This window comes from Apteryx mantelli, chromosome 1, assembly GCF_036417845.1.
Source record: "Apteryx mantelli isolate bAptMan1 chromosome 1, bAptMan1.hap1, whole genome shotgun sequence".
In the NCBI taxonomy this organism is placed as follows: Eukaryota; Metazoa; Chordata; class Aves; order Apterygiformes; family Apterygidae; genus Apteryx; species Apteryx mantelli.
The window spans coordinates 157065543-157611080 of NC_089978.1; the positions used below are offsets into that span (position 1 = coordinate 157065543).

Genomic DNA, 545538 nt, shown 5'->3' on the forward strand with positions numbered 1-545538 from the left:
GGGCTCTGGGCAAACACTGCTTTCGCTGACTTTTAGCAAGTTTCGCAATCACAGGACTGTTTGTTTGTCTGCTTGGGAGGACCCTGCTAGCGAGGCAAGACCCCAACACCTCCGTATCGCTTCTCCCCTCCCCGGGGGTCCGTGCAGGTTCCAGGTGGCAGACCTCTCCAGTCTTGTTAACGCTGCCATTCCGCAGCCTTGCGCATGTCAGTCCTTGCGCATATCGGTTGGTAGACGACTTTAGTCCTGTTAAGTCCTCTGTTCAACAGCTTTGTGCACCTCAGCTCTTGTGCTCTCAGTTCTTCTGCATATCAATTGACAAACTTCAGTCCTGTTAACTCTTCACTCGCCCGTCAAAAAGAAAACAGATATGGGGAAAAAAGCATAACCAAAGGACAAGAAGAAAGGAAAAGAAATGAACAGGTAATTGAGGATTACCTCAATTTCCTCATCATTCTATTCATTCCATTAATGTAATTTAACATCTCTGCTCTACTCTCGAGGCTTAATCATCCCTCACTGAACACTCATTAAAGGCACTATTAAAGTATATGAGCTGAGCATGACAGGGCTGGGATTATAGTTTTCCCACTCTTTAGCTGATAGAATAATTCAAGAAAAATAAAAAAGTGATTCTAAATCCTTCATCTATTACCCACTATTGTGTCAATATTGTAGAGGTGGAAATAACTAGATACTGAAACAAGCTCCTTTAGAGAACTGGTAAGTGTGGGGAATTTGGGGAAGACAGACTTCAGTATGCATGAACCAAAGAATCATCTTCTGCCAGAACTATTTTCTGGCAGATTTCTTCCTACAGATTACAACTCTTCCTGAGTTTATAGAGATAAGGGTTTCTTTGGCAGGCAACACCTATGGCTGATTGATAGAAAATTAACACCATAAAGAAAGACCACTATCAATATTTGGAATTCATTTAAGAAACCTCTGAAGTCCCCTACAGTTTCAGCAACAAAATGAGGACACCACACTTCTGTGTATTAGTTTATTTAATTCTTTATCACCACTAAGAGCAAGTAAATTATGTTGATACAATTGGTAAACATATACATTCGCTAGAGCCTCCCACAAACCCACAGAGCTAAAGGAAACATTAAGGGGTGTTACAGGATTAATGCTTTCATTCTACAATACGGATATATGGCTTTCATACAAGTTTAAAAAAATATTGAAAAGGTAACACACTGCTAGCTTACAAAATCAATATACAAACCAGAAAAAAAAGGAAGAGGAACAGGGAGAGTAACCCATGAGAAGATATCACATAGCACTGGTTTAATAGATATATACATAATTAGCAATTCATTGAACATGATATTCAGGATTTGTTATTTTAATTTTCATTCCTTTTTAACACCTGAACTACAAGTATCAAGAGAGTTTTTGTTTTGCTTTTCTTTTTTTTTTTCATTTTCTTTGCTTGTTCTTTGCAGAGAAAAAGCCTTCTTCTCCCTGGGCTTCTATATTCACACTTAACTGAATCAGTTCTTCCCCTCCGAAGTTTTAAACAAGGCCCTTCCATGTACTTGGTGTGACACAAGAGAGCATCACTCTGATGCTATGCTGGGGAGTGGGGAGAAACCTAGTTCTTCATCTTACATACTGCCCTGGTGTAACACAACACAGGACAAAAAAAAGCTCTTTCCCTTCTGCTTTAGCTTTAAAACGTGGTAGTATAGTTGTGAGACACATTTTGAGTTATGGATACACTTTATATTATAGAGTTTTGCCTCTCCATATATGGATATATGTATATAGAGAGATGTTTATATATAGATAGATATGTAGTACACATGTACGTATATTTTTTGAGAGATATTGTTTGTGATACTGAAATCCTCATTAGGTGGTTTCAAGCTCCAACAGCAGCAGTACTAGACTGCATTCTGCCTCAAGTCCCCTCAGTGACTACAACAGCCTCTGGAGTAGCTGTAAAAAATCTAGATGAGCCATATAATTATAACATGGGCAGTGTAATGAATGATCCATTGAAAAGTTAGATAGTGTCTTGTTGCCAGGCAGTTAGGATGAGGGAACTCAAACGGTGTAATTGATTAAAAGAAGTTGGCTATGCTGCAGGAGCTAGACGTTTTCCTAGCTTTACAGCATAGAATTTAATGCTAAAGTTTTTGTACAATCTTTAGCTCTGAATAACCTTCCAAAATTGGAAGACTTAGGGAGCCTCTGTCTTAGCTCATCAGTAAAATCATACACTGGACACAGGCCTTCAGTTTTGGGGGGGGGGGGGCTTTAAAGAAAGGTATAAGAAAACTGTAGGTACAGTTTTGCTATAGGCAGCTCATTCAAAGCTGAAGGAATTAAAGGCTAGAAAATTTGAGTTTTGAGATGAGTTTTGAGCCCTCTGGGACTTTTAAGATACTCCACATTTAAATGGCAAACTGCAGAAAGGGTAAAGGGCTTGTACAGCTCTCATCAAAGAGATAATGACAGGGAATATAGTTGAGTTCTCATGTTTTCCTTCAAGTATCTTGATTATGCTAGGGTCAGAGGGAAGAGGCCACAAGGCAGACTGCCATTTTTGAAGAGTGGCAGAAGGGGAGCATTAGGGGAACGATTAGACATGGTATTGTTTAGTTTTGGTCCGTAAGCACATGAAGTGTTCTGCTGCTAATACAAAATTATCTAGACCTTCCTTAAATGAGGGAAGAGGGTGGAAGGGCTCTCTCCATAGGGTGGAAGAGGCTCTCTCCCTGCCCTTCTTCTCTCACTATCCCTGAAGCTCTATGCGTCATTTCTCTTCCCTTTAACCTGATGGTAGAAGAGTATGTAGTAGGAAAGGATGCAGCTTCTTGCCACTGTTTATCTAAGAAGGGACTTTTCTGTTTGAGGCCAGCCCCTCTTTCATCACTGCCTCTCCTCTTCCACCAAATGTGATGTATTTCAATCCCCTAGGAAGCCCAGGTTGAGCTATACAAGAAAGGTTTTACCAGCAAGCCCACCCTCCCAAAGAATTCAGAGTCTCTTCGCTCATTCTCGTATTGCCTTGTTCATTCTCATCTTTTGATTTGCAAGTTGCCACTAAGTATTTTATTTTTAATCCTAAAAGGACACAATAAGAGGTGACTGGTAGTAAGGGCTTGTTGGAGCTGTTTTGCAACCAGCCAGACAGGAATGGACAACACACCCTCTAACATGAGGAGGAGTTCAACAATGTCTCCAGAAGTTTGGGTGGGAAGTGGAGTTCCTTAGCAGGACTGACAAAAAATTTATGAATACTATCAAAATTAGGGGTAAACTAAGGGTGAAGGCAGGCAGCAGATACAATATGTCCCCTCAGAAGAGAGAACACAGTCCTCAAGGACTGTGCTCAAGAAAATGCTGTCCTCGAGGGTTTAAGAAGATTGAATATGAGATACCTACCATCATTCACACACTGTTTCCCCTTCCTGTAAGTATTTGAGAGATGTGGAACACTGTTACAACATGTTGACATGATACATCTCACCAATATTTCATTTTGGAAAAAGTGGCAGATTTACATCACTAATATTATTGCAGAGCAATTTCAGCTGCAACTGAAAAATCCTTGGAAAACCAAGCTGGATTGTTCCCCACCCTCACCCCTGATGTTAGACTACAGAAACTCAGAGAAAGCTGGTAATGTGTTAAGGAATTGCATTAAACAAATGCAAAAGCTATACAATATTTATCTTTAGATGTTCCCTGCTAACAGTATGGTTAGTACCAGGGTTTTTATAGGCCTGTTTTCATAAGGTAAGTACTCACTCCTCCTTAGTTCACTGTAACTAATGCTCTGCTGTATTACTTGAATTGTCCATGACCACATGCCAAGTGATGAGGGACAAGATATACACCAAGATGAAAGAAATGTTTTCTCCTATCAACAGCATCATAACTTGCACTCCTGAAACAGAAAAGATGGTCATACTACTGCTTCCTTTTGCCACTGCCTCCTGGTGGACACATTCTTTTGAGGTTGGAATGGGACTCTTCACTTCTCTGTATTTTAGTAACATTCTACATTTGCTTAGTTTTCATTAAGGCACGAATGAAGCAAAGCATAAAAGTGAACGTCCTACCAAGTGATCCTGCCTTCTCTGCTCAGAGGAGCAAGCAGAAGTTGTTTGTATAAAATGATCCCAGTGTAGTATCCTTCTCTTCTTGAAAAGGGCCCCATGAATTATGCTACAGTGTCTGTTGGAAAGTTATAAAATTATTGTTCTTACATTTCTCCTCATTCTTCTGCCTTGAAAAGCAGCACAGTCCAGAAAGTCATTATGGAGTTAGAAGATCAGAATTGGTGGGTTACAACTTAGTATTTACCTGAATGTACAGCACGCTTCTTCCCTTCCAGGAACCTTGTCCTAAAACATACTTTTGCAATAGTTTTGCCGTGCTTAAAAGTCTGTTAAATATGCTAAGCTGACAAGCAAAGATTCTCTTTCAATCTGGACATCTTTGTCAAGAGACATGTCAAAATGAGATAATGCCCCAATTCCCAAATACAGATTTGAATCAAGATATAGACAGGGCTAATTGCTTAGGAGCATGGTTCAGCCTACTTAGAGGCTCCAAACTCCCCTAAGCTTAAAGTTGCTGGAATACAGGGTCTGGATGCAGATTCATCCTTAGGTGATGAATATCCCTAATCCTAACTCTAACCCTCACTCCAAAGAAACTTTGTATTGTTTGGTGTAACATTCTTTTATGCTACGTCATTTCCTATTACAACAGAGAATCACCTCATGGACAAGAAAGGCAAAACCCATAATTTATTTGAAGCAGTGACCCCCACTGCACTGTCAGACAGGCTGACCTCCCAAAGGAGGGAGAGTAGAAGATTAGAAAACAAATAAGGAGGAATTTCTGAATAACTCTGGTGAAAATTTTGAGCAAGATGGAGCTGGAAGAGGATTTGTTCAGACACTTGCCTCTTGCTTTCTCAGATAATGTCACTAGTGAAGCAATTACTCCCGTTCTTCTCAGAAATGAATGAGGTATCTCCTTTCAAAGCTGATCTGACTGAACTATTCCATTCCACCTTCCTCTGTGTTTTGCCATGAAATTACTATTTATCTCCTCCATCATAGCCAGAGCTACCACAGAATGCTTTCCACTGTTTTCTTGGATATTTTCTTCATTCTTTGTAAAGCATGACATATACAACCCAACTATTGTTAACAAGAATATACCATTGTAGATCCAAACATCTGTGGCTGGGTAGTACAGAGGAAGTGTTCTCTTATTTCACACCTTTGCTCCTGGCACTGTTGTGCTTTCTTCTGGTCCTAACATGGATTTTTTTGTTTGTTTGTTTGTTTGTTTTCTGTAAACTCTCTCCATGGAGGCCCTACACTACTGTCATAACAATGGGGACTTGACCGGCCTCCTTCAAAAACTATTAGGAATGTTCTTTTAACAAGCCAGATGGGCAGTTAATCATAAGGGCTGCAAGTCACAGAGGATAAACACAGGGAAATATATTTTCTTCTTACTCACAAAGGTGGAAATCAGAAGTCACATTTGAAGGTATGCTAAAGGAGAGTCAGACTGTTGGTCTCAGCAGCATTCCCAACTCCTGCCAGCTCCCTGTGAAACAGGGACTAGATTAACCAATGTAACACAATGGTGCAACAGTGTTTGCACTCAAAGCTGAACCACTTTAAGTAAGTGAACTGATGCAGCATTTAGACAGACAAACCTTTGGTGAGTGAAAAAGCTTCTTCCTCCCTACACTTTCAAACAGACTTACCAATCCATTAGCTTAAGTCTGAGACATGAGCACTAGTAGACCTGATTAGGCCATGAACAAACCAAATAGCACCCAGAACCACCTAGATCTAAGCCTCTGCAAATGGCAACTTGAAAAGTTATTTGGGATTTGGTCATTGTACGTCCACATATTGGGGACATTTTTAACTACACCACTGGCTCAGATATGTTTTACAGTGTAGTCACAACATGAAAGGTATCAACACAGACTGCAAAACCCACCCAAGGGAGTGGGAAATACTTGTGTGGCTAGCTATCTTGAGCTAGGTGTAGCCTTGACTAACTGACTTCAGAAGGGCTTGGGAATGTCTACAGGAGGAGTTGCCTCATTGTGAGTTCAAATCAGTGGTTCTCTTCATGTGAGCAAAAATGAGGCAAGTCTTAGAGTATTTTTTGCATAGAAAAGGGGAGTGAGAAGTTAGTTTGGGAAAACATGTTCTGCTGTGTCTACAAGCTATAACCCAAAAGAGCAAAATGCTTTACTCATATGAATGTACCTTGCTGCAGCTTCACTGAAGTCAATAAGTTTCTACAGGAATACAAGGGAGCCTATGAGTGAGCAGGCCTGGGGCCTATACAAATGGCACAGCTTAGTTCTTGCCATGAAAATTTAAGGTTTAGATTTTAAAAGCAATGATTTTGAAATGAATTTGGGCACTGAAATCCTTTAAGTTTCCTCTAGGAAGGCTGGGCTGAAGGTTGTTTAGCTTGTAAAACAATCCTTTCTGCAGATCAGCCCTTTGTCAGATCTTTTTCTACTTTGTGACTTTTCTCAGGACTCACAATTATTTGAAATATTCAGGTAAAATGGGGCAGAATGAAAAACAGCTGGTTATAATTTTTCTTTTTTTTTTTCCACAGGCTGTTTTTAAAACAAAAACTTTCACAGAATTATTTTTAATTTGGCTGAAATTTTCCAAGGTTGCTTTGTTTATGTAAAAATGGAAGAAAACAAAAGGTACTGTTCTGTCATTTCCCCTCTGCTTTACTAACAGAGAAATAAAAATTAATTTGGTTCCATTGGTTTCAAGCCCCCACAAATTGTCTCGATCAAAAATGTGAACTATTCCAGGCAGTTTCCAAACTGACTTCTTCTGTTACTTTCCACCAGACATACTTTCTATTTTTCAACTAGCTATAATTGAAATCAATAGGAAGATTCCTGCTGATACAAAAGGGAATTGGGTCAGGCAGAATCACAACCCTTTCAACTAGATTTATGTAAAAAGAGTATTCTCCCTGCTGGCAAAATAAACAAACAAAAGAAAGCATTTTTCTGCTTTTGCAGATAAAACAAAAGACTCTATCATCCACCAGTGTTGATATGGTAAAATACTGAGAGTATTGCTATCATTCCACTTTGAAAAAACAATCTTTTTAGACTGCTTCAAAATCATGAAAATTTAGGACTCTGCTATATCCAGCCATTGGAAGAAAGTATTTAAGAATTTTTACTGCACGCAGGAAAAATACGGCCAAGAATGGAAGCAGTGCTACTGATTTTCTGCCCAGAAATGGTGGCATTTTGAAATGAACATTCACAACACATACAAAAAAATTCTTTGCCCGCAAATACTCAACAAAATGCCCCCATCCTTTCCTTAAACAAATGATTTCATACAGTTATCCAGATGTAGTAAGAACTTAAGAAACAAAGTCTGTTTTTTTCAGACAAAAGGTTCCAATCTTAAATATAACTGCATCCAGACATATCCCTATGTCCACACAGGGCACCACTGGCTTCAGCTGGGCTCTACACAGGTTCAGGGTCTGCTTGCATGGAGTAATTACAAGATTGAGATCTACAGCAACATTTGAGGAAAAAATAGTTTTAAAACTTCTACATTGTTCAATATACAATAGACATAAATTTCTAAATGAGTTTGGAGTCCTTTATTGCAGGCCTCTAAAAATTTTTGTTAGGGTTATACATTAAAAATACTAAAGTAATAAAAAAAGATTTTTTTGTGTGTGTTTGCTTTTTTCCTTCTATTGTACCATTAAGCTATAAATAATTTTAGGATAGAATGCCTAGGTATAAATGAAACTGTTAACTGATCGTGTTTGCTGATGTCCCTTTCTCACACTGCCCAAGTTGGCTCTATTAATCCAGCATCTTCTCTTGTTTCTTGCTTTCCTTTTTCTTCTTCTTGGATTCTGTCAAGATAACAATAATAATGACCATAAAAAATTAGCATCTAGCAGTCACTGAAATACATTTAAGCCAATACCCATGAAAGTAAAAGCTCTTTCCCACCTCTCCCGTTTTCTCTACGCATGCAATTAATTCTGTTTCTTCATTCTGAATAGGGAAAGGAAAAATAGAAGGAAAAAAAGAAAAAAGAAATGATTAAGGAGCTGGAGAAGATGGAAAGGGGAGTTCATGTCCAGTTCCAAACCCTTCCTATCTGAGTGGCTGACCCTGTTTGGCATGCAAAGCATTGTCTCAGGATCTTGGTTCGAAATAAGAAAACAGCAGGCAGCTCCTGGAGAAATGGGGTCATGGCTCAGTGGAGAGGTGGAAGAAAGCTTTGCACAGGCTACCCGCACACACTCCTCCCTTGCTTCCCTTCTATTTCATTATTAGTCTTTGACTTCCTCCTAATGTGAGAGCAACTCCAGAGTGTGGTGAGAAAGCTCACTTGTTTCTCCAGCATTGTCAACCCTTCCCCCTTTTGTTTGGGACAAACACCCAGGTACACTTGAAAGGCAACTGAAGTTTGGCCCAGAGCCATCAGAGCAGGGTTAGCCCAGACTGTTAGCACTGATAGGATAAGGAAAGGAGTAGGGAGTACATGCTACTCTGACAAATCTGGGGCACTTCAGGGGACAATGGGATGGTAGAAGTGAAAGCTGATATATTATAGAATTACTCTTGTATCACATGTCACCTTGCAATGGGGGAAATAACAACTCTCACTAGGTGCATGAATAAATCCTCATGGATATCGCTGCAAAATACAGCACAATAGATGATACAGAGAGATGGAAACAGTTTCTGTAAAGCATCTTTCCTGGAACCCTAACAGCAAGCAAGGAGTAGACCCGTGTTTGCCTGAACCCAGATTGCACTGATAGGCATTTTTCTCCATTGAAAGATGCTTCTACTTCTTCCTTCTCCAGAAAAAAAAAAAAAAAAAAGAGTGAGAGAGAGAGAGAGAAAGAAAAAATCCATCTCAGGTTAAATAATGAGGAGCGAATGAGGAGACAACCACCTGGCCCTTAAGGCAGTGGTCTTCTTTGGTAATATGATTCTTTTCTCTTTGACAAGTCCTCACCTCTGGTAAATCAGCTTAATTACATTAAAGTCAAGGGAGCTATATGGACTTCTTCCAGCTTTGGATAGGCTCGGAATACCTTCAGTAGAAAGCAGACTTATGTTCTTACATTTCTCTGATTGTTGTTTTTCCTGTTTGTTAGTTTTTCAAAGTAATTTTTTTTCCTTCAACAAGACAAAAATTACTTCAAGTAATCCTGAAATCCTTTAATCAATGTAAAACAAAATACCTATTTCATTTCTTCAGTAGCATATCTGTTCTAAAATCTGTTTCCCTTAAAAACTGGCCTTAACATTTAAAGGAATAATAATATTTCAAAACACAAAGTAATTTGTTATAGTTTGAAAATATGAAAATGAAATTTTGAAAACTTTTTTTCTTTCGCTATGTCTGTGTATATGTGCGTGCAAGTGTGTGCGTGTGTGCACGCATGCACACATATGCTTATAGCCTGGAGCCATTCACAGAATCTGGCACTATTTTACAAACTGTCACTCCAAAATGTCATTTTTCATTAAGTTAACACAGTATTTGTTTTTAGTAAAAGCTTTTTTCTCCTGTTAAATGTGTCTCCCCTCTTATCCTCTTTTACCTGTGTCTTCCTCTAATCTTCCTACTGAAAGCTAAAGCTATTGGATTAAGCAAAGGCACTGTATCACTGACTCTCCTGGATTCTATATTGATTAATCTCTCTCTCTTTCTTTCTTTCATTTTTTCTAAAAGAAACAATGACATTTTATCAGTCTGACTAGTTCTGGAATTTTTAAAATCTATTCAGACCCAGGGCAAGCAGAAAGAAACTCTTCAGACTTCAATAAATTTACAAAGGAGACATATGAATGTATGCTGACCAATAATAGTACTTTACTGAAAGGAAAAGTATCTACAATTCACAGTAGGGGTGAAGCCACTTGTTACCAGGAGAAGGTTTTGGTCAGGAGTTATTGTGTGATCAAACTAGGTCTCCATCCTCAAAGACCATCTGCTTTGCACTTGACTTGAGGAACCAGACAACTCACTGTTTATTCATTTGTACTTGGCTGCACTCTGCCGTCCTTGTGTCTGTATCTGCCTCTGTTAGCTTCTCCATCAAAAAGAAAAAGCAAAATCCTTTCCCTTTTCTACCTTGTGATAATCTGCATATCACTCAAACTGCCAAAGCCATCTATCTACAAAGACAAGTGACTCTGCTTCCTACCTCAGTGGAGTAAAACTTCCCTGTTTGGGATGTAATTATGCTCATATGAAAGTATTCACAACACTGCAACTTAATCTTTCAGAAGAAGGATAAGTTGTACTGATGTAAAGTACATTTACTCCATGAAACAACATGCACCTTTGGACTTGTGGTAACATAAAAAAGAAGAAAAGAAAACAGCTCAAATATTTCCCACCTCCTGGGCACTTTTAAAAATCCTATCCCAGACACCAATATCTAGGTAGTGACCTATGAAAATGTTGCTTTCTGTACTCTGATGGTCGCCAGTACACAAGTTTGTTCGCAGCTACCCTCCACCTGTCTTGACTGTGGCCAGGTTATGAATTATAGTATGCCCATGGCTAGAAAAGTAGAAAGCTGCTTTAAAATGTACTTTATTCATGTTTTGTCACTGCTCAGATATCAGCTATACGTCTGTGTCACTCAGGCTTTCATTGTCCTTGTCTCTGTTTACCCCACACTCTATTTTCAATTTTTATGGTATGCTTTCACATCAGCTCACACAGCCATGCAGGGATCCATGTCACCCAGATCACTATGTCTGCCAACATTTCTCTTCCCATGGCAGCCAGATTTGACTGAAAGGGTGGCCATGCAATCAGTGCCAGCAGTGACACCATGTGAGAAAGCCCTGATGAGCTCAGAGTACAGTGCCAGTTATCTGAAAGCTCAACAGTCTCACTTCCCAGGGAAAGATCCCATAGATACACTGTATCCAATAAGTCAGTTTATTCATGTTCCTATTCCGTACATGCAAACTACCCGAATTCAGTTCACCTTAGCACGGATGGGATGCAAGACCTTCAGTGCAGCATATTAAGTGAGAACAGCCATTTCCCATCAGGCATTTTAATGTGGTCCCAGCCTGTCTTCAGAATTTATAATAATCTGTTAAGCAATGTCCACTGATAACAGCCTCTACAACAGAGAAGCCACTATACTGCTGCTTTCACATCTCATTGGCCCTGCACAGCAGCTTGAGCTTGCCGACGCTCAGTATTGAGCCAGAAGGAAGCAAGAAAATCAACATGGTGAATGCTGATTACCCTGAACAGTACACTGCCAGTTCTGCAAGCACCCTGGGTGAACAGCAGCTTCCTTCACCTCACCTACCTGATTAATGTGATATTTGGAAGGAAAATAGTCACAGACTCCATCTCCAGCTCACCCGTGCATTGCCTACAGGGATGTGTTTGCCAGAGACATGTGCTAGCAATAATATCCAGAGCCATTATGATGAGGTACTCTGAACAAATGATATCCAGCTGCATACCAGCCCAAACAGAATTTTAACCTGAATCTACTCACTGCATCATTTGCTTTAAAGCAAAATGGTACAGTCTGTTCAGTGCTAAGCCAGTCAGACATCAGTCTGAGACACCTCTATGAGCTACCTGTGGTGGGGTTCAGGGTTCTGTGAGTAGGGAACAAGTAGGATCACAACCCTGGACTTCAAGAGAGCAGACTTTAGCCTGTTCAGGGATCTGCTCTGAAGGATCCCATGTGATACAGCCCAGGAAAGAAGAGGGATTCAGGAGAGCTGCTTGATTTTCAAGGATCACCTTGTCCAAGCTCAAGATCCTGAAATTCAGGAAATCAAGCAAAGGCAGCAAGAAGCCTACATGGATATTCCTGACAAAACTCAAACATAAAAAGGAAGTGTACAAAAGGTGGAAGCAGGGACAGTGAGCCAGAAGGAATATAGAGACACTGTCTGAGCATGCAGTGACAGTTTTAAGAAAGCCAGAGCCCATCTGGAGTTGAATCTGGCAAGAGACATGTAGGGCAACAAGAAGGGCCTCTGCAAGTATATCAGCAGCAGAAGGAAGACTAGGGAAAATGTAGGCCCACTGCTGAAAGGGGCAGGAAACCTGGTGACAAAGGACTTGAAAAAGGCTGAGGTACTCAATGCCTTCTTTGCCTTGGGTCTTTACTGGTTTGACCTGCCTTCAAGATTCCCAGTCCCAAGACCACTGGGAAAGTTTGGAACAAGGAAGACTTACTCTTGGTGGAGGAGGATCAGGTTAGGGAGCATTTAAACAGACTGGGACATACACAAGTCCATGCAACCTGATGGGATGTACACCCACGAGAACTGAGGAGGCTGGCTGACATCACTGTGAGGCCACTCTCTGTCGTCTTTGAAAGGTCGTGGCAATCAGGAGAGGTTCCTGAGGGCTGGAAGAACACCAATGCCACTCCTATCTTCAAAGAAAGGCAAGAAGGAGGATCTGGGGAACTACAGACCAATCAGCCTCACCTTGGTCCCTCAAAAGGTCATAGAGCAAATAATCCTGGAAGCCATTTCCAGATATATTAAGGACAAGAATGTGATGGGCAGTAGTCAGCATGGATTTATGAAGGGGACATCATGCTTAGCCACAGCCAACTTGATAGCCTTCTGTGATGAGAGGACTGGCTCAGTGGACAAGAGGACAACAGTAGATGTTGTTTATCTCAAGTTTAATAAGGCTTTTGACACTGTCTGCCATAACATTCTCAGACAAACTGATGAAGTACAGACTAAATAAGCAGCTAGTGAGGTGGACTGAAAACTGGCTGAACTGCGAGGCTCAGAGGGTTGTGATCAGCAGCACAAAGTCCAGCTGGAGGCCAGTCACTAGTAGCGTAGTGTAGTAGTGGTGTAGTATCAACCTAGGGGTTGATACTAGGTCCAGTACTGTTTAGCCTCTTCATTAATGACCTGGATGATAGGATAGAGTGTGGGTTCAGCAAGCTTTTGCAGAAGACACAAAACTGGGAGAAATGGCTGGTATACCAGATGGTTGTGCTGCCATGCAGAGGGACCTTGACAGGCTGGAGAAATGGACTGACAGGAATCTTATGAAATTCAACAAAGGGAAAGGCAAAGTCCTGCACTTGAGGAGGAATAATCCCATGCACCAGTGCAGGCTGGTGACTAACTGTCTGGCAAGTAGCTTTGCAGAGAAGAATCTGGGGTGAACAACAAGTTGAGCATGAACCAGCAGCGTGCTCTTAAGCAAAGAAAGCCAACAGCAGCCCGGGCTGCATTACACAGAGCATTGCCAGCGGAATTGTTCGTCAGTGCCCCAGACAAATTTTTGTTCTGCCTCTGGCATGTCTCAACACACAGCCACACTGGGGAAGGCAGCAAGAGGAGTAGCTATGTCTTCTCCACTTTGGATGGGCCTTCCTTCACATCAAGGAAATCCTTAGCTACCCACTTATTTTTACCATCCCTGGGCATCCCTGCAGCAAAACAAAAACACCTGAAGAGTGAGCTAGGTATGGTCCAGAATATTAATAAGGATAGTTAAATTGTCCTCAATTTCTGCCTGTGTTTTACAGTATATGCTTTCTGCTGTTCCTCCCCCTTCCCTCCTATGAGGCTGCTGAGCAGTGCTCTTGCACAGCTGGAGGCCAGGATCTTGGATCAGGACATATGCAAAGAGCAAGTTCAGAATACTTCGCAGTTCCCACTGAGAACAGCAATCAAGCACTGCACAGCCAGCTAGCTCCCTCCTGGAACCCAAAGTACTTCCAGCCAGATACAAACACCCACATAGCTCTGTACAAATAGCCTTACACAAGCAAATTGCGTCAATGTAAATGTACTTGATTTTCTAATCATTCATCCTCTGAATCACCCTATGAAAGCTCATACACATAAGAATTATTCACAGGATTAAAGGCTGCATGGTCATGGATTAGTGCTGGACCCACTTCTGTCTGCATGATGACCTGTAACAAAAATTCCAGTGATTTTAAGTTCAAGACCTTACTGAGTAAACGACTTCATTTGATAAGCAGAACCTTTTCTATGCAATTTGGAATGGCAGTAGCCCTATTTAAATACTCTCCATTCTGGAGCTTCACTCTTACTGTGCAAGCAGCAAAGGAAAGCAATTATGTCAAAGAGAAGCCACATACCATTTGAAGCCACCCTTAATGTATAAGGCACAAAAGGGAAGTAATTACATTTTAATGGAGGCCAAGCTTTGTAAGCCAAGGTATTTGCAGGTGTTTATTTTCATTTGTTGAGGCAAAGGTAACAATTCACTCATGGCACTGCTGAACTTTCATACACGTGAGTCAGTCAGTGTCCCCAAAAGCAATAAAAATCATTTGAAATGGCAAATGCTGTGATGATGGAAGGTTAGGGCAAAGAATTTCAACACCAGGTGTTCAGGACACAGTTTTCCCAGGAACTAGTGCTCAGCCCCACTCAGTACAGAGGAGGCCAACTTTTCTAAAAGGCTTTCTACCTGTCATTTGGGCAGATTTTCCAAAGCACCTGGATGAAATCCCATGTGGTAGGTAGCAGCCTTGACTTTGAGGAGGCCATGGATTTCATCCCTTGGTGAAAAAAATCTCACCCTAAAGGGCTGCTGCTTTCCAAGAACAGAATCAATACTGTTTTGTGATTTCCATTATAGCAGGAGGAAGTCTGTTGATTTCTGAAATACCCTTTAAATATAAAGATATTTCTTTTGCTTCTAGAGAAAGAGCTTTTCATGGCCATCTAATTGCTCTTCTTCCTATTTTCCTGCCTTACCTGAAGCATTTGTCTGTTCCAGATCAGTTTAAGGAGATCTCCAAATGATCTCTTCTGAAAAGCTCAGTTCTACTGGATGGAAGAAAAGGAACATTCCACTAGCTAAAGAGCAGTAGAAGACAACAACTCTTCAATGAATCAATGACCTTGATATGACTTTTACTTCATTATTATATTACAATTGATTATATCCCCTATACTGTACCTCTGTGCCATTTAATCCCTCTCTTTAGTTGTCTATAAATGTTTTTCAATTTCTCCACAATTCCAGTCAATCCTCTCCAAGTAGGTTCTGTTCTGCTTCTTACTTGCTAAACTTCCATTTTGGATTGCCTTTAATTTCTTCCCAGTTTAACACATGATGGACCCAATTCAAACCTAATGGGTAGAGCCGCACCATATAACCCAGGAAGGCATTCTGCAATGCGTGTTATCAACAGGGGACCAGCTCCAGAGATGGAGGGAGAAAGAAAGGGGAGGAAAAGGAAAGATTGAAAGGAAAGGAAGTGGAGAAGTAGAAAAGGAAAGGAAAGAAAGGAAGAAACAGAGCTTTCTCTCTGTGTCACTGCTGGGAACAGTAATGAGTGTAAACATTTGCTGATGGCATATCTTTTATCACATTAAGTTCCACAGCAGCTTCAGGCATTTTCACCACTCAAGAGCACTGACTAATGCCAAGGAGGCTGGACTGCTGCTGCAAGCCAGGAAAGTGAGACAATGAGCATGTAAGAGCGCTGGCACACATAAGGTTATTTAAACTTTCACCCACAAAGGTCTGCATTAAACACTAAAAGAAACTCCTGCAGGCACAAAAGGGTTAAACAAGAGCATTTTGTCACATCCAGTTTTTCATCATTTGGGGCAACACTGAAAAAATAATCTGAAATACAAAGCAGGGGGATGAGAAAACGTGGAGGTTTAGGTTTCCCATGAAACTTCTCAAACTTTCTCGTTTCAAAGACACCTGTAAAAGCTTCAGAACAATTACAAATCCTGAATTTTGAAAACTATTTTTAGAAAGTATTTCTTTCTCCCTTTCATACATGCATTTCCTGCTCCCTGGAATCAGGGCTGTGTCAATCAGATAAATATTATGTTATGATTTGACAATGTGCTCAGATTATTTGCCCAAACAGTCTAATTCTCAAAGGTACAAAGCAGTCTCAAGGGAAACAGTAGTGGGAAGCCTCCAAGAAACATAAGGAAATGGAAGCAGAAAAAACACCATTAAAAGACACCCAAACATTGTCAGCTTAAGGTTGCACTGGCAGCTTGCTAGCAGCTGGAGGCTGGTCCACACTGTAGCCAATGTTTTGCTTCATTTTTCTTAAATGGTTTACTCTTGTTTCCATTTAAATTTGTAACAAAAAATACATTTCCTCAGGTTACAGCATCAAGGAGCCAAATCACAGAAATCTGCCTAAGAGACTAAAGTTTCCAGTGAGTTGTACGTCATCTCGAAATAACAAGCCTTGTCCTCAGACTTAGCAGGGAGCACTGGGAAACACAACCAAGCATTTAGAAACCAGTCTCACCCCTCCAGACCACTATTTCTCCTCTTGCTTTTCACATTTCTCAGCTCCATAAAGGATAAATTATTCATAGCAAAACTGTCTCTCACAATGTTTATACAGTGCTTAGTACAATGGCACCCTTTTTCAACTGGGACCTCTGGGCACTCATGCAAAACAAATAATCATGATGATAGCAGCAATAATAACAGCAAGCGATGCTGTTCCCACTGGACAGTCACTTGCCAGTGTTTGCCTTGCAGAGCTCAGAGCACTGTATTTCACTGCCGGCTCCCAGTCGGTGGCACAGGCCATTGCTGAGAAAACCAGCCTCATGCTTTAGAAGAAGAGAAAAACCTCTCAATTTTGCCTTTAAGGTTTTGTTTCGCAGCTGTTTCCTAATATGAGAAAATCCCTCATTTTTATATCTAATTAGTTTGAGCAGATCCTATTATTCTGCCTCCTGTAATACTAATTATTATGCTAACGGCATGCATGCACAACTAATGAGTTACATTAAAGACGGGGAACTCTGCAACCTACAGAGGGAGATACAGCATGGGCATGATGCTAAAACAGGAGATACCAGCGTCTTTCAAATAAAACAAAATCACAGTGCTAGTAAGTCATTCCTTCTCCTCCTATGTCCCCTCCAGCTACTCCTTAGAAGCAGGTAAATCTATTTTGTTGCTGCACAAAGGCAAAGTTGAGGGAGGACACCAGAGAAAGAGCAGGTTGTCCAACATGCAAAATGGAAGGGGCCACAGGTGGCTCTTTTTTCCCAGCGTGGCACCCAGTTTGTCTGATCGACGAATAGCTTCATATCAGGTAAGCAATCCATTTGGACAATATCACCATGAGCTCCTTCCAACAATCAGCAGCTAAGTCATCCTGCCAAAACGCAGACAGTCTGTTCTGGCAATGCACTGATATGTCTTGTCTGCAGGCAGGAATCAAGGCTGCCACTGTAGAGCCCTAAAAGCACCTGCTGTATTCTGCTTCTGGCACCAAAGTAGGGATGGGATATATCCACTCAGTAACAAAAGTCCAGCTCTATGTTTTCACATCAAGCAAGCCTAAGAAAACATAGGGTAAATTAGTGCCAAACACTATCTTAAGTCCATTGAGATTACTAAACTCAAAACAAAGACCATAGTCAAAGACTGTAGTTCAGACACTTACCTTGAAGTAAATTGTCATGTTCTGCTAATTGCAGAGACTGAGAGAAAAGGGAGCAACAGCTACTAGTCAGAGCATCTAGCTCAGAGTCAACAGCTCCTAGCTGAGTGCCTGGATCTGCCACTGATACTGTGTAACCCTGGAAAATCATTTAGCCTTTCTGCCTTTCAACTACTGCTTTTCTTTAAATTCTTCTTCCTCAGGTCCCAGCAGTGATATAGGAGGATTAGCAAACTGTTGCCTGTAAAGATTCCTAGATAAAAGACAGAATGTAATGCAGAGTATTTGTATTACACTAACCTCTTAAGTCAAGCACTTCAAATCATGTGAAATCAGTAAAAACACACAGAGCATAGTATTTCCTCTACTGTAGGAGCGCACACACCTTGTCAGACAGGGAACTGCACTGACACCTTGTTAGACTCTCAAATTCTACATCTGACCTACATTACAGGAAAGAAATTAAAGCCATTATTAGCTGTAGCTGATCTTGCCTTAAGGTGAGCAACCTTTCAAAACACTGGGTGCTGCAGGATGCAATCTTTGGATGCCACTCCCATTATTAAAGACAACAGCGGCTGCAAGCAGTGTGAATGTTTGCCAGCTCTAGTTGGAATTGTTTGCCTATGTGGTAAGGACTCAGCTTAGCCAGGGTAAAGTAACTCACAGATCAGATATACTGTAAGATATACTATAAAAGAGAATTATAAAGAAGAAATAAATACAACTGAGTGCAAAAAGTTATCTGAGAAAAAGTAGCTGAATTTTAAAAAATGGTGATCTTGTAAAAAGAGCAGGTAGTCTTTGTTTACTCTATTTAATTTTATCTTAATCAGAAGAATAAATACCTAAAAGTACAAGAGCGATTGAGAAAGAGACAGGAAGAATCAGACTGACATAAAGACAAAGTGAAAAAAGAAAGAAAAGCCTATCAGGCAACCTAGCTCACTAAAAATAAATTCTTTCTTTCTCAGCAGCTAAAGCAAAATGTTTCCTGAATCTTGACAATACCCCATTCTTTTACTTTCTGGTTGGCTGGAACCTGAACAATCATCAGTCAAGTTTGGGTGGCCATGAAGTAGGCCAGATGGAGCTTGTCGGCAGTGTTTTCTTCTCTTCAGCACAAGTTGGCCATTAGAACAGCTGCTCCACAGAAGTGCCTGATCCTTTCACATCTGTCAAGATAGTTTAGGGAGACCTTGAACATCCCTGGCATTGCAGACACTGATTAAAATATGCAATTGTGTGTGTTAGAGGAGATGTGGCTGCCTCTGCTGGGATTCTGTGACAAAAATTATCCTCTCATCCTTTCCAGCCTTTGAGACATATTTTCTCATGACCTCATTTGTGTACTAAATACACCAACCATAGTGTCTGGGATATCATTGTCACATTGCTGACAATCTCTCTCTCAAAGCGCACAAGATTCAAGAATGTATAACAACTTTCATTCTGGGATAGCTATACTTTGGCCCAGCAGCCCAAGACCAAGCTGTTGTCATCCAATCTGAGAACACCTCAGCAAAGCTATGGAGAAGAGAGCTCATGAGAAATCCAGATAAGCTTCAAATTCCTGATTCATCATCAGCTGTCCCTTAAATTCAACATACAGCAGAGTTTCTCTAATAATTCTCCTCTTACAAGCAGTGAGCTCCGAGATGTCCAAGTGTCCCAGACTACAATCCAAGTCAGCAGCTCGGAAGTACTAGCCAAAGACAAAATTCTGAGACAGAGCAACTGCTGATGAGGAAAAAATACAAATGTTTTTAAGAAAAGTTATCCAAGGGGTAAAATTAGTTTCCAAATTAATGGGAGTGCTTCAAGACCATTTTAAGGCTTTTCCATGAATGCTGACTAACAATAAAACAAATCCTTAAGAACCCCTAGACAGCCAGTTTATTAGGCAGGCATTGATTCCTAAGGTTAATGAGTATCTCCCGGTTTAATTTAGTAGAAGTTTTGTTGCAGCTTATAAAAGTTCCTGCAAAAGCAAAATATACTTCCATTGGCAAATCTGCAAAATGAAAAACCTTGGGATTTTTCTGTGGGTATACATTTCCTTTTGATTTAACATAAATCAAACTCTTATAAAAAAAATCTTCTTCCAAAGTAGTTAGGTGAAAGGGGGGAGATATAGGCTTCATCCTATGAGCAAAGCTGGTAACTGTTCATGAACTGGAAATGTGGATAAGCCAACAGGAGAGCAGCATTTACGGATGACATCAGTTTATCTGCATTATTCTACAAGAGTAGAGAACGTGAGAAGGAAATTCAGAGACCAAGCCACACTACAGAAATACATCAGGTGAAATTCGATACACAATACTTCATTGCACAACACTAGAAGACATAATCTGACTTACCAACACACCTTTTGGGGCTCTTAATTAACTGCACTAATTCATTTTTTAAAAAAGATAAGACTCAGGGACAATTGTGAAAGGCTCAGATAAAGATATCTGCTTCACATGCAGCAGTGATGAAAAGAAAAACATATTTAGTTTAGTGAGTAAGTATATTACACTTAGTAAGTGTAATAATGAATAAAAAAGGAAACACTACAGTACTATTTTTCTTTTTCAACACAAATCAGTAGAGGACATGCTTGGAATACTGTGTATAGTCCAGTGACTTCATCTCAGAAATGATTTAGCAATAATAGAAGGAATTTAAGTAAGTCCAGTAGAGAATATTCTTATCATGGATAAACTGTCATGCAAAAGAATACTTAAAAGTCAAAGGTTTTAGCTTTAAAAGCAAGCAAGTGACAGAAAATAACAAAAGGCATAAAACTACAATTGACTGGAGAAGCTAAATGGGGGGCTTTTACTCTCCCTATGTATAACACCAGATCAAAAGAAAAAGTAATGTAATAGGTTACAAACATAACCTTAATATGCCTAATAAAAGGAATCTTCCAAGGCAAAGAGGGTTAGTCAGCAAAATCATTAAAACAAACCTTTATTAAATATATTGGTATTTTTCAGCGAAAATAACTTTGTTGAAATGTGCTCAGTCAGTTCACGTCTGCTTTTGGTACTCTCAACTTATTTTTGTCAGAGATGTACTCAGTGATGCTGTTCTTGAAGAATATACTAGTCAGAAACATAACAGTTTAGTGGAGGAGTACATTATTTTAATCAATAAAACCCTCACTACTCTCTTGCCAGAGATAACCAGTGCTACACAGCCACCGCCTTGCTATTCTAGGCAATCACTGTGGGAACTGATTGCAGTTAATCAGCATTTACAGGTCCAGTTGCATATAAATACAGAACTTGCACAGTGTGCCTCAGAAAAAAATGCTTCTTCCCAATAAGCTATCGTATGCTTTTTCTCTTGTAGTCTTGAGCCACTGATGTGAGGCTAGCTCTGGGTGAAAAAGGAGCCAAATATGTGCCTGCACTCCATTCCAAGTGATCAAACAATAAATACATCATACATTATTCTTCAAAGAATTAAATTGGGTCCTATTCTAACTAAAGATTGAATACGGTTTAATTTTTGCTCCTCTTAGATGCAGGTAGGGGGGGCTAACCTCCAACCTGTAATTTCTTTCACCTCAGGAAGAAAACAGAAGTACAGATTCTCATTCCCACTAACATTTCAGCATTCCAATCTTTAAAATAAAGTTCAGCAGGGCACAAAATTTCATACAGTATTAATCTCATTGACGTAAATTCTTATTCTAGTTTCTACTACTACTGCCAATACACTGTCCCATGTAGCTCCTATGAAGTTATACACAGATTCTTGTCTCAGATACGCAATATGGATTTCTTATCTTTAGCTTAGGGCCTCAACAGACTTGCTGTGTTTGACTTCCACACGTGCTGCTCCTGCTAATGCCAACAGCAGATCAACGAGCAGGTGGCATGCAGGAAGATGCTACAAGATTTCTAATGCAAATAAGGAGAGCAGAATTTCTGCTGAGGGCTTATGATCACAACCTACATTTGTACCTATTTCCCCGTTCACCTTCTTTCAAATCAAATGAAGGTGGGTTTCCCATTTAAGTCACACCACATAACTATGTTTGCTGCAGTCAGTCACAATCCAAGTTTCACAATCCAAGTCCAGCTGCCACTCACTCGTATCTAGACCCCAGCTAAAATTACTCCAATTCAGCAAGCTCTACTGAGATGCTGCCTTTAAAACTATAGCTTGAAAACTCCTCTGTACCATCCAACAGTACTGCTCTCACAGAATAATCCTGCATCAACACTCAGCTCTCTCTGCCTCTTCCCTCTTCTGACAGCCATTGATAGAATATACTGACTCAGCAAGAGCCAAACAAGGCAGATGGCTAGTCGTGGCTCAGATGGCAGCGGCCTTCTGGCAGCACAATAGGAAGCTTCATTCAGTAAACTCCCAACTGCCACTTAGGCATGGAAACTTAAAAAGAAAAGCCCTCCCCCAACCTAATAAACAATAAAATCACACAGCTCATTCTGTATTTATTCCCTTTCAGTCACTTCCATCCCCAAATGAAGATGTTTATTGCTGCCAACTCAGTAAAGTCAGCTGGTCTCCGAAAATCTAACTGTATCCTTTCTGCTTCACGGCTTGTCATTATCCACATAGGTTCTAGACTCAGTGCTTATCTGATAACTCCATGGATGATGTGCAAGGAAAACCAGTTACAGCTGTACTGACTGCAAAGAAGATGGATGCGTGCACACATAAAGAATATGCTTGCAACCTAATCAGATGCGTCTCAGACTACACAAGCAGCACAGGCCACCTGCAAGTACCCTTCAGATCACTGGTGCACCAAAGTCCACATCTTGAAAATTGCTCATCCAAGCTCCACCTGTCACTCCTAATCAAATATATCTTTATAATTATCCAAATATTCAAAGCCTGGAATGTGTCTAACCTCAGCTGGTTTTCAGCAAACAAATGCCAGAGTAGCATAGCTGGTAGCATCCATTTAAAACACATTACTTCTGTATTTCAAAAAACATCTCACAATTTCAGCTCTCACTAGAAATCATCCTACATACATCCTGCTACTGCAGCAAATGTGTACATTAAAAGCCCTTAATAGTTAGAAAGAAAACAAGGTTGTCTAAGAGATACTTGGAAACACAAAAGCAGTGACAAGGCATACACCTGTCTGTGTGCTAGGAATTACATTGTCCATTGCAGTTAAATAAGACACACACATTCCCTACTTTCCTTCCTGTTATCCTCTCCCAGAATAGTTTATAACCCAAGGTGTGCAGAACATTCACATACCCTCTCTTCAGTGCTCAGAGAGCATTACATCCCTTCATTACCACCTGCTCAGAAGGAAAGCAGTCCCTTTTCAACTAGCCATTATTCATTACCAAATACAACCTATATGAAAGGTATGTTTATCTTGTAAGAGATATTTTTGCATGCTGTTATTGGTGTGTTCATGTCAACAAATGAGTTAGGAAAAGCATCTGTACCCTGAAGATCTAGTGAGCATCAGCAAAGTGGTAGCAGTGCAAGTGGTCTAAGGTTCAAATTAGGGCCCTAATCTTCAGCTTACTTCTTGTCTGTCAGACTGCCATGACTACACAGCTCAAGAATATTGTCTGCCTAACAGCTGGGAGATTAGACACAGCAGTACAGCACTGAGGAAAGACCAAGAAAGTACAATCTCTTCTGTACTACTACGTTCCTATTGAAGCATGTGGGACATCACAAATCCAGTGATTTAAATGAACTAGTGTGTAGCTGTCAGCAAACGGAATTTACCTTGAGGTTTGGGTTTGGTAAGCTTCCCACAGGGCTTTGAAATTGTGACAGTCTTCTGGCAGTCAGCATTATGAAGGGCTCTCTTTAGGTTCCCAGTTCGAGTCTTCAAGGCAGTATTCAAGTCACATTCTCCCCAGGCCTGGAACTGGTATTTACACTCCGCTGCAAAAAGTGAATACATGGCCATTTTTAAAACAGAATGACTGAACATGAAACAAGAATGTTATCTGAGTCTAATAGGAAATCATGGACTGCCATTGCTTGTAGACAGAAGGATCACGCAACCAAAGAAAGCAAGCCCAAGACAAATTTAAAGAGCAGTTACAGGGATAAATTTGTCCCCCAAACAAAAATGCTTTAAAACGGAATTCTCTGGATTGGCATTGATATGGCAATATTGTCATATAAAGGAAGACACATGCAACTATGCAGTTACAAAATAGATAGAAAAAAAAACAACAGTGGGATATGTTGTTCACATTCTATGTGGCTGATACTCCATTTGTGTGGTGCCAAAGGGTAGCAAACAGGGCTTAAATAGTTTCAAGAACATATATGCAGCAATGAACTTGTCAAGTTCATGCTCCATGCTACAAATCACATATCATAAGGTCACGTAAAGACCATGGTACCCATAGCACAGATTCACATCTGCAAGAGAACAGATGATGCTTACGGTGCTGCCTTAAACATGACTGTCCACCAAAGGAGAGCAGGGTTAAACATGCTGCTGGAACACTGAGGTTATAAGTAGGTTATACAGACTGTCTGCTACAGGGATTGCTTGCTCTGAGGAAGCTACCTTCTGATAGCCTTACATCATTTAGTTGCAATGAATTTGAAACAGATAAGTAGTAGCCCCTTAACCAAGACACTTGCCAGAGCTAAGCAAAAAATACAGATTTCCTTCTCCAAACTTAGGTAAAAAACTAAGCAAATCCCTTGGGAGAGTGAAGCTTACCTCCAAATTGCTTCTTCCAGTTGCAGGGAATCTTACACTTCTGAGTCTTGGTGGTTTGTTTGCACTCAGCTCCACTGCGAGTGCCCTCACGTGTTCCCAGGCCACAGTCACCACTGGTGGGCACACAGACACTCCACTGCCATTCCCCACAGTCAGACTTCTTCGCCTTTTTCTCTGGATGATGCCAAGGAAGCAAATGCAAGCAAGAGAAGTGGTCAGTACCCAAAGCTTATGGAAAAGTTTCCATTCATCAGACTTGTTAAACAGTCACTACACATGAAAGAATAGATAAAGGAAATACTCTTAACACAATTTCTTCAAAAACAAAAGATCTGGCATCCTCTTCACAGGTCTACAGAGACGGATCAGCTTCCTAGACTTTGACTCCAAACCAGGGTGGATCACTCAACTTCAGTCTCACTGTATGTTGGACTACACAAATATTCTGGAGTGGATTCTCATTTTGGGAAGGGGGAATAATCTAGACACCCTCAAGGCTCACTGATCAAAACATACAGGAATGCTCACTCTGCAAGGACATTCCTCTGTCCCCTAGTAACTGATGGCATATAAATATTTTCAGTGTCAACTGAAGCCCTACACAATATACATATAAGAAATTTATGTGCTGACATCATATATCAGAGGATTTGAGCACCTCCAGGGAAGAGCATGGGATACAAACTTTTCATTTGTATAGCATGTTACAGTCTGTGTCAGAATATAACCTAAACTTCAAAGAAAAGAACAAACTAGATGGAGTAGGGTACTTGAATGCAAGTTTAATATGGTTGTTGATCATTCTACATGTAAACGGTCAGAATCTGATCAGAACACCTCTAAATGCTGACAATACAGGGGTTTTGCTGCTCCGGGACAAAAGGAAGGGTCTTCATTTAAATCCTTACACCAGTTTCTGACGAGAAAAATTAGCAGTGTTATCAAACCCAACTGTTCAAAAGATCGTGAGCACAAGCAGCTTTAAATAACATGTACAGAATGATTTGTCTTTTAGGTTTTTTATATTTTGGTTCACATTTTCTCATATTTCCATACAGCCACAATGGTTAGAAACATTCTTTTCTAATGTCAGCACTAATTCTAAAGGACTCCCAGGTCATATTAACCAGTATGTAAGTAGTCTGTAAACAGTAAGACTTTAAGAAAAACACCAAAAGATGTCATCCATAAAAATCATTAAAACTGGGTATGATAGATGTGAATTTTCCACCTCAGGCCTGTCTCACTTATAATGAGGTCTGAGTTCATCACTGACAGGAAGCAATTACCACTGAATGTCTGGTTGTCTATCTGAAGCAGAGGCTTAGTTCAATTCATTGCTGAATGATTTCCACATCACACAGAATTGGTAGCATTTTCATATACAACACTGAATGAGCAACATAACTGCTCCTCTGTGGGTCTCTCTTCAAGTGTGAACTCATACCCAGAGCAAATTTATGGGAAAGCTGACTTGCAATACCCACTCTGTGATAAACTGAGAACTTCAGTCTCTGGGGCTGTCTAGTTGGCAGCTTTCATGGAAACTAATTTCTGTTTTCCTATTTAACATAGAGTAACATGTCACAGCCACAGATCCCTACCTTGTATATCAAAAGGTTAATGACTGCCCTGAATTTCATAACAAGACCAGAAGCATTTGACATTCTCCCACCCATGCAATCTACCTCAGGGATTAATTTTGGATTACATTGGACCTTACCTGGTTTCTCTTTTTTGCCAGCCTCAGTGGTGCTCACAGCTGCCAGAATGAAAACAAGTGCCAGAAGGGCAGCTGTGAACATTCGACGTTGTTGTTGTTGCTGTTGCATTCTGGGGATTAACAAGAGAGAGGAAAATTGGTTAGATTGTAAAGTACCCAAAGTACGGCCACAGCATTTCTGGGAGCTATACTTCAGGGCCACAAGAGAGAAGCAGGTCAAACACACTGTCAGCTATTGGCAAAATGGACAATTATTTTCATTACAAACAGAATACAAAGATTTTTAACCTTTTATTTTCCATTCTAAGCGCCAAATCCGTAATCTACATCACTGATGTTATGGATGAGCTTTGCCACAGGAAGTTCAATAATTCAATATTACTCATTTTGTAGAAACTTGAGAGACTGAGGTCTACTGATGGGCCTGGAACTTCTCTCTTCTTTCCTTACATCTGGCTGTGATTTATTGTGTAAAACTAAACATAACATATACTTTGTCTTTCAGTTTACCCAGTAGTATAAAGTAAGGAATACTACACAGTCCACCTTGAGAGAGTTCAAGTTTTTGTCAGGCTTATTTGACATTTTAAAAGAGCTTTTTTCACAAAAAACCACTTATATAGGTAAAATGTGATGCATTATCTTAATTGTCATTGGCATGTTCCTACCTACCTTTTCTTTTCCGTCCAATTAGTGTTTATTCCTAATATCAGTTAAGCTAATTGCCTCAAATGCAAAATAGATACACAGACTTGCACACATAGCTAGAGGCTATCCCTAGCATGCTAATGAAGTATATGTAATGAACCCAAAATCTGGATTTGAGAACCAAATACTCAAAAATAAAAAGGAATTAAAAGCATTTGCTTGGCGGTGAAGAATCAGTTATTAGCCAGTCACCAAAAATCATTCAGACCTGGCAGAATTAAATGGCTTCCATAAACATTTCTCCTTCACTTTGTTATAATTTGCATTGCCTCAGCTAGGTTCCCTGAAAGCAGGGCCATAAAAACAACTGAATATGTTACAACTGAGCAACGTCCCATTTCCCAGAGACACCTCTCAAGTCTGCAGCAGGGTACAAAGACGGTGGACTAGAGACTAGTTGGATGGAAGAATTCCCCACCCTTTTTTTAAACCAGGGCCCATGCCATTCATGCTATGCCAGTACATAGAAGAAGGTACCAAGGGCACTAGTCATTAAGACAGCCTTAAAGACTCAACAAAACTGGTATTACAAAGAGGGTAAAGGCAACCTGAGCTCATTTTGCTGAGCACAGCAAACCTAGCGGAGAAATAATTCTCACCATGAACACAGAGCAAAATGTATTTGAAATTTAATTTGCCACTTTTCAGCATCCCCTGCTGGCAACCATCTTGTTCCAAAGCAACATAATTGTAACTGGACATGGACAACAGGAGAGGAATCCCAAACATCAGAGACTTAAGTATCCAGCTTTAATATTATGCTAGAAGCCAGATGAGAAATTTTAATAAGTAGGTTTGTTTAAATAAAGTTCATGTGCAGACTGCAAGAGACCTGGCATTCAAATGTCTGAAGCAGCTGCCATTAGAGTCAGTTTGGTTTACTTCAAAAGCAAGTCCTGTCATGAAAAAAAGGCCAGCAGTGTTTTCAAGGGTCTTCTGAACTTAAACGGAGCCTGGAGCAAGAGCATACATGAACCCTGCACAAGCTTTAGGTTGTTTTTTCCTTCCTTCTGCTAAGTTTCTATTCAAAGCCTCCTATCCTTTACAGAAAATGAAATGAAATTAGATAAAATAAAATACACAACCTGCTTCTTCACTCAGCTTACATTGCAGACTGGTTCTTCATAACTAAACGTAGTTACAACACTGCTGGCCTGTCAGCCTTCTCCTCTTCAGCCCCCTTCCTTTGGGGCAACTTGCCATCTGTAGCACTGCACCTCATCTCACGCCCCATTTCCACTATAATTTATCTTCTGACTCCTCTCTTCCAAATTATTAACTAGCACTCCTTAGTTGAAGGAGCACTAACAGCTGGCATCGAAATACATACGGAAAGAGAGCTGCCATAATTACTTCCATAATCCAAGATACCGCCCCAGAGTGCTGTCTGGGAGAGTTCGAACCTGACGCAAGGCTGTACCGGTGGGTTTGCCGCATGGGAAGTCTGTGTATGTAGGAGAAGCACCATGATGGCTGAAAGCTCCCTTCTGAATTGCTGCTACCAGCCCCAGAGAATTTGTGTGTGTGGGGGGGGGGGTAAACTGCACCCTGTGCTATTAGCAGTCTTGGGGAGCTGTGAATCATTGACTCCAGGAAAGCTGCATTATATAGAGTTGAACAAAGCCCCAAATGCAAATCTATAAAACTGATACTATTTTCCCTGAAAGAAAAGCAGGAAAAATACCTATTTTTAGTATGAAATGCTCCAGAAGCCCTATGAACAAACAAAGAAAAAAAACATGAAGACTTGATATAGCATATTTGCCTAAGACCACAAGTTTCCCTACAGCCAATACATTTGCCAAGCTGTCCAAGACAAACACCAAACCTGCAGGTATATATATCCCTTTGGTAGAGAGCACCAGCCTCTTTCCTGAAATGCCTTTGCTATTAATTATGAACAAGTTAACAGACGTGTAATACAGACTGCCTTGCTTCACACCATACAAACATCTAGAATCTGATATAACTGATGCAACTACAGAAAATTATTTAATTGTTTTGTACATGATAGCTCAGCAAGGGCAGGTGCTCCCAGGAAATTACAAACATCACCTTATGCCCTGTATTCAGTACCTAACTAAATACCAGATATTTTTTCAGAAAGCTGTAAAATCTCACCTTTTAATAATAAATTAATAATCTGAGTTCAATTTTCATTTTTCCTTGTAAATATTTCAGCTGGCCATTAAAAGGATGGATAAGAAGGAAAACTTGTCAACACGGGCTTGTTTTTGAAAACAAAGCAGCCCAGTGAAAATAGCTTTTTTTCCCAAATTTGAAGGTGACAATTTTTCCCTTCTTGTTAGAATCTGTGATAGCATTTCCAGTTCAACCTTTGTTTTTAACTCCAGTTCACCTTTGATTTAAAGTACTGCCAAAAATTTTAATAGCAATGAAAAAGTAGGTGTTTCATAACACGCAAAATGAATGCCACTTTGATGTTTTGATTTTTTGTAATGCGTTTTCCATTTACATCAGTGGTAACAAGCAGATCCGGTGTTAAGAAGAAAAAGTATTTCTAAAATCCTGTACGACAGCCACTGAACAGAGCAAGACAGAGGCAGTTAAAGAAATGGCAATGGTATTTACAACCAACAGAAAAGGAAGAGTCAAAAATAAAAAAAAAAGGAGGAAAGACATTTGGGATGGGGGAAGCTGCAGTAAACGAGAGAAAAGGTAAAGAGAGAAAGGGGGTTTAGAACAATTTAAATCGTGAGCTGGAGCAAGATCAAAAGAAGAAAGTACGAAAAGACACGGCTAAAATCATGAAAAGAGCATTAAAACAAGAATGAAAGAAGAGAGAAACAGTTAAGGAGAGTTAAACACTAAAAAAAGAAAGTGTTATGAAAACATGAAGTGTGTAATGAGGTGAGGACTGAAGCACAGCTGAAATGTACTGTAGCAAGTGGCTTCTCCCAACAAAATCGAGGCACAGGAATTACTTCAATCTAACAGTTGATTTCACAATCAATCTCTGTTAGCTAGCAAAAATGAATGGAAAATAAAAAATTGAAAGACGATCAGAAAATGGATGAGTTCATCAACCATCCATGCGTGAGTTCAATTGCACACTGAGCTCCAGAGAGTCAGGCACAAGTCATACTGTGTCTGCAGCTTAAAGGATCTTTGGAGCGGAACTCGAGCCTCCCACTCCAAATCCTTCACTACCTCCTGACCCTATTGTACAGTCACACCCATCCCTCCTGAAACTCTTCATTAAATCATTCATTCCCTGTGTTGAGTACAATCCCCATGACTAAATGTATCAACTCTTCAAGAAAATATCTATTCCAGGGCCTGAAGCATAGAGCTCCCAAATTCATTAGAGATATACCATATCCACATAGTGCAGCACTATGACATGTGGACACATCCACTTGGGTCCAGAAACATGACAGACACGTTCACACAGTGCCGCTCCTGGTCTAATGAGCCCAAAAGGTTTATTCCCTCCGACACCAGACCCTGCAGACACAGCTTGCTGCTTCCATAGCCAAGTTAGCATCACGGAGGCAACCCAAGTGTGCTCACAGTGCATTCCTTACACCTTTGCATCTCAGTGCAAGCCAAGTTCACTGGTGTGGCTCTATCTATGCTCATTCAATAAACACACACAGCTTCTCCATTTCTCAAAGCTGTTTTCTTCATCCACTCCAGTGTGAATATGCCCTTCCTGAATGCAAGCATCCAGGACAAAACACACAATTTCAGATGAAGTTCCATAGGTGAGCAACAGTGTTTATTTTTCCTAGCCCTACTGAGCTAGCATATGCAGCACATCCTAGGATCACATATGCCTTTTGCAGGTGTTTTTTTTTGTTTTTGTTTTTGTTTTTTTCTGTTAATAACTATTACTCACAAGCCCTTTTCTTCATCTGTTCTTTCCAAAGCAACTGGCAAGGTCCCAGCTTATAGAAGGGGTATGTTTTCTTAGTCCATATGAGTATCATCTTCCACTCTGAACTACTAGGTTTTGTCACATGATTTAAGCCATCCACATCCTCCAGCTCAGGCAGCATAATATGCCAAACATCATCTGTGTTTATAGTGCTGTTACTCTGTAACACAGTATTATCATTGCTAGTAACAGGCCACAAGCTTTGTACTGAATCTGCAAGGCCTCAGGACTGAGGCTTGTCAGGTTTATTCTGTCTGAACTTTCCTTGACCTGTCTACAGCTTTGTTTCATTTGGTTTAGCTGAAACAGCAATTTTTCCAACTGACCAGGTGGCTATGGCTAATATGTTTTACTTTTGTTTATCTTTGAATGGTACCACCCAGGCTTTATGACTCTAACATAATGACATGGTACAGAGAAATATAGGCCTGGTATCTTAGCAGAGGCCTTGAGAAGCTGAGGCACAGGAGAAGTCCAGGCATGGGATGATTCAAGATGGGACACAGATTTGACAACGGAGATCCCACAGCTATAAACAACTCAGCAATGGGCAGTTAAAGAAACGCAGACCTGGGGCTGGACAAAACTGGTCTTAGGGGTAACAAAGAGAACAAAGAAATAGTATCTAACATATGTAAAAGGCACCATATATAGTAAATTCAGTTATAACATTGAGCACCAGACTAGTGAAGAAAGAGCAGGGCATAAAAGCACGTTAGCAAACATAAAACTGACCCCAAGTAGCTCCTAGAGTGAAGAAGAAGAAACCATCAGCATGAACCTTGTATTTTCCCAACGAAGGACTCCAGATGCTAAAAACTCGCCTTAACACTCCCGCCACCAACACCAGAATGAAACCACCAACCTCAGCACCCACAGGGCTAGGGCAGGGAGAGTATAACATCAGGAAAAGTTGTAGAAACTAAGTCTGTTTCTTATAATTTTAACTGTATTATTACTGAAACCTTCTGCCTAGATGAATCCTTTCTCTTTCTGTAATAATTACGTCTGGACTAATAATGATTCTTGGATTAGACTGTTAAGATTTCATTTACACTACCAATAAATTCTTGGTTTTATATAAATTTATACAAAAGTTGTGCTTCCTCTTTGCCCATAAACAAAATTTTGAGCATAAGAATGCCTCCCAACTTTGTTATTTAGCACACTATCATTTTTATCCCATGATCAGAAATAAAAATAAATCCTCAAACCAGACATAAGAAATTCTTACAGCCCAATATTTCTCTTCACAGCACAGCTCATTTTTGAGTCCTCTTTAAGTTTCTTACCCATGCTAGAGCTACCTTTTGCATGAATCCCCATTTCTTCTGATTGAATTAATAATTTCTCAAGTCCCACAAAAAATGCTTTAATAAATCACAGTTAGATTAGTCCCAGATTAGTCAAGTCCAGAAAATCAGTTTTCAAGCAAGCTAGTTTGGGAGATCAGTCTCCTTTCAGTAGATACACAGTGTTTAATGAAACTTAATATTCACTTCCAATTCTTAAATTATTCTCTTATTCAAAATGTGTTCATTTCACAGTCATCAAGGGCAGACTAACAGGCCTGCAGTTACCTGGATAAGTTAAATATAAATATTTGCTATGCTTCAGTCACACAGCACCAGGAAGTATTGGATATGTACTCTAACAATATTTCTTAATGAATCTGAAATGGCATATGCCATTTTTGCAGTATTCTGGCATGGAAATATATAGTTTTCTCTGTAAAAGAGAAGTTGAGAGCATTCAGCTCTTAGAGTTTGATCTCTGTGACAGCTGCAGAAACTTCTGCTTCCCCTGTTCTCTGTCTCATTAGCCGTTGGATACATGCTGCTGTGCTTTCTATGATCTCACTTATTGAAAACCGAGGCAAAAATTCATAGTTTTGGAGCCAGACCTGTGAACATCCAAACTGTAATCTCTCACTGTAAAGTGTTCTCCCTCCCTCGCACACATACACACACACTCACACTTACTTTGTTGTCTTTATTTGCAAGACTAGAAAAACCTTTTATATTTGCTTTCAATTTCTCTTGCAAGATTTAAATTAGCTTTATTTTTGGAAAGTCACACAGCAACCTGCCATTTCTGGACTTCCAAGACACTTTCTTGAGTGATCAGTATCATTTTTCTAAATTCCTGTGGGCTCCTGAAAGCACTTTAATGGGTTGATCCCCAGTGCAGTTTGGAACTCCTCTCTAGAGGCTTCCCCCCCCCCCTTTTTTTTTTGAGGACACAAATTTCAAGGTTTTTTTTGTCTTTGATACATGGGGATTTGAAACAGTCTCTTATTAAAAATATTGCATTGTTGAGCCCAGCCCACTTTACCAATTTCCTTAATTTCTCAGAACTTACCTTTTAAAATTGAAAACCTTAATTAGACATCATTTGACATAAACTGAACCATCTTGTTAATATTTGATCCAGAGTTAATTTTAAGGAATAGCTTTTCTGTAAGGTCATGCTGAAATAAATTCTAAAATAGCATCAACTTATCATAGTCCTTTGTAGAAGGTATTGAAGAAATCATGCCCTCAAATACCTAGCCTATATTATTATTATTATCACTATTTGCCCTCTAATCTAAATCTGGAAAGATATACCTTTCTATAAGAGCTCCTTATGATATTTTCCTCATGCATAAGATCACAAGGACTTCTACCTAAATCCACATCCTTTGGGTTGACACAAAACCAGTAGATATTTTTTTCCTTACTTCTCCAAAGTAGTTTTGAGTTATGTGAATTCTGCGCTCTGCATACTAGTAGGTTTTTTTTTGGGGGGGGGGTTGGTTTTTTTTTGTTTTTTTTTTAAACAGTGTATCATTAATTTCCATTACAGCTATACCATTTTTACTCTGATTTCTATCTTTTCTGGACATACCCTTCAAGTCCTATCTGCCAATCATGACTACTAACTCAGTGTGTGGAATAACCTAGTAACATCCATATGTCCATTTCAAGCAGAAATACAACTATAGCTTAGTGGTTTAAGCCTGTAAGTAAGCCAAGGTTTGTGAGGAAAGAAAATACCTTTAATTACAACAAACGATTGGTCTAAATTGGTCTACCAAAAGATACTTTCTCTGCCAAAACACCCTTGCCTTTTTCTCACTAGTAACCATGATTATGTTTTAAAAAAAATTATTAAAGAAAAACTCCTAGAACAATGATGAAATGCCAGTTTTTCTTGGGTTAAATTAAATAACAAAATGATATTTTATCCTCATTTTTTGGGAGGGGTTGGTCAGTGAACCAAAAAAAAAAAAAAAGGCAGTAACGGCAGTAACATATTTACTCAAAGACCTACAACTACTGCATCAAGCATCACAAAAAGATGCAAAATTTGTGGGATCATTTCTCTTATTCCTTATACTTCCCCGCAAGGGATCTGTACTCTTCTGTGACACAGCCATGAAACTTTGGGAGCTACATCAGCAACACCAGTCATTGGTAGCCAGTGGTCTCAGTCTGCGTGTGAACAAGTTAGTTCAAAGTAGTGCAGGAAATCATCAACCCTACCGAAGAAAGCTGCCTGCATTTCAGCAGCGGAAAGATGGCTGGTTCGCGAGGGCTGCATCCCACTCCTCAGCCTCTGGGTCGCTGCTTCAACGAGAACAAAACCGTGCAGCCAGTGGGTTGATTGGGCGAGCAAAAGGATAGAGAATCAGGGAGTTTCTACTACCAGGCAGTTCTCAGCTTTTCTTTTTTCCACCTCCTCTCCTTCCATTTAGCAAACTTTTTTTTTTTTTTAACTGGCATTTACCCTCAGCTACAACACAGGGCATCCATAATGACAGGCTTGAATCAAATAGCTCAGTCAAAACAGAAAACAGGCACAGCATGACCCTGATGACAAGCCCAAGTCAAATGCTTCACTTCAAAAATTGCAGCATGCAGTTTGGGGACTACATTTTTCAATATGTAATTAACTTCATGTTCTCTTCTCAACATGGACATCGTTAAGGACCAGAAAAATGAACCTTGAGGACAGCGGGTTATGCCAATGCTATAAAAATAAGCAGGGGAACTAAGAGTTGCATGAATGTAGAAAATTATTAAAATGTAAACAAAGAAAAAGTTAAAAGCAATGCTCAATTAACATTCCCTGTCTAGCTTTGTTCAAGTAAATAAACTGAAGTAATTAGTCAAGTTGTGGATAACAGTTCCTCTAGCCTTTGATACTTGTATAGTTGATTGCGTGTTTTTCTCCTGCATCAAGCTAAGGCAAGTACACATACTGGGATATTCCACATTTCTAGTTCCCTGGACACAAATTAATAGTTCAGGCTGATAACAGATACTTGTGGGTACATAAATTCTGCCTTTTAATGCACAGCATAATTTAGACTGACTTAAGACTCAAGAAAACAGCTGGTCAAAAAGTACAGAAAGAATATTTTTTCCATTGAAAGTGTTTTGTCAAAATTGAAATGTTTCATGGGAGAACATCAATATCAACAAAACAAGATGGCAACTTTTTGAAGTTATTTTTATGAATTAAGCTTATTTTTGTTCTTGCTATCTCAATAATATTAAACTGTATTCCCTTCCATAAAAATATAATCTTATAGGAGCCATACAACACATCCTACTGTTTCGCACAGGCAGAATCTCCAAGCACTTCTGCAATGCAGTATCAGATCCAGAAATCTGGACCTGCATTTGAGCTTATTATTAGCCAGCTCAGGAAGCATCAAGAGCCATCCAATTCCTTCATTGCAAATTTCAAGCAAAATTTTGCCAATCCAGAGAACCATAGCCTGCATCTGGTCACAGAACAAGGAACCAATTCATTTATTTTTGAAAGGTAACAATATTTGGTAAAAACAGCATTCAAGCAATAGTGCTGTGTACACAAATATAATGGTAACAAATAGTTTTTTCTAAGCGGCAAAGCATAGTAAGTGGAAACAGTGCAAAGCAAACACAACAAGTGGTATGGGTGGTTAAAAGGCCAACTCTATTTAGAGATGGGCAAAACCTTCCAAAAGAGATTTAAAATTCGATGCTTCCCTCTTTCCAAATTTGCAACCTGATATTTCACAAAAGTGATTTTATTTTCAGAAAGCTCAGGGAACACACTTAAAAAAATTTTTTAAATCATCAGTCTCCAATTCATACACTGCTTGGCTCCAACCTGGGCACTCACATTTTTCATTACAAGAGTCTTTCTTCCTTTCAACATTATCACAAGAAATACACATTTTTAGTATCATAAGCTGATATTAAGAAATTAACCATGTCAAGTAAAAGAGTGAAAAAGCCATATTGTCCTTTTAAGAGAAGCACATTGTATGTTTATTAAATGTAAAGGGAGAGGTTGATATTTCTCTGTTGGTCCCCAGCCAGTGTATAGAGATGATTTTCCTAGCACTGGCCTTCAAAATTTCTCTCTTAGAAACTACACTGTTCAAACGAACATCACTCTCGAAAATCCGTTCTCTCTCCTTCTCCTCTCCCCTGTCGCTTCTTTTTCTCTCATCCACAACATACACATTTTTATGCTCTGCTTTGCTCATGGTGGCCTGAGTGAGTCATGGCTTTCAAGTGATAACTAATACTGACTTTACACCTGTCTCCTCTATTAACCTTCTCTTCCCACAGCTCTAGCTGAGAGGCTTAGAAACAAAAAGGAAACAAAACACAAAACAAGGCTGAAGTTTCAGTTCATTCTACTGTATTCCTGGCTTTTAAGTGGAAGCCCCTTTTAAGCCACTTCTGTTACAGTGGTTTTGTTCTTGTCTCTGCTCGTCCCACAGTGATCTCAATTGCTGTAAATATCACTATTTATAAGACACATTGGGTCTCTTTACACTCTCATTTTCAAGACTAGAGACTTCAAGACTGTCTTGGATTTGACATACCAGGAAGACCACAGAAGACCCACCTCCGTTCTCTACATTTTCGTTGTTGTTTCAGTGAGACAGTCAGAGACACTGACTCAGCTCTCTTGCGCATCACCTGCATTAGCGTATCCCTCCCGGAGAAATCACCTGTTCTAGTTATGAGTTTCCCCAACTACAAATACTGGTAAATCTTCTCACTTCCCTCTCTTTCAGCTCTCTCTTTACCACTTCTATGAATTCCAACATGCAGAAAATATAGCTGCTTGACAATGGCAGAGGGATAAAGCAAGTCTATCTGAAAACAAGCTCTTGTTAGTTATTCCTTCTGCACCCCCCCCCCCGCCCAAATTCACCAGTTTCTGTGATCTGCCTATCTTCTTCTGCTTGCCTGGGATTGTTAACAAATAAGGTATCTTTTCATGGTTTTGTAATGCCTCAGACAAGTGTCCAGATCCCTATTGTTTAGGTATCATGTTACAACAGAAAAGGGCAAATAAATACCATAATATGGAGTCTTCTGGTACAAGGAATGCAGCTGACACCTACTCGTCTAGCTACTATTTCCTTCCACCAGAGATGAATTTGAGTACCATCTGAAAATGTTAAGAGTAAGGGGTGAAATAGCCTCATCCCTTTGCTAAATGCAGAGGAGGCAGGGAGGAGAGTTCCTCATTGTCCCTTACTGGCAAAGGGAAAATTTCCTTCTCTATTCCAAAATTTTTTTTAATCGATACAGAATAAAATTATGAGGCCTGAATTTCTTGCTTGCAGTAGATATAACAAAGATGCTACAAACAGCATAGTCCAAAAAACAAGAACGATCAATGAATATAACTAGTTTTGTACTTGGGTACACAGCCAAGGCTTATTGCTTTTACTATGAGGAAAAAAAAAATGTGTACAGGTATATACTGATTTCACCACAGTCCCAGTGGTCATACCATTATTGCGAATGCACCATGATTTGAGAGCTGTTTAATCTGTGATATGCTTTTCATAATGAACAGCTGTACTGTATAAGCCAGGCAGTTGCCTCCCCTGTATTCTCATTCTCATTTCCTCCTTCTGCACTAATGAGGATGTTTTCAGCTGGATGACACTGGGCAAATCACAGCATCTGTCACTATCCCCATTTCTCCATCTATGAAATGGGGATAATAGCACTCGCCTCCTTCATTAAAAAAAAAAAAAAAAAAAAGAATTGAGAAACCCACAATGAAAAGCATTATATGTGGGAGGGATAATTTTATTATCCAGCATCAACTGCAGCTTGCTCTGCTCTCCTGGTTTTTGTGTTTCTGTGCTTCCAGGCTTTCAGCAGAGCGACCTGACCACCCCTGGGCAAAGGAGAAGGGCAGCAAAACTGTGCAGACCCCCTGGGTCAGCACATCATCATGGGAAAGCTGCAAGACACAGGAGGATCCCTTTACCTTTGATAGGTACCTTTCCCTGACAGTTTTCATCTTTAGTCAAATACTTGAGTATTCCTTTGCCTAAGCTGACTGTCAGTTTGTGGAGATTTTCCCCCAGTCAGCCTCTGGGAAATAGTCTATGCTCCTAAAGAAAATAGCCCATTTTGTTATTTCCTTTACTCATTGTGACTCCCTGTCTCCTTTGCTGTCTGCCTGTTCAGATGGCACTCCAAAATATGCAATGGAGTCAGAAAACTATTTAAGCTGAAAGCACATGGCCTCTCACCTATGCCCTCCATTAATCTTTTCAAAGGATTGTCAGCCCTGCATATTTTTTTCTGAAAAATTGTCTCCTTGCTTCAAATGACAAAAACCTCACAGCACTGGAGCAGCTATGCAGAAATGAAAGAGGGGGAAATTAATTCAACCAAAACAAATGCAATGTGCAAATGAGATTGAGATTTCAGCCACACTGGAACACAGCACTAAAGCATGTTTTTAAATCATTCTCCTCCAAAAGCAGTCAGCAAGCAGAGGGCAGCAGTTGTGTAGCATGCTCTCTCCCCTTTGCCAGGCAGAAAGCAAATGGCATCACTGAGACACATGTTCCATTTACCATGATGCTGACCAGTCAGTAAAGAAATAGAAGAGCACAGATCTCATCTGCTGCAATTAGTATTCCCCAGACTTCACAGCTCTTCCTATTTAACTAGGGCTTTAAGAACTGCCTCTTACTCCAGTGTATTTAACAACCATGCAGCAAGGGCCCTACCTTGAATTCACAAAAGGACACTCACCATGGCATTTAATGGGAGCAAAAAAAAATGAGTTCCCTTTTCCGATATGAGAGCCTGGTCAATATTCACCACAACCACAACAGTGCTAGTAATAAGCAACACCTTGCGATGGCTGCAGTGAAGCATTGGCAGGCACCAGTGACACTAGACACCAGCAAATAGCAGTATTCTCTGGCATCACATCAAAGTGGTGTCTCCACCCATAGCAGGTCATCCCAGAAACAGGCATATCAAGGGGAGAGGGGGAAATGCCATCATCTTCACTTGACAGAACAGAAACTGAGATTTGGTGATATAATGCAACTTGCTTGTAATTATCCAAAAAGTCTGTGACAGAGATAGGAACTTTTTTCAGAAAAAGTTCAGTCTAGTACCTTAACCAGAAAAGTGTCCTAGGCAGAAGGTCCCATTTTCAAATACCACCAGGAAGACAGAGCTGCCATTTTTGCTCCTGTTACTTACCTTACTTGAGTTTCATATTTCTACGCAGAGCAAAAAAATGTCAGGGTATATTGCAGCTATACCATTTGATGCAGACTGCTGAGGATGAAGTGGTACAGCATGCATTCCATGAGAGCTCAGACTTCAGAGCAGCCTTTTGGGCTTTTAGACTGTTGAGCTGTTTTTGCTCTACTCCATAAAATCTAGCTGACGCCTTCCATTTTGGAAGTCAATACGGAGCTGCATGCTCTCACCAAAATTCTGGTAGCTACAGAAGGAATCTGCATGTTACTGTAGGAGGGCTTTCCAGAGGACACTGTGCTGGGCAGCTACATTCCAGCCATGCAACAGGTCAAAATACTTTCAATTTTTTCATGTTTGTTTTCATCCAGCCACAAGAGAGAGGGGCATGCGTGTGTGTGTGTGTGTGTGTGTGTGTGCATGTATTTCATAACTCACTAGCTTTCTTTGTTATCTTCCTCATCTGCTGAAAGATACCTAGAAAATATATTAGAAAAAAAAACACTCAAAAATTCTTATTATCTGACATCTTCTCTCTCGTCTGATGTTCACTGTCTCTCCCTGTTCTTCTAATTATCTTTCCAACTCTTATCTTATCTAATCCCAGCTGTCTCCCATCTCATCCCCTCCCCTCCCCTTCTTTCTTTGAACCTTGTATACACACTTTTGGACAGAATATCTTCATGAGTCATTCTGCATCTTAAAGCTGCTTCAGGTCATAGAGTTCTCTTAAGACCATTAAAACAACTCATTATTTAAAAAAAGAAGAAAAAAAACCCCAAACCTCTCTCCAAACTGGAAGACAGCATTCACTGAACTTTCACTGAACTGATGGAAGATGAGAGTTCCTTAGAAGCCAGGTCCTTTCAAAACCAGACACATATCTCATCCATCTATTTTTAACATTAAAAAAAAGGCAAAACTTTTCATGTTTGGGAAACATTAAGGAAGAGCACAAGAAAAAAAAAGGAGGATATTAATCTAGTAGATATTTAACAGACTCATTGGATGAGAAGACCATACATGCTGAAATCAGAGGAGTGAAAATTCATTGAGTAACAGTGATGCAAAATTTGCAATGCAAAAGCTGAAACTCTTCTTAAAGTGTGGGCAGGCAAATGCGTATTTCACACTGTTCCCATAATCTCAGTTTTGCATCTGCCAGAGATCTCTGTATTCACTGTGCAAGTAGAAGATAGAAATTCTCAGGAAGAGAAGTGAAGATTTTGGCAGCTGACTGAAGAACCAGACCCACTGTTATCCAGGGATTGCAAGGTCAAACAGGAGAGCTGGATAGCCCAAAAAGTGTTAAATGTGTTGGAATTCAAGACTGTCATCTTTGGCATATAGCACTGATGGCCAGCTGAGAATAACAAAATGATCCATGGATTATTTTTCACTTTACTCAAGATCCAGATAGATAAAAATGCAATGTGACACACATGAACAGCTTTCTCAGAGTTGTCTTTCCAAATCACAATGGCTAGAGAACATCCTTTTTTCTTCAGAAAGTCCAGGTTCTGCACAAACTCATGCAGTAAGAGTCGTATTTGTGACATACTGTATCACCACAGAATCACAGAATAAGCACAGCAGATGCCAGAAAGGCAGGACTGCATTTAGGAGGAAAGAAGCTGGCATTCTTAACCTCAGAAGGGAGACTACAGCCCTGGATAAAGTTGAACTACTGCTGGAAGGAAGTTTTGATTCAAATGAAGTTCTTATTAACATACAAATAAGATAATTTTTAAAAGCTTTTCATATGCTACATATCCAAATGTAATAATAACTCAAAGAAAAAGCTGCAGGCTACAAACAGCTCAGATTTGCTGCCGATCTACTGGTTGGTTGCTTCCCCACAGAATACTTCCCTGCCTCCCTCCAGACTAGCACGTTTTCAACATCAGACCTTATATCACAGCATCCAGGTTCTTGCTGAAAGCAGTTTGAGAACCTTTCCTTTGGGACCTTTAAAAATCTATTATTCTCATAAACCTAGTGCTAGTTCACTAGCAGCAATTGAAAGAAGAAATTGTTTATGGTTGTTAAATTTTGTATTAATTTCAAAACAAAAATTTAAAATTTGGAAGATAAAAAAAAGTCACTCTTCTTGTTACTTAAAGTCAAGAGCTTTCATGCCTAACCAATTCTTCCAACCCATCCTCCTAAAACTGAGGTCAGTACGCTCTTTTGGGAGATTCATCTTCAAATCCTGTCTGTGATTGATAGCTGAGGTTTTGACTACTGTTTACGTCTCCTCCGGAGTGTCCTAGCTACAACTCAGGGCATTTCAATCTCCCATACAGAGAACATGTCTCATAGTATAGATATTTCTAGCAGCCTTAAGGGAATTCTCCTGGAAGGTAGAATTACACCCTAGAGAATATTTAAATATTTTATATTACACGAATAGCTTCCACTGGAGACCTGGAGAGACTACCACTATAAAACGCCTTGTAGGACAGTATTAATAGTACCCGGTTATGGGAGACTTTGGCTGAAAAATCCTCTTTCCAGTCCAGGAGAGAAGAGATCTGAATCAGGTCTCCCTCACAAAATGTCCTGTCTGAAAGACTACTAGATAATGGCAAGGCACTACGATAGAGTAGCTTCACTACCTTCTCCTCCTGTCCATGAGTAAGGGTTACACTGTAAATTTTTAATTCAGCCTGCAGTTATGTATAGTTGCACCCCATTTCTCAGTGAATAATGTATTTTCCAAGAATGATTCAACAAGCTCTTCTTGAGAACACGTCTCACAGTAGAGCTGCAACACCGTCCTCTTTTTTTATATGTAAAAGAAACTGCTCATGAGCACTTCAGATTCTACCATAATAAAGGCAGGAGTTTTAGAACAAAAGTTTCAAACAGTCTGTTCCCTGCATGATGCACTTAGGGATACTTAGATATTCAAGTGAGAGAACCCCATAACCTAAAGCCTGTGCTTCACACCATCTTTCCAAAGTTGAAATCCAGGTGGTCTCTTTAGAGGCTGCTGATCAGTGAAGCTCTAGGGATTATGCTGTTCACATAGTTTCAAATGTACATAATTTCCCCTTCTCAAGCGAACTGCCACCTCTCTTCCTCCTGTCCTTCTGCTACACTATTACGTGCAGAAATTCAGTACTGTATTTCCCCATATGAAGAAATTGGCAAGGAAAGACTGTGTGCTCTTGGCAGAAGTTTATCCTGGGATTATGCCAATAAACAATCATTTTCTGGTTGCCACAAGCATTCTATTATTTCAGTTCGACCATTCAGGCCACTCCAGTACAGCTCCATTAGTGCTTCCTTAATAAACCCCTATTATCAGGGGCTTAGGTCTCAGTCATTTGAATTCATGCTCAGCCGAGACTCGGTATTCAGGGGCTCAGCCGGAATGTCCTTAAAAAAATAATTAAAACACTTACTTTGCCACAGAGCAGACACAATGGAATTTCGTTGGCTGCAAGTTATATTTGCACTTTTAAAGACTTAAGAAAAGCTGGATTTTGAGGCTTGTTTTATAAACAACACTTGGAGGCTTTGGTTCTCGCAAGAGAAATGTGACAGCAGTCTTTTGCCTTCATGCTTCTTTGCATGTATATGCCTGTTGTTTACAGTACAGATAGATTTCATTTTCTCATCCATTTGAATCACGTGCTTTTGTGGCCAGATTTGGCCACGATTTAAAAAATAAATAAATAAATAAAGCTGGCTCCTAAAAGTTCCCCCCTCTGGTATGTACTGCACAGGAACAGTACCTGAGATAGCTCCTCATTTGGCATAATTCACTGCTGTTCAATGGCATTTGTGCCGCACAGGGCAAGCTGCTCAAGCCACTTATCTATAAAGCACGCACTTTTCAGTCTTTGAACCAGGTCCTTCCGTTCTCCTGTAAAGCAGGAGTCAGTCTGTACCACTGGAAGCACCACACACCCACACTGAATTAGCAAGGTGGATGGCTCCAGATGTAGAATTCTAAGTAACCAAAGTCAACTTCGTTGCTGTATAACTCAGTTAAAAACAAAAAAAACAAACAACCCCCCCCAATTTACCCCAAAATTAGTTCCAAGTCCCAGATTGCTGGTTTTGCCACTGAAAAAGCCTACAGCGACCTCCTTCATGTATCACACTGTCATAAGCCTTAATATTTAACTTGTTCTTAATTTCCTATTCTTTATAAGGGTGTAAAAGCCATTAACTAGCAATTTGCTGGCCCTCAACCAGATTCGTTATGCTGCGTAGCGAGAGCTGTTCCTGTGTACTGTAGGAGTAGCTAAGTGTACACCTCAGAAACAGCAAGAACTGCATCTGTCCGCTCTTCTGAGGCAAGCTGTCCTTTGTACAAGTTGGATGCTATTGTAGTTCCAATGGCAGTCTCTGGAGACCAAAATTTACACTACAAAATGTATATCATGCAGGAATCAAATTAGCAAGGCTTTACAGTATATTTATCTTCCTTCCCTTTATCACTTTTATATAAGAGTAATGCAAATAGCTGGAAAAAGTAAAGAAGCCAGGAGAACTGCAAAGAGACCTCATCCCAGTACAACATCCAGCAGTACCATGCCTTCCTTGCCTTCCTAGAGACAATTGCCAGTGAAACACATTCTCATCCACTCCATTCTCTCCTTTTGTTTTCCCTCTTTGTGATTATAACCAGATATGCAGACCATGGAAAATACAGCATCTGCCCTGACTCATAGTAAATGTGGCTGATCTTCTACAACACACTGGCTTGTAAGATTTGGAAGTCTCTGCTGACTTGTATTGGAATCAAGAACAGGAGAAAGCCAAAAAGGTGTGATGAAAAGGCATATGTATTTTGGATTGGTAAAATTAGGGTCCTTCTCCATTTGCTCCTGCTAGTTACTCTGCAGGTTGCCACGGGAGTAGTCCAACCTGAGAGGACAGGGGAAGTACACAAGGTTCCTCAGAGAGGCCTTTTCCTGCACACAGATTCAGTAGGCGCTCCCTCTAGGAACACTTTGCGTCTCTGTTCCCACACATCCAACCGAAACTTTTTACTTTTATTGCTGGTGGAGGAATTTAGAGAACAGCATGGCAAAAGCAGCAGCCCAGAAACTGTGGTACTGCTGTGAGCTGCTGTTGTGGACACAAAGGGGAGCTGGCGTGTGGCATGTAGCTGCGAGACCAGCTTTGGGGCTGCTGTGGACACAAAGGGGAGCTGGCACGGGGCTGCAAGACCAGCTTTGGGGCTGCTCACTTGGGGCCCTCGGCAGAACAAAGACCTCCTCAGGAGTCAGGCTCTGGGTTCATCAGTTATACCAGAATGACCCACAGGTTGGGCCTGAGACAGCAACGGCACAGTTGCCTCCAAAGAGGCCAGAGTCATATAGGCGTCTGAGATTGTAGCTGTCTAAAATCAAACCAGAGCACCAGCACTTATGAGGTCTCTACTGCATTTTATGTTCCTCATGCGGGTAGACAACTGAATATATTTGTAGCTCTGAAGGGCACTTCCCTTTGGCCCTTTGTTTCAGGCTTCTTCCCTGATATTTCACAGACAGAAAAGTATCATGGTATGCACAAGCTGTACAATTTCTGTAAAATGGGAATTCAATATCAATGAGTCTCCCAAGAACATGGTTAATTTGACTAGTGAATTTTGTCATTTCTCATCATTTTTGTGAATATACAAGAAACAACTATGAAAAAAAAACTTAGTAAAATTACAGTAGCTGAAGCAGATAATAGACATGACTAAGGAAAAAAATGGTGAGGGATGTTAACTCTTGACAGCTTTAGTGGAAAGTTATAACAAGTCATCTTTGTTTTATTTCTGTGCAGCTCAAACACATGGTACAATCAGTCCATTACTGTATTAGCAACATGCCTACCACCACTGGGAGCAATTTCCCCAGCAATACTCTACTGCAAAAACCCAACCACAAGGTTAGTATAATCTATCATGAATTAAATGCATGATTTCTCATTAGAGAAGATAATTCAAAGGTCCTCGAGGTAGACTCATTTGCAATATCTGTATAGGTGCAATACAGCATTGCCCTCTGCTGGATTTTAGGAGGCTTATTCAGGTGCAAAAGTTGCCTCCAACAAAGCTATAAAGGATGATTTTTAAACAAATACTGTACTAATTATCATATGGGTATATCTTGCCACCAAATAAGGAATGAAGTAGTGAGTTAGCACTCATTTCTAAGACCTTCTTTTCTCACAACACTAGCTTTGGCTCAGATAGGACTAGTTTTCATTCATTTAGCCCTCACCTGGCTCAGCAAATGTCACAGGTTAAAATGCACTCCCCAGAGTCCAAACAGTGAACAGAACCAGTGCAGAATCAGATCTACATCTACACAGGCAAAAGCTAAATTTTAGTTGAACTATGGCTGAAACAATGTCATGGTTCTGGTACCTCCAGGAGTGGTCCACCAGAAATGGCTATCTTTTCATATCCAATTGGGTGTTCCCTGGCACACTGCATCCCTCCTAGACCAAATCCTGCTGCCATCAACTCCTTTTTGGTCTCTCACAATGAAAATTCAAGTGCTATTTCCAATCTCTTGATATCTATGAATATGGAAGCTACCTCACTGTAGAATGATGCATGAGGAACGTGACAAAAACGGGCAAGGGCAAACTGGACAAAGCTCTACAACAGCGTAAGGCAAAGCCTTTTGGTTGGTTTTGTTGCTCAGCATCTATCACTTGCTGACTCTTACCTGACTTATTGGCATTTGGTATAACTAATAAATGCACACACAGGTGCATTTATAGGTATATAGGTATACCTATGTTTGTATGCATATATATAAACACAGCTGCCCATGCTAGGTTAATTTTAACCGTACGATCTAGATAAAGAAGACAAATTCCATTTCTGTACTCCTTCAGATATTAGTCTTGCTGATCATGTAAAAGAGACACAGCAGGGCATTTTGCATCCTGTAGCTTGTTGCTTTGCAAAATGGGACCACATCCAGAGAATTGGGACATCTGCTAATTCAGACTGATATATGGGAAACTGAGACCTAGCAAAATACTATTTCAGAGAAAAGAAAAAGTGCAAAAAGAAAGAGAGAAAAAGCTATTTCCCATTAATTCTAAATTCCAACCCACAGTCTACCCTTGTCCCTTCTTAAATAGTCCCTTACCGCATTCCTTTTAACTTTCCTTTTCCCATCATGCTTCCATTCAATCTCTGTTCTCTCATTCCACTCTCATTTTAACACTTTATTCACTTTCCTTCCTCAACCAATAATATGTGTTGTATTTTTTCTTCAGAATAACTATCCTGCAAAAATAGCTACTTATATCCATAGTTTTCCTCAGATTCCAACTCTATCATGTATCTATCATTGTGGGAGCAATTCACTCTTTTCCATGGGTGGCATTAGTAGTAGCAATAATAATAATAAAAATAATAAACTGAGTTTCTGAAGATACTTTTTCTCGCTTTGTCACTTGATAATGATGGTAATCTCTGTACTCTATAGAGCTCTCTCCAGTCTGTGTCTCACTGCAAGGTGTTCTGCAGTTCTTTGTGGGAGGCCTCTTCCTAAAAATTAATGGCATAATTTGTTTTCTCTTATGTTACAGCCAATTAAATTTTGCTACTATAACATCTCACCATTGCACTGTGCTGTATTTCCAAAGTATCAAACAGAGCTTTGTCCTTTCCTGCTTCTTTTTTTCCCTTTGTATTGTCAAGCCAAGAGCAATGGTTGGGTTGTAATATGGAAATCCCAGTCAAGCACAATGAAAACAACAAACCCTAAGCTGTTTTATCTCTTAGAGGAACTTAGCACCAACAGAAAAGAATATCTGACAATCTAGCAGCTTTGGTTTACAAACTCTGGCAAGTAAGATACCAAAATGTAATAAAAGATCCATGGCACTACATATGAGAGCACTCAGACATGAAAATGTGAAGAACAGCATGCAACAGGCTGACAGATAAAAGTTAAGAATGACACACAGTGAAAAATGGTGAAAAGGTTCACATTATCTAGAATTCAATTCCTTAATACAGTTTACCTAGATATCAAAATACAGTTTTACAGACTACAAAGACATTAAAGAGCACAGTTTACAGCATCAGCCCAATTCTTCACTGACTTCTACCTTACTTAATTATGCATACTTGTGCAAACCAGAGGACAAAATGATCCACTAGCATTTCATATTCACCTTGAACAAGAGACTTAACAACATGTAAAGCCCTAAAATAGATCTTGTTGCAAAGATGGCAGAAAAATAGGCACGCTGTAGTGCTAAAATAATTCCAAAATAATTGATAGTTGGTACTATCAGCAGTCACTATGGCCAGTGGTGCAGATCACCTCCCAGGCCTAAAGACTGATGAAACAGGTCACAATACAAATGGTTCAGCAGTCAGAGATGCCAGGGAATATATAAAATTCTCAAAATTACTTGAGTATATTCCCTAATTTACATTGTTTTAAAACACAAAAAATCAAATGAAAACAATTGACATTTTAAATGTAAATCACAAAGAAAGACTTTATCTAAGACTATATTTATGTTATGGACACACTGTATAGCATGACTAATTATAGTATAATATATATTTACTACAACATTAGCTATTTGCACTTTAAGTTGGAAAATGTTTTCTGATGACAACATATCAAAATTATATTTGAATCATGAAAAATCTCCAGGTGACCATTCTCCTGTCTTAAGCCTATCAGCAGGTAAAAATCCACACAGAAAAAAAAATAAAAAAGACTTTGCAAGGCTATTAGTGGCCACAAATAAAACAGTGACACTATATCCCCCATACTTCCCAACAGCAATGTCAGAAGCCAATGCAAGAGAGCTACCAAACTGCTGATTCTTCTTTTCTCTCCTAGGGCGTAGGTGTCCCAAAGGTCTTGACACATTCCAAAGTGGTTTGCAAAGAGCCCTGGAGGCCAGGGTAGGAGTGGGAGGATTCTGGCAACATTCGGACTCCCTTAGAGTTAACCGTTGCCAACAGACTAAGAACAAAAATAAGTTTGTTCTCTTTATAGAAATATCATATATCTGTTTTTGGAAATTATTGCTAGCAAGCAAGTAGAAATAGTCTAATCAAGACTTCAAAAGGTATGTGTCTGAGACAAGGGAGTGGTATTTAAGCTTCTCCTTTTTCCTGAGACCTCCTTTTAATTCCTCTCAGACAAACTACCTACAGCCTATGATAGTTGGTACTGAGGGGGTAATGAGGGCTCAGTGAGGGCCCAGTTCAAGTTTCAACTGCAGTAAGGCCTGAAGTATAGAGCACAGTCCAAGCCAATCAGAAAAATCCTCTGACTGACTTACCTCCACTCAGATATCTTGGCATCAGCAGATTCTAAGGTAAATTTGCAAATGGGAAGAGCAATGATGACAAAAGGGCATGGAACGACTCCGAATTGTTGAAACTTTTTGAGAATCATGATACTTGTTATTGTCCATTGTACACCAAGAAAAAAACAGGGCCAAAAGATGTTTTCTTTAAAAGGCCAAAGGCTGGATAATGCATATCTCTTTCCCACCTCAAATTCCACACAAATCAAAAATAGCACTCAACAGACCTGCAGTCAGACCTTTTCTTCCATATACAGCTATAGCTTCCTTCATGTATTTATTTCTGTAAAGCTGCATGAGTTAAAAAGTAAAAACTCTATATTAAACAGAACTTGCTGTCTTTAATGAATGAGGGGGAAGATCCCGCAAAGTGCAAAACATTTTCTGATAACCTGCTGTGCTGATAGGGTTAACCAGGCAACTGCTTGGAGACGAATTCCAAGAGGGACTTAGCAGCTTATTGGCAGTTAAGTGCTTATAGTCACAGAATGTGGATGTTTTGTACCTCTGCTTAGTAACCAGTTAGTGCTGGTAATGTCACAGATTGCAGCGCACTTTAAATATACCTAAATATAAATATAGCTCAGCTTTATCCTGGCCATCTAGAATACTGGAAGTCTCTGGTACCATAGGGTACGAGCTAATTTGGCTCGTTACTTCTCTGTAGTACTGTAGCCACACAATCTTCAGCACCCAAGCTACTGCTCAGCCAACAGGCTTCTATGGATTTCAGTCATAAACTCTTAATTGTCCCTGTACAGCAATCTTTACAACTCTTGATTCCAATCCAAAACAATTAGCCAGCAAGGCTGAATCCACTCTCTGTGGCTGTAGCCTCAGATTTTACAGTGATATGTGCCAGCACAGGAGACAAGGGTTCAACCCAAAATCCAGTCTAGCCATGTTAGTTTGTTCCTTCTGAGCAGTTTGTGGCAGATATGATACTAAAACCTGTTGGCTGTTTTCTATTTTCGCTTTTTGCTAAGAAAGGAGAAGTTCAGCTTTCAGATAAGTTAGATTTCCTCACTCTCCAATACAGGAAAGAAGGCAGGATCATATCCAGACTTATCTGAAGTTCCAAACTATTTCAATTAACTTCCTTCTCCATCAGCTCCCCCTCAGCTCACTGCATGACATTTGCCTACAAGGACAGAAACCCACTGCCTATTTGTTCACCAGTAACTTTCATTCCTCTTTTCACTAACAGTAGAGTCACAGGGCATGCCTATTGTATCTGTTCACATAATGGTCGTATGTACATGGGATTGCTTTTGAGAGTATTTCTGTCATTCTTCGTTCTAGCAATAGGAGTGACCAAAACACACAAAGCAGTACACAGAAAGAAGAAAAGTTGAGGAAAGAGGATACTTGATCCTGAAGCATTCCTCCATCTCTATTACATTAATATTCATTTCTCCTATGATGGAAGAAAGAAAGAACAGGTATATTGGCAAGGATTGTAACACCAGCATTCTCACATATGGATTCAGAAAGCCAAGAGGGAGCATTCCTGCAGGTAATTAGCCCTGACTGCTAATCACATCAGCCAAAAATGATGAGCAAATTAGAGCTTCAGTAGAGCAGCTTGTCTGATGCTCTTCCCAGATCCCTAGAGCAGCATTGCTGGTTACTGTGATGCTCTGATGCAAAGCGATCAGCAATACATCCTCACTAGCATACCAGGCCTGGCTTTCATGGCAGTTCAGCCTTGGAATGGATGAGACTTAATGAGTGCATGCCTCCATCAGTTTGTTGCTCCACCTCAAGGACCATGTTTTCTTAAGGGATAGGGTAGAGATTTGACTTCTGAGCCACTCCACTGATCTGCCCCAATGCTGCAACCAGTACAAGCCAAAGAGAAGAAAAGTGGCTTGCTTGATCTTTTCAGAGTCAACATTTGCCTGTTTTGCAGCTTTGCAGAAAAAAAGAGAAAAGGAAGAGTCGTGTTCCATTCATGCATTGAATACAGTGAGAAGTGGACAGGGATTCAGATTCAAATTTGTCTGCATCCTTTGCTAATCCTTTTAGACAGACTTCATTTAAAATTTAAAAAGACAAAAATACTATAGCACTGGGCTTCTGCCAGTCATCTGAGATCTTATTCATTCCTGAAGATATGATGTAAAGCCTCAGCACACAGGGTCCACCTGCAAAAAAGGCACTTCTATTCATAAGCTATAAATAGGAAAAAAGCAAGGACATAGATAGCATGGCCTGGTCTACACCTACGCCAACTATACCTGGGACTTGAAGGAAGGGAGCATGCAAGCAGCCCCAGCAGCCTGTTTTTACAGACCTCTGCCAAGTCTCACACATGAGACTCATGAGTTGATTCCCTCTAAATGCCTGCCCAGGGCCAAGGCTGGATTTCACACAGGCAGGCTGTGGCACTTGCTACCTTCCTCCCGCTCTTTGAGCCCACAGACCTGGAACAACTTCCCAGTAAATGCTCTGCCTTGCTGACTGACTACATGGGGGCACAGAGAAGGTATGCACTGCGGCTGGGCATAGGACAGATCCTTCTCTCAAAGGGATACAATTCCAAGATGAACCTAGAACCACGTCTCTTTCCTCATCTTATGTTTGAACACATCAGGTGCATGTGACAGTCCACAGGTCTATTTGCAGCAGAGAAATAGGGCCTTCACTTCAGTGGCATGCAGGGTCTATCCGACTGTCCCTCCAGGGAGGGAGCCAGCCCAGAACATGCAGTGAATGCAGAACCATGACTCTCTACTACAGCTATTCCTAAGAGGCTCCCAAGCAAAAAAAGAGGGCCCTACTTTTACAGATGTTGCACATACATATTATGAGAGTCTCCAAAATTTACTAAGATAGGAAAAAGGCTGTCTACATCAGATACGCTGAACTGAGAAACCCTCAGTCCCAACTCTGTCACCCAAGAAGCAGACTCTGAAACCTTTCAGGCTAGTGGATTTTGTCACAGATGGCAAAGGCCTAAAACAGATGGGATGAAAAAGGACTTGGAAGAAGGAGATGATCAAGAATGGAACAGGCCAGGAGACACAATTGTAAGTGGGCTGTGTATTAAGAAGGGTCCCTGCAGGAAGAAGGCTGATACAGAGGGCATCTCAATATGAAGCACAGCCCAGCCAACTGTTCTGAAGATACAGGGGCTGAAGTGGTTGCTAAAGTACCCTGAGAACAGATAACTAGTTTCTGTACCCTGACATTTTCAGAAACTCAGTGAGGGAAATAGAGAAAAATAAATCCTTCCAAAGATTCTTTTCTCAATCCAACATGACAGTAGCTTAATTATATTGGAACTTCTTAAGGGCTAAACTTGAAAGAAAAGCACCCTGTAAGATTTCATGGGATGGAAACATAATTTAATAGCTATTACTACTAAACCCTACAGAATTTAATTGAAAACAGTTACAGGTAAATGTCAGATTTCCAACAGCTAGAAGATCAGAGTAACTTGATTCCGCCTCATATAAACATTTAGATAAGTCAAAGGCTGCTGAAGGACTTAACAATAGAAGCTCTACGTCAGAAGAGTGGGATTTCCAGCAACTATTTCCAGACCTGTGATTCAGGCTATCCTACCCCATTTCCTCCCCCCTCTCCCTCTCCCTCCTGCAAGACAGGCTTGTTGTAAGCAGCTTTCTGCCAAAACAAGCTTGGATGATTAAGCTAACTGCCTCACAAGGCTCAAGGATTATATCTATCTCCCTCTTTACTGACCCAGAAAAAAACCTTAGAAAGAAAAAGCAGACCTCTTAGTGACAAAGACTGGAAACTGGGGGCAGGAAGGAAGGAATCCATTGACGAGTTCATGAGTTCAACACATTCCACTGCCAGACTGACATCAATGCCCATTCCCAGGACACTCCTACCAGCTTTGCTAGCAGCAATCCACCCTCACGGGTTTCAGGAAAGCTATATTTAAACACTCTAGGCAACCAGGACCTCTGTGCAGCACCCAGACTGCATAAAACAACTAAATGTTGGTCTTTCCTCCAAAGCAAACGCAGCTCTGATTTAGACAGCCCTCCACCAGTGCTAGCCCCTGGCAACACTAGCTTCCCCCCACCCATAGCCAAAGAAGCTAAAGGACCAACAGGAAGCTTGGAAAGCTTCATAGTTGTAAATGTTAGGTCAACATAAACCACAGCACAGGACTTATTTCCCTGCAGCTCCGGGCTATCTCTACACTGCAATAAAGTCTCTTTAAAGGAGTAAGAATATTTGTCCCTCCAGAAACAAACGTTTATCAGGAAGCCAGTCTGTGCTAATGGCTGGAACGTAGTTGCAATGGCAACATTTCTGTAAGTAGTTCCTTCAGTAAAGAACTAGTTTAGTATTATCTGTCCCCTCCTCTTGTAACACAACACACAGTATATGCTCTTCTCCTCATCTCTACTAGCATATATTGCTATTCTATAGCTTACAGTTTTATCAACAGAATGATAGAGATGGTGTACAAGCCTGAACAAGACAATGCTTGAGAATCATTAGAAATAACCAAAACAGAATGAGACCCACAGTCTCACTTATGCCCAATTTCACAAGTAGGCTTGTTTTTTGTACAAGGCTGAGCACTCATAGATCTGACTGAATTCACCTAGTGTGGTATGGGGTTTTGCTTCTCCCAGTCCTGGAGTATCCACATCCCTGCCTGGCATCCAAATTAATGCGTGGAAGCTTTACATCCAAGACCCTACTGACTAGGAAAGCAAAAATCTTGTGGTAAAAAAAAAGTCAGTCACAAGTGTCACAAGAAACTCACATTGCCCTAAGAAAGATGTTGTAGGCCAGTTCAGAAACACTACTGTCTATTCTCTGTGACTGGAAACATTAGGATAATAGCACTTGCAAGTGTTGGGAAAGAGGGAGGGGAACTACTGAGATCTACTGTACAAAAGGTAGCTTTCCTAAATGCCTACCTGTTCAAGGAAACAATATAAATCCTTCAGAAGGGCCTGACTGATTCAAATACTGTCAATCAAAATTATATTCTTTAAGGTTCATACACAACCCTAGAACTGACTCAGAGCCACAGGTGTAGATTTTGAACAACCATCTACCTGTCAAGCTACAGGTTAAACAGGACCTAATCCCAAATCATCCTTAATTTGCCTGCAGGAACCCAAGTTTTCCAAGTTCTCTTTCACTCCATTTCTTTTTCCGTATATGTTCTTCAGTAGGATACACCTTTAAATGGAACATGTAATTGTTATAGCTTATGCGGTGCTGTATTTCTGTATTCTAACTCTTGAGAAAATGGATTGAAAGAAGAATGGGAATTAGTGCTTTACCCAATGAATCCTATTATGTCCTCTGCAAAGTAATGTACTCCCACTCCTCAGATAACAAGCAGATTAACCAGTAGGTCAGCTTTATGATTACTGCTGGCACTCGCTTTGTTAAGGAGAGTCAACATTAACAGCGGTGTTTGTTACGGAGAGAGGATGAATAAAAAGAAGAAGAATGTATTTCAAGCAGGTCTGAAAATACAAAGAAATGGGAAGATATACGTAAGCAAGACAACATCCCTGAGGGTGAAACTACAGGACTGTGTCATGAATCAAAGTGTATGTGGAAAAGTAGGATCAAGCACAGCAGAGCAGGTAAATCAAATCTCCACATTAAACTATGTTTCCTCCCCATTGTCTTCATTTCTTGTTTGTTCTGTCTGAAGTGAAAGGAAAATACAGAGGACTAACAAAACTGAACAGCCTGCTGGAGCAGATTTATATCAGCCAAGCATCTTACTGGTAAGCACAAAGGAAAAAAGAAGCCAAATCTCTTACAGGGAAACAGAATAGGCCTAGTTCACCAGTCAATATTCTCATTACAAGTGCTGCTATCAGGGGAGTTCACAGCACTTGAAATATGCTACAACTAACATCACCATCCAGCAGACAAAGAGACTTGATCACTAATCAGATGACATAATTGCAAATATGATAGCTGAAAGGACAGCAGCTCCCCTCTACTCTGGTGCCTGTAAACTGGGAGTCTGGGTCTACTAAAGCAGGCCAATATCTTCCTTATTAACAGAGAAACTCTGCATCCTCAGTCCTGTATCTCTTCTTTCTACCTCTCACATAAAAAGAACTATATGCTTTTATTCTCCATTCACTTTGTCTCTGCCCTATTTCTGAGGTCCCTTTGGCCTGAGTTTCCATACCAGTGCCTGCTGTTATTGTTTTGACCCTTTCCCTGGCTAGTTTAGCTGCCTTTATTAACTGCAGGCAGGTCTCCAAAGTTAGATACATTTCTCTCAGCAGTCTCTCTTTTAGCATGGTATCATACATATTACAACTGATTCTCTCCCTAATTAGAGGGTTTTTAGCATCTCCAGAGTTACATATGACTGACAGAGTTCTCATCTCATTCAGTAAGGTAAGCAACTGTTTCTCCTTTGCTTCTCAGTTTAGGGTATTTCTGGCATCTCAAACCATTCTTTCTCTGTCTTCTGTACCTTTAAAAAGACAAGAATAATTAAAAAATCATGAATGTCAAACTTCCCTAATTCCTCATTTTTATCTCCTGTAGTCACTCTATACAGTCGCAGTTCTTACTTTTGCTGCATCACAGAAGTGCGGGATTTGTGCAAACTTTTATTTGGTCTGAAAAATCCAGTGTTCCTTTAGGTCTGAGTTCCTCCCTGTTGCTAGTTAAGCAAGAGGAGAAATGCCAAGAAAACTGAGAAAAAAATTCATCATTTTACTATACTAATTACTGGCTTCTACTCTCTTATATACCACATATGAAAAAAAAAATCATGAAAATGTAGACTTGTGGGATAAGAAAAGAATCTGTAAGATTATTATTTTAAAGGATTCTGCAAATAATTAGTTGCAAAAAAAAAAATACCAACAAAACGCAGGCAGGAGTCTGTCACAGTTTACTTTAGGCATGGAATTGTGACAGCCTCCAGCAAAGACAAAAGCAATTTTCTAGCCAAATTAAGAGAAGATAAAAAAAAAGAATTCTCCTTCATCTAGAATGTGTTAAGACATTTCTTACAGTGCCACATGGGAGTTCAGGGATGCTAGCAAATGGTAGGATATGCAGAGGAACTGTAATGATGTGAAAGACCTAGCTCAGAGGTGTGAAGTCCTTGAAAGAGGAAGAATTGAATCTTTCCAGACTTCCAAACTTGACCTGGGTGCTGAAGGCTTCATATCAAGTGTGACTCAGGGTACAGAGATACTCCTGTAAGTCTTATTTGCTGAACACGCAGCACAAAGGCAAGGATGGCTCTTGACAGCATACTCAGGACTGGCAGGAACAGTATTGTCTAGGTTTGGATCTAGATGGATTGAGCAAGCTGAGAAATATTAAGCTGGGGGAGGTTTCAAAGACAGTTCCATGAGGAGTTTATCACCAGTCTTCTGCATTTTCAGAAAACACATGAGAGTGAAAATGAAAAAAAAAATTATAAAAAGATTAGTAGGCTTTACTAATACACATGAATATCAGGACACCATAAAGGAGAAATGAATGACCTAAAGGATGGAGGGATAGAGTTCTGAAACTCAATAGAGCTAGAAGCAAAATCACATGCTTGGGAACTAATAGAAACTTCTGTTTGAAATGGTAGCTCATCAGGTGGCATGAGTGCGAAAGGGAGAGTCTTCATAAAGACCCTCATTACCACCATGATGGGACCATTCAACAGTGGATGCGAATTCAGGATATACCAGTAGCGGTATTCTTTACAGGGGCAGAGAAAAGTTAATACTGTTCTATCTGTCACTGGTGAGCTCTCATACGGCATAAACATGCATGACCAGAATTCTACAAGAAAGATGGCCTCAGAATAGAAGTAAAAACGAACAGCTATTAGGTTGATCACAGGAAACAACACCTACCTTACAACAGAAGTATAGAAGTTCATTTCAGTTTACAGAAAAAAGGGCTTTAGGTAAACCCAGAGCTATTTATAAATGGGCATAAATTGGCTGTGAATAAATTTACACTGGATATTTGGGAAGGCCCCTTTCTAAAAGGTGAATGAAGTTCTGAAACAGCCTTCAAGGAGGAGTGAAGTAGACAGTGGGGGCAGGGAACAAAAATGCCAAATTGCATTTAAGATAGAACCAAGTAAAATTAAAAAGGATGTCATGATGACTGCAATGGCATGGAGCTGGATTAGACACAGAAAGTTCAATCTGAATCAATGTTCCTAATAATAGCATCCAGTACCTGCACAGAGACAATGAGGTCCCGGTGCCTCCTTCATATTCTTCCTCCCTGTAACCCACTTTCAAAGAAGAAACATTTGCAAAATACAAGCGACAAAATGCAGCAGGTTTTTTTGTTTGTTTTTAATGTAGGAATTGACGTGTTTCCAAATTTAATGGTTTTGTTTTCCAATAAGCATCAAAATTTTGGAGCTGGAAACAGCTTAGTACACTTCGCTTTCTAAAGATGGGCTGGACATCTTAACTGCTACCATGCAATATGAGATTTTTGTTTCTTGTCAAAGCTGAGTATGAGAGAAGACTCTCATTTGGAATTTTTACATTCAGTCCCATCTAGGAAAACACAGGTAAAGCCAAAAAAGAAGAAACAGTATTGTAGAAACTCAGAACCATGAGCATGGTTCAATCCCTCTAAGCCTCAGCTCTCTATGTAGATGAAAACATCCAGTCCTGTTTCCCTTACCTTACCTGGCCTGTTTTGTCCATCAAGAGTATTATACTTGTTGAAGCTTTGAGGGGAATCCTCTCTACCTCACATGCTGTCTTTTGGGACATGGAGTGTCTCTCAGTGACTTTTTGTACAATGCCAAGGAAATGTCCCTGATCTTGGTTAGTTGAGGCCTCCTGGCACCACCATGAAACAAATAAAAAATAACCTAAAGAAATCCCAAAGCAGTTGGGACATTTATCTACATTCATTTTTCCCTCCCATTTCTTGGAGAAGGATTGTTTACTTATCAGAAGATTATGTTTGTTGACCAAAGGATGAGGGGAATCCTCTCCACCTTGCATGCCCCATCCACATGCAGATTTCAGAGCGTGCCCTCACAGAAACACAGTACAAGGTTACACAAATGAACTACCCCTATATTAAGTCACCAAACGTAATCCTGACAGAAACTCCAAGCTCTTGAATTCCTCCTCCTCTGATCTCTCTCCTTCTCCTCCTTCCCTTTCCCTCTGCTTTGATTACTTTGACAGCCAAGTTCTTGGAGAGTTACTCTAGGTTACGATGTGTCACCTTTAATGGAATTCAAAGCTTTAATTCAGAAAGTGGCCACTCTCGACCTCTGACCCCACTACCACCCACTCTGCCACCCCCCTCCTTTCTCCATCTCCATGGAAATGAATAGCAGAGCGAAAAAATGGGAGCAGGCAAAGTCTAAAGCTTTTCACAGAGCCCCCAGAAGAAAGATGAATGAAACTCATTCATCACAGAGCAGGAGACCCAGAGAGCAATGTCGACTGAAAAGCAAGCCAGAGGGAGAGCAAGCAAGAGAGAGAGAGGCAGAGAGATAGAAAAGGTTACCTCATGCAGGAAGTTATGTGATTTGAAAAAGAAAAGCACAGGAGGTATGAGGGAACACAGTCCACTTTCAAAAATTGCGGATTCTAGGATTCTACAAAGAAAGATGCTGTTACTTGGGGGGGGGGGGGGAGGGGGAGGATTAGGGTGGAGTTATTTCCTCAGCCCCTTCCCCAGCAAAGAATTTCTTGTTCGATTAACAGAAAAGAATGAAAAATTCAAGGAAAGAGAGAAATGCCTAAAAAGAAATTGCATTGAATTGAATGCCTAAAGGATAGGCAAATCATGGAAAAAATAAAATTAGAAACAAACCTGTTTGAAGAAGTGTTCAAACTCCCTTAATCAAATCTCCTACTTCAGAGGTATTTTGTCTCCTTGTGTACACCTCCCATTCATCCCTGTCACCTCTGCATCATATAGCTTGATTTGTCTTAACTTCTGCTAGAGGGTAATTTGTAACACTAGAGATCAAATGCACTTAAAAGGTAATAGCTGATTCATTTAGACACAGCAGTAATTTTATAGTGTGCTCCTCTAATTTCACCTATTTCTCACAACCTCACTACAACAGCAATGGCAAGAAACACATTCTTTCACGGTATCTGAAAAAGAAACACAGTAAAGAAAAAAACAGTAAAATGAGACCATCTAGCCATCAAATGAAGGAAAAGGTGCTATTGCATACAGTCCTAAAGAGCCAGAACAGGGAGTTCGCTGATGCCAGTGACAGAAAGGAAGAGAGAAGGAAAAGAAAGGAAAGTCTGAGGTGCAGCAGCTCCAAAGAGCTTGCTTACTTGCCTGCACCACTTGAAAAAGAGATAAGCAGGACATAAAGAAGGCAAGAAGCAGTGGCAAGTGATTCCCTAACACCAGAATCTTTTGCAAAGGTATTAGATAAGAAAGTCATAGATTATACTGGGATATTTATGCAGGTGATGACTTCCCAGAAAAACAAGCCAAAATTCATCTCAAACACACCAAAAATTGGGCAGAAGCCAGCGGGTTTATGGGAGAAAAGTGATAAAGGGCTGACCTCAGTAAGAGGCATATTCTTACCCAGGAACGCCCTTGTGCACCCCTACTGTGTCTGCAAAGTGACAGTGAAATTCTCCTTTTCGCTGAAAGCCAGTTCAAAGCTTACCGGTTTAACTACCACTTAGAAGAGGGCCTACCTAGAAATTAACTGATAATTACTGGACATAGTTGCCCCTTGAAGAGTGACTACCATCCCAAACCATGTGATTTTTTTCCTCCTTATGAAAGCTAGTCAGGCATGATTCTCTTCCATTTCCCCAGTCTCTATACTACAATTTAATTCTTTTTTTTTTTTTAGTGTTCTAGTGAAAATGTATCACCCAAAAGACAGGAATCACTAAACTGTATTCAGCGCTAATTCAGTGAACAAGGTGCCAAATCAAGCTTCCTGGAAATGGCATCAGCACCTCTATTGACCAGTGAGCTCAGACCTAGAGTTCATACTTAAACTTCAGCTAAACTTCAACTTTTTGATAAACTCTATTGACCTCCATGGTGGCTCACATTCTAGCTTTAGTTTGAGCCACCCTGCTGATTCTCCAGGCAAGGAAATTCAGGCACACAAGGAAAAAGGCTCGCTTTAGCCATGCTTCTGCTGACAGTACATGCTGAAGCCACTTGGCTCAGAACAAATCACTGCTACTGAAGGTAGTATAAACACAGTCTGAATCACAGCAAGAGAGACCCAGTATATTCACAAAATCCTTTGAAGACAGGAAAATAAAAGTGGCAACCTATTTACATATGAACTGAAATTAAACTAAAGATGACAAAAAGGGATGACATTCTCCATTGTCCCCAAGTATATCTTCTGCAGCTATCAGAATGTCTCTATCAAAGATGGAAGCAGGCACAGATAACACCTTTTTTTCCCTGCGGAACAACTACTGTTATTCAGGTGAGGTTTTTTTTACCTCGTTGCTTATTTCCCCTTATTGGAAATTATTACCTCCAAATATCCAAAGGCTCTTCCTCCAAAGCTAGCTGAGACTGCAGGCATCACCCAGTAAAGCTGGTGAAGCACACTTCACTACAGAGGGAAGTCAGCATTGAAGGCCAGATGCAGAACCACTGGTGTCTCTCTGCACCTCACCCTTCATGAGAAGTAGGTCTGTAGATCTAGAAGAGATGGAAGTAGTGCTACAGATCCATGGAGCAAGCCAGACGGAGGACAGAAGCAAGAGGAAGCACTGCAATGCAGTAGTGGAGGAGAGGAAAAAGCCTACAGTGCCTTACAGTGCTGTTCCTCCCATCATCCCCACTCCTTTGAACCTCAGCATTACCTCTTCCCTTCTCCCCATGCCTGTTGACCTGTAGCTTTGTCTCTTCAAAAGCTGGCAAGCAAAGAAAAAGAAGCAGACCACTTAGAAAAGGTTTGATATATAACAGAAATGATTGCATTTATTCGAGGCATGGCAAAAGTTAATAGGATTATACTAACCCATGTATGCAGAGCAACCACACAGCTCTAGTCTAAAACAACTGGTTTCAGTGTAAGAACAAACAACAGAAACATTTTAGTGAGGAATTACTCTTTAAATGGTTCTCCTCTCTAATTGCCTCAGGCTAAGGCTTTGAACTGTCTTGACTGAAGATGCCTCTGGTTCATCCATGCTTAATCCCCACTGTAGGGAAGCTCAGGTCAGCTCCACATCTGTTTATGCTAAGTGGATTGACTTTGGTGGCAGTAAATTCTGTCACAAATGGCTCCACAGAAGTGGGAAGCCTCATTTGGTCTTCAAAGAACGTAACCCCCTACAGTAAATTTAAAGAACTTCAGTGCTCCAAACCATGAAGGACACCTGCATGTCATTAAGTACTTAAATGCTGAGCATACAGCTTTCTGGGTCACCATCTGTTCAGCAAGAGCACCAGCTCCTGGCTGCTGTTATCCCAATTCAGTGTACTCTAGGGTTTGAACTCTCAACCTTGGCAGTTCACAGTTTTCCAAAAGGTAGTGTGGGTGGATCTTCTGTGTCAGCAACACAAATTAAGAAACAGAGTCCCAAGAGGGAACAATCCAGCCCAGCAAAGTTCAGTAAAGTCTGTTTTAGGATCAGGAGCTAATCAGAATAGCTCAGAAGGTATATGTGTCTGTTGCATCTACTGCTGCCCTTCTAACCTCAGCTAGACACCTGCTTACCTATAATTATCTGGCTCTGATAACACTTATCATCTGTGTTGTTTAAACAATATTCTCTCTTGCACTAGAAGATTTGCTATCTAGGCAACTCGCCACAGGGGAAAGTTCAAAGTTAACACGCCCTCAGCTAACCTACAAAGCTTGTTGAAAACAGTTACTTGTTGCAATGTGAACTACCTGCATAAAGCTAGAGAAGAGGCATCTATCCCTAATGAGCTCAGGATATCCAGAACGATTTTTCCTTATTCCACAGGAGGCAGGTTGGCCCAGTGCAGGCAGTTCTTCTATCCAAAGTTCTCCAGCCTAGAGTTTCAACTCTTTTCAAGCTGAATCTCCAGATGGCTCAACTATATTTTGATATCATCATTAAATTAGGCAACATTAATCACAGAGCTAAAACAAATGGTAGTAGGTCCTAATGGTCATTGGGAAAGTATGATGTTTGTATGAAATAAAGCAGGGGAATAGAATATAGAGGCTTCTCTAAGGTCTGGAAAATTGATCCAGGCTATAATCATCCCTCACATCACAGGCTTACAACATCTGTTTCTTAACCTCTGTCTTCCCCACCCAAGTTGTATTACACATGAAAACCCAATTCAAGGAAGCGTACTCATGGAACAATTCCATATTCTCAGGGAGAGAAACAAACAGAGTTTTCCCATTTGGAAAAACTCTATTTGGGATTTGATCTTTCAGAATCTTCTTAAATAACGTCAGCAATTTGTCATAACTGTAGTCAGTGCTCAAACTGAACTAGAGTTCAAAGGTGCTAAGTTCCTTCTGTCTTCTCTTATCAAGAGGAGAATCAGCATTTTTCCTGATTCTGGATACATAATTTTCCTATCCACATGACTAAAAAAGCAAAAATAAAGGTCCCTCGCTCCCATGAGCAGAGGAAGTCAAGAAAGACTAAACCCTCCTTCTCTGTAATGCCTCTATCTCCTGTCTCACAAAGTCCAGAAGACTTCCTTAGCCCTTGCATATTCACCAAGCACAAGTGGGCAAGACATAGCACAAACTGGTATGGATACTCTTCTTTGATCTTGCAAGATCTTAATTTAATTTAAACTCACTCTAAAGAAGTCTCTGCTACACAAAGATTTAACACAATTAACTATTTCACCTTAAATGAGTATCTTTAGCCATCCAGATTCATTTTTCTAAAAGGCTTCATACAGACAAGCCCTAAGTATACTAAGACAGTCCCTGGATAGAGACCTTTTGTTCTAAAGGACCAAGACTTTAGGAATAAGGACTATGGCCTGCATGTCCACTATCAAGAAAATCCCTCCTGACTGGAAAGCAAAGCATAAATTTAGCTAGCATTCAACTAAGGCAAGATAAATGGGGAAAAAATATTTACAACACTTAGAAAGCAATTCTAGATTTTGATGGTAAATGCCCTTCCTGGCACTTCTAGTTTTTATAATGCACGTTTCCCTGTTCACTCTGTTTTTCCCAATATGTTTGGCTCTATTCCACATTGACAGCAGTTGAATTATAATCTGATATGATAAAAGGGCAATACAATAGGTGTGACTTACAACATCTTATGGCCTTTGTATGAAGCAAATTGGCACCCAGATTACAGTATCTGTGTTTTTACAGTTAAAAAAGATAACTCTTAGTTGTTAAAGCATGTTACATCTGCTATCTTGTAAGACACAGACTTCTACTTCACTAACCGGCCCACATTACACCTTTGAGTAGATGAGGAAAAACTCTTCTGTCAAGATAAAAATCTTATGCAAAAGCCCCAAGTTAGTTCCTTATACTAACCTCCTGAAACCCACGACTCCACATTTGCCATCTAAGCTTCATAAGGTGAGAGACCCAGTGCCTTCTATGATAGCTTTTATGAAGTTATCATCCTGCCTGTCATCATCCACACTGTTAAACAGTAAATTAGTTTTAAACTGGTTATATTTTATTATGGCTTTCTCCAGGAAGTCATAGAGGCCTTCAGGATCCACTATTTTTTTTCTGAGAAGATATTTATAATATGGTTATTTGCTCTTGAGTCTGTTAGACAGACTATGTTCTTTAAACCTCAATGCAAACTTTCTCCAGCCATTAGTTTGTTGGAGGGTTTTTTCTTTCTTTTCTTTTTCCTTTGCACCTTTTGAAAATGTTGACACCAATACAGAACACATCAATCCAGCATCACCCTCATCAGCACCATCTCCTTGGTCCAGTCCTCTCACATACATGCCTAAGGATTATTTTTAGACATTTCTCCTCAGCACTACATTCAGAGCTCGTGTGTGGATGCCTGTCACTATGATCCCCAAAATCCTTTTTAGTCACTGTTTTTCAGATGCAGGCCTTTATTGTGCATGTTTGGCCCCAGAAAGAACCAGAACATGTTGTGCTAAGACAACTCCTTCTTTATTTCCAATCCTGAAAACACCATAGGGAAAGTGTCACTCAACCCCAGTACATAGACATGGGAAGAAACAGGTGGAAAGAGTCTCCCTGCCTCTTCCTGGCACATTTTCCCATTTCCAAAAAGGTAGAATGAGGTCTTCAGATGCCTGAGGCTGTTAATAAGGATGCCAATAATCAGTTAGTAATGAGTTTTGCAATATTTAGCATTTTCCTTAAAGCCTGAAGTCCAATTCTTCATTAATTTTAAAAGAAGAAATAAAAATGTGTTTTCAGCTTTCAGCTTTAAAGAAAAATACTTGAAATTGTGACCAAAGGGTTACATTAAAATAATAAAAACCTATGCAGAAGGCCAGAACAAAGAATCCTGTCACTGTTTTGGACTTTCTAGTGATTTTTAGGCCAATATCCTGACAGGAATGGGGGAGGAGCAGGACTGGCAGTACTGTATTCAATGAGTATAATTACACTGAATTAGCGCTAAGGGGTTTAGAGAGAGGGAAAAAAAAACACTTTTCCACAGAATTAATATAAAGTGGGGCTTTCTTGTACATACAAACCCACAAGGACCAAGCTACTGCCTGCTGAGACCTATTTTAGAGCCAAGGGATTGATCGGACTCAGCCAGCCCCTGCTTAAGAAAAAAGCTGCAGTTGTGAATTACTGTAAAGCAGTATTCACATGATTGATGGGTTTACCACCACTACAACATTTCTTTCAAAGATCTATTTTGTCTTCTGTGGGGATGGTGTGAATTAACCCCTCTCACAACAGCTGGCTTGATTCGGCAGGACCAATCCAAAGGAGCTCGCTGAAGCTTTTATCTTATGTAGCTGTGTGACTGGGAACATAGGAAAGATACGCTATTTAACACCCAAGCCTCTGAGGAACACCATAACACCAACCTCCTCAAACAGTCTGCAAGCTTTTTGCCATCAGAGCAGCTGGCCCCTCACCTTCTTGGAGAATTTGCTTTAAAGGAGCTCTGCCTCTGATCTCCCTTGCAGTCTGATACTCCCCCCTACTTGTCCTTACATCCAAGGGAGCATAAGGTATATTTATTCCATCTCTTGACTTTTTAACCCTGTTTCCTGCCAGCAATAATTTTTTTCTTCTTTTTCCCCCTTGTGGAGAGGAAGAAATAGCCTGAACTATTTATGCTGTGAAGAATCCAGAGATTCCAGGTAAATTTGTGATTTGTGTAAAAATCTTCTCAAGCATCAGGCTCCATAACTTAAAAGAAATAGTTAGAATGGCCGAGGGAATGTGGGAGAAAAGCTAGAAATGGGGCTGGATCACAACTAGCTTTTAGAAAGCTGCTGAAGTCTTTTGAATTGACAATACAACACAGAAAGCCAGATTTCCATGGAACCCCCGATCTATGTCTGCTTAGGAACAGGCCCACAAGACCTCAGGAACAAATTATTCAGCCAGGAATAAATCCTGTCTGCGTCAACTGTAAACTGCACTGTGCTCTTTCTGGTTCCCAGTAAGGTACTTCGCACATGAATAAGATTTCTTTTTCCTTTAAAAGGTAAATATGTTGCTGATAAGGTGGGGGAATGCAAAACCCAGAGCATTAAATACTGTTAGCTACACCAAGTCAACTGCAGGCAGATGTAATGTAACCTTCCCACACACAACTTCACCAATGCATTTCACACTAAATTTCCGCCCCATTTCTTTTTCCCTGGACTTCCATAAAACTGTGTTTATTTTCTGCAGCACCTCCTCTGTATTCACACTCCTGTTCTAGCCACAAGGAAAAAAAAGAAAAAAAAAAAAAAAGACGTATTGCCACCCCAGTTACCTGTGTCGCAGCTGTACTCCCTACCACCACATTGCCCGTGTTTCTTTATCATTCCCTGCAGCACCTTCTGCCCCTTAGTAGTGCCAGAGCACTTCATCCCAGACCCGCAGCACCACCTGCTGTTCCTGGCCTGGCCTTCAGAGAGGGGAAAAAAGCACTCACAGGTCAGGTGTCTTTAAAATGACTCTTAGCTGGGGAGTTTTTCCAGTATATGCTGTCTTGGTTTGTTGTGGTATGTCATAAAACTTCTGTCCTCAAGCGTAGGGCTCCTTGTAACTATCTTTTCTGATGGTCCCTTCTTGCACACCAACTTCATCTGTCTTGATAGTTACAGTAGATGTCAGAGGAACCAAATGCCAAATCCAAACACTGGGAGAGATCTCTACCTGAAAACCCAGTCTCTAATGGAGCAGATGCTGAAGTAGTAGTAAGAAGGATAACAATAATGGTTATTCATCAATTTTTAATTTTGGAGGACTAGTTACTACTGCTAAATGTGGTCAAACATATTCCAGTTTCTATATTCTATTCTTAGTCAGAGATGCAAATTCTCAAGCCAAAATGTGTAATGACTTTAGGCATCCAGTAGCTAAGTTAGTCCACATGCATCAAAGTTATCAGAGACCACTACAAACCTCAGCTTTCCAAAGGTAAATGGGTTAGTGGATGAACACTCAGCATACTCTGCAGTTGTGTAGTAACTGTTCGCGGTCAGACCACTTTCTGCTATGCTACAACTACATTTCCAAATTTTATATGTCTGCATTTTATTAATCCCAAAGAACAGCATGTTTCATTTCTCCATGTAGAACTTTGTCTCAATTTCAGAGAATCTGTCCAATTTATCAGGAGCATTTTGACTTTTACTGTGCTTGTGACCTCTGTTGTTGTAAATTTGCAAGTTCTACAAGTGTACTTTCTGTTCCATCAAGCAAGCAAGAGAAAAGAGGAGCAGCAGATCGATGACAGATAATTCTGGGACCTCACAGAGCTGCATGCAGCTTGTAAATCACAGATATTGCAACTCATACCATACAGCAATGAATTCTACCTGTGCCAATAGGGAACACCAGAACAGCAGAGTACACTAGCATTATCAGTGTGCTAATATGGCACTGCTGTATTAACAGAGCAGTTAACATCACACAGACCCACTATACAAAGCTTAAGGCTCACTCCAGTCCCAGGAGGCTGGTGGTCTGTTTCTACCTGTCACATGACAAAAATGTTTCCACTGAGCTCTGATCAGTAGACTATGATATTCTTTCCCCCCAAATCCCCTGACTGCAATTTACTCCAACACCAAAAGCAGCAGACTGTGAAACACAGGTGTGCTATTAAGAAAGGTTAGGTTATTTAATTTCCAAAGCCTACACACAGTGAAGTACTATTAAAAATAGACACGTTTTCTTTCTCATTCAACTTAAACTATGATTTACTTTAAATAGAAGTTACTACTTGTCACCCCTTGGGCTTCTTCATTTGTCACATTTAGAGGTGTTATTGGCAGATGATCTAAAAGCACCATCATTAGAAGAAGCAGGCTAACTGCAACCTCAGTTTGTTTCTATTGCTGCTGATACTTTGTGTGTCACAGCAAAAGCTGTAATGCATTTGAAGAGTCACATGATGACAAGCAGCACTAAGCCCTGTGCCTGTTCACAGTATCCTACTTAAAAGCTACTTGAGCTGGTCAAGAATAGGAACAAGCTCCTTCTTAAGTCCACCCCAATCCAGTTAACAGGCTTATACGGAAATGCTGAGAGATGGGACTTACAAGTGGCAATGCACATTACTAACTTGCATGCACTATTTTGCTGAGCATTAAGGAAAGGCAGTTTTATGTACCCAGCTGAGTTTTGTGACTTCCTCTCTTTGCTCTCTATATATTCCTTTACAGTTCCTTTTCTTTAAAAATATGAATTTAAGAATGGGCTTGAGTGACCTTTGTGATTAGCAATCATTACTATAAATCTTCTTCTGCTAGAAAAAAAACCAAAACACTAAATACAGCAGCACACTTCTCTCTGTCTGGTCAATTAGCCTTCCCCTCCTGCTCTCGGCATATGTTTGTGTAAGTTGATTTGCTTCTGCTACAGAAATGCCAGTATACATCAAAAGAGAAAGAAGAAGCACTGAGACTTTGAGATTGCTTGTTGTGACATTAGCTGGTAATAGCACACTATTCTCCCCTGTCTCCCCCACCCCATCTTTGCACAGAGATGCAACTTGGGGAAGAGGTTGTAGTGACCTTATACTGAGCAACAAACACATATAAACAGGTGCCCAAACCTTGCCCTCCTCACCACCACGGAGCATGTGAGGTGATAGCTCTAAAATGAAGGATGAAACAAAAGATGCCTCCAATTCAGGAAATATAAGATTTGTTTTGGGATTCATTACTTAAGGGTAATAACCTCAAAGAGCCTGTAACCTTGCTAACTCTTGACTTTCCACAATAGAAATGAGGGGAGGCATCAATTTTGCTCAGAATATGGATAGTTCTAGGAGTTAGACGAAAGACATTTTGGAAGTATGAGTGTTACTAACAGAAGTTAACATTAAAAACATTCTCTGTAAGATGGAGGGTGACTAAGCCAGCATCAGATTAGTTGAGTGCAGCTAAATGTAAAGGTAAATGGGAAGTTTCCACTGGATATTCCAAATAGTTGTCCCTTTACTATAGCTGGAAAGAACCAAGGTGTCAAATTAGACATACTTGCCTGCAATCAGCTTGCATTTCTGAGATCACAGCCTCCTGGAGCATTGTTTGATCAAGTGTTAATGACAAAGGCGGCCACAAACCATATAGCCTGATCCAAAATGCAGTGAACCTATACATATATTTTTAGCTACTCAATGGACTTTGGATCAGACCTTTAACTAAGATGTTTTGAGGGGTTCTTCTAAAAGGAGACAATGTACAATCTTGAGCTATATATATACACACACACCAAGTAAGATGGAGAAGACAGTCAGAGTCAGAAGTACAAGTCTGAAGGCCTACAGACTCTTCCAGCTCTCTTCAATGAGCATTTCCTCTTAGGGACATACATTAGGAGGGTTTTTAAAACCAGAAATTCTGAGCTACAATCTTGAGGATAGTAGAATCCTCCAATTCAGACCAGAGTTGCTCTATGCAAAATACTAAGTGATCAAAGGATGATGACATTATTGCTTTATACAAATGTCAAAGTAAGATATAATTTTTAAAAATGATCTCTTGTCAGCATAAGCAATTCATATAGTGGCAGCTGGTTTGAAGCTTTCAGGAGGAAGGGGCTACAATTAGTTAGTCCCAAGCTGCAGAAAATAATTGATTTAGGAATTAGGCAGAACTACCTTTCTAGACTAATTTCCAAAGTAATGGAGAACTGCCACAGTTAGGATACATTTCAGTGGGATGTAAATATTTAATTCCCTCACAATCCTTTCAAATCTTCACCCCAAAGTTACTATATAATTATGGTGAATGTTATGCTTGGGAGGTCATTATCTGTCCTTAAAGGACTAGGCTTCAAGAAGCACAGTATTGCAGAGTCATTTCTTTTCTTTCTGTTCTCTGTGAACCTTCCTTTAATAAAACATGCAAGGCATGAACATGGACATTTTGAAAGGATGCCAAAGTGCAATCACTGAAGGGACTGCTGGCAACTCAGAAAAAAAGGTTTTTTTAGAGTAGTATAGAATTTTTTCACACACACGATATTTTTAAAAGAAAGGAAATGGAAATCCAGCCCAAGTGATACTAATAGAAGAGAACAGCTTGGCAGATGAAATGTAAAATGGAGGTTAAGAGGGTCAGAAGCAAGCTTGAAGAACAAGAAGGCAAATACATAGTGACAAGTAATAAGGCATTCCTCAAAGACTTGGGAAACAGGAACTCCAGAAGAGTTGGTGGGTCCTGCAAACTACTGTTACACAAAGAAGGCAATAAGAGAGGATACAGAGATTGCGTGGAAGTTAGATGGCCCCTCTGCTTCAGTTTTCACTTCAAAGCAGGAAAGAGAAATGCATGCCCCAGTGTTATACAAGTAAAGAACTTGAGGCAGAACTGCCAGACAGAGTTAAGGGAAAAAAAAGTGAAACAACTCAAGAAATTAGATTGCAGTAAACCGCATTCCAGCACTTGAAATTAGAGCTGAGAATAATCAGTTAAAGGCAGGTGTAAAGCAGATAGTCCAGAATAGAAGCCTTACAAACCAGAAAAGTCTAGAAAAAGCACAGTTTTCACGAACACAAATTGTGCCTCTCTAACTTGTGAGAATCCTCTAAAAAGAGTTATCCTGGCTATTCATCACTAGATGCAGGTTGGCTGGATTTTCAAAGACTTTGGGGGGGGGGGGGGCGGGGGTGGAATATCTCCCAGTAGAAGCTATTAGGAGAACTGTGCAGCTATGGGTTAAGAGGTAAGGTCCAGGTAAGATCCAAGGTAAGAACAATAACCAATTCCTTGTTTGAAAAGGGACTAGTAGACAAATAGTGCCTGAAGGATCAGCCCAGGACCAGTGCTGTTCAGTGCATTTAGGAAGCTTCTGAAAGAACAAAAAACAAGGTAACAAAATGTGCTGCTCATGTAAAATGATGAGATTGGTCAATAATAAGGAAGTCTTTGCCCTCTTAAATAACTAGGCACTTGGGCAACACAAATATCAGAAGAAAGTCATCACAGATACATGGAAGCCTAATAGAAGGAAAATAATTATATGTATTTACATACCACTATATACCAGCGATTGCTGAATTAACTAACTTCTAGACACCAAAAAAGTCCCCAAAGCAAAAGATATCACATGCGTGTGCTTAGCAGAAGAGTCATCTCAGACTAGAGAAAAATTAATAATAGAACTTCTAAGATTTTAAACTGTAATATGAAAAAAAAGTTGACTATGGGAATTGTAATGCAATTCTAAAATGTTAAGTTACATTTAAGTTAAATGTGCTCACTAAAATAAGAGCATGAATTGTCAGCATACTTAGATAAAAACAAGCTTAAATGTTTTACTGATTTGGAACTCAGTATGGGGCTGTAAAAAGTCACTGAAAATGAGAGGCATGTGAATGTGTTATTTTTATGAAAGGAGACCTAATAAGCTATTTAAATAATAGAGAGGTTAAAGCAAACAAAAGTTGTGGTTATGAAAATAAGGATATTAGAGACACAGGAATTCAGAATTAAGATTAAGGAAACCTCAATTATTCATAGGTATGGAAATACATCTTCAAAAACAGAACAGCTTGTCTTTGTCCACAGGGAAAGTTTATCAGAGGAAAATCCATTTCAGATCTATGCACATTTAAAGCTAAGGAAGATGAAAGCTACTTGCAAAGAGTTTTAAGCACTCTACATAACCCCTGGTTTTAAAAAACTTGACTCACGCTCTTCCATCCACTTTCATATCTTGTGTGAGTGGACTACTGCTTGCAGGGCTTGATCCATGTCTTAGAAAAATCCAGGTCTAATTCACAGCCTGATACAGCTTTTGCTTATGCTATAGAAGCAACAGCAGCCTTTAATAGCTTTGCTTTGCAAGACAGCAGAACTGGGATTGGATAGGAATCAGAGCATGGAAACTAGGGAAGTAGGCGAGGCTATGCAGTGCAGGCAGCTTTCCTGGGAAAAGCTGCTGGAGTGTGGAAGTTCGGCTACTTGGGAGTGGGGGGGGGGGAAGGATTTAGACCTAGGATGTACCAATGTGATAAAAACACATTCCCCTTTCATTTCACACAAATCACATACTGTATCAGACACTGAAAACTGGACAATGAGGTTCCTGTTAGCTAGCAACTCCATATAAATCTGTTCTAGGCCAAGACTCTACCTAACCCTGAACAAAGGCTAAAATTTGTTTTGCAAGAGAACCAGTGATTATGGGGGCAGGGAGACAGGGAAAGAGAAACCACAGTGTCCCATGGAGCAACTGCAAATAACATATACATATCTTTGGGAAAAATACCTGAATCAAAAATCTGTTTTTAATAAAATATTCTAATTTTCAAAGGTATACTTTGTGGAAAAAAAGTTAACAGTCTTATTTTACACAAAAACCCACAAAATGTTTCATTCTAACACTGAAATAGCATGATTATTTTTTAAAAAGTGATCAGAAAAGGATATATTTCAGAAAATATTTAGCTTTCCATTTCTGTACCTCATTACCCATTGAGGTATACTATACTACTGTTGTTGCAAGACATCACGATCACCAAAATCCCATCTGGCATCAGCCAGACATCATGGGGCACCATGAAAAAGCTAAGATCCATCTCACACATGTAGCTTGAGTTCTCATTTCCATTTCCTCAATACCCATTAAAATACTGCAAGAGTTCAGATACAAGCTAGAGCTCCACTGGCCTGGAACAGAATGCAGTAACTCAAGAAATTCCATTTTGATAGGCTTTATGTGAAATATTTAAACTTCATTTTTTCCTGACCTAAGCACTTAATTTACATTTCTCAAACTTTTTCTGGTTTAGGTTTTTCTTTGTTAGTTTCAGAATTTTGCATTTAAATAAGATTCATTTAATTAATAATTAATGCATTTAATTCCCATCTACAATTACTTGAGAAATCTCAGTAAAATCCCAAATAGAATTAGACCCTTGTTGCATGTATTGAAAGTGGCAATACAGAAAGGAGTTAACTTGTCACTTATAGTAGATGCTGTGCAATTGGGAATCCTAAAGTTAGAGAAGACATTTTTGCTACACACCACCACAGTTTGGAAAGTTTCTCTAAACAGAGACTCACTTCTGATGTCTGTGTGTAAAGCACAATGTTGAGGCATAAATGTCTATACATCTAGGTTTTTTTTTTGTTTAAAAAAATGAAGTCTCCATAACTTCAAAGACTACTTCATTTTAATCCACTCAACCTACTGTTAACACAAGAAAGAGGGGTTCATAATCAGAGGATTACTTCCTTGTAGATATAAATGTAATCATAAATAATTCAAACTAAATTATAGTACATACCAATTAAATGAACAGTGCATTTCAAAATGTATGACACTTTTTTTTTTTTTTAAACGCCTTTCCTAGTATAGTACAATTCAAATTCCAGCTGTTCACAAGAGCTCTTCCTCTTAGTGCAAATTAGCACTGATATGCTATATTTGGGCACAGAGAAACAGCCAAAGAGAGGCGAGAACCACATTTCACACTATTCTACTGAATAAAAAGAGGAACTTGTAGATATTAACTCAATTGCAAACTACTAAAAGGACCTATAAATGTTTTTGAAAGCAGCCTAAAAATAACTTCTCTAGATCAAAATAACGTATAAAAGCAAGTAGCTTCACTCATTTTTCCTCACATTTTTATCCCTTTTTGAACTTTTGATTTTTTCACCATGAAAACATGACCAGTTCTGCATTTAGTTGGGCATGGGGAGAGAAAACGTCCCTGCTTTCCTACCTTTCTGATTTCAGGCAGCTGTACAAAAGCACTTAAAGTGTTAAGCCCAAAAGTTGGCTCCTTTCAGTGGTAAAAACAAAGGCTGATCTCTGTGGAAAAATGGCAGTCTCCATTTATCATCAGGATAAAGTCAGAATGTTTACAACACCAGAAGGTGGGAGAGTGACAGATTTATCAATGGGTTATGCCTGACCCACACTGTGCCTTGGAAAGGTACAGTTATTAGCACTAAGGGACAAAATAAGTTTATATCAGAAAGGAGAAAAGCAGTTGTCCAAAAGCTTCACTTTTAACATAAAACACATGAGCAACTCATGCTTAAATAAATGTCCGGTAAGATAGTGAATGAGGCTACCAAAGGTCCCAGGTAAACATATTGCTCAAAGCTTATCACAAGGGATTTCATCCCCACATATGAAGGGTGCATACCACAAGGTATACTGTGATTTTCACTTCAATTAATTGTGTTAAGCTTATAAATTAAGGCACTGATCAAGCAAAGGTTTCATATGCATTTTTACATTTACATTGTCTAAATAATCCCACTGTTCTCGTTGGGTAACTCATGGTACATAACGCTATTCTAATGCATAAGACTTGGCAGAATTGGGCTTTAAATTACAGGTGATTGAGAGAATAGCCTAACATCTCTTAAAATATATACACCTGTCATCTGAATGGCCACTCAATATTAATGACTCCAAACAACTAAACTCAACAAAAACAACAAACAGGCACAAAGGAAGTGGAGCTTGTCTTTTCCCTCTTTATCACCCCATAAATACAGTTCCCCAACTAGCTATCTTGCAAGCACAGGGAAGTTCCCAAAAAGCTAGATTCAGTGTAGCTACCCCTATTGATGCAGTCCATAATCCCTGGAGCTCTTTATAAATCCCTGGCTGATCTATTTATGATTGTTACAAGATGGAAAAATAAGAGCAGCCAGTAGGCTCTGCTGAATTCTGCAGGTCTCTGGTCAATGTAAAACAGGCCAGAGGATCACCACACTGTAACTGGCTTCCTGATGTTTTTTTTTTCCCCTTCTGCGCATAAATAAACCTAGAAGAGAAGGCCTGCAGCATGGAGGGAGAATGTTGATACCATATGATACTAACTGCCATACCAATGGCAATCACACACATGCCTGCTCGTACACTTCTGCCAAATAATCACTTAAGCAAACATCTATTACAGAGATTAGCAAAAGCATCTGACAACATGCAAATCAGACAAGAAACACGGACTGAAGGGACCACTTAGTAACGTGAAGATTTAATAAGTGAAATGAGATGAAGCTTCCTGAATCAAAACTTTCAGTGTTTTTGGAAGACTGCTGGAAATCCTATCTGTTGGCCTTAGAGAGAAAGCTAGCAGATTTTTTTTCCACCCCTCAGTCTCTACTGCATATCAGCTGCACCCAGGCAGGCTTCTAATAAAAGCAAGTGACTCTCGCGCAAACAAAAACATCTTTGTGACCTCTGGGAAAGCAGCAGTCCAAACAAACAAGCATGGGAGTCAGGTGGCACATGTAATCAGAGCATCTCAGGGGCCTTTCTTCAGCACCAGAAGGAAAGCTAAGTCACTACAACAGAAGACAGGGTTTTCAGGAGAAAACTGAGGGTAGATACTAGACAGAGTAAGAAATTCAGACTATTTATGTTTAATACGGGGGGAGGGGGAGCTACTACTGAATGAGTAATTTTTATTGTTCAAACTAAAGAAATGAAGTACTGTCCTACCAGAATTAAGGCAGAGTATCAGCACAATCTCTTGATTTATCTTTAACTTACTACCTTGTACTTCACTCTAAAGGCACCTTCAATGAAAGCAATGAGCTTCTGCTGCAAAAAGTGCCAGAACAACCACAACCATTTACTAGCATTATAACACATTTGAGTTATTTTGAAGAATTTATCACCAAAACAAAGGGATGGGCATCCTTTCTAAATCTCAGGCTGAATTCTATAGTCCTTCCTCTGACGAGGCTCTTGCTGAAGCATCAACTTTACCTGCATAATGTTTGGAAAATGTGGCCCTGTACTAGTAGTCTTCTCCATTTGACAGGCTGAATGTAATCCCTGGTGAGCTGAGAAAAAGATCCCAGTACTGAAACAGAAGAAAGAAATTCAGCTGTCCCAAAGCAGCCTGTGGGCTTGTAGTGCCATAATACTGCAGAGACAGCATTGTATTAGAGGTGCCATCTTTCTCACAGGCTACTTCTATGTCCCTTCATGTATCACTTTCAGAAATATTACACACAGTGTTACCTTTCTTAATAGAGCAGTTCATAACCTTCTACCAAAGTGCCTAACAAACCATCACATAAGTCTTAAAATGTGCATTTTGAGCAAATGTTACTCTTAACAGTTGTTTGCACAATGAAATCCTCCTTTTGCCTGTAAAACATGGGAACTACCTACATGCAGCATTAAGCACATTTTGGACACTTCTGTCACAGAGGCAAAGAGGTTCCAGATTGTGAGCCCTGTATTGCTGACCACAGAGGGGCATGTGCATTTGTGTTGAGTTGTTAGGGCTCTTCTGCACTTTGAGGCACATAATGTGTGAGAGGTGTAACTAAAACAAGAAGTCCATTTTACTAATGATCCAGTCAAGACAAGGAAGCCTTAAACCCAACAGTCAGAACATCTTTAATAGGCCATGAAACTAATGCCATTGTTCTCATGACACCAAGAAACAAAACCCAAGAACAAAACAGGTTTTGTGCCCGATACCACATGGAACTGAACTGGAGAAGCGAATTCAGTCATTCTCGTTGTTTGCCTCAGACATGGACACTTTAACTTCCACAGATATCTCCATATTTACTACTTGTAACAACATACAGGGAATTCCTGTCTCAGAATGTACCCATAGAGCACAATTATCTGGTTTTTACCCTTCTCATCCCCAGGGGCAGCCTAAGGCAACAGACTGACGCAGGCAGCAAAGTTGGAAGGTAAAGAAGTCTATCCTTCTCAGCGGGATGAGAAGAGCAAGACCAGCTTTGCACTCCCACCCAAGGAACAGTCTTCCTCAGCCCGGCTGCCGGCGCTCCTCCTGCTGCGCCAGCCTCCACTGCCAGCTGGACCAGCCCCACCAAGACAGCAGAGCAGCAGGCTTGGTGTGCAGAGGGAGGCATGCTGAAGCAAAGATGAGCGCCCCCCCCCCCCCCCAGCCTCCCCTTCCCACCTAGTCTGTCTGTTTTCCCCCTTGTTGCTGGGAGGAAAACTTGCACAGATGGCAAGTTGCTCCAAAAATATTACTTGAAGACAGCAAAATTCAATTTCTTTTAAACTGCTAGCTAGCTGTGGACCAGTGCCAAAGCAGGCATTTGGACTGAGGTATTAGAAAATTTATTTTCTTTCTCTTCCTTCCCCACAGGCGCTCAGTGATGGTATCACCTACAACTAGATAGGGGAAGTTTGCAAGGTCCAAGCTACACTGGAACTCTATGGAAACTGTTGAGGAAGAATGATTTTTATAATGCTCCCACAAAACATTTAATCAACTCTGAAACAGTGCTGGCAGGCCTCAGAGGAGCAGGGTCCAGTTTAAAAGTGAACCTCACAGTTTGCTAAATGGTGATGAATAACTGAACTGGAACCCCAAGCACTATTTATTCTCAGAAACTATTTTTATCTGAAAATCCCCAAGTCCTGTAATGCTCTTCTACAGTGCAAGTCTTTACCCTTCTGTTGCAGCTGCCATTGAATCAATGGAACTCTCCAAGCATTGTGCTCTTAGGGCTCAAATTAACATATTATTACATTTTTCTTAATACGAGAAAACTGGATTTTGCCTCCAACAGGGTCAGCTCTACTTCTCACCTCCAGAGGCTATCCACATTGAAACCAGAATCTGCTATTTTAGGAAGGCAAGGAAGAGCAGAAGCCTTTTGGGAGGGAGAGGAGGAAATCACCTGACTGCACCAGTAATCTAACTAACTCCTTACTTCATTCCACATTCCCTTTTCTCATCTTCCATGAAACAGCCTACAGCTGTGTTCTCTCAACCTTTGCTCTGAGAGACATTAAAAGTAGTCTGTAAGATAACTTCAGCTTTTAAAAAGTCACTCCCACATATGTAAATAAGCATGGAAATGAGAAAAGTTAGAAAAAACACACAGCAACAAAATTAGACTAACAGTTCATATTTGTTATAAATGGAAATCATCATAATGCCACCACAGAAAATGCTGCCAGATATTTTAAACAGTTAGACAGTTCTATTGCTTGAAATAAAATAAAGTGAGGTTCACTGGTCAAGTGTGTCCAGCTTTGAACATGTAGTCACAATATGGTTAAAAAAATAAAAAATAAAAAAGACCCTTTCTGTCATAATCGAGTGAGCAATTGCTGAAAACTTAACACACTAACTACTTTTATATTACCACGTCAAATATCACATACAAAAGGGTGTCTTCTGCCTTAAAGGTTTTAACTTTTTTACTGGTGAAAAGACTGCTAGAGCCCTGAAGAGGGTCTGAAAAGCATTAATGAACTTGGCCTCACAGAATCAGCTCTTATGACAACTCAGAGCAAGTAAAATTTTAAGCAGCAAATTCCATACTGACTGCCAAATCGTATTTCCTGACTTGGATCAAGCTCATTATAAAGACAGTGGTATTAAAGACTTTCTCCAGTTGATGGCCACCTGAGTTTGATACAAAATCAATGGATTGCAAAGTATATTGAAATAAACTATCTAGTTGTCTTCAGCATGTACTACTGCTGGTACCAGTAACATGATCTGAAGTGTCATTCACTGGGAAGTTAATGACAATGGAAGATACGCCTTTTCTCAAACTGTTTGGTTGCTGCTATGTCAATCCACAGAGACACAGCTCTTACACAACTATAACGCTCTGTGAATTATTGTAATAAAAGGCAAACATCCATGTTATAGAAGACGTTGTTCATTCCTTTAATTTCATTTTTCTGCAGTGCTTCCTGAAGAAAGTTGGTTGGAGACAAGTGGCTCTTACATTCAGATTTCCCCCAGCTCTCCTCAAAAGCACTTTGAATACTTTACAATGCCCACTTTTCTATTCTCCTCCATCGGAGAGAACATTCTGCGTATTCAGAACAGCACAATGGAAAATGATTTCCAAAGCATTAACTTGGAGCCATTGAGACTTGGATGTTTTCAAAATGAATCTATTGTACACAAAGGATTCTAGATTACCCCAGCTACTCTAGAAGCGAGTCTCTCTCCCTTTCTCAAAACGTCCATTCCTTGAGCCATCCCTGGAGTGCATTGTTGGGGCTGATTCCTTAGTGCAACGAGTTCCATCAGTCAAAGCTTAACAGATACAAATAATATCAGGATATGGATATAAATTAGTGAGACAGACCCTAAATAGTTTTGACCGGTTTAGTAAGTATATATAGTGACACAGAATGCTATCCCTGCTGTCAGACATCAATATGTAGACAGCAGATTGGGGGCACCATGGAAACTCAGCGACATAAGAGTGGTATTGATTGGATGGAAAATGAGGCTGCAATTTAAGCTTAAGACTGCCAGAGATACCAAGAATGGAGAATGACCTCCAGCAGTGAATTTGCAGCATAAGCTCCCTGTGAACAAGCCAGTCCAAGAAGAATAAATCAGGGACAAGCTCACCAGGGATATGGGTCGACCGAATGCAGGCTACCCCAAGCAGATGAGAATCTCTGCATGTGTGTGCGTGTGTTACAGTGACCTAGTTCATTCAAAGACAGCATTTTGAATGGTTTATTATAAAGAGGCTTGAAACAAAGAGATTTCCTCAATTAAAGTCCTGAAATGAATCCTCTAAATGAAAATGCTTTTGATATACTGTATTGGAAATACTGAAGCAAAGCTTACATTGTTACTCAAAGACCAGTTCCCACCGAAAACACCACTGTTGGGAGTGTAGGCAATGAGGGGGCCTGAACGGAGCAACAAGTTTCACCAGCAAAACCAGTTCCATCCCAAATGCCCTAGTGTAATGCTTTAACAGTTTATAAATCACATATTCCCTGCTGAAAAAAATGCACTAAAATATAACAGAGTATGCATTAAATGAGTACATTTTCAGAGTTCCAGTGAAAGACTATTTTTAATTGTTATCCGAGGACTCAGGAACAACTGTTCCCAGAGTGACCAAAAAGCAGCATCAGATGTGTCTGCAAAGTATCTTGCCAGAGCTGTTGCTGGTGGAATCAGTTAAGTATTAATATTCAATTTAGCAAAAGAAAGCTGAATCTACACAAAACCTCCATCAATAGAGTTGACGGCAATAAGATACGCCTCAAGAGTGTCCTCAGTGTCAATACTGGCATAATGGCATAACTGGACTTTTTCTGGGGAAGTTTGTTTCATATTACCAATGCTGGAATACTGGTATATGGTACTGGGCTAGCACTATGCTTTGTCATGCTGTAGCAAAACCAACCTTCTGCTGGCAAGCATTTATCAGCCACAAATTGCATCTCAAATAACTGGTGATAGACATCTGGATACTGGCAAAAGTCTGCTTTTCTTAGGTTGCTTGTACACGATAAACAAAAACTTATTTGTTTGTAAGAAAAAGATGTGTTGCTGGCTTCAAATTTCCCTCTCTTTCCATCCAAGAGCTTGCTCTGGAGTCAATAAGCATCTATCCTGCAATTTCACCAAAAGATCCTTAAGCAGTAAGTCACCAAAGAGTTTAGCTTAGACCAGAGTCAAAAGTACACTTAAACCTCTACTTTCTTGCTCTTTTTTAGGGGGAGTCACTAAATTATCCTGTGGTTTTCTTGTTTCTATTTTTTGAGTTGACTGCTCTGACAAAATACCTTCTCCATCCAACTGCATCCCCTACAACAAATTAACAACTTCTTTCACACCTAGGCAGGTCCCTTTTTCCTTTTGGATCAATTCTCTTGAAGAAAATTTCATTTTTTTTTCCATGCTCTTTGGCAGGGAGGGAACAAAAGCACACAGAACAAACTAAAATTTGCTCTGCAGATCAGCTCAAGCACACTGCCCAGAAAATATGAGAGAAGCATTTCTTTATAACAACCATTCCCATACCCTTCTCCTCTCTCTCTCCTCTTACCCTTCCTCCTCCTCCTTAATACAAGCAGAGTTAAACACTCAATCCAGTCTTTGCCCCAAAAGTTGAACTTTGCAAAAAGCTCAAAGCAATTGAGATCTGAAGGGGAAATGGGAACAGGACAGAAAGTTCAAGGCTTGATGAATCACAGGTAAAAATGTTCTTCCACTGTAATACAAGTCATTTAAAGCAAATTGGACCTAGTTAAAACACCTACCACTATGCACAGCTGCAGGGCTACCTCATAGGAAAAGATTTAATGCATGCCACAAACCAATCTACAACACTCCTAAGAACCAGCTAATCTCGGGCTTACATCCCCAAGTCCAGCTTCTGAGCCCACCACTAAACTACCACACTGTGGCCATCCACCTCTGCGGCACACCGCTCGCGGTGTTGAAGGGAGACGGGCACAACATCCCACTGGAACAAGTAGGAGCGGATGAGCTCCCAAAGAAATAAGACTACCTTTTTTTCCCCCTATAAAGAGCTTTACTTTTTAAAAGAGAGGACCAGGGAGGGGTAAGGAGTTAAAGAAACACGTGCTGAAGATCGTGGCATATTTGCAGACTAATCTGTGCATTCAGTAGGAGAAAACTGAATTTTCACCAGTGTTAACTCTACTTTTAAGAGGAGAAGATGAGAGAGGGGTAAGAAGCTACAGGAACCAGTGTTGGAAACTGTGGCATATTTGCAGAATAACCTGTAGACCCAGTAGACAAAAACTGTGTTTTCACCCGTGTTAACTCAGATTTTCTCCCGAACCGTCCCTCCAGGGGAAACGGCAGGCATAAACTAACGGCAGCCGGTTTAAAACAGATAAATCGGCACTTGCTGGATTCAGCTATTTCACCCACAGTAAAGTAGGGTCCAGCTCGACTTTAGGATAAGTCCTGAGGGAAAAATAATCGGTTAAGGTGCTCAGCCCGAGGGCGCGATTTATCCCCAGCTCTGCGGAGCCGGTGCAGCCCCGACCCGGGGCCGGGGGGGCCCGCCGCCTCCGCAGGGCAGCCCGAAAATCCTCCCCCCTCTCCCGCGCTGGGCCCTGTCCCCCCGCTCCGCTTTTCCACGTCTCCGCTCTCGACCCGCCACCGTCCCGGGCCCCGCGGCAGGTGCCCGGCGTCGGCGCCCCCGGGGGCAGCGCCCGTGACTTACTTGGAGCCGCGGGAGGCTCTGGCCCTTCAGCCGGGAGCGGCGGGCACGGCCGGCGCAGCGGTCCCTCCTGCTGCCGACGGGCACACGGGCCGCCTGCTGCTGCTGCTGCTGCTGCTGCTGCGGCCGCCGCTCCTCTCCCCGCGCGCCCCCCGCTCTCCGGCTCGGGATCTTTCCTCGCAAGACCTTTATACGCGGGGCCGAGGGAACGCGACCGCCGCGCTGCCTCCGCAGAGCCCCGTGCGCCGATTGCGGGAGCGGGCGGACGGCCGGCGCGCAGAGAGCGGAGCGCAGCACAGGGCAGCGCAGCGCGGGGAGCGGAGCCAGCGGCGCGCGGCCCCTCACGCGATCTGATTGGGGCGCGCCGCGGACGCGGGTCACTCGCGGGGCAGCCTCGCCCCCGCCCGCTGCGGAGGAGAGCGGAGGGAGGGAGCGGAGCGGAGGGGAAGGGGGCGCCGCCGCCGGGCGCGGCCCCTCGGGGGCTCCCCTGTGTCTCGGCGCCCGCCGGACGCGGGGCCTCGGCGGAGCCCGGCGGGGAACAGGGGGGTGGCGCGGCCCCCGCTGCGGCGGCGCGGGCCCGCGGCGGTGCCTAACGGACTTCCCAACGGGCGCAACGACCCCTCCTCCCGCCCGCCGCTTGCCCGGGCGCGGGAAGCGGGGGCTGGGCTCGGCCCGCCGCGGGGACGCCCAACGGCTGCTGCCCGTCTCTGAGGGGGCTCCGGGGCGGCCGCCCCACGGCTGCCCCCAGGCACCGAGGGGGCTCTGGGACGGCCACCCCATGGCTGCCCCCAGGCGCTGAGGGGCTCACCGAGGCACTAGCCACTGCTTTCGCCCTTTGGTACTCTTCGGCTGCTTCAGTAACTGTTTGGGGAGAGGGGAGCGTTAACTTTAACCCCGCTGGCTTCCAGCTTTCCGCTGAGACTGTGGCAGTGTTGCACTGGAAACGTTATTGGGGAGGGGGGAAAAAAAATAAAGCAAGCAGCTTTCAGACCAACTTGAAATTAAAAGTAGCTTGAGAACAACTTTTGTGGTGGCATTTTAGCACTTCTGGGTGTATTGCTTGCTGGAGTTGTGTCAAGGCTTTCATTGAGGAGCAGGCCTTTCCAGCTTTTAGGTTCATTACATCCACTGAATAAGAACGTTCCGCAGTCCACAGCTTAATTTGAAACTAAGTGGATTTGTTCCAAAGCCCAGGCAATTTCTGTGTAATTCCCAATCGCCAGAGCAAGTCTCTGGTCTCGATCTGAAAGACTCAGCTCATTGACAGTTTGGGTCTCTGCTGGGATTGTAGCTCACAGCTCCTGCTCCAGGTCTGCACAGAAATCCAGTTCAGATTCTTCTCCTGTTTCCAGAGGAATGAGCTAAAAAAGTAATTTGTCTGGCACTGTATGCATTGCATCATCTAACACCTACCATGTGTGACAATGGAAAGCACTGTATGGCTAGTCCCAGCGTGGGCAATTGCACCCACCTGGATTCCTTCTCCATAAGCTACTCTTTTCTTTCCATCCACACCTTGGCATCTTCTTTCCATCACACGGTTACATGTATAGTTCTGGCATGGCTGTTAAGGATTTGCACCACTGGCAGATTTAATGTAATTTAAAACAACTTTGACTCGCAGTGCAAAGTGGTGGCTTCAGGTGGAGAGAATAGTCTTTCTAGCAACTGGATGAGTGGAAATGAGCACTCAACAGTACATTTCGTCTGTGTGTTTCAAACTATGCAAAGCTGATCAGAATGAAAATGGATCCTTGATAACTAGCTTGTACCTTCCTGAGGGCTTCTCAGTGAAATCCTGAAATCATTGTGCTAAGCACCATGAGAGGAAGACTTTCCATCAAAAAACAGCTGATAGTGGTTGACACTTTAAGCCCTCAGAGTTTCTCTGTGTCACCACAATAGTGCGCTTCAGATGGGCAATGATGTCTGAGTAACAAAACGGAAGTATGGAGGAGGAGAAATGCTGATCTGTAAATTCACCTCTTGATTAAGACCAAAACAGATGCCTCTAAGTGGGCCAGGATATTTCTTCCCTCCCTCACAGAAAATTGAGTCTTAGCTAAAACACTTAAAACTTAACATTTTCAGTTTTTCAATGAACAATGGAAACTTTCTGCAGAAAGCAACTGCTTCTCACAGAGATGTGCATGTCAGAAGCCAAATTTTTCCCTTAAATTTTGAAAGCAATGTCAATAGACAGTTTTGAACCAAATCTGCTTGCACCTTTTCTAGATGCCTACCTTTCCGTAGCTCAGAAATGAATTTCCTGAGACTGAGTTTACATGCACTGAAACTAGTTTTGTGTGGTGGGGCCTGGGTTTTCATTCAGAAAGTCTGAAATAAGACTGCACTCAAGGTTAACAGAGCTGCTCAGAGGACAAATTATGGTCTGAAGGAACTCTGATTAAAAAAGAAAGTATCTCAGTCTTGAATTGACAAAAAGTAAATGTGTGTTTTTATATTAACATTATTTCCATCTCAATGGCACCTTGAGGCTTAAGTCAGGTTTCCATTGCAATAGGCACGGTACAAACACAGAAAGATATTTTTTGCCCCACATTGCCTACTGTGTTTGATGCCTTTGAAATTAATGGGCTATAACATTTGAATTTCTTGACCGAGCCTTTGCTGTTGAGATAGAACTTGTAAAGGCATAGAAGAAGGTAAGACAGTTGGTGAATGCATCTTGAGAGAACTGATGTAACTTCTTTTGCCAGGAAAAAGTCATCAACTATATGCCAGTCACAGCCTCAAAGGTGCCTACTGTGCTGGTTCCTAGTGGGAAAGAGGAACAGGACAGCATGGAGAAAAGGGGTCTGTGGAAGATGAGGTATGGACAGTTACTTGGTGCAATGCTATTTTCCTTATTATAAGAACTGGAAAGTCGGAGAGGTTTATCTCAAGAACCTCTCTGCTGTTTTGCCTCTCCTTCCCTTTTTCTTCCAGCCAATGCTTTGTTTCTGGAACAGCAGCCTATTTTAAGTCTCTTGTGACATACAGAAAATATCCGTACTGAAAAATAGCCTTTGACAATTACTTTTCTGGTCTGGACACACAAATAACCTAGAAAGGAGAATTTGCTCTCAGATTGCCAGTGAAACTTATCCTTAAAATTCTTGACATTTGTTTACAGCTGCTGGTTCCATACTGATGAGTAAAACAAAGGTGAAGAATGGACTGAAAGCTGTAGAAGTCAAATTTCTACTTTCACGTATCCTCTTTGCTACCCAAAAAAGTATCCCAGTGAAAAGGAGATACAAGGCAGAATTTCTTTTAAAAGGAAGAGTGAGGGTTAGGTGAATAATAAGTCACAAAACAACCTCTGGTTGATGCCACGTGCAAGTGTTCTAGTAAACAATCCAAAATCCAAAAGTATTATATCCCAAATATTTCTATCAATAAGTGTTTGAGGCATTTTGGGGGAAAGAAGCTCCCAGCATTAGATGTGTCTTGTACCTAAATGTAGAAACCCTCTCATAATAAATTTTGTCTCGCTGAGTGTTTTCCTTTGAAAGGAGTTGAACAGCAACTATTCCATTGGAACCTGGGGTATTTCAGTACTTTCAGGTAGTTGTTTCATAAGTGCCCTGAAGGAGATAGTTACTGGGATCTCGTCAGCTTCTAACAGGATTTTAGTACTTCTTTCCTAAGATGCCCTTGAAAGATTCTGACTTTAACATCTCAGACTACAAAGTCAGAACACAAGGCTTGATATAATTTGCTCCCAATAAGTGCTTCCCTGTTCTTGGTCCTACTGCTGAGTAGAATGGGGCTGTACTTTCCAAAAAGCAAACAAAACCACCTGCACACCAGTTAAAAGGTCAGCTTGGGCTGAGCTTTCTTTGTTTCGGATACACTGTAAATATCAGTTTCCTTCTCTCACCCTCGCTAGCCCTCAGCAACAGCAGTCTCCAAGAAGATGTAACGTGATTCCAGGAAAAGAAAAAAGAGAACTCGAGAATAGTTTAAAGATTTTTTTTTACCTTTTGCTCCACTGCTGTTCCCAGGCTATTGAGCTGCCAAACCCCAGCACTGAGTGCCCCTCATGCCTACTCCACTAAGGTCAGATTTCCATTAGTGATACTGAATAATTTAGTGAATGCATTGAACACTGAAATCAGCTACTTCTGAGCTGTGTTCCTTCTCACTCCATCTTTCATTTCAGGCCTGCACAATGGCAGGAATATTGTCACAGAGATTATCAATCCTATAATTAGAGTGGAAAAATCCATGGAGTTCAAAAATAATAATTCATGCCTCACTCTCTAGTATTAAAGTAATCCAGTATATTAAAAATCAATTTTCTTAGATGTATGCGAAAGAAGGCAAACAGAGATTCTGAACCCAGTAGAGTTATTTTTACATGCACACATGCTAAAAACTTAAGATATTTTCAAAAAAGTCGGTGTCCCAGAACTTGATCTTACTCTTCAGTCACCAAACCTTGAATACATGTTGCAACATTACATATTTGACTGACTCTGTTTTCTACAATGGGATTAATGCTCTTGTGCTTGAAATTATTGATGTGCATATATCTGCATGTTGCAGTTTGAAATCCACAAATATAATGCAACACAGCAGGCTTTTCCAGATCCCCAGCATTTAAAAGAGTGCCATTCTGAAGTTGGCTTCTCTATTTTCTTTTGTGCTAGCAATCCTGACAATGGAAATCCTACATATCCAATATTTGAAATTTGTTATAAAAAGAAAAAAATTTCAGCTATAGTTAAAAAAAAATTGTGACTTTGAATAGACTGTCACATTTGCTTTTTTTTTGTTTTAAAATAACATTTCACTCTGGTTTTACAGATTGGGGTAAAGGGTAAAACAAAGCAAAATGACATTTTATTTTGAAGTGCCAAGTCAAAGCTAACATTTTTGTTCTATTTTGACTTATTGCCTCTATGTATTTCTGAGTAAAATCAAAGCAAAAGGCAGAAACAAAATGTTCTTAGATTGAAACAGAACCCCAAAAAATGACATTTTGATTTGGTTTAAAACTTCTGGCAGAAAATTATTGAATAAATAGAATGCACATTTCCTTTTCAAATTATCTCAGGAAAAACTTGTCTTTAAAAGTAGAGAAGGTAGTATTTACTACCCTACCCAGTCAAGTCCTTGATGCTTCGTTAAGACAGTCAAATAGTATCATTCGTAGTATTAAATAGCTTTCCATTGGGCACTGACCTGATACGGTCAATTTTATTCTCAGTGACAAGCCAGTAATAACAAATTTGAGGCACTAACTACATAGTCTGCAAGTGATATAAAAGTGAAAAGCATACTGTGTCTTAACTAATCATTTGCCTCTAAGCTGAATAAAAACATGCAACCATTTTCTGGTTGAAAATAAAACTATGAAAACCAAATTTTGATATACATAATGACTACCTTTCATTCTAATGATGTATATATAATTAAAAAGAAATATTTCCTAATGTATTTCCTTAACAATTAATTACTACTATGGTAGAAAGCTATCACTGGGATACTCTCCGTATGATCACAGAATCACAGAATCACAGAATGATTGATGTTGGAAGGGACCTCTGGAGATCATCTAGTCCAACCCCGCTGCTCAGGCAGGGTCACCTAGAGCATGTTGCACAGGATTGCGTCCAGGAGGGTTTTGAATATCTCCAGAGAAGGAGACTCCACAACCTCTCTGGGCAACCTGTTCCAGTGCTCTGTCACCTTCACAGTGAAGAAGTTTTTCCTCATGTTCAGATGGAACTGTCTATGTTTCAGTTTGTGCCCGTTGGCTCTTGTCCTGTCACTGGGCACCACTGAAAAGAGTCTGGCCCCATCCTCTTGACACCCTCCCTTTAGATATTTGTATACATTGATAAGATGATACGTCACAATACGATGCAAACAGCACAGCTCCAAGCTGACTGTATGAACAAAGTAATTCCAATTAACAAAATGTTCTCCTACAATTCAAAATATGATTTGTTTGTCAATTTGTAAAAGGCTCATCTGTGTAATCAAGATGATGCTAAATTTCACATTTAAAGACAAATATAAGTGATTTTGACAAGTTTTTCTCGTGCAATCAAATGATGAGATGTTCTCCTTCAGAGCAAGTGCAAAACAGACAGCTAAGTCCTTGATTATGATTTTCAGTGAAATTACAGCAATAAAAGGAACACTGAGAATATAATATTGACAAGTAATTGTCAGACATGTTCAGACATATCATTACTGAGACTGCTTCATACTTGTCATGTTTATTCTGCTACAAGTATCCTCCAAGACTTTAGTGGCTCAGCCTCAGTCCACTGTTTAGCTCATCAGCTTACTATTTCAATTAATACAGTAAGAGCTTGCAAACACTTGCAGAGGTTTTTATCTTCATTTTAGCTAGTAGCACTCACTGTAGTAAAGTCAAACTTGTACTGGACTGCGACTAATAGTCATTGAAGTAAGAGTAACTCATCCATAAAGTAAAACATAGTAAAATTCAGGCCCCGAAAATGACTGCTGCTGAGGATGATAAGGTAGCAAAGCTCTTTAAGTGATAGCTAGCTAGCCACAGATTTTCACATGAGAATAAAATAGCAATAGAAACAGGAGTTGTAGTAAGGTTAAGTAGTATCTTTTACCTACTAACATTTGTAAAAACAAATACGGTAAAATGGGAAATTTAGGAGATATATACTGTATAGACACATAGACACATACATACACACACAAACCAACATAAAATTCTACTGTCAGAAACATAGGAACTGAATGATGAACAACTATATCCCGTGCGCATGAACTACTGCATTAGTTACTGTAATGACCATGATTTTCCCCCCATAAGAACAAAATCAGGTACATCTTTTCTTAACTTACAGGCAATTTCATGTTTAAGATTTGAGCCAGTTGCAAGACCTTCGTAAAGCACAATACATCTTTGATGGAAACTCCTGTGGGATGCTATTAGCTTTAACATCGGCTTGATCTAGGCTTTCATGCGCAGGAATTTAACAAAACATGGCATCATCATTTGAGACCTAGACCTGGACTAGTTGTTACCAAAAAATGAATACATCAAAACCCTTTAACAGCCATTTTAAAAGATTTTATACCGATGTCTATGCATGGGAACTACTATGGACAACACTAGGACTTTTTGCCAAATGATATATGAGTGTTCTCCCAAAGGCCTAGTTCCCAACATTAAGTGATGCCATTAGATACTTAGCTTTCATTATCAAAAAGTGAATAAGCAAACAACAGAGAGGGAGTCCTGCTTCTTATTCTCCTGCTTTCAGGGAAAAGTTTGAAAATATGAATGTTAAAAGGCTGTAAAAAAATTCCAAAGTTAATAAAAAGTCTGTGTGTGTGTGTGTGTGTGTGTGTGTGTGAGAGAGAAAATCTGTAACACATACATACATATAAGATATAGATATAAATATTAAAAATTTGAAGCCTGTCGCATGAGGGTTTTGGGGTTTTTTTTTACATTTTTAAGTCTTGGAACTGTCAATATAATGAGAAAGATTTAAGAAAATAGTCATACTTGCATTACCATGTTGTTTTCTTTTGTTTTCTTATCCAGCACATTCCTCACTTCAGTAGTTCCTCTGCATGGGGGGGGTAGAATGCAGATGAAGGTATCTTCCAAAGCAGAATAAATTCTGACCTCATTCAAGCGATCCTGTTTTTAGGCTCGCTTTGCCAAAATTACGGTAGCTATTGCTGGTAATCATTTTGTCTATACAAGTCTTTTGTAGAGTGAGATCATGGGTATGGTCAAACATACTTGGTTCTACTTTGAGGAGCAGGGACAATTGGGGTAGCAGTGTACAATCTACGATTGTACTAGTCTTTGGGCTGATTATTTCTGTTGAGAAATGGATGAAAAATAGAGTCTCTTACTCAGTCTTCTGAGATCCATCAGGAAATTTATGCCTTTTGAAGGCCCCATTGTCTTTTAGTATTATCTATGCAGTGCTTAAAACAAAGGAACACAATCTTGGCTGAGGACTCTAGTCCCTATTGTCCTATTTTTAGTATTAATGATAATAGTATACTCCATTATTGATGAAATGATATTAATGGGCTTGGAGAATCTAAGAAGGGTAGATGTTGTACTTCAGTAGCAATATTCCTGTTTTTTCAGTTTGCTTTTCAACACTACAAGAGATTGCATATACTTCCACTTAAAGCTGTTAAGAATTGTTTTTGCCTCCCCAGGCTATTCATTTTTCAATTATTCCTGCTAAACACTAATATATTGCAAAGTAGACCTTTCCAAACAGTTAGACTGAGATCCCTCTCCCCCTCTGCATCTCCATCCTCTTCAGCATCTTCCTCCCTCTCTTTAAATAAACTGAATCCTTCTCCTTGTCTGAAGGGTGCTAATATAGATCTTATTAGCACAGCATAAATTATGCATATCTAGAAATTGCACCATTGTCAAGGAGTTGAAATCAGCAACGACACAAGATTTGTGTTAGGAACCACTGTTAACTGCCTGAAGGTAGTATGATATTTAATGAAATGTTTGCAATATTTAACAAAATGCTCGTGCTATTGACATAATTTGCCTATTTACATTTCCTCCACGATTCTTTTTTAGGAAGTAGAAAACATGAGGCTTTAACAAGGAATTTGTATGGGTCAATGACCCTGCATTGCTGTTGTTGTCTGAACTCTTTATTAACATGCTTTAGATTTTGATTAACTTTTTTTTTTTTGACATCTGTTTTGTTTCATCTGTCTGGAACAGGAAATGGGGAGCACTTTCATAGTTGGATTGCCTGTCTTTAGTGTCTACAGGTACCATTCATTTTTTGGTTGAAATGTTGTTTTGGAATGTTGTAAAATGATACTCCCTTTAAGTTTCAAATTGTTCCTACAGTGTTGGTCAAATAACTGAGAAACACCTGGTTTTGAAGCATAGTCACAGAACCAGATCACATGTGTAATTCAATGCTCTTTATATGATGTTTTTCCCCTGGTCATTCTGATGATGAAAGAAGTGCTGGAAATTTATGAACACTTGTTTAGCAAGTGTTCTTTAGTTTCATCATGAAATTGATAGGTGAAGATGGGAGAAATCTCTGCAAATGGATACGCTACCTGATCTAGCCAGGAAAAGGTCATCCTTCATGAAGTCCTAGTTTCTTAACAAGAATAACATTTTTCTTCAATCCAGTATGAAGCCTCACAGCTGGAGCTTTGTCCACAGCTTATCTAATACTCAGATTCATTTTGTCAGAAATGCCCAAACCAAACTATAGACAGAGTATGCAGACGTACATACAAATTCTCCTCACCATGAGGCCTATTCTCACCTCTGATTTTCCTCAATGGCACAATAAGCCAGCTGTATAAGTGAGTCAGAAAAACTACCTAACACTGCTAGAAGAACTGATCTTGGGACAGGGTTCAAGGCAAATTTTGCTGGTTTTAGTGCTAATAAAGGAAAAAAATGGTAAATCCATTAGAATTTACACCTTCTTAAGCTGAGATAACAATGTGTTTGGGATACTTAGGGATTACAGGTACTTAGATTCCCTGAATATCAAGCTATAGTCCAAGCTGTCTCAAAACTGTTATTGATTCAAACTCTCTTCTGATTATGACTTCTCAAAATTCAAATCTCACCCACTAAGATTATTGAATATAATTTGAGAAAGGCCAACAATACCATTTTAAACTTTAGGTGCCTTGTTCTTTGGGACAGTTTGAACAGGAAGAGCATTGTATTATGAACCACTTCAGAACTGAGATCACTGTTAGGCTTAAGCTGTCTAAGCAGTGAAGACATTAAAGAAAATGGAAAGCGATTTCCTGTTCCTGTGTACAGAATTACTTGACCAATATTGTGAAAACTCTAACATTCATAACTGTAAAAGTCAACCAAATCTCCAGCTTGAAGAGGTTTCTTGTTTCATACATCTCATTAATACTTACGGTGTGGCACAAGGCTGATTGAACTTCTGGTTTTTGGTCACCATTTCTATGACAAATTTTGGATTAGAAGCTCTGGAAAGGCATTTTTTAATTAACATATAAAGCAGAGTAAGTTAATAACTTCTGTTCAAGGTATGGGTTTTTTGGAATGGGGCAGATTTTTTTTTTACTAATGCTTCAGAGCTACAGCTGAGAGTGGACATATATTATTTCAAGAAAATGAGTTTGAAGGTTGATGAAAATGAAAAAAGAAGGCTTATAACAGTAGTTCAACCTTAAGTATAATTAGTGTTATCTAATTATTGTTAGCAATTCCAGCATATTTCGTCTGAGAACCTAAAGCTTCATAAATATTATTGTATGCTGTAAAAACTGGTGGTAAACCTGGTGGTTAAGAAAAGTTAAATCCAACATTTACTTTTTTTAAATTAATAAGCAAAATGAACACTGAATCTCAGTCTGAGTGACTGAATACTAGCTTGTGTGTGTAGATGCTAACTGGACATTCCTTGCCACCAGAGTGTCATCTCCTACACTTTGCCTTCTCCAATCCCATGACAAATAGCAGTCACACAGCTCAGTCTTTTGTCTTGTGGCTACACTAGACCTCATAAGACTCTCTTATTTGATGATTATGCAAGTAAATGATGGTGGCTGAAGGACTGTGGTGGCTGAGAACTGAGTCAGATTGCTGAACAGTGTTACAGTGTTAAATATAGTTTCCTATGTGCCACACACAGGAAACTACACTAAATGCCCTTGTGGCAGGAAGGTGAAAGATTACTTACCTACTTGCCTGGAAATTGCCTTTGCTTCTTCCAGTCAAGCATGCTACTTCTCCATGGCCACGGTTAGGTAAGCATGAACACAGCTGTACCCTGGAACAGATCATTTTTTAACTGTTGTGTTCAGGTCACACTGAGATAAAACCATTTTGTTGTTGTTGTTGGCTGGTACGCTGATGCTTGAACTTGTGGGGTAAGTAAGTCTGTCTCATCCTGTGGAATGAGCCCCAGACCAGGCTCTGTAATGCTTTGAAACACTATGTTCACTTTAAAATGGATAGAAGAAAAACAAAATGAAATAAAAATGAAAGCCTTCTGAAATCTATTGTTTTAGGGACTCAGAATCAGACTTTTGCCCTCTGTAGATGTGTATCAGTGGAAAGAACGTGGTAGTGCTGCAGGCTGAGTTCTCCTTCTCCTCCCAGTTTCCATTTAAAGGCCCAACACATGTGAGAAGAATAAATCTGTTTCCTATTTTCTGCACAATAGGGATGCAGCTTTTAGCTTCAGGGGGGAAAAAAAGACACAAAGCAAAGTGCATAAGTTCATGAAACAACCCTCAGCACAAGACAGAGTGCAGAAACTAGAAAATCCAATAGGAGACACATAGTGCAATAAAATTTGCCAGATGTGAGGTTAAAGAAGTGGGAGCCAGGGGACTTGCAGGTCTGTTCCTTTTTTCTAGCAGTTATTTCCTGGGTGCCTTTGAGCAAGTGAAAGAAACCTCATTTTAGCTGGCTGTGATGTGTCCAGTCCCTTCTTCTGCAAGTCACATACATTTAGTGTTGACTCAGATTCCCAATATGAGGGCAATAACAGCCTGTTTGTCTATTTATGCTCTCAGTTCTTTACAGCCAGTCTAAAAAAAAAAAAATCTGTATGTATATAACACCAAGGAAGTCCTGGATCTCATTCAGGGTCTTAAATGCAGGGATATGACCCTGAGCAACCTGATCTAACTTCAAAGTTGACCCTGCTTTGAGTGCAGGGTTGGACCTCATCTGCCTGAGTTAGCCTGTGGTTCTATTCTACAGCAATAGAAATTTAGTGTGTGTTTTAATAATCAGATAGATTTGTTGTGAAGGCCTGTCAACATTGTCAAACTGCAGCTTTGAGATCCAGACAGCTTTTTAGAGTTCCTAAAGCTCTTTTGTTGGAAATTACGCATGGTGACTGAGTACATCTATCTTGGGTTCAGCAGGCTCACAAATCCATGTACAACTGGTGTGTAAAAACCCATCTCTCAGATTAAACAGAAGATGCAATTAAGCCTGTTCCTGATGTGAGATATCTAGAAATAACAAGAACAACTTATGAAGGCAATCAGTCACCCAGTCACCCAGTGAGAGCTAACACCCCCATCTACCCCCAAATAACAGTGGATAGAGCAAGTAGAGATTCCTGACTAGAAAGGCTTTGACTAAGTTTCTGTGTTTGGGTAAGAGGCATAAAGCCATCAGAAAATAAGAAAAGCAGTAGCAAATGCAATCTGGGAAGGAGTAAGCAGACAGAGATTCCTCATCACCGCTCCCTGTGGTGGCAGACCTGGAAACTGTGAGAAGAAAACTGTCCCCTGCAACTATGGAGGTCTGCGGTATTCAGCAGAAGAGGATGTTGCATGCACTGTCTATAAACAGACAGCCACCAAAGAACATACTGAATATATAGCATCCGTCTCCTCTCCCATTGAAGCAACACAACAAATGTTGACTATACATGGTGGATACAGAAGCTAACTGAGCTTACCACTTTGAGGAGGAAAAAGCATCAACAGGGTTGCAATAACAGAATGTGTCATACACATTCATACAGGTTAGGAAAAGGTGAAGCAGCAACGGAAAGGTGTAATATGTCTGGGTAAGGCAAAAGTGCAGGTCTGAGACAATTATAACCAAGAATCTCAGTCTGAAAGGAGAAAGTTCATTTCTAACATTAAAAAATTTCACCTCCCCAAGAGGTGACAGGTAGCAAGAATCTGAAGCAGAAAAACTGCCTTTGGCCAGTCACAACGATGGCTCTGAATTATCCACCTTTCTTCAGTGGATTTTTTTAATTAAGTTAAAAAGAAAACACTTTGGGTCCTTGGACCCAAGTCCTTAACATTCAGCTAGTAATTCTTACGGATGTCATTTTTTGGTTGTCTGAGCTAAGACACTGTAAAACAACTGAAATTTAGAAGGCCCTGAGAATCAATAATCTGGAAAGAGTAATGTCACTGTTTTCTAATTTAAAAAAAAAAAAAAGAAAACACTGTGTTGCTTGCTTTTCAAAATCAGAATACAGAAAATTACAGAAGCCTTAAAAACCCTTAAACATTAGGAGGCTGGAGGATAGTAATGTTCCAAATCAAATAGTGCCTAGTAATCCTAATTAGCCCCCATTCTCCTTACCACACATACACACACAGATGTTTAACTTCCAGCTATGAATCTGACTCCCTCATTATTAAAGAGCGGGGGGAGGGGGAAGAAATTTCAAAATGAGCTGCAGAACTCTGCAATGCTGAACTTGGTCTCCTGGGGGAAGGTCACTTTTTAGAGACTGGTGCTGAAAGTACAATTCAGCTTGACTAGAAATCCAGTGCAAGAATTTCAGGGATGAGACTGACTTGTAGAGCCATGCACTCATGTAGCTATAGACACCCTGCTGATATGGTTTTACATTAGTGGACATTTATTTCAATCTACATGCTTAAGTATAAGCCATCTAGTGATTTACCATAACATTAATTATGGTCTCATCTGTGAATATATCCCAAATTTCAGTTCCTCACTGCAACATGAGGTGGCACATAACTGAAAATTAAACTGGACAAGCTCAAGTGAGTGAAAAGACTGTGGAGAACTTCTAATGGTTGTGTTGCATAGAGAAACTGCTAGTTATTCAGTGACCCCTTTTTCTGCTATCGTGTCATTCAGTCAGACGCAACTGATTGTATCTGCCCTTCTGTCTTATATTTGATATAGAGCAGAAGAAGGAAACAAGGACAAAGAGTGAATAGCCAGAGTAATGATGCCTCTAATTTATATGGTGCCTTGCATCCCAATATTGCCTACTTCACAGATGATACTGAGACCCTTTAGCAAAATGCAAATATTGCTGAAGCTAAATATATATTTATTCATAGAGTGAGAAAGACCAGGACTTGTTAGAATATCATTAGTTTTGCCAGCAAAGAAATTTATGTGATACATATATGCATGAACAGAAATAGGCAGATAATCACACCCTATTTTTAACAAAATCCTCAACCTGCTGGCTAATCACGTCAGCAACAGAACCCCCAAAGTCCAGACCCCAAATACTAGCCCAAATCACATAGCATAGCACTGTTTGACTGATGGTGGGCCAGGCTGGATGGGGCTTCAGGAACCAAAATACTATTCAGAGCTACCTTTTTAATCTTACTGATTGATGGCTTCTTAAATCTCTTCTTCATTCTCCTGTCATCCTTTAAAAAAAAAAAAATCTCCAACTACTAGGTATCCTCCACCTCTTGCCCAGCTTACCACAAACATCCACCTGGACTGATCTACGCCCACCATTTGATGGGAAAAACCTTCTGCTTTCCTGTAGCTTCTGCAGAACACTGCATCAGAAAGCTAAATCCTCTCAAAGGAGAGTGAATTACCCTGTTAAGTTTCTTGTCAAGCAATTAGATGCTTTGGTGATGAATGTACAACAGACAGCTGCAGTCAAGCTCCTCTGATACTGCTACTGATTTTTGTTAGAGAGCAAATAGCTATCTAAAAGGTAGCTAGAAAACTCCCTGATTAGGTAGCAAATGGATTATAGATATTAACAAGGCATTGTTTCACCTGGCTTCCTATCAAGTTACAGATTGTCCATCTGAGTCTAAGTCCCAGTGGGTAGTTCCTGTCTGCTGAGTTTAACATCCATTGGATACATAATTTTGATTTTTCTGGTTCTTGGGCTTCACAACTCACCTTCCTACCTGTGGGATTGCTTGTCTTTATGCATGAGAGCAGCAGCATCTTTTGTCCTTATTTTCTTTCTCTGTTAGGATCCATGCAGTTGGCACACTCACAGATTAGTGTGACAAGAACACATGCTCATCTAGTGCCACCTAAGAGTATGGATAGATGGGGTAGGAGAAGAAGGAGAGACACTCTGAAAGTTTCCTTACCCTGTGGTATGCCTGCTGTGAACTAGTATGGCTGCAAATATATTTCACACATATCAGTATCAACATTTCAACAAGGAAATATGAAATGCAAACCCTACTCCAGAAATTATGGGACCACTTCCAGTATTGACCTATTTTTAAACCTAACAACCTTGACAACATCTTACAAGCATCACTACCCAGTTTAAAAGATCCCTTGTGAGAGTGTACTGCAGTTTTACTGCAGGGAAATACTGAAGTCACTTGGCTGCAGTGAAACTGCAGGAGATTTTTTTTTAAAACAAAGCAAATCATTCCCATCAGGATTAATTTTTTTCTCCTGAGAATGGATTTTTTTTTTCATTGCAGTTTCATTCCTAGTGTGGAAGGCTTAGCTTTTTTAAGAAACTGTTTAAGGTTGTTACATTTCATGTGTAAAGGAAGGTTGTATGAGAAAGTAGATTCTCCACTTAAGAAAGTGCATTAGCCTGTGAAAAAGATATACATACATATATGTATATAAACAAGAGCAAGAATATTGCCAGCTTTATGAAAGATTTTGCTAGACAAGTCAACTAGAAACCAGCCTTGAAACAGCTAAAGTAGCTGAACTGATGAGGAACAGGGGCACTTTACAATGGATGGATGAAGCAACAGTTGGACGCTCTTTATAACTACATACATGTGCAAGGCTACACATGCTCAAGAATTTAGAATGCAGACTTGGTAGGATGTCAAACCGTACTGTCATTTTTTAAACATACCGCAGAGCATCTCTGCCTGCAGGTGGTGAGGCACCTCCAGATGTTGCTGTGAGCGCAGCTCTGAACATACCAAAACCCACCTCTTCTCCAAGGACATTCCCAGAGAGCAGCTGGCAGCCATTTGGCGCAGCTTGTTGCTGCAAAGGACCCCAAAAAGAGTTGTGCTTTGTCCCACAGTGCTTATAAGAGATGAAGCCATGCCTGGTAATGCTTTCTTGCTCTGCAAAGGGACCCAGTGTAATACACAGTCAAACTAAATCCTCATCCAACTCCAACTAGTCTTGCACAGCCAGAACAGTTAGTTAGTCTTTTTAGTACTATTATTTTTAATAATAATATTCTTAGGCTGTCTGAGACAGCAGGAAAAGGGGGTTTAAGATATCCTTTAAAAGAGACAAGTACACAGCTGGCTGCTGGCAGCAGTGGTGAGCATCAAAGGGCTTGGAGTGGAGGAGAGAGCCAAGGCCATGTGCTACGGAGGAGTTTTTGTGGCAGGCGCTGCCCCAGGGACACAGACAAAGGAAACATCACAAAATGATTCAGAAATACATTTTCATGATGGGAAAACAGAGACAAGGGAACTGTTAGAAAATATGTGCTTGCACAAGAGAGAGACTACATGATTCTTGGTGTCTTAAACAGCACAGAAGCTCCCAAGCAGAGCAGGGAGGGCAGCTGTTGAAGACCAGAAAGCAAGCAATGGCCATGACAGAAACTTCTTCAACCACACACAGCTAGGCAGAAACAAACAGAGCCCTTATACACTCAGGGGTTGGTTCAAAACAGTGTGAAACTGAGAACCTAAACTAAATTGGCAGTGAATCAGAGTGCACTGGGAAATGCTCTTGAGAAGCATAGATAAGACCCTGAGGTGACCCGCATGCCTATGTGACAGTCCGATAATCTCTACTGGATCTCTCCTGCACACACTGAATGCTGTGCTGAATGCCAGGCACTTAGTAAGAGACTGAGATTTCACCAGGAATATTAATGGCATCATTAGCTTTTTATGTTACCTTGAGTCTGGAGTTGGTTTATCCAAAGGCCTAACACTCCCTTCCTGGCGCGCGCGTGCACACACACACACACGCACACACACACACACACACAAATTTTGGCCCTTGCATCCTTTCCCTCCAATCTCCCCCCAACTCTTCACAGCTTTTGAGTCACAACAGTTTTATAGCTCTGCCAGCAGCAGCAACCCAGCTCCACTGGCAAATAACACAAGGGAACTCAGCCCAGCCAAGGCATGCGCTTCTTCACTTTTATTCTGTACATTTCCACACAAGTCACAATACAGAAAAAGTGTCCAAAAGGAACAGTAACCAGCTCTTTCACTGTATACAGTTTTCTGCTTTTGCCTCAGTTTAAAATCTCCTTGTTTAGCAACACAGTGATCAAGATACTTTGTATAAATAGGAAATGCAAGAAAATCAGGGAAGAAAATACTTTCTCACTTTGTTACAAAAAAACCTCCCCCTTCCTGTAGCCCCTTTCCCCTCCACAGCTGATTACCTGGACCCTGATTCTCTGTTAAACATAGCTTCATTTCATGGGTGCTGCTGCAAACCTCTGCTTCCTTTTGCCAGCTGGCAACCTCATGATGCACAGCTCCGGAGTGTTATGAGTGGGGTCAGGCAGCATAAAAGAGCCCTTTGTGGTGTTATTACAACTCCTGGAACGTATGTGGGTTCAGATAATAGGATGTGTACAAATACTAGAACTCTGGATGCCCAAGAAATGTTGGCTGAACACGTGTATTTATTATTTGGCTTTACCGTTCTATACAGGGGACTAAACACATTATTGAGTGGTCTAGGTTCTGATCTCTCACACCTTGGTTCATCTGGAATGAATTCAGTGTAGAGGAGATCAGAATCTGTCCTTTATCCTTTCCCCACCAACTCCAGGAAGCAGCCAGTGAACATCCACTATATTGCCTGGTGGAAACTCAGCCCTTCCATCACAAGCCTGTTCATCACCATCCCTCCTGACAATGACTTCTTTGTAAACCTCACAGCATTTTACACTGGCTTAGCCTTCTTCCTTTCTGCAGGAGACATCCCCAGTTCTCTAACTTCCCTAACAGCAAAGAGCCCTCATTCTTCACCAGTTTTCATCACTCATTTGCCAAGTGGCCAGAGCAGATGTTAGTGTGAAGGCGGGAGAGTCTGCTCCCACATTTGTTCTACTTCCTTCCCCAGAAACCTTTTGCATCAACAGACTCCAGTGGTGATTCCTGGGCTGTTGAAGAAGTGATACCTCAATGGAAACAGAAGGAAGGACTTTCTGGACAGGCCTTCCAAAATGAAACAGTCTGTGCTCAATGAATTCAATATGATGGAACACAACTGCCCTAAAATTGAGCAAAATACTATCTTCTGGAGCTTGGGCAATCACCTAAATGCCTTTATTCACTGGAAATGTCACTGAGTTAACATTTTTAATATGAGATAGTTCAAACATTGCAATCAAGCATGAAAAGTGCAAATCAGCTCATTAGAAACTTGTCATTCCCCCAGCACTCTTTACTGTCTCAAATAAAGTCAGCTAAACCAAAAAGAAAAGCATGGGCTACTCCTGTCTTCCTTCAAAAAGTGGTTCAAAAAGAAGCATGATATTAAATGGGAGCAACAGTACAAGGCATAATGAAACACTGATGAATGGTTAATATATAGCACTTTTCAGCCACACAGTGCAAAGCACCTTACCTAGGGGGTTGATATTATCCCTGCTTTACAGATAAGGAAACTGTGGCACAGTGAGGTTAAATGACTTGCCCAATACTGTCACTAAATAACAGAGATAGAAATAAAACTGCAACCCTTTGACTTGCTGCCCTCTGCTCTATCCCTTTGACCACATTACCTCCAGAAAGACACGCTGGTTAATTATTACATGCAGCAAGTGCTTTCCCTGTTCCGTGACATAACCATATAACACATGGTTAGACTTGCAAGCTATCATGAGGCAGAAGCATATTATTGAACATGATGATCAATTTTTTGCACAACCTCCATGTTTTGTAATAAAATAACAAGTCAGTTCTTGCTCAGGAAAAATCCCCATTGAGCTACCAGTGACAGTCTCATAAACCATCTTCAACCATTATGTGCATTGCATTTTCATTAGCATGCACTTGCAGCTCGATGAATCCATAAGAAAATCATGTCTGCCCACAATGCATCATGGTTATTTTGAGTGAAAGGCTGCAAAGTCATAACTGCTCTGAAAGCTGTGCAGAAGCAAAGTAGGAATAACAGTGGCACAAAACGAAGGCATGTAGTTTGTAGCAAAATGTTCTGCTCACTGACTCAGAGAGGACCTGAAACTTCCATGGACTGCCAGAAGGTTTGTGTGGGAGATGCAGAATACAAGTCCTCAGCTACAGCATTGGCTAGACTTTCCAAAATCTTTCAAAAGCATCCTGCTTCCAAAAAGCCAACTGCATCCAAAATGACTGGTGTAGGGTTTACAGTACAGAATAATACAGACATAAGAAAAATAACCTTCACTTCCCACTGTGAAAGCACGCTTCACCTCGCAGAGCTTCCTACAGGGAAAAGGCTGGTAGTTATATTCCACCTTCCCTTCTCCAAGGCACTACACCCTCACAGGGCAACAGCCAAAGTTGGCAACTTCTGAGTCCATTTGGAAAGGGATTTTAACCTTTGACTATTTTGTTTATCAACAGAGTTGCAGGACATGGAGCAGATGAGGGGAAATAGCAGCTACATGGCACGCATTACAAAGGGCAATCCCATGCTGGCAGCTGCAAGAGGAAACAGGTAGGAATCACCATTGCCACTGGGGTCCCCTCCCCTGGCACGAGAAAGGGTAACAAATTGGATGCAAAGAGCTTGGGAGAGCCCTTAAGAAAGGAAGGCAACTTCTACAGGCTTACCAATATCCCCCTTTATTTTACACTAGGCCTGGAACAGGCTGGAGTGTTTCGATTACGGAGCCTCCAAAGAGATGTTGTTTTTGCCAGTAATGGGATGTATGGATCTCCCTGCACATACAAGGCACCCCCATTCCCTTTCCCTAGATCTGTGAGGTGCAGCAATAAGCTAGAGAGAGACAAAGCTCCCAGGAGCTGCTTAGTGCTTTGAAGACTCAGCCACTAATTTGCTTCTCCCAAAGCTGTTGTGTGATCAAAGGAGGCAGATGGAAGAGAATCATTCTGCAGTGACATGCAAATGGAACCAAAAAAAAAAACCTGATAAGCTTCTGCCATCTCCCTGTGATTTTTGTGATACATGCGGTGCACAAAACACTACGATAGCAAGGCCAGTCATTTCACAGTAGAGAACAGCACAGTCACTCACCAATGGGAAGCAGCTGCCACATCTTGCGAGCACGACACAGAGCAACAGAATCACATTTGCCTTGGCAAAAATTATTTGACAGGAAAATGGTGAAGGGAAGGAATGTGACAGTAGACAAAAAAAAAAAGTGTTTCTTTTTTCTACTGAAATTAAAACTGAGCCTAGAATGGTCATAATTAACCCCTCAGGTGCAAATTATCCAAGTCTGTCATGCTTCCAATCTCCTTAGCCCTCAGACATTGCAGCTACCCACAGAGGTCCCTTTAATGCCACATGTCCACATCTGGTACAGCAGAATTACAACATTCCCTGCCCACAGCTGGGCATGGTTGGAGGAGATCCAATTGCCTGTGACTGTGGTCAAGCAAAAGTGCACCGGAGGGAAGCACCTGAGCAGGACAAAATAAGCCAGCAGACCTTTCCAGTCACAATCAAGCTAGAACGAGCAAGGGAAGAAAGAAATAAGCACAGGGAAAAGACCTGAATGAGGTGGGACTGAAAAGGACATAGCAGAAAAGGCAAGGAAAAGCAAAGAGCAGCCAAAATGATTTTAAATCAAATTTAAATGAAATTATGTTCCATTTTTTCCCTGCCATTAGCTGCCAGAAAACTCAAATTTTAATTAGCTCGGAAATTAATGTACTGCATGCTATGGAGATAGGGACACTATTACAGTAGTGCAAGACCAAATGAATCCTCTCCCATTAGAAGAAAACAACTGGCAACTGCACCCACCTATTAAAACAAACACATCAAGAACAGTTTTTCCATTCTGATCAAAAAAGAAAAAACCAAAACTGTTCCTAGGAAAGGGGCCAAAGCAGGGGGACAGGAGACAGAAGACAGCTATTTATTTTGAGGTGGCATTGTTTCCATTCGTTTGGAAGGAATACCTCTGGCATGGCTAAGGAGCAGGAAGAGATGTCATTGCACAGTTTTCGGCTCCTGCCTTGCTTTGCCAAGCTCCGAGGAGTTGCAAACAAGAATCCTGTTCCCCATCAGCGTGTGTGGGGATCCCTGGGGGTAGCCCCCAGGAGCCCCATACAGAGTGATAACATAAAGAATAGGAGCAGTGAGCTTGGAGAAGAAATGCACCCATTTCACTTTATTAAAAGTGGACACATTTAATTGTGGTACGAAATTACTCAGTACAGTGATATTCAATAGCTAGCATTACAACTCCCTGCCCAGAAATAACAATACTTATGGAATCCACTCTGCAGGTCTCCCATTCCTAGGGGCAAGCATAACTTTACTTTTCTAGTCTTGCATTCTCCTTCTATTTTTTGTGTCAATGTCCTACAAGGGGGGGAAAAAAATCCTAGAAAAAATGGGACTGTCCATTAGAGCCTAATTAGCCAGGCAGAAATTGCCCATGTCTGTTGCATCCAGCTCAAGAGCTTCTTGTTCTTCTCCATATCTACAAACTTAACAGGTTCCTACAGTTCCTAGATGGGGCCTGGATTCTTGTATATCTGTAGGAACAGGAATTGCTTTCTCCCTCTGCTTGGCCACAGACTGAGGAGAAAAGCAATAACCGAAGGTCATTAAGGCAGTTGGAACCAGAAGGCCGTTTTGTTCATTAAAATAAAGTGTAAGGCTATGAAACGGATTGCTACCATAGTTCGTGCATTAATAGTTGAATAATTGCTGCAGTGCTTGTCATAACAGAGCACTGGATTGCCACCGTGTGCACTTCGCTTACTCATCAAGCGGCCTCCTAGACAGGGACTAATTGAAGAGCCAGGTGTTACACTTTGTCAGCAAAAGGAGGCTGGCTGTAAATGAAGCAATTACATATGTAGTACTATATTGCTAAAAGAAAGAGTGCTTATTCTCTCATTTCAAAATGTTGCAGCTTCTATGCACTTTGTATTTGAAAGCTGGATCTGTTAACATATTGGGGAACTCTGAAATAGCTTTCCCAAATCAGGATTCTGTCTCTAGATGATGGCAAAATGATAGAAGCCAATTGTTGAGGAAAATATGCCTTTTTAAGCTTCTACTCTCTATCTTTTCCCATATGGGTGTTTTAAGAGAATCACTACCTTCTCAGGTTCCCAAAATTTCTTTCATGGAGGGGACACAGTAGCATAAGCTGACAGATTTTAAAAGGCTAAGCATGAAATTATTTCCTTAATTACAGATGTGCTTTTGTTGCAAGGCAGCCTCCAATATAGACTCTAGGAAATGCCAAGTGCTACATCAGAATGACAACTTTTCAACTCCAGCTCCCTTTCTTCCCCACTCTGTTGGTAACCGGATACATGTGTACTGCGTAGGATAGATTGTCGTCATCTTCTTTTTTTTTTTAAGCAGTCTGAGAAACAAGAACCTGCAGCCTGGGCTGGAATGTGGCACCTAATAAATAAGGTAGGAGACAAGATGCACTCTGATGGCTGAATACAGTAAGGTTATTCAGCACTAAGCCTGCCTAAACACTGAAGTCAAAGGTAATGAATTTACTGGCATGATCAAGGCCTGAGGGAGGGAATTTTCCCCTTTTGCAGCAGTGGCACCATGCAGAGGCCAGGAAATCCCTTGGCCAAGGGCAGGGGGAGGTAAGCCTGACTCCAGTGCATGTGTACAGGGGACAGGAGAGCACTACTCTCTGTGGACACCCTTACAAGCAGCGGTGTTGGCAACATGCTGGAAAGAGAAAGGGAGTCTCCTGAGCTCCAGTACCTACAGAGGATCTCTGGCGAGGCAGTCCAGAGAAGCATGATACCATAGCACAACATAACAGTACATGTAACTGCAGTCTGACTTGACTACTGGGTAGTTCATTGCTCTCAAGCCAGTTTCAAACAGAATTGAATGTGAGAAACTGCCCAGGTGCTTAGCCTACTTCCAGGCAGCTTTTGCGGCCTAAGCTGAGCGCTGAGCTGCTGGCATTCAGCTGCTGCGGGTACCTGATATAACCACACGTGTCTGCACTGGTGTCTCCTCAGCAAAGGCTGGGACATCCTGAGCCCTCTGTTTGCCCCAACAGCTGGGCACAGGGCTCGGTTATAGCTCCTATTGAGGCATTTCCACAGTCCAGCCATGCACTGCATCCTGCCCTCCCAAGAGGAGTTGAAGTGCTGAAGCTCAAGTCGCTTCCTCCCACGTAAAATTCTCGTCTTCACCAATATGCTGACAAGTCAGTTTTGGCATATTACTGAGTCTCTGTTGCAATCAGCAGAGTGTGGCAGGCAGCTTCTGGGATTTTAAAGCTGTAACTATAGACTATTAGGAAAAAGAGTTGCCTACTTTGTTGCTAAGAAATCAAAATGAAAAGATTTGTACCACAGTGAACCCTGTAATATTGTCTTGTAGCTTCAGAGGCATCCAGAAAAAGGCACAGGTTTATGATAAACTGTTTCCAGGACTGCTGAAATAACTGCAGATACTCACATTTGATGCTTTTGACTAACTAGGAAGCAAATAACCAATGTCATTTTGGCTCAGGTTCAGAGAGGAAAATAAAGGGAGGGAAGCATAGTGGCTGATGAATGGAAAAGAACAGATATAATGGAGAAAGAAATGTTATTTTCTATGTGGTAGAAGAGCTCTTACACAAAACCTTAAACACCATTCTTACAAAGTACTCATCCATGTATGTTATTCTGACATAAGAGAGGCAAAAAATGGGGGAAGGAAAATGACAGACCTCAAATGGGTCAGCACGAGGAACTGTTTCCTTACTGTAGTAAATGAAGTGCAACGACAGAATTGTCCTTGGAGTGTTTTCAAGGCATCCAAATTTCTAGCATGTCCATACATTGCTTGAGTACCATCAAACCCCCAGCAAGCCTAAGGCTACCAGTGTACCTTGCCCATTTCATAGCTTTTGCCAGGAGCCAGATCTTCTCAACATACTTTTGATACACTGGAAGCATCAACACGTAAGCACACCCCCAAGCAGGTATCTGGGATGGCTGGAAAGAAAATAGCAGCTGCCTTCTAGGTGAGACTGTGCATTAGCGTCTTTCATTACCATGCACATCACTATCACAGCAAAGACAAAGACAAAAATGAGCAAAAGAGGCCATTAAATACTACTTAAACAAACGCTCCCACTGCTGCACCACCAGGGAAACCATCTGTCCATCCACAACAGTGCCAGCTCTGCACATACAACTGGGAAGATCAAGGGCAACAAAACATCAATTTTGTTCTATTTTCTTTAGGCTTATGGTGTTTCCACGAGACAGTCCTTATGTATCAGAGGACATCTCATGTAGTCAGAGTCCAGCCTACAGCACCATGAGTTGATACTGAGCAACTCCATTGCTGCTGGGGAAAAGCAAGGGTGACAGGTGTCAGTAAAAACATCTACACAGAGACATCTTAATGCACAACAACACAGACAAGCCATCACATGAAATGGTGAAAGAGCCACTGGAGTCCAAGGCCCATTTTGTAAGCCAGTGCAAAATTTGCCTTGAACTCCTGCCTTACATGAGTCACTCAGCCTCACATCTCACAACACTGCCTCAGGGATGCTATAGTTATTGAGAAACATATGACCTTGTCATGTCTTGAATAACACATAAAGATATCTCTAACATTGAAATATGAAATAATACATGTAACTGATACTATTAAATAACAAAAGTAAGTTTATTTTATCACCATTATAAATATTTTCTTTCTCTCCATTTAACTTTAAAATGAGTCAAAGTAGTACAATGGAACAATTCAGGAGCTCCTCAGTTCTACTGAAAAGGATCCCCTTTAATAACAAATTAAGATGGAACATGATACTTTGTCAGTCCAGCAACCCCAGTAGCTGAGCATCCCTAGGTACTTTTGTCATTCAAATGCAACAGTTCTAAAAGTGTGTGTGCATATGTGTATGTGAGTCTATATATACACACATTTGTATATTTATAAATATATATATATAGCAACACACACACACACACTCATCCACAGCATTGATACTTCTAGCAAATCAAAATGTTTAATGTAATTTAAGTGAGTTCCCCACTGCACACTGGAATTTGGGCACAGCACAGAGCAGACACAATGATACTGTACTAACCTAGAGCCCAAGTGCTCAGAGATTCAATACGTACGTGTCACCTGTAACTGGTGCTGAGTCTGCCTGCTTCTGGTGGCTGTCCAGCATCGAGAATCCCAGGGTACTTTGAAAGGAGTAAGAAATAATCCTGCGGTGGCCCCAAACTCCTTCCCTCAATGAACCAAGTTCTGATATCCCAGGCTGTATGTGAGCCATTGCAGAAAACAATATATGCTTTGTTACCTACACAAATACACTGCCAGTATCTAAAGGTATCACTTGTGAAGTGCTTTGGAACACCTTGAATATTAAAATGCACTTCATGCAGCCAGGTCCTGTCCTATCTCCAGTGCAGGATTTTCTTTTCATCATACAGTAATGCCTCCCACTGAGTACACAGAGCAGGAAACTTTCCAGAAGCACAACAGTCTCCCTCTAATCATAGCATCATATTCCAGCTGTGGGGGAAAAGGCAGGCCAGATTCTCGCGAGTGACCCAGCTCCGCTAAGGAGCCTGGGTGGCTCCAGGAGCTCGGCTCTCCCCATTCCTGCCACGCTGCTCCCCAGCACAGGGGCTCTCTTTGCTGACCAAGAGCCACCAGAGCCAGTCCCACACAGGCCACGCCACAGGCAGGAGGAACGGATCACTGAGGAGAGGAGTACTGGGACAGAGTGGGACCAGACCCTGCTCTGTTGTAATTATTTACCTGTGGCCCTCTGGAAGTTATCTGCGATTAGAGCAAACCTTTGATCATTCTACCTATTTTGGGGGACTTGAGGATCAGGGAGCTACAAGGGGCTCACTGGCCGTCCTCAACTCAGACACCAGTTTGGCCTCAGCACAGGAGAGAACCCAGCCCATGGTATCATTGAAGCTTCCTCCATTACTCACATCGGTAACACAAACCAAAAAGATACAACTGATGCTAATGTAATTCTTATTTTTAGTAAAATATACAGAAATATTTCAGTGCATCTTTCCTCACAGCTGGTAAATGATGTAAGGCGTACCATGAAACCACAGCATGAGGACCTTCCCTATGGAAATTTCACATACATCAAAATTGTACTCTGATTTTTTATTTTAATAATCGCCAAATTCTGTTCTAATGTATACACAAACTGCCCTTCACAACAAACCCCTGGATGATTATCAAGGGAAGGATTTTGGCTTTCATATTTTATTTTTTAAAACAAGAAAGGTAAAATAAAGATAGAAAATAAGACAAAATACATTTCACATCGCCATTGATCTATAAATTACAAATATATATAGTTTCCTTCCAGAGGAAGAAATACTAAAGAAATATTTTGCTCATATCAGATGAACTTTTGAAAACAGAAAAAATTAAAAAATATAATTTTTTCAGCTCCTCCCTCTCTGCCATAACAATCACTCTGTCAAAAAAAAAAAAAAAAAAAATCAAAGGAAAGGAAGGAATCTCATTCAATTCATTTCCACAACTGCTACCAGGGAAGAAAAACTTATCTGAATAATAACCTGAGTTATTTTCATGTGTTCCAAACTGCATGTAATCCTGATATCACCATCTACCAGAAACCTACACCTAGCAATAAACGTGAAAACAAAACACCAGTGGATCTTTCAAAACAAACAACAAAGCAAAATTCAAAACTCTATTGCAAGAATTATGCCAGGAATGGCCCTTGAGAGTCTTCATGAGGATTGGTCAGACTAAGTGGAAGCTCTGCTATTTCTGGCAGCTGAATTGTCTTTAGTGATGGAAAACCTGAAGATGAACATTTTGTGTATGTCTGTATGTGTGTGTTTGCTTTTTCTTCTTCTGTGGTTATAATCTGTGAGGTAAGACAGAGAACAGACAAATACAGAAGACATGGCTGGCCTTTACAGCAGCTAAGCAATTTAAGTTTCCAAGCTTATGGTGAGCAATGAAACAAAGAGTTGCCACTTGTTCCTTTCCAATGGGACAGCCTCTCTTTAAAACTTTGGTCCAATTCCCTTGTGGAATTGAACAGTTAGCATGTCCAGCCGGAGGAGTTTTTCTGTTACAATATGACCAGGTGCTCATTCTATTGTTCATGGCAGCAAGCCTATACCGTCAGCTGATGTTCTAGATTTGCTGCCTGTGCCTGGCAGGAACTCAAAGGGGACTGGGTTAATAAGTCAGTCAGTTGTAACTCCCTTTGTCTTGCACTGATCTCTCCTCAGCTTAAAACCCATCTTGCTGGAAGTAAAAAATAGATATAAACTTTTAGACAGACCTGAGACCTGAGTGGAACCAGTCTGTTGCGCAACAGTGATGTAAGAAACCTTTACTGGTAACTTTCTGCTCTGTCATACAACATGGATTATCCCATATAGCTTCTTTCCATTCAAATGATTGCCTCAAGAGGAAACCGTAACGATATACCCAGCAACAATGAGGAGGTTAGCTTTTGTTACTGCTATAAATCTGTACCCCGCACCCCAGAAAACAAGGCAATAGAGAGAATACTTTCCAAAAGTGAGAAAACTCCCTGGTGATTGAACATTGAGGAACCAGCTTCCGAGGGAACAGTAAGGGAGAGAACTCAGCAGGCACAAATGTCATTTTTTCCTAAGGGCATCCAGAGCTCCTCAAATTTTTTGCTACTGCCTGACCATTTGTGGAGACTTAACACAGAGATAACAGGTATATTTAACTGATGACAAGTGAGGGAAATGGGAGAGTGAAAGGAATGCAGGATACCATAGGAATGGAGGAGGGCCTGGTTGGATGCTTTAATGTCCCAGTTAGTTTGGTTTCCCCACACTCCCTTTTCTCTTTCCTTTGTTTAATAAATTGTACAGATGAACATGGGAGAAGTTCATGCTACTTGCTGGAAGCAATAAAGGTAAATTTCCGTGGCCCATGGATTCCACAGACCTTTGAGTGTCCCGCCTCATCCATCATGGGCTAACATAAGGAACCTAACTGTTCCGTGGCAAGACTCAGTAGCCCTTAGAAACTGGTGGCACGTCCTCAGATATTTTCCATGACAGCGAGAGACACATTGATTCCATCAGCTTCTTCCTCACACGACACCTGAGTGCCTCACGTGCAGCCTTTTTATTTCCAAGGGTCCTCTTCCTCATTTTCAGACAGCCGTCTCCAGGTCCTCATGAGAAACCATCTGGTAGTTCTGTCGGCTCTCCAGGTAGGAGGCCAGATCTGGGTCGCCAGCTTGCTGAGCCCTGTCACGAGGGGTCTTACCCTATAACAAAGGAACACAGATAGAAAACCTTGTGCTAACACTTTTAGAAGAACAGAGGAAAGTGTGACCCACAGAAATTACTGCACGTAGGGTAGAAGCAAATTTGCAGAATCAAGCAAATAAAGTTGTTGTCAAGTCAAGTTTTTCTATGAGAGTCATACCATTCTGCAACAGCTGCGAGATTCTTAAGATTCTCAAAATCCATGTGCAGTTTAGGACAAATCATTCAACTCTGCAAGAACATGCCATTTGATATATCAGACAGAAGGGCTCTCATGCTCAAAGAAATTAAGTAGAGTTTTCATTTTAGGGCTAAAGTTCCTACATGAATACAATGCACAATATCATAGCTAACACTTGAAAGAGCACTTCACAGACTACACACAACTCTTCTAAGAATATGCAGAGAGAGATGCCCAACATTCAAAATAGAATGAGCCATCTTGAACTCATCTCAACTACAAATCAATTTTCAGTGCATCCCCAGAGCAGAACTCTGTTATCTGAGCTACCCTAAGATTACTGCAAAATTGGACCAAAAGTCTTGATTCTCAAACATCATAAGTTATTGGAAATGCATTAATGCTCTCCACAAAAACACTCCTGCTCCCTGCATTTCCGGACAGATGAAGATTAGCAAGTTAGAATCCACTTATTTGGATTTCAGCTGTTGCAGAAATTATCTTTTGCAATGTGTAGTACTCTCATTTGAAAAAGAGATGACCTCTCTCTCTCCCTAATAGGCTATTCCATACAGCATAATATGGTAGAAATTTTTCTTAATTGTCTTGCTGCAGTGAAGGTACTTCTGACTCTCAAATCCTGAGGTCTGACCACTCTCAGCTGCTGACTGCAGGTTGCTTATGTACAGAAATGTCAGGAGGCAGTTTCTGTACCATGTTCCCAAGTGATCAGATTGTTATATTGACAGAATATTCCTATCTTTTTGTTTTTCCCAGACATCTTCCTCATGCCCAGACTCTGTTAGCCATGTCTCATCTCAAGCTTACACCAAGAGGTTAGTGTTGCATCAGTGAGTGAAGGGGCAAGCAAGGGCAAAAGAAAACGGTTAGCCATCCTCATAAAGCAAGTCAGCCACAACAATCAAGCCTCACAGACACTGTGCAGTCAAAACCCAAGATTCCCCCAGGTGGTCCCTACCCGCAGACCTCTCTTTTGACCACACAGGAGGATGATGCTGCTGTGCCATGGAGATGCCTCATTCACACCCAACACGCTGAATAGTTTCAGGCCAGACTCTCACTATGGTGAAGATGACCCACGTTGGGGACTGAACTGAAGTCTCTTGTACTTGTTTAAATCAATACAGTTTTCTAAATAAAAATGGCTTGTTTTAAAAGAAATGCTTTTGGCACACACAAGGAAGCCTCAATCATGCACACAGCAGGGACGGATGCTGATTGGTCTCGCTTGGCTGAAGTATTTTATAACTGGTTCACTAGGCTGGGTTACCTTGGAGTCTGTCTTTCTCAGAGATGCTCCCGCATCCACCAAAAGCTGGCAGATGGCGCGATGGCGCTGGCAGGCCGCCTTATGTAATGCTGTCTCACCCCTAGACCAAAGTACAGAAACCAGCAGTGAGACACATCACACCAATGTACATTTACGAACTATGAGGTGCAGAGGACAGAGAAGGATGCTGTATTTCTGCGAGGTTCCCTCTTGCTGGCAGAGGAAGACTTGTGCACTTTCTCCCTTAAGATCTACATCCTCTGACTCAGTAGGAAAGCCTGCAATGCACAGATAGCAGACGGAGGACTTCTGAGGGGTGGGAAAGAAAAAGGAACCACTGTTTTATGCATTCAAAGAACAGAAAGTCACATTCGCATCCAACCACCAATTCTGCTAACTGCTGCAAGGGCAAACTAGCCACCTTTTTATTTCACAGCAGACTAAACAGCAATGATTTTTCTTCTATCTGCTATTTCTTTTCTGAACCTCACTCTCGGAGGGATGTTAGAAAAATTCTGCCCATTAAAGTGATGACTGGTGCACTTGCTGCCCTGGCTCTCATACCTTGCTCTCTTGGATGTATGAGAGGAGATCTGTGTTTTTGTTATTCACTGCTGGACTACTGGGGAAGTTTGAACACAGGATTTTCAAAACAGAAGGCTAGGTAGCAAGTGCAGATCTACTGCAAAGCACTTCACTGAGATTGGGGCTACATGTAACAGAATTCTGAGACTGACTGTACTACTGAGGTTACAGAAATCGTAACAGACTTTGACTAGTAAAAGCAAGAAAGTATGCTTTGAGTGGAATGAATAGGTGTCCTTAATGCTAGTGTTAAACAAGTAGGGCCATTACATATTCTCCAAAATGACAAATGACAAGAATTACCTGTAGCAGGACAGATCTTGCACACACCTACCCAGCAAGTGAGAGTGTATAGGGGAATTTCAATCTAAATCCATGACAGGGCAAGTTGAAATACTAATAAGCAACCTCCCTCTGATAATGAATCTCTCTCTGCTGCACTAGAACTAGATTCAGAACTGAATACTATCTGATTTTCACCTGAGGACCAAAAGACAAATTTGTACTGGCAGTTATGGCTTGAACCTTTGCTTTTCAAGAGTGAGTGGTAGATGGACCAGTCCTTTGTAAATGGAAGCCCCCATAGCTACGCTCACTTGCATTTCATTTCAGTGGCTTTGCTCTGCCTCCACATGGGGAGGAACTGGTGGGCCATCCAGACTCCACCACCCGTGAACGGCTCATGCACCTTATGCAGAACCTTCCTGGCTACCTCCACTAGCAGAGGAGAGCACTGTAGGATGGAAATCTTGGAGGAACACATTCTTTAACCCCTATGAGAAAGGCTATTCTTGGTTCTCTTATATTCCATATGCTTCCCAGAATTATTCATGCTTCCCATGTATCCTCTTTGTGGCATCTTCACTGCAACAAGTCATAGAGCAGTTGGGAATTGAAAAGTAAAATCTTTTCTTTATTCTGTAATAAAGAAGAGGGGGCTGATGTTCTAAGAGCTTGAGAAAAATCTTTGGTTGCAGAAGTTGTGACCACTTGGGATAGGGCACTCTGGATGACTCAAGAACGGACAGAATAAAAGATGTTGAGCAAGGAAAGTATTTTCTTGACCTTTGGAATTTAGTCTTCAGGTTGGTCCCTCAGTGACTTCCTAGTATTCCTCTAGAAAGATTAAGGGGGAGGAGGCTGGGAAGCAATATGGAAGAAGCCCTTTTTGGAGTTTGAGAAACGTGTTTGAGGCCAGAAAGCCAGGTTTGAGGTTGTTGTTGATTGGGGGGTTGGGGGGGGGGAGGAGAGGACAGGGTTAAGAAATGTGCCATTTTCAGACTTTTTTTTATTTGAAAGTTTGTACTTGAAAATCAGGAGAACTCTGCTAGTGTAATGTGGGTAATGTGAACAGCAGGGTAGACTATACTTACGTTTCACTGTCTGTCATGTCCAGTAATTCAGATGGACCTGCAAAAGAGAATCAGGTATGTCATATAGCATTTGTCCGCATGACTGGAGGAGCACGACTCCCAGAAGCAGTTTTCTGGTGCAAACGTGTAAAAGAAGCCAAGTTAAAGCTCAGTTTGCACAAATATGCTGAACTTCAAGGTAGTATTTGCTTGCCCAAGCCCTTGCACTAGCAAAATTCTAAATGCACAGTCACTGCTGGAGTGTCAGCACCAGGGAGTAGCAGCCTTTAAATTATATTGGGAATGAATATTCATGGCATTTATTTTTTCACTCTTCACCTTGCTCAATTAAGTGGTTCGCATAAGTATAGTGCATTGGAAATGCTGATATACTGGAAATCCTGATATACTGTAAGTTAAATCTATTGTTAGTACTAGAGAGAAAATGTCATTAGGAAGTTGAAATTAGCCAAATTCTGTCCTGAATGACATCCCTGTGCTACTCCATTTAATAGCGTTATACAGAATGTAGATCAGGGTGGAATATTCCCAGCAGTCTTTATATTGATATGCAAATCCTGTACCCTACTGGTTAGCAATGATCAGGAAAGCAAGATTAAGAAAAACAAAAAAGATTTTTGTTAAGTGGGACAAAATAATGCATTTATGCTAATGTTCTTTTGTCCTTGATATTCACTACAGACAGATGTTTATAGCAGTGAAATCCATCATTAAATTACAGTGAGATGGAAAGGCTAGGATTGGAATAGCATTCAAAATGAGAAAAACTTTTCCCTTTGCGGTCTAGCTTATTATTCTCTTCTCAAACACTCCGGAGTGTAGTGCCAGATGGTAAGGGAAAGTTAGGAAGGGGAACGTGAAACTTTACAGGAATTTTACTTCCTGTGCATGAATATTTCCCTTCATCACACTTTGAATTTCAGATTCAAGAGTCCTCAAGAGCTTATGGCAAATCTCACCTGAAACTGAGCAATTTCATGCTATTTATTTACAAAGGCCTATACACAACCTCTTTTCATTACTTCTTTCAGTCTGCAGTTGTGTTGAAATGGATCAGAGCAGCCTGTCTCTCCCTTACTCTTTCTACAACCTATGCATTCAATATCATTAAGGCAGCTGGTTGCCCCTGCTCCTGGAACTGCAGGTAGCTCATTCCCTTCATCTTGTATCAGAATGAAAAAGGGGTGGTCAAAAAAGTGCTATCCTTAGTCCGCAGTGCAGAAGGCATTTCATACCAATTACAGAGTTCTCCAAACTCATTAGCTACTCTCCATTTTCAAAACACTGTACACTCTAATGCCACACATCCCCATTTCCACACTCGGTAGTTATGTCAATCCTCCCCATCTAAAAGGAGAATCACACACAACCTGAAAGGTCCTTTAAGCACAGAAGAAGCATATAGGGGGCTAAGCAGGCCCCCTTGGTGAGAGAAAAGAGAAAAACAATTGCCTGAGAAACCAAAAAGAAAAACAAATGAACAAAAAGACCTCCTGACACCTTTCAGGAGAAAAGAAAATCACGTTCTCCCAAAATAGAAGTGTTTCCCCATGGTTTGCTGCAATGCCACCTCCCAGTGACAGGTAACAAGGAATGGCCTTCAGTGCATTGGAAAAGGTGCTGTCAAATAGAATATTATTTCTGTTCACTGCTGGGACAATGAACGTGTGTGACGCAAAGGTGGAACAAGGTGACTGCACTGGGTGCATGGGGTGCAGAGGTACTTACCTTGATAGGCAGAAGAGAAGGGAAAAAGGGGTTAAAACAGCTGGAGTAAGGAAGGAGAGGAGGTAGAAGAATAGGATCTGAGAGGGCAGAGGAGTTGGGGCCGACCAAGTGGGTGTGGAGAGATGGGAAACGAAGGATGAAGGAAAAGTGGTCTGGAGTAGGAAGAAACAGCAACATGAGGACAGAGGAGCAGAGAGCTGCAGGCTGGCAGGCAGGCTACAAATGCAGACCTGGGGAGGTGCCAGGTACATGCTGCCTGTGCACAGAGGGGGCTCTCCAGGAGACTGTTCCAAATAAAGCCGCTCCTAGGAGCACCCTGGACTTCATCTCAGTCACACTTGAGGGTCAGATATTGGGGATAACCAATTTGCAGCATGATGTGGTACCAGGATTCACTCTTTTTGTTCTTTCTGCCCTATCTCTAAAATTAGACAGTCCTGACTCTCACACAGCTCTGAGCCATGCCCTATATTTCTTTACTTCATTTTCAGCTGTGCTTCTCTTAAACCATCTCACGCCCTCCTCCTAATTCCCCTTCCCCTCTCTTTTGGACCTCATTTTTACATCAGTCTCCCTGGCGCTGCCAACCGACCATTCCAAATCCCCCTCTGCCCTCAGACAAAAGCTGCACAGATGTGGGAAGGGCTGGCACTGGGAAAGCTAACGGCACTGTCATCCTGACCCAGCGGGGAGGCGGCTGTTTTACTCCGGGACAAGAGACAAAGAAAGAAAAGGGGACCAAGGCACAGAGAGAGAGAGGACAAAATAACCCAATAGAAATCCGGAAGGGAAATGCATGAGTGAGATTTCTATCAAGAAAAACAGCAGGGGGGGAAATAAAAACAAAAGATAGAAATGTGTGGAAGGGGGGAAAAAAAGAGAGAAAGAGAGAGAGAGAGACTCAGGGACTAAAGAATGGCAGGATGGGGACAGTGGGGGGAGAAGTTTGCATGAAAGGAGCTGAAAAGCATGACGCACCAAGGGGAAGCCCAGCTGAGATCACTCTCTATCCTTAACATCTCCGATAGACTGTCTGTGTAGAATTATTAACTTTTTTCCTTCTGCCTCCTTTCACTCCACCAAAGTCCCTCTCCAATTTCTCAGGAGGCAAAGCAACTTGAACTGGGGAGAGAGGGTGGGAAGGGAGATGCTCAAAAGCAGCTGCCCTTTAGCTGAGCTCATTCCAACATAAAAGAGAGACTAAATGACCATATTTCAGAGGCATTTCCAAAATACACAGCACCATGCAGTCCGAAAGGCCTCAAGGCCTGTGGCACACCCTACCCCCTCCAATGGAGGTGGTTACAATTATCCACAGGAGACCTACAGCTGTTAACCCCTGCCAGTCCCTTGTTCTGTCAGTCCTTACTTCATAGAACTGGGGAAGAAAGGTGTTTTTTTAAGCGGTAATGTTTGACATTATTGACATTTCTGGTTGTTTGCCTGGCAAAACCCTCTTTGTTTAATAATTTGATTAAGGATGATATCTGTGGGACAAAATTGGATATGGTTCCTCATCTTAAAAGAGGGAGTATTTTTAAAATAACAGTAATCTGCAAAGTCAGGACTATTTCTAGTCTTCTCCCAACTCCACACACCTCATTTTTACCTGATGTGAAGATTAACAGTGTCTGTTTTTTACTGCTAGTGTCTTTTGACTCAGAATTTCCACCATGACATGAAGAGTATAGCCCTGTTATAAACAGAGCTCTTGCATGCCTTCCATCTTTACTGTCTCTCTGTCATGTTGACCTCAAATTTGCTAAACTTACAAGTTAAAATAGAAGATTTTATACCTGGTGTCTTCTAGGAAAAATGAGCTGTTTTCTGCTTAGGCCCCTCACAAATGTCCCACTAACATAAAACATTCTGCAAGTCTAGACATATCAGTGAAGGCCTGGCAAACTCACTCTCCCTCAGTGTTGCTTTCCAAAGGCTATTCAAGGCCAGTTTATCCCTGATACGCATGTCTGTCAGGGCAGAATTTGCTTTCCAGAAGTCTTCCTTGGAACTGCTGAATGTGATGAGGGTGCAAATCCAAAATCTTCCACAGCTCTTCACTGCTGACTCTGCAGTGCTAATAGTAACAAAAGTATCCTCTTTCTTACCAGGGGAAGTTAGTCTGACTCTCAATATATACAGGAATCAGACCTGATCAGGGAGATGCCTGGCTCATTTTTCAAAGCAAAACCCAGGTTTCATAGACTCAACAGAGCAAGGATATTGAGGTTTATAGTCACAAAAACTTTCAGTATGGGATGCACTGTTCACTGACTACTCCACCAGAAGCTAACAACACAAAACCCTAAGCAACTGTAAGTGTCCTCCTGCTCTTCTGTTTAAAAATAAATAAAATTCCCTGGAGGAACTACTGGATTCTTGCTATTCTTTTGAAACTCTAGGAAAGAGAAGATGAGGAGAAAGCAAACCTTGCATCGTTTGTCTTCAGTAATGGTTACAAATTACAAATACTTCAGAACTGCCAGATGAGGACTCCAAGTCAGGTTTGATTCCAAATACAGAAAATGATTTAGGAGGTCTTTTTTCTAACTGAGCTTCTTAAGCCTTCCCTGCTTCTGTTCAGGTTAAGCAAGTAAACAGTTAACTTTGCTCTGAAGCATGCGAGAGAGTTGCTGACTGCAACAATAAGCAAATGTGGTTCTGATACTGAGTTTGGGCTAAGTGTTTCTCAGCATAGTCACAGACAGCACTTAAAAGGCGACCCTCCTACTATGAGCAAAGGACCCCTTATTTAGGAAGCCACTCTGCAACAACGTGCAGGTGTGTACATACCTGCCCTTCCTGCAGGGGGGAAAGACAGAAACTGCTTTTCAGGAACAGCACTGGCAGCCAGCACAACACTGCTGTTCCCGCAGCAGTAAGCAGCTGTCGTTCTGACACCTACTACACTGGTGCTTCAGCTGCTCTTCCAGGCTTGTGCTAGTCCACTAATAAGTATCTGGCAATCCTGCACAGCAGTCTCCTTGTGTGACTCATCTGTGCATTTTCTAATTTGAGAAGGGTTATCTTCCTCCTGTTAACATCTGAAATCATTCTGATCAAGATCACAGAATAACCTCTCACATTGATGTCCCCTCTGTGTTTGCAGAAGGCATTAATTGTTTGTTCATTAATTGTTTGGTGGGAGAAGAGAGGAGGCCCCTATTAGAGCATTGTCCAATGCACTCTCTTATCCCCAGAGAACATTAAACAAGCGGTGCATTTGGAGAAGCCCAGAGGACAATGTCTGGAAAGCTGCAAAAGCTTCCTGCCATCACTGGGGAGAGAAACTGGGCAGATATTTGCTGAACATCCTAGTTTGTCTTTGATGGCAGTCCATAATCCCTCACATTTCTCTATTCAATTAAAAAATTCCCATGGATTTCCTGCTCACATCCTTACCAGCTTAAACAATCTCATCTGAAACCTTCACCAAAGGAATGGTAACTGGGTCAGACTGCAAGTAAGCATATATGCCTAAGAGGAATCCTGGAGAGGGACTGATGAGGGGGAAGAGGCACAGGTCATGTGCAGTGCAAGAAGAGATCAGAAAAAGTAAGTGAAATTATGTCTGTCTACTGAATTCAGATGTATTTGTATGAACTGTGACTATTGAGATAATCCAGAGAAGTTAAAGGAGAGGTAGAGTTAGCACTAATAAGACTTGCTGCAACTTGTGGTAAAACTAGCCAATGCCTGGATATAAGGCCAGCTACACTTAGCCATCCATATGTAGCTATCAATAGATATGTTATGTGCCTAGATCATGTTGATCTAAGTTAATACTGTCAATGGAATAAAAAAGCAATTCAGACCACCTCAGCCAGACATCTGGGCTCAGTCCAGTTGCCCACACATGGACATCTAATGCCATTCAACATGCCTAATGGCAAGCCTTGAGATGCATTCAGAATGACAAGGAAGCTTGCCTGGGCTTCAGCTGCTGCTCCAAAAGAGTATGGGTCTCCTACAGGCTTTGTATGTTATCTGGTAGACCCATGCAGATATCCTGGATACCCAAGGGAAGATGACACTACATGGCTATGTTTAGGCAAATGAATCAAGCACACAGGCAACTGTCAGATGAATCACTTGCTGGATTCCACTAGCTACATTGACTAGGGTCCCCATGCAGCTGGCCATATGAGAGGTCTAGTGCTGTTAAAGATGGCCTACGGTACCCACCTCACCTCCACCTGCCACTGAAAGAGCTCATGTCTCCTCAGGTTCCTGTGTCAGACATGGGCAAATGAACTGAGTCTTACATCTCTGTTGACAATACAGGAACACATAGCTTACATGAAGATTCCTATACGTAAAAACCTAAACTTTGGAGTCAAAATCAAACTAAATCCCACCCTGATTAATACAAATGTTAACAGATGGATTATTACCTCTTCCTTTACTATAAGTTGTGTTTTTTTTCTCCTCTCCGTACAATTTTTGCACTAACTTTCTAGCAGTAACTAACACTGATTCCAATTACCAGAGACAATCTCTGTGTTTGGTGCTAAGACTTCTACTGAAATAATATATCTGATTCTGACACCCCAAAGTCAAGATAGGCATTGATATTTTGGAGAGGGATAAGAGAAGAGTTACAGCAATGTTTAAAGGATGAGAAAACATTTTCTCCAGTGCATGAGGATGATCATTGGGGCTTTAGCTCTGCATGCAGAGCACTAAGACTATTACTGTACCATTCTCCAACAGCCAGTGCACAAGATGACTCCAGTTCCAACATGCAGAAACTTCTAAATGCTACTGCCTCAAATATATGTCCATACACATTGTTGCATAGTCCATGTAAGCATGCCTGCATTCCTGTTACATCCAAAGATAAAAAGAGCCCAAAGGAAAAAGGGGAAATGACAAGATCACAGCCTATAAATATTTAAAATGCAGATCTTTTTTTTTTTTTTTTTTATTATCAGGTGGTCTCCAGAATAACAGAGAGATAAAATCAGAAGGTTGGAAGGGAAGCTAGGCAAATCCAGTCTAGAAATAAATGCACAGATTCCTAATCAGAGTGTTATTAGATGCTGAAAAAGTATCAATGGTAGGATGGGCTCTCCATGGCTGAAAATGTTTTAATTGAAATTGGATGCTTTCTACAACATATGCTCTAACTGAAAAACAAATTAGTTCAGAGAAGTCCTATGCCAGAGGTCAAACTAGAGCATCACACTGGGTCTTCACAGCCCCACAGCTAATGCGACTGTGAAAATACCCATTCTCCTCAAAGGCATCCTTATTTTAGTTTTCACACTTTCCCTTTATGTGAAGCCCTCACTGCCACTGCTGCCACATTCCTAGCCTCTTCCTCACACGCGCTGCTGAGAGTGACCACGACAAGTGAGAGCACTCACAGAAGTGCCATGGGGTTCCGCCTGACAGACACTTGGCTGAGGTACAGCTCTCTGTGGGTTTGCCCACTGTGACTCACCATGCTCCAGGATGTATTTCACAATCTCGCCATGCCCGGTCTTGGCAGCATGGTGCAATAAGGAGCAGTGATCAGGTCCTTGGATTAACAAATTGGCTCCCTTTTTACAGCATTCTATGAACTGGAATAAAAATGCACAGAAAAAGGATAAGACAGGAGGAGCAGAAAAACAAATATGCAGGTAAATTATTTATTAATTTTGCTAGGAATCCAGTACAAAAATGGAATAAAATAAAATAAAATAATAAAATAAAATAAAATACTGCTTTAAAGCAAGCTTTTACAACCCTATAGAAAATATCTAAAATTAGAAGTATCCACAATAACATGGGTTAACAAAAGCAGATCATAGTTACTGAGCAATGAGACATTGCTGCTACACTGGTGATAAATCTTGCAATCAATACCTGGGAAACCACTTCCAGCGAAGCTGCTGGGATATTAAAAAATGTATGTATTTGATGGAAAATGCTGGATCTCTACTGAAAATTCCAATTTCTTCTCAGTAAAGGAGACAAAGCCACACCAAATGCTTTCTGACTAAACCTGAAAATGCTGATTCAAAAAGCTACAGGCTCCCAGGGAATTGGACTTCAGCTGCCTCAGACCTCCATGCTCACACTCTCTCCCCTACCCAGAGCCCTCAGAAGGGGAAGAACTATTCAGGGATGAGTAAGAATGGATGGGAAACAGCAGCTGATTAGTTCTCAAAATTGCTTCAGACTCTGTGAGGGTTTGCAGTGTAGACTATTACAGAAAAGAGAGACAAGATTGTGACAGTGAGGCATTATTTATGATGTAATGTATCTAGGGAAGGACAAGAAGTTTCCCTCTCAAAGCAAACTCATGTGAAGCTTTCAAGAAGGGGAAACTGCTGTGAAATCCAAAGCAGGGCAACATTTTTATGATTGCTGGTTTGAAGGAGTATCCCTAAGATGCTGCAGCCACAAGAGCAGGGGTGGAGGTATGGAAGGTACACCTGCAGGCAAAGAGTTGGCCTAACAGTACTGTCATTTTTACAAATGGCTCCAAGCTGGCTTTTTGCAGATAACATTGCAATCATTAATCACAGTCCTTATCCAAATTCAGGGGCATGTTTGCAAATCCTGACTTGGCTACTGAAAAACATGTCCTGAATAACTATCAGACACAGAACATGAGACTCTGTGAAGAAAACATTTTTGCATCTGTGTCCTTTCCTCCCAACACAAGGTACCAATGACTGACAATGCCAAGACACTATGGCTTTCAAGCCATCCATCAGACCACAAGACACTGAGCTGAGGTGCATTCTACCTGCTCTTGTGGTTGCCTAGATAGAAGTTAGGAACCCTCTGGCAACTCCAGTGGCTTGGCCAAAGACCTCACTGCAGGAAAATAGCCTTTACTGTGTAAGGCTGTGTCAAAACTACTCTGTTGTTCAGTGTTGCATTTGCCAGTATAGTAATTTCTCTGTTAGTACCTGACACATTGTTCTGTACAGTGCACTGTGAATCCTGGACTGAACGTTGCTCTCTAACACCAGATCCTACTCACTTGAATTTCACACCTCACCTGACCATGTGTTCCCCTAATATTCAAGGTTTCCTGGAAAGGCTGTAAAATGGCATTTGCCAGCAGTCTTTAAAGCAGTCTATTTATCTTTTCAGCAGAGGTGTGATATAACTTGCAGTATATCAGAGCTGCAAATAGCTGTGAAAAGTAGACACTCAGTGTTCCGTACTTACTTTCAGCAGATCACCAGCTATGACTGCCTGTAAAAGTGCTGCAAAAGACAAACAGAAAACGAATGTTAGGCAGAAAGCATTATGCATATAGCCTCACAACTGAGAATATAGCTTACAGTACGTGCAAGTTAAGATCAGTTCCACAACACACTTGCATTCGCATGTATTATCAAAAATGATGAGAACTCTGCTCTGATACATATTGGAAAGGCAGAAGGAAGACTGACCATAGTGCAGGAAAGCTGCATGGGCATCAAGCCAGTGTTTTCCAAAACTGCCCTGGCACTGGACACCTCTATCTGAATTCTTGCCTTAGGACACTTCAGGGAATTTTCAACAGTGTCTGCAGAGTGCGCCTAAGTCTCTGGCACCTGAGCCATCAGTGAGTATATCACTGTCAACAACCCAGGGAACCTGAAAGTCCATCAGACCCTTCAGACTGACAGTGGAATGGTCAGCTAGTCTCAAATACAGTGGGAGTCCCAAGTTGCAGAAGACTGAGAGGCAAAACAGAGACCTGTTAATAATTATTTGTATCTAAAAAAAACAACACCTTGACATGCCAGTTGACAGCAAGACCCCCAAGTTTGGTAGGCAGGGTCAAACACAGAGCAGGGGCCAGTCCCCACCTTTTTAGCATTTGTAATCTGTACAGACACAGAAGGAAAAACAGTGACAAAGAGAGGGGAAGCAACCAAAGGCTCACAGCAAGGCAGGGCAGAGCTGTGAACAGAGCCCAGGTCTACCCACTACCTGCTACTGTCCAGCCTGCACCCATTAAGAGAAGGGGGAAGGCAAGACCCCTAATGTCTGTAGTGCCTTATGTATAGGTTGCATTCATCTAAAGACAGTCCTTGAATAGTTAGTAACTACAAACAAAAGAAGGTGATACAAATCTACTATCACACTGCTATTTCTTCCTTTTTTTTCCTCCCTCTCACTATCATGATAGATATCATAAAAATCAATTATGAATAAGTTTTCTGGGAAAGCACTTACTTGGTTTACATCTTAGAGAGTGTTTAAACATCTGCCTCAGTTCATACTATTTCTATCTTCAAGCCCAGGCAACACAATCAAGTTAAGCATTTACTGAAGTGCCATCCTTGATAAAGATGCCAAAAGCTCACATAGGGCGGAATAAGGGGGAAAGACAACAATATATTAGATTTGTCTCTGAAAAGTAAAACATGGGAAACTGCACAGTGCAAATTCCACAAGGAGCCGGTTGCTGCTTCAGGGATGACAACACATCCAACTAAACACTGCAGAAGAGGAAGGGAGGGCAAAGATGACTCAACAAATGTCCCTTTCTTTGAAAACATCTGGAGTTGTGTATGTCTTTCAGTCACCTCAGCAATGTCTTATGCCCTGGCCATGTTCTGACTCAGTAAAGTAGGAGCTACAATCACAGGTAATTCTTGTACCATTGGATTTGGAGCAGTTTTACAGTGACCACACATTAAACTAAGTCCTGTAAATCTCCTGGCAGCTGTGTGGGCTAGGGCTCACTGTTTTAGGGAATGAAAAAGACAAACACTGGAAGGTAAAGGCTAGAACTGGAAAAATAAATATATCTTTCTCTCAGATTTCATTTTCAGTGATTTAAGCCCTTCTCTTTTTTTTCCAATAGTTCTAATACCGGCTCAGTCCAAATTGATACCAGGGCAGAATTTGGCCCTCATGTTATTCATTTTATCTTTTCCTCCTTCTTATGGATCTGGTCTCACAGCCACAGTTGTTCTATGGGCTACTGGAGACTGCACTTACTTACATAAATATCCTGCTTTTCTCACTTACTGGGGAGTCAAATGAACTGGTGACACCAGCTTTACAGTGCCTTATACATACAGTGATCTTAACACATGGCAACCCTGAAACTGCTTCTAAAGAGGAAGAGATATATTTTCCAATGCAAACCAAGGCTGCTGCTTAAGATTATAGTTCAAAAAAGCCAAGAGAGAGGTCTAGAAAACTACAAAGTCAAAAGAAAAGCCTAGCAATCCATGCTACCTTGAGTATCAGTAACTAGAGGTTGGTCTGGCGATAAGGCTATTAAGATAAAGCAGCTCTAGAACAACACATTCAACAAAATTAGCCTAATCTTTTTCCTTCTTTTCTAAGCCTCCATTCCAGCAAAGCATCTAGGAAGATGCTTAACTTTCATCTCAGCTAATCACATTCTTTTCACCAAACCTACCTGCACACTTAAAGTTAAGTGCTTTGCTAGGGTAGAACCTGCTACATAAATGAATACATTACAGATCAACAACAAAACCAGCTGCATAATGAGTGGATTAGGCTACAGTAAAATAATTCAGTGCTGTAAACCAGGATGCTGGAAGACTTAGAAGTCACTGGACTAGAAATGGGGAAAGGTTCTTTAGAATATAGCTCAGAGTTAAATAAACATCTGAATATTGCTTAGCACACTAACCCCATAAACCCAAATAGGACTGCTGGGCAAACTGAGAAGAATCAAGATCACAAAATCACCTGGTTATAAATGAGGTGGTTAAAACAAGCAAGCAAATGGTATTGACAAGAGAGCGCTGAATGAGAAATCGGATAAAAACAGTGTTAACATGCAATACCAGGCTAGCTTAAAATTAAAAACATTAAAGTGAGAACAGTTTTATGTCTTCTGAGCAACACTGCATCATTGATGTAATATATAACATGAATTATGCAATTGTTTTATCATAACATAAATTACCTTTGGGTCTTAAAGATGCCTCAAAAATTGCTTGATTTAATAAATACTTAAATCAAGTCATTATTTTCTCAACTTTTCCTAAGACAAGCCTCTGTCATGACTAATAGAAATGTTTTATTATCCTTTTTATTTATTTAGCAAGTAGACTTATTGCTGATGAAAGGTGACAGCCCAACAACGCTGGAGACTGAAGTGCTCCATCCATTTAACTAGGGAGTGCTCAGTCTGCCTAGACTCCCTTGGCTGCCTTCTCAATGAAGCTCAACACTCTTTATTGGTACACTCCTATGAACAGCTCAGGTTTCATCCCTGTGCAATCACCAACCTCTTTGCTCAAACTGCCAGCAAATGTGTCAATTACTGCCCATGGTGATGGGTCTGGACAGAGACACCCACCTACTATGAAATGGGCAGCCAGAAATTCACTTCATACGTGTAATGGCTGCTGGAGAGCAGTAACTTCTGGTCCCCACTGGGCAAATTTTAAAACAAGGCTCTGAACACCTCTGTGGGCTAGCTTACTAAAGAAGCCTCATAAAAGAAAGAAAAAAAAGAAGAAAAAAGTCACAGACCTGCCTTATAAATTAAATAATGAACAACTACCAGAGGATAATGTACTAAGATTAAAAAAAGCCATGTTAAAACGGCAGTTAACTGAATTCCTGTAATTCTAGTGCAAACTAGTGCAGCTTGAGATACAGGAAAAACACCTAGCAGCACATCCACACATACGCAGAATACAATACCTTTCCTGTGACATGTCCCTCTCTCATGTTATTTCTATGCTATCGCCCAATAGTTTCTATTGGAAACAGCTATTTTCATTTCATATCCTAAAAATATATGTTTGTACCACTGAATTACAATAAACATTTTTGTTTCCGAGCCATAAAATTCATCTATCGAATCACAGCTGCTCTCTGGTTCTGAATGTGAAGTTGGTAGCCTTACAATGTAGTGCTGCACAGTCAGTCATTAAACTCTGGGTAATCAGCAAAGTTCTCACAGACAACGAGGGAGTGACGTATTTGTACCAGTAACCGGAAGCTGTGAGACACATAGGAGGCTGGTCTCGCAGGGCTGCCTGGATAGCCAGAAGAAAAAGTAACCCTCCAAGGTGGTCTGGAGCCCCGAGATAGTTCCTGTTGTGCATCTCTCTCCACAGACTACAGCAGTTCTAGGGTAAATGACCTCTTAATTTGCAGTACCTATATTAGGAGCCAAAGTATGGGAGAGAGATCTTCCAAGACAGCATCATGTCAGGAAACACACCTGATCAGCTGTAAGGAAGACAACAAAACAAGGCCAATGCTCACAGCCTCCAAAATTTCAGGAGCCCTTTGTATAGCATATAGCTGTAGCCTGACAACAGTGGGGTGGGAAGGAGCCCTTGGGTCACCAAGTCCATCTCTGTGTAGTCAAAAACAGCAGACAGTAGTTTAACTGGTTATACAACATTGGATGCTCCCACATCGGCCCCCAAAACCTATGCAACACATCCTCACAAACATAGGGTCTAACTATCAGTTAGTTACAAAGACAAACCTGCAACTGCAGTGTGTTACAAGAATATAACAGGAGAGGGATAGAAACCATTGCCACTGTCTCACTTACTTCCAAACGTGGGGCTTGGCCAAGGAAAATTCTCAAAAACTCCTGGAGTAAGGGAAAGCTCAACCACCAACAACCACACCTCCCAGTCTGCCCTGCAGGAAAAGTCTTTCTCAATCCCAAAGCTACTGATCAGCTTAACCCTGAGCACATATGTGAGGCTCAACACCAGGCTCCTATCATGTCAGAATTTTGCTGATAAAACACTTTCAAAAAGAACATTGAGAAGAAAACTGTTATTGGTTCCTCTTAGATAATATCTCAGCATTGCAAGGTTCTTTGTTTTAAATAGATTTTACTAGGTGACATAGAAAATATTTATAAGTTACATTAAATAGACATTAGTGACACAGTGAGAGAGGGTGTCTTTCACTCCAAAGAATCCCAAAGCATTCTATGGTTCTACAGTCTGCCACTGTCAGCAGTACATAAGTAATTTTGCTTTCTGAGTAAAAGTTATTCATGACCATAAATACTTTCCAGATTTCACACCTAAGCTGACCCTATCCATGTCATATTTGCACCCACTGCTACTATATGAATGAGCTCCCAGTAAGTGCTGATAAAAATGTGACTTTTTAAAACTTTTACCATCTCCATGGAATTATTTAGTGAGGGTCTAAGAACTGTCACTGGAGGAAGCAGAATTATTCAAACTATGTTTTAAAGTATAAGTATCACCTAAAGGCATTGTCATCTCCATAGTTAAAATGCAGTCAACTTGAGATCTATGAATGAAATGCACTGTGTGAGAGCGAAGTACTATTTATGATAACACATCTTACCATGGGTTAAAAATACCAGGATAACTATGCATATGAACACTGTATGACAACAAATAAGGAATCACACATCTAAGCACATGGCAAATTGTAGCAGAATTTATCTACCATAACCCCAGCCTGTAATAAAATTAAGATTGCTAAAATCCTTAGCTCTTTCAAAAGACAGCTGATGATCTCAAGTGATCAGGACCTTGCAGAAACCTCATCTAAGAGACAGTGCCTGCAACAACCCAGCCCTTTCTAAGACAAGGCTGAAGTACTGATTCAGCAATTGGGTGCACATTCAGGGAATTGATGCACCATCCACATTTCAGTCCTGGATGTTTCTTAACAGTTAGAGGCAGCCAATAAAAAATACTAGACACAAAGACTTCGGTGAGAGCCCCTCCTGAATTTGAGCTTTAGTGTCCACCACCATTTCCTGCTAGATTTGCTCAGGGGAACTTTTAATGAATACCTCCTCACATACTGCCTCCATCAAGCCTTGCTGAGCTGATAAGAAGAAACGGCAGAAGAAGGTGGCATCATCAAATTTCTTGACAGTTATTAAACATAACTTGGTCTATCATCAGCTTCTGGAACATTTGCAGCTCTTTATTGCTGTTGTAGACTGTGTGAAATTCATAGAACCAGAAATTTAAAGTAATTACAGTTTTATATGTTGAGAAGTTAAAAGCTGACCCTGACTAGAAGGGTGTTCTTTTTACACAGATAGAATCTACCGAGTTGTTAAAGATCAACATTATAAAAATGATAAGAAAACAAGTCCTCATTCTTCATTTCCCAGGAGTTTTGTAGAAATCAATAACAACTTCTATTTCAATCACTCAAAAAGCTAATCTCTCAAGTGAATAAGAAGCCTATATAGATTATCATTCAAAAATACATTATTCTCTCTGTAACAAACCATTTGCTTGTAATAGCTTTGTACAATCCTGTAAAGATCAAATCTAATATGAAAAACTGACAGTAACATAACTTCTGCAGAAGTGTACAGAATTGACCTTTTTTCCCACTCTAGTCCTAATCTTCAACTCTGGCCTGCAGACTTGGGGAGGAGAGGGGAAGGGGCAGTGCACCCCAAGGAAGTGGTCCATGGACTAGTTCACTCCCAAGATGACTATGAAAAAAAAGCATCTAAGCTATACAACAGTGCACACACCTGACATTTCCAATGGGTCTGCTAATCCCATAGAAAATTTTTATGAAGCTGCAGTGGAAAAAGGTTGAAAATCTCTGCATTTGAACTTTTAAAAAGGCAGTTACCTCTTCCTCATATTTAATCTGCTTTTAAACTCACACACACACCAAAAAAAAAAAAAACTTTAGAATAGCTACGTCAAATTGTCTACATAACTGTGAAATTAAATTACAGAATTAATAATGCTTTGTTGGAATAGCTGCCAGCATGCAGGTCTTTGATCTACTGACAATCTCAAGTCTCACCAAAGCTGATGATGCTTAAACATTTCTCTTTGAAGCTAAGCTAAGTGGAAGGAGCAATTAAATGTTTCTTCATGTATTTTATGCATCTGCAAGTACTAGAAGTAACTGCTGAAGACAATAAACAAAAGTAAGCAAAAGTTAAACCTTGATGTGGTTTGAGAGGTTTTTTAGATGCAGAGGAAACCCAGAAATAAATAGTTAAAGCTGTGCATGGGTATGAGAGAGGTGGAAGGCTAGCAAAAAAATAAAAGCCACGAAAGCAAAAACTTCCACTAGAAAGACTAGCTTGGACTTGTACACAAGAAAATCACTTCCCCTCTGTTCACTGAAACAACACTTTGTTCACACTCTTTGTAGTTAAATAAGCATTACAACAAAGAGCTATCTGATTCATGCAATCAGATTTGCCTCCCAATAGAAACAATGTAGCAAAAAGCCCTTAATATTGGCTAACAGATTGAGCCAAAAAAAGTTGCACCAAGCACCCAGCAAGGGACACCCCCTTTGGGACCTGTTATTGTAACACTGCACAGCTTATGTCGAGACAAGGATACAAATATTTGACACTACCATCACCCTCAGGACTGAATGTTTCCTTAAGCTGTACACAGGGAAAGGGTTCAGGCAAAAAATGCCCATTGTCATGAGAATGCCCTGTAAAAACAGCCTACAAACAACTGGGGCATGTGCCTTAACGTGATGCTCTTGGGTATATCTGTGTCTGGTGGCAATCTCCACCAGACACAGATTACCCAAGTATAGTAATATTACCCCAGTAAAGCTCAGATACAGTGAGAGGAAATATACTTGCACTAAAGAGAAGAATAATTTTGCAGGATTTTTGACCTCTGATAATGAGCAATTAAGATGGAATATCTCCAGTAAAAAGGTAACTAATGGCCTGGGAGAACCAGTTTCATATTTCAGTGCCTGATAAAGAAGTTATAATATAACTAAACAATGGATATTTTGGTGGGGGAATGTGATTACCTGCATGTGTGATGAGACATCAGGAAAAAAAAAAAGGAAAAAAGAAAAAAAAAAAGTCCCTCACTAGCCCTTTTAAAAAGATTAGCTCTTACATAGCAACAACATCCTTTTCTACTCTACCATCAGCCAAGAGGAAGGAGAAGATACATTGCAGGAAGAAAGGATGGCAGTCTACAACCTGAAGGAGCAGTCTTGCATGGGAATGGGAAAAGGTTCCTGGACTTCCTAGAGGGGCTCTGCCTTAGCCTAGAGGCTGTTTAAGAGTCATGATGGAAATAAGACAGCAAAAATACATACAGTATAGAGCTTTATTGCCTACAACATAGTACTTAATATGCTGGCTAAGGCAAGAATTATTTGATTTTGAGACTTTTTGAAAAAATCTATCTGCTTGCTGCCACTAGCTAGTATGCTAAAGAAACAGATGGTAAACAAGATTTCCCGCAGGATTTCAGCTTTGGGAAAGGCTTAAGCTTTTTAGAGAATCTGAGGGCATCAGCACCAGTCTAGGTGGCTTATGGCAGCAATGCTGTGAGGCACTATTTCCATGAAAGAAAACCAGCCTGAAAGTACAAAACATTCCCAAGAGGACTATAAAAGAGACAGTATGGCAACTTGCTGAAACCAAAAGCTCAGAAGCACATCAGCTGAACACAAGCCAGAGGCAGAAGTCTGAGGACAATTCAGCAAGGCAAATTTTAGGAAGGTCTTCACACAACATCTCCAGCTAATCCATCTATACAGGAAAACGTGTGCATAAGCATATTCTCCTGTGGTTTGAGAGACATCTTTGAAGCACACTGGCACTCTGAATAAGTCCTACATCAATAATATCTATTTCTAGGATTGCAAAAAGAGATAGAAAGTTCTTCTAAACATTTGTGGTTGTCCTTTAACTACTAAAGCACCGCATCCTGTGCGGTTCAAAGGAGAGAACTGACAGTTTGACTGCATCTGTTTGCCTATATTGGGAATATGACAAAATTTTTAACATGCAAAGATCATCCATTAGTCAGGTGGTTGTAAATATGCATTTAGAACCCTTTCGTTTTAAATATTTTAGATTCAAATAAAGGACAGCATCAAACCACAGTTTCAAGAGAAAAAATAATAAAAATAACCACACAGGCTTGCTAGAGAAAAAGACCAAATTCTCACTTACAGGGAGTCCCTTCATACCTCTTTGGAAGGATAAAAAAGCTTTCAAGCAGATGTAAATCACACTCAAGCTGCCTTTAAGGCCCCATTTGCACTGTCAGACTAGTTTAAAGGCACTTTGATGACAACTAGAGTCCACCCTGAATTGTTTATGTGGTGCTGGTGCTGAGTTGAGAGTGCAGTTGGTAGTTCAGGAATGGAAGTCTTCAGTCCCTGATGGTGAAAGGGTGTTCTCCCTTCCTGCAAGACCATTTCAGTCAGCTTGCAAAGGAAGGGATGACCATAAGGAAAAAGGACTTCCATTGTAAATGGTCCAAAAAACCTAAAGAACAGTTGCAGATAGACTAAGTACCATCTGGCAGACATCATCTTTTTTTTTTCTTTCTCCTTTCCTTCCACAATTTTTATTTTTAAGCCAAGACAGGAACAATTAATGTCATTTTCAGTGATGTGGTGGAAGAAAATGTCATTGATCAAGTGAGAACACAAGACAGGCAGGACTTTAGCTGACTAATCTGGGCACTTTATCAGAGTGGCACTACTTTGGCAGGAAGAGATTTCTAGCTAGAATAATTAAGTGATGTCATATTTTTTTAATTTAAAAATGAAGAAAAGTAGAAAGCCAAGAACATCATGGGCCATAGTGTTCCTCCCCCTTCCCTAACTTGGTGTACAATTACTATTACAAGCACTCCTACTGCTCTCCTCTCAGGTTTTTGCCACTGCAAGACTGACTGCAGTGGGTTTGCCTGGCAATTTCCATCTAAGTAGCTCTTCCTCAACAGCATTAGGGGTTCACAGTAGGACTAAATAATTTTAAAGTCAGTTCAAGCATTTCTTGCTGGCCAGATTCTTGGGTATATGGAAGGAATCAATTTCTTTTTTCTTTTCTTTTTTTTCTTGTAAATGAATTGCCACTGTAATCTGACCACAAGTAGCAGCACCGCCTCCATCAGAAACAAAGACCAGGAGTGAAGCACACTGCAAGGTTACCAGGGCTTCTGCTTGAAAATAGGTGCCCTGACTCAGGCAACACATTCCCTGTTCTCACTTTCTTCTGAGAGGAAAGAAATAAAAGCAGTGACCATTTGGAAAGAAACAGTTCTGAGTTTTCCTCTACTACTCATTCAAATGCCCACAGCTGCCAGACCTCACCCTCTGAGCTGCTCCATCCCCCTCGGTCTGCTTAGATAGGATGGGAGGTGGGGCGAAGGCATCTTTGAAAGGTTTTGGGCAGAGCAGACCTCCCTCGGACCTAGAGAAGCACTTTGGCAGAACACTCTCTCTTGCTGCAACTACCACAGCTCTGCATCGATCCCAGCCTCTGCTGAGCTGAGAAGTGAATGAACAAACTCAGGGCAGATCCCTAAGCAACTGTTGATTCAGCTGACCATAGACATACTTTCAAAACACTATCTAGGAGGGCTTTCTTCCCAAAGTGGCTAATTAATCAAAATAAAAACCTGCAGTCAGGAGCCCCCCCCCCCCCCCCCCCCCCCCCCCGCCGCTGCACTGTCTTTGATTTGTTTCCGAGAAAGCATTCCATGACATCTTAATTTGTTGCTAGGTGAATGGCTGCAACATCACCCTGAAGAATACAGCTTCTCTGTTGGAGCTATGTGAAACCATCAATTTCTCTTCTGAAAGAATATGGCATACAAAACAGATGTGCCTCTTTTTTTTCTTTGACAGTTCTACCAACACTGAGAGGTTTGGGTTCATTTGTACTTCCCTGTTCTTCCTTCTGTTCAGGATAGCAGGATACTTAAAGACAGAGAACAACTGCTGAGGAGAATGTCCCTTTGCAGACTATGACTGGAAAGTCTAGCGGTTAGTGACTCCAGAAAGAATAAAGGAGATTGACAGAGTGAAATCCATGTTCCCACAGGCTGCTGGGGACAACAGGAAATCCCCACTTATTGGAGGTCCCAGGAAGAGTTCTTAGCTCTTGAGCTCTTTTCTGGGGCTCCTACAGCCATTGCCTTCCTTTCATAGGTTCAGACCCACTCTTTTTAACAGGACAAACAGCACTGGAAGAACACACCATGGTGCACAGCAAATCCTGACTCCAGTGGAGGAACAGACTCTGCATAGCAAAGCATTTTGCTGTCTTGGGTAGAACCGCCACTGCCTTCCATGCACACACTTTATCGCTCCTTTCCTTGTAAATTATACAGCAGCTCTCTCAATCCAGGGGGACATTTAGAAACAGAATGCCTTCCTGTACTTCCTGCCCCAAGCTTCCAGTTTGAACCCAGGCCAAGCTGTCCCTGTGGACAGGAGAGCTGGCACCAGGACAATTGTTCCTTCCTTCCTCTGAGGGGGAGAGCAACTGGTGTGACAGAGAAAAGAGACCCAAGAACAGGCCAACAAGCTGTGGCATCTTTGCTTTCCAGAGCTGATGCCCACAATATTATTGGTAAGAGCAGTGGGTGCTGTCTGGACCAGGGCTGCTGGCTCAAACATCTGACTGGGGGGTCAGGGTCAGGGTAGATAAGGACAGCCCCTATTCCCAGAACACCGGCAGCAGCCCTGTTTTGGCACCCAGAGCCTGCCTGCTGCTGGTGGTCTGCAGAAACAGCCTCTAGACAGGGAATACTCTTCTGCGTTATTGCTTCAATCCTGCCTGAAAACCTCCCAGCAGACACAGGCTCCACTTTGGCTCAGAAGGAGAAGAAACCTGAAGAGCCTGGCAATGAAGAGTCTTTTTCTTGTGAAAGAAGTGCAAAGAGAGTACACCTGCCACGGGAGGCTGAATCACTGTTGTGAGCCACTGTTGTGTCTGTTCTAATACAAGAAAACACAAATTCTGTCCTTCCCTTCCAATAATACAGAAAGGCAACAACTCAGTCTCCAAAAAAGCAAGTTCTGGACTCACAGGACCAAACCTGCACATCAGTCAGGCACTCCTTTATCTTCTGCCTGTTTTCACAGTAAATCTTTTACCCTTTCCATTACTCTGAGCACCTGTCTCCAGACTCCTCTCCAAGTCAGCAAAGCTTTCCTCCCTTCAGCTTCCCTCCCAACTCTCATTGCGAACCAGTCAGTTTTTCAAACCTAGTTAACCTGCAGACACCACTGGCAACATCTTCAACAGCTTCTTCCCAGACCTCAGTATCACAAAGTGAAAGTCCCGATATGCTCTTCAATACCTCAGCTCCTCTCACTATAGCCCAGAAAAACCTGTCTTCCAAGGAAAGCTTTGGGAAACATCTGCAGAATTTTGAGAGATGGAAATGAAAGAAACCATATTGCCTATTGCCAGGCACTGTCTGCTGGTGGTGGTGCAGGCACCTATAATACTCCCTGGCTCATGTCTCAACAGTACCAGCACCATCCTAAACATGCAGACTCTAGAGTTCCATTCAGTTGCCTTCACACAGGCATCTAGCACCTATTTAGTGGCACTAGCTTATCTTTTCTGGCCTCTAGACACCACTCCAGAAGGTACAAGTCTCCCACTAGTTCTGTATCGCATCTACTAACCTTGAGTACATAGCTTGGTTATCCTAAAATGGCACTAGATGACTGCATGTGCAACTGGATAAAGCCCAGCTGTCTTCCAGACCAAAGAAGCAACTGGGAAGGCCTAGGCACATAGATGTATCTTGCAGCTCTTTCAATCATCTGTTATTAGAAAATTCTTCTAATAAATGCTAACTTGAATGTCACCATTTAAAACCTCTGACACTTCTAAAGCACTCCTGCCTCAGCGCAAACCCCTCCTAATGGTAGGATTTCCAGACTGGATGATACTTAACACCATCCCCTGCCAGAATCTGAAAGATCTTTGAGTGTCCCCACTTGCCTTTCCAAGTATGCCGTCTATCTTCATCCTTTGTATCCTATTATTACATTGTACTAACCATCTCCAAAATTTATCCTTTCATTATAATTTATCTCGTCTTAATTTCTCACTTATGCCCTACTCCCTCATGAATTTGGAATCCCCTGCAGAAAAAAGAGATCGAGTATAATCATAATCATAACAGAGTTTGCTAGAAATATGCCTATGCAGTAAAGACCATATTTGCCAGAAGAAAATTCAAAAAGCTCAGTTTTAGGGTTTATAGAGAAACAAGAAGAGCAAGACAACAAAGACAAAGATTTGGGACTTCCTGTCCCCAGGTCAGAATGAGACTCAGACGGGTAGGGACTAAGCACTGGGATTGACTGCTGCTTGAGGTGGACTAATAGAGCCAACTAAAACCTTGAGCAGTCCCTCCAAAGACACGGTTCATCTATTTAAAGTTAGGCAGACATGTACTGAGCTGCATCAGCTCCAGGTTGCCATTAAGTAAATAACAGGGTGATGGCCTCATGCCTTTAATTTCACATTACAATATTTTGCTGTCATTATTTCAGAAGAATGAAATGGAAATGGAACTCGTTGCACTGTTTTTTAAAAGCGTTTCCCTCAGTCTCTCAGGCGATGATGAAGAACAGCCAGCTCTCAGTTATACAGGCTAACTGAAGAAAAGGTAAGATAATCCAGATGAAGCAATACCACTGGTAATGTGAAATACAAGAATATTATTTAATGCATTAGCCTTTGAGAATTTGTAGGCAGATTTCTGCAGGGCCACTGTGAACAACAGTGGGCAGGGACAGATCTGCCATGTGTAGAATGTACAGTGCAGTACTGAGAGATGCTGTGTGAAGGAAGGGTTTAGTAAAGCCCAACCATTCACCCAAGGATAGTCAGAGAATGACTGTGTACTGGCCAGGCAATGCATCAGAAGTATGCACCCCCATCACTGTTACCATACCTGATCTGGGAGCAATGGATTTGGCTTCTTTCAATAACCTTTCATATCTGAAGGGTCCAACAGCTTCAGTCCTCCTGAAGATAAGACTTGGATTTTTATAGAGTGAAAATACAGCAGGTGGCATCATTTACTATTAGGGGAGCTGTCAGTCCCCTCACTCGTGACATCCACCACATCTTTTGTGGCTCTGCTGCTTGCCAATTGTTGACACTCAGCTGCTTCCAGAGCCCCAGCACTGTTGCTCTTCAAGGGTGCAGGGCATGTAACTACACCAGGGACCACTTGGCTGAATAGAGGGCCCCTCCATTTCACTCTTCATACCAGTCACCCCAAGTCTCAGTCTAAACTATCATGCTTTGGTTTTCATTTGTCTTGTTCCATTCTATCAGTCGATTAGGGAATTTGGGAGTTAGGATTTTTGCCTGGTTTTGGTTTTGTTTGTTTTTTTATTCAGAAAAAAGGTGGATTTCACTCTTTAAATATATATCTCCTAAATACCTGTACAGAAGACAGACACACAAACCCTCTAAAAAACTTTAAGAGGTTTGTTTTTTTCTTTTGAGGTTTGGGGTTATTTTGGCAGCCACTCTTTCCCTTTCTACGGCAATTAAAATAGTCCCATGTTGTAACTGATAAAGGTGCCCTTAACACGTGTCCACAACAAGGAGCATTGTGTGCTGTGACAATTGTTCATTAGATGTTCAGTCACAGACAGATGGTGCTTTATCCCCACCTTCTCTCAAGACAGCATAATGTATTGTCCTGTCAGGGATTAATGGAAGTGTCAATCGCATTAGATGCTAGATTCTGGTAGCAATTCTGTTACTGCGCTACAGATGCTGCAGCTACTGCTTGCAGCTAATGCCAGAAGGATGCATTGCACACAGAGGGGAAGCAGGACATTCAGAAACCAAAGTGAGGAGCACAATACAAGAACCTATGCTTCTCAGTGTATAAGCTCAATAGTGATAGACTGTTCTTACTTTTTTGTAACCAAAAGGTCATGGTCAAGGGGAAAAAGACATTTGAAAAGGGAGACAAGGATGATGGGCAAGAAGAGGAGCAAAGAGAAACAGTAGGGGGAAGAAAAGAGATCTGAAGATTAAAGAGGAAGGAGGAAAAAAAAAAAAGGACTAGGGGCACACAGAGAGAGAGTCCTATCTCTGTAATGCCCAAAACATCACAGTGTCAGAAAATCAGCACTATAAGGGTGCCACATTATAGGGAAGAGCAGCTGAAACAAGGTCAGAGTGTGATGCCTGTGAGGGTAGGTTATTCTACCCTCAGAGGGTCTTGCCCCATCATACACCCCAAAGCAAGGTCTACATAAAAATTATGGCAATTCAGAGAGAAGGTTTCAGCTCTCCCATCATGTGTTTAGAGAAGAAACTTCAGACCTAAGACTAATTCAGGATGCTTCCACACTTATGCATAAAGCGGGCTGAAAAGCACCTAGGCTCAAAACACATCTTGTGTTATAACACTTCTGTCATGCTTTCCTTTCAGTAGTGTGCTCATTTACCATGGCCTGCAAGTGCCATAAGAGGAGAGAGGAAATCCAAGGTACTGGGCTTCTCTTTCTAAAAAGTCACTGGGATATGGGAAGCTTTTTGTGTTTGAGAGAAACTCCTAAATATTTACATTTATTCAATGGATGACAAATCTAACTAGATATTGCATGGTCCTGAAACACAAACCTTGTAACAACTAGCACTGCTGAGTCACTAACTTGTCAAGGGGGCATGGGCCTTTAACCCTGCATTTGAGAGGAGGTTTCTTATGGGAGAAAGGGAAGAGAGGAAAGGGTGAAGCTATCCAGAGATGTTTATCAAACCTGAAAAGTCGGATCCCAGCAACAGATGGTAGATGGCAAACAGGAAGACTTTGTGAAAGAATAAAACCGTATAAAAATAGTGGAGAGAAGGAATGCATTACGACAGCAGGAAATACTAAAGTTTAAAAGATCCACAAAGAAATACACTTTACACTGTCTGTTGCTCTGTTAATAGATAAAAATGGAGCAACAGAATAAACGCAAGGCAAACAAGAAAGCGAGACCAGTCTATCACTAATGAGCTTATGCACTGAGAAGCAGCTTGAGTCCAGGTCTTAAAATAGTATATTAAAACATAATACTTTCACATTTATACTGAGGGTTTGGGAAATGAGGAACAGTGTTAACATCTCATAAGTCTCTCTACTTTATATTAGCCAACTGCAGTCATAGTAAAAAGCAGAACTATTAAACAAGAACACCACCTTTGGTTCACAAAGTCCATGAGCTGCAAATCACTGGAAGCAGATGGTGTGTACTAGGAAAGTCAAACTGAAGGCTTGCCCCATTCTCTTGTTCTTATTTGTCAGGGGATCCAGTTACTACTAGACAGTACGAATGGACCAGATGGACTAGAGAGATTTTTGGTCTGACCAGTATGTCCATTTTTATAACTTTCTTTACTAAGAAATGACATGTCAAGGAGATGGAAGAGAATGTATTAATGACAGTACGTTTGACAGACACTTTTCTGGGCTAAAAAAATTTTTGCTAGAGCCAAGGACAATGTAGATTGATACCTAACTACTCACCCCATGCTCCAATCAAACCTACATACTTCAGTCATACTCTGCAACATCTCTTGTTGCTGAAATTTTCCATCCCACCAAACCTCAGTTATTATTTTTCATTGCTCACTTATGTAGTTCTCCATACACTTCCAGGCTCAGATCCCCTTTACATCTTCATTTGCAATATTCCTTACTGTTCTAAATCTGGACCTTTCTTGAATATTTATTGCATTGTCTGGAAATTTTGCTGATTGTGTAACTGCTTACAGATTGGATGGCAGAGGAAAATGGATATTTCTTTCTTTTGTTGCCCAAAATAATATTCAAGTTACAGAGCTACATCATGAACCTTCCAATATAAGTTTTAGTCTCCCTTTTTTTCCATTTCTTATGCAACTCTGCCAGTGCAATTCTCTCCGGATTTGCATATGTCTCTGGATTTCAGTACCAACGCAACCATATTTTTAATGTTAAAAAGGATCATAGCACCCAGCACTAAGCAACTAAGCTGGCCAGGATGTTAACCAGCTAGTCACTGTAGACTCCTCCTGTAGTCCATAGGGAAAGATCAGATCCTTCAGTCTGCTTCAGACTTAACCTGCAATTCTCTAGCTACTCAAGCCATGAGAATCTTATATGCAGAAGTTACTAGTTGTGCTAAATTCCAGACCATACAAACTGATATTTTTGGTAGCCCAAGGTAACCTGTGTTCAAGTCTTTAAAGCATAATTGACTCTACTACAAAGATGATGTCCCATATGAGTCATAAGAGATTAACTCATCTTCACTAAAACCATATATTGTCCTTTAAGCCTGCACACGTCCTTCGACAGGTGAGGTGCTATGCGTTGCCTAAATAAATTGCAAACACTTGCAATGGTTCAGCTTGCTTGAGCAAGATTCATTTTACAAGCATCTCAACACAGACTTAACTTCTGCCAGCTCCAACAAAATGAACAAACACTTGATGTCTGGGGACAAACAATATTTGAGCAACATCAAAGTTTCATTTTTTTAAAGTCAATCTTCTCCACCACAGGTGTATTCAAACTCAGCTTCCTAGCTAGTCTTTTGTCTTGTTTTTAATCTGCCAGTAATATCTATAAAACAGAACTTACCTTGATCTTCTGAAGAGACCGGTGACCTGGAATAAAACAACAAAGTCTAGTCAATCTCTTGTATGAAAAGGCCACAAATAATGTTCATTGTCACTGTGGGGAATAGGATATGGAAGAATTGATAGGTTTTAGTCTTGGGCTTACTTAGAAGGGAGGACTAGGAGGCAGCTAAGAAGAAAAAAGGAGAAAAGGGCAGAGACCTGCACTAACAGTTGGTCCTGCAGACCAGAGCAGCTGTATGGAATCACATCCAAAAAGCAACTGGCTGTGGTCACACTATTAAGCACTCATGCCAAGAATTTCTCTAGGTACTTGGCAAAGACCTTATTTACTACTGTTACTGCTGAAAATAGCTGAGGGCTAATGGTAACTGGTGAGAAAGTGCTGATCCTCCAGACATCATTGCAGGGACGGAAGTGTGCACTAGGAGGAAACCTCACCGCTAGAGTTGATGAAGGAAATAAAAGCTTCAGAGGAACTCACAGTCATTAGGGAGACTATTTTTCTTACCATGAGTCAGTGTGGTGGATAGCATAAAACACTAGCCCTAATTATTAGAAGTTGGTGCCATTTTCACAAAATCAACATAAACAGACAAAAACAAACAAAAGGTCCAGACAGACAAAACTACAGAAGAAAACAACAGCAGCAGCACAAGAATGACAGGATACACTATCATGGTATGATACACACACACAGTGGCTTAAATCTCTGATAATACTCCAAGAGAGTGAGGGGTTATAAAACATGAGGGACCTGTCAGGGCCCCTGCTAATGAACAGAAGGGTGCCACTGAATTCAGCGGATCTGTCTCACAGCTCCCATAACTATAGATTATACTCCTCATCATTTTGCTCAGCACCCACAACAGAGGAACATAAAGAAATGTAAAGTATTGGCCCATCATTTTTCTTTTTGCTGCAGCAGCTTGGCTCAGCATAACTGGGGCCCAAATTTGGGATGTGCTTGGTTATTCCAATTCAGACTGACACCACACAGTGGATAGGACCATTGCCTCAGCACTTCCCCACGATGACTTTCAACTGCATATACAGCCTTCCCCCTAAGGTAACAAAGAGTTTGCTCCTGCAATGAGTGGTATAACTCCTGCTTTCCTTCCAAGGTATATTTAATTTTATACTAAAGTACAAAAGTAACAGATTAGCAAAGATTTAAAAATGTTAATGTTGCCAGCAAAGTGTTCAAAGCTGGCATCAGAAAAGCAGCCAGAGAACAGGGAAGGGAATAGAAAGCACACAAGGAACAAAGGGGAGTGTATGTACATTTGATGGAGTCAGCAGAGAAGATGGGGGTGGCAAAGGGTTAAAAACCCTGGATTTAGAGGAATAAAGGAACAGAGGAAGCAGTCATGATCTCATTCCATAACAGGGGTCTGAAGATGAAGGTTTAGGGATTATAGGGCATCAGAAGCAGATATGCAAATATGTAGACACAAACAGGAAAGATGGAAAGAAAGGAAGGAAACTTCCCTAATGAGGTATGCAAATTTTTATTTTTAAAAGAGAGAGATTTGCAAAGAAAGAGAGGAAAGAGTTACAGCACTGCTGGAGCAATGGTCACAGTGAAAGGAAAAATGTGATTGCCTGATTAAGATTCTGACTGTGCTAGAAGCCAATGTATCTGTATGGGTCAGAATTAATTAATCCTCTACTCCCATTAAATCCTCTGATTGTGGCTGAACATCCTAGGCTTTTACCCCACTCTGCTGCCAGACAGGCCAGCTATGTCCTTCCACTTCAGCCATGTCCATCAAAATACGACAGGAACACAGTTAATCCAGAGGATTAGCAAACATCACAAGGGGTTGGTCCCACTGCTTTGGCCAGTTACAGGCCTTCCTCCCACATATCCCCAGCAGAAGCTCTTCTAAAGGTCAAAACTCAACACATAACATTTCTTACAAGGTTAAACAATGCAGGATGGGATATATCAAGTGGTGTAATTTTTCAGGTTCTTAAAAATAATTTTACACCTGAACTCATGCCAGATTCCTTAACTCACATATCCTGACCATCTACCCATTGCTAATGCAGTATTCTACACCATCAGTAGCATTTACTCCTTTGGTTTCTTTCTTAATCACACAGTTTCATCACCTTTCAGGTCTTTATTTGGAACAATAATATAAAACAGTACAGATTATCCTATAACTTGGCTCTTCATTATGTCCAGTAACATAGAGGTCATTAGCCCCTTAAAACATCAACAACAAGAGATACTATTACAATACCACTACCTTCTCAAATAGAACATTAAAGTGAGGGGTAAAGAATATATTTGTGCACATTTTAATATGCACATATTTCAAAATCACATTTTTGAAATATTAATGCCATATATGTAGCTTTGTTGCATGCTTTGAAGTTAATGAATGAACAGTAACAAATCTAATAGGTATTACTGTTCCTCCTAGCAGCGTTTTCATTTGAAAGGCTTCATCGAGCATCTTTTGGAATTCTGTAGCCTAGTTTCCTGAAGAAATAAGGTTTATATAATCACAGCACCTTGGTGTGTATGTATGCATCTGTCTGCCTCACCCTAATAAAGTTTGAGCCTGTTGGCTGATTTCACCCATCGTTAGCAAAGCGGGGGAGACCCAATTACTGCTTTCACAAGGAAAAGCAATAGCATAAACTCAAACTTTCCAAGACAGCTGAGAAGCCACAAAGAGGGGTTTTGAATATCTCAGGCACAGGAAAGCCTCAGTGAGAGCTTCCATCATTTGAGATACCAAAGGATCAACCACAATAAACTTGGCCTCCTTTATTCCACTACTTACCAAAAGAGTATTTTGCCAAAGAGTGAAGAAGACTTTCTGCCTTCTCCTATGATTTCAGGCCATACATTTTATCAGGGGAAAGGATTTTCCAAACCATTCAACACTGGCCTAACTACACCAATGGGAGTCTTGCTAGTAACTATAAAATAAGGAAGTGAAGCTGCTGAGCCCTTTTAAAGTCTACACTAATAGTGTTGGACATTTTATGCCTTCTCTGGTCTACCCTATGCTTATGACAGGTTCCAGGGGAGGAAAAATAAAGTCTAATGATCTGCTCTAAACTATGTATACTCATTCCACAGCCCCAGGGGGCTTTTCTGACAGGAAAAAAATCAGGTGGATGTTCGTATTTCTGGTCACACATCTCTCTCGCTGTTCTGTAAGGAGTGTGAAGGAAATACTATGGCAGCACTGGTCACCAAAGGGGTGTCCCAAGCAGGGTGGATTCTCAGCTGTTAACATCCACTGAGTAAACATCTAGCTAGCTCTTGTCAGCTGCACTCTGAGCATGAGACTAGCTCTGTGTTTTACTGTCATAAAGAAGCAAGTTATCATCATTCTCACAACCTCTATGTATTTAAAAAAAGTAAAAAGTGGTAGTCAGAGATACTTCAGAAGAACTAATATGCTTCCAAGATCTGTGGCAAAATGATCTCATGAAGAGGTTTTCATTTGTAAAATAAAAAAAAAAAAGAAGAAAACAAAAAGGTTCAGGCACCGCAATATCCTATTCTTGGCCATTTCAGAACTGAATCGGTTATTTCTCATTTCAGCTGTTACTTATTTGTGCTCTTATCTTGGTGAAAAATTAACTTGTAGAAAGAAAGGCTCATCCCCGTCCCCTCCCCCCCCCACCTTCTCCCACCCCTTCCAGAAAAAGAAGGCAAACAGAAAACAGGCCAGACAAAGTCCATGACTGCCTATGTTTTCAGAATCATAAGCTTAAATTAGCTCTTCTACCAACAATGCTCTTTCCCATGCATAAGTGTGAAAAGGAAGCCCTATTCCAACTCAGCCTTTGTTGAACTCCTGCTCCATTGTATGGAGGTGCCACCCAGAGCAGTAGTATAGGCTAGGCAGAAGACAGGATAGCCAGCACTTGAAGACAGAAATAAGACTGACCCAGCCAAGAGGCTTCAGATTTTCTGCTATTTCCCAACTCTTCTCTGCAGCACCAGCACTGTGAAAGTTGGCCCTAGGCTTCTGCTACCGGCTACCCAAAACCAGATAAAAGCTAGTGAATACTAGGAGAATCTGAGTCACTACCCAACCGCATGAGAAACTTTGCTGATGCCCATAAGTTAAGTGAAACTGCCCAAATATCACATAATGCATGTTACGGGAATTTAAACGAGCCATCACATACCAAAACCTTTAAGAGGATAAGTAAGATACAAGGAAGTTGCACCTTTACAGGGCAGAAGTAATGAGAGATTCACATTGTAATGAAAGGGCCACTGCCTTGTGAAAGATGCCATGCCAAAAGGTGTTAATCTGACTTTTTCCCTGCTCTGATTTGACACACACTTCATGAAGAGCTATTACTGTAGCAACTAGTTAAGGAGAAGACAAATACTATTACCAGGATAGGGAAGAGGATCAAAAGGGAGAAGGGGAAAGCATGTTATCCCCTTTGTTTTCTCTCCACACTGCTTGCATCCCCCTTTTTGCTAGAGGTCCTGCAGGAGCATTCTCCTTCTATTGCAGAGTGATATGTTCTCTGCAAAAGGGATAACAGCACTTGCAAGCCTCAGTCTACAAGGGGAAGCTGCACATTGCTTGCTCAACAATTTCTTCTGCAAGCAAAGCAGTACTTTTTGCGCATACACAGGATGCACAAAGATCTCCCAGCAAACGAGGTACAAATATTTAGCAATGCATAAAACGGCTTGAAGAATAATGCAAAAATCTCCTAATCATCTGCTCATTAGATGCTTCCAGGAAACTGGAAGACTTATGAAACTGAAGGCATGAGACATGCCCACCTAAAACAGTACATCAGAGTTAACGGTATGATCCAAAGCTAATTGGAATTTTTCCACTCACTCTTACAGGCTTTGGATCAATCTCTGGAAAAAATCTAATCCTCAACATAGCCAAGACACCCTTCAGTATCATACAAGCCTTCCCCAAACAGCCAAACACTTGCAGCTGTTTCCAAGGGCACTCTCCAATGTGCAAGCACAAGATTTATTCAGCACTGGAGGGGTGGAAGAGGGAATATTCATTTGTAAGGAGGGAAAGGACTGTCACAATTTAGAACCCAGTCAACTGGGGCTTAAGAAGCTAGAGAAACGCAGCCAGCCTCCAGCAGATGAATTCTAACAAAATTTCAGCAAATGGGTACATTATTCATAAAGACAAAAGCCTCTGGAGAAACAAACATGGAGCTGATGTAAAGCAGCTATTTTAATCAATAAACCTGTAGCTGAAACCATCTGCACCAGGCCTATTTAAAACCAGCCATTTACAATTTAATGGCCGAATAACAATCTGTGTGCAGCAATTCTGCTGGGTTTTATGACCATTTCCTCTTTTCTCTGCTTCAGCAATGTAATTCTGTAGACTTTCTAACTCACTCTGACAATAGCTACCTGTGACCAGGGGAGGGGAAGAGTTTTTAGGTTAAATTCATTCCTTCTCATTTTATGTGTACATCTCTTCGTACCTGTAAGTGGCAACTCCATTGGGATTTATTCACATATTCTCTGACTGTAATCAAATAAAAGTTTTAGCACATTAAGTATCTTTAAAATACAGGTGAGGATACCCCCTCATTCAGCACTCTGCACCAGCCCCTCTGGGCCTGGTGAGTCCCCTGCAACCCCAGATGCAGATAGTGCCTCCTGCCTTACTGGCAGAAAGGCAGAACGGCTTGCTTTCCTGCTCCCTCAGCATCCTCTACCAGGAGGAGCCCAAAGAGAGCTAAAAATAATGCTCAGCCTGTGTATCGCCATTTCCTACCATGGCACTTGATGGAAGATAAAAGCCTAAGAATTACTGAGAGCTTGCCTATGCTTACACTCTGAACCCAGACATGTCCAATTCAGAGTGACCTTGACAGGCTGGAGAAATGGGCTAGCAGGAAACTTATGAAGTTCAACAAAGGCAATTGCAAAGTCTTGCACCTGAGGAGGAATAACCCCACGCAGCAGGACAGGCGGGGGACCTACCAGCTGAAAAGCAGCTTTGCAATAAAAGTTGTGGGGTGTTAGCAGACTACAAGTTAAATGCCAGCCAGCAGTGTGCCCTTGCGGCAGTGAGGGCGAACTGCATACTGGGCTGTATTAGCAAGAGCATAGCTGTAAGATAGATGGAAGTGATTTTTCCCCTCTATTCACTACTTGTGAGACTGCATCTGAAGTTGTGTGTCCAACTTCAGCCTTCCCAGGAAAAGAAAGACATTGGCAAACTGAAGCAAGTTCTGAGAAGGGCCACAGAGATGGTTAGGGCCCATGACATATGAGAAGAGGTTTAGGGAACAGGGTTTATTCCATAAGAAGGCTCAAGGGAGATCTTATTGGTGTCTAAAACTACCTAATGGGAGGATATAAAGAAGACAGAGCCAGAGTCTTCTTGAAGTAAAGAGGAGGAGGAGGAAGAAGAGGATGAGAAGCAACAGTCCCAAGTTGGAACATCGTAAATTCAGGTTGATTATTAGGAAAAACTTTTTCACCACGTGGATGATCAAACACTGGAACAGGTTGTGCAGACAGATTGTGGAATCTCCATCCTTGGAGATATCCATAACTTAACTGAATAAGGCTATGAAAAATATGATTTAACTGGACCTGTTTCGAGCAGGAGTTTCATTAGATGAGCTTAGAGTTCCTTCCCAACCCAAACTATTCTGTGTTTCTATGAGTCCCTCTACAAGACTTTCTGCTGTAACTATCTCAGCTTTCTTGTAATTCTTTCCTCCCATATATTTCTCAAAGACGATGGTAATACTATCTGAAGAGTAACACACATGGGAAAATGCTGACCAGCAATGTTCCCTGAATCTAAAAAGATCCATCCAAAGCATCTATTATTTTGCAGGAATCCATTCAGAGATGTCCTATTCGTCTGTACCAACAGTTCGGAGAGCCTAATTTTGCTGTCTGCAAAAGGCAAAGACAGGAACCTTTTCTGGCATCTCTCTAGCCCCCTCCCTGTTGCCTAGTCTCTATCTGCACATAAGCCATTGCCACACACCGCTTGCAAGCAGCACAACATGTACGAATCTATCCTGTTGCTTTTTACGCAAACAAGGGCAGCTCCAGTGTATTTCTTGCTGTGTCTCAGACATATCGATGCCCCTTATATTGTTCCGTATCTTTTCCCACTGCTAATTTTTTAGTTCTTACCATTTGCGCTATTTCTCCACCCACTGTAAAAGACTCTGAATGAAGGCTTGGTACACTGTAACACAGTTATACTTGAAGTTGTAGTGACACCCAGAGGAGTTTCCTGGGAATTGCTGCTTAACAGGGGAATAAAAGATTTTCAGGGCAAAACCAGATGTAAAAATAAGTATGTTTAACATTCATTTAAAAACAAAAAAACAAAAAGGTAAAAAGAGACAGAAATGTTCTAACATGTTAATCTTGGAAAAAATAAAGGACAAAGAAAGCTGGCTTGTTGGGTTTTTTGGAAAAGAAGGCATTTAAAAATGAGCAGCAGGGTCACTAGAGTAATTCCAGCTTAATACTTGACCCCTCTTTCTCTTATCACCACACTACACCAAAGTACCTCAGAGGAATGTAAGACATTAGGTTTGAAGAGGGCCTGATCCAAGTCTCTTTGAAAAGACATTCTTCCCTTTCAAGATTTGAATTAAATCTTTACGGTACTCACTGACCCACTTGTTGAGTGCCTGACAAATTTGGGAGGCAAAAGGTAAGGGAGAGGCAGTAACTGATGCGACTGTAACCCTAAAAGAATATGAAGTGAGATATAGCCACACCATGCAATATTCAGGTGAAACGACAGACAGTCGTGCCGTTTCAAATGGCTCTTTATTAAAAACTACATAAAAAGACATGGAACAAGAACTAAAAGGCCCAGGTATATGCACTGCCTTAACCTTCTATACGAAAAATGAAAATGTTAGGCATGATCTGGTAGCAAATTCATCTGACTCCTTTTCTTGACAAATGATCTGTGTACCTCTTCCTGGAAAAGATTATTCCAGGGGTCATTTTGCTATGACTGTAACTTTTTATGTAACCTGGAGAAATAAATTATTCTGGTAACTGCAAAGCCATAACAGGCACACTGCTGGCCCATCGGGCATGCTCTGATTCAGAAGTCATATAATCACCAGCTTGGCCCTCAGGCTAGATGGAGGTGAAGTGCATCCACTTGGTATCCTAAGGCAACTTCCAAATAAACCCAGGCCGGTCTGGGTTTCTGAACAATCTAGAAGCTACCCTAAATGCTGTGTTTGTTACCACAAAGCAAGCCGGCAACTCCTGTTAAATTGCCCTTAGTGGTTTTGGGGGAAGAGAAGCTAAAACACAGGAATACCTCAGAAACAGATTCTTTCAATTATGTTCATACATGACTGGCCTGATTTTCAGAAGTGCCACCAAGTAACCTTCAGTTGCTTAAGTTGTCTGTCATTCAAAAAAAAAAAAATGCAAACACTTTAGTTAATTTGTATAACACACTCAAATAGACCAAGAAATACAGGTCCTTCTATAATCCTAGGCAAAGCAGAATTACTGAGTCCTGCACACTCCTGCTATGGAGTAATTAGTGGAGAATAAAACTTGAAATGGGAGTTTCAGATATGGTTTTGTGCTGCACTTTTAGAGGCCTGGCACAGAAACAAGAATGCAGGAGTCAGGGTTAAACTGGCTCGAAGCCACCTCTGGCTCTCTGATTTCAGCCCTTGGCACAATTTCGCCAAGTCCATCTGTCCCTGACTGCCCATGGTCATCAGCACTGCCAGGAATCTCAGCAAAACTATGTGCTATGTCCCACTCCTCAGGTATTTCCCTCCCACACACCTACCTCTCTGCCAGAACTGCTAAAGGCTCGCTCAGTCTCAGCTACTGATGCAAACTCATGGGTTTTACTGCTCCTTTCCCAGCACAGAGGAGCAATAGGCAAGGAGATAAGAGAAAACTTTTCTCCCTCCACCTTTGAACGTTCCTAAGATTTCAGATTTCCCCCTGCAGTCAGGGGACTAGGACATACACGCAGGATGTGGAAGACCTAGGGCAGCTCCCAAAAAGCCACCCATCTCCCTCATGGCAGGCGAGTGCCCAGATTGCCTGCTGCTTGGCAGTGCCAGGGACAGCATTCTTTGCCCACAAAGGAATTGCCAGATGAAACAGAGAACCTCTACCTGACATGAGCACGCTAAATTCAGCCCACTTACAAGCAGTTTCTGTTTCAACAAAGCAACATTTTCCAGTAGAAAACTTCCCTTCTAGTTCAAAGGGTCAAGCGAACATTCATGTCAAAATATTGCTCCCAACCTCATCCAAACACTCTGAACCTCGTGGCTCTAAAATACTAAACTGCAAAGCTCAGATGACCTATTTTCACATGACTATGCTCTCTGCCTTTAGCTTTTCTTGAATGGTATTTTAACACTTGCCTTTCCAGTTTCCAGCCAAAGCAGAAATCAGAGCATGCAGATATCTAAACAATAGAAGGGAACTGGAGAAAGTTAGCACAGGTTTGACTTTTTGGAATGTACCACAGTTAACTCAAACAAAGCAGTACTTATGTGATAGTTTAGAGCAGTTATTTCTATTCTCTTTGCAAGAGAATAAAATCTCTCTGTTCAACCAGAATGTAAAAATATGAATGGGATATGAATAAATATGGCCTGAATGCATAATATGAAATGTCCTAATGTGAAAAGTTGGACGCACTATGTATTTTAATATGTGCATTACATATGTATGAGAGTGAGATGCTATGTTCATACACATGTCCTTAAGCTCTAAAAGCTTATCAGTTTGGCTTTGATAAGGCAGTGTAGTACTGAATGAGAGCACATTAAGAACTGGTCTCTCCTCCACGCAGATGGCAGCTCCTTATGGCAGGGACAGAACACATGGACACAGGCTTGCCTAATCCTGTCCAATGCTTGGAAAATCAGGAGCTGGATTTTTTTTTTCTTTTTGTCTTGCTCCAACTCTTACATATAGATAACAAATACACACAAACAGAAACATACATATTACCTAAAACTGCAAGGTTCATTTCTTTTCCAGCCTTTAGTGGATTGAAAGCCTAGAGTGCTGGAGAATATTCACCCTATAACTATAATGGCACTTAAACCAATACACACAAGCCCAGAAGAATGCACACTCTCTTTTTGTCAGTCATCCTATATCACCATAGCAAACCCCAGTAGCTTCTCTTCCAGTGCCTTTAAAATCACTGGGAGCCCTAGGTCTGTGGCCTCCACACTGTAAAGCCAAAGAGAGGGATGTTCACAATCCACAGTGGCATTGCCAGCCCCACTGTTTCCATTGTCCTTCTCTTGCCTCGTGCAGTTATCACATGCCTGAGGCTTGCAGGGAAGCAGTAGCCACTAAAGATCAAATTATCAAATGTCATTTTCTTTTACCCAAACAGAAAACAATTGTCCAAGAACTGACCATCTTGATATGTTCCCCAACCTTCTTGGCTATGGAGCTGATTTATTTCTCAGCACAGATTCTACTCCTCACTCCAGAGGCTGAAGTAAGCAAGCAGGGATGGAAAAAAAGAAGAAAAGAAGGAAAAAAGAATGAGTTGTAACAAGAAAGGAGAAAAAAGAAAGAACTCTTCTATTTTGGCCTTGGCAATCAGCCAGTCAAAGAGGGAGGAAGATTTATACCTATCATGGTAAACAACTTAAAGAAAACAGATGTACCCAACTATCTGTACTCTGTTAACACCAATTTCATCCTTTAAACACATTCCAGCAAAAAATTTATACTCCACTTTGAAAACTCATTTTCTTCCCCTTATATAACCAGAAAAATTCAAAAGGCATTTTCAAGCTAAACAGCAGCAAACTTTCTACACCACAGTATGTAGGTCCCTTTGTCAAGCACATATACTCTGTTGCTTGAAATCACCCCAAGGAGAAGCAAAGAGTTGGACTGCTTGCATTTCACTTTTGAAGAGTGGGATGCCAATCAACAAGCAAGATCTCTCTACAGAAGCCAGTTTGTAGTCTCATGGTGTGTAGGAGTGTTTTGCATGTCACTGTCTGCCAAAGCAATTTGTCAGCAGGGTGAATTTCCTCAGCTGCTCATCAGGTGTTGAGATGCTACAAAAATCATTAAGAGTCTTCATTCTGAGGGTTGGGAGAGGTGGGTGGGAAAAGAGGAAGCTAGAATCCCATCCTATCCACTCCAGGGATCTACATTTTGAATAATAAAATTATTTGGTAATAAGTACTGATGAGAAGAAAACATCCTACAGGATGCAGTACAGGATGTACTCTATTTCCATCACATACTGAATGGGCAGAAACACAAACCCACCTCATCAGATGTGCCTATTGTTGTTAAAACTCCTTAGCAATTGAGCATCTCAACAGCAAAGGGCTGAAGACTTAATTCTGGAAGAAAACAAACACTATTTGCATTGCACTCACATGCACAAATTAGGCCGTACATATGCAAATCAAAACCTAATTCTAATTTCTTCCTTTTCTAACTAGATTTAACAAGAGCAAAGCACAGGACTTTGTCTTAAAGCTCAGTATCACTGGAAACAGGTTGTCAGGATGATGGGTTTAGGTTCTGCATGTGCCAAGTTCTAAAGACTGCTGCAGAATTTTTAATAAATCAAAAACATGAATTTTCTACACAGTAGTTTTCTGTAGGTATGGTCAGACTTCAGCAGTGGTGACATCAAAACCCTACTAATTAACAGAGGAGCAGGTGATTAAGTAAGGTTTTCCACGGATCCAATCACTTGAAAGAGACAGCAGAAGCTGCTAGAAGTTCATATTAAACAATTTGCAGAATCACCTTATTCTCACTGTTTGCAGATGTCTCTCAGGTCTGGCAGGTGTAATCACTATATAGTCACAACACAGTCCCTGACATAAAAGGGAATTTACATGGTAGCATTTTCCCTAGTTCTGTTTCTGTAGTCTCTGCCATCAGGGCAAAATGTCAGGATTTTTCTGTGCTCAGAATGGTCCCTGAGACAGTAATGACATGGCTGAAGTAATGCAGAGCCCCTCTGGATTCTGAGTTCAGACCAGCTCTTCTCATGTTTATCCTCACAGACACAGTGGCTGGGTTTGTGTGTACGGGATATATTCAGGATATACCAAAAGTGCATCTCATGTATGCTCAAATAGTCCGTAGTCATTTTGCTCCATTTCATGCTAGATAACAGAATCAAATTTCCAAGTTAGAAATCTGAAGGGATTTAATGAAAAAGAAAAAAAATACAATGGGTGATGGTCTGCTTAGGGCCAGTCTTGAAAAGATATTTTGGTGCCAACATTCTTCCCCATCCCCTGTGATTTTAACATTGTTTTTCTCTCTAAACTGTGTTCATTTTTCAGCAGTTCATCACACAGAGTGTATTTATTATTCCAACATGTCCTGGAATTCCTTCTCCTGGCCAAGACAGCAGTGAACACCACTAGAACTAGAAACATTGGGGGAAAGCGGACATGTATTAAACGACAGTTTGGGAGAGGCTCAAGACTAACCTGTGAATGCAAATTTCCCCAAGTGTAAGTCTTTTTTCTAGCTTCATGACAAATCATTTGAACAGACCATATTTATCCCATATATACAACTGGACTTGGGGTTGCTACACAAGCAGCACCAAAAGCAAAAGGAATATATCTTTAAAAAAAAAGTTGTAAAAACTGGACACTAAAATTAGCTTCCAGATAGTAGCAGTTATTAGCAGCAGCAGCTGTCCTTAAAGAAACTTTTGAAATCCCACAGGCTGCAAAACAGCACAGGGCACAGAGTGACATTTTTCTTTGTTGTAAATCTGGAAAGAGAATGAATTACACTGGAAGGTATTTCTATTCACAGTGCTACAGTCTCCAGATTGTTCTTATATTCAATGAATGTACCACAGAATAACTATCCTTTCTTTGAGTATCTCTTTACTAAAATGAGTATACAAAGAAAATAGATTCAAGTTATTTCTGGTAGGGTTTGATTTTAAAAACATAGGCATCACACAGAAAAAAAAACCCACTCTTTTTGTCAGCCAAAATTCCACCTTTTTTTAAGAGCCTTGCTATTGTTTGTCAGGTTGTACAAATTTTTCTGGATGGCAACAAATGAAGCTTCAAAACAAATTATTCAAGGAATGCCAAAATTCTTTTACATTTTTATTGTTACATTGTAAGTTTTTAAAGGAATGAGAAAGGGCAGACTTTTTTTTTTTTTTTTCCAGAACAGCAAGCCTATGTCTTTAAGGTAGAGTCCCAAAGAAAAACAGTAATTACTCAGTTTTTCTACTGAAAATCTCCAAAAGCAATGAAGAAGGTGAAGCTAAAGTCTTGAAGAATATGGAAAGAATTAATATTTACACTAAGAACATAAAATACATGGAAGAGACTATTTACCATGTCTGGGCACAAGAGTGTAGAACAATTAACAGGTGCCTTCTTTGTCAAGAAAGTCTCCAGAGATGGGGATACGGGAAGATTTACAGCGATAATTGAAGAAAAGCTTTCCTAGTGGTGGATAAATTGTAGCTTCCACCTGGAATTTATATAAGATTTAAAATATTGCGACTGCATCTCACTGACAATAGAGAGAGCTTTTAAAATGCAGGGCCAGACCTCACACTGAGATGCATCAATTTTTTCCCCCTCAGTCTCGCTCTGGGAACCTGCTTTCCCTCAGAACAATTGCTCATCCATTTGCTATACTCTCTTTATTTAAAAATGTTTGCTTGCTTCAAAGTACTTTCCTTATTTAACTTATATTTACCTTTCTCTGAACCATTCCCTGCTCTCTTTCACATCATTTTTCCTCCTCTTTGAGAACTCATCTTTCCTTTCACTAGCACTCCCTCTCTTTTTAATGCCCCCTTCCTAGCAAGCAGTGGAGAGATTCTATAGGCAAGCGTTTCTTATGTTCCCGAGTAAGGTAGAAAGAATGGTGTCTTGAAAGCTATTTGTAAAAGCATCTAAGACAACAAAAGAGAAAGAAAAGGAAGAATGAAGTAGACGCTGCATTTTGTTATACCCATATCTCTAATTATATTATAAGGACTACACAGGACTATACAGGGAACGTGAGATGGTGATTTATGCCATTGCTCAAATAAGATTTGTCTGAAAGCAATCACAAGTCACGTAGGCTCATCTGGCATTTTAAACAATAGAAAAGCCACTTGCACAGGTGTACAAATAGGTGGTTAAAATGTATGCACTTTACTCTTACCAGCTTAAGTTTATAAACACAACTTGAACTAAATCAAACAGCAGACTAATTCAGATTGTACTATCAAAACACACCAGGACAGACTACTCTGAGGATATTTAGGAGCTGATGCTGAGTTTTCCAATGCAAGGGTGTTGTTGAAACATCTGAATTTTTGAAGTCTTCACTGACACCAAACTCTGAACCTTTAAATGTTCACCTATCACTAGGCAGCTCTGGCCTAGGATTTTCAAATGCAAGTGACCTCTTTACATTTTCTTAACTCTGTCACCAGAGAAGCACTCCTTTTCCTTTCTACATGCAGGCTTGCATCCCTGATGCTCTTCTCACCTTGTACCACACAGACATTTCTCTTAGAGTAAAAAAGAAAAAAGCAAACAAACAAACTTGTAAGGTCTGTACCATCACACTGATTTCCTTGGCAATGATCCGCGGTTGAGATAAAACACTTGATATTCAGCCTTTTCTTCTACCCTCTCAGGAACTAGGTCGCTATTGCCTCATAAAACAGTGGCTGGATGGTATTACTAGCTAGTTAATATCCATTTAGTGCAAAGGGCTGAAGCCACCTTCAGCCCCAATAGGAATTTTTTCTTTTTCTTGCTAACAGGGCCAGATGGCATTCTGGCCAGCCTTCACCCACCCTTCACGAGCCATGTACTCAGTTCAGACAATGCATCTAGCAGCTCTGGAAACACATTACCTTAACAGCTGGGCAGATGTTAGAAAGGTGGTTATTCCTGCCCCAAACAACTGGAAAATGAGTGACTGATTAAAAAAAGGAGAGCAAGCCTCTGCCAAAGACTTGTCACCTTTTTATTCTGGTATGCTGCTTCTTTTGTTCTTTCTCATCAGACAACAGGTTGACAAACACACAACTAGGAAGAGAAATACACAGCCAAAAATGAATGCTTACAGCAGGCTATGAGGCAATGGTCACCCCCACCTCACTGCACCATCTGATCATAGGACACGACAGGATGGTGAACCCCCTTCATGGTCAAAGTTAAGAGTCTAATTACATGTTTCAGTGGAGTCAGGCCAGAATACTTAGCTATTTTCAAGATCAGCATCAGTAGTCTGAGTAATTGTCTCCCTGTTGGTCCTTTGGATGCACCTTTCACACTGACTTGACGTTGCTATTAAGCTATGATCTGGCCCAGCTCCTGGTTACTGCATCAAGATTTTAGGTCTCATGTCCTTTCCACTCCACACATTAGTCACACGTCAAAGAGCAGGCAGAAAGGGCAGGGGAATGGAGGAAAACATGAAATATCATTAATCAGATGCCACCTGAAAATTAATTAACATGAAATTCTCCTAATTAAAAACAGAAGGTTAATGAATTTTCTCTCAGAAAGACCCCTGCCTCAAAACCATTAAAATCAAATTTCTCTTTACCTCAACAGCTTGTGATCAGAAGCAATATCAAATGTCCTAATTATTTTTAGATCACATATTCTCTTCTCTGCTTTCACCAACTAAAGTCACTTAAGGCATCAATTTGCATGCTTTGTCTTTTCAGCTACCCTCCTCTCTTCTCAGAAAACACCACTTCATCTTAAAGAGGTCGTATTCATATTGCGATGCCAGAGACACTCCAAGCAGCCCATAGCTATACTATGACAAGCTGTGATCTAATCTGCTCTTAACATCTAAGGAAGGTCATTGCCAACTCTTGTTTGAAAGAGAAATGACCACCAAAAAACAGCACCAGGGCATCATCCAACAGCACTTTCTCTCACAGCAAGTCACATGTTGTTTGCCCTAGTGACAGGATATAGAATATTGTACCTTGAGCTGGAAGTGCTGTACAGTATTTCAGATCAGATATAAAACATTATAAACTGATGACTCTCAAAAGATCCACGAGAACTCCATGCAAGAGAGAAGATGTCACCTCTGTGCTCTGCCATATTCCTTTTTGGGGAATTGTACTCTAACTTGCTAAAATTCTTTCTGTGAGCTTAATTTGAAAAATGATTTCTGAAGGGAAAAACCCTCTATAAAGAGCCTGTAAGCTGCTTTCAACTCACAACATATAAAAGGTGCTTTGTAAGTTTGTTCTTTAAAACATCAGGTTAGAAAGGCATTTATTTTGCAAAGTCAAGCATCCAGAAACTTAGAAATGCTCATGTTATCTGAGCATCATGCTCCAGCCCTATTGCACACATACATTATAAAATCTCTAATTATATTTCCACTTGCTACTTTCTTCCACTGGACCCTTGCCTCAATGAGTAAATAGACACCTGCCTGACATCCTTTTGTATTATTTATATACAGTCCACAGCCCCAGGGTCTTTTTATCCCACACTACCAAAACTCTGCATGGAATGTAAAATGATTTTCTCCTAAGCATCTCTTGTGAGAATCTCCCCATAATACCTGAGTTGCTTGTGACCAAGAAATTCACCCTCACTGTGCTCCTCTAAGGTGAGGCTGCAATATTATCTGTATTCTGCAGCTAGGCAAATGAGGGTCAGAAAAAGGAAGGCACAAACTTTCCATTAATTTTAGTAATACAACCTGAGGCACACAGAATGCCTGTTTCTCAGACTCCAGCCTTTCAGTCTTTCAAAATCTCATTGCAACAGCCTCCCAGAAACCCAGCCTGTATACTTCACAGTAGACATGCAGAAAATGAGGACTCTGTTGTTACTGACCACTTGTGAAAGTTTGCTTTAAATCTGCATCATTCAGAAATCCTGTGGAGGAAACGGAGGAGAGAAGTCAGCCCTCCAGAGCAGCATTCAACTGTCTTAGCTGTAATAATACCTTCTTTTCTCTTGCAGTAATCCTCTGCCTCATTTACTATACACCTTCCAGCTTTGCAGCAAATGAGGTAGTGTCTAAACATACCTCAGAGCTTGTCCACCTGTATAACGAACAAGCTACATTAGCCCAGAACTCTAGATTCTGGAGAGAAATGGCCACAGACCCTTTCCCCCAGGCCCCTAACCTGACTCTGTCTCCCTCTCCTCTTATCTAGCTTCACCCCATGTCCTCCTCCTTTTCTTTATTATTCCCACTCTGATTTCTTCTCTTCTTTACTTTCTCTGCCCCTCTCCAACAATCTCCACATCCAACACCATTGCCTCTTCCTTCTTATCTGCTCCTGTCAAAAGCCCCTGCAGCTTGACACTTTTTCATCCCATTACTTTTCCTATTCAATGCCACCATCTCTGTCCCCCTGCTCCCCAACCCCTGCCTCAGGCATCTAAACGTCCCCTCTGCTCTTATTCTCCAGATCCCATCCCCTAACCTGGCTCTCCAAGTTCCTGTACACACTCCCTTTCTCGCTTCTACTTCTTCCTCTGGCTCTTACAATCTCTTGACTGTTTTTCCATACAGCTTTCCTCATCCATCTTCATTTTACCACAATTGCTACCTTCTCTTTTCTCCTTGTTACTGGAAATCAGGATGTGAGCAGCAGACCCTCCACTTTCCCTCAATACCTGTGGGCAGGCCTGCAGCCAGGATTAATCACAGAGGAGCTCTACTTAACTCCTCCATGAGCAGGCACAGAAGGAAACTAGGGAATGGAGCTCTTGAATCTGTTTCCAGTGTGCATGAAGCACCTCAACCCGAGGGCAAACTCAGGGGCACTTTTCTCAAGACAGCAAAGGGCATTTTCATAGTGTTAGAGCGTTACTCTGTTAAATCTCCAAAACCTCATTGTGGTGCACTACCAACACTAAAATTTCTCAGGAAAAAAACTGCTGTTTTTTTGTTTGTTTGTTTTTAAAGGAATACTTTTTCCCCAATCTTTCTCTCAGAAACAACTGACCTTTTTGCAAAAGTTTTAGCTAAAAGAAAAAGAGAAAGAATCAGCCAAAGATTGTGTCTTATCATGAAAAACTAGCCAAAACCATTAAAATTTAGAGAAGCTATAAGGGAAGCAGTGCCTTATAGCAGGCAGTGACAGGCATGCTTTATTCTGGCAGTGCTACTGACTTTGCATGTAATTAATAAATCTATCAGATAACTTAATTATTCCGGCTAAGCAACCACTTCCAGTCACACCCTGGCAAACAAAATCATTTTTCTTATCAGTTACGGGTTAGTTCACATGTTGTCACCACATCTCTGCACGGCCTAAAAATGTCTACATATCATTTTTCTCCTTGTTCTGCATGCCCCAAATTTAGGGTCCTGTGATTCTAGTCTGTTGAAAACTGCATCTCAATTCACCATCCCTAGCACTGTGAAAAGCACAGAAACAAGAACTGGCCCAGAATCTCCCAGGGTAACAGGAGAACACCAGACGACTGTTTACTGGCGGTGCTACAGAGGCTCTAGACTACCCTTCCTGACCACAACACTTCTTTTCTCATCTCAGCAGTTTCCACTTTGCTGTGTCCTTTTCCCATCAATCACCAGCTGTGCAGCAAGACAGCCTCCTGCCCACACTGCATCTGCCCTGGCGTAGTAATCAGCAGACACCATGCAACCCCATTCCATACATATCTGAGACAGAAGGCCTAACTAAAACAAGAACCATACGGTCGCTAGTTTTAATTTTTCCAGACAAAGCCTTTAAAACTTGTCCATAGGGATCCAGATACAGCAGAACTAGAAACGTAAAGAGAAGTGATGTACATGAATTTAAGTCATGTACTGGGGAAAAAAAAAAAAACACTAGAATTCTTCAAAGCCAACAACAGTGTTCAGACAAGTTCCTCCCATCTAAACTTCAGCAGGGATTATGGATCTACTGCTAGCTTTGAAAATCTCAGTCAAAAGGACCAAAAAGCTGAGCACCACTTCTGAAATAGGCCAGACAAATAGGAGATGCTCTTGTGCAAACCTGAACATAGCAAACAGGATCGCAGTACTGGAAATTTCTTACATTAAGGAATGATAGCAGCAAACCAGCTATTTAGTTGACTGACTCCTACAGTGGTATCGCTGGCTCAAGATCATATGAAAACTATTGCCTATATTTCTAAAAATAAGTGGTGATTGTACTGGGTTCTGCTTTTGGGCATGGAAACAGAGCTAACTTCAGAGTGAGTGCTTTGGTCCCTCTCATAACCAATTCCCATGAAGGTTCCTTTAGCTGGAACATCAGGCATCCAAAATAATTTATTTACTTTTGGAAACCTGGATCTACATTTTAAGAGTGTAGGGTGCTGCAGAGAAAAAATAAAGGCAAGAATATGTAATAAAGGAGAAGGAGGATGAAATAAAAGGAAGGTGCAAAATACAAGAAGCAAAAGGACGTCTGTATAGTTCATCATGTCAGCATAATTTTTAAGCTTAAGGGAGCCACTAAGAGTTGTCTGTGGTGATGGTGATAGTGCAGCATCAAGCAGAGAAATGCAGAGGGCTCTTACTGCAGCATGTGTGTCTGGCTGGCGTCCTTTTGTTTGTCAGGTACCTCGTAGTGCGGGGAAATCTTGCCGAGGCCGCTATCACTCAGCATCCTCTTTCGAACTGCAGGGTTCCACCAATCTGATATTCTAAGGAAGGAAGAAGGAAGAGAAAGGAATTCACCCCTCAGAAATTACCTCTCGAGCTCCAGTTTGAAGCTTTCTTATGCTTATTTGTTCCCAATATTTTTCAGCCCACAGTGAGCTAAATTAGCTTAATTGACTGAGTGTGGGATTGTTCATAAAGGTGAATAGGAGCGTTTCTGGTTTGCTGAGAGGATGAGAAGAAACAGAGATGCTTCACTGTCACTCTCATGGCACAAAGGGCTTCAGGGCCTTATGCACTGGTATCACAGCCTTGACTATGCAGAGAAGGGTTTCGTAACTTGATTGATATAGGTTTATGCCAGGGGCAGATTTACTCAGAGGGTGTGAGGAGCTTGAAAGGTGTTGAAGACACCCCATAAGTCCTGCTGTTAGCTCCAGGAGGCATGATGGAGCAGATGTTATTCCACTGTCCTTCTATCACTGCTGTGGCTGCATCTGATCCTGTCCCCAAACCCCTACCTACTATCTGCCCTTTGACACATCTCCCCACCCTTCAGAGTGCAGGAAAAGAAATGTCCAACTCTAATATGGCTGTTGAAGGCCAGATCCAAGCAACACTCACCCAGAGGCCTGCTCCACTACCAGATCAGGCATTCCTGGTGGCGTCCCCACCTGCTGTGACATTACCAGCTCTGGGTCCAGAATAAAAATCTCGTCCTGCGAAATTTCTGTCACAAAGTGCAAATGTTCCTGTTGGAGTGATATAAGGAATGAATAATGAACCTGCAGCATCACTGGTCTCTCAGAAGCTACAAAAGAGCCAGATGTAAATCAGCCTGTCTGAAGAGCTTTCACTAGAGTTTGCCTGTATATTTATTTAAGTGTGTACACATACACACGCAATAATACCTGTCTCACTGAAGTCACCAACAAGGATTTTATTAATTTCAGTGGGAACAAGATTTTGCCACCAGCAAGCGTCACCACCTCAGCAATGCTTAAAAGGCCACTACTCAGTGACTCCCAGTCCTATCAACACCATTCACCTGAAAACTAGAGGTCTTCCAGAACAGCTGAGGTTTGTACTCCCAGCTGAGGACCAGTGCCTCAGGTCTGTCCTCAGCTGATGGCTGACAGAATTTTCCATCTTTGGGGATTATTTTCCAAACCTCAACTGTTTATACATTGTGGTTTTGCATCTCCACTATCATGCTCCCTCCTCTCCTTGACTCAAAGCTCACATTCTCAACCCCTCATTTGGTATTTCCTCTCTTAATCTAAGACACAAAAGTCTCCTTGCCTTTCAAAAAGCATTCAGTGTCAGTAGGCCTGTCTAAGTAGGCAAATGGACAGGAAACCTCCCATGCTTCATTCACTGGGACCACCACACAGCATTGTTTTCTTCCCCACAGAGACACATGGCAAAGGGGTAGGAGGGAAAGATGACAATTTGTACAGAGTCAGAATTAAAGCAGTGCAGAACAAGCCAAACAAAATCACATTCCCCAACTGAACCTGCAGCAGTTTATCTTCCTCATCCTTGCTCCCCAAATGTTAAAGTACAGCTTCATCAAAGTAGTTAAATAGTTGTGTGCTCAGAAGCCCCTTGCCAGGCTACATGCAGACACTGAATCTGGGACCTCTAACCTAAAGCCACAGCTACTTCTACTTGAACTAAACAACCAGCTGTTTTTGCTAGGAAACAGTCATATGTTCACATAATTCAGGAACAGCTCCCATAGTTCTCAGGGGGACAGAACACAGATGACCGATAAGTGAAATCAACAGTTTACACTTAATGCTGAGGCATTAATTGGCCTGTTCTGACTACAAATCAGGAACACCAAAAGCTCTGTAAAATTTTCAAATTGTCTTACAGAAAACATAATCATATTGTCAAACCTATACCATAAGTTTGAATCCGATGGACCCACACACATGGATTCTGGGTTTCTTGGAGTATTAGATGAAGCTCTGATCGTAATTCTCAAATTGTAACATCATATTAATTTCCATAGCTATTGCATGACACACACAAAGGATTCAGAGTTCAGGTGAGCTAAAAGCAGTAGTGGAAAGATAAACTCAAGGATTCTCTTGTCATGCAGATGTCCTTAGTAAGACATGATAGCAAAAAGAAATCTAGAAAATTAAAATTTGTACATCAGATTCCTAGTAAACAAAAGGGCAGATGATCAGCAGAAATAAATCTTTAGCGAGTTCAGTGAAACAATGAATTATATCAAATGAAAATGGTCCAGAATATTTTTTTACTTTTCACAAAACACCAACAGAATTTTAGAATACACATGAGGAATGGCAGAGAATTCATTTTAGGCTGCATCTGACATAGCTTTAAAAAAGATCTATAGAAACAGTAACGGAGTTGAGATTTACCTGAGATCTGTCAATGCGGTAAAAACGATCAGCAGAAGTTGCTGCAAGAAAGGGAAACAACAGAGCAGCAGTAAAGAAACTGGTCTGGGCAGAACTGAATGAACAAGATGGGCTGAACTAACATCAGCACCACGTAGGACAACTTTCGTGTCAGTTAAGTCACGTCTGTTTCATAAGAATAGAATTTGATTCATTATCTCCATAGTCCTATCCCATTAGATGGCGACTTTAAAGTTGGGGTTTAACAAAACAATGTTAACTGAAATTGTTAACTTGAAATAAAAAAACATGAAAACTAGATTCCACTCTTAAAAGAATACTTACAATAAGAAATTGTTACATTAGAAGTATCTAACAGAAAGGTCTGCATTCTTCCAATGAGAGTACAACAAGTGTATCCTAAAATTGATGGGTCCAATAGGATTAATTCAAATTTTGAATCTATAGACCAATAAAATGCTTGGGAACTCCTTGTAAATCAAACACTTGGCCCACAAATAGTGATTCTGAATTGCAAATACATTCAAGGAAAATTTATTCTACTCAAAGCAACACATGAAAAGAGGGGTGATTCACTAAATAAAGTATCTATTATGAATCTTGTCACTGTCAAGTAATTTACACCACTAAAACCATAAGTATTTTATGACCTACAATGTGCTTCATCAGATGTGGTTTTTTTAAATTTATTTCTGCTTCGCATTTAGTTTGGCCAGCGAAACCACAGGTCCATTCATTCCAGAGTTTTGACACAACAGCACAGTGATGTTGCATTGTAGCTTTTGGCACTGCAAGGGAATACTAAATCCCTCAGGACAAAAAATAAATGTATCTACCCATCCAGCACTCTCCAGAAAACAAACAGATCCTCAATACGTTTTATATCAATTTCACTCATGAGAGACAAGGAAGAGTAGTTAGAAACTGTCAAGGAGAAATTGCTTTTGTTTAGAATACTAAAATATTCAGTCTCCACATGCTGTAGCTTTTGCAAAAGCAGATGCCATCCATTTTGGCCGTTAATTCTAGTGCTCTGGAGCTTGATGTAATGCCCAAATAAGCTGTCTGCTTTGACAAAGTTTGGGTCAAATAGAAGTGCAGCTCTCCAGAGAGTTACAGAAAGTGCAGTTTTTCAAGGAAAGAGAGAGATATTTTCATCACCTAAACACGATAGTATTTAAGAAGAAAAGGGAACAAAGAACACAGCTTTACCGATAGTAGAGTGTTGCCAGAACTGGCTGCACTCTGAGCCCAGGTACTGCCATGCAGTAAGTGCTGCTTATCACAGCAGAGACACTCATGAGCCAAATCTCCAGCGACCTTTGGAAGAACATGCCTCCTTGGAGCCACAACACTACAGCAGACATTTTGAATGCTGGTTGAAGGCCTTGTGTCATTTTTCAGAGGGGAAAAGGGGGCACCCAGCTCCTTTTTTTGCCTGCTCAGTACAACAAGAAGCAATGGTTACCCTTTCATGCTAATATTCTTGGATGTGCTATCCTCCAAATGCATGTCAGAAGCAAGCGGTACACTAGGCAAAACAGAAAGGAGATGCACTTACCATCTAGGAAGCACCATCTAGGAGAGAGCCTCTGAACAGAAAGTACTCTTGGGAAAGAGCTTTCTTGGTCCTGGATGGAGCAGGGAAATGACATTTAAAAAAATCCCCCCAAAAATCTGTCTGTTTTTTTCTCTAAAAGAGACTATTTCCTAGTCTTTAATTTTTCTATTTTTCTTTGCTGACATTGCACAACATGTAAAACCTACATAACCCAAAACCACTGGATTTGTTCCTCATAGACATCAGGGTTTTACTGTAATATAAAAGACAGCAAACTGATGTGGTTAGCTTCAGCCACGTCTTCGGCTATCCTCTTCCCTTCAGCTCAGCCATACCAAAAAGCTTTCCATCAAAAACACCCTTCACAGTTGTCTACAGTCCCCCTTATTTGTGGAGACAGAGGAACAGAGAGAGGTGAAAGCAAAGGTCAAAGATACACACCAGGAATAAACATCAGCCATAAACTGTAATTATTATGTTTGTTTCTTGTGTCTCCAACACCTTCCTTTAACTTAGCTTAGTATTTTTACACTGTTTTCCACCTCTCTCAGTCTGCCACTCAGAGCAATTGCTCGCTTTGTGTTTGGGACACACCAGGCCCAGGCACATAAGCGTAAAAAGAGCATGTTCTCTGCATCCAGAACAGAGAGCGCACAGGTTTGGGGACCACCACTGTCCAGGCAAGCAGTCATCCTATGTCAACTTGTTCCCAGTCTGGCCAAAGAAGCCTGCTCCTTGGGAGCCAGAGAACATTACTTCAGCAACTGAGCCAAATGACTGGGGAGGACCAAAGGCCTTCTTCCTCACCTGTACTCAGCAAGGAGTCAAACAGGCTGCCCCTTGCTTTTTCAGCTCTCACTGAGCTGCAGGGGCAAAATGGATCTCATAAAGCAGACTGTGGTCATGGCTCTGTGCCATGGTGCCAGTGGATGGCCAGCCAACTTCCTAAAGCCAATGGAACACAACATTTAAACACAAATTGATTTGCACAGGACAAAACACAACAGAATGGATCATGAGCACCCACCCAAATGTCTATAGAGCCAGATTCTATCCCTACCTACATCTTAAGTGGTAAAATCAGCAGGCCTGCAAATTATGTCAATTTGGGCACATACTGGCTCAAGAATAATGCTTAAGCTTAATCAACACTTCTAGCTCCTCCTTAAGCCACCAAACTGTGGAGGGGTGGACCAAAGCACAAGGCAAGAAAGCAAACCACAGAAGCAATAGGGAGGAAAGGTACCTTTGGGGAAAGTATTGCTCTCATGGAAAGCATAAGATATGAATAATGTATACTGAACATATATTTATAATGTGTATAATGCACATACATTTATAATATGGACATAGAGTGGTGAAAATGGACCAGGATACAATGTTTTCTCACTGGGACTTGTCAGAACATCACACAATAGCCTGGCACCTTCCCTGACTGCAGAATGCAGGACAAACAATTTTAATATTGGGAACTGTACAGCTGCATCAGGTGATTTGTTGTCTAAAAGACCAGCACCAAACAGTAGAGGCTGGCTGAGAGAGTGAGTTCCAAAGAGACTTCAAAGAAGCATGGGTTTTCAGCTAGAAGGGACAACAGGGCTATGATTGTTTAACCCCTAACATATCACGGAAATCTACCCAGCAGCTCTTGTGTCAAAGTCACCACTTCAGCCTGAACTATAGCAGACCTTTCAGAAAGTCTTGGTGACCCAAGTAAGAGATTCCAAGTGCCACAAGACCAAGCCGTTCCCTCAGGCAGCTGGCACCATGCACATGGTTTGAAAGAGGAAGTGGGGTTACTCTGTATGCAAGAAAAGGGAAGGTGCAGAAACACCAAGGCAAAGTGAAAAATGAATGCTTGCAGTACATCATGCACTTCCAACACACCTGGAACATTCATACAGACACTTCAAAGTTTGATGTTTCTTATATATTTTCCTCTGCTTTTACTGCCTAGTGTTTACAGCATTAAAGAAACCTAGAAATAATAGTTTTTTCCCAGCAATTTGTCTTATTGTTTTGCAATTCTGACATATTTCCAAATCATTTCTTATATGGGTAGCCATGTGTCGGAGAAAGTTAGGAAAAAAATAAAGAATGTATCCACAGAAAAATTGGTGTTTCATCTGTTCAATTCCCCAGGCTGCACAGACATGAGTCAGTAAGACTGTGGGGAAGAAGCAGGCTGCTTTCTTCAACCTGGGGAAAATCTCAGATAATGCTGAAGGAAGTTGTCATTTTGGTCTGACTGGATAAAACAATTTTCAGATTGATTACAGACCAAATAATACCCTCACATGTCAAGAGACAGTACACATTGCTCTTTGATGCACAAAAAAGTATCTGACACTTTCTCAGCCCTCTGAGAAGAAATGAGGTCATCTTTATATGGTACACATACACACAATTTTTGGCTTCCCTAGATTCCTGGTCAGCAGGATGCCTGCATGCGCTAGGTGTTGTTTAAAACCAGCTGTGATGATGATCAGTGTTTTGCATTTTGACGGACTGTCTGATTTCTCAACCAGGTGAATGCATTTTAGTGCCTGGCATGATGCTGCTACAAGTTGTTAACAATTTCATCTAGTATCATGCCAGCTTTTGCAAGATTCATCTTATTAGCTTCTGCCCCTGGGTATGACTGGAACCATCTGTTATTGGCTTTCCTCTCTGGTCATCCAGGATGGAAAAGCAAAGACTGCTCCAGACAACTCATGTGGTGCCTCAGTGCCCTAGAATTTGGTACTTTGCTATAGTCCTGGCAACAGATCTTGTCTGAAATGTTACTGCAGCAAGTTATAGACTTTGCTTGACTAAAAAAAAAAAAACAAAAAAACCACCTTCTTCAAATGCATGATGGCATCTATAGACACCCCCACAAAAATAAAACAGTCTCAATTCTCTCCCATACTTAGACATGTGGATTTTACTTGAGCACATAAACCTTGCACTCATGTACAGGTTTTGTCTCTAATCTCTGTGCATTACAGGATGACTGAAGAAGGCAACACAAAATGCCATAACGTAAACTATTTCTGCTTATAGGGGCCAAACGGCATATCTCAGTGGTTCAAGCATCAGATTTGAAATACACAAGACACAAACTGCCTAGAACCTTGGATCCCTAGGCCTGAGTCAGCCTTGGTCTTCTGGTGCCTCCTAGATATTCAGGGCAGGAAATAATAGTCAAGCTGTGTCTTCCCCTAATGTGAGTTTATGGAGTTGTGGGATGCTTAGGTCTATTTGTGTGGCAGCTGAGGTGAGAGAAACAAGTGTTTTCTGAAATCCACTGGATTTGCTAATATATATGTAAGCATATGCACAGAGCTTTATGCATCTTACTATTTACCCCACTATTGGAGGAAATGTGAGGACTAGGATGCAGAGTGCAAAAAGAATAAAATATCCAAAGTTAATGGTATATATTAAAATGGTAGGTGGTATAGAGAGGAGACGATATGAGTAAAAATCTTAGACCTAAAAGAGGACATAATGCTGGGAAAGTGAAGAGAGGGATAATTCTGGTAAATGTAAACACAAATCACAAATAGCATATGCTCCTGCCAAGATTTCACTATAGTTCAACAGCAGAACTAGCTTGGGAAGTCTCAGTCCCGCAAGCATGACATTATATCCATTAAACTTGTTAGAGAAACAAAACAGAATGAAAAACAACTCTAGCACCATTTTTCTAATTTGCACCTGGGCTTGCTGATACTGTTTCTGCTGATTCTCCCTGTCTTGAGCTGCAGATGAATCATGCAAGAGAACTGTGTTTATGAGATCTAAAAAGTGCCCATGACACCTTATTAGTGAGATAAGACGACTGTTCCATCAACTGAAGCACTTTACTCATGCCCTTTACCCCCTGTTTTTTCCCTTTCTGTAATTTATAGTGGGATGCCAACAAACATGGAATAACCCTCAAATTAACCTAACAAGACAGCCTGTAGAAACAACCCACTGAGAATATACCAACATTTGAAGAACCCAGGAAAAACAACTACTGAAGTCAAAACGCAGAGGGGGGTACATTCAAAACCTAACATCATAAAATATTGACAGTATGTTAGAGATTTCACACTGATATGCACTAGAGGAGACAGCCAGACAATTAATTTAAATACTGCTGTAACTGTAGAGTATAGTATAGGATTTCTGACTTTTCATACCGTTTTGGCCCTCCCCACGTGCACAGATTTAGTTTTTCATTTTACCTCGGGCAGTTTCCTATGCATGAAGCAGTCAGCAGTCACTTAGGTTAATTTATAATGAGCGGAACAGAATAATACATGCTGTTTTATTAGCCAATTCACTAGACACTAACACTGCTCTAAAACTCAGTTCCACGGCTGTGATTGATACAATTGTCAAGAGTATGAGGTTACAATTGGACAGGGAAAAGCAAACAAACCACGAGCTGGCATGAAGAAGATAACTTCTGAAAAATATGCCAAATTTGCATTTCCTCTTAGTGTCTTCCTCGGTTCAGGGCATTTACAGGCCATCTTGTCAAACTGGAATCCTGCATCACCCAGGTAACCATTAAGACTCAAGAAATTATTTGCAATTTCAGCACAATGGGTTCCTATCAGTCAGATCGCTCAGTGTTTCCTCGGTGAATTCATTCCTGCTAATTCCAACAAGATTTGTGTTGTTAAATCTAGGAAGAGGCTATCAACACCATGCAAGATTGAATCTCATATTCCTGGGTACTGTCTCAACTGACCATTACTTGTATCAAATCTCTAATGTCAAATTAGCTCAGTAGTCAGTACAGTTTGAGTTAGCTTACACCCAATTTGAGCACTGTACAGTGCAATGGACAGCAAGCAGTATGTGTTCTTGAACACTACTTCCAACAGTAAAACCAAGTTCTGTATTCTACAAATTGTAGAATATAGTTATAAAAGGCACAAAGAGCCCAGTTTTAAAAAACAGCCATTTTACTTGTGAACAGAAGTAGAACCTCTCTGTCATGTACAAAAGACAAGTTTCTGCACAGGATGGATTAAAAAAACGCTCTGAAGATTATGTTAAAGTAGAGGTAGGTCACAGAATTATTTACAGGCTAGGCCTGTTAGCACATCTTTTTACTCAGTAATAGGCTTTGTTACTACAGCTATGCAATATAATGTGTTATTGCTCAGTTTCTCAGAAAAAGAAACTTACTTTGTCATTTGTCCTGCAGGACACATTTTTCATTCACTTCAAGACACAAGGCACTACTGTTGTAATACTACTTATACCATCATGCTGTGCTAATTTCAAAGACAATTCTATAGGGTTTGCAAGGATAAGGATTGTCCCAGGGAAATCAGAATGAATCTCCAACATTTGAGAGTGAATGATATTCAGAAATTCATCTAATGTGTATTCTAACAAAAAGAAGAGTCTGAGTTCAAATACAAAGAGTGCAGTCCATGTTGTTAAGTCTGTCTTCATTCTGCACTTATTAAAAGGAAAGTTTATCTTACCTGGTAATGAACTCTCTGTGTAGTAGAAGCTACTGACTGTAGGTCCTAGTATGAGAATGAAAGACATGCCAATGACCAAAGAAATTCAAAGCAATATAAGAGCTGTTTGTATTATTACTATGCAAAGCAGTCAGGTAAACATGATAAAATAATTTTGCAAATATTTCTTAGTGTTTTAAAGTATATTAATTGAATACCACCGAATACTCATGGAAAGCTACCTTAAAGTTTAGACTTGCAAGCACTTAGTCCAAAAAAACCCAATTTTTAAAACTAAGAAGGAGTATATGTTAATGGATCTTTCCATATCAGGGACTTGTTTGTACCATGAAAAAATTTTAGACTATTGGCAACAAAGTGATAGCAAAGAAGCTAAAAGCCATAAATCTTTTTGGCAAATATTTCTGAGTAATTAATACATTCAAGAAAATCACTGGTAGTTCTTCCTGTTTTAAGTCAACCTAATGTCAGAAAAGAGGACATATCAAAATGACCACACTTTAGCAGGTTAAGGTATCTAGTTAATTTTAACAGAGATTTTGTCAAATAGCTTTAGATCATGCCATAGCCGATCAAAAAGCCTGGCCTACAGACTATAGTTCGCCAGCTGGCATGCAAGTAGGCAGAGTGCAGAAAGCCTTGGCACCTCCATTCCCAGCAAGTGAGTCCAAGCCAAATCAAGCAAAGGAGGTAGTACAAACCCTATAAAAGGTTGCAAAAACACAGTTCCCCCACAACTGCTAAGGGTAACTCAACCAGAAGGTCTAGCCCAGCTTCTCCCAGGGCTGTACTGTACAACTATTCTCTACCCTATACTGGAGGGGTTAAACTGTCTGTACTCATCCGAGACCACATTTGTAACCTGCTGAGAACATCATTCAAATTTTTTCTTTGTAAGTTTCTATAACCACATGCCTCAAATATATGTCACCTTACAATATGAAATTCTATCTGATAACACCCACACATTGGGTCTGAATGTTCAGAAATTCATTTGATGAAGGGAGTCCTGGCTGAAATGCAAAAATGCAAAAGCCTGTAGTCAGATACTAAGGCCCACATTAAGGCTGTAAGTGGCAGAGTTTCCAAACCACAGGGAAGCGAGTAGCTCCCAAAAAGTTTAAGGGGATGGATGAGGCTTTTAGCTCTTGTGTAAACTGAGCCATCTATTTAGAAACCTATGTACTGTCCCCACATTTGTAAATGTTGCTGAAAGATATCAGTAAAAGGGTAAAAACCAGTGGGAGGTATTATACTAATAAAAATCCATCCGTTTTATCACTAAATACATACAAATTTAAAATTATTCAGGTAATGTCTAATGGGGTATTTGGAGACTCCATCTCCCAGACTGTATTGTAGAATAAACTCTCATGAGGAAAATTGTTCAAGACAGTGAGAGCAAATCATTATTAGCTGCATGAGTACATGCTTTTGGAAATACCTAGTTCATACTTGTCATGCTTATTGGTGTATCAGATTACTCCATGACAGTATTACAGAATTCCATTTGCATAAATAGACTCACTCCAGCACCACAATGTTTATCCTCACATAGCAGAGTTTCCAATCACTATTTTGCTTAGAAATTTGTATAATTTCAGCAAGGCTTACGGAGAGTCCTGGTATACTGTTCAAATTCAAGGATAAGTAAACACAGCCATCTATGTCAATTTTCTTATCATTTAAAATGGATTCAGGGTGATTTCTCATTTCCCGTCTAGCAAATATTGTTCAGTGCTACTCCTGCTTTTATTACTGTATCATACTTCACTGCAAAGTTTTGTTTTCAGTAGTAGACAAATTGCAACACTTAATAACTATTAGATCTATGCACTCAGACTTGGAAAAAGCATAACAAGGATTAACAAGTGATATCTGAATTCACAAAAACTCACCTCTTGTAGACGGTCAATGTACATACGACAGGTCTCCAAGTCACAGTCTCCTCGTACAACTATAATTCCTAAGGGAATGGCTGGGCAAGCAAAAAGATAGAAAAAACTCCTTGACTGAATTCTCTTAACTTTAAAAGAAGATTTACAATATGCTTTTTTTCATTCGTCATCACTGAAGCTTTCTGCTATCTAAATTTTAAGAGTCACTTAAAGGCAAGGACATATTATTCATCATCAGTTTCACCCATTAGTAATTATCAGAGCTTCTGGTTTTCAACTGTTATTCATTCTCAAAGAGCTAAAGCAGCTTCTGCTAGATTGTGCATTTCATTATCTGATGTCAATATCAATTACATTAATGCAAGGAAAGGAACATACCCCAGAACAAGAGTTCAGGGGAATACATTTGGGCATTGAAATTAAAGAGCACTATTTTATTTTTCAAGTATATTTTTCACCATATATTTGGGGGTTACTTTTTTTCCCATGGTAGCCCTGTTATGAAACTGCATTGACTAATATGAAACTATAGGGCTGCTTCTGTTTTCCAGCCTGAGCTTCTTGATTTCTTGACATAAAGTTATGGAAGATAACTATTTTATAATTATGTCTTTACTTATTTTAGCAGGAAAAAAAAATCCAACAAAATGAAACAGTGACATCACTTAGCTCCATTTTATAATAGGATTTATAGAAAAAAGGAAAAATAAGTGATCAGCTTCAACTTTGTCCCTCCAAAGTGAGCAACCATAGTTAAAGGGTATCCCTGCAATCACAGCCATATTTGGGAGAAAACTGTCCAGCAGTATGTTATTTTGATGCAAGGCAGCTTTTAAATGAAACAGACTTTGTTCCATACACACACAGAATTCACAAAACATCTCCCTATTTTCTTTGGGAAAAAAATAGCAAAAGAGCTTGTAAAAATGGAGCAAATAATTCCCCTCAGCTGAAGGCTGCATTTTTAATAATAGGGGATTTAGTTTTCCATAACCATTCTGTTCTTAGAGCCATAAAACCCCAAAAGATCAAATGAGAGAAAAAGCATGTGTAAGCCTACAATTAAGGTACCAAGAAAGCTACCTACTAAGATCTCATTAAATATAAAAGAAACAAATAAGAAAAATCTTGAGTACCTGAATTTCTAAGACAGAATCAGTGAATAAAGTTTCTTTCTCCCTAGAGGGTCTTTAGTAGAAAAATGCCCCAAAAAATAATGAAGCAGCAAGAAAGCAGCAGGAAAGAGATTTAAATACTCATACGAAATATTCCAGGAGAGCAGAATATGAATGTCATAAACCATTTTGTTAACTGGATAACAAGGAGCAACATAAAGTCACTGACAGTACAGAGATAAATAGAAAAACCAACTGCAGCCCCTCCTGTCATTCAGAAGAAGTTGATTAAGAGGGACCCTGAAATATTTATCTACTGAGAAGCTCTTTATTCTCATAACTTAAGGGAACAAGACAGTGACAAGAAATAAAGATGAATGTCTCTGGAGCTCATATTATTGTGGTCCATCGAGGCTAGAAGCATAAAGAGAAATTTAGTAGCCTCAGGGAGGAAAGTAGGGGAGCACCAGCTGTAGCCAAAGTCAGTATGGGCCTCAGAGGCCAACCCAGGGCGCTGGGAGTCCATCAGCTGTGCTGCCAACATCATGCTCTGAAGGCAGTTCAAACAGCAGAACAGCTATGAACCTGGGGAGACCAGAAGCAGGAAAGAGAAGGGAGAGGAAGAAATGAGAAAATAAGAAGGGAGAGGCAGGAAGACTAGGGAAGAAAGGAGAAGCTCACACTTCTGAAGCAACACCAACATCCAATCGCGATCCCAATCCACCTGCCCATTTTCAGAACAGCCAGAAGGGATCACTGCTCATTGCGACCCATAAGGCTTTTTCATTACAAAACAGAGATTGTGAGACAAGGCAGCGGAACAGGGAGGAGTCAGTCGCTAGGTTTCCACTGATTTTTGTTGCTTAGTGTTTATTATTGCTTAACCCACTTTGACAGGAGACCCTCAAGCTCTTTGTAAAGCATACTGAATGGCTATCTAGTTTCAATTCTGTAGATCCCTCTGCAGCCCTTACTGAAAGGACTATTTGTTAAGTTTTTTATAGCACTAAAAAGTGAATCACAACAGACATGACTACACCTCCAACAGCTGCAGAGCACTAGGGAGCTATGCCACTGGTTCATAAAATGCCATTTTTTTTACAGTTTCTATTTCTTTTCTACTGAATTCCTTCTGTGATGAAGGAATACATGCATTTAATGGGGACCGCAGGTTTGACCTGCTGAGACAATGCAGCTAACACAGAACTGAAATCATTAACTGACATAATTTCTGAGGACCCAGAGCAGACAGACTTTATGGATGTCTGAAATTCTAAAGAAATCCACCAAAATGTCTGAAAAGACTAATAGGCAATAGACAGTTTAGCAATCACATTTCTGGGCCTTATCTACACGAGTGAAAAAAATATCAGAATTCATAGGTTTACTTAAATTACGTCCCATCGATTCGGTGTGGTCAAAAAAGAACAAGTTTGGAAACCTGGGCTGGGTGACTTTGTCCTTAAAATCAGATGTGTGACTTTTGCTACATGGAAATCCTGAAGTAGCATAATCTATAGCTTTATGGGTCAATGGTTAGCTAATGGTACCTGAGGCACATCTCAGATGGTTCCATCTCATACAGTTCGTGGTCACTTGAGACCTTTTACATTATTACTGGATAACACTATAGTGTATGTTAAAGTGTCACCTGCCAAAGTTTTTTTGAGACCCACTTGACCTTTGGCAAGAAAAATGCTCTCATTCATATTATAAACCACAGTAAGTATGCACAATGCACCATGCAGCCAAGATTTTCAAAATGCTTCACAATGATTGCTGATTGAAAACAAAAGCAAATATTTACTGACTGATAATGGGATTGAAATGACTGGACTGTTGCTTGTTCTAAATACAATACTATGTGATGAGGGCAAAATGAAGTAAGTTATGACAAATTAGTAAAAGGCGTAAAGTCAGTGTGCATAGCGTGCATGGCATTAAATGTTGTTGTGGACATTTTCATTCAGGTATAAAGGGGCTTCTACCTTTTATGAATAGCCCTGTGGGGATGAGGAGCTGGAGAGTACAGAATGGTTCTGCAAGATGAAGTGATTACTAGACGTGTACAGGTGAGAGATAGGAAAAGAAGATTAAAGACTTGCACACATTAAGACCACAGGCACTGCAGAGCAGCTTTCCCATACACACACACACTGTCCACTCCTGTAAAATACAGATATATCCACGCTTGGAAATATGCCAAAAATAAGGGATAGTCTCAGCTCAAGAGCCAAGCCACGGCATTCAAGTACCAGAAATTTTTCTCCTGAGGCACCTACTCTTCTGGCTGCTTGCATCCAGCTCCCAGGTTCTTTGTGCTCCTTGAACGATGAAAAGAAATTTGTCTGGGGAGCTGTGGATATGGATTCTAATGCTGCAGTGATGAGCAGCAGTATAAGAACCCCAGGAGATTAGACTGGCAGAGAGTTGTTTCATATTCTGAACCAGTACTGCAGAAAGCTTTTTGTTCTTAGCAATGCTCACTGAAATCAAGTATCAGCAGGAGGAGAGTGGGCTAGGTGCAGCAATAGGGCTAGCCTGATGCTCTAATTGACTGCAAGATTATTAGCGATTTCCAAAGTCCTCACAAAATTAGCTGTGGAAGTTATAAGCAAGGATGAGATCTTCCACCTATTAACTGTCCATTATGTTGAATACCTAAAGCTAGTGAGCTCTTTAATGGTATTGAGGACAGAAATGAAAGAAGCCTGAACATACTGCATATTACACCATCAAGAAAAAATAAAATTCAATTAACTTCTCCATTTATTGTTATGAAAGGATTCAATTTGTGATCTAAAGACCATGATTAACCCACTCAAATCCCAAACAAAACAGCCTCAAGACAGATCATTAAGGTAGATGTGAATGCCAGAAAAACTCATTCCGAGTCTGACATACCTCAGGGGATTGGGGAGATTAGACAGTGGGCCGTAAATGTTTAATGTAGCAAATAAAGCATCCTCACTACTGAAGATGTTATAAGGATGTCATTTTCCTGAGGGGTTTCCAGTGATATTAGAAATGTGATGGACCAAATAATCGCAGTAAATTCTCAGAAACCTTGAGAGAGAATTCTAAAGTATTCAGACACATTAAGAGGTTTAGCCTTTCTAGTATGGTTTTAATCTGACCGGGTTTGTATAAAACACTTCTCTTAAGAAGTATAAGCCCCATGTCTCTTCAGATCCCTTCTGTTTATTATACTGACAAAAACTAAGCCCCCTTAGGTTGTTGGGCTGGTTGGCTGCTAGTCTTCTGAAAGCTAGTGGTCCAGTTATAAAATACTCATTGGTCAGGAGATAAAACACAATGTTTTTTTCAGAGTAAAACAGCGCACATTTGAGAGGGAGGTCATCCCTCCCAAGCTCCCAGTGACCTCCCCAGGACTCTGCCACACAAAGGAAGAAGCTGCCTCGAGTCAAATGAAGAGTGAACTTGTCCCAAATACCAGAAAAGGGGAGCAGGTTATGGCAAGAAAACTATGAAGAGCTGGGAACAGAGTCTGGTAGGGAAGGGAAATTGGGACTAAGACCCGAAAGAACAAATCTGGCTAAACAATGAGAAAGGGTTTGGGATTAAGGAAAAGAGGAGGAGCCTGAGCTGTGAGATCTGGAGAAACAGACTAAGATGGGCAGGAAAAATGTGAGTGGGATGGAATAGCCAGAGGGGGAAGAACAGGAATGAAAAGTTAGAAGAAATTAAACCAGAAAAGGGATAGGTAGGAAAGGAAGAGGCAGAAGTGGAGTAATGCACAGAAACACCTGACAGAAAAGTCTATACCATAAAGCCAAACTACAGCATGCTTTCCTTGAAAGTTTGGAATTGAACTTAATATTCCTGTATCTCTCCACTCTTCTGACGTCAATATATATTTATGAAATCTGTTGCAATACTGCCCATCTCTTCTAGTTGAGAGGAGATGACAACCTTACAGATGGCTGTTATCCCACTAGCTGAAAAAGCAGAGGACTGCGTGTTGGATCTAAATATACCCTTTGTGGAGTCAACTTGTGGCCATGAGAAGGGATTTCAATGGTTTGGATGTACTTTTATTTATTTATTTTAAGCCAGGCAATGACATCCTCTGTTGAACAAATGTTATTATGACTACAAAGTTAGGAAAAGCCAGGATTAAACTGACTTATTTCAACTCTGTTGTGCGCATTCATTGTACTACTGCTTTTAATTATCTAATTGCATCCTATTTTTCTTCTTTTGGATTCCTGTGTCTGTGTCATCCTGTTCTTTGAACATGTATATGTGTGTGCATGTGTGTGTGTGGGTGTATGAATTAGATACAGAGAGGAAGAAAGAGAGAAATATAATTCACTGTGCTCTGGACAAGGCCCACAAGGTCTCATCCATCAAAAGGCAAAAGAGATATCTCCTTTGAGACAAACAATGCCATTGGCAACTTCCTCCTTGTTTTTGTCATTTCTGTTTCTGTTACAAACATTTTCGGTGGTTTATATCTGTATACAGCAGCATGAAAATCTGGGAGCTCAGAGGCAGCAGAGTTTTCAGTATTTAAATCACTGCTGACTTCTAATCCTCTTGGCTTGGTTACCATCTTGCTGGGTGACCTTAAGCAATCCATTTGACCCTCTCAGTTTCAGATCTTATTAGACCACTATGAGAGAAAATGCATGAATTATCTAATGCCTATACAACAGACCTTGAGAAAGCAAAACCACCAGAGCAAGATAGTGACTTTTAAACAGTGTGAAATTTAAAGACAGGCTGTAGGCGCTCTGCCTTTTATAGGGCTTTTATAGAAAAGCCACCATGTTCCCTAAGAGACCCCCTGCCAAATAATTGAACACTGGTGCCTCCTTCACAGGATGTAAGAGCAGGCTTTTAGCTAAACAATCCATCCCACCTAACTCCATCCAGATGGAAGTTGCCTCTCAATGTGAGCACATTTCCTTCAGTGGCTAATTACCCCTGTCCTGACTCCATCTATTAACTCAGGCTTTGCCCATCAAAGACAACAAAAAGCAGGAGGTCCTCCACTTCCCTATGCCCTTTGCATTAGAGATATTCAGGATGTAAATTCCTCACTGTCGACCTTTTCTTATTAAACTACTTGCTCAAAATCATGTGGAATAGTCTCCAAATTAACTTCACTCACCATATCCCTGAGCTTTATAGTATCAGAACAAATTTCAGGGACCAGGGATTCTCAAACTGTGATAAGTACATCACTGGTACGAGGACGCAACAGTATCTCTGTATATATAGTGCTCATCTGAGATGACTCAAAAGCTTGTCGCTCCAGGTACTTGATAAAAAATCCTCAAATGACCCAAACCCTCAGATAAACCACAGAAACTGAAGGCAGGGACATATGCAATAAAGAAATCTTGCTAGATACAATCAGGCAGGTTACTTAGAGGGAGAGGGAGAGAGAGAGAGAAGAACCTGAGGTTAACTTCAAATAATGTTACCCCCCTACACACACACAAACACACACACACAGTAAGGAGGCTGGAGAGAAAGAGACTGCTGGTTTGTAGATAGTTCAATTGTTACACACATGGAAACAAATTTTCTTCAAAAGTTGCTCTTTAATCTAGCATGCTGTTTTGTTTCAGAGGAGATAAGGAGCAGCTGCCTCATGTGAGAAGGCGGTGGGGTGGGAGACACAGCTGTCATGGATCTGAGAGCTATTTCTGATACTGCCAGTGCTGGGGTAGGGTGAGATTCCCTCTTAATCATGTGGTGCTTGAGCAAACTAAGATTGGATCTCCAGGGCTAAAGCATACAAAACAACAAGCAAAGGGCAGTATGAACTGACAGATTCCATAAAAAAAAAACAATGCAGCTACTGCTCCTGGTGAGCTAATTCACCCCTCCATCTTCATGGTGCAAATCTACAATAGTGCTAGGAGGTACAAGGAAGGGACAAGGACTCCTTAGTGGGGTGGTTGTTGTTGTTTTGGAGGGGAGGGTTAATTCCTGTGCATACCTCCATTGTCTGGAATTAGTAACAGTGGGAAGGGGAAAACAGGGAGTCAGAAACAGAAAAGTTTTGTTATTTTAAAAACAACTCAACTGTTCCCCCACAATGCTGCTCTGGCCCACACTCTCCTGCACTCACAGGAAGTTAGAAAGAGTGCACAGATGATATGCAGGGAGGGAGGGAGAGAGAATTCTGTTCTGCCCACCTAGAAACATCAATCCAATTCACTGGTTGAATATGATAGTCTAAGTCATGGTCACATAAGGTACAACCATTATACCAGACTGAAAAAGCTGAAGCTGGTGGCCAGGGTGACAACTGCTTGGGATGTGTATAGGGAGGTGTTAAAAGATGATGATATCTGCAGCAACTAATAGCATTACAATGTATCTAAAATGTCCAACATATATCCCTTTCCCAAGAGAGTGCATGGAAGCCTTCACCCCTCCTCACTGAAGGATCAATAAGCATCCCCTATAACATCAGTCATCCCAGAGACAATACTGAGATGCTGACAGAAGAAAGAATGAAGGAGAAAGAGTATAGGGGAGGAAAGAAAGAGACAATTAAGAAACAGTGTCTTGGTTAAATGCCAGCTGCTGTGACAAGAAAAACAGAGAGCAACAGAAGGAGAATGGGCTAAGATGGTCGTGCCCTTCAGAGGGCAAAATGACATTCTTTAATTGCTCAGAAGGTTTTCAAAATGAGGTGTCTACCTCCAGCAGAGTGAAGATTAATCTTCATGGAACAGTTTGTATGATGAGTTGTTAGATGTCGGGAAACTGCAATTTTAGATGAAGCTGCAGATAGAATCAAATCAGTGTTTCAGGCAAACAAGGAGAGTGAAATGTATTTATTGTAATTTAAAGTGATCCAGATTATTACACTAATGTCAGATCTTTCAAAAAACTATCATGGAGACATGTCACAGGCAAAAATCATAACAGTTTCTTTGCACTGCTCCTTCAGGAGTAATAACATGAGTTGTTATTAATGGGATTCCTTTTTTTGTTCTGATTGCCACAGGATTTTGTCCGGTTTTCCAAAAAATTCAGGAGATAAAAGTGCTTTAAGTCAGTGTGGGTAGAGAATGTACAGTAAGGATAGTATTCTGGAACTAAGCTGTAGGTATTCTGCCAAAGCCTTGGCAAATACATAAATTGAGTCTCTTGTGAGCATCAAATGAGACATACATGCACCTGAGAGTTACAATTGTGCTGAAGGAAGCTAACCTCACTTATGGTAATATGCCTTGCAGAAATACTATTGTAACAGGATCCATTCTACAAGTGTTTTTATTTTGCTGGTGTACAGGAATTAACTTTTTAATTCACACTTGCAAAATTTCAACCATTCACCTGCCATGGTGATTTATTTTGTATGGGAAAGTAATGTCAAATTTCCTCCCTGCCCCCTCCCCTTCCCCCCTCCCCCCCCATTATAATCACCTTGGTGATTAGGAAAGAAGAGTCACATCTCCTGCCTGATTCGCCCACTTGACCCTCCCTTTCCCCTTCCCCACTTCTTTAGGCAGGTAACTTTTAGTGACAATGCTCTGCGAAAAGATTTACTGATGAGGACTGAGACAACACACTTATTTCACAGAGTTATTAAGCATATGATAGAGCCAGGAAGGCAGGCAGGGACCCTTGGAGCTGCCATCAGAAAACCCTTTGATATGTATGCAATCATCTATGTCAGAAATGCCATTAAAAGGACTATCTGCTCTTTCTAAAAGGAATATCTAACTGATTTTCCAGCTTCCTTCCTTATAAAAACTCAAGTTGTGTAGGTCTCTAGTATCACCATGCAGCTTGTTGACTAGCTACTTATCAGTTTCTAGGAGAGGTAAGCATCTTGCAGTAAGCCACAGAGAAACTGGGATGCTAGTCTCATGCTCAGTGAAGCACAATAATTTTCCATTTTTTACTTCATGGAATCCAGGGAGTTGCCTAGAATATTTAAAACAGTTTGATTTCTGGCTGTTCAGAGAACACCTGTCTTCTCATATATACTTTTCTTCAGCCATAGTTAGGATCAGCTAAAAGTCTTCAAATCAAGATCAGCCTCCAATAAATGAAAGGTTGGACAATTGTGATGGAAGGCACTTAAGTTTTTGTCCAGAGAAGTACAAGGTTGATGACCTTTGGTGAATGCTTAAGTTGTGTCCTTATACAGGAGTTTCCTAAAAACTGCAAAGGGTAAGGTGACGTATCTCTTGTGATCTGTTTTAGGTTGATGGGGATTTCTTTTGCTTTCTCGTATTTTAGTGTAAAAACACTGAAGTACAATTATTACTGAGAGAGGTAGAGGAGGGGCAGAGAGGAAAAGCAACTTGATGAAAGAATTTTGGCAGAATAACATAGCAACCAGCTATGTTATATTATCAGGCTGGCCATGCAGCAACTTGAAAAAGAGACAAAAAGGGTCTTACTGAAAATGGCCTGCCAGTTCCTGAAAGTGCCATTTTAGCTTTTGGTTGGCAAACATCTTTTTGAAATGAAAACCACTTAAGCACACATCCATCAAGTGACCAAACACATGTATAATCTAAATCCAAATCAGGTGACAACAACATAAATATCTATTTACAGTTGTAGTGTAAAACGTTGTGTACCTTTGTCAGAACATGAAAGTGGCTCTTAAGGATGTTATAATATATTGTACACATACACACAAAAAATATACTCTGGTGGGTATGGATCGTTCTCTTCAAATGCAAAGGGAAAAGACTGTGGCAGAGGAATAACAAACAAAGGAGCCAGACCGTTTTTGACAGGGTTAGATAGACGCATGTTCAAGATGGCCGTAAGTCTACTCAAAGTCAAACTCTCAACTTTAAATTGAAACCAATTCTCTCCAAAGAATCATAATCCTCATCCTGTTATAATTCTCCTCGGTCCAGTGATGAAAACTCAGATTGCTTTAATTATGGCTGAAATCTCTTAACAGAAAATTTGGAGAAGGCTGTCAGAACCTATATCAAAATTCAAGCCATCTCAGTTCTTTTGTTGGAAAGCGAGATGGCGAACACAGAGTTAGGAGGGGTAGGACTGGAGGGGTGAAAGTGAAATAGCATAACTATCTTCCAACAGTAAGATAAGCAAACCAATTAAAAGGATTGTCATCCTGTAATTACCAGAGCGCTCTGTATTAAAAAGGGAACTGAAGCTTTGTTACACAACAAACAGTCATGCTTATAATTTAATATGAATAGTGAGCCAGATGCATGAACAAGACTCTATTAAACTGTTATCACAAGCAGCCATGTCCCTCATTGATTAATGACTCCATGTGTGACTAAGGAAAGGGACTCCATTTCTCAGCATGGATCATAGTCAGCAGTGTTGTCAGTGCAACTAACTGCTTTTAGCTTACCCCCTGAATGGGGCAATTAAACCATTACATGAGGAAACAATACAGTGATTATTTTCCTACGTGGAAAACTGAAGGCTATTAAAGAATAAGAGATTGGTGAAGCCAGATTTGTTTCCCAAGGTAAACACACCTATGCAAGAACCATCTTCAAGGTCAGAGCACCTTCTTGATATAAAATTAATCATTATTTTCCCCTCAGTTTCAAATTTGGTGTTAACTATAAAATCTTGAAAACAGTAGGACCAACAGACAGCCACTGATAAAAAAGTGTGAAAAACACTTATTTTACAATAAATAATATCAACTTACAGAAGGCATAGTTAAGTAAGAAAACACCTATCTTCTCTATATATGCTCTTTCTAGAAAGAGCATTTATAGAGAGAATTTTTATATGTGTATCTGTGTTTGCATAGATACACATACACTCCACACATGACTCATGCAACATGTCTTGATCCTGGCTTTTTGTTAATTGACGATCTATACAGAAAATTCTACCAAAAGCAGCTATAACTTGCTTCTTCCAACTTACAAGCTTCCCGGAGCTTTTCTTTGTCATAATGTAGCCCCTCATATTCTTGTAAATTAATTCTGTTCACTCTGATCCGTAGGCGATCTGGGATGGAATGAGGACTGCAAGAAAAGAAAAAAAAATCTTAGACAAAGTGTTCTGTGGAAGAGCAAAAAGAAAATAGGATGCAAAGTGCTTCTAATCTCCTCTGAAAAAAGAAAAAGAGCAACCCTCTTCAAAACTGGGCCAACTCCTCACAGGCCCATCACTGAGTTTTACAAGATTATGACTACAGACTTCACAACAACATTGGCATTACATCTTATATGACAAGAATGATCAAGAAGCTCACTCCCTGGCTGCACAGTCTGGAATTGCAAAGGTGTTTGTTTCTGAACTCTTTAATCTCTATATAGATATCCCTCCTCCATCCCTATTTGCCTTTTTGTACATCCCTGAAGCCCTATTACAGTCAACCAAACTGCCAAGCTCCGGTTCAGATCATAGTGCCATTCTCAGCTTTCCTGGGAATTCTCTCAGAACATCCATGGGCATCCATCCATCCATCATAGATGGATATCCAAACATCCAGCCTAACCTGTAGAGGATTCTCATTCAGCAGCTGTTCTGAGGAACAGCCAACAGAAATGTGGCTAAGAACTGGACTTCTAAAGTAAAGAGTCCAGTACATGGATCCCAGGAGGACCTTCAAAAGCAAGTAGCAGCACAGGTACCCCATTTCTAAAGATTTCAGTCAGATTTAGATACCTCAACTGACTACGTACTTTTGAAACTCTCAGTGGGTGCCTATCCACAGATTTAAGTGTCCAAAAATTGATGGAAAGTTGTCCTTAAAAGCTTTGCGTTGATTTCATGCTGGCTTCCACCTCACAGTAACCTACTATTTCATTTTGTAAGAGTTACTGAATTCTTTGTAAATTAACATGGCCACATTTGCATTTTCCACCTGTAAAAAGAGATAGATATGCTGTGTATGAAAACACATAAACCAACGTCTGTCCTGTAAGAACTGACCCCTGGCCAAGTTACAAGTAGATTCTTCACTTTGAACTTCCAAAGACTGCTGATTTTCCACGACATTTTTAATCAAGTTAGTAACAGAACTTTGTCAGTGCTATGAACACCTAATATGCACACTGTAAAACAAAAGTCAAAATACTATGCACTGACAGTCATATAAATACTTGCTGTTTTCTTAGTGTCAATTTTAAAGTATCCAACCTACATTTGCATTGCTAGTTTAAAAACCAATCAGCATAAAATACACCTCAAAAATGTAAAAAAAATTTTTTTTAAGTAGGTGAACAATTTTCTTTTTGGCCTGAACATACTGCAGAGCTAACAAAACATGCTTTGTGGCCATCTCTTGGTAGAGCCACTGAGATGGCAATTAGCAAGGATTCCAGAGTTAGCTTATTGCATATTTTCATTCTGTTGGTATAAACAGCTCTGTTGCATCTGGACAGATGAAAAGAATTGAAATGAAGCCCAGTTAAAAAAGCTTGTCTGGTACAAGTCCTTTTTGCCTGAAAAGTGACAAAGGATAATGAATTGAGGGTACCTGTATAATAGGAGTGCAAGTCAACACGCTGCAAAGAGCTGCACTGAAGACATTCCTGTTCTGAACAGGAATTTCTATAGTAATGATGAAAACAACCCTAAAATACATGAAGAACAGCTTAGAAGAAGTCATAAATGCTTAATAGCAGCAGCAAAACTGATGTACTTAGCAGCATATAGGCTGCCCAATGTTTTTCCTGTGCTGATTGACAGGGACTGTTTTGTCAAAGTGCCCCGAGATGTCAGGAAACTGTTCATATGCAAGGTAAGCTTTTATGGTTGGTTTGGCAGACGTCTGGTATAGTAATTTCCAGCGCAGCTTCATGGGGCAACCTTCTATAACTCAGCTGGTTTGTGTTATCCTACAGAACAGCGCTCCCCACCTGCTGGCTCAACAGCTTGTACAGCAACCAGAAGATCAGTGCATGCAAGTGGGGGGTAAGGTGCATAGGTAGAACAAGAATGCAATTACACTGAGTCTCTCTCATCCTCCCCCCCCCCCTTTTTTTTTTTTTTTAAGATAAGTTTAATGTCAGATTGCTGGCTGAGAAGTGAAGAGGGCAGTCTGAGGAATTATGTTCCCTTCTAAATTCTATGAAATGCATGTTTCAAAAGTAAAAATCATGGTGGATTTTATTTTCAGCCAAAAGAAGAAATTGTTTAAGTCAGAAAATACAGCAACGTAACTGCATAGTCTTTGTCTGAGGGGAGGAAAAAATAATTCACTGCACATAGTAGAGTTCACGAGAATGACAGACTGACAGCCCTGAAAAGTGAAGTCTTTTATACACTGGTACAGTACAAGAATAAGTTGTTGCTGCTTTTCCCATAATGTTCTGCCAACACGTGTTATTATGAAAGTAGCTCAGTCTTCCAACCCACAGGTTAACAACCTGGGGATATTTGGCAGGTCTGAGGGAGCGACTGGTGATGAATGACCTCCTCTTCTTCAAATTCAACTGGGAGGTAAGGGGGTGAACAGAGACAGGAAACTTCAGCAACATCTTATTTCTGTTGTGACACCAGAACACACTACAAAGACAGCTGAGAATCCCTATGCTATCAGAGCAGGCCTTTTTTCCCTGAATGCTCCTCACAGGAATTACGAGTTATGAAGAATCTCTGTGTGATATGGACACCTAACCACCAGACACTGCTCTGAGACCTCCAAATCTCATCATCTGAAAAAGCAGCTGGACAGTGAAAATCAGCATCAGCATTCAGGGACTACAGTCCTCATTATCCCTCGAGTTAAGCCAAGTGCAAACCCAAACGAAAAACTGTCTCAAACTGTTATTTCTCCTAGAACTAGGACCAAATCTGAACTGCCATACTGAAGTCTTGGTGCAATCCAAATTGGAACTGCGTAAAAATAACCCGTTCCCAGTTCAAAATAACTGACCAAAAACTGATATCCCTGGGCAGGACTTGTTCAGCACAGCACAGGGAATGTTTGCATTCCAAAGAGGAAACATCTTACTTACTCCTTCCCCTTCTCTTTCATCCATGTGTGAAGCTCAGGTCTCCCCTTTCACGCTGTGACCCTGCGCTGTGATGCCCACTGCTGCTCTCCTTCCCCAAGGGAGAACCAGTTTTGTACAGGTACTTTACATCTTCCTAAAGTAAGCTGGAAGTTGAATTCCTAATGGAAGATCCCTGTCTCCTTGTTCTCTTTGATTTTACCCCTCTGATCTCCCACAGCAGAGACCCGAGGGATATCTGTTCTCCAGCTGCCCATCATATTCCACCGGTCTGGTTTTCCCCTTGCAATCTACCGGAGTCCTTCTCTGCAAGAGATGTATTTGTATATATACTTTTGTACCTCTGTGCTGTGTGTGAGGGATTTACTGAAGCTCCGAGGGCTTCAGTACTTCCCTCTCACAATTCCCCTTCCTCTCCTTTCACACACTGGCATTACTCCCATCCCTTAGTGCATGACAGGAGAGGAGCGTGCCAGATACAGACAACTGGAGACGAGCTATGCATTACTGCGGGAAACATTTGAGACAGAGCAGGGGAGTCTCTCCCCACCTTCCACATCACCCTGTGAGCCTGTCCCAGTCACACAACCCTTTCCACTGTTAGATTTTGTGATCAAAGTATTGTTGCGACCAAATTCACATAGAAAATCTCTGACAGAGGCAGGAATTCAACAAAAATCCTCAGCCCAAATTCAGTAGCTTGCTTATTCCCAAGGCCCTCTATCCTTTCCTTCCCAAGCTACATTTCCTTCAGAAAAGAAGTTAGATCTTCAGTGACAGTAGAGTGTGTTTTGTGTCGCTTTATTCCACAAGCAGAGTCCTCTTTCCACCAAGATTTTTTACTTTCAGTTGAAAATGCAATGACTGAAAATATTTGGATGATTTTCTAAATAGTTATTATTACAAATAATTATCTAAATTATCTACAGAGAAAAGGGTTTTTTTGGTGCATTACTGCACTGTACATCTCTGAGCTTGATTCGACAGAGAAACAAGCACATAATCTTAAATGTACTATATTACTTCAGGAGAAATAGTTCCTTTCCTAGTCAACTGCTGAAGCATAAACAGTTGGCAAGAGTCATCATGGTTTCCTCTTTTCTTCTCCTCCTCCTTGCCATCCCCTTCCTTCAAAGACATGGAACATTAAGATGCTATTTCATAAATAGGCTATATGTGTTAAAATACGCAACTGGAGAGAAACAGGACATGCTGTTTTAACCACTTGAGAAGTTTAGTGATCCTAGTCATAAAAATGTAACCTTGGAAACAAGAGCTCTCTAGATACTAAAGTATTATCAGAAACATCAGTGCTAAGAGGTCCTTTCTAAGGGGCAGAGGTTTTATACACTTAGCTAAGTCCAGTCACAGGTAATACAGTTACAACTGCAAAATATATAGACAGCATTAATTCAGTGACCAAAATCTTTGCTATCTTACAATATGGTTGTTAGATGCCATATTAATGTCTCCCTAACTTTCACTACCTATTCAATACAGCTGTGGCTCTAAAGATTCGCTATGTGAATATTCACTTCTTGTGCTATCAGACTGGCAATGGACACAGCGCAATATCGTTCTCATCACCCAACTAATTAACTCATTCACTCACACAGCTCACGAGCTCCATATAGAGCTCTATTCAATGCAGCTGAGCAAAACACTTCCACCATCAATACTTCTGCAGTTTTCACATATACTGTATAATAATTCATATTATTATATGAATTGCACAATTATTCTTGTTTAGACAAATTCAGCATATTCAGAAACAACAAAACTCAAGCACACAAGTGCGTCTATGTAAAAGTTAATAATATGGTGATGAATGTTGCTGAAAGCAAACATTAGTATTAATAGAAATGGATGTTTCTAAACACTGTATAATACAATTTGCCCAATTGTAAGCAGAGGAAGAAAAGCTCTCCAGACAAGACAGTAGACAATTTACACAAAATTTGGAAATTGCTGCACTGCAATTCAACTTAAAATATTTAAATAACTTTCTTATACCTATTTTTCTTCAAAGTAGTGTATTACAAATAAATTAAAATACAGATGAACAAATTCCATTATCTCCTAAAGAACCTAATTAAGAACCTCATTCCTCAAACACACAAATCCACAGAATTACACCCTAAAGGTCATATGCCTCATGGGACCATAAACAGAGATTCAGGTCAACGGAAATGTTTTGTTCAGTCACGTCCATTAGCCAAAATGGTTTCATTTAAACACAAACCTAAATATCAGTCCTCCCAAATTGGGAGAATGGATAGGCTATTTTGTCATATTGAATTTTTTGTGATGGACTTTTGATTAGCATGGACCAGAAGTGCAAGTTGGGGGCATTACTTAATAACAATCCAAATGAGCCCTGTAGAAAAACCATGCATAATATTCAGTTGGAACAATCTTTAAAGGATTCTACAGAGATGTTGTCAGGTCCCCTCAGAATTACTCTAATCCCTCCACATCAAAAATTATGTAATTTCAGTAATAGCGGTTATTTTCTTTCTTCTTTTTTAGCTTCCAGAATGGCTGAAAAGTGAGAGGAAATTTTCTGTCAAACAAATAGCATTTGACTTTGCACAAGGACACAGAGGTCAACACAGGTATTGATTAATGAAAACAACATGTTTCCGGCAATTCTTAAAAATTTTAAACAATCATAACACAAATAGTTAATGTGTGTATATATGTGTGTATATATATATATATATTATATTTTTATATATATATATTTTTTTTTTAAGTCTACTCCTCTGTGAGAAGATATCCATCCCCTGATACACCAGGGTACACATTAGAATGAGAACCACTCTTTGTACAGGAGCAGGTCTCAGAAAGTCAATATCATGCTAGATAAACTGCTTATCATGTGAAGTCATTTTTAATTTCCACTGCTGGGAATTGCTTACTGAACAAAGGCACACATTTGTTTTCCTCTTAAGCCTGAACTATAGCATTCCTGGGATTCTAGAAACGTGACCTAAAAAACAAACACAGAGCTTTCACTGGAAAAAACTTGAAGGGCTATTATTATTATTATTTTAATGTATGTCTCCTTTCACTGTATCACTTGTGGTTTGAACCCACAGAAGCAAAGCTGCAAGTACCTATTCTGAGACTACCAGCAGAAACTGATCTGCCTCCATTCCCCAGGAGAACACACTCAGCTTTTGATGAAGCTGCAGCTTCATCACTCCCCTGCGGACCATGCAGCAGCAGGTGAGAGGGTGCCAGCCAGTTCACTTGGAGCACAGCTGTTTCTCCTCAGCTACATCCTCCTGCCTCCAGTCACCCAGGAAAGAGAAAACAGGCAGAGTGGGCTTGGGGACAGATCTTGGCAGCCCTGTTCAGCAACTGAGTAACACTTCTTCTATGACACCAGGTTGATTCAACTGGAAAAAGAAACCTTTCAATTACATACACCCTAATTCCCATTCCAATTATTTATAAACTCTGTGAACCCTTTCTTATTCTTTGTGCCTGCATAGAGAAAAGAAACCACAATAATAATAAAAGCAGCCCAACAATTCAACAGAATTCAATGAAATTTCTGATGGATTTTCCAGGATACAGCCCACATCAAGCTACACAGGTACATGTTTTGATATGATTCAGTAAACAGAAACAGAAATTCTCTCTTGCCCCTCCCTTGCAAAAATTAAACTTTAGAAAACACCATGCTCCTCCGGGGCATGTTTGCTGTGACAGATTAATGAATTACCTATCTCCTGGAGAAGAAATAAACATGCAAAACTAATTAAATGTTCCAGTGTTTAGATCAATTGGAAAAAGGAAAACAGCAACCAGAGAAGAAAAAGAAATTAACCTTACTTTTGAGATCTCACTGGCAGTAAAAATAAGTGCATTTTTGACAGCTTTTATCTATTTAGAACATAAGACCTGCAACAACAGAACAGAACCATCTAGCTAGTATCCAGCCTCTTCTGATGGACAAATTTCAATGCTTCTGAAAAGTCTGCTGCTATTTTAAAGCAAAGCTCTTGCTAAGCTCTTTACCTAATTAATACCCCCAAAACATAAGCTCCACCACATAAATATTTTCTTCCATTTGATGAGCATATCCCAAATCAGCCAGGTTACCCCAACTGTGAACCCTGCACTTTCTTATATTGCACTTGCTTCAGCAAGTGCCCAAGTGTTTTGCTGAATAAAGACTAGACCCACGCACATACTTATACATGTGCCTAAGTGCCAGGTAGAATCTTGGTGTTCATTTCTCTTTCTCCTTTATCACGGTAGCTACACTTCTCTTGTTTTCCACTTCCAAACACTGTGGATTCTCCCATGGCATCTCCCATGGATCCCGCTAAACAGGAGCCTGCACACTAAACAGTGAAAACCAAAAAAGACAAAAGAGACTCTCAATTCCCTATAATTCATTTAAGGGAGAAAAATAAAAATAAAAAAAGTAACTTTCATCCTTAATTATGCACTTGGAGAATAACTCACTCTCTGTAAAACTTTCTCCCTTATGTCTCTTCTCCTGCTGTTCTTTTAGGTTTTCCCCCTATAGACAACATACATATTCAGCCCAACCCACAAAGCTGATTTTATCTGGCATTTGAACTTTGAAAAGCAAACATGATTTCGTTTACTCCTTTGCTATCCACACAGACACTGTGTGCACACCCTGCTGCAATCACTACTCAGTCAGCTCTTTTAAAGAGTATTCACTATTTACTAATAAGGCAATACTTGTGTTTTCATTTATGCAGATTTTCTAATAAAGATCACAGCATGCCCACTGTGCTTATGCCACTTGTAAAAGGACTGTAGGAGCTATGTAAGTCAATTATTTTTAAAATGGTAATTTTTTTCAGAACTCCTTTGCATCAACCACACAACTCAAATATATTACCACATGTGCATCTTTCTTATCTTAACTAAACATCCAGCTGGCAAATGCAAGTCTTCACCTTTAAGAGCCTCCATTAAAAATACAGCAGTTCTATTTACCTACGCATCCTGTATAAACTTTTGAAACAAACCACACTACAATTCTATTATCTCTGCAACAAAAAACATATGTGCCTAATTTTGGCTACCCAAATTCCCACGCATTGACTGCTCCAGGAAACTTAAATTTATCTAACATAGGCTGTACACACACACACACACACACACACACATATATCAATCACTAAGACTCCACAGTATCTGCCCTCTGTTCAGTAGTGACTGGAACACAGGCTCTTTATACATTTTTCAACAAAAAAGAAATATTCAAACCTCAAAGCCATCACAACCCAAATCAAATTTCCCTAATACCTCATGGGTACTTATTTTAATTTGCCAGACATTAATTGGCAGCCACAGTGCAGCAGCATGCTTAATTTATTTATTTATTTATTTTACAGATTTCAAGATACAGAATATCTTTGACTTACAAATTAGTTTAGGGCTCAAGAGTCTCTCTCTCTCTCTGTTTTATCCTGACAGCTGATATCGAATGGAGCATTCTAACTGTAACAAAACTTGGAGCTCATTTTCCAAGGGATATTCCTTAACCTGGGAACAACCGCTCTTCTCCTACATCCCAAGCTTGCTTAATGTTCTGTGTAAGCAATAAAGCGTACCTCAGGCTTTTTCTAGATGCTTTCTTAGGATGCTGCATCAGTGCAAGAGACATACATTATTTGTATTACTTTCTGTTCCTCAGCAGAGTACAACAAATACAATCTAGGGATAAAGCATACAGATTGGATAGTTTCCCTTGTTTGCAAAATAACGATGACAAACTTGCAGCTTTCTGAATTTTATGCCTTTTAAAATTATTCTCTGAATAATTTTCCCAAGTAATTCTCCTTTTGTTGATCATTTATATGCCACCTATTGCAAGTGCTCAGTCTTTAGAGCAGAGGAGTGTTGGCTGGTTTTCTTTTAGCACACACCATTTATTTTCTTCTATGATTGCACAGGAATTGTGCTTGAAATCAAGTTTCTGCTCTGAATACCTGCTCTGAAATTTGCCATTTTCCAACATTTATTTTGAATTGAGAGTCTCAATGGTTTGAAAAATGTCCTGCATAACATTGGCAAAGTAAGCAGACAAAAGGGTTGTCAACACAATGCAAAACAAGTTTCTTATTTGACTGAATATTCACAAAGTGTTTCTAAAGGCAAACTGTACCACCTGCATTGACATATTACATTACACTTTTTTTTTTATTGTGAACCTACACAGGTTTTGACAATATGACATTTTCATAAAGGGGATGAATAAGTATATAAACAGCATACAATGGGTACAAGTATCTTTAAGTGCCAGTTCAACGCATTTTAAAAATATATTAGATTCTTGAATAATTTAGCTACTATCTAGCAAGTTACTGCATTGGAATTGCTGACAATCAAAGTATTAACATGGGTGTGGGTTTTCCATCTTCAGAGCAGCTGCAGCCAATATCATGTCACTCCTTTGGGGCACCAATTTGCTATTTGGACCAGTTATATATGAAGATGCTTTTTGGATGAGTTGATTCACAGTACATTTTTGTTTAAAACCAAAGACAAAAATCCTAGCTACGTATCTTATCAGCTCACGGAAGAATAATGTTGTAGCCCTTATCTGAGCTATTTCCAGGGATGGTGCCTGGCACTTGACCTCAGACCTTCCTGTCACTGTGGCTTTGTCTGATGATCTGGACTCCTATTTGAACCTGGTTACCGTCACTGACCTGCCCTGCTCACCTCGCTCAGGTACTGTGGGACTGAGCCCCTGCTGGTGAGGCCATGGCCCTGCGCCTGCTGGGCTGTCACCTCGGTTCCCAGTTTCCCTTCCCTCAGGGAGCAACTGCCCCTTGCTGCTCTGATGCTTTCACTCCCAGCAAGAAGTGAAGAACACTGCTGCATCCACTATAGGGTCAACACTGCTGTAAGCATTAGTTTGGGAGAAGAAATTCATTTAGGAGATGCATCTTCCCACAGCACATGCTACTACAAAAGCTCTCCTCTGCCAACTGAAAAGCAGAAATGAACTCACAGAGCCAAGAAGTACATGAGAAAGGTCAAATCCAGAGAAACAACTCCTCTTTGTCATTGGATCTGCTTGTCTGGGAAGAAAGTGTTCTTACTGCCCTCTCCTGGATGAATGATGCATAGGGTAACAGTGACATATTATGGAACTTTCAAAGGAAGAAAAAAGCCAGATACTCACACAGTGAAGGAATCGGGGGGAGCCGAGACTCTCCTCAGGTCAGCAGAATGCACTTTATGGATACTAAGGCAGCAGGAAATGAGTAGCCAGGAGAGAGGCAGAACAAAGTGTGAACGGACAAGGAGAAAGGTAGGGGAGAGACAGAGAAAGAAAGAGTGGAAGAGAGAGAAGGAAAGAGAAAGACATACAACATTTAAACAGAAACAAAAGGAATGTGTCACGTAAGTTGAATGAAGAAACATGCAGAGCTTCAAGATCACACTAGGAAGCCAACAGAAACCATGCAAATGGGGAAATTCATTGCTACATGACACACAGGGGCTAAAGACACAAGTGAGGAAGCCTTGTGACAAGTTGGGCACACATCTATACAAGGAAGATGAGGAGCGCCAGGATTTGTGTCCCACAGGCACTTAAAAATCTCAAAACTTTGGAAGCGGGTCCAGAAATGCCAATGACAAATTGTTCTCTCCATTCTTCCTTCATGTACCTTAGAGAAACATGCATTTCATATATAGTGGCTCCCAGGGCAGACTGCTGTAGTGTTTAAATTCAAATGGTCCCTCTATTTCTCTCAATGGTATGGAATATATTTACTTATAAATTCTTCCCTCTTCTTCTTTCCCTTCCATCATGCAGAACATTCTTCCTCAACCCAAACTAAGAGCCAGTGAAAGCACAACACCATCTTTTGGGGCTCAGAAAATGATCATTTACTGAAACTTACTAAGCAGCACACTAAACTATAGCTTCTAGTCAGAAAATTACTCTTGAAAAACTGAGCCACAGAACGTCTTCTTATTCCACACACACTCTGCTTATTGCTCACACAAGACCACATTCTTGGCTTGATCACAGAAAACCAAGCTATATGTTATCTTTTTCACATATTCCCATGATCAACAATGAAGATTCAGGAATCAGAACTTAGCTGGCAAGTCTTCTGAGGGATGGAGAATAAGAACACAATGCACTCTTGTAGCAAAACTGATTCTGCTGATCTGACTGTAGCAAAAACTTGCTGTTGCTGGTACATTTATCAAACACAATGGGGAAGACAAATAGAAAAGACATGAGAAGAAAAGAAACTTACCATTTTTCCACAGCTCTGCCATCTGCCTTGTTTCAATCCACAACCAAGTGTAAACAGTATCACCTGGTACTGCATATTCCTTGCACTTAAGAAGTTGTTTCTGGTTTGAAACACTTCATTGGGTCATTAGTTATTACCATTATAGAGTCATCCATTGTAGGATGAAGAGGAGATTATGTTTGCCTTTTTATGTTTGGACGGCCTTCATTAGAAACAAACTAGAAACAGCATTGTAAATCTATCCACCACATAATGACTTTCCTCCACTATGTTCCAACTCCAGATTTTAAAATCTGATCAGAAAAGCACAAAAACCACAAACAGGTCATCTTCACCTGGTTAGGGTACCCATATAACCTGGATGTCATATAAAAACAGCTTAAATTTCAAAACGAAATACTGAAAAGTGAATGCTTAAAGGACAATGAAGAAACAAATATTATTTGTAGCAACTATTCCTTGAATAATTTGAGATAATTAATATACTGAGAAAAAAATCACTATTATTTTTGTACACAATTCACTAGTAGAAAAAAAGATGAAGTAACTGAATACAACCTTAATTGCCAAAAATTTGCCCAGCTCAGACAAAATGCAGTATATGAGAAATTTACTTTGTGCCCTAATAACTTAAATGAAGCTGTTCGCATTGCTGCTGCCATCAACAGGAAAGTGAGGCTTCTTCGATTCAAGCAGCCCTACAGAAATACCATATTTGTGTTCCTCAGTCTGATTCTACAGTCAAACTCTTTTTAAAGACCAAAAATTCTTATTACAGTCAAATACTGCTGTTTAATTTTTCTCCACACCTTGAGAAAGGCAAATTATTCAGTAACATAAAACAGAAAGACTCAACTTCTAAGACTTTCAACCAGGGAGGTCTGCGCAGAACTACATGAGGTAGTTACTGTGCAATTAGAAGCTGCTGGAAGCACAGTAGTGGGAAAATAGGGAGGAAAAATAGGTCAAACAGAAGACTTGATCCCTTTTTCTCATATACAAGTTGTCCTGTCTGGGAGTGGGCACAGGTTTTGAAGGAAAACAGTTGCAATCAGGAAGATGGACAACTCTGACAGTCAGAAGAGAACAATGTTTCTAAGGCTCTCCCTCTGTCCAGAGAAGTGTGGAATCTGTTCTTCTCACTGTAGCTACATAAAATATGGACTCTTCAACTTTAAGATACTACTATTCTCTGGAAAAACAAATGCATCCACAAGGCAGATGAAAAACTAACCCCTGTAAACCCCCTCTCACTAAAAAACAGAATAAAGAAGAACAGGATACCAAAAAAAAAAAAGAAGCAAATTATAAGACTTCTTAAAAATCCGTTTTTTCTACTTGTAACATTAGATTAGCTAAAGTTTCAAATAGAATTCCTACTGCTCTCCTTATCCTCCAATAACATCAAAGCCAACAGTATCAGAATTCTGAGTTACTGTGATACGAGAATTTTTTAATCACTTTCCTTGCAAGGCACTCAAGAACAGCTATCTAACAATTGTGGGGATAGCTCCAGAACTCATTACTAATCTCACACATCTAATATGCAGATGATGGCTGTCTTAAGAGAACAATCTATTGTGTTCAATCAACAATAATGATTTCTGGGAGATTTCAATGGAATGGGGAGATATACTCCAGATATCAAGTTAAGAAATGTAGATAAACATGCTTAAATGAATTTCTCTCTATTGCAAAATTCTACAAAGCAGTGTCATAATGAATGGAATTCGTACATGCTTAAATGCCTCCTAGAGTTTTACATTTAACATGCCATTCAGGGTTTATCACACCAGGAAATTCAACTATTTCTCATTCCCCTTCAACATCTGAGACATACACACATACGCATATATACACACCATTCCTGTTAAATGAGACTGAGACTGGGGTCCTTGATGAATCATTTAAATTTTTCTGTAATAGAGGTCTGTAGACAAATATCTCAGCCAAATCAAAGAACTCAGCCAGCAATATAGTCTGACATAGCACATTCAAATCCAGCTAAACAACAAAGGATATTCTTTTGACAACTGGCATACACTAGGAATCTGTATTTCCCTACCACAGTTTAAATTCAGATCTCAGACTCCAGGCCTGCCCATACTAATTATCACATCGAAGTGCCTGCAATTCTTTCTTTTGTTTGCATTAGCCTGCTGCAGTCTAGAAAGAGATGCCCCAGGATTGTTCTCTGCCACATCCTACTTCTCACAAATGAGTGAGGAGTTGTGGCTGGATGAAATTGGGCATCAGTGCTCACAGGCAATAGTCTGTTATTCTTCACTGTTCAAGAGAGATGGCTATATCTTACATATTTTTCAGACAACTAAGAATTGCACATTACGGATATGGGCTTCTACTGAAGCTTAAAGTATTAGTCTCAGTAAGAGAACACAGAGTGGCAAACCGAATAGGAAGGTGTTGGAAATAACCAGGGAGGCTTTGATTACGTGAACAGATTAACAACCACAGAATGACAAAGCTCTGTAGGGCTAGAGTTAAGGTTTGAAGAGAAGCAGTATTTTTCACTAGATGATACAGTCTGAAAAAACAGACAACCTTTAAGGCACACCTGAAGATAAAAAGTTGTGCCTGAGACCTTGCCTTTTTTTCCTACAACTATATGAGTTAGTCTAATGAAAGGTTTTACCTCACTACACAAACCTTGCCTTACTTCTATCCTGACACTGTAACAGCTGTAACAGTGAAAGCCCCACCACTTCTTGCCAGAAGAGTGAAACCCTCAGCGCATGGCTGTTCGAATGATATGTGGATTCTCAACAACTTTAGGCCTGTATATCTTTGTATGCCCTACGAGATAGCCTGTCTTCAATTGCTTCAAGAATACTTGATGAAAAAAACCATAGGCGTTTATCACTCACCTTAGCAGCAATGAAAGAATTCTTAGAAGTACAATAATCAGCTCTGCAGAATATTCTAAATTATTTTATTGGATGACCATTTTCTCATAGGTCAAAATTCTAATATTGATGGGGATTTTTTTTACTATTAAAATACCTCTATAGTGCTTACAGATGAGGTTATAAAATGAAGGCTAGTCCTGTCTATTGTCCTCTTCAAATGTTCCTGGTTTCCAGTTATTCTAATTTTTCTGTACTCTTCTTTACATTACGTCAGTGCTACCTCCACCTCATGGCATACATTTTTTTCTTTCTGATCATCTTTCCTTATCCTTCTCCCAGTCTCTAGTTGGGAGACAGACATTCTGGGAGAATCCAGACAGTCTAATGCTAAACTTCAATATTGCAATCTTCTGCCATTGCCCACAGAAGACGAGTGAAAGTGTTATTACTTTTAGCTACGTTGTACTGAATTTTCTCGTTGGGTTTTAATACTGGTGCAGTATTTCCTATAAAGTGCCCTTTCCAATCATCCAGGCCCTCCTCTATTAACAGTTCCAGGCAGCAATGCACAACAGAGACCACAAGATGTCCTGAGCAACTCTTGATTGTTGCAATTTGCTACAGGGTCTCCAATGGGGCTAACAATCAGATTAATAAAGTTCAGAAAGCAAATCATAAGAACTTCTTACAGGGGAAATGGCATTTATATGCAAATCTGCCATAAGCCTTACTAAGAGGCACACTGCTGAGCCTGCACAGACCTCTCTGAATGAACAACTGAAAGATTCAACAGCTTTCCAAAAGCAAGGCAGAGGGGTACCCAGAAGATTAAAGAATAAAATAAAATTGGGTAAATATTTACAACTCAGTAGAAAGAATGTTCAGAGGGAGGTGTGAATTTTTATTTTTAAATGCACTGCAAGTCCAGTCCATGCAAAATCCATGACTGAATATGCTGCCCCAGAAGCACCTCCTGGCATTAGGACATGCACAAATCCAACTCACTCATTCAGCAAAGGCATGGATGTTCTCCTCTTGCTCTTCTGTACCATATTGGCCTGGTTCCTTAAGGAGATCCGAATGAGTGAGGGAGCTAATCGACATGGCTCTCCATCCACTTGCATGGGGATAGACTTGTATGTTAAAAGTGTCACCTCACGGCACTGATGCAACCTTTCTCCATGACCACCCACCTGGAGAGCAGCCTGTAAAACAAGAACAGGAAAGAGAACATAAAGACACTTCAAAACAGATATTTAAGGCATTTAACAATTCCAAAATGCATAGTTTTGCTGACACTGTCCATTAAAAAGCATTCCAAATGCAAACAAAGCAGTCCTGCTGTAAGTGGTTTATTCCATCATGTAGATATTTACACATTTATCAGACTGCACTCTGAAAGCAACATCATTTGCCAAGTTGAAGAACACAGTGCAAAACACTCACTATTGTTAAATGTGTCCTCACTAACTTTGTAGAAATAGTAGCCCTCCCTAAGCTAAGCTGGGAGAGTGGGTTTGCAGTATGGATTCAAGTGAGTACCAAGGTATGGTACAGCTGAAGCTCTGTAGAGGGTCTGCATAAGGCATACTAATGAGGCACAATGATTGTATTTTTATTCAAAATTGAAAAGTAGGACTTAAAGTTTCACATAGAAAACTGGTTGGCAACAAGCAGATGAAACAGAGCAGATACCTAACTACATGCTTCGTTACTTCATTACATGTTTTGTTACTTCAGTATGTGTCAAGCATACTATACACACATATAAAAAAGAGATACAGGCATGCACAAATGCATACCTGTGTTCATTCTTAAAGGTTTTAACATTTGTTTGCCAGGGGGTGGGGTGGACTGGGGTATTTGTTTGTTTTCACGCTAACTGTAATGCTACTAATTATTTGCTCATTAAAACAAGAATCATCATCGGGTACATCTGGGAGACAGAAAGATGATTTCCCCTTCCTGAAAAAAATACATCTCTTAATATGAATACGATGCATCTAAAACCCTTGTTATGAGAGCTTACACAATAACTCAATATCAAGACCAGACAGGTTGAAAAGAGCAAGCAGAAGAACCTTGTTAAAAGCAATTAAATACTGTGTTCAAGAATTTATTTGAAAGAAATGAAACAATTAAGAGGGCATGGGCAACAGAGGGAGAGAAAAAAATGGTACTACCCTGTATAATGCCTACATCTCTTCTGAGACACTCACTAAAGCAAGGTTCTCTCTGCAAAACAGTAAAAACAAATAGCAGAAACAGAGCAGTCTACTTAAGCTACTTGGCTTTCACCTAGTTCATCACCCTGCTACCTTACATCTTTTCCTGATTTGGGCTTTTCATTTTTAACTTACTTTCTCTTCATGAACATCACCCTGCAAGCTTGTCCCCTTATTCTAATATATGAGGCCACTTTGCAACTCAGGTTAGAGGTAAAATTCCAAGAAGAGGGAGAAGCAGGGAGAAACAGATGCCAGAAAAACAAAAAGACAAAGTCTTTTCTAATGAATCTGGCAGATTCTTCAAGTTTTAAGCAAACATGTTTGGGTATAACTAGGAATATGATTATTACCTATCATTGGTCAGATGCAAAAAACTCCTTTATTAATATTACTACTAACAGACAGCTGCCTGAACAGAAGTCAAGACCTTAATACTCCTGCTCTATATGCTTAATATTATGGATCAACTGATAATATGATCAATAACATTCATAGTACTTAATTCTTACAAAGTACTTCTTTTCATCAGTGTCTCAGACCTTCTTAGGTGTGGTCAAGCACATCTGGGAGTCATACAGAGCAAGCTAGGATTATAGCTAGAAGTTTTAGAGTTGCAGTGGTTCCTCAGCATCACAGCCAGTGTAGACCCTCAGTTCTGAACTAGGCTTCCTTTAGAAAGAAATGGCAGGTCAAAGGAGCCTACTGTCCCAACTGAAATTGCTGGTAGCTTTTGAGATCACTCTAGCCACTGTGATATTGGTGGCAAACCCAAGACAGACTGTAGCTCAAAACTAGCTAAACATTTTTATTTTTTTCTGTCAACAATAACCAAAAATTTCTGTTTTTCTTAATGTATTTTTGATTCCCAAGAAAGAAAGAAAACCAACTTTTGAGAATATTAAATATGGTCATTGAAATCCTATGTATTTCTTGGTATTTTTATAAATGTCTATCCAATTTCCAAGAGAGAAGATCAGCACCGTCAGTTAAATACAGCCTTTTAAGCTGTCAAGAATGACCCAAATTTATGCAAAACTTCAGTATGTGGATATTGCCTTCAAAGTTTGTTAAGTTCCAGTTCTCTACACTGCAAGCAAGCTGCAGGTCACTTCTACAGTCTGATGATCAATATGGTTACAGTATTTTTCATTTCCTTCAATTGAATATGACCTTTTTGTTCCAAGACAGTTGACAATATACTCATCTGGGTAGCATGTAATTATTTGCTAAGTACTGCTTCTCTAAAATTCAGAAGCCAAAGTAGATTTTCCACACTATTTTGAAATAAACATTTTTATCTGTCAAAAGAGTTCATTTTTAAAATAAAAATATTCACTATGGCATATAATTTTATATAAATTTTTCTATATTTGTTTCTAATAGCCCATTTTACAAAAAAAATTAATTTTTATGCCATAGATTGAAATACACAAAAGCTAATAAGAAACAGCAGTAATTATTTGATTGGACTGTTTGCACAATAAAAATATGCATACATGCTGATTTTTACTGTAATAATCTTTCCATTTAACTTCAGAACACTTTAAAGCACTCCTAAATATGTACAAATTAGCAACTGTTTGCAAACAAAGTTTTAAGCATTAAATAACAATTTTCTCTCTTTTTTTTTTTAAACTATAATTTGTCCTCCTCATTTAAAAACTAACAACAAAACACATTTTGGCCTTAGATGAATACATGGAATCATAGTTCTTCTTCAGTAGTGAGGATAACTTTGCACTCTATAACACTGCCCACAGAATGCACCAATTTTGTTATCACCTGCAGGAAGGGTATCACCTGCAGTATACTCACCAGTGAGGCCATGGTAAACCCAATGACTTCAATGTAGCCATCATCATGGCGCTGAGGCTCAAAGTCTCTGTGATCACCAGGGTTTCCCCAGGGCATTGTGCCAGCACAGTACCTACAGAGAGAGGTTTGGAAAACAAGGTTTGAGAAAGCGTACTCATAATTTGCCCTGATGGATCCTGACTATTAGCCTGACTATTGGCCTGTTCTGCTATCCTCCAGGAGAAACACCCAAACATCTATTCCAGGTTCAGTTCAGGAACTGTTAGAGTTAATGCTGGCAAGGACTGGACAAAAGGGAAAACCAGGCCTCTAGCTTCAAAGCTGGTTCAGTATCCACCAAGTTTCTCCACCATGATCTTTGGCAGGTTCCTCTGTGAGAGAGGAAAAAGAAGAAACAACAGGCAGTGGATAACAGAGCAGCAGCACTTTGCTATCCCCACTTGCTCCGCTTTCCGCGGATCAGCTATTGAGCTACATTTGCACCTGGGGTGCCTTGCTGGAAAGCTGCTTTTCCCCTCTGCTCAGCAGGCATGGGGCTGCAGCAAGGACTCCAGCCTGCAGAGCTCCATTTCCTCTCTCCCTGCTGGCTCAAAGCTCTAAGAGCAGAAGAAATGCAAAACATAAGACAGCTTGAGGAGGCAGGGGAGAAAGAAAAAGAGGCAACAGCTGCAGCTGTTGCATCTTTATCTTTTCTACCCTTAAAGAATGGATGTAAAAGTGATCTAAGAGTGATAGAGGGGGAAAACTTTGGAGAGGGGACACCAAGCAGAAGCTTGCAGTGAGGGCAACACAGGACTCAAAAGATTGAGTGCTTGAGACTGCATGTGGAAGAAAGTGGTAGGTTGTCTAGAGAGCAGGGGAGAGACCACTTTTAAAGATACAGTTATGTTTCTATTTGCAACACCTCCCAACATCTTAAGAAGGAGCATTTCTTTCAATAGACTTGGTGTTTCTTTACTTGAAAGATATTGATCCTTTTCTCCCTCCCACACTCTGCTTCCACTCAAAAAAAAGACCAGGCAGCTGTGTCTGGTTTACTTCCTCACTTGCAGGATAGGTGCACAACTTTGGAAAGTGTATTGTTAATTAATTGTTTCTACCATCCCTCTATCGCAGGACATTCAATTTCTTAAAGGATATTCTTGCTGCACCATATACTCCTGTCCCATCCTGTATTGCTAATTAACAGCACCTAGTTCTCAAGAAGGCAGCAGAGTAGCAATAAGCTTTCTGCACGTCCACCCAGTCTAGGACAACTTGCAAGTACACATCTTTTTCTGTTGTTGTTTTTTCTCCTCACTCTTTTTTATAACCCCAAACATCTGTCTTGAGCTTACCTGGGTATGTTTAAAAACACTATACACTGGAACTTCAGCTCCTGGATCTTTGGAGTCAGGTCTGTGCCATCACACTACAAAGCCAAAGTGACAGAGCACAGAGAAATTGCTGAATGGGGTCACAGACAAGAGAAGTGTTGCTGCTTTGTAACAGTTTCCCAAGCCTTTCTTTGGAATTTGTTTCAAATGTCATGCTCAAAACTGAGAAGTAACAGAGCCATTAAACTCTCACCTCTCTCTCTCCTCATCCGCCCCCACCCTTGCTCTTCCCACAATACTATGGCACAATTTCCTATACTCACCACAACTTTAACATGTTTGGACAAATCTCTTGAGCTTCTTTGCAGAAAGTCTGAAAAGGCTGCCTGCAAGACACATAAGTAGTGCAGGAACTGTCATCATTGCCTTCTCTCTTCTCTTTCCTCATTTCTCATCCCACCACAGAGCTTATCACCAAATGCCATCCTATTGTCAAACCTATTCCTTCTTGCTCTCAGTAGCACTGTAGGCTAGATTTCTTTTATCAATGTTCAGCGATCAATGCAAGATTCAGATTCCCCAGAGGAGAGAGGAAGCAGGATCTATTCACCTGCACTGCAACTTCTCAGGTGTGGCATTAAGATATGACACTTCCCCTTTTGAGAGGTAACCAAAGAATGTCCCTGAGCACCCAAGGATGTACACACAAATTCTTGCTCACATATAAGTTTCCAGGTTTAATGCACATGGGTACTGTGGAAGTTATCTAAGCCCAAAAAGACATATTATAATCATGCATTATCAAATCAGGATCCCTCTCTTTTTTTTAATAACTTCACTTTAGAAAAAAGTTAGTCTTGACCACTTCCCCCCGAATACAAAACTGTACAATTTTATTTGCATACGAAAATGAGCCATGCCAAACAACTGATCTCTGTCTTCCACTCACCATGGCCCTACATCCAAGACTACTCCTCAAGGCCTAAAAGATAAAGGCAATTACTTGAGGAATTTCTCTAGGAAACTGAAAGTCAAAGTGCTGCCTACATACTGAAATAATCAAAGCAGTTTGTTGAGAACCTTAACAGCCAGAAGCAGGGGGAGCAAGACATGATCAATACTATTTCCGAAGGAGTAGCATTCCTCTCAAATGCTAAGCACTGTGAAACACTATTGTTTCAGGCACTTTCCAACAGACATGTACGGCATTGCCATACAGCACATATGCACTTTAAATGGCAAAAAAAAAAAAAAAAGTCAGGAACCCCTGATGTGAGAAAGCGAGGGGGAAGTGGCATGATAAAACATTTAAGCAACTAAACGAACATCATTCTACAAGATGAATCATAACTCACCCCTGCATAAAACATTTTATTTCTAAATCGACTGTTGAATTTCTCTGGATTTGCTTCTGTGAAAGGAGAAAGGAAAAATATGAACACCCTAATAAATATAGTAGATTCCATTGTACCCTTCCATTCCCTACTAACACTACAGGAGTTCCTTAAGGCAGGAAAATAATTCAGTATATTTGGCTTCAGCTAAGATGGTACATACTGTTCATTTTGTGCTTTTAGCACACATTGCTCAATAAAAATATTAACATGAATATAGTTTTGCTGTGCAAGAGTCCAGCATCTCTGCCATTGTCTGTTATCAGATTTTAAACACTGCTCTGAATTCTTTCTGATTCCTGCAGAGTGAAAATAGGTGGAAATACAGGCAAAGAGATAACACAAGTACAATCGTCCTTTAATTTAGCATCTCTCAGAATATTCATTTCATGATCCCTCAGCATGTTTTCCAAGATTTCTGTTTTTACCAACACAGAAGAGACCCCTTCAAGAATTATTACAAACCCATGAAACACTAACCCACTCTCTGAAGCAGGACTAAAGTGTTGGTAAATTACAAGATTTAAAAGGATACTAAATTCTGACCTGTTACAAAGAGGATATCTAGAAGGTAGAAGGGAATAGACATCTCTATGCAAATATTTCCACAGCAAACAATAAGTGGTTACTCTAAAGCCTATTTAGAAAGCTGTTTAATTTTGATTAGACTACAAGTTATGGAGAATTTTAATAGTCCAGTAGTAATGCACATCTAATGGTTAATAATTCTCACTGTTAAAATAAATGTTTTTTCCCCCTCCCATCATGAGCTTTTCTGGCTTCAACTGCCAGCTGCTGAATCTTGTTATATGTCTGTCTGTTAGATTAAAGAGCCCTCAACTATCAGATATCGTTTCCCTGAGTAAATACTTACAGACAGCGATTAAATCGCCTATAACCTTCTCCCCGATAAGCTAAATGGAGCTCTGTCAATATTCTAGCACAAAGCATGTTTCCTAGAATACAAGTCATTCTCATGCATCTCGGGAGGCTGTTTCCTTACTCTTAGGCATCCAGAGATTCCTGGAGCAGTCCTGCTGATACCATATTCAGTGGTAGCACCAACCACCTCTTCTTGCTCAGTCATTCTCTACTAAAAATGCCCAAGAGTCAGGTTAGTCCTTCTGGCCAAAGCATCACACTAACATGAACGCTTCCAAACTACTTCATCTGAAATGACCACTTACACCAATTTCTCTAGTTCTCTTTGGAGTCACACAGTCTCACAATACAGTCCTCCATTTTGTAAGTGTTACATACTTCGCACTTCTTGTCTGATTGCGCCCAGCCTACTGTATGATCCACCTGTTGTGTCGTGGGTGAGCTAGAATGCAGTCAGGGCCATCTCTTCTTAAAACTACTAATTTAACTGCATATGTAGTCATCTTTTATCTGCTTAGCGAACGGAGAGTTTTTTTCTGTACGATCTCACAACCCAAAGCTAAGAAGTGGGAGGCTCCTGAGGGCCCAGTGCCCATGCTATATGCTCTCTGTCTGGCTTAGGAGGGCAAGTCAGGCAGCAGTGACCATCTCTATGTGATGAATGTGCCAGAGAGGGCAGGGGGGCAAGCTGCCACTGCTGTGTTTATCCCTAATAACTCCAGCTGGAGCCATCCATGGCACCAGCTTGTACACAGATCTCTCTGCAAATACTGACCTGAACCAAAGCCCCAGTTTGGAACTAGCTTAATGGAGAAGGACCTTTTCTGAGAACTGGGACTCAGCAGCCCTACAACCTGCTGGATTTCTGCCAACTCTGACAGGGCAGATGAGCATGCGTAGGGAGGAGAGACTCTTACTGCCATGTGGAATAGAGCCTAGAGGTGATTAGAGCGCAATTCTGGCAATTGCTCCCTCCACCCTCATCCTTTCTCAAGCCAGCAAGGGAATAGGAAAGGGAATGTGTTAGTGGGTGGGAGGGGACAGAAAGGAGGGGAGGAAGGCATCTGTAAATGGACAAACCTTTAGAGCTGAGGGAACAACAGCATGTCAAATAGGGACAGAGTAAATTGTGTCTCCCCTGATTTACCAGGGCAACAGGATGACAAGGGAGGGAACTGTGACTCTGGGAAGAGTCTCTACCTAGCACTCTTACTGAAGAAGCAGAACTAAATACATTAGTCTTGGGGCTGACTCTCAAGGCTTTATCTGATTAGCTGCAAGAAAGGTGTAGAGGTTGCCCTGGAAAAGGCCACACACACATACAGGTTCAGCTGAGACATGGCAGTCACTATTCTAAATACAATTGAGCAGTCTCCATAGCTTGAAATGCCCTAATAGACTCAGAGAGTTTGAATCAATCTAATTTATTTTGCTTTTTTGATTCTGTAAGTGATTACAATAGCTCCTCATAGGCAACTGCATACAACCACTTGTATTGCAATTGTCCTGAAAGTAGTGTAAGTTTTGCTAAAGTTCACTGACTTCAGCAGAGTTCCTCTGGATTTTTATCAGTTCAAATGAGATCAGAATCTGTCCTACACTGATTAATCCCACACAAAACACAATAAAACTTACACACCAGCAACACCTCCAAGGCTATAACTTTTTCTCTCCTAAAACACATGGGGAGCATTTTGTACATTTTACAATTCAAGAGGGTGAGGAAATGCCAGCACTAATGACTTGTAAGAGCAGACACTTGCGCTATGAAAAGCTCTCCTGGCCATACATACCCACTCATAGACACTTGGCTCTGCCAAGTACTTTTTCATTCATGTAAATTTTTGAAACACTGGCATCTCTGAAATAATATTCATTCTTTATAGGGCTCCACAACTTCATTATTAAGTAATGCCTCCATTAAGTGAGAAAGTAGCCATACATTTCATCTATACTGTATATTCACAGTCACATTAGAAATGCATGGTGATATGCATTCATAAAGAAATGCATACAGCTGTCATCATTTCATTTCTTGCCCTTCTGTGGCCCTTCATTATTATTCCTAAGGCTTGAAGCAGTCTTAAACATTATAAAATATGTATTAGCTCACTCCATCTTGCATCTTACTCTTTATTTAGCACATCAGAAGGGTGTTTTTTTTGTTGGTTTTTTTTTGGCACTGAAATGGCATTGTAATAATATGAAAGTGAAGAAAAGGGAGGCTGCCATTCAGAAGAAAAACATGCACACGGAGCTGAAACAACCAAACGCTGAATGTGGACAATTGAACAAGGTCCATTTACACAGGCACACTTGCCTAAACCATACAGAGTAATTCACATCAGTTCAAAGCCCACCCATTAAGCCACATTTGGATCCGTATGTTGATGGCTGTTTTGCCACCCCAAGGGGACAAATAAGATGCATCAACAGCTAGAACACCTGACAGTTTTTTGAACTCTATTAAAACCTTTCATTTACATAGATACACTCTGGGCCTGCACCAAGTTCAATGATACCATGCTGTACTCATCCATAGGTAGCAACTGTTCAATTTGAGAATGTGATTATCCTCCCGCTACTCTCCTACTTCCACAACCTCACAGGTTTTCTCCTCCCCCAACCTTTACATTGTTGGGAAAACTTACATCTGACTTGCATTTGATTTTCTTTATGCTCTTACTCCGACAATTCTGTCTCAGCATCAGCATCCTCTCTATCTATACTTAATACATCCTTTAGAAGTTCAAAAACTTTGAAAGCTCCCCTCAGCCCTTTTCTTCCAGTGAATCATCTTTTTCCTTGTACTTTTTTTCATTTTTTAGATCACCAAGACATTCTATATTTATCCAATATGTCCTTCAGCAATATTATGCATAAAATTGGACATATTTGCCCAAGTATGACTTTATAAGTCCCTTGGAAACCCAGGATACAATCACTTCACAGCTTACAGTCTGTATCTTGGATTTTTATGTTCCAGCATAATTCCTTCTGAATTATAAGCAACAGGCTGTTAAATCCAAATCCATTTGCAATTCATAAAATAATTGCCCATTCCCAAGGCTAAGGAAATAAAAAGCTCCTCTTACCTCTAGATTCATGGAATTCCAGTGTAACATGTGCATCAAATCCAAGGCTGAAGTAATTATTGAAGACATTGAGTGGAAGCTGTAATTGGAAAACAGAAAGGCATGTGACACATGAAATATTCCATGGCACACCAGGAATTAACTACTTTAAACCTGTCATCTCATGAAAAGCTAAGAAGAAGAAAATGGAATATATCGGGAAAATATATGCACAAAGCCATTATGAAAGCTAGTAACAGTTTGTGAAAGATGATCAAATGCAAAAGCCTAAAGAACACAAATATATCTACAGTGTTTTATGACCATATAAGTATCTCTAAACACAACATCACAGGGTTCTTTATTTTCTCTTTGAGATTTCCCATAATGCCACTCTACTTCATATGTAAATACAAAGATTTTCCTAATTGCTGGCACTACAAGCTCGGCATGGCATATGAAAGTCAAGCTGTATTCTTCCTGCTTCATATAACCAGTAGCAAAAGAAGTCCTGGACAAAGAACCCTAATTCTATTGAGGATGCATGAGGCAGAGAAGCACACATCTGGCCTGTTCATCACTGCACTGGCCCAGTAGAGGTGTGGAGAGAGAATGGTAGAGTCCAATACATAAGCTAGAAACTATAACCAAGAAGAGGAAAGTTAGATTCTTACATTTACTGGAAGCTGTTTTCACAGAATCATTTTTTGATGAACACCACACTTTCAACATCATCTGTTCAAATGACAGATTAGTGTAAATGTGACCCCTCCCATAAAGATTTTCCCATTCTTCAACTCTCAACCTAATGGAGATCAGCGGCATATAGAGACCCACAGAGAAGGAAAATCCAAAACTACACCGTCCTTTGCTGTAAAACAAGAAACAGTTTGTATCCACTAGTAGACTCCTAAGGAATATACTTCTACATCCTCATCGATGTGTCTGTAATTTAGGAATGGATGCTGGTCATAGGGTTGCTTCTCCTGCTACCTCAGCTTAACTAGAGAAAAACAATGACCTTTCAGATGATATCCAAAGATTTTTGCCAGGATTTCGTTTTGGGGATAAATACACAAAGTCTGAGAGTTATAAACAACAACAAGTGGCTGGTATGCATTAGGTTGCATATACCTCTAGAAGTGTTGACATATGAAAAGAGCAGGAGGAAGAGATGCAACTAGAAAATGAAAGAGTTTTAGAGCTTCCCACTGATGCATCCTATGGTATATTCCAAAGATATGCTCTTATGCATCCTCTAGTCTTTCTCCCCTGGGAAAAAGAAGACTCTAACCTTACGCGCCCCATCCTCCAGCTCATCCTGTGGCAAATCAGGGTTGCGCTCAACCTGGAGATTCCAGCGGTCCAGCTGGACAATGGTCCCATCTTCTACATGGCACAGGATCTTGGACACTGGCTCATCTGTGTAACCCTGGCAGCAGAATAAGTGTCACCAGGGCATCAGCCACAGGCACCCAAAGCAAAGCAAGTCACTCACCAAATATCTGTCAGACCTCCCTCCTTTCACACAGAACTAAAACATCAGATCAAATGTTCCTAAAAACACCTCAAAAATGTTCCTAAATTTTTATATATCAAGCATTTTGACAAACTACTATTGAGGTATACAAGTCTTGCACAGGCACAGTAGGACCAGGAGGAGAGGAAGTCAGAGTATATTTTTCCTTGCCTGGAATAACTCCAGTGGTATAGCCAAGGATAAATGCAGAGAAATAGTTTAAACTGTACACTGCCTAAATTAAAAGCACACATATCCTTCTCATTATTCGGCCTGAAATACAAATCAGATACACTTATCCACACTTCCATTACAACAATTACATTGTCATGAATTCAAGACACCAAACTGCAAACTGAACCAAATTGTGGTGCTTGAAGCAGACATTTGAAACAGCCCTACCTGCTATTTTAGTGAAAGGAAGTTCCACCCTACTACACAACTAATAATTAGAGCAGCAAGTCGAGAGGCCACACATAATGGTACCCAAGTCAGTGCTTACCCCACCCCAGTTGAGGGTGCGGGCAAGGTCATTCCCAGTGCCAAGCGGAAGGACAGCCACAGGAGGCTGGGGGTTAAGTTGCAGCTCATCTAGGATGGAGAGGATCCAGCCCACCTATAAAACAGGAAATGCAAAGAACTAATACCAAGAACATTAAAAAGGGAAAGAACAAAAGAAAAAGGCATATTTTGATTGTATCCCCACCACACAGAGATCAAGTAAAACAAAAGGAAGATGGAAAAATTAGGATATTTGAAATTTTACTCTACATCTCTGCTGCACATCTGAGGTTTCACCTTTCAGAAAACATGTACAGCAGTCTTCATGAAGCTCCTGTGCAAGCATAAGCTCTGGGATGTAAAAACTGGCTATCATTAAAAGCACAGAAAGATACTGAGAAAACGTTAACAACTTCTGTGCTCCCTTTAAGCAGAAAACAAAAACACATAGGATTACACCCAGTATTTACAGGGCTGCTTAAATATTGCTCTGAAAAATACTGTATGCAAAGGTGGGTGAAAAATACTATGGATGCTTCAAGACAAAAGTTTTAAATGGCCCTTATGTTAAAAGGAAACTAAAACTTTTGAGAACTTTCATGAAAAAGACTTGAGAGAGATATTAGAACAGCATGGTATCTCAGGATACAGCCTGCAATAAAGGAAAGCAGGGCCCAGATCAAGTCAAGCACGGACTTGCCCCCAGGTCTCCTGTTCCCCCAGGCTGAATTATTTCATTTTGTGTAAAGCATAAAGCATCTATGTATTTTGAACTAGAATAAAAGACAAATTGAACTCTAATGCTCAGGTCTGAAGGCTCTGGGTTGGAAGGTGAATCTAGTTCTTCTGCATCATAAACTATTGGCTATATTAGAGCAATGGTTCTCTTTCCTTTTCCTATTTTGGACTAGGGAAACTTTTAAATAGAAATCTAGCCAGAAGGAACAAGTTATTGCAAAATATTTGGCTTTCATTAAATGGCAATTTCCAAAGGGTAAGTGAAGTGTTGCTGAAAATGTTCTCAAACTTGTTACAACTGAAATTTTTGCTGTAAGAAAAAGCACTATTTCCTAAATTATTTCTTACCTTTACCAAAAAAAGAGAGAATGTGCTGCATTTTTAAATAATGAATTAAAATAAATATAAAAGGGTAAAATTGTCCTATTTTTTTGTCCTGACACCAGTGTTCAAAGGTAAGATTCAGTCTCTATTGAAAATGTGAGCTTTTAAATAAGACATAAAACCGAAATCTGACTGCAGCTGGGCAGGATGTTTCTCTCATGACAAACATTAATATGATTTCAAATAGATTCCCACCCCATACCAGGATGAAAGTGGAGGTTCATGAAAGGTACCCAGAATAATCTGAGTATTAGGAAGCACTTAGAATTTGAAGGACTGTAAAGGGGTGGCCTGATAGATATAACAATCACGTGCCTATTTGGTAGTCTAGGGTACTTCTTTCTCCAAGTCTCTTCATGGAGAAGCTTAATTTTGTATAAACAGCATTTATCAGAGTTATATATCCTAACCAGTTGTCCAATTAGTAAAGCATTCATCTGGGATGTGATCCCACGTTAGAGCCCATTGTCTGACAACAGTCATCTGAATCACCTCTCTCATGAACTTGGATTCCACCAAAAGTACTTAAGCCTATCACAGGCACCATGATAGGACTAAGTCCAGTCCTTAAAGGGATTTTCAGAGGTAAGTAATCCTCTACCTTTCAAAAATCTATCTTTAGGTGTTGAGAACAGGACACAGAGTAAAGAACCCCTAGAATGGTACCTCGGCCCATGAAAGGCTTTGGAAAATTCACCAATGACTTCACTGGTGCCATGACTTCCTACAAAGCCCTTTTTCATTAGCCCTTTGACAGTGCCTCTGAATTAATCTGTACATCTGTGCCTCAGTCTCCCACTGGTACAGGTAACATTACAACACTAACCACTTTTGTAAATGCTTTTAACTGATAAAGAGAAACTGCAAATTACTCATGTATATTTACAACATAGCTATTTAACTTGAGGCTATTTCTAAACCTTGTATATTATGTTCATAATCAGGGATGACAAAGATTGTCATTTTCCTGTAAACAGAAAGCTACCAGTTGTTCGGAAACAAAGCTTTCCACTTACACCCTGGAAAAGAACAGCAAGATGATGAAAAAGTTACAATAAGTTCTGATGCACCACAATAACGCAAGGTAACATCTGGTCTCATTGAATATTCACTAAGTCCATTTGAGCCAGATTTTTCATTTCTAGATGTAATGGCTTTGGGAATAACTAAGTATTAATTTGCTTCAAACTCAGCACCAGCAGCAAAGGTAATAGCGAGTGCTGGTCATACTAATGAGAAGGTACTGCCACCTATCGCTTGCATTGTTTTTTCCTTTGCTTAACAAAGGATGGTAAGTGTCAATGCAGTTGCATTCATTTCTATATTAATATTTTCAGATTCTAGACTATCTCCTATTTAAATATTTTCTCCCTCACATGGAGACTTTTGTCATAACTATGTCTTCTCTCTTTGCTGTAGTTATATCTCCTGCCAAAAGGTCTTGAGACCTTACAGGTCAAGTAATGTTCCCAATAACAGTAATATCTTACTGTTCCAAGTAACAGCAAGACAGTAGTTGAATAACATTTTTCTTTCACCTTTGCAGAGAAAGCACTGGTATTAATAATTCCTACATCTCGGGTTTTAAAGGAATCCACAGCTAAACAGGATGATTCCCCCAATAATTCAAGCAGAGATGGATGGAGGGTGGGCTTAGCTCCCTAAGAATAGGCTCCTGGTGCCTTAAATGTCAACATATATCTAACCTAGTTAGCCATATGGCCCTTTCATACAATATCTGAGTCCTTCACAATCAGTAATGCATTTTCCTTGCCATAATTCTGGTTACAACTATTATCAGAGGTGTTTTGGGGTGGGAACTGAGCTTCGCAGATACTACAGGTTCGATTTTCAACTGTATTTAGGCACTCAAATGCACAGAGTGAGACTGACAATGTATTCCTAAGAACTGGCAAGAGTAATGAAACTGTAATTCCTCCATTATCACTTGCAACATGGGACTGCAACTATGGCTAGCAGTCACTTATCTGGTTTGGAAATGCATGAAGGCCCTGAACCTTACAGCCTGTCTACATCTGAAGGTACCTGAATCTGTGTTTAAATACCTGACCCTACTTACCTTATCCAAGATTTAACAGGAATTCAGCAGGAAAAAAATACTGAACCTGGATCTTCCAGATCTCAGGCTGGCATTATGATCACTGTGATATCCCTCCCTGCAGATGCTTTGTAAAGAAAGTTGGGAAGCTTAGACACAGAGGAGACCATCATGTCTGAGGTCAAATAGGGAGATAACAGCAGGGATGGAGTAGTAACTACGATGTAATGACATCCAGCCACTGGCTTTACCCACTAAACTCTCAGCAAATCATGAGAGAAAGCCAGCAAATTTGGTCTTTATTTGTACCGAGACTTAATGCATAAAGTGTATAGACTACAAGGAGCCGGTAGCAGGACTGACACAAGGAACTGGACCCATCACTAGGTAGGCCAGATCATCCAGAAAAAAAAAAAAAATGTAGATTTCACAGGTGTAATGTATGTTATCCGGCACTGCGTGCATCATGAGGTGGGAAACCCATGACTGTGTGGGTTTTCTTCAAACGGCTACAGGAGGAATTTCACCTCCTGGCGATGACCACCACATGGGCTGCCAGGTGCCGGCCACCTACCGTCCCGTCCCCACCGCAGGCCAGGATCCGCAGGTTTGGCACTTTCCTGTACAGCTCCAGCCTGGCAGGGGGAAAGGGAAAATAAATTAAAAAAAAATCAGTACAGTGATGGGGGGGGCACTTTTTATGCCTTTTGCTGAGTGACTGTGTAACCACCACATATTTCAGTCTGAAATATTTAGGAATTTAGGGAGAAATAGAAAGCGTTGGTGTCACCGAGAGCCTCCGCGCTGAAGGGGACACTCGCAGAGAGCAGTGCCGCTCTTCTCGGGGGGCTCTTCCCACCTCTCCATGTGTTGCACACCCACACATACACATCCGCCAGGAAGTAAAATAGGACCTTCCTCTGCGGTTAGGCTATATTTTGCTCTGGAGATGACAAATCCTTCAATTTTTTTTTCCTCCTATCCTAAAACAAACACATGTAAATGTTGATTTTTTTTTATTTTTTATTTTTTTAAACAAAATTGGGTATTGCTGGTCAGGATTTGCTGAGCCACCATTTCTGAAGCCTGCAGAATATTACAAGCTCTTTCAACTAGCAATTGTACTTCTCTAATATCATGCAAGGCAATAACATCTAATAAAACTCTTTCTCTGGACATCTGATCTAAGGTACCAACAGGAAAGCCAGAAAAAACACTGATTAAAAACCTGTTCTTTCAGTGGCATGAAAGAGAGCCATAATGAAATATATCCCAATAAAGGGGATACATTAAAATGTTGAGAGCCTAATGAACTGAGGCTTGATCCTCCTTCTGCTACACAACTCTGAAAAACCATACAGCTACTTTAAAGCTTCTATCATGAAGAGAGTAGCAGTGGAGGGCTTTTGGCAGGAAAAAAAGGCTTGGGTGGTCTGAAAGCACGAATAGCAAATACTCGGACTTTCCTTATACAGGAGATGTGATTTTACATGATTACTATCCATTTTGTACTGCCTACCTTGTGAAACCAGCACTGAACAAACACTTAAGCAAAGCAAATATTCTCATCTCAAATGTAGGACAGTCTCTTAACCCTTAGCAATGAGAATCAGCCCTTTAAAGACTGGTCCTCCCATCAAAAATGCTCACACTTAACTATTGCCCAGGTAAACTGAGTCAGTTACTAAGCAAGCAGACAGTTGCATGCTGCTGTCGTATATGGAAATCAGTGGGCATCTTTAGCCCATTGTAATGATTAACCACTAGGGAATGGTCAGGCAGTACAGGATCTGCATATTGTAGGGCCTGCTGAGATTTAGGCATAAGGAAGTTCAATTAACCTCCTTCTTTGGTTAGGTGAATCTGATCACCTATGCAATAGCCTTCTCTTGGTGCCTAGTACCCCGTGATCCACATTTGACATTTTTCAGATTTTCTAATCAGACATGCATGTCTGATTAAATGTGCAAAAATGCACATTTTAAAGCAGTAATTCTGAAGAAGACACTGCAATGTGTTACTAATGTGTGATTTTGTACCAAAGGATGGCCTGTGCTTCTACAGCTTTGTCCTGCTTTTCTTGGAAAGAGTATTCTTAAAACATCCTCCATCTACCTACTTACAATATGAATAGCAGTCTCTGAGGAGATCATGTAACATCCTCTGTCTTCTCTTCTGTTACTTACTTTGGGTCCTCCCCAAAGCCATTTAACACAGGGAACAACAAATTCTGACCAGTAAAGTGTGCTCCTTGGCAGACCTGAAAGATCATACCTGAATAACAGAGCATGAAAGTTGCCACTCACAAATGTATTCGACTGGTGTATTGAGGCCATAAGTTCCAAAATGCAGACAACAGAATAAAGAAAGTGAAAAAACAAAAACCAAAAAACTCCCTATTCAGAAGAAAACCTGCTAACTTGTGACAGTCAATCATAGAATCACAGAACAATTTGGGTTTGAAGGAACCTCAGGAGTCTGTAGTCCAACTCCAGTTCAAAGCAGGGTCAGCTCTGAGCTCAGACCAGGTTATTCAGGGATTTACGCAATCAAGACTTCAAAATCTCCAAGGATGAAGACAACCTCTCTGGGCAAACTGTTGCAATGCTTAACTGTCCTTACAGTGAAAAAGATTTCCCTTATATCCAGTCAGAACATCTCTGGTTTCAATTTATGTCCACTGTTTCTACATCTCCCACCATGCACTGCTGTAAAGATCTTAGCTCCATCTTCTTGATAACTTCCTCAGGTATTGGAAAGCTGCTGTTAGGTCCCTCCTAAGCTTTCTCTTCTCCGCTCACATACTTAAGACTTTTACTGAGCAAGGACAGAAACTGGCATAGGTTTAAATATATCTGAAACTTAGGTCCTGAATCACCATTTGGCTCTGAAAACCTAGGCCTATCAGCATCAGTACAGTCTAAAAGCCCTTTGCCTGCTTTGCTGATAAGAAAAGAATTATGATCTGCAGTGCTGAAGGCTTGAGAACTTACGCATCTCTTGGCCCTTCCTGAGAGAGATCAAAGACCTGGCGTGGATTCAAATACCACATAAACATTTGGAGAACTTTGGTGCCCTGGGAAGAGAGAAAATTGAAGGAAAGAAATTATGAGTAAGTTAATGATTATTAGAAATAATACTATTTATTATTCACTGCATTCAGACTGCCATTCTTTCTTCTGTGCTTTATAAAGCAAACAAAGCAAGAAAAAGAAAAAATAAAGAGTCATAGCAGATGACTGCTCTATAGAATTGTCATGTGACCCACCAGTCCGGGGGCAGCAAAGGGCACACATGTCTACATATAGACTAAATTTAACAACACAGATGACTAATGGTTCATAAGAACAGAAATTCTGGGTCAGACCAAAGGTTCATTGCCCACAGTAACCTGCAAGAAGAGACCTCTGCTCTTCCACATCATTCTTAGCCTACCATCCACAACAGAAAGGAGCTGAATGGACTTCTGGACAAAGTCACCATCATGCAGAACAGCCTCCTGCCCAACATCCAAGGCATGACACTGCTGTGACCTTCACCATCACCACTATGAATACTCATAACCGTAACCCTCTACCATCTCATGAAGCAGAAATCAAGGACTCTATGGGCTACAGCTGCCCCAATGGTCCCCTCAGTGCAATGTGGCCAACCCATCGCCTGAAGAGATAATTTCTGCCTCCTCAAACTCTAGGGCTTATATTCCACACACTCAATTCTCTTCCTTCATGTTCTGCCCAGACACGAAGTGGCAGGATCTCTTACTAGCAGAAGTTGGCTAAGAACCCCATTGGGCCAGCCTGTACTCCAAAGTAATTCAAAAATACATTTCAGACATAGCCCAGGGGATGCAAGATGGAAATCTTTGATGGAGCAACATGTGAGGTTATGTTCACAGAGCAATTAAAACCAAGTCATGGTCCTTCTACAGAGATGTCTGTCTTTATGCCATGTGTAGCTGGCTGCAGTCCTTCCCAAAGGAATTTGATTCTATCTACACTTCTTTGTCCTGTGATGCCTGCAGGCAAGAGTACCAGTGGGCAGTGCCTACTAACTCCTTGTACATTTTCAGGGAGCAGCATGCACTGTTGGAGGTGCTCTGCTCTGCATCCCATCATTCACCATTTTTATGTTTTATTAACTTTTGACCTTCCCTTTTTCATTCTTTGTTGCTATAATTACTTGCTTCTCCCTCATTTCTTTTTCATTAGCTTCCCCTTCTTAAGGAGGGCTCTTCTGTCTGACATGTCTGACAGCTTCCCCTAAGTGGAGAACTGAGAAGAACAGCAAAGTGCCTAGAAAAAAGAATAAGAACAGAGAAAACCAATGTGGTGCTTCCTTTAGGAAGGTATCCAGCTATTTGCAGTTCATAGAAGTCCTGAGCCCAGAGTGGGGGGGTTCCAGGAGTTTGGCAACCCTCAGGGTTTTCTCTTCTCTTCCAAATCTCCCCTTGAATCCATGTAAACTCTTAGCATCCACAGCATCCCATGGCAAGGAGTTCCACAGCTGAAGTAGTTGCACACTGTGGGAAGAAGCACCTTTTTTTTCTTTATTTTGAGTCCAACTCCTAGCAGTTTCATTTGGCACCCTCCCTAATTCTTGTACCAGGAGATGAAGTGAACAGCAGCTATGCTATTCTCCATGCTCTCTAGGCTTCTGTTATATCCTACATCAATCTTCTCTTTTCAGCTAGAAGGCCCTGTCTGTTAAAAGGCACTCAGATTAGTTGGTAAACAAAAAACAGCAAAACTAATCTGGAAAACATTCACTTGGATAAATTTTAATTCCAAGAGCCCTAAGAAAGAAGTATGCCTTTGAGACTATGTTAGTCACTGAAATTTGGTTCTTTACAGTATATACAGATTTACAGTACAGGACCAGAAGGGATTTTTTTTTTTTTTCATGCCATAGAAATGTGTAGAGGCTTTCCGAGTGAAATTAGATCACTTGTAGGATAAAACAAGTATCTGAGACTTCTTTGTGGATCTCCATTTTCTGTGGAAAAAGGAAGTCTCCTAAAAACCTCTGAACCACCATTTTAGATTCTTTCAAGAATAGGAAGGTGACTACTCAAAGATTCAAGTACCCATTGAAGTAGAAAGGCCATTCAACACCAAGCACCTCTTCCAAGAGGCTGCAGTTCAGTTGCATAAAACTCTCCGTATCTATGACTGACCAAAAATTATTTTCATCTGCAGGAACACTGTTGTTAAAATAAAACTTATCTGGATCCAGGTGATGTTCTTACCTGATTCCCTCCACTTTTTGGATTGACAAAAACCAGCAGTGGTTTCATGAGTGGAGATGAGATAGGCTTTATCACAAATGGCCGACCTTTGTTATCCTGAGGAATAGAAGCAAGAAACAACTTTAATAAAAATTACACAAAGAATAAGTCTCCCTGGCATAACATAGTGAGTGCACTGTGGAGCCCTGACAAAACTACCTCAGGTATTGGAAATAGTATTGCCAGGTTAATGTGGTGCTCAGCTGGGACTAATTTATCCAGCTGAGACAATTTAGTAAGAAAATAAAGAGGAAAAAAAATCACTTCATGCTGATCCAAATTTATTTTTCTAAAAACTTCTCCTCAATATCCTTTCTCCCAAAACAATTATTCACCCAGCCTAATACTGTGTCAGATAAATTGCTATTTTTTAATATGAAAAGTTTTCCAATAGAAAATGATACAAACTACTTATTTCATGAACTCCATCTAACAGACAAGTAGTATCAGCACTTAGTTACAAATGATCTGCTCTAGATCTGAATGCTTGGCCTTGCTGGCCTTCCCTCCTTTGAACGAATGTCATGCATTATGTCAATGAGATGAATATCTACTTGCAGGAAATAATACAAAGTCACCAAATAAATTTAGAAGCCAATAAGCAGTAGATTTTCATGAATTTGAAATGAAGTTTCAGTGGCTTCTTTAACTTCATGTGAATATACAGAAGAGCAGATATAAGCAGGTATTTCGAAAGATATAGATGACTAATCTTTCAGCAGAAACCATAACTCTCGAACTTGGGAGGGTTTGGATCTCTTTTTTTTTTTTTCTCCTCTATTTTACAAATGGATAAAACCCAGACATGCTGGAAATTTGTTAGGATTTTAGGAATATTTCCTTACTCACATTAGAGAGAGCAGCCAGGTTCCCCCAACAGCAGAAGTGAGTCAGATGCAGATATGGTCAGGGCAACAACAGATTTGCTATCCCATTCCAAGCTGCACTGATCAGATATAGGGCAGCTTCACAGACACCTTGAACAGCCCCAGTCACATGATTTGTTTCCTCTTATATTCCCTTTTTTTCCCCCCTTTTCTCCTCCAGAGCTCTTCCTCTTTACCACCCTCATCCCCTCCCAAATAAAGAGCCCGCATGTTTACCTGTTTACCATTGGCTCTAGCTTTGCTAACTTTACATCCTTCTTTGGTATTTATGATAGGGTTGCCCTGGTAATTTCTACCTTGGTTAGCAACCCTCTTAAACTGGTACACCCTTTTGTAATCTGTGGTGGCCTGCTGTTTCTCATGTTGCAGTCTTGTTAGATGTGCCACAAATCACAGCCTTTTGCACATGTACCTTAACAAGGTTTTTATAAGGAGTAATAGAGTGAGAAAACCATTCTCCTCCCTCCCTCCCCCATGTCCACGGGACACCAGAGAGCTCAGCAGTAAGGGCGCTCACCTGGGCTGTGGCAGACAGACTCAAGTCTCTGGTCTGCAGCTCTCCCATCACCCAAGAGAGGACCATAACAAGAAAGCTCTGGCTATGCAGAGGTGAGTCTCCCTCCATCTCTCCCCATGAGATTGTTGTTCTTCATCTACGTAATTAATCCACTAGGGCAGGGACTAGAAACAAGGTCCTCTACCACCTAGGTGGTAAACCTGACCACAGGACCAGTCATTTGTTTTCTCTCTCTGACTCAACATCTATCTTGTAATTTTTAGAATCTTTACAACAGAAGATCTCCTGAAGGAAGCACCCTCAAACCAGAGAGGACCCTTGCAGTCAGTGCACTTATCAGGGATTTCACAAACCCAGCGTCACACCCCCGCTCTGCCAAAAGGGAACCAAGCATTTGATCCAAGTCTTTTACACCCCAAGTGAAGGCCATCTCATGAGGCCACTGGTCATTCTGAAGTCTGGTATGTTGTGGGGGGGGGTTTTGTTTTGTTTTTGGTTTTTTTTTTTTTTGGGGGGGGGGGGAGAATCAACCAAGCAAATAAACTTCTCAAATGAGTTTTATCAAAACTTATCTCTTCCCATGAAAAGTTCATGGAAGTGGAATTTTCCAGTGGAAAAAAAAAACATATTAAAAATGGCAATAAAAAAATTGAACTTTAAAATGAATATTTACACATTTAAACAAAAGGATCCTGATTTCCAGAGTTCTTTAATACCTACTTCATTGCCTCTTTTGCTGGTTTTTCTTTTAAAAGATGTTCTCTTCTTCCGCCGGGTTGAAGTCTTTAATGAGTTCTACAGCAAAAGGAAAAAGAATACATGAAAAGCAAAACAAAATTTAAAAGACAGGCCCAGACAGAGCCTCTTTATGAAGCTCTACCATGCATGTCCACTTGGAGGATGATAAGAGTATCTGGCACATGCGCGAAATTTAAATCACATGCGCTGCATGCTTTACACTTCCACACCACCGTTTATGGAGAAAGCCACACACGGAGACCAGACTGGTGCTTTGGAACTGGAAACTTTCCCACGCTGTGAGGGGGAAAAAGATCAGATGCTCCCATAGACTCACATAACACCACATGTTGTACCTGCCAACCCTCCCAATAGGGGTAGGAGACGCCCGTTTCCCCTTCGGGGCTCCAGTCTCCTGCCCAATCAGGCTCGTCTCCTGGTATGGAGACCCCCTGCATAAAGATGTAATAAAAAACATGATAAATGAGATATTTTTCATGTTTTTTTTTTTGTTTTTTTGTTTTTGTTTTTTTTAGGAAAGAAAACAACAAGTTTTAGCTCTCGACCATTATGACTCAACATAACGTAGGCCACCATGGTGTATGATGCTGGCACTGCAAAGTCACTTCCAGCCTACCAAGCAGCTAGTGTAATCATCTGATAAGGAACTCTCACTGAATCGTTAACATTTAAGGATTCTGGGGGGTTTTCTTTTTTTTTAAACAACAATGTCGCTCATCTACAGAAAAAAAACGTAAAACTACTTGTATTTTTGCAGAACCTAGAAAATCAGAACTTGCATCAAGGCTATTCTCCAGACTGGTGATAGCCTGCTTAGTGATACTGAACCACAAAGTGTTCTGATATGATAAGAACAAACCAAAGGGGGGCTTTTTTATGACTGCAGTTACTGAATTAAAATATTTACAGGAAATCCTTCCCCTTGCCCTATGATTGAAATTTAGTAATATAGGAAACTCTGTAAATATTTTCTCAGCATTTCAACTCCTCGTCTAGCCACCACCAGGAAATCCAGTAAGACAGCAAATTAGAAGTTTATTGAACTTTTCTGGCTTCAAGAAGGGAGCAAGATCCGCTCACGTCATCCAAAATTTAATTTCTGTTCTGACCTTACTCAAAAGCATACTTCATTTAAAAGAGGAGGGGGGAAAAAAAAAAAGTAAATGACCAGAGATCAGCAAGTATATGAGCAGAAGTATTAATCAGTTACATCTGTCCTTACTTAATCCAGCTTGCTAAACAGCACCATCACCACATTAATGAGAACATTTACTAGATTCTCTGCTTAATCCTTAACAACCATTTCCAGAATTTCAGACCTTCAGTACGACACACCAGATACAGAGTTTAGTTTTTTCTCTAACTTCCCAGAAATGTAGAAAGCTCATGACCTGGCAGGCATCTAACTGAAATGCCTAAAAAGACTGCCGTCTTTTTCACCCCAACCAAGAAAAGACTGCTGTAGAGCACAGGTTCCCAATCTTTGTCACCTCTCAACTTTCCTTGTGGACCATGACATATTCATACCTTACTGCTTACTGAAAATACTGAAGACAATGACTCCTACTCTTCCCTACTTTGATACATATAAGAGCGATCTTGAAAGTATGATTAACCACAAGGACTGAACTGATCTGGGAAGTGGAGCTAAGCCCCTTCTTATCAGGGAAAGAGTAAAGGCAGGTCAGTAAAATCCTGCCTACATTAAAAAATAGTTTTAAAATGTTTAAATGTAGTTGTCTTTAAAACCAATTACAACTTAGCTCCTTTCTTGCCTATGGGTGGATATGGGAAGAGGCATACAACTACATTAGAGAAACAGTTCTAGTCTAGGCCTCCATCATGATTATGACTTTTTTTTCATTTCCACTCTCAAAAGGCAATAAAGTATGCTGCATTTTTGTTACAACTATGCTATCTCATGATTTTTAGCATACCTACATCTATAGTGTCAAGAGAACCTAAAGTTTTGCTGCAGTAATTGCAACTGCATGTCTATAGCAGATGAAGGGCAAAAAAGCTGACTAAATATATGCAGGTTTTCTTTGTAAGCATGCAAAAGAATAACAGCCAAGAGTAATCATCAATCTTCACATGGTAAATGAAAGAAATTGATGTGTACTACTTTGTCCACATAACAAGAGGAATATTTTACAAAAACACAACGTTATTCAGCAAAGTACTTGATAGTAAAGCATACCTTTAAGTGTGCACCATATGTAAATCCTAACTTGCCTCTAGAAAGGAAACTTCTCCTTTGTGGATGTCAATTTGGCCATCTTCAAAGAGAGATTTTTGGTAATATGGCACGGTCACTACAGTTCTTCTAAGCAAGCTTAGCTAGATGAAGAAAAGAGTTGGAGCCTTTGTATAATGTTGGGCAGTGTGAGGGCCATGGACTACCTATCATGTGCAGATCCAGTGGATCCCTTTCACCCTTTTCCTTTGCATTTCAGCCTTCATTTTCAAAAGCATTTAGCATGCTGGGCTCCATACGATGAAAATAATGAACATTCTATGGGAAGGTCAATCTTGACCATCTTCTGTCTGTTTACAAGCCACAGTCAGACAAGCTAGCTGACATCAGCAATCAAGTAAGGAAAGAAAGATGCCTAGGAGTATACTCACTAGCACTTTTTGAAGTTCCTCAGAGAGGGGTAAGGAGAAAACACCATACTTGCTCACTTTGAACAGAAACCTGGCATATTTACCGTTACTGCTTTTGCCTTCCCAAACAACAGAAGACAGGCTGAAACAGTAAGCACATTAGCCAGATTCTCTTTGCTATCTACTTTTCTCCCACAACACAAGCATAGTAAATCCATTCCTTGTGGTAACAACGCTCAGGCTACCAAGCCTCACATGTAATGAATGACCACTAGTCAGAGTGTCCTGCTTTCGTAGACTGGGACAGGGAATTGATTTGAACTCCAGGAGATCAGAGCCAGTACTGAAGTACTGCTAACACTGTAGAGAAACACTGGAAATCAGTAAAGAAGTCACAGAAGTGGCTCATGGTCTGAAAAACATGAAATAGGTACTGGGAGTTTTCCATTCGTGTAAATCAATCATTACATACAGGGCTACCACCTATCCCAAAGCAATTTGAACCATTCTGAATGTTCTTCATCTTGTAATCAGTTGCTTGCAAGAAGCAAAAGCTCCCCATTTAGAATGTGGATTGTCAGCAGAGATTTGTCCTTAAGTAATTACAGCATAATGTTTTCCTACCATGATGTTGCTGGCAATCAGAGGGGAAGCTTGCTCTTTATTCAAGTTCAATAGTTGAAAGGTGGTGACCCAGGTACATAATAAGCATAGAAAAACATTTTTGTTTTTCCAAAAAGGAGAGAAATAAAATTAAAACAATAAAGAGAAACAAAAATTAAAAATCAAGGCAAGATCTTGCTACGAAAAGCCATCTTATTCACTTAAAAGAAACAACGAACAAACAAGATGAAGGCACCACTAAAATCAATTTCATATGAATAGGGAATTCAGTTCAGGAGTTGCCTATGACCAATGGGAGTAATTAGAGCTGAGGAAATAACTTATAACAAAAAGGCTTCTAGCCAATTTTTTTTTTATTGTGAAACATACAAAAAAAAGATTGCTGTTTACACATTTATTTACTATATGAATTTTCAAAAATTTGTGAATTTTTTTCTATTCTGTAATTAAATGCAGTGAATATTTGATAGTGTTCATCAAACATGTATATAGGGTGAAGAGGGTTATAATACACAGAAGTAGAGCTGGTCAGAAACAGCAGGAGGGGAGATGAATTTCTTTAAAACAAAACAATATGTAGTCTTCTGCCAAAAATCTGAAAACTGCAAGGTGCTACAGTATTTTCTACAGAAAAAAGATGCATTCCCCAGAACTAACATTGCATTGGCTGCTGCTGAGAAGTTTCATGGAAACAAGCCCATCCTCTGTGCTAAATATCATTCTGATTTATCTAAAGCTTCAGTTACTCAAGAGAAGGTTTCTGCATGCTGCTGACCAAGAATTTCAAGGACTTGTCATACGACTGAAGGGGGGGGGGGAGGGGGAAAAACAGATTGAAGTGCATTATCTCCACTCATGACTCACAAAGCTAACAGATATCTAAGCATAACATTAAGCCTTTATTTAAGAGCAATTTATTTTCATGAGCTACAGTCAACTAATTTTTTTTTTAATCAGAAATTATTTGAAAAAATAATGAAAAAATAATGGATATGAAAGAAAGTCTCTAAAAATACTATTAGGAGGGCACCCTGTTTTGGCCAACTACCAAATCAACAGAAAATTAGAAGTGTAGATTTTTCTTCTTAAAAATAAAAGTATCAAGAAAGACTTCTTTTGATTTAATCAGTTCAGACATGGATACTGTTATGCTTTTTTTTCTTGTTATTAAAAATATTTTGTATTTGTAATATTCTTTTCCTGATTTTGGTTAAAAGAGCAGTGACTGCAATGTATTGCTGGTCCCAAAGAGGTTTTTTGGTAAGCCAGAAATGATATACCAAATTCAATATTTTTTTTGTAAGAAAATATGCTACAAAGCATATGAAAGGTTTCTAAAAAATGGTGACTTAAAGCAATTTGAAAAAGAAATACATTAGAAATATGCTGGGTGAAAATAAAATTTAGTTTTCTCATCATTTCTAGGAAGAGGTTAGGACCTCTGGCCACAGGAAGGTGGTTCTCAGATCAGTTCTCTCCCTCCCCCAGTGCGTGTGGGGTTAAGTTAAATGATTAGATTACAGTCAGTAAAAAACATATCTGGCCTTTGCATCATAGGCCATGGTTTATGCTTCCTTAGAACAGGGGGCTTTAGGCAAAGTATATGACGCATATCCCATCTAGAGTTCTGAGATGTCCATCATCTTCCCACACACAAGCTAGTTGAAGTGTCTGGTTGAAAAAAGGACACTCACCTCGCACTTGAAAGTGGTTAGAATTTCCTGCAATTTGTTACACACAAAATACTTTGTCCAAAACACCCTCGATCCAAAGATATTTTGTCACCTCCGAAGTATGGGTCTCAGCCTGCCAGGAGTCAGGGACTCGGTGCTTTCAGTCTCCTTGCCTCCATGTCAATGCTGCAGGCAGGAAGTTCAAGGACCCTAAAGGTACTCAGTTTCCAGGGCTGGACTGCAACAGTTAGTGAATCTGCCCTAGTGGTTTCCAGCCTGAGGAACTACCTCATGGAACTACCTCCAGACCACGGACCCTTAAAGTCACAATTTCTGTGGCTAATGGCCAAAGCAGAGCTTCCAGGCACTCTGCCATGGAGCCTGGTGCCTGAAAGACCCAAGAAGACTGATAGACCGCATGGTCCCTTTAAGGGCACAGGGAAAGAGCAAGCCTCATTTTTGTGGCAAATACCACATAGGTGCTCAAAATTAGCTAAGGAGAGGAAGTCCCTGCTGATGACTCAGACAGATTCTTAAATGAGAGAGGAAAAAAATTTCCCTGGAGGAGGCTGCAGTAAAACGAACAGAAGAGGAGGAGCATGGAAAAATATACCAAAACTACAGAGATCATTTGTCAGAGATTCTTGATCTAAAGGAGAAATAACAGCCTCTTTGGCTGATTTTTTTAATTACACTATACTTTTTTTTCCACTATATTTTTTCTTTTCTTTTCACTTGTTCCTTAATATTAAGTTTGTGAGAAATACTGCTTGCGCAAAAATCTGACAGTTATATCCCCAGACTGGTACTAAAGAATGACCAGCATCCTAACTCGGACATTTTCCAGTTTCATGAAGGAAGTCTCTGTATCTCTTAGTGCCTTGTCTGCAGCCTAAGCTTCTCAGCTTCTTGCCGCCAGCCAGGACACAGAGCCAGAAAGCTCTGGGTCATTTCCCAGGGACTGAAGTGCTGACATAAGAACTGCACATCACTGCTTGATAAAACCAGAATTTCTGTCAATGGCGGAAAATGACAAGAATATGTGAGTAGGAAGTTTCAATGTCCAAGACAGTTTGTTTCAGAAAAGCATTGTTTCAATGCTTCTTAAATGCAGCTTTTACTAGCATTTCTGGTTTCCTGATACGTTCAATGTTTGTTTGGCTATCTGTTTCAGCTCAGCCTGGAGTGAAAACTGACTTTCAAAGAATGATGAGAATCCCCTTTTGTGTTTTGGCCAGCTCTCTTTTGGACAACTTCTCTCCTTATTGCATTGATCAGTGCATTATCTTCTCTAAAATTCATCACATCCATTATAAAACCTTAAAGTCTAATCCTCATTACCTGCAACTAAATGAGCATGTGGGATTACCGCTGGAATTCAGCAAGCACTGATGTGAATAAAACATGATTGTTTAAATGTCCATTGACGACAAATTCAGATGGATGCCAGTCCAACCACAGCCAATTCTTACTACAATTCAAGTGAATGTTTGTGGACAGTTTTTCCTGTGTTTGCTCAGCTCTATTTAATGAAACATGCTTGACTGCCTACAACGCGGGGGACTTCTTGCAGTACACTCTAGCTGAAGTCACAATAAGAGGAACAAACCTGACCTGGACTGCTCAGAACAAAAGTCTTATTTGTTGCTAATGGTCCCAAACAGGCAAAGGAAGGAAACCTACTGAAGGGCTGGATGGAAGGGCGGGAAGATACAGGTTCATAGTCACCATGAGTGTATGCTGTGTTTCAGGGATATAGACAGGGTTGAACAGGCATGCCTTAGTGGAGGAGTACTGAGAGCCGAAGCCAGGCTGGTCCTGCACAGCCATACAGCTTCAGAAACAGACATCAGCATGCAGTTACCTGAGGTTTCTTCACCTTAATGATCCAGGTGGGAGGCACAATGACAGCAGCATGAGCCCCCAGGGAACATGGCTCCTCAATGTGATGTAGCATGAAACAGGTGACTTTGTTATGAAACTGGAAGAGAAGAAAAGAGCAGAGTCAATAAGAAGAACAAGAAAGATGAAGGGGAAGCACGGAGAGGTAGGAAAAAAATGAAAAGTGCAAAAATTGAAGCAATGTTCCAAACTTCACCATCTTTCCAAGTCCTCTAGACCATGGGAGTTTTCGGAATGTAGAAATAAAGTTCACCTTCCTAGCCATGCTTTCTACCAAAAAACCTGCCCCTAGTTAAACACACATTGGACCACAATCCAGGCTAACACAGTTGTATATATTAAGAGCCCATTGGCTCCCTCAGCTGGCAGCAGCAGGATGTTAATAGGAGGTAGCCAACAGCAGTATTGTGCAGCAAGACTTCTCCTAGGAAGAGTCATGTGTCAGGCAGGAGAAACTGTGGAATATCTTTGAATGAAAGGAACAGAAGGGGAAAAACTAAGGCTGAATCCCTGAGAAAGGGAACCCTGAGAGCCAGGACAAGTGCGATTGCTTACAGTGAGGCCACTGAGAGAAGCTGCTACTGCTCTCCCCAAGTATGGTCTACTTACCGCCTGCTTGCACCAGGAACAACTGATGGCCACAATCTCTTTACTATGGAAGGAAAATTTCTGCTGAAAGCCCTGGAATAAGCAAGAGAAAAAGGATTAAATTCCTCCTGAATACAAGACACTTGACACATGTAACACTTGCCAGGTGACTATGCTAGGCTAAACCAATTCAAGGTGGTCATATACATTGCTTCAGCCTCAAAGTTCTTAGACACCAAGCCTAAATAAAATATTGACAAGATTCATAGTGAAGGTTCTTCAACTGGGAGAATTTCATCTTCACACACACATTTTAAAAATACTTCCAAAAAATTTTCTGCTTTTTCTTGAATTTTGTAGCTAAGAAGGAAACGGAAGAAGAAACAGAGAGGTAATGACTGCTTTAATGGATTCCACAGATCCAACTAAGATGCAGATTTTCTATTGAACAAAACATTTTCTCATTGCTATCTTTTTTCCCTAAATACAGACAAGATTTTTTTTTTTTTTTTAATACAACAGAATACAATCAACTACAATGCTATGTGGAAATGTTCCAATAGGAAAATTAAGTTTAGTGTTTTATTGAGCTGACTCAGATCAAAATCTTTTTAGTCAGTTCCAAAAAGAAGATGCCCTGATTCAAACCAAACAGATATAAAACAAAATATTTCTTTATAGTATTAAAGCAAAAAAAACCCCACTATGAGCAAGTATGAAATTTTAGTCTCTCAGAGGAGTTTCAGTTTGTAGAAAGTAATTTCAGCAGACATATCACTTGGCTTTAAGTTATAAGGCTAGAAAAGATCATTGGGTCACATACAATTTTCTTGCACATAGCACAGGCAATGAACGGCAACTGGAGTTATAGTCTAAAAACTTGTGTCCGGTTAAAGCTTATTTTATCCAGAAAAAGAACAGATCTGGGTTGACGGCTGCAGAGATAGAAAGTCCAGCACTCCACTGGATGGCTTGTTTTAGTCACCTTCACTAAGATTAGACTTATTTCAAATTTGCAGTTGTCTGCATCCTTTAATCATAGACTTTTATCAAGCTTTTCTCTACTACATTAAGGAGCCCTTACAGCACCCAGAGTTCTCTTCCTAATTGAAAGACTCTCTACCAGGTCATGAAGTCATGAGTCAGTTTTCTTTTTGACACACTGAGTTTTACTTAAATCTTCTACCTGTTGTTCAGTGTCCAAGATCCAGTGTGAAGGGTTATGATAACCTGAATTAGTAACAACTACAAGAACATTGCCTCACTGCTTCCATAATCAAGGTCCCTCTTATCCTAGCTTCTGTGGAAAAGACAGGAAGATGGGCATATGCAGAAAAATGAGCCCATTGGTGCTAAATGCAATGAGAACGTCAAGAGCACTAAGAAGAAAGAACTAAACTAACAAGCAAAAATCCATCCGAAGATGGACTGGTCTTGTCAAGTGAGGAACTGAACTATAGTCTGTCCATAAGTGATGGCAGAGAACAGCCCTGTCAAGGCACTGAAGAGGAGGAGTCTCTCCCTGTCTGCCTGCCATGCAGAAGTGTGTGTTGCAGCTATTTGTCCAGTAGCAGGCTTCCCCAGTTCATGTTCAAACCAGCCTGCCAGATACACCACACCACCAATTTAGGACCACTGTATAGAATTTTAGCTTGTGCCACCTAGATTTTTCTAATTCGTCCCCTAATCTCTCAAATTTTGCATTCAGAAAAACTCCAAGAGAACATTTTTCATAATGATAGTGACTTGGCTTATTCAGGTTCAGTAATGGAGTATAGCCAAATGTCTTCACGAAGACAAGCTGGCCAGCTGCTTCTGACTGGGCAGATCTAGCCTACCATTCAGCACAGGCATGAGAACAAAAAGAGTGACAGTAGGTATGATATGAGTGTTGGAACAGAGGTTTTACACGGGACAGATCTCTATTCTCACTCGCTTAGATTAGCGCTTCTTAATGTTTTTCATAAATCTTACTCCTTGTCCCAAAATTTTAAGAAGAGAATTATTATCAGCCCCTCATGAACATAAATTTTTTTGTTTTGTTCTGAGTTTAACAAGCAGGAGAGAAATTCCTCTCTCCCAAAACTTCAGCTAATAAAACCTAGAATCCACTACACTGATACCATGGCCTGCCAGTGGTGTATTTTAAGCATATGGACTGAGCAGCTTGTCTGGTTTTGGGTGGATCGTTTTTCATTTATTCAGTAAGCCATTTGGCTTTTAGGGAGTCATTAGAGAAAATGAAACAGCAATAAAAATATGTTAATGATAAGTAGCAATGAAACATCACTATTCTTCCTCAAATTGCTTTGCAAATGTGAACTAATTCCTCCTAAAGATAAGTGTTTGAGGTAAGTTAGTAATTATTTGAAACCCAGCTTTACTAATAAAGGAACTGATGAAATAAAATGACAACTATGAGGCTGAACCACTGGAGCCCCCCCATATTCCAACAGAAATCATCTCTTCTTCCTGGGGTCTTCCCTCAGTGAGAAAGGAAACAAAAATCCAGCTTTCCTATCTTGTTCCTGGGTCACGCAAGGAAGCCTTACACACAAATTCAGAAATTTTGGGATGGAAAATTAATTCCACCCTTTGTGAGAATATCAACCAAATAGTACCTGATTAGCCCTGATTCACTGGAACCTGATTCCTGTGCAACACATGAAATTCCATGCTGTGAGCTGCTCCTGTGAATGCAAACAGTTGTGCATACCAGAGGAAATATATTTGGAGGAAAAGAGCACCTGAATCCCCAGGCTGCACTGGTGATTAGAACCTGTCCAAATAACTGGGATCAAAGTCCACATTAATATAGGCACACATACACACAAACACAGCACATACAAATGTCTAGCTCCAGCCAGTCCTGGTTATTTCCCCAAACCTATTTACCATTAAGAATACTTTCAGATCGGTGTTAGGGGGAATAATGATTTATTATTGCACATATTTTCCTAAGATATGTATTTCCTTTCTACGGCTCTCAGAGGTCTTCCAGTGCATCATTACTATATGAGAGCTAGGTATTTTTACAACTCTAATACTGACAGCAACAGAAACACTTGGATGGTGATCTCTGCTAAAATATCTGAGAAGTGGAATTGCCTTTCTACTAGAAATTTGAACTTTACCACTATATGCAGAGAAAACATACTGCACTGCAACAATCCATAGGCCTTTAAAGGCAACACATAAGAGATTATGAGAAGAGATTTATACTGTGGCTGCACACTGTGGCTATGGTGGACACACTGCTTTGGACACCACAAAAAGTAAAAAGAAACAAAATGGCTGTTCAGCACGATGGCCCAGAAGCGGCCTCAATCTCAGAAAATCCCTAAACCACTGCTAGCTGGTAAGTGGAATTATAGGAAGAAAGGATCATTCCAGGCTTCTATTACTGCATGTTGTCCACCCAGTGGACTGGGTACTGGACCACATGGACTTCAAGTCCAACCCTATCTGAACATTCTTATCTTGTACAATGCAAAGAAAAAAACCTCTTGATTCCTTTAATGATCCAAGGTAAAGAAGAGCTAAGAACAGCCAACAGCTACAAAACTAGGTTTCTTCACTCTGCAAGAGAAACAAACGAGGGGAGATACAAGAGAGGTCTTAAAACATCATGAATGGTGTAAAGAATGTGGCTTGAGAGTAATTATTCACAATCTCTTCCAGCACAAGAGCTATAGAGCATTAAACAAGTGGCAGGTTTGAAACAAACAAAAGGTGGTTCTTAACATTGCATGTAGTCAAGCCCAGGAATTCCTTGCTACAGGATGTCATGGATGCTACAAGTTTACAGGAACTCAGGAAGGAACTAGATAATATCATAGGACAGAAAGTTATCGGGGGCTGTCAAATACAAAGGCACCATTCCTGGAAATTCACGAGCTGCAAATTGTTAGAGGCCAAGAGAATACTCTGGGGATGCATCACTAAACACCTTCCCTATCTTACACTTTTCCATAATTATCTATTGCAAGCCCTTGTTGAATATTGGGCTTGACAGTACTTTGTAGCCTAAATGAGGCTGTATAAGCTACATCCATACTAGCAAGTAATGTGGAACAGTAGAAGCATAGGTCCTATTGATACTGAGGAAACTATACACCAGTATTTTCAGAGGATTTTACTTTGGACTAGCTTTAGCCTGGTCCTGTGGACTGAATGCCCTTAGTTGTTGCAAGGCATTAGGAGAGTCCTTTTAATTAAGTTTAATCCAAAAGGAATTTTGTTCTTGTGCTCTAAGATGGTTCCATGGGTGAACCACGGTATGTGGTGATGATCAAGAGGATTGTATTTTGGAAGGGAATTTCATCTGAAGTAAAACACTAACATAGATACCTCTCCTCTCCGACTGCCTCAGAAAGGGTTAACAATCCTGCAGAAGGCAGACAACATGTAAAGCCACAACACCAAGCTAAAGATATTGGAGAGCATTAACTCCTTTCCACAAACTTATGACTTGAAGTTCGAGATGCAAATATCCTTAACTCTTCATCTCTGCTTGCTTCACTCAAACTATTATTAATGACCACTAAAATATTTAGCTACCCAATCCCAGTCATGGGAGAGGACTAATAACCTCATAGAACAATGAGGTCTACAGATTCATTAGGTATTTCACGAATAATGCTTTCTTTTATTGCTTTAAATTTACTGCCATTCCATTTCAACGGCAGTCCCCTTTTTCTTGCATGACAAAAGGAAGGCAAGAGATAGTGTTCAGTCAGAGGCATAAGAAATGTAAGAGTGAGCACAAGAGGGATAAGTATTTGGCTATAAGAGACTGCTTTGACATTAAAATATAATGGGATTCTTTTTCTTGTTATTGTTTTCCCTAATCCTTTCCGTTTCTTAGCAAAACAACTCTCCTACAATATGCCCATGTTAGTCTTGGCAGAATATTTCTTATCTGAGGGGAAAACTGTGATTCCCTCTGAACCTTTAGTAATGTCAACCTTGATGGAGCCAAGGCTGATGAGTTTTAGGACAAACTGGTTATGTTGGCAACATGAACGTACCAAGCACAGGTACTGATGCAACAGGCACTAAGCACTACCCTTGCAAAATGAATTCCTCATACCCTCAGGGGTGATTCAGCTCAAAGGGGCAGAGGAAGAAGGAAATATTACTCCAGTGTCTTATATTAAGAATGCTGCATGTTAAGTGCCTCCTTGCATTGTTTGCATGCCACTTGCCATAAAAACCATCACACCTTATAGCATCTTGCCTTGCTGCAGCTGGTGATCTGCACCAGTATCCAGAGTCAGATGGATACAAATCTGGTTTCCTGATTCTGACTAAAAGTGCCATGGCATGGAGACAAGACACAGGCTTTGTTACTATGCTGAGGATAAGAGCCTTAACCAAGAAGCCCAAGGATGCCACAGCCTTCCTCCTCCTCATTTTCATCAGCCAGTGCAGTGTCTTGTCCCATGACATATGATGTGCTTATTGCTGCACAGATGCCATGGCCTTTCCTCTTCCCATATGTGAATCAGGGTGGCAGTCCCTCAATATATCAGGCTTGTCATTTTCTGCTTAAGACAGGCCAAGTTTTAGAACAGAATAATTTAATGGCTGGAAGGAGCTACTAACTACCCTGAATGCATAAGTGATAAGTGCCCAGTGTCATGGCTGTGATGCAAAGAAATTCTTACCTTTCCACACTGCTTACATTTCCCCTCCTGCCTCCGCCTGTGCACCCAGTGATGTCGGACAAAGTTCTGCAAGGGAAGGACAAGGAAAATGCCATAGGAAGTGAACAGTAGCTTGTGCTCAGAGGTACCATCTGTGTAAAATTGGTTTACAGGCATAGAAGGAAGGGGGCCTTCAATCATGCATGATTGCCAATGCAATCATTTCTGGAGCAAAATGCAGCAGCTGCCCCATGGGAAACCCCAGACACAACCAAAACTGCAGGAGGAATAAGGACACGATGTTGTTCTTTATCCACGTTGCAATTGCGGCCAGAACTACTCTCTCAGTACCCTTCTACAAAAAGAAGAGAGTAAATTACATTACATAGACATAATAATCATCTAAAAGACCACAGAATTATCTAAAGGCCACCGCGTTCAGCCACAGTATAGGGCCGAGTTTTACCCTACCCTTGGGGTATAGCCTTGTAAAGCAAAAACATACAGGTCAGTGCAGGGGAAGGGAAAGAGGGTAGGAGGAAGCACCTTTTTTTCTCTCTGCTGGGGCTGCTTACATCCTGGATGGCAGCAGAAGATGAGCAAAAAGCAGGAGGGAGTGCAGGACTCCTGCCCCTGCTTCTGTGCCGGCAAGGGGGTTAGCAGGAGTCTCACCTGCACCCTGTCATTATTCCAGCCAGCACAGTGGTGCCCATGTGGCAGGGACCTGAACTACCTACTAGCAACAAGCTGTGAAGTGACACTGCTACAGAAATGGGAGGGGGACCCTGCGAATTTCCCCAGTTATTCTCCCCCCCTCCCCCAACCACCAAAAACAAAAAGGTAAAACAATGGCAGTCACCACTAAGCCTTCTCCCATACCATGATTACTCTTGTCAAAAGGGATTCTTAGTCATATGAGACTGACAACCAAAGCAACTATTTAATTAAGAAAAAAGAGAGGAATGCTAAACAAACAAAAACCCCTAATGTTTAAATAAGTTTCAACAGTTATCTTCCTTGGCTGGGACGTCTTTCTTTGGAGACATTGGCTTTAACTATATATCTGTCTTACTGATGTAAACAAGAACAATAAATACCCAGCACCTTAAAAGGGGCTGAATTCATATGGTAGCTGGAAGCAAACAATAAGTTTTTTGAATGTTTGATTTTTGTAGACTATCAGACTAAAATTGTTTCTAGAAAAAGTGAGGGGAGAGGCTAACAGAAGGACATGGAAGCAGAAAAAAAATAATCAAAAATACTAGTTCAAAAGTCAGGAAGAAAGAAAGAAATGATACTAAAAAAAAAGAAAAAAGACAGAATGGCTGAATGAATGGGAAAAGAGACAGCAGAAAGAAGAAACGATTCCTGTTAGTGTAAGTAATATAGTGCTTCAGCTAGAATTCATGTTACGTTCATTCTGGGGAGGAGAACATGTCCCACAGGAAGCAAGATCTCTGTCTACAACTCCTCTGAATCTAAAAGCACTGCTAAGACTCCACACCAGGTGAGTCAGCACACAAGTCAAAGGAAAAGCAATTGTCATTTGTGCATTACTCACTTCTCTTGGAGATCTGGAACCCCCTTCTCGGAAAGTCGGTTTGCAGCGGAAATTAATCTGCCATTAAAATAAAGCAGTTAGAGCTGAAAATGAGCCAAGAGAGAATTTACTCCAATTGTTGATCTAGACTGGACTTCAAAAACATCAGCTTCAGTAGCTAACAAAGTAACTTACCTGGCTGTTATAAAATCTCTCTTCATATGCCGTAATACTACCTCTTGCTAGATCTCTACACAGCTCTCATCCTCACTAATGCTACAGCTGCCTGCTCAGTTCACCTGCTTAACCTATCTTCCCCTATCTTCCCCCGGCCTAGAAGAAAACCATTTCATCTGCTTTTCTGAAGAAGGTCATTTGCAACCAAAACAGACTTAAGCAGAAGTCTCAAAAGTCAATGGAAGCTGGAAATCTAACTCTGTAAGACCCTTTTGCACATCTCAGGTTTAGGCCCTCATACACGAAATCTGTGAAGAAAGCATCTTCATTGACATCAAGAACTGTGCAAGTTACCCTAAGTTTCTACCTTTTGCTTAGACTGTTGTTGTTTTATCCACTCCCCACTCTCCAAACCATCTGAGCAGCATAATACTGCCTCATGCAGCAATGCTACCTCTCTCAGAGGGGAAAGAAGAGGCAGAAGGTAGGACAAGTTTCCGTAAACAGAAAACGTTTTAAAGAAATTGAAGAAGAAAAAAAGCATAGAATAAGTAAACAGGAAGTCTGATGAGAAAAAACACAACAGCTTTCGAGAAAAGAAAACAAACAGAAGTAAGAGGAGAGGGAATGAAGAGAGAAGAAAAAAAGAAAAAAAAAAGGAAAAGGGGGATCCACAGAGAGAACTAAAGGGAAATGAGATAAGGATGCAGTAAATGAAATGGATTCAACCTTAAGGTTTTTTTCTTTTGACTAGCCTTGAAAGAACAAAGCACTTAAAGATACTGCACAGCCACACTTTTACTATGAAGGTAGAAGGGTCGAGTTTCCACTGTTTTAAATACAACCCATCTCCTTCCCATATAAACTTCCCTCATTTAATATGGCCTTAGAAATAATAACTCAAAGGAGGGGGAAAAAAAAAAGAAAAGAAAAAAGGTAAGTGAAAATATTTGTTTATCAAAAAAGTGAAATCCACAACACTGCTAATCTTCCTCCTTTGCTCTTCATCTGGAGTTGCAACTCGTTTTTTCACCACTGAGTCCTGGCAGGTTGAAAAGACTCCCAACTTTCAGTTATTTTACTTAAAAACTTACCTTTGGGCAGAGGGCCAAGTGGAAGGCCCATGTACCAGTTTTAAACTCCATGTGGCTTAAGCCAAATTTAAGAGCCATGCAGACTTTTATAACAGCCCTCTGCCAAGAGGTGAATTTCGTGTACAAGGAAGTTGAGAGTGGATTTTACCTAAGTGTTCATTTGCTGGGGACACCACCGGCTGGTTGGGCAATGGGGAACCAGCATCGCTGTTCATGACAGAAGTCATGAAAAATTCACTGGTAACATTTTGACTTCCCACTGTCCTGAAACATGTGTTCCTGCTAATTTCACTGTTGGTAAAGGAGGGGGGGTGCGGGGGGAGGAATGGAAATGATACCTCTCCAACTTGGTATATGACAATCACCGTGACATTTGTCACCACAAGCCCAAATACTGGAAAAGAGAAAACTCTTTTCAAAGGATTGTTACTATAAATTTGTCTTGTATCAACTTGCTTCTTTTATGGAGAACAACATTACAAACATACAGGAGTGAAAATAAAGCTCTTATGAAATCAGTGGGGATATTCCCATTTGTTACACAGATACCACCAAAAAAAAATGATTCCTTTAACATATTACAGGTCAGGTGTGATTAGGACAAATCACTGGTGGGAAGTCAATGTCCGATACTCTGTAGGCACTTGGGGGTGAGGAGGGCTCCGTGAAAGAACTAGGAAGCAGGATGGATGCCCACAAAAGTGATACAAGAAATAAAAGGCTTAATAGTTCCAATTGCAACAATAAGAACTTAATTTCTGAGATTCAGAGGAGGAAACAGTAGTCTAGCAAATACAGTGAAAAATGGTCATAGTAGCATTTTATGCTGCATTGCTTGTAATAAATTTAGCTGTCATGAGCTGAATTATGCTGGGTTTAGTTGTGGAATTTTAAGAGGCCAATTTTGTGCATGACAGGAAAATGAATTTTCTAGCTTCAATCTTAATCTAGGAGTAGAGGGAAATTATTTTTCAATCATAAAAAAATGTGAAAGCTTTTGGGTTTTTTTCTAGTTCACAGGGTTTGAAAGAAATCTACTTTAAAAAAAATAATACAAATTTTTAAGTCAACTTTTTAGCAAGTATATTGTAAAAACACCAACGAAAAACTAATCTGCCAGCTGGTGTTTTGCAGGCTAGAAGCTCAGCAAGGGAATTACATGAGTGTCGCCCACATCAGGCTCCAGAAGGTGGCAATGTCTTACCTTGTCTAACTGCTCCATGCACGCATTGTGGACCACAATCTTGCAGGCAGCACATTTCCTCCGCAGAGCTGATTTCTGCAAGAGGAAAGGGAGGCGTGTGTGCATGGGAGTGCACTGTTCACAGGAGGACAAGAGTTAGCCGTGAAACGGGAGACATTCCTCTCTGTGCAACACATATTAGTCCTCTCCTGAGACTCGCAACGGTTTTAGATATTGAAAGCAGCGAGAAAAAAAGAAAAGAAAAAAAAAACATGGTTTGAAGTTCTTCAAGTAAAGAAGAGGAGGTTGTGAAAGACAGAAGGACACAGTACCCAGCTTGTGAACTAGAGTAAAAGGCTCATTTAGGCAGCAGATAAGGCTGTTAACATTGCAGATCACAGGGCATTCCTGAAAGGAGTCACCCGCCAAGATGATGGGCAGGGCTAGTGAAGAGAAGGAAAACATACATGTAAATCAAAGCACTGGGATCAAATTTGGCAAAAAGTATGTCTCTTCATGCTGATCACGCAATACTGAATTTGGTGGGCCTGACCACTGCCTTGCAGAAAACACTCATGTCACCTAGCAGGGAACAAAAACCTCCCCACCGAACATTGTTAAATGCATATGAAATGTCACAGCAGGGACAAAATTCTCAATCTAAATATGCTGGTTAGTTTTATTAATATCTATAGGGCTTTTAAAATGATTTCCATTGAATCTCCTGGTCTGAATCATATCAAAGGCAAGAGAATGTATCCAGGAGAGAGAGAACACATTTACGATTTTTTTTTCTTTCTCCTGCATATACTCAATCTAATAAGCCAGATAGAAGTAATATTAATAGAAGTTTAGCTTATAGACCTGAGTTTGAAGGACAAAGATTATAAACACACAGTAAGTTGAGACCGATTTGCTTAAGATTTTTACATCCGTTTTGTTCATGTTCATTAAATCTCTAATAAGTATTTGCTTTAGAACTTTCAATATGCTATAAATAACACTCAAGAAGAAACAGGGAAGAACTGTGGCTCACTTCATACCAGAACTACTACAGTTTTATTCTGAATCTCATAATTAACTAAAAAAGAGCCCCATGGGAGAGCAGGAAGGGCTCGAATGCTTCACCTGAAGAATCTGAGTGTTCTAGAAGATTCTATTTTTTCAGGCATTTTGTGACTTATTAACTTTTAAGTATGTTTTTAGTCTCCAGGTTTACCTAGAGGAGTGAGATGACATAAAGCAATCTCTAAAATGAAAAAGTTCAAAAAGCAAATAAAGCTAAGACCTTGCAAGCAGCTACTTTTTAATTATCTGGACTTTTAAGTCATTCTCTTGATTTTTGAATGCTGGTGGCACTGCAAATCGTTTACAACCATTTATAGTGAGAGGCTAGTAAAAAAAAAAATCAAGATTTTGCATCTTTTCCATCATTTCTAACTTCTTTGCTTTACCATGAAATATCAGCTCCAGTTTCCAAAGAATGAGAATTCACATTGTGTGGCCTAACGTTTTCTACAAAGTCCATGCAACTACAGATTAATTATTTTTTGACATTTTTCCATTTAAAATACCTGATCTAAAAACCTTCTACATGTGAAAGAGGTAAGTCAAAGGAAGAGCAGGATAGACACAGAAAGACGTAGTGTCTTCAAAAGATTCAAACTGGAAAATCATTAGCTGTTTAATGGATCAAGTTAAACTAACCCCAGTCAATGTTAACTGGATTTCCAGCTCCGTCTCTAGATCTTAGCTACTGAAAGCACCGTACACTGTACCATGTTATACAAACAGATACTGCTTTCTCCCAAAGGGAGCCAATACACTAGTAACTGAAGTAGAAAAGAATCTCAGGCAGGTCAAGCAAAGGCCAGGTAACGAAGAACTGACAAACCTTAAACTCCGCTGCTTCCTACATATGTTTCAACATCTCCAGGCCTGCTGGCTAGAAAAGCTTGTCATCATCTAAAGATGTCTTCCAGCATTCCCAAATTAAAATTTAAGTCAGTGGGTCTGATTCATCAGCTCTTGCTCTCAGTGCTTCCAACTTCCATAAAGATACCCCTTTAAAATGCTAAGGCACATGTTGTCAAATCAAACACAGCACATAGTTAAATTTCTATGCTACCTTCAATGAGCTAAATTATGAAGAAGTTTTTACTCAGTTTGACAGGCAAACTTCTATTAAGAACATAAAGAACAGTCATATTGAGTCAGACCAAAGGTCCATACAGCCAAAAATCTTGTCTCTGGCTTTGGCCAAAAGCCAATGCCTTGGGACCAATGTAAGTGCAAGGCAAACACACAGTGATACTTCCTTGGAACACTGCCCCCAAATCAGCAATCTGTTACTATTGGGAGCTTGCTTGAACAGTCTTCGTAAACAACAAGCATGCACTTCCCAGGCTTGGCTTGCACGTAAGAAGCCATCAGATAAGTAACCCACTCAGGCAGTTATAGCGTGGATGGATATTAAGTTAGAACTATGAAAGTCATTATTGTTTTGGATCAAAGTCCCCCAAAAACTGGGGGTGCTTGGTGAATCAAAATGCTTCAGTTTGGATCAAATGATCTGAGCGGTTTTTAACAAAATCAAAGAAACGGTATCACAGAGAGGCCCAGGCACTATTTGCAGAGACCATGGAGAAGAGAGGAACCCCTACACACACTTTGCAATCCAAGGGTCAGGATGCTGCACTGAGCCACTCAAAGCTCAGAATTCCCACTCTCCCACCAACTGTCCTAAATAGCAAGGGAAGGGGTTTTTTCATCTCTTCTGCTGAAGCAGTTCAGCTTAAATACTAGTTAGGTGAAGAGAAGTGAAGTAGACTGGAAGTGTAACAGTGACTCCACAGTCAAAGAATAGACACACATCAGTCCAGGGTTTGAGATCAGTCTAGTGGAACTTTTTTTATACATGTCAAAATTTTCAACAGGAGAAGGAAAACCTCAAATATGCTATTCACTGTTGGTGAATTCAAAAAAAGAGTTTGGAAAATTCAGTTCAAATCCTTGCAGTGAGTAAGTAAAAATACAATCAGGCCCCCTACTCTCAGGCACCCCAACAAGTGATATATGTGCACATACAAATAAAATAGGTTGGTTTCTTTCAACATGTCTGAAACACTTCAATATCTAATCTTTCTTCCTTACCATATTAATCAAACTACTCACTAAATCCATTGTCATTGTGTAAATAATCTGGATCATTCAAAATTGTTTGGGTTTCTTTTCCAACAAAGTATTTAACTAGCAGGCCTTTGCCCCTTTTGCATTCCTTTTCTGGGAGCACAGGCATCAACAATAGCAGTAAATAATTAAAAGCTTCTGAGCAATGTCTCTGTCAAAGTCAGGCTCTTTGCCTCAAAAACAAAGACGGAAATCTGAAAATGTAACACTCACTGAGTATTTGACTTGACAGCTTTCCTCCCCCAGGTAGCAGAGGTCCCCAGAAACATTGGTCTCCAGCCACAAGTGCTCTCCATTCACAGCATTTTCCTGAGAAAAGATGACTGTTAACCTGGTTTGTGAAGTCATCCAGGTGAGTAAAGAATATTTCCCAGAAAGTGTGAGATCTGATTTCAATCACATGCACACACACACAAAAAAAAAAAAAGAGAGAGAGAGAGAAAACACACACACACACACACACACAATTGAACATTTTTCCGCAGCACAAAAACATCACTATATTACCCTGGCTGACCATTCCTGCTTAAAGGATGCTGATGATACAATGAGTAATGTGTCATAAATCAGAACCAAGTATTTTACTGAACTGCACAGAAGAATTTTGCCTACCATCTTCCTGCATGATGCCTAGTTTAACTGTGACTCAGTTTCATAAGCACAAGGTATACACAGAGTTTTAAAGGAATTAAAATCAAGGGAGATGAAACAAAAACACAACCACTGAACTTTCGGTTGTAGAAACTCAAAAATTTGAAAACCGAACACCCACAAATCTTAAGTGGCCAATAGAGACTACACATTAATTTTATACTTCAAAGAACAACACATTCAGCTAAGCAATGTTCTCAAAAATCAAGTTAATCATTTCTAACTGTCAGTATGCTAACAGGGCAATGTCTGATCTTTCTTTGAAAGCTTTCTCATTTGACCAAATCTGGCCCTTCCTTCTTTAAATATTCTCAGCCTGAGGAAATTTGGTTGCAGAAAGACTACAGTTTTCACTATACTGTAATGCCAACTTAACTAAAAAAAAAAACAACTAAAAAGTTTACTGTACGCTGTTTAAGCACAGTGAATAAACAGGAATTCTGCTCAGCCAGAATTAGAGCATGATGGAAAACGCTTTGACAGTCTCTGACATTTGGTTCCCACACTGCAGAAGTCACAAATGATGACGCGTACCAAACAGATGGCGTCCGACAGCAGGATGCTCTGAAATAGCCATTTTGGTTAAAATAATTTATTTAAAATAACTCTGACAGTTTCAAAGTGATGAAATGAGAAAGTTTCTCTTTTGCCATGTGTATTTCTTAGGTAATGCAGAGAAGCAGAACTGATAAAATCCTTTGCCTTCTAGAGTATGAGCGCATTCACAATAGTCAAGAATTGTGCGAGTCTGCAAGTGGTGCCTACCACAACCACTACTCCCTTCAAATAAACCAGGAGGAAAAGACCAACACGGGATTTTCTGGTGAGAAGTCTACATGTCCACAGGTTTAACTGCATCAGAAATTTTCCCATTAAAGTCAGACTTAGGATTATCCCTCAACACAATGCACTGGATGAGAGCAAGACTGGGATTCCCATGTACTGCTATTGCACTCTGATTAATCTTCACTTGTTTACATGCTGTCCTGTGCCTCCATTTCTTTTCATCCTTTTGTCTGATTATCCACTTAAACATCAAACTCCCTGGGACAGGGATTTTCCCAAACTGTACGGTTTTACCAGAATACACCATCATTTGGGCAAGGCCTCTCAGTGCTATCATTATGCAAAATAACTTTAAGGACTTGAACACACGTCAGTAAACCTTCAAGCTTACTCAGATGGTAAAATTCCTTCAAGTTTATCCTCAGACTAAAGCAGTTTTCTCTGGCAAGAACTACATCAGTTTTTACAGCACTTGATGGAAGCTCAGTCACATCATACTAATAAAGTGACTATGTGCACTGTTTTGACAAAAATATTAATTTCCTCTGGTTTACAAGGAGCCAGGCAAAACAACAGGACCAAAGCAGGAAGACATGAACTTATCAAAGAGTGTTCAACCTCAGCTTGTTCCTTGCCGAAGAAATGATGCAAGTTTGTATTATGACCTAGAGCTAAATTTTATAGATTGTAAAAGATGCTTAGGAAGGATCAGTTTGGGAAGCTAAGTTAGAAAGCACACAGCTCCTACCGCATAATTTTTAATCAGGAGTCACAATTCCATTAAAAAGAAAAAAACAAAACAAAAAACAAAACACAGGTTAAACACCCTTCCATTCAGACCACTTCCATAGAACTTGCCACCCAGGATTTCTAAAGATGAAGTGGCCTATTTCCATAACCTAATTTAGACTCGTTTAGAGTTTATTCTCTGTTGTTCCAGACTGGGTCATAGATTCACGTGTCTGACTTTCTTTCACTGTATAAATAAAACAAATAAGTAGCCTATGTTGATGATCTTTTTAGTTCATGGTATGATAGAGTTCAGACAAGACTAGCTAATAAAAACAAAAATTCCGATATGGTATAAATGGCACACCTCAGATATTCACTGCCACTGGTATAAACAATTTCACAGCAGAGTGTGTGAAAACTCACAATTTCAGTTCCAGCAAACCGACATTTCAAAATATTTCATCCTGAATCAAAGCAAAAAGCTGAGATTTCAAAAAACACCACCCTTCCCAAAAAAGCTTTGGCAGCTGATTACTTTGTCACAGTAAGATCAAAGGGGTTATTTGTACTTCATTGTTTTAACTTTTACAGGGCACTGTCATTTATATGATGAGACATTCTGTTACAGCTTATAAAAACCAAAATGATATAGTTAAAGGAAAAACGTTTTGACCTTTTCCAAGCACAATTTATCATTTGTTTCTAATAGAAAATTTTGACAAAAAATAATACATTTCTCTAAAGCATTTTAACTTTAGCAAATCAGCATTTCCACTCATAAATTTACAGGCAGTATTCCAATGTGCCAGACTGGGGTACCCCACCTGCCCAAATATAGGCTGACAGAGGTCACTAGAACCACCTCTAGGCTGAGCTCCTGTTTAACACAGAACCACAGTGCAGTAAAGTCCACATTATCACTTTTGTATTCCGATACGGACATATTTTCCCACAAAAGATTCAAGTTCAGCAACATTTTCATAAATAACTTGCCATTTCATTTATTTTGCACTTGATGTCTTTATGTTGGGTTTAACAGCAAACAGCTACTAAAGCAGCAGTCCTTCTCTCTTTGTCCTTGACCCCTCAAGTCCAGCCTCATGCTCTTGCCATTTTCCTTGTGTCAAATCTGATGGCTGTGAAGCTGCACATGAATCAGTTCAACTGGTAGAAAATACAAGTCATTTTTCTATCATATCAGAAGGATGAAATGACTCACCCTGTGACCACACAACTGCTGGATCAAGAAGTGGTGAAAGCGGGACTGATGCTTTTGGTATCCCTTGGTGCTAGACCAGCTTAGCTGACCTGTCAAATCATGCTTTTAGGCTGACGTTCTTTGCTTTGATTCGGGCAACATGCTAGGTACAAGAGGGATGCTGCCCACTGTCTTGGATAAAACAAGAATGACTGGCCTAATATTTTGTGGTTTAAAAAGAGTTGGGAAATCTGCTTCCAAACCTGGTTTTCCAGCCCTTACAAGTGTTTATTCAATACCCTGTGAAATGAAAGAGCCCCTGCTCACTGACACAGAGGCAGCTGTGCTTTCCTGGCAGATGCAGCCTGTCTCACAGGGGACACATGAACTCACTAGGCTCCCCCAAATGGAGGCCTCCCATTTGCTTGTTCCTGATCTGTTACCACTGTAATAGCAAACAAAATTAATTTCAGTATGAAAAATGCTCCTTGCATGTGAAACAACAAAAACATACGGTCCCCCTGAAGTGAAAGAGAAATGGGAATTCATGGACTGGGAGTTTGGGAACAATGCAATTACATGTGCATGATCATGACTTGCTGTGCACATTTCACTAATTCAACTTGTTTTTTTTTTTTTTTTTTTCTTTTAAGAAGTGCCCCAGCATGGTTAAATGATAGAGCCAGTTTACCATTTTTCTAACACCCTCAAGAATCTCCATACCTCACTGTTCTTCAAGCTGCAGTCAGCATGGTTTCAAAGGCAATGCAAACAAATCTGTGTAATTTAATCTGCTATATCAAGCAGCCATGGATACTCAGCCAAAAAAATCCCCCAGTTGGCCCAACTTGATAGTTCAAAAGAGCTACAACACAGCACATAGCAGGAGGAACTGAACTCTCTTCCACCCCCTAACACTACTGGAATTTTGCGAAAAATTCTTCAAGCAATATTTAAAAGTGAACCGTTAAGAAGATTTTCCCTTTGTTAACATCCCAGTCAGACAAATCTTACTAAATCTACCTTTAGATGATAAAGTTATGATTAGTGTATAATTAGTGTTCATCATTCCAAATTTATACATGTTCGTAAGCAAAAATGCTTAGCTTTGTGAGCTCACTATCAAGCAGAAATAAATTTGGTTGGATGCCTTTTTACCATCTGTCTATCTCTTACACTTGGCTTATGTTTCACCCTTAGCTCTTAAATTCCGGAGTTGCTAATGCTCATGTTGCAAATAATGACCATATCCCAGATGTTGTTGTGCTGATAGGTACTCTCAGTTCTAACTACACCTTAACCCACTCCAATTTGAGAATACTCTGCATGAAGAATTCACCTTTTTTAATTATCACAAATGTAATACATGAAAATAAAATGATACAAAACTGAAAACATCAAGGAGATATGCTACTGTATCATTACTTCAAAAAACTTGAAGACACACAGTGTCCAACTTTCACAACTATTTTCTTTTTGTTTTAACTTTTAGGACTGGGTTCATCATATTCTCTAGCTATTTTCTGGAATAGCTTGAATCACCTTGAGTGACAAGGTCAGACTCCACATCCTGCCTGTCTCCCAAACTGGCCTGCATAGGCATATGTACACACATACAAACAAGCACACACCAGCCTTTCCTCTATGCTTTCCCCACATCCCTGCATCAGCTACACGTTCCTATATTCCCTGCCGAGCTTTTGGGATTCTCATCACCATCATCCAAAAGATTAGCTGTATGCAGAAGCAGAATAACAATGTTTGTCTTCATGTAGGAACAACATCTAGATGCCATCAACTGAGATGGTGATTTCCTACGTTGTCAAGAAACTATTATTTTGTCTGACAAGAGCTTAACTTCAGCCCCTGTGGCAGCAATGGGAAAAATAGCCATTTTTAAGAAGGGCACCTCCTCCAATATCACATTGATATCACTGCAACCTCTACCCCTCTGAGAAAGATAGAGATAGTAAATATTTCGAAATATGAGACACACCTTTTTCTTTGTAGATCTCTCTGGAAAGAACATTTCTCAAATCTTGATGAAAGAGAAACAGCATTGTATCAGTATTACTGATCCTGAACACACCGCTTCAAATATTATCTGTGCACAAAATTTCAGCAATTTTCTTAAAGTGTGCGTGGAGCTTGCACTCACCACCATTTATTTAAAGGGAACTAAAGTTCCCAGCCCCTCTGCACGTTTTAAATGGCCAATGAGATATCCATACCCCAGGCTTCTCCTTCCTCATGTGAGCATTTGATGATGTACATCTCTTTCCAACTGAATACTCAGTTCACAGTTACAAAACTTAGTCTTGCAGAAACTCTAATGGGAAGGAAATATCCTTCAGTGTAAAAATTAGTGTAGTTTAGGAAGTGATGATACGGAAACCAAACCATTCATATGGAAAAGAAATACATTTATCTAGATTAATGAAGGGAATACTACATTATATACAGAACATATTAATGTAAATACATGTATTAACATGGCTGTTAAATATCTTAAATGTAGTATATCATTAGGCACCTACGCACAAACACTTACTACCTCTGAAAATGAGTGGACAGTACAACTAGCTAATGCCAAAAAGATGCAGAATATAATGCAATAAATTCATAGCAAATTCACATTCATTGATTATAAGGCAACCTCACTGTTCATTTATCTAACCCATATATACTTCATCACAGTTTGTCAATGAGGATGTTATAAGAGACAGTGTCAAAAGCCTTCTAGAGTCAACATAAATAACATCTACTGCTCTCCCCTCATCCACCAAGCTAGTCAGCCTTCTAGAATGAAATATCAGGATGATCAGACATCATTTACCACTTGTAAATCCATTCTGACTACCCCCAATCACACCTTTTTGTCCTTAATATGTTTGGAAATGGCTTCCAGGAGGATTTGCTCCACCATCTTTTAAGGGATCAAGGTGAGGCTGACTGGTCTGTAGTTCCCCAGATCCTCCTTCTTGCCTTTCTTGAAGATAGGAGTGATATTTGCTTTCTTCTAGTACTCAGGAACCTCCCCCAATTGCCACGACCTTTCAAAGACAATCGAGAGTGGCCTTGTAGTGGCACCAGTCAGCTCCCTCAGCTCTCGTGGATGCATCTGGTCTCAGGGGCTTCAGATTCCTGAAGGTTGGTCTTACCAGGAAAGATCCAAGGTAAAGAAGGCAATGAGTACCTCAGTCTTTTTCATGTCCTTTGTCACCAGGTTTCCTGCCCCATCCAGCAGTGGGCCCACATTTTCCCTCGTCTTCCTTTTGCTGCTGATATACTTGTAGAGGCCCTTCTTGTTGTTCTTCATGTCCCCACCAGATTCAATTCCAGATGGGCTCTAGCTTTCCTAACCCTGTCCCTGCATAATTGGACAATGACTGTATATTCCTTCTGGGTAGCCCGACCATACTTCTACTTCTTTTATGCTTGCTTTTCATGTTTGAGTTTTGTCAAGAGCTCCTTGTCCAATCATGCAGGCCTCCTGCTGCCATTGTTTGATTTCCTGCATGTCAGGGATGGACTGATCTTGAGCTTGGAGGAAGTCATCCTTGAAAATCAACCAGCTCTCCTGGATTCCTCTTCTCTCCAGGACCATCTCCCATGGGATTCTTCCAAGCAGATCTCTGAACAGGCCAAAGTCTGCTCTCTTGAAGTCCAGGGCTGCGATCCTGCTTTTTGCCCTTTTGCCTCTTCTCAGGATCCTGAACTTCACCATCTCATGATCACTGCAGCCAAGGCTGCCCCCAGCCTTCACATTGCAACAAGTCCTTCCTTGTATGTAAGTATAAGGTGCAGCAGTGTGCATCCCCTCATTGGCAACTCAACCACCTGTTAGGAAGTTATCACCAATGCACTGTAGAAACTTCCTGGATTGCTTGTGCCCTGCTGTGTTGTCTTTCCAGCAGATATCAGGATGGTTCAAGTCCCCCATGAAAACCAGGGTCTGCGACTGTGGGGCTTCTTCCAGTTGCCTAAAGAAGGCCTCATCTACTACTTCTTTTTGATCAGGCAGACACCCACAACAGTGGCACCTGCATTGGTCTGTGCTCTAATCCTGACCCATAAACTCTCACCTGGCTCATCACCCATCCCTCAGCAGAGCTCCATGCATTCCTATTGCTTTCTCACATAAAGGGCAGCTCCGTCTCCTCGACACCCATCTGTCCTTGCTAAAGAGCCTGTATCCAACCATGGCAGCACTACAGTTGTGTGAGCTGTCTCACCATGTCTCTGTGATCCCAATGAGATTATAGCCCTGCAGTCTTCTATAGTTTAGTAGAAAGAGCAAGTTTTTCCTGCTTATTAAAATATCCTGTACAACTGAGTAGACTTTCTCAACCAATTAATTTTACAGGGGCAGTTAAAAGTAAAACCTCCAAAACCAGTATTCCATGTTACTAAATGCTACTGCTTTGTACCTTCTGCTTAACTACGTATTTTTTATTCTTGTTAAGATCTACAGGATTTTTTCTTAAACATATATTATTTATGGTACAAGAACCCTAGTTTTAGGCCATAGACATTTACTAAGGAGGAGACAAGAAACAGAGATTAACAGACAGACTCATGGACAAATACAGAAGAATAACAACACAATTTTGACCAGTAGGAAGCTCAACACACCAATAGCCTAGTGGTGGCCAAGATTTTTGTAGGCACCAAAGAAACTAAAAGCTAGAAGGCAGTACTTATAAGGAAATTATAAGATGATTCTACAAGCTTATTGTTACTTTCTCCAGGAGCAAATGGCAGCATGAAAATATACAAAGGCCTAGATTCACAATGGTACATAGGACAGAATGGGGTGCATATGTACTTCTGAAGATCTGGGCTACAATTGCTTGCTTGATCATTTAACAAATAGGAGTGATGTCTGATATGGGGAGAGGGATATGTATAAATGTATCGCAGGGACAGGCACTTAAGATGGTTACTTTTTGGTAAGGCATATCTTTCATCGCTCTCCGTCTGTAACATCACCTGATCCTGAGAACATACTCTGTACACCCTGCTGTGAAAAGATTGGACAGATTAAAGCACAGATTAAATTACACAACAAAGCAACAAGTTAACCTGAATTGTTGCAGGTGCAGAAAATGTGATGAAACTGGGCATTTGTACATATGTGAGAGAAATTAAACCCCAGAGATGATAGAAAATAATAGTAATAATAACAAGAACAATAATAATAAAAAAATGCTGCTTCTTTGTAAAGAGTCTGAAGAGCAGTCAGAATCACCTTCATTTTACAGTTAGAGAGACTAATATACAGAGAGGCAAAAACAATTTATCTGAGTTCACTCAAGAGGTCAGTGGCAGAGCAAGGAACAGACTTCACATGCCCTGAACCAATCTTCTGTTCAGAAGACCATTTGATAAAGGCAGATCCCCTGCTAAGAGCTAATGAAAATGGAAGATATAGGCAGGGAATTCTTTCCAATTATCAGTGTGGAGACAACAAGGAAAGAAACATTTTCTGCTGCAAAGTCAAGTGACAACTTATGTTCATGTCATTTAGACTTTGGAAAAATCTCCCATCATGGGTCCTTGGAGAATCATCCCTCAAAATACTAAAGAAAGACCAGGATGATATAGACAGAGAGGCAACAAGCCCTCATTAAAGCTTAATGTTTCAGTGACTAAATACCAAGATTTCCTGTCCAGCTCCAATACATCTTAATCTGAATATCCTTTCACTCTACCAGATATACCCCTGGAATTAAACATCAAGATTTAAAACCTTCATTTAATTTTTGTTATTGGCATTCACCATCAGTTATAAAATTTTTCAGCTTCTTTGTACCTCCAAACAATGTCCCTTTTATATATACTGTGCCTCAGATTTGCAGAAATGCCTTTCTCCCCCACATCCATCAGTTACAGAGCTGGCCAGTCGAGGATATTCCCAGCCTCAAAAGCCTTCCACTCACTATTGTGCCCCTCTCCCCAGGAGCTACATGGTTGCCTCATTTTTCTGTTAAAAGTGTGAAGCAAAGCGGCAATGCCTATCTAAGAGGCTGGAATGTGTGAAAGGCTGAACTGACCAAAAATCTGAACCATGGGCCAGGAAGTAAACATAATGCAAAAGTCAGTATATATCAATATCCATCAACTAACATCAAATCCTGATGTTACTACATATTGGGATATTGCATGAGGAAGCACCTGGCAAAACAAGTAGCAGAAAATGCCATTTTTGGAAAGGGCAAGTTGAGGTCGTGTTTTTTTGTTTTGTTTTTTAAGTACAGTTGTGAAAGGTGTTTAATTTAGCCTATACCTAACCTTCGCACATGTAAGTGATCCTTCAGATTTCTACAAAACGGCCTCAATGGCTGAAGGCAGGCATGTGTTTTAGTACCTTGCTGAATAATGACCCGAGTTTCCTGGAGGGAAAGATCAGGTTATATTTTCAACACAAGCCCTTCTATGGGGATTCTCTGCAAGCTTTCAAACTCATTTTAACACTTTCCTCTGTACCATATTGTAAAAGATCAGAGGGAATCTAATCCATCCTCTTGAAGCACAGGAAAATTTCATCCCATGAAACCTGCCTCAAGTGCAATAGCTGTGGCTAAAGCAGAATGCAACACCTAGGAAGCCATCCAATCCTGGCATAAAGAATATCCAAGATAACAAAAACCTGCCATATTCATCAAAATATAAGTTATCCCCATCCAACAGATATTTGTTGGCTGGTGGCTTGCTCCTGCAGTATACTGAGCACTCTGTCAACAGCCCAGTGTAACATGCACCATGTGCTTTGCTTTAAATGTGACATGTTTATGTGACCTGCTAGCTCAAGGCTCAACTTCTCAGGTCACACCAGGGCATAACCACACGGAATGGTGCAGACAGCCCCACACTAGCTCCTGCTGAACTAGCCCAGCACCACAAGGGGGAGAAGCAAGACTTGGGGGACAGAAACAAATGGTCTGTGTCTCTACAACCCAGCTGGGGCCCAGAAGAAATCTAGCCACATCTACGCAGCACTGTGGCCACAAACTTCTACTACCTGCTCCTACAGACCCAGCCAACCCAACATGCATGTTCAGCGTTAAATTCCAACACTTCAAGCAGAGGTACAAAATGCTACTGTGCTATAACCAGACCATCCTTGGACAGTAGACCTTGTCAAGAGGGCAGTAAGCAGTTATTGCTACACGGTTCCCAAGATGGAAAGTCTACACAGTTCTGTCCTGCACTGCTCATGTCTTCACAGGTTTTGGTGTCTCTACTTTGTATACCCTAAATGGCTTCCTTCCATAATGGAAGCATCTTCCTAATGACCAGCACTAATTCTGATAACAATGTCCTGTCTTATGCTGTTTTAAGAATGGAGGGAGCACTAGCTGCAGATACTGCTCAAATACACTGCCATAAAAACAAACACCTACAGTCCACTCTAAGGCTGTCCTTGGTTCCTTCACGGGTCCATTGGAGACTGCAATGTTGAGTGAATGCACAGGAGCCAAGTGCTGGAGGCCTGACCTGGAGATTGCTTTCCTGCAAATTGAAAAGAAAAAATAAAAATTAAATGAGTATATATCCATATAATTATCCAATATAATTATCCACCCCACCCTTCACCAGAATTCAGGAGAGCAGCATAGCATCTAATTTCCGTTTTGGTGAAATGGTGCTTGAATGCCATCCTCCTGCTACAGAAGTTTAGGAAAAGAATAAAATAGTTTGATCACTGAAAATTACTGCTTAATGAAGATCAGTTACTCATCTGGCACGAAGCTGAAACTTCAAACCTAGTGCACTACATATGATTTGTTTGGTCAGTTTCAGTGGAGATCCCATTCTTTATTCCTTACAACCTAGAAGGACCTGTTGAACTAATTTATGCATAACTTCAAATAGCTTTTACTGGAGGAATGAAGTATGAGTTTCTAAGAAGAATGCAACATCCTGTGGTTTTACTTAGTTTATAGTCTGGAAAAAAGTGTTCCATTCAGCATCAGACTACCTAATATAGGACACTGGGACACCACTTAGTCAGGAAGCGGAGTCACACACTACCCTTTTTGATGGTATCAGAATCCTTCATAGTATTTATTCTGGCTTCTTTCCACTCATATTTCACTTCCATCTTTTTGGTCCAAAGTCCTTCTTATACCTCTTGGAGACGTGTATGGGGCCTACTTCAAAGGACACAGATGGTGACCAGAAGCATTCCTGGAGATTTACCAGGGCTGAGAGCATTTCTACCACCCGTTTCCCCCACTGCACCCAGCCTCACAACTTCAGCCTTGAATCATGAGCCATCAGATGGAAGCACAACATGGTGCTGATACAATACCAAGCTGCACTTGGACAGTAGATTTCATAAAGCTTTATAACACTATTACACTGTATATTTTACACCAGCTGAAGGTGGTGACCAAAATGTTCTTACAAGTTCAGGGGCAACGATTGAGGACAGGACACAAAAACATCAAGGAGAGATTCCCTTTTTTTTAAGTTCAGTGCAATTATCCCCTACAAAGCGAAATAACAGTCTGCTTTGTGAAGTGCATATCTGTGATACCACTCCCACCGTGCAACAACTATTTTTAGCGTCTCCTCATCTTACCACTACCCCAAGACAATAAAGGTCAGAGCCAGTGATGACAATCCAGGTCAGCCATATGCTAAATAAGTCTTATCATTTTCCTGAAAATATGCAGTGCAACATATATCTATGGTAAAAGAGCTTGGAAGCCTCATTGCTCACAGTGCATGTCCTGAAAAATTGAGCGGGCTGAATAAGAATGTCCTAAATTTCCTTTTCTGTGGGTAGCGTGAGCAACTCAGCATATTAATATCAGCCCTTGATCACCCAATGCCCCCTTTCCAGTGTGGGCAAGATATTGACATTAAAGGATTTTTTCAAAATATTTTGTATTTGACTAAAGCCCATTAGAAATGGGAATGAGCCCAAGGGAAAGACTTTCACTATCTAGCAATGTACCAGGAGAAAACAATTTAGCCAAAAATGTTTTATGCTATATATGTCAGCACAACCAAATCTATAGGTGTTCCCAAAGACCAGACGAAAGCCTTAAAGGCATAAACCATGAGGAACTACAAAAATGCATTTTAAAAAATTGGTATTTTTCCAGAAGACAGTGTCCAAAATTTGACAGTCTCCCTCCATGCTGCTTTTGGTATCAATTTGGTTATTGGTCCTTTCTAAACACCAAAGCACATTCTTGTGCCTAATTATGTTTATAACATGACAATTTGTTGTGGTGGAAATGAAGCTGTATCACATTTTCTGCCATGCATCACTGACAGTGATAAGCCAAATCAGTGGTTGCTTAGTCCTGCCCTCATAACAGATGAGGATAGCTTCTAGTTTGTGCAAAGGATGTAAGAATGAAAAAAAGTAATTGATTATTATTTGATGAAAAATGCTAGCATTTTCAACCAACATTGCTTACAGCCTATTACTTGTCAGACAATAGAGCCAATTAAATTGCATGCATCTACTACGCAAATTTAATACAGCAAAGTTTGTTATGAATATCGCTACAAACAAATTTATCTGACCACTCTGAGGAGAAGGCTTCCAGTTAGAGAGCAAATTCAGCAGAGATTTAAAAGGTAAATATGCCTAATGAATGGCTACAGACATCACAGCATCAAGCCTTGGATACTGTTTCAAGCCAGAATTAGAGATGCGCAAGCCTCCTGGAGCAGAACCTGAGACTTGGCCCACGTTGTCTGAAGAGTGAGCCGAGGTTGATGAGCCTTTCGGGGGAGACCTGGCAGAGTTTTGTGCAAACAGCCTGCCTTTTCTTTGCGTGCCAAGCTGGATTTATGGCTTTGGCTAGAAAGCACAGAAAACACAAGCACAGGAATAATGCTTTTTTCAGGTTTGTTTGGACACAAAAGCCTAAACACAATCTCAGGGATAGCAAACACACATTAACCAGCCAGAAATGACCGTTAGGCCCAGGGGAAAACTAAAAATGTCTACTCTTATACAGCTTATCAGAATTTTGCCTTGGAACAGAGAGACATGAAGTGTCATAACACACTGCAAGCTCCACAGAAGCCTTTCCTACAAAATAAAATTAAAAAAAAAAGTCATACTAAAGAGCAAACACATGGCCTTCTAATTTAAGTATAAAGCAGAGAAGAGAGGGAAAAATGAGGGAAAGGGTGTTTAGAACAAATCTGATAACAGAGCAGATGCTGAGTAACCAGGTGATTGTATCTCAGATTACTCTGACTAGCAGATTACACCATCTGGCATTTTTCCAATAGAAAGGTAACGACTGACTTTCAGTTATTTTTCCCAGAAATTTCATCTCTGCTGTGCTGAGTGCATGAATGAAAACACAGGCTCTACAGGCAGCCTTTCCCCTAGAAGCAAAAGTAATCACTATTCACCTGATAAGATACAGCCAGGGAAAGTGAACCTGTGCTGTCACGTAATATTCCCTTCTTCAAACAATAAAGTCCACAGCTTTGTTGAAATGGGCACCCCACTCAGCTTGCAAACTCAAGAGTGGAAACAGATGTAGCAACCAGCAACAAGGAAATGTTGCAGCGTAAGTAATAAGCAGTATTTTGCTAATTACTTTTTCAGATCAAATAATCAATACTTTGTAGTGGGGGGTATTATCAGCTCACCTAATATACTGCCACTGCAAATAAGCATGTGCGTGCATGCATGTGTAGATATCATTAAATATGCCCCATACAAAAAAGTTCTGGCACTAATTGCATAGTTTATACCATTAAGGAAACCCTTTAACAGTGCAGCTGACTGTCTTGGAAACCAAAAGAAATCTGACATTCAAGTTATTCAAGTAAAATAACTGCTAAAAACCAAAAAGCATTACATTTTCTTCCGCATTTCACTGAAAAGTCAGGTGAGACTCAACCTACTTATTAGATCAAAGGATACATATTTGATTAGAGGGGATTTGAGTTTATATCCCAGACTTTGGCTTTCCTGAGCCTTTTCCTCCACTTCAGGCATATAAAAATCCTCCAATGAGCTGTTTAGACTTAATAGTTATGCCTGAATCCTCAAGAACTAAGAGAGACAAATAGTCAATGGTATTAATCTCATTTAAGTGTTAAAAACAGCTATTTGGAAAAGAAAGAGTGCTGTAGTATGGCACACATTTGATGGACTTGAGAATCATGTTAGTTGTCACTAGTGTCTGAATTACTGCCTATCCAGACTAAGCTTATTACCCTCCTTTCCTTAGGGGTGTAAGTGATCATTGGGATAGTCTCTCACTCAGATGGTTGAGAAATCAGAAAAATGCAGGGACTAGCTTCCACTGAACCTATGGCTAGAACATCTGCCAGGAGATGGATTTTTGGGAGTCTTCTCTCAGCTGGAGTTAAGATACTTACAAAGAAGATGGCAGTTATTTGTATAACAAGGTTTAAGTTACAATAGCCCTTCTTTCCTTAGCTATCCAATGTAGACCCCTTAGAGATACCCTGTGTCTGCAAGCTCCCAGGTCTGCCAACCATGACTGGAAAATTCCTGCACAAGGCCAGAGAGTACCTTCACTCTGTATGAATTTATATGTGCTTGAGTTTGTTTGGAGGTGGTTTTCACTCCTGCAATTTGGGCCTTATGAAAGTCATGAACAAAACATACTGGCTAAACTCTAGTATTATTTAAGTTTTCCCCACACATCTCCGCTGACTGACTGCACAGCACTCCCGCAACCTGCTGTTCCTGGCTTGCCTTCCAGGCATATAATGTTCTCCTTCACAGCTGACCACAGGGCAACGAGTCTAATTCCCTGCAATGTTCAAGATTTCCAAATTTTGTAGTAGATAAGAGGAATCATCTTTGGTCAAACCAAAGATCCATCTAGTCCAGTATCCTGTTTCTGACAATGGCCAGTAACAGGTGTTTAGAGAAGCACAGCCACAGATTGGGTGATCCTTCCCCTGACATACTCCAGCCCCAGTTTCCAGTAATCAGTAGTTTAAGGACTTCCTGAGCTAGAGGCTGCTTCCAGACCTTAATGCTTAATAGCCTCTAATGGCTCTTTACTCCAGGAATGTGTTGGTCTTTCTCTGAACCCATTTATACTCTTGGTCTCCACAGCAGCCTATGTAATGAGCTCTACAATTTAATTATGGGCACTGTAAAGTACTTCCTTCTGTCTGATTTAAAAATTCTGCTTGATAATTTAATTGGTGTATCATATTGTGAGGAACAGTGAGTAATCATTTGCCTCTCTACACCTTCTGTGATTTTATGAGTCTCTATTGTATATCCCTTCATTTGTCTTTTTTTCCCCCCAAGTAGAAGCATCCTAGACTGTTTAGGCTTTTGCTGATGCTGAAGCTGTTCTATCCCTGCCAAGCTTGATATCCTTTTCTAGCTCGATTATGTATTTGAGGTAGGATTTCCCAAACTGGAAGAAGTATCCAATATCTGGCCGCACCAGAGGTTTATATGGCGGTACCATCATACTTTCTGCTTTGTTCTCTTTTCCTTGCATTTTGAACCTTCTGCTTGCCTTTGTGATCACTGCAAACACCAAATTAATTTTTTCATAGGAGTACTCATAATTATCCAAAGATAATTCCTGAGTGCTAATTGCTAATGTGAAGTCCAAACTTCTAAGCTTTCTTTCCCCCTCTATGTACACTATTTTGCCTTCAGTCTCACTTTTCAACCACAATTTGCTGTGAAATTGCTCAATATCATAAGATCCTTCTGCAAGTTTCCACAGCCAGCCTGTGCACACCCCGACTAATTTTGCATCAGCAGCAAGCTTTCCCCCTCTCCCAGTTTGCTTTCTTTCTCAGGCCACTTGGAAGTGCATTGAAGAGCACTGCTCCCACCACAGATCCACAAGGGTCCCCCAGAGGTAAACTCTCTCCCCAGTGAAAACCACCCACTGATTGCTAACCTCCCTGTTGCTTGCTATATTTTAACTGTCACTTAACCAGGTGAAGACCATCCCTTTTAGCCTTAGTGTCTGTACCAGCCTTTTGTGAGACCTTGATGGAAACTTTCTGGAAACCTGCATGCATTCCCTTGGCTAGAAAATCCTCATTCACAGGGCTCGTGCCTGTATCACGCATTTCTGTGAGATTCACGAGTCCTGGCTGCCTTGAGAAAAACAGGGCTGACTCTCTTCCAGCACATCATGATCAACTGTTTGTTTACTAATTCCGTATTTTATCTGCAGTTCCACGAGTTTCCCTGACAGAGAAATTAAAACTTACTGCTGGGTAGCGCCAAGGAGCACTCTGTGGCCCTTACACAACCACGCTGTTCCTCAGGGACTGGGGCTGATTTAAGAAAGAGTTTACACAGCTCTGTCAGCAATTTCTTATTTGAGTTCTTTCAGAACGGTTAGCAAAACCGAATCCTAGCAATTAGTTACAGGCCCTTTTGTCAATGTGGCCATAAGCCTCTTGCATTAACCCTCTCATTTTCCTCAGGTTCATCCAGACAAGGAGCAGCTCAGCCTGGGACACTCTTGGACATCCTCGGTAGTGAACCATTCATTATTCACAATTCAAATTCAATTAGCACTGAAGAGAAATATATCTTTCAAAACTCCTCATGAAACACCTGTTTGCACACGTGCCACTGCCTGCTGACCAGTAAACCAGGGTATGGACGAGCAGAGATGCAGATAGGGGCTTCCAGGCCACCTTCCATTAGCGTCTCAGAGACCCCAATGTAGCCTCTCCTCCTTCCACTCACCCCATACCCGCACGGGCATCAGGCAGGCAAATTTGCACAGAAACTGGTGCACCCCTGTGAAACGCTACAGTTCTGACCAGCTCTCTTCTTAGTCTCAGGCCTTGCCCTCCTTCAGCTGACAGGCAGCTCATGTCGACTAGAGACGGAGCTGGAGACAATCAAACAAGTTGTCACTAATGATCTAATTAAGGATTTCAAGCAGCAACCCCTAAGAGGTTACTGTAGGTAACTACAGTACATCAGCTCCTGAGTGAGCAAGTGAGTTCTACTAGGAGCTTTCAAGTCTCTCTTCTCCATATTCAGCTCATACTGATCAGGCGTCAGATCAAAAAGAGCCACTTAGACCTTCCGTCATTATCTTCATGAATAAAGTAACAGGTTCAGTAAAGTGATACATAGGAATCTTTTGAGCAGAAATAGGAGGCAAAACACAAGGAACTTAAGACACCTGCAAGAAAGTTTGATCAGGCTGACAGAGACAAAGAATCTCTACCAGATGCCCTCATCCATTCTGAGTCAACCTGCAGTTCACATCTGGTCCCATGTTCTGCACATGAAGGGATATTTGTTTCTAAGAAAAGTTTTTGGTATCCTTGCTCCCCAAACTCCAGGTACGAAAGTGGCAGATTATCTTCCCCATCCCAAAATGGCAGAATAGATTTATGAAACAGGTTATGTATTAAACAAGGCATGCACAAATTGCATCCTGATTATGTGTTTGCAGTTTCTTAAATACAGATATGGAAATCATCACTGCCCTACAGTTATACTTGAAGCTAAGATTACTATCAAAATAGCACAAGTCAGAGTAGCACAAATACCAGCCAAGAATCTCTTTAACATATAAATTTAATTTTTTGTTCTCTGTTCAGTTTCACCAGTAGGCATATATGAAGTGCCAGATTTTAACCTTATGGAAAGTAAATTATGGATTCAATTAGCTCCAGAACAGTGCTAAGTTCCTCAATTGCTTAAATCTGTCTTATATGAAGAGTTCATCTTCTCAGAAATCAGTAAAAGCACCTACCTTCTTCTTGATCCCTAGCAAGGAGACCAATATTAAGGCCTAGATCTATAAACACTTAGGACACTGTATTGACATCAGCACAACTTCATTCCTACATGCCTTCATCAGTCAGATCCTGGGTTCAGCAAATTCCCTTGGAATATCTGTAATACTTGTCAGCTGCAATGTAAAAACTGAAAACACCTATGCAGGAGTTAGATCCTTAATCATAAGAAAAAGTCAAACAAAGCCATTTAAAGTTCTCTGTCCTAACAGAGCTCAGATTTCTAGATATCACTGGATATCAATTTCTTTGTTTTCCATGCCCTTGAATTTCCCGCCCCCCCCCCCCCCTTTGCTCTTAGTTTAGTCTTTAGTTTCCTTTCTGAATAGCATTATACGTCAAGGTTACTTATGGCAGAAGGCAACTTGATTCTAGGTCCAGCAAGGTCCATGTCAATCTTTTCTTCCGTGATCTATTTCTGAAAAAAATATGTATTAATGTGATGATTCTTCTTTCTACAGAAAGTGACAGTACTTGGAGGACTCCTTGTAGTAACAGAAAGTTCAACGTAAGTTTGGGTGCGGAAGAGAGGAAAAAGTGATACTAGTGATGATACAAAAAAGATGAAGAGTATCTTTTTTTCCTGACATTCACCAAGGAGATGATTAGCAAAGAAGCCTAGAAAAGTAGAAAAGAATACAAATGCTTTCTTGAACTAAATCACTTTGATTTATTTTTGCTGCAATCAAAAACAATATGTTTCGTAAGGGATTTTTTTTAGCCTTTAGGTTTCAAAGCTGTGAATGCCAGGATACAGGTCTGGAGAGGACCATTTAAGTAAGAGAACCTAGTCTTCTCTGTTGCAGGCAAACTTACCATATCATTGCATCCATCAAGCTACATCTCAAATCTAGCCCAGCTCTTCCCTCTTTCTTATTTCTACTGAGAAACTGTGTCATATTTCCATTCCTCTGATCACTAAAATCTTTTTCTAATTTTCATCTTACATGAATTCCCTGCTAAATCTTCCTTAAATTACCATTAGGATTTTCACATTTCATCTAAAGAGTGAAAATTGGATTGAACCTACAAGTTATTTTTATATGATCTTCTCCAGAAAACTAGAAAGCCTTGCTTTAGAAATCTTTAAATCTTGGTCAAAAACCATTAGTTGAGATCGTATTAGGACAGAGATACGCACAGGGAATTTGAAGCTCACATTTTAAAGATTCTGGAATCTATCGAGCAACTGGGATGATAAAACTTAATCACTGTCTTTCCAAGTAAGCAATGAAGAATGCTGGGGAACTCTGAACCCAGATGACTTCCAACTGCATCACTGACTGGATATCAGAACTGATTTGTTTTCTCTAGTTCCAAAAGCAAAGAAGTCTGATGCGAAATATCTTCATGGCACTACATTTGATTCAGACAGAGTCATGGCATATTCAAGAACCTGTGTCCTGTACTTCAAGTATAGACAGTAAATGATGACAGCAAATTGGATAGAGATGGTATGGTTATAATATTTTTTTCTTTATCATATGCTAAAATAATATATATTGGTTTTTTGAAAAGGGTGCAGATATTCCATGATATTGCTCAGCCAGCCAGGAGAAGACAAGAAAGGTTTGCTTTTTTTCAGAGTACTCCTTGGTGGCATCAAATATTCTTCTTTTGATTTGTAACATAAAGGGGGTGGGGGGAAGAAAAAAGAGAGAGACACAGAGAGAGAGAGAGAGAGAGAGAGAGAGAGAGAGAGAGAGAGAGAGAGGGACTAAATCCTCATCAGTCTGGGACAGCAAAGGAGAAAAACAAAAAAAGTGATTTATATTTTTATTTTTTTTAACATTGGCATTGAAAATGTTTTCCTTCCTCTTTAAGATGCTGGCACATTGCTTTCAAAAATAACCCAATTTAAGGTAATTTCTCCATTAGACCAGGATCTTCAGCTGGCATAAACTATTTACACAAGCTGAAATGTCATTATGACTCAAGAACTATATGGCCTTAAACAAACTGTATAATGAAGTATTCAGATTTTCTTTTCTACAAATCAAATGTGTGCCTTGTTGCTTGCACTGTAAGCAATAGGTATTCCTACAAATATGAATTTTTTTGACTCTTTCTCCATGCTTCTAAATCATCAAGTATCTTTTTCTTTCGTTTGTGTAGTTTCTTCCTTGAAAATGGAAACAATCAGAAATTCTTACTCCTCCTCCACATTTTTTCTCCATTTAGGAAATAAGGGTCTCACAGGGGTTAGAAATAAGTCATCTTTTTCCGAGTGTGCAGACAGAATTGGAAATAGGTAATAAAAATCTATACTCACTAGTCAACTGAAAAATACTTCAAGAGTTTAAAAATGTAAATTAAAAAAAAAAAAAAGAACTCTGTTTTGTACCAGAAGAATTTTGTTACAAAGTACAATACAAGAATCAAGTTCTCTTCTTCCAACTTCCACAAACACATAGGATCCACGGAATGATTCAGAACCAAAGCAAGCTTTACAACAATCCAAATAATTTTTCTAACAAAAGATGTCAGCAGAACACAGGACAGAAATACATTCTCTTTCTCCCTGAAAAGCAAGCTAGACTTTTGAATTCCAAACACAAGTTTTACAGAAAGAAGAGAGTCTAGATAAAATAGCAGGGAAGGGCATTAAAGGAGCTCAGACTTGCCTGCACAGAGCTTGGCAGTGGGGACTGCATTTACTTTTCATTACAGTGACACTTGAGAATAGCAGATAAAGAGTAAGACTATCACTCAATAACCCCTCCCCCCCCCAAAAAAAAATATATATTTTTTTCTACTGAGGAAGGAAGCTTAGAAACTCAGATATGACAAAGCATTTGTCCCCCCACCCTTCTTCCCCATTCCTGTATGAGATATAAAGACAGACACACACAAACATTCACCCTTGGTGTTTTAATTCACTCTTCATCCAAAGACTATGTAGTTCAATGACAAACACTACTCTGCTTGGAAACTCCTATATTTTAAGCACCTGGAACAACAGGCCCCTAATTCCTACCAAGGCCTGTCGCTGAGAGCATGGGACAAGCACTGCCAAACTCCAGCCACCTGTACCTTTGCCCGGAAGATACTGTCTTTGCCCTCCTCCCGCTTCCTCTGGGTTGGTGGGTATACTTCAGACCAACGCCCAAGGAGCAGGCTCTTGCCCACCGCTCGATTCCTGTGTTTGAAACCAACTGAAAGAGCATTGCAGAGGGAGGAGAAAAAGGATGCATTGCAGCAAGGAAAAAGCAAAATTGGAAACCAAATGAAGGTTCTCCAGCAAGTCTCTGTGTTGCAGCCTGTTCCTGGGGGCCCCATCCAATGCTGGTCCAGTTCAATGAACAGGTTTCGATTACTTTTAACAAGTTTCAGGATCAAACAGTAGAGACTTAAGGACAGATCTTTCAGTCTATACACAAAGCAAAATTTTCTTTTTGGTTCATGGGACTTCTACCTAAACAAGGAATGAGGGAACTGGGTAGCAGAAATAATTCATGATAGATCACCACCTTCACCTCCCAGCAACTGACTGGCAATTCAGAAATGAGCAAAAAATAAGTACACCTGAGGTCACACCTGAGGAGACAATGTTCCCTCCTCCTTCCACTATATGGAAAGTCAAAGACTTATGAAACAGTTTATTTTAAACTTCTAGAAACTGGAGAAGAAACAGAGAAGGACTTGAGTCAGAGAGGAATTAACCTCAGAATACTCAGCATGTTTATAAAATATAAATTCATACTCATCTAGCCCTGAATAAAATATGAGTTGTCTACCCAAAATACTTACATTCTAAGCATTTTTTTGATTGATAGATTGATTTTTGGATGGTTACACTTAACACTACAGTTGACTCTGTACTGAACCTTTACATTTCTGCCTGTAGGAACATTTCACATTAAATTAAGAAAACAAAATATTCTGTGTCATGTAACATTACATATCTTACTGGAATTATATTGAGGGCCTGCTACCTTCAGCGTGCAATAGTATGGTGCCCTAGTGAGGGTACAAGATGCTAGCAGCCCACTGGCCCCCTCCTAACACCAAGGGATAGCAGGTGGGGACATGCCTGGGTCTGTTTTGACTCTTTGAATAGGACAGCTTCCAGCGCAACACTGAGACAAGGAAAGTACAGCTGTTACATTGGCTAGAGCAATGATCTTCATGGCTAAGAAGAAAGTGGAGATCTTCAGAGCTCATTAGTAGCTCTGCTGGATCTAATTAAAGAGATGCTGTAACTGGAGTCTTCTTTTTGTTTGTTTGTAACTAATTTCAAAAATATTAATTTTTCTCATGATCTGCCCTTTAAACAGTGCTGTTTTTTTTCTTCAGCTAAATTCCTTTAAAATATACATATGTGGTTTCTTTGCTTCCCTGTTGACTCACCAGTTCCATAGAAGCAAGCTAAAAAAGGCAATACAAAGCACTGACAAATGCACATAAGCAAACAGCAGGGAGCAGAAGACTTATTTTTCTCTGATCTCTTCTTGGCTACAGTAATATTGGGTGCTGCTTCCATAGTGCTATATTGCTTCAGAAAAAGATACAGTAACTTGATGGTGCTCCTCCAGTGTCAGATAAAACCTCACATGCTATGACCTGACAGAAGCCCTCTGACTTCATTGCCCCTAGACCAAGGGAAGATCTGGATGTTAATCTCAGAAGGCAAAACAACAGGTGGTCTTGATGCTAAAAGGCATGTCTCATTACTTGGATTTTTTTTTTTTAAATCTGAAGATGAGATTTTGAGAGTATGTAATAGACTTCTAATGACAGACCCTTCGCTACTGCATTACTGTATTATTTATTTGCTGAAATCATCTGGAGAGAAATACTAATCTGAAATGGAATCACTGAACATGAAGACCATGGGATGAAAGCAAAGTATCTGTTTATGCCTTCTTTTTATTATGAAAGAGCAACAGCAGTTTCTGAGGCTTCTTTTTTATCAGTGAACATTAAGATGTGAAGATAAGTGACAGCACAGGAGATTAAAATCCTTTACCACAAAATTAACAGAACAACAGGTATCCACAGTACAAACATCCTGCCCACTTTTACTTTGAAGTGCCTCACCCTCAGTGCAGAAGTCATACCTGTAGCAGTGAGAAAGCAGGTCAATCTCCAAACCCAATCCATCTTTTACCTTATCTTCTCCTGGGGCTTTCAACAAGAGTTCCAAGTGCCTTTTTCCCTCCTGCACACAATAAAAATATCTATTCCCTAAGATATTTCCCCATTTGACCTGTATGGAATGCTGCTTCATTTTACAGTGACACACAACTGGATAGTCATTAAAAGATAGCATTCTCAGCTAGGACTAACTCTTGCTGGATTAAAATCATCGAGAGAGTGGACTGCTCATCACTCCTTGAGATGTCACTCTCTTCCCATAAAATATTATTAGAAGAAAAAATATATATATACTCCTCTTACTTAACACTAAGTAGCATTTTTTCTTGAAAAGTAGTTTAATTACATTTGCCACTCTGAAAGCAGAATAAGGTTCAGAAATAAACATACTGGATCCCACACATACATATTTTAATGTTGCATCACCTATTCTTAAAAAACAGAATCAATTTCTTTAGATAGTAACCATCAGATGAATGAAATCACACCTTGACAACAAAATGACCATTGCTATAGGTAACAGGAGCAAAAATATCCTAAATGCTAGTTGTAGATGACAGATATGGAAGATGCCAGACCAGACTGTCATCCGAGAGCTCCATTTCACATGTATAAATCAAAAGTGATTAAATCTGACCTTTTCTTAGCCTGGAAATCCAAAAGACTTTAGAACATCTGATCCAACAAGATTGTAATATATGTATAAAATACATTCAACTGCATGACGACTATGTTAATTATGGTTATATCTTCTTATGTCACTTTCCTAGCACTCAAAAATGCACTGATCCACAAGGTAATACACCAATCTTGAAATTACATCTACTTCCCTCCCCCCGCCCCCCAAAGAAAGATTCTTCGCACCCCATGTGTCCCTTGAATAAATAAAGCCTTCACAAAATAATAATGGATAGTGAAGATAGATGGGGTGTGCAGGGAAGCACAGTTCTACCAAACCAGCTTGCAGTGTCTGAGAATCGGACCCACGGCGTATGAGTCACAGGACAGGAAAATGTGAACCAGGCTATGTGCATTTACTCCCCGGCGTGCTAATGCATCAAGCCATTCCAGCTTCATTCTCATAGCTACCTTTATCAAAAAAGAGAGTATGTACGGTGAAGAAGAGAGAATATGAATAAATGCCACATAGCAAAAGATAGATAAATCATGAAATGTTAAAGGGAGCATACTTAATTTCTGCTTTAGCTGGGGTTAAAGTGTCTTTTTTTTTGTATGGATTTTTGCTGCTCTTATGGTGAACATAATCAGTCAGTTACTGATGATGATAGGAAAGGTTCCCACTGAAAAACTTAATGGTTAATACAGGCTGATGAAATGTAGACCAGAGATGTTAAATGGAGAAGAGAAGAGAAGGAAGAGCGTGGTGCTGTGTGTATGGCTGACAAAGACTGAGCATACGCAAGTAGCTACATCAGCAATTGGGAAGGAGCCAGGTATTTGAGTTCTTCCTTTTTTTTTTTTTTTTTTAAACAAAAAGTACTTAACTAGCAAAGTTAATATGACTACAAGAACCATCCTTACTCGCTCCCCCTCACAGCAGGTTGTCATGACAACTCTGCAGGCACTGCTACTTTGCGACAGCAGTGTTCAGGCTTTCAAGCTATGAAATGCTATTAAAAGGTTAAGAAAAGTTCCTACAGAGAAAAGTCCGCCAGGGAGGCAATTACAACTACCTGTTAGGATCCTTGCAATTACAAGCAGGTAACTTTTGTAAAGCAAATACTACCACGCTAAAATGCTTGCATGGGTGAAGTACTGGGCAGCAAGAAAGGAAATCTCCTATGTGGGAAAGCAAAACAATACAATAAAAAAAAGCAGATAAAGTGAAATACTCTTGCCAGCGTTTCACCCCAGATTTTCTTCAATATCTTCTCCCTTCCTGTTCCACATTCCTCAAGGTCAGTCAGGATGCCCACTCCTCTGTAACACTTGGAGACCAGCAATAACTTGGTCAGAAACAAAAGCCTCAGCTGGCAAATCTGGTGTAAGTGAAGACTCAGTAAAGCAATACCACTTTGAAACATTAGCCACAAATTAGTTGTTCTTAACTGACTAACAGTAAATATTAAATCAATTATTTAAAAAGTAATCTCAAGCAAGAACTGAGTAAAAAATATCTTAAAGCACTTTCAGAGAAAATTAACACACAAGCAAATCTGTCCAATTCTTATTGCTGTTGGGAAGCACATAAACAGACAGCTTCTATACACAACAGAAGTTAATAAAACATTGTAAACCAACCAACCAAAACAAAAACAACAACAACACAGAACACAGAGAAAGACAAATACTTTGTTTATCTGAGAAAATTGCACTGCTTCAACTTAAATGTGTTTAACTGCTTTAGTTATATTAGTCCAAAACAAATTGTGGAAATTACTTCTTAATAATGCCTTATTGCGACTGTGCTCAAATCTGTGCCCCATGGACTTAACATAACCTAAAAAAGCTTGTCAGAAAGCGTGCCTACAGAGGAAGTTGTAGGTGTTTTGAAGTCATTCAATTTACGCTGATACATAAGTCAAGTGCAAACTTCTTGCTTAGGAAAGCTCTACGAAAAATGAAACATTATGTACAATAATAAAAATTGCACTATTTATCATGCAATGAACACTAACTCAGATTCTCCAGAATCCTCCACATATTTTGTTATTCTGATTGCTTTCTTTTTTTTAAGGCATGTGGTTGCAAAGAGAAATGTTGAAACCACAGCCCATCCATAATGCAGCAATGCCTGCCTGAATTTGCAGATAAACTGATGCAGTAATCTTAGTTATAAAAGGGTCATGATTCAAATGCCAATGACATTATTTCAACACTGTTGACAACGCACTGCTAATCAAAGCATACAAGAAAGATGAGGATGAATACCTACGCAGTCTATTTGAGCACTACTCATTTTGAGTAGGCTTTTAAAACAACATTGCTGGTAGAGGCAGTACTGTAAGTTTCATTTTCTTGACAGATCAGGATTCAACTTTCAAAAGTTGAGAAATGCTGCATTAACTGATGAAGACTGTAATTCCATCTGGGGGAATGTGATAAATTTGAGTTTTGTTCCTGTGGTCTATCATGTCACCAGGAACCTTTACTGGAGTTACAGATGTATTACACCACAGATGAGAGTGCATTACCACATCGATAATGTGTTACATGAGCTTTTCCAGAAGCAGAAGAAAAACAAAAAGCAATTGAACCTTGAGAGAAACTATTTACTCTGATTTATGAGTTAATTTATAATGCCAAAATATACTATTAACTAAAGTAACAGCTTATTTGTAACTTCATCAGTAACAAAAACATCTTTACAGTACTATAATTTGTGAAATTTCATTTCTATAATGTTATTCATACTGGTAGATTTCAAAATGCATTATAAAGCCATAAGCATTACAAGCCAGCATGATCTGGAGGTGAACCAATACAGATATCATGCCTCAGCAACAGTTTGTTCCCAGCTCTGGACCTTAGAATTAGCTTTTGTCAGAGCAGCTAATATTTTAATCAGGTGCTAAGGACAAGGTTTTGTTTGTTTGTTTGTTTTTTTAACAGAAATAAAAGGAATTTGCCTTCATGTCCCATGTGAATGACTGCATCCTAGTTTTAGAGCAACATCTTGACCTTCTAATTTATATATGACCTTTTTCTGCGACAACTTTTACTTCAGTGTTTTCATGTTTGCTGGCTTCAAATCAAAAAGAGAAGGAAAAGCACTAACAATTATTTTCTGAGAAATATTTCTAGGGACTATCTATGGGGAGAAGGGAAGAAATTGTTATTTGACACCCTCACATACATCCACTGTCTCACTAACATTACCTTCTTCCCAGAACAACCTGAAAAATGGACTTTGTATTGAGCTAATTACCCCTAATCGTGCGGCTCACCAACCTCGTCTCTTCCCATAGATTGGTCTGAAAGAGAGATACTGGCAAGAAAGTGAGGCTAGACTCTGTATGGAGGGAACCAGACTAACTAGAAACTTATGGAGGAAGTAGGTTATGCTGAAGTAAGAGGTCTATCACAGGTGCTCTGAGCCTCTCCCCGTTTTCCCCACATTTAGGAATTTCCCTGTGTTGCACTGAGGATCTAGTGACAAGTCTGGTGCTAGTCCCCCCAGATGGAATATTTCTCCCCAGACACCTACACAGCTCTGTCTTTTCATAATTAAAAAAAATGCCTGACACTGAAGTAAATGCAAATATACTCACCACCTTTGGTTCAGCTCCATATGTGATGTCCTACATACAGGGAGCTCAAAGTGAAATTACGTAATCTCACTTCACAGATAAGGTTCAGAGAAGCAAAATGTGACTTTGTCAAGGTCACACTGTAAGAGGGGGAATGAGATCAAAACAAAATTAAAACTATTGCTGAATCCAAAGCCACCTCTATGTTCTCATTTTACTATTTATAGGCAATACATCATGCAGATATCTTGTCATATTTTAGGTTTAATTATCTATACTGCTCCTTTGACACACTGGCAAGAGAGCAAAGGGACATTATAGACATAGTCCTCATTATTCCAGACTGGTTTTAATATTTGCAATTGGAGAGTTTTCTAAAGGTTGTGATAGAAACAAAGTTCAGATGCAGGATAAGCAGAAACGGCTTCTATTCAAGTGGAGAGAGAAAGAGAAGAGATTTTAAAAATATCAGACCAGAGATTTGTCTCAGATGTAGAAATGATTTGGTGGTTTTTAAGGGGAAAGAAGGAGAAGTGTGATGTGAAAAATCTTTGGTTGAACCAGGCTTCACCTAATACAATAGGAACATTAACATCACCATTGATTAGATCAGCATTTTACCCCTCAACTAAAGAAAATGAGTTAGGAACTTATAGTTAAGTCTTTTCTACTTCACCTTTATTTTGCATTTGTGCATTCCATCTTTCCATGCATTGTACATGCTACCAAGTATGCTATAAGGTGTTTTATTTGTCTTTTGTAGTAAATCTATGGCAAATACCTGAAATATAAAATACATATAAAGCCTGAGCATTGACAGTATTATAGTTATTATACATTTTAATATTAAATTCCATAATGTCATATCTCTTTCACTAAATAGCTATCAATACTGACAAACAACAACAAAAACCCTTTGTCTGTCTGTCTGCAGGCTTCCTTTGACAATGCAAAAAATTAAGTCATTTAGACGTAAATAAATCTTGCACCAGCAAATACGTGAGCATAATGAACTAAAAAAAAAATTTTACATGACCTTGTTCATCCACCAGCTAAAGTAGAACTAATATTTTCAGTACTTCGGGGATTTATCTTTTCTAGTTTTAATTTTCTCAAGTGATGAGAGTCCCATCATTTCCCTTGGGAATCTAATCCACAGGCTAACAACTCCATAAGACAAATCCTAGCTGTTGTAAACTGGCCTAGTTCCATGGACTTCAGCGTAGCTAGCCTGATTTTCACCAACTGATATATTTGTTACAGGATTAGAGAGTGAAGAAAAGTTAAATGTCATCCATTTTTATAACTGTCCACCTTGTTTAACACAGTATCTCTTAAAACACATCAGAACTTTAGGTTCCTTTGTTTTAAGCACTTAAACAGGAGACAAAATGATACTCAATAAAGGACCTTCTAACTTCCAAAGCCATTTCCCCATGTTTCCATGGAAATGGGGACCTAGCTCCTTAAGGAAGATGACATTAATGATCAGGTGCCTGGAGTCACACAAAAGAGAGAAAAGGGACAGAAATTACCAGTTACTCAGTGGCATGTCAATGTGGAGCACAACCTCCCCAGTTAGGGGCAGGATCCGATACACCATTTTGCACCCGCGAAGTTTCAGCAGAACCAGATCTCACAGTGTCAGAACAGAGGAGGGTTGCTGCTTTATTTTAAATTTGGCTTGCTAACTAAGTTTACTAACTTTAGAATTAAAACAAATAAAACAATGTCATCATCATCTGAGGGAGGGAGAGGAGGTGGAGGAGGAAGAAAGGGCAGCTTTAATAAAAGCAACGCTATAAACATGTTGCCATGATCCAGCCCCCTTGCAATGTGTCTATACCTCGGTTTCATCTACCCTGCCACCCATGGCTGAATGTTGGGGGCTAGAAGAGATCGCCCTAGACTGCTGTGTTTAAAATTTTCACCATTACGGTATAAACTGAAACAGAGACCAAGGTTTTGCTGAGCTAGGCAAGGATATTGTAACTGATGGTCCCTGCTGTTTAGAGCTGTTGGCATAAACAGAATGGAAAGGAAGCAGAGGGCTGAATCGACTTGCCCAGGTTCATAGTCAGTGGCATGAGCAAGGCAAGAAGCCTGGTTTCCTGAGTCCCCTACCACATCCCCTAGCTACTGGACAGCACTGCCTTTGGGGTGTGCTGATAATACTCACACATCCTGGCACATCTGCGCTGCAGATGACTTAAGTCATACCCTTTTATTTGTTCATTTGCTTCAAAAATGTGATGAGTCTCCATTCATCCTTATTGGAATATCATCATTTTTCATTCAGCAGAGCTAGAGTTTTTGAAAGGATTCAAGAAGAACTTATAAGAGAAGTTTGCATAGTGTCTGTCCAAAGGGGAGGATATGGGGGAAGAAATGCCACCCACCACACAGGTGCTAAAATACGAAGGCAACAATCCCCCTGACACACCAGAAAGATCCTTCCAGGTGCCTTGAGATACAAATAAGGGAAAAAGCACTCCATAGGGCAAATAAAACCTGTGTGCAACACACATGCATACACACACTCAGAGAAAATATCTACCAGTTTACTATATTTTTAAGACATCAGAAAGGGATACCAAAACCCAGTATTTTCTCATTATCACTACGTCAGTATTTCTATGTTGGATCCTCTTGTTCTATGCTGCTCAAAACATGGATGCCCTGATGTACCACAGTGACCAATCTCTTGGGAATTGCTGCTGAACTTAGTGATTTTTAGCACAGAATTAATATCAGTATAGTAAAATCAGGATGGGGTCTGTTAGTCCACAAAGCGGGCCAGGCTGGAGTCCCCCACACCATGACAACCCCTGAAGACAACTGCTGAAGACCTGGGGCAATGAATCCAGAAATCTTGGACTTTTCTTAACAATTCCATATATGAAGTGCGGGCCTCCCCTCAGATAAGCTCAAGTCACCACAGTGCAGAAGGAATGCCAAAGGCAACTGTTTCACACAGATTAGAATCAAAGCCTAGCAAACATTCAGGAGTTTGGGGGCTTGTTTGAACATGAAATTCACAGCAAATTTACCTGTGAGCCAAAACCAGAGAAAAGATATCCAAGAGAAATCTCCTATATACAGAATTTCCCAAAATGCTACAGTGGTTCTACACATTAATCTGGAACCAATGACCATTTTCAGAATACTTAAATATTAATGGCAACTTGTATAAAGAGCTGGAATTCAGAAAACAAGACTAATTTTCGAAGTAACGTGAATTAATTTTGCATGCAGTCCTACCTGCAACAGAAGTGGCCTGGGGGGAAAGTAAATTTAGGTGACTCATTTTACATTTTACAGTGGTGTGTTGTTTTCTTTCTTTTTATTTAAAATATGTTCAAATCAAAAACCTCCAAGGAGGTCCACCAACCAAGCTGATTCTGGATCTGCCATCATGTAAGTGAACAGCATTAAGGCCAGTCACAATGCCACTAAACTGTATCACATTGAAATAATAGACTCTCAAGTTAGGACTTAATGCAGAGGAAAAAAACAGTTGTTTTGTTTTAGACCATATTAATCAAAAGCAGCAGGACTTTGCCAACTCAGACTCCAAAACTGAGCTTTACAAAGAGACCATGACTAGAAATAACTTCATGTTTTGGGTAAACCCGGTGAAGATGTAAATTATAAACATTAAACACAATCTGCAGTATTGATTACAATAAATATATGAATCATGGTGCAGTATCTACATGCCAATATATTTTAATGCTTGGAATGTCTTTGAAGCTAATACACCTGTAAATCAATTAAAATGTAACCAGCTTAGTATTACAATCAACTTATTTGACTTTTGCCACATTTAGTACTTCAGCATCCTCCAATATTTATTGATTTTTCTAATAAGCCATCATGAGACAAAAACAATAGTATTCTGACTTCTAGAATTTAAAACGGAAACAAAATTACATCAGTGATTTCTCCAAGTCCCTACAAAACTCAAAAACACTGAAGGAAATCAAAGCTGGAATCTCTGACTATTGCCTGAAGCCATAAGACCCATCCATTTTTTTCCCCTTCTAATATTGCTTACTGGTAACAGACCAGTGTGCTAACCTAACAACTTAAAGAGAACTGATGGATGGTGTTTGCACCTTCTCAAAACTATATTTACAGGGAACAAATGGGTACATTTCATTGCAGCAGGCAAGGCCAAGCACAATGTGAAAAGAGATGAAGAGTGGGTGGAACAACAACTTTGCCTTTCCCTTTCTTCAATTCTCTCCCCCCTCTGGCTCTTTAAGCATTAATTCTAGTGGAGGCTTGGGATTCTATTCTGGTATAGATACCTCCAGATAGGCTTTTGAAACTACATCTTGGTAACTAACTAAATAAATAAGAATTTACCATCTCAATTCACTTTCAAAAACAAGTAAAAACAAAATGAGCACCAGTCTAGAATAGCATACATTCCTTGCAATAAAAATTAGAAACAAAGTCCATTATGATAATCAGATAGCAGAACTATGGACATTGAAGGGTAAATAATAAAAAAGACTAAGCTGTTCTGATATTCTTGTAAATTATATTTAGAAAATAGGAATTGAGCTACCAGAGTAAGACTCAAAATTGCAAAGCAGTAAACATGTTTTTCAAAAATAAGTTACACTACTTTGCATCTAAATTTAGTTTAGCTTAGCATCTTTGAAAGGCACTGGACTAACCCCCTTTGAGAACTTAGGACAAGCCTACACTGCACTATGTTGCTCCAAATAGAGATGCCAGAGCTTGCTCTGGTGCTGGAAAATGTCCAGATATGTTAAAGCAACCCTCTGCCCAGCACAACCCACCCTGCCACAAAGCCCAGAAATGCTCTGTGGTAACACAAACCTGCTGTGCCCCATACAAAGCTGGGCTGCTGGTGTCTCCCCATCGCACTGCACCACACAGCGTACACACACCTCTCATCTCCCATCTAGCTACTGAATAAGATCATGGCCAACAGAAGACACTATTCACTGCCCCATCCCCCAAGGGCACACATCCTTGCTGTGAAGACATCTCCCTCAGAAGTGTGCAGAAAGCACCCGCATCCTCTTCCCAAGCCCACACAAGTGGAACTAGTGGGAGAAGAGGGTTAGGTAACGAGGACCAGAAATAGGATGCTACAGTGTTGGATGAGCCACAAAGTGACCTTTTCGGGTTGTCTGTTGCTGCTGTCTCAACTGCTGCAAACTCAACTGCTGCAAACTCAACTGTTCACAAGGCCAGACAAAGCTTCCTAGTCTAAGACCCTGTTTTCAGTTGCATGCGAATTGCAGTACCCTTTAAACACATAGGCTGAAGTTTTCCACAACAGGTTGCTGCCTCTGGGTGATGTATTTGTTTCAATTTTACCTAAAATACTTTAGCTCTAACCCAGAACAAAACCGGAAGAAAAGATACTGTCTATTCAGTGTTTAAAACATTCAAGTATCTGTTCTTTGATCTAGAGCCTCTACTCTTTGCAGTGGTACTTAAACTTGGCAGAGGAGAGGGGACTTCATGACAGACAAGCACCTTTTGTTGTCCTTATGAAAATCCACTTGAACTTGCCCAAGTGATAAGCCTTGGAAACTTTATACATTTCACATGCCTCCTAAATTTTGCTCTGAATCCAATAGCTGAATTGACCAACAATTTAATTTGCACGAGGGTTGAACAGGTCTTTCCCTGCAGTTGCAGCCTGGGCTGCTAAATCCAGATCTAGATGAAATGAAATTAAGGAGCCTGTCTCTGCTCTGTTGCCCATAATCCCAGTGACATCCAGACAGCATGAAAGAGGAAGCCATTTTAAGCAAACATAACAAAGAGAAAAGACCAAATTGCATGGGAAAACAGCCTGGGGGTACCAAAGCTGGCAGGAGAGGCCAAAACCTGGGACTGGGATCTAAAGTGGGACACTGGGAACCAGGATTATAGCTAATGGGGATAAGGAAGTCAGAGACACTTAGTAAGGCTGATTGTCCACGGATATTCAAAAAGACACCCAACGTCCTTGTATACTCAGTGCTCAGATCCCCATTTGTAATTGGGAGAGTATGACACCCAGGGTCAGACAGGGCCACTGCAAAGAGTATTTGTGAAACACTCATCATTAGTGCTGTGGTGAAGACCAACAAGATGAAACCCACGAGGCCAGCAGCAAACCTGTCTTCATTGCATGGCCTGAACAATGTGCAGTAAATACTGCATAAGAAACAATAAGGAAAAAACAAAATAGTGAATAGCTGCTCATTTAAATAGCAGTGGATGTCCTGTGCACAGAGGGAAGCAGGAACCCTGTGGAAAAAACAGTGTGCAACTGTGTAATTAAAGACTGAATCATAATGCATATGCGCAAGCGGGTGGGCAAGATTAACGTCCTGGCATTTCCTGACTTTTGTGTGTTTGATTTTTCAGTCCTGATAGCACTCTTTTTCCATAGGGTATGACTGCATGTCCACTATGTGGATAAATACTCAGTAGAGCTGTAATTCAGCACTGTGCTCCTTAAATCAGACTGTTGCACCCTGCTGAACCATTATGTTGCAGGTGCAGCCCTCAGTCGGTGCACATGCATCACAGTAGAGGATGGCAGTCACCTGTAATACTGCTACCAGGTAAAGTGCCCAAACCCAACAGTGTCCTCCTCATGCTACACAAATACCCTGAAACAAAGCAATAAGAGTGGATCCATTTCTATTTAAAAAAGAATAAAAATAAAAATAAACAGAGAGAGAGACACACACACACACACACACACACTGGAAAGGCAGTAAATATAGGGTGAACAGCAGGTATTGCAAAAATAGCCTTTAAAGAATATTTTAGCTAGTGCAGAAAGACTGGCACTCACAAGGAACTTGCAATAAATTAGAAGGGAACCCAAAGGAACAGAAGTCAGTCACTTAGGGAATAGGTTCCAGCATCAAGCTGTCAAAGGATTGTTGCAGCATCAATGAGAGGGTGGGGGGGGGGGGGGGAAGAAGAAGAAAAACATCTCAAAAGAGTCTCCTTAAGGGACTTAAATTGACTACAGCCATCTAACCCAGCTCACAGACCACATTCTAGTTCAGGCAAATTCTCCCCCTTCCTCCCATAACTCCTGCCTGCCAATAAAACATGTGATAATGAATAATTGGATTCCAATAGTCTATTTTTTGCCACTTAAAGCACTATGTGGGCAGTTCAGAGGCTGTTGATATGCATTGTTTCCTCCTCTTGCAGAGATATGCTTTTGGTTTAAATTATTCCACCTCAAAGCCAACGCAATGACTCGAGGACTCCAGGGGCTGACTGTACTGCATTCACTTCCAGAAGAAAGAAAGAAAGGGAGGAAGGTCAGATTTTACACTTGGATTACATATTGAAAAGCTTGCAGTTCTTCCAGTTATTCGATATTAAGTGCTATTTAATATCAAGTGAACAATGATTTTATTGTATAGCAAATTTAGTAATATTTTCCACCACCTCTGCCTGTGAAGTGAACATGTGTGGAGGAGCAGGGGCAGAGAAGACTGTAGGGAAAGGAGTATAAATATCAAGAAGTAGAATACCATCATATCCTAGGAGCAGCTGCATTTCTCCTCTGCTCCCCTCTTGTCTCTCCAACCATTCTTCCTTAGGTAACATGTCTCACACCTCCACCTCTTTCATGGCACCCCATCCTCAAACCAAGTCCTGGGCTTCTGCACATTGCTCAGCAACCACTCCTATCTTGCTAATTCAGCTGGGTTTAGCTAGCACAATCTGTCCTTTTGGGAGACTGAGCTGGGGACCATAGCAAAATATTGCATCGTTTAAGGTCAATCCTTCAAAGAAAGCAGAGCAGACAGAAAGGATTTGGGGAGAGGGGTACGACAAAATGTCTTGCTGGCATGATCTTTACACAGCCATAGATAGATGCACTTTAGCATATAGAAAATATGGTCATCTGCCTGTCCTCCCTTATCCCTGTGCTTCAAAGTCTGTCTTAAATTCACCTATAATACTGCCAAAACTCCCCAGGGAAATTCAGCAGGGGGTCAAACTAGACCATCAAACTAGATACACCCTTAGGGCTTTAGGTGTAGTATGGATCCATTTCATACTTCTAACATACATTTTATGACAATTTTCTTACTACCTTAATACATACACACAGTAATGTGTGCAATAAACCAGCCAAGACTCCATTTTAATACATCATTACAGGCTGTTCTAAATCAATTGTATAGTTTACTCAGAACATTCCCTACTAACTTTGATCCATATCTCATAGTATGTAGTTATAAAGCTAACATTTTGACAAATTAGGACAGCTTTGTTCCCAAAATTAAGCAACCCTCCATACTGTGATAACAAATACAATGAGGGAAAGACTAAGGAATGACAAAATATGTTCAAGAAGCAAAGGAGTGCATCTATGCTGCAAGTCAAATTTATCTGAGATTATCCTAAGAAAGATGTATTTTTATTTTGCCTCAGAAACTGTCAATTCACATTGGGGTGTCAATTTTGACATAGCAGTTTGGCTCAGTCTCCCCAGAAACGTGCCTCCCCCAGCTGGTCCTTGTAGACTGCTTTGGAGGAAATAGACAACAGCAGCAATAGTGAATCTGATTCTTTGGGACAGCTCTGCCACGAGTAGAAGATTCCCATCCAGTTCCATCCACTAACCAATTCATGTTCTCATTGCTGAGATTTCCTTTCCTTCAGCATTAATTCAAGCTGCTGCAGTTAACCGTCTTTGAGATAATGCCCTAAGTTAAGTTTATTTACTCATCCACTGCCTACTACTAACAATTCACACTAACAGTTGAACTCAATGTACAAGTGAATCTGGCAGTTGTAAATGCTACAAAATACTTTCCAGCAATATTGAATCTAATACCAGCTGGTTTCAGTGAGTGAACTGTGGTTCTACTAGAGTAGAGTCCTAGTGAATGATCTGGTTCCTCTTCAAATAAAAGACACTATTTTGAAAGAGATGTTCAGTACAGTTTTCAAAAATGCTTAATGATTTGCAAACTTAAAAATAGCCTTAAGAATTTAATGCAACTATCCCAATTCAGCAGTCAAACCTGGAGTTAGACCTCAGATTGAGGGCAGGGACAAGGGAGAGTCAGAGGGTACAAGCTAAAGTCAAAACAAAGGGAGTGGACAGGGGTGTGCAGAAGCTGGGGGAGGAGAACAGAAGCTGGTGCAGGCACCAGGTCGGGGGCCAGAAACATCAGCAGTCCGTGTGGGGAGCAAACACTTGGGAGCAGGGCTGGGACAGGGGCTGGCCCTGCCGCAGGATACGCCACAGGCTCAGACAGCAGCCTCACCTATGGCCCCTATACGTGCATGTCCTGGAGACCCCGCTCTGGGAGATAAATGAGACAGCTACTACTGAGTCACTTAGATATTTTCTTTTTTTTTTTTTTAACTCTTACCTTGTGTCTGCCTGGGAAAGTGTTGTTCATCTGAAGTGACAAGAGGATGCACATTCTGTGTGAAGCTCTTGTTTTGGGTTTAAAATGTTGCTGATCCTAATCAAGTAAATCTACACTAAGAAAAGTAATGCCAGTAGAAATATTAGTGTCCAGAGTAACACTGAGTTTAAATTTACATCAGAAGTGAAAATGCTACTGCTTCCCCTCTCAATATGACCTTACTTTGCCAAACAATTTGTCTCCTTAATCATCTCTATTTCCTCTTTTATGTGGATCTTCCAACAAAAATTAAAAAGACCTTGCTAATCTAAATTGCCTGCTACTGAATTTAGAACAGCAGAAAAGCAAAGTTTTTTGCAATGGTAATGCAAATGGTAATGTGAAGGAGAAAGAAAAAAGAGCTACTTTGACATGTAAGATCTATAATAGGTTGGAGTCCTAGCTGGTTCTCTTCAGCTGTTTCAGACAGACAAATGAAGTTAATTCCATACCGGTTTGGAAGGAGAAGGGGGAGGAAATTCTCACTGAAGAGACTCAGAAAAAAAAGAAAGTCTCGATTTTCCACTTGGGCACTAGGAGCTCTAATGTATTTTTCACACACAAAAGAGTACAGAATACAAATACCCTGTAAGAGATGTAAAGTGCCCAGTTTCCTAAAAGGAAGGTTTCTCATCATTGGCACATATGAAATATTCAGCCTGTCAAGCTGATCTAAATTGAAAATAAATACATTAATGACAAACAAGATCTTTTTGCATGTGATATTTTTCTACATCAAGAGTGCTTTATAAAGCATTATTTAGTTTCCTTATAGGTTTCTTCCCCAGCATTCCCTCCAAAAACCTGATAAAAGCAATTTGAATATTCCCCTTATTTTTTTATCGCCTTACTCTCCTTGTGATCTACCACTGAGATTAGATTCTGTATCCCATTCTGTATCCTGAGCAAATTTAAATCATTATCATCTTGCCATTTAAATCCCCTCTGAAGACCTACTTCTCCTGTGTTACTTATAAAAACAAGCTATGTGTGGTCTTTTTTGTTTACCTAATTATCATGTGGGCCAAGAGTCAAAGCAAGGGAAACAAAGGGAGCTGAAATATAAAGAATGCCAGAAAAAGGGGAGCTGAGCTTTTTTTTTTTTTTTTTTTTTTTTTTAAAGAGAGAGAGAGAGAGAGAGAGAGAGAATCAAACCAGGCAATAGCTACTGAATCACATGCCTATCACCTGCAGCTCTTGCTAGTGTACGCATACTGGCTGCACCCCCTTTCATCCCTTTCAGACCATTCAGGTAAATCAATGATTACAGTTCCCCGGGTCTGGACAGTGGTTAGTACATACTGAATGCTATATATAGATATAAATAAAACCCTTTCCCATAGCCTGTAAATAGGTAAGCCTAATAAATTAAAATGCAAAATCAACACAGATTAGTCAAGAAACTTTTCCAGTTCACAAAGAGAATGAAACCAAACTGGCTACTTTCCATCCCTACCTCCTATTACACTTCCCCGTGTTTCATTTTTATTTTGTTTCAACTCACATTACAATATAAGGGCAATCAGTACCTATCAACTAACTTCTTGCATGGGTCAGACTTATAAGAACCAAAACACAGAATGTGTTTAAGGTATTAGAATGAGTTTTCTTGCTTCCTTTCTCTTCAGAAAAGAGGCAAGAAAAATATCCTTCATCCATATTGCTCCTCTTCTCTCACTATAAACTAATGTGCGATTCAATTTGCTTTCAAAGTTCTCATCCGCTCAAATGCTTCTGGAATAGAAGTAAACAGGACTTTCTGTCTTCCATGGTAAGGCTTTGGAACTGTGTTGGTACTGCATGTTCTGTTAGTATAGAGCTAGTACTTTAATTACTTTTGTGAAAAAATAGTTTTAAAAAGTACCTAACCAAAAGGATTGGAAACAGGAAGGTATGGGGTTTTTTGTTTGTTTGTTTTTTAAGTGCAGAACTTTCTGTCAAAGTGTCTATTTTCTCTCAGTTTGACACTTTACCTTATGATGTATTATGTGCTGGGAACGTTCTGGTAAAATAATCATCCAGAAAGGCAGGGCCTTTTGTGAACTTAAGAGGGAACCCTGTGTAATGAATCTTTCATGTGAGTTTTCCAGGTTGTTCATTTCAGACAAATCAGAATATCCTTATTATTTATATTACACTAATGACTAACCAATGTCACTCAACGTGTACCTCCATTGTGAAGAAAAGAATGCAACCCCTCCTCCACCCAAACAACTGTGTTTTCCTTTATCTTAAATGAGATTCCTATTTAACAAGATCTACAGCTTTTCTTGTTCTAGGCTGAGGTGGCTGGAAGCAAATGTCTCTCCAGACAGTTAAAGCAATAAGCCACTCATTCCCCAGGTCCTTGTGCTAAAGTGGAGAGGTGAGAGATGTCAAGGTGATGTATGAGATACATGAGAGCAGGCAAAGGACATCGAGTTCTCATTTGGCTAATAGTTACATCCAGGAATGTGTCAAAACCTCTTATGCTAGGTGGGTGCCACCCACACTGTTCCCCAGCTGCTTTCAAGAACAAGACTGAGGCAGCTCTTGTAGTGCCAGCCTCCCCTGATTCAACACACCAGTTTCCATTCCACATGTTACCTGCACCTGTCATAGCCCATACTGTGACAAAGGTACCTACTTAAGGAGGGACATTGCAGACCTGACAGAAACCCCACAACAACCAGCACAAGGGTACAGAAGACCCCCTTGAGAAGACTTATCAGAGGCAATAGAATCTCATCCCTTGCACCTTAGTTTTGGTACTATATATCTCCTAGAGTTCATATACGCCTAAAAATGAATTCTATTCTTCATATATCTTGTTTTCTCCTCTCCCTCCACCCCTCCCATTTTTCTTTGTTAGACCCATTTTCCCTACATTTTCAGTTTTGGGGTCCCCTCCCCCACAATTTCCCTGCCCATACCAAACAAAACAATTTTTCCCTCTAGTTTGCAAGGCAATCAGAGATCCTTGAGAACAAAAGTAGCTGGAGTAAGCTACTTGATAATCACTTGACCCTCTCAAAACTTTTATTTTCCTCACAGGCACTTTTTGCATCTGTAGTGGGACTGAGGGGACGACCCTGACTTCTTCAATCCCAGCTACAACCAATCAGGGAAAAGGTTCAGAAAAATGTTTTAAAAAGGAAGGAAAAAACAGAAGACTTCTGAACTGGAAACTTCAGCAAAGAGATGAGGTTTACAACAAGCTAGTGTTTTCTTTGTTTAAACCACATTACTCTTCCTTAATGTAACAGCCAAACCTCAGAGGACTGGTGGAGGGCATTGTGTACACATATACAGGAACTGGAAAGTACTTTTTAATCATTTTTCCTGGAAACCATATGCCAGCTTTTGCAGGGAATCTCTGTTTGGCAGCTTTGAAGTCTGCTGGATGCCACACTCTGAAAGACAGGTGGATATAAACTGACCTCACTGACTTTGGTGATATTGCCTCGCTAAAACCCTTCACTGAAACTTTGACCAAAGAGCAACTACAGAATGCCCCACAGATCATGAGCAGCATTCGCAATGGCACAACAGAGCAATGTTAGTGTGCAATGGCCAACATCATTTTGTAAAGCTCTGCAATGAAGATTAGGACATCAGAAAAGGGGAAGGGAGGGGAAACAGCTTCGGTTTCTGTTCTTTTGCTCTGCAAACACAACAGATATCTGACAGATGTGACTATTTCCCTGCCTGGCAGCTCAGCAAAAATTCTCTTCTTCAGACTGACCCTCATGAAGTTTGAGGATTTTCTGGGCTGTGTTACATGCCTTTGACAGCAAAACTAAGCCATGCGGGTTAACATGAATTATTTCAGACTCACTAATCTTTCTTTGCAGTTCTCAACTGTTTTTAGACTATTAAACCACATACAGGCAGAGCAGCTTCCGGCAGAAGTGGAAAGATAGTAGTGACCATCCATTTAAAAAAAAAAAAAAAAAAAGACCCCAGAACAAAAGCTTGAAACACAAGAGGATTCATGTGATTTGATGCAGGGTTCTGTAACACATATTTTAGATAACCAACCCCACATTAAGACTTATGGACTCCCTGTATATTCTTTTACAGAGGGGGAAGGAATTAGGGTCCTCCAAGTAGCACATTGACCAAGCTGGCTGGTAGGGAAATGCTTGGAGAATGGGGCAAGGGAGGCATCCATCTCAGCTCAGACTTCACAGTCCTGAGCTTTCGTGACTGCAAGCACCCCAGTGTCTGTACCACCTTTTGTGGATGGATGTCAGTCCAGTCAGCGCCCTGAGCCAACAGGGTTCAGCAGTCCTTCCAGTGGGGCCTTATAGATCAGTCTCAGCACCACACCCACACGGTGAGCCTATTTTGGGGCCCTGAGCTCACAGGCAGTAGCTCAAGACAAGAGCACAAACTTACCTCTGTCTAATAGAAGTCCTGTAAACAAAACCTAAGACTAAAAGAACAGGTTTACTGGGTCAGACCAAATGTTCTTCTAATCCAGCACCTTTTGTCTGTGGCTGATGGATAACGGGTGCTTACTGAAAGAGTACAAGAACATGGTGAGGACATAGGTATATTGCCTTCCACATCTCCCTCTTGCCTTTAGCAAAGCAGAGCTTAGGACTCCTTGAGACAGACTGCATCAAATCTTCATCCTTCATGCTTTACCAATGGATTTTTACAGTGTTCATTTGTCTGGTCTTCTAATACAGTTACAGTTTTTGTCTCCATCACATTGTGTGGCTATGAAATCCACCACATAATTATGAACTGTGAGGAAAAATAGTTACTTGGGCATTTTTTTTATATCTGTTTGATAAGTTTATTCAATGGCCTATGGCTCATACATCATGGAAAAGAACGAATTAGTGTTCCCCATCTGCCTTTTGCTTGCTGCTCATGCCACTCAACTTGGTAAAACTTTGTCTGTTGAGTCTTTTCTCATCCATAAATTGTTCCATTTCACTGATCAAATTGTTATTGTTCTATTTGCCTTCTCTGACCATCTCTGAGCAGTAAGCAGAAATATTCATAAAATTATCTACAGTGACTACTAGATCTCTTTCCAAAGAGGTAAGAACAAATGCACAGTCCATCCTTGCATGAACATATAGTTAAATTCAAAGTAATGTAGTTGGAGAAAAGCAGCCCTATCAATGCAGAATTGCATTCCCCATTTTATAGTCCACTCACTCACTATAGATAGATCCTTCTGTAACTCTGCTGTTAATTCATTTTGAATAGCCTACATACAAGGTTTATCACTCCACAGTTCATTTCCTTTTTCCAAATGATTTCCAGAGTGTGTTTAGGAACAATGGTTCTAACTATTCCTTTGATAACACTCCTCTAGACCAAAACCTGATCATTTTGCTTCCAGTCTTACTCTTTAATCAGTTATTACTCCAAGAATCTTCACTCTGAGACCAATGACACTTTAACTTTCTTTTCAATGACACTTTCTAACTTTTAAGTTTCTTCTAGATTACAATGAGGGACTCTGTTTAAAAAAATATGTAGGTACATTGTGTCAATCGGATCGTAAAATAAACAAACAACTTTGGCAGAGGACCAGAAGCAGCACGACTAAATACTGCCACTTCAGCCCCTCTTGAGCCTTGAACAGTTTTACAGTCAGACTTAGGAAATTGCCTGCATATGAATAGTAAATCCAAATCCCTAGGGGATTCGCAGCATCTCAAAGCTCACCTGTACTGGAAATAAAGCACTAGCCACTCACTTCTAAAGCTGTAACATACCACAGCTCTGCTCATGAGTTTGTTGTCAGTGGTCCAAAGAAGGTGGCAGTAAATGAGAAATACTTTTAAAAAATCCCTGGAGCTTTTCTAGAGGTTGAGGTGAGAAGAAATTACATTCTTTAGCTGCATGAAAAATAAGTATCTCACATTAGAACAGATAGATACAACTCAAATACTACAGAGAAACACAGGTTAGGAGGCATTGCTCAAAGTTTTCTGTTTCCACTACATCATGGGTTATCTAGATCGACCTTTCATCCAACATAGGAGGAATCTGGGCAGATTTCCCCATCCAAAATTTGTCAACATTGTTTGCAGGTTAGTTGAAGTGGGCTGTTCCTCTCTGCTTCTGCCAGGTTCATCTTCTCAATAGTTTTGGACACCAATAGGCAAGAAACTCAAAGATATATTTAGATTAAAATGCAACTAAAGCATGCCTTAATAGCTGCTTACACTGCTGCCAGACTGCTTAGAGACTTCTGTTGTCTTTCAGCTGCCAGTTAACTGTCACACCATAACCGCCTTGCACCACTTCACCAGCAAAGCCAGCACATCCCAGGTACCTCCAGGACACAAGGAATGGCCACAAAACCAGAGAAGTAGTGAAGCTGTTCCAGCCTCAATGGCGTGGAACTGGGTTTTTAAGGAGGATCCACTGGAGAGACCTAAATTATTTCAGCCTACTGGTTAGACAGTGTTCACAACAAAGATAGAAGTCTGGGAGCTGTTGCATATATTTTCTTATTCTTGCAATTCCCCTCAGTTCACTGGGCTATGCAGACAATCATTTTCTATACAGCCCAGTAACTCCATTTGTTGTCTCATACTTTTTCCAATTTCAAGCCTTGCAGACTACAGTTCTGTGCTGTTTTGTTTTAGGAGAAGCATTGTATATCTATTCAAATTCACCCACGTCTTTAAATAATGTGCCCTTCTGCAGCCTTTCTCACCTTCCTCCCTTAAGAGCATCACCATTTCCAACCTGAGAGCAAGTGTAACTACAGTTCTTGGGAATGAGTGATTTTTGTCCTAGAAAGGACAGTAGAGACTACAATTTGTTTTCCATGGAATTGTACGTAAACCACAAGGAAAATATTTATAAAAATAAAGGAAGAGATTCCCTTCCTATGGGGGAAATGCTAAAATTGCTGATAGGACAGTTCCCCTAATTCAAGTAGGAAAGACATGAAACTTTTTCTGGAAACTGTAATATAGGCTATAACTGCAACTAAAAGAGATCACTATAGTAAATAAAATAGCTATAACCTGGGTACACCTTGTGGCACAGAAAGTACCTTGACTAATTTTGTTTGAACTCCACCCCTAAGCAGGGCTGAGGTAAAACTGAGGACTAGGTCCATTTAGGAGAGAACTCATACTATTTAGGCCCAAGAACTGCCAGGCTCTGACTGAATCCCCCAACATTTGGGATGGTTGTGTATTTCAGAAGAACAAAGAAGATAACAGCATTGTTTTCAGAAAACCATCTCATCCTCAATAGGCAATGTCAAAGGAGAATGTAACTTGGAAAAGGTCAGCGTAGATCAGTTCAAGAGTTTATTGACTCTACAGTGACAAGAGTTTTAGATTGTCCAGTAGAAAATAATCCTAAATTACCCAAGGTCCCACTTCAATTGAATAAGACCCTTTCTACACTGTACAGGAAATAATCAGATACTTATGAGTTCACCAAAATACAAATGGAACCCCTAATGTTGATGGACTTTTAAGCAGTAAATAGTGGAAGCCAATTTTTTTCCTATAACCAACTTAATGTACATCTTTCATGTAAGCCACATATAATGCAAGGTCTATGTTGGAATAGGGTTATATTAAGACACAAAGGAAAGAAAGTCTTAAATAATAATGCTACACCAACAGTTTTGCAGTGCTAATTTCTCTACTCTGCTAAAAAGTCCTGCAGAGTGCATAGTCCACATTAAGTAAAGGAGCCATAGAGAGAGGTCATATGCTTCCACTGCTCTGAAGCAGATGAAACAGACCTGGAAGTGAACATGCACGTGCATAGGAAAGTGAACTGATATTTGTCAGGCAGCATACTGTGCTGAGATGGGCTCCTTGCTTGTCAAGAGGAGAGAAACTCCAGAGGCTGCAATTATATGCTTAGACCCAACAGCTTTGCTTAGACAGACTAATGACTTGCCAGTCCTAAAGGCTCTGCTGGTGAGACACCTCCCAGAAGCCACTCTGACAAAACCAAGCAATTTAAATAACAAGAGCTTACACAGCCAGGAGCCAAAATTAACCGTTTCTGGCCTTATTCACTTCCCTGCCTTAAATCATCCCAGCTCACAGGAGTTTTCTTCTCCCAGCCTTGTCTCCCAAGAGGTGAAGAGGGCATGGTTCCTACATAACAAAATCTCTGCCCAAAGGGAAAAACGTTATTCCTCATAGAAACTCCTCTCCAGCCAAAGGACTCCTGTGATTCATTCACAATTCAGAATGGTTAGACCACCATTTTCTACCCTGAAGCTGAGGAAAACCTTGAGTTAAGGGAATTTCAGTAAGTATGGAAGCACCTGGTGTGTTTCATTCAAGATTTGTGCAGGCTAAGCAAGAGTAGGAGTTTGGCAAAGGTTTCCCACCTCCGTACTGCTTTTGATTAATTGCAGTGAAAGTGCATTCTTTCATCCACTATTTTAAAGTGGAATAAGATTATTACAGGAGTGATTGATCTCTAAGAAATCACAGAAGATATGGATGAACACAGACACGCACTTATGGGCAAATTTCTACTTTACCTCCTTTGTGTTACACAGAAATTCTCTGCTCCCCTCCCCCCATTTTTTTTCTTAAACTGCAGTAACACTCTGTGTAGACATCCTCACTGAGATATCCGCAATGGCTTTTATTCCTGGGAGAATCCCACAGCTTCAGAGCACATCACTGTATGTGAGGAGTTCAGACCATTTTTACCAGTGTGCATTACTTGACATTTAGAGAAGTTACATTTCAAACATCACCATGATACATAGTCCCTGGTGCATTGAAATCTATCTAGAGTCCTAGTCCTTTACAGTCTATACCGAACACTTTCCTCTCTCCCCTTTTTAATATATGAATTTACCGCTAACTGCCTTGCTGACAGGCCTATGAAATACTCTGCTTCTCCAAAGAATACACGGGTGGGCAAACACGTGGAAATTTCGACATTCAGCTTTTATCAGTATGTTGACACTAACTTGCAAAGGGATCACCTCCTGAAGGAAGATGGTGTTCAGGGTATAAACCCCACCGAGTTCTTCATCTTGCCTGTTCAAATGCCAGCTGAATTGCCACTCAACAACAGTGATGAGAGCAGGGTTTTGCAGGGGGATCCAGCAATTGTGAACAACACAGCTGCTTCCAGACTCTTACAAGAAGCTACAGCCACTCTGCATACGCTTTCATACGCTTGCAGTGTTCTGCATACCCACAAATACTCATCTGGACTTTTAAAAGACTGTGTCCTGACTGCATTGATTTTTGAGAATATGATTGCATTGGTTTCTGAGAATATTCCAGTTAGGAACATCTGATGAAACAGCCCACTGCACACAGATCTCACAGAAAGAGAGGATTAAGAATATAGTTAAGAGCTATGTTCATTCACCTCAAGGGTGAGATATAAAACATGTGTTGTTTCAGATCAAAATAGGAATGTAAGCACCCACTATTTACAATGAGCATTTCACTAGCAGGACTGAGATGAGAGCTGGTAGAAGCTTTCTAACTGTTTTTGACACTATTTCATGGTACCTATTCTGCGGCTAGCCATTTAACTTATTTAAATGGGAGAAGTTTTCTGAAAAGCCTAGTAACTCAGGTCTACTACATAGTCTTATTCCACATATGCCTAATTTGATTCTTACAAAACCTAGCAGGTGTAAGATTCCTTCTTTCAAATGCTATGGTAATTTGACTCTAGATTCATGCCCAGCCAGACATTGCACTACCCTATCCTGAGACTCTTGTTCAGTTCCCTGTAACTATAGGGAAGCTTCTCTGTCATATGATTTCCGGGATCTTGTGCTCCATTTTGGAGGGAGATACCACACTAGTGCTTTGTCAATTGTCAAGAACAGCTGCTGATTTTTCAGGATATACATTACATGCCTTCACCAGTATTTCTGCTATTTCACACTTTATTCCCTGGAGTAACCCAAGATAAGTATCATCTGGTTTAGGTGATTTGCTACCCCTAGGGTTCTCAAGTTGCTTTATATAAAACAAGCACATACAGATTGAAAACCCAGAGTAATAAAAGTAAATAATTTGCAATAACGTTTTGCTCCTAATGTAATATCTCAAATTGGCTTGAAAAATTATTTCCATATGAAGTTAATATCTTAATTTTAAATTTAATTAGACCTTCTGCCAGGAAACTAAAATCTGCCTCCAGATTGCCACAAACACACCCAAATCAGAGTTTGCCATCCTGAATCTGACTTCAAATTACTGCTGTCTGAAAATTCTGGAATTGTGAAAATAAGATTAAACTATACTTTTCATAGATTAAGGAATCCCATCACATTTCCAGCTTCCTCATGGGTATTTCTAGTTGATCCTTCCCCTCATTTCAAAGAGCATTAGTGCAAATCTATGTTTCGGGCAACTAAGAGCTAATACAGTTATATTACATTGGAAACAAAGAGTTTCCTGTCTAGAGCAATTATTACTGCCACCTTTAAGGAGCTATGGCAAATTAGACTCTCAGTTATGGGCTAAGTGAACAGTAGGCTTCCAATAGCCTAGTACAGCTGCAGTCAGTAATTTGACCTGTTATTGTACATCTGATCAGAGCAGATTGAAGTATTTATAAATATTCAGCCTAAAAACAACTTATGAATTGTTGATAATTAACACATATATGCATTTTATAGATGAGGAAACAAGCAAACATACGCTACATCCACTGCTTCCAAAACGGAAAGTGACGTTTACATTATTCCTATTAGTTACATTTTCAAAGGTAATTTGAAGCACACAGGTTCAGCAGATAGACACACTCAAAAGGGACATCATTTTCAAAAATGACTATGGCTCAGAAAGTTAGGCTTAATGGTCTCAACATGGGCATCCAAAATTGCTGCTCATTTTTTAAAACGATATGCCCAATTTTAAGATTTACACAGATTCAGAAATTACTGAAATTATTTTCAATAATGAAGTCAGTAGAGGCTGGGCAGTGTTTATGTCCATAGAGATTAGCACACCTAGCCATAGCCATCCAAATGGGTAGCTTTTGATAGAGGTGACACAGCCAGCAGTATTCTGAACTGGCAGACCAAGGTGCATGTTCAGCATTCCTTGTTGCCCTTTTTCTCTGACAATTCCTCCCAATGCTACAAGGAGGGGGGAGTCTGGGCTCTCCAGGTTTATGGTTTGCTCAGGCTTTTCTTGTTTTGTTTTTTGTTTTGGGGTGGTTTTGTTGTTGTTGTTGTTGTTTTAGGGTTTTTGGTTTAATCAATAGAGATGGATAAACCTGGCTGTAAAAAGTGAACTTCCAAACATTTTGAAAGCATGCATTCGAACAATGAAGCATTCTGTTTCCAGAAACCGAGCCCCAAAGCATCTCGATTTGATTCGGACAAACATCTATGCTTTTCCAGGACCTTATCTGAATTGTCCAACCTTTTGCACCTGCCAGCTCGGCCTGCACCTCCATGGGAACTGGCTTTCCTCCCGGGCTGCTTGCTGCTCGGCTGGCAGCACAAAGAGAACACCTACGCCGGAGCGGGGGGGTCACACCTCCCCCTGCATAAGTCTGTCAAAACCTCAAGGGAAGGCTGGCAAAGGTCTACGCCTACGACATGCAGTCCCCATGCTGAGATAGAACAGCAGAGGCACAGAAGCAGAGAGGGAAAAAAGGAAAACAGCAAATCACTGAACTTTCTAGTGCTGAAGGGAGCTCTAATTCCCCCGAGATGTTTTGGCAGTGAAAGGAGGTTTGTTTTATCTTAGATGACCTATATATCAGTATTAATTAGTACTCACTTGAAAGATATTCCCCACTGGAAACCAAATGTACTTGAAATGGGAGGACTTTTTAAATGCTATGAACTCAAAGTGAGGCATGATTCTCACACACATACACCTGTTACAACTTTTTTTTCCATTGCAATATGAACCATATTTCACTGAAAAATGACTGAATGTTCAAACAAAAATATGGGCTATAGAAGTCCAGTTCCTCCATGTGCACACTATTTTCCCTACACAGACAAGTGCAAAATATGAAGGACACAATAAACTCTAAATGAAACTGCAGCATCACACAGTTCTGCTAGTTCAACTATTATTTTGTTCTGGAGAACCCGTTTTTAAAAATATCCTGAAGTATGAAGTGTCTTGTTGGGAACAGGATGAGATACTACACAATACATGAAACGAGGGTTGGAAGACAAATTCTTTAATCGATTATTGTCTGAAATATTTTATCTTCATCAGATCAGTCTTAAATCACTAGCTGAGGCTGGGGAATTATTCCCCTGCCTCCTTTAGAAGTGACAAATGAAAGCAATTTTCTGCTGTTGAAAAGAAAGAGGAGTTTTCAGGTCTCATCAATACATTTCAGTATGGTAATAACAGAAAAACCTCTTTGAATACCTCCACAAGCAATCTCAAAGAGTCAAAAAGTCATTTTTCTTTTACAAGAAAAAGAAAATTCATTTACCCAAGATTGCTGAATAACTAGTTTTGTATATAGAAATCTATTTCCAGTTAATATGATGAAGTTCCTTTGCCTTCCTAATTAATGAGCATTACCCAGCATAAAGCCTTAATTTTTATTTTAAGTGTGACTGAAGAAATCAAGTGCAGCTGAATAGCAGGACTCCTCTGGTCCATGCTCAGTATGATGCAGAAACTGTTGTGAGGGTTGGGTCACACCTGCAAGTAATTTCCTGCCATTAGCATATGCCTAGAAAACAAGGGAGATGGTCTGCAAAGGCAGCTGAAGGAAAATAAATAAATAAAATCCAACCACAAAGCAAAGCATGTGTTCACAGAAACCTATGAGAGCTATAATAAAGCCTGACCAAAAGCCCACTGCATATGATGGCAGTCTTTCCAGACCCTTCAGGAAGCTCTGAATCAAACCCTCAGAAAGGCAATACAAAGCAAAACTCTGCTCTGCTTCGGAGTCTGCAACAAGTAGGCAAACTGAATTCTTGGTCCCTTGTTTGGCAGAAACATGAATGCCTTTCCAATGACTATGTTATCTTTTGAAGGGAGTCCTATTCCTTCCTCCTCAGCTAGGAAAGACCCCAGTTTTATAACAGAGGGCCTTTCAGACTGGGAGGGCAAGATTATGAGTTGGCACCCAGGAGGAAGAAATCACAACACTCAGAGATGTGAGAGCTGCCTAGTAGGAGAGAGCCCTACTGTTTTCCAGAATACAATTCAAGCCATTCATTACCCATGCCCCAGAAAAGTGGCATAACTGCTGACTGCTGAAGACTACAAGCAAAGCAAGTGGCATTTCTGTGCCCTCCTTCCACCCTTCCCAAAGCTGCTCTTCTCTCCCCATCTGAATTCTCAAGCTATTTTCACAGCATTTTGTGTGCACACAGTAATGCCATGAGCAAACATGATCCAGGACAATTAATGAACTGCATAAAATAAGATGCATCTAAAAATGCCCATCAGCTGATATAGCATGGCATCACGCATGACAGTTATAACTGTCATTCTTCATGGATCCTATGGATTATTAGGGGAAGATGACGAAGAGAGCTTGAAACACATTCTGCGCTTGCAGACTGCAGTCAGACAAGACTGGCCATTATGTCACCAAAAAAAGCTAAAACCCCACAGTTCCTGGGGAAAAGGAAAAAACAAAAACAACCCCCCCCCCCACCACCACCACTTACCAGCTATCCAAGGAGCCCGGCACAGACAATTTACACCTGTTCTGTTTCCTGCTGATTTTACAAAAGAAATCCATGCATCCCACACTCATAACTTCCAGGCAATGTCAAAAACTGAAAATGCAACACCTCAGAAAGCCAGGCTAGGTAGGAAAACAGGGATGCGTTCAGTTTTCAAGGAAATCTTCTCCAGTTTCATTTCGTAATCCCCCTCCCTTACCTCCCACCACAATACATTAAACTGAACCAGAGAAATCTAAACCAGGAGTAAGAAAAGTAGTAGTATCAAAGGCCAGTTCTTGTAAAAGAAATGGTGCTTGCAAGCTGATCGGTATGAGTTTGCCGAAATGATGCATGGCTACATGGAGAGTATATATGTACATACGCATGCACACACACGTCAGACTCTTCCTTGGAAGTGGATTAAGTGGCAGATGGTGTCAGAAGCTGAGCTGCTGTCAGGAGCAGAGTTCATGCTGTCCTGCTCCCCTGCCGCTTAGAAAAGAAAGCGGCAAAGATAAGCCATCGAAAAAAGCCTGATAAATAGCTGACAATCAGTTTTGTCCTTGGCAAGGAGTGAGTGGAGTGACATCCCTTTACTTGCTCCCTTCTCCACTCCGAGTCCTTACGTGCAAAATCCTCTCTTAAACAGAGACAAAAGAGGAAACAAAACGTAGACGTGCAATTTCCAAGTGTGAGAAAAATCCAGAGGCTCAGTTTTACACAGGGAAATTAAAACCTGCTATTACCAACCCAAATAGCAGAACCTGGGACAGAGCGAGGGAAGGGAGAACACCCAACTTAAGGTCTGTTAAAGCCACAGAGAGAGGAGAAAAAAAAAAAAGAAAGGGAAAAAAATTTGCTGCATTTTATTGCCCACACAATGAAAATAGATGAGGAAAATAACATTTGGGAGGGATGTACCAGCCACCAGCCAAAAGCAGTCACAATGACTTTGTGCAGGCACCCCTGTTATTAATAATTACTATAGATAATAAGGGTTTTCAGGCTGAGCAAAAGACCCTTTTTTCAGTTCCTAAGACCTCATCTCTCCCCGTCCTGTCACCCACCTCCCCCTTCTCTCTCCTCTGAGCACCTGCTTTACATAGCTTTCCTTGTATTATCATTAGATTCATGGATAATTGATAGCTGAGCTTGTCCAGCTGATGCTAAGAAAAGAACGACAAGGTGGTTAGACACGCCTGCTATAAATAGAAACACAACATGGCCAGCATTTGCCAACATCTGATGACGCCTTCCCTCCTGGGTCCTAAAGTTAGCTAGTTTCTGAAAGTCAGGGAAGCAAATGAGAACAAGGTAAAATGCTTTCCATTAGCTTTGCAGTGACTAAAGGAATAAAAATGAAATTGGGGTTTTATATTTTTATGACATACTAAAAATACCCACGCCATGAAACCTTACAGATAGTTTGCAAAACATGGTTTAAAAGCCTTTACATTTTTTAGCAGCTACAGCAAAGCTCAAAACATTTAACTGTTGCTGCGGTTTTTGGCGGCAAGGCTGAGAAGTCCATCAGGGTCACGAGAAGATTTTATTGCTAAGCACAGCATGCTGGAGCTAGGCAGAGAATAAAGCAAAACTTTCACAATTGTGTTAAGCCCCAAAGTATCTCTAAAAAATGTAAGGTCTCATGCTCAGGGGCACAGAGGCCAGAGGTGAAAGCTGTCATTTGCTGAGCAGAAGGGAACTGCAAGCTGCCTCTGCATGGCTTGCACTAGGCACAGGCTTTCAAGAGCACTGAGTCAACAGAAAGACCTCCAGCCTCATCGTTGGTTCAGTTCTGCACACTTTAGGGGCAACCTCCTGACCTGTCCCTGCTAGGATATACCAGAGTTTTGCTTCTCTCAGGAAAATCCTTAGTCTTACTTGGGTCACACACCAAGGAGTCAGGCAAAGGCTGGGAAAAGTGTGCTATTTCACCACACATTTGGCTTTCACCTACACCTTCTTGCTGATGGCATTTTTCTCCCCTCTCTTCCAGTCCTGCAATATAGAAATTACCTTTGCCAGATTCACTCAGACTGCCTGGCACGCTCACTCCACTGCACAGCTCACCTCTTGCCTCAGTACAAGCCATTTAGTCAACAAACTTCATGCCTGCAGAGCAGGCATAAAGAGCAACCTGCCTTTCATGAGCCAGGTGGTATTTTCTGCCTTTGATCCAATGAGAAATGCTGTTAGAATGGTTCCCTTGAGTGTTTCTACCTCTGGCTGTGGAAGGCAAGCACAAGCACATGCCACTCTCAGTGCATTTTGCATTCCTTTAACGAACAGCTAACCCAACACGGTGTAGGCACCAAAATTACTTGCTCCTGGATTGGGGCAATTGTTTTTCCTCATTTCATCTTAGTCATTGTGTACAGTTGTACTTTGCAGATCTATTGATTTTTTTTGTTTCTCCCCTTAAAGTAAAAGGCCTATTTCTGGAAAATCTTAATGTCTTCCCTTTGCAAAGACTAATATAGACTGTCTCTATTTGCCAGGTCTCAGCCACCAGCAGCCAGCAACCAGAAAAACATCATCAGTGCAAATACGTTAAGCTGCAGTTTAAAACTTGTCCTTCCTAAGGAAAGCAGCTGCAGCTGAGTATTTGCCCCAGCATGTGCCGAGGTATCATAGCTGGTTTTGTTCTCGCAGTAGCTACCTCCCTTTTCAAAACTGATGAAGTCACACATGCGCTCAGGTCTTTCATTTTCTTTCTTGGTGGTAAGCTCAGTCTGAAAGCCATTTGAGACAGCAGGAGTAGAGCTCTGAAGATAAGGTTGTCCTAACTCCCAGTTGAATATGCAGATATAGGAAATCTGTCATTTCCAACAAGAGGAAATATTTGTCTCTCACAATTTGCCATGGCAGAGCAGTCATTACATCCAGACAGTGGACAGTCACAGCACAAAAGCAGTATCGCAGACTACTGGGTGGAAAAAAAGAAACAAACCTAAACCAAAGCTCAATGTGGCTCTGTGACAAGCAGCAGGCACACAGTGGGAATGGCCGTACAAAGCCACACAACCTTGGGGAGTGCTTTTTCCCTTGAACCATCTCCAGAGATCTGCACAAGGGGGAGATTTCATCCTGAGAAACACTGCCCAAAGCTACTAAGAAGAGCTACATCAGGAGCAGAATAAAAAGACTCCCTTTTAGAAAACTGCTTACCCAGGCAGCACTGGAGGGCAAGCACACTACAGAAGGAACAGAGAGAAAAAGCATTAAAACAGTTTTTCCTCTCACCAGCCAAGACATACAAACACCAAAATGGAAGCTTTAAATACTTAATGTCTAAAACAAACAGAAGAATTTCCTAAAATAAGACTGCTCACTCAATGCAAACCAGCAACTCTAGCAATTAAGATGATACAGGTTTACATGCAGCTATACTACTACCAGTCAGGGACAGGTAAAACCCATTCCAGATGAGAAGATGGAGGTTTGCTTTACAGTAGCAGAGAGCCAGGAATCAGGCAGAGAACTACTGACCTTCCTTGTCTGTTACGCTTGCACAAAGTGGTTAACAACACCAAAAGAGTGGGAAGCAGTTAGCAGGGATCAATGCTAAGAGTCTCAATAGATTACGCTATTATTTTGAGATTCCATTGGAGAACAAATTAACCTTCTTTATAACTCTTGGCTTAGTTTAATATATTTAATGGATGTCATAGCCTGGAAATACCATCTTACATTCCTTTAATTTACATGCCAATTGTCCTCCTTACAATGAAAAACCGCTATTTGAGACTTCGGGTGGGGAGTGCTGGTGCTGTTAACCACACAGCCAAACCCTCAGCTGCTTGACTGGTGCCTTGCTCATATACCTGTGACAGAAGCAATCACCACCTTGGGGTCAGGAACTCCTTTCCCACCAGCTCAGACCCACAGAAGCCACTAGGATTTTCCTGCCTTCCCTGGCAACAGAGGCCATTGCACATTTCCCCAAGACCTTGGGGGTATTTTCACCTACAGACTCTCACTGCCAACCTCCTGGGTCCCTGAGTAATGTCCAAAATATCTGCTAATCACTCCCTGTGGCACACAAGAGTTTAATTTTTGTGCTAAAGGGCTTAGTTTTACTACAGGGAAATAAGGGTTCCTTATAACTTGGTATACAGAAATTTATAATTTTTTTTTCCTCCTTCTCCAGACTATGTAACATGGTTACCTATGATTGCAGGGCAGGACCCAATAACTGACATGATCCCTTCCAAGCCTCCTTTGTTCCCCACCCCTTTTATTTATTTATTTTAATCTTTGTTTTCCTCACCATCCTTTCAAAAGAGAGGTTTTTTGACAGGTGCACAAGCCTGTGCACATCACACAGTCAGAAAGTCAACTTTTCTGCAGGTTAGCTGCAGAGGTGATTAAGTGATTTCCATTCACATTCAATACACCATTGAAATTCTGCATTTCAGACACAGCTTTAATATATTAACACCTTAATTTATTTCACATGGGGCTGTAATCCCAGGAGTTACTACTAATGTAGAATCCCAGGGCAGAGTGCACTGAGGAAACAGAAATTAAAGGTTTCCAGGTGAAGAAAAAAGATGCTTCCCAATGAGAGGATAAGTCAGAGGAGCGATGCACTAAAACCTGCTCCTGATGACAACCACAGAAGGAAATCATCTGACTGGAAAGCAAGGCGAGAGATCAGACAGGCTGAATGCAAGACTGAGAAGGGGAAACCTTCCTTAGAAACATAGCAATGCCAGTGTTAGACTCCACACAGCAAACAGCTCAGCAGAGTTGGCCACGCTCTCTGTCTGGCCAAAGACTCCCTGTGGCCTCACCTCATCCACTACTTACTCTGTTCGCTCAGTCTGCAAGGTAGGTGCTGGAAGCTTATAAAGGGTCTTGTACACAGAGGGGTGAAATGGCTGCAACTCCCTTTAGAAGGATTCCTTCATGCTTGTAATAAACAGGAGCATGTATTTGGCATTTTCACAGAAGGCACCCTCTCTCTGACAGAATTTAGCCACAAGTCAGCATCTGCAGTATATATCCTTAGTATGCTGTTTTGCGGACAAACCAGAGCCAGGGAGACATATGCCACAGGCTATACTCATGAGTTCACTCAAAGTGCAACATGCTGTAAGGTCTGGCATAGACATGGTGACATTTCTAGACACTTCACTGCCACCACAGGAACTCTCATGGATTTGAAGGAAAATCCTACACACACACTATTTTTTGGCCATTACTGGCTATGGCTAGTATTGGAATTGGTCACAGGACAAATTCTGAATGTTATAGGGTCATACTAGGGTAAATCTGTAAACCACTCAAGATATACAGATTGCATCTGCTTCTTTAGGATGGCATTAGCTCACACCACCAAATTTTAATTTTTAAAGCCAGGCCTCTACGCAAATTGCTCAAAAACATGTATGCTGTCCAGTCCTATGTACACTAAGGTTAGTCTCTGAATGGCAAGAAGGCATCAGAAATAGGAATTAAAGTGTGCCCTGACCCTAAACTTAGGTAGCAAATGTTCGGGCAGAGGCAGCTTGGAGGAGATTTTACTCAGCTTGTTGAAACAGGTATATCCTGTAGCTGTGAAGTTTTTATTTCCTTTGGGAAAGGTATTTGTGCCCTGGCTGCCTACTTAGATGGGGATGGTGTTTTTAACAGATTCAAGGGGGAAACAAAAATAAGCTGGAGAGATGTGAGCTCACAGGAACATATCTATCTGAGGAGCCCCGATGGTATAGTGTCTGCAAAGTAATATGCTATGTCTCCCTTGGCTTTTGTTTCTTTTTTCTTTATCCTTCCCCCCCCCACACGCTCTTTTCTAGCTCTCTCTATATTTTTTTCTGAAGTCTTTGATGTCCAAGGATCTTTCCAATTAACCTTGACTTTTTTGCCCTTATTACTTTCATATGAATACTTTATCCTTCTAAAACCTTTGTCTTCCATAAGTAGCAAGACACATTTTCTCCTTTTTTTTCCCCCCTCCCACCTTTTGACATCCTCCCACACACACTCCCTCTTTCTAATCCAGTATTCTCATTGCACGTTTTCTTTCTCTGCCTTCCTTCTTCCACATTCTCCATCAAACCCCCTCCTTCCCAGGTGCTCTCAATGCCTCCCTCTCATGTCTCGTTCCTTTTCTCCACTAACCATTCCTTCCTTCCCCTTTTAGCCTACTCTGTTCTTACTCCCCTGAGGCAAATATGCATTTCATTCCTACCCACATGGCATGCATTTTGCCCTTTCTTCCCCCACCCTATTTTCAAGCCTGCTCATTACATTTCCTTTTCCTATATTTTATTCGGATTCTTGTTATCTGCCTTCTCTAGGTTCAAGTGAGCCCCTCTCTTCATGCTACCATGTATTTCCTACCTCCTACCCTTTTCTTGCCCCCAAATGTTCTTTATCCACCCTCTCCCCTCTTAGCTATCCTAGAATAGGTCCAGTTATTAATAACCATGACCTATCAAAGGTTTGGACATAATTTTTTTGATCAAGAATAAAGCTCCTGATTTGGGAGGCTCTCGCAACACCCCCACCTAGTTCTGTGTAGGTATCCATATGCTCCACACATGCCTCAGTCCTGCCACGTGCAGTCTTCTCCCATCATTCATCCTCCATGTGTTTTCCTAAACTGGGATAAAGCCATATACTTTAACCCTGGACAGCCAAGGTTGATGAAGCCAGGCATGTATTATACCATGCAAATCAAACAACACTTCATTCTGGCTAGACAAGCTCACAACTTGCTACTTACTTCACCAATACCAAAGTCAGCCCGATTTCAGCTTTTGCCAGCAGGAGATTGATTGGCAGGTTCTCCCATGTCCTTGCCAACCTGGACCAGTACGTGTGTACCAGGATGAGCAGGGAATGCTGCCCTGTGTCCACTGCTCAGCAGTAATGCAAGCTCTAATGGAAGCTACGCCAACCACCAGATGCCAAAGGGAAAATAAAATTCTTTCTCAGCATGAGATTTTTTTTTCCCCGGTAGACAGAAGAGGATGATTATGAGTTATTAGAAAAAAAACTGTATGTGCAAGAAAGTGAGATCAACAAACAAAATCCAATTAAGGAAATCACTCAACCAACCTCCCAGGCCTGGGATTGCTCAGAGAGCCATTCAGTAGGACCTCCAATACAGAACCTCGAGGTTGTACAGAAATAATTATTTTTCCACACTGTGCTGATCTAAACAATAGTTATACTTAACCTCCTTCAGCCTCCTCTCACTCCCAGAATCAAATAACTACATACTTTGGCATTTTAAGTACAAGCGAGAAAACCATGATAGAGATGTAGTTCTCAAAAAGGGCATGGTGTTTGAGAAGAGAACATGAGCACCAAGCACCAAGGTTCTTGGTGCCACTGCAGTAACATAATGCATGTGCGTGCACACACACACACAGAAAGAACACCAAAAAAAATTAAAGTTGTCAGTTTTATGCTGAAAGAGTCAGCTTTTACATATACGCATCTCCTCTGATTTGGTGATGGGATGGCCACAAGGCCAGAGAAGATGACCACTCCCCAAACTTTCATCAGATCTGGGAAAAGGAGTCACAGCTCTCAATGCTATTGCGTGGAAGCACTGTGTCCCCAGGGAGATCTACAGAGCAGAGATGATCACTAGACATCATGTCCACAAGCCTTAACTAATGCCCCTTCTGCACTTGCCACATGGCTTCTCAGGTCCTTCAGTCTCCCTCGCCTCCTGCTGTTTCCCACTCCTTTCATTTAAACCACACAGAGAAGGAACATCAGTGGCTGTAAGACACTGCTTCATGACTTTAAAGACCTGCTCAACCAAAACGGAGAATTTGTCCTCTGCCTTTGGTGCAGATTACACAGAAATATCTCCCTTCAGCAAAAGAGCTGTTGCTGCAGCTGGGAAGAGGTCATTTTAATCCAAAATGTTGGGGCCTGTGCTAAACCAGTTCATCACCTCCCCCCCTCCTCCCCCAAATCCTTGAGGTGCTTCTGCTGGTAGCCAGTTGCCATAGGAACCCTAATCTTTATCTGCTTTGCTTGTTAAATAGGCTGGCATCAGTACACTCCTTTATGGGCTGCTCAGTCCTCCTCCTCCCCCCTTTAACCTTCCCTCCCCAAAAAAAGGGATCAAAAGGAGGAGAATATATCTGACAACCCTGTTTTCCTCCCCTTCACCCTCCTCCACACCTCCTCTGAGCTTTAAGTCTTTAAGTGCTGAATTTGACAGAAGCTGCCATCATAACGCAGAGAGGTGTTTTAGGCCTGCATTTTCCAGATTTGGCAGATAGGAAAGGAAGCAGAACCAAAACAGATAGCAACAGGTAGGATAACAGCTTGAAAGTCAAACACCACAATGACAAAGCCAACTAATCTCAATTTTTTTTTAGGTGAAAGCTTTCCAACACTTCCCATCATACCTCTCACCCCCAGCAGTCTCCAACATCAGCACTGTCCCACCTCATTATACTTACGCAGTGCAATTCTAGTGCCATTTGTGAAGGGACAGCCCTGAAAAGACATTTCAGGCCTGTAAGCTGAAAAACTGTGACAGTGCGCTCCCCCCCCACCATGTGCTCTCCCCGCTCCCCAACCTGACCTCTCCATAAACAGCACATAGGCAGGGGCTAATTGAGCATGTGCCAACCAAAATCTGTCTAATATGCAAATATGACTATGAGTTAATCATCTTATCCCATAAATAGGGGGCAGCCCAGTGCCCATTGAGCTCTCCTGCACAGCAGCGGGCCGCACTGCAGAACCTCCTCTTGAGCAGGGACACCTCTCAAGATTACTCCTTGAGATCAAGAAATCCCTTACTCACAACAGATCCTCACTAAGTGACTAATAGCATGCTGAAACTTTGCCAGCTTTGCTAAATTACATATCTGATTGCACACATAATCCTTTAGACATAAACCATTGACCAAGTCTGGGACTAAGATTGGATCCAGCTGCACCCAGACTCCTCTGAGGAGTTTGGAAAGTAAGGGGGTCCATTCTGAACCTCATGACTCAACAGGAGGGTCTCCTTGACATGTTCATCTGACACTGTCCTCCACACAACAAATAACCGAGTGAACCTTGCCATCAAACCTTGTTAAATCACTATCTTATTTACAAGTGAGCTTTGTTAAATCACTATGTTACCTCAATAAAACATATTGCTGCTTCTCTCTTATGAGTGAAGTGCATCACTCCTCACTCATCCATGACAAAAGGGAAAGCAAAAAAAAGCCAGACATACAAAAACAACAAGACATTCAACAGCAAGATGTCTGTTGCGGTCCAGAGGTTTTGCTAATGTGAACAAGTTTTTTCCTCCTATGGACCAAAGATCCAGGCCAGACCGATGTAGGTCACAAGCAAACCTCCTTTCAGCTGGTCTTAAGCCAATCCTTAGAAGGTGATAGCTCCCAAAGACAGCTTTTCTCACATATTTGCTTGAAAGAAAGGCAGAGAACTGAAATGGCAGGGGATGCTGGGTGAAGCAATCAAGCTGTCAGGCTTTGTGTGCACATGCCATAGTCTAACCATGCTTTCCACCTCAGAAAGTATATACATATGCTAAAGGCACAGATTCTGAAGCTGCTCTTCCTCTCATAGTGCTTCCTGGCACAACAAACATTATCCAGAAAAAGAGTGATCCTATCATCTCAGTCATTCACATGGAAGAAAGGACCTAGAAAATCAATTATATGAAGATGGGAAAGAACAGAAAGAAGAGGAATCTTGAGGTTGAATTCATGCTATATGTGACAGTGAGGCGGGTTAGCAAGCCAGAATCCTGATTTACCCAAAACTGAAATAACTGGGCAAATGCTTCATTCCCACCACTTTACAAACACACACCACAGCAGAGGCATCAGTTTTGGGATTGTTCGGGCACATCCCAGGCATCTTCAGCAGATGTTCAGGGCCATATGAATCGCCGTTCTCACAGAAGTCTTCATAAGGCTCAGCCTGCCCCCAGAGGATAAAGGCACAACTCTGAAAGCATTGGGACTGCCAATTTCCATCTAACATGGGACTTGGGCTGGTGTGTCTTTAGATGAAAGCTTCAGCAGCTCAAGTGAGTCAGCACTAGAGAAGTATTTGCTGTTCCAATGTGTTTTACAGTCAGTTACCCCACTGCTGACCTTTACAGTTACTGCACATAAAATGCCCTACTTGTCAAGCATGCATGAATGCTCTTACTCCTTTGTTTAGCAAGACTCCAGCTAGTTTTTTTTTTTTTGTTTTTTTTTTTGCTTTCTCTCTGTTAGAAATACACCTGCTTGAATTAGCAGCCCTTAAATTTAAGATGTACAGTTCAGAGTGCAGGTACAGTTCATGTGAGCACTCAAACATACAGCTTTGTTATACTAACTTTACTCACACTAGCCCAAACTCTGTCAAACTAATTTCTTAGGATCTGGATCTCCTGACATTCCTGGTACTTCTCACTCCCAAGAGGGTTGGAACATCACTCCAGCAGCCTTCTCTAGCTGTGTTCATGCATGTGTGGTCAGGCCCACAAATAGAAAGAAGAGACATATGAAACTGAGAACACTTTTCAGACCCGTTTTCCACAAGTGAATTAAAAAATAAAAACAAAATAAAATAGTTTAAAAAGTTCTCTTAAGGTTCATTCGTATGCTGGATGAAGAAAATTCCTACTTCAAATGAATTTGTCCTCTGTCAAAAGTCTCTCTTCCCTGATAAACAGGCCCCTGGTCTTTAGAGAGGAAATTTAAGTTCAGCCTAAACCTTCTCTCCCTGTCTACTTTGCCTTTTCCACTTCTCCATGAGGGCTGCTTTTTGAAGAGACAAACACAGAAATCCTAAGTGGCTTTGCTAGCCCCTTTCCAGCCTGAAAGGGTGCACAGATTAGCAGTAAAACATTGTGGGGGTTATTTCTTCTACTTCAGTCCCCATGAGCCTCCCACCTCCAGTTTTGCTCAGAGATTCATGGCTGAACAACCCTAAAAAGGAATTCAGTTAAAACAATTGAATTTCCCCCAAGTTTACATCTGAACTAGAAAGAGGTGATCAGGGACAGGGGGAAAACTGTGCAAGATTTAGCCAGGAAACATTAATCATTAGCTATTTATTCAAAATTAGACTTCCAGTACTTCAGAAGGTTTGCGCTCTGTATTTTCACAAACTTCATGAGGTAAGCACTAGTAATGAAATAGGTGTGTTTCACAGAGAGCTTGAGGGCTTCTTTGCGAGAGCTTTGCACAGCAGTGTTCAGCGCTTGCCTCCCCAGCTTATCCCATGCAGAACTTGCACAGGGTCCTCCTCAGTTTATGAATTCCTGCTGCGCTAAGACTTCTCTGCTACCACCCCCACTCTCTCAGTGAGTCAGACTTATTAAGACAACTTTTCTTTTTCTAGTTCCTCACCTCCAACACACTCTCAATGCATTAAACCACACAGTCCTGCACATATGTAAAATCCTCCCCCAACCACCCTCCCTCATCCAACTTTCCTCCTACAGTTCTTGCACTCCTCCATTATGGGAGGATAGAACCAGTCAAACCCCACCCAAACGACCTCAACTTTCACTCCCATGCCTTCTTCAACCATCTCCCTGCAATCTGTGCTTGTAGACACCACCATAAACAGGTTGGGGGTTGGAGCATACTTCTCCTCTCCTCCCAGCATAGCTTTAGGCAAAGACAAGGCTTGCCACAAGCAAAACGATACCCATGCCCAGGCATGTGGCAGAGAGGCCATAGCACTGTGCTGCAGCTAGGGGTATGTGCCTTATGGAAGGTCCAGGTCTGACCCACAGGCCATATGCAGATCACAGTCTAACTTCATGAACTATTTTGGGGACCTACAGGCTCCTTAGCAGGGCACAGCTTTGTCACATACAAGAAGAGGGATCTGTATATCACCATTTGCCTCTTCTTTAAGAGGTTTCAGGTAATAAAACCTTGTCTTCAGGATTTAGGACCAGCAAGTACCCCAATTTCCCACCAGACTATGGAGTGTGGTGCATGGGTCATCACAGTATGTGTAACAAGAGGCTGAGAAAAGCCTGGAGAAGAGTGGCTCCAGCCCCTGGATCCCATAGGCTATATTGGCAGTAGAAGGACAACAAGTAGCAAAAAAACCTGGCACTGAAGGGGAAAACAGGCTTTTGCAGAAGCTGGGGATTTGCTCAGATTAGTGTCTCTGTGGTGGTACAGGGCTCTGCGCACACACTTGCTCTTGCTTTTGTTCCTGTTTTTCCATAACCAGCAACAGGTGGAGATGAGTGGGATGTGTGTGTGGAAGGAGGACGGGGCGGGAGTGAGAAAACATGTTCCTGACATTCAGGGATACATGTAAGAAGAGTTGTCTGTCTGGACCAGAAAGGGCCTCAAGATTGAGGAGACGGAGGCTTGCTGAGCTGTGGGTAGCTTAGGTAGGAATGGGGACAGATTTCTAATTCTGGCAATGTCAGGTTGGAGTAGGGAATAAGGCTGAGGATTTCTGAGGATAAAGTTTAAGGAGTGCACAGACCAGATTTAAAGAGGGAATGTGTATCCTTGGTGCCAAATGTAGTTGTTCTTAATTTCATTTTCTGTGATACTTTTGTACTGTTTAAGAAAGAGAAAGCATTTACTTTTGAAGCATACTTCTGTGCACCTTCATTTCATAACCTACTGATGGACTGCTAGAAACACCCAGTGTAAGGCAAATGGCTTCACTTTCTGTGCAAACAGTTTTGCTGTTTCCCTGACCTGTACAGCTGTATTTGGCATGCACCACTTCTTCCCGCTCTAATATTAAAGTCTTTCTTGAGCAATAACTTTCAGGTCCAACTGATTTGTGATCTGCATAAGACAGTGACCCTGCTGGAGACCAGGAACAGAATTTTAACTGTGGTGGTCTCAGGTGAAAGATCCCTTCATTAATTGCACTGCAGCCCTTTCAACCATCTTCTCCAGTTGAACAGTTTTCTAATTTGCCCTGCACTATTATGCTTTCTGGAAAACAGGAGTTAAATTCATTTTGCTCCTCACTCAAAGGCAACAGACACACAGCATATATCTTCTTCTCAGTATCCAAATGTGCAGTGTAAACCTTGCACATAAAAATCAGAGGGAAACAGAACTTGGGAGAAGAGACATAGGAGGAAGAGAAAGGTTGCCCTCTTCTTCAGGTTTTTTGTTGGGTTGCATATTTCACGCTCTGGAAAGCTGCTGGATGGCTTGGTTCAGAAAAGATGCTTAAACAGTAAAATTATGTGTCCTGATAACTGAACAGATGAATTAACTTTCTCTGAATAGTGGACTTGTAAGACATGAGCAATAACAGAGTGGCAGCAGCTAAGCCACCCAGCCAAGACACCTCATCTCTGAACTTGAAGATATCAGTCCCTGCAAAAGAAGGATACTGACTTCTGGACACATACTAACCTAGGCCTCTGTCTGTGACAAGCTGCCAGTAAGCGCTTCAGCTCCTGTTAATTATAGTGGTGTTTCTACAATGATGAGACTACTTCTCTGTGGAGAAGAGCTCTCATCAGAAAATTGGTTCTATTGCAATTAACATCTTTGAATATCCAAATTTAACATCCTCCTTGAGCCTTCTCCTTTATTTCAGGAAGTTTGTGATCAACCAAGTCCTGAAATAGAGCTGGAGATCTGTGTTTCAAAGGGTGTTTGGGATGGGGGGTGGTGGTGGAGTTGTTTGCTTTGAGATTTTTTTTTTTTTATTATTATTATTTTTATACACAACAGCTTCAAATCAGCCAGTTAATGTTTCTAACAGCATTTCAGCCTCCCATCCCATTGCTGTATTATTTCTGAGAAAACTACCATCATCACCACCACTATTTAAATTCAGAACATGACACATTCATTCCCTTGCCTCCATCCTTTCTTCAGGTTCGACTGCAGAGTAGGAGTTGAGACACAGACAGCCAAAGAAACACAGATAATATTATCGTCTTCAGGAGGTTCAGACATTACCTTCTAGAGCAATCCATGCAACATGCCACACAATGCACTCTTCCTCTTTTGCCCCACAAATTCACAGACAGTTCACTTCCTAGGGCTCTCTGTTGCCACATCAATCCCTACCTTCTCAAAGAGCTGAGGGGAGCACAAGTAAACACCAGAGGAGAAAACAAAACCAGCAACACATACTGATGGTCTTAGATCACACTGCATCTGAAACATCCAGTATTTCCTACCATAACATAACTCACAGAAAGAGGCCAAGTATTTATTTCCAATATATACACTTTCTGGGATGAAGGAAAAGAGCTTCTTTGCATCAGACACGCCTGAAGAGAAGTAAAAAGACCTATTCAAAAATTTTTTCTCTTCTTGTACCTCAACAAGAAATCAGAACAGTAAACACACCTACTTTATATCACTATCAACAGTTGGGGGGGAAAAAAAGCCATATAGAGAAAAGAACCAATTTAGCAGAAACCTCACTGCCAGCTAGCTATTCAATTTAAAAAATAAAATTCACAACCAATGTCATCAGAAGCCTAAATTTCATGGCTCTTAGGTCATAACCATGAAATAGAATACTTTTTTATAGTATGGGAAAGACCCAAAACAATTTTTGCTGTATCATATTCAGTTATATAAAATTTGATTTCCTGGTAGATGACATTAGACCTTCCCTAACTTTAAAAACCCAATGAATGCTGAGTGCTTATATACTTAGCTAGACAAATCACTTTAACTTAGAGAAATGCCACATACAGTGAAATGAAAAATCAAATGTAGTACCATTTTAGGTTTCACACTGGCATCACTTGTCATAACTGCCAAAAAAAATGAAAAGCAAAAAATCTCAGTGAAACTTGAAAATAACAATGTAAGAGGCACATGGACAGTATGCAGAGCCTTGGACCACAGCTACAGCTCCTCGCACAACCATCTACATTCAAAATCATCAAAACATGCTCCCAAATCACAGTTGGTCAGTAGGGCCCAAAGCTGTGACAACTGGAATCACCAAGAGCCTGTTGGGCTAATGGATCTCAAGTCAGACACTACATGAGCACACAGAGTAAATTAATCTTCTGTTTTTTCATCCTGCGTCAGACCCTGGTTTCTTGTGTTGTGCGGGATGCTTCTCAAATTTTCTTTATTTACTTCTTCACACCTGAAGAGTGAGAATATTACCAGGTGGTCTACACTGTTTAGCAAAATGAAAGTCCTAGAAAGAGAGTGTAGAAATCCATCCCAAGGGAAAAGGTGTTTGATGCCAGAGACTGAGATAGGAAAAGACCTGATTATAGGCCTATTCAAAGGGGACTACGAGCCAGACTAAAACAGGTTGGATCTAGGGAGCTAATGGGGAAATAAATAAAAAAAGTGCACAGTGTGAGGGCTTAATAGCTAAGAACACAGGGTGGAGGGGCTTGTGGTATTAAATGCCTGCCTGTGGGTGGATTCAGTGAAGAGAGGTCCTGAGGCAACACAACTAGAGCATCAAACCTTGCTCGGGCTTCATCCTGTAACTGAGTAGGTGAGAAAAGAGAAGATAATGAACTCATCAACTAAATAACATTTAAAGAGCTACACAACATTAAGACTAGTCAAGTGAAAAGTAGAAACTAAAAATTGGGTTCCCCTTGTCCCAAATTATTCTGTATTTAATACCCTCTGTGCTGTGGTTTATGGGAAGCTTCCCTTCTACAAACTCAACTCCGTCTTCCAAATCACTGTGATGTGACTGTATTTCACAATGAAAAACAGCTTGACTACAAAGAGTTTATGGCATAAAATTTCTAGGGGTTCCAAAACTAGGTTTGTAAGTTTATGTAAGTTTAGCACTCAAAACCTGATTCATTTTAACAATAAGGAGAGGAAAAAACTGAAATCCAGCTCTTGGGAATCCACCCACTGTCCAAATGGGGGAAAAAAATCATTGTATATGAGTGCTGGATCCAATCAAGCAACCACAGGGACAGGCATAGAGAAAAGATTGCTTCAGCGCACCAGCAGTCACAAGGTAACCCAACTTTCTGTGCTTGCTGCCAGTGAGTCAACGGCAGAGTATCTGCCATGTTCAGAACATCGCAGTCCTAACTGTAGAGCAAATGAGAACCGCAGAGACAAGAAGCATTAGAACAAACTTCATTCTCAGGGCAGGTCAAATTTGGGTCCTCTCACCCTTGACAAAACCCCTCTAAAATTTTTGCACTTCAAGGCATAAATTCACAAGAGGTTATTAAAAGTGTAACATTATTCAGAGTCTGCTAAGTCCTTTGTCACACCCCAGCACTTCTAGTGTTCCACACCCACCATCCATCTAAAGCAGTTTCAGTCCTTGGTGACATTTAGAGAGAAGATTTCCCCTTAGCTCCTCACTCAAATTGTCATGACAGAAACTAACAGGGTCAATCCTTTAACCTTAAACAACATCTTTGTTTCTCTACTAGATAAACTCTATTATTGCAGACTTATAGACAACATGCTAATACACACATTACAATAACCTGGATGACACATGTGCACTTGCACACACAAGCAAATATAGAAGTTTCCAACCTCTGTGTATTCCAAGGATGCTTTTCTTTCCACCGGTCCCACATTCCTGAGGAGTTGTGCCAGCTCCTGCACCTCCTGCCCCTAGCACGCGGTGCCTGCCTCTCTTGCCAACCGCATGGGCTGCCCAACGCAACAGCAGGAAAGCAGTCAGCTCCGGGAGGCTTGAGGAATGCCAGTGACCGCCCCGGTGTACTTGAGTGGGAGAAAGACGAGGCAGGGAGGAGGTGGCTCCGAGATGCCACTGGAACTGCTGTCATATCAATAGGCTCCACTTCCCTTCCCGCTTTTTATATTTAGGTCAAAACATGAGTAGTGGTTACTTCTAAAAGGAAAAAAAAAAAAAAACACCTCCTTGGCTTAATTTTTCCATGGAGGCTCTGACAATGTTTGAATGATATGACAGCAAGAAAAACAGAGCAAGCAAAACCCACGCAATTTCTAGATCCTCCTGAAATCTTATTTTAAATAAATACAAGGACTGCGAACATCAAGAGTTACAGTGGGAGACCAGGTATCCCTTGCCTTTGCCTCAGACAAGATGACAACCACTGTGGCTCTGCTAAAAGCTAAGTGTCATAGACTTTCATAATATGTAACAAGGTTAGGCAAAGCTGGAGATATATATATATATATATAAATACTTACCTTTATAATACAGTACAATAATACACTTCCACATAATGCTGGTACATCTGCACACAAGCAGGAAGAAGTTATTATATTCATCTTAGAAACATTGGGAGCTTTGCTTATAGCCACACAGAAAGTCAGAGTGGCTTCAGGAATAAATTTACTTAAAACACAGTGCACAGCAATACTCCATCCCATGGTAATGGCATCTCTTCTGATTTTTGTCAATATGCTCTTTTTACTGGAAATTTGGATGGCTGTTTAGTTGGCTTATATGTTATTTTGCATCACACATCATCAGTTCTTCACTGCTAGTGTTTTCCAGCTCTACAGAATTGAGGATTATCCCTGTCAGCTGATCCTCTCTTTTCCTAAAAGGTAATGCTATGAAATATGGGAAGCAGGTATAACAGAAATGTGGAGAGGAAAGAGGTTTCATAGATAGCTGTCAGCTCTTTAATCTTTCCATTCCCTAAATACACACTTCCTGTAACACCTACTAATCTCCTACGAAAATGGCTGAATTTCAGTGTATGCAAAAAAGAAGTCTTCCCACTGCTGGCTGGTCAGAGCACTACCTTCTGCAGCTCACCAACGCTTTGGTGGCCAAGGGGCAATAACAAGCCTCTGTGGTCACCTGTTAACTCTCAAGCCCAGCTCCAAAGGTGGGTGAGCCAGCTTGCCAGGCAGCAATTCAGTCTTTCTCCTTCCTGGGATGTCCCATCAACCATATTTTCAGGCATCTCTGCCAAATAAATCAAGGGACCCACTGACCTCTCCTTGCCTTGCTGACTTTGATCTGTTCCTTCACCATGAATATCTGCTGCTTCTGCTATAAATGATCAACCCAATATGCTGGGCATGATGCTCCCAAACAAGCACCTGCAATTTAGAGTGATCTCATCATTACTACTACTTTTAAACGCTTGCTATCATTTCTGCATGGAGATAAATAAATCCCCATCTTCTCTCAGAGACTGAGACTCTTCTGAAATGTTTCCATTCAGCATTTTTTCCAAACAGCTTTTTTAATTTTTTTTTTTTTTTTTTAAAACCAAAGCTGACTCACCCTCTAATGCAAGATAGTCTCTGACTCACATTTAACACTTTGATCTCCATAGCTCATTTTGGTCAGTGGCTGGCTTAGCCACCCCTTGTTCTGCATGCAAGGGGAATGAAAGGAGAAAGCAAAATGCAATTTAAACATCGATTCAGTTCCAGACTATTGAGAAATACTCAGGATAAATCTGCAGAGAAGGGAAAATTTTTACAGCACCCAGAGACCTATTACAAATTAGAACAGAAATGAAAAGTTTTCAGCAAGAGACAGATTTGCACTTTCATGCTCCTAGATTCAGATGAAAAGGGGAGCTCAGTAAGAGATACTTTGCTAGAGGGATTTCTTTTTCTCATTCAGCTTCATCAAAATCTTTGTGATAAAACCAAGCAGCACCATTTCAGAAATGAAATAACAATCCTAAAAATAATTTTCCATTTACACATAACTTGGGGCAGAATTTAGTACTTAATATTGGCAAGGTATCCAAAAGGGAGAGCCCTAAAAAGTGAGGCCCAAATTCAGGTCTAATATAAATTGCCACCACTTCACCCATGGAAAGTCCCCACTTCATACAGAAAGGACAGCACAGGCAGGGGCACTGTAAGCATTCCTATTGCAGTCACACAACCTGACCCAGGAAAAGCTGCTGTGAGGTGGATCCAGTAAATCAAACTTCAACAGATTTCCACAGAAATCTGAGAAAGCTGGAGTGTGGTGGCAGGGGGAGGGAGCAGATCTCATTTAAATTAATAGGATCTGGGAAACTGTTTCCCTTCAGTCTTCTCTAAAAGGTCTCGGGTTTACTTAAAAGTGGTAGCAGACTTCAGTCCCAACTAATGCAAAACAAATACAAATTTGCGGCCTAGAATTTAAAAAGCTCTTTAGTAGTCCCCCTCCCCCCAATCCTCTTCTGATTAAATGAAAAGGAAAGTAAAAGACTGGGGAAGAAGAGTTTGACAGAGTAATCGAAGTCGATTTGAAGCGACAGAAGCCGAGGCAGCCTTGGCTTGGGGCCTTGTTTTGGAAAACAGGGTGTGGGGAGATGCCCATGTAAAGGCACACAGTAAAACCATTCTTGCTCGTGGTTCTCACCTATACATCAACAGACAAAAAATTCCCCTTGGTTAATCTACTTCCTTTATGCTCTGGCAGCAATCAGTACCCAGACCTGCGGCACCGGCACCCCAGTGTTTTGAGTTCAGTCTGTGTTTAACCTCTTGTTTCCAGGCAATCACACAGACCCTCACTTTCAGTGGACACGTTTGCTGGCCAAGCAGGCAGAAATATTCTCTGCAAAACCTTTTACTCAGCAGCAGAAAACACTGGAAGCATCCAGTGCCAATCCCTACAGTGTTGTGCACAGACAAGGTGACTTTTCTCAAAGTTGTGCTAACCTGAAAACGTATTTCATGCCTAGTTCAAAAGGCACGATGGCCCTCATTCAGCTCCCCGCATACAACAGAGGTATGTGATAAGTTCTGCTGCCATGAGGGGCACTGCCATCGCCAACCCCAGGATGAGAACAAGCACTCAGTGGAGAGAGAGGCTCAATTTTTCCTCTACAATGAGGTAGTCAAAGGTCCAATTTATTATATGCCTCAACAGTTTGTCAGCTCCATGTGATCACTTGTGAATAATGCTCTCCTGCCTGGCTCAGACACATGTATACATGCCCTCTCACTGACCGTATGTCAGACGTAGACAGGCACATGTCTCCAATTCTGAACTAAGATGTGCTTATCCAGTGCTTTACACACATAGCAATTACAGTTAATATACACAAAAGATACATATCAGACCAATCAACTCTCTTTTTATCTCAGCATACTGTCTCCTTAACCCACAACATTTGGAAGAGCCTGCATAACACATCTGTCAGATAAAAACAAGAAGCAAACACTGAGAGGACTCCTGGCACCAGAATAACGCACCATTCATCCCCTCCTGCTCAAATCAGGACACTTTTCCTTCAAGCTGCACACCTTGCCTTTACCATTAATGAGAACAGAGGAATGTGGTGTGATCTGTGGAAAACACAGGCAAATAAAGTCCCTCTAACTTCACAGGGACAAAGTCTCTACACCATTTAGGATTTTGAATGGAAAAGCTACATCTGAGAACAAGCCAGGGCAGAACTTAGATCCTAGGGGGAGCCTAGATGCCCCCAAGCTTGCAGCAGGTGTCCATGAGCTGAAGTCCCTGCACGGTCTGCACCCGGTCAACGGCACAAACATCCAGCAAGCCAGGCACCGAGCTAAGGGGCTCCCAGGACAGGCCTCAGTCCCACACCCACATATATGAAGGAAGAAGTTGTGGGCCTCCAGACAAGCACGGGTGGAAAAAATATATTCTTCAATTACTGGAGATTAAACAAAACCTCTAATTATCTAAAATAACATACCCAATGGTGGGCACACCACCTCCATTTGCAGAAGCTGATGTGCTCTCCCAGCTATTCCCCACCCAATTATTATTTTGATCCAGTAGGATACTCAACTAGATCACCTATTTCTAAAGGGAACAACCCAGGTCTAAGCAGCAGGGAGTTTTAGCTCCCTACTGGAGCCCAGCTTGCAGCAGTCTATGCTGGCCTTAGCCATCTGCTCTGCTCTGGGTTTTTCATGCTGCCCTGCCCTCCCTTTACTGCACTGGGACTTCAGAGCATGGAGTTCTCCAAAAATATCCATACAGTACAAAGACACCATGTTTCTACTTTCTGAAACACCTATCTATTCCTTAGAAGAGTTCCTACACATATTTCAGTCAGGAAACTGCATTCCTGGGGGACATGGGATGCTGCGAAGCCTATGGCCCCTTCATTTGCCTTCTTTGGGGCACAATTAGATTTCGGGAAAGCACATCCTTTGGGAAGAACTGGTCCCGCCCATTCAACCCCATGGGCCACATATTTATATAGTGCTGTGGGAGGTAAAATTGAAAGAGAGGTAGGTTGTTCAAATAAGCCTAGAAACATGTCAGTGGCCTGGAGACCCAGGAGTGACTTTGCTTAGAATAGCCTTTGCGCAGTGGCTGTCACCCTGCTCTGACACAGACACCAACCATTCAGCTGAAGCGGGACAGCTGCAACACCTTCACCTCCAGCCAAGCTACAGCAAATATGCTTTTGCTTCCAAAACAGTGATTTTCTAGAACAGCATTTTCCATCCAAGAAAGGGCTGCAGGTAAATGACACTCAGTGACACCAAAGCTTAGGGGAGCGAGGCTTGCTCCAGTGTGGGGAGCAGAGGAGGAGAAAGGATTCCTTCTGCAGGGGAGAGGACTAGCTCTAGCACTACTCATGACATTTTAAAGTCTCTCTTACCAAAGTGCTGGATAACACCACCAGGGTAGGATCTTTGGCAAGCAGTTCCTGTGGCTGGGAATGCAGGGGCAGATTGAGGAGAAAAGCTGTACACTGGGCTGCCTCAGCTAAGAGGAACGAAGGTCAAGGGCTTCAAGAGAGAAGACAGCAGGGAAACCATACCAGGAAGGCAGCAGTAAGTGAAAGTGTGTCCAAACTTCTGCCTCTACAGTTTGCCTGTGGCAAAACAAAGTTTTGCGGATCGGGAACAGTGACTGAGCACCCCACAATGCTGCTGAGATTATCCAGTCTCCAGACTGCCTAACGCCCTAGCTGTACTACATCCACTACACTCCTTAATAACACTGGGAAGCTTGTCAGCCTGGCTAAAAACCAGCCGGGGGGGGGGGGGGGGCAGGAAGTCCCTTAGGTGCCCGTGCTTATCTGTGTCCTCAAACAGGCATCCAAGAGAGCTATTTAACCCTTTGGCAAACTTTTGGAAAATTCATACTTTAGCCTGTTATCTCAGGAGATGAAATTCAGGAATAAAGGCTAACAGCTCGTCCCCTGCCACCCCAGTGACACTGCAGGGATTAATTTATTTCTGTAGAGTGTTTTGAAAACATTTTAGGAGTTCCCAGCATTTGTCATTCTTCCCAGAAACAGCTTTGGAGAGTTGCTGTTGAAGCTTGTGTTTCGTACACCAGGGCCAAGGGCAGAGCTTGGCCCACAGAGAGAGCCAGCCTCAGTCCCCAGGCTATGTGCTGAGGGTGACCCTGGCATGGCACTGCAGGGACACCTTGCATACAGATCACACTGTTTGCAAACCATAGCACTTCAGTAGTGATTTCCACACATGGTGACAGTGGATGCAAGAGTAGCTATCCTTGAACACTCAGTGACAATAACCAGATAGCGCTATTCCCACTTCTCTTAGAAAGTCACAGCAAGGGCCAATATCGCGGCTATGAGCAAGACAGTTGGATCCCTGGAAAACCACCAGGAGAGCTACATTTCAGTTCCCATGTAGACAGAAACAAACCCTCTTCTCCTGCTCATAAAAGAGGCACCAAGCAGAGAGAGAAAGAAGGAGACAAAAGAATTTAGGGAACATCACAAAAGCAGGAGACAAAACAAAAGCACCAATTTACACCCACACACAAACCCTCAGGCAGCTTCTTGCCAGCAGTTTTGTCCTCAGTGTACCCTCAGCTATTCATACTACTTTCAATCCCCCGTTTTGTATTAATAATTCTCTTCAATGGCCCTTCTGCTAATACACTACATACTACTCTGCTAATACATAACATACATACAGCCTGAGTGGTTTGGGTCAGAACAGCAAAGAGCAGAAGAGTCAAGCTGAGCAATCCTTGACTTGACCTGAGGGAGTAGGCAAGAACGCCTGAGAGGGAAAAGCAGCCGGCACGGATATTAATGCTGCAGAAGTAACTCAACATTTTGCACGTAGTTTTCCACACTTAAAAATGCAGCAACAACAAAGATTCATAAAGGAAACAAGTGTGGATTCACACCTGAAAAAGTCCATGCCAGAAAGGAGATCTGTTGCTCATTCTAGCTGCTCTATAAATGAGATTTCCTTTACAATGCAGCCTCCTGATAGCTCCAAGAAACTTAGAGCAATATCCTTTTGCACACACATCTGTTCAGTGTGTATTTACTGAATACACACGGTTTATTTAGTATGTATTTACTTCAGTGGGCATTTACTGAATTTCTTCTTACCCATCATTCTTTATTTGGAATGATATGTTTAATGGATAAGAACAGTAGCTTTCAGTGGAGGCGGGAGTTATTTTAAAAAGTTCGTCTGCTCCAGCTGCTTATTCCTCACTTAAACTCATCATTAATCCTCTTTTTATGACACCATAATTGTTTCTACGGCAACCAATTATGATGTCACAATTTTGCAATCGGGGAACAGAATTAGCTTCTTATTCATTCGTGTAGGTCCATCACAGCTGTCAGACTTGATCAAATCACTGGCCCATGAAGCCAAGGTCTCTCTTTTCAATATTGCACCACTAGCTGATATTTTGAAGGGCGGCGAGCAGAGACGCGAGCAGCGGCACGCCTGGCAAAGGATGGCGAGCTGTACCGCGCAGGGACGGTTCCTCCCCAGCCCCTGCAGGGGATTCGCCTGCCCCCCCCCCCCCCCCCCCGAAGCAAGAGAGCGTTGGCAACTCTTGTGACATTGCGAGTGCACACAGTAGTCGGACATGCTATGAACCTGATTCGTGTTCGAATAAAAGCCTAATCCTTCTTTGGATCCTACTAAACGTTTTCCTTCAGTGATGCCCCGCAGCAGTGGATCTCTTATTAAAGGCACACAAAACAATCATGTATGGCACATAAAGGAAAAGCCCCCGAGCTCGCTTATTTTATCATCTTTTCTTCTACTCTTAAACTAAATAGCCACAGTCTATCATCTTTCTTCCTGCAGAATTATCACAAATACACTCAAATGCCTTAAGTGATTTACATCATCCTTCTCTAGTCTTTTTCCATTACTGCTGTATTTTTTAAGCTCACAGTAAAGGGAAAAAAAAGGAAAAAGAACAAAGAGGTCAAATATCAACCACCCAGGTACTATTCAGCATGTCATCATCATTTTGAGATGTAACATATTCAAGATAAAGATGCCTTGTTTCCATTCCTCCCCCTGCCTCAGGTTTAGTTTGCATCATTCAGGTGAGGTAGATTAGTTAGGTACCAGTGAGAGTTAAGCTAATAGCAAGGCTTGTCAAAAAATAAGGCTGGTCCATAGGAGGAACACCAGGAACTGCACAGGGACACGAGTACCCCCTCTTCAATACATGCCTCTTTCACCAGGCTGTGGTATATCCAGGTCTGACTCTGAACCATTAAGGAAAGGATCCTCAGAGACCAGAGCAGTCCTGGGCAATTGCTTTCTTGGTAGTTTATTGTAGTTTAAGGCAAACATGAAAAATTACCCAGATTCCATAGAAAAGAGTGGGAGAGCACAGAGCTTTACTTTGGTGTTCTGCATGGGGACTGAAACACAAAATGCCAACCGCTTCCCAGCTGCCCTTGCAGCTGGCAAAAGATTTCCTTTTAAAGATGCAGGTCACAGCAGGCAAAATGGCAACATTTCTGTTTGGCTGAAGAGCTACTGCAGCACTTTTAAAAATTGACATACTTGCCAGCATCCACTAAAAGAAGTCACCCCCTCCACTTCAAACTAGAAAAGAAAACCCTCAATATCAAAAAAACCCTCATGCTGAAAAAACATGCTTTTTACAAATATATTTCCTAGGTTTTGCATTTTTTCTTTGGAAATATTTGTCAAACACTAACAAGCATATATGTCTACTCATCTTCTTTGTAGGAGGGGTCCACACAAAAGCTAAATTAAGTCTGCTCTTCGCAGAGTCTTTCTGCAGTCAATAGAGATGGGCTCTTCCAGAGGACAGTTTGGAGCCAGAACCTGAATTAGGCAGGCAAAACTGTCCTCTGGAGAAGACACACTCTCTTGCTAATGACTATCGAAAACACCAAGGGAGGGTAGTCTCCCTAGCCTAAAATTATCCCTCGAAAATAATTCCTCCCCTCCTTATGTTGACTTCTTCACACATATCAGTACTCAGTTTTTTCAAGAGCTAGTAATAAGTGACACCACCATCAATGCTTACACATGGGGACTGATTCATCACAGCAGAGCCATTAGAAGGAAATGCATTATTCTTAATAGAGAGAACTGCACACTCACATGGTCTCTTCCCAAGAAAGTTCTTAAATCCTGTGGGAGTCAGATGTCGGGAACAGTGCAACTAGCACAAGCAGACACTGTTCTTTGACAGATAAGTCAGCAATCCATTGCTCAGATGTAATTTATTGTAATAAATGCTGTCTTGCATATCAGATATATTCCTTTTCACGTTGTAGTTATCAACACCCTTCAGTCTTGAACAGAGGACGGCCGTTGACCCTCCACATGCAGCTGTTATAAATATGCTGGCTGCTTCCCTCTTCCCTGCCAGGATTAGTTGGACAGGAGCTGCTCAGTCCTGAGAGCCATATCTCACAGAAATTTGACTTCTATTAAAACATCACCCCCACAGACCTGAGCCAGCCACAGCACAAGCCCAGTGACCAGAACATGCTGGGAGAGACCACACCATGCAACTCTGGTGCCCCTCACTGAGCGTGTAAATGCTGATCTGACTACTTCATGGCTGGAAGGAGAAAGGAGTATTGTATCTGTGAAGCTCAATAAAGCAAAGCGCAATAAAACGAGGTATGCCTGTAGCAGAAAAAGCAGAAGAACAAATAAACATTTCCTTAGGGCGGAAGCTTTTCCAGCCCTAAAATCAGAGATCAGCTTCCTCCTGTGTATAAGGTAAGTTAACATCCAGTAAGTGGCAACCTCATTTTTCAGTACTAATAAGATGGAATCTACCAGTAGCCCCAGAGGCAGACTTCCAGGCACAGAATATTCTTAAAAAGAGAAGGAAAGAAATAAGGGGGGGGGGGGGGGGGGAGTTAAACATACACCTTGTATACGTTCAACCTTCAGGCACCCCTGGGGAATGACCTGTTTATCCACTGTAGATGGCAGTCCACTACCCAATATTATCCTGTTAATACACTCTAACCTTGACATCAAGGGCTAACAGAGGGCAATTCCGCTTCCATGTTCATTCAGTCCTCGGTCCTTCAGAAGAGGTTCACAATCATGGTGTTGATTAACACTAAGTGTGGTTATTACAACTTATTTCTATCATAGAAATTTAATTACGACCAAGCTACTTTAACAGAGGCTACCAGATAACAACTTTGGCTGGTCTAAAAACTCCGTATTTCCATTCTTTAGGAAATTCTGATGTTTCAAATCAAAGCAAATTAACTTTTCTCCTCTGAATGAGGGTAAAAACAAAAAATAATTCAGCACAAATACATTCCAAGGAATAATATCAACTATTTGTTATTTCAATAAACAGCATTACGAGTTAAGATGAACAACCGATTGTGTTTTTCACCTATTTTGTGAAAACAAAATTAGCATCTCCCCCAGAAGTTTTCAGCTGGAAGATATCATTATGTCAAAATTTTAAAAAATGTTACACTGGAAGTTTTTCAGGCAGCCTTCTTCATTATATAAAATTTGAATTACAAAAGAATGCATATGTTATGGTACCTTCACAGGTATTACTTCATGCCCAACTTTCTCTTTTAATTTAGAAAGAGGTATCACCTCATTTTAAGGAATAATCCTGTGTTTTCCCATTGTGCTGCTCTGTTTGAACAGATCCTTTACAGAACATCTTTGAAATCTCTCTCATGTTTTTGCATACACCCACAGGTCAGCCTCTTTAGGAATGAGCCCTTTAGACACACCTGTTTGTTTTCATCATTGACTTGTGTGTATACCTCTGTCATTAGAGTTACGTGCCGATGTGTACTGTTGTGCCTGCAAAAGTAACGCTACCCCAAAGAGATTCTTTAAGATGATCTCACTGTTTTGCATTTATCCTCCTATTAATGTTTTCATACATAATAGAAGCTGCTTTGTCTGCATGTGTAGTAAATTCGCCTCATTGTCTTACAACCTTGCTGTGAAAAGCTGTTAGAATTGATTCACAATAGGGCCAACATTTCCATCAAGCAAATATCACTCTCGGCACCTGACAAATTGTGACACTGTTTTCAGAACGACTGAATCAGAAACAAAGCTCCAGCTCAACACTTGCAGCAGAGGAGGCAGGGGGAACTGGGAAGGGGATGGTGAAGGGGCTCCCTGGCCCAGCCACCACGCAGAGAGCGAGGAGAACTGCCCAGGCACAGCAAGACCAGGGGGAGCATTTTCTGCCCGCGACTCATGTTGCCCGTGCAAGAGGGCAGGGGAGCTGACTTGCCAGGGAACAGCCTTTTGAGACAGCAGCCTGCTTCTCTTGCCAGAGGTGAATTCACATCTTTCCCTTTCCCTTCAGCCCTTGGATTGAATCAGAGAAAGCTGGGCTGTGATTTTCCACCCTGGATCATTTCCTCCCTGTTTTCTCTTTCTCACCACTAATGGCCTCTTTCAAGCTTGGAAATGTTGCTGTTATAAAGCACTACCTTGTGAACCCTCAGCCAGACTTCCCACACTCCCTTCCTTTCCTCACCTCATCTGGTAATTGCTTGTGACCCTCAGCACAGGTCACATTGGAAATGTCTGTTCCTGGTCAGCTGAAGGGCTGAATGATCAAAACTACTTTCTGTGACCTACAGAACCATCAAATTTAAGCAGAGGGGAGAAGCAGGCTTACACCTGAGCTTCCAGACCCAACTGTGGGCCCACATCCACATCCTCCAGGAGATACTCAGCTGCAGCTTTCATTTAGTAAGATACACAGCTGCAGAGATTAGCAAAAGAAGGTCATTGGCAGCAGAAAGGCAAGGCCCTCTGATATCTGGCAACTCATGTGTGGAAGAAGATGATCTCCAATTTTTAGGAGGCCAAAGACATGAGTAATTCCAGGAGAAGGGCCAAAGAAAGTGAATTACTGACTTTTTCTGCTAAGTCAGGACAGGCACATAATCAGTATGTGATGAAAGATTTCACAGCTGCTGTCTGTGTGTATTGGAAATGTAAGCAGCTATTATATGAACAGGTTGAGGATATTTTCACATTCCTGCCAGAGCTGATGATAGAATTCGATTTTGTTACTTTCCTTTCTGTGCTAAGGATATAGGGATGAGGAGAGAAAGCAGTATTACCCAACCCAGGGATTAGGGGAGGCTTTTCTTTAAAATTCCCTGTTACCTGATCTCTGGCATTTTCCCCAGACACTTGAGGTGAAAACTGGGAGGAATGCATTGCTTCATCTTGAATAGACTGATTCTGGGTAACTACATATGAGGAAATTAAAAATAGTTGTGCACTGCACTAGAGATCTCTTCCACTTACCAGAAATAGCCAGTGGAGATATCTGAGCTCTGTGTCTTTAATGAAAGAAAAAGAAGAAGGGATCAGAATTTGGCTCCATTCAAAAAAAAAGGAAAAAAAAAAATCACGTACAAGGTTTCTCTGAAACACTGTCATTAGGAGGAGAGCTCACATACAAGCTTTCTGGGTCCATCCTGCCCTGGGAAGCATTTCAAAGGGAGCTTCTTCCAGCTTGAAACTATGCCCAAAGGCTGGAGTGAACATAACTAATGCAGGGAAATGCTGCACTTGGCTTGCGTTGCTGATAATCCTCACGTTTCCAGAAGGGGTGAGGCAGGAATCCGGGCAGGAGCTCACCACAGGCCAGGAGAGCCCACACTGTCCCTGGGGAAGTGCATGCAGTATCCTTTCCAAAAAACCTTCAATCCAGCCAGCCTTCCCTTTGGAGCACACCAAAGTCTTCCAGGCTAGACTGTCACTGCCTATTCCTGCTAAGGATTAAGGTTTTCCCCTCCTTTTAACAGTATTCAGGTTTGCTAGGTAAGGGGATGTGGGAAAGAACTGTCACCCCTAAATCACTTGTTTGAATGCCATCAAGTTAGCAGTTTCTAAACACTGTATTTGAGATTTGTGAGGGGACATGTGAAGCGCTACATTGGTCTCAGTCCAGCTAACCACCTCAGCCTCACAGCCAGCACTAGTCATCCCTCCCTCTATCTGCTGAAAGAAGAGAAACCAAGAGCTCAGAAGACAGATAGCAAATAACCCAATACTCAACAATCTTGCTGGTTTCCCTGGATCACAGCACAGTTATCAAATGATGATATGGCTCCCTTCAGACTTGTGAAATAGAAAACATTGTTTCAGCCTGGACAGTACATAGCAAAATAAGATTCTCAAGACCAAAAAAGGGTCTGTCTGGCATCACAGCGCTGCTCTGTGTTCAAACCACTGCCAGCCCACCCCAGTGCTAACTGCTTACTATGCAACAACGGGGTCTGTTGAACACTTTTCAGCATTCCTTCAGCAGCTTTGGAAAAGCTGGAGAGAGCAACTGGCGCCACCTCCCCTTTGCCACAGGTTTGCATTACTGTGACTGGGAAAAGTTCAAAACCAGTCTCCATCTTTATTTCCTGTTGCAGATAGAAGATGTACATAATCACTTCACAACCACTGCACCATACTCCTCCACAATAGGACTGTTAAAACTCCAGTACTGCAAATGTAAAGGGGGAAAGGAAGCAGCTTATGATGAACATCTTGATAATAAAGCATCAGAGTTGCAGCACCAGATTGTAAAGCGCGCACTAGCCATGGGAGGCAGGAAAAAAAATGATAGAGCAAACTGAATAATTTAAAGGCAATCTCATAGAATATTATGCACAGTATTTGTGTACCTGCATGTTCCTCGCTCACTATACTATGCACCATGCAGCCCCAGGTACGTAAACCCACTCAGACCACCAGTGCATCTGCAGGAATCAGAAAGCAGAAGACAGACAGAAGTATGTTCCAAGATGAAGAAAGGGCCACAGAGACATACTAAAGAATAGAAGGGAGCAACTAGAAAATACTAAAGAAATCCAGAAATTCTATCACAGTAAAAATTGGCCAGGAACAAAACAAATATAGTGAGAAACTATCCCTTCTGAAGTGCAATATACTGCCCTAGAAGAGAAGTGACAGCTGAAACTGTCGGCTACCTGCAGAGGCAAAATGAAAAATAAAGAGCAGCTTAAGTTCCTCTCAGCTAATGGAAGACCACCGCAACCAAACATGCGGGCTGCATTGGTACTGCTGCTAATTCCTTCTTCAATGTCATTTTAAATCAGGCTAAAACCTGAAGGTGACTACAGTGCCAGCAGCAACAGATCCTATAAGCACAAGCAGCTGACAACACACCAGTACTGGATATCCCTTAAGGCAAACACAAAGGCCCTTTTCTTTTGTTTCCTATCTACACGGGTTTGTAACGTGAATTCTTTCAATGTCTCAGCTTACAACTAACCTCAAAATTCATAATGAAACTTTATTCGCAGCTCTGGCATTTCACTTGCTTTCATAGGAGAGTCCATTGCCCTCCAGGGTATCATTTTGAAACCATAAGTCAGGTTAACATCAGCAAATAATAACCAAGGACCTAGCCATGCTTGCACCTACACATGGCATCTCATCACCTTCAGAGAACCTACAGGGTGCAGTGCTTGAGCTGGAATGAAACTCAATGTGTTTTCACAACAAAAGGATATACTCCTGGGATCATTCGCTAATTGGATAAAAGCATAAGAACTACCCCATTACCATCCCCAGGGGAAACTCATTAGCAACCTAATGAAATAAAGCCATGACAGGAAGGTATTTTCTCATCATCTTTTAATGCTAACAGGCTTCAAAGTCATTTCCCTTCTTCACCCTCTCCTCCAGTCCCCAGAAACCCCATGCCACCTCTCAGAGCATCACAGACAGTCCCCTCTCCTGAATAATACACAACACCAGAGAGCAGTTTCAGAGCACAAAGGGATTCTAAACTGTTCAACTCATCATCTTTGATGAATCTGTGTAATTGAAGCTTAATCCCTGCCCCACTTGGAAAATGTTCCCCAGCAGGTCAAGTTGCCTGATGAGTCATACAGTTTAGAAAGTATAATCCAGCTATTAGGGTTTTTGCATTTTGTTTTAAAGAAAGGCCAAGCTCAAAACATTTAAAAGAAGTTACAAATACCAGCACAAATTTTACTATTTTTGAAATTTTTTGAAATTAGTGAAATTACAAATATTGAAATGAGTACTACATAAGCATGTCTATATTAAAAAGTAGGAAGTTCTTTTTCTATTCCTATAAAGACTGACCAAGTTACACATCAGGTCATAGCCCAAACCCTCTTTTCTTATAGCCCTAATCAGACATCCTTTAGTCCTAGACATTAAAGACACATTCCTTAGCACTGGCTAGGGAGGAATAGAAAATTTTTAATCCATCTGAAGAGGATAATACAAAGCAAGACAAGGTATTCACCTACCAAATTCCTACTATGTGCACCCACATCTCCCACCAGTCTTGCCAGCCACAACCACCTTCCTCCAAATCCCTGAATCTTCAGAAAGAAGCCCGCATCTCTCCGCCAATGGCTCTTATCAATAAGCCAAACAGCCTAAGTCATCAATATAATCTCTGCAATGGATCTATAGCCCAGCTGAGGCTATAGGGCAGTCCATGGCACAAGTCCCCCGATCCCAATGAGTAAACTCATTGCTGATGGAATATACCTCACTGGCAGCCCGAGGGACTGACATCCTACATATATTCATATTCCACATTTATCCACAAAGGTACCCAGGACAAGCAACAACACAGAAAGTTGGTATGAGGCATACTAACTTTCTAAGTAAAATGAAACACCTCTTGTCTCTCTTGGCCATCTGTCTATGGCAGTGGGGATCAGTGTTAGGTAACATGCAGTGCCAGCAGTCTGGAAAACTTTTTAGTAGGAATTTGAAGACACAACCCCTCAAAAAAAAGGCAGACAGACCAGATAAAATAGCAATTTCCCATTATGATCTGTAATTTATAAACATCAATAAGCCTTCAAACAGCTGTTAAATGGAAGGGATTCTGGAAGTGCCAATCAGAGCTTCTCTCCCTCCCCCTCTTCACCCTCCATCTACCTTTATGCTGAGCCATTTTAGCAAGTCAGTCGAAGGCTCTAAGAAATCCAGGACATCTTTCAATACCCCGTGGCAGCCTCAGGCTAGTGCAGTTCTTTAAAAGTGAACTGTCCCATTTGCTTAATGCACAAATAATTCAGAGGCAAAACTTGGGTTACTGTAACATATAACAAGATCAAATTATAATATTCATGCACGACTGTCCTCTGCCTCTCCCCCACTTTCAGGTTTTCTCTGAAAGTCAGTCTTGATTCTTCTTTTCCCTTTTATCCTAGAAGAGAGGCCTACTATCTAGTCCCACTTTGTCACGCAGACTCCATGTGCTATCTTGGACAAGTCACTTCATTTTCCTTTGTCTCAGCCTTGCACATCTGTAAAGCTGTAATCCATAAGTGAGAGTACCTACCTAAAAAGGCAGTGTAGCACCTCATTCTTTGTGAATCCACTTTGAGAAACAGAGATGAAGTATAATGGACAAGTATTAGATTTTGCTTAAGGTAAGGCTCTGATCTGGGCACCAGATTTTCTCCTGTAAACACAAAAAAACAAAATACCAACAAAAACAAACAAACAAACATCCCCTTCCTTGGCACTGCGTTGTTTCCTACTCCTCAGCAGACTCCTCAGCAGACCAAGACAAGGGAATTGAGGTCTTCTGTAATTAAGAAGAACTCTAGAGAAATTTGATGTCAAAACCCCCCCTTTTCTCCCTAACTACAGTCACCCCAAGCCCAGTGTTATTCTCATAAATGGATTCAGACACAGTGTGGATGGCAGGAAGGCTGTACAGGAGCATGGCTGACCTCTGGCACACAACAGTCAGCACACACTAAGCAGGGTAGTACTGGTGGGAAGGCTGCAAAAATCTTAATCTTCATCAACAAAATCCTCCCTGACTTCATTTACAAACAAAATGCAAATGACAGGTTTCAAGAGGGGCAAAAAAAGAGCCCTTTTGAGTTGACCAAGATGCTATCATCTCCCTCATCAGCAGCACAGAGTGGGTTGTATGTGCACAACGGCCCCATCAGAAGTTCAGCACCACTGAGAGATGGGGTATGAGAGAATTCGGGGGGCACCACACCACAGGCCACATTGCGCATCAAGGAATCAGTCATTCCATACGCCAACATGGCCACAATGGACGAAGCAGGAAAAGAGAGAAATACAAAAGAGAGCAGCATAGACTGAAATGAGAGCTGAAACAGGAGAGCCCTCATGGTTTTAGATGGGCCTACAATCTTTGAGCATTGGGCTTAGAAAGAGCTCTTGGCAGAGCACTTTCAATGAGACCTACGGCCTTCATCATGAGCAAACAGGTTAACATTTTATAGACACAAAAATGCATAACCTCAGATGAAAGGATAGTTTAATAAAGGCGAAAAAACTGCATGCCATGCACTGGCATTAGCAACCCAATTGTCGCTAATGACAGCCCTTCATCTTAAATTCCTGCACATTTACACAGAGCTTGCACACACCAAGGCCCCCAAACACACAGGCCACCCAGATACACTTTTCTCAGCACACCCAAAGCCAAGAAATTATTTAGTAGAAAGTATAGATGATTTTCCCACATAGCTGCAACATGGAAAACACACGGCAGAGTCCTCTATGCCTGTGTTCTGCTGTACCCTTCCTTCACACTACTGACGTTATTCATCCCAACATCACCCTAACCACACACAGCCATCAAATACCCAGCACTGACCCATATGCAGGCTCCTACAGACTCTGTACACATATACGTAAAAATACGCAGAGCCTTCTCTTAATGTATTCTTCTGCCTTTTTTCATATACACACAGTGACACACAGCTTCTGTCTGTTAAGACTGACAAATGGTCAAATCACTCGAAAACCAAAAGAGCACAAGGTAGGGGTTGGGAAGGGGGGGAGGGGTGCAGAGAAGTCATCAGGGCACACAGGTGAATAGTATAATTGAGCTAATGAATCTCTCCAGCTTACAAAGGGTTAAAAAAACCTTTGTAGGAAAACACACACAGAAAAGAGCCCCAACTTTCCACTTCCATTTTATTCCAAGGCAAAATTCCCCATAGTCAGTTCTGCAACTGGAAGAGATTGCCTCAAAGCTGTAAGTCTCCTTTGCCTGATTTTCTCCTTCTCCCCACTCATCCCCCACCTTTTCTATAACATCTGGGAAAGCCTTTGACAATTATTGTCAGCATCTCACACCCAGGCTGGGCTGGATTTACAGACAAAGAAGTAGAAGGAGCACAGAAGAGCAATGCATATAATGCATCACCTTCCCAGCAGCCCTGCCAAATTGCCAAGTTTGCCAAATAAAAAGCTGGCAGAAGTTTGGTGAGGCTTCAAGCAAATCATTTTTATCAGCCCCATGACTGACCTGGGTGGGAACAGCTGCTCACATATTCCAAAGGACTAGCCAAAACAAAAGTGTCTTTCTACCCCATCACATTTATCTGATTCAGCATTTATTACCATCACCTGGGGCAGTCCCAGGGCTATCTGAATCTACAGGTTTGTGTTGGTGCTACTTAACAGCTTCATTATCTACTCAGAGGCCCCCTTTCAAATTGATTCTGCATTTTTCTACTTCTGAGCATGTACATAATTCCATTGGAGGTCACAGGTAGCTTTACTGATAATTATCATTCAAGAATATGTCTTTTGCAAAGTATTGCTAGCCTTATATACAAAAGGGAAAATGTAAGACACATGGCTTAAACTGGAAAAACAGTCCATTACTTTGTGTGACCTAGAGACACTGGGGGCCAGATTTGCAGCCAGAGCATTAAGTATAAACCTATCTTTCCCACAGTATTATTATTCTTGTTTCTGAATTGTCCTAGCCTTTTTCAGCATTTTATTCCAACACAGAACTTCCAACTCCTTCCTCAACACTTCATGCATAAAAGAGTTTCATAAGTGCCCCTTCTTGTACCCAAAAGGGTGACGTGACACATTTTGGGAGATAAAGCAGTGATGGCTGTTTCAGGTGGGAAAGTAAACAGACTCACTGTTATGAGGGGGTGGTACCAACTCAGTACAGTACATACCCCAAACCCTAACAACTCTAACTGTAAGCAGCTCTTACAAGATTAGGCTAGTGAGTGAAAATTATTTTCTTGACATTTAGTAGAAGATAAAAGTTCATCTGTCTTCATGCAGAAGAACCTCAGTAATTTATAGAAATAGGAGACCTATTAAGAAGCAAGGAAACTTGAGTATAAGAAATCAGTACAATCAAAATATCAAAGGGTTTGCGTTGGGTGTTTTTGTTTTTATAAATGTCATTCAGTTTTAATTATTTATAATCTTCACAATACACAAGTAAATGCTGTCATATTTTATAAAATAATGAAGTCTTAGTAATAGGAGACACTTCTATCATCCTGACTCTATTTAATATTTGCTGAGAAGTGATGTGAGTTGTGTGATCATTATCATTTCTGCAAATAACTGAAGCAAAAGATTAGGATGTTTCCTATTACTTAAAGTTCTGTTTTGGTCTGAAGACGCATCTGTAGTCCCAGGTATTTATATTATATTCTCTGTGTTATCAGAGCACATCAACAGTGATGAGACTTTTTTAAAATCAAGGATCTCCATGGATTTCTATGCCATAACTTTTTCCCTTCATAAGCAGTAACAGAAGTCACTATTTATAACTCTGGCTGCTTTTTGCCACAACAAGCAATCAGATATCCCTGATGGCACAGGAGATGAAGACAGTTTGATTCTTGACTTCTATTTGCTGGCCTACCTACATAATACAGGGGAAGGGGAAAAAAAAGGAATAACTTACATCCCAGATTTGTTCGGGAAGTCAGAGAGAAACATCAAACATAGTAACTCAAACTGCTTGTTTTAGGCAGAGATATTTCTGAGTGGAAGTGGACTACCAATGGACATGGTGAGTTAAGAAAACCACCGCCTCCAGCCACTTCCATTACTCGAAGTAAAACACATTGTTTCCTATTCAGGCAAATTCACCTTAGTCAAATAAAAAGCACGATAAGCAAGTAACGAGGCTGCTGCATATTAACAGCATGTAACTCTATGGCTTTACTTTTGAAAAACCCTAAGCCATCTAACAGCAAGATTCCTAAAGTCTGCCACCCACCGCTTCGAGCAAAAGCTTCCTCCACTTGGCCAAAATTAAATTACATTTCTTTAGGTAAGCTATTCCAGAGTGACAACTCTTCGCTAAAGTCCACGTTAAGCTCTCACAAGAGGGCCATAACAACTTTACACATAGGGATGACCTTATTTTTATGTCCAGTGCCACTAATCAAGATTGCCTGGATTTCTAAATAGTAAATATTAAGAAACTTTAAAACATTTGCATTATTTATGGTTTTCTTTGACTTTTTAATAGTTCTCTAAGCTTAAACAGTTCAAATGACAGCATTACATTTCAGCTGAAGTTTTCAGAGCTGCAAGCACCTGCAGGAAACCTGCAGGAAACAGCTTTATTTACAGGGCTTTCTGTAGCTATTTCCTTTTATTGTGGAAATATTCTTACTGAGCTTCTCTTTGGTAAAATCTGAATTTCTCTTTATTTCAAAAGTTAATTTGGGGAAAGCTACATTGACATGTACTTTATCTAAAAGAGAACATGAAATTACTCACAGAACTTTGCCGTGGATAAATTGTAATAAAAACCAAAAGGAAACAAAAGCTTACTTGCTACCTTTGTGTGACAGTGTCTAGTTAATGTTCAGCTGGGTCTAGTAGTGTAGGAGGTAAATACTCCTCTGAGAACCAGCCAGTTTTAAGGGAGCATTTCTCTTTGGCAGAGGTACACATTTGATTCACTCTTTTTTTATTTGCCAATTTCTTCACGGGGCAGGGGGGATCTGAACTTTTGGTTCGATCAGTTTACGAGAAAAAACATGTTTCGTTTTGTGAGCCCATGGTTCAGACTTCTAAGCATAAATGCCAAAAAGCCTTTCAGATACTTAATTCCATATTTGTATGATAAAAATTAGCACTAAAATGGCTGCTAAGCTGTGGCATCCTGATGTTAGCATCCAAATATTAAGTAGGTTGGCTTGATTTAAGCACATGAGGCTCAGAAGAGAGACCATTTCTCTGCGCTTTCATTTAGTCTGGACAGGCACCAGATCTGCAAAGTATCCCTAATCAAGGGACTGACACTTCTGATTACAGTGTCCTCCCTCGGCAGCCCCGCACTGCCAGAGGGACTAGTGGTACATCCTGGCTGTCGGCGGATCTCCGGCAGCACCACCTATTACAGTGTCATGCATCAGGAAGGGCAGGCGCCCCATCTGCAAATTAAGATCCACTTAAGTAATGTGTGTTGGCAGCACACACATGCACACACACAGAAACAGACACACTTTAAACCCATTAGCTCCTGCACAAGCACAGATAAGTGGCATATCCCCACTGTGTATGTATACATGATTACATCATATTACTAGAAAGAAAACAGTAAGCAAACATTTATCCTTAATGGAATGAAGAGCTTTTGGTGCAGACAATGAGTTTTGGAACATCAGATACAAGGTGGGCGTACAATAGCTGGGAACATAGCAAGGTCAGTAGGATTTTTGGAGCTCTCTGGGCAACACAGCTATATTATTCAAAGCAGGTTTGTTGCTTGGTTTATTCTAGATCACAAAACCTGACAGTTTGATATGGGGGACAAACACACCTACATATGTATTAAATGTAAAATGAATGTGCATAGTAAATACAGCAATTTCTGCACTGCAAGCCATATCTCAGCTACGTTACTGATGGCTATGGTTCTAGAGAAACTAACGAGTCATGTGTATGCAGTAACCACGTAATTACCTAAACAGATCTACTTAACAATGAAAACAGTTGTTGTTTGGTAACAAAAAAATGGGGGGGGGAATGGAACTTTTAGGCAAATTCTGGTAAACCATGGTTGCATATGGTAGGGAGTGATTAACATAAAGTTGATACAGGAAATATTTTTCTTGTTCTTCGCCTTCCTTTTTTCCCTCATGACAATACCTTGACCACTCTGAGTCACCCTGTTTCATTTCTTCCCTTGTCACCAACAGAATTGTTTACTTGTATTTGCATGAATCTGCATTATTTTAAGCAAGTTCCAACTGTGTTTTTTTCTGCACTTGTAAATACAGATATGTGGGTGTACATCAGTAATATACCTGCAGATAGGATCCTAAATGAGCCTTTTGAAAGCTGGTGTGGAGCCTTGAATAACTTCTATTGCACTAGCATATAAGGGAGGCCAAATGCTGGCATAAATAGATTTTCCTGCATGTTATATAGTCATATACATTTACAAATGTATTTCAGCACCATAATTTACTGATAGAAAAGGTAGCAATTTAAGGAGGCTGGGTAGGGGGAGGGAGAGCGCAGCAGAGGTCCTTAGTAAAAATCTTCCACTCTTGTATCTGCTCAGATTGTTCTCTCTATAGGAAAATGAGAGAGTGAACATTATTTGTAGGAAGCCAGCCCCAAAAGAAGTGGAAGTGTGGAAATCCAAAGATGCAAAGAGAATGTACTTTCTTACACATATTCTAAGTCAAGCAGAATGAGTTATCTGCCTCAAGAGATGCTTAGTAAAAGACTTTTAATCTAAAGGTTCAAGACTTGTACACTTGCCTAGATGGGGGAGTGGAGTGGCAGAAGGAAGAAGAGAAATAAACCTTACATTTCCTCCTATCAGCATTTATTATAAAACCTTTACACATATATGCCATGCAGAAAAACTGAAGAATCCCCCTGCCTTTAACACACTTCTAGATAATCTAGAAAACAGGGCATTATAAGTAGATTTTGATATTTTCCCCCAAGAAGGGAAGATGCCAGGACTAATGAAATAAAGAGAAAATGTGTAGCCCGACTAAAAACACATGTAAAATTTATTGCAAACTTTATCCCTCCTGTACCAAGGGCAGGCATATGTTAGCAGCCCTGTCTCACAAGCTGTTACCTCCATAGCCCACCTTCACCTGCAATAGGCACAACTTGCTGCTATATAGCACACACTAGAAAAAAAAAAAAATCACAAAAGTACTGAGAGATGAAGCATGAATATAACGTCCTCTAGGTGTCCACTAAGTTCCCCTTTTCACATCACTCACTTAATTGAGTCTCGTATGAATCATCCCAAACTTTATTCTCACCAGTCAGAAAATCAGGTCTTATGAAGTGTCTATCCATACATGAAGTATTATATAAAACTTCAGCTATGAAGACTATAATTACATCATTTTTAAAGCCTACCACATGCGGAGGCTCAAACCATTACTAAGCTGTCTCAGATATAAATTGATGGCACAAGCACATTAAAGAATTATTTCCATGTTAGAGAAGATTTTTCAGATAACATACCTAGAGCTAGAAGCCCATTTTCCTTTCCTTCCTTCCAAAGCAGAAATAAGGAGTAGCTCTCTAAGCGTTTTCTATCCTCTCGGTTAAGAGTGCTCGCCTCTAGCAGGAACCCTAGTAACTGATGGTGTGCTGCCTCCGCTGGGGCTGTGCAGCCAGAAAGCAGCCAGAATTAGGCAAGACTGGAAAACTTTTTGCATGAAGGTTCTCAAACAGCAACCAATTTCAGCACTACCAATCACTGACAGATTCTAACTGGTAACAAAAAAAGCAGACAAACCCTATTAGTTACCCATTCACCCTATTAGATAGCCATTCACGCAGGTGCATTTATATGAGGAAGAAACTCATTTATTTGGTGTGAAGCATTTGGGATAAAGGCACAGCAATACAAACGCAAGCCCCTGGTTATGAAAGTATCACCCTGCCCTGGTTATAGTGGACAGCACACCACCAAGGCGGCTGCATACTCTTGGTGTCTGGTCCACTGCCCGACAAATCGGGGGGGGGGGGGGGGTGCGCGTGGGTACCCAGCACAGTCACCCACCTACATCGCCAACCACTTGTGCTTACGTAACACCTCCCGGCAAAGATAGGGGGAGCAGAGATGGAAAGACAACTTGCACTTTATGAGACTTCCCGCAGCGAAGCTCCCCTCGGAAGCAGCATCGCCACCAGAAAAGCTTTACCAATCCCCTTCTGCGAACGCGAGCCGCTGACTTGTTATTCAGCACAGCCAAGCTGCTCCTCAGGCCCGCAGGGGAACCGGACCAGCCTATTCCCCTGGCACGTTTCTGACCCCCTTGGGCTAACTCTGAAGTCCACGCAGGCACACTGCCCCCTCGCATCTCCCCCACCGCCCCCGGCGAGAGGGGCATCACCAGCCAGCCCGCCGCACCGCGCCGCACCGGGGGCTGCTCGCCTGCTTGAGGGGTTGCTGGGGGGCTCCGGCCGGGGTGGGGGCACCCCCGCTGCGGGGCGCCGCCGCGGCCCCTGCCTGCCCTGGGGCAGGCCGCGGCGGGCGGGCTGGGCGCCCCGGCCCCGCGGCACCCACCTGTAGGACACCTGCTTCCTGAATGTGAGGCTCCGCAGCTTCTCCTCCAGCGACTCCTCGGCGGCGGCGGCCAGCGCCGGCTCCTCGGGCGCCCCAGCGGCGCCCGCCGCCTCCCCGCCGCCCTCGGCCCCCCGGCAGCCGCCGCCGCCCGCCGCCCCCGTCTCCTCCCCGCCGGCCGCGGCGGGGGGGTTCATTGCGGCGGGGCACAGCTGGCGGCTCCCCCGGCGAGGAGGGGGAGGGGGCGGCAGGCGGGGGGCGGCCGGCGGCTGCAGGCGCTGGGGGGCGGCGGGGGCCGGGGGGCCGCTGCTCCCGGGGCCCCGGGGCGCTCTGCGAGCCGCGGCGGCTGCAAATGGCAGCGCCGCCGCGCAGCATCCATCGGCGGCCGCACTGCAGCGGGGCATTGTGGGAAACTCCCGGCCGCCCCCGCCCCCCGCCCCGCCCCGCCTCCCGCCGCCCAATCGGCGCGCGGGGAGTCCGCCGCCACGCCCCCTCCCCGCCGCCACGCCCCGCCGCGCCACGCCCCTTCTAACGGCCCCCGCGGGACCGTTAAGCCGCCCCGCCGCGGGGGGCGCCGCCGAGCCCCGGGGCCGTCACGCGCCGCCTGCCGCCACCTCCCCTCAGGCACCCGGCTCGTGCCCCCGCCGTGGGCCCGAAGCCAGGCCTCCCTCCCTGGTGAAGGCGCCCCGGCGAGCGCAGCCCCGCGCAGCTCCTCTCCCACTTGTGATAGCCAAAATCTGAATGGCATTCTTTTAAAAATGATTCCCCTCAACAAAAAACTAATCGTGCTCATGCCCCTCATAAACCCTTTTCGTGTATGCACACAAAGTTACCTGGAGCTAGGCTTGTGACTCTTGCTTTAGCTTTGCCAGGTTGACTCCTAGTGCCATATTAAAAAAGCCTTTGAGAGAGAGAGGTCAAGCTCCCAAAGCATTAAACAATGCCATAATCTTCTTATACAGCATGTTTAGTTATGTATTAATCTCTTCTAAATTTTTTTCCCAGGCAATCTGAATTTAGTACACTCAGAATCAAAATAATCAACCACAAAGAGTTACCTTTTTCATAAACATTGCAGTGCCTCTTAGTAAAATAAATTGTCCTCCAGCCTTGTTTCTCCCTTCTCCCTTTTGCTCATGGGGGAAAACTTAAGACTTTCCAGGGAGCCATCAGTGTGGGACTATGTAAACGCACGAACTAGCAGTGACAATAAGATTAAATTAAGTATGGAGAAGGCCAAGGTCTGGGACTACCCAGAAATTACAGCAGGAATTCTCCTCATCCATTGCTATATTTCCTGCATCGAGAGTTAGTCCAAGGCAACATGATACAAAAAAGAAAGCCATAAGGGAAAAGGGGAGAAACATGAACAGTACTGCTGTACGGAGAAAGCAAGCCCTCCAGGAACAGATTTCAGAACCACCACGGCACACACCGATGACCTTCATGATTGGCCTTTCCCCTTCTTACGATCCCTTGGCAACAGCATAGCCAGGGGCATAATCAAAAGTAAACCAGGTAAAAGCATTTATGTGCTCCCCATATGCACCAGAGTGTGAATGTTGCAAAATCTTGGGCATGAATCAGACTGAAGACAGCCAATAGGTTCCTTACACCTGACTTTTGCTCCCACTCCAACCATATTTAAAGATTCAGCCTATCCATGCTTAGCATACATCATGTATATGTCTTTTGCCTTGACTTCAGTAATGACAGGCTTTCAAAGCCAGCCAACTAATGTTTTTCCTGTCCCTTGCTGGCAGTAGAGAAGGGCGATGAAAAGTTTATCTTGTTACTACAGTTTAAGCATTTTGAAAGTTTAACTAGCTTTCAAAATGATATTCTCTCCATATGCATATATGATGCATGTATTATCTACATGCACATATGCATCCCACAATATGTGTATAAATTGTCTCTCCCAAACCTCAGAATAGTTTTAGTTTCTAATGAACCACAATGAAGAAAACATAATTAAACAAGGGAGTACATGGCTTATCAGCTGCAAAACTAAAGCTCTTATTGCAGAACTGTTAATAGCCCTGGTCCTGCTCTGAGTATCCCGCAAAAGAGACCTGCGAATCAGCGTGGGGCTCCACTGAAACCATCAACACCTTGTCCATGCAGAGCTGAGACCTCAGCTGGAAAGTCCTCAGATGAACTTCCAGGGGAATTAGCAGCCAATACTGCTAGTCAGAGTACCCCATTTAAGAGCACGTGACAATGCTTTTTGCAGAAAGACACTAAATCATTTTGAGATGGAAATATCATCAAGTTCTGTCCTATCCCAACATCCAGCTTTGAGGATGAGGAGTGGTGGCATGAGCCCCTCTCTAGTCATCAAAGGTATCTCTAAGGTTTTGTCATTGGTGAAAAACATATGTTCTGTCACTATGAGGGGATGCTGATAGCATGTGCCAAAATACTTTAATTCCAAATTAATTTTGCATTTAGAGAGCAGAAAAACATACAACATGTCACTGCCTTGCTCTTTTAGCCTTCGGTCCGTAGCTGAACAGCACTGTGCCCCAGCAGATTGCTCCAGTGTCCCCAGAGCACCTGGTGCAAAGCCTATCAACAAACCAGTATCTCCAAGCTCCCCTTCAGCTGACATCCATGCCACTGGGCCACGCACTCCTCCTCTAGCATAAACCATATTGCAGCTCCTACTTGTCAGTGACAATTGTGCCCACATTACCACATTTATACTATGCTCTGGGATTACCTGCTTTCCCTCTGACTGCTGCAATTTGCATGACTCATTTGCAATATAAAGTGCTAAATCAACTTCCTATATCTCTTACTGAAGATAAGCAATTATGAGAGAATCTGAGGCTAGTGAAGGAAAACCCTGCTTACACAATTACACCCGTGGCATAGCTGTCAATTCCTGTGGTTTTAGAAGGGCGGCAACAACAGCAGAAACTTCCTCAGAGCATCAGGTTTACTCACAGATGTTTCTGCAGCCTTACGGCTGGATCAGGAGGGAAAGAATCAGTACAAAAATAGATTCTTTGCACGTTTTGCCAGTATCTGGGAGTGTTGTGCTGGCAAAAGTCTGAATTCCCACGGCCAGTGTCTCATTTCTCAAGCTGGTGACTTTAGCAAGGGCTCAGTTGTCGGGATAACAGGAGCACCTCGCATCCCTCTGCACTGACTCCTCTGCTCATTTGGGAGTGCTGACAAGCTCCAGCAGGTGGTAAGCGCTTTTTCTGGGTGGCAACTTATAGCCATACCACCTGCCTTCAATAGCAGGGTGGATGGTGGGAATGAAACAGGAAATGCTCAGAAAGGAGGGAATTCAGCCTTGTGGAGGAAAGCCAAGAGGAGGCTTGTTCCACCTCTCACATGCCTCTTAAATCCCCTGCTGAACACTTCAATGTGCACAGGCGGTTATGCTGCAGTAAGTTTCACCTAGAATGGGAGGAACTGAAAATCCTTTTCTTAATGCTAAAGAGGTCAATATATTAAAAAATGGAATGGGGAGAAGGGGGTGAGATATCCTTATTTGTTTAGTGTGCCAGTTTAGGTAGTGAGAAGTGAGTCCATTTTAAATGGTCCAAATTACAGGAGGGTCATACAAAATTCACCCTCAAGACAACACAGTAGGCTCCAGGAAAAATACATAAATAGATACATTTATACTCATGGTGTGTGTGCGTATGTGTATCCACACTTTTTTTTTTTTAAACAAGACTGAAACTGCAGCCAGCTTCCCTTCCCAATCCTAAAGCAGATAGATATGCCCCAAAAAACATTAACTTTTAGTTAGCATTTACAGCTCAAGTAGAGCACTGCTCATCTATCAGGTAACTGATAGTGGCTGAGGCTTAACATGTAGTAATATGCTTTCATCTCAGCAAATTATCTTGTTGGGCAGAGCAGCTTCACGCTGCAGTTCTGCCAATGCTGGCGCTGGTTAGCTGCCTATCTGGTGAGTTACTGATTTCCGCCTTTTACTAAATTCTATTTTGTTATAATTTTTCTGCTGCTTTCCAGTACTGCCTCCCTTTCACTTGTCTTCTGCATGTAGACTGCCATTTTGAGAAATATTCCCTGATTCCTGTTGCTCCAGTGCCCAGTGGTGCTGACAAGAAGGCCCTGATTCTGGCTTGGCATTCCTGGATGCTGCTTCTTCGCAGATTCCATGGGTCAAACTCAAGTGCCTACAAAATAGGTTTAAAAAAAGGACTAACTAGCTGCTAAACATTACTTGAGCAAATGGAAATGAAACAGCCCAACAAACTTGATATTATTCTAAAATGATTATTTTTTGCTCAGTTATATCACAGCAAAAATAATATCCAGACATACACAAAAACAGTTTTATAGCAACATATAGAACTCACATGTAAATACAATTTAAGATGAATACAATTATAAAAAGGTCAACAATTCATTCATTAAAAAATGGGTCATGTGTGGACTCTTTGAAGGCCACACAAGACAGCACCAAGAAACTGAAAAATGAAACTGATCCCAGAGTATATTTAACATTTTGAAGCACAAACTGGAGGGAAGCAAGACACACAAGTATTATTCATTTAACATGAAGTGAAACATGCTTTTGTTTTTAATAACTAGCTCCTTATAGATTACCCTTCCTTGGTTAATCTCAGTGGGCTTTATATAGATGAGGGAAGTTATCACTGGCCTCATTTTGCAGACCGGGAAATTGAAGCATGGAGAAGAGTTAACCAAATTGAGCAGCATGCCATGAGCAGGACTAGACCCAGAAGCCAATTCCCTCCATCACTGTCCAGTGCTCTCTCCCTGCTGGACATGGCTAGTGCAGAATTATCTTATTTATGGCAAAGGTCTAAGCTTCTGCTGCCTGCTCCTAAACTTCAAGCTAATATCAGGTCCATATTTCTAAACAACCAAATCAAAACAGACCCCAAAAAAAAAAAAAAAAAAGAGGGCGCTAGTGAATCTACCTTGAAATACCTGGAATGGCTGGTGGAGTCCGTGCCATTATAAAATAGGTACAAGGCTTGTGTCACAGCAAAGGGTGGAGACTTACTACCCAAACCATGCTGGCAGAAGCACTGCAAGCTATGTTTGGACACCCTTCCCCCTGGCCTGCAAAGGCAGGAGGCAAAGGCAGCCTGAGAAAGAGCATTAAAATTCAGCCTTAAATTCAAGCAGTAACACACTTTTCAAAGAACAGCATGTACTGGAGGGTGATAGGTAGTGAACTTGACAGCTCATCACCCAGCATTTCTCTGTCATATGTGGACTTCTTTTTTAAATCACAAACTCCCTGCAGTATCACCTGCTGTATGATGCTTTAGGGGTAATGGTAAGACCTGATGAGATTCTTAACCAATCATTAATCACCAGTTGGTATCTTGTATTCTCAGAGGCACTGAGCTCAGCTAAAACTAAGCTGAGGGTAACTTCCCCAGTCATGGTATAACAATTTTCCTCTAAAAACGTTATGTATGGCTTGATGCTGCTAACAAATGTCCCAGTTCAATAGCTCTGGCAAGCAAAATGGTCTGTTAGACAGCAAGGGGCACCCAGTGGCAGAAAGGCAGAGGTTGCAACAACCTCGGAAAGGATGAGAGCAGAGAGAATGAACCGGTTGCAGAACCTCAAGGACAAAGTAAAGCCCTTCTCCCCACACCTTCAAGAGAAGGCACCACAGACCTTCATTTAGGTAAAAAGACAAAGTTCGTGTAAAGGAGCTGCTTAGTCATCTGCTGTGGCACAAGGAGTTTGATAACAGGCTCTTGTGCTGGAAGTGGGTTCCACCCAGGAGAGTTGTTCTGCTACAGCGCTGCATGCAGACTACATGTTAGATGGAACAGACCAAAAAAATCTCTCATACCAATTTCTTTTACTTGTAGTAGCAGTAGCAAAGACAATACCTGGGTTAAAAGCACAAGCTTAGAGCTCAGGGGAGGAGAGCTTTTTTTTGCTTCACTGCAGATTTCTTGTGCTACTTTAACCTCTTTGGCCCCAAACCAAGGCACTTCTGAAAATCCTCATCAGCCACCAATCTAGCATAGGCTGGATGTTCCAGTCTTCATGGTACTCTGCCTTCCACAACCTCTAAAGTAGCCTTCTTTAAGATGCCTCCAAAAGGAAGCACTGAAGCCATTTATCATGTTCCTGTCTTCAGTTCAGTAAAATGGGATCTATCACTTCCATTGCTAGTATTTCCTGCAGAGGATAAGCTCTTCATTGCCAAAATACAGATGCAGGGATCTCCTACAAGAGGTCCCTTCCTTGGTTAAAAAAAAAAAAAAAAAAAAAAAAAAAAAAAAAAAAGCATGTAATACAAAAAAATGACTATGCTTTTCTAAAACCAGCTCTACAAATGGTATTTTTCACATCTGCATTGTGCTATCAGTTACCAAATTCCCTGGAGGGTCAGCAAAGCCACAGAGTCCCTAAACTGGAAGAAATTAGTTATTTTCTATTTCTGCATCTACTCAAATGAGTAAAGGTCAGTGCTGTCCCCTGGCTGGATGCTACATCTGGACTGTGGGGCATAATGTCAACCGTTTGTATAGGCAAAGCAGCAGCCTTTGGGAATTGCTGGAGAAAACTTGTGAGTCAGGGTGAAGGAAGGAGCAGGGGCCAGCAGAGGACCCATCCCCTAAAGCCAGAGCAGAAAGAGCTCTTCAGAAAGGCTTGCTTCAGCTTAAGCGATTAGTCACCCAATACAAGTGAATGCAGTAAAAGGCCTGACCTTCTAGAGGGCTATTGGGCCCATTTAAATTAAGCTCTTGCTCTGGCAGACTGGTCTCACTAGGCTGCAGCTAGTGCCCCCTTGAACATCAGCCTGCTTGGATCCCACTTTTAGATAGAGAAAGAATTTAATATTAATGTGGCTGTATTGCATAGTCACACTCAAGTGCCATTATGGTTATTAAATGCCATCAGCCTTTGTCTAATTTCCACCCATTATTGACAGAGATAATTCTCCAGTAATCTCAAAGAGAAAGGGGCAGCCCTTTCTGTAAAAACCCACCACACTGCTTTTAACCTTCTCTGTCTAGCAACATGCTAAATTACTGGGGTTCTGCTGTGTAAAGACAAATATATTGCACATAGTGCTGCGCTTGCAAAAGCCAGAAGACTAGATCTTTTCCAACCAGCAGGAAAGCAAATGAATTATACTTGTTTTTTCTACAGAAAATATTTATTTGCAAGAAATGAAAAGCATAACATACTTTACTTAGCTACAAACATATATAGGCTACAAAAGCAGGTAGTCTGTTCTCTTGTAGAATTAAGCAGACAATTTAAAAGAAAAAATAGCAATTTCTTTACACCCAATGGACATGTTTGCAGTGTGAACAATCAGGTGGGAACATATCCAGATGAGCAGTGCTTGTACAAAAATAGAGAGGCCATTGAACACGCGTACATGGAGATAAACAGACATTTTGCAAAGGAACAGAAATATCTGCAGTCAGAAGAGGCTTCAATGCAGTTTACCAAGGAATTTAGAGGGTTGTGCTTTTGCACAGTTCAATATCACTGTCCTTTTTAACTTAGAGAGTTTTGTCCAAGTGTTTGCACAAACTCATACTCTATCAGCATGTATAGAGGGGGGGAAAAAAAAAAAAAAAAAAAAAAAAGGAAGATCAGCTGAAATGCTTTAGGGGTGTCACACACAGAGTGACTCAGAGTCACAGGGTTTTGTTTTCGATGGCCCAAGGCAATGTTTTTTGGCCCTGGAAACATATTTATCTTCAAGCACATAACGCCAGGTAATTTGTCCTTTGGAAGGCTCAGCAAATCTCAGAGAAACCGTGATGTACTTACATCACCATGCAACCCTCTGAGGGCAAACTGACCCCATTCGCTTGCACCTTACCATGCCCGCGGGGTGAGTAGGGTGGTCACACTCCTGCGCAAGCGGGATTCCTTTGGTCCTCTAGCAGAAGACCACCTCAACAAAAAAAAGCAGCATTCAAAGCTGGAATTCCACTAAACAAAAATGACGCTTGAAGGCTGGATACAATAAAGCCTACTAAATTTTCTCGTACTGGGACACAGCTGTCTTACAGAAAGGGCAGACAGTCTGTGCATACACACAAAATGACACAGCACAACAACCTTCAGTCAACAATTGCTAATAGGAGAGACCTCAGACAGCAATTCACACAACTGCTTTACGAATGCTCGGCGGCGTGGAATGTGACCAGGTTTCAGAAGGAAACATCTGGACTTTCTGTCACACCAAAGGGAATGTGTGCTGTGTGTTCACGTAAATGCCTTTATATAGTAACACTTACTACATTAAGAAAACACATCATCTACGTATTTTTTTTAATTGCTCACCATGTCCACACATACACTCACGCTCATTCCTGCTAACGGTACAAATGAAGAAAGCAAGATGCCATTACTTCAGCACCACTGAAATGGAATCTGATATGGCAAAGTCAGATATGAACAGAGTTCTGTTAACATAATAAAGTTTGACTACCTGCCTCTGCTTTCCCTGCTCTCCCCTCTGCTCCCCTATTTATGGGCTACTAAAGATTGAAGTGTTTGTTTTTTTTAATCTGTGTTAAAGGAAAATGGAGTATATTATAAAGGTCAGATAGACATTTGTTTTACATAAAAAGGACAGCATAGTGTTAAAGAGCAAAGGGAAAAGAAGCTAAAAAGGGGGGAGGAATTAATGAAAAAGGTCATTTTCCTGATTTAAGAAATTAAGAACTGAGAAGTCTCTCTGTCATGTCAAGAGTACCTTCATTTGCCATTCCTTTCATCTTTTCTCTAAGGCAGGTCTATAAATCCAGCTTTCCCATGTTTTGTTCTCACCTATTCAGTTCCAACTCTTGTAAGAAAAGTATGGACATGGGCTCTACTAGTTATTACCAGATTACTGGTAATAACTTAAGCAATATTCAAACTCCATTTCAACATCACAAGCTAGAGTTTCCTGAAAGATGCAATCTTTTCAAAGCAGGAAGTCAGTTCAGGTCTACACCTCAGTAAAGCAAAGAAGGTCTAACATGAAAACCAGAAAGACAAGTAGAAATTCCACTCAGTCCTAGAGTCTCCAACCACTGCTGATTACCTAAGCAATGCAGTACTAGCAAGGAGATGCTGAGGGTGCGATCCTAGTATGTCCACTGTCAGTTTATTGGCCGTGAGAAAGCTACAATATCCTGATTGAATCCTTCTATCTTATTTGTAAATACATCAACGCATAAGCCAGTTCATCTTTACAACCCTCAAAGGCATTTGTCCTTAACACTATAGTGCAAAGCAGCAACATCACAGCACTACACTACTTATATAGGCTAATATAACTTCTGCAGTTATGAAGTACTGACCTACCATTTCACCTTCAAAATACAAAATGTTCCCTTTCTAATTAGTGACTTGAGATAGAAATATTTTAGTCACTAAGAGTATAAAAATACTCCGTATACTTCTGTTCTTAGCTGTGTGGGTTTTGTACAATGGCCTCTTGGCATTAGCTAAAATCTAGAGCCCAAATACTCTGTGGAAATCCCTCCCAATGTTGCAATTAATATCAGTCATTTACTTGACCTACATTCTAAATGTGTCTAGACAGAATTCATTGCTGATAGTTTGGGGTGGGGTAGGGTGGAGGGCTGTTGGGTTTTTTAGCAGGAGGAAAAATAAAAGAGAGAAAAGATTTTAATTCATTTTCAGCTCCACATTAGAGAAATCAAGAATAAGCTTGTACTGTGATACATCGTTATACGGAGAGATATGGAAGAGGTCACCTGCCAGTATAAATCAGACCTACAGCCTCTGTAAGTGAGAAGCTGTAAGTGAGAAGCATGCTGCATGTTATCGGCTGGGATCTGGCCTAAGAACTTCAGCTTAATCCACTATTAGTCCATGCTGCTGAAAAATATTGAATGGTACAGATGAGATAAGAGAAGTGCAGCAAAGAATTATAAATAGCCTAGCAAAAATACATTATCTACGCACTGGTAACAAGGTTAGAAATGTCACGTGCCCTCTGCTTGATACTTTTAAATATATTTGTATAATAATAATGCCCTACATTCCTTCATAGCTTATCTCCCTAGAAGCAAAGAGCTGACAGATCAAGACACATTTTAATGCTATGAGCCAAAAGCTAAGTTTACTAGCGGGTAAAAAAAACCATGCTGAGGACCAGCATAAGGGTACAGCTAGAGACACTAAGGATCACTTAAGTCCTCTAGTAAGTGGCGATTAAGCAGCATGGGAGGCCTTTTCTTACCCTGTGCATACAAAAACATTACGCTACAGCACCAAGTTACTGACCACTGGAAAAAATAAACTGGCAGAAGGCTAAGACCTCAAATAATATAGCTGAGCTAATTAAAAGCATTTATACTGGCATCCTCCCTGAATACCTCTCATTGCTCCTCTATGCCCTTAATATAGAGCACCTAGAGCTCCCGCCCTGCGTTGGCTGCAGCACATTGACATCAACCCTTGGCCCACGGCTGCATTGCTGAGGTTTTGCAGTGCAACTGGACATGTCCTGCCTCTTCTGTCCTCACACTAGGTACCTAACACAGGCATAACTAACTCTGGAGATTGTGAAGTCCTTGTCACATAAAAGCCCATGGATAGGCGATCTCAAAAGATATTTAGTGGCCTCTAGTGTCTAAGAGAAACCAGTTCTGTTAAAAGCCTTGAAGAAAGATTATCACAAGCATACCAAAGTAAAGCATAGGTTTTCAAAGGCAATCCCTTATTATGAAGAAATGATATTTAATAAAAATAGACCCCAAAACAACATGCATGCTAGATCAAGCAATCCCAAAAGAGGACCTAGAAATAATTTAAAGGATGAGAGAAATTAAGATCATAGAACTAGATTATCAAACAGTAACAAAAATATCAGTATTGCCATACATGTTCAAATGATTTAATTCAGTGGCCTGATCCAGGCAGTGGCCAATGTAAAATGCTTCAGATGAAAATGTGACTTTCCCAGAGTTGAACTAATATGTCCAAATTAAGCAAACAAAAAAGGCAAAGCTTCATTGGTGACTAGTGCAGTAGATTTCAGGGAGGGAGGTGGTTTGGTTTTTGTGATATTGTCTCTTCCTAGGAATACTGGGAAATAAAATTTGTTTTTATTACAGTGAAGTTAGCTGTATCTCTGCAATGGGACATGATCCAGTTACACATTAAACTGGATAATGAATATGAGCTCAGGTAGACTGGCGTTCCATTTATGCACAGTGCAAGCAGCAAGATTAGTAAGAGTAGCATTGTGCCCAACAACTTGGGACTGTTTTGCAAAAGTCTGAAGCATTCACAATTTTACTCAGAGGTGGCAAACTGTGGGTGCTCGGGAAACAAAAAACAAAAAAACACCACAAGACAGACCATTTAATTTTCTAACCTATGACCATGCCCACTTACGCCGGCTAGCCATATGGTAGTCAAAGGGTCAGTCCCAGCTTTCTCCTTTCACTTTGCTGACCTCGTGTGGTTAAACAATGCCACCATCCCTTGTGTCTCACCCTCAGTCACACCCACACCGGTGTTCATTATTAACGTGGAGCCTTAAATCATTGCTTAAAAAAAAAATAAAAGAAACGATGCAGAGAATCCGACAGAATCCCTGTAAAGGAGATGAAGCTTTAGGGAGGATACTGACCCACACTGAGAAGAAGGGAACTCTTCCAAGATGGACTACAGTGGCATTTCTCCTGTCATCACCATCAAAGGTAAAATAATAAAAAGGCACTTGTATAGGCAAACAGGGCATAACCCCAAAGGCATGTCTGCACACCAAAACTCATTATTAGCTCATGGAATCAGGTGCATGTTCCACTCACTGATGTGAAAGACCTTCTTAAAGTGGCACCGTGGGGACTGATCCAAAGCCGACTAATCCACTGGATTCTTTCCATTCATTTCACTCGGTTTTGAGTCAGACACAGAGGCAGCAAATAGGATAGCAAAGGAAGAAAGTCTAAGAAAGGAGAATGAAGAGTAAGGGGGGAGCTGGTGTGGCAGTAGCTATAATAAAAATACAAACCCAGTATTTTACAAAATAGAATACCTGCAGGAAATATCTACTGTACATGTAAAAAATAACTTGTAAGGCTGGATTAGTTTTTCCCTTATCATGAGAGGAAAAAAAAAGATCAAGTCAAAAAAAAAATTTAATTGCATTTTTCTGGTAAACTGCAAAGTAGCCACATTAACCTGTTGAATTAGGGCTTTCACATTCAACTCATCCCCTATGGAGTCTGAGGGCCCTCTTGTAGTAATTAGATAAAACCTGCTGGAAATCCTGGGCAGGTTTGACTGTGCCACTCCAAGGACAAATTGTGAGCAGAAGCACAGCTCCGGCAAAGGCATGACCAGGGTATTGAGAGGGAGAAATCCCAAGGGCAGCAGCTACAAGGGACAATCTGGTGCTTGCAAGGAAACGCAAGAGTAAGAAGAGTACTGGACCAGGATCAGACTTGAATATCACTCTTGGTTTGTCCACTAATCTTGGGCAGTCACTCTACCTCCTTATGTGCCTATCCCATCCCTCTTCTGTCTTGTCTGCTGCCTACATACTCAACTTTTCAGGTCAGGGACTGTCTTGCCATACAGTTGTTCATCAGTATCTACCACCTCTGGGCTGTAAAAGCCCGAACTGTGCCTAGCTGGGGCTACACATACCCCTATCTCTTTGGCTAAGTGGCTCATCTAAGATCCTGCGTCTCTGGAAAAGGAGACAAGAGGAAGAAGAGACTCATGACTTTCTAACATTTACTTCGGGGAATTCAAGCTTGGGGGAGGGAGTGGTGGTCAGTCTATGTGGTTTCAGAGTTTGCCCGAACCACTCACAGGGTTAGGAAAGCTCTATTCTCACCATTGCGGCTGCTTGAACAAAATCTTGCAAAGCTAATAAATACTATTTACAACAGTAACAGGAGGGTGGTGAGGAAAGGAAAACACAGAACAATCTGAAACCATGTCTACATGAGAAATTCCATCTATGCATCTAGAAGCCAATAAATTAAATCCATACAGTCTTCTCATGAGGCACTTCTGTTTTAAGTCTTACATTGATTTCATTTATGTTGGCAAGGAATTGATTTAAGCTAAACAGATTAGCCTTAAGCAGACTAAAGGACATCCACCCAAAACACTGCATAAATTTAACAAAACCTGCTTTCTAAACATATTTAATTAAACTGGTGTAATTCTCCCACATAGGCAAAGTGTGACAAGACAGTGACTGATCTTTGCTTGAATTCCACAAGGATGGCAAAGCAGTAGGGAAACCTACCAGGACTACTTCCAGCCCAAAGAGAAACCTAACCCACTAAATGATGAAGGGCTGAAGGGGGAAGAGAGAAAGAGCTAGGAGAGGACAATACAACACTCATTGTGCATCCCTCTCCTGCCTGTGCTCTTGACTCAGTGTGTGTCCATTCTTGTGCCTTCAGAAGCAGACTGTGAACGTGATTCTCGCTCCCCTCAGAAAGGTTCAAGTGTTACAGACAGCAGGCATGGAGCTGTGGCTTGATTCTGAGCAGCATCATGCCACAACTCTTATTTCTCTTGATTTCCTTCTCCCAGGTAACCTATCACCCACATGCTTCCATCGATTTTGCATATCCCACTCTTCTACAGAATGTCTTTGTGCTCAGATTAGGATGCGTGCATGCACACACACAGATCAATCATCAGTATGCTGCTGGCATCATCTGCCATCATAATTCAATCCTGTCCTTGCAGCATCAGACAGGAAAGGAATAAAAGCAAAGACAGGGATTGTGTGTTAAATGAGGAAGGGAGTTACAAGGACAAGAGATCCCATCTACAGTCACAGCCACACCAGTCAATGCAGAAGTTGGTGAACTCCCTCTCTTTTGTGCTTTGGTTCACTGAGGATGACAAGTCGGGGGGCAGGGGGGGATGGCAGGGAGTGGACTGGGGGGCACCTTTGGTTGAAAATATGGGGGAAAAAGGGGAAGTGAAGAAAAAAGGCCTTTTTTGTTTGTTTTTAAGAGGTGGCATTGACTCTTCTATCTATTTCAATTATCTTCAGTGTTTCATTTCCTTCTAGTTCTGAGCTGACCCTGTAGGGAACAAAAATAAAAAAAAAAACAGACAAAGGTTAACACTAATAGTTAGTCATTTTTAAAAGTGCATATCCTGCTTGAATTGGCTAATGCTAATAAGGTGCTTCTTATATATCAGGTACTTGTCGGTTGGAGTATGGTGACATATTGAATTAGTCATCTCCTTGGCCTCGGGTTTAACTTTGGCACAGGTCCTCAGAAGACATGCTTGGGGTGTTACGGCTCATCCTAGACCTCAGAAGAGCATGGTTCCAAACAAAATCCCTCTCCCCACTGTTTGGTGCATTTGCTACTGTTAGCAGAGACCAAGACCTGGGCCAAAAGAACAGTGGCAGAACAGGCAAAGGTACAGTGGAGGAAAAACTGCGCTTTGCAGAGGCCCCAAACTTACATTCATGCTTGAATAAATAAATAAATAAGGAACTCTGTGTTAAGTGGCCCAGGTAACTTTACAGGTCTGTCTCTTAAGCCCGAGTGCTGCAAGCTCTCAAGCACTATGCTCTAATAAGATCACCGCTGTGAGAAGCTCCAGCTCTTCACACCCTAACCTCACAGACAGCCCAGTGAGTCACAGCCTCACACTTCCACCCAACTGGCAAAAGCTTATTCCTTTAGCAAGCATGCAAGTAGTACTTAAAGAAGTGGGGAAGGCATAACTAACAGGCTTACAGGGGTTAGGTTTCTGGCAGATGCACTGAGTTTGGTAGCCATTTTACTAATAAAACATCCTTGCAACCACTTCTCCAAGTAACAGTAACAATAGCTTTGCCTATTAGCTCTCCAGATAAAGATTAACCTTCATGTTGCATAGTGCCCAGCATAGCAGAGCCCTCAGTCTTACTGCTGGCTTCCAGGCACAAATGACAGTGACCTCAAACACCCATACGACAAGCAGCCCACCCTGCATTCACCTGTGCTGCTGCAGGCCCAGCAGCACCGATTTCTCTAGCCTCGTCTCATTGGCTATTGTGAACTGCATGATATCATCCCGCTGTCCCCCCGGCACGGCTTCCAGAGACAGGGCTGTGTATTTGGAGGTGTCTGTGTGTCTGTCGTTGCGATCTGCAAAGGAGATCGGGCTTGACGACTCCTCCAGTTGGTGAGGCTCTTCATAAATCAGCAGACTCCTTGACCTCACTGCATACAAAGACAGGAGGCAAGAGACAGATGAGAAACAGGCAGCTCTGAGAGAACAGCCCTGGTCATGCCAGGAACTGGAAAACACCAGAGCAGAACTAGAGCTACAAAAGGTCTTTTCTTTTCATAGTGATTAACTGATAATTTGTTAGCTAAGGGAAGATACCACAGCAATGGTCCTGATAGAGATCAAAAAGCTCTGAGCTATCCACAGAACAAGAGCAGAAGGAACAATTACTTTGATAACATACATTTAAAGCAACTGGCTCTTAACCAGTACATAATATTATCAGCTTCCCACTCAGTCCTTCGACCTTCTGTTGACACTTGCAAAGGAAACACAAGCTGACATCAGTTGGGCTTTCTGACAATATGAACATTTGGTACTGAGCAGAAATCAAACTCTCCTGCTACCTTATACCGACTACTAGCTTTAGTTCCACAACAGAAACAAAGATGCTTTAAACAGAAGTACCAAGCAGGCTAGCGGGGCAAGGCTTTGCCCATCTTTATGAAATCTACTGCCATCAGCACAGCTTGCCAAGCTATTCTGCTTTGGCAAAGACATGCAACCACTCCAAGCACCTAAGGCCAAACTCTGTCACCACACTGCATGGGCCCCAAGTGAAAGGGCAGGCTGAGCCACAACAGGCTCTGCTGCTCACCCTCCGACTTGAGGCAAAGGAAGGACATTTCCCAACCGGCAACAGCAATTATTCAGACCACGGAGCAAACTGGAGCCCAGAGGTTCCCCACGAGGAATCCCACCTCCAGCCTAGTTAGAAGAGCAACAGGGACCAACAGCATACAGCCAGCAAAAGAGTAGAAAAGCAAGATGTCCTTCAGGGGATGCAGGGGTGGCAGTGTGGGAAACAAGGGCCAAAAGGTGAACCAAGCAATGAGCAAGACTGGGGTGGTTGTCACTTACCAATGGAGTCTGTGTACGACTCTGGCGAGGAATGCTGCCTGGGCAACACCATCTTTGTGGCAGACGGATAGGGCCCGTAGCTCTGAGAGAAGCTGCCAAAAACTACTGCAAAGCACAGCACCACCATCTGGCAAAGGGAGGAAGCACAAGAGGTGAGTGGACTCATTCGTGGCCCACACACACATCAAAACTAAGAATCAATGCAAAACAGATCTGACACCGTTTTAAAACCAATCATTTGAGGCTATTTCCATTGCTACATACAGTGTCTCTTAGCAAAGGCACATATACAATAACGATTTAGTGTTCTAAAAGGCAGATTTCAATGTTGGAGTTTATTTTCCATATCTGCCATCGTTTTGGCCTGTTGCCTTATTTGCTCCCAAAGTTGAAAAGCAGACACAACTGCCATGTGTGTTTTACAGATACTGTCGGGCATTTCCAAGGTTATTTCTGCTGTTGGCCCCACTCTCGCTTCAAAGTGACATAAACAGAGAGGCTGGCAGCCTAGAAGAACAGCACAGGCCTTGAAAATCATTTCCTTCAATTTATAGCTCTAGCATAAAGGGAACTTGCTGGCTGAGTTTGAGAAGGGCAGACTTTCATTCTGATCCTTTTCTTATTCTGACTACTGTTACTGAAATAGGCCAGAGGTAGATTTACAGCCTTAGTCATAATTTTATTTGGATGATAAAGTTTATTTTTACTGGTATCAAAAGAACTGAGCATCAAAGGGCACCCTCATTTTCCCTTTACAACTGTGGACACTGTTTCTCACATACAATATTGTAAGAAATAATAAAACAAGTCACTCAGAGGAGCAGCATTTCTTCTTTTATCACTGCAGCACCCAATCAAAAGCATAGGCCACATTTCCTCCAGAATTTAATGCCTTCCCATAACCATTAATCTTCAGGAGACAGGTTTCTCACCTAACTCAAAATTAATTGTCAAACTATCAAGAAAAGTCGCCCAATCTGAGAATTTGAAAGTGAGGGGCTTAGCAGAACAGGTGATAGGCCTCTGAGCAGTGGAAAGCCCTCTTATTGCCCTACAATTCCCAGCTTTAGAGACACTCACCATAAGACAGGTCCCTGTCTGTGTGCTAGCTGCCTTACACGAACGGGACACTTTCCCAGCGACCATGGCTTGGAGTCTCTGCAACTGCTGCAGAAGCGTTCTGAAAATCAAAGATGACACAGACATGAACATCAAACATACTGATCTATTTGCTGGTTAAACAGCTTTTCACTTCAATTTACATGCCTGGCAATAATACAGCATTTATGATAAGGTACAACTAATTAAAATCTTCTCCTTGAAATTAGAAGGAAGCAATGTTTTTAACTTTACAAAATTTTTTACATGTGTTAGCACTAGACCTTTCAAAAAAGATCATTTTGCACAACTGACATCCCTGAAAAATTAATTCTTTTGTTGCTTCAGAAGTGTCTTATTCATAAATAAAAACTGTATTTACAGTTTTTTTCCAGAAATAGATTCTGGTAAATGTACAAACAACTGAAACTGCTATATGTGCAATGGACTAGCTGCCTATACAACCTGGTTCTATGCCATGAATTCAACATGAGTTTTGCCATCATTTCAAAAGGAGCAGAAGCAGGTTTATAACTACTCTTAACTGATGGTATAGGTACACATACACCTTTCTCTGAAAACCTGCTCTTTTCTTTGAAAAGAATTTAAAACCAGACATAACCACAGCCTTCATTTTCCATAAATTTATCTATTAAATAAAGTACTTCATTACTACCTGCTAAATACTCCAAGAGTTTACAAAATAACAGATACTTGAAGTGGCCACTCTGACTACACTTTTCTGAGGTGCCATCCACAATGGGAACTCTGTTGTAGTCAGAGTCAACAGTTCTGGACCCAGAGAATATTATTCCATCTTTCTGGATGTTTTTTTCTGTTGTATCATCATCAGTTACTACAGTCAGGATGCTAGTCACTGAAATGGAAAATGTTCTCAAAAGAATGACTGATACAGGGTTTTCCCAACAGTTCCCATTTTTCTTTGATAAAAAGCTTTTTAATAGAGAAGGAGTAACCCAAATGCCTGCCCTCAACACAGTCAAATATAGTACAAGTTTTCATCAAGATGTTAACTTTGCTGTTTGTTTCCAATTTTACTTTTCACTCCTCCTGCAAGCCGCCCTACCTATGCAGAGGGTAACCCCCACCAAATTCCATGCAACCGCTTTGAAGACTGCGATGTCAAATGCTAGAGCAAGAGGCAAGGTCAGCATGTCAGAGAAAATGGAAGGATTATTTTAAGACTGGACTTGCTAAAAGCTAATTGTAGGACAGACCCAGAGGTGCCTTTACAGCTCAATATACACTTGTCTGCCCATTATTATACACTTTTTTTAATCATCAATGATCGCTGCTAATTAGGGTTTAATGAATTCAAGGACTTCAGGAATGCATTCTGAAACAAGCACAAGGCATGCTCATGGCACAGATTTATCTGGGCCAGCAGGTTCTTCTCAACTTACTAAGGAAAGATGTCTTGCATGCTCTTGAGAGCATGGTGTACTCTGCAACTCACTATTAAAAAGAAAGTGTTTTGCCTAATTCAGTCCTTTATTTACAGGTAGAGAGACCACAGGCAAATTAAGAGGTGAAGACACTTTCCATCATGTAAATGAGACCATTCTAATTCCCTTCTCTCTTCTACATCTCTCCCCAGTCCCTCTTACCACCAATTACATGGCTGAGGGTTTGCAAAGTCAGACTGGCACACACGGTATATATGATTTTCTGGCACAGAATAAGCCACATACAACATTCCCACCATATGCCAACAGCTATGTTATACAGCAATGACTTTTTAACAGTGCAATTTCTGTGCTATTATAAAAGACTAAATCTTCCCCCTGTTCCAGGCCTGAGTCACTGGGCTCAACACAAAATAGCTCTGCAGAACGAGGAGGAAGGAGCACTCCTCCCCCCCAGTTCGGGGGCTGGCAGCAGCAGCAGACTTGAAATGCGGATCACTCTTGCCACTTTTTGTGGAGGTGTCAGTGAGAAAACAGCTAATGGCTGGCGCGGAAATCAACAGAGAGGCATTTCTCCTCATTTTGCTCAACTCTTTTTGCATCCAATTTAAAAATCCTGCTGGGCAGAGTGGGCCCAGAGTGCTGGATTCCAGAATGCTCTGGATTTGGAAGTGTAATTCCTCCACCTCATGCTTATGCAGGTGCTTTGAGGTCTCCTATACCACACACAAGAAGATTCATCCCCACCTTCTTTATCAACGAGATTCACATAACAGATCTTTCTCCCTCATGTCGTTTATCTGTCTGAGCAGAGCTACTGACTTCTTCTCAGCAGACAAGGACTCAATGTTTGAGAGCTGACATGCTATACAGGTGCATTTTCAAACTAAGAGCAAGAACTGAGGCAACAGAAGATACAAGTTCATTTGTTCAGAGACGACACAGCAGCCCTGGTTTACCCCACCATCAGCAAAACAGGGCACTCTTTTGTGCTTTTAATTTATATTTACTTCTGAACTGCTGGAAGACTGTGGATTCCAAGGCCAAAACGGCTCCCCACCCCCAGAAAAGTTGCTTTCATTGTGACTGCAAGGCTGCAGGGACAAGATGTGCTAAGACAAGAGGGTAAAGGAGCAGTTCTGTGCTTTTAAGAACAGGGGCAAGTTATATCAAGATGCTCTAACTGTCAGCAGGAAGGCCAAGAACGCTTTTAAGTGAAACATACTGCCTATGGCTAAATTCTAAGAGGAGAAAATGCAATCCCAAGGCAGCATGCGTCAGGGGGCTTGCACCCACAGGGATTATTTTCACTGTGTCTGACACATTTCCCAGTGATATTCAACTAGAGGGTCACCTCCATAGGAGGTGTGAACATGCTTTCACGCTTTTCTCTGCCAATGGAAGCACCTCATAGGAAAACTGTAAAGTGACTGAAGACTCCTGCTCTCCCTTCCACACTCTGCCAGCAAATCCATTGTCTGTGATGTCTTGATTTCATGTGCACATCCACATATTTATCTTCAGAAGAGCTCCTTTCACTACCAAAGTAAGAAACAAGTCAAGGCTTCCCCTCTGCTTCCAGTGACACTTTCATTGAGGAGAGGAAAATTTGTCACTGCAGGACCTAACCACCTGGGAGGCTTCCTCAATTCAGTGTTTATATTTAAAAGCCAATATTGATTTAAACAAAAAAGAAAGCTTCTGGGGGGAAAACAATGTTTATTTTGATGAAGGTTTTTCAGATAATATATCTACTTTGTGATGGAACTAAACCTAGTTTTCATATATTAAAAAGGAAGAAAAACAATTCTTTCTTCCAGCTCAAAAGACTCTTTCCTTCTCTGCCTTTTCTATTTGTAGGAAGGGGAGCAAATCTCAACATGAGGTTTTCCATGAAAGACTAGAATATTTCAAAGAAAAAAATTCCACAAGTTTCTCATTCGAATTAAAAAAGAGAGGGAAAAAAAAAAATCAGCAATTTTTCAAAGATTTTCCAGCATAAAAACACTGGCCTGCTCCATTAAAAACAAGCAGTTGCTCTAGGGCTTCCAAGCTCTGTCAACTATTATGAGGGTGGTCTGAAGTGAGGAGCAAGATGTCTCGTTGTAACTTAAATCCAAACCCTTTACTCCTTGGGAAAGATTTGGTAAAATTTGCTTTACCAGCATCAGATGAAGGAAATACCACGTAAATCAGTGAGGACTGGCAGCTCTGGTGCTGATAAACCACTGGTCACACTGATATGCAATTTGATTTCTAGATGACTGGGAATTATACCAATGGTTTGGGAAGGAACCTGAGAAATGGAAGAGCATCACAATTGTTTTTATAAAACCACTGCCTTTAGCAATGGTCCCCGGCAAGCCCCTGTCAGAGAGGAGAGCTACACAACTTGCTTTTCATTACTGTATTTGAGCACAACCCTAGCAGCTACTTACATGCACTGTCCCTCTCTGACAATGATATTTACACTCCTCTCAACTGTACACTAGATTCGATGCTATTTCTATCACTTCTCTAGGAGAGTGATCATCAATAAATATATTGATAAATACAAACTTAATAGAAATGAAAACAACACTACTTCTCATATGTCATGCACATAATATCCAGCGTTTCAATACTGCCTTTAAGCCCAAATAGCCACGGCTCCTAGCCAGACAACCTGCTGGTATCAGAGAGTGTATTCAAACCCCTAGGCCATTGGCAGTTTCTGCTTTCAGTTCTAGTGCCGCCACCTAAGCAGGTTGAGCCTTCTTTGTGATAGGGACAAGTCAACTCAACTCTTGGTGCCAGCTGCTTCTCCTACCCTTTGTCCTTCTGTTTAGGCTTTCTAGGACAGCACGGTCCCACAGCTTCTGATGCTACCCAAACCAATGAGATCCTGGCTCATTTGCAGCTACAGGACATAAGTGTTATGCAAGCAGTAATGTACTTAGTTTTGAAAAAATTGTCTAGAAAGGAACTTGGATGGGTTTCTTTCAAGGGACTGAGTCACATAAATTAGGAGAGGAAACATATGCTAGTGTTCTAATACAGAAGATGCCAAAAATGCTGCAGTCGCCCACTCACAATAATAAGGATTAAAAACTCTCCTGCATCTTGATCTCCAGCCTCCCGCCTTGCCTTTTAAGAAGCAAGGATGTCCAGGCAGATGCTTCCAGGTGCAAATTATTTGGCCAAACTTGCACATTTTACAGGAAAATTTTTCTGATCCAGAATTTCAGGCTAAGGCATAGTCTTAGGGGATTCTGCTAAAATCTTTCATGTTACTCAGAATAATGTAGGAATGTATTTTTGTCAGGAGAAATTCTAGTGCTTTCAAGGCTTTGGAGCCAGATTTTGAATTTTAAGCAGGATTTTCCCTGCAGTCTTAGGTATGTATCCGTATAAAATACATTCTATATATAGAAGAATGATATGCTCAGAAAAATTAATTGTATATACTGAAAGGAAATTCTGTTGTTCCAGAGTGGTATGTTTTGGAAATTCCTCTTCAATTCCTCACAACTCCAGCCAGACTATAAAAACGCCATCGCAACTGACTGCACATAAAGGGTCAAGAACCTTTAGGTGAGCAGCTGTAGCCCAATTTTTCAGCAAGGGGGAGGGAAGAAAAAAAAAAAAAAAAAAAAAAAGCTTTGTCCTTTGTGCACACTAAATGCATGAACATTTTTACATGTAATCACATTTGTTACTTTCCTGTTATCCTCCTTCCCCTCTCAGGGTCTCTTTATTTGTTTTTTGTTTGTTTGTTTTGTGTGCTGTTGTTTTGTTTTGTTTTTTACACAAACACTATAGCTGTTCTTTTATTGTATCTATTTTTACGTGATATTTTCAATCATATCTTAATTTTTTAATGCCTTAAACACTCAAAACTGCAACTGAAGTCAACTGGGGCTCTTTGGGCATATTAAATAAGATATGTCTGTGTATATAACTGTGTGCTAGGTACTTTGAAAAGATCAGGTCATAAACGTTTAAATTTAGGCACCCAAGAAAAAACTAACACTGCATAGTTTTGACCTTCACTTCTTCAAGCTTTGATCCTTGGCTGTAAATAGGAAGTAGAATTACCAGCTATAGGATGCTGCTAACACAGCTTTAGGAAGTGGATGATGTACATTAAGCAGGGGCCTGAAACCATTCTCTGAATGAGACGAAAAGACTGCATAAATATACTCTAAATGAGAGTGGGGCATTAAAAAAAGAAAGTAGTGTTATGTAATTCAAGACTTGATGAAATTTTTACAAATTTCTGAGTACTTCAGTTTGCAACCTTAAAGTTTTTAGATACACTTTTTATCTAAATAGCCAAACCAGCATTGCCACAAAATACAAGAATTACTGTGCAGTGGGGCAGGAACATCTGCTTCTCTGCAGGAGATTACATATCAGTATCAGTGCTATTGTAGAGGAAAGAAAACAATGCGACTCATTCTATAGGCCCAGAGTATGAAGGATTCAAAGATAATAGCACTTAGGTAGCTAAATATTTTTAGAGTATTTGGCATGACAGAATTAAGATTATCAAATAATACAGAAGATGCTAAAGGTTTGGTCTAAAAGGAAGGACAATACCAACAGAGCTGTTTTCATGACTGCATTTGCAGCAACTCAAGAGATGGAAAAAGCAGGCCAAATTTAGCCAAAGTGTAATGGGGAGAACAATTCTCGAGGCTTGCCAATATGTTGTCACTGAGTGGTTCATCCATAGCTGCTCACTTTACGACTTTTGCACCCTTTCCTACAGCAGCTGGTTTCAGCACCTACTAGGACAGATACTGGGACTTACAGCCCTACTCCACACCTACACAGCAATTTCTCGTTCTTGTATGTAAAACACTGCAGGAAGATGCTCAAAGAAGAGACAGAAATGGCTTGGTTCTCTTCAAACAAGCAGCAGATGTCTTCATGCACGAGCAGTGTGTGGGAGACGCCCTCCAGCAAATTACAGTGCTACAGGGTCTGGCTCCGTGAAATTAGAGACTGGATCTGGAGATTGGATCCAGAGATTAGAAACAACACATGCCACTCAATTAACAATACGCTGGCTGCCAGACAAACTCTAGGGCCATTTTTCATGATCGTGGGTCTTATCTTCAAAACCCAGCCTCCTCCTACACTTAGTGCTAACATCATGTTCAATGGTAATATTCAACCATTACTACAAATGCCTCCAACCATGAAAGTATTTACAGTGGGCTCATCTAGTAGTTACTCATTGGAATTTGCTATCATTACAGAGCACACTGAGCATAAACCATGACTGACACTCCCCTCTGTCAGCTAACATCCTATTAAAAGCTGAACTGTTGAAAATATTCTGCTACATGTCCTTTGAGAAAGCCACTATTGAGTCACCCATTTATATAAGCCCGCTGATCAGAAATGAAGAAACAAGAAGTTGATTCTCTACCCAAAGGAAGTTGCACTTCCTGAAATGAAAGCAGCTCTGGCGTGTTGGATGATTAAAAAGATCCACAATAATCGCAATGATATCGAGTAGTCCAAAAGAACAAACTAATAAATGACTCTTGAGCTTCAGAGTTCCTGCACTCCAGAACTCAGGGTCACAGTCCAGGTCAAGGCCTTTCCTCCTGAGGCTTCCTGTCAAGACAGTCTTTCTCTGACAAAAGGCAATTTGGAGAGTTGAGTTGCATTTTTTTGTTATCTATCACTAATAATTTTTTCTTGGGAAGTGGAAGAATCCAAAGAAAGGTGGTGAGAGGTTTCTTGAGCACAACGCATGTTTCAAGTGAACAATTAACTTTCACATTTTCACCTTTCATTGTAATGCTACAGTTTTGCTCTAGTGCCCTCATACTTTACCTGTTAGTATTCTCCAGGACTTCGACCTTCTTACGCAGCTCACTATTTTCATTTGAACAGGTCTCAACTCTGGAGACAACACAAGGGAAAAAAGGATAAATTTAAAACCAGACATCTATTATACTTTAAAAACAGATTTTGAAACAAATTGAACTCGCTTTCACAGAGACATTTATGGTCTTGCCTACATTTAATGAAAAGCTACACCAACCAACTTTACTCAGATGCTTTAATCATACTTCATGGTGTAAAAGACATTGCAAAAGATACTACTGGGTGTATAGCATCTCCTTACAGTGCTCCGAACTATGTCACAGTAGGTCTAACACTTTCAGAATGGGCTGTAACTACCCTTTGCCCCTTGGAATAGAAAGGGCAAAGACCCTGCTTGGATTTTCCCTGTGTATTATGCCATGGGACAGGGACTTTAGAAGTCACAGAGCATGCTACATGTATGCTGTTAGCAGGTATGTTGTGTAAGGGTGTGCCATATGTGCATTTCATTGTTAAGATGAGGCACCATGCAATTTAACAAATGCCATGCTTCTGAATTTGGATCCTTGAATTTCAAGTTTATAGGAGTTAATAAGCCAGAAGACTCATATCCAAGAGAGCATTTTTCTTTTCCACACTGGCCCTGGAAACCTCCTAACTAAAGGAGGTTATCACATGACATGCAACAAAAGAAGTTCAAGTAAAAATATGGGACTCTGAAAATATGACCAGCCTGAATAGCTTCAAGAAAGAAAAAGGTAACAGGGAAACAGCTTTGTTATCTGTATGTGTACAGTGGAGTTCCACAAAAGTCTGAGAAAGTGAGGCTCTTTCCTAAGGATATTAAGAAGAACAAAAGGAAATTACATCAAGGTTATCACCAAAGATGGTACACAGGGTTTAACAGATCCATCTGGTGAAGGGCATAAGAAAAAAAAACAAAATAAAAATTTGTTTCTTGGAAGAAAGATTAATTTGGGCTATAAATCACTAACTGGGGGTTTGGGTCCTTCTTGCTAAAGGAAGCTGATGGATCACAAGGCTGTTTTCCTTATTCCTGTTTACTCCCCCAAGACTCTTGACTCACCCACTTCCTATTTCTATCTTGATCTGCACTAAAAGACAGAACGAATTCATTTTGAAGCTACCTTTCCATGGACATTGCCTGCCCCCGAGGCCAACAGAGTCACACGAGGTGGAGGCCAACAGCAGATGGGTCTTTCCTTATTTAAGTTTTAAGGTCTTTGCCAGCACTTTAGCAATGTCTTTGAGGTAGACATGGTTACATGTGCACCACCCCAGCACGTGTACAAGCAGAAGCCAAAGGAAGGGCCTTTTCTCAGTCACAGCCACGAGGTGGCAGCTGGCACTTTGTGCATGAAATAGTCCCAGCATCAACAGCTGGATCCCTTCCCATTCCAGCAACTGGTGTTATTGGCCCATTTGAAACAGGAAGGAGGTTGGCTTACTTTTTTTCCAGGCTGTCCATGTATTCTTTCTTTTTTCTTCTACTTTCCTGAGCAGAGATCTAAGAAGAAAAAAAAGGAGAAAAAACACCAAATATTTGCATAGAAAAAAAGGCAGCAGAGACAAATTAATAAACTGGTAAAAAGCCCTGACATTATTAGATTCAAGCCTCTGCTATTCTTATTTCTATTTCTGGCAAGCAAAGCGTTGACTTGGTCTGTTTCCACATCCTGAAGCAAGATTGCTCCTCTCAGGAGTAAGAAAAGAATCATTCCCTGCTCTTACAGACCTTACCTTCAGCAGTAAATCAGATTCATCTGGAGAGATCTTAGGACAAGTACTAAAAGAACTAGAAGATGATCCCAGAACAAAGCCCAGCACCTGGGACAGGAAAAAAACATGCATGGACTAGAAAGCAGTTGTGTAGAAAAGGACCTGGGGGTCCTGATGGACAACATGCCAAACATGAGTCAGGAGTGTGGCTCCCATGGCAAAGTAGGCCAACAGCATTCTGGGCTATAGCAGCAAGACTGTAGCCAGTAGACTGAGGGAAGTGATCTTTCCTGTCTATTCAGCAGTTGCAAGACCACAGCTCGAGTACTGCGTCCAGTTCTAGGCGCTGAAATAAATATTTTGGACATACTGGAGCAAGTCCAGAGGAGGGTAACCATTGTAAGAAGTGTGCTGGAGCACACAATATGAGGAGAGGCTGAGAAAGCTGCATTTGTTCAGATTTAAGAGAAAGCTAAGGGGAGATTCTCTTGCCATCTTCAAGTATCTAGTGCAAGAGGGCAGTGAAGACGAAGCCAGAGTCTTCTCAGAGGGGCACAGCAATCAAACAAGAGGCATCAAATGCAAGTTGCAACACGGGAAATTCCAATTAAGAACATTTTTTTTCCACTGGTCAAATATAGGAACAGGTTGCCCAGACAGGCTGAGGACTCTACACCCTTTGGGGGGCTTCACTGGACAAATCTCTAAGCAACTTGATCTAAGTTGACCCTGCTCTGAGCAAGGGGTTGAACCAGATGACCTCCAGAGATCCCCTCCAATCTAAAGGACACTGATTCTGCAAAAGTGGTACATAAAATGCGTAAGATCACTTTCAAAAATTTTGGAAAATTACACTGCAGGAGCAAATTCTAATTCAGTGCAGGCAAACACCTTTATCTGTAAAACCAACAACTGAATGTGTTAACCAGAACAAGTGAGCTGGCCAGGTCTGAAAAACTGTTTTCCTCCCCATCACTAGCTCTTCCCCATGTTGGAAGAACGAGAAGACTCGTAAGGCATTTCAGAGCCTGGCATCTACCATTCATTTGAAGGTCATGGAATTTAGTAATCAGAAGACAAGGGCACAGAAGTACATCAGATTTTAAAACCTTGAACAATGGACAAGAACACCTTCATCACCATGGAAAGAACAGAGAGGTCTATACCTAAGGGAAAATATTATACTGTTTTTAAAATGGAGCCAGGCAACAGTGACTGAAGACCCAACTTGCTAAATACTCTATTGTTCACATGTTCAGGTACATACCTAGACAGAAAGGCACTATCACAGGGATAGACAATTTGATGGATGTGTTTAGAAACAAAGGCAAACACTTTTATTAAAAACCTTCTTACAGCATTCAACAGTACTACAGACCATTACTGCATAATTACTGCAGCATTTTTTTAACAAAGGATGAGTAGACATTACCCAGCAAAGCTGCTAGACTAACATTTACCTTGTTCTTTATTTTCCTGCGGATTTTCTTCAGCACTTTTTCCTCTGCTTTTGTCAGGGGCAGTTTAGTAGGGATTGGGTACCCCTCTGCTATCAGTGTCCTCTTCTCCTCCTCTGTCAAGATGAGTGGGCCAGTCCCCTGTAATTTCTGCAAGTGTCACAGAAATGAAACAGTTGAACAGTAAGTGTACAGAGCCCTAGAGAAAAAGGTATGAGGAAAGAAAGACAGCAGCTCTCCTGTTTCAGAGGGGACTCTGCATACTACCACAGTAGCTCCTTGCAGATGGGAATGTATGGAAGGGTAAGACCTTTTAGATAGCTTGCGTTAAGAGACTGAACATTTAGGACAGGATTCCCTCAAAACAGTTGCTTTTGACCCAGGTCTGCACACACTGAAGCCAACAATAAAATTCCCCTCAGTTCAAATGAGGAAAGAGACAAGTGAGAAGCACTACTGAAAATCCCTCCCTAAAGATCACCACTTGCTCTCCAAGACAGGAGGACAGTAAGACAGATGCCAGGGACAGGAGACCCTAGGAGGGCTGGGCCCTCATGCAAAACACAACCCATGATAAGAGAAGCCACATAACACTTTGCATCCCTGTCTCAACTTAGAGGAAAGGCACAGGCCATTCACTGTAGGAAGAGAATAGACAAGTGAGCAAGAATTACTGGATCTGGAGTTCTGCAGAGATTAAAAAAAAAAAAAAAAAAAAAGCTGGAAAAAGCCAGCCCAACTCACATGTGGTGCAGTCAGGAGAGGGGAATTGGAGAGCGCTGAAGCTGTACGTGATGTCACTTTAGCCGTGGCTTGTAGCTGGATTGGGCTTGAAGGAGGGAGAGACCTAGCTGGGCTCTGCCCACCCTCAGAGTCACTGCCATGGCTGCTGGGAGGGGTTGGAGGTAAATGCAGAGGATCCACTGCTGAATGGCAAGAGAGAAATACAACACAAGATTTTGAGGTGCTACTTCAAACTTCCACCAGAACTGCCACCATCACCACCCGGCTCCCAGAAGTAAGTCTGCTAAAAGACAGATCAAGTGGTAACTCCAAAGGTTCTCAGAGCACACACATCACACAGGGCTCCAAAGGAGAAATAAAAAGCAGCAGTAATCTTTAGGTACAATAGGCAGAGCAGAGCTCTGCATATCTGCTCCAGTAATTTCTCTCTACACTTAGGCTTCTTCTCAAATGCTTTGAGGTGGAAGTGTAACTCTCCAGTACCAGTCCCCCACCCCTAGAAAGCAGCATTAGCAGAGAGGGCTCATTAACCAGTGTGCTTTATCTCCCAAAACAGTAGTCTTTTCTAACTTTGCTATGAATTAAACAAGTATTTTTCGAGAGCATGCATCATGTGCTAGTTGTTATATGAACAGGGAGGAAAGAAATACTCTGCCTCCTAAAGACCTGATGGATTGGCAGGACTGGGAAGTAGTAACAACACAGTGACAGCGAAGGCTTTAATGTGCTGATGGAGCAGGTACAGCACAGGTCACCACCACAGGAACTGCTCTCATATTGTGCTGGCCAGTGCCATGAGCAAACCTCTGCTGCACTTGCAGCCAAAAGAATCTATGCTAGAACTGGCAACCCAAGTGCTGCTTACAACCAGACAGGCCTGGACTAAGAGAAACAGTGCAATGTCTCACCTACCCACATTACTTGGGCAACTTAGCAGATGTCCAAAACTAAGTCATTATTTCTCTGATATAAATTTACAGCAATCAAGCGGGAGGAGGAAGATGCACAGCTGGATTTGCCACCTTCCACTCCTTTTACGCATTGGGAATTTGAGTCGAAAAGATCAAATGGGTGGTGGGGGAGGAAAGAAGAAAAATAGTAACAAAAAAGCTATTAAACATGAGCTCCTTTTGGTTTAGCATCTTAACTCTAGCGGTTGCCAGAAGATGATACACACTAAGAAGACAGAAAGGCCCTTAATGCCACAAACTCAGCAATCCTATCTATGCCCTGGGTCCGGATAAATCTTCCCTTTTCTCAGCTGCTAAGCCATTTGCTTCATTCCCTAGAGCAGTTATACTTATCTACATAAATAAATTCACTAACAAAACATCAAGTGTTCCTAACTGAGATGCAATTATTTTCTCAAACTTTAGCCGAAATATTTGGTTCTTTCGATCTTTTCTTGGGTTAACAGATTACGTGCCACCAAGTTGTGCTGTATTTCCAGGACAGGGATCATCTCTCCTCCTCCCTCATTTGTACATTCCTTAAGCCCAAAGGGACCCAGATGGTTTTTAAGAAACTCCACTAAAACAAACAGATCTGTTTTTAGCATATTAACTTTTAGTTTCATATAAACTCACATCCTTGCTTTCCTATCACAAGACAAAGTGGTTAAAACAGAAAAGTTTCCACTTATGCTCTTCATAATTTCTATCCCTCATTAAAGTCTCCACAAATCCATCTCTTTTCTAGCCTAAATAATCCCACGCTTTAAGGATTCAAGCTCCCTCCAGAGACTGTACAATTGTTAATAAGTTACAGACAAAAAAGAGATCATTTTCTTTGTGATGAGCATGGAAGGAAAATGTATAAATAGGTCAGACAGAGGCTGGTTTCTTTAGCAGCCTGAGTCAAATCCCTAGAAGGCAAGGGCTTCAGCCTAAAGATTAACATGGAGAACAAGAAAGCCAAATATTTAATCAGAGTAAAGTATGTTCGTTCTGCTTTCTGGCCATCTCTGGTGCATCTTGGGTTGTTAATTAACAGACCTTCCTTAGAAGACAGGTTCAGGAACTGATCCACTTCATGTGGCTCCAACTTAATCTCTGGAAGAACTTTCTGGCTCAGTGGTTTCATCTAGAAAAGAGAAATTAACAGCCTGAGAACCCAAAGCACACATCTTAAAACCTTAATAGAATGATACAAGGACGACTTCTCCATAAATGGAGAGATTTCCTTCTCCTCCTGCTCTGCTACAAGCAAAGCTTTAATTGCTTCTCCACACAATTTGCTAAGCCAGGCTAGAGAGAATACTGCCCTGAGTACTCTTGCTGTGGCTTTTCTTACTACTATATTTACCTAAATAAAAGATTATGCCTCAGAGATGACATTTCAGACTGAAAGCTAGCATGCAACCCACTCAAATTACTTCTCTTAGCAACAGAGCTGCCACTAGGATTTGCCGGACCGCCTGGCTGGTTTGAGCAGAGACAAAATGCTCCACGCGGTGGGTGAGAACCAGAGGCCACCAGGTGCAGGGGAGGAGGGCTGCATCTGTGAATATAGAGAGAGCTGTCACCTGAGAGTGAGATCAAAGTGCCTGTCACTCACCACTGGATTATCAGACCCAAGTTTAATTCACAGTGTGGGAGAGCAGGAATAGGGACTGCCACAGCTGACCAAAATTTGGAGGACAACTGACTTGCCCTGTTGAGAGGACTGCGGTGCCAGGTTGCCAAGCCCTTAGCCAGAGTTTGCCTCACTCCTGAATGCTGCAATTCCAGGCCTGAGGAAGTAAGTCTGGCATCAGCATGCTTGGTGCAGCCAAAATGTCTCTTAATAGCCTGTGTAAATAATCCATGTAATGGCAATGAGCCACCAGTTAGTCCCAAGATACCCTCTTTGCAATATCATGACATCCCAACCTATTGCAAGGTCACACACTGGGGACAGCATATTCAGACTACAAGAGAATTATGGGAAAGTCATGTTTCAGTTTAAGTTTCTCATGAAAGTATTTCTGTTGAACATATTTCTGATCCACAACCAAGTGGGAATGTTTATTGTCAACACAGCCTAACTCTACCCTGACTGGCCTGATATCATACCTTGGGGACTGAGAACAGCCACACTTTTTCCTCCACTGATGAGGAGCTCTGGGCAGCCATCAGCTGTTGCAGTTTATTCTCTTTAGCCCAAGCGCATTCAAACCAAGCCCTTGTGAAAGCCCACTGACTGCTCCAGCTGTGGTCAGAAAGGCATCACAAATGTTCTTTATTAGGCAGGCTGGTTTGGAAGCAGAAGCAGTTCAAAAGTCAAAACTTGATAGATCTGGCAAAAGTGACTTAGTAGGCAAATAGGCAAACTCTTTAGTAATTTCAAATGAGGAGTCTCATTCTGATTAGGGCAGGCACAGCAGCACTAAAACAAGTCATTAGGAAGGACATTTAGTTTGTCACAGACTCAACAGGACAAATGTGTTAGTCAGTCCAGGTGGGACTGGTTCGTAAGAGACTGTTTAAGTGTTTTCAGAAAAACATGAGCCTCAGGCTTTGGCACCATCTAGCATAAAAGAGAAAGCTGTGCATCCAGCAGTTAATACCTGAATATACAGACGTGTCTTTTGAAACATAAGCTCTTACAGCAGTAGTGGGACACCAGCAAACATTAAGAAATGCTAAAGCAGACTGCACTGTGCACCCTGAATTGACAAGCACTGGCACCAAGGAGGCTACACTGGTATGCTGACTCTTAGGAGAATCCATGTCTAATTGTGCAGGGAGGAGAACAGAAAGTCTGCAAGTACCATGGCATCAGTCTGTAGCTCAGCTTGTTCCCCCTCCAGCGATGTGGCCATGACAGTGAGACTGACAGAGGGAGTAAGGCCTGCCGTCTCGCACAACACCCCCTCAGTCTTTATTGCAGTTGGAGTCAGCTCGGTACCCAAACACCATTCCTCATTTTCCACATCACCTGCCAAGGAAGGAAATTGGACACCACATGTTTAGGTCAGAGACAGACAGAATACAAACGAAAATAATGTCATCCCTCCTCCAGAGAAGGGAAACAAACACAGAAGGCATTTCAGTCTATCAGCAAAACTCTGCCCTTACTATCCAGCTCTCAGTCAATGCAGACAACAGTGCCATTTCAGGGCTGTAACCTAATCCTAGCCTCAGGACACAGAGAGGAGTAGTGAGGAAAGACACAGAGCACTAATCACTGTACACTGCCAAAAGCTGCTAACACATAGCAGAACAAGACTCAGCAAGCCATTGGGTAAAGCAGCCTTGGGAGCCATGCTCTGCACACATTAATACCTGCTGACTCAGTTTTATTCCTCCTTGCAGAGGTAGCGTTTAGCCAGACTTCTGCTCCTTCTATTGCTTGCAATCATCAAATAGCTAGAGAGGTTAATAATACTTTTTAAGAACAAAGAGGATTTTTCACTCTCTCAAATTCAAGGTTTTTCCCCCAAGGATTCATTTAGTAAGTATTAAAGAAGGTAATGGCTTTGACGATAGGAGCACCAGTGTCATGGTGATCATGCTAATTTCCTCCCCAGAGCATCTGTGAGTCACAGCACATAATGCATATTTTGACTGGCAGCAATGAAACCTGCATCGTGTGTTGGCAGAATTATCCTGAGGCCCCATGCGCTGCAATCGCTGATCAGCAGAAAGCCATGCAGCTTTTCACTGGACAAAGCTGAAGCCTTTGTCTTGTACCATCAAGAACTGGAAGAACACAGGTACAGTAAGCTGTTTGCTCCCAATTTGCATTCATCAAACAGCCACTGAGGAGACAGATGTTTGGCCTGACCAAGAGAGAGATACTCTCCTGGGTCTAAAATAGGGCAGAGGAACAAGAACTCGGAAGGATTCAGCGTTTAAAATAGCTCCACAAGGTTACTAACAGGCCCGTTTTTTACTATGCAGATGCACAGATGAGTTTTGGCTGTTGCAATTCTGCCTTAAAAAAAACACCGAAGCCTATTGCTGGAGTTCAGTAGTATAAGACCTTCTTTTCTCTTGCACGAGAGTACCCTACACCAGCTGCACTGCATTCCAGTGGCGAACACTACAACCATGCCTTGCTAATAGTTGTGAGAGGCACATTCCATAAATCAAGCAGTTACAATCCAAGCACAAATATACATAAGAGAAGAGTGCCGATCTCTTTCAGTGCTCTCTTTCCTACCTTCGTACATGGTATTTACTTCATATATGCAATGAAAGCAGAGAGCAAGCACATTCACAAATGTAAGTATGGCTAATGCATGGCAACACAGCCTTGAATTAACTGCAGGCTGCATCAACACCACGGGAGGCAGTGTGCAGAATCACCTCACTCAGCACCGAAGCACAGCCTATGCTGCGGTGCCACAGAAAGTCTAGAAAGGTAATAAAGGACCCTTGCACATCTGATTGTATCAAGATGGTGAGATGTTACCAGAGTTCAGCTGCAAATGGGTAACCAAAGCAAGAACAAGCTGACAGCCTCCACACTTCTGTTGTCTATTGCTGTTAAGACCACACATACATACAGTGCACAGGAACTGGCTAGGGGCTGAGTGACAGGAAGAAGTATGTGCATCTCCACTGCTAGTAATTACTTTGCGGTGGGACCTAACCTCCACTGCTGGCAAGGAAAGAGGTAATTTGAGCAAAGGCACACCAAGGAATTAAAAATGAAAATATATATCCTGTAATCAGAAGCTTCAGAACAGCAAGCCCAGCTCTGCCAAAACAAGTAACAGGACAGCAAGGGCTAAGCACCATATTTAAGTTTCAGGAGGGCTTATTCCTGAAGCTTTCTGGGAAACATAGAAATTAAAAATAGAAGTATTTACCAAAAAAAGAGGTAGTATTGTCTAAATATTAGCTCAGGAGAGAGGACATTGCTCTTTCAGCCCACCCTGTTCCTCTCAAAGAACGCAGTTCCCTCCCTACTGACTGCAATGAAATATTCAGCAGACCAGTGGACTCCCTCTAGTTTGCTGTGCGTAGATCATCCAGATAAGACCTTTCAAGTGGTATCTTTGCCTGCAAAACCATAATCCCTTGGCAATGCAACTTTCAAAAGTTTGTTTGGATAACTTCTGCCAAAACCTCCCCCACACTGTGTTGTGCTGTGCCTCCAACTTGATGCTTCCCTCACCTCTGGGCTGGGCTATATTGTGGCAGTGCTATCATGTGTAATCTACTTTAGACTCCCTTTGGGAGGGAAGGCTCCACACAGATGAGAGTTATCAGCAAACCAAGTAATCAGCCCTGAACTTTCCAAAATTTGTATCATTATACAAGTAGAACAGAAAGCTAGTCATGGGTGCCCAGCGAAACAGGGCAAGTCTGCTATGCCTGTGTTTCAGGATGTTTATCATCTCTAATCCCCAGACTCACAAGGGTTCAGCTGCTATAACTGAGCAAGATATGCTGGCCTTCAACCGATCATTTTACTCCACTGGAAGCTGACTTTGTTGATTACCCTGCCGTCCCTGCCATCACCACTTAGATCTGCACACACCACTTGGAGTTATTCTAGGCATTAAAGCCAGTCTAACCAGTTCATGGGGTTATGGATGGTTTTAGAGATAGCAACATCCTGTATTTAACACTGAGATTACTTTGAAGAACTGCATCTAGTTCTTTTTTTGACATTGCCTCTTATATATGCATGGTGACAGCTGTCATTCCAGATGACCAACCCTGTGAAAAGAAGGGTCAGAGCAACACATTGATTGAATCTCACCTTGATACTCTCCTCTCCCCGTCTTTCCCAGGAGAGTGGTACACATTCACTATCATGGTTAGAGACGCGCAACAATTTTCTTTCCTTTGATGCATTCAAGTTTCTGAAGTCACTGGGGATCTCTTCTCCTATCCAAGAGAGCTACAGTGACATTTCCCACTCTTCTTCCTCTTCTTCCTGAGCACAGTCCATTGACATTATTTTAAAATTATTTTTAATTTATTCTTACAGTAGCCTGTAAGAGCCTTAGTCCACTGTGCCAGGCATTGTACTAGCAGAATAAAGTGGCAGCCCTTGCCCCAAACCCCTTGAGAAGGCTGCACAAAACCAGGCATGTTCAGGCAGACGGGGGAAGAAAAAAACAACAACAAAGAACAAAAACCACACATACCAAGGTGACTACAGAATATAGGTCATACCGACAGGCAGAGCACATCCTTTAGGACAACAGTATTTCAGATGGAGTGGTCTGAAGAAGAATGAAGAGACAGGTTTTACGGAAGATGAGAACAAGCAAGAAGGTGCACACAAAATTCTAAAACAAAAGGCAGTGGAAGCTGGCCCAAAAGGCCCACTGAAAAGCAGAAGTGACTTCTCCAAACCAAATGAGATATGGCATGGAAAGAGTGGGGTCTAGAAATCAAAGACAAGTAGTTTATAATTGACATGATTCAGGAGGAACAGTGGGAGGACTGAGACAGAGTCCAAAATAACAGGGTAAGAAAGTGACCTTGGTGACTATATTCTAGATGGATATGAATAAGGCAATATTATATTGCCAAGGTCAGACAAAATACATTGCAAATGATTCAGATACAAGAAAAGAAAGCCTGGACAAGAGATTTAGTTATACAAGTGGCTAGGAAAATCCACATCCTAGAGATGGTCACCTTGACTGTTACAAAATAAACAGATAAATAAATCTCTTCTCAGGCTTTGAAACCCTGACTCCAAAGTTCACTGTTATACAAATGATACTAGCTGCTGGCCCCCTGCACCAGCCGAAATTTCCTGTGAACTCAGAGCTCTATTGTGCAATAACACTTCAAATAAGAAATATTTCCCCTCACCTACCCTTTCACAAGGTCACGAATACTGGGCATTTTGGGACTATGGAATATGTCACTGAAGCAGTACACACAGTGCTTAGCATAATCTTGGCTAGAGCTTTTACGTACAATGCACTAGCACTGCTAAACTGCACATACAAATTATGTTAGCTGAACATTAACACTGAAAAGCACCCAGGTATTAAGAAATACCTGCAAAGGTTTAATTCAGTGTGCTTTTGCACATTATATACATCTAAAAAATGAGCCTGTCATAATAATGTGTTCATACAATCTGTCTGCAAAAACCTGTGCCTCACCCAACATGTAGCATGCATGGGGCTCCCTCCACCAAGTAGCTAGACCATGTTCTGTTATTCTCATTGCCTCACTTCTCCTTCACTATAGACAATTCAAATTCTGCTCCCACAGAGCTTTTTAATTCCCTGCTAGTGCAGAATCAAAATGCTTCACCAGTCTGAATGAACCTCTTTCCACAGCGCTTCTGGGGATTCAAGTGAGCCACAGAGAGATTAAGGCCAAAAAGTATGTGGTAACTTAAAATGACCAACTGGACACATCTAGAATTGGACTTTTCAGATGATCTAGCACTGCTGCTATACTTTACATTGTCAAAACATAGTTTGCATTGAGTTCAGGTACAGCTGTGAGCATCTACTACTCCTGCAAGTCAAACCTCAGAATTTCAAATCAAGCATCCAAAAATACAATTCATCACAACAACGGAAAGTTTGTGACACATGTATCTAAGATTTTTTGTGGCCAAGACCAAAATTACATTTATTTGAATGGCTTTTATGTGCTGCTTTTGTCATTAAACTTGCCTCACTTTTCCTCTACTCTCGTTTAGCATGCATCTTCCACCTTCTTTCCACCTGGAATTGGAGGGGGAGGGAAAACAAAAAACAGCAAACCACAGTTGGTATTTTCATGCTTTTCTAAAAAGGTATGTATCAGGCCCCATTTCTGTGAAAATGAGTCAAAAGTCTCCTATGGAGCTCTCACATAACTGCCAGGTGTTAAAGTAAGAAGTCAGGCTTCTTCCTTCTCTCAGAACAAAAAAAATTGAGGCTGTGGTTTAAACTGAGTAATGGCAACTCAGAGAAAGGGGTAGAACTACTTTTAATGCTCAGATTTGCTTAAAAGGCTGTAAGAGCCTACCACATTATGGCAGAATTGTTATCTATTTCTACGTTCACTACAAAGCACTTACATATGTATTTTAAACAGTCTCTTATGTGTACAACGTGCAGCTTTTTGGGATACTCATATTTCTCTGAAGAATGCAACATTTTGATTTTTTCCTTGTTTCACACAATATTATGGAAAAGCAGGGGAGGAAAAGGGGACAATAAAACTAAAATGCTTACTTAATCTGACAGTTTTCTTCATAGTGTCCAAGTTCCCAACTGGTGTTGCTTTCTGCTTTTTTAAATTATTTACTTCTACTAAACATTATGCTTTTCCTTTTCAAGACCAATTCTTCAATCCCATCCAACACACCACCTCCCTTCCTGAAGAAAAAAAAGGAAAAATGTCTTCAATATTGACTAAGTACCCTTTGAGGTCACTGTCCCTCGCACAGCTAGCAGCACGATCCAAGGTACCCACTAGGGTCTACAGCGCAGAGAAATACTGCAAACTGGGAACTGGCTAACAGCAGGAGGAAAATGCCTCCGGTAAGAGGCTCACAACTTTGCTGAGGGGGAACCGGCTTCTTGCTCGCCCTGTTGGAAGAAATACCCCACTATGAGCTGAAAAGAGCCTCTGCTCTCTTAAAGTTTATGGGCATGGTGCTGGACGTGCCACTCGCAGGAAAGTATGGCATCCACAGCTCAGCAGCCTGAGCCTTCTCCAGCCTCTGAAAGGTAAGTTGGCCATTTCTGGAGAAATAACCATTTCCTTGTCTCCCTCCTGGTCTTGCACGGTCCCTGGTGCCCGGCTCCGTGCTTGCTGGCCTCACGTAGCACCCGCAGGCAGACAGAAGCCCCCTTTATCGTGCCTGAAATGTTAAACTCCGCCACCACCGCCGCTACCCCACCTCTCCTTCTCGAGGTGAGAGAGCCTGCATTCATCGGCAAACAGTTTCTTTTTACAGATCTCCAGATGGCATTCCCCCCTCCCCGCACACACACACGCTCCCACCGCCACCACCGCAAATAACGAAACCCAAGCCGTTGGAGCAGGCTTGACAAAGAGGATACTGTTTGACTACTGAACACTGGGGTCCTTTTTAAACTGCCAGGAAGGAAAAATTAAATAAAGGGAAAAAGATGAGTGACAGTGATATATAGCCATCGCAACACACAGCAAAAGTAGCCTTTCTGCTAACAAAGGATCATCAGTCATACCTGTATTTCCCCTTTTAGTGGCACAGAATCCATCAAAAACTAACAGATTATTTTTATCATTATCATCAAAAGGTAGCAAGATAGAAACAGGGAAACATTGTTCCTCCCATACCTAAATGAAGCAGAGTCAATGCCCTCTTTCTGTGAGGAATTTGACAGTATTTTCCAGAACCATCCTCTCACATAAATCCAGCTTAGAAATGTCACAGGGTCACAGATTCCTGTTTAGCCATTCTTCAGCTTGAGACTTTACCCAAGTATAGCTGTCAGCTAGGATAAAACTCCTTGATGTTTTTAATTATTTTGCTTGGGGGGGGGGGGGAGAAAGTGATTTTTTTAGCATCACCGTATGCAGGAGTCACATGCTGAAACAGAGGCAAGCACTCACGCTTCAGTCACAGAACTGATGTTTCAAAAAGGAGCTTTCATTGCCTCTATAGATTAGCTGATGCCTGACAAGAAACTACTCAGAGAACCAAAAACCACCATAAAAGAGGAGAAATTCAGGCCTTCCAATCACTGCAACTTATATGTAGGCTTCCCCCTCTCTTTTTCAAGCAAAGTACAGTTTGTACTGACATGGAGGTCAGTTTATAAAGAAAGAAAAAGAGCATTTGATATAGCGACAAGAGGCACAGAGGTGTTAACTTGGATTTACAACCTTAATGCCTGAGACTATAAAAAGCCCTATAAAAGGTTATGATTTTTTTTTTTAAATATGTGAAAATTATCCACGGAAACATTATGTTCAATTAAAATGGTTCTCTCTTACCCTTCTGAATTTTTCTCTCCACATCCCATGTGGGAGCTGTGAAGACCTATCCACATTACAGCTGCAATCAGGCTTTGACACACATTAAAAGGACTTGATGCTCATGGCAGATAACTAAGTGAACATGAACTCCCAGTGCAACATTACAGCTAAAAGCAAATGAGATCCCTGGTGCCAGAAACAGCAGAATGGGAAGTGGGAGGAGCATTCCCCAAATATTCATCATTAGCAGAACTATTCCTGGGAAATCAGCTCCTGTGTTCACTCTGCACAAAGTTTTGAAAGGGTTTAGAAGGGAACTGCAAGAACAGCTTGGTGTCTAGAAGGGACACCATACAGAGAAACACCAAAGAAGCGCAGTTCATTTAAACTGTATCCAAGCAGAAATCAAGAGGGAGCTTAACCATAGGCTACAAAATACCTGGGGAGAGAGGCTTCTGAGAGCAGATGGCTCTTTACTGCAGCAGGAAAAAAGCCATTAAAGAGATCTTCTATCTGGAATTGGAAGCTAAAGAAGGGTCTGACTGCAAATAAAGGTGTCAATTATTAACAGTAAGGATAATCAATCACCAGCATGCCCACCTCTAAATCAAAACACACTTTTTCAGAGACACTGCTGCCCAAGTAGAAATTATAGGCTTGATTCAGAGGGACCTACTGAGATTTGTGACTTCCGACACACAAAAGGTCAAAAGTCTTTTCATCCTTTAGAATCTATGAACAAACACAACTGCAAATTCTGAAGCTAACAAAGACTGATTGCTAGGCTTCCACATAAAATTACTCAAAGACAGACTATCACCGCCAAACGGCTTTCTCCCCAGTTCTTAAATAAATAAATAAAAATCCACACAGGAGAAATGTTACATTGGCATGTACTTGCAAAAACAAATCAGTATGATTCTGATAACGTCTTTTCAAAACACAGGTGAATTTCTCGAAAGAAAAAAAAAAAGCCAGATTTTGCTCTGACTAATGGGACTGGACAAAGTCAGTGGAGAGGGTGTTTCATTTTCATTATTTACATTTCATTCACTCAGCATTTAAAGAATAATGGACAGAAGGAGGACAATCCATATGTGTGCATGTGTATATATTTTTACACACACACACATATTGAGGATGTATGCAGACCACCTTGAGCCTTGAACCTATAGGTCTCTACACTAGAAGACACTACATGACACATTACTGCATGCAGACTCCATGTGTAAGCAAGCATTTCCCTGCACAGAGCACTGTCTGGCAGGAGGGCTGAATTTGTTGTTGAAAGGCTATTTGCACTGGAGAAGTGGGAGTCACATACAGTGATTTTTCTTTTTTCAAACCACGTAGAGAGACGGAGCTGAAGCTTAAAAGGAAACCTAGGTTTTAAAAGCATGTTACAGGATAACATAACCTCAGGAATTGGAAGAAAAAAAAAAACAACCAACAACAATACAAGTTATATCCTGGGGCCGGCCCCAGCTTTGGCACAGCTAAGCATAAAATAGAAACATACCATTTCTGCAGCAATCACTGTGTCAAGCCTCTAGCCAAGGCAAGCTGCTTCAAATCCAAGAGTAACTTCAAAGCATTCCTGAGCACCAAAGCATGAAGAGGAAGGCAGGTGAGGACTGAGACTAGTCTCCAACACAGAGCCTTCAGGGCACTGGGAAACGAGTGCACCCAGCCACCTGGCCACAATTTGAGGAGAGAAGTCATGAAAATGACTAGTCAGCTGCCCACTGTCTCACCCCTGTGAGGCTCACAAAGTAAAACGTCAATTTAGCTGGTCCCAGAGGATGAAAAGCTCCACGCAGATGCTGCACCTCTGCCTCCAGGTTCTTGCTGCATGCCAGCCCCTTCATATTTCTTGTGCTCAGTTTTCACCTACAAATCTCACACATCCCAAACAAGGGGCAGTCACTGTCCTAAAAAGTTTGTGCCCACTGTAGACAAGGCAAAGGGTGAGAGGGCGGGGAGGACCCTACATTCACATCCCAAGTCAGGCAGGAAGCTAATCAGAGAGCCAGTAGGGAAAGCTCCATCTCGCCTCACTCCTGGTTGTCTGACCCACAGCCCTCCCTTTCCAAAAGGTGGCAGAGACAGGAAGACCAAAGGAAAAGAAAAGGACCAACTGTAATAGAAAATAAAGGATTTTTCCCTAACTATTTCTCAGAAGGGAATCTGTGCCCCAAAAGACTGATCTGCAGCAAGACTTCTCCCTTATTCAGCATCCCTATTCTCTGCCTCTCCTCCCAGCTTTTTCATCTCCGTCTCAGAAGCATCTTCCACTTCACAATTACCCACAACACTTATTCATAGCTACTCTGCAGTTGTCTCTTAAAACGCAAGGCTCACAACTAGACACCTGCTGCGAGAGAAGCCATTGCGCAACTGGTGCAGCTCATGAGTACCTAGGACACAGCCTCCTTTTTTTTTTTTTTTTTTTTTTTTTTTTTTTTTAACTTTACAGCCTGTATTCCTTCCCAGGCTGGATCTCTTGTTTGCCAGTTCAGGCAAGCAAAAGCACATGGTCAGCAAACCGTAAGCATGCAGGTCAGAGGTATAAATAACTCTCTAAAGTATCCTTAGTCTTACAATTTTATGCAAAACAGAATATAAGAATAGATTCTCAGAAAAAACAACTAGATACCAGATGTCTTCCACACATCTGCTTTAAAATAGCTATATTAGTCACTGCTTTCATAAGCTAGAGATTTAGGGACTGGCACCTTCAACGAATACATACTTTAGCATTAACCTGTGAATATATAGAAAAGGTCTTCTCCATAAAGCTAGGAAAATCCTCATAACAGAGTGAATTCAGAAGAATGAATAACTAGGAAAAACTGGTGTTAGGACCTTGATCTTAAGAACACTTAAACATGCTCTCACCTTGAGGTCAACAGGGCTACTCAAGAGTTAAACACAGGATTATGTGTTGGCCAGACTTGGCACTCATAGTACTTTTTACCTCTTTACATAAGATTTTTAATTATATCAATAGGTCAGTTTAATAACTGTAGAAAAAAAAAAAAAAGATTGTAACGGCTATGTTACTGGGCCTACTGAGAACGGCTCATACCAGAAGTTAATTGGTCCCCTGTTAAGAGGCAGTAAGAATGCACTTACAGAGTCAGAGAAATTATTCATTCAATCATAATGACTGAAAGGAAACATTAAAAAATATTTTCAGTAAGGTTCTCAGAGTCCTGACTGAGGGGGGAAAAAAAAGAAAATAAGACAGAAATTGATATTCAGTGGCTTGAACCTATTTTGAAAATCATTCACCAAACAAGGATGACCTTTTGCTCAACCTCATTGTAACCTGGGCCTCTGGGATCCCAACTCTGCCATTAATTTGGAAATATAGAGATGAAAACCATTACAGAATTTGGGTGCTATTTAACTAACAGACACATTTCTGAAACGTGACTAATATGGTTATTGGGGCAGCACATCTGGCGGGGACCCTACTCCGACCAGGAAAGGTCAGAAGCTCCAGGCCAGCACGCCTGCCGCTAGGACAACCCACGCACCCCACAGGGCCGCTTCCGCAGACGTGCAGCATGCTTTACCCAGCCTCCAACTTGACTTTTTTGTGGGATACGCACAAGGCCCTCATCCTCCCTGCCCACCCCCCGCCTACAACCGCACGATCTCTAACGACACTGAATTACGACCTGTTGCTATGGAAATAAACTGCAATTTTAAAGACTATTTTTAAAGAAGACAGGCAACGCTACCCTTTAAGAAATTAGATCCGCGTGGAACAACACCCTTCCCTACTGCTGCTCATCCTCTCCAGCGCGCCGGCCCCCAGCGTGCCTTTTATGCAGGTGTCCTCCCCTCCAACAGCAACGTTATGCTTAATGATTCACCCGTGCCGTGACTCACCAGGAGGCCAGGGGCCTCCAGCACAGGATTTGGCAGGCACCTGCCCACTCGCGATGCAGAAACAGTAACTGAATGCTGAGCAGTAGATTAGCATTACATAATTAAAACACGCCGAGTTAAAAGCAGCTGGATAAAAATGACACAGAAAGCTAGTTTACATCTAAATATACATCAGAGCATTGCACTTAACTTTAAAAGTTACCTTTGTTAAAAGGAGCTAGTAGCTCCAGGTCACATTACTAGAACTACTGCTTGCGTGAAAGCTCTCATAAGGTAGCAGGCACCGTAACAGGTGCCTTCTCAAAGCTGCGCTCTAAAATAGCATCCAAACCCGGTTTGCCTGTTCTGTGCCATTTTCCATTTCTCCCTGCTGCTGACCTGAGGTGTGTGTGTTCAGAGCAAGCGCTCACGCACATGTGCAAGCCCCGCACGTGAGCCTTCTCATTAGGCTGCTTCGATCCCCCCTGCTGCAGGGCTGCACCCCGTGGCAGTGGGAGTGCAACGCCTCACTATGGAAAATCACAAAAACACAACGGCAGGAGGAGTTCAGCAATCCGCTCAGTGGGGCAGTGTTTGGAGGACGTGAATTTTTTTTGTACATTCTCCGTATCAGCCCCTCAGTCAACCTCATCTCGCAGCTCCCCCCAACCCTGCACTCCACAGATGTATCCCCAGTTCTCCAGGCAGCACAGGAGCACATGGACCTCACTCTCCGGACCCTACACCTCCTGCCCCCAGGACACTGGCGCTCTCAGTAGTTGTCCTCAAGCTCCAACATGGACTGGAGTTCACTGGCATTGTCAAGAGCACCATCTACCTTCACTGTTTGACAACAGAGACACTTTTAATCTTCAATGCCAAACCTTGCAGTGCTGTCACCCTCAAAATTACCCTCTCCCTCTCTCTTGGACTCAAGAATTGAAAAATCACCAGGATGATGCCTTTGGATATATATCAGGCAGCCAAGTTAACTGTAATACTATGATCTCCTCAAGTATTTCCCCTCTCCGAGATTCGTTGTTTTGAAGTCAATAGGTATTTAAAGGTTATGAGAGTGATTCCAGTGTTAAGATTAAATAAACAAGAATGCCAAAGAACAGGGACAACTCCTCCTCCTCTATTATGAAACATTCTGTAGAATGAACTGAAGATTAAACGCTTTCCATTCATTTCCTGTTTTTAAACCCACTTGTAACTGTTTCTTGGCTTTTAAAAACATCATTTGACTAGAGCTCTAGACCCAGTGGTCTCAGCGATATGAATTTTTTCAGGATTTTTCCCCAAAGGAGGCTCCCTCACTTTTAGACCAGTTTGAAAGTTATCCCTATTAACTTTCATGGGGTGAGGAGGCAAGGAAGCTTTCTATCTGAAGTTTCTTATGCTTGTCCTCCTGCCACAGTACTGTTTTTATCTCCTGTATGTATTAATTTAAAGATATTAACATAAAGCAGCTTGGAAACATAAAAAAGGGAAGGCTTTACGTAGATGATATTTCCAGATCATCTCCAAAAACCCTATCTCACCCTGAAAAGCCTCCTCACAGGTTTTATTAGTTGTCCTCAGTGAAACACAGAGAAACCTCTAACAAGCCCCATCTTGTTTTAAGAGAGCATTTTGGACTACAAAACTTTCAGCTGTTGGAAACTCATGTGCTGGTGGATCTTCATAAATAGCTTAGTTTGTTCATGTTTAGACATAAGCACTGATCTCTCTCTCTCCCTTATTATGATGCAGCTTACCATGCTATTGCTTTTCACTTTAAAGCTAGTCTTGAACACAAAAACTGATAATAAGGAGTGAAAGTCATGAGATTTCTTCTAATGGTTACCAGTTATTCATGGTCTTGCTCTTAAACCAACCGCTGTTTTTTAACTTGAACTCCCCTTCCAGCCAGCAGGCATCTTCACACCAGAAAAAGCAGGTTGGATCCCTTCTATCCACCATTCTCATATCTCATTATAAACATAACTGCTAAAAATGCTGTTGGTGTTCATCATTTTCTATGCATCACCATTTCCCACAACCACAGAATCTATGAAGCTGCAGCTATGATGTCTTTACAAAATCACAATGGCTTCTTGATGGATATTTTTAATTGTTTGCTTTCTTTTTTTCTTTTCTTAAGAGGAAAAAAAAAACCCAAGCCTTCAGCAAGACAGATTTTAAAACTGAGGCCACCTGAAGTTATATTCCTATATGCATATTTACAAATATAAATAAAACTATCTGGCTTTCATTTGGGGATACCCAAAAAGTCCAGATACTTACTACTGAAAAATAACTGTAGTTAAAATTTTTTTGTATATAAACCTAAAACGACGCAAGTTGGAAGGGACCTCTGGAGATCATCTTGCCCAACCCCTTGCTCAGAGCAAGACCAACTTAGATCAGGTTGCTCAGGGTCTTGTCCAGGTGAGTTTTGAGTATTTCCAAGGATGGAGACTTCACAGCCTCTCTGGACATTTGTTCAAATGTCTGACTGCTCTCATGGTGAAAAAGTTTTCCTTAACATCCAATGGGAGTTTCCCCTGTTGCAATTATTGTATCCATTGCCTCTTGTGCTAGCACTGTGCACCTCCAAGAGGAGTTCAGCTCTGTTTTCTTTGGCCCCTCTCATCAGATGGCTGTAGACAGCAGTAAGATCTCCAATCTGTTTTTTCTTCTGAAGGCTGAACAAAGCCCACATTCACACCCTTTCCTTGTACGTCATGTGCTCCAGGATGCAAACTTCATAGTGGTTCTCATTTGACTAATCTGGTTTATGAGTCTCTACTTATCTTAACAACCACAGATTTCAAGTACATTGAAACAAGTACATTTCTTGCCCTTCTCTCATTTCTTTTTGACGAACGTTTTACTTTTAATTCAAAATGTTAACAGTGCAAAATTAGTAACTTTTGCTGAGTGCAATTCCCCTGTCAATTGACAAATTTATTTTAAGTCTGCAGACACTGTGAATAAACAAATCCTTTCTGCAATTTCATTGTAGGTATTTCAATTAGCACAGATATTCACATGTATCCTTATTGTATCATCACCATACTAGTAACACTTCATTACTCCATCTTCATGACAAACAAAAAAGAACTCAGTAAATCAACATCAACTTCACACACATCACTACTACCTTCATTGAAGTTATCATCGGTCGAGATGTGGGTCAGGGGAGATTGGGGCCGAGAGTCCCCACACAAGGAGTAGCTGTGCTCTGCCTGGATGAGAGGCGCTGGGGAAGCCGGAGACAATTCCACTTCCATTATTTCATTCTTCTCAGATAAGAAAGGATCATTCAAGAGCTGGCCTAGGACATCTGGTGAAAACTCATCCAGGAACTCTGTGAAGTGCTGTGGAGATAAAAGGGAAAAACTTATCTCCTTGCCTGTCTGTCATGCCAACAACAGGAGAGCATTGATCAAAACAATTCCAGTATGTGTACCAGGCCCCCGTGCCAGTCAGCAGCAGGATCCACCAGCCCTGCCTAATAACCTCCTGCTCCAATCACTGCCTCAAGCTGAAGAGCTGCAGCTGGAACAAAAGTCCTCTCAGAGGCACACATTAAAACAGAAGAGCCTATGATTAACTCGCAATGAAAACAGAACATAAAAACATGGTAGCCATGTCTTGAAGCAGCATCCTTTTTTCCAAAGATACTCACTACAGCAAGTCACCATTAATGGGAAAGCGCATTTCAGCCAGACGGTGTGAAAAATCCTCCAGGGTTTATTGTTAGAACACTCTGTGTGTGGAATAGGATATATTGGGTTAAATGTTCACTGAGGCACTGAGAGAAGAAAAAGGAAACAAATACTCAGATATAAACTCTCTGCCACTAAGTACGGCAATTGTAGCTGCATGGAACATACAACATGCTCTAGAAAAAGGGTCCATACATGCCCTCAGCCAAGCAATTAATGCAGTTGGTATAAATTTGATTTTCTGGCTGATACATGTATTTATTTTTGAAGTAGTAATCCAGACTAGAGCCCCCATACAGCTTCTAAACTGCACAGCTGGAGCTCCTGATGGCCAGCACTAATTTTCACCTTATCTATTGCACTGAACGCATTACACTGACAGCGCATGATATGGCTGCATTCACCAGGAAACTTGCATTCTTTTCTTATTCAAAATGAGCCCAAATCAAATCTCTTGATCTACTTCCTTGAGACTCCAATTCCATTCCCAGCAACAGTCAAAAATTTTGCAGCTCTTGTTCTATTCATTTCAAATGTCAGAAGACTCTACATCTTTGACAGACCAAGGAATTGCATTGCTAGAAGCCATTCCTAGAAAAACATAATAATTTCTTCTTGTCTCATTCACACAAAGAATTCTATCTTTGCACAAAAATATTTGTACAATGAAGTGTAACTAGCTTTTCCACACAATCAGGCATTATCTACCATCTTATATAGGAGTCTTTGTCAATTGGGGCACGATTACTATGAAAGTCCAAGTCTGCTTTATTTGCTCTGTTTTTGCAGGCAGTATTGATTTTGGCTCTTCTCTTTGCTCTCTCTTGCAGAAACAAACACTGAAATTCAAGATTTGGCTTCCTGTAGACTAAATTTAAGAATTAAACCAGTCAATATTATACAAATCAATGAGGGAAGCAGTGTGGTCACACTCCCATGCACGTGTGTTTCATAGCTCTGACAGTACCACCTGTGACCTCGAAGCTTGATGCTGGAAAACACTGAGCACAGCCAGCTCTCCCAGAGTATCCAAGAAGTTTGCAGACATACAGCGCCTCTTCCGAGATGCTCATCAATGCTAACTGGGCCTTCATGCAAAACTAATAAGGCCTCAGTCAATTCTGACAGACACTCAGGAGAAGAAAATATTTACTAAACGTAAGGCAATAAAAAGAGGACTCCAGTTACTATCCTGGAATAGCAAGCTACCTGAAGTAAAGCCTTTACAAACAGCCAAACAGATGCCTTTTCTTGTATTTACTTGCCATGAATGATAACACTACTAAACAAACTCTCAGATGACCAAGAATGAGGGTCATGACCACCTTAGAAATCCTTGTTTGCTTTGATTTCAATATCCTAGGACTCACTAGTGCTTCACAACCAGGGCTGCTTCCCAGCATCTGCAAGGGTAAATGTATAAGCTACAATTCCCTACTGCCCAAAAAGGAAAGAGAAAGGAAGTTCAAAATTAGTTGAATACCCTGGCGCACCAATAAAGGCACTTTGACTAAGAGAGGGTCAGCAGCTATCAAAGTGTAACCAGGGACAGAAATGCTTCCCAAACAACAGCATGATAAAAAGCAAGAATGAACCTATGAAAAGCAGCGCCTCTCTTGGAGGGAAAATGTTCCAGTCTCCACGCTTCTTTTCATTCAGGCTTATGTCTAGGGTCAATTATATTTCTTTGTATTTTTTTTTTCCTAAACCTGGCTAGAACATTTTCCTCTTTCTAATTCTTGCCCGCATTTATTGTGACTGATCACTAGCAAGATGCTGAAATAGGGCTGCTACAATATTTGCACATTGGTTTCAAGACACAGCTACAATATCACCAGCACCATCTACTCTGAGGATGTCATCCTTGAAAGTATTATACCTAAGAGTCAAATTGGTCCAACACTATTCTAAATTAACAGACCCAACTGAAAGGCAAAATAACCACAGGTCACTTGGCTACTTTTGGTAACTTCACAAAACTCTATTAGTCTTCTGCATACTGCTACTTTGATATTAAGAAATTTGTATCAATTGCTATTTTACTTCTTCTACTTGGTTCAAATTTGATATTAAGTTAGATGATTTTTTTCTTCTTCTGATTGAGGAATTTTTCTAAAACCAATTCAGGAAAAACAAAGAAGGAAGCAAGCATTCAACTTCCCCAAAACAGAGAGAAACAGAACCTTGGCATGAGGAAGAGTTTACCATGTTCATCATCATTTGGGCTTTTTCCTTTTCTCATGCAGCTGCAAAGTTGACAAGTAGCAAGCTGTGAGGAAGAAAAGAATTTGCATTCACAATGGAAGTGCCTGACAGTAAATAAATGGTTTATAATTTTTTTAAATGGTTCTCTATATTTATTACCATTTTATAAATCTTGTTCTTAATGGTCTGTGATATAACCCAGAACACTGGCCAATAGAGAAGTCTCGGTTGCCACAGACAAGACTGCACAACTGCTGGACTCGGGGAATAAAGACAATTTTAGGGGTCTGGACTTCTCCTCATTCAATGATTACAAAAACAATACCCCTCGAGTTACAGGAATCTTTTCTATGTTATACACATCTCTGCCTCCGTTAGCACTTAAAGCAAGCTTGCTTTATTTATTTTCCCCCCTAAGAAAACAATTGTCTCATTGAAAGCTGCTCCATCTTCCTAGAGAATTAAAAAACAGAAGGCATTTGAGCAGCAGTTACAGCAGAAGCTTTCAGAGAGCATACAGGTGCCCTCAGAGTTTCCACCTGAACTGCTCCCCTACCTCTCTGCAAAGTACATCCTCCCATCGCCAACCCTCCTCCTCTCTCCTCCCACCAACTCCATGCATGCCTTAGCGGTCACCAGCCAATTCCAAAGCTGAAAAGCCACAGCATAACCATCAATTCTGATATTGCAGCAACCACCCCTGCATTCAGGAACAGATGACACTTCAGGGGAGAAACTGAGAATTTTACACTGAATATATATTTGGTAGATAGAAATTCTTTGTTTAAGGCTTTCAGCTTGACATTTTTCACCAATAGAGTTCACCTTAAAAAAAAAAAAAGAGAGAGAGAGAGAGAGAGAGAGAGAGAGAGAGAGAGGAAAAAACGCACTTGCACCAAAATGCATTTTTTTTTTAAATAGGTCTGTAGATCTGCTCTGTTGCCAACTTCCTGCTATCCTCACACACCACTGCCAATGACAAGACTAATTACGGACATGTGCTGGTACAAGGGGTCCACTTGAATTATTAAACTGTTTTTCCTACATAGCAAAGGGATGTGTTTAGCTGGGATTTTAAGCTCTGTAAGAAGTCATGGATTTAAGACAGAGAAAAGCTTATCTTCCGCTTCCCCTTCCCCCAGAACATTGAAGAGAAACAAAACAACAGTGTTCATATTTGCAAAGGGAAAGGAAGTTGCAACTCCACGGAGTTTCATGGCCAATCTGTTTGGATATTCATGCAGCTTTGCTCCTGCCTGTAACCCAGGTGCTTCTGGGAAACACAAAACACCTACAGACATCACCCTGCGGTAAGCAAACAGAGGAGATCTCTCACATCCGGGCATGCAGGGGATTTTGGATAGCTCTTAGAAAGCTGTATTTGGCTGCAGACCAGCTAAGCCACAGGCTGCAGCTCTCCACAGCATCTGACTGTTCCTGCCAGACAAAGCCCCGTTTCTCCAGCTCTGCCTCAGGGACGGAATTTTTTCTTGTCTGATCAAATGAACATCTCTGAACTAAAACAGAGACTCAGGTTTGGCTAGCTACATGGGAGCTCTGACTTCTCCACAAGATAACCTGACACCAGACCAGAGCAGCACTAATATTGGTTATCTGAAGATGTCACATTAGCAGGATTAAAAACGAGACAGTCACGTGTCCAGAAAATTGACTTTCGAAGAACTCACTAAAGAAGTAATGAAGAGAAGTCAGGAGCCCCAGATGACACCTTATAATTACATTTAAATTATTAAATCAGTGACGCACTTTGCTGAGCCTGGAAAAATGCACTGCATGAACTAAGAGACCTATACATTTAGTGTAAAAGTTTTCCAGCAGAGCTCTCCTAAAACGGAGTTGCAACAGTGGCACCCTGGCATGCCACTGCTGCTACGGCTCCACCTGCCAGCTGAGTGCTACAAACAAGCCTTGCTCTTCAAGCAGCCCAGGGCAAGTCAATCAACATGCAACGCGCCAGGGCAAGAACCATCCGCTCCTTCAAAATATTCCCCTCTGGAATGTAATTGTTCCCTCCTGGCTTCCCCTAAGCCAGGACAGCAAGTCTGCCCTTCCCAGAGGGGTAAATGCCCCCCTCAACAAAAGTAACTGCTCATACGGGTGAGCATCTCTGCAGAGGGACTGCATATTTACTTTTGGAGTGAAGGAACCAGAGGGCATGTAAGGTTCAAGGCAGTGCTCACAGAGGGGGCGGCGAGGAAAGAGGGGAGAAAGGAGAGACTACAAACAAAACCTCATCTGTGGGAAAGTAAATCTGCACTGGAAGCATGAATTTGCTTCCCGATTTCCTCTCATGTTAAGTTAATCAGGAGAAGAGGGAATCACTTCTTATTTCTTCAGCAGCTCTCTTGTGGCTTACATGAACAAAGGTGCATAGGAGAAGACCGCTGGTGTCACCAAAGCTAGTGGCATTTCTATCTAATAGCATCAAACACATCAAAAAGTGTGGTTACATGGAGATACCATCTCCTTTGCAAGAAACCAAGCACACGTTTCACAGACATCTGGCAGCTGCTTATATTGTAACTGAAAAGGTCTGAGTAGGAGTCACAGCTGCCAATGAAAGGCTTCAAGCTCTGGAGCATCCAGGCAAGGTGCCAATCATTAAGAATGGCACAAACGTACTATTCAGTCTTGATGGGTTCAGCTCTAGACTTGCTTGCATAGTAGGAGCTGTAAAAGGCATTACGCACCTTGCTATCACCTCCACCTGAGTATGCAAGTACAGCATCTACCTGTAAGGACTTGGAGCAGAAACATGCCCTTCCCAGTTAACGAAGAACAGTGCCTAGAGGCATTGCTCTGGGAGGACAGAACATACAATCCTATCAGTGATGACAATGCAACAGGGAAGTTCACAACCTTACGCATGTCCATCCCCAAAAGGCAGCAAAAAGCTTCCTCATCGCAGGTGTTTTCTTCCCAGGCACCTTCTGCTGGTGCTGTTGACCTTCCTGGTCCAAGCTCATCAGTAACGGACAGGAGTAGTCAGTCTGTCAGCTTCCAAATGACCAAGACAACTCCGTTCTCAGTGGTCACTGGCATGTGGGCATCACTTAATTTTTACAGAGATTCAGACACAAACTCAGGACAGATTTTTAGGAATGTGACTACCCTTAACTGCTTCCTCTTCTGGAAGTCTTTATGTTTGCAGCAGGGAAGTTGGCTACTGCTCACTTTTCTCCAAACTCAGGCATGTCTCATATCATGAGAAGATGTAGCAAAGGAGTCCATGGATACTCCTGTAACCTCACCTCCATGATTCACTCACACGGGGCCGGCAGTGAACAGAAAAGCTCATATACTGGCACAGGGTGTGTTGATACATAACTGTTATGAGGCAGAGATCCAAGCTCTTGCTGTGTTGCTCTTACAAGGATGAGAAACGAAGGACAGCCTGGAAGCAATACAGTATTTTTCAGAAGATTTATTCCAAAGATGGTGGCTGAAACAGAGAGCAGAAACCAAGCCCCACAGAGTCATTCACCAACATCCCCACAGGGCAAAAGGGTGGAAGAGTGGAAGGCTGTACCCTGTACAGTTTGAGATACCAGGGGTTTATCTTTGGTATGCATTAATGGGGGGCAGGGGAGAACTACATTTGGCAGTGCATATTTGAAATGAAGTCATGCAACCACACCATGACGAGACAAAATCTGTGCTGTCAAGAGACCTCCTGGACAGACCACAGTATTATTAAGCTTGTGATTGCAGGCACAAATAACTGCTCACTCTTAAATCGGACATAAAGATATTCCCTCTCAGCCCAGTGGAGGGCCAAAATAGCTGGAACAGCTTTCTGATGGCAGGAAAAATGTCTTATATGTAACCACAGCAGAGAACAAAGAGATTGCAGGCTGTAGATAGTCCCCCCAAGTCATGCCTAAAACATGCTGATAAACAGCAGAGATTTATGGTACCCTGGCTTATGTTGCTGCCAAGGACAAACAAAGAGAACCTTAGACTTCTAGTTTTTTAATCTTCTACAATGCAAAGATCAAAACCAAGAGGCAGAGAAATAATTGTTCAATTATTTTACTCTACTATAAAATTCTTTATTGTCTAGTCATTTAACTACACTGAAATTGCCTCATTTGAAGGAGGATATGAAGAGTAACATGAAACTGGTATTTGAAAACAGCAAAGAGAGATCCACCATAACAACAGATACGATCATTTGGAGTCTCACACTAGCAATTACTCATTTTGAGCACCAAAATTGGATGGGTTAAAAAAATCCACTAAATGAATAACATTCAGGTTGTGTCATCAGTCAGCAAATGCCAGGAAATTTAGAGCTAATGGATTTACATGGTAATTAAATCTACACATCTTCCCAACTTGCTCAGGTTACACAGCTGGAAATGCTTAAGTTCATGCTGAGTAAATCTCACAATCCCCGCCATTATGCACACACACATGCACACACTTCCATTACAAATACTCAAGTATTTCCAACCCACCCGTAGCAAAGAAGAAATTTATTTATTTATTTTAAACAAATCAGGACATCTTTCAAGAACAGTATTTATGCCTTTGCCTTTCCTTGTTTCAAATTTTTTTTCACTTTCCCTAATTCACCTCCCCCCCAAAAAGGTATTTTCCTTCTTTAAAACAATTTTAAACTCTAATCAGTGGGAGTAAACAGAGGTTGAAAGAAAATGCATTGAGGAATCCTGCACACAGCTGTGTAGACAGTTCTTGTAAAGTACATTATCCCTTGCACTTTTGGTTAGTCTAAGAAATCTCAGTCATTTCTATCTACTTTTACAAAGAGCAACACACATTCACCAGCTGGTGAGAGCAATTCTGAAGACAAGTACAGCGAAGGACCTGAGTACAGTGAGAAAGCTCAGCTTACTAAGACCTTGCATCAAGAAAGCACAGGAATTTCCTCACACAACTCCAGAGGGCAGAAGGAAAAAAGGTGCCCTTGCACAGTTGAGGCAAGGGTGAAAAAAACCTCTGAAGTTCAGAGCATCTTAAGCCCACTGCCCTCAGACAGAGAAAAGGATGCTATTGCTCATTCCTAGCACAGGTCTCCGGAGAGTCATCTAAAATAGGAAAATCCATCTCACATTACCCTGCCCTCCCCAGCACATGATTCTTGGATCTAGTCTAATTTTCAACAGGCTGGGTGCATGTTTTTCTGTTTCCCGCCCTCTCCTGTAAGAGCTAAAACCAGAGAGGGATGAGTCACTGGGGTCAGAACACCAGAGCTGTGAGTCAGCAAGCTGGAAGCCCTTCAAGAAGCCTCCCCATTTGGGTTCCCAGCTGCCACCTCAAAATACATCACCAATTCGATGCTGCAGGCAAGCATCTGGATTGTGCTCTCAAGTTAAATATGTTCATTCTTTTGTCCCAGCTTTTTTTTTTTTTTTCTTTTTTTTGCCTCTTATACTCTTACGCCAGGCTCACTGGAATGCACTTCATTTGCCTCATAAATCACCTCTTGCGCCGCTGGCTTGGGAGGCAGAACTACAGAAAACTCTGAAACTCTTCATCACTTTTCTCCTTGCCCTTCTCTCCACCTGATGAGCAGCAGGGTCACAATCTTTACCAAGAGCAATTTTAGAGGCTGCGAGACACACTTAACTGACAGGTCTGCCTTTCATTAGCCTCCAGAAAGCCAAGAGCAGCGGCAAGCCTCCCTCCGCCACCTCCAGCTAATGTGACTCACCCTAGACAGAGAGGGTACTTCAGCTTCCAAAACTTAGTCATTGATGTCTTGATGGATTTTGGCACCCAGGCAAGATACTTATACAGACCAGTTCTGTTTTTTGAAACTATCTAATCAAGAAAGGAACAGACACAGTATTTTTTTTTCCCACCAGCTATGTTCCCTGCATAAAATGACAGTCAAAAACAGTTGTTACGAGATAACAAACATCATTTGGTTAAGTCCCAAAGGTGCTACACCTACAGGCCCTTGAGAAGAAACTTATATTTACTGCAAAAGGAATTTCACATGTAATTAGTGTCCTCGAGGCAGCCAACCAGTGTTTTGCCAAAAAAAAGCAGTTAAATAAAGTTTTCAGACAAGTTGCAACCTTTACATACAAATTTTACAATTCACCAGCGGGCATTCATAGCCTTGTTTGCTGCCTAGGAGCTAGGCAGCAGGGATAATGTATTTTGTCTTTCCACAGCTGGCTTGACTTACTGCCACTTTTGAAATAAAACAGTTACTCTGGTTTCTTCTTCAATGCATGCAGATAGATTTTAACGTTATAGAAGTATTTCACAAGATTCAGGAACACTGTACGTGGTTTCATTTATTCTCTTCCCTCCCCAATACACAGAGAAACAGGAGGGGAGGAAAGCAAAAAAAATGCAAAAAACCCAAAACAAAAACAAAACTTGCCTCAGTGTTTGTATAACAGCATCACTTAGTGAAAGGCACACATAAGCACTTTGCAAAGAGCACAACCAATGTAACCCCTGGGTTTTAAACAGCATCACTACTCTTGCAGGTTATTACAGGAAGAAGAGGATAACCAGGGACACAACTCAGAAGTCACAGTTACCTATCTGGTCTACGTGGGGATGAAATCCTGTCCCCAACAATGTAATTCAAAGTAATTGTTACTTAAAAAAAAAATAAAGATGCTGTAACCTGACATGCAGGCCACCAGCAGTTCGTTCATCTGCTCACCCACATGGTCTCATCACCATCCCTACACATTAGGCAACACTTAAGTTGCCAGCCTCGGGCCAACAGGCACATCTTGCCAGAAGCATGACCATACAAGTGGGCATACTGTACCGGGACTCTGTTAGGAGAGCACAGCAACACCTTTAGTCCTTATTGAGAACTCCTGCCAGAGCAGGGGCCCTCCTGCAGGACACAGATGCTTTCCAGCTCAGTTTTCTCACATTTAAAATGTTCAAAACAGCCTCCTCCCTAAGGATCAAGCCAGTATCTTTCAAAGGAGGATCTTTAATTAGTCTGAGTAGTGTAGGTAGGAAACAACTTCTCCATCAGTAGAGCTTGCTGCATGGTGTTGCTTGCCACTGATGACTGACACAGCATTTAACATTAAAAAAAAAAAAAAGCAAGCTTATCTTCTGCTTTAAGGACTTTACTTCTTCAATTATTGCAAAGTTTAAATGTGGCGTTCCAGCCTGTAGGGTCTATCATTCCTTCTTCTTCCTAGCACTGGCAGCAAAGCTACATACCACCTGTCAAAATTCAGTTCTTTAATTATAAAGTTGGCTGGTTACGATAAAATAAGTAAGGCTTCACTATTGGTATTGGACAGCTTAAGGAGAGACTGGGCAATTTATCTCACTAAAGAGTTGCTAGGTTCTGCTTTACAGATATATTTTTAGCACTGGGTTTTTCTGTTTGTTTGTGTTGCATAAAAGCATGAAAGCTGAGGCTTGAAGAGAAAGGCCACAAAGTTAAGTGCCTAAATGTTCATTTAGGTTCTCTTAACTTTTCAAGAGCCAGACTATCTCTTTGAGCACCCAAATGCAGACTTCCCAGTACGATTATGGAAAATATGAACTAACTTTCATAACACACTGCCTAATATTCACAGACATAATGTTTAAAGTCACAGGTGTGTGTAAAATTGGGGAAAGAAAAAAAAAAAAGCCCATCACCACATGCATAACCCTTCCTTGAACTCAAAACACAGATGCCTGATTGCACGGGAAGGAGAACAACACAGAGAGGAGTGGCCTTGCAGAACAAATGTGAGGAAATCCATAGGTCACATCACCTTACAGAGGAGATCAGCTCTCCTGCCTGATTCAGAGCTCAAGGATCACCAGTCTTTGGCTAATTAGGATTCCAGCTGCCACGGGTTTTAGACCCTGCCCAGCAGAAAATGCTGCCCCCTCTATCAGACAGATATCTACTATCAAGGTAGGAAAAAGAAACACCACCAACAGGACTTTGTGTTCAATGTTCCTGTTGCTGAGTATTACACATTAAGTACCATGCACTAAAAAGTCAGTTTGATGTCAAATCACTCCTAGCATGTGATCTAACCAGATAGCAGGACAAACAACTACCATTAGAGAATCCCTTACAGTAAACAAGGCATGTACCCAGCCAGGCTCCTTGCTTTCAGTGGAAATGTTCCAAGGGATTTGATCTGACACATCTCCTGTCCTTCCCATCAACTTTCACTGAGCCCAAACACTTTGGCAAGATATCAGCTCTGTACACATCCAGCAACAGGTATAATCAAAGCTTCCCCTCTCAAAACTGTCAAAACATTTTCAGCTTGCGACTTTGTAGTACACTTCATGTCGAAATGCCCTGCGTTTGAAAATTGCCTCCAGTGCTCCTCTGCATCACAAGACATATACTTCAAGACCATCAGCTTGCACTGGTACAGCCATAATTCTGCAGAAATCCACAGAAGGAGCTTGCAAAAGTAGTTCTGGCACCTCATTTTGTATGGACCAATACCTCATCCAAACTGGTACTTTGGCACTCTCCCTCTGAGAAAAGATGTATTTCCTCTTAAGTCACCATGGGAGCGGTGGGGGTCACCAATGAAAAAGCAGTACTTGTGTCAAAAGCAGAGTAATTTGTTTTGAAACTCTGCTGAAAGATGAAGAGAGACAGGAAACCAGGAGACAGGATGTGAACAAGCTCAAATAAATATATACTGAAAACTATGCACAGCATTTGTCTAGATAGTTTAAAGCATCCCATACTTTACAGTATGTATTCCAATTTCTTAAGACAACTCCTTTGCCACAATGCCAGAAAACATTTCTTCAGTCAACATTATTAAAACAATAAACAACAAAAAAAGTACTGAATCAAGGTTCAGGCCCCAAAATAGCAGTAGATGGCAACATTTGTATCCTAAGACAAGGTCTTAAACACACAGCTGTGAGTTTAGCTCTCCTCTATGCATCTTTCCAGAAAGACAGGGACTAGTGGAACAGTTTATTTAGTAATACGTGCGCTGGCTCTTCTCATGAGTCCTCACAATAAAAGGGAGAGTTTCAGATCTGCGTTGCCTTCATTTTGCTGTGAACAGGCATTTCAGCTTCATTGGGAGAGCTCTCCCCCACTGTAAACATCCCCTTTCTTCACCTGCAGCTCCCTTCACAGAAACGCCAGGGCAGAGCCCATAAGACAGCAGATCCATGTCTCCACTCTCGTGGGCACCACAATTGCTGGGGGACAACAACAGCAACAGGAGCTGTAAGTGGACGGGAGCTCACAACCATGGCAGGCCATGTCATGCCATCCAGACATCTCCCTGCGCGCCTTGTGGAGACCCTGGTCCACACAGATTCCTGTAGCTCATGGAGCGGAGCAGTCTTTTTGGGGAGCTCAATTTCTTCCATCCCCACACCTGATCCTTATCTCCCAAGCCAGTGAAAAAGAGGCCTAACCTACTCTCATCTTGCAGGACTTGCAGAAGATTATGAGAATGAGAAACGAAGCTCCAAGCTGCAGGTGAAGACGAGAGGAGCAGAGGCACCGGAGGAGCAGACCCAGAAGGGTGCACAGGGAAAGCAATGGGAGGGGAAGGGGGAAGTCACTGTACTTGGAAAAGGATAAAAAGCACCCAGAAGACATGCAGCATGCTAAGGTTACTAAGGTTATGCAAGAACTTCATCCCCAGTCACATATTTTTGCCAAGTGCCATTGACTTGTGCCTTGCCATTTAAAATCGCCCACCATAACCTGGTCATTCTCGCAACTGCTGCGGACTTACCCTAACTAATTCCTCCCCATCCAAAATGTGGGTTCAAGAAAGAGGTGAGACAAGTTAGAGGCCGGCACCATAGATCCCTGTTTGTCCAAGCTGGCGAGGAGGCAGCAGGTCGCTGGAGCAGCAGTGCTAACACACTACACGCAGCCCAGCTCCTTCTTACCATCCAGTAGGCAAGCCCAGTGGTGCACCAGCAGCAGCTGACCTTCCCGCATAGGGCAGCGAGGGCCTAGCTTGGTGGGAAAGGAGCAGGAAGAAAAAAAAAAAAAATGGGGGGAGTTTTATTTGGAAGCTACAACTTCCCTTCCGCTCCCTCCGTAACTACTGTGGGAGCAAGAGAGAATTCAGGGAGAAAGATAAGGGGGCACACGGGAAAAACAGTACGTGGCAGCCAAAGCACACCACCCTTTTGCAACATGAGTAACGAACTAGCTGGTGAAGGCCAGACAGTTTGTTCCAGCTGCACGGCGGAGGAGGGAGCGATACGGAGGTATCACGGTCCACCCCTGACCACAAAGGGTTGCATCCCAAAAAATAATTGCTGCTCACAGACTAACTGTTGACCTATAGTACCCCCAGCCTCATTTTCCCTGCTTACCATATTAGAAATCACGCCCTTTGCTGCATAACGATATGTAAATAAGGGGGGCATACCCCCAACAACCGTGCAAATGGCAATCTGGCCAATGAAGTATGTCTGCCGCGCTTCCACATCCCACCTTCAGCAACTATAAAACAGCGGATAGCTCGCTAAAGTTTTTGGAAGGGAAGAAAACTGAACCGCCGACCTGTTCACCGGAGATTGCTGACGAGCGAGCCTCCTTCTCCCTCCCCCAAACAGGGACGCCTCTTTGGTAAGACTTGCGCCTCCGACAAACGTCGGACGTTACCCGGGAAAATGTATTGTTATTGAAAGCGCTTAATTGTTAGTTTGAGCTCACAGAAAGAAAATTTGTAGCAGCAAGTGCATTTATCAACGGCAATTCCGAACCTGTTGTATCTGTCGCTTTAATAAAATCTTATTCTTTTTACTTTGTGAAACTGTCTCAGGGAAAGTCCTCAAACAGGGGGGCTCTGGCAGGCAAACGTAAATTATAAAGATAAGGAAGGGCCTTCCGTCCCTCCCTTTCACGCGACAACTACTCACAACTAAAAAAAACCCAACCGAACAAACAAAAAACAAAACAAAAAAAATTCACAGAACAGAGTGAAGGTTATGTATCCAAAAGCTAAATTTAGAGCCCTCAGTTACACTTAGGCTAACGAAGGACTTTTGCGAGGCAGATAGCGAGACAGCCTCCCTCTACACATGCCCGTACTGGGAGTCCCCAAAAGTCACCCAGCCACCACAGCAGCCACTTCTGGAATTGGGTAAGAGGAATAAGGGCAGGAAAAAGGCAGGCAGTGAGATCAAAAAAAATGATCCCCCTAACCTCCCTCCGCAATAAACCACATGAAATCTATTCATTTCCTCTGGCTTATGCTCCAAAGTCCTGAAGAGATGGTCAGGCTCTTCAAGTCCTCCCCATAAAGCAGAAGACCAGGAGAATCTGAAAATCTTTAAATAAGAAAGCATGAATGATGATCACAAGCCATTTATGAATGTTTCAGCAGATGTCTTAAAAAACAAAAAACCAACCCTGCCATCTCATCATTAGAAAAAGAGAAAGCCATACCAGGTGAACAACCCTCCTTTCTATAGTAATTACAGCATCTATACAATTATTACATATTTAGGCTAGTGGAAGAAAGGAGAAATTAAGGAAAATTAACATAAATCAGAACCCAGAAAATCTGGGAAAACAATAAAGGCAACAAAAGCAAGAAAGAAAGAGTTCCCAGAGAACAGTTCAGAGTGAAACAAAAGATTGCTTCTGAGCTCATTAGGAATTAATGTTCATTCGGTAATTATGGTATCAGGCCACTACTTGGCTGAAGTTATTAAAAAAAAAGGATCAAAATGTTTAATTGAATATTCCTGGGAGGGGGTGGTTCTGAATTACTGCTCTTTATATAAGAAATAACAGATGACACAGCCATCCCACAGGATGGTAATGAAACGATTTTCATCCCAACAATAATGAAAGAACACAGAAAACAACAGCTACTCAGAACTGGCCATTTTAATTATTAGATCTAGAAAACCTACATTTAAAAGGTCTAAACAGAGCTTCTAAAGCGCTCTTCAAACTGTATTTATTTTTGGTAAGAAACAATACTGGTGGACTGGAAAAAGGAAAATATGAAAAATTTTAAGTGTAAACAAGACAACCTAAGTAGCAGCAAGTTAACTTACGTACGCTAGGTTAAGCTTATAACTCCACAATAATTGATAACCTAGCTTCTCAAATTTTGAAATAATACTATAATCTTAACACATGTTGTCTCTTGTAAGACAGACTTGGTACTATACAAAAAACAAGCCAGAATGATATGAAGTTAACATGACACAAATTCAGTGGGTTGAAGAAATAAGACATCTCCAAATGTAAAATATAAACCAGCAGATTGAACCATTGGCTTTCAGTGGGTTCCCACAGGGATCAGTTCTTGGCCCTAGTCTCAAATATTTTATCAATGACCTGAGAGAAAAGGTCACCACCACTGAAGCTTGTAGATAACACAGCATCAGCAGCGAGTAATAAAATGGTCAGGTCACTGATTAAAAAAAAAAAAAAAAAAAAATCAGATTGCTTGGTTAGTGGCCATAAAAAAGACATGTTTTTAAACACAGATGAAGGTGAAATCTTACTGAAAAAAAAAAAAGGAGGGGGGCGCACAAGTCACTCACATGACAGGTGATGTGAAAATCAGAAGTGGAAATCTCAGAAGGACTTGGGACCCTGGGAGGGACTCAGCCAAGCGATCTCCTGCGAGACCAAGGTACTGCAAGGTTTGGGAGCACGATGAAGGGGCCAAGCAGGAACTACAGCAGCCACCCGCTCATACTCTGAGCACAAGGGACCCTGAATTCACCCCAGCCCAAGCGGCTTTGCCAGAGCCTCAGCAGCTCATGCAGCCTCAGGAGCAGCCCAAAGTTGGACACCCTCTCTCAGCCCTAGGGCGCTGCAGGGCGAGCCCCAAGCTCACGCGGTCTCAGAGCAGGAGGGAGGTAATGGCACTGCATGGCAGGCAAAAGTCTTGTCTTTCATCAGGGCTTCATACTTAAAAGCAGCCCCCCGTAAGACTCATTCCCCAGCTACAGTTTTGCACTACAGTCCCACATGCAGTGCACAACCCGCCACACAAGAGTGCACCCAGCACGCAGCCCAGAGTACAGATTTCTCCCACAGTCACGGGGTCTCTCATTTAAAGACTTCAAAAAATTGAGGGGTTTGAAGTACGAATTTATTTTCTCCATGTTCATCACGGAGGCAGCTGCTACTGGCCATAGCCAGGCTCAAATCCTATATTGACAAATTCCAAGGAAGATAACCCGGAGAAAGTTCAGAGAATCTCAAGAATCACTGTAGTGTTGGAAAACCAGCCTCATAATTAAAAATAAATAAAGAGGAAATCAATATATCCAGCTTGTTAAAGAGGAAATGAGGGCAGAACATGAACGTTGTTTAAGAATTGAAACAAGGAATAAGACTTAGGAAATGGCTCTACAAGCTCGCAGCTAAGCTTACACCCTGAAGCCAGATCCATTTGTAATGGCTATAAAGGGCCACATTATTAAAAAGGGGAATACAATCAATCATCATACAGGAACAGGGGTGAATTCTTTGACCCAAGCCATTCTTGAACTAAGTCTTGCTTTTCCCTAGAAATGCCGGAGTTCAAACAGGAAATAATCTGGGCAAGTTTTACAGGCCGTGATTTACCTGTGGCTAAACTAATTAATCAAAACCACTTCCTTTGGCCTGCTTGGGGCCAAACCAGGCTGTTTACTAGGGCAGCAGCCCGTTCTGGAGAAACCTACACAAACCTAGAGCTGGGAAACCTGCTGATGCGGCTCTGCATTCCTGTATTCCAGATAACTCGATATCCTTATCAGGAAGGCGGGCAGGGAACACAGTTCAAGAACCGAGGCTCAAGAGCAAAGGTTATTGGCATTACACACAACTCACCTGCTCACGAGTGAGCTCCAAGCACGGCACTCGATAAACTCAGCACCTGAACCCACAGAGACAAGCGGGCGACAGGCCCCGCAGCACTAACCCATGCAAAAGCCTTTTCCCCGTGTTTATTTTTAAGGCTGGGTTTTCGAGCCCTGCTGCACAGGTGACGCAGCCTTCATCCCCGCTCCCGATCGAATGGCTCCGGCGAGGACCACGAGCACCGCAGGCAAGGGGACCCGCGTGTCCAGGGACAGGGAGCAGCTGCGCCAGCCGCAACACGGCGAAGAGCTGGGAAAGCGCCACCGGGGGGAAATTGCATAGGCTGGGATCCGGACTCCGGGGTTTCTTGATCAAAGGGATAAAAAACAAAAACGCACAACACCACCCACGCGCACAAACTATTTCCCATCTTTTTGTTACTAATTTTTTTTTTCTTAGGAATGGAGAAGCAACTGCAGTTACTATATATATAAAATATATACGCACACACACATACACAACTGCAGGCACAAATACACTGTAAGAAAGCACAAGCAAAGAGCTTTGTGATTGTCTTCAGATTCCACATTTAGCTTCTAAATAAACAACACATGACAGCGCACTGATTTTAGTGGCAATGAGAGATTCCCTATGAGCCCAGAGGAGGAGGATTTAAAAGGAAAACTTTTCCATGTGGACAGAATGATTTCAAAAGAACTCATTAATAGTTGTTCATTCCCAAGTCTCCTAGTTAGCAAAGCTGCACGTTCAGGCATCTCCTTCACGGCCTATCTTCCTTCCAAATGCTGAGCTTGCAGCACCAGAAGGCTGCCCGTAGCAGAGACTGTAAGAGGCAAGCTACCATATTCTTGCTTTAAACTGTGAAAGAGCACAAACTCAAGCGTGTATTTGCATCCTGATTCAAACATACAGAGAACAAGATAGCTTCGGTTCTTGTTCTACTTTGGAGTAAAGCTTTCTTAACATTTTTATAAAAATAAATAAATAAATAAAGCAAACTTATCTGACAGAAAGGAAAGAGAGGGATCAGGTAAAAGAAAGAAAGCGTTTCATCCTGTTCTAAAGATTAATTGCAACATTAATTCCACCAGGCAATGCAAGTTTCTGGCACTAAAAGCAGAACTGCATTTGAGCCAACGCCTCCCTCCAGCCAATACACACACACGGACCTTCTCACAGCATCTTCCCTTTCCACATCCCTCAAACACTAATGCACAAACAAAAACACTTTCACTTGCAGCACTGTGATTTAATTAATTGGATATACTGAGGGTGTGCACAAGACTACTCACTTGAGACTGCCAGAAAAGTTTGCCAGAGTCCTGGGGATAGAGACGGGTGGAGGGAAGTTTCAGACATTGCATAAGCACAGGCACATGCAATCACTCATTCGCATTATCCTGGCCAATGCAAACTCTGACTCCTGAGAGTCGCAGCCAAAATCTACTCAAGCTATTCGGAGGCAACCCAGTGCCTGCCACACAGCGCAAGAGGGACAGAAAGGAAAAGCATGTTGGGGAAGGGGGGAGAAAAAGGGACACAGCCTTCTCACAGATGCCCCGTCACAGTATCTAGCAAGTGCTAGCCCCAAGTCTTCATCAGAGGCCGGCCCTCAGCCTGTGTAATCATTATCCTAGATTTTAAAAGAAGGAAAGAAAAAAAGAAAGGCAAAAAAAAAAAGCTCAATAACCTGTTTTTTCCAAGTGCTGTCAAAATTACTGTAAGGAAAGAAGCACAGTCCCGTGGTTATGGGGGCAGTCAGAAACTGCAGGCACCAGCACTCAACTTTGCGTGCTGCCACCAACTACCTAAACAAACCTGGGTCTCTCTGCGCCATGCGAGTGTGATGCTGAGATTTCCAGGCTAGCAATAGCGTGCTGGCACAGTGATGCCGATGCTTGGCTCTGACACGCCAGTGCGGGTCGAGAAGCACAGTGCTACATACAGGCTTGTGAGCCCCATCCCTTGGCAGGGCTCCTCAGACCAGGCACCGCCTTGCACAGGCGCAGCTGCCCTTGGCACCAGTGCAGTACAGTTCATTCGGTGCTGGCTGATGGGCGCCGTGCTGTTCCTCGCCATCTGCTGTAAATACGCCCTTCGCCTCTTGATTCCCCATTCCTAAGAACAAAAACAAAGTGGTACTTTCCTGTCACAAGGGATTTCAAGGATAACTGCATGAAAGATTGCATCATATTCAATCCGGAGACAACAGGGATCGTAAAAATGCTCAGGAAAGCGTGGAGTTGGAGGGAGCCTCCTGGTCCACAGCAGGGCTCCTGAAAGCTGTGTGAAAGCAGAGATGTGGAGGAAGGTTTCGCACAGCCACTCCAGCTTTTGAGGGCTACCGAGAGGTGAAGAGCCAGTTCAGGAACGGGCTTAATTCCACTCACCCTCAAACACGCACTCCATGTTTCCAGCTCTAGCCTTCAATTATGTTCAAAGCACCCACGCAATGGCAAAGTGAGGATGCACACTGGCAGGTGTGTAGGTTCCCTGGACACCTACCCCCTGCCTGCCCGATCTGTCCAAGGCCTGGGGGGCAGTCACTGGGCCCAGACTCTCCTTTCTATGCTTAGCACCTCGCCGGAGGGGACAGCAGGTGAGCTGGGATGCGAGAAGGGGCAGGGACCCCTGCTTGTGTCTCAGCAGAGACATATGGTTGCCTAACGACGGGGTATGATGGTGCATCACGAAACAAGTTTCCTCTCCACTCTCTTGACTGAAGCAGTAACAACCAAAACACAGTTGCATTCAAATTTAAGATGTCATGATTTTTTCATCACCACTTTAATCCTTAAATACATTTTGTAAGCCAACTGCAATGCACAGCCATGTGAAACCCTGAGTGCTTATCACCAAGCCAGCACAGCCCCCAGCGTTATGCCTTCTGTTAGTTAAAGCAGAGAGTACCTGACAGAGGGAAAATACATTCCTGGAAGTAAGTAAGTGCATTTGGCTCTGGGAGAAGAGAAGTATATAGTCAGAAAAATATTGGGGGAACCTTGTACAACTTATCTGCAATGCATAACTCCACAGCCACTTAAGGCTATATATATATATATATATATATATATATATACACACACATATATATATGCACACACACACACACACACAGATACGTGTGTGTGCATGTGTGTATGTATTAAATATAGTTTCATTTTTTTTAATATGGTACCATTGGCTGCAGAACAATTCTAATGAGCATCTGCTACAGACCATCTAGACTGGAAGAGAGTGAAACATTCTAGGACTCTTGAGGAATTTGAAACTTGCAGTGGATTTTACGTAGAAAATTGTTGTGTAAGGTACACAGACAAATGTGTAATATCAAGAAAGTTTTTAGTTAAACGGGGAAAAAAAGGAAGAAAAAAAAAAAGGGGAAGTGATCCTGAAACTGCTTCTTTCAGCTGGGGTTGGAGTTGGCTGCAGACAGTAGTACTGCTCTCACACCACTGAAATTCATCACCATTAAAAGAAATGAAACAAACCAAGTTCTCAGGACATGCAGGAGTATGACAGAAGATCTAGTGTTAAACTGGGATTGCCCCAATGAACCGAAAATGGTACCTGAAGTTCAATGGATTACAATGGAGCATCTTAAACTTCCATTAAAGAAAGAAAAGGGGAAAAAAAAAACAAAACAGAAAACCATGTTAGTTATTATTTATTAAAATCATTAACAAAGAAGAAATGGATCACTTATTAAACATTCTGACATCCTTCTGACTAAGAGGGTTTCATATTCATAATGTATATGCGCACATGGAGATATCACCATTATTCTTCTCCAAAGGCTACAGCTAAATTCAGCAAATTAGCAAGATTTTATAAATCAAGACTCAGCAACCATGCCTTATCTATGCATAACTGATACAAAGACTCTTAGACATGCTAAAAATAAAATCCTCAGATCTTCAGAACTGCCGAGCACCCTCTCTCCTCCAACTTTTTTGCTCTGAGATCTACAAGGGACAACAACGGAAACGAGACAACATCAAGTAAGATCATGTTTGCAGAGTCCATAAACTTCTCCAGAAAATTATTAGGCATGCAAAAATCGGAGAGGATTGAAAACCACTGCTCTGATCCTACTGATGAACTGCAGTTTCAGACAGCTTGGAAAGATCTGGTCCTTAGCAAGAGTCAAGAATAAGTACAGTTGGGAGTAATGCCAAATGAGAACTCAGCATTTCTGGGATTTCCATAACTTGAATTGTGACTGTCCTGTAATGGTAGCAGCTTGCTAGCATACAGAGATTGGAAACTCAAGGAGTGGAAAATAAGGAGGAATATCGACTCCTGTTTTGGAAAGAAAAGCTGCCCATTTTTCCCTGCCACAGGTCACTTTTTATTTTTCCAATACTGCAAAAAAACAACATCTAGTAACACTCCAAAAGGTCCAGTAGAGTAGCATTTCGTAAATGAAGCCCACAAGGCTATTTTACAGAAGGATTTAACAGCTCTACCCCACAAAAGAATCCAGTTACACAAGCTACAAGTTAAAGCCCATGGGGAATGCCAGCCAGGCTTAGAAAAGCTTGCAAGCAGATGGAGATAATAGAAATTTAAATGGACCATCCAACTTTCCAACATAACCACCTTATACGGTATTTTAAAGTCGCCAGGCTAGTGGGAAGGAGGGAGTGGAAGAAATCATTGGTGCCTCTTCAATCCTCTCCCCTTTCTACATTGCTCCAATCTCTGGCTCACATAGTGGCAGTTAAAACCATACTCCCTTTTGAAAGGCTTTGTTAAGCCAGTCAGGAAAAGTCAGGTTAGAATGTGAAAATAGATTTAAACCAGATGCCCACACTAACAGTAATTCAAAATTGCATATTCCCTAGCTAAAATGCAAATATTAAATGAAGACGCTGACAACCTGCTTTTATGTTTTTAAAGGTTTAGTACTCTGGCCATTTTTAAGTGGACTATTTGTCTGATCTTGATGCAACCCATTTAAAAAATATATATCAAGAAATGAACATAGATACACATTGAGAAGTAGCCTTTTTTCATGTGCAGAAATGTGTATTAATGGCTTTTTTGTTGGTAAGATAGAGGCCATACACATACAGCTGTAACTTCAGGAATGAAAGCTTAATAGAATTTTTCATGTTGCATTATCCACTGTAAATAAAGCTTCATATTATTAGGCAGTACTGCTACCATACCCTTCCAAGAGGAGCAACCAAAGGAATAATAAGCAAATTGGCTATAGACACAGACAAACCATGTGAAATCTCTGATCACCAAGGAATGTCCCATCAAACAAATACTGTGCATATTTAGATGCTATCCTGATACACTGAAGCTGGTGTTTTGTTTTAGGAAGAATTAAGCAGTTTAGAGGAGTACAGAAAGGCTCCCCATCAGCACTTTTGAGGACCACAGCATCGATCTGCTGCAACCTTCGGTGGTGAGACAGGCAGAAGAGAAGAGCAAAGGAAAGACTGGGAGAGTGGGAGAAGAACACACACAGCTCCTCATCTTGCTTTACAACATTTAAAATTCTCATGACAATGACTGTTTTTTTTATCCCAAGCATGAAACAACATTTGTGTAACCGGAGCAGGAACAGCCACAAGCAAGCCTCTTCTGCTGATATACCCAAACTTTGCACTTGGCAAGATAACCTGCAGCAGCCGAGAGGTCATTCAGCATTCACCTCATTCAGCCTTTGCTGATAATGCCAGAAGAGCTCTCCACTTGTGATGGGAAAAGCCCTGGGGATATGGACAACAGTTCTCTAATCATTCCCTGCGAACTCTAATAAAAAAAAGTTATAGAAAACATCTAGAAAAACAGTCCTGGTTTAAGATGATCTTAAGATGCCCTCTGGCTCCCTGTCCCACCCATTTGCTGTGGGACTATCAGCCTTTCAAGTTAGGAGGCAGAAGAAGCACATCTTCACCCCAGTCAGTTTGGTTTGCAAACTGAGACAAATTGCCAAACTCACCTTCTTCAGTGGTTTAAGCTAAAACGCTGAGTGTAAAGCTCAGGCATCTCTTCCCAGTGGAAGAGCAGAGGGTCTCAAGCAGAAGTGCAAGATAGACAGCTGGAGAAGGTGGCATGGTAAGTCATGCTGTGGAGCTCACCTGCCAGAGCTATCAGCCGACATGCTTTAACATTCATATTTTAAATTTTAAATTCAAAATTCTCAATGCTCAAATGATACAGCTGTTCACCTATCCTCAGCCATTACAGCTACATCAAGAGCTGTGTTGTTAAGCCATTTATTTTAATAAATTAAGCAAATACAGCTTCTCTCATACCCAACGACACCCTCAGAAGGAGCTGCATTTTGAAAATCAGCAAAGAGAGACCAGGCAAATATACACTCATACTGGCTTTAGAGCTGCTACAGTCCAAAGCATGGATATGAAAAGAGCTATTGTCCTCAGAAAAAGTCAACACATCCCCAATATTCACTGCACTAAATCCCCAGTCCTTCCTCAATAGTGCCCCTGCCACGCTTGCGTTGCTCTCACATTTTACATTCAACTGACTGTGTTGAAACCCTCTGGATTTTCAGCCTCCCTTTGACAGAATAAAACCGTACGAATTTGACGGGTTTTGGTTCAACGACCCACACGTGCGCTAGGTTTAATGGTGCAAGGGTCTCAAAAGCCGAGTTGTTGGCACTGACCTCTGCTCCTTTCCCACCACCCCCAAATGAAACACTGGATTTGTTGTAAAAATATTCCACCACGAACGCATGGAGAAGGGACTGTGTAAACACAGGATAAAGCAGAGGCAGGCATAGTCGCAGGCCCAGCAACTGCCCATTTAAGCGGAGGTGTGGTTGATTTCCTTCTCATAAAGATTTCTGAAGCTCTTTCTTTCATTAATGCATTTGGTCCAAGGTGCATAAACTCCACACACAGAAAGTGAGAAATTTCTGTGCAGGGACAGAGAGAAGGAGAAAGAGCCAGAAAACTTCCTGGTACCTCTTACGGGACAAGGAGTTCACTGACACCAGGCTTGTACTGGGCAAAGAATTTAGCTCAGTCCCAAAAGTCAGGGAAGACCAGACGTAGGAACCAGGAAACTAAATTTCATTGCCTTACAGAGAAAGAGAAATCCTTGGAGTCACGGCCCTGAAAGGCCTGCCAGTCCCCCTTCCCAGCGGCTCCCCAGCTGCGGCGAGGTGCAGACAGAGCGCATTCCCGGCCGGAGGGCTGGCGGGGCGCCAGCCTGTCAAATACCGCTTCTGCAGCCTGCAGCTACAGGAATGTCTGGGCCGGAGCACACACAGCTTTTTATAATTGCACACCATCGCTTCCACTGTCTCAGGCGAGTATTTTTATTTTCATATCTTTTTCCCCCCTCTGCTTTATAAAGACAGGCTAGGGTGATGGCACACGCCCCAGCAACCGAGACACAAGACTATTCTGAGGCCCCATCCTGTGGGCTTTGAAATCCAGGCCATCCAGGCTAGATGACCACAGTCTTATCTAACCCTCATTTTTGTATAATCTTTTTTTTAAACACCATGAGAAGGCAGTTTGCCCCGTTGGGAGCTGCGGAGAAAGTCGGACTCTCAGACAACACAAATGAACACGAGCAAAACTGCAGAAGCACAATTCAGAAAACCCCTTTGTTCTTGAAAATCCCACGTGTGGGGAGGAGCGTTTTAACAATATCAAGCTACGAAACATACTTTAGCAACCTGCCTGCCACAGCTCAAGAGGCCAAATCCTGCCCATACGCAATGGGTGAGAGCACACCTTGAAGACCAAGCAAGACCTGAGCAGTCACATGCAAACTACTCTAAGTAGATAATCTAGCCCTGTAATAAACCAAAATTCAGACTAAATACTACCAGGAAGAGATGCATTCCAACTACAATAGTCAGTTTAAAGGAATCACACCATATTTCAAAAGCAAAACTAGGTGATAAACACACAATCTCTTCGCTCCTGGCCTGTGTATCTGTTTCACCAACAGGTGCGTCTTGGCTGTGCCAAGCTCTTTCCAGCATCCTGCAGCATTTGTGCTCCTCACTAGAGAGTGTAACCAAGAAATTCCCAGTGTTGCTGCAGCTCTAGGAGATTTGAGATAAAATTATTTAACAGGTGTCATCAGCACAGGCATGTGCCATTCCACCAGAAACCTAAGATTATTGTCCACGTTCAGTGGATGTCACCATCCTTCCCAGATGAGAATCTGACCCTCAGATTGGATAGCTTAACTTGACATCTGCTGCTCTGACCCTGTTCTGCCAAAACGGGTTACGAGGTCCACTACTAAAGTACTTGAGCTAACACAGCCCATCTTGGTAGAGAAGTACGAGGGAGCAACTCCAGGTTCACTTATGCCAGCAAATCTAAAAGGGCCAACTAGAGGCCGAGCGTTCCCAGAAGAGCACATCTGATTAGAGCCAAAATTCTTTGTTCATGCTTTACTTTCTCTGCCAACGATCATCCCTATCTTATCCCTGACCTGTGCAGCTGATCAGGGTAAATCTCATTTTAAAAGCCCACTAGGTAGCCATATGGTTCCATGACTTTCTCACAGCTGCTCATCAGCAGCCCAACTGTTGCACAGCTCAAGCTCTGCCAGGAAAGATGGGATTTCTGCCCATTGCTTCTCAAAACTGCATTGCTTACAGCAGTAGAGCCTGCCTCCCAGAGAACTTGTTCTCCAACCATGCTACACCCAGGGTTTGTTTTTTAACTGTAGCTTGCCTCCAAACTTTGACACCCTCCAGCAAGAGGTTCATTACAAAGCCACCAGATCCTGAAGATGCCAAAGACATGGTGGTTCTAATTCATGGAAGGTGGCGCAAACTTGCGTACTGATCAGGTGGCAACAGGGTAAAGTCCAGTCACACTGTGGATGGCATACTCTGTTCTCCTTGAAAGCAGATGCTCAGCCACATCTGCTTACACAGCCACCAGCTGTGTCAGCATCCTCTCTGCACCCACGTTCCTGCCAGACGAGCAGAATTAGCATATTCCAGCTGAGGTCAGGTCCACAGAACTTAACAGAGATGCATTTTCCACAGTCAAGAAAAACAAAATTAAGACCCATCTTCTTGCAGCAGATCTTCTGCAACGATATTAGCGACTATTCATTTTCAATAATTATTCCACAAAACACACCCCTAAGGCATGTAAGTATTCTCTGTTTTCCAGATAGGACAACACAAGTAAGTGACCTTCTGAAACTAGAGTAGCATTTGTGGCACTGGAAGTGAAATAAGAACTTGAGTATTCTTGTATTTGGATATGTAAACCCGCACTTCAGTCTCACACATACAGATGTCCCTTCTTCAGCCCCAGGAAGCACCAAAACTAGTACAGAGAGCAGGCATTTTAAAAGACGCCCTACAGTGGGTAAATTCTTCTGACATTCATGGGATGAGTGGTTTGAGCTCTGTCAAAGGTGTCACAAAATTTCATTGTGCAAAAAACACACTTTACAGACTAATTTCATACAACTGTCATCCCATGACAGGGGAAATATTTCATCCCATGATATAAGAGAAAAAAAAAAAGAAGATTAAGATTGATTTGGACATCTTATCTGAATCTGTATCATGCAGTCATAATGCATGTCTAGGATATATATAAATATATTTTTTAATATATAGACAACGGTGTGGTTCCCTAATCTTTTGAACTACTGAATCAGCCTGAAACTTCTCACACTATGGTGCATCCTAATCCGAATGTGTTTTATAATGTTACAACAACAAAATGCAACTGCTCAGTGTGATTTTATAGGCTGCTTACCACAACCCTGAAATCCCTCATGGGCTGAACTGTCGGAATTACTATAAATCAGCAGAACCAATTCTGCAGTCTGTATTTACAAAACCACCACAAGACTTGGAAGAACACTAGCAATGCTGCTTCCTTTGAAAGGGGCAGGGGGGTTTTGAAACGCCATTCAAGCTGTTTTGCTGAAGGGAACATCTGCTTCTAGCCTACGATGGTCCCAAACGCCAGCAGAAAAGTATGGCTGGACTAGGTGGCAAAGTACATTAAGATCACCATGGACAGCCTCAACCAGGTCTCCAGAAAATTTGCCATCTATCAGCCACAAAATACCTGACTCTTTTTTTTTTTTTTTTTAACTACAGAAACAATCCAGACATGCTGAAGCAACTGGAAAACAAAATTAAGCTGAGGTTCTTTTGGCAAGCAGTCTGACCACTACAGTGTTTTTTCTGGTCTTCCATATATAGTTGTGACAACTGCAGTGAAATATTCTCTCGGCCACCCTTCCACAGCCAGCCCTGTCTGAAATCACCCACCCAACTCACAAATGTTCTCAGAAGCAACAAATCCCTCCCTTGCTCTTCACACAGCATGGCAGGTTGGCATGGCACCGCTGCAGCAGTGTTACTACTGCAGCACTCCCACCAGATACCAAATCTTTGTCTTCTGAGCAAGAGAATATCCATGCAATGCCTAAGAAATACAAATGAGCAACTCAAATAACACCTCACGTTCAACAGCAGCATACTTCCCCTGTTGTTCAAGCTTATTGTAGGATCCAAGCTGTAACCTCTGTATTATTCCAGTAACCAAAAAAATCAGAACAGGAATGATTTTAGTTTAATAAAGTTATTAGGTCACATTTTAAGCATTGCATATGCAATGCAAAACATTGCAAAACATTTCACGCTTCCATGTTTTTTCTTTTTCAGGTCTGTTGGCATTTAGCAGAGCCACACAATATTAATAAGCAACATCTCCACCATCACCTGTTCCTATGCACAATCATACTAAGCAAAAGGTGTGCCTTCCACTTACAGCTTTCAAAATTTCTTAAAGTTATCTAAAATACATTATTTAAACAGCTTTTTGCTGTCTAACATGCAAACATTACATTCTGACATATTCTGCACTGGACTGTAGACTTCCACCCTACTTCTACATTACAGGAGAGTTTTCAAAAATAACACACATGCACCTCTAACCAAAAAAACAAAAAAAAACAAAAAAAACAAAACACAACAAGAAAACAATGAACAGATCAAGACTTCTTGCCAAGGCTGGGTGCACTCCTTCCCTGAGCCTTCCGATGAAGAGGGAATCAAATAATTTGGATCTTCTGAGGTTTGCATCACCTTCTGGCAAAGGCGAAAAGGCCACCATATTATTTTATCTGCCCCCCCCCTTCTTTTAATCCTCCTCATTCCTATACACCCAGCCAAAATCTCAAGCAGGGTAAACGGCTGAGCCAGCTTATGCTAAACATCATAAATCAGCCTTTGACCAAAGAAAGCAATGCAGACTCCACTGCCTAGAGATGCCTGCGAGAGCTCCGGCCGGCAGGCCAAGCTTTCCAAACTGGCAACTACATATACAACTGCATGACGTTTGCAAAAGAAAGATAAAAGAAAACACAATCTGTAGAAAAAGATTCTGCTACAGAGTCACAGATTCATAACGCCCGTACTAGAGCTATGAAATAGGAAGAATCCAGCCTCAGTTACTAGTACCTCCTGCCCTAAGTGAGATTCTAGTTGGTTCCTACTTTCTTACTCCTTCTGTCAGTTCAACTAGTCTTCATTACATTTTTAGGCTATAAGTCCTCATGGCTATTTTTTTTTCCTCACCTTCAGCCAAACTGATTGCTGTCCTGCCCTTGTCCTTACCCCGTCCCTCAGCCTGAATCCTCTAAAGAACCCTCCAAACTTTTATTTGTACACAGAAGAAGTTTCCCTATTTAAACTCATCCAGCAGCAGCTGGTAAGCCTTGGTCTGACTCTACAGGAAATTTCACAATGTAAACTTCACCGGACAATCACATTAGCAAGGCAGGGAGCAGAACTGGCACTCCCTTGTAGTACAATATTGAATATGCTCCTGCACTGTGTTGCTTTTAGGGTAGGAGTTGGCTAGAATAGCACACATTTCTCAGTCTCTCTCCCATTTCCCTCTGCCCTTCCCTGGTCTCCCTCACTAGGTCCTACAGCAAAATACTCTGCCAGAAAGATACTGGAAGCCTCTTTTATTCCTTGGAGTTGTTACACTTGCACCATTTTGTACAAGCCTGATCACAAGTTTCAGGAACAGTGCATTAGGCAAGAGTGCAGAAAAGATCTAAAAGGGGCAGAGCTGCCCTCACCAGCGGGAAAAAAAAATTAAAAAAAAAAATCTATTCTTCCTCTTTTTCTTTTTTAAATGAACATTTCAAACAGAATACAAAGATTATTGGCTAAAAAGGAAAATAAATAGTACTGATCTTGAGCACTTAAATGTGTCATCTGTCTGTACACTGCTCATAGGGTCTTGGTATAGAGGCCCCCTCGTTTGCTCCATAGGTGGGAAACATCCCTGTTTGGCTTGGCTCGGCTTTCCAAAGTATTGCATCACTAACGGGAAACAGGCAGCTTTGCATGGGGCTTCCAAGAATACGCTCAGAGGAGTGACGCAACGTGAGGCACCCTTCCCTCAAAATACGTGGGGGAGAAACGGAGGATCCTAGAGGAACTGAGTCTTTACAGAGTCCTTGGCTGAAGTGACTTGCAGCATGCTCTGGGAAAGGTGATAAAATTTCATCTGCATGTTTACTGAAGGCTGGGGCTTAGGTGTTTCTTTGGATCACAAATGTAATTGCTTAGAGCCACGGTTGGGAGCCTGAAAGCACCGTTATGTAATCCAGTAATCATGCCCTTGTACTTTACAGAGATCCCTCACAATCTGTTTAGAAACAAAAAGAAAACCAGGACAGCCACCGCCTTTCCGTTGCTATGAGACATTGCATCAAGCCACAGGTAACCTCAGGGCTATCTCTACAACCAAGCCTCCCCTTACATCCCAGGAAAAAGAACATTGGCTGTATGCATACAATTTATTATGGGAAAACCTACTTTGAGATACACTGCAAATAGCTCTGCTTAATAGAAGAGTTCTAAAGCAAAGCAGAACATCAACACATTTTGGATAACTATACCACTACCTTACAGCTCACAGCCAGTGCAGGGTCTGCTAGTGACAATTTAAAGAGTTGTTTCTCAACACCAGTTTTGCACAGCTATTTCCCTTTGGTGTGTTTTGCAGATCAGAGAAGTTACAGCTTGTTTTGTGCACAACTCACCACACTTACCTCATTTGCCTTTATAGGTTTCTTCGCACCCCTACTCGGTCCCACATTTTCTCTGACCTCTATTTTACTTGCTTCTGATCATCTCTCTGGGCCTTTGACTCACATTCCTTCCCTGTGCTAGACTAAACTGTGTCAGCTTAGTCTGCCTGGCTCAAACACCAGACCTGTTGTTAGAGATCTACGCAGAACAGACTGACAGGTTTAGGAATTACAAGTACGAATCACGATTTTTGGGACACCTGCTTGAAAGTGCCTTAAAAGGGCTCAACTAAGAGAGAGCATGTAATTGAAAAGAAGTCCCCTCTAAGGCATTCTAGCAGTACTCTGAGAGTCAGAGTCTTTTCAAAGTCATTGCCTGTTCTTAGGAGGGGGGAAAAAAAGGAGGAAGAAGAAGCAGCACTTTACATCTCACTTCTGCTTTTACATCCATATTTCCCATTCTGTTTTGCTAGCCACAGCAGAAGCGTCCAACTCCTAAGAGGGTGTTTCCGTGGTGAGGGCAGCAGCCTAGGCCGGAGCAGAACTGCCCCTCTACATGCTTTCTGTATGGGCATATCTGATCCTAGGAGAGATCTGTTCCTGATCTGCCAACCAAGCACAGCAACTCCTACTGTCGCGAGGTGCTCAGATCCACTACATATGCCAAGCAGAAATGAGATAACGCAGCTTTCCAAAGAGACACCTACCATGTGTCAACCACAAGAGAGCTAAGCACGCATTCAGGCTACAAACATCTAGAACGGTTTCAGGCATTGCATCTCTGTCATGTGTTACTGCCCTACCGCCACAGGTTGTCTTTCAACTAGAGAATGGGAAAGAGGATCATAAGGAGTACTCTTCTGCTTCACAAATTAATGCTGAAGGATTAGGGTTACTCATCTATACCATTCTCCGATGAGTGGAAGTGGTTACTCCAAGCAGCAAGTATAATTTCAACCTCTCCTGCTCGATCCAGCAGAGTCTGCTCCCTGGATGACAGGATCAAAGTTAAGAGTCAAGTCCCCCCACAAACTATGCAGAGACTGATTAGATCAAAAAGGTTAATTAAAAGGAAGCAAACTTTCTGGAGAGACATGAAGAAGGAAAGGCTTGCCACAGGCACTGGATTTTAAGCTTCCTCCAGGGGATGGTGTAGCAAAGCACAGGGTTTTAGCATTCAGGCAAAACAGGCTGAAGGGCAATGACAAACTTCCACTGTTATAAACTGGGGTAAGAGTCGGTACAACTGTGATCATATTAGCTAGCTACTTTCCACTAGCTCTACCTTTATAATGAAAGCTAGAAACTCTCCTTTTTTTGGCTGCGTATTCATCCCCACCTCCTCAAATGTTTAGTCTACTCATTTTGTTATTCCTCATACCTCATCTTAATTTGTTTTGCCTTCTTCCTTTCCTCCTCCTTTAAGAAAATAGACTTCTTTCATCTGTCAGGGATGAGGATCCCTGACAGACTGACAAAGATCAGACAGACTTTAGCAGCTCTTTGAGACAACAGAGATACAACGAACGCCAGGCCATCTTTGGTCCTCCACTCCATACGTAAGGTGGCTTTATATTTTGGGGCCAATGCCCTTCTCTACTAGAAATCTAATCCTTTCCCAAACACTTTGTATTCTGTCCCTTTTTTTTTTTTTTTTTATAGGGGCTGAGACACGTCATGATAAACAGCAGAAATTCAAAACAGCTCAAAGTGATTAAAGCACTTGGTTAAACTTCACTGAATGCAGTTTAGGAGAATGACCAAATGTTGCGATGCTTTGGGGCAGATTAAAGGAGTCAATACGTGTTTTGCTGTATGTTCTGCTCTGCCGTCTCCAGAGAGTCAACAGGCGCAGCAGTCAGGTTTCACAGAGCTTAAATCCAGAAAGAACTATGAAACCTTCTTAGTCTGACCCTCCCACACATCCCAAGTCACTACATTTCACTGAGGTACCCAATACACACCCCGATAGATTGCTCTTGGCCAAAATACAACTTCCACAAAAGCACACAGGTGTGAAATAAAGAGACTGAGATGACTGATTCCACCAGTTCACCCCGCAGTTTGTTTCAGTAGTTAATCACTGTCTCAGCTAAGCAAGCCTCATTTCTCATTTCAGTGTGTTGGGCTTTAAATTCCGGTCACTGATTCTCATCACATGTTTCTTCACACCACGTTTATTCACACAAATATTAAATAACTAGATATAATTAAATTATACAGTCATTACATAATTATATAACTATAATTGTTGTTGCATACAGTTTACATTTCATACAATTTTTAATCAGTACAATGAAATATATATCCAATGACTTGCAAAGACTCTCCGGTTACTTTCATTTGTCATCTCAAAAAATGAGATCAGGTTTGTTTGCCTATATCTGCTTTTCATAAAATCCTATTGACCAGGGTTAAATCATATACCTATCCTTCCACTCTAACCATGGAACCCCACAACTGCTTCTCTGTAATTTTTCCATGCAATTGGTACCACATTTCCCAGCCTTTAGTTTTTATTTCCTCCCCTTTACCCTTTTCTCCGTCAACTTAATGTGTTGATTTTTTCTCACCATGCCATGACCTATAGAAAATCAGCATCAACAAGCCAAACTTCTCCTCTGGGATCTTTTAGCCTATTTGTATTCCCAGTTATCCAGATTAATCAGTTTCGGGAAGTTTTACAATCAGATTACTGATAATGGTTAATTATCATACTACAGCATTAAAAAAAAAAAAAAAAAAAAAAAAGCCCCCTTACTGTCCCAACCCTTGCTAACAGCACACTGTACCCTTAGATTTTCTTAGCTGGACATTATTAGCTCCTCTCTACTTTACCACCTCTACACTGATTGCTATTTATTTATTTTTTACCCTAGGGTATTATTGGGGGAGGAGTATTTTCAGTGGACTTTAACAATTGAAAAAAGAAAAGGCTAAGGAGATCAAGATTCATAAGCCTCTTCATGAACAATGACAATGTTATTCCTAGGACAGAGCTCCGAAGGGATCTTGCCGAGTGTACAATGACATTCATCATCTTTCCAGTGTTATAAAAACTACAGCTGAAACCAACGTTTTTGCAGGGGCTCTCTATTCTGGTATTGATACTGAAAAATCACATTATACACCTCGCCCTCATATGAAACTGAGAAAGAAGCCTCAGAAATATTAGTATGAGCTTAAACTGTTCTGATCATATCACTTCCACATCCTCTTCGAAACACCTGCCAAAGCAATGCATATTTAATGCTTTAATCTTTCCTCATAAACCAGCTACTCCAAACACTTGTTTTTGCTGTTCTTCTTTGAATTCCCCCAAACCAGCCTTTCTCTCTTTCAGATATTCAGGTGTCAAGAATTAAAAAGCCCACAGCCAAACTGCGGCATGCTAACTCCCACAAGCCCCAGCTTTCCATGCATCTCCTCAAATCATGCTTTTCATCACCTTAGCACCACTATGGCAGCATCATAGTTAATTGGCCATCCACGATCCTAACCCCAGCTCCTTCGATATATAGACTTAACAGCTTTCTGTACTGAGCAACTGTTGCAGTTATCTCTTCCCTTGGCCTTCAGCACTGCGAGTTTCTTCAGATTCCCATTTCTTGCCTGTACTTCTAACCTCCTTTTTTCCTCAAATACCTGCAAGTTTGAAACACAAAAGCAAGTGAGTCCAGAGATCCCTTGTAGCCCAGTTCCAGCTGCTACATCACATAATGCCTTTCTTAAACCTTGAAACTCCATCTTAACACCAGGTAGGGCTTTTTGCCCCCAATTAATCTTGCCAGAAAGCTGTTCCAAGCAGCATACTGAGAGGGTTTTTGTCCATGCCTCTCTTCCAGATCTTTTTGGTTAGAGCTAAAAGAGATTTTTTTGGACATGAAATACCTTTAGCTGTAGTAAGTAGTTTAGAAGACATTTACTACACAGTTTTCAGTATCATACTGACAGCATTTCATTGTTTTTCATCTTAAATTATGTTGCTTTTTTCTTTTTTTCCTCTCAAGTACAAACATGTCTTTAAGTCCATCTTTCTCCTGCAACTTTGCAAAGCATTTGTAACAACCCAGCAATCGGGTAACGCCAATCCCCAGAGCAGATACCCCACAGAACTTTCTCAGCTGAGAAAGGAATATTAGATAGAAATTCAGCCGAAATTTTGCACAAAGTTAGGACAGCTGCTGAATAAGTAGCCACAAGTCACCCTGAGAGAGAGCAAAAGCAAGACTTTTCTTTCCCTTTTAGCCCTTCTTGCCTGTGAATTAAAGCATCCACTGAAGGCTATGAGGAGCGAAACAACGCAATAGGAACAGAGCTGCAAAGCACCAAGACACAAAGAGAAGACATATTTCATACTCAGAAAGCTCATGCATTAAGAACAGTGCCAAACTCGACATCTGCCTTGCTTGTGTGTTTAGGAGGGGCAGGCGTGAGCAGCACTCTCCAGCTGCCAGCGGGGCCGCCCGCCAGCAGGGCTGCGCACACTGAAACCGCACATCTGGAGACCAGTGGCAGGTGCCCGCTCACTCCCTCTCCCGTCTGGCTAAGAGCCGTCCTTAGCTGCTAACTGTGCCCACAAGTCCTTCATGCTGGTCTCCAGGGTCTCCGAGGGCCTCGCCTTCGTCTCCTGCCAGGTGGTGGGTGAGGGATGGGAGAGGGGTGCCCAGAGAGATGGGGCAGGCAGCAACGCCAGCAGCCATTTCCAGAGTCGAGAGGGGAAAAGTTTTTCCATGAGTCACATCTCCAAGGATGGACGAACAGAGCAAAGCCAGCCCAAACGAACATCCCTCGCAGAGCGTGTCGCTCCCAACCCAGAATCACTTGCACAGCCGGGCAAGGAGAGGCTGCGGAGAGGAGGAGGAGGAGGAGAAAGAGAAAGAGGAGGGGGAAAGGAGAAGACCAGGGAAGGGAGCTGTGGTGCAGAGGAACTGGAGTGAGATGTACAATCAGCAATGATGACTAGACCAGTTACACTCGAGATGAGAAGGACAGATGTTTTGCAGACAGCCAGCAACTGCCTCATATTACAAAGTATGAAAACAGACAATTTAGATGTCATATTTTCCTCCATCTTTATCCTTCACTAGCAAGGACAGCTCGATGAAAGTCAGGTATTTAGCTGTTAGAAATATCTTTCCTAGTCTTGATTGCTCCTGAAGACCCCATCCTGTCCTCACTATCCCAAGCCTTCCCCAAGGGCAATGGTCACATCACAGCTTCTGCTGTTAAAAAAGCAGCAGGAGCAGATCAAGTCTTTACTGTGCTTCTGCTCCTAAGTTTTGGTTCTGCACATACTTGGAGTACAGGCAAATCTCTTCTTTGGGTACTAGAAGGTCCAGAAATGAAAACATATGTTTTCAGATAACCCACACAAAATCAAGGCTAAAGGCAAGCAAATTATTGAAGCCGACAGACGAACCTATGGGAGACTTGGAAAAAGGCAGCCTTGGCATAAACTTCCCTTCGTGTGTGAAAAATCGCACAGCTGCTGGACTGTGGGGATCACAAAACAGAGATCTGCTCAGTGTTCAGGGGGGTTGTATGGTTGGTTGACTGCTTTTAGCTTTTCTGTCTACAAAAATCCCTGCGAGCCAGTCGCATGAAGAGCAGGTGGTCTCTTTCCACACCTATCGTTTCATGGTTAGTTGTAAAAAGGAAATAAAAGAGGCAGTGGCCTATCCTAAAAGGCATTAGGGGGAATATAAGAAAGATAGCCTTGAAACAAATGGGGTGGGCACTTACATGGTCACATCATGTGACAGAAAAGCAAGTGGGCAAGACACCTGGATTTTTAATCAGGGAAATCGTGACCAAAATTATGGATGCCTCAACAAACCACAAGTCCAAAACACAACACTGCACATAATGTTTACTTCATACAAGCAAGAGAGACATGCATAATAACAATTTCTTCAGGATGGCTGGAACTTAGTCCAGTTTTTTTTCTTCCCTTTCAGTAAATCCAACTCCAAACTGCAGAACAGGCAAAAATTTTGCTTCTGTGAAACTCTGTTTATTGGCAACAATAGTTTCCTAATTAAAAAAAACAACAACAACAACAACAAAAGCAAGGAGTCTCATTCACTTAGTAGTTTATGGAGACATGAAGAACTTGGGGATCAAACTACTGCCCACCAATGCAGTATCTAAGTCTAAATAAGCCAGCCCTTGAATTCATGAGTGTTTTGCAATCACAGAGCAGTTCAGGTGGAAAGGGATCTCAGAAGGTCTCCAGTCCAGCCTCCTGCCCAAAGCAGGGTGAGCTCTGAGCTCAGACCAGGTTACTAAGGGCTTTACCCAGTCAACTTGAAAACTGGATGGAGATGGCACAACCTCCCTGGGCAACCTGTTCCAGTGCTTGCTCACGGTGAAAGAGTTTTTACTTATAACCAGTCTGAACTTCTCTTGTTTCAGTTTATATCCATTTTCTCTCATCTTCTTGTCCTGCACTGGTATAAAGAGCTTGCCTATTTTTCCAACCTTTTCTACAGGCCTTTACATCACAACCTCCTAACTTTGGAGTAGAAAAATTAAACAAGGTGTTCCAAGTCTCAGATATTTATAAATGCTTTCCTTGCTTCACAGGCCATCACCTGTTTAAAAGCATTTTGCCATGGCTTAATATCCTGTTTACTTCAAAATCTGCAGCAGCACTCTCAGCAGCTTTGGTGCAAAACAAGCACGCATCCTTCCTCTGCCTACTGCCCATCTCACACAAGGGAGCACGCGTCTCACTCCAGCAGGCAACCTCCCCTCCAGCATGAGCTGGGAGATAAGTGCTCCAGCATGTCACAGCACAGCCAGGGCTTGTCCTTGCATGGCTGCATGAGAGGAGCTCACCCGGTATCTGCAGCTCCAAGAGAGCCACAGAAGCAGCACACCAGCAATATTGCTCTTTGCAATATGGCAAAGAGCTTCAGTGCCCTTCTGCATCTCAGCTTGGAACACACTAACTGCAAGAAGGAGGCCGGCAGCTCCCAGGGCCAGAGGCCTGCTTGAAGCTCTCAAAGAGGTTATCAGAACAGCCTGGTCCCTATTTCTCATCCCATATGACAAATAGTTTACGTGAAAGGATGAAACCAGCCCCAGCACAACTGCATAAGAATGCTTTTTCTTGGCACAGAGAGGAAAGAGATGAAGTGGGTGTCAGATTTTTCCATTAGATTTTTGCTTGTCACCACAGCCGAGCAGGATCACATACAGAAGACTGAAAGCTGGTTAGCGGCAGATGGGGGAAAAAAAAAAAAAAAAAAAAAAGTGACTAGTTCCCAAGACACAGAGAAGGCACAGAAAGGTCACTGGCACTGTTAAGTAATGCATTTGAACAGATGGCAGCTATGGAGAGAGCTCCAGTAATTCAGGTCTATCCCATTTAACCAACAACCTTTTCTTACTTCCTTACAGGGCCTTCTCTGCTTCCCAACTTGCCCTCATGAGGAGAAGCATTCCTTATTTGACAGAGCATTTACTTCCTTCGTGCACACATTTAATACTGATATTATAACCCATCTCAGAGACTCTGTTTTGTGGTTGCAAACTACATTGGACAGTGTACAGACACAGAGAGAGAGTTACAGTCCCTGCTACAAAGAGCTCAATGCCTCAGACTGGAGAAAGAGAGCACAAGCAGAAGAAAGGGTTTTACATGCATTTGCTATGCCTTATTAAACCTCACAACTTTGTCCTGTCTTTATTACTGCCTATCACTTGTTAAACGAGGTGAAAGGGTAACGTGTTTGCCACTAAAGATGAGACCCAAAGCCATGGTTTTGGTTTTTTTTTTTTGCACACCTTCTATAAAAGTGAGAGACAAGACAGGCAATTTAGCATCTGACACAGTCTCTACTTTGTACCAAAACTCACCATCATGAAGGGATGGCGGTACCATCAACTAGATCTGTCTAAGATCATCTGCTCAGTGCTTCATCGAACCCTTGTTCTGTCCATTTCTCTGCTATGTATCCACACTCATCTCAAACAACCCTTCTTTCCGTTCATCCTTGAACAACTGCCTCCTCCAGGTAATCCCCTTTCTTTCCAACGACACATCCAAACCCAGCCCAGTGGTATCACATATAAATATACATCATACACACCTATATACATACATATATGTATATATGTACATATATGTATGTATACATGTATGTATGTCCCCAAAGCTAGCCAGACTATTCCCACTGCCCGTTCCTTTAGCCCAAAATGCAAATGTACCCTTTCCCCAGCCAAATATTCCCACCACCCTTCTCACATCAGCATTAGTACCTCAGCTGCTACAAAGTAAACTGGATCAGGGAACTGATCCCACTGAAAACTAATTTCTTGCATGAAAGTCAGTTTTCAACAGGACGAGCCCCTGGCAGCTGCCACCATAGCTTACGGTTACATCCAGGTGCAAAACCACACTGCCAGGACTTATCATCCAGGAAAAAAAAAAACAACAAAAAAAAACAGCCAAAGGGCATCTAGATAGCGCTGATTTCTCATGTACATGACTCAAAGAGATGAATGGGGAGTAACAGCAGAAAATAACATGCATTCCCTGGAAAACCAGATGCAGAGCTGTTCTGCAAGAGATCTTCCTGCAGACTCACCCAAATCTACATCTCTTGGCAAAAGAAAAACTGCATGAGGGAGTCGGAGGAATTAAAGAAGGGCCTGATAAATTCAGCGGAGGCAGCCAATATGGCATGTGAAAGATAGCACTGAGCTTTCACCTTTAGAAAGACAGTTATCGGTAATTGTTAAAACTCTCATCTACAAAATGATCCTCCTTCAAAAGTAAGAGGAGAAGCCCAAGACACAGCCTAGATGACAGACATCCAAATCCAGCATTATAATGGGACTGGAAAGCAGCTTTTGGGAATGTGGAGAGGAGGGAGTCCTGGATGCAAACGAAGGACAGCAGAGCCTGTTAGGTCATAATTGGATACAGCACAAAAAAAAGTATCAATTGGCAAGTGCAAGGCCACCAAGCCAACTTGTATGATCAGAGACCAAGGGGTGCTTCCAAGGGATACAAGCTCTTCACTTTCAAAGCAACAACTGAGTATCTCAGAGGTACTGTGACTAGCTGAGGGGCCACCAAAAAGAGCCCACAGTAACACAGACTGCAAAACTGCCGGGGAGGATGAGTAGCTAGCAAGTCTCAGAACCAGCTGAGTGCCTCACAGTCTTGGGTAGGTTTTCAGCCCCTGAAGAAGCAATGCCACTGGAGTCGCGTTGCTGACGACGTGCAAGCTTGCTGGAGCCGCAGCGCACAGACTTTGAGGCAGACGCCCCCCTGCTCCTGATGTAACCAAGCTGAGCACCATTTTGGTGTAGCTCTAAAAAAAGCATACAGCCTTGCCTACTGAGGCAAGCACCCAGGCCACCAATCCCAAATCACGCACCACATGCAATGGCTCCTCCACAGCAGAAACCCTTTTATTCTGGAGCAGTCACTTCCTTCCACATCCATCAGCAGTTTGGACCCAAAGTGCCTTTGCCACAAGACGGCATAGCCAAGAGCCACATGGCAGGAAGCACAGACACAGGGAGAGACAGCCAGAGCTGGTGGTATGTCAGTCAAAGGCCTAATTGCTTTATTTTTAAATATACTGAAACACCGTATGGTGGTTGCTGGCCTAGGGGTGATCAGATCTCATGGGGTACAAGCAAGAGCGTGAAGGCAGACTCATGGCAGAGGAAAAATGCAGACTGTATTAATTGCTGCAGATGCAATCAATGCCTGAGAAGGCAAGAGGGACACACAGATCAAGCCAAACTGCACTATCCCCAGCCGGGATTTGTAGGTAGTCACCAAAATAGTTGGCCTCCTCCACAGACACAGATGCTCCTATGAAGAAGTGAGAAAAAGACTGCTTGAATAAAAAGAAATTGAGTTCTCTTTCTTTCAAAGGATAGCGGAAACTTATTTAATCACCACCTGTGAAAGAGCCCACAAGAAGAGACACTTTACAGTGTGGAAAAAGACCTGCAAAGAGCACAAATGTTCCCACCATTCTTGCAGATAAGTTCAACAACTCCAGACACAGGAAAACCCTGTCTGGTAACAATGTGAATGAAATTCCTTTCTCCTAGCTATCACGCACTGCCTGCGCCACACTTAACAACAACTGACCTTTCAAAGAAAGAAAATATTCATGTAGGACAGTGCAGCCCAGTGACTTCCATCAAGGAAAAAAAAAAAAAAGTATTTTGTTACGTTAGATGCTGGCTCATTCTTATCTGCCACGCTCCAAAGTCAGTCCCAGGGCAGACTAACACTTTTTCCAGCTCTCATCCTCACTGCAGATCAAGCACTTCACTACACAACCAGTCCTAATGAAACCCAGCCAGCAACCCAATACCCTTATTTTCCTAAATTCAGCTGACAGAAAGCATGAGGGTAAGGGTAAAGTTTCAAAGTATCACACGTGCATCTAGCTCAGCTTTTAGAGAAACTGTAAATAGTTCAGAACCATCACAAGTAGCTGGCATGTCCCTTGCCGAACAGGAATGATTTCTTATTTAAATTAGGTGAAGAAAACAGGGGGGGGAAAATGGCTTTCATTGCAAAGCACTGGGTATAACTAGTTCTGCTGTTCATCAGTTATGACCCTGAAGCTTTTAATATGGGAAGTCATTCTCAAAATTTAACACTTCTGCTTTGTAAGAAGTCTACATACAACTATTTAAAATTTCACTTCCATACTTTTCCCTTTATTATTGAAGAATCTAGGCAAAATCCTTGAAGTTCTAGTTAGTAATTTTACAAGTTCTTCACCTAAAGTTAGCTGCTAGGTCCTCCATATGAAGGTGTGCAGAGAAGAAAAAATGATGGACTTCAGCTTTCTTGTCAGCAGGCAATAGGCTAAACTGCACTTTCAAAAAATGAAGTATTCCACCTCGTCTTCCCCCCCCGCCAAGTCAAAAAAATTAAAGACGACTATACTAACACTGGATTTTACAGAGGGCTACCTTATGTACATGCAACCACCACAGAATAAGACACAACTAGCTCCACATCAATGCATGTCGTGGTAACTGCAGCTTTTAATTAAATACACACAGATTGTAAAATCAAGCACTGCATTTGTTTTCAATCGAGTATTGCCATACTCTGAAAAATACAGGCAATCCGAGGAACTCACTCAGATGTACTCCTTCTGCAGAAGTCATCAGAAGACTAAGTAACAGTGATCAGTGTTTTTGCGACAGAGGAAATGAGTCACTGCAAAGTCCTGGTGAGGTTCAGAAGCCTGTAATGGACAATTTTTATCTGAACAAATAAGCCTGGCTCAAAGTTTCCCCAGCTCTTTTTAGATGACAATCACAACTCTGAACTCTAGCATCGCTGCACTCTAAGCTTTAAGGGCTAGCTGTTTTGGTTCTGCTCTCGCAGGGAGATCACAGTCCAGAGGCCGAGACCTGAAACTTTCCATGCTGCTGCATGCCAACTCGCATTGTACATATTTTCTACGTTTGATACGCTCATAGTATCATCAGTGACCTGACAACAGGTTACATAGCTCAAACACCCTTCAGAAAATGATACCAGTGATGAGAGATATGAGGCATTTCAATTTTTTGATATGAGCTGCAAGTCTAGCAGTCAGGACCCGAAAAGGGTGAGCAATTTGGATTACTTTGCAGTTAAAATGCATTCTACTTAACTACTAAAAAACACAACATCTGAGAATTTCAGTCTAACTATTTAAGTCAACTGTTGCCCCCACAAACCTGCAGGGCAGGTGAAGCTCTATATCTGCAATACCAAGATCATAGTCATACTTACATTCGTCTGCATTTTGCTACCACCTGGAAGAAGCGGCCAATAGCTAATGGGTTAAACAAAACACAAAAACGGGGGTGGGGGGAAGACAGCCTCCTCAGCATTAAATAGAGAGCTTTTAAATGTCAACGGCTTATCAGAACCATCTGCCTTTCAACTGCTGTCTAGCAATGGGACAGGTAGTTGGCATTTCACAGCATGTTTGTCAACAGACTTATCCATCTGCATGAGGTCTGGCATTTGCCACTGAAGAGGCCACCTCAGCTGGGACACGCACGCACAACTGCAGACCACCTCCAGCAGAGACCTACAAACGCAAGCAGAGCTCTCCCACTTCAAGTCTGCCTGCATTTCATGGGGAGTAACAGCACTGACAAGAAGGTGAGAACTTGCAACCCAGCCACACTTCTGCTCTCTTTGGGTATTGGCAGGTTTTGCGCTTCCTTTCTGTTGGACTACCAGAAAAACAAGCTACACAATAATAATACCACCTTGCAAAAATGCTAGGGTACAGCATTACCAGATACATTACATACAGATACATCACACATATTGTAAAAACACCTTTGGGAAATCTTTCAGCCTCTTCTCAGCCGGTAAACTAAACTGCTCTGGAAAAAATAACTGTTACAGAGCTCAGAGCTATCTGGCATCCAGGTGATTATTACAAAACATGCCGACTTTAATGAGCCACCTGAAGGAAGGCTGCCTGCCAAAGCCCAGCTGAGCTCCTCAAGGTCCCATGTTTCTCCCAGCACAGCCGATGATATCACCAACACCTACAGCGAAGCAGGGAAACTGCTCCTCACACTGCTTCAGGCACTGGTGAAATCATCAGCTGTTAAAGAAAAATGTAAATCCCTGCGAGGCTGGATTTGGACCCTGGTAATTAAGGCTGAAATAGTCTAAAACGGAGGTTGAGTTTTTAAATGTGTGCATACTTTCACACTTGTCTACTAGCTTCAGATCATCAAGCAGATCCATGAACAGCTTTTGTGGGAGTGAAAAGGTTAAAATTTAACTAAAAATACACAAAAGGCAGCTGGCAGACAATTCTCACCCTCATCTGTCTGCACACACAGGTTTGACTTCAGAAGGAAACATCCTTCTTCCTGCTTCTGAGGTCTCCTATCAGTTTTCTTCCTTTCCCTCCTCCCCCTTGTCTGTCTGGTGCACACTCCCAGGACAGCATGGCTACTCCAGATACCTTTCTTAAGCCTACTGAGAAGTTTTTTGAATGCAAACTTGCACATACAGCTGTGTAGAGAATGCAGTGCCAATTCTTATATTGGGCCACCAGCTTCACTTGGCTGAAGAAATAAGCTTTGCAGGTGTCCTGCACCATGGTGCTAGTCTATCCTCTAAGATAACTCTCATCTGAGCAAAGTAGCCTGTTCCACCATTTCAATTACAGCTATGGGATGCCTCAAGAGTGTGCAAAGATCAGAAGATGCCACAAGGCATGTGTCCCTCAGCTGTGAATGGGACAGCATAGGCTATCAACACTCATGCAGAGAGAGCATAGGAGGGTCAACATATCATCTAGGTCTTCTCAGAAATGCCATGCAATAAATTTTCATACACAGCAGAAGCAGCTGGGTCAAACCAGCCCTTTGCAATCCAAAGCATAAAGCAGGAAAATAACAGATGTTTCATCCAGAGGTTTTTTGTTTTGTTTTTTCTAAAGTGATCCTAAGAAGCTCTGGAATAGAGTTTGCATTCCACAATATTTTCCTCCAGAGCAAGATGCACTTTGCCAAAGAAATAAAGTATGACAGGCAGAAACATATTTTTCCCCCATGAGAGATCATTACAGAAAACCTTTTTTTCCTTTAAAGATCTTAATACCCCACCACACCTACTTTGTTCACAGCACTTAGAGTTTTTATTTTTATTTTTATTGATGACTTCATTCGGAATTCTTTCAAAAACAATAACAAAGATAAATTGATTTCATGCTTTTTATTTCATTTTAAAATGGCCCCTAAAGAGATCTTCTCTTTATGAGCTCCTAAAAATCAATGTCCAGGTAGAATTCATTATTCCCAGAAAAGAAGAATATGTGCCAAGGTTGTGCAGGCCCAGCTATGCACTTCCTCTTGCAAAACACACATTGCTACAGCTTCCAAAGCATAAAAATCCCAATAAACTTGAACACAACAAAGGGAGAAGCACCATATTTCCATTCACAGGATAGCCAGAATGTTTTGTTTCTCAAGCTACACTTAAAACCAAGAGACAGGCTCCTTGAAATGAGACAGAAAACACACACGTGCGTATCAGGGCAGCCGCAAATTCTAGCCCACGAGCAAGATCTCCTTCAGGGCACTAATTAAAAGAGTATGAGAATACTAAGCAGGAAAATAAAAGCTAAGAGTGGCACCTTAATTCTCATCGCTATAAGAACTCAAATACAGCAGGAGCAAGTATCCCTGCACAACTGTAAAATCCAAGAGGGAGCACTCTCAGAAGGGCCTCTCATTCCATTCACAACCTTCCTTTTAGTCTTGCTAAACTAAAAACTCCCCCCCAAAAACCACAGACACACAAAGCAAAACTGCTGTTTGAAGGAAGAACTTTCAATTTCTAAGTGCTCCTGCTGGCTTATTAAAAAAATAAAATAAAATAAAAAATTGCTTTCCCCCGGATCTACCAGAAGATATACGTTGCGCAAGAAAGCACAAGAACTTTCAAAGACAAAGAAGGTAAACAATGTTTAAAGACAGACGGTCACAGCAGGCCACAGACTTGCTTTCTGCTGATACCAGCTTTGAAGCTTGTGTCTGACACGGTTCCGGACCAGTACGGCCACCATGCACACCACAGGGTAAATGAGATCCTCATTTCTCCTTCAAGACTCGCAGCAAGACCTTGCACGGTGCCAGAAGCCTGCCTCACTGCAGAAGCGCGCCAGGGATCACCCCGGCTCCCGCAAGGGGAGGTTATTCCCTCTCTGCAAGGTGTTTGCGCCACGCTCTGAAGTACTACAGAAGAAAGCAGAGAGCCAGGGAGAGAGCTGGCATCTGCCAAGCAACTTTCCTCAGGTGCTGCCATATGCTAGTTGCCTCCACTACATTACTCTGGGTCCGCATGCGAGTGTGTGCTCAACAACTGCATCCAACTCTGTCACTCTGTGCTTTGCACAAGCTGTGGACTTGGCAGTCTCCTCTGCACGCCGTCCCGAGGTGGTCCAGCTCATTTGCACTTCGGGCCTGTGCCTACACAGCTGGAAACTACTGTGCTTGCAGTAACCCTCTGGATTAACAGAGAAGCCATGCACCAGAGATACAAAGGCACATTTCTTTGGGGTTGTCCTAACTGTACCTTTTGCACAAGCAAAAATGTGGAGATTCCAGCCAAAAATCAAAACTTCAGGTGCTGGCCTTCAAATCCCCTCAAAGAAAGCCATGAGGAACACTTTTAAGAGACCCCCTACTCACAGCATCTCTATGAGGTATTTTTGCTGAAACCAGCGTGACAGCCAATGATCAGGCTCAGGGGTGGGGAGAGAGCCCTTTGGCTCACGATGTCTGCGTCCGGGTGCCAAGACGGAGCGGGACATTTCATCACTTCCTTCCTGCACTGGGGGGAGACCAGGGATGGGGACAGTGCCAGAGCCACCTCGTCACGGAGGAGGAGACGTGGCCGCTCACCCTTGAGCGGACACCTTGGAGGAGCGCTGCGGGACCGGGGAGGACGACATCGCCGCTGCCACTGCGGGAGCGTTTCGGGAAGCGGCGAGGCCTCGGCTCAGACGCCAGGCCGCACGGCAGGACATGGGGGGCACCCGTGGCAGAGGCGTCGCTGGTGACCCCAGCCCCAGAGCAAGCCAAGGGCGCCTGCGCACCCAACCTCTGGAAGCGGCCAGCAGCCAGGGCTGGCAGTGGAGGGAGGAAGGAAGTCGAGGCATTTTGGGGCAGAGCGGCCAAGCTAGGGTCCAGCATGTGCCGGTGAAGGCGGCCGGCTCCTGGAAGGACACGGCCAGCCTGGACCCGCCGCCGGCCCGGCTGACACGGGAGCAGGGCGGCCTTCACCCCACGGCTTCACCCCACCCAGCCCGGCCGACCCACTCGTGTCCGGGGCGGCTCCGTGGGCGGGGGAGGCGCCCCCCCGCCCGCCGCCGCCGCCGCCCGCCGCTCCTCACCGTGTGGCCCAGCAGCGCGTCGGGGTCGGCGGGCTCGCACAGCTCGCTCAGCTTGCGGTCCCAGTGCAGCAGCGGCGGCGGCGGCGGCGGCGGCCGCTCCCCGCTCTCGCACACCTCCATGGCGGGCCGCGCTCGCCGGGACGGCACGGGACGGCACGCGGCACGGCAAACCCGCCCGGCCCCGCCGCTGCTGCTGCCGCCGCCGCCCCCGGTGCCCCCGCGGCGGCCCGCTCACGCCGCGCCCATGGGCCCGCCCGCAGCTCCCGGCGCCGCGCTCCCCACCGGCCCCGCCGCTGTTTGGGTGCCGGGCAGGGCGGGCGGCCGGGCGCCTACCCCCGCCCGCCGCGCCCCCGCCGCCCCCCGCCTCCAGCCCGCCCCCCGCCGCCCGGCCCGCCAATGGCGGGCGAGGAGCGCGGCCGGGCCGCGGGCCGCGCCCCAATCAGGGCTCGGCGCTCGGCGCCCACGCCGCTCCAGCTGTGGAATGCGGGCAGGGCTTCGCCCCTCTGCGCGTCACGGCGTGGGCGGAGGTGGGAGACACCCCCCACCACCACCACCGGGCCCCGCGCGGCCAATGGAGCGCCGCGGGCCGCGGGAGTGACGGGCGCGCCAGCCAACGCGGCAGCGACAAGACTGCAACGGCCGCGCGCCGCCCCGCCCCCGCGGCGGGGGGCCGGGCCCTGGGCCGGGGGCGGTCCGGTGCCCGCTGCTGCCGCTGAAGCTGCGCCACGGAGCCCTCCGCGCGCAGCGGGGCGACGCCTTCGGGTGCTACGGGCCCGACCGAAAGGTCAGAAATCACGTTTCCTGAGGGAGAGAAAAAAATAAACGAACAAACGTGTAGACCGCGCAGTTTGAAACACCCCTCTGCGCCGAGCCCCCGCGCGGAGCTTGCCGCGCCTCCCCGCTGGCCCCTCGCCGCGTCCCCCTGGTCGCGGCTGAACGCATTCGGGGGGACGCCAGCCCCGCTGCCCCGGGGGACGAGGCTCATCAAGGCTCCTCGCCTGAAGGACGGGGCAGCGCTCGACCAGCGCCTCCGGGCCCCTCCGCGTCCCCCCGGCCCAGGGCCTGGTCTCCTGCGGCTCCTTTCCCACCACCGCAGCGAGGGCACCCGGTCTGGGCAGATCAAAGGGTTTGCTGCCCGCCGAAGCGAGCCGCGGCGCTCGCGCAGCGCCCGCAAGGCTGGGCCCGTCTGCAAGCGCGGCGAGAGCGCTGAGGCAGAACAGCGAGGCCTTAGGCAGGTCCTCACACGCGGTTACCGTCGCCGGCTTAACGCGTCCCATAGCTCAATTCAAAGAAACTTTAGGAGGTTTATGGTTTGCAATGCGCTAGCCACTTTGTTGATTTAATGAAAATGAAGCATTAAAATCTGAAAGTACTCGTGATTTGATACTACTGAGCACAGTTTACATGTTTGTTAGAAGACATTTCAGAATGTACACTGTAAAAAACAGCCATTTCAAGAAAATCCTTACCTTAATGCTCTGTTCAACCATCACATTCATAGCAAAGACTATTCTGTTGACTGCCTAATACTGTTCCCATAGTGCTAATCAACCAGCAACAAAAATTATCTCAGTCAATGGGAAATTCTGATATGTAAGACAGTTTCATCCCAAGCTGGGACAACAGTGACATTTCATCATTCTTTAAGAATGAAAGATGCCCAATTCTTATGATTCAAGATACTGGGCGTTCTTTGATACTTCATTTCAGCTCTTGGAACGAAATCAAAGCATCTTCTTGTGGGCCAGTTCAAAATTAATCGCCATTTCCATGTTGCATAGTGCCTTAACACAAATTGTAACTGGATTTCCTGACTAAGTTTTTTCTCTTCTATGGGTTAGACACCCCTCCCCCCCTTTAGATTTCATCTCCTGTGACACGCCATTTTCATTTGGTCACAAAGCAAACACTTGTGTATCTTAAGTGATACAGTCCTAGCTAAGGAGAGCCTAGACCAGCCCTCTGAGGAGAACAAAGTCATAAGGATTTCCCATCACCCATGAGGCACAACAGCAGTGCAGAGAGGATGAATAATAGTGACTTTGTTGGGGTTCAAGACCCTTCAGGAGCTATTATTCTTGTTTTCCTTGATCAAAAAAGAAATTAGAAAAAAAGTTCAACGAAAGCTACATTATTTGGTGAAAAATATGAAGGGAAAATTCCCTAACTGCCCCAACCAAAGATTCCTGCAAAGATGAGTTATTTTAAATTACTGTGAAACAAATCAGGCCAGTACATGCCCTCAGCAGCACAGAAAACATCTGAAGCCAAATTACTAGCATGCAAATTGCTACCTACCAATTTGGGAAGTCCGACCCCAGGCACAAACTCATTGTGTTCTGGCCCTTATCACACACTGGTGTCCAAGCAATTACATTGTGTCAGCCCTGAGAGATGTAGACTGTAAACCTTGTAAAGGTCAGTTTCTTATACAGAAACCTCCATGTTTTCAGTGGATGTTTTCTTACTTTTAAAGCTTCTGTAGCTCTGTGATAACCCATTTAACAAAAGGCTCTCCACCACCCTATCTGCTGACTGACATTAAATCACTCTAAAATTACTGGCTGCAACTAGAAAAGTTCTTTAGATGGGGCACTAAATGTTTTGCCTGCATGAGAAGTCTAATGGGACAGCTATGTTTGCCTTGTAAGCCAGCAAAATAAAAGCCACATTAAAATAAGAAAGAAGGTGCTGGCTGGGTGAGTGCAACTTCATTCATGGAACATGCTGAGGACCAAGGGTCTCACAAGGACTGGGCAGTGGGTTGAACTTTCTCCCCCTAGCACATTTCCCAGGAAGGAACACTTACTCAGGTAACGAGTTGTACAGTTAGTACTTCTGTCCATTCCCCTCGGGTGACAGGGGACATTTTCACTGACAGGAGATTAGGCACACTGTGTAAACACCATGCTGCCTTTCCTAATGATTTCCACTCTTTCTACATGATGTAAAATTGTGTCCCTCTCCTCTGCACTTTCCCATGGGTACTGAAGCACAGCTGCTGTGGTACACAGTGCTTCTGAGCACTGGTAAGCATCTTGGTGGATTTCTTTGTCCACAGAAATATTTTAATACACAGAGACTATCCATTTCTGTGGCTATTCACTAGTACAAAACATTATATTGGTAACTAGCCTATCCTAGACATCCTGTGCCTGCCGTATTATCAATGTTATACCTCACATTGGAGCCTTAACAGTTTTAAAACAAATCCTTGAGACTTTGTAAGGAAATATAACTAAATGCACTGCACAGTATGGCCCTGTATAGGAGCAACTAAGAGCATATAGGCCACACTGAAGTTTTCGTGGTGTAGAACCAGTTATTCTTGGGAAAGAAATCTGTATTAGAAAGCTACTGCTAAAAATTGTCAGCATGTATAGGGTTCCAAGAAGGAACAAATAAAACTGGAGGAAATTAATCCTTTCCAGAGAATATTAATTATTCAGCGTCCTGGTACAACACATAGGATAGCCGTCTAATGCATCATGCATTGCTACTCACTAACATTACACCAGAGAACAGACACTGTGGAAAGACACACACCACCACAAAAATGGCAAGAACATTGTTCAGACACAACTATCCTCTTAACTTTTTCCCATATTGCTGGGAGGATTTTAAATTGTCATCGGAAACTGGAAAAGCTACTAGCATGTTGAAAAATCTAGGCTGTCTTTCAGTGTTTCATAACTTTCCTCTTAAAGCTGCTTTAGTAGCATTTTTAAGTTCCAAGTCATCTAATTCTGTGAGCATTTTGGTCTCTCCTTTTGTGTAAGACAATTTCTTCACCACAGACTTCTGGCCCGTATTTGAACTCACTATCCTGTACAGGGACACAGTGCAAAAATTGACCATTGATCTACAAGAAGATAAGTTTGTATTGTCTGCAGAGAAGCAGGCTAAGGGGAGGAGGGGAGAGCACAACTTTCTTTTACTCAGCACTCTGTTGCCTTTCTGCAAGAAGCACTGACCACACAGAGAACCCACACGAAAAACCAAACTAGCTGAGAAAGAGAAGGCTGTTAAGATAGAACTCCAGGCAAACACCACTAACTTTAAATACCAAAGAAAATAACTAGCAATAATACAAGTCCGTAAGGTAAGTCACAGAAAGCCTGGCAAAGGAAAGCTGCTCTCTTTTCATTGCAGATCCGGGTTGCAGAAGCCATGACTCTCGTGACCACATCATTACTCAGTTCTAGATCAGGTCAGTTGCACAAAGGCTCATTAAATATTTACAGGTAACATTTTTCTGACTTGTGACAACTGGGATCAAGATAACCACCCATTTACTTAAGCCATTTTGTTCAAAGAAGTTTTAAAAGTCACCCAGCAAGAAGGAGACAAATAGGAACAGAGCCTACAGGACAGCAGTTGTTATTTATTTTGAACAGGTACAAATGAAACATCTTACCCCTTAAAACACATTAAAAATAGCAATTTTTAGAGCAGGTGAATTTCTTCAGCAAAATTAGCAACTCTTAGAAGACACAGTGCACAAACCTCAGTGCTAAGAATTACGCAAAGCATGGCTTGACTATCAGTTTCTGATCACAGTAGTTGCTGGAGATTGTTCTGAAATTGCAAAGCATGATGAAGAGCTAGCTGATATCCTATCCGGGACATAAAGCAACAAGCAGAAAAAAGAAACCTTATACAAACTAACAGGCATTTCCCACAAGAGGATCTCTCTGTAGAAACCCCATGAAAGTTGATTCCTTTTCAAGGATGTCCTGTGCAAACACATTACTTACACTGCCCAGTAACTGGTTCTGTGGTAACAAAGTGCATTTCTTGTGTAAATGAGATCTGAATCACACCACTGTGTGAAGAAGCTCCCCCTACCCAGCATCACCAACGGAAAACAGGACAGGAACTGGCTAGAACAGCAGCTGAGCCTTAGTTTCTATCTACAGACATGCTCAACTGCTTTGCAAAAAGGCTTCCACCATAGAAATTTTGGAGTTAAAAATAGAAGGTGTGCCTCAGAATAGTTAAGTTCTCTTCCTACAATTTTGGCATTATATTCCTTCTCTGACATGAATACTCGTGAAAGATGTGGGATGGCCGGTACTGGAGACAGCCTACTATTAAAACCACATAATTGGTACACTGACAGAAACACAAGTTCCCTTTACCAGAATATTCCTCCCTCCTGTACCCAGGGACTTCTCAAAGCCCTAATTCAGCTTTCCTGCCTTTGCAATTCATGGCCTCTCTGCAGGGGCTTTTATCAGGCTCCCAAAGACAACGCTAGTCCTCACTAGAGAGTTGGGACAGGGCTCAAACACCTCCCCCCTTCATGCAGGGCACCAGGCAGTCACCAGGATGAAGTCTTTGGGTAGGTGTGAAGTCGAAGCAGATACTTGGTGGTAAAAGGTTTTAGTAATTCTGTACCAATCCAAGCTCTCAGTCATGCTTAATCCACCTTGTTAGTCCGTCCTCTGAAATTATGAGTCATGGAACAGAAGTAAGAATAGATGGTTCTGCCAAAGAAATCAGCCCCGCTTCATTGAAGTATCCCTCATATTGCTCTATACATGGAGTTGGGTGAATTGTATCTATGTTTTCAAATATGGGTCACACTTCAGTAAAAGCTGAAAATGTTCTTTGTGGTGTAGCATTTTGAAAGCTCTTAACAGGCACAATGCCTATGGTGTCTTCCTCAAACCAAAGCACTATAGCCAGGAAAAAGCACAGGAGAAGAGTTTCCTACACCTTATATCAAACTAAGAAAAATAACTGAGTGGCACTGAGTTGCCTCACAGTCCAGAAGAACTCTGTCTCAGGGCTGTTATGAAACGCTCCAAATACTTGGTTAAAATGCCTTGTCATTTTTTAAAGAAATCTCTATTTTTTTCATCTGTTCCAATCCATCTCTATAAATAAACAAAGTAAGTTCCTTGAGAAGATCAAACACTTTTAAAAAGTCCTAGTTGATGCCAGCAATCAGGGTTTGCTTAGTCCAGTTTACACAAGAGGTTAACTGGGACAAGCAAAAGCTGAGTGCCATTTACCATGGGACAGCATGGACAAATACTCGTTGACTAGCTATAAACAAGCTATCACTGTATTTAACGTAATAGATACCACCTCCATTCTTCTACGCTCCCTTATAGAGCAAGTAACTAGCCATTAACCAAAAAAAAAAAAAAAGAGAGAGAAATGGTATATACAGGTTGATTTTACACTTTCTTTCCTCTTAACCAAAATTCTTTGTTATAGATTAACTTTGTTCAATAGCTGCAAAGCAGAAGTGAGAGGTGCATGCACAACATACCTTTGCCACTGGTTATTTCTGCTGTAACTATGTCTATTGCTAAGGCAATATCACTTACGAAAATCTACCCTAGTACAAAACTGTGATGAACATCTAAGATACTGTATGGCTTTTCAAGCAGAATGTTCTCAAGATAGGGACACGTGCAGCAAGGACAACATAGCAATCTCTAAAAGTTTATTAGCAACTTTAAATGGAGGAACCAGAAAAGCAAGAAAAGTCAAAGTTCTAGAGCAAATATTTTCTCTGTTGGCACCTAATCCCGTACCTTGTGCTAGCTCAACTCTATCCTCATCCTGAGCCACAGGCAGAAATTAGCACAAACCATTCAGCCCTCACCCTTCCAGAGAAGAGTTCTGACTAAGATTCACACCTGCAGCAGTGAAGGTAATTCTCGCTACCACCTCTACCCCGAGTCTGCAGTAGAAAACCAGTTCCCAAGCCCCAAAGCAGACACTTTCAGTTGTATAAGCCATGTGGACCTCCACCATCACAGCAGGGTGCAGAAAAGGAGGCAATCACTAAATAAACAGAGGCGTAGCATATTCACTCAGGGCTTCCCAGGTATAAAGAAAGCTTAAGACAAATCCTAGCTTTCGGCTGCCCAGAAGGATTGTGTGGGCCAAATACAAACTACTTTAGAGGTGCGCCATTATAATAAACCCATAGCAGTTCTCATATCCTTCTTGCCTAGAATCAAAAGGAGGAAAACAACATTTTTCCCTATTTCAGCATCCGTAATGAACACTGCTATCAAGCACCCTTTTCAGAAAGTACTGCATCCTATACTAACTTATATCAAGCAACACAAGCATTGGTGGGGGAGCTTATCACCGGCCACCAGTTGAACTAAAGGACTACAGTACTAAGTCTTTGCAAGGAGTTTACCTTAATCCGGAAGCACTCAGATGTACTGTCTGGCACTTCCTCTAGACAGGAAGAACACAAGTATAGAGGACTCATCTGGTTTCAGAAGCAGTGCTTAAAAGCGGAGCTTGTGTATGTTTCTCTGTCTCAGCTGGCAAGATGTCCCCCACACCTACCCTGCCACCTGGGGTGCTTTTCTGCATCGATCAGCTGAACACGAGATCAGCGTCACATGCCTGCACAACACTACTTCTGCTGGGATGATTTGAAGGTGGGAGAGCGACATGGGATCCCACAGAAATAACAGGAGCATGTCATGTTGAACAAATGCTTTGTAGAAAAGGAATACCCAGCAAAGAGTGGGAACTGCCAGGCAATACTACAACCTTGGGACTGCTGTGGTTTAGTGCAGACTGAGGCTTTAGCCACAAAATGTTTGGTCTCTTTTCAACCTCAGAAAAGCATGGCATATTCTTCACGTAGATAACTGCAGAAGGTGAAGTGGCAGCAGTACAACAGGCTCAGATCTAACAAGGAGTAGTTACTGGAATTAAAGTCTCACCTTCCTATTTAAAAAGATAGCACAACCTCATGTGGATAACAACCTGTTTAACCCGCTAAGCATTTCCAGTGCATCTACTAACACTTCAGTATTCCAGTGTTAGGTATTTGGATACTAGTGAAAGCATTAACTTCATCCAGAAATAAATGCCCTTCAGTTCTTTGGCAGTACTGCCAATGCTCACAGAGAAGAACATAAACACAAAGACCAATGTATCAGGTGAAGAGCCACAGAAAATAGAAATAAGTGCGCACTGTACTGTGCTCAGAGAGAGGTAAGATACAGAATCCCACCACCTTTGAAGGCAGAAAATTCTGTCAACCTTAACCTCTCTCTTTCCCTGTTCAAATCACATCCTATCAGTGGGAATTTCACTACCTCTCTAACTATGTAGCAGAAAGAAGCACCTTTTTAGCTGTGCAATTTTTTACTAACAATACTAAAAACTCTCAGTCTTTCTAACAATTAAACAAAAGTTAAAGATATGAAATGCCACTATTCACTCCCACCTTAACTAAGAATCCTGGACCAGAAACGTTATTTTTACACAGTATTGTACGCCTCTCAAAAGCAAGACGCAGCAGTCATTCTTCCAGCTCCTCCTGATGGCAAATGACAGGCATAGCACCCTAAAAAGGTGCTGAAATGAGAATTTTAATGTCATAACAGAGTCACAGTATGTCAAAATGTCATAATAACAGGGATCTAAGTACATAACCAAAGTAGGGTTTGCTGAGAGACAATGTCTTATTTGATCAAATACTATAATCAGGGGAGGTGCAGCCTCACAGGCACACAAGGTCTTCTCTGGGTCCGAAACAGAAACAAACTTCAAGTACTAGTTCAGGCCAGTGGCTCTGATTTAATATAGTGTCTAACTGATGTAGTTTAAAAGAAAAAGGGACACCTATGGAACAGAGGGGGGATATTAGCAGTGAGAGATGATTAGGTTGTTAGGCCCTATGGGACAGAAGAGGGATAGTTACGGCAGCCAGGAAAATACGGTTTCAAAATGACTGAAGATTCAGGGAGATAGTTTCCATTTATACATTCAGCTCAGGAATTAATACAGCCACAAGGATTACCATTTCCTCTGAAGAAACAACAAAAAAGAAAGAAGTCCAACCAATGATGAACAGAGAAAAAGCACAAAGGAAAACCATTAAACAACACAACAAAAACACACGCACACACACACATTCCCTATGGGTATCAAATATTTTATTTATTTTTTTAAAGAAACTACAGCAATATACATGATTACAGAATTATGAAACACTGTAAAATGAAAGGAATGAAATGGGCTGGGTCCAAGCACTAGCAACCTCACGCCTTTTCTTTGAGACTATCAGTCAGAAAAATTACGTTATCTGAAAAGAAATAAAGAGAATTTAATCTTCAGGGTTGTTTTGTCCTGCTGAAAGCCTGCACACCCATGCATACAACCTACTTGTGTTAAAATAAGCTGCAAAGACATGCATTTCAGAGCACTTCGTGAAATAAAAGTGTCCAATACATGGTTCTTGCTCTATCTCCTCAGAAGGCAGACTATTCAACACGACCATAAATACTTCCAAACAAGCATACTAAACCTTATTAAAAGCTGCTTAACAGTCAAAGGTATCAGAAACATTTTGAAATAGGATTTTAAGTATTTGACTATGATCTCTAGGGTTTCTGGAACATTGTGAAACTGGGGACACTGAATAATAAGAATTCAATAGGATAAATACTAAACAAGCAAACAAATAAATAAAAAACAAAACAGAGTCTCGCTTCTCCCTTTCAGATATTTATAAGTAGTAACTTATAGCACTGCTGGCTCATGTGAAAGTTTATTACTGTTATAAATAAGCTGCACTAAGGAAACATCCAGAAGGAGAAAAATTGTACTTTCTCCTCCTCTTACCCAGTATTTCTAGATGTAGTTGTGTAACAGAAATGATTGCTTTACTACCCAGTTATTTAGCCCTCCTCCAAAAGCCACAAGATAGTGGCTCTACCCACAGTAAAGAAGTAGGACCAAATTGACCTTGGCTACTCTCACACTATTTAGACTCAAAGGAAAAGTTCCGTTTCTCAATTTTCTTCCTCACTGTGTCTATCCAAGGAACAAGCCTACTCCCTATCCAGTGCTTATCTTACCACTATTGGCCAGACTGAGGCCTTTCTAAATTCTCCATCAGGTTATCACCACACAAAACATCTTTCACAAATAGAGATCCTTTAGGTTGGTGGAGCCTCCAGGCTTAAACAGGAAAAAAAAATCCTTGACAAACCTAAATGAAAGTTATTAAATGAGCTCCACTTTGCTTAGATTATGAATTTGCCTGGCCTGCAGCGTTATGTGCCTGAAAGCCCATGATATCTACCTGCTGCACTAACTGGTTTGTGCAAGCATACTTTGCAACAATACACAAGTATTTGCTCTCGTTTTCTGGCTTTTCACAAGCAGCACCAGAGGACATCTACTGGTACAGGCTGGGAACTGAAGAGAGCTTATTCATTCTCTCAAAATCCCCAACTGTTGGATTCTGAGGACAAAGACAAACCAAGCTGTGTTTCAAAGGTCCTCAACCCCCTCGCCATTTTAAAAAGCCAAGGTAGGCCTTGGTGTGTTAAGTTCCTTACCTGCTATAATTGTTGTGGCCTGCCGCCTCACATTGTTTCTATCTGTATATTCACCATAGTCTATCTTCCCTTCAACGTAGAGCCGAGCACTAAAAATCAAGAATTTGGTTCTAGTCAGAGAACAGCATCACTTTTTTCTTCTCTATATTTGATTCTGAGATTACACAGGATTTTGCCTCACTTGTTTGTAGTATATGTCTGCAAGGCACTTCTATCTTAATACAGCTCCTGGTCACCATAATTATTATATCAATTATTATTAAAGCATTAAATCCCCAAGCACATTTGTTATTCACTTACCCCTTCTTCACATACTGATATGTAACATCCCTGAGGCCCGGTCTAAAGACAGAGATCCTGTGCCATGTGGTCTTCTGACTGATATCACCTAAGTTACATAAAAACAGCCAGTTGGATACCACATCCTCCTTTTATACAAGCCTCAGAAATTAGTTTCAACAAGCTGATGTTCTCAAATGATGAAAAGTGATTTGAAAAATGGAAGTATACTAGTAGTCAATCTTCCGTTCATCTGCATCCAAACGAAAGTATCATATATCAGTAGTATAGTTCAAATCAACAGATCAGGTTTTATTGGAAGCCACTGCTCGTACTAGAGGAAAATATTTTCCCAACAGACTCACATTGAACAAAAGTCAGGGAAAAAGAAACATAAGAGAAAATGTATTCATTCTTTTTTCCCCTGCTGGAATACAATTAAAGAGAACAGAACCTGCTACACCTCTGGCAACTCCAACAGAGGAGAACTGGTAACCAAACGCTCCTTCCTCTCCTCCAGAGAAGATCTACATGCAAATCACTATTCAGTGCACATTGCTCCTGGGGGATTAATAAGAGACACAAACGCACCAGCACCTCCATGACGACTCCACTGACCTCAGAGGAACTACCCTGCAGCTATGAGATTTACACAGCAGCCTGAAGACAAATTCTGGTGTTACTGGATAGGAAAACATGAGCTCGGAACAAGGCATGCAGTATGTTACAGACTCACCTCCCTGGGTTACCTCACTTTCCCCTGTTCGCCACATCTCATTGGTTGCAAGAGAAAAAATGGTAACAGGATTTTTTCCCTCCACTTGCCTCATGACAGGGTCCTGTCCAACCCGACCAAGTAACTGAACACGATTCATGGCTGAAATGGGAAAGAGTAAATACAGGTGAGATGCACTGAGAAGTGACGGACAAATCCCTATAGAGTTAATAATCTTTAGCTCCTCTTCAATACTGGGAGAAGATTTTTCTTATTGTGGCAAGCCATAAGTAGGCAGCTTTTGTCAGGGGTCTACTGTAAGTTCCATTTTTCAAGTTCTTCTGACTTTTGCCTTATTCAGTCCCTGCAGTGGGTTGACGGTGCCTGTACTGTTATTACTGCTGAATAGCCTCATTTAGAAATCTAAAGTTTCTTTATTTTCTTCTATTCCTTTGCCATCTTTTTCACAGGCACATCCATATGCGACGTCAGATTATCTTGCGTGTCTTTAAAAAAAAATCTTGACCTTTATTTTTTCAGCTATGACAAAATAGTATTTAACTGTTTTCTTTACCATTAAAACAATACCTTTAAAACAACAATGTTGCATTATCACACCACATCTTCTGAATTAGAGGGTTAGTAATTTTGGCACAGGTACCAGGACTGGATGGACACAATTTATTCCTTCTCCTTACTGAAGGACAGCTGGAGGAAACGGTGGAGCATCACTCTTACACAATGAGCACATGAACTGAATGGTCACATCTGAAGCATGCACCTGGAGAAAATCATGCTGGGGCACCAGCAGCACCCAGACAAGTACCCTAAGCACATGGAAGCGTGAGCAAAAAGCAGATGAGACACCCAAAGGCAGGCATTAGAAAAACGTGAGAATACTATACTGGATTCACATATGCAGGTAATTTGCCATTGTTAAAGCAAGACTACCTTCCTTTTTTAGGTTGTACTGCCTTTTCAGGGCTTTTGTGTTTTCTCCCTGAAGAGGGACTACTTAATTTGACACAGACCAGACAGAAAGATACTTAAGTTTTTTTTTCTTTGTTTTAAACAACACATTCATGATTATAGTGTTCAGCTGCAAACATTCATATATGTTCCTCCCCTGTGAGTAGGCATATTTCTGAAAATAAGAATATAAAGACTATCAGCTAGGTTTCATCTCTAACACACAGGAGCTACTTACATCTTTCAAGTACCAATGAGCCAACTGTATCAGACTCATGTCTTACAAACTGACGAAGCACCTGGAGGAACAGACAGATATATTAGTTTCCAGGACATAAAGTATGAACTCTATTCACATTTACCTCTTTGTCTGAGCACATACAGAGATTTTGCAATTATATCTTTTTCCGGTGACATGAGGGGGGGAGGGGAGAAAGGAGGACTCAGTTTAGTCAAATGAAGCCAACAGGATTATTCAAATAACAATTGGTTAAGGTGGGGTTAAAAAGCTGGCTAAGAAAAATGATGGCCTGAAGGTACATCTTCAGCAATTGTATTTAGGACGTGAGCTACACTGCAGCAACTACTGTTTTTCTGTAATATGTAATAGGAGTGGCTTGAAGAGGAGGGGTTGTTTTGTTGGTTAGGCTTTGGTTTTTGGAAGCAGATAGTTTTCAAAATTATCCAAGTTTTTTATAGTTTCATTATCCTTCTGTTTCACTACAGAGATTAACAAGACATATCCCATATGTACCTTATTCCACTGCCATATGCAATATGATGCACTGATAACCTCTCATTCCCAAGCAAATAGCAAATCAAGGCCATAAAACACTGAAGAGTGTTGTGGCTAAATACACGGGAGAAAAAGAAAAGGAACTGGCTTGATTCTGGCAAATATCATGTTACAGAAGAAAAAAACGCTCAGAAACATCCTCAAGAGGCCCATAAGGAAGACCTGGAAAAAAAGCTTGCCTTCTACAAGTGGTTGCAAGACTTAAAGAACGGTGAGACTGACAGCCCTCAGCTGAACAGAGAAACTAAAGCAGAGAATAACAACTTGCAAAATAAAAGTTCTTTGGTATGATTGTGTGCCTGCTTGATTTATATGCAAATCATCCAAAACTAATTCCATGCATATGTCAAACCTTTTAGTATCTCATTCAGTTTATAGTAACTGAGTAAATAAGATCCAGCATTTGTACTCTAAAAGAGTAAAAGAGTATAAACAGAACTTCCCTTTTTTTCTTAAGAGAAGTCCTACATGTTTCTGAAAAATGAAAGAAGTAATACCTACAACCTGACAAGACACCTGGGAAAACTCATACTTCTTTGGGACAACGGATTCAGTTCTGTGGTATACGCGCCAGCAGATAAGGAAGGTTTGAGTAGGAAGAACTGCTCATAAATGGTGCAACTAAGTTCAGGGTGCGGTTCTGCGCACAGCAGCTACCTCCTCTGATCTTTGCGACCCGCATGGCAAAGCTGTGCCGGTTGCCTACTAGGGGGTACGGTAGCAGGACTCTGAATTGCTCACGTGTGCCAGAACATAAAGCACTGCAGTGAGGGACGGAAGCGACAAGAGAACTCGGGCAAAAAATACCGCCCGTCGCAGCACTAGGTGAGGCCTCTGGGGAGAGAAGATCGGAGCTGCAAGAGAGACAAACACCCGCTCGGGCCTCGGCCCTGCACGGGGGGCGCGGGATAGGCCGCGCGCCGCCAGGGGACCGTTAAACCGCCACCAACGGCGCCGCCCGCCCCGCAGGGGGCCCGCACGGCCCTACCTGCCACGCCGGTCGCCGCAACATGCCGCCGCCGCGCCTGCGGGAGGAAAAAGCACCGCTGAAGTGGCCCCGCCGGGAGCCCGAGCCCGAGCCCGAGCCCGCCCCCACCCCCTCCCGCCCGGGCCGCCGCCGCCGCCGCCCACCTCTCCCGCCGCGCTCCCGCTGACGAGCAGCGCCCGCACAGGCCGGAAGCGGAAAGGAAGGCTCAGGGGCCGGCGGAAAGCGGGGCCGGCTGGAAACGCGTTTCCCCCCCCCCCAAGCTCCTGCCATTCTGGCCCCAGCAAGGGGGCGCGGGGCGGAACCAAGAGCTCGAGGGGAAAGAGCGCGCCGGCGGGCGGAAAGGGGCAGGGCACCGCGCTGGCGGGCGGAGGGGGCACTGCGGCCCGCTCCCGCGGGGTGACATGGAGCCTGTCCTGCCTCACATAGGGGTTGCACGTGGGGGGAAGTGGTTACAGGGCCCTGCCCTGCCCCACACGGGAGTCACACGTGCGTGGGGGGTAATATGGGCCTTGTCCCACCCCGTGTTGGGGGGTGTCACAAATTTGGGGGAGCGCAGGGCCCTGTCCCACCCCACAGAGGGGTGGCACATGTAGGGCAGTAACAGCCAGCAACATAGGAGGCCGTATGGTGCTTTTCTGCTTCTCCAAAAAGTCCCCCCTCACACACGCTTCTGGGGCAGGTCAGTAGGTGCCCCATTAGACTTATTCCACTAGAGTAAGTCATCTTTCATCTCTGTAGCAGCCTTGTTCCCTCCCTAGGCAGCACCTGCCCCACATCACCCACCCCCAGCCCATGCAGAAACAGCAGGGGGCAGTGCATCAAGGCTCCGGTCCCCATCCCCCCGCTGCAATCTGGCAGGGAACAGAGAGCCTCTTCCTATTCCTACATGCATTTAAAGGTCTTTGCACTAACCAGCTCCCAGCACCCCATTACTTTTCTTCAACTCTGATTTTACAGGTAATTTGCTCACAGCTGACTTAAGATCTCCAGGAGACAGGGAAGGTGTCCAAAAGAAAAAAAAAGTCAGTCTTAGGTAAAAGTAATGATTAAAATCTTTATTTGCATGGTATGCTTTTAAGGGAATATGATCTAGTAGTTTAAAAGTCAATACTGTCCAGCACTTGAAAACAAGTCTAGCTTCAATAAAACACAAAAATAACCAAGTTATTCAACATTAAACTCTCCCTCATAATAGTACACCATTCAGAGCTGTAACTCAATTCAGCTAGGCATAAAACTGACAAGAAATTTCTAAAAATTACATTTAGCAGGGGGATAAGATTTATTAAATATTAATATACACACTTTACATGGGCAACTGCAAAAAACTGACAAGATCCAAAAAGTCCTTTCCAATTTTCCTCATCTTTGCAGAAAAGTTGTATTGTGCAGACAGCTAGTTGCTCCATGTGTAAGACACTGCAAGGGAAAGATATACAGACCCACCTACCAGCACACTAAAGTTATTTCCCCCACTTCAAGCAAGAAGGCCTTGCAGACCAGAATACAGTAAGTCAGGCTTCAGGAGCTAGCCTGCAAAAACCTAACCACTTCAGTTATGCAATTTTGTGTATGTTTCTAGAAGTTAAGGGAGGGGAAGTTTCCTTCAGCTCCCACAAGAAAGGCCTCCTTAAATAGAACTGTTTCCTTTTACCTTTTGTCCCCCTCAGTTAAATGCCACTTTAAATGCATCTTAAGTCCACTAGGACAGTAATGTAACAAGTCTGTCTCCTGACATGTAGTTAAAATTGTTTATCATACACAAAACATCCTCAGTTCCCGGAGGACACAACTGTAGTCACTGTTTCCTTGTCCAGGCACCATCTCCCCTCTAAAGATACTCAGGTGGTCAAAGCATTAAGACCACAAGAATACTGCCAATAATAGGTCCACCTAGACAAAGTCAAGTGAGTAGAACAATTCTTAATTTTTTGTGTAACCAGTCTTGTTCTAAGCTAAGTAGATAAGACTGAGGGCAATATTCTTAATCACATGGTTCAACTCTTGTGAGCTAGTCATTCTTCCCTTCTCCCCAGGCAGCATGTCATTGCAGATAACATTGAGTGAGTCAAAAAAAAAAAAAATCACAATAGGAAGAGCTGGTATGGGGCATCAGTTTGTGCAGACCCTCTGCTTTCAGAGGGCCATTCATCAGCCTGAGCTGCTTGGACAACATAGGAGTTCAGTAACCCAACGTAAAACTAAATGAACGACAACTCTTCCCTCCCACCAGGCGCTTGCTGTTCTGTTTGGAAGATGTTTCACACTCTTCCAGCTTGGCACATCCTAAGGGCTGGTCCTTCATGATGGTCTGGGCAAGACGGGCTTCTTTAAGTTCCCTGCAGGGAAGAGACAGAAGAAAGAGGAAAGGAAGGAAGCCACATCACACATGAGTTCCCATCAGCTACAGAATACAGCTATGAACACTTTGAAAGCAATGCATCTCATGGGAGAGTTAATGCAGTACTCTGGCATTGCTGGAGAAGTGACACAGAGCAGCATGAAAGTTACTATAGTTTTATCTACAGTTTCTACTCCAAAAAGATCAGCTTTGAAGGTTTACCCACAAAACCTATGCATCAGGTCAGCAAACACCTAGGTTAGCACCAGTATGAAGAGTTTCTAGCTTAATTTCTCCACCACCACAAATATCTGAAAAGATGGAAACTTAGACTAGAGCCATTTCATGTAACTCAAAACTATTAGATTTTCATATGTTTCTTTTTAGTTGCCAGTGCTCTTGCTCTTAGAGCATACATACTTTCCTGCCTGCCAGTGACAGTTCTTCCCAGCTGACTGCTGCACTAGGAGGGGTGGTAGGAGAGTCACTAGCTCTTGCTTGATCCCAGTGTCTCAGAACATTACTGCCAACAGCAGTGAGAGGCAACAAGGGGAAGCAGGATGTCTACCACTGTCTCATTTATCTCTTCCTTCTGTGCTAGACCTCAATATCAATTCCTCATCCACCCAGTGGCTGCATGTTGTATCAGTTTTGTTTTGTTTTTTAATATAATCACCAGTGGTCACATTAAGTGTTTAAGTTCACTGCTCTGATTTAACCAACTCCTCAAAGCTAGAATTGAACCAGAGCTCCCTTGGCACAACAAATCCCTCACTATGGCACTGCCACCCTTTCAGCTGCAAGCACAGGAACCAATGGTGGAGACCCCCTGGCCAGAATTCCCAGCACCACCACCCTGCATTCAAGCCAGGTGGCTGACACTTGTTGCGCCCACACCTCCTCCCCTTTATGCCCAAGCAAGCCCTACCTTTCCAGCATGGCTGTTTTGCACTTCTCCACATTTAGCTGCTTCTGGAGCTGTACAGCTTTTCCAAGAGAGGGACGGAGGACTGGGTGTTTAGTAAGAGCTGTGGCAGAAGGTCTTGCCACTGGGTCAGGATGGATCATGAGCTGGAAGGCAAAGTAGTTCAAGGTTTAGCGCTCTCATTGTCATGTGCTCACTGGAAAAATATCCATCCTGTCAAGGCTTGTTCCTCACCTTCAGGAGTTCAAGAAAGCTGTGGGGGAGCTTCTGAGGGATTGGTGGGATATTACCCTTGCGAATGTGGTGCCACATGGCACCGTTGTGAGGCAGTGGTCCTGTGCCTGCTGCTAGGGCTATTGTGAGTGCCAGGGCAAAGATGTCTGCCTTTGGCAAATAGCGGTATTGCTGCAAAGAGAAGATAGACAACAGCTATACAGAGGGAACCTCTTACTGCGCTGAAGAGATGTGGGTCAGGATACCAGCTCAAAAAGAAAAAGCCAGACAAGTATGTGTATGACACTGCCTTCATCCCAGTTATCTTCTCCTCTTTAGAGGAAAAAGATTGATAGTAAGTAGTATTGTTAGCATCTCTTTGCACTAATAGCACATGTTACCATTTTCCCAGTCATGAGGAGCTGGCAGCCCACATTAGGAACACAGCAGCAAATCCAGTGGACAGACTAATAAGTGTAGACCTCCAGCCCTCACCACAACTCAAACTAGGCACATTCAGCTTAAACTAAGACTTATATTGAGCTAACATTTGTTTCCTAAATCCCTTTGCAGCACAGTGTATCATGATGGTTCAGTACCTGAACTGGTGAGCTTGTTACACACTGATGCCCTTTTTCACTGGCCAAAGTGGCAAAGCTACAGTCAGTTTAAGAAGAGAACTTCAGAAGACTTGAGTAATTCCCAGCTGTGCCTCCCACATCTCTACACTACCTAAGCAGTGTTTGTCTGGATATGTATATTCTTCACTGGTCACATTCAGCAGTTCCATCTCAGCTGGGTAAGTAAAGTGAAAGAGACCCACCAAATTGACAAAGCTTTTGTTCCATTCTTCCCCTACAGGTGAAATAGTTACAATAACCTAATGATGAGGTTAGTTATGAGGTATGCTAAATATGTACAGAACACCCCCCAAGTCTATGCTATTCTTAATAAAGTGCTGATCTCACTGATTTCAAAGCCAGACTGGACACAAGAAAGAAGCCACGAGGAAAGGAATATGCCAGACTAACGATTCTACTACAGCTGGTCTCTCCCACTTGCACACCACCCCACCAGCAGCTGTACCTCTTGTAAAATCTCATTGGCCAAAAAACGGCTGTCTCCTTCCTCGACTTGGGGATTTGTTATTGATGTCACATGGCCAAGGTCGCCTAAGAGAAATAATGACTGATCAACAAGACTGACATAGAACTCCATCGATAACGGCCTGCTCTTTAAAGGCAGCAACAGAGCACTCAAAACAGAGGCAAACCTGCCTCTACTCAAGTATATGGGCTTGAAAGACATGGATATGAGTTTTCTAGGACTTACCTCTTTAGAAAAATTAATTTTGATTAGCAACGAGGCATTCAGGACTATGCTGTCAGTTTTATATGCAAATAGCATCTCTTTAGCCACCAGGACAGAGCTATATCAAACAGTAGTGAGAAGCCCTAAGTTTAAGCCAGTTGTAAAGCCAGGTAAAACCTACCAATCTTATACACCGCACCAGAAGAAAATTCATCTTCACTGTCACTTTCTTCCTGCCCTGCAGGGCCCTCAACCACCAGCTTGTGACAGATGAAGATATTACCTGCAAGACAGTTTAGCAATAGTGTGATCTGAGTAACCCGATTGGAGCAGCCTGGCAACTTGCTAAAGATCCCACCTCTGTCAGGCCAAGCTAGTTTAAGCTTCACAGCCACAGAAACTATGCATGTGCTTCCTGCCCATTAGTCTTTCTACATGAGTTAGATTTTCAGCAAGACACCCAATAAAAGATAGTTGTGTCTTATGCATAAGATATCCCAGTATAATCAACATCTCTGTCCCTCCCTCTGCTCTCCAAACTAGAATCAAAATTTCAGCAGGAAAGAGGTTGAATGTGACTGTGGGGAGAACATTGCTGTTCATGTGCCCATCCTCAGCTGCACAGAGAGGAAAGCTTGTTACCATTCTCTGCAGAAACATAATCCCTCAGGGTAGATACAGAGGAAGTAAATATTCCCTTTTCACTTCAGCTACCACATATAAAGGTCAAGTGCTGTGCAACAAGATAGTAAGGAATAAGGAAGTCCCTGTCTTCATTAGCAGCCCTATTGCTCCACTGGTGTGAAAGTGATTGTTCCCATGAACCAAGATTACAAAGGTCATGAGACAGAAGTAAAACTCTGCCAATTATAGGAGAAGGTTCAGTTTTAGAGCAAGAATGGTGGCAAGATTAAAGAAACACAGGATACATTCACCTTCTATGACAAAAACCCCTCTCCTTTAAAGCACTGTAACAGTTCCAGCAGGTAGAGAGGTCACTGGGCATAGAAAGGGCAACACACAGAGGGCAAAGAAGGAGAGCACTATACTTACTAGGTTTGATATCCAGGTGCACAAGGCCAGAGTTGTGGATATATTTTAGTCCCATGGAGACTTGTAACAAGATTTCTTTTAGCTCTGCTTCTAGGAAATACTGTCCAAGCTTTGCATTTTCCAGCAGCACATCTTGGAGACTCCCACCTAAGAGGAAGCAGTGAGTCTGAGACTGACAAATTTTATAGACCAACACATTTGGAAAAGTTTAATAGAACTTTGCCCAGAGCACAAGTGGGCTTATTAGTGACAAACTCTGACCAGACCAGCCATACATGCTCTAGTGATCACACTTTGATATCACTGTTTTTGCTTCAGTCTTTCCATTGCCTAGGAGCACTCTGCCTCCTGCCTGCTAAAGACTAAGTGACTGCAGTTCCACTTACAGCACAGGAAAAGCTGACATAGTAGTGATGTTGCTGCAATTAAAAGCAGAAAAGTTCATTATTCTTGCCATGCTTACAGGCAGAAGGCAGGTTTATGAATGGTGGAGGAAAGAAAGCAAGCTTCCACTAGCAGATTTGTGATTGAATAATGTAACATCTGACACAGAAGCAGGGAAGTTCTGCTCTTTCAGAAGTAGCAAATACCATGGCCTTTCTCTCTCTCTCCCCCACCCCCCCCATCAGCCTTCTCCACACCATCTCTCCTTTATTCTCAGGTATCACAAGATGTGTCACACCGCAGCAATGATCACCATGTTTCACAGTTACCTCCACCAGATTTAAGTCATTACTCCAAACAGCTATCACCACTCATCACTGATGGAACAAATGAGCAAGCAGAACAATACATTTGCCATCAGCTCCTGTAGTAGCCAGATGTGGCTTTTCCAGTGTCACCCAGCCAGTGGTACAGCCAGGGGCAAACCCAGGTTAGATTATACCACCCTGCCTGGACCACCAATGGACAGTTTATCCTATTATTTAGCTCTGCTTTTCTGCAGCTGTTGAGCCCTTGCTTCCAAATAACAGTAATATGTGAGTTGCAAGGGGTCTTCATCTCAGCCAAACAGTCTCTCTTCAGATCATTACTCCCCTTTAAAAAAAAAAAAAGGGTTTGTTTCCAAAGTACATTGCATTGAGATTAGCTTCCCTTGAATCACTTGCCCTCATACACAAGGCTTTACCTGAGCTGTCTCAGAGGCAGCTCAGCATCAGCATGGAGACTGCTTTTCCAGGTCAGCCAACAAGGAGGAACTGTTCTAAAACCCCACACATAAGAGGGCCTTCACTACTTGTAAGACAGTGGCACCATTCAGAGCTTCATCTAAATGCTCCGAATTTGTTACTGGATTCTCCATGAAACTTGAACCCAAGTGCAGTTTGCTTCATCAGAAATCAAAACTTCTCTTATTTAAGTACAGAGGTAGCTGCACTCATCCCAACATCTCACTTGAACATGGCCACAGTTCTTACCATTACAGTGTTCATTTTGGATAATCATGTGATCATCCTCTGCCCACGCCGAGTAGTAGCGCACGACATGGGGGTGGTGTCCAAGGACAGCATGAGCATAAACCTCACGCAGGGCCAGCTGCCTGGAGAAACAAGCACAGAAAGAGCAGTGGTGACAGGGGGTCATGGCCCTGCCTGGAACCATGAACATAGCCCTGGTTTGTAGCCTGGCTTGGGAAAGAGAAAGCAGAGGTGTTCATGAATACCACACCAGACTTGCTGAGTGGCTGTCAAAAATCACTGACTAAACATTTTGTTCAGGAGACAAAGGCAGCTTCAAAGACTGCATCAGCACTTGGGACACAACAGTAGCTGGGCAATATAGATGTGGCAGTCCTGGCTGCACAGCAGGGCAGGGACATACCATAGATTACATGTTTGACAGTTACTGCTTTAAAACAGGACAGCTGCGTGGGTCTGAGTCCAATTAAACAATCACATCACTTTGCAGTGCATGCAACTCCTTCCATTTCTCAGGCATTTGTATTCAATAGCCCTGAAGTGGTAACTTTCTCCACCCGCCCAAGTGTTATTTGGGGAGTAACAGCAACCAGTTTTACTCAGATACCTTTAGACTCACGCTCCATCCTTCCCCATCACACCTCCCAAGAACATGCCCATCATTTCCACTGGCGGTTTCCAGCTAGCACACTCACTCATCTGAGGATCCTGCCAGAGGCCTCTTGGAGCGTTTGATGGCATAAACACATCCATCAAGGCGTTTGATGCACTTGTAGACAGAGCCAAATTCCCCTACACCAATTTTTTCCAATTCCAGGAACTCCTTCTTGTAGCGGGAAACCATATTGCTTTCTTTCAGAGGATATCTCTAGAAGGTCATATCAGAAGCAGAGACAGGAGTATGAGTTTAAAGATTCAGATAAAATCTGTCATTCTTCTAGACCTGTGCAGCATCTGCCCACACAGGACACTCATTTTGGTCCCTCTGCTCTTCTGGATGTATTCATCCACACACGCAGATATGCTGCCTGTCTTTCTTGAAACACTATCTTCCACTTAGGGATGCTGTGTTCTTTCTGGTCACCTATCAAAGGCCAGGGAGAAGAGAAAATAAAGATGGATTTATTTTTAAAATCATGACTCGCTAGCCATAGAATTAGAAACTGCAGCATCTAAAGAGTAGGGAATTGTATTCTAGCTGGCTGTATGCATGTAAACCTCCTTGGGCTACCAGCACCACATCTCTTTGCAGCCCTGTCCAATTCCCAGGCCCATGGCTGAGGGAGTCAGTCAGGGCAGAACAGCAGAGAACAAAATACTTGTCTTCTGTCTAGCTACTGCAGACAGAAAAAGGCCTGTCACCAGGCTTGATAGGCAAAAGTCCTGTACCCCTGAACTGTTCAGCTCTTGCCCTCCACAGCAGGGTTACAGGCAGAAGGCAACTGAAGGGTTGATCACAACAAATCAGATGGCTGGGGAAAGTTCAGGGAGCTGCATGCTCATGCAGTGGAAAACACAATGAAGGGGGAGGGAAACAGCAACCCAACACAACAGGTTGTATTTCATAAGACAGCATTTTATAGCATCTTAAAAGCTCTTTAAGCATTTCAAGCATTAACCAGACTCAGGTACTGAGCCTGGGTTTAAATAAGAACTATTGCATATTCTGAGCTCATGAGAGAAGCTTGATACCTTAGCTTAATGCAGTTCCAGCTACATAGGAGTTGCCTTATTCTAGCAGCTAAAGTTGCAGGCAGCAAGTGCAGTCTGCACTGGTTCAAGCTCTGGTCTGAAGCACTGGCTGTTGGCTAACAGTAGATCAGCCAGTCTCAGTGCATCTGTTTGTATTCCCAGCTATTTCCCCACTCTGCAGGTGCCACTTTTCACATAAATGGCTAAAAGCCTGCAGAACAGCAGGAAGAATATTACTACAGTAATGGTCACTGGGGGAAGTAGGAGGTGCTGGTACACCTGTGAAGGGATGTCTACTGGCAGGGGAAATCGGTAAAAAAAACACACAAAACCCACAGAAAAGCAATGGAGCATGAAGTGGACAGCACAAGAATGCAGTAAGTGATTTACCTTCATTCTCTCCCATCACTTGCAGTGATGGAGGCTCATTACACAGTGGTGTCCACATAAGCTATTTCTATGGTTGCTGGTAGAATTGTATATGAACTTAAAGGCAGTGGGGAAAGAGATGGTCCTCAGAACCAATGAGAACCCACATGGAAGAGCAGCCCATTACAACATGTTGCATTTCACAAGAAGGCTACATCTTACAGCATCTTAACAGCTCTTGAGGAACAAAGGCACCAACTCCTAGCACAGGATTTTATACCCATGAGCAGTAAACTCTCATTAAACAGTTACTCACCCAGCAAAAGCACCATCTTATTATCAGCACGGAACCAGAAAAATATGAAGTTATTTGAACCTTTCTTATAAAGAAAACAATAACTGTGGTAGTCCTGGATGTTACATGATAGCAGGTTTACTATGCAGCTGTAGTTCTTTTCCTCAAGGCACCAGTTCTGCTGCAATATTGGTTTTCACAGCTAGAGGGTACTACTATTCTTCTAATAAACCTAAATATTTTACAATTACAATGTACAAACAATTCTACCTATGTGCTCTGAGATAGGGAAATATTTACCCTCAAGGGGCTGCAAGGGAAAATTGAGATTTCTACCTCATCTGAATAGTGATACTTAATTCAGCTTGCCTTGCTTTCCAGAAGCCAGCTGGATTGATAGTACCCCCAGATAAAACCAGGAGGCAGACAGAAAACTATGGGGTGCTGGCACCTGTGCCAGCAGCCCAGCTCTGCCACTGCTGGGGCAGTGAAGGGTGCATGAAGTCATATGCATGGGCCATAAGGGACCACACAGCCTCACCAACATGCCTTGGCACTGAGTTTTGCCAACAAAGCGCAGACCCATTGGCAGCAGCAAGAGAATTCAGTTTTATGCTCTAAGACATCAGTATTTGCTGACCTGCAGCTACATCAGCTATGGTAGGGTCATCCCTGAGACACACACACACCCCAGTGGGGTGGGTGAGCCCAGACAGGGACAGAGGGAAGGACAAATCCCCCCCCATACGCCTCCACCCATGTAGGACAGCAAAGGGCCAGCCATGGCAAGTGACCACAGCCGGAGTGCACCAAGCTGCTCTTCCAGCTTCACCAGCAAAACTTCCCTGGAGAGCCAGAGGAGCAGTCAATCACAGCTGGTCCCAGACCATAGATCATTCACTGGTCAGGAGCTTGATTTTCAGCTGGTGAAAACCAGCATTCTTCAAATGCTGCTGTAGCAAAGTCAGCAGCTACTCTTGGGTATGGGCAGCTCTGTATTTATTTACACATTCTCCCTGCTCTCAGCTGCAAGTGAGAGCCAAGCTCTCCTCACTTCTGCCAGTCTCTCAGCAGTACCTCAGTACTCTGTACCTCAGTTTATGCACACAACTGTTGTTGAAGAGAGACAAGATTGTCAGCTAGCGTGCAGTATTATCCAAAGTTTTCTAAAGAAATCGGAAGCATCTTCTTTGCTCACCTGCCAAAACCTACAGGAAAAGACTTTTTCCTATTCAAGAAGGGTAAAGAATTTGCTGCCTCATTTCAGAAGTTTATCATCGTGACTACTGCAACTGAAACTCAGCCCTCAGGATTTATCCACATGAGCCATTCAGTTCAGTCTTCATGTTTTTTGCAATGTATACCTATGTATTATTTGGAATATAGAAACCATGTTCCCTTCACATCCAAAGATACTCAGTACACTGATTAATAGGAAGAGCAATACACCTGCTTTTTCCAATCACAAAGACACTGCCACTATTTACAGTAATTCTGTTACTTTCCCCCAAAAGCCTGAATTATGTTATCTTTCATAGAAAGACCTCCTGACCAAAATAGATGAGTTTTAGGATTAATAATCAAAGTCTCAGATCTAGTACAAGTTTCCTTTAGAGCTAGGAATCATTTCCAAGTTTGTTGACTCAAACAAATGAGAACATAAAGCATTCAAGCCTGGAATTATCCCATCTCATTTATTTGATTTCTTCCTGCCTGATGTAAGTATTCATCCTCTGTCAGGATGCCATGATTTAAACTCCAGTAGCAGAATAAATTTAATCAAGCACCAAATCTTTACAAGGAAATTATATTGTCTGGAGGGTTATGCAGGGACACTCACCTTGGTAGGTAGCTCCTGTTTTACCTGGCTTCTTGGATCAGGATCCCTCCTAAAAGAGAAATTTAGGAAAGTCTGGATGTACCACTTGAGTACAGAATCCAACTAAGATTTGATATGAAAACATTTTTCAAAAGAATCATCAGAACTCACTTTACAGTTTAACAATACATGTGTTTTATAGAGGATTAGTACACAATGAGTTTCTAATTAAGGCCTTAAGTAAAGTAGTCCCAGAATAGAAAGCCTTTGGTCCTGTTTAGAAAACCTCCATACACCAACTTTCATAGTTTCTACAGGAGTGTTATTTGGCAGCACCATTCTGCTCATCATCTCATTTTTGGGGAGGCTACATGGCAGATGGCCTCACATATCCAGCTCCTAGTGACAAGGAGAGCTCCCCCACCATGCTTTAAAGGGGGATACCTAGGCGAAAGTCTGTCCTGTTACAGTCTGGGGCTATGTGAGAAGCTGAACTTCATTATAGTATTCAGGTACCTGACTGTAAATTTGTGTCTCAGTTACCCCACAGCAGAGCCTTTGCAAGTCAGCAATAGCTTATACCTATCTTATGAATTGTTACATACAAATATGCAAGTCTTGAGTTATGGATATATGTATGACTGAACCAAACTCCAATTTACCCATACTGGCTAGGAAAGAAAAAGGTCCAGTTTTCTCCCACAGCCATAGCATTGAGGTTAGCTGTTAAGTCTCCACTTACATTTTCTGAACAAAGGAAACAAGGCACTCTATTCATGTTTCTGTTCTATTACCTTCACATGCTTGCAAATGTTTGCTCTGCACCAATGAATACCACTGAAGTGAGAAGATTCATCCTTAACAAATAAGTCTGGAAACTAAATGTCTCCCTCATTACTCATCTCCTTCAGACAGACTCCTTTCCATCCATTATTTGTGAGTTCACTTACAGCTCTCCTCTGGCCTTCCGCTTGCCATTAGGAAGAAAGAGCATTTGTCGATATGACTCTGGTGTAAAGGGGTTAATGTTGACAAGAGAAGCTTGGGTAGAGTCATCCGAGTCAGCACCAGGAGTAAATCTCAGATGTCGAAACCCTTTGGGTGGGACCTTTGTCCCAGATGAAGGAAAAGCTGTCTTCGATAAAAGACTCTGTATTAAGAAAAAAGAAGTGGCAGATGAACCAGCAAAACATTTTTATTGCTGCTATACCAGAACAGAATCTCTGCTCTATTGCAAATAAAGAGAAATACATTGTCAAGGAGAATTCAATTCCTTTCCTCAGGATAGCTGAAGCATCTGTAAAAACCCTTCACCCCTAATTTAGTTCTGACAGTTTGCTACTCCTTCCACAAAGTGTTAAGTTATTCACTAAGCCCTTTCAGACTCTCTCCATTCCCTGCTCGCTTGGGTGAGGCTTGCAGAGCTATTTCTGCAAACACAGTCAAGAGGAGCCAGCTGCTCCTTTTACCCCCACTAAGAGAGCTGCAGACATTGCACTGTCAGTTGCATTAACATGGAAGACCCAGCTCCATCGAGCCTGAGCTGTCACATCAGCTTGGTCAGGACAATTTTGTCAGTAGGACTTGAGGGGACATCACTTAGAGTTCCCTTTTGGTTTCCCAGCAATATGCAATATTAGTAGAGGGGAAGTTGGTAGAAGCATCTTCATATGGTATTGGCAAAGTGACCAGAAAACCGTTCCTCTTGAGAAGCGAGAAACTTCAGTTTCAGAAATTAAGATCAGAAAGAACCTCTAGATCTTCTAGTCCAACTTCCCGCAGAAGACGAGCCATTGGATTTCACCTACCAGCTCCAAACCTTGGCCTAGGTAAACCACAACTTCAGAGAAGGAACCAGTCTCGATTTCAGTAAGGAAAAACTACTTACTTCCCATGATGGTTTAATCCCTTTAGTGGGGGATTAATCTCTTTAGCTTTAGGAAATACAAGTCCACTTTTTCAGTTTGCATTTGGCTTGTTTCAAAGTGGTGGGGTAGGGTTTAACAGGACTTTTAATATACTTCTTTCTTCTAGTTAAAAGCCCTTCTAGAACTCAGGACTTTTCTTCCTATGAAGGTCCTTTCACACTGATCAAGATACCCCTATATCTTTTTGGCCCAACAGCAGTCTGACTCTCACAGTAGAGCATTTACTTGGCTCCAGGATCATATTTGGGATTCCCTTCCCCCCCCCTCCATTTCTGAAGAAAAAATACAGCCCAGAGCTGCAGTATCCATCCAGTTGATGCTGCACATAGGCATAAATTTACTCCTGGGACATTCCTGTTTCAATACCATATTGGGAAGTTTGTCCACTGGGTTTCTTTGACCAAGGCCAATTTATCCAGCAGTCCAGAAGCTCTGTAGGATTGTGACTGTAGGCCAGGCTAGCCACAAGTCAAGGAGGAGATATAAAATACCACTGCAGCTTCTCATTACCCATGTCCAATTCCTATCTGCTCTACTAGAGCTCTGCTTTGCAACAGAACAGATTCATCTCTGATCTGAGCAATGTCAGCTGAGAGTAGTTGCTGCTGTACAGTGTAAGCAAGGCACCTACCACAACTAGCTCTAGCAATTTCTTCCAGGACTGGCTAAGTCTACAAAATACAGTCATCTGCCTGCTCTGCCACATGTCCTAGCTAGGGCTCCAGTGCTCATCTGTCCACAATTAGATGTGGCTCTACTCTCATCTTCAAATGTTCCAAGATCAACATTCCCAGACACTGTTATAAGCAGATTTAGACCCTTTAGTGCCTGTCTTTTGTTGGATGCTTGGGAAACAAGACCTTTCTCCCAGAAAACAAAACAAAAAAAAGCTTGCTGGTTTAATGCAATTGCTGCCCATAGGCTGCAAGATGGCAACAGCATTACCCAACCCAAGCAGCATGTCTTGAAGCATCCAACCAACATGTGATCTACATATGAGCACATACTAAAAGCACCCTGTGCTACCATGAGCCCATCTGGTCTGGAAGGAGGTTCTAGATGTCTCGCCTACTTGAGAGGAGATTCAGGATGATTTCTTATGAAGGGTGATTGCAGGAAATTCCTAGAGTGATGCCTTTGAGAGCTGCTTTCCTCTAGAGATGGGCATGCCATTCCTCAGTAGCTATGGCCACCCTTCTCTCCACATAAGCAGGTTTCTGAAGGGGGACAGAAACAAAAACCCTTTGATGGCAACAAGTCACCAGACTAGTTGCCCTGACCCAGGAGAAAAGCCAAATCCTAGCTTACAAGAAGTACTAAAAGGGACTGATCTACTGTGTATGCCACTTGAGCAAAGGAGCAAACAGCCTATTAACAGAGCAGGAATACTGGGAGAGGCTCCTCCCCCCCACCCCCCAAAAGCCACATTTCATTCCGATTCTTGAATACTAGAAGCCAGTGTATACAACACAGAAGTTATCCAGGAACTAAGAAGTTGGTTCCAAGTCTTCACTTGTACTTACAGAAGATATCAGTTGTATTTATACTAATAATTCTGTGAAACCTCTATACAAGAGGTTTCACAGAAAATAGGGGGCTGGAACCATTCTCCCAAGAAGCTAGCTCAGTAAGTAATCATTAAATTTTGTGACAGTGATGTAGAGGAAGACAGACTAGTCTTCCTCCAAATGCACACACCAATTTGTTACCCTGAGAACAAAGTCCTACCTTACCCAAATTCACTCAACATCTCAGTTTCATGAGCATCACTAAACAAGTGTTCCAGATTTGACAGAGAACAGAAGCACACCCCAGAAACATTTCCATTTCCAACCAATTCTTTCAAAGAGAAAGCCCACCCATATCCAAAAACAGGCTGAACAGAACAGGCAGTTCGTTCAGCTGCCTGTGGCCCCTGGGGTGAAGAACTCCACAAAGGGGGATGCATTTATCCCTCTGCAATCACAATACACATTTCCTACAGAGATGATGCAGAAGTCCAGCCCCTTAAGTGGAGTGTGAGCAACACACAAGATGCAGATAAGGCCCAGGTTCTTAAGTCCAACTTATCTATTGCCAATGAATTGTTGTTAACAGCCTGGAAAGAGTCAAGACATTTGCTCCCACTCACAGGTTTCTATTTATGAACCACAGCTCCGTAGTGAAGGTGCCTGCAGTCCAGATTTTTAAGAGACAAACAGAATGAGGGAAGAGGAGCAGACTAACAAAGGTAAGATTCAAAAAATGTGTTCCACAGAGCTAGCAACAGAGACCACTTATCACCCAGGCAGTGACCCACCCCCAGCAACGCTGCAGGCCTCGCCTGTTCAGACACAGAGGAGGTGTATCCCATTACCTTGGGAGTGTGTGGGGTGTCACAGAGCTGCAGCTTTTTCCAGGTGATGTGCAGCGGTGTCTCCGCATTACTGTGGCTCTTGGTCACAGATGGAGAAGACTTCAGGGCAGGACTCACCCAAGCTTTAGTCCTGCTGAGAAAAATCTCACTGAGCTTCCTCTGAGGGGTTACAGGGAGAGGACTGCTCCCTCGCCACTTCTGAAACTCGCAGCTCTTCAGAGGGCTTGAGTTTGGGGTGTCCTCTTCTTGGATGCTTCTGTCTTCACTTTCTTCTCCACAACTGGAGAAGTCCAGCCTCTGAATAAATTCATCACTGTTGTCCCAGTCATCCATTATACCATAGGAAAGCAAACAGATATAGCTAATACTGGCCTGCTTTGTTAGAGGAAGAAGAAGACAGCATTATTTACACAAGCAGATTAACTGCCCTCTTCCTTACCCTATCAAGGTTATTAGTTCTGCTCAGCATACCCATTCCCCCCACATACACAGAAGCCCAGATCACTCATAGCTGTCATTTGATTAAACAGATTAAGGAAAAGTATCCTGGAACTACACAATACAAACCCATTCAACTACTGTTCATGTAACAGTAACAGATTCTGCTTTTCACTTTAGTAGTGTAAAGCAGGTACAAGTCAGAAGTCTCTATCTTTCACAATAAGCCTGCAAGAGAACCTCTCCTCCACCCACTCCTCACATAGGAACCAAATTAGCAAATCTTACAGAACAAGACATGCTAGTCCTCCCACCAAACTTTTTCATCTTAAATTTCTTAACCAGGGAAAAAAACATGTTACAGACACCTGTAAAAGCAGAGGGACTCCAAATGATTACCAGATACCTTACAGACAACCCTTTTCCTATCCCGCCCCCCAGCACATTTATAGCTACCTCATACACCTGGACCATTGCTGGGAGGTGCTCAGCAGCACCTGGGTACAATTGCCTGTGCCTAGGAAAGTCAGCAGCTGGGGGTTTTGCTATGGATCTGGATTTGCTCTGCATGTAAACAGCTCTGCAGGACTGCTAGGGTTCCCTGTGAGTCATCCCCTGCTTCTGCACTCCCTTCCCTCCTCCAGCTTCCTAGCACCCATGGGGAGTGATGTTTGCTGACAGCTAGTCAGCTTCACATTAATCCCATCAGAGACACAGTTTAGGCTTTAATATATAAAGCCTAAACTATATATCTTTCATATAGGCTTTACCTATAAGAAAGATTAGTCTTCTGGTTACAGGACTTAATGCTGCCTTGTTCAAGGTCTGATTTTAACTTCCTGCATTCAGATGTGTGTTAGTTTGCACGAGTGTTACAGCCTGTGTGGGGAAGTTCAGTCGTCTCATTTATAATGTATTAGACTTCAGGAGAGGAGTTAGGGAACATATACAGGTCTTCATATGGGTAGGGGAGAAGAAGGCTTCCGTCTCTAGGGTACAAGTGCCTGTGCTGGTAGAGGCGGGAGAAGCCTGTTAGGTCTGAGGCTGCAACGTGTATGGTCTGCCCCCATGGGCAGGATCACCCACAGCTCACCAGGAGCAGGACAATGGCTCTTTTTGCGCCTCTCTGCAAAAACCAAGGATCTTTTTGTGTCTTTGTGAGTGTGCATTTTGAAGAGGAACTAGAATGACTTTTAATGAACTAGAAACTAGATTACAGTAACCTTTTTTTTGTAGCACTGAGGAGAGCTGCTAGAGGACATATACAGACTTTGGTGCCCTCAGTCCAGAACAGACAAGGATTTTTCAGAATCGGCATGTGCTTTCTGGTGCACAAGTTAAAGAGGAACTCCCACCAGAAAAGAAAGGGTCAGGTTGGTTTGCGCTCACTCAGTCCTCATAACCTGGTCTAACTTTTAACTAAGAGCGTGGCCATTTAGGTCCTTTTAGTTGCCTGTTAAGACTGTGACTAGCAACTGACTTCATACAGGCCAGCAAAGAGGTAACACCAGTACTCGGTCAGGTTTCTACTGCTTGTGTCTGGTCTAGAAGTTGTGAACTTTTTGTCTAGGCACAGAGCCTGTCACCTCCATCCAGACTCTGTCATCGTGTGACATGAATCCTGTCATGAACCTTGCTTAGGAGTGAGACCTAAGAGCCCGTGAATGCCTGAGCTAGCTGCTTTTTGCTAGGAAAAGGCAAAGCTGCTGGGGAATCCCTGGGGAGGATTTGGGGACTTGCCTTCTGCCCTCATCTGAAGCCATCTAAAACTTGTTGCTTTCTGAACATGCCACAGAAGATTTGCGTGTGTGAAGACTAAGGGTGCGCTTGCACAAGACTGAGGATGAAGAGCTCTCCCTGTAGGGTCTGGCCAGCTGGGATCCTATGAAATGACCACTTAAATACTGCCGTGATTTGACTGTATTAGTCGTATGTTGGATAACTGGAACTTTGAATAGTAATATTTTCTTTTAAATCTGAACAAATACTATTTTTACTCCCCATAACTGCATGTCAGTTAATAACTCAGAGATGAAATTCCTTCACACTTCAGTTTTTGGTCTCCTCTCAAAACTTTGTTGGACCTTTTTTGTTTTCAGAGGCATTAGGCAGCCATTTTCACAAGGAGGAATGTGCTATGTAAAGGAGAAAAGTTGGACTTATTGAGTAAAGAAGACCCAACTTGTTCATCTTGCCTCTTCTAACAAACCCACCACATTTGCACCTCTTATTTTTTCTAGAGGACTACTCAAAGATCTGGAGACAATTTTCTTAGCCCTCAGTTAGAGGAAAAATGTGTTCATTTTCTTTTGAAGGAGAGATTTTTCTCCTAAAAGGGCCAAATTCTCTCCTGCCTAGGTCTTTTTGATTTCAGTAAAACAAAAAAGCAGACAATGTGGCCGTTAGTTTTAAACTTCACATATGTCTAGAAAACTGGGTGCTCTTAGCAGGCCTAGCTTTCTGGTCTTAGTGGTTTAAATAGTTCTGGTGCCAGCAGGTCTCTTGTCCTATGAGTTTTTTACCAAAAGCAGAGAAGTCACAGGGTACTGACATTTCATATATCTCCAAGTTGAAAAAAAAAAAGTATTTTCAGACATTCTCTTCGCTTGCCAACCGTTAAGCACAGGCTCCAGTTTGTGCATGGGAGTAGTCCCGCTGATGTTTGACATGAGTCTGTCAGCGGCGTAGGCAGCCTCTGTCCCTGCCTTGCACTGGGACAACTGTTGGTGGGCTTGCACAGCAAACTGGACGAGGAACTGCTCTGCGCCAAAAATAGCCTTGCGGGTAGGGGAGGAATTTATAATCAGGATTCGTTTCCCCCACCTGGATCGCTGTGGGGACAGACTGACATTTGTGCCAGCACCACTGCGGGGATGATGGCGAGGGGAGAAATGAGTTGTCACTTTACCATCGCTGGCATGCAAAAAAATGTTCATCAAAATACAGCTTGACACCGTCTATATGGTTGAAGTGAAGCATGTGGCTAAGTATTTGCAGAATCTGGCTTTTCTTTATAGCTCTTTATACAGTAACAAAACATTGCAAAGGGTTTTTTTTTCTTTACCAGTCACCTTCCATGAAAAACTCCATCTGCTAAACACCACATACTGCAATTTATAGCTTTGCTAAGTAAACTTGAGTATGGGTTTTGTGAAACAAAATGCCTACTTGGTATTGGAACTATCTGAAATGAAGTTCACAGCAAACAGACACTAACTTTACAAAAAAAAAAAAAAAAAGCCCACTGTTAATGAAGCTGGATCATGAGATTCTTAATGGTGTATGGAACACTCGGATCTGCTCAACAGGAAAAAAGGTGGACAATTAAGACTTTTATGACAATACCTTCTCCTTAATTGTGGCCGGCTTAATTGGGTAATCCAATTAATCAGAAAGACCTAGGGAACTGATTTAAACCTAATGATACTTAATGACATTGGTGGTAGCTTAATGGGGATGGTAATTACACTACAGTTGGCATCCTGTGGATGCCTTGGTGGTACTTCTGTCTCCGTCTTTCAATCTCAAGCTGATTCTGACTGCTCCTCTGAAAACTGTTTCACATCCTTCTACAGCACAAATATACACCAGTGCACACCAGATCAGCATCAACAACTCCCCAGCATTTTGGAAGCAGCTTCCACCGCAGCAAACAGGGCTGAGGGACATGGCTCTGATCCTGGTATTGACTCTGTTCCTCTGAAAACATTGCCTCTGCTCAACTCCCTGGGCCGCTCCAGTAGGACACGCTCAGCAGAGCTCCCTAGACACTAGTGTTTCCTCTTGAAAAGGCTGCTTTTTTTAATTGGGAACTCAGGCTGATTTGGATGAGAGGCATCCAGCAGGGCTTCTAGGTTCTTCCCATAAGGGATTACAGAGCTGGATGCATGAAAGCACAGAGGCATTAAGCAGCTCGGAAACTCTGCATTTTCCCATGTTCCTCAAAGGAACAGGCATCAGAAAAACTAAGAACTGATGGGCTGCAGATCCCTCACCCTTCGATTAAGTCTAGCTTGATTACCAGGGTGCTTTAATTATTTTATTAAATAATAATAGTAATAATTGTTTTATTATTATTGTTATTTTATTAAATATCGTTATCCATTGTTGTAACAGTAACGGCTATATTCCGCGGCTTGGCATTGCAGCAGCGCTCGCCCGGACGCGGCCAGCGAACGGTTAATGGCTCGCCCAGCTGCGCGCCCCGCACCGCTGCACGCCCCGCCCCCTGCCGGCGGGGGCGTGGCCCGCGGCGGCCCCGCCCCGGAGCCGCCCCCGCGCCGGCGGCGGTGCGGCGGGGAGCGGGAGCGGGAGCGGAGCCGGGCCGGGCCGCGGCCATGGGCGAGCGCGCAGACGAGGCGCCGCTGCTCTTCTGGGCCGAGGGCCCCGCCGTGTCGGCGCCGCCGCCCGCGGCCGAGGCGGGCGGCGGGCGGCGGCGGCTCGGCGGCGGCTGGAGCGCGGCGGGCTGGGGCGGCGCGGGGCCGCGGCGGGCGGAGGCGGAGGAGGACCAGATCGTGGCCGTCTTCGTGGTCACCTTCGACCCCCGCACGGGTGAGGAGTGGCCGGGGCCGCGGCGCGGCGCGGGCCGCCCCCGCGATGAGCTGCGCGGGGTCTCGGCGCGGACGCCCCCCGCGGCGCCGCTGTCGCGGGGCGCCGGCGCCGGGGAGGCCGGGGGCGGCGCGGGGCCGCCGCGGCGGGGGCGGCGGGCGCCTGTGCGGACGGAGCGCGGCGAAGATGGAGCCGGCCCGGGCACGGCGGCGGGGCGCCGCTGCCCCGAGCCTTTCGCGGCTGCTTGCCCGCGGCGCGGCTCTCCCGCTCCGTTTTAAGGTAACGCGATACGACGCAGGTGGCAGGTGGCCTGCTGGGACCTGCGGCGCTTTCTGTTCGCACAGAAAAGCGCTGGGTAGCGACAGAGCTTCTTGTCCTTGGTGCTGGTTCTGTCTCCCAAGCAGTGCCGTACCCAAGTGTCTCACAGAATGGGGATTCATAGGGATTACCTGGAAATGGAGCATCAAGAGAGCCAACCTCGGTTTCCACCATACCGGTAGAAACTTCTGATGGGAGGAAAAAGTCCCCTCCCTGTACAATGCTGAGGAAAATAAATAAGCTGAAACAGGGGAGGGTGTATCTCTACCTTGTGGCAGGGTGTGGAAGGGGTGCTAAAGGGACGGTGCTGGGAACAGCACCGAGAAGCAGCTATGTCGGTGTTGGTGTCACCTGCACTCTGTGCTGCTTCAGGACTTGGTGCAGTGCCTCTGCCCAGCGCTGCCCTGCTGTGCGTGGATGCACCAACTTGTTAGCAGTGTCTCAGAAGCATTCTTCTGTCTCCGTTGCGTGATGTAGCCTGTGGCTATTGGCAATGGACTGCTGTTTTGGAAGGCACAGATTCGACAGACATGCAGGGCATGATCCCCAGCAGCTGTATCACAGCTGTGTATTTATTAGTGACCTGTCGGTTTAAGGACAGGCCTCCAAAGGGATCTCTAGGACCTTTGATGCTTTGAAGTGGAGTGCTGCAGTCTGAAAGGGCAGAGGAATTTACTTCCCAGTCACCTTTTATACTGCCATACCCTGATCTCTCGGTACTCGCCGACCTTAGTATTATCTCACTTGTTTTACTGACATAGGTTATTAATCTCAAGTCTACAAATGTGCGTTTTAGAAAACATCCTAATGCTTTTTGGTAGTCTCGTTGCTCTAGCGGTGTCTACAAAACAGGAAGTTATGACATCAGTAGAAAGTTAGCACCCTTCTTACATCTGTGAATGCGTGTCGTGCGTGTAAGAGGCTGAGGTGTGCCTAGACAGACCATTGTGCCTTTCCTCTGTCTGACAGCAACTTGGGGTGCAAAGGCAAGAGTGGAGCATGGCTGAAAGTCTTGGTCAGAGTAGTAAGTTTAGGAAATAGCTTGGGAGATGCAGGAGCCCGTTTGCATGCAGACCTGGGAGTGAGCTCCTCTTTCCTCCATAGACGGACACTTTCTTAGCAAATCCATAGCACAAAAAAGTAGAGAAAGGAAAGATCTTTATCAAGTATAGTGTGGTATTTTTTGGATGAAGGAGCTGGGAAGGGAGATGTAACTCAGGTCATGCTCACAGAGGCTCCCTCTTCTAGTGAAGACAATGGAGCCTGTGATGTCCCGCCAGAAACATACACTGCCGAACGGATCAGCTGCTATGTTCTGAAACACCGAAGGGCTTTTGAAAAGTTATCTGTTTCTCTGGAATAAAGAGAAGCGTTTTCAGTCTGGATGTCATAGGCGCTTGACAAAATCCAAATGGAGAGGCCACTGTCATCTCTCCAACAGGAGATGAAGAGTTTTTTGTAACTATCCAAAACTTGGAAGAGTCCAGGTGACTGCATCAACAGCAGGTTTTCTCTCAATCTGACAGCATATGCCTTCTATGAAATGGTGAGATTTTTTTTGTTGGCAGTAGCTTAACTTTCTCAGGAGTTTGTTTGAACCAGCTGTTGCTTTGAATGAAGTCCAGGGAGAGTTGGGAAACGGCTCTTCTCACATCTGATGTGGAGTTAATTCTGGGTGTCATCAGCCTTTTTAGTGTGTCAAGTCCAGGAAAGTTCAGTCTCCCACTGTTATTCAGTGCTGATGCTGAAGGTAAGGAGCATGACAAGATGGTGGGGAACACAATCAAGAGATGTCAGCTTTACAGGCAGAGGGCCAGGTGCCCTATGGAGACTAAGAACTGAGGGTAAAGATCTTAAAACCACAGTGATGTAAATTTTCCAGGGTCAGAAAGAGGATATTGGAATTCCTGGGTCAACCGGATCAGACGATGTGAAGGGATTCCATAATGTGAATAAAAGTATCTGGCCCTTGTGTGTGTCTAAAAGGAGATCATCCGCTCTGTGTCTGCACTGGAAACCTGGTTGATCTTGCCCAGGGAAAGCACAGCAGACCTCCTTTGCTAGCTTATTCAGGAACATGAAAGGCAGAGTTTCTGGCAGTGGCTGGGAGGGTCATTATGCCAGGTAATGTGTTCTCACATACAGGGATATTGTGGCAAGCAGTAGAGTGAGAGGTGTTTTCCTCCTAGAAGGAGGAGGTGGTGACTATATGTAACAGCTTCCCTCCTAATCTTAGAAGAGCTTGGACTAGACAAACCCAAGCTGCTTTTTTCCTCAGTGTATCGAGCAGTTGTGTGGGCTGGGTTCAGAAAGGCAGGTTATGGGGTTACCAGGCTATTGTTATGGTTCTGGCCTCCCCAGGACTCTTTGATGCTTGTGTGAGTGGCTGGATATTGAAGTCAGAAGCAGCTTCTATATCAGTGGTGCTTTCTCCATCTCCAGCATGGTAAACCTGTGGGACTTGAGAAGGAACTCTTTTCACTGCTGTCACAAAGACAGCTCTTGCATTAATGCAGCAAGCGAACTGTAAATTAAGTGCAGAGTGGTGGCAGCCCGGGAACCAACTGCGCTGTCTTGCTGCCTTTGCTTCCTGTGGCAATCCCTCCCTCTCTTTAAGGGAGCAATGAGTTGGGAATGCTCAGACATCTTTAAAACTGTGAGCCCCAGGTCTGTGCAAGAACTACCCCTTAAAGAGCACAGTCACAAAGCGCTTTAATATGGCTTCTGAATTTCCTAGTGCAGGTCTTGTGTGGGTACTGAAGACCCAAGATCATCTTGGGCAGCAACAGGGATACAGCCAGTAGGTGTGACCTCCTTGGCATTGGGCTAGGGTATGTGTGCATAAAGCAAGCAAAAGAAAATGGGACAAGAAGTTTTGCTTTGGGAGGAGAAAAAGAAAGACGAAGCAAAGTCAGTGTCAGCCTACAGCTCTTCAGATTTTTAAGAGTAAGACACACATCCATTCTGTCAGAATACTAGAAAAAAGGTGAACCTTCTTACCCCTTTTTTGTGATGGAGATGGTGATAGTCAACTTTGTGTAGGTCCCACATAGTCTGTTGGCTTAAAGGACAATGTGAGTTATGGGGGGAGAAGAAGAGAGGGGAGAGGGAAAAAAATCTCTTTTCTCCCATTAAACATGTAAGCGTTCAGGTGTTCTGGTTTGCTGTCCTGCATTTCCTCCATTCAGGAAACTGAGCCAGAATACTGTTAGGTCTCACTCTGTGATTGTCATGTCCTGGCACAACACAGTAGCACTGCACAGCTGGGGACTCTGAAGATCTTGAGAAACACTTAACTGGGTCAGGAGGCCGAGATGACTTTATTGTAGCCATCAGATACTAGTGTCATCATAATTTCAGAGTATCTGAAAATCCAAGGGAGAGACAAAAATCTCCACTAAGAGAGAAAAGAGTGAGAGAGGAACATCCTTAACTTTTCACACCAGAAACTGAAAGTGCTGTTTCTGCTTTGGCCTGGTGCTGGGAGGTAGCTCCCAAACCTCTCATCAGCTCTCTAGCATTGGTTGGGTTACACTTGGAAAGTTCCCCCGCATGCATGAGAGCTGCTTTATGCATGTGGAGGGGAAATGCTTCCTGGGTGTGTGTGGGGTGTTTTTTTTTTTTGTTTAAAAAAAAACCAAAACAACAACAAAAAAAACAACAACAAAAAAAACAACAACAAAAAAAACAATGTTACTCCCTCCTCCCTCTTCCTGTTTCTTATGCAGACTGGCAGTTGCAATCATGTCTGGGCGAAGTCTGTCCTTTGTTTGCTCTAGTGTTTCACCAGACCAACTTTCTTAATATATACATTTTTTTTTTTAATCTCCTCATTTGCTCTCTGACTGCCACGTCGCCAGAACATTCATAGGGCAAGGTGGTGTGAGGAACTGCCAGGAGCGCAGGTGCGGGTTGTTTGTGTCAGCTCTCAGTGACCAATCCCAGGAAAAAAAGAAGTGCATAGCTAAGAAATAGTTATATGATAAGCAAGTGTGTTTTGTTGTTAAGCCATAAGATAAGGATCTGTTTCAGGATGCCTTTTCCCTGCTTATTGTTGCACTATGCATGTCACTTGAGCCAAGTACCTTCCACCTTCAGCACCTCTAAAATGGAAATAATACTTCATGATAGTATTTTTGACTGAAGAGAACAAAGCAAAGTGAAACAGTTTCCTTTGCTGGATGGTGCTCTTGCATATTGATGTACTAATCTATAGCTAATGAACAATTCACTGTGATGTAAAAGCTTAAAAGAGGATCTGAACTTAACCACAGTTTTAACCACAACAGTCTCAGAGTTTACTTCTTTACTCTTTCAAGGAAGGGTCTTGTGCCTTTTAAAAATAACTCAAACAACTAGAGGCAAAGCCAACATCTATATATAATGTGCAAAACCTACAGGAAGACCATGTAGGCTGACATGATGTCACTGTTTTTCGCTGCCAGCCTTTCACTCTTCTTAAAGGCAAAGACACTACAGCAGAGCTTTGTGGTTTCATATGTGATTGCACAAACACTTCAGAGCTGTACTCGGGGTCACGAGGCTGCTGCTGTTCTCTAGCCAGCATAGCTCTGTGGGAGAGGTGTACTCATGGACTAGAAGTGGTTAGCTGGACACAAAATCTCTCCTGTTGCCACATTTAATGTTGTTAAATCCCTTGCCAGGCAGGGTTGGAAGAGGCCTGCTGAATACAGTATCTGTTTGAGAAGAAAAATAGCCTATTTAAATTTCAGTAGCTGAACCTAATTCCGATGCAAGTGTGCATGCATATACTTGTGCAGGATGAGTAATAAAATAAAAGACAGGCCTCAGAAATGGGGCTTCATATTTAAGCCAAGACTTTTAGCAATAGATATTTAGCCTAAAGCCCTTCCAAATGCACAGTGTGGATGCAAGCACGCGTGGGACCCTTATTCCCTAAGCAGGGGGCGAGGGGAGTTGTACTGTTAGAAAGCACTTTTACGCTGCATCTACCATTGCATTTGTACTGAGGAATGTTTGTTTGCTTTGTTTTTAAAATAAGTTGCATCATTTCAAATACTGATGCTATAGACAGGCTGACAGAGAATGGAAACTTAATGTGTAAACCTAGAGCTCACCTTGCTGCAGTAGGAGTGTCCGGACGAGCAGGTTAGACTCTGAAGTGCTGGCACAGAAAGTCTGAAAAATGGCCCTTTTTTGTCCATGGTAAACTTGCCAGTGGAAGAGCAGGACTTCATCAACTTTAGAGACTGTTAAATGTTTTCACAGATTCCAGTAACAACAGTTTAGCTGGGCTCAAGGAGACCCATTTGTCTGTCTAGTCTTAGTAACAAGAGGCTAAAGTTGGATTGATTTGAGACTTCTCCAATACCATCTGTTCCAGGATCAGGCTCCTCAGGTGGCCTTTAACAGTGAACAACTGCATGCTTTCTGGTTGGGTTGCCAGGTGACAGATGTTTGTTAATCTTGATCTAGCTTGTAATTGTATGCTTTTTTGTTTGATTATTCTAGTATGCACAAAAGTGTTGCAGAACTTGGATCTCCCCAGCTTCCATCTAAAACTTTAGCTTACTCCTCCTATCCTAAATAAAATATGAGAAATTCTAGGGAGAAGTAGTGATAATCAGAATGGTGGCTTAGGGGTTCCTGTTTGACCGGTCCTGCCAAACATAAACAAAGGAAAATACCGAGCAGCAGTCCATACTTTGAGTTCTTTGTATATCCGATATGCATGTAAACAGCAAGAATGGAACAGTATTAGTATCATAGCTCCTCCACTATCAGAGTACCTGGCAGGATAAATTTGTAGTTGCTCTGTGATTAAACATATAAAGAATAAGCCCACAAAACAGCACTAGGTTCTGAAACAACTCTAAAAGTTCTGCAATACCTGGATATTGTGCTGCAACAAGTAATGTTTGCAAGAGATACATGGAGTACAATAATGTGGCCTCTTCCCACAATGTTTAGCTCTGCCCCAGGAGTTGCGTTAGTGCAGTGTTACTGGCATCCCAGTGATGTAAAAGCAACAACTGGCTGTTGCTGGTGTTTACTTTTTAGTAGTGAGTGTTGTCACCCTGTTCACTCAAATAAAGCTTTAATTTGCTTCTCTGCAGGCAACATGGTAGAGTGGTGTTTACCCCAAGATATTGACTTGGAAGGCGTGGAGTTCAAATCCATGGCAAGCGGGTCCCACAAAATCCAGTCAGACTTCATGTAAGTATGTCTGAGCTATACTACTCCTTCTTGTTCCTCTTAGCTGTCCATCTGCACCACCATCCCTTAGTTCAAAAATGCAAGAAAAATACCACCCGGGAAGTTAAGCTCCTGCATTAAACTGCTGCTAAACTGTATCCATCTGAGCCAAAGATACTCTTCCAATACTCTCAACATCACATCAAATATCAGCTAGCTATATGGGATCTCCTATATGACAACTTTAGCCGTGGAGGCCAGCCAGCAAATGGGGGAGGTCAGCTTCTCAGTGGTATACAAATATTAATGCATATTGCATGGCAAACTTTGGGGGCAGTCAGGAAAGGCCTAGGGTGGAAGAGAAAGAATGGCAAAACTGAAATAGGAAGGATTTTGCAGGGAAAGGACTTAGAAAAAGGTTCTTAATTCTGCCAGCGCCTTTGGATCCTTTTAATGTTGTGATAACCATCCTGTTCTTTGTTTGCTTTCTCCTTTGCTAGATCTTTCTTACAGTGGAAAAATGTTAACTGGGATTTGTCTCCACTCCCATGTTTTCAATAACCCACTGTTGCAATGCACTTTCCTTTCACTTCCAGGAATAACACTTATTTTCTCAAAGGCACGTAGACTTTCCCTTGCACTCAACTAAAGTATGTTTCCAGGTGCTGGCACCCAAAATATGATTAGGTAGCTAGACTATATTCACAACTTTAAGCCAGGCAGGCTCTTTTTCCTTACAAGAACAGCATTGTGTTGACAGGATCCTGCATCCTCTGTTAGACTTTCCTTCTGAGTACTTTCCTTACCTGCTGTCTCACTGAGAGATGTATTTGGTAGGGGCTCTAGTGGTAGAGGCACTGGGAACTCCTGGCTTGAACATGTTGTATTAGTCATCTTCCCAAGAGGGCTGGAACACCTGTGGCCTGTTGTCTGCCCTTTGAATACCAGGGTGGGATTTCAGGGATTTGCTTAAAGAGTGAACTTTTCCCCTGTGTTCCCAAATCAGTAATTTTAGTGGCTGGTTACCTTTCTCTCTTCCTCTTCCCTCTTTTAACATTAACTTTTCTGTCAAATATTTGTCCCTAGTTATTTCCGGAAAGGACTCTGTTTTGGCTTGGCCTGCTTTGCCAATATGCCTGTGGAGAGTGAGTTAGAGCGTGGTGCCCGCATGAAGTCTGTGGGGATTCTCTCACCTTCTTATACCCTGCTGTATAGGTACATGCACTTCCTGGAGAACCAGGTCAGGTAAGTTGCCTTGCGGTATAGGACTGGCAATGGCCAGTCCTACATGCACCTATGTACCTGTATGGAGCTGTCTGAAAGTGTATGGGTACTAGGATGCTGCATGGCTACACTGTAGACTGTTCTGGTTGTTTGTGGGACATGCTGTCTGTTCCTGGGAAAGGCAACATTGCCTCACTGGATAGTGATTTTGGATGTGACAACCTGGGTAGAATGCCAAGTTATGACTTCCTTGATTGACGACTACTCTACAGAGAGAGCACAGACTCACGTCTGGGGAAGGAAGAAAAAATCCATGCGCAATGGTCTGTTCGTTGTGTTGATTACTAACAGCCTAGTCAAATGCTGTGCAAACTACTTATTTTGAAGCACTGGAGGGATACAACTGTCAAAGGGAGAGCTGGGAGAACAAGGAGTTCCTCTCTTCTCCTTCTGAAAACTGGTTTATGCTTCTAAAGCTATGATGGTGATCCTGCCTAGGTATATGCCTCTGCTGTGTTGAGTGGGCTTGGCAGGAGGAACTGGTGATGGTAGAAGGGAAAGCTATTCCTACCTGAAAATTTTTTAAAACAGGATCAGTCCTGTGCATGGATCAGCTTACTGTCTGCTTCAGTCCTGCCCATGTTCTTTGACTGCACTGAAAGCTGCATTACTCCTAATGCCCTCCTAAGTCTGTGCAACTGAGGCACCCAGAGGTTCTTTGCTAGCTAGGAAAGCAGATGTCAGCTGGGGGCAAGAACACTAAATAGGTAGTCTGCAGATGCTACAGATCTCCTCTTTCTTCCTTTCTTTTCCAGACACCAGCTGGAGATGCCAGGGCACTACTCCCATCTAGAGGCATTCTATGATGACAAGAAAGGAGTCCTCCCTGCTGGCAAGGACACCCCCACCTCTCAGCAGCCTGTCCACTGGCTGCCATCCATCCACAGATACATGTACCCAGAGATGAAGGTGAGGCAGGTGCTCTGAGGCTTGCAGGGATGTGTAGTGCACTGCTGCTTCCTACTGGTGTATAATACTTCTTTATATGCAGTCACTCCAGCACTTGTAGGCTGCTTTAGGTAAGATTTTATTACTGGGGCTGAGTGTTACAAGCTGCAGTTCTCTGGCATTGATTTGTGCTGGTCTTGCTCCCATGTTAAGCATCTGGGCCTGTGTCGCTGTTTCACCTCTGAGCTGTTTTCTCCCTTTCCCTCCACCTGCAGATCACACATCCTGCTGGTTGTATGTCTCAGTTCATCAAATTCTTTGGTGAGCAGATCCTTGTCCTCTGGAAGTTTGCCCTGCTGCGCAAGCGCATATTGATATTTTCACCACCCCCAGTTGGAGTTGTCTGCTATAGAGGTATGTTTTCAGGGGTATCAGAGTTCTGAAGAACTGCAGGAGTGCCTGTGGGTACTGAAGGGATGGAAGTGATGCAGGCCTTCAAAATCCATCACAATCATTCCTTGCGGAGATATTGTTGGGCCTGCATTTGTCCATTTCCTACAAAATGCTTTTCTTCAGGCCTTTCTGGGAAGAACCTACCTGGTGGTACTGTCAAACACAGGAAATAAAAGCACTGAATGAATCTGTGGAATCTAGAACATGGGATTCCTATGGGAAAACTGGTCATTTCCCATCCAAAATATGGATGCCCACATGAGAAATTCTGGTGTTCAGAGAATTGCACTGCTGTAACCACTGCTTTCATAGGAATTTGCAGGAGAACTGGGAAAGCAGGGTTCAGAATGCATTTGGAGGGAATATTGAAAGCATCTCAGCATGTACTTCTCTTGCCTGCAGTGTACTGCTGCTGTTGCCTTGCCAATGTTTCTCTACCTGGTCTTGGAGGAACTGTACCAGAGTCCAAACCATTCTTCTATGTGAACGTGGCAGACATAGAAATGCTGGAGACAGAAGTGTCATATGTGGCCTGTAAGTATGATGGATCAAACGGGACTTTTCTAGCTTCAGGTTGCAAAATGTCTTGAGACACCAGACCATAGAATAAAATTGAGGGTGCCATGATGAGAAATGACTGACTTCATGGAATGACTAATAACAAAAGCAGGAGAGAACAGTTGGTCTGCAGGGAAAGCAACATGCTTATTTGAAAATCATCTCTCCCAATTTTGGCAGGTACAACAGAAAAGATCTTTGAGGAGAAACGGGATCTCTATGATGTCTATGTGGACAACCAGAATGTGAAGACATATCATGAGCATCTGCAACCACTCCTGAAAATTAACAGTGCTGATAAGGAGAAGTATCGACGACTCAATGACCAGAGGTAATAATAGAGATCTGAGTGGCCCTGGTCCTTGTTGGGAGAGCAGTGCTATGTGGAATGGAACGGACACTGCTCCTTTGTATTTTTCTCCTTAATATTTTTGAAATTTCCTATTACTTCAGCTTACCTCTGAGATTCTGGTTCTACTGTAGCTGACTGGTATGAGAGTCTCTGGGCCCTCTGCAAACACATGATCACTCTGCTAGTGAACTGATGGAGCAGACAGAAGGCAGGAGGAGAAGCGCAGAGGTGGTGACTTGTTAATGACTTGTGATTGACTGCTCAGTAGCAGAACTGAAAACATAGCCCTGTAACCTGATTTCTAGTCCAGTGCCTTATGAAGGCTACCTGGTTGCCTCAGATATTGGGGCAATGGTGCTAATCTTGATTTGTCCACAAGAAATGGATGCAAAGTATTCTGTTATAACTCTTGCCTTCTGATATCGCTTTGAGGTTCACTGTAGGTAGGTGCATTTAATCTGTCTCCCTTCCCCCAGGCAGATGTTAATGTATTCTCAAGAAGTTGGTGAGGACTGTAGCTCCTGTGAAGAGGACCTTTTCATTTTGTGAGTGGATACATCTACTTAGTTGGTCACTGTTGTACTTAGAGAACCTCTTTCACTGATTTCATGTTGCCCTGGCTTGGCATACTATGAAACATCATGGTTAACATACTTCCATAGTCAGCTCTGAGTTCCTCCAAGGATCCTATAACCAAACTGGCTCTTTCTCTTTACATCATCTTCTTTTCAACCAAACGCAGCCATATTAGTCTCCACCGAGGTCTTGTAAGTGCTGGGAGGAAGAAGAGAATTTTTAAAACACAATCAATCAGAAATGAAAGAATCCCCTCCCATTTTTGAAAACATAAGCACCATAGGACTTTTCATGCAAGAACACTTGGCTCAGGAAAGCACAGTGTCTGTAGGAAGCAGGTACTGTACCATGCTGTGGAAGGTACAACGTGAAGATAAGAGCTGAATATGAAGGCCTAGCCATTTATGTGGCTTGGGAAACAGAGGAACCAGAACGGGGTGTAGAGTATACGGTACAGAATTAGATGAAAACCACACCTATACCAGCTCTGAAGCCCTTCACTGCCTGTTGCTATTGTTCACAATCTATAGCAGATGAGAAGCAATGGGATAAAATTGTGTAAAGGGCTGTTGGGGCAGAACTTTCATTGTTGAGCTGCTTAGATGTAGTCAAAGCTCTTTTTAGAATAGCCTTGCATTTTTTTAGGAAAGCAGAAGGTGAAAAGTAGCTCTTTCACTACTGTGTTCTGCTCCAGTAATGGAGAATTTATTTACCCAATGACTTACCAGCTGGGTGAAAACATTGTTTCCTCCTCTGTTTTATGGGAGCTACAGGTCTGATGTCTCCACTTAATTACCACAAAGTACACATTAGCTGATAACGTGGCTTTCTTCTGAAGAGGAAAATGCCTAGGATAAATCAGCCAGACCGGAGCACCACTGTAAATTAAAAGTTACTGCTTTAGCTCTGTTCATTTCAGGTCATCCACAGGGTGGATGGAAAACTACTATAGTACCACCTTAATAAAGTGGGAGCTATGATTAAAGTGGGTTAAATGCAGTTTGGGGGGGGCTCTGCTGCCTGTGTGGTAAATATGTTGTCTTTTTTTGGTCCTATGCCATCATCTCAATTAACTTTATCCTATAGGTTTTTCATGGAGCAGAACAACCGGATATTTCAGACGCTGATGGAGGTGTCAGCCAGCCAGGACAAGACATTGACAGCTGAGCACGCACGGGGCATGGGCCTGGATCCCCAAGGGGACCGAAGTTTCCTTATGGACCTGCTGGAAGTATATGGCATTGATGTTATGCTAGTCATTGACAACCCCTGCTGCACTTAGACCAAGGGCACAAGAGATGGGGAGCAGAGATGATGTTTTAAAGACTACCAGACATTGCTTAGGAATGTCACTGGAACTCACCACAGCCACTGGACGAATCTCATTTTATTTAATAACTTTATACAAAAGTATTTATAATTTTAAAACAAAATGTGATTTTTTTTTTTTTAATTTTCTCCCCCTCACCTTCCCCAAGGAGTAACTGTTCCTGTTTGTTTTTTTTCATCATCTCCCTTTTTTTTTCACCTGTGTTTTTTGTTTGGTTTACATAGGACTAGTGGCACCTTTGCACCTCACTGTTGCCAGTGATAGCTAGATTTTGAATGCCTGAGGGCTGAAGACTTCAGGAAAGCACTTTGTCTGATGGGGTCCAATGTGAAATGCTGTAGCTGAGCTCTTAAGACTTGACTGGAATTTCCACCCCCCCCCCATCCTTCACCCTTATACTTGGGGACTGAAGAGAGCTTCAGCACAGGCTGTTAGTGGCCCAGTCTCATAAAACATTGCTGTCCCCACCAGTAAATATGGTGGGACAGGCAAGTTAAACCAATGATAACAGAAGTGGACTCCTTTAACACCACTCACCTAACTTTTAGCAGCTGAGTTGGAATAAAGCCACCCCAAGTTTGGGGTAAGGGGAATGCTATGAGATCTTACAACGTTGCTTACCAGAGTGGCATAGTTTCACTTCCAGCATTTGAAGTGGTATAAACTGGCAAAGACTTATACCCATTTTATAGCTGGAGAAGAGCACCATCTCTACTTAATCCCTCCTTCCACTTCCTCTGGTTTTCAGTTGCATTAAACCTGCTGCTTTGGTTAAAAATCTTCAAACCAGCAAGACAGACTCCCATTGAACAGGGACCAACGTCACTCAGCCACATTGCAGTCACTGTGCTCTCCAGCCTCTACTCAGAAGGTGCTGGGCAGGATTGGATTGAATAAGTATGGGTTGAATAATGTATGATCTAATATCATTAGTGCTTCCTTCTGTAGCAGCCAGTACTTGTCACGTCTTTACTTTAACACTGTCTGCTGCTCCTCCTTTGTCAAGCAGCCGTCATCACTGCCTGCTGCTGTCTTCATCTTTCAGTGTGAAGTAGAGAGCAGTGTGTGACCTTTCAGCTACAGGACTGGAATGGCTTTATTGTTTGCAGGAGTTCCCTAGGAGTTTGGCTCAGCTGGTAGAAGCAATGGCTGACAGTAAGGCTTTTTTCCTGGGCAGAGAAGCTGTAGAACCAAGTGAATGGCATTTCTCATTCTGCTGCAGGGGATAGAATGGGATTCAGTTCATGCATGCAGGGCCAGAAGTTTCCCTCCAGAAAGGCTATTCCTGCAAAGGGTGCACCCTTAGCCGTGCTTAATCTAAGGATGGGACTGTAGGTTGCAGGTGTGACTTGCTGCTTTGTCCAAAATCCTTCAGCCAGTAGTAGCATCAGCTCTAAACTAAGTTTGTCCTGGGCTATAGCTGTAGCTACTTAGCTGCTGCTTCTGCCATGGCTACTGTCAGCACCTTGGAGCCTTTCTGCAGTTTGTAGCAGTGCAGATTGTAGCTGCTGTATCCATTTATCCTAACATTTTATAGGGCAATATAGAGCCTGAATCACCTAAGTCTCACCTACTAATCGTCTTAACACAAGCAAGTGTTTTCCAATCAGACCTTCTGTGGACTGTCTTCCTCTGGAAGGAAAGAGGTTGGCATAGGCTGTTTTTCCTTGAAGACTATCTGCAGCTAATGTGTAGTTTAGCTTACTAGGGGTTCAGAGGTTTTAGAGAGGTGTGGGATCAGAGGCCTCACAAGGCTGACTGCACAGTTCACCAGTATGAGCATTAGCATATACTACAGTGTTGTGATCTGCCTGTCTTGCTTAACAGTCTTTCCCATGCCTGCTTTTTCAGGGCTTTGGATATTTTTCTACAGGAGAAAACATGCTGCTGCTTGTATTGCCAGTTCCTCGCAGCATATTCATCCTTAGAATGTTGGGAAACAAGAAAAAAGAAAGAAAAAGTGGAGCTGAACAGTGTGAAAGGGAAAGATCAGTCTTTTTTTCCTTGAGGAAAAGGCTTTATTTTTAAATTGATACCTCTGGTATAAAGGTGACCCATAATCTCTGTGCTTTCTTCCTCTACTTTAGTTAACATGTTGTCTGCAGTGAAGACCCATGAGGAAGTATGGCAGGCAAGGTATTGCTGTGACTTAACTTCCTTTAGATATTAAAAAAGGAACTAAAACTAGTCTTTAGAAATTCTTCCTCTCATTGTTTAACCTGTTTGCTACTTAGTTTAGCTGTGGTTAGCTGTGAATGGCTTTTATTCTCCTACATGTCAGTAATTCTTCTGTTGAACTGAATAGGAACAAGCCTTTAATTTGTGTCTTTGAAGTTTTACAGCCCACTGCAGCCTGAGTCTTTCTAACAAACTGCATTAGAGCATTGTGTTCACAAGCTGTCAGAATATCAGTTCTGTGAGACAGCACTGCTAGAAACCATCACGTAGAACATCCTGAAATTATTAAAATTTATTTAACCTCTACTTTCCAGAAACTGTTAGTGGGGCCAGTAGGTTTTCAGTTGCTAGCAACTGCACAGGTGCAGAAGCATACAAGCAAGGAGATTACTGTAAAAGTAGCATCTACTTTGTTGCAGCCTATTTTGCTTTTCTTTGTAATTTTGTTTCTCTACAGCTTCTCTTGGAAGGTGACTGCTACAAAAGTCAAGAAGTATCCAGACAGAAAACAGAACAGAGAGGCCTCCCCTGTCCTGGCTCTTCTTTGTTTTGTTCTCTGCAACATGAACTCTCCACCTGCATAGTCTTCTTAGAATAGAATAGACATTGCTTTTATTGCTGCTGCATGTGGAAAATCCTTGATAAATAGGTATGTAGCATGAATAGCTACAGCTTGGGCTGCTAAGGCTTGTTTAGCAGGCTTTTTTTTTTCCCCCTAGCCTTGGAACCAACAATACTGAGCATTCTCTCTCCCACAGATGATTCTTCAGGGTTCACGGTAGATCAGTCATGTTAAAGTGTGAACACTTAATCCCCTCTTTGGCACTTAATAGTTGCTTTTTTGAATACTAGCAGCTGGAAGGGAGTCAGTTATTTGGTATATTTTGATTTAAAAGAGGAAGGAAAGTGTGGCGTAAGGTAGGATATTGCTGATTACTGCAAAATCCTCTTCTCCATTTGCAGTACTTTGCCTTTACAGTGGTGCCTTTAATTTCTTTGGTATGTTGTCTCTGGGCTGTTGCTGGTGATCAGAGCCCAGGTTGAAAGGTGATTACAATAACCATGTATACCCTGTGGTCTGGTAGACACAGTCCAATATTAAAGTAATAGTACAGCCATTACAGGTTCTCAATTTATACTTGCTTGGGTTTAAACCCAAGCGAGGAACAGCTTCACAGTAGCATTTTATCTCAAATTTGACTAGAAATGTGTAATCAAGTACTGAATTATTACTACTTGTACTATTTGGATTGGAGGGTAAAGCTCAGGAGAATAATGAAAGCTACAGTTTTTTAATCTGAACAAGGGAGACACTTGAATCATGGGAAAGTCTTCCCACTACAAGGTTAGGCCAAGTTGGAGTTAGGCAGTTTTGCTAGTTAGAGTTGACTACAACCAAGAACTGGAACGGATACTAGGCAGGGAGGCATTTCACTGAATTCAAGTTTGGCTTTGTCCTAAAGACATGCTAATACCTTATTTTCTAGCATAAATGGAATAGTTATTCCAATGTATGTTAGAGCTAATGATCATGTCTATAATAAGACATGAGCTCTCCTATCCAGCATCCTTAAGGACAGAATAAAGTTTGCCACCTTTTCAAGAGAAAGCAAGTAACTTACTGTGCTGCTTATTCTGTAAAGCATGCTTCCTAACCACTGAAGAGAGGAACAGATAAGCAGTCTTCCTTAACAAGGCTGTGTGCTACTTCTTCCATTTTAAGAACTGCCAAAGTTGATGGGCAAAAAGCTAGGTGTAGCTGTGGCCCTCTGTGGCAGGGAGTGGTTTCTGGAATAGCAGGGCAAAAGTACTCCTTCACACTGCAGAAGTCTAGATACAAAGCATGCATCCTAACCCAACTTCTCTCATCATAGCTATTGTTTCTAAGTTAGTTGCTGTCTCCTTTTTCTTTCAACACTAATGGTCTAGTGATGATGGGAGAAGACAACACAAATGTCTTTGCGAGAGCCTGGAATGTACTGACTTAACAGAATATCTGTCTAAAACAGAGGGGTACTAAATGCCTATGAACCAGGATTTCAGGTCCTGGTTAATACAACATGCCATTCAAATGGAAATGTTTAATTGTGGTTAAAATAAACAAATGCCTTGGGCTGGTCCATCACTAAGTTGTTATCCTTCATTTTTATTTATATTACAGTATTTTAAGACCTTCTAGAATGGGGTTGTAAGTTGAAGCCAGGATAAGTGTTTTCATGAGGGGGACCCAGAACTCTACTCTTCCTTCCCAGCTTGGAGTTCATACAAAGAAAGCTGCATGTCTTGATGGCAGAGAGAAACATATGAACTGAGTCCTTTCCTCAGCCCCATAAATTGTGGGTTCAACCGCTACTTATTTTCTGTAACATTTTCCTCACCTACCCACACTGAATAAAATGTTGGCAATTCAGAGGTCTAGAAATACTCAATACTGGGATTAAAAAGAAGAAGGAGGGGAAAAATCTCTTTAACAGTAGTTACACCAGCTAACCAACTTCTGGGGGTATGTCTGTTTAAATATCAGCCTGTATCTCAGACTATCATTGCTACTTTAACAGCAAAACAGCATTAATACCAGTTCTGGAAAGAACTCTTGGTTACTCTCAAGCAAGGAATCACACTGCAGCAGAAGCCATGCTTCTGAGTCTACGGAATGTAGTTAGTCATTTTCCCCTTAAAATGATGCAGATAAACCAAAAGCTGGTTCCTATCATCTTTGCCCTTAGAGCAGGCTGGCTGAAGCTCAGACAGCTCTGATGTTATTTGCATCTTGCAGATACAGGGTTGCTCCCACAGGCACAGGCCTGTGTAAAGAAACTGCTTACTGAAACACAGGTATTTTTTTAAATACAATTCAAGCTTACCTTTCTAAATGGCTGCTGCCTTGTCTTTCCTGCCACTGGAGCAAAAATATTGCTAATTTTATTACAGAAGCATCAGCTTGAGGAAAATTCAGTTGGCGAGAACTGCCACTGAGTTGGAATAAGCCAGTGGCTGCAGAACAACATTCCAGGTGTCTCTGGCAAGCAAGAAGAGCAGAGCTCAGCCAACCTCTTCCTCAGAGAGCAACCCAGTGGTCCACTGGGCACTCCTAATTGCTGCAGATCAAATGAAAGACAGCACAAGACAGGCTCTGTCACAAGCATAACTATTAAAAAGACTAGCACATTTCTACTCCCCCTACCTTAGCCAAGAAAGGGACAAATGCTTGCCGTAATAGCTTATTTCCTGTTCCAGTTGCCTTAGGTAATTAGTTTCATCTTACTATTGCCCAGGGAAGGCAATATTCAGTTTGGTTAGAGCATCACTCAAAAAACCCAACACTTTTCCCCTTTCAAAACATTTTTTCTCTAGCAGCTCTCCAGTAGAGGATGCTGTTGGAGCAGCATATAGCCCTTACAATGCTGCTAGAAGTCAATTCAGTAATGTCCTTATTTTGACAACAGCAAAGGATCAACAGATCATCTTAAGCTAGATCAGAACATAACAGGAGAGCTGTATACAAACAGTGATCACATCAGAGAAAACAAGGATTGATTTTGCTCTCTAGTAAGCAAGGGAAAAATCAGGTAAACTCGTAGATTACATTACAAGCAACACATAACCTTGCAAAAGTTAACAGTATTTCCTTACAGCAATTAAAGTGAAGCTATAAACAAAAGCTCAGAAAAGCAACAAAGCTAATTACAGAATTGGGGCTCAAGGGGATGCCGTAGGTTGTAAAAGGAGTTATGAGGACTGTTTACAGTTAAGGAGAAGAGTAACCACACACGAAGACTAATAAGTCATTTGGATGCCTTTTGTTGGATTACTACAGGAATAAAAGTAATACTTACAAAAAAGGTTCATTTGACTTGTTAAAGAATGTTTCCACAAGCTACTTCATATAGCTTCAGGTCAAAGATGACATTTTCCAGTTTGCTTCTGTGTAACATACCTAAACTTGATCAAAAGATTATATTTCTACAATATTATTAACTGGAACTCTGTGCTGTTGAATCTGGCAAGATGCAAAAAATAACATAAGCGTCTATAACAAATCTATCTTAATGAGCCACTCAAGAAATCAGTAAGTGGTTTCAGAAGAGCAGGACCTTACAGAAGTTTGCAGATCATCAGCTGATGTAGGTTCCTTGCGCAGGTTTTGCTGTGTGAGGACTAACTGTGAGCTCAAACTACATGAATTAGGAAAAAAAAAACACAGTAAAATTCGATTTTCAGACTTGGAAATATGCAAGCTGTAGTCCAGCATACCAGAGGAAGCAGATACATACTGGGAGTTTTTAAATATCCTCTGAAGCTTTTTATCACTGATCTCTAACTCGTTTTGTGACAGAGTAGATAACCAATCACCTGTTTTAATGTGGCAGTTCCAGCATTTCATAATTTCCTTAGCATTACTCCCCCAAAACATTTTTTTTTCCATGATCCCAGATTTCCTGAGATTTATACATAGGCAAGGCAGACCTTAGCTCTCCCAACACAAGGACAAGTGTGCTTTCATTTTACTTTAATATACAATTGCAGTAAAGTAGTAGCATCTGGCACACAGCACTCAGCCTGCAGCGCTGTAAATGGAACACTGAGACTTCCTTAGGGGGAAGAAAAAGATGCCATCAAGTTAACATTCATTTCTTAGAGTCTAATTTGCACTTTTAGCCCCTTTGAGACTTGCCAAATCAACCACTTCCAACTTTGTGCATAAAGTGGCCAAATGATTCATTAGTCTGGAGGGGTTAATCAAGTTAGTGAGGTCTCATGTGCCTTGAAGAGAACCTGATAAGGCTGGTGAACAGTGGTCCCTTTGACATGAATTCTCATTGAACTGCTGCACGGAGCATCTGCTCTCTCCTTCTGGGATCACAGAAGAAACGGAGTTTCCGAGGTAATAGCTTCACCTCCACAGGCATAGCTTCATATTCCTCATTGTCAATGCCAAAGGATCCTTCAGTGCCCTGTGTACAGATAACACTGCTGATTAGGGTTAAACATCAAACAGATTATTACAGCAATGCTGTAATACTGATACCCAATTTTACTAATAGGCTACAGTTGGATATTTTGCTGAGTGTTAACCAAGATGACCCTCTCACTATGCCTTCAAGCTTATTTGGTTTCTACAACAGAGAGAGAGCTATCCTTCAATGCACATAATATATTAACAGTCTGCTGCATAAGATGTTACCTCACCTAGTTGCTAATTGGTGATAATTAAATGTTAGAGAGTTTTAATGACCCACATTGTTTATCCTGAAAGATTCTTTGCTATTGGAACTATAATTATATCCACTTAGATCTTCTTGGTCTGCCAGTGGTGACACAAGCTAATCTGCAGAAGTGCCTGTTAAATAACTCCTATTAAATCCATGTCACAAACACCTTTTGGTATTGTTTTACTATATTGATCTGAAACGTGAGATGCAAAGTAATTCACAGGTCAGGAATTATTCAGCAGTAGAATTTTCTTGGGCTTTTTTTTTTTTTTAATGCTGATGAAGTCACTAATAATTAAAACCATTCATCAAAATGGCAGGTTGACTTTATCTAAACAAATCTAGTACCTGCTTTGCATGCACTTGCCTCAAGGCAGGGTTGTGTCATATGGCTATTCAAACTAGCTCCAAATGAGCTGGAACATCAGAACAGCACAGATTGGAAAAAGTAGCATAGGTCCCAGACGCCACAGAGCTGTGGCAGTCCACACATACCAACATATCCTGCTTTTTTGCAAAACTAGTAAGACTCATCTGAGCTGCCTCCAGTTCCTTTATCAGAGCTAGGTCAAGAAATCCAAGCACAGCACTACATCGTGCTATGTACAGATACCCTGTATGTCTCAGCAGCAACTGCAGTATGAAGACTTCATTTTATATCACAACCCTTACTCAGCTGCATTTAGCCCAGCACTCCAGAGTTTACTTATTTTTTCAGAATCACAAAACTGCTGTGATGCTGACTTGACGCAAGTATTAGGATCCTGGCTAATCATGATAGTTCATGATTTTCTCTTTGTAGCCACAGATTCTTTTGCCTTCTGGCATGTTCTACTTCCCCATAAAATAGAATTTTTTTCATCACAGAATCACAGAATCACAGAATCACTGAGGTTGGAAGGGACCTCTGGAGATCATCTAGTCCAACCCCCCTGCTCAAGCAGGGTCACCTAGAGCACATTGCACAGGATTGCATCCAGGCGCATTTTGAATATCTCCAGAGAAGGAGACTCCACCACCTCTCGGGGCAACCTGTTCCAGTGCTCTGTCACCCTCACAGTGAAAAAGTTTTTCCTCATGTTCAGATGGAAGCGTCTGTGTTTCAGTTTGTGCCCATTGCCTCGCGTCCTGTCGCTCGTCACCACTGAAAAGAGTCTGGCCCCATCCTCTCGACACCCTCCCTTCAGATACTTGTACACATTGATAAGATCTCCTCTCAGCCTTCTCTTCTCCAAGCTAAACAGGCCCAGCTCTCGCAGCCTTTCCTCATAAGAGAGATGCTCCAGTCCCCTAATCATCTTTGTGGCCCTTCGCTGGACTTGCTCCAGTAGTGCCACATCCCTCTTGTACTGGGGAGCCCAGAACTGGACGCAGTACTCTAGATGTGGCCTCACCAGGGCTGAGTAGAGGGGGAGAATCACCTCCCTCGACCTGCTGGCAACACTCTTTCTGATGCAGCCCAGGATACCATTGGCCTTCTTGGCCACAAGGGCACATTGCTGCCTCATACTTAACTTGGTGTCCACCAGCACTCCCAGGTCCTTCTCAGCAGAGCTGCTTTCCAGCAGGTCAACCCCCAACCTGTACTGCTGCATGGGGTTATTCCTCCCCAGGTGCAGGACCCTGCACTTCCCTTTGTTGAATTTCATGAGGTTCCTCTCTGCCCACCTCTCCAGCCTGTCCAAGTCTCTTTGAATGGCAGCACAGCCCTCTGGCGTATCGGCCACTCCTCCCAGTTTTGTATCGTCAGCAAACTTGCTGAGGGTGCACTCTGTCCCTTCATCCAGGTCATTGATGAAGAAGTTGAACAAGACTGGACCCAGGACTGACCCCTGGGGGACACCGCTAGCTACAGGCCTCCAACTAGACTCTGTGCCACTGAGCACAACTCTCTGAGCTCTGCCATTCAGCCAGTTCTCAATCCACCTCACTGTCCACTCATCTAACCCACACTTCCTGAGCTTGTCTATGAGGATGCTATGGGAGACAGTGTCAAAAGCCTTGCTGAAGTCTAGGTAGACAACATCCACTGCTCTCCCCTCATCTACCCAGCCAGTCATTCCATCATAGAAGGCTATCAGATTGGTTAGGCATGATTTCCCCTTGGTGAAGCCATGCTGACTACTCCTGATCACCTTCTTTTCCTCCACATGCGTGGAGATGGCTTCCAGGATGAGCTGCTCCATCACCTTTCCAGGGATGGAGGTGAGGCTGACTGGCCTGTAGTTCCCTGGGTCCTCCTTCTTGCCCTTTTTAAAGACTGGGGTGACATTGGCTTTCTTCCAGTCCTCGGGCACCTCTCCTGTTCTCCATGACCTTTCAAAGATGATGGAGAGTGGCTTAGCAATGATGTCCACCAGCTCCCTCAGCACTCGTGGGTGCATCCCATCAGGGCCCATGGATTTGTGGGTGTCAAGTTTGCTTAAATGATCTCTAACCCACTCCTCCTCCACCAAGGGAAAGTCTTCCTCTCTCCAGACTTTCTCTCTTGCCTCCAGGGTCTGGGGTTCCTGAGGGCTGGCCTGACCAGTAAAGACTGAAGCAAAGAAGGCATTCAGTAATTCTGCCTTCTCCGCATCCTTCGTCACCAGGGCACCCACCCCATTCAGCAAAGGGCCCACATTTTCCCTAGTCTTCCTCTTGCTGCTGATGTATTTGAAGAAGCCCTTCTTGTTGTCCTTGACATCTCTAGCCAGATTTAATTCCAAACGGGCCTTAGCCTTCCTCGTCGCATCCCTGCATACTCTGACAACATTCCTATATTCATCCCAAGTGGCCTGTCCCCCTTTCCACTTTCTGTAGACTTCCTTCTTCTGGTTGAGTTTTGCCAGGAGCTCCTTGCTCATCCATGCAGGTCTCCTACCTCCTTTGCTTGACTTCCTACTCATAGGGATGCACCGCTCTTGAGCCTGGAGGAAGTGATGTTTGAATATTAACCAACTCTCTTGAACACTCCTTCCTTCCAGGGCCTTAACCCATGGGATTCCTCCAAGTAGGTCCCTGAAGAGCACAAAGTTTGCTCTCCTGAAGTCCAGGGTTGCGATCCTACTTGGTGCCCTGCTGCCTCCTTGCAGGATCCTGAACTCCACCATCTCATGGTCACTGCAGCCAAGGCAGCCCCCAACCTTCACATCTTCCACCAGTCCTTCTTTGTTTGTTAGTACGAGGTCCAGCAGCACACCTCTCCTTGTTGGCTCCTCCACCACCTGTGTCAAGAAGTTGTCACCAATGCTCTGCAGGAATCTCCAGGACTGTTTGTACCTAGCTGTGTTGTCTTTCCAGCAGATATCGGGGTGGTTGAAGTCCCCCATGAGAACCAGGGCCTGGGATCGTGAGGCTACTTCCAGCTGTCTGTAGAAGGCCTCATCAACTTCCTCATCCTGATCAGGTGGCCTGTAGTAAACACCCACAACAGTGTCACCTCTGTTAGCCTGCCCTTTGATCCTTACCCATAAGCTCTCGACTCGCTCTTCATCCACCCCTAGGCACAGCTCAATACATTCCAGTTGCTCTCTCACATAAAGAGCAACTCCACCACCTCGCTTTCCTGGCCTGTCTTTCCTAAAAAGCACGTAGCCATCCATGACAGCACTCCAGTCATGCGAGCTATCCCACCATGTCTCCGTAATGGCAATGAGATCATGGCCCTGCGACCGCACAGATATCTCTAGTTCTTCCTGTTTGTTCCCCAAGCTGCGTGCATTGGTGTACAGGCATTTCAGGGAGGTGATCGAGCATGCAGGTTTCCCAGGAGGGCTAAAAGAGGGTCCTCCATAGCCACATCCCATGCGTACTTCCCTGGCTGCATTCACCTGTTGGAGGCATCCTGACTTGAGCAGTCTTTTGCCAACTACCCTGTCCCTATAACTCTCCCCTTCCCCCATCTTTCCTAGTTTAAAGCCCTCCTTACCAGGTTGGCCAACCTGTTGGCAAAGACCTGCGTGCCCCGCCTCGTGAGGTGGATCCCATCTCTTGCCATCAGTTGTCGATCTTCAAACAGGGTCCCATGGTCGTAGAAACCAAAACCCTGTTGCCAACACCAGCGGCGCAGCCAGTCGTTAACCTGGAAAGTCCGTCTCCTCCTCCTCTCATCCATCCCCCTCACTGGCAGGATTGAGGAGAAGATGACCTGGGCTCCCAGACCCTTGACCACCATCCCCAGAGCTCTGAAATCCTGCTTGATGGTCTCCAGTTTGCCCTTGGTGTCATTGGCGCCCACATGGAAGAGCAGCAGTGGGTAATAGTCCGAAGCGTGGACAAGCCTTGGCAGTCTTTGCATGACATCTCTCACACGAGCCCCCGGCAGGCCACAAACCTCTCTAGACAAGAGGTCAGGTCTGCAGATAGATGCCTCCGTCCCCTGTAGCAGGGAGTCCCCCACAACAATCACCCGCCGCTTTTTCCGGGTGTTCCGGCAGGGCACAGGGTCTGTTGTCCCGGTTACTTCCCTGGCAGCCATGCCCATCTCCTCCTCATCCTGGAGGGCACTAAACCTGTTCTTCAGCTTCAGGTCTTCAGGAGGAGTAGGAGCCTTTCTCCTCCCACGAGCAGTGACCAGTTTCCAGCCTTCTTCTGTGATGTTATGATGTACCGTTTCACACGGCACAGAGCCCTCCGTCAACTCCACTGCTGCAGGGGGTTGGGACTCCTGGAGCTGTACAGTCTCCGAGAATACCCTGTCTATCTCTTGCTCTGCTTCTCGGATGCTGCGCAGCCTACTGACCTCCTCCCGTAACTCCCTTACCTGACGACACAACTCATCAACAGCAGCACACCTCCTGCATGAGAGCTGGCTGCCAGCCCAGGCCTCCCGGAGAGGCCCCAAGCACTCCCTACAGCCTGACACCTGTAGAGCCGCATCTACTGTCAGAGGGTCAGTCTGGGTCCAAGCCTCTGACGCAGCAACTCCAACAGTCACTGGGGAACACGCTGTGCGGCTTGTCACGACCATACTTGAGGAAGTGTACACCACAGGGAACAGAAATGAAGGTCCCTTCGCACGTCCCTTCGCGCGCCCTTCTGCGCGAACTGCTGCGCAAACTGCTGCGTCTGTTCGCTGCCTCAAACTGCTGCGTCTGTTCGCTGCCTCTGTTAGCTGCGCTCTGGGAGCTGCGCTCTAGGCCTGGCTCTTATATAGGCCTCTCCCTAGCACTGACTCACAGGGTGCTTGACCGCCCAATCAAGGGCCACTGGGATCAAAGGCCCCAACCCCCTCTGGTCAGGGGCAACCCAGAGAGCTCGTTAGCAGCAGCCACTCCTAGCTGGAGCTTTTCCCACGAGCTTTTCCCAGGAGAAGTCAAGGCCTCCTGCAGTTGTCCTTGCCTAGCTTCCCCTTTCCTGTTCACAGCGATCACCTTCTAGGTCCTCGGGGGTCCTCAGAAAGCCCACAACTTCCACAAGATCCTCAAGTTCTAGTCAGAGCCCAACCACTGCTGCGCAAACTGCTGCGTCTGTTCGCTGCCTCTGTTAGCTGCGCTCATCAAATGATGTGAGAGCCATATATCATTTGAAGATAGAAATGATCTACGAGACTGGCTTAATCTCCTTGCAAAAGCAACAGTCCTCCCCCACTGCTCCAATAACAGCCTCTTTTTCCTAAGACGCAACAAAAGACTAATCTAATCTACATAGGCAGGTCACAGTTTTGGCTTCTTTCTCAGTCTCACCTATTCAAAGTCTTGAGAAACTTCCCTACAGTGATCTGAGTCCCACTGCTTTGTGTCACTCTCCCTTCCTCCATAAGGCTTCTCATATTTGATACCTTCTTCCCTACAGCTTAATCCCTTCTAGGGTAACAGTTTAAAGGAAGAATTCAGTCTTCAAAATGTAAGGAGAGAGTGTGCGTATGCAATGCACCTAAGTAAGAGATCACCCCCTGCAACGACCACCACTGTCTACATAAAAGCACTGTCACTGCTCACTGACAGAATAAAGCTTCCCCTGTGATTTATAGGCCACTTAGGAAATTCCAGCATGTGTCTTCAGGTCTGGGACTGTCTTGCTGTGCTTAGAAACTGTGTCTCACCAACAGTGTAATCACCTATCAAACTTGGAGTAGAGATTTCTTAATGCGCAGCATCAGCTGGTATCGGAAAGTAAAATGACAGAGATTTCCAACTCCCTCAACTTCTTACCTCTGGAAGCTGCAAGATGCACTTGCTGGCCTGGATACACTGACTCCCTTCAGGACACATTTGTGGATCACTCATCTTTTGACTTCTGTTCAAACCAAAAGAAAGGCAAGGTAAGGAGCAGATTCTGTCAGAAATAGCCATCTTTAGCGCTGATGCATCATTATGGTTTGGTAAATCACTATGGGTTTGGTAAATTTAAAAGTTACGTATATACGAAAATACTTGTCATTTTAAGTGTCAGAGAGTAAAACGGACATTCCTTCTTATGCAGCAGTCAATACACATGAGTATTCACAGACAGCCCCGAGCCAATTTCTACTCCATGTCTCCCTAAACATATCTGAACATATTTCTATAGCACAGTTTTGTGCTCCTCACTTACATGCTGAACTGTACAATTCCTGCAATGGATTGCTACTATCTCCTCATATCCCAGAAACACACATGATTTACCAGCAACCTAAAAAACTCAATGAGAACCACCAATAAAATCAGTTACATTCAACCCCTAAACAATCTTAAAAATAAATAAATAAATAAAACCACTTCTCACATCAATACCAGTCAGCATAAAGTTTCTTACTAGTTGCTTTTAAATTGTTCTTAAGAAGAAACCTCCTGAACATTATTATTTTATTGATTCTAAAGAAAATGCTCCCTTTTGTCAGTTATTCTTTCTCTTCTGGTACCTGTGAAATTCTTATTTACATACTGTATTTAGAGAAGTGATACATTCCTACTCATGTTGATGTGGAATGGGAGGACAAAGAGGGCAATTGCCTGTCTTAGAAAATCAGTGGCACAAGTGCAATTTGGTCTTTTTCAAGTCTTAGGTTGCTGTCCGGTCACTGGCACAACTGTTAAAGAATAGTAGGTTGTGATTCCTTTTGTACTTAAGGCATGCTGCCTCGGGGTCAGCACAACCTCTCTTGCACACACTGACCTACTTCTATCTTCCTCCCGACTGAAAACACACATAACCTTTTGGCTGACCTTTGACACGGTGCCCCGCACCCCAGGCAGTAACCCTTCAGTTTGCTCCCTTCTCCACACAGACAGCAACACTCCATAAGCAAACAGGACAGGAAAGAGTTACAGTATTAGTATATCACAGCTCTCAAGCATGGCAGAATAATCACAGTCCACAGACAGGCAGTATCAGCTGTCCTTACCTATTCTGTCAGGCACAGGGATCTCTAGCAGACTGATGTGAAAGGAGAGAGTATCTAAATAGTCTCGCATTGCTCAGAAAAAGTAGTCATAAGAACAGGTCAGAAGAACCCTATATACCAAACATCCATGCCCTCAGGAATGCAAGCTCCTCTTAAGATTGCAGGAAATCCCAGAGAAAGAAGATGAGAAGGTTGAAACAGGAGAGGATAACCAAAGACAAAGAAAAGCTAGGCCACCAAAGGAAAGGGCATGGGAGGATGGAAGCAATATTAACTGTGGAAAGTTTGGTTTTAATCAATCAAATATGTATACACTAAAAGATTGGTGAGTGAATGTGAGGGAGTTAAACATCCTTCCAGCTGTATGAATTATAAATCGTTGATGGCATGCTATACTGTCAGTTTATACAGTGCTGTACAAACAAGCAGCAAGATTCCCTGCTTAAGGTTAACCTGTTTCAGGTTTAACATATAAGGTCCTAGATATTGCACACTGATGAGCAAGTAGATATTTTGGTCCATGAAGTTAAATGAGCCTCTACATAGGTGCAATTATGGGATCAAGGTGAGCTCAAAGACAAGACATAAAACTAAAGATCAGTCAAAGGAGAATGCTGGAAAAAGCAAATAGATACAACTCCACGTAAAGTTATTGCTTCTCTAGTGACTCTCTATTTTTATACAGAAGATAACAAGGATCAGAAGTCATTTGCATTTGATTGAGCTCTTTACTCAAAACATGACAGCAAAGTGAAACAGAAGCAAGAACAAATTCTAACAGCAACAGTTTCAATTGATCACTTGATCCCATTCCACACGCTGAACTACAAAAACACAGGCAAAGAGAGAACCACAACACCTACTGCAGATAGCATACACAATTTTCACCTAGTTCTCACTGACAGAAGTGGCCAATGTGAAATGATTCAAAGGAAGACTGTAACCAAAAGAAACGGTCTTCTACACTTTAGCTGATAACCACATTCATGCCCTGGAGAGACAGCTCTCCATACTATCACATACAGAACCTCAAGCTGGCTAGTGGGATGTGGATTACTGTTGCTACACTTTATATTTCCCCCTTTCCTCCGCTCCAGCACTTTGTAGTAGGCGCTACAGTGAAACCATCTGTTCTTCCCCCACCTCATCTTAAACATCAGCTCTACCCTAGCTGCAGTTGCTCTTGTTCACACAAATCTGATCCATAGCCAAGGGGCACTGTTGTAAGACTGGGATGACCTACTCCTTTCTTTGAAACTCAACATCATTTGCCCTCCAGCACTCTGATGCATTCCCCCCTCTCAGTGCTGCCTGAACCTGCATGCTAGTTTCCCACAGGATGTGTGGTTCCTCTGTGCGATCCATCAGTTCTGATCAGTTCATGGCAGTGCCCTCCTCAGTATGAAAATCCTTAATACCTGCATCAGAAACCCAGAAACCTTGGTAACCCACCAAAATCTGGTGAGGTTCAAAACTATGCATTAAACAACAAAGCAGCTTCTTTATACACTTTTCCAAAGACAAACACTACTGATGCTGGGCAGTGTGGACCCTATAATAATGGGCTTGATTCAAGCCTAACTGCCAAATGGCACTGTGTGGTGAAGAGGCCTCTGAATACCCTGATTTTGCCTTGCAAAACAGGGTGCATTTTTTCTATCCTGACTTCTTTCTATAGGACTAATCAGTTGCCCCCACTCCCAAGCCTCCCTCGTTCTCTTTCGTCCTTATCCATAGCCTTTTGGGCAGAGTTTAAATCAAAAGAGCTCATTTCTTTGAATGTTGCTTGAACAACAGCTCAAAGCTTTTGGTACTGCTTCTAATTAGCTCTAGCCAACAGGGCACGTTAACACTGATCAGGGGCTTTTTCTGCATGACACTGTTCTTGCAGTCAGAAAACATGACATACTACTGGGTGAAGCATGTCCAGTCCACATGGGAGACACTCTCTACAGTATGTGCATACTCAAATATCTCTCCCTTAGGTCACACCAAATCTCCTTCTTTCCTTCTATAGTCTTTAAAGCAAAGATTTCAGTTCCAAAGCACCTTATAGTCCAAATGGCTGGTGCAACTTAAATGCAGTAACACCTGATCCACTGTGTATGCATAAGTCAGAAGACCTATTACCACTAAGGCTTCTGGGATGTGCAAATAAGGAGCCTGCTGCTGCTATTAATACCACAGGCAAAACACACATGCAGGAATTATTAGGGCAATTACAAGCAGGTAGAAAAAGCATCCAAATCTTTCCATCTGGTTTCACTAGAGGGGGCCCAAAGACTTGAAAACAGAATCAGCAAATAAAGAGGTAAGATGATAGAAGAGCAGACTTGGACTTAGTAGGAAAGCCTATTGACAATAACAAGGGCATTGAAGATGTGACATATTTGCTAGTAGGACAGTATGGAGGAGATGGGAAAAGCAGCTCTGATTTGTGTCTGGTGACCTACTTAAAGTGCAGGAGAAACAAGCACATTTCAAGACAACATTCCAAGCACAAAGAAGGCAACACGTTTTTACTCTATGTGCTGCTTATTCATACCTGTAACCTCCTTGCTTCATATACAGGCAGCACTAATATATTTGCTGAAAGTCCCTCTTTAAATGTGCATCTTCAAAGAGTCCTTCAAGCTCAGGTCCCATTTCTGAGAATAGTTACTGAGCTAAGGGAGCTCTTCACTTAAAACCAGAACCTGCCTTGTACAGAGTTCTAAAATTCCAAGTACCACTAGTACAAACATATCAGCTCAGCAACCCTTCTCTCAATCCACTGAGCAGCTAGAGCCAAAAGTGCCTGGTGGCATGGCTACTGCCTTTACGACTGTCTTTAAAACTCTGGGTTACAATACTGTCATCCAAGTAGCACTGATCAATAGCAGTAGGGAAAAAAATGAAAGGTATAGAAAACTCAGAAGTTATGAAGAACTCCAGGTAGATTGCTCTGCCTTGTTTCCAGAAAAGAGAAAGTTAATAAGAATTTTGAAGAACAGAATTTGTAATCCCCATGAATCATTACTGATTTATATCCTTTGCAACCCTCTGTTTCTGACTTGTGCAGTACAGAATCAGAGAAAAGCATAACAAAACCCCCAGAAATAGTTTTCTGACTTGTTCAGAGAATCTGGCATCTTTTGGCAGTCTTCCCATACTCACCCTCTGTTTACAAACTGTCCTTTGCTGACAGTATCTGCTTCAATGCAAATATTCATGAAATCTTCAGTACGCTATGGAAAAAGATTTAAAAATCAAAGTTAACATTTCAAAACATCACACCCTTGTTACTGCAATATGTTCACAAAATGCCCAGTGCTTTGTCCCACAAAAGGAGGCAGATGATGTATTTCCGGTGAGTTTTTTTTTTCTCTTGACTTGACAGATTCAAGTTATAAATTATAGCTAGTAATTTCTTACTGAAGACTATTCACTTCTTGAAATAATGATTCACACAGCCTGCTTCTTGTTACATTTCACACAATTATTAAAGAAAATGAAAGCAGATCACTTGGGTTTATCTGTTCACAAAGATTTTCCATGATCCCAAGCAACAATACAATAATGCCACATTTGGCAACCAAACACTACAGTAAGAGAATTTTAAATAATACAAATTGGAAGTCAAAGTGTTCTCAATATTATCCTTTTAAATTCCTTATTTAGCTAGGTTTCTATTTGCTACACGCCCTTAAACCAACTATTCAGTAAAGCTTTTGCCAGGAAAGCATTATTATTTATTTATTTATTTAAGTTTTTTTTTAACATTTCTGCCCGGGCAAAAGTCCTAGCACAGATGCAATCAAAAAACAAAAGTTAAAAAAAAAAAGCATCTATTAGTATAACTTATTTTATTTATTTGCCATATCTACAATAGTAGGCTTGGCACTACCTGAGCTACATCTCTATAGCTTTATCAGGTCCTGTTCAATAGCACAGGCTGGGCACAAATCTGAGGTGAGAGAAAGACAGGAGTGGCTGACAATACTCAGCAGACATGCCCCGGTGCGGATTCCAGAGAGCCACTGCTCAGCTTTGATGGCTGCAGGGACAATGGCTTCAAGAACAGAAATAAGGGGCAGATATAAGAGGATCCGTATCAGTAGAGAAAAGATGCAGTATCAAGATACTTGCAGCTCAGGAAATAGAGAAGTGCAGCTGCCTTAAGGTAAACTGGTCCATTTTCCCAAGCTACAGAAGAGAACTGAGAAAGAATCTTACATGGCTTTCTTCTTAAATACCAGTATTAAAGTGTCATTACTACACCACAATGCATCTTAAAGGCATGAGAAGGGAAAGAAAAAAGGACATAAGGGCTAGTATGTGGTAATGAGACAGTTTTTCAAATTATGGTAGGTCTGTTTTTACTTTACATCATTGACTCTAATCCAGTTCAGTGACTAAAACCGTTTCTATTCAAGGGACTCTCAGAAACCATTTGCCCATTCCTGGATTCAACCAGGGGCCCTGACATGCATCAGGTAACAAGTTTTTTCTATGTAGACACAAGAACGGGAGTTTAGCAAGAAAGGAAAATTGTGTGGCCAGGGAACATTTGGAATCCATTTGTACTATGCTCTTACTGTCAAATCGAGCTGTCTGTTCTGAGTTGCAATGGAAAGCTCAATGGTGGATATCTTCAACTCTTCCCAGTTGTCCTGGGTTACCTCCTGGGGGATTTCTGTGAATCCATACAGGAAGATATCAGTAAGTAGAATTTAATTACACAGACCATCATTTCACTGCTGTGAAGCATGAAACATCAATAGCAGCCACCAAAATCACTTTAATCCATTGTTACCACTAGCTTTGTTTCTTTTAAACTTAAAAAAAAAAAAAAAAAAAAAAACTTAAAAAAGGAAAAGGGAGGTTGGAAGCATTGGAAAGAAAACAAACAAACAAACAAACAAACAACCCCAAAACCCCTCAGCATTCATACAGTAACAGGAAAGATGATCAAGCATATTACACGGCAGCTCTGTGATTCCTTGTGCCCATGGATTAATAAGTCTCCTGGGCTAGTACTACAGAAACATTTGAGAAACACAAGAAGTGCCGCTATCAAAAAAAAAAAAAAAAAAAAAAGCTAGGAGATCTGATGTTTAGGGTGCTGCAGAAATATGTATTTTCTATAGGAGAAAGCCCCAGAGTTCAGTTCTCATATACAGGTCACTTAGTCCATGCTCCTGTTTAATTCATCCCTGCTAACTAAGAAGGAATGGAAAGGTCTAGTTTTGTTGGCATCATTACGGATCACAGCAAATGTGATTCCTTCTCCACTCTGCTGCATGCACTGTCTTGCTAACAACCCAATCCAAGAGTGGCTCACAGGGCATGCAGAAGGAAATTCAGTCCTAGGGTTTTCGAGTAAGGCACTAAGAGAAATTTAAGACTTCTGCATGGCCCAAGTTCTATTGGCCTCTATTTTAAGTAACATTTGTTGCTCTGTTTCAGCAAAACACACACGCACTGGAAAACAAGGGATGCTTCTCTCTCTAGCATGCTAAGAAGACATTCTGTAGGAAGAAGATTTAAAGGAACTGGCCCATAAGTGCCCAATATCACCTACAGAGACTTATATACCAATGCCAAGCTACTGCAACCCCAGCAAACTCCTAGGGTTCTTCGCAAATTCACTTTTGTTTATGAGAAGATGAACACTGACAGAACTGCTCCATTCCATTTTTGGCAGATGTCACTGTAACCATCTTGACAAAGTCACAGTTTAAAAAAAAAAAAAAAAAAAAAAAAAAAAAAAGAGAGAGAGATGTGAGAGACCTGAAAAGTAATGTAGAAAAAAATTCTTTCTGGACTATTAAAGGAGTAAAGCTCATCTCTGAGTTTATGCCAAAATACATACTCCCTACCTTTTGGGGGAGGTGACCAGTACAACGCAAGTCTTCTGTAAAGCCTCACATGCAAAGGAGGTCTGGACCGCTTTTCCTCTGGCTCTTCTGAAGGTCTCTCAGCTGGACCCAGATATATGAGAGCAGCTTGATGTCTCTGAGGCCATTCCTTCGATTTACACAGAAGGGAAAGACAGAAGATAGAGGGTCTTTTGTTGAGCACCTACCAGTTTATTCTGTTTAGTACTTCAGCTTATTTATTCAGGCTGATGGACTAAGACTTATTGCCCTCAAGCACTCCCTCAGAACTAGTCAGACACCACCACTGCCTCAGCCTGCTTTACAGCACTCAAGTCTCCAGATTCACACATGCAAGATGACATTTTTGCAGCTGGAAAAAGATTATCCACGGTTCCCAAGTCTACTAATCTACTCTTCCCCCACCCAGAAGTGAGGTACTTTCCCCTCTCTAAGCAGAGGGGAAAGGGATGCTTTCTTTGCTGTTGATGTGTGGGAGGGTGAAACATCTGCTTTTGGCTAGAGGGAAGGACCAAAACTGGCAAGGACAACACTAACCTTTGAAAGCACATTTGGTTTCTGCACGGCACAAAGGCAACCTTAAAGCGCAACTGCACAGCAGGGTCTAGTGCAAACAGGCAAAGACTACAGTGCAGCACTGGAGCCAAGGCAGACCTCTGTTCTCCAACAACTCAAACAAGACCTGACCTTATAGTCAGGTGCTTATACACAGCAATACAAAGAACCACTCAAAGGCTCTTAAGGCAAGTCAGGTGAGCTTTATAAGGCATCTGAGAAACAAACAAAAAAGTTTTATGTTATTCTCAGTGATATTTCAGATTCCAGTGCCAAAAAATGAGGGACTGCAGCAGAACCTTAACTCCTCAGATACTTCCAGATGATGACATTGTGGACAAAGTTTACTTCCTCTCAGTTTGTTTTTAAACTAATTTCTGAAACATTCAGAACATAGGACTTACGGACGGAATAATATGAGTGTTTTTTAAATTTGTACACTAAAACAATCCAGCCAAGAGCCCACATACACTCAATACAGTTATTTATGCACAAAACTTTAAAATAAAAGTCTTAAAGCCAGAAATTTACAAGTTGTTTCAGATCATATAGCCCAGGTTATTTAGCTAATTCATCCCACACTTCCGAGAGCAAGGAAGACTCTGCTATCATACTTACTCATATAAACAGGACAAACAAATTGTTATCAGTAGTTCAATACATGAACAAAAAGTCTTAATCATTAAAAGGAAAAGCAGCAATGCTGCAATACTTTAAGTCTGTATTTTAGAAGACAGAATAGTACTCATAACGGTGCTCATAAATGTCAGAGGTGAGCCCTTCCCCCCTACACTGTATTCAATTATGGGTCACCCCATTTCAAAAGACAGCAAAACCAGCAAAGATTCAGTGTACAGCAGCAAAGACAAGCTAGGCAGAGATTATACTCAACAGGCTGGAGCCATTTAACGCAGGAATTAAAAAAATGATAACATAAGAGAAACATGTACGGCAATGAATAGCATAATTAGGAGAGATCAGGCAGAAAGTCTTCTAAACAGCAGAAAGAAGTAGGCACTTCTCTTTAACCTTAAGCAGGTTAAACAGATCTTTTTAATATACAATGAATAACCCACCAGTGAAACCCACTGCCACTGGCACTCACTGAGACTAAGGACTCAATAAAAGCAAAGTGAGAAAGGGGCTGGAGAAAGGTAAAGAACAGGTTTCTACCTAGAATACCAGCACAGAATTATCATCTCAAATTTCTTGGGGATGGAAGAAAAAAGATCTTTCACAGACACATTACCATTTAATTTCCCCTTACAGGAGCTTCCTACATAGCATTGGCACTGTCACAGACAGTATGGCTGGAATGCACAATCTGATCTGCTGTAGCAGCTCCTGGGTATTTCTACAGCTTTTTCATGAGACTTTTCCATGTTCAGAGATCAGGAAAAATGTGTGAATGAAAATGCGTCACCTTTCATGCAGGTCAGATTTTAAACTTTCTAGAGTAAATTTTAAGCATCAGAGAAATTCAAAGTGAGATATAAGCCATTAATCTTCATATTCATTTTACTACACATGGAAGCATGATTATCAACATTCGTGAGCAGTCTAATTACAGACACTTCTGCCAGATGAAAAAAATCAGAACAAAGTGTTATCATAAGAAAGATGGTTGGGAAAAGGTGACAGAGCACTCTAACGGTTATCTGCAGCACCACCATTGCTCTCCAGTTTCAAAGGTGGTTACTGGCTCCCCCTGGGGATCTTGTAGCAACAGATCCTTAGAAAAGAGATTTTTTAAAATATTCCTCCTCCTCTCTCCAAAAGTTAAGCTTACATCTATCCGTAGGCGTTTGAAAAAGTTGAGTTTCCCTCCCATTTTATATTATTACCAGAACCATTCACAAAAACTTGCACATAACATATACAAAACACAGTCAGCCTTTTGACTTCCCAGGTACACAGGCATTAAAAAAAAAAAAACAAAACCCAACACTTTTTTCAATTATTCTTTACCTTAAATGTACTGAAAAAGTGAGCTGCTTTGGTTTTCAGAGGCCCAAGGTACCAGTAACTGAAAAAAGAACACAGATAGAACTCCTTAGATATCTGGGGGTCCACATTGGGATAGGGAGAAATCATACATGAAGTCAGAGCACACAGACTGGTTTGACACTGAAGTTTGTGTTCTCCTACATTCTTTAACTTTGTGATATTATAAGATAAGTTTCTACACATCACCAGAGGCTTAGCAGTGACGTCCCTTTCCCGAGTTACACAGATCACAGAAATGTGGTATACAGTCTTCACTACAGGCAGCCTGACATCTCAGCAGAAGAATTTTACCTAGTTATGTAACACAACTAGGAATGATTTAAGGATCTGTGGTCTAACAGCCGGCAGGACACAACTTTGCAATATGTGCTAAAGAATGAAGTTGGATGAAACAAACAAGCAAAAGTCAACAGAGTCAGAGACAAGAACAGAGCCAGCAAACATTCATTTGCCCCAAAGGATTCTCAGATCAAAAAGATCAATGTTTTTGTTTTGTTTTATAATTTCATCAGCCATAAAGCATTGCACAGCATTTAAGCATGTGACTATATTTAGGTGATCTTGGCACTCATTTTGGTCAGTCTTCCACCAAAGAAGGTCAACACAGCACATGAAATGTCATCAGTTCAAGGGTGCCAGAGATACAAGTATATTAGCTTTTACCTACAAAGGCATGCAATTGTCACACTGCACCCACAAAGCCATGGAAGAGCCACTGTCTATAAAATAACAAACTCTCAAAAACATGAAACACAGCACCATGCCTCCACTAGGACAGTGCTTAGTGCAAGTATAGCCAGATAAATTTCTGGCACTGCGACTTGCAGCTCGGCTTCCATTGCAGTAGGCACCTTCTTTTCAATAAAAGATCAGCTGTACTGGAATACAACAAGCATCCATTTAGCCCAATATCCAGTTTCTGACAGGGGCCAAAAGTGGATGCTTTGGGAGAAGAACAGGGCAAGCACATGTGATCCTTCTCCCAAGTGCGCTCTCGGCCCCCATCCATCTGTGGCTGAAGTGCTTTCCAAGCTGGTTGCGTTTTCTATGCATTCAATAACATTGAAGGAACAGAACCAGGTTTGAACGTGTCCACACCACTCCAAGTCAACAAAATGCTGGCATGACTCTGACACCGAGTCCAAAAGAATCCTAGCAAAGGGAACTGCTGCAGGAAGAGACAGGAAGGCTGACACTCGGCAAAAACTTGCCATGGGCAGGAAGCCTAGTGAGAGTGCAGGGAGGACAGAGGAGGCACTCCCTTAATCTTGGGGCTGTAATTCACTGGAAAGCCTGCAGCACAGCCAAGTCAGCACCCACAGCAGCTACTGCACATGCCCCATGCTTCCCAGGGACAACTACCCTGGCCATTTACTAGGCCTTCCCCACTCCACATCGCCTCTTATCAAACCCTTTCAAATGTCTGCCAGTCAGACCTAAGAGATCAGCTACCTCTTGCTTCCTGTCAGAGACAGCTCATTTACAAAACAAACACACCATATTTCCTGGTAGCGGTTTAAGTGCAGAGAAAGCAGCAACAGTATGTGCTGCAATTCCCCCTTAACAGTCTGAGAAGTGAACTGCTTTGGCCAGGCTGCTCCTTCACCAGATGCTAGGCACTTTGATACACAGACAGTGGCATATTAAACGCCCATTTGGAAAAAAAACAACAATTATTAGTTCAGCATTCAGAAAACAGTCATCAGACAGTACAGTCCATGCCATGTCTGGCAGGAACTGAAGGGCATTTCTATCCCATCTTAGGCTCCTTGTTGGAATCAAGTTACAGAGTCGGTGTGCGTCTTTTCATTGGTAACTGATGAAAAACAATGGGCAATTACTTTATTTGACTTTACTCAAGGGAGAGCTTTTCCCAGTGATTCAATCTGAAAAAAGTTCCAGAAGTGGGCACCACAAGGCAAGCAAAAAATGAGTATTTGGGGGTGGGGGGACAGACAGGTCAGCACCAAATAAACGTTAATTTTGAATGACAAAAATGCTGAAATGTCTTACAGTCTCATGTGTGTAATGCTAGACCTAACAAAAGTGGGTACCTCTGCCTGTCAAATGCTAACACTAAAAAAAGACTTCATTGTGAAAGGAAGTATTTGTTTTTAAATAACAGATGTTAAAAAAAGGTATCGCTTCAAAAAACAGTATTTCCATACTTGCTAACTTTAACTGCTGCATCTCTGTAAGATCCCCATCTTAACCCAGTCATTGCAAACACAGGCTGTTCCTTTTCTCCCTGTAAAGAAAAATAAACAGTGCAAAATTGCAGTCTCTTATCTTCTTTTTTCCAACTTTGCTTTCCAACTAGAAAAATATCATTTCTATATGAAAATTATCTCTGATTAATACCAAGAGTGAAATTTCACAGCAAAGGTAAAATAAATAGTAACAGCAATAAAGGCTAAGCAGAATTTAAGTTGTATACATTCCATCTATCCCGAGAGAGGAATATAATAGGTGAAGTTTTTAGAGGCTGATTGAGTTTGACTGTACACCCAGTAGGAGTCATTTAATTTTGTGGATACTGTCAGCCCAAAGCAAGGAGCTCTGCACAGCAACACTAGGTCTTTGCTGTAGAAACGTATGTTCTGCAACATAGGAGAAAAAAAAAGTATTCAAAAAGCATACTGGGCATAGTCAAAGGTTTTCCCATCTCACACTTTTCAGTTTGAAAAAGAAAGCTATTACTTCCACAATATATGAGATGTATTAAATCAGCTCAGACAGGTATTGTTATCTCTCACCATTTCCACAGAAATATCAGTGTTAAGTTTTGTATTCATTGAAATGCTCTTTTCAGACTCACAACAAAGTATTCATGCATTCAAGTACTTTCTCCAGTTTAGACCTTCTGATGTCACAGCATTCAGCTGATGAAATGACTGCCACTAGAACTGATGATGTCATCAGCTGATCCATGACAGCATTACACAGAACAAAAATATTCCATGTAACCACTTGCTTTCCTGGATCCCTCAAAACTACTAAGAATGGAGAAACCAGAACAACATGAGAAAATGAAAGTTTTAGGAATGCTGTGTTTAGTTTGAATGCTGGGTGCCAAATAAGCAGATGCTTTTACCTTGATCTGCAAGACATCAAGTGGAACTGTCTCTCCCTTCAAAATGGCCAATGTAGCATTAATAATATGTCTGGAACACAAACAAGAAAAAGAATAAGCTTTAAAATGGCATATTTTTTTCAGTAGCTCCCACTATCAAGCTGTTGGGTTTTTTTTGTTTTTTTTTTTTTTGGGGGGGGGGGGTTGTTTTGTTTTGTCTTTAAATAAACATTGTGCCAGCCCAGAGAAGGAACTCTGCCAAAGTGCTGCACTTCCTTAAAACTGGAAAGCAAACTGGGTGGCTGCAATGCATGACAAAGCCTGTGTCCTACGAAGCAGCAAAACATCTCAAGAACCAAAGGATGTTTGCAACCAGATGTGGATATTTCTTTTCTTAAATATTCTTCCTGCTTCAACTAATCTGGCAGATCATGCACCAACTCTGTTACTTGCTGTTTTTGATGCTTAAATATTAAAGACCAATATCATGGATTTATTTTATTGGTGGCAGATATAACAGCCTGGGAGGGAAAGGGACAGGCACGAGACTGGTCTCAATTCATATGTGTGAAACACAAATTGCCTCAATATGTTAATTTGTTTTGAAGTCTTTTACCAATATAAATCTACCTATTATCACTGCCCATTTTGTTTTGGCCTCAGTGAAGTTGCTGACAGTAGCTACAGCTTCTTCTCATTTCAAGCCATGGAATGTAGCACTGAAGATTTTGTAACCAAAGTGTTTCAGTTCATAAACAGGTCTCTGTTCTGGCCTTGAAGCCTTATTAACATCACTTCCTTATTTTTAAGTTGGGTAAAATTTAAATTCTACATTGTGCACATTTCCAGTGTCACAGCCGGACAGGAAAAAAAAAAACACCAAAACCAAATGCAACTTTTAGATCCAGTCCAATACCCAGTTGTATCAGCAGGAGAAATTGCCTTTGGTTTCATTGGGCTTAGAATAATGAGATAGAGAAAGAAGCTGTTCCTCCCTCAGCCCTACATTTCTCCCAAGTCTTACCTTTCTCTAAGACTTCAGCAATTCCTAATTCCAAAGTAAGATCCAATAGTGCAGAAAACCAAAGCCCAAATATTATTATTTTTTTAAAATATCGCTACTGCACTTCTTAAGTCAAGTTCTGTTACTGATGGGGGTTGTTAAGCAGCCTATTGACCAAATTCCTTTCAAATTCACCAATACACTGCAGCTCTCACCTGCACAGTTCATTACTGGGGACAAGAAGATCATTCATTTCAAATAGCTTCTTTAGAACCCAAACATATATCATTATTTTAATCTTAGCTGTGGATTACAACCTTGTCTATCTTGCCAAGTTTCAAAGCACTCTGGTGGTTTTAATGAAGGATGTTATGCTAGTTGGCTTGTGGGTTTTATGTATGATGGATACCAGGAAGGGTTCCTTAAAGAAGAATGCTAATGAGACACTGGGAGAGCCAGGGTGAAAGGACTTCAGAAGCAAGAAAATATATTCATTATTACAGGAAGAGAGAAAGAAAACATTTAAAAGGAACAAAATGTGGGGAAAAGAAAAGATTAGCTGACTGACCTTCTTATTTTAGGAGTGGACAAAACAATCTTACAACAAACTAAAATGCAAGCAACAGATACTGCCAGGCTGGATCAGATCCAGGATGATGACAGATAGATTCAGAATGCTGGACAGTTGCCAGCATCAGTCCCTTCACAAAGAGGTGCAAGAAACCCTGCAGAAGTCAGTAAGGGGATCCAATCTCCTAAAGAGATTCTTGTATTCCTTATTATGCAGGTGCATATCAGGTTATATGCAGACTAGTTTCTAGAATTCTTAAACTGGAAGAGGGATGGAAAGAGGACTGGGGTTTGTTTTGTCATATCCCTGATATTGTATCTCTGACTATTCCTAGGAGGCTTGATCCTTTTTATCTTTTTTGATTCATGCCAAACTCTTAACATGACATGATCACTGAGACATTAGCTACAGCAAATGATTTTGTGTTTTAATAATACACATAGTTCCTCCTTTTAATTTTTATTCAGTTTTGGAAGTCATTAATTCAGGCAAGTCCAGAGAATCATCAGGCTCTGCCCAGAGACTGCCAAGTCCAATGTAATATAGAAAAAAAGAAAGCACCAAACTACCAAGAAGCACCGCTCCTCGAAATCAAACAAAAGCCCCCTTTCAGAAACATATAATACTTACTGAACTTGGTTCATGCTTTCAGGGTAGAGTGTGTGGCTCAGAGTGCTGGTCTTTCCAAGGGGTATGAATCCTATAGGAATCTTACTGAAGGCAGCCTGGATGCATGAGGAAAGTAAATTAACATTTGCATCAGCTAAACGAAGTTTCCTGTGTGAAGATCACAGCTGTGTCTGATATCACCCCTTTGGCACTAAGGAGCCAGGCACTTCCTTAAATGAGGCAGTAATACATAATGACTCAGAACATGGCATCCGAGTCTCTGAACCCACCATTGCCAACTGGTCACAAAGGAGCTCTCTGTAATCATTAAGGGCATTGTTACATGAAGGTTGGCAGATATGTATTAACTAATGTATGGATTCTGTCAGCGATCTGCCATCTTTCTTAATACTGACGGTGGCATCTGAAGCTCTGAATCTCATTTACCATTGCAGAAATCCCTCTTTGATAGAGTAACCTTGCATGGCAAAGAGATTTTCTCAGTTAAGCAAAGGAATTTAATGGATTCCTCTGGCATCTGAATCTTGAAGCAGCAGAAGGTCTAATTTTTGAAAGTCACTGACCATGTTTTTTTTTGTATCACAGTTCAGCAAAGGAGCTTGTTGAAGGAGCAAGTTATTACACTACACCTCATAATAAACTGTGCTTCTTGAAGCATGTCAGCAAATCAATGTAAACTACTGTATATCACAATGTACCATCTCTCTTCTGGGTGCTGCTGCTAGCAGCACCATGATACTGCAAATCCATGCTGGCTAAACAATATTCCTCTCACTTCATGCTTACCTACTCTTCCTTGCTACCTCTCTATACTCGTCCTTGCTACTACCTATACGTCAACTGATCTCAAACATCCTTCTTTCATTTTCTTCAGAATTGTTTTATAGCTTGCAAAAAGATGGGCTATTTGCAGCTCATGCAGTCATGCTCTGCTCCCTGGGCTACTAGGAACAGCACCTCTAGAACACCTTGCACAGGCTCTTCCTATTCAGACAACAGTGGTAGGACATACCCAAGTAAACAGTGTAAGCAGAGCACAAAGTGAAGAGGCTGAACTGCAGTTCCTTACTTCTAGGACAGAGTGATATGAGGGACAAGAAGAATTCTCTGGCCAAAGACAACAAGTGATACAGCAACAATACTACAGTGCAGTATTCCATCCAAAATAGTGCTGCATTTAGAACTGCTGTATGCACGTCTACTGCAAATGCTACTGCAAATCAGCGCAAGCTACATCAAGACAACAAAAAACAGAAGAAGAAACAGCCAATAAAACCTCCAACACTTTTCTTCCAGACTCTTTAGTTTATAAAGGTCTTATGTGCCAACTATAATAATATTAAATTTAAAAAACGTATTTCTCTGAACTGATACACCTAGTGCACTTTAAAAATACTGGCTTGATTGAAGAGTTTCTCTCATCACATTCAAACAAAGCAACTGCCCAAACAGATACAATTCTATCTGCCAAGGATATCATCATATTCTTGTCTAGATCATTTAATTGAGTTTTTGCCAGATCCTGCCAGAAGGTTTTGGGAACACTGTCCTCCCTCTTTAAAAAGAAAAATCTCTCATTTCCAGTATGAGCATTCCACCTTGAGAAGTTAAGATTTGCTCTCTGCAACCAGCTACATAGGTAGATATTCACTGCTTAGAAAAAAATGGCAAAACAATCATAAAGCAATAGGAGCGCAGCCATAACTGAAATCAGTTTCAAGCTTGTACAAACACAGGAAAACACGTATTTTGCCCAACGCTTCTGCCAAACAAAGCAGCATACACAGCTGGTTCATGGGTCTTTGAAAGTTGTGCATCTGGCTTCTCAACGATCCCTGCTTTGCAGCTGGAAACTTCCCAAAGCCTTGGCTTGGGAGCCATTGCACTCCCTGAGAAACAGAATGAAGACCAAAGTGCAGAACTGCAGGACACTAGTGTGTCTGACTCTCTATGCAGAAAGCTGGCATGGGATTATTAAGCAACAGTATCCATAGAAGACAGCTGGGGCCAAGAGATCACAATGAATGCCAGAGATATGCCCCTAAGAAATAAACAAACAAAATTTTAAGAATGACAGACTTTCTCACCTCATCTGCTCTGCGGAGAAGTCCAGTTATGACCTAAAAAAACCAAAAACAACAACAACAAAACAGCAGAAATGCTCAGCTTTGAGAATTTTGTTTTATAGTTACAGTGGAAAGCTATGAAAATCATACACATATTTGCTCTTCAGAGAAGACTTAGGAAGCATCTACTCTTTTAAGGAATGTGCTGTTTGTTGCTGCTTACATGGAAAAGGACGCATGTTCAGTGCGCTAAAATGATGGAAATAGCAGGGTTCCGAGTGTACAGGCACCACAACCAATATCAGCATAAACATTTTAACGCTGAATAGACCCAGATGGCTCTGCATAATGCAACAATAGCATTGCTCAGTGTGCAATTAACAGTAATCAATTTCTCAGGCCAGGAGAAACTTAGAGATATACTTTGACCGCTTTCTCTTAAGGCCATTGCATTTCATTTAGTCATTCTCTTACGAAGCCCGTAGTTAGCATTTCTGGAGATGCTTTAATAAAATACAGCCTGTATTGAAAGAGAGATTACCTCCCTAGTTCTGCTGGTAGTTTGCTCCTGTGATTAACTGTCCTGACGATATGCATTTATTGAACACGTACCATGCTTTGTTATCATTCCCACGTAACTTTTAAATTATTTGACTCCCACTTAGCAAAACATGCATTTCTCCTGGGAAGTACAGATAGGCTAGGAATTAATTTTGAAAATTAAACTATTACAACTACATTACATAGAAAGAAAAAGTTGGAAACATGTCTCCCCAGATAACTTTGTTGTTCTAGAACAAAATTCTGGAAGGCAGTTACGTCAAACACTCTTGCTCTCCCCCTCTCCTCCCATGGTCACTTTTAGGCTAATAACAAGTAGCAGTTTTCTTATTCCCAGAAAATTATAGCATTGACTGAAAACACGGATGCTGAAATGGACAAGTCACCAGTGGGAACTGCTGTGATGCTGTCACATTACACAGACTCAGTCTTCTCACCCTCAGCCTGACTACGACTGTCAACAAACCAGGACAGAGCTCCTGCAGTACCTCCTGTACTGTGCCATCTCCTCCTGCAATAATGATCAGATCTGTATTTTCCATCAGTTCCAGCAGCTTTTTTGCTTGTCCTTCATAATCAGTCTGAAGAAACAGAAACCCAAACATGAGAATTCAGGTGACCACTTCTAGGATTTCTCTTCTATAGAACGAAAAGAGTGATCTAACCATTTACTTAATACTAGTTCTCATATAGTACATAGCACTGTATACATCTTGCATTATATTCACTGAAATCTCTTCAGCTTATGAAGCAAGTCTACTGCTTAACAGAACATAAAAAAGCAAGCACACACACACACAAAGCATAAATGAAATACCACAATAAGCCTCATTCAACAGATTTAGAATATCCCAGCAATAATCAAATTTTCAGGTACTTTTACATTTAAACAAAACACAAGCAAACACTGGCATGCTCTTGCAGGAAAAATCCTATCATCTTTAGCAGCCAAAGTGGTCCTGATCATGGTTTGTCTCCTCTGAAAGGCAGAATCAGATGCAGAAAAGGTTGCTGCCCAATGGCAGGCTAGGAAAGCCTGCAGCTGCAGTAGAGACTGCACTGACTTACCAAATCATCAAAACTATTTTCTGCAAAACCAATCTTTTTTTCAGGGACATCTCAGTTACTGGCCCAGCCCTGTTTTGCTAACTTGCCAGGTCTGAAGTTTCAAAGTGTCAGCTTTAAATTTTCAAGAACAAATTTTTCTCTTAGGCTGAGACTAAATATTTTAATGAACAGAGAAATGCATTAATAAAAACAGGAGTTTAATACTAAACAAAACCTTACCAAAAAGATTCCAAGACAGAAAGATATTTATTAGAGTACTTTATCTCCAGGGAATAATGACTACTAAACAATCAACATATCACAGCCTCAAAAACCTTCAAAGAGATCAGAATCCCTTCATGTTCACTTTTTCTTCTCTTTCCAAGGAAAACATCTCTGCAAATTCACACCATTTACAGCTCAAATTCTGCTTTGCTGATGGGAATGTTAAATTATTTGGGGATATGATGAAATATTTTTAATGTGAAAATAAAAGATTGTTTATAATTAAAGTGTCTCACTGTATGTCCAAGTTCTTCTGTTTTGAATTCAGCAAGCTCAAGAAGAATTGACAATTTCAAGAGCAATCAGCTTGAACCACCAGCCAGCACCCAAATATTTAGAGATATCCCTTTCAAACATCAGTTACAGAAAAGCTGTCATAAATACATGTGCACACACACACACACACACACTGTTTTAACTGAAATTTAAAAACGCAGCACACAGTCTCTAAATTAACTATCAATTAAAAGAAAAAGATTAAGTACCACTTTAAAATTTCAATATTTATTTCCTCCCACCAGATGCCTACAGACAACTGAGATTTTCAAATGCATCCAAAATTCAATTCTCCAAGAAGAGAAAGCATAGCAGACTATATACATACATATATACATGTATGTATAACAGAACCTATCAGTTCTTACCTTAACCACAGTTATATCCAAGCCAGATAAGTGCAAAATTGGAGCAGCATTCTTTTCAAAAAGGGTCCTGGCTTTGCTAGAAGAAATAGAGGAAAAACTATTTCATCAGTCTGGTGGCTAAAAAATTAAAAAGGAAAGAAGCAAATGAATAACAAGAAGAAATCTAGTTAAGAAAAAGACATACAATTTACATAATAAGTCACTCAGCCTGTCAGTCCAGAAAGATGAGATTTGGTTTGGTTCAAATATATTAATTTAGACTCATACTTCAGATACGTCAGCTTTTTGTTCCAGTTTTAATAAATGCAGAAAAGGTTATCTAGCCTTCTCCAAAAATAATAAAAAAAAAAAATCAAAATAAGATCTCCAGAAAGAAATTTATTAGAAAATAAATGAGTTACAGAGCACCAGGCTTTAAAACCACAAAGAAGGCCAATCTAGGTTTTCAGAAAGAATTAAAAAAAAAAAAAAAAAAAAAAAAAAAAAAAAAAAAACTTTTACATATTATTAAGTTTGGAAGCAAAATTTTACCTGACCTTCTTTTAAAGGACTCATGCATTTTATGCCTGTAACTGCATATTAAAATAATTATACCATTAATTATAAATTACTTGCAATAAGCAGAAACATGAGACTAGAAGACAGATTATTAGCTCTATGCATTTTTCAGCCATGGGTGTCTCGAACAAAAACATGCAAGTCCACGCAGTTCCATGTCAGACAAATCACTCCTCTGATATTGCTACTGAACCCCCACAGAGATACAACTGATAAGGGGCTTAGCTGATCAGCAGAAACAGACAGATATCATACCTAAGATGGCTGTTTTTCTGCTAATGAGTACTCAAAAAAGGTAGCCAACCTCTCCCAGGAGTTTTGTTCTGGGCCCATATTTGGCCTCTCAGTTTGCAGGCACATCCCTTTCAAGGGCAGGTTCCCACAAAAATAAGATCACTGTTGGCTAACTTCAACCCTTGAGGAAATCAAGGTCATACCCAATTTCTATAGTCTTTGAGGAAGAAAACAGAGGAGGAAAACAGGTGTCACACAGAAAAGCAGTGATGAAGGTCCTAACACAGGATAAAGGAAAACTTTTAAAAAAATAATTTGGAACTCATTCTTTCAACTTAAGCATCTACTTCTATTTCTCAAACCAATATTTTCTGGTCAATTAAATTTTGTAATAGTTCTACAGTACCAGCTTGGCATCAGAAGAAGGCAAAATATGAGCTAAAAAGTTTGTCTGTTTTTTATAGTGAATGGCAGATTAGAAATACAAAAAAAGTGTCTCACATAGGAGTGTAGGGGAGGGGGGATTTTACCCTTTGCAAGCTGCTGGGTTCAGAAACACTGTTGCTTTCTTCACTGGCATATTGGAAGGAATCAGCTGGTTGCCAAAAGCCTAAGAGAAAAAAAAGAGCAGAGTTCAGTTTTCTCTTCTAAGCATGTTGGTAAAACACTTCAAAACAATGAATCCCCACAAATGTCAGTGGGCTTTAATCCTCATGACAATCAAATGACTTCTATCTCCCATCATTGTACAGGGATCATCCTGTTCAGGGATCATTACACTGAGCAACAGCTAATATAATTGTCAAAAGGAATCCTGACCTCATCTTTATGATTTCACCATGATTTCTTTTGTATCAGCCCCTAACTTTCTGCCATGGGCAGAGATCGAGGAAACTATCCTTGATTCTAAGGTTACTCAATGTTCTTTCCTTATATAATTCTGATACACCTGCTTCTCACCTTCTCTGGGCATCTTTTTCCACGTCTGCCCTTCATTTCTTATCTCTCTTTTGCCCATTTTTGTATTTTCTATGCTTACATTTGAAGATAAGAAAGAACCATCACCACAGAATTTGCCCTGACCAATAAGCAAGCTCACTGTTTCTCCAATACTTTTTCTTCCTACTGTTTCCCTAAAACAATTACGGGATTCCTCTTCGACATCTAATCCAAATTTGAACAGGTGCCTTTTAAGTTATTTGGGAGTTACTTCATGCAGCCTCTTGGACATTCTAGCAATTTTTACCCATTTCTGCAGCTTTTCAGCACAGAAAGAGGCAAGAAAAGGCAAGGCTTCCACACGGTACTTTTCTCTCTCTAAACCCCTTTTACCTCACCTAAAGGCATCTTCACTACCACACCAAATCAATCTGTTTTTATGAGCACACGGATGACAATGTACTTGGAAGCACCATCCAGAAGTCCCCAAAATAAAGCAGAATCAAGAGACTACTGCACTAAACACAAGACAGAGACAACTGTCTGTCTTTTTTTCCCTTTGTCTTGAAAGCTAATCCTCTGGCAGGAATTTTCATATTGAAGAATATGGACACTGTATACAAAGCACATTAGATTGTAGTGATCACTGGCTGTTCAAAGCTGAGGTTAATTCCACTTGACACTTTGCTGAAGAAACCTCTATTAAAAGAAGTGTGCAGCTGGATATGCAGCTCAAAACATTCAAATTTCTTCTTCAAGAAAAGAAAAAGGATGGGAAAAGTTGCTGAGGGCAAAAGAATGGTCAAAGAAAGAGGAAAAAAAATCAACACCTCTTTAGCTTTAGTCAAAAAACAGCCAAAAAAAACCCCAGATTTAATTTATTGCAATTGTTGAGGAGGGAGAATCAGGAAACATGGAGACGTCCTTAATACTCCTCTGGCATGTTACAGCTGGTAGAAAGAATTAAATACTCACTTGGGGGGTACAATGTGATGTTTTTGCTTACTCTAAACAAACAACCTAACAAGGCTTATACTCATAAACGGTTTTTGAGTAATGACATAATCATTCCTTTATGGTATATACTTAGGTATTTATGTTAGATATGGGGGTATTTCTAAAGCAAATTCTAATTTTTAAGGCAGGAAATTTAAAAAATGCACCATTTTAGAAATTGTTTTAATAATTTTTCTTATGTTCAGATGGAACTTCTGTATTTCATTTTGTGCCTGTTGCCTTTCATCCTGTCCTAGGCACCACTGAAAAGAGTCTGGCTCTATCTTCTTGACACCCTCCCTTCAGATATTTATACACATTGATAAAATCTCCCTGAGCAAACAGATACTGAGGTACTAACTGATATTCATCAGCGATATAAAAAACTTCTATCACCTTGATATCTAAGCAGTGAAAATGAATACAGAAAACATAAATATCAAGAACAACTGATATTATCAATTGGAATCCCATCTGACTCCGAAGGTATGATTTATGAAAATGGGATTTTCAGAAAAAGGTTTTTCTTTTCCTTCTTTGAGACTTGAGCTTTGTTATATCAATTCTGGGAAGAAGCTCCACATCCCAGAGCAAGTTGCTGTGAACATCTTTCCCTCAACATCTGGCAGGCTAAAACTGGGATTTTTCAGATGCACCACAGTTACAAAGCAGGGTAATCTCAAGCAAGGTTCTTTAATGAGAAAAACGATTTTCACCATTTGTTTTAGGATCTAGTACATAGTAGCGATGGGAGCAATATCACACCTGCAAAACCTCTAAGTTCTGTCGTGGAGAAGTAGGTTTAGAATAAGATTTATTTGCAGGAGGCAGAAAGACTCTTAAAATCCTACACCACACCAATGAGGTAATCAGAGCAGGTTAACAGTATCTGTGCTATGATGTAATCCATGAGCAGCAGCACTTGCACCAGTGAAAGAACACTTATTAAGGGAAGGATTTCTTTATGGGAATATTACAGTAAGGAAATTTGTCCACTGCTTGTTGCCCATGAAGACCAGAAGCTACAAAAAGCAATAGCCAGTATCTTCAGAGAACAACTAGCTTCCCTCTCTCAGAACACCAGTTTTCTTGTCAGTGATTAGAGACTGAATGATCTCCATTTAGTCGCATGGGTCTTCAAAAATGCTAGGTCAGTCTTCATGCTTAGTACCTTTGATAAAGGCACTCTAGATTGAAAGGATAAGTGCAAGCTCTCTCCAGCTGAGCACTAACGTGAAGCAGCTTGAGCTGCCTTTGCCCAGACTGCAACCGTTGTGGTGGATCTGAGATTTCAAACTTCTGTCACATCAACAAATCACCTTTCAACCAGAACTTTACAGGCATGGAGTAATTAAACTGGCAGAAATGGAAGACTGGGTAGCCGGAGCAGTAACTAGGATTACCCTAATGATACCATTGCACTGTTCACGGCAGCAGCAGAGCCAGGGCATTACAGGTACAGTACTCCAGCTGGTGGCTGGCAGCATTGTCCACCAGTTGGCACTTTGGCAAAAGAACACAGATGGCATCGTTATAAGGCTTGTCACGTAGAGAGGGCCTGCTGGGAAAAATCTCAGGAGCCCTGCACAACCAAGATAAGAGGGGGGTTTTAACCTAATTTTATCACTTTAAATGGTATTACCTGGGCTTCTTGGCATGCAGCTCTTCGTAGCAGGTTATCACTATTAGGCAAGACAGAATAGAAAGTGGACATTAGGTAGAATAAGTTTAAAACAATTTGCTCATTTTCCAAAAATAGATGCATACCCTTCTTATATATGCTTTGACAGCCCTGAGATTAAAAAAACATGGTTAATACCTATTTAACATATTTTTAAGGATAAAACACACCCATTTAAGCACACATGCATACATTTTTTTCTGCATGTGCATACAAACATCCCTTATATTGTAAAGTAGAAAACAGACCAGTGTTCCAAGTTTGCTAAGATTATATAAGCTATGAGACACTGTATAACTGTGACCTTTTTAAAATTGCTACATAACTGCACTCAAGATCTAAGCTTTCTTTTTTTTTTTTAAATGTTAAAACTGCCTGTTATTTATGCTGAGGCTACTTACCATTCTGGCAGCATAGAAGGGATTTATAGTAGCCTTAAGTGCAATTTACATGGACTTAAACCTCTGTGTGTTATAAATGTGAACTCCCTTCTCCACTGGCTTGTGAACTGAACTCAGGTTATCACAGTACCTATCACCCCTGTACGTCTGAAGATGGTGTAAAGCAGTAACTCAGAGAGGTGAGAATCACTTAACTCACCTCAGTTAAGTTTAAAAGTAAATAAGAAAATACCAGTATTAGAGACGCTACTGAATATCATTAAAAAAAAAAAAAAAAAAACCACACCTTTCCAGACTACTATTTGTGCTTGTCATTGCTGATGTACAGCATTAGCAAGGTAGCACGAAGGGCACAGTTGGCAAGTCAACTGGAAATAGAGCTACTGAGCAAGAATCAAAATCCAGTTCTTTCTCAGACCAAAATCCAGTTCTTTCTCAGACCAAGAGAAGCCCTATTGGGTCTCACAGACAAGAAAAGGAGTGCTATTCTGCAGTGCCAAAAGTTTTACCCGGCCTCTAACTACCAAAGTCACTTCCTCCTCCTTGCTAAAATTGAAAAAAATCCATCAACTTCCCCTTGGCAATTTCTGGCAAGGCAGTACATTACTGTTGCAAAAATCTCCAGTACAATTAAAAACAAACAAACAAAAAAAAATAGCATAATATACACCAAAATTAACACAACAATGAAAAACAATTGACTAGGAAAGCAGCACACTTCTGCCACAAACTTTGGTTCATTAGGCCAAATTCTGCAATGGAAATGGCAGAACAGAAGGCAAGGCCCTGGTCAGAATTTTTGGACCAAAATAGAGATGATATTCAATTCTGCAAGCTTACACTATTCACCTATCACTGAAGCTACATAAGCTGCTCTTTTTGACATCACCAAAAGATGCTGCAATGTCCCAAAAGGAAAAGTAGAGTGACTTCAGGGGAGGAATAAAGTTGAGTACTGAAAAAATAACTCTACAACTAAAGAGCAACAGAAGTATTCTTAGTAACAATAAAAAGACAAAAGGAAGAATTTGAGCATGGAAAAAGAAAACATGTAAACAATACATCACCAGGATAGCACATAACTGGAGTATTAAAAAAAAAAATTCTGGAGACAGAAGCATGCCTTTAACTTAATAATCACTCTTTAAAACCTCTGTAATAAGTCATTTGTATTAAGAACCAGAAATATTACTTACAGGAGAGACAGGTGTTTTTAATTGCAGTAATTTTAAGAAAGAGTACTAGATAAAATAACTCTCCTTATGAAAAGGTTTGGATACCAAGCTAGGTAAAATTCCCACAGCTAATTCTAGCTCAGTCAAGGAAGTACTACAGGCTAACAAGCCCACGTTGTACTGCTGGTTAGAAGTTCTTTATATAGTGACTTTTATTTTTTTTCCCCTGTGACTACATGTGGACAGAACAAATGCTCAACAATTGCAATTTTGATATGTAGACCTGAACTATTACGGGGTATCGAAAAAAACCTCCCTATCAATTGATGGCTGCACAGGACCACAGCTGTTGCATATGAGAATTGCTGTCCTAACCTTATTAACAACTTTCAGTCAAATCCACGTTATCTATTTACTTCACATTGATGCTATTTTTGTTCAGAGATCAAACTGGGTCATATTTCAGCCAGCCATGTCTTCATAGAACCTGCAACCTAATGCTCTAGTGTTAATCACTTTTAAAATTGAGCCCAGTACAACTTTTCAAATGCAAGCAAAAGACACTGTGCTGTCTGCCCTAGCCTGCAAAGATCCTCAATGCAACAGTCAAGGATGCAAGCTTGATTCACCTCAGCGGAGTGAACCAGGCTTGATAGTTTAGAGGTCACATTAAGCTTATTTTCTCCTGCACTGAAGCACTTACAGAAAGAAGAAAGTCCACTCTGAGGCATTTCATTCTGGTGTCAAAAGGAAAGGTTTAGGTTCTTAGACTAGAAGAACCACACTTGTCCAGCAACTTATAGATGATTTGATTTTCTCTCCAGTAAAACACCATGCACAGAATCCCAGGCCATCCTAGCCACATTCCCAGGCTTCCCCCTGATTCAATAGGACATTTATTTTTTAAAGTTTAGTTTAAGAATTTCAGATAAGAGGAGAACTTTCTTTCCTTAACACATTATTTAAATGGTCAACTATCTTCACCCTCAAGAAAAAAAAATAATTAAAAAAAAAGCAGAAATACACATACAGGTGAGAACATCACTCTTTCTGTATTACAATTCTTGCCTTTGTTCATCTTGTGTGGTTGACCTGGAATCCCACAAGTGAGTTTGAAAGGCCTCTGCACGTCAAACTAATTATTAAATACAGCTACAAAAATATTAAAAATAACAAAAAGTAACTTTTTTAGTCTTCTGTCTCAGTATGTATTAGATTATCTAAATATGTCTGCTTACCAGCTCCAAGAGTAAAAGAGACTTTAATGAGAAACATAAAATTTTGTCAATTTTTTTTGTATTTTATTGACTAGCACTGCAGAGTAACAAAGCAGTATCAGTAACACTCCAAAACAAGAAGGTGGAGACAGAGGAAAATTACAGATCAAGTTACTGTACTGCCTGAAAGAATACATGAGGATTTCTTATGACTAGCATCATATCCACAGCAAACTAAAAATCAGTTCTTACTTTACATTTCCCTTACGGGCTTATAGACACAAACATCTGTAAACATTTCATGCATGAAAGCTGCCTGAAGGCCCAGATCCCATAGAACAACTCAACAGCAAACACAGGGCTATGCCAAATTAAGGAAAGAACATAGAAAGAAAGAGTGAGCAACTGTCCAAAACTCATCACACAGCAGCTATGCCAGAACACACAGGGCTGTTACAGCCCCGTACCTGTAAGAACTGCTTGAATTGAGGCTGTTCTGATTTATGTCTTCAACATCCTCAGCATAGGACTGGTAACCACTGCTCCTGTCATAAACGTTTTCAGCCAAAATTGGGAATTAACACTGTTACACATAGAGATCTGCACAATTTAGTATGTATGCTCCTCCAGTTGAGAGTGCATCCTCTGCACAAGTGCCAGCAGAGGCCAGGGCTGAAAGGATGGTTCCCATGAAGAAAGGTCAATCACGGCAGCAACGAACTCAACAAACAGAAGACAGCAAACTCAAACTGAACAAGCTGTTTGAGGCCCATGGCAGCAGCAAGAGTCAGCCCACATCTTAAAGCCAACCAAAGCAACTCCCCTAGAAGTGGCCATACTACAATGCAGAGAGAAGTTCAGATGTGAGATTCCCATTTCCAAAAGCATTATCAGCATTAAATCTAAGACTACCAAGTACATTCAAGCAATAAGAAGCCTAAAAGTACTCAAGTTCAGTGTCTGGATCAAAACACACTGCTTTGTGAATATACAGGAGGGGAGCTTGACCAAAGTTGTGCATGCAGTACCAGCTCTCGAGAGCTATAACAGAACTCCTAAAAGAGAGTTTATGCTATCAAAGAGCATTTTGACTGCTTCCAATATAGCAAGACCACTCTTTGCTTCATATAAGCATTTATTTCTAGCTTGATTTTGGAAAGACATGAAAGTCAAATCTTAGTTTGCATCAGCTTTCTCCAAGACTTAAAATCTATGCTCAACATTTTTGATGAAATTAATAATAAAAAGGCAGTCACTCAGGAAGAGGTATGCAGAAAGGTGATGAAGTGAGTTGGCAAACAGACAGAGACTAGCAATCAAATTACAGATAACAATGAAAATCAGATTACTGTCACAGTGTCAAAGGCCCATAAGCCTTTCCAGTATTTTCTACACAGAAAGTCAACACTAATATACATAGAGTTAAGCTAATTATCTGAGGGGTCCACTGCCTCCATACAACACAAAAGTCCCCATCCTGGCATGGTGATGATCAGCTAATCAACAGTACAACTGTAATAGTCTGGCCAAGTCTGACAATCAGTTTAGCAGATGTTCAGCACACTGGAGAAGACTAAATTTCTGCTGATTTGACATAGCTGGTGACTCACTGCACCATCTGGATATATAAACAGTAGCAATAGCTCTTTTCAGGAGGAATGATCCAGGACATGAGCTGAGAAGGTGAGAGGAGCGTCAAAAGCTCTCAAATATGGTGGAAATTTTCAAACAATCTTATGGTATCTTCTTGCTATTTTCTTTGCCAATCAAGTAACATTTCAAGAAAATAATTTGAATTTTATACTATGACTACTTATACCAATTAAGTCAATGAGCACCACCAGCTACCCAACAGGAACACAGCCAGTATTAAGTTGCATGCCCTTTTTTCATCCTACTAGAAAACAAAAAAAATCCCCCAAAACAAAACAAGCTTAATACTTTATCTGTAATCACTTTCCTGTAAATATGTATGTGACTTTAAACAGAATTATGGTATATAATTATATATACACAATGATACTGCGTATAAGCATGTATCTGCACACACCCTCTAAGCTTTGATCTAGTATATTGAATTCAGCCTCCCTCATACTTGTAGTATGATATGCTAGACTAAATTGACGGTAATATGTGAATTCATGTAATCCAGCAAAATTAAAGGGAGACAATCTCACATGTGACAACACTGAGTTCTCCTTTTACTCTTCTACTACTACAAGGCTATTCTCTATCCCAAATGCAGGAACTTGGATATTTTAAGCATTTTAGTTAATAGTAGTTCAGCCAGACATAATGCCTAGTACTGCACACATCAGCTTATATATGAAAAACTTTTGCTACTTCCAGAACTATGCCTCTTTTGAAGAGGCATGTCCCGTTACATTACATATTTAAAATGCCAGAATCACAAATGGGGAGATGGAGAAATCAACACAAGGTTTCCTCTTTATTCTTCCCCTCACCCCCCAAAAAAAAACTTATTTTCAAATCAGTCAGTATTTGAACAAATGCCTCCAAAGATGGAAGACTGCCACACTGATCACAGTGTAACCCAGTACAGCCTGTGATATGACTGGAGGGGGACACCTAGGTCCATTTTGCAACAGGGAAGAGAGGCACAGGGAACAAGTCTGGAGAAGGTAACATTCTCCTTGTCCAGATTTGTCCATGTAGCATCCTCCAAAGTCATAACCAAGTACTCAAGAACTCTTCTGTCCCTTTGGACTTGTAGAGGCTGACTTCAGAAGAGCTGTCTTTTATTTGCAGGAGAGGTTGTTATTTCCAGTAGCTCCACTTAATGCAAGCATCATAGCTTCTGCATCCAAAACAAGCAGGAACCTTGAGAAGCCAAAAAAGCTAAATGATCTTCTCCTTGAAAGAGAAATATGTTAGAAAATCCAAAAGGACAGAAAAGCCAAGGGCAGGGGGAAATCTTTCTTCAGCTGCAAAGGAGTGAGCAACACCTCAAACAGCTAATTCCAGGAAGTCAGAGGCTAACCTGAATTGAAGTGATGCTAAAGAGAGCCCCTTCATCAAAAACTCCAGCAATTCCAGAAACTGAAGCACAAGACTTCACTAAACCTTTAATCTGTTCTAAAATGACAAATAAAAGTCTAGTCAAGTATGCCTCATGCATAGTAATTTAGCCTCAGATGTCGATAACAGCAAGCCTCACAGCCAGCATGGCCTATGTATGGTTCCCTTTTTAACCACTTCAAATGTTGCCCGGAGCAGTTAGTGCACGGGGCTAAAGGCACATCTCCTGCTGCCCAGCATAACTAGTACTTAAAAAAAGAAACTGGGGACAGGGGTGACACAGGAAGAAAAAAAAAAAAATCCACATTTGGAGGAAAACCAGAAGCTGCAGACAGGGATCTCTATTCCCTGTTATCCAGCAGTCACAGGATAAAGCCACCTCTATGCACAGGGCAGCATATAGGGGCTGCTGAGACAACCTTTGCATTTTTGCACTCTTAGCATCAGACTCTTCTGTTACTCCTCATTTTTCTACGCCCTGGCAGAAACAATCCTCCACAGAGATCAAGATCAAGAAGTGACCAGTTGTCACTTTATACAAACAGTATTTAAACCTCTGAAAACAGTACTTTACAGCTGTGCTTCAGGCTACATCAAAGTACACAGAGCAGACTGTCATCACAGGATTTCTTACCTTGCATCTCCTTGGCATGGTAAGGAAATGCTGTGTTATCCTGTCTGGATAAAAGACGAAACTTAAGAATGGGATGTGTAAACATTTTATTTTTCTTTACTTCATCTTCTGGGTTAAAGCACTGTGCCTACTACATTTGACACAAATAACCTCTGAGCACTTAAATTTAGATATTGAAAGTTCAGTTTTTGTTTGTTTGCCTTTCATATTTTCCTCTTTATTCATTTTTGGGTTAACTGTGGTTAAGTTTCACTTTCTCCTTGATCATTGACTTGTTTTCATGGGTCCTGCGCAAAGGGAACTACACAGCAAATGAATACAACTGAAACCAACAGTATATAGGCACATAAACTCATAGAAAGAACAAAAAAGCGGAGACTGGTTATGTCTGACAGTGCTCCTATGCCTCCTCAAGTGACCATTCTACATAGGCACAAGGAGCACATTTAGTCTTTTCCTTAATGTTCTATTTCAGTAGCTCTACAGTACTCAGATCTGAAATGCACTTTGTTCGCTGCCATTAGCATCTGCAGCAACAGAAGATTGATAAAGAGCAACTTACATACACAGGGTATATGGGAAGATCACAGGAAGTTCTGACTTGCCAGACAACCTCTTGTATGAGTGCTACCGAACAATTTCTTCCTCCTTGTTTTGTACATAAATTTTTGGCTGTTAAATTTACTCTGGCTAAGAGGTATCCAGAATGATAGAACTTCAAATAATTACTTAGATACATTTTGCTACTTTATCTGAAGTTAAAGTTAGAGTCTTTAGAAGCGAAAGTGGACTGTAAGCTCAGTGATTCACTGACACTACAGGAAGGCATCAAAAAACCAACCTGTTTAGAACAGATACTTCTGCTTACAACACAGCAGTACACTCTGTATTTCTTTTCTATGTTGGCCTATGTAGGCATATACATGAAATCATGACCTTGTTACTACCATTTTTGCTCACCTGAAGTAATTCTCCATCTTATCATAACCTTCCCTACAATCAGCAATTACCAAAAAAAAGTGTGGATGGAGAGTTTTTTGCTGTTTGCCTGCAGTCAACTAAGCCTTAATGCTTCAGGTAGGACATAAGCAACTAAAGCAGATGTACCATTCAAAACAAAGACTGATTTAATGCTAAAGTCCCCAGGCAGAAGGAGATAAACAAAGAAGGAAAGTGTAACACACACCATAAGCAGATTTATTTTCCTAAGTTTTCTGCTGAGGCTTTGGCAGCATTTTAACGTAAGTAGAAAAGAACACTGTTAAAAAATCCTGGCTTAACAATTAAAAAGACACAAGATAATGACAGAAAATACGGTAGCAACAGAAAGAACAATTTTAAAAAATAATTTGACTATACTTGCATTTTGGTCAAGTATATTAACTCTAATCTTAAAGAGCAGGGATTAAAATATAGGCCTAGCTATTTAAAAAAAGTAAACTAGGATTTTGACTACTATAAGGAGCATTTGGTCCACAGATAACAAATGTGGAAATGATACCTGGCTATGTATGATTTATGTTACAACACAGTTACTGCAGTAATTGATGAGTTTCTTCCAGTTACACTGGTGACAAGAGCAAAACATACACACTACAAAAGTCTGCACAACTGCTGCTAATGCTGCGCATCTCAGAAGGCACAAATTCTCATGCAATAAAAATCTGGCCATCTCTGAGAGATCTGACACCATCAAAAAAATAGAGACATGAAAGCCCCTGGGCAAATGACCACAATCTCATAATAACCTCCTTCTGTACATGAAGCTGATTTCCATTCGGCTACCAATGATTTGTATCAGTGGAATCATTTGCAGGTATAGGGCCTACATTTTCATTCATCATTACAATATTGCTTAAAAGCAAGTAACCCAATGACATACATGTATCTGACTGCATTTTTAAGTAGGAAGAGAAAAATCTTTCTCCTCTGCAGCTGACCCAAAAAAGACTCAAGCTACTTTGACACAAAGTTTGTTTAAAGCTACTCTGCCACAGCGTCAGCGTTACTACAGGTTACCAACTGAACTAGACCAAAACTCACAATAAGCCAACACTAGAAGTCACAAGAAGAATTTAAGCCTTTTTAGCACCACGACTGGATGGAGCGGCAACAGATATCACCCCGAGGAGACTCCCATGCTTTGGAATGTACTTAGAAAGACAGATGGGAACTTCTCCAACAGGAAAACCCCACACTAGCAGTCACAGGGGAAGGAAAGGGAAGGGCTTTGAAAGATGGTCCCGTTCTGTGAGAAGCTGAGAACGCTGTGGCAGCTCCCCTTCTCTTTAGGGGGCCAGTGGCTTTTTAAAGGATACGAAAAAACCCCCAGCCTCGGTGCCAGAAAGGCTGGAGCTCCCCCTGCTCCTCCCACGGCTGCGGCCTCCCCGCGGCCTCCTCGCCCGGGGGGGGGGGGGGGGGATGCTCGCTCTACCCGCCCTCCCCCGGCCCCTGCCGCGGCCCGGCGGTCGTTACCGGTGCTTGCCATGGAGCCAGCTGCCCCCCCAGGAGAGCAGGCAGGCCCCAGCCGTCGTTTTCTTCCAGTGGTTCCGCAGGGTCTTGAGCGCGCTGACCACCCTGGCCATGGCGTCCGGCCGCCCGCGCGCGGAGGCCGCCACGCGGGGCTCGCGGCGAACCGTTGGGCGGCGGCTACCGCCACGGGGCCGCCCACCCGCCGCCCGCCCCGGCTGGAAACGGCTCCCCCGGCACTCGCGTTCCGCGCAGCAACGGTCCCCCCACCCCCGAAACCGGTACCCCAACGCTGCCCGCCGCAGTTAAAACACATAACTTCCCCCCGCCACCCGCCGAGGCGTTAGGCCGAGGCCATTTGGGAGGGGGTCGAGGTGACACCGAAGTGTCCCTTAGGGGGTGACACTTGCAAGCGGAGGGGTGTTTTGCCAGCCTGACCACCGCTAAGCAGGCCTGGGCCCGGACGCCCCAGGCCTGGCGTGCCGTGCCCCCGCGGTGGTCCTTGTGTGTCCCCAAATAGCTGCCAAACTCCCTACTTTAATTTAAAAAATATCCAAGGAAAAGTATTTTCAGACCCGTGCTTCTGTCCTCATAATCTCGCTGTTCAGTTATCCTCCAAGCCACGACATGACCCAAAGCCTTCAGCGCCGACAGCTTTCCTCAGCAATCCGCTCTGCCAAAGGCGAGACAAAGCTGTGCTGCAGGTAGGGATTCAGGATGCAGAAGAACAAGTGGTAACGATGAGGATAAAACAGAGAATTCTGGGTACTTGGACAGTACAGTTCAAGAAGTATTACCAGTACGTCAAGAAAAAAATATTAATAGAGAGTGGCTCACCAAAAACAACAGAAAGCAGAAAATTGGAAGAACACAGCCACCAGAAACAAGAGGAGCAGGTGACTTTCTGCATAGTAGAGGACAAAAGTGAATAGAAGGTTTTTCACACCAATATGAATACTCAAGGTACAAGAAAATTGCAGAAAATATTTCTGAAGATTCAGCTAACTGAATAGAATGGAAAGTTGTATAGGAAGGACTTGGGATTTGCTGCTTGAGCTCCACCAACTAGATGACCACATGCACCAGGAGAAAAGTCTCCAACTGTCCATGGAAAACCGACCATCCTTGCAAGGATTTCATACAATGAAAAAACAGAATGAATGTCCTGCAAGGTAAAGGCATGGATATGACAAAGTGACAAGACCTGACTTCATGACAGGAAAAGCTTTTGGACAATCTGGTGGTGACAGTCCATACTAGCATTAATGCCATGGCTTCATATGATGTCTCACAGATTACAAACAGCCTCAGAGATTTCAGAAAAGTGATGAATGGGAGGCATGTGTGACTAATACTCAAAGAGATCTTTCCTGTCTTTATGAGAAAGACAGACAGATGGTAGATCGTTCAAAATGAGCCATTGGCTAAATAATGGTGTAAGAAAGCATTCTGTTTCTGTAGAACACTGGCCCACTTTTGATGGGGACAAGGGCTTACACACTTGGGACGACAAAGAAGCAGTCTGGAAGGGACCAGCTGGTCAGTGTAATAAACTTAAGGCCAGACAGAATTTTCTTCCGAGAATGTTTTTTTCCGCCACGCAAAATGCCATTTTCATCAAAATCTGAACATTTACAAAAATGCCAAAATCAATAAAATGACTTTTGGGTAAAAACTTCCCCAAACCCTTCTGCTTAATGATGTCAGAATTGGATGTGAGTAATAACATAAGGGGATGACTGAGGCCAAACTTGGGAGTTTGCGCATGCAAAAGTCTGTTCTGCAAGAAATCAAGTTAACGTAGAAGACAGTCCAGAAGACATTCTGTTATTAGTGATAAGGAAAACAGTTTAAAACCTATGGATTGGTCTCCGTACTGTTTTTTTGTTGTTTTTTTTTTTGTCAAGTAAAAGATTTGGGGGTTGTTTTTCTAAGACAAAATATTAAAAGATCAACCACTGGTGAATATTTCAGGCATACCATTGTCCAGTTTAATATTTGGGTTCATCTGTACAGTGCATCTCAGTGTGGTAAGGACATACACTTGATGTGCTGCTGAATCCAGATTCCAGGTGGTGCAGAATGATTAAATGTCCTACTTTTTCTTTTGTATTGTCCTACTTTTTGTGAGAATTCAGGTGGTGTGGCCAATTGCTAGCAACAACAGCAACAAATACTAGGACTCTCATCCTACTTTCCTTAGCTTATGAAAAGATTGCATGCTGATATATACTTTTCAAATTCAGTAATTCTCATGAGGTACCACAAATAATTTACAAACATCTGTAACTTCTTCCTTCCCCACCAAGTCTACAGAGTATAGCTGTGTTTATTAAGACTCCTTCTAAAACAAGCTTAAAATTTTAAAAGAAAGTCTTTTTAGTATGTCAATACATGTTCAAAGCAGTCAGAAAAATGCTTAAAAGTATGAAGGGCCTGAATATCTCAGAGAGAGCTGAATGGAAATTTACCTGAATTCATGTGCATGAAAACACATTTGAATTAGTATAAATGAGAAATTTTATTCAAATACTCATTGTCTTTCAGCATTCCTAGCAGAGTTTGGAATTGTATCAGAATATTTTTTGTATATACTCAAGGTAATCCTTCAGTTAGAGATCTCTCTCTCTAGAGTGTCTGCACTTGGAAGACTAGGTCTAAGGTAGTGTAAATCAGTTTACCTCAGTGATGCTGAGTGATGTTTCCCAGTACAAGAAAGACATGGATGCAGTGAAGCAAGTCCGGCAAAGGGCCATTAAGATCATTACGGTATTGAAGCATCTGACATATGAGGGGAGAGCTGGGATTTTTTAGTGTGGAGAAGATAAGGCTCAAGGGGGATCTTATCAATGTGTATAAACAGCTGATCTGGAGGAAGTAAGGAAGGTGGCGCCAGACTTTTCACTGTGGTATCCAGTGACAGGATGAGAGGCAATGGGCACAAGTTGGCAAACACAAAATTCAATTTAAACATAAGAAAAAACTTTTTTGATGGGAGGGTGGTCAAACACTGGAACAGGTTTTCCAGAGAGATTGTGGAGTCTCCATCCTTGGAGATATTCAAAAGCTGACTGGACACAGCCCTGAGCAACCTGCTCTGGTTGACCCTGCACTGAGCATGGAGGTTGCACTAGAAGATCTCCAAAGGTGCCTTTTGACCTCAACAACTCTCTGATTCTGTGACTTTATCTGAAGATTTGGCCTGGGAGTTTTGAGATGGCACTTTTTGGAGTGAACTGCCCTTAAAATAAACACTGCATACAACAACAGATTGTGCATTTGTCTGATTATCTGGCTTTATTTACGATGCATTGTCCATTCTGAAATCCCTCCTGGCAAACATTTATGTCCTAGTTTTTGGTCGTGGCCATCTGATCACCCTCAAGGTAGATCACACCTGCTGTGCTCCTGCATGTACCACAATACTTCCTTTTCAGTTCTCCCATTTTTTTGCATGTCAATTCAATAGAAGTGGGCATTAGAGTAGGTGCAATGGAGAATGAGAGGGTAAAGGGTTGATCTTGTACATCCTCTGGATTATATATTGTAGTCATTTTTTTAGGCCAGGCAAAACAATTATTACCTTTTTCAGAAAACTGTTCAGAGGAGACTGAAATAAGTGTTTTGTTTTCTTATGCTTGCTAGATGCTTGTGTAAAAGAAGCCAGCATTCAAAAAGCTGGCCCAGAAGTCTAATGCTTGAGTTGGGATGTGTCACCTGAAATTCTCGCACAAGTTGTCTGTGAATACAGGTCAGTGCCTCATCTCAGTTACTCATATCTGACCCATTTTTGAAGAGCAATTTTTTATCATTCTCTCTGCACCATCAATGCCAAGTCTGTTAGCAGAAGAAGCCTCGGATACATGACCATGCCTCAGGGACTTATTTGTTTATAACTTAAGTCACTTGCTTTACCAGCTGCCTATTTATTGAGTTCTTTTCTTAGCCACAAAATATGGGCGAAATGATAGAAAGTTTACTTCTCTACTGCATGGCAATGCCCTGCAGTTATACATACATAAGTTTTGGCAAGGACAGAGAATGATATAGTTACTTTTTCTGTCCAGCACGATCTGTTCTAAAGTCCCCAACTCAGCTAACTCATCTGGGTTGGCGATTTTCTGCCATAGGCAATTCCTTGGGCATGGGACTGAACCTAGGTAATCATTTTACTGAAGTCACCAGTTTCATCCCTTGGTATGGAGTTTTGAGTGGGACCTTCCAAAAGTTCCAAGCAAATCAGGAGCAGAAATCCCATTCACAGTCAGTGCTTAGTACCAGCTGGGGCTTTATTCAAATTCAGGGTCTGAAAGCTAATTTTAGCCAGCTGCTCTGTAGGTAATCCTCATACAGTTGACTAGATTACACCATCTTGCATCACCAATAGATCATATACCGGCACTATACAAGGAAAGAGGGGAGTTTCTTTGCATGACGGTAGCATGAAAGGTATGTGCCTGTGTGTGCATAAGAGAAAAGGACGTCCCGAGTCCCAGCTCCAGATGTAGCTGTTCTATCATCCTTACAGCAACAGAGGATTGAGACCCCTATATCAGACAACCAGTCTGCTGGACATTCTGACATTCATGACTCAGCTAAGGATGGACTGAGAGTGTCAAATAGCAGGGCTATAATCTGCATCTCCTGCCCTAGTGGCGATCATGCATCTTCAGATGCTTCCTTAAGGTAAAATGCAAACAGCTGCTTGTATTGTTAAGAAGCCAAGTTTATCTGTAGGAGCTGCACATTTGCTGCACGAATATATGTCCATTTTCCTACTAGACCAAGACAGTAATTCCACCTCAACAACTCCCCTTTTACACATTATTATCACTCCGGCCAGAGAGACAAGGGGAGAGCATCTTCTTTTGACACACAACCTTCAAGCTTTTGCATTGTTGATGAAAAAAACCCAGACTCTAAATCTCTCCAGGCCTCTGACCCAGGAAAGGATATTATAATTTGCTCTTTTAATTCTGCAACCACTTGAACACCTGCCAGGCCATGGACATAGATTGGGCTGCAGGACAGAGCTGCTTCCTTCCCTGTCCAAGGGGTTCCCCTGCTAGCTGAAGTCTCTGGTAGGCTTCTCAATCGATGTTTCTCAGCTTGCATATCCAGGGTCTGAGGCTGTTGTTTCCCCCCTTGTCCCTGGTCCCTTTCCGTTCCAGCCCAGGTCACTGTCCTGGGTGGGAGACAGGGAAATATGCAGCCACTGAATCTAATCAGAGGAAGCGCCTATCTGTAAGAGCAGAAAAAGTTCATGATGGATTCTCTTGCCCTCATTTCCAACTGTGCCTGAAGGTGCGAGTCCCTGGGGTGGTCACGTCTGCAGTCAGTACCTGCTCCACTGGCTTGGAGAAAGATCTGAATTGTGCTGGCAGTTTTTGGTTGGATAACTCTGCACAGGAATAATCTTTCCACTTCTTCCCCTCCACACTCTTCCTCTGCTGTCCTGTAGGCAGACCATGATAAAAGCTTCACCCTCCCTAAAACAAAATTCAGGCATGTGCCTAGCATATTTCTAGAGCAAAAAAATCACCACCTTTACCCATTGTCCCTTCTTCCTATGGTTGGACTATTACACAGCAATAGTCATTGATTCTCTGAGTTTACTGACTTTTTTTCTGAGGGAATGAATGGAGATATTCACAGCTTTTGAACAACAGCAGAAACCCATTAAACTGCTCTGTGGAAATCTTGTCGGGAACTTGTTTCTTTATCAGAGGCACACTTCAGAAGGCTCTGCACTTACTCTCAGCCTGTTTGGAGTCAGTAAACACAGTTGTTACTGAGGCATGAGGGTGAGCAGCCCTGGATACTAAGCTTTAAATGTAGCAAGGAGGGAGATGAAAATTTCTGTAAGCTTCTGGTCTCAGAGCTGGCCAGAAATATTAACTCAGCTCCAGCATCAGTTTGCCTTCCCTCAGGTCTGCTCTGAATGAAAGGAACAAGGACAGGCCCCTGGGGCTGGGATAGATCCATCCACCCAGCTAGCACAAAACCCTGCACTGAAAAATCCCTAGCAATTTCTTTGATAGTATTAATCACCCTACACAGCACTTTTCATCAAAGGTCTCAGTGAGTGCTACAAAGAGGACATCAGTTCATCTCTGAACTGGTGTTGTTACTATGGTGCTGCTGCTGTTAAGGGACTCTTCATAGAAAGGAGTTTAATACAGGGAGGGAGAGAGAAAGAGAGAGACCAACTGCACAGTGCAGAAGTGCTCCAGGGATCTGAATAGCTCTCTAAGCAATATCCATTTGGAAGTGAGGTAACTGTCATCCAACACTGTGGTAATGGATAACTTCTCCTGGGCTTAAATTTGCAAGCAAACATTTTCACTTCCACACAGAGAACCTCAGAGTGGATAAATTAAAACTGTGCTCTTTGTTTAACAAAAAAAGAAATGTGTTCTCTCCATTTATCCCTGCTCTACAGCTGGATAAGGGAGGGTACAAATTCCAGGCTTTTACACTGTTGATTTCAGTGTGCCCAGAAATGTGATGTTCTATACTACTTACCTCAGTTACATTAAAACATCACCTACCTGAAAATTCAGCTGCTATTATATACCATCCTGGTTATGTCCTATAGCCAGCTGATACTATATTCATAACAGCCCCCGAAAACTACTAATACATCAGCAGCAATGTTTCATTTTTCATTGAGGCAGTGACATACTAATCCATGGACCAGATGGAATGGAGCCTTGGGCAATTGTAATCAAAGAGCAACAGCCACAGTCTGAAAGAAAGAGAGATTCCCAGTTGGTTTCCTATTAAATGCTTCTATTTTCATTTTGTGTTGATTCAATTGTGTGCATCACCATGGCCCACTGAACACATCTGGCTGACATCTTAGATCGCATACCCAGCACATTACTGTGTTTGTTCTAAGTTTCAGTTCTTCCAAAGTCAGTCCCAATGCTCTGTAAAGACAAATTCTTTTATTTTTGTCCTTAGGTGGAGTTGGGGGACAATACAATCAGTCGCAGTCAAAGGCAAGATGAGTAAATCCATCACTGTAATGAAGAACCACTCCCATTCCTCTTCACCAGTAAAGTATATCTTTGCCACCATGGAAGCTAGAAGATTAATTTGACTTGGATTTTGGAGCACAAAATACAGCCACTTAGAAGAAGTATCATACTGCTGAGTTACTGCAAATTGATCTAGTTCAGCCCCTGCCAAAAGATAAATCCTGCATCTAATATTGACAATGAATTTTGCATATAAATTCTTACTGGCCATTCCAGCTGTCTATGAAATAGAGTTCTTAATGTTTTCAGGTGTTGGTGAATGCATAACTATGCTTTTATTTTTTTTTAATTAGTTAAATTCGAAGAAAGCCTGATGATCTGTTTTTTCATTATCTCTTATCTTTCTGTTATTTCAAAGGTCATCTTTTTCCTCTGTCCACTAGAAAAAGTGGGGCCTTCCCCTCACAGCTACTGGAGTGACAGATCTGTCTGTTTTATTGTATATTCTATTTCCTTAGGTTCTGGAAGACATCTGGGAGTTTTTCCAAACATGTTCTTTAAATAAACTCCGTAGCATTTTCAGCAAATGTATTTTCAACAGTTTCTGTGGCTAGTTTGTTTTTTATTTAGGTTTATGCTGCATTTATCTTCCAGAAAGTTACTAAGTGATATGGCTTTAAAAAATACTGTTGTTGGTCTTGTGTTATTAATTTATATGCTAATTGTGACACAGTCATTGCTTTTGAATTCCATGCAATATCTTTCACTACATACAGTGTGTTTTCTTTGAAGTCGTATCACATTGTGATCTGGTGTCAGTTTAAAGGCTGTGACTTTGCTTTTAGTGTTGTTTAGACATTCTTTTCACTTAATATGCTGCTTTAAGGATCTACGATGAGATGATGCTGAGGCAGTATAAGAATCTGGGCCTTGACTAGGCCAGATTAGAACAGTGTTGTATTTTACATTAAATAAAAGTAGTTTGTGGCACAGTTATTACCTACTACTTGTTAGCTGTCCCTCCAAATGCATAGACATTATTATCTCCATTTATATGACATCTTTGCTTAATTGAATCTCTTGTTTTCCCTATCTAAGAACAGATGGGAGAAGTAGTTGCAATACTGAATATCATAAGGTACCTGGAGTAAAGTAAATTAAGAAAATACAATGACTGCAAGATTGAAGCAGTTAAACCGTTAACAGAAGATTTACAATTAAGAATTAACAGAGAATATAGAATTTGCCAAGCAACAGAAATCACCCGGTCTACAGTGAAGCTTACAGAGAATGAACAGGGCTCTGACATTACAGATGTGGAGAATCCAAAATTCTAGAAGAAAGGAGACTTGAGAAGTCAGATATGTAAAAACAGCTTATGGAATTATGCATGCTATAGCAAATAAGATAAATTGGGATAATGCCCATTGCTTTACAAAAATGTGTGAATCCAACAGGAGGAGTACACAGGATGAATAAAGAAAACAAGGACAGCATCACTTGCTCAGATGAAAATTATAGAGCAAAAATGTACAACACAGCAGTCAAAGACGGATGGATGGTCAAACTGGAAGTAAATAGGATAATTATACTTTTAACTGTTAAAACAGAAGCAAATGTGTTGCCAGAAATACTTCTAGAAGACTCTCACAGCAGAATCATACATAGTGGAAAGTAAATAGGGAAAACTTAGATGGGACAGTGGTAAGCTTATTAACACAAGGAGGTATGTGAACAAAACTGAAAAATAAGTTAGAAATACATTGGAAAAGACATAATTTGTAATAGTACCCAGGAAAGATCTCCAGTGAATACAGAATAGACCTGGAAGAGTCCCCCTCCCTTACCCTCATACTACCACCTCCTCCTTGCATTTCTTATCCGTAGGAAAGATGTCCTTAAATCAGAGGCTAACAGGGGATCTTAACAGAGTCACTGGCTGGAGGATCATAGAACATGTATGAACATATTCGTTTTTGTAAGGAAAAATAATATCTTCTAGTGCCAGGACTGTCAGGACAAAGCTAAACAAACAAAAATGTAAATTCTAGATAATGGAAATAATATATGACTAAATAACATTAACATAGAAAGTCAAATGAATAGATCATAGGTGAGATCCTGTCCACGAGGGCCATGGATGAGGGCCTGTCCACATAAACAAGGAAAAGGTGTAATGATTCCTTGGAAAGGTCAAGAGTATGGAGATGTTTGCGTCTAACCTAACTGCTTGCAGCAACTATCTGGAGCACTGCTTCACAACAGTGTTTAATGGATGTGCAATGTCAATATTAATATAGAGTCTGAGAAACTGATGGAGTTGATTAAGGAACTCTGTTCCAATGATTCAAAGTACAAGAGTCAAGTTATGCACTTACACCTCCAAGGACACTATTAGTGGCATTGCAAAGCTGTGCTGCAAGCTGGCAAACAATATCTTCTGTGTCACAGATACCAATGAAAACTTGATGTCAGTGTGTTCTAGTAAATGAAGAGGTTTTGGCTTTAATTCACAGAAAACAGTGTTTGCTGAAATTGGTCATGTAACACTCCCTGACACAGTCAAGCCAGTTCCTCCTTAGAAGGCAAATACTGTTTTCAGGTAAGTGCATCCTTAGCAGGCAGTTTAGGGCCCTGGGCCCACTTCCAGCTACCTGTGTGTAAATGCAGTAGGTACATCTTAGAACTAGATTTTTTTTGTGTGACAGTCCGATTTAGAAAAACAACCAATGAAATATCCCTGCCTCCTTTGGACGAAATATGGCTTGTGATTGCCAGAGATATAGCTGAGGATGAGAACATGGAGAAAATAAATAACAGTGTGAGCAGAACGTAGTCATGTTACCAATTCCTATTAAAAATTATGGGCAAACTTTCATTATTAGGAGTAAAATGGATATGTGAAGATCCTTCAGGGACTGAAAAGTCTAAACAAAGAGCCTGAAACATATTACACAGACGATTAAAGTCATTGAGGAAGCTGGTAAAACTTGACATACATACTGAAAATACAGGCCGTTTGGATGGTTCATTTGGCTGACAGAGGAAAAGCTGGACATCTGTGTGTATGTTTGTGTATATTTACGCTAGCTGCCATCACTTTATCAAAATGGTGGGACACAGACAACCATGTATTCACTTGAGATTGTCACCTCCAGCATGTGATTAGGTTCATAATCATCTCCACATCCCAGAAAGGAGAGAGGAAAAAGGGCAACGAGTCAGCTGTTTGTTCAGGAGAACTGGGCAGCACTGCATCTGTAGGGTCATGGCTACCTGAATGCTTTGTCCAAGTCAGCTTCACAGATGCAAGGGCCAGCAGCAAATTTCTTGTACTTATGTTGATTCTGAAGTGTAAGCATTGGTTTAGAAAGGACAATGTGATCTTAAAACTCTGGCTTTGATAGTGAATCACCCCTGTTGTCATTGTGCCATCAGGCTTTTGTTATCAGTACACATGGGTGACTGGAACTGGGCAAAATATAAAGGGGAGCCCTTGAAAGCCAGAAGACTCTCTGAATATGCAGTTTGATTGCTCACATCTGTCAAAAACCTCACAGTTCATACTGAATGTGAAACTAGCAGAGCAAGTCCAGGAAGTGCACCACATCCTCCCAGGTGGAGACACACCGCTACCTGGTTCCCGTCTCCACTGCTGTATCCCCAGCTGTTGGTGCTGCAGCTCCTGGCCAGCATGCACACTGAGCAGAACTTTCTCCTACAGACTCACAAGCAGGCTAGATAGACTGAACCAAGCTTCAGTCACCAGATATTTCCCTGTAATGAAGTGTATATCCTGTTAATTTGGTAATAATTGTATCTTAGGCTAATAGCCATTGATATCTTCTCTCACAGAGTTTATTTACTCCATGACATAGTTACTGTGTCTTAAACACAAATCACCCTCAAGATATCATCTAATTATCTTCTCATCAGTCTGCAAATCTGTTTCATATTACCAATAATCTTATTACTACAACTGCAACACTCATTAAGCAAACAGAGAACAATAAAAATATACAATAAGAACACTCAAATTAAATTTGAATCTCATGATGAGTGATGGATGAATCTGGAGCAGATTGTTCTCATAGATTTCTGCTCATTATTTTCTGAGAAAAGTTCAATTAGCTCAAGAAAATCCTATTTCAATTGCAGTGTTCTTTTCTAGAATCTGGCCATTTTATGTGACTTGGTTACCACAAAATGGCATGGTCAGGCCCAGAAATGGTCAGCAGAGTGTTCCCCTTGTGAATGAGGAGACCTCTCAGAGGAGATAATGTCGATGGCTTCCCATGGCAAACACCAGTCCCCACACAGGCCAGCCCTGGGGGCTGCCAGGGACGTGACGAAGCTGAACTCTCTGACAGTGATCCAGCATCTCTCAGGCATGTCAAACGCTTTGGTGACATTGGGGATGGTCTTGCATGGGCTTAGGAAACTGTCACTTTCTTGACAGGTAGCTGCTCTTGATGTTGCATTGAGCAAACAGAAACACAGAGGAGTTCGGAGCCATGCATATTTAAAAGACTTGGGGCCTGATCCTCGGCTCATGGAAGTAAATGGAAATATATTCATGAAGAGCTGACAGCTAGATTTTCAAGCTGTAAGCATACAAATGATGGCACATGCCAGGTTATATTTAGCTCTGTTATACCTGCACAGAGACACCTGAATGTGTATCAAAACAATTCCTGTCCCTAGCTTTAATCCATACTGTTTAGTCCAACAACAGATCATCTTTTGTCTCACTGGTAAAATAAATGCTGGCAAATGTAAGGGTTTTTTTCAGCTGCAAAATGCATGAAAATATATTTGGAACATTTTATGGTCACATTGCACACCTGATGGAAACATTTATGAGCGTTTCCTCTCTGGGCATATCAAAAATATCCTCATCCAACATCACTATTTTTATCAACTCAGTTTCTATACCAAATGTTCATTTTGGCCTGGAAATAAATTCTGCATATTACAGATGAATTTGTGAACACTTTGGCACACTTCACCAAATGGCTAAGAGGAAAATTCACCACTTGAAATGAAGTAGGTCCCATTAAATGAATGAGGAGTTAATATGTTATGTGCCTGCATGTATGTGTAAATTACTGTGTGAGGGAGAACTAGGGCAGAGAGAAGTGCTTGGATTTAATTCCAATTTGGGAGAGGTTACTAGTCATTACCTTTTTGAGCTGGACCACCTCCTTTCTACTTTATATTCACCCAAATAATTGAAGCCCCTTTTTCTTTTTAATATGCAAGTTTGCATTACCATGTCAATAATTCAGTGTTATTACTGCAAATATAGTAGGAATACAAAGGTAGCCAGTTGTATTTCTCAGTAAGGTAGGCAAAGGGAAAACAAAGAGTTTTGTCTTTAGAAAGACAAAACTCTGCTGAATCCATAAAGAAAGAACAAAATGGGAAGTTGCAGGATAACATCCTGCCCCAATATTATAACTTGCATTTTTGATTTAGTGTTTGCTGTTAGGAGTGTCCTGTCAGCCCAGAGGCCTGACTGGCTGCAGGTCCCATGCAGGATCGCAGTTCCTCCTCCTCCTGCCTGACAACAGGACACCCTTACTCTGCCCAGGGCAGCAAGGGAAAGAGATGTTTCTTCTTCTGAGAGGAGTTTCTGGTCTCTAACACTCTCACCCTGCTAAATGGAGACTCTCCAGAAAGGAGAATTTGCATGAAATCCCTTTCTAGCCAATCTTCCTTGAGGATGCAGGAAGAAGCAGGGACAAGGGTACCTTGAGAGCTTTCAGTATGGTCTGCAAACTCAGAAGTGAACCATGAGAATCTGGAACTTAGTAATGTGCTTCCTCCTGGCCACGCTCTTTGTGGGATGGAAGCTAAATAGCAAACCCTTGGGAATAGGGTTTGCCCTCAACCACCTCTGATCTCTACAAGCAAAAGGAGAGCATTTTCAGAACTGGCAGGAGTGAATGTGACAGCAAAGGAGAAATGAGATAGGAAGGAGAATAAAGGACTCCACACAGAGGTGACACCCTTCAGGGTAAAGCTTGCTAGGTAAGACCTTTGCTTGTTTGCAACAGCATGTGCTATTTGTGACTGAACACAGACAGCAGTAAGGCAACAAAAGGCTTTTTATTTAAGGTGCTGACACTTCAGGAGAAAATGAGAAAGAGAGAGGTGCTAAAAGAAAAATATATTGCTTTTCATTTTTCTATCCTCTCTCTTCTTCCTTAAATTTTATGGGATGAACTTTCTCAATTTGAGTGCTTGCCAGCAAAGGTCTGACAGGACAATCAAGAGCCAACCACAGTGCAGGTTGAGAAAACCTCCTGGAGGCCAACCTTTGCCTGAGCAATTCGGTACTGACCGGGGAAGGACATTTCCCCCTGTCCGTCCTGCTGTCTCCCCACACAAGTCAGTCAGTGAACCTAATGCACAACCTTCCATACACCCCCCTTATTGAGTCCTGTGAGTCTCTGGGCTGCATAAACACACTCTGTGTTCAAGAATAGATGAATACATTGCTAATAAATGTGTGACTCAAATCCAGGTCTGTAGAGAAATTGCAAGGCTGGCAAATTAATTTGTTGTTATTGGCAATATGGCAAAAAGGTTGTTCCGAAACTACTTTATACTGACTGGAACTATGCCACCTGAACTAGTAACACTGTCACTGAACAACAACACCTGAGAGCATCTGCATCAACAATACCTTCACAGCCTTCACAATAAGCTTTTGCAGCTGGTAGCCTGCTATCACTGCTTACTGATAGGTAAACCAAGGCAGGCAGTAGGGTTGCAAGGTTTCCTGCAAGGCAATTCAGGATGTCACTGTTACAGCTAGAGTTGGGAGGCAAGACTGGCTGACATCTTGAGATGCATCTTCCCTCAGGGCATCTTTCCATGTCTCCAAATATATTTTAAGTTCCCACATTTAGCTTGGGAGCATTCAGATCCTGTCTCAAACAATGTGGATCTCCATTCTGGCTATGAATGTTTCTGTATTATCCTCCCCGGCCAGCTCCTATTCAGGGCTCAAGACCCAGAGCAAAGATCTCAGCAATTGCAAAGCCTTCCAGCTGAAAGAAAGAGCCAATGTGATACACCTTTAGCAAGAATGGCAACAAGCGCTGTGCTAGCAAAGGTGTCTCTTAGGACACAGAGCTGCTGCCACCTGCATCCACTGAATTCACTGGCCCTCCTGGGAAAGTGTGTATCTTCATGGAAAAAGCTGAACTCTGAACATATATTTTTAGCCTTGTTTCTTAAGAAAATGAGAATTCTGTCACTTTATGTCTGCCCATGTGTCCCCATCAACTTTTGAAGCCACCAGGTATTTGCAAAAGAATTTGATGGAGCATTAGAAGTCTCAAAAATATTTTGATTTCTAATTGTGAAAATTGGTAGCTTGGAAGAGCACAGAAATGCAAAGTAATGCATAACATCCATCTGACTTAAGGAAAGAAAGGGAGGACTCAGTAGTTACTTGTTCTGTCTGAAAGCTCCTTATAAGTCAGCACATGGTATTTTTGTCACAAACACAATGGGTAGAAAATTCCCAAAGGGAATGAGCTAAGTTAAATGAAGCAGAAACTGCGGACTGTCAGAGACACATTGAATGTGAAACTGAAAATCTAGACTTTGTTCAATTCACAGAACAACTGGTGTCATTTTCAACCTCCTTTTCTCTCTGACAAGTTTGTAGGAGGCTGGTGAGGAAACACAACAGAAAAGGAGGAAATTTGCCTTGCTGTGAAGATGGAAATTCAATTTTGTTTTATGTTTTACCTACCAGTGGAGGGTGCTTGTGTGTCTGCATGTGCGCGTGTGTGTCTGCACTCATTTAAAATTTATTTAATCATCAGAAGGCATTGAGGTACTTAGTGGTTTTCTGTGCGTAGTGGTATCAAACGTATATGGACAACTCCATGTGCCTACTGTCACTATGAAGGTTTTGCTTGCATGTTTTATTCGCTTCTCTCATGCTTTGGCTATCTCTGCTTTTTCACATTGCATGCTTCTTATGGCAGGGTTCATTTCTCCCTCTATGTCTGAAAAGCTGCTGGCACGCATTTTGAGCGTTGCTATGAACAGTCAGCAAGAGCCAAAGCAAGAGCCCTAGTGCCTCCAGTTCTCCTGCTGAATGCCTCCCATGTGCCCCCTGCCACACCACCAACTTTGACTGGAGGGGTTATCTTCAGGGCGATGAGTGGGGAGAGATGATGGCCTAGACTCAGTCTGTGATCTCTCCCCTGACTGTATCTGCTGGCCACCCTGCCTTGTGCTGCTGTGTGTGCCCTGAGACCAACGACTCACTTCCCGAGGCACTACTGAGCCTTTCCAGAGGACTTCACTAGCACTGCTAACACAGGCTTGATCCTGGCCAGCCAGCTTAAGATCCTTGCTGCCAGGGATGGGCACTTTGACTTTTAGAACTGAGGAGACCAAGGGGTGAGCTGAGGACTGGAAGAAATCGCAGAGAATTAAGCAAAGGGAAAGTGTGGTTTCTTACAGGGAAGCAGTCGGCAGGCAGCCTTTGCACGTCAGCAATGGGTACAGTACAGCAGAGAGAATGTGGTCCAGGTATGCTGGGGACCCAGGGCCTTTGGGCTGTGCTGCGCGGGGTCAAGCAGTCTCCGTCGCTTATGGCTAGGCGTGCTGGCGCACGGGAGCATCACAGCTGGAGACTCCCTGAGTGTGCTGCAGAGCAAAGCAAGGACACTCCTCCTGGGTTTAAGCAGGCTTTTTGCAGCTACTCCCTGCAGATCACCAGTCTCTTGCTCTCTCTCTGTCCCCTGAGATGCTGTTTCTTTGTCATATGGTTTAGCAATAGATCACCACCCGTGTGGGCATTAGCAGATGCTGCGCTGGCACCAAGCGCAAAGAGCGCATCCAGCTTGCAGGGCAGGGCCCTGTTGTTCCACCTCATATCCTTCCAGCAAAAATTCACCAACTTTACTTATTGCCCTTCTGAAAGGAGGAGCTGGGACTGAAGCCCTCGGGATAGACTGCGTTATAATCTGAGCAAATTTACTCCAGCACAGTTTCCTGATGTCAAAGGAGTGATGCAGGATTTACAGTGCGTGGAGACAGGTTCACTGGCTTCTTTGGCATCAGCAGCAGGCTGATAAAATCGTAGCCAAGCTGGCATAGTTCTTCCACTTTTATTCCATGCAAATTAGCAAAGCTGTGCTCCCCCTGAGCAGGGAAGGAAAGAGAATTTCAGTAAATACAGCTTGTTAGGTGGTCTGGTTGGTCTCGGCAGGAAAAGAGCTCAGCCTTGACTCTTAGATGGCCCCTGAGGAGGAGCCCGATAATGTAATGGAATAATGAGTGTCTGGATATGAAAGCATTTCATTACCAGAGTCCTCACCCCATGCAGCCCCAGTCTGTTTCAGTTATCCTGTGCTTCTGACCAGAAAGGTCACCATGAGATTACGCTGCCTCTGAAACAAAGCAGCTGCATTTCAGCACGAGTGGGTCCTTGCTCCTGGCCGGGCACAAAGCATTAGCAGTTGGGCTGCTGCTCAGGGGCTGTGTAAGGGATTTTGCTGCTCTGAAGAACATGAATAGTTGCCAGTTGTCCCTCCATTCAGCCTGATGATGTCCCATGGTATTGCAGAGAAAGCTGTTGGGTAGATTTCTCTCTCCTAGACTTAATCCACAAAATATTCATTACTTTCCTTCCTAAAACAGTAGTTACTTCCCTTCCCAACAAGGTAGAGTCTTGAGTAGACTGTGGTATCTTTGAAGGTGCTGGTGCTAATTTAAAATGGGAGTGGGACCATCAGAGACCAGAGCTCCTGTTTCATTCCCCAACTGCTTGAGCTGCCGGAGATGGGTGCCCAGCCCAGTGCTTTGCCGCCAGCTGGGAGGGAGGGTCAGTGTAAGGCAGGCTCAGGCCCCACGTTCGCTGCTGAGACACCTTAATGAGGACACAGCAAGCCCTTATGCTGCCATCAGCAGTTTTTGCGATGTCAAAAGAATTATTTAAATGCCTCTGTGCCCCGCTTCCTCAGCGGGGAACTACAGTTAATGAGTCTTCTTTTCTCTTGCCCCGTATCCACTTTGCCTGGCTGGATGGCAAGCTCCCGTGCCATGGCACGGCACGCATGCGGTGTCTGCCCTCTGTGCAGACAGCATGGCCCTGAGAAGTGCATAGCAGTTTGGAAAGCAACAGTGAGCCTGCGACAACCCAGGTGCTGCAGGGAATGACGGTGCATCTCGTGGTTAAAATTCAGCTCTCGCATGGCTACCTCAAATTTGGATTTGTACACACAAATCTTTCCTGAAGCAGCCCCTTGCTTTCCCTAGCACAAGTCTTTCTACACTGCTCTTCACTGGCTAAACCTCCCTTGCACTGCGGCAGCCTCCCTGCTATTGCCCACGTGCCATTACTTTCAAGAAGCAGCTGGCTTTTTTGTGCTCCCTTTTCACGTCCTTCTTCCTCCCTCCTGATAAAACCACTGTGCAGCTGAGCCTCATGCCCCCACGGCTACGCTCCTGGTGCTTCCTCTCCTGTCTCTGCAGTGAGAGAGGGCACCTGCTTTCTCCCCGCCACAAACTGAGCTCTGGAGACATCCACTTTTAGCCCTGATGCATCATGCTGCCTCTCCTGATGGCAGAGAGCAAAGACCCCCAGCAGTCCCTACCGCCGTTGTTTGCTCAAACCAGAGAGGTTTCACTAAGCAGCTGTGTGCTGACTGGCAGTGTCAACGGCTGCGTCTGACTGCAAGGGCAGGAGGAGGTGAGAAGACTCGATATTTCCTGCTCACAAAAGAATTTTAATGCCGCACAGTGCCAAGCACATCACCGTACAGCCACCTTGCACTTCATCCACCTTGGGGGTTTGCTACCTTCGGTAATGACTGAGCAGCCTTTTCACCTTCCTGCTCTCTGTTTAGGCCAGGAACAGGCAGGTTATAAATGCTGGTTCTCCAAGTGATGTCACTCTAAATTTGGCACAAATGTGCACATCCTCCAAGTTTCATACAGCCCCAGTGCTTTTGAACTGATTTCTCACTTCCCCAGGTGTTAGCAAAAGGAAAAAGATCAAGGAATTTATGCTAGTAGAGATGAGGTTTTTGACTGAAAATTCCCCCTTCCATTCGTAGCCTTCATTTTGTTCCTAATTGCAGTTGATGGGTTAGCTGGTACCTCCCTGGTAGCAGGAAAGACCCTGTCCTAAGAAAACCTGCAGGGTATCGCTTTATGTCGCTGCAACCCAAAGTCTGTTGCTAACAAACATTCAGCTGAGGAAGAACTATCAGCTATAAAAATGTGCCACGCAGCAGGATATTTTAAGTACATCCTTATATTTAGCTGTCTTGTCTTGAAAAAAATAATTGCTAAATCAGGTAGAAAGAGCCAACACAAGACAATTTTCATATTTAATAACATTCCCAACAAAATAATCATTTTTTTAAAATCTCTTGCCTGAATTTTAAGTGGAAGTTTAACTTCAGTTTAATTAGTTTAAAACTCATTGATTAGCAAAATTTAAATGTTTTACTTTTCTTTTTGATTTACTCTTGCTTTCCCTCTACTAGGACAGTTGAAACCAGTTTTGTCCATACCTCTCTTCATTTCTTGTTATACATTTGGGGTAGCTTTTAAGCCTTTGCATTTGTTACAAATCTCCTGACCTTTGGGTGCTCCACCTGGGACACCTGCAGCCTGACTCTAGTGGGGCATTCAAAACGGTGGAGAAAACATAGGTCTAATTCGTCACCGTCGGCAAGAAGAAGCAAGTGAAAGGAGGATGCAATAATATCAAATGAGTGTTGAGCACACCAGATTTCCTGAAGCCTGAGGGGACTCAAGATTGGACGGCCCCAGGGAGTGAGCTGGTGAGACCTGCCATGTGGGTGTTTTTGTCACGTGAGATTTCACTGCCAACACCTTGGGGAGCACTGATGCAGAAGGCAGTAGATGATCTGACTTTCCTCCAGTCTGCCTTGTCTCCTGAGTGTTTCATGCCTGTTAATTTAGACTTCTTGGCCCTCAGTGGCTATCCCAGCACACAGCACACAGCATTTACATCCTTAGGGACAACGAAGCACTGAAAACCAGAAGGAATGTATTTCACATTAGTGCTTGTTGGTTTATTTACTGGGGAGGAGAGGGGGGAAATTATTTAAATATCTCCATATATTTCAATCCCATCACAGACTTTTACACATTAAGTGATTCCAAAAGGGATTAATGGTGTTAGAGTACACAAAGCTCCCAAAGCTCCAGCAGGAATCCCTTCTGCGATGGACAGAAAACCTCCTCATAAATAGTCAGGCTGAGATACCATTTGTGTTTGTAATATTATTTTATACAGTGTTTCCAGCCAGAAGACATCTAGTCATTATTCTTAGCGTTTTAAAAAGAGCATTTCCAACACCCCATGCCTCTGAAGCCACCCACCTTCCAGTGACGCTCTTTGGCCTTCATCCTTTCATCAGGGCTGGGGGCAGTGAGAGGTGTCCAGCCCCTCTCCTGACATAACCAGACACATCCGCTTAAAACACACAACATGATTCTTTTATTTGTTTAATCAGTTTACATTCCACAATTGACAGTTTACTTATTTGTTTTTTATTTTTTCATGAACAAGTTGTTTAGTTAGTTACCAGACACGATTTTGATCAATGGAAATACAGAATTCTGTGCCAATTTGGATAAAAACAAATAGAAAAAAACAAATAAAAATAAAAGGAAAATGGAAAGATGTAGCCAGCTTTTCGGCAAAGTCGTGTGATGCTTTCTGTGACTTTTGTCACTTTAAAATTAGAGGGATTTGTCAACTTCCCATATTAGTTCCCTGATCTCAACCCTGCCACTAAAATTATCCTTCAGGGCCACGGTCCTGCAAACACCGGTGCATGCATGTAAACACTTGCATGTCTGCAGATTAGCACCTTGCATTAACAGAACAGGAAGTTTGGGTTTGTTTTATGTTTAAACAGCTTCTGTTCATCTCTTCTGCAATAACTTACAAGAAGAAATGGAAAGTACAATACATTTGATAAGATGTAGCATTACTTGTGAAATTAGCCAACACATTCACATCTTGCCAGAACAACCTAATGCAATAGTCATTTATTGTTATTTTATTGTTAGCACCAATGGCCACAGGAGCCACTTTGCTTCTTGCAACAGCACAGGAGTAAGAACCTCACAGTACCTGCCACCCTTGATTACTTCTGACTGCTGGATGTTACTGTACAAAACTAATGAAACTTTGCTGATTGATTGGCTAAAAACTGCTCCACTTGTTTGAGCTACTTCATACAAACTTGACTGCATATATAATTCAAATGTCTTTGACAATGCCAGAAACAAAATCAGAAATGGACCAATTTTTTGATTTTTAAAATATGCTAAAGTTTAATATATTTTAATGTAATTCCCAGTCTAGGAAAGCATTTAGGCATGTGCCTAGCTTTAAGCATGGCAATAACATCATTAATGGAACATTCATGCTTGAAATTAGGCAAGTGCTTGTGTGCTTTGGGGATCAAAGCTTGGTAGCCGTGCTCTGATAAAGTCAGGGTCTCCCGACTGGCCTAATCCTGGCTTTCACATTTACAAGCACTGCACATTTGGAGAAGTCAACTACAGTCTGGATTTTCAAAACAGAAGAGTCCACTTGCAGCTAGCAGAAGTTTTGAGGGGGCAAGGATGAGATTTTAGGCACCAAACCACTAAACATCAGGTCTTTTCTCAGGTTTTCAGCTTCTCATCTTTAAAATGGCTATAATACCTACCTGCCTCAGACAGGTCTGATGTGACTCATATTTTACAAATACAAGCGTGAGACAGGAGTCAGACCTAGAGGAGGCCAGATTGGCCTCCTGGTTCGTGAGCAGCATGGTGGGAGTTTGCAAGGCTATGTGATGCTTTAATTTTCAGCTGTGGGATGGCCCTGCATTCTGTGCCCCAATTCCTGCCCATGGCCTGGGATTGCACTTGGTGCCCAAGTGTCCCTGTAGTCCTGTGGGGGGCTGTGCATTGCCCCCCACAGGGTCAGAGCAGTAAGTACAGCTTTCATGAAAAGGCAAGACACTTGTTGGAAGGGAAAGTGGAAAATCATCCAAGCAGAAAAGGATTTAGAAACTGTTACTTAGTCAGCCCCTGTCCTGTGGTAACCCCGGGGCCAACGGGACACACAGGCCCTGTCTTGGGAAGCATGGGCCCTCGCCAAAGTCAGCGCAGAGGGGAAGGACAGTGCATGACTGGGTGCATGGGGCTGTCATAAAGAGTGGCAAGTAAGATGGATTGGGAGACACTCACCCTTTAGAGCCTCACTCCCAAGTAATGTCACACATTGACTTCATCACCTTTTGCACATTGACTTCACCACCTTTTAAAAGGAGGTTTCCTTTGACAGTAAATCTCTGAAAAGCAGACAAAACCCTCATGGGAACAGTGAACTCTACAGCTAAAAGGACAACCCTCGAGAGTCCTAGGACCTTCCCCATCCTTCTTAGGGAAGGAAGAAGGGAGGGCAATGATGACATTTTAGAAAAATTCTCAAAAGTCTTACAGAAAATGGTCCTGCATCCTTAGACTTGATTTATTCTCAAGCCCCTCCTCACTTCCCAAGTTCACTCATAAAGCCTTTATTTCGTTTTCACAGAGAACTTGAGTATCAAAGCAGTCACATATGCAAGTGTCAGTATTGAAATGGGACTCAGGAAAAAAGTGTTTATAGGAAGCATCTCTATATTCTCACACAGAAAAGGAAAAAGGAGAAAGAGAGAGATCCATACATGACTGCTCAAAAAAGGGAAAAAGAAAACAGGAGAGGAATATCAGGATGAAACAGTATTGTTTGGACAAGGAAGTACTGCACTAAAAAATATTTCATCTCTGGAACTCAGTTTTATCTGCCACTTTCTAGCAAAAGTCATTCTCCAAGTATTGGAACACAATATTAATTCTTTACTTTTTAGGTCCTGCAGGTCATCTGAAGTCCCTCTTGCCATAACCTTAACAGTGTTTTAAAAAATAAAGTTGTTCTGAGAGATGGGTGAGGACTCTCAAGTCACTGACTTAACTTTAGCTGTGGAAATAAATAGTAGTGACCATATGGTTCCACAATAGCTGAAGTTCACTTAGCCCCAGAGTTTTCAGAAATCAGTTTAATTCTTTCACTCCTCTGACTGTGTTTGCTTTATTCACATATAATATGGACGTATAATATGGGAATATACAAGAGCTTCAAAGTTCTCGTGCTGGATTAAATTGCTGGTCCTTCTAGACCAATGTGGTATCAATATGCAATTCCAGATTCTGTGTCTGAGTGAGTACTAGAAGGAGACCTATCATCAGCATTGTCAGAATAGTTTTCTAAATAATACAATCGTAGTCCATTCCCTTATTGAGTTCAGGTTCAGTTTTTCTGAGGAAAACTATAACCCCAACAATAAGGCATGAAATTGCCATCTCTTTAATCTCCATGTAAATTGTAAAGCAGTTATTAAGAATGAAAAAAAACCCAAATATGCAGCTACTCAAACTGCACGTCAGAAGGGAATTTTTCAATTCTTACTGCCAGCTAGATGACTTTTTTCAGGCCAGTTTGTGGCTGGAACAAGAAAGTAACCTTCAAATAGGTTAGCTATTCGAACTATTAGGACATAAATTCACTCTGGACTGCTTCAGCAGTGCCCCAGGACTGGCAGCGAAGTGTGAAGAGTTCAGGTGGACCAGATCCAGACCAAGACAGCTCTGACCATGCGGTCTGTGGGTGGAGACCACCATGAGTAACCCACCTCAAACGCTATTTCTAGGGATTGGGGCAAGCCCTACCCCTCACAGTCACATTGCAGTGTGGGAGGGAAGGGCTGCCATCAACATCTACTTTTGCTCCAAAGCTCTTCCATGATTAACACTTGCCTGTGGCTTGCCAGGCTAGGCGGTGAGTCTGAAGCACAGTGCTGCAGTTGATGTCCGTATTGATGCTTTTCTGTGCTTGGTCCCTGATTCATCCTGCCAGACTTTAAGATCTTCACCATGTTGCCCAAGATAGGTGAGTGGTCCCTCTACGGAGGGAGAGGAAACTCCTGAAGCTGACTTAAATCTCAGGTTAACTGATTCACCATCTAGAAGCAACTGTCTGTCTTCATTAGCTATACAAGAAATCAAGGGAGATGAGCCCATTAACACAGACAGCTCAGTTAAGTACCTAAGGTTAATGGGGATGAATTCAGGTCAGAAAATCAAGGCCTTTGCGTAGTTTGACTTCATCCACACACACACATCACAAACATATGCCTAGTGCATAGAGCATCCACACAAAGAGCTTCTTAATAAAGGATAAATGAGTCTATTTAGAGAGCTAATGTGAGATGGAAATTCTGACATGGCTTTTTCAGTCTGTTTCTCTTCCTTAGAAAAGCCCTTAAAACCCAGTCCTGTGACTGGATATATGTGTGTGGATGTGTGTGCCACTGACTTTTGTGTGGTACCCCTCCTAGGCTGGTGCAATGGCAGAATTGCGATTTTCCTGGGAAATAATAATTTTTATTTCGTTTTCATTTAAATATGAGATATATGAGGACTGTGAAAAAGGAACAGTCCTTTGCCTGAAATTCTGTACAACAGTCTCGGGTTATTTCAGGCAATCATGAATCTATGGACATTTTTCATAAATTTACATATATATACATATATATACATGTATACATGTATATGTGTATCTGCCTATGGGCTAGATTTATCACTGCATTATTCCAGCTACATACAAATATAATGGTTGTTTTTTGCAGACAGATTGGCATGAAGCTGGAGTGACTTTGCAGTGACTCTGTTCCAGTGTCTGTGGAAAAGATCCTTAAGTGGGCTGATACACGAGTACAGCCCCCTTCCCTAACTCCCCTCATCACATATACACATAAATAGGGCCAAATCTCACAGCTGTTAATGAGGCAAATTTCCCATTGATTCTAATCAGTTGCAATCAAAGGGACTTTTACTTGAGAAAGAACTGAAAGTTCAAGCCCATTTTTTAGGTACAGATTACAGCTTTGAAAGTTGTAAAGTCTGACATACTAGACCTCAAAATGTTCTAAAATAATTTAAGTTACTGCAGAAATATATCTTCAAAAGTCCCCAAATCTGCTATTTTATATAAGTATGGGGATTTTTTTTTTTTTTTTTTTTGCAAAAGATCAAACAATTAATACATGAATATAAACACTTAAGTGATGGAGATTGCTGGGTAAAAATAGTAAGAGTTTAAATTAGATGTCTGTGATTATTGTTGGTGCCCAGGAGTTATAAATAATTCAATACACTTTTACTGAATAAGACTGCACTTTTATTTTGTTGTTCTGATTATCTGAACTTTTTTGTTACGATCTATATTAATGAAAAATTCTTCATAAAAAATGCAGCCTTATGCTCTACAGTCAGATGAAAACTATTTTTGAGATAAAATGTCACAAAAGCTTAAGCAAATTAGGAACATACATGTTTTTTTAAAAATTCTGTAGGCACCAAAGGCATTTAGTGTTTTACTCCTATTCTGTGTCTAAACAGGAATTAGATGCCTAGGCTTTTTTGTGCACCTGGTCCCAGGACACTATGTCTAACCTGGTTCATACTTTTTAGTGTTTAAATCACTTTGAAACTGGGGCAAAACCCACAGGTCAAACAGCTTTTTGAAGACTTTATCTGATCTGCTGCAGAATGGCTATTGGGTATTTCTGCCCAGCTGGCAATCTAACAAGGCCGCTTTAAGGCAGGACTTTTACAGGGAGACTTCTGAGCTCTGTTGCCGCCGGGACAGCTCAGTGCCACTGGGATGGGAAGGTCCCTCCTGCGCCGAGCAACATGAATTGCAGGTCTTGGCGCTGCCACCAGCCCACGTCAGCCCCCCGCAGAGGACAGAAGACTGGGCCGTGTGCTGGCGTGGTGCTGCCTCTCCAGACAGCGGGATTTTTACATCAAGGGATCATAAAAGTTTCCGCATTGGAGCTGATATGGGCAATTTCTCCTCTTGTGACTAATGTAACAAAAGCTGGCCATCTGTGTCAGCCTTTCAGTCCTGGAGAAACACCTTGTAAGAGCTGGTTGCAAGAAGCTCTGCGAGCATCTGTGAATACCAAGATTGTCCTTCTGACGGGCTTTCCATTAGCCTTACGTGCTCAGAAAGTGACTCCCATTTGTATCTCACAAGCAGTTAGTACCAGGGTCTGTGGCACTAGAAGGTAGTAAGGACTTGTGGACGCAACTGCATTTTTAGAGGTAGAATTGATAGCTCAGGCCTGACTGGATGCAGAAGTAGTTATGCAGAAACCCTGTATTTAAGAGCACTGAGAGTCAGCTCTGGAGAGTCTTGCTGCAGCGGCTCGAGATGTTATTGCCCTGAACTGTTCGCCCCCTCCTTTTTTGCTGGCTGTATCTGCCCAAAGGCAGAACAGGTGGAAAGAAACACATATCTGTGTCTCACCTGTTCCTTTCCCTGCATCTCTGGGATGACGTTATGAGGAATGAGTCCAATACTGGCAACTCTTTTGTAAATGTCCAAATACATTTTAGTGGGGAATACCCAATTCATCCCAATTCTGTCATGCTTCCCCACTTCCCTTCAGCAGACAGTTTGCGTGTGATTGGCCCACCACGCACATCAGCCTAGCACAGATGGCATCTGAATTGCATTGCAACTCCTGAGTTAGGTACAAAAGAATAGAAAACAAACTATTATGCTGCATCCTGCCTTGTAGTTTCTCTCTTTATAGTACACATATTTACAGGATATTAGCACCCACACCACATGGGAGGGTTGTGTGTATGTGTTTAAGGAAGGAGGGGAGTGAGGGTGTTGATGTATATAAACCCTACACCTGAAAACTTTTGAAGTTGTTTTCTGCCGCTCTGCAGGAGCGTTCATCAGTAAAAGAAAAATATAAAAATACAGTGCTAGAAGAGACTGACAATACAAGACACTGATGCTGTGGGCGTCATTGGATCGTCCTCACATAACTCTGCCAAGGCCCATCAATGCTGACCTATAGCAATCGCTGCTGGTTTTTTTTTCACTCCCCCACCTTCCCCTGGAGATAACCTATCTGTGTCTCCATTATTTTCATTCCAAGTCTTTCCTGAGCAAGGAAGGACAATTGATCTGCACTTCTGGAGGGCTTTACTAAAGGTGACTAGCATTTCATTTCCCTCTTGTGGCTTATATCAAGGCAGTCATCTAGGCTCTTTCTCCAAGTTAAATCCTAAAGATGTGCAAGGCATACTGCAGTTAAATTGACAGCATCATATCAGGCTCCAGTTCTCCCATTGATGTCAACAGGAAGCTTGTCAAAGTCCATTGGCACCAGGAGTAGGTTGCTTTTTTAATAAAGTGTTGCAATCTATAGCTATGGCTCTGAAGAAGGCTAGCAGATTGGGTATTAGTGATTATTGGGGGCAGTTGGGCAGACAGGATGGAAATCATAGATCAGAAAAAAGAAAAGTTAAAATGATATCTGATGACTGTCTCTTTCTAGAGCTAAACATTAGATGTCCCGAATATGTGAGCATGCATTCCATTTTCATTTCCAACCAGGACAGGACTAAAATATTTCAAGAGATGGTGTTTTCTGAGGCACCTGAGGCACCTGATCCAAAATTCACCAGAGCCAAGTTTAAGCTGTCTGTGGACTTCAACAAAATTTGGATCAGGCACATTATCTTCCTGGCTATTACTAGAAACTGTGGGGCTGGAAGTTTTGAGCTAAGTCCTGTTTCTATGAGATTTCCAGCTCAGACTGGCAGAATCAAGAGTTTACAGATAGTCTGGAGTTTGCAATCAAACCCTAGGCTTGTTTGAAACTCAGCTCCTGACCTTGAGGATTTATCCATCACTAATCTTTACATGCTGTTTGGACTTCATGCACTGTTTTTACTCTTTGTCTCACTCGTGCCTGGCAATTGTTCAGAGCTGTCTCGGTTTTTCACCTTGAAAGAGTGCCAAATCTAGGAACAAGGAAATCTAGTGTTGGTAGACAGGGCTGGTTTGTGTGAATGTGCCTGAGCACTCCTATAGCCCTTGTAGGCCTATGTAGAGACACACAGAAGAAAGAGCTCAAATAATGTATGTATGTCTTTATTTAAGCTATACTTGGTAACATGTTATTTCCTCTCCATTTCACTCCTGGCAGTTAGCTTGGCACTCAAGAATTAAGGACAGATTACAGTTATTTTCTTCTGAGCTCTGCTTATCAGTGGGGCTCCAGGGATGAGCCAGATTCAGAGGTGCTGCATGGCGGGTAAATGAACAGCCAGGGAGACATGGTCTTCCAGTAATGCCTGGGACATGTAAGATATCCCCTGCATATCAATCCTCTCCCTCACCAATGTTGTTTTATTCATCATCCAATGAACCACACAGCTAACATGCCATAGCTAAAAGCGGTCCCAAATGACTTGCACCTACAGGAAAGCAGAATACCTGCGCTCTCATGATTCTCTCCTGGGAGGATGAGGGTCCTCTGTTTAGAGGACTGTGAGGTTTTCCTTCCTTTCATTTGTTACTGCTGTTGGAATAACATTAAAAAAAAAGAGAGTATTTTTTCAAAAGCAATATTTCAAAGAAATTGCTCTGGTCACTTGTGGTTTGTGATCCACTTGTGAATGTCCCTGGGGAATGAAAAAAAAACACTCCTAGAAATATAACTTGAGGGACTGTACTATTTAGATCAGGGTAGATCAGTTGTGTGTTTGCAGAGAGGGAGAAGGGAGAGATGGTATATACAGGTGGCCAGAATGAGTCAGGAATTTTAACACACGAACAGCTTTATCTTGAAGAAAGTGGCATATACAGTACATAAGATACAGAGCACATGGATTTCTGTCATGTAGCCCCCTCACATATACAACGCCCCTGGCAGGGATGGACAGCAGAACCCCCTTGCAGCTAACTGACTGTAGTCACAGGACAACTTCACTATACAGTAACTGGAGATTCACTATAAATAAAACTTCAGTCTGCACCTTGCAGTGCATTGAGCCAATTCAGCCTGCTTCACTGGGATTGGCATTTCATGAAGTCTGCGTTCACCACAGGCGAGTTCCTCTGTGGGTTGTGGGAACATAGAAATGTGCTGTCTCAAGGATGCAACATGAAAGGCCACATGTGCAAGGGAGCTGAGCAAATATGGACCCCGGCATTGTCAGCCCTCCAGAGCCAGAGTCTGGATGCCCATGGACACATCAGGCTAGGACAAGAGCGTCACATTATCTACGCAGACAGGGTAGGAAAAGAAGAACAGGGCGCCGACTCTGCAGGAAGCTGAACATTATCCAGCAAAGCACATTCTTAACTTTAAGCATATGAATAGTCTGCTGAGGTTCACGGGATTAGTCACATGCTCGAAGTAAAGCACACGCTTAAACACTTCACCAGATCAGATCTGAGGGACAGGGTCAAGCCCCTTAATGCTTGGGATCACAGCTAACAAATTTCTAACTACTGCTCAAACTAGAAACCAGACACTAGTCAAAAAGCTTGAATCTGTATTCAGAAACATATTTCAAAGCCTTCCAAAAATGCAGAAATGCAAGACTAGATGGGATTCAGCTTTGGCTCAGGATAGACTGAGACACTAGGCATTAAAAATTTGGATCTGGATGCATTTTGAATCCACCCTGTTGTAAAGATCAGTCTGAGGCAAGAGAAAGCATAGCAGGGGTCTGAGCCCAGTTTGCAAATAATGCAGCGCTCTCAGGCTCCTTCCAGGTCTGCAAGCGGGACAGAGGGAATTTGGAATATTTCTGGGGGGTTGCATGCATTTCAGGGGAAGATGAGAGAACTGTTGTTTGGACAAATGGTTCCTTTTGGGAGCCAGTTTGACATTAAGATTATGTAATCATCTGCTACTTCAAACACTTATGCCCCTAGCTTCAGACCCACTCATGTTCCCACACAGGCCTTGGAGAACGTATATTATAGCGAATAGAAAATCACAGAACTGGGCTAAAGATCCAGAGTTAACACTTCTCTATTGTAAAGAAAAATGACCGTAATCCCCTTCCACCATCACCACACACAGACAAACACACAAGCTCATATACAATTTGTAAACCAACATCTTTGGAGAATACTTCATTGAGGCAGAACTATTTTCATGCCAGCTGTGGAAAGAAAAGACTTGAGAGTCCATGAAACAGCAAAATGATTTCCATTTAAATCTTACTGCCATACCTATTCCAAAACTATATCTGTAAAACAATACACCCCATGAGTTGCCATAGATCACACATGACTATACATTGTCACGTTAGCTGTCATATTGCTTTCCATGCCACGAGATCTCATGGTGGACTCCAGATAGATACCTCTGTGCCCTTTAGCTTACATAGGTCTCTTCAGATATAAGTATTCATGTGAAACATCTTTCCTATCACACTCAAAACTGCAGAGGAAGAAGAAAGCCAAAGATGTTTCAATGAAACAACTGTCATTTTTCTAAAGAGTTAATATCTTCATGAGAACTTGCTTTTTTTCAAAATTTTTCATACTTTGAAAAATTTCAGTAATTTTTTTTAGATTTTTTTTTTCATTTTTTAGTTATTAGTTTACTGCTTTCAGCTTTCATTTAGCTTTCCAAGAACTGTTCTTATTTTAATTTCCTTCTTCTGACCAATGGCAACTCATCAACCTCCTTTCCTGGTAGGCACTTGCACATTCAAACAGTTTCAAAGCTTTTCAAAATCACTGTATTTGAAAACATTGCCAAAAAAAAAAAAAAGAGAGAGAGAGAGAGAGAGAGAGAGAGAAACCAATCTACTTAAAAAGGAAGGATCTTCGAAAGGCTTCAGTTTTCAATATGAATAAATAAATACTTTCTCCAGTAAGATCTAATGGAGAATGAAATTACAAAACTTCAGTTGCCAGGGGTGGAATTTCAGTGGCTACAACACTGACTTGGCAGCTGGCATTGGCATGTTTTGGGAATTTGTAACCAGCCAAAGGAAAAGCCAAGTAGTTGAGCAAGAATAAAAGAAAACCAAATTACCCTACTCTGAAATGCCTTCTAGAATCTTATTTCTTTGGGCACAATTGACAAAGCAACACCATCACATCATCACACAAGTTGTAACGGGGAGGGGAAGCAGAGCTGGAAGGTGGAGTGGCTGGCTATGCAATTGTATTGCATAACAACTATTTGCTAGTTGTTGGGGTTTTGTTTGTTTGTTTGTTTGTTTTAACAGGGCAAAATACTGTTTCTCACCAGCTGTGTAAATGGCATGATTTCTGTGCAGCAGACACTGCTTCAACGGTTTGCCTCCTCTCCCAGTCAGTTTTGTGTAGATGCAGGGGATGATTTTTATTGACTATCGCAGACTGGTGGCATGGGAGCTATCGTGTGTAAGAAACAATTGCTGGAACTATCCCTGAATTAACAGCATGTTGGGTTGGGGTTTGGGGGACTTTTTTTTTTTTTTTGCCCTGTCTCCCTTTGCCTGTACAGCTGTCAGTGGTACCATTGCTCCTGCACATGACTGTTCAGTAGTCGCCTCTTCAGACCCACTTTGGTTGCACCCTTGGCACTTTCTCCCCACCTTCTCCTGAGCCACAGTTCCACTGTAAGGAACTGCTGCTCTGACAGGTGAAATGCTTTGCTTCCCTTAATGCCTTTCACCTCCCTATAGAGACATAGCTGTTCTGGGACCTCCTAAACAATGCGAAGAGCAGAGTTAAAAGAAAAGGAGACAATGGGAAGAGGAGTAGCAGGAAGAAGAGAAAAAACAAAAAAAGAGAGAGTCTCAATGGCGGAGTCGCAATTATATCATACAACACTTCAGCTCATGGGAAATGCATCTCCATTCTCTGCACCTGACCCTTTCTTTTCCACGTGTACAGACAGTTCTCCCAGATGGAGAGTGTCCAATAAACCAGGGCAGTTTCCAAAGACAAGATGTGGGAAGATCTTATTTGGCATACATGAACACAACACGGGGCGTCTCTTATTTCTCCCTCACATTGATTAGCTCCCCTTTTGTCCTCGGCAATGGCTTTTGCCCAGTTGTTTTAAATATCCAAAATGGAAACTCAGTCAAATCCCACTCCAATAAATACCCAGGAAGAACAACTGCCAGGGCTCCCCCCACCTCCCTGGTCGGTCTTCCCTTGGATCCACCATCCTGAGCTCTCAGTTGCTCCATGAATATAAAAAATATTCCAGAAATCCACAAAAGGAGACATGCTGTCTCAGAACTGACAGTTTCCTCACGCTTCTGCAGTTGTGGTGCTTCAGTCTTGGGCCACAAACACGGCATGGATGGTTTAGTGGACAATCACATTGCAAGGTTTAAAATTTTTCTTTTTCTTAAAAAAAAAAAGAAGAGAAAAGAAGAAGAGGGAAGAAAGAGTTATACACACATGTATCACAGCGTTTTCAAAAGGCCTTCTACTGCATTTACATTAGCAGTTCAGCCTCAGTTGTAAGCCTGGATGTAAGGCAGCTGGAAGATTAAAACCGCATTGTTGGAGAGTCTGCTGAAATGTCCTCATGGGTTTATTTTTGTTGTTGTTTTCTTTTTTATCCCAT

The 545538-nt window shown here is 41.7% G+C and overlaps 6 protein-coding genes across 7 annotated transcripts; 1 reads left to right on the forward strand and 5 right to left on the reverse strand.

The window, feature by feature from the left end:
* Positions 1 to 992: 992 nt before the first annotated feature.
* On the reverse strand, positions 993 to 81327 carry PTN (pleiotrophin). The gene is made up of 5 exons (XM_067307802.1): positions 80865 to 81327; positions 25914 to 26023; positions 24191 to 24364; positions 23230 to 23391; positions 993 to 7932 (listed from the first exon to the last, which is right to left on the reverse strand). Exons 2-5 carry the CDS (start codon positions 26020 to 26022, stop codon positions 7880 to 7882), a joined length of 498 nt encoding a protein of 165 aa, XP_067163903.1. The 5' UTR covers position 26023; positions 80865 to 81327; the 3' UTR covers positions 993 to 7879.
* A 27568-nt stretch (positions 81328 to 108895) lies between these two features.
* Positions 108896 to 329525, reverse strand: DGKI (diacylglycerol kinase iota). The gene is made up of 34 exons (XM_067289862.1): positions 329125 to 329525; positions 248980 to 249088; positions 238420 to 238515; positions 235039 to 235113; positions 232585 to 232641; positions 231045 to 231110; positions 225397 to 225468; positions 224750 to 224866; positions 218317 to 218412; positions 217943 to 218017; positions 215780 to 215875; positions 213525 to 213607; positions 211106 to 211166; positions 207352 to 207465; positions 206625 to 206762; positions 205352 to 205430; positions 201336 to 201391; positions 200304 to 200366; positions 200002 to 200075; positions 198665 to 198776; positions 195627 to 195826; positions 180432 to 180532; positions 169438 to 169517; positions 167540 to 167584; positions 162063 to 162132; positions 160502 to 160542; positions 158727 to 158854; positions 158021 to 158146; positions 138504 to 138529; positions 121345 to 121382; positions 119618 to 119738; positions 112444 to 112480; positions 110486 to 110585; positions 108896 to 109012 (listed from the first exon to the last, which is right to left on the reverse strand). The coding sequence occupies exons 1-34, from the start codon at positions 329523 to 329525 to the stop codon at positions 108896 to 108898; spliced, it is 3270 nt and encodes a 1089-aa protein (XP_067145963.1).
* A 6727-nt stretch (positions 329526 to 336252) lies between these two features.
* On the reverse strand, positions 336253 to 421137 carry CREB3L2 (cAMP responsive element binding protein 3 like 2). Of its 2 annotated transcripts, none has more exons than XM_067307824.1 (12): positions 420942 to 421137; positions 375425 to 375641; positions 361278 to 361444; positions 359521 to 359608; positions 357527 to 357705; positions 356786 to 356932; positions 355055 to 355113; positions 353592 to 353660; positions 346315 to 346414; positions 345235 to 345361; positions 344081 to 344306; positions 336253 to 343166 (listed from the first exon to the last, which is right to left on the reverse strand). In XM_067307824.1, the coding sequence occupies exons 1-12, from the start codon at positions 421059 to 421061 to the stop codon at positions 343091 to 343093; spliced, it is 1575 nt and encodes a 524-aa protein (XP_067163925.1). In that variant the 5' UTR covers positions 421062 to 421137; the 3' UTR covers positions 336253 to 343090. The 2 variants fall into 2 exon arrangements, with proteins under 2 accessions (XP_067163925.1, XP_067163917.1); XM_067307816.1 differs by having other exon boundaries at positions 357527 to 357708.
* An 8715-nt stretch (positions 421138 to 429852) lies between these two features.
* Positions 429853 to 451084, reverse strand: WEE2 (WEE2 oocyte meiosis inhibiting kinase). The gene is made up of 16 exons (XM_067307834.1): positions 450752 to 451084; positions 447418 to 447617; positions 446489 to 446537; positions 442988 to 443160; positions 442293 to 442414; positions 440875 to 441021; positions 440003 to 440104; positions 439597 to 439682; positions 438532 to 438702; positions 438301 to 438443; positions 435032 to 435068; positions 433486 to 433546; positions 432300 to 432440; positions 431585 to 431672; positions 431285 to 431373; positions 429853 to 430023 (listed from the first exon to the last, which is right to left on the reverse strand). The coding sequence occupies exons 1-16, from the start codon at positions 451082 to 451084 to the stop codon at positions 429980 to 429982; spliced, it is 1986 nt and encodes a 661-aa protein (XP_067163935.1). The 3' UTR covers positions 429853 to 429979.
* A 4442-nt stretch (positions 451085 to 455526) lies between these two features.
* Positions 455527 to 471976, forward strand: DENND11 (DENN domain containing 11). Its single transcript, XM_067307853.1, has 9 exons — positions 455527 to 455740; positions 462154 to 462253; positions 463319 to 463477; positions 464272 to 464425; positions 464680 to 464818; positions 465260 to 465391; positions 465596 to 465746; positions 466244 to 466312; positions 467430 to 471976. The coding sequence occupies exons 1-9, from the start codon at positions 455527 to 455529 to the stop codon at positions 467623 to 467625; spliced, it is 1314 nt and encodes a 437-aa protein (XP_067163954.1). The 3' UTR covers positions 467626 to 471976.
* A 1322-nt stretch (positions 471977 to 473298) lies between these two features.
* On the reverse strand, positions 473299 to 514210 carry AGK (acylglycerol kinase). The gene is made up of 15 exons (XM_013947393.2): positions 514041 to 514210; positions 505061 to 505100; positions 502014 to 502093; positions 500692 to 500767; positions 499204 to 499296; positions 498176 to 498208; positions 496089 to 496183; positions 493906 to 493975; positions 492980 to 493059; positions 490773 to 490830; positions 488232 to 488379; positions 486948 to 487045; positions 485527 to 485597; positions 481199 to 481283; positions 473299 to 474806 (listed from the first exon to the last, which is right to left on the reverse strand). The coding sequence occupies exons 1-15, from the start codon at positions 514148 to 514150 to the stop codon at positions 474669 to 474671; spliced, it is 1275 nt and encodes a 424-aa protein (XP_013802847.2). The 5' UTR covers positions 514151 to 514210; the 3' UTR covers positions 473299 to 474668.
* Positions 514211 to 545538: the final 31328 nt, after the last annotated feature.

What these genes read in the sequence shown, in the direction of transcription:
- DENND11 (XM_067307853.1), top strand. Translation starts at nt 455,527, where the DNA reads ATGGGCGAGCGCGCAGACGAGGCGCCGCTGCTCTTCTGGGCCGAGGGC. An exon ending in TTCCTGGAGAACCAGGTCAG is followed by an intron (nt 463,478 to 464,271) that starts GTAAGTTGCCTT and finishes TTTCTTTTCCAG; the next exon opens with ACACCAGCTGGAGATGCCAG. An exon ending in CGACGACTCAATGACCAGAG is followed by an intron (nt 465,747 to 466,243) that starts GTAATAATAGAG and finishes CCCTTCCCCCAG; the next exon opens with GCAGATGTTAATGTATTCTC.
- AGK (XM_013947393.2), bottom strand. Translation starts at nt 514,150, where the DNA reads ATGGCCAGGGTGGTCAGCGCGCTCAAGACCCTGCGGAACCACTGGAAG. An exon ending in TGGCTCCATGGCAAGCACCG is followed by an intron (nt 505,101 to 514,040) that starts GTAACGACCGCC and finishes CTTGCCTAATAG; the next exon opens with TGATAACCTGCTACGAAGAG. An exon ending in TTCTCCGCAGAGCAGATGAG is followed by an intron (nt 496,184 to 498,175) that starts GTGAGAAAGTCT and finishes TCATGCATCCAG; the next exon opens with GCTGCCTTCAGTAAGATTCC.
- WEE2 (XM_067307834.1), bottom strand. Translation starts at nt 451,084, where the DNA reads ATGGATGACTGGGACAACAGTGATGAATTTATTCAGAGGCTGGACTTC. An exon ending in CCAATGAGATTTTACAAGAG is followed by an intron (nt 438,703 to 439,596) that starts GTACAGCTGCTG and finishes TTCTCTTTGCAG; the next exon opens with CAATACCGCTATTTGCCAAA. An exon ending in GCTTTCTTGAACTCCTGAAG is followed by an intron (nt 438,444 to 438,531) that starts GTGAGGAACAAG and finishes TTTGCCTTCCAG; the next exon opens with CTCATGATCCATCCTGACCC.
- PTN (XM_067307802.1), bottom strand. Translation starts at nt 26,022, where the DNA reads ATGCAACAGCAACAACAACAACGTCGAATGTTCACAGCTGCCCTTCTG. An exon ending in TGGCAAAAAAGAGAAACCAG is followed by an intron (nt 24,365 to 25,913) that starts GTAAGGTCCAAT and finishes GGCATCATCCAG; the next exon opens with AGAAAAAGGCGAAGAAGTCT. An exon ending in CTGGAAGAAGCAATTTGGAG is followed by an intron (nt 23,392 to 24,190) that starts GTAAGCTTCACT and finishes CACTTTTTGCAG; the next exon opens with CGGAGTGTAAATACCAGTTC.
- DGKI (XM_067289862.1), bottom strand. Translation starts at nt 329,525, where the DNA reads ATGCCCCGCTGCAGTGCGGCCGCCGATGGATGCTGCGCGGCGGCGCTG. An exon ending in GTTCCAGATCTCCAAGAGAA is followed by an intron (nt 231,111 to 232,584) that starts GTGAGTAATGCA and finishes CTTCCCTTGCAG; the next exon opens with AACTTTGTCCGACATCACTG. An exon ending in CCTGCGGTGGGGACGGGACG is followed by an intron (nt 207,466 to 211,105) that starts GTAGGTGGCCGG and finishes CCTGTTTTATAG; the next exon opens with GTGGGCTGGATCCTCTCCAT.
- CREB3L2 (XM_067307816.1), bottom strand. Translation starts at nt 421,061, where the DNA reads ATGGAGGTGTGCGAGAGCGGGGAGCGGCCGCCGCCGCCGCCGCCGCCG. An exon ending in CTCTCCTGACTGCACCACAT is followed by an intron (nt 356,933 to 357,526) that starts GTGAGTTGGGCT and finishes TGACACTTGCAG; the next exon opens with AAATTACAGGGGACTGGCCC. An exon ending in ATGGACAGCCTGGAAAAAAA is followed by an intron (nt 353,661 to 355,054) that starts GTAAGCCAACCT and finishes TGTTGTCTCCAG; the next exon opens with AGTTGAGACCTGTTCAAATG.